Here is a 576,716-nt window from a genome sequence, read left to right as displayed (position 1 = left end):
TATCTCATCCTCATAATGATCCTGTGAAGAAGGTGCTCTTGTTATCCCTATCTGATGATGGAGATCACGGGAGGCACACAGGATTGGGAACTTGCTCAAGGTTGTCCATCTTTTCAGTGGCAGAGCAAAGATTCAAATGCTGGCAGTCTGGTTCTGAAGCCCATTCTGCGCTATAGGACATGTATCCTATGTAATTCATCATCATAGCTTGGACACCCTTACACCATCTGTAGTATACAATAGGGATTCACATGCTACTGTGAATGAATAAACACGAGGATTTTTCATGTCATTACAGACTCATTAATTTTAATGGCTGTGTATTTTTCCATTGAGTCAAAGGACCATAATTTGTGTAACTATTTCCCTAGGATTGAACATTTAAGTAGTCTGGGCTAGACTAGCTGAGACTGGGATGGCCTGGAGAAACCTCACCTATGTGGTCGCTATTTGGGAGATGCTCGTGAGATGTTTTTATAACTCTCTTCCATCCCCTTCTCTGCCATCGCTGGGTCCATCCTTGGGGGCCATGCTAACCTTCATCCATTTTCAGGTTCCCGTTGCCATCAGTAGAACTCTTAAAAACAGATGGCGCTATGAAGGCTTTACTACTTTTGGAACTTTTTCCAAGGGTCCCTGTTAAATGTTAAGCATTCGTTGGCCAAGAATTGCCGTCTGAAATGCGGATCCCTGGAATGTCGTCTGCCAAGTGCCATTTTCCAGGTGGTTTCTCATAACATGGCATTTTGCACTTTTGCATCCAGAGATAATATATCTGACTCTTTGATTTGTTATTTAAGACTTTTGGCTGACCTCTGGGATTCTTGTCTTAATTGACAATTGATAGAAAATATAAATGGAAAAATGTGTTACTGTGCAAAGTTTGGAGTTTGTTTTACCTTTGGAAATTGGGGATAGAGGATTAAGGAAAACTGTTATGAGACCATTTTGTCTGGCCAGCGGTTGTCTTAGTGGTTTCACTTGTTAGGCCCTGTGTCAACAAACACACCATGCCTCAAACAATATGATCATTCTGTAGAAGTTATTTGCAGTTCAAGAAGTTTCCGCTTTTGTAAATTAAATTATCTGGGATATGCTAGAAGACCTTGATATTTAAATTTTGATCCTATGGTAAAAACAACAACAACACAAAACCCTTTTGTAGAACAAATAATCTTTTTTGAAAAGTCAAAAACATGCTTGTCCTAAATACATCTCTAATGTATATACATGTACCAGTGGCCCAGTGCATGAAATTCCTGCACGGGTGGGGGGGGGCGGGGGGGGGGAGGGGAAGGGGGGGGTCACCCTCTCTAATCTGGGACATCCCTCTCACAATCCGGAACCTCTGGCTCCTAACCACTCACCTGCCTGCTTGCCTGATCGCCCCTAACCACTCTGCCTGCTGGCCTGCTCACCCCCAACTGCCCCCCCCACCAACCTTCTCACCCCCAACCGCCCCTCCTGCCAGCCTGCTTGCCCCCAACTGCCCCCCCCGCCCCCACTGCTGGCCTGCTCACCCCCAACTGCTACCCCCCACCAGCCTGATCACCCCAACTGCCCTCCCCTCCTGGCCTGATCGCCTCTAACTACCTCTGCCTTGGCCCCACCACCATGGCTTTGTCCCGAAGGATGTCTGGAAGGTCTCCCGGTCTAATTAGCATATTACCCTTTTATTAGTATAGATATATAATTTAAAGTGTGTGTGTGTGTGTTTTCCTCCTTCCTCCTCCTACTCCCCAATTTGTCCTCTTCCTTCTCTGTACTAGGAGACCAACTTCTGTGAACGACAACATCTGGCCTCCCTTTGTCCTGGTTGTGGTTGGCTTCAGCCAATGGCAGGCACAGGCGGGTCACAAGCAGGAGAGAGTGTTGGAGCATTTACCCCCCTCTCCACTGTCCCCGGAACCTGCGGAGGTTCTGACCATAACTGATTTCTTCTAAGCTCCCTTTCCTGGCTCCCACTCACACTGCCTCCTCCCCTGGCCTTTCAGACCAAGTGGAAGTACCAGTTTCTGGGCCCCTGGGTGCTTCATCCTGCCTGCACCTCTGGGAATATTCCCTGCAGAAAACTCTCAGTTCAGCCCTTTTGAATGTGCCCCGTTTCCTGCTGGGACCCAGGTTGGAGTTGTGTGGATCCATCCCTTCCTCATATAGAATCTTGATGGTTGTGTCTAGCTCGGAAAGGCCAGTTCCGTATCCTTTAGTACATCTGGATTCGAATTGTGTCTCGTCCTGTCGGAGAGTTGTCATCATATGCTTAGGTCTTGTCTTTCCTATTGGATTACTAGTCTTGGGAGGCAGGGGTGTGGATTATTCTGCCCTCTCCCTACAACATCTAGTACAAGAGTACCTCGGAGATATTGCAGGTTTGGTTCCAGACCAGTAAACTATTTGCAGTAAAGCAAATATCCCCATAAAGTGAGTCACATGAAGTCTTTGGTTTCCAAGTGCGCTGTACACTAACTGTATGTTTACACTATGCTGTTGTCTATTAAGTGTACAATAAATAGTATTATGTCAAAGAACAATGTAAAGACCTTAAAAATATTTTATTGCTAAAAGATGCTAACCATCACCTGAGCCTTCAGCAACTTGTAATCTTTTTTGCTGGTGGAGGGTCTTCAATTTAAAAAAAAAAAAAGATTATTTGAGAAGCACAATAAAATGAGGTGTGCCTATACATTGCTTTACATACAGAAGTACAGCCATTCGCAACTCTTGAGGTCAAATAGTAACATAAAATTAGGAGTGCATGTGTATATGTGGAATATATGTGGGTATGATATATCTGTGATTTGATTTTTTTAAACTCTCAGTTCAGCCCTTTAGAGTGTGCCCCGTTTGCTGCTGGGACCTAGGTTGGAGTTGTGTGGATCCATCCCTTCCTCATATAGAATCTTGATGGTCATGTCTAGCTCGGAAAGGCCAGTTCCGTATCCTTTGTATCCTTATCAGCATAGGTTCATTAATTTAAGCAGTAAACAATTACCAGATGCCAGTTACACAATATGCTAGGTGTTCGCATTAACGATTTTTCAGAGTCTATAAACAGTTTTTATTAAGAACTGAAATAATGGAATTTTCAAACTAGAAGGAATCTTGGAGTGTGCCTAATTGAGATTCATCACATAGGTGCTGCTCCGACAGGAAGGTTGGCTGCTTTGTCCTGCAGCCCAGGTAGTAGGTGGTATGAATTATGCCAGACTTGGTGCCCTGACTCTCTGCCTAGGGGTCCTTTTCTCACCTTCCTCATGTCGTGCTGGTTGGTTGCCTCATAGGTGCTTTCTGGTGAAACGAACCTCCATGAGGTATCCTTTAGGAAACCTCTCTGCCACCCCTTATTGCTTCCCTCTGTGTTGCAAATGCAAACCAGATAGTCATGCTCTGAGCTCATAAAAGGGCCTAATAGGATGCAGACGGTGGATTCTAACCCCGACTCCAACATTAGCCCCACGTGTTGACCGCCGTCAGGGGGATGACTTGACCAACCCACAGCCATTCTTGGACCTCTCCCTTCACCATCTTTAAGCTTGGAGCAGCGGTATATGTGGGTGTGTGAGGGGTTGAGGTTAGGTTGGGTGAGTTAGTTAACTAAGTGCTGCAGTTATTGGAGCCAGTCTCGAGCCTCTTCTGCAGAAGTGTGATCTCCAGGTCAGGTCTATCTCCTGTGTGCTTGCAAACTCTCTCTGGGGGTGTACGATGGTCACTGCTCCTGTGACCATGGCCCTGCATGAGTTCATTTAGCACAAGGACCAGAGGACAAGGTGTTCCCTACAAAACCAAAACCTTTGGCTCCTCTAAGTCACAGCTTCAAGTTGGTTTGAGATTGACAAGAAAAAGTCTTTCCTTAGTGAACGGAAGCAAAGCAGATTGGCCCAGGTCTGCATGTGATCATGTGAACGTCAGTAATTAGTGTTCCTCTGATTCTTTCACATATGCAAGTCAGCTGGGGATGGGGTGGTGATAAATTGTTACCCTCACCTGTAAGACTTAGGTTCAGGAAGACTAGGGAATAAGAAGGGGAGATAGTATCTTTATTGAGGGCCTGCTGTTTGTCAGGCTTGGTACTAGGGCCTTAACTTAAGGTACTCACACCCAGATAGTTAACATGTTATGCCCATTTTACTAGAACTGGAAACTGAGGCTCAGAAGGGCTGTGACATACCCAGAATTGCATAGCTGGTATAAGGGGGTAGGTCACATTCTCAGTTCTGTCTGACTCCACAAACAAACCTTGTCAATGGAGTAATGACGATCCAAACCCAACTGGTCCACATTCTTGCCATGAATGACTCCGGGAAAGTTAACTAGCTTCTCTGCCTTGGTTTTCTCAACTGTAAAATGGGAATAAAGTGTGTCACTCCCTCATAGGATAGTGGTGAGGACTGAGGTATTGCACATAAAGTCCTCATCAAGGTGCTGGCCACATAAGCCCTTGATGATATTTAGTTCCTGGGCCCTGAGAGCTGGGTTTGCTGCTGCTCCTTTCTGGCTGTGCTTTGTCAACTGGTAGTTTCTTTAGGTTGTTCTTAATAAAAATAAGGGTTGGGTTAAAGCCCAGTCTTCTTTTCTTTTTTTAAAAAAATTAATTTATTGATTGATTTTAGAGAGTGTAAGAGAGAGAGAGAGAGAGACAGACAGACAGACAGACAGACATCGATTTGGTGGTCCACTTATTTATGCATTCATTGATTGATCTTTGCTTGTGTCCTGACCAGGGATCAAACCCACAACCTTGGTGTATCAGGACGATGCTCTAACCAACTGAGCTACCTGGCCAGGGCAAAGGTTAGTCTTTTTAATGGAGGAAAACCCAAGGAGAATGAGGCCCATTCCCATCTTTCATGTGAGAACTGTCACACTTTCACAAGTGCTGGGTGTGTGTGTTACTAGGACATAACCCATTCAGGTCTGCTGGTGAGAATCCAGACTTGGGCAGCTGCCCTGGAGGTAGCTTTTCTGAATGCAGCCCAATTCCAGCAGCATTCCCTCAGTTCCTGCCGCTTGCTTTTCCTCTCTCATGACTCACTGTCCCTGTTGTAAAGGCAAGCTCTGTTTATTGTTTTCATTTTCATTATATACAATACTCTCAAAGTACTCGTTCACTTGTGGCACTTGTGGCCACCAAGCTTGCGTGCTAGGGGAGGTTTCCACCCCAAACAATTGTGGGACACCAGCTGGATGTGCTCCAGTTCAGTTCGGTCCAGACACTGCCTGCCTGGAGGAGGTCAGATCCCACAGGTGAGGGCTCAGTCCCACAAGACTACCCCCGACCTCTCTCCGCCCCCCACCACAACACACTTCAGATGCCAATCAGAAGTCCAAGTGTCACCTCTATTTCTGACCGACTGGCTATAAATAGGTTCCCATGACGCCTCCTGTTATGAAAAGGATCATTAATCAGATTCAATTAATCTGCTAGAGCAGCTCACAGAGCTCAGTAAAACAATTTACTTACTAGATTACTGGTTTTCTATGAAAGGATACAACTCAAGAACAGCCAGGTGGCAGGTACGTGGGGCAAGGTGTGGGGAGAGGGGTACAGCATCACTGTGTGTTCAACCCTGAGGCTTTTCCCGTAGCTGCGGCTGATTAAATCATCTGCCGGCCCTGGGTGATGGGGCTCCCTCTCCAGCCCCTGCCCCCTTCCTGGAGGTCCAGGGCTGGGATTGAAAGTTCCAACCTCTACTTATGCCTGGGTCCCCTGGCATCTAGCTCCCATCCTTAAGGCTTTTCCAGAAAGTCACCCCATTATCATAAACTCAGATGTGATTGAATAACCAAAAAAATATCCATTTCACCTTTATTCCTCTGGAGCTAAATATTATAAGAAAAGATGCCCAATGCTCTTCTAGAGGGAATTACAGGGGTTTTAGGAGGTCTGTGCTGGGAGCAGTGGACAAAGACAAAATATGTATTTCTTATTATAAATCACAGCATCACACTGGGTGTGTATTCATCATTATCCCCCTCGCCCCCCCACTTTCCGTAATAGGTAAGGCCTCAGGGAAACTCCCTTCTTCAGAATGTTCCAGAAAACTCCCATCTGCCCCCTGCACCTCCCTGGCTGCTTTTGCAGTGGCAGTGCCCAGCAATGCAGAGCTGAGCTCAGAACCTTGCTGCTAGGGCATCTTTGGGCAGAGGGAGGGCGAGTTGCACCCCCTCCAGAAGGTAGGCTGGGATCTGGGGGACCCATCCCCATGGCAGATGCTCTCCTGCCATCGCTACAGACATCACATCCCAACAGCATAAATTATTTTTAGAAGAAGAAGGAAGGCATACAAGACAGAAAGCCAATGCCTGGCTCGTGTGGCAGCACCCATCTGTCCTGTGGCAGAGGCATCCGTTTCTGGGGCCTCTAGACCCAACGTTTTGTATTCCCCTGGAGTCCCCAACTCGACCCTGACAAAGCCCACTTGTGATTATGTATCGTGTTGCCATGGCGACCTGCTGAGGAAAAAAGGCAGATGGGGGAATGAAGTTACACAGCTTACCTCAAATGCCCAAATAAACAGTTATAAACAAAGCCCCCTTACCGCCCCCCCACCCAAAAAAACACCCAGTTATCAGAAATGAGGAAGTTACCTCATCCTGTGAGAGGACCTCAAAATTATTTTATTTTGAACCTCCAAGTATTACTTAGGGAACACACATTAGCCCGAAAGGACCTTAGTCAGGGTTGGTTTTGGATGTGTGTAGAGGTCAACTGAGGAAATCATATTTAAAAAAAAAAAAAGAAGGTTAAAAAAAATCTAGTAATATTCCTGGGTGTCTGACCTCACAGTTACAAGTGTTGGATTTCTTTATAAACAAGACTTTTAAAGACGGTTTAAAAATGGAACAAGTTAAGGACCCTATCCAACTAACTAAAGTAGAAGTGAAGAGGATATGTTCTGGAAAACTCAAAATATACCCATAATCCCCGAAGCAGGTGTAAAAGTGCCAGCGCCACTGAGGACTTGGCAATAAATGTTTTCCTAAATCAGGGGTGGGAGGAAGGAAGAAATACTTCTAAATTAGCATTCACTTACATGGTGTTTACATGATATTTGTGTATATAATATTTATGTACATATAAGTATGTATATTGCTATATTAATATCTTAAATAGCTTAAGGTAAATATTTTAAATGTTATATTTTTAATATCTTAGATGGAAAGTTTGCATCTAAGGATATAGATTCATTTACATCATTTAAATGTATCTAACCAAATGCCCCCCAATCTTTTCAGCTCTCTCTGATTGGGGCAGTCGGGGTCACTTATACTTGAGGTCACCGGGTGATCCAGCTGAGATGTCCTTTGCCCACCTCTAACTCTAACATAGAAAATGCAAACTGATGTCAAGAAGTATTTATACAATATATGCTGGAATCATTGCTTCAGTAACTCCGTTTTTGTTTCTCACTTGAACTTTCTGGTTTGCAAGGGCCACACCAAAAGTAAAATGAACCGAAATGCAAGACATTAAAGTGACTCAAATATATTTTCTCCACCATCAGGAAGGGATTTAAACTGACATTTAGATCTTATATTTAGGGGTCCTTACATCCAGATGTAAGGGCATGAGGAGGTGTCATGAGCAGAGTAAGAGCAATGTGGTGGGCTCTTGACCCAAGTGGAGCCCTTGACCCTGCTGATAGCAGCGTAGCCACGCAGAGGGTCCGTCCAGGGAGAAGCAGTCTGTGGAGCGCCATCCATCTCGGGCAGCCCGTCAACTTGTGGTTTTGGTGAAGCAAACAAGGAGAATTTCTCTCAGGAAAAATCACAGGCACATGAGGCCAGGCCTCACTCCTCCAGCCCTGCTTCATCCTCCACGTGGGAGTGTGGATGTGTGTCCTCCCCACAGAGCATCTGGACAACAAGTAATCATAGGCCAATAGGGAAATTTCCACTCAGAAAAACACACACATCTCCGGCAAGAAGCCACCAACCAAAGAACTTGATCTTCTCACGATATATATTTTCCTAGAAAAGAAACACAAGATGTGTCTAATCTGTGTGTCAATGCAAAGGGACCTATCATTGTCCCCTTCCTCCCCCAAAGCATGCTTTTCTGTCCTTTCAAATGTAAAAATTCTGCACCATTTCAGTTGTTGAGAAGTCATGGCTACCCCAAAACTTGCAACATTGGTATTTGTCAAGGTTCTCCAGAGAAACAGAATGGAGAGGAGATATATATGTATTTGGAGGTGGGTTATTTTAAGAAATCGGCTCACACAGTTGTGGGGTAGCCAATCCGACATCTGTAATTCAGAAAGGCTGGAAATTCAGACAGGGTTTCTATGTTTCTCTCCTAAGGACAATTCCGTCTTTAGGAAACCTTAGTCAGTTTTCTCTTACGGCCTCACCTGATTGGATGAGGCCCACCCACATTATGGAGAGTCATCTTCACAAAAATTCTACTGATGTAAATGTTAATCAATCTAAGATGACCTTCACAGCAACATCTAGACTGGGTGTTAAAACATCTAGGCACCAGAGTCTAGGCAAGTTGACACATAAAATTACCCATCACAGTTAGGATCGGTAACTGCATTTATTTGTCTTCACTCTTTATATTCTGTATTTTGAAGTAAATAACATTATAGATAAAAAATTACTCTGAGCCCTGTTGGTCCCAGTGCGCCCAGGTTTTGGGTTTGATCCCCAGTCAGAATTGACCAATGAATGCATAAATAAGTGGAACAACAAATATCTCTCTCATTCTCTCTCTCTCTGTCTCTCTGTCTCTCTTTCTCTCTCTTTCACGAATAAACAAAAGAAAAAGAAAAAAAACCTCTGTGGGCTGATAAGAAAGTTAACGAAGAAATTCTAGATTTAATATTTGAATATTGAGAATTCTTTCTTTAAAAACATAAAATATATAAAAAATACAAAAGTAATCTAACAAACATCCATATTCCTGCCACTCAGAATTAATAGCCATTAGTGTTTTTTCATTTTTGCCTTTAAGGTTTTGTTTAAACCAAAAAAATAATTATTCCTAACTGAAGTTCCCTTCAGCCCCTCCCCCTCTCACTTCAGGTTGGTGCATATCCTTCCAGACTAAGTGTTGGATGTTAAATACTCTCATTTATGTAGAAATAAAGATATGCATCGCGTGTGTGTGTTTTAATTGACATAAATGGCATCACATTGCATCTTACTTTTTATACTCTACTTTTTTTATTTTTTGAGAAAAATCGTGGAGCATAAAAAATGGTAATGGAGTCATTTTAACTGTCTTTTTGTCTTAAGAAAATTCTCTCGCCTGTATTTTTCTTCCACTAAGTGTTGATAGGTGTTTGTTTTTTGTTTTGGGGTTTTTTTTGCATTTATGTAGAAAACATGTAATTTGATCTTTACCTCATTTAAAAGAGAAAACAAAATTAAAATGGATTAAAAATAAATTTCAAATGGATTGCAGACCTAGCCCAGTGATTAGAGTGCCCTTGCCCCGGAGTATCATATAGACCCCAAAAATACATAGGCTGGTTTCAGGGCTCTCTATTCCATTCTGATCATTTATCCAGTCCTACATCAGTATCCACATAGTCTTAACTACCATAGTGTTGTAATATTTGGTCAGGTGAGTCCATTCTCTGTACTTGTTATTCAAAGTTGTCTTGGTTATTCTTAGTCCTATACTCTCCCATATAAGTATTAGAACTTTGTTCAAGTTTTCTAGAATTCTTGAAAAGATCTTTTGGAAACTTCGCTAAAGTTGTTGATGAATTGGGAGATGCTGACAGCTTTAAAATGTCGTCTTCTCCTTTCCATAAACAAGGTTCATCACTCCATTATTCCAAACCTTTTGTGTCTTCCATGTTGCTTTGTAATATCTTGGCGATGTTGCTTTTAGACTTTTGCCTCTCTCTCTATTTGGTTCCTGCTGTTGAAGGAATACTACTGATCTTTGAATTTGGATTTCCAGCAATTTGCAACATCCTCCTATTAATCCTAATTGTTTGGAGGTTTGTCTTGATAATTAAATGTAAAATACTGACTGCAGGTCTTCTCTGTGTTTTGAATTATAAACTGTTAAATTACATTGTCATCTACAATTGCACAGTGTGCCCTGAGCGTAATGGAATGCAGAGGGCATTGACTCTGGAGTTGGGCTGTGTGCCAGGGGAGATAAAGACGAAAACAGACAGTGGGGCACCAGTTCTGGGTGGTGGCCAGGTATGGCCTCAAATTCAGTTCTTACAAACTTTCAGTGTATAAGCAGACCATTGGCTTCTGATGCCAGCCTGCCCAGATTCCCACACGATCACATCCACACGACCTTGGAATCTATCTGGGCCTCAGGTTTTTTAAAACTGGACGTAATAGTAATACCGATTCATGGGGGTTGTGAGGCTTCATTGAAGTATTGTATGCACCTGCTAATTTAAGCTTTCAATATGTGTTAACTATCATGAAATATCATTACTATATTTTTAAATGTCGGGTATTTTGAAACTTTTCTGATGGGAAGCATAGGATTATTAATAGTTTATACTTATTCATGCTTTGCCAGAAAATTGACCTTGTCTCTTTCATGATTTCTTTTAAAATGCTGTGCCTTGTTCTTTGTAATCATATCACGTCCGATAAGATCATACCTAGCGTCACAGGGCAGGTCAGAAGGAAGGTTGTTTCACAGGAATTGCTTGACAAACTTGGCTGAAAGGCCTGTTTTTGTTAATGAGGATGTTAACTAGGGCTCTAGTTTCTGTCCTAAGAGACGGATAAACTGGGGTCCAGAGATTTGAAGTGGTTTGCGTTTTGTTTTATGCGATAGAGGAGAAAATACTAGGACTGATTTATGGGCCCAACAGGTTTTTTAAAACTGGAGGTAATAGTAATACCGATTCATGGGGGTTGTGAGCCTTCAGAACCTCACACGTGCAGATTGCTCAGGACTGGTGGGAACTGAACTGTGTGCAGCCCAGGTGCCTGGGAGGCCTCCCTGGGCCTCTTCTCCATCCTACGGAAGTGGTCTCTGGTCCATGCCTTCCACAGTGGCTTTATTTTGCGGGGAGAAGGGGAATCCTGAACAACTAGCACCATCCCTTCTCAATGTCCCCATCAACCATCCTGGCTTCCCAGAATTTTGCTGGAAAGCACTGTTTTCCTCTTTTTCTGACCCTCAGAAGAGCATAGACCCCTGGTCGGCAAACCGCGGCTCGCGAGCCACATGCAGCTCTTTGGCCCCTTGAGTGTGGCTCAGCGTTAGAACCACTTCTTCAAAATAGACTCGCCCAGGCCGAAAAACCGACTTCTGCGCATGGGCCATGAAGTTTCAATCGCACTGTACCCGCACATGGTATTTTGTGGAAGAGCCACACTCAAGGGGCCAAAGAGCCGCATGTGGTTCGAGAGCCGCGGTTTGCCGACCACTGGCATAGACAGTCTCAAGACCCTGAATGGCACAGCCTGCTGTAAGGTTTCTGGGCCTCTAGTGGTCGAGTGGCTTCAGCTTATTTTGAAGTTTGGTAGAAAATGGTCCACTCTGTGTTTAAAGGCTGCCTGTAGATGCATAGACATGGCCCTGTGCAGTGATGAGGGTGGACAGTAGCGGGACTGTGATGTTGACATGACTGTTCGTGGGGACGGCCACCATTGGTAGACTGTCCTTTGGTGCTGGTGTGCTTGAGCAGGTGTTAAGAATGGAAATATCTCCTCAAGTATGGCCCAGCAAGTTGTCTTACACTGTTTTGTTTTTAAGAGAATAGAAGCCAGGATTGAGAGCAACGCGAGTTATTCTGAAAGCATTCTTCTTTCTAGGGCTCTTCTTGCAGGAGATGGATGAGCAGCCAGCGTTCAAGAATGTCAGATCGTTTTGGCAGTTGGCAAACTTGGCTTGTCGACTGGTTGGCGTTTCCTGCCTACATTTCAGGGGTCATCCCCTTCCCTTCTCCCCTCTGGCATTAACTGAAGGCTCTTCATCTGTCCTTCCCGCTGTGGTCCAGGAGTTCTAAGACCTACATCTACCGTTTGCCATTGCTCTGTAAATTAGTGTTGTTCTCGCAGGAATGTATTTTTAACAATGCTGGCTCATCTCCTCCCATTTCCTCATACTTAACAATGTTTAGTTTGACTCTGTCCCCTTGTTCTGGGCATGCAAACATTCAGAGATCTGTAAGGATTGGGGATTTTTTTCTCTTCAGAGCAAATTTTCAAAAGGTTTTCTGCTGAGCATTTCTCTTTATCTTCAGTATCTTTGTCAAATAAAGAAAGTGCCCCCCCTCCCCCAAGATGAAAAGACCAAGCTGATCTGTGTGTGATAAATCCCAGGTCTGATTTCAACGCTGCTGACAGGGGAGGGGAGGGGTTCTGAGGAGACTTCCACTTTCTCTAACTGCACTTGACTTTCAAAGACCAAAGTGATGATGGGTGCTTTTGTTTACACATTATCTTCAAATCCAGAGGGTTTTTCCTGCTTCGGCTAATTTGAAGGCATAGATTTTCCTATCATTATTTACATCTTTTAGGATGTGTCAGACTCCATGGCACGTGGATTGCCTGTGGGTCAGCGGCCCAGTGCCTTCTGTCACTGCTTCAGTTACCATCTCAGCACGGATAGGAAGCAGACGTGTTCAGAATTCTCTGAACAGAATGTTTGCTCTTTTTTGCTTTTCCAGAGTGGCTTCAGCCAGTATCGTCATGGACAGAGATCAAAATCTGATCTGCAGGAACCCTATTTTGATTGGCTATCAGGCATTCAGAGCCCTGTAACTAAATACCAATGTATGAGATGGTTATTGTTCCCCGGGCGGGTGGGCCTGGGCCAGAAGGCATTCTTTGTGATTGCCTGGGGAGCAGATGGAAGCTGTAAAAGTCCCTGCAGCCAAGTGGAGTAAACAGAGCCCCTCTCTAACCTCAGACTTGGAGCTGGAGAGGTGGCTTCTGGCTGTGGTTTGGGACTGGGATCTGTCATCAGCAGGTTGGCGTTGACGGAAGGCTCTCCATCAGTCCTTCCCGCTGTGGCCCAGGAGTTCTAAGACCTACGTCTACTGTTTGCCATGATGGTGGCATTGGACTTGCTCTGTAAATTAGTGTTGTTCTCTCAGGAATGTATTTTTAACAATGCTGGCTCATCTCCTCCCATTTCCACATATTTAACAATGTTTGGTTTGACTCTGTCCCCTTGTTCTGGGCAGGCAAAACCCATCGTAAACGTTGACAGCTCTGCACAGCGTAGTAACGGAGAAAGCAAACTCCAGTGGCTCCGTGTATGTAGCATCATGTGAAGCAACATACATGCCTTCACCCCAAACCTCTCGAAAATCTAGGAGGTGCAGGGTCTCCTATTGTGCCCACTTCACAGAGGAGGAACCTGAGACTTGGGTCCCACAACAGCTAACCTCCTCCAGTTCCCACAGTGGTGCTCGGCACTGCAGCAGGTGAGAGAGAGACCTCAGACGGGCCGCCGCCGACTCGGGCTGCGTCCATCTCGGGGCCGTGTTTGCAGAGGGGCCCTCACGTGCCAGATGTCCTGGAAACACAGGCATGACAACCAGAGCCCAGACGATTCCACAGAGGAGGGAGGCGGAGGGTGGGATTGTGCTCAGTGGTGTTGCTCTCAGGGATTCCATTTGGAATATCCAGACGTTCCTTCCTGAATCCCACTTCTTAAGCCACCCACTGATGGATGGCTATTGTAGCAGAATTGATAAATGCAGTTGAGATTTTTTTTTTAATTTTCTTTATTGATTAAGGTATCACATATTTGTCCTCATCCGAGATTTTTTTAAAGTGCCAATTGGATCACTCTCTGTTTTTAGCTCCAGTGAATGGTTTTGGAGATATTTATTGAGACTTGTAATTGGACATTTGAAAAAGACTGAGAGAAATATACAAGACAAACAGAACAATGGATTAATAGAACATATTAAAACCTATAAATTTCCCTAACTGGTTTAGCTCAGTGAATAGAGCATCAGCCTGTGGACTGAAAGGTCCCAAGTTCAATTCTGGTCAAGGGCACACGCCCCGGTTGTGAACTCGATCCCCAGTAGGGGGTGTGCAGGAGGCAGCCGATCACTGGTTTTCTCTCATCATTGATGTTCCTCTCTCTCTCTCTCTCTCTCTCTCTCTCTCTCTCTCTCTCCTCTCTCTCTTTCTCCCTCTCTCTCTCTCTCTCCCTCTCTCCCTCCCTCTTCCCTTCCTCTCTGAAATCAATAAAAATATATATATTTTTAAAAACAACCTATTGCCAAAACCGGTTTGGCTCAATGGATAGGGCGTTGGTCTGCGGACTGAAAGGTCCCAGGTTCGATTCTGGTCAAGGGCATGTATATTGGCTGCGGGCACATCCCTGGTAGGGGGTGTGCAGGAGGCAGCTGGTCGATGATTCTCTCTCATCAATGTTTCTAGCTCTCTATCCCTCTCCCTTCCTCTCTCTGTAAAAAATCAATAAAATACATAAAAAACCAAAACGAAAAAAAACATCCTATAAATTAATGAGGGGGAAAATCAAATGACCCAAAAGACAAATGAGCAGAATGTAGGAAATGGCAACCCATGGAAGAGAAAATGCAAATGGCCAGTAAGACCAAATGCTTGATCTCTGAGTTAATCAGGAACGGGCAAATTAAAGCAGGGAGTTTTCCTGCTATGTCCACCGTCCTGTCTGGACAGTGAGGGAACATCTGTTTTTCCCTGTACACACATACCTTCTCACTGAAAGGAGGCACTTCGGGGCTTCTTTTTGGCATATTCGAATTGCCAGCATCCCTACTCTTGTACTTTGGGGCCATTATTAAGTAAAATAAGGGTTACTTGAACACAAGCTCTGCGATACCACGACACTCAGTCTGATAATCCAGTGGGCTACTGAGTGACTAATGGGAGGGTAGCATCTGCAGTGTGGAGAAGCTGTTCAGAGGGGTGACTCACGTTCTGGGTGGGATGGGGCAGGACGGTGCGAGATTTCATTGTGCTACTCACAACATTGTGGAATTGAAAACTTAGGAATTGTTTATTTCTAGAGTTTTCCACTTAATATTTTCAAATGGTGGTTGACCAACAGTAACTGAAACCTTGGAAAGCAAAATCTTGGCTAAGGGTGATCTATTGTCTTCACATACTGTCATTGGGAGTCAAACTTGTCGTGGGTATTTTGTCAGGATCTATTAACATTATCCATATTTCTGACCCAGTGATTTTACTTCCAGAATTGTGTTCTAGTGACCTACTTGCATCTGAGCATGTATTTATTCCAGAACTGTTTGAAAAGGAGGGGAAATGAACATTAAGCATCAGAATAAGAGTGAATAAATAAAATATGGTAAGTCCACATTGTGTAGGCTACTGTGTGGCAGTTTCAAAGAAGTAAGTTGGGTCTCTTTGTGGAGACAGAACAATCTTGTTAAATGGGGAGAAAAGTACAGTGTAGAACAGGCGTCCTCAAACTACGGCCTGCGGGCCACCTGCGGGTGTTTTTGCCGTTTTGTTTTTTTACTTCAAAATAAGATATGTGTGCCGAAACCGGTTTGGCTCAGTGGATAGAGCGTCGGCCTGCGGACTGAAAGGTCCCAGGTTCGATTTCGGTCAAGGGCATGTACCTTGGTTGCGAGCACATCCCCGGTAGAGGGTGTGCAGGAGGCAGCTGGTCGATGTTTCTCTCTCATCGATGTTTCTGGCTTTCTATCCCTCTCCCTTCCTCTCTGTAAAAAATCATTTAAATATATTTTTTAAAAAAAACGATATGTGCAGTGTGCATAGGAATTTGTTCATAGTTTTTTTAAAACTATAGTTTGGCCCTCCAACGGTCTGAGGGACAGTGAACTGGCCCCTGTTAAAAAAGTTTGAGGACCCCTGGTGTAGAATGCTAAGTACAATACATGGCGATTTAAGTAAAGTGATACATACTTGCTTCCTAGGAGAATATAACACTGTGTAAATAATGCATCCAGAAGAGGTCTAGATGAAAACCAGAAAACAGTGGTTATCTGGGGGGAGGAGAGTGGAATTAAGAAGGTGAAAGTTTATCTCTGTAGCTTGAATAACATGCAGAAAGAATGTATGCATGTCTGTCTTGAGCAGTTAAGAACCCATTTGTTTAAAGGGTGTCCCTGCTGTAGATGGACCCTAAGACTGGTAATGGAACCCTGAGGTTTGCTCTGGTTGGATCTGCCATCGCCAGGTTGTTGACGTGCCTCCCATGGGCCTCTTCCTTCCCTGCCTCCTCTCCTTCCTCCCTCTTGTACAGACTCCCTCCCTCTCTGCTCGCGAGTTGAGGGTCTGCCAGCTGGAGAATTCCTCCCTTTGCCCTTCCAGCCTTCTGAGAACTGGGGGTTGGCGGGGGACCAGCAGCCTCCCTGCAGGAAGCTGCTTCTGTGAAGGATGCTGTGAGGCGTGGGCCCCCTGCCAGGGCCCGGGACCTTTGCCACGTCCCTGGCCCTCCTGCCCGGGGTGGAATTCAATGCTTGCATTAGGACCAAGTGACTCCCACACGAGCCCAGAGGTACTAATGCACCGATTAGATTCTGTCAAAGTCTCTTGGATGCCTACTGGTGAGTGTTTGGATGGGCACATTCCTTACGTGCCTGAGTCCTTAAAGTTTTGATATGAGCTGGACTCATTCTTACTTTGGATTTCTGCATTTGGACCACTCTGCTATGTTCTGGAAATTCCACATGCCCGTGGAAAGGTGGATGTTGTGAATATGGGCTTGGTAGACTCTAAATAGTCTGAAGCACATTGCGTGCGCGCACATGCACACACACACACACACACACACACACACACACACACACCCCACACACAATATATGGGGTGAAGGCGGAGGCAGTGACAAAGTGGGAATTGTATTAGGAAAATGACTCTCGCCTGAAAAATGCTTGCCTCGAAATTTGTGCCCTGGAGACACGGTCTTTGGAGGAGGGACTTAGGACGTTGGTGGAGGAACCACATTAGGAGTCTGAGCAGTTCACGAATCCACAAGCTCGGTTTTGTTTGCTGTTTGAGGTGGAGAAGCACAGACCTGAGGATGGAGCAGGGGGACCAAGATGGCGTCCTTTCCCAGAGGAACCGGTTCAACAGCAGAAAAAACCTTTCCTGAGATCTGCAGTCTTCTTCCTTTGTCTCACTGTGCTCATTATCAGTTGCTGTTGTTCTTTTGGAACAATGGGGCTGATTTTTCCATAAGAATTGGACAGAATTAAGTGTAGCTGCACAGAAAACTGCCAATTAGGAGGGCAGAGTTGAGATTGCCACCAGCACCGATGCAGAGGGCCGCGTGTGTGCTATATTTCAGAACTCCCTTTGGTTTTAACCTTCAGTTTTATTTGTGGGGTGTTTTTTTTTTGTTTGTTTTAGCTTTTCTAAGGGAAAAATAAAATGGATTGCCTGCTGGCGGCCACACATAGCTTTGAAAGGCTGCTTAGCTGAAGGGCAGTGAGAGTGGGGTTGACCTCAGGTGCTGGTGATTGGGACACATCAGCTGGAAACAACCCTGCTTTCCAAGCCTGGGTTGCAGGGGTGCAGCTGTTTCAGTCCATTTAGAGCAGTGGGGTCTGGATGGAGCAGATAATGCTCATGGAAACTTTCTTAAACAACAGCATGGAATTGGGTTGGTCAAGACCAAATGCTAGGATTTGTGCAAGGTTGTGCTGTCCTTGCGGGCTTAACTGTTAACTTGCTGGTTTACACTCTACATGGCATTTTAAATTACTTGGGGGACTGAAGGGTGAGTGTTTTTCCAAGCATTACTATAGTGGCTTGCACACAGAGCATAATCTATAACCAACTTTGATGATACAGCTTTTCTTAACACAAAATCCGTCACTGAGAGGAGTCCGTAAGCTTGGCTGATTTTAATTGTCTACTTCTTGGAAATCTTTATGATAAATATTGTGAAGGATAGGAAGATGAACAAAGACATTGTTAGAGATCTCTCTCACCTCCCCCCCCCCCCTCCCTCTCACACACACACACACACACACACACACACACACGCTGGCACACAAGGCCTGGGCCTCACCATTTGGGAGCGCAGTCCCATCTGATGTTGGATAAACAAATATTGGGCAGAATGGAAGTGTCCAGAGTCAAGATAACCTACTGCCAGGAAAAACTGGAGACCAACCGTTCCCTGCTTCTCAATTTCTCCTTCCTCAGTTTGCTTGCCCCTCCTCCCCGATTCCCCAATCGTACACATTCTGTGAATTGTTCTATTGTTTGTCTTTGAAAAGATTGATTTATACGTTTTTACAGAAAAATCCCAGAGCCTTTTCCTCTTAATGCTATAAAGTTGCCATTTAATGAGGCACTGGGAAGGCCACCCAGCCACTTGAAATCTGAAGTGTCACACTGAAGGATTGTTACCAACACGTATTTACATTGGGGCCCTGGTTTTACTTTCTCTTGGCAATTGATTTATTGCTAGAGCCAATAAATCCGTGGCCGATGAGGAACAGATTGGAGGGGAGGAGCTTCTGTTTGGGGCCATTTTCTTTTGGAATGCTTTTAGCTCTTGGCCCTGGGGAGGACTGTGTCCTTTTGTTTTGTGACATGGTTGGGGTGGGCCATTTTTGGGTGCTGTATGGGAAGGCCTGCCAGGCAGGGGGAAGGAAGTGACTGACTGGATCTCCCTGGTCCCTGGGTTTGCATGGACCTAACACTCTTGTTGAGAGAATATTTGAAAATGCATTTTCTTAAAAGTAGGACTGTGTAAACAATAGATTAGATCGGAAAGGATGATCTGTGTAGAACAGACAGGGAAGTTCTCAGGAGAAAAGTCCCTCAATTGCTAGCGCCTGTGGGGAAGTGGGGGGACTGTTGCTTTCTTTGAAGAAGTTGGAAGGGAGCCTGGTTGTGGCCCTACTGTGTGGGTATGAAGCGCTTCCTCCTTGGAGGCATAGAACTACACCTGGACCATAGCCTCCTGGGCGGTGACAGGTCTGGTGTTCTCTCCAATGTCTTTATGGACGTTCCAGATGATGGCCGTGGCCTCTGTCTGAGAGGCCAGCGTGGCAGCCACTGGCCACGTGTGGCTCCGGAGACCTTGGCCTGTGGCCAGTGTGACCAAAGAATTGAACTTTAAATTTTCGTTAGCTCAAGTTCAAGTAGCCGCTCGTGGTGAGTGGGTTCACACTGGACAGGACGGGCTGCACAGAGTCTTTAGACTTCTCCTGAACTCCTAAATGAATACCCTGTGACCTCAGCAGCCTGCCTGTGAGGGTGGCAGTCTGCTACACAGTCTCCTCCCAGGACAGAAAGATGAAGACACCAAGACCCAGAAAAGCCACAGGAGGCACTCAAGATTTACACAGAGCAGAGCTGGGCCTGGGCCAGGGCCCCTCTCTCTGCCTGACTCCCACCTCTGACAGCCCCGCGGAGCCCAGCTTTAGATGTTAATTAGAAGTACTACTTACCGGGGACCCCACCACAAAGGAGGGCTTGCTTCACATCTGGACCTTGGCTGTGGGCTGTGTATTTAATCTTCTCCTTTACAATCAAACAGGCGTAATGAGCAGCGAGAGTTGGGAAATCTCTCTGGGTCCTTAAATCCAAGGAGCAGCCAGAGGAAATGGGCCAGACAGGTGGAGTCCTCCCTCTCCCCGGCCTTCTTTATGTGGCTCTGTCTGTGCCGGTTACAAGTGGGGAGGGCCCCAGGGGGGCTGTGCTTCTGTCCTTCCTGGGCTGTGAAAAGGCCAGACCTCAGGACAAATGGCATACACTTGGATAATCCTGACTTTACCAGTGCTTCCTGTGACTGTATTAACGTGGCCCTTGCTGCTGCGAGTCCATTCACAGGTTCCAGCTCAGATGCCTTCTCTGGTTCTTGCTAGTCTGTTGTTAAGGACTGTAAGGAAAGCTCAGAGACTTTTCCATTTTTAGGGGCCCCTGTTGAGAGCGGTGGCTTCCTGGGCAGGATGCTGGGCCCTGGAGCAGTGAACCCTCACCAACACCTTCGCTTCTCCGCCATCCTGGTGTGGCTTTAAAGCCAGTGTGGCTTTCCCCATAGCCACCAGCACACTCTAGCCACTGCTGAGCTCACCCAGTGCCCAGGCCATGCCAATGTGCTAGGAAAAGTACGGTCCCTCTACTGCTGTCAAGTGATTGACTAGATATTTAAAAGGCAAATCAAAGCTATCATCATGCCGTCCAGTTCTTAATCAAACTGATGTATGGGTTACTTTCTTCTCAGTCAGGCTGCCTATTCATCTCCTACTCCTCCACCCACCCACCTATCTACCGGCCTATCTACCTATAATAACCAGAGCAAATAATGGGGAGGTGATTTTAAAGATGAACAAGCAAATTTCATAAAACCAGCAGCCCGCATTCATCTGCTGTTTATTGACAGGGTGGTCATAGGCTTTATCATATACACCTGTGCACTTGGGGGAGGCGAAGGGGACACTAGGCATTACACGGGGACAATCATCTAAAGCAGGATGCCCCAAGGAACACAGGGCAAATGGAGCATCTCCGTGTGCCAGGCACTGCACTTGTGTTGGGTGCACACAGGTAAAGAAGGTCTGGTTTCTTCTCCCAAGGAACTCGCAGTCTGGCCAGGAGACAGGTTATGAGGAAATGCAATACTACGGTAGAAGTGTTGAAACAGGGGTATGAGCAAAGTATTGAGGTGGGAGGAGGCTATGGAGGGGAGGTAAGGAAAGGCTTTCTAGAAGGAAGCAGAGGCAAATTAACCTCGAGACTATTGAATATATATCCATTGACCCGGGGGACCTTGCAACTTGCCCTTGGGGTTGTGTAGGCCTTGGTTGAGGCACATATTGTAAGGCCTGTATACATCCTTGAGATCATCCTATCCCCAGATTCCTGTCTAGTCCAACATTGACTGGTTTGTGTAACTAAAACCTCAGCGATGTGGGTAATGAGTTGGAGTGGGTGTAGGTGACTTTGCAGTGGAGTAAATGTAAAATGATTGGCTGTGTCCTGAAGTCTGTCTTAAGGTCAAAGCCAGGTTTAGTCTCCTCCCTATACTGGGACTGTTTAGTTCCTCCTCAGGGAAGTGGGTATGTCTGTGTGTCTGTGTGCTGTGGCGCTACTAAAAGTCTCAGAGTAGTTACAGGGAAAACATTCATTTCATTATTTGTTAGCATGAAGTTGTAGAGACCAAAAATTCTCAGGTCTAGTTTGAGATCAGCAAAGTGCATTATAAGGGTACTGCTGTCTGTGGGTGAAATTTGCATTGATGTTTTGACCAAGAGAAATTCAGTCTTGAGCCTTTCAGTCCTGAAGCTCTGGACTTGATGGGCTGCAGCTGTGTCTGGCCTGGCCACTCAGAATGGGTTGGAAGCCAGGGTGATGTCGCATATGGTTTCAGCAGTGGTCTCAGTCCGAATTCTCCTGTCGTAGGCTAAGTGGCATGGATGAGATTGGGCTGTTCCTGACTTGATGTGTGGGGGCTTTTTTGTTTGTTTTGTTTTTTACCTTCCCAGCTTTTAAGTATTGCACTAACAAGATCAGAACAACCAATTCTACCACCCAGTACATATGGACTATATTTTGCTTTTCCAAGTTTTCTAGGCCCTGTCTGCATGCATACTTATAATAACATAGTTGTAATTGTAGTGTACACTGATTTCATTTAATTCTGGTTTTACCATAGCCTGAAATTAAGTCTGGGATGAGCGGGAGTGACCTGAAGCATTGAATGGCAATGTCCTGAGTGTGGCTCTGTCCCCAGTTGAGTGAATCCCTGAAGGTGGATGAGGGAACCATCCTAGGAGTCTAACCAAAGGGTACCGCACAGGCAGGAGCCTTTCGAAAACCATGTCATCGCCTGAACTTGGTTGACGTTGCTGGTAGTACAAATGCTTTGTACCTACCACTCCCCTCTTTCCTCCGCCAGGTCATTTTTTGCTCACCAACATGTCTTCTGTTGAGATTTGTCAGAAAGAGGATCCTCTCATTTTTCTGAGCCAATGGAATGACGTTAAATTCTGCCTGGAACTTCCATGGACACGTGGTAAATCCTCTTCCTCTGTTCTTCACTCAGCCAGGAAACCAGCACGCCGACTCCCCGTAGAAGGCAGCTCCCATTTCCTCTCCTCACTCCCAGTCTGCTCCCAAGCCCACCCCAAAGACTGTCGTGTTTATTCCTGGCCTTAGGCTTTATTCGTGTCCTGAATTTTTTCGTTACCATGGCTGATGGCTCTCTCCTCCTGCTCCCATTAGGGAACTAGCTTTCTTACCCACCAGTGAAGGCCCAGGACTTGTACAGACATTCTCAGCGTGCACTCCTTCCAGCAACACGGCCACATAGCTGTTTGTTCCAATGCATTAATGAGGAGACGGAAAGTTGGAATTTAAGAAATGTGTCCAAGGACACAGACATTGCAACTGGTAGGATCCAAAACTAGCTGACCTCGTCTCCTGTCATTTTCCCATGGGACCAGGCTAGCCTCTGATCTCTCTCTCTCTGACACCTCCCAGGTACTGTGACAGAAGGTAAAAATTACTCTACCACGTGAGGCACAGAGGCATTTGCGGGGTGAGGAAGGGGTTCATTAGTACTCGTCAGCTAGTTTCCTGGTGGTGACCATGGGCAGAGTTAGCCCATCCCAGGTGACTTAATTATCTTACCGAATTCTAAAGCCTCATTTTTTTTAAATATATTGATTTGAGAAAGAGAGAGGAGAGACACAGAGAGAGAAACATTGATTGTTGGTTCACTTATTTATACATTCATTGGTTGGTTGATTCTTGTATGTGCCCTGACCTGGGATTACACCCACAACCTTGGCATATCGGGATGATGCTCTACCTGCCCATCGCCTCAAATTCTTATTTGATGTTCTCTTGTGATTCTTTCTTAAACCCAGCTGACCAGAGTCACAGCTTGGTGTGTGCCTGGGCCTGCCCACCCAGAGTGATTTCCACTTTGAACTTTACCCAGCTCAAAAAAAAGTTCCTTGAACATCTATGTGCCAAGCCCTGTGCTGGGGCTGTACAGTAGTTGGATAGAGGCTGTTAAATAGATCAAAGCTATGATTCTTAAACAAGGGTTTCCAAATCCTTAGATGCATAATTTTTATGAAAATTATTATAATAATTTTTCAAAAGTATTTTTGCCAGTTACTAAGGGAAGATGCCCCTTTGCAGCAATAATTTACAAATTAAAGACATAGTATTAAAATTTAAATAAGATTTTATCTTTTTAAGTCAGTATTACTCAAGGATTTATGACTCTGATAAGAATTTTTTTTCCTTTAAAATGAGTCTATACATTAGTCCTGTGTGAAAAATGCAGGGTTAAAATATTTGCCCTCCTGCAGAAACATATTTATATTTTAAAATACTTTCTGTAATAACACCTAAACCAGTATGTGCCCTACCCTGGGATTGCACCCACAACCTTGGCATATCGGATGATACTACCTGGTGTTATTTACACCTTGGAATTTAGGGCCACAGGACCGTGTTGGGCTGATGCAGAAGATATTCCTGGGAAAATGAGTCTCGAGTGTCCCTTATCCCTACATGGAAACTGTGTTCCTGCTGTTGGAGAATCGGTGGGTGGCTCCCGCGGCTCTGCTTCTCTCCGTGATCCTTCCCCATCCACTCTGAATGCTCACGCTGCCCTCTCAGCCCTCTGTGATCGCAGCTCTGCCTTGTTTGATGGAGCCTCGGGCGAGTTATTTAGCTTCCCTGCGTGTGTCTGTATAGAAAGTGAGAATCATAGCTATGCTTCCCACGCAGACTTGTTGATGGACTTAAACGAAAGAATGCACCGGAAGCCGATGACACGCTGACACGTGGCGCACAGCAAATGGTGTCATAAATGGTGGGTGCCAGTAGTTGTGAGTGGCAGCGGGTCAGCAGTCGGGATGGGTGGGGTGTGTCCCCGGGGGTTCCTCTCAGTTCTGGCTCCCAGGCAGGTGTCCCGGGACTCCATTGGGCAGTCAGGAAATCCTCATGAACACGTACGATCTCGGCTGGACTCATTCACGGATGTGGTGCCTCTCCCTCTATAGAAAGCCGTCTACGTGGAGACAGAATTGTAAGCTCACTGTTTATTGCTGCTGGGGTCAGACTTCCTCCCTGCCCTGAAGTGAAAGGTCAAGGGCATGGGGCCTGGACAGAGGGTCCGCCCCAGGTTGCCTGAGGTGGGGTCTGCTCCTGGAGAAAGGCGAGGCGGGGTGGGAGGAGGGACACAGCCGCCTGTGGGCCTGGTCGCCTTCATGCTCTTCACTGTATTCCTGATGTTGAGCATCTGTCTGCCTTGGCCTGAGGAAGCACGGCCCTGCCAAGAGGAAATGAGATTGGAGACCATAATTAGGTGATTTCACTTGTAAAATGCTGTGTAGTTGTTTCTCGGTGGACAGAGGTAGAAGAGTATGTGAGCTCCAGGAGCACGGATGCTCTCTCTTAATTAAGACTTTGATAACTAGTTTTATTTCCCTGAATTTTTGTTTCTTTATCTATATAATGGACTTGCTTGTAGGAAACCAAGTGTCTTTTTTTTTGCTGGGTCCCAAAGTTTGTGAGGGCATGCCGGGTGAAGAGATGGAAAAAACCCAGCAAGAGTGCTTAGAGAGATTATTTTACTCATTAATTTTCTACTAAAATGTGTCTTCATAAATCTCCCTGGACAGATGCTTACTATTCTTATTTAAAAATGGTTTGACAATTTTCTCTAATTTTGCCCAAGCATTTGCTAGGTTAGGAAAGGGGACAGGTCATTGGAGGCGAGAGCTGACCTTTCTAAGAGCTTTCTACTTGCCAGGCATTTAAAACATGCATTTAGGCCAACTGCTGTAAGAAAAGGTGACTTTGTTACCCAGGTAGTTCTAGTTGATCTTGATTTTGCCTGTTTAAAATTGGAGAAGTTAATACTTGGCCTCATTCTTCAGTGCCTTTGTGAGGGGCAGTATAGTGTTAGGGAATCCTCTGTCCTCCTAGCCTCTGTTCGTTTGTCTTTAACATAGATACAATTCCCCCTTTTAAAGTGTACAATTAAATGGTTTTTAGTATATTCATCTAAATTTTACAGCATTCTTATTACCCCCCAAAAAAACCCTGAACCCATTAGCAGTTATCCCTCCTATTCCCCCCAATCTCCCTAGCCCCTGGCAACCACTAATGCACTTTCTGTCTCTATAAATTTCCTATTCTGGACATTTCATATAAATGGAATCATACAATATATGGTCTTTTGTGACTGGTTTCATTCACTTAGTATAAGTCCATTTGTAGCCTGTATCAGTACTTTATCTCTTTTTATCACCAATAGTCCAATGTGTGGCTATACCACAGGTTACCTATCTGTTTATCAGTTGATGGATATTTGGGTTTCCACTTGTTGGCTATTGTAAATAATGCTGCTATGAACATCCATGTACAAGTTTTTGTGTGGACATGTTTTTATTTCTCTTGGGTATATACTTAGGAGTAGAATCGCTGGGTGATATAATCCCACATTTAACATTTTGAATAACTGGTCAACTTTTCCAAAGTGGCCACACTATTTTACATTCCCACCAGCAAGGCATCAGGGTTCCAGTTTCTCCACATCCTCACCAACACCTGTTATCTGCATTTTTTTTTTTTTTATTGTAGCCATCCTAGTGGGTGTGAAGTGGTATCTCATTATGGGTTTGATTTTCATTTCCCTGATGATTAATGATGTTGAGTATATTTTCATGTGCTTATTGTCTACTTGTGTAACTTCTTTGGAGAACAATCTGTTCACGTCCTGAGCCTATTTTTCAGTTGGGTTGTCTGTTTATTGCTCAGTTGTTAGGTTTTTTGTTTTTTTTTTTAATAGTTTCAGCTCTTACATTTAGGTCTCTGATTCATTTTGTGTTAAATTTTGTGTATGGTGTAAGGAAGGGCCCAACTTCATTCCTTTGTACGTGAATTTCCAGTTGTTCCAGCACCATTGCTGAAAAGGATGGGAGAAATTATTTGCATATCAGATATCTGATAAGGGAGTGTGTACTCAGGAAAAAAAATCTTTCATTTCAAAAGTAAAACTTAAATATTATTATGTGAGTTAGAGGTGAAAAGAGAATAACTAGGAAAGGAAAAGTCATTCCCAATAAGTTAAAAATATATGTTTTGAATATTTTAAAGCAATGTGTTTATTGCAAGTGTATCTGTTTTAATAAGCCCACGTACAGATTTAAAAATCAGCAAAATAATAACCAATAAGTCTTACTCATGACTTGTGTCATTTCTTATAAGCTTAGTTATTAATAAGAACTTACTACACCTTAACTTTCTATAAACTACAAATTGGTGAGAGTAAATGAAATCAGCCACAGATGTTAAAAATCAAGGACAAGTTTATTTCGTCAACAGTCATTCAGTTAACAAACATTTATTTATGGAGTGCTTATGATGGACAAGTCTGGTCATGATTGACTTCAAGGAAATGTAATACATCTGTCTTCCTCAAGCCTTTTAAATGAACCAGTATTTGTAAACATGCCAGTGTGTTAAATGAAGAATACTAGTCAATACTGTTATCACCTAGGAGCTGAGATGTGGGACTTGAGCCTGAAGAGTTTAATTCAAGGAGGTGGGTGATGAATATTATTAGAAGAGGTACATATAAGGAAATCTGGGCACAGTTACACTACATTACACTAAATAAAGCTGAGGTTACAGTTAAGTATCAGAAAAGAAGCAGCACATACAATTAGCGGCCTATACAATTATACACGAGAGTCTGTTTTTACCTAAGGGGTTAAGTCTGATCAGTCTCCCTTCTCCTTCTCTAAATGATGAAAGAATGCAAAGCAAATCTTTCTACTACCGTGCAGGTGTCCTAAGCTTAAACCTAAGTGGTTTGATAATCTCTTTCCCTGTCTGCCTAAAACCCGAGGATGCTGGGGTTACTTTTCTTCCTCTAATCAGTGGTTCTCAACCTTTTTAATGCCGCGACCCTTTAATACATTTCCTCATGTTGTGGTGACCCCCAACCATAAAATTATTTTCTGTAGAGCCTAAGACCATTGGAAAACACAGATATTTACATTACTTCATAACAGTAGCAAAATTACAGTTATGAAGTAGCAACGAAAAAAATTTTATGGTTGGGGGTCACCACAACATGAGGAACTGTATTAAAGGGTCACGGCACTAAAAAGGTTGAGAACCACTGAAGGTGATGGAATAGTCTGCATGCTTCTGGCTGTATTTTCTGCCTTTTGGGGCTGCGTTCAGTCTACCATTGAAACATATTTGCATTTTCCAACTGTTAAATACAACTTCATGCTGGCTCTTTGAATATTCTCCTTAGTCAGCAGTGTGTCTTCTTGAGACAGAGTTATACCTCCCGCTGAGAGCTTCCCAGAGTCAAAGCAGCTTCATTCCGATACTGGATGCCTTCTGATGAGGCTGATTGTTGGCAGCTCTGATTCATAGCATTTCAGGTGACTCGAAAGGCTTGGAACGGCCCATTCAGAGCCTGAGCACATGACTCCTCTGCTGGCAGTAGCATCTCCCCACCCCCAAACTTGGGCCAATTTCAGGGGCTCTTCTGTGTGTGTGTGTGTATTGCTAAGTGTGAAACGGGTAATTTTAACTGAAATTCCACAGAAGTAAAACAATGCTGTGTGTTACTGATATCTACGTAGTTTGGTTTTTATCAATGACTTGATAAATCTAATAATTAAGTTGCCTATAATATCTTGAAAAGAAATTTGGACTTTTTGCCCTACCTGGTTTGGCTCAGTGGATAGAGCGTCAGACTGTGGACTGAAGGGTCCCGGGTTTAATTCAGGTCAAGGGCACATGTCTGGGTTGTGGGCTCAATCCCCAGTAGGGGGCATGCAGGAGGCCAGCTGATCAATGATTTCCTCCCATCATTGATGTTTCTCTCTCTCTCTCCCTCTCCTTTCCTCTCTGAAATCAATGAAAGTATATTTTTTAAAAAAAAGAATTTTGGACTTTTCCACATTTGGATAATCTGATATCCAATAGGAATTATATTTAATGTTATGTATAAACTTTGAGACCTGTACAAACTTTATAATTCTGGGAAGAATGCTTGGTTAGCATGAGCTTGCAATCGCACACAAACGGGACTGAGAAAAAGGTCAACATAAAGGGGTTTATTTTGATAGAATGGACGACTGTCTCTGTTGACAGTTTAGTTCTGATTGCCTTCTAGTGTTTTCAGTGGCCTCATTCCTTACCCGCCTACATCACAAACATAAATGTTCCAGCTGGCACGCCTGCCAGCCTTCCTGTTCATTGCCTTCAAGAGAACCACCACCTGGCCAGGTTGCTCTGTTGGTTGGAGCGTCATCCCATACACCAAAAGGTGGTGGGTTCAATTCCTGGTCAGGATACATACCCAGGTTTCAGGTTTGATCCCACGGGAGGCAACCGATCAATGTTTCTCTCTTACATCGATGTTTCTCTCTCTCCTTCTCCTCTCTAAGATTAATTTTTAAAAAAGAGAGAACCACTAAAACTTCTTGGTATGGAAAATCTGGCCGAATTCATCCTCCATTTCCTAAGTAGAGATGAGAGAAGACCCTGTGAAATATAATACTTTCTATGGTTCATGCTTTATGAATGTAGAAAATCTTTTAGTTGGATTTTATTATCCCCACACCACTCCCAAGAAAATGAAGGCATAATGAGGGTGCCAGGTAAATACAATTGGGTAACATCCTTATCTATTTTGGAGAATACATATATTTAAGACATATGAAGATATTCCTTCCATCTTATTTTGGGTTGATGCTGCTTATTTCTATTTGAAATCAGGAACTGGGATCATAAGAGCATGAATTTAACGGAGCAGGGACATGTGGTTTAAGATGCTTCTTGATATCACTTTGTATTTCTGTGCTGACTAGAAAGAGAGTAAGAGCATTTTTTTTTTTTTACCATATATAATGGAATACAAGCTCCATACATGAGCAGGATCTTCTACAAACAGGTTTTTGGCCAACATAAATATACATACAGAATAGTGTATTTTGTATACTAATAGTATAGTATTCAGTGTACAAATGATATAGCTTTATTAATTTAATTCACACACATTTAAATTTTAAATGCAACATTAATTTTGAATATTCTTTTCCCCATGTATATAGTTTGTGAAGTAAATTTATTCACACTCAAAGCCACATTTTGCGTCATCTAAGTCCGTTCTTCAGGGCTTATCACCTTCATTTCTGTCGTGAGAGATGGCAATGTGATGTCCATGTGATAGTGCTGTCACGGGGGCTTTGATCCGCGGCCACGGGGGCCCATTCACATAACCCCGGCACAATTCTCCGGCTCCTTCACCCTGTAATTGAGAAGATCTCATATGAATGCATTTACTAGGTGCCCAACGCTCATAGGTGCTTCACACGTATTCATTCATGTACTCCTCAGAGCCTTGTGAGAAAGACACCTCTAGTTCCTGATTGTACTGAGGGGCTGAGGTCCAGAGGGGTCAAGTATCTTGCTCAAAGTCACACGGCCCACGAAAGGCAGAGCCGGGACTCAAACTCAGCTGTAACGGACCAGAGTTCATGCTTTTAACCACCAGGCCGCTCTGCTGCAAGGAAATCCAGCATTTAACCGTGAGGTCATTTCCCCTAAGAGTAAATGTTAAATTCACCATTGAATTTATTTTCCCTCTTTATTTTAAATAAATTTTGACCTCTGTAAGCATCTAAAATTGGCATTGATTGAATCTGAGATAATTGTGTCTTCTCCAAACAGTACTTTGTCGCCCAAATTAACGTAATTAAAAGAGTGGTTCATAACATAATTATATAGACGAAAATATAAGACAACGTCCTCTTTTATGAGGATAATTTTAGATTAAAAAATGTATTTGGATGTATGTGGTGTGTTTCTGTGTATTAACATGTCAGCCAAGTCAGTTGGTGAAGATTGGGGCAATAGCTGTATTATTTCTGGAACAGCTTGTTACTAGGCACTGTGCTAGGCTGCTTACACACGTTTCCTAGCTGTAGTCTCTCTACAACCCTGTGAGGTAGAGAGCATTATCCCATTTTGTAGATGAGTACGCTGAGGCTCAGAGGGTATGAGAAATTGCCCAGCACAATACAGAGATTGGGCAGTGGAGCTGAGATTTCAATCCTGCCCAACCAACTGAAGCCTGTGGCTGTGGGTGACCCCTTGTGGCCTCAGCACACAGCACTGGGCATAGAAGCCCTGACTTGGCACATGTGGGCCCTGCACTGCCCAGCCAGCAGGCTCCCGCCGCCCTTCCAGCTTCCTCTCCTTTCCCTGTTTTCTCCCTTGCTGAGCCAGCAGGGCCTTTGGCTGCAAACCACAGAAATTCCTGTAGCTCCTTTAAGCAGAGCGGGACGTGTTAAAGGATGTTAGGTGGTTCACAGACTTTCTGGGAAGGACCAGGCATCAGACTCGCATGTTGTGGAGCCGGGAGAAGAGCCAAACCACATGGTGGGACTGTTCTAGCGGAAAACCACGCTCCTCGGCTCACTGCTCAGGCCGGGACTTGAGGGGGAAACCGCCGAACTGTGCCTCCCTCCACCGTGAGCACCACCGGCTAGGGCTCAGCGGGCGAGCCCTGCCCACCTCGGCGTCCAGATCTGGTCAGTGAAAACAAGCTGCCCTGTCTGCTCTCTGGATGCGAGGGGGATGAGAAATGTGTGTTTTTCTGATTTTCCACTAACTGGGAGTTGATGCATCAATGCACAGTGTCCACCGCACCTAACTCACCCAGTGACACTGGCTGCACCGCATCAAGACCCAGTGACACTCCCAAGCTTCTCTTAGCACTGGGACCTGTTCCCCTTGCTCTGCTGCTCCGACTGTAGCTGGTACAACCAACAGGGGGCCACCCTGTGCGTCCTCCAGAAAAACTACTCGCCTCCCAAAAGGAAACCCACTCTGTGGAGACGTCCATGTAGCATGGCGGTACTTTCCCACGTCATGTTTTACAGCGGAAGCCTTTTCTCTGGGGTCGGGGTGCTCACAGGAGATCACCTCATGGTGAGGTGCTCCGGCGGGAGCCGAAGCTCCATCCCCAACCTCCATCCCCGGAGCCTCTCGGGCTTTGTGTGCTGGGTCCCTCGTCCTGAGCACCATGATAACATGTGAGAAAAGGGTGGCATCGTCCTTCTTGATAAGAAACACACTGTTCTGCTCTCCTTAAAGACATATGCCTATGAGTGATGTGCAAAGACTTGCCACATATTTTATATTTCATTATAATAAGCTTAATGATAGCCCATTCCCTCCTGGTCAAACAGCTGTAATCAAAATAGGAGAGTTTCTTGAAGACAACTCAATAAAAATAATTTTAAATTAAAAGAAAGAGAAATACATTGTGTATTTCTTCTAGGCTTCAGGTTTCCACCTGAGAAAAGCATCACTTGGAGGCCCAAGTTCTGACAGTAATAGAGACTCGGAAATGTGTTGATTGGCAGATTAGTGTCGACGTGAAAGGAACAGGAACCCAGGAAGTAGCTGATGGTCTGCTTACCCGCTGGGCGACCTCAGGCAAATGCAGTCCATGTCTCTGACTACTTACCTAGTCCGCAAGATTGGAAAACATACAAACGCTAAGACCCTAAGAGGTATTGTAACAGGGGAAGGTACAGATGCTGGACACAGTGTCTGGCACAAAGTTTTCCAATTTTAAGAAGCCATAATCCCACTGTGGGGGCCATTCCCTCCACGGCTCTTGCTGCCCACGTGGGTTTCTGTCTTTCTTGGTTTGCGTCATCAGGTGAATAAGCAGTTCAAAGTTTAAGTCAAGATGGCTGGGGAAAGAAAACCAAATGGGGGTCTTGAACTCCCTCCTTCCCTGTGACTGTGGCTTAGAGGTTACCTGGGATTCGAGGGAAAGTCAGCAGGAAGGATCTTGGTTTGCGTTTTCCTGGTCATCTTGAAGTCCTGATTTGGCCAGGGACTTGCACCCTATGTATTCATTTCCCTTCAAAGTTCATTTGGCAGCAACAAGAAGAGGAGTCATTTGCATTTTAATTGGGTCACTCTCCTTCCCCCTCTCCCCACCCACAGCATTCTCTCACTATTGCTGAGAGCTGGAGCCAGATGTCACTCCCTGCATCTTGGTGACACACACATCGTCTGTAAGTCTTTAGGGGGTGCCAACCCAACCCCAGAGGGCCTCGATGAGCTTCTCCAAGGCCTCGTGATCCCAGAACTGAAAAGTGGGGAAAATTCTCAGTTTGAGTGGCACATGCCCGTGCAGCTCCAGAACATGAAACCCTTAGAGTTTTGTAAATTAAACTCACTAGTGACAAAGACTGGCTGCATGCAGTGCCCTTCCCAGAGATTCATGCTAAAGATTCTCTTCCTAACACAGGGATCTCATTTTGAAACGGAAAATTGTCCGAGTGGATGGGACACGTCTCAGGGGACAACTTTGACATTTTTGGAGGACAGATGTGGGAGTAACCCAATGCAGTCTGGTGCCCTGGCCGATTTTCTTCAGTGAAGAAACTGAGGCAACAGTTCAGTGACAAAGGTTGACTTTGTTCCAGCTGGAAGCTCAGTTGAAATCGAGGCGGCGCTTTGTGTACATAACACGGAATTGACATAGAAAGCAGGGAGGCAAACGTGAGCTCAGTAATTCTGACATGTGCATGTAAGGGAAGTGGGCTCGGCATGAAATATTCATCGTTAGCCTGGCGGGGATGAGCATATGCAGAGGCTGAGTTCAGCAAAATGTAGGACACGGAGAAATACTTCAGTGGTGAAAACGTGCCTAGTCGTCATTGGGAGAGAGGCAAAGTTTCAGATAGACAGGCGAGGCAAAAGTCGGTTTACAGGTTTATATGGAATATAAATAATAATATAAGAATAAACTTTCGGCCGAAACCGGTTTGGCTCAGTGGATAGAGCGTCGGCCTGCAGACTGAAAGGTCCCAGGTTCGATTCCGGTCAAGGGCATGTACCTTGGTTGTGGGCACATCCCCAGTAGGCGGTGTGCAAGAGGCAGCTGATCGATGATTCTCTCTCATCGATGTTTCTAACTCTCTATCCCTCTCTCTTCCTCTCTGTAAAAAATCAATAAAATATATTTTTAAAAAAAGAATAAACTTTAGCATGCTCACAATTGTAAACCTACTTTTGCCCCACCCTATACATTTTTATTTCTTTTAAAAGGCCTAGGATGGGCTTCACTGGATACCTTTACTTTTTCAACCCCTCCTCCCTCCCCTCCTCCCCCCCAAAATAGAGAGAAAAACAACTCATGGACAAGGACAACAGTGTGGTGATTGCCCGGGGTGGGTGAGGGCATTGACTCTGGAGGTGGTGAACATACAATACAGTGTACAGGTGATGTGTTGTGGAATTGTGCACCTGAAACCTGTAGAATTGTGTTAACCAGTGTCAATCCAATAAATTCAACAAAAGGTGGGGAAGCCACGGTGGATGTTTCTAGAACTGTGCAGTAATGCAAAGAAATATTGGGAAGACAGGGCACCTGCCCTCCTGTTGCCTGCACTCTAGTTGGGCAAACATCTCTCAGTTGACATCACCAGGTTTTCTTAGATTGCAGCTGTCCAGTCCCCCCATAGAAAAGCTGATCCTGTGCACAGGTGGCCCTTTCTAGATCAGTTTCAACCTTGTTGTCTTCCCTACATTTCATCTATACTCCTGTTAACGAGCCACAGACCTTCTGTGCCGGGGGATCTCCCCACGAGGCAGTGAACTGAGGGGTCCTCCCACAGCCTGCTGCTTGTCCTCCCAAGTGCTTAGCCAGAGAACCATCTTTGTCCGAGTCTTATCCCCAGGCATTCCGGCCCAGAGGCAGGCAAACTCTCCAGACATCTCCTGGGGGAGAGAAGGGCATCTCGGGTTTGACGGGCAGCACCCTGCAGGCCCGTGAGCACGCCCTGCAGGCCCCTGAGCACACCATCTCATCTGTGTGCAGGGCTGAGCGTGTCAAGCCTGGCGCTGAGGATGTGAGGGGAAGGGAGTTGTGATTGGCCTGTGTGCTCGTGCGTGTGTTAAGTTTTTTTGTTTGTTTGTTTCAACACTTACCCTGGGTAGAAACAAACATTATTCTTCTCTGACATGTTTTTGAAAAACAGATGGAAGGACCAGCCGTCTGCAGACAGGTTAGTGAGCACTTGGCCTCTCCCTGAGCACAGTCCTGTTTCCACTGTCAGCAGGGAATTTTCCTTTTTCACTGGGCACCTTCAGACCAGTGCTCTGTTCAGGGACCCTTTCTTCAGAGCCTGTTGTCGAGGAGACTGTATGGGAGCTGGATCTGGCAGGGCTGCGGGCGTCTCCGTGGGCACGTGCAGGAGAGCCTCTGGGAAGAGGGCACGGGGCCCACGTAGGCTCCTGTTGCTTACAGATGCTCATGAAACCCAACACTGCATCCTTGGAAGGCAAACAATTATTTTCATGCTGGAATTTGTCTTTTTTCCAGATATTTTCTAGATGCAGAACACTGTGTTGACAAAATAAAAAGCTCTTATAATTGGTCCATTCCAAGAACAGGGCCTGGGTGTCCGAGCTGGCGGCTGCTGCCTGGGGCAGGCACACCTCTCCGGGGTCCTTTGGAGACAGTTGGCCATATCCAAGGGTCGGCTCCCCAACTGGGGTTGCAGTTGTGTGGGAAGGGAGGGGCCTCTGTGTGACCTCAGCCAGCCATGGAGGCCTGATTTCTACTCGCACTGCGTCCCTAATTACCTTTGAGCGAGAGGTGAGCGAGTCCACCTGTGCCATCTCCGTGTTGCCTCAAACCCGGGGCACCGGCCGTCCCAGCCCAGCAAGCAGACCGTGTGAGCTGGGCGTGGCACCGCTGTGCCTTCTGATACCGTCTGATGTCCTCATTCATGGGCGCCTATTTTTAGCCTGGGCTTGCCCTGATTTGAGCATCCCTTTTGCAAGGCTGTGACATGCATGCGTTCGGTTGTTTTCTTCAAGGATCCCTGTTCGCAGGCCTTGTGCCCGGCTGTTCCTTGGTGAGAGCATTTCATTTGGCCAGAGAGGGAAAATGAATCCAGAGGCCCGGGAAGGGAGGGGGGCCTGGAAGGATGGGGCCGTTTCCTTGAGTGTGAAATAGGACAGAGGTGTGGACCTCCTGCCAATATCAGTCAGTCTTTACTGAGGGTCCTTGTGCTGATTGTCGTGATGGGCGGTACAGTCCATGTCACTGTTCATGAACTCGGGAGCCCTGTTGGCAAACATGGGAAAGGGGTGGCTAAAGGTCCTGCCTCCGGGGCAAGCAGGGGTGTTGAGCTGGGTAAAAGGTTAGTGGCACCTTCAGCTGCAAATGTCAGCCTCTGCGTGGAACATGGAACCAGCAGGCGTGGGTGTACAGAGCTCCTGGGATCGAGAGGTTAAAGCAGAGACAGAACCATCTGGAACTGTGCGTGGGCATCACTCGGGGTGTTGCAGAAGTCTCCCCGAGGCGCATTCCAGGGAGGGTCTCCTGCGGTGCCAGGGAGCCTTCATTTCACTAGCACAGCTCTGAGGGCGCTGGTCCAGGCTTCTCTGCGGCCTTTGAGGGAAGCTGTTGTCTTTACAAGCCCTGGTCTTGGTGAAGACAGCAGTTACCCTGAAGGATGGCCGAGATGGGGTCCGTGGAACGCCGGGCGGCTGTTCCGAGTGACTTCTCGGGGAGAACCCTGGGCGGCCTGTGGTTCCCTTTCCTCCGCTCGACAAGTGGCCACTGGCCTGACCACACAGCGCTGACTCGGGGTTTTTAACACTGCCCTTCATGAGCACCTGCTCTCCTTCCCACTCTCCCCTTTGTCACTTTCAGTAAAGCCTCGGACTTGGGAACCAGGACAGGCCGTGTAGGATTCGGTTAGTGAGCTAAATAAGGCAAAGAGCAGAGAGGAAACTCCCACGAAGAAATAGAGGAGCAAATAGACTCTATAACCACGATCTATTGAATGCCCAGTGTGTGCCAGCGCAGGGACCATCTAAACATGTCATCTCTCTATTTTAGCAAAACCTCTCTAATGACTTGTGCTTTTTCAGATGAGGACGCTGAAGCATAGAGATGTCTGTGTATTATTCATCTGGCTAGTAAACAGGGAACAGTGAGTTTAATCCATGGTTGTCTAATCAAAGTTCACTCTCTTTTCACAAAATATGCTGCCCCCCAAGAGATTTCATTGAGGACCGGCTTAGACCCTCTGTGACAAATGGAAAGAACATAGGATTTGGGACTGGAGAGACCTGGGTATCAACTCTCCCCCTTCTGTGACTTAGGGAAGTTACTTAAACTAACATTCCCTGCTCTCTGCCATCAACCTGCAGGGCTCCGGGAGGCCGCTTGCCCTCCGCGGGCGCTCTGAACTCTCTGCGTGAACAACACACAATGGTTGCGGCTAAAGTAATTTTTGAAGCTTTTTTTTTTTAATCCTTTAAAAATTAAAAAAAAAATTTTAATTACAGTTTACACTTAATATTATTTTGTATTAGTTTCAGGTGTACAGCATAGTAGTTAAGATAAATCATATACTTTACAAAGTGTCCCCCTGGTATTTCCAGTACCCACCTGGCACCAAACATACTAGTCGTTATTATAATATTACTAGCGTTCCCGTTGCAGGAAAAATCCTGCAATAGGATTTCCTGCTGCACTCTACCCCACCTCCGTTCCTCCCTTGTCGCCCGCCCCGCCTTCTCCGCCAGCCCACCTGCTTTTCCCTTCTCCCCCGGCCCCGCCTCCGCTCCGCCCTTGTCGCCTGCCCCGCCTTCTCTGCCAGCCCGCCTGCTTTTCCCTTCTCCCCCGGCCCCGCCTTCGCTCCGCCCTTGTCGCCCGCCCCGCCTTCTCCACCAGCCCGCCTGCTTTTCCCTTCGCCCCTGGCCCTGACTTAGCTCCTCCCTTCTCCTCCCCACCCCGGCTTGCTTGCTTCTTCAAAGCTTTACTCCCTTCTGCAGCTCTTGGCTTCTTTTGACGCTGTCTTGATATGCAAATTAGTCGTCATCTTTGTTGGGGTAATTTGCATACTCGTCCTGATTGGTTGGTGGGCGTGGCTTGGCTGATGGGCGTGGCTTAGGTGTAGCGAAGGTACGGTCAATTTGCATATTTGTCTATTATTAGATTAGATTGGCGATATTCCCTATGCCGTACTCTACATCCCCATGACTGCCAATCTGTGCTTCTCAATTCCTTCTCCTTTTTCACCCAGACCCCCAGTTTCCCTTCCTTCTTGCCACTATACCACCCTGATGGTGCCTGATCTGCTGATCTCAGAAATCTGTGAATCTTTTGAACCCAGTTTATTTCCTTAAGGAGTCTGATATTATTTGTGCGACTTAGATGATGAAAGCCCTGCACAAACTTTGCTTCATAAGTTTTAAAAATTAAATTTGAATTGGTCAATGCTGGGAGGACCCTGCATTCTTAGTTGATTGAGTAAAAGCCAAGGAGGCTTCACCCTCGTGCCCACCCTCCTCCAAGGCCTAGAAGTCTGGTGCTGTGGATGCTGGTCTTGCTGCCAGAATTTGCATTGTTGCAGGCCAGCCAGGCACATTCCTGTGTCTTTTGTTTTTAAACTGTTTTAGATAAGTTTAAGACCTGGAAGTCACCGTTGCCTGAGTCCCATGGGAAATCTCCTCCAATTATTGAGAGAAATTCTTCTGGTGGGAAAAAAAATAGGGGAAACAAATAACTGATTGTTTGGAGGCTTATAGAAAGAAATTTCCCTACATGACCCAGCTTCCTCACTGATGCGGCTGAAAGCCAAGGTTTTGTAAGGCGCGTTCCTACCCCACAGAACCACACATGATTCCAAGAGAAGATTCTTCCTGGTAGAGATGAGAAACACCTTAGCAGTGCAGCGAGCCCACGTGTCATTGAGCAGAGTGTGGTTTTTGATAGATTTCTTCCTCCAAGGGTTCATTCCACCCTTCCCCACTTGAATAAGAAAGGCTAATGATTTTTAATCAGATTGTAGACTTGGTAAGTTTGGTGGGCTTTTTTTTTTCTTCCAATTTTAAGAGGAACTATTTTGAGATCTGGAAATTACAGCCTGGGCGCAGAAAACCTTGAAGACTCTGAGCGCTGCAGGGAATTCCATTGCCACTATTACATGCACAAGCGAGCAGAAGGTGACAGGGAAGGAGGCGGTGAGTCACAGAAACTGCTTTCAGAAAACCGTATTTCCAGTTCACACAAGTTTCACCAGCCCCTCTGAAACGCACTGCAGCGCAGCCCAGTGAGCGATGCTTGTGCACTCTGGTCCGGTGATGGAGAGGCATAGGGTCATCGGTCCCCTTGGTCACTTAAAACCTTGGCAAGAGTTGAAATTCAAGCTGATCCTCCTGCTGCTTGGGAACCACACCCAGAGCTCTGCCTCCTGCTTCTGCGCCCTCTGATGTGTGTCTCTACAAGCTACACACGTCACGCATGAGAGTCATGGTGGGGTCATTAAGCATCCATATCACCCTATGTTTCTGAAAACCAAGTGAATGGCAACACTTTCATTATCTGACAATGTCAGTGTGGCAAAAATAAAACAGAAAGAGTTGGCAATCCCAACCCTGGCCCATTGTTTTTGTTTCCTTATGTGACGTCTTAGTGGATGTGATGGTGGCCGGAGTCACGCTTGTCCAGTTCATGTCCTTCACAGAATGTCTGTTAATAAGCCTGCCATTTGGCATGTTCTGCATACTATGGCGGTGCCAGGTCACGTGCATCAGCCTATATGCAATTGTCTCGAGGTGCAGTGGCCGTGAGGAGTTGCCCACTTTTCTTTTATCCACCAGGGAAGGGGAATTGTGGAACTGTGGGACATGTCAAAACCTAGAGGCAGCCTTTAAGGCTCTAAAGACCCACTTCCCCTGGAAAGTTGCTTCTGATTACCAGCCCATGGTGGCACCTCCCCATGGAAATCCTGGAGCCCTGACTGCTTTTCTCCATTGCTTCCCATTTAGCACGTTGCCCTGCAAAGGTGGTAATCTTTCATGTGGTCAGGGTCCCACCTGCCCCCTGAGTTTGCACAGCACATGTGCTTAGAGGAGACACTCACTAATTACTTGTTTGTTTCTGGTCTTAAAAAATGGCCAACCTCTTGACACCAACAAGACCATATACTGAAGCTTTAGGGAACGGTCTGCAGGGCTGCTCACAAAAATTGATTTCTAGAGAGCCCGGGGCCCTGAGAGGCATCAGAGATAGGTCTCAAGCTGCATATGGCTGGTGACATTGGCTAAGGAAACCACTTGTTCCCTCTGCCCAGATGAGTGTGAGTTACCACCGACCCTAAGGGCCCGATCGGCAGGGTTGCTCAGCTCTGTAGCAGGATCTCTGAGAGTGAGTTCAAGTTGTAATGGGGTTGGATTTAGTTTCCAAAATCAAAAGTGTCCTCATTTCTACGAAGAAACTACTTCTAATTCAAAGGGTTGATTGGACTGACAAGCCAGACTAAGAGGTGGGGGCTCGGCACTTAGCTCATGACTAAGACAACTGCTGGTCGGTCTGGGGTTTGTCCCCGGCTGGGGGCCAAGGACGCCAGTGCCTTGAAGTCAGGGCGTGCTTGGTTCAGCTTTCTGTGTGGAGCCTGTGAGAGGTGCACTTGGTGATGAAACTCATAAAGTCTTTCTGTTCCTCTGAACTTAGATTTTCCTTGCCCCAAAGTGATTGGTCCTTTTCTCCATCTATGCCCAGAAGAAACATGCTCATCTTATTGAATGGACTGACCCAATCCTCATTAATGGGCCTTGACAAGCTGGCTGAGGTGACCAATGGCCCTAAGAGACGTGTGTCCCTGCCCAGGACCCAGGCCCTAGGGCTCATCCAGGTGCACTTCCCATTCAGTGACAGGTACTCTCTGATCTGGCATAACTCTCATCGCCTCCACCATCATTACCCAAGATGGCACTTCCTGAAGCAAAATGGCCAAGTTCAAGGTGCCCAACTTCATGTAGATATGGAGACAGACTATGTAGATGTGAATAGTAAGAAGGAGAGAAGGGTCCTAGCCTGATGGATGGGCTGAGTTAGGAGAGCTGGCACTTTGCTGCACACAAATGGAAATTCTTTTAAAAATATATTTATATTGATTTCAGAGAGAGAGAGAAGGGAGAGAGATAGAAACATCAATGATGAGAGAGAATCATGGATCTACTCCTCCTGCACATCCCCTCCTGGGGATCGTGAGCCCACAACCCGGGCATGAGCCCTGATCAGGAATTGAACAGTGACCTCCTGGTTCATAGGTCGACGCTCAACCACTGAGTCACACCAGCTGGGCACAAATGGAAATTTAAACCAAAAATTGAAAGTGGATAAGACAGTAGGCCCAAGAGAATGCCTAGGAGTGTTCCAAAAAGTCTTCCCCAAAGCACTTGTTTCCCATAAGTAAGCTACCTCATAAAAAGGTAGGGGTGCAAACTGCTTATAAAAAAAGATGTGGACACACCAGTCACAGGAAGGACTAGCATGCAACACTTGGCAAACATATTTGACCTTGGAGCTCTTCTTCCATAAGCATGTCCTCAAACTGGTATTTTGCAGAGGGCATTTTTGGAAAAACTAGAGTAGGGTCATTAGAAGGATTACAAAGAAAGAACATTTGGGGAATGAAAATTCAAAAGGACAGTGAAGCTGTATTGAGGACCTGAGACAGGAAGTTTTTTTCTGTCTTTCCATTTATTTACTGGAACTTAGGAGTGGGCAGGGCTCTGGAGGGAAATACAAGAGGGAGCTTTTCTGTAAAGATTGACCCAACACTTCCACCCTGCACAGGAGCCTCGTGGAAGTTGCAAACCCAGCCCCTGGCTGCATGATTCAGCTCAGGCTTTTTGGAATTTTGGCTCTGAATGCTTTAGGAAGGGCATGTCTGCTCCAGTCCTCAATACCACCCTTTGCTTTTGCCTAACGTGCTTCTCACATTCATTTAATTTTCTGCATCCTGACAACATTGATGTTTGCAGCCCCCGGCATGGGGAGCCATTGTGGTAATAATAAATACAGCATAAGCAAGCTCTCTAAGAACCTATATGGCTTGTTCTTTGTTGCAAGGGACTGTCTTGAGCATTGTTAGCAGCATCTGGCCTCTACCCACTAGGCCAGGAGCAAGCCCTTTCTCTCCCCACAAGGGTAAAATCTTCCCCAGTTGAGAAATACTGGTTTATGTGGAAGCATAGATACAACATGAAAAAGAGCAGTAATCAGTGTGTTTCATGATAAGGGCATTGGGGCTGCATCAGCAATGGTCTTAGGTACCAGTCAAAGAGCTTTATCCTTTGGGCAATAAGCAGTTATTAGAACATTTCAAGCAATTGTTATGTCTTTGCTGTCGGATATCTCCGTGTGCAGAATAGATTGGAGTGAACAACTGAGGAAGAGAGACTAGTTTGGAACCAAGGCCCACGAGTGTGACAGAATACAGGAAAGGGGACGGGTGAAAGACTTAGAGTTGACAGGACCTAACCACCGAATGTGAAGGGAAGAGAGGAGTCGAGGGTGACTCATTTGTGCTTGAGTGACTGGGAATTGACGTTAATTAAAAGGGGAAATATAGGAGGGGGCACTGGCTTGAGGGAGGGCCTGATAGGTTTATTTTAGGGCATGCTGAGTTCAGATGCCGGTAGGACAGCCAGCTGGAGCAGGGCAGGAGGCGGGCCAAGGTTGGGCTGAAGCTCTGAAGAGATGGAGGTGGAGGAGTTGGCAGCTCTTTGTTGGTGGTGGTTGCTGTGGATGCAGAGGGGAAAACCCAGGAGGGGGAGAGAGAGATGCTGGTGCCCCTCCAGGTCTCACCTGGCCTGCAAGGAGAAAGGAGGAGAGTCAAGGATGGAGACTGAGAGAGCTAGAGGCCATATGGTCTAATTGGACAGATTCAACAGCTAAGAAACAGTTCTGTGCACATATAAGGACCAAAAAAAGCATGATGGCATCAGTCTATGCTGCTGATTTGCATGAGGTGAGGGATGTGTGAGCTCTAAGGGAGATTTACAGAGGAACAAGCAGGCTGCAGCTGCATCGAGCTTTCTGCAGGTGTGTGTGAACCTCGTGCTGATGCAGAAGTCAGAAGGGAGCCACTTCTCTGAGTTTGCAGGCCAGGCTTTCCCAGCGTGCACGAGCTGCAGGGTGTTCCCATCGTCATCACCATCATCATCTCCTATCACAGCACATGGAAACAAACTGAGCACCTTGTTTGCTTTCATAACTTCTGGGAGTTGTTTTTGACCAGGAGATGGGAAAAGAGAGAAGGCACTTTCATGCTTCCTCCTGTTCTCAAGTCATTTGTGAATTTTACCTTATGACAAGAGGTCATCTGCCCTTTGCAGCTTTAATAATATGAAGCAGGAGAGCTGCAGAAGTGGCCAAAGGGAAACAAAATCCAGATGCCGTTGGCTTTTTGAAATATATGTATGTACACATATAATGTAAAAATTACTGCTTTAACCATTTTTAAAAATTATTTTGAGTATTATTATTACTACTAGCATTCCCGTTGCAGGAAAAATCCTGCAATAGGATTTCCTGCTGCACTCTACCCCGCCTCCGCTCCTCCCTTGTTGCCCGCCCCGCCTTCTCCACCAACCCGCCTACTTTTCCTTTCGCCCCCGGCCCTGCCTTCACTCCTCCCTTCTCCTCCCCCTGGCTTGCTTGCTTCTTCGAAGATTTACTCCCTTCTGCAGCTCTTGGCTTCTTTCGACGCTGTCTTGATATGCAAATTAGCCGTCATCTTTGTTGGGGTAATTCGCATACTCGTCCTGATTGGCTGGTGGGCGTGGCTTGGCTGGTGGGCATGGCTTGGGTGTAGCGAAGGTGCGGTCAATTTGCATATTTGTCTATTATTAGATAGGATTTTAATTTCAGAGAGGAAGGGAGAGGGAGAGAGAGAAACATCAGTGATGAGAATCATTGAACAGCTGCCTCTTGCACGCCCCCTTCTGGGGATCCAGCCCACAACCTGGGCATGTGCCCTTGACTGGAATCGAACCTTCAGTTCACAGGCCAGCACTCTATCCACTGAGCCAAACCAGCTAAGGCCCACTTTAACCATTTTTAAGTGTAGAGTTCTACAGCATTAAATCTACTAACGTTGTTATGCAAACATCACCCCCATCCATCCTCAGGATGTTTCTCATCTTGCAAAACTGAAACTCTGTACCCATTAAACAAGAACTGTCCATTCTCCCCTCTCCCAGCCCCTGGCAACCACCATTCTATTTCTGTCTCTGTGAATCTGACAGTTCTAGGTGCCTCCCATAAGTGGAATCATGCAGTATTTATCTTTTTGTGATCGGTTTCTTTCCCTTAACACAATGTCTTCAAGATTCATTTCTCTTGTACAATGTGTAGAATTTTCTAACTTTTTAAGGCTGAATAATATTTCATTGTATATATAGACCACATTTTGTTTATCTACCCATCAGTCCATGGACAATTTAGGTTGCTTCCACCTCTTGGGCATTGCTGCTATAAATAGCCATTCATAGCCCAGCCGGTGTGGCTCGGGGGTTGAGCGTCAACCTATGAATCAAGAGGTCGCCAGTTTGATTCCTGGTCAGGGCACATGCCCAGGTTGCAGGCTTGATCCCCAGTAGGGGGCCTGCAGGAGGCAGCTGGTCAATGATTCTCTCTCATCATTGATGCTTCTGGCTCTCTCTCCCTCTCCTTTTCTCTCTTAAATCAATAAAAATGTATATTTAAAAAATAGCCATTCATGCCCCTGTTTTCCGTTCGTTGGGTGTGGACCCAGAGGTGCCCGCTGGCTTCGGTGGCATTGTTGATCTCTCTCTCTGTTGGGGATTGCTGGAACCGCTCACCATCTCCCCAGCCTTCTGATGCTGCCTTTGTTTGTTACTCCTCTGCTTTGGCTCATGGGAGAGTCTCGGGTGTGTCCCTAGGCCGGGCTTCCTGACCACCTGGAGAGCCCCTGCCTGTGGTTCTACATCTTGTCCACCCAGTGCCGTCCTGGAGTTGGCACCAGGAAGATCTAACTTCAGTTCTAATCTCAGTACTTCCACTCATGTGCCGACCTTGGCAAGTTTTCTCACTTCTCTCTGGGCCTCTATTTCCACATCCCCACAGTGACAAGGTTGAACTACTATTAAGCAATCTGTAGGGTCCCTCCCAGATCACAGAGGGGGAGGGTACAGTGGCCTCCTAAACCCAGGAACCAAGGTGGGTGAGCGGAAAGCAGAGCTTGAGACTCCTAACTGGGGTGCTTTGACCAAAAACTCCTCCGCCCGAAATCTCAGGTGCTTAGATGTTTCTGATGGCTTGCGTACTTACTGCCTTCTGATATGTGCTGCATGGCTAGTTTTGTAAGTAAATGGAGCCGTAATATCCCTTAAAGCAAAACGATGTGATCTATATTATCCACCCTTTGTTGAGAGAATGGGACCAAGAGAGGTGGAATAACAGGTTTCACCACCATAGATTTTTGGCAGATGTCACAAACTGACAACTGGAGAAAACACTCTATAGGCAAATTTTACTTCTGATCGAGACTAGCTTGGTCACGGGCCAAGAAAGTTTTAACCCCCTTCTTCCTTTACTTCTTTAAAAAAAATGTGAAGAACAGACTTCCTTCTCCTTAGCTTACACTCAGAGCAAGACCCTCTCCTAAACCAGGAGCGTAAGTCCCAGGAGGTCACCCGCGTGATCACGTTCAGACCCCCGGATAGCAGAGGAAGACTTGGACTGGCCTCTGGTTGCTTGGCTGGGTTTGGAGACCGGGCACTAATCCTCCCGTCAGTTCTTTCTCTGCCCACCGTTGAAACACTGTGTACCTAGCAGGGACTTTGTGGGTTTTTTTCTTCCCCTCATTTGTTAAACTGGCCAATGGGAAACTGTAAAAAAAAAAACTTGCCTGTTTTTGTTGTTGTCCTTTTCCCTAAGGATGTGGTGTTGGGAGATTCGGGTGACTAGAATCCATTTGGAGCATGTGTGGAAATATATAGCATTGTCTTTTTAGGAGACATTTGAACCATCTAATTTAAAAATAAGACTTTCCTTAAATCCGGGTAATGCTAAGTCATGTTTTTTTAATGCATTAAAAAACAATTTTTGAAGACTGAAGAACTTCCCATGGTGATTGGGACCAGCTTATGACAGTATGGGGATCATAGGGAGGGAACCCATATGGGATGAGACTCTAAAAGAAATGAATAGATTAGAAAAGACACAGATTAATCCTAAAACCTAACAGTCCTCCTAGGTTTTGGGGAGCATGGCCTTAGACCGACGGCTCCTCTTTTGTTCCTGATGACTAGCTGCTCGAGGACTGTCAGTACGTTAATGACAATATGTTTTTCTCATTTAAATAGTTTCTGTAAATTTTCCCTGTGAAGGCCTTGGGGTTTAGGGGACTGTGTCTCCGGTTGATGCATTATGAAAGACCCCTTTGGCTCCAGCTGCAAAATAAGATGAGTTTTACACATAGTGGAAGTCACGATGTGTGTGTGTGTGTGTGTGTGTGTGTGTGTGTGTGTGTGTGTGTGTGTGTGTTTGGAGGAGCCTATTTTTTTAAACTATATTTTATTTATTTTTTACAGAGAGGAAGGGAGAGGAATAGAGCGCTAGAAACATCGATGAGAGAGAAACATAGATCAGCTGCCTCCTGCACACCCCCTACTGGGGATGTGCCCGCAACCAAGGTCCATGCCCTTGACCAGGAATCGAACCTGGGACCCTTCAGTCAGTAGGCCGATGCTCTATCCACTGAGCCAAACCGGTTAGGGCTGGAGGAGCCTATTTTTAAAAATTCTGTTTCCTGATAAAATCATAGGGAGTAAAAATCAAATCATCTTTTTGTTGCTGACATTCTAGCAGGAGTGAGTGTTCTCACGGGCTGGCTGGTCCTCTGTGTTTGCTAGTAGTGGTCTGGGATGCAAGATAGGAATGTGGTAGATGTGTTGGAGTCATCATGACAAGTAGCCCTTTTATACCAATGAGCTTCTCTTTAAAATTATTTAAAGTCTCAATTTTGATTCCCATATGAATGCAATAAAAAAAACAAAAACCTGGCCCTTTAATAAGTGCAAAATATTTAATTAATTGTGAAGTGTTAGGTCATGGGGTAGAAAGTTTCTTGGCCTGTCATCCTGGCTTCACTTTTTTTTTTTTTTTTAATTTATCTTCAGTGTTGAAAGTATTAAAGATGTCCCCTCCTTCCCACCCCTCCTGCCATTGACCCCCTTCCCCCCTACTCCCATTCCCTCCCCAGGCCTTCCCTGCCCTGGCTTCACAGTTTTTATGTATGTGAAATGCATGTTTTGGTATATTTTTGTTTTCTTGTGCCTAAAGTCTTCAGTCCACCTCAGGGGGCTGTAGGGCTGTCTGTATAATGAAACTACTGTGATTCCATCACCAAGGTGTGCGTGCTTTGCTGATGGAAGAGGTGATCTGCCGATGCCTGCAGGAGGAAGCCCCGGATGACTTCTGCCAGGATCTGAATGCCCCCCTTGCCCCATACTCCCAGAAAATTAAAGTCGTCTTTAGCAGCATGGATTCAGTCCGCTCGCAGGGCAAGGGTTGGCTCAGTCTCTTGCAAACACAGTTTAGCTGGATGTACTCATAAATGAAAAATGATCTGAGTGCTGTGGGTGGGGCCCTCGAGCTCAGGAGGTGAAGCCAGGAGGAGGGGAGAGAGAATCGGCTCCTGAGTTAAGAAGCATGGGAGGCTGGCGGGGTGTCGGAGCGCACACTGGCATGGCTTACATTGCTGTTGATAGTTAATAACCCAGGACGTTAAAGAACTGAACGGAGAGGGGAAATGAACCACAACAAACTTTGGAGTCTGTCCTAGGCAAGAGGCTGTGAAGCACAGAGGAGAACACGCATCCGACCCGCTCGTGAAGCAGGTAGGAGGGAAGACCTGAGAGGCGGAGAGAATCATCTCTCTGAACACCACTTGTCTTCCAAGAAGTGTGTGAGAAACGAGTAGATGATATTGACATAGGAAACAGACTTAGCCTGAATTGTGCTATTGGTCCAAGCAAGAGTTTGTCTGTTACTAGTTTGATGGCTAAATGACAGTTATATTCTGGGGGTTGCTTTTTAAAAAAATCACCCCAAATCATGTAGTGTTTAAATTGAAACTGACTTTAAATTTGGGGGTGATAAAGGAACTGCCGACATTGTTTTCGAACAAATACTTTGAAGGTAGTCAGCCAGAAACTGATTTGAGGCTTGACCGTCGCTATATTTTCCTATTCAGAGCCAACACGGTGCTTTGCTCATTTCTGCTACTTTTGTAAGAAAGGAGGTAGATGTATAGCAGCTGTGAAATGTCCAGAACTGACAGGTCCAAGGTGAAGCCTGAATGACTAATGTTTTCTCCATTAAGGCAGGGAATTGCCAAGGAAAGTGTGGGTCCTGAATATTTGTCATGGGGGGTGGGGAGGAGAAGAGGGGCAGAGAGTCAGAAATGGTCACAGTGACACCAGCGTACTCAGCAGTAGAAAATAAACGAGGAGGGCCATGGATTGCAGCCACACGCGAGGATAATTCAGGCTGGTCTGTGGTTCCTGTGGTTGTAGCTGAGTCTCAGAGCATCCTTGCCATGGTGGGGGCTCAGGATAAGAGAAGCAGAACAGAATGAAGACCATCTCAAGCCTGGGTTTCTGAGCCATTTCCAGGCCTGGCTTCTGATCGGCGCCTGAATAATTTTGCATGGATTTACCCCCTAATGAAGTGGTCAAAGTGTTGTTGAATGGAGCTAACATGGGTTAGGTCAGAAATGGCGTGTGTGGTCAGAGTAATAGGAGCATCAGAATTAGGTAGAGAACTTGATTTCAGTTAAATAGACCAGCCCGAATACTGGCACACTTGGATTTGAGCTTTTGAGAATGCCTGTTTGCCACAGGGGTGTGCCTGAGAAGGCAGAGGTGAGAGCGGCTTGCTTGGCGCTCATTGGCTGGCTGTTGTCCTCTTGCTGGGGTGGCCAAATCTTGTGGCTTTGTCTTTTAGGCCTGGAGGGCTGGGAGATGCCTGTGCTTAGTCAAGGCAGGCCTGTGTACTTTACTGCTAATCTCTCTCCTGTTTGTGTGGGGGGCGGGGAGGGGCAATAGCACCTCCTGTGGTCTTTAAAATAAACTCTTGTTCTCACCTGCTGTCCACCTGTTGGATAGGTTCCCTCTGTCTCCCACCCTTCACACTGTCTAACCCAGATGCTGTTTGCAGTGGATTAAGCTGAGCTGGGGGACAGGCTCCTTTCCAGGGTCCATTCTGGAATCAGTCAGAAGTCAGAAAACTATGGCCTGTGGGCCAAATCGAGGTTGTCTCAACCTGTTTTTGTAGGTCTCTGAGCTAAGAATGCATTTTATTTTATTATTTTTAAAATATATCTTTGTTGATTTCAGAGAGGAAGGGAGAGGGAGAGAGAGAGAGAAACATCAATGATGAAAAAAAATCACAGTCAGCTGCCTCCTGCATGCCCCACACTGGGGATTGAGCCCGCAACCCTCAGGTATGTGCCCCTGACCGGAATCGAACCTGGGATCCTTCAGTCTGAAGACTGACGCTCTATCCACTGAGCCAAACCAGCTAGGGCTAAGAATGCATTTTACATTTTAAAACATTGAAGAAACAAAGAATACAGGACACAGCCAGATATGGCCTGCAAAGCTTAAAACATTTACTATCTGAGCCTTAGAGAAAACGGCTGCCAGCCCCTGGTTAACATCACTCATGAACTGTGGGATCCGTGGGTTGATGCAGCTCATTGCGTCCTTCACAGTTGAATGGGCTATTATTTTGGAAAATGATTTTAGTTAGTCTGTGTTAAATAGCATTTTCCAGAAAGGTAGATTTAGGGATAAGGAAGTTGAAGATTTTCTGCAAGGTCAGAACAATGAACATGAACTCGGGGTCTATGGTTGGATCTTCACCCCCTCCCCTCATTGATGCAGCTGCTCATGAAGATACCTATGAGACACACCCATGTTGACCATGTCCCCTGCTGAGAGAACCTGTTGGGGACCAACACTCTGCTAACTCACACAAAAGTGATTTACTTCCTTCTTTCTCTTGAGAACTGTCTGCTGGCCAGACTTCTACAATTTACATGGTTTGGTGTTGCCACTTTGAAAAAAAAATAAGAGAGTTAAGTGGGTATCATGTTTTCTCATATTTAGAACAGTTCCTTTATTGCTGTCTAAGAAAGCTTACTGTAGACCCGCCAGCCTTCCCCCCGGAACATGTCCTTCTCTGCGAGCCAGCACAGTTTTGCTGGCCTGGACATGGAGCTGGTTCTGTAAGAAGCTGTAGTCTGTTGCAGAAATACAGGAAAGTTTTCACAAAAACATTACAGTTTAAGAAGAAAAATAAAATAGCTGGCATAGTTTTCCCCCCACAGGACATTTCAGTCATCTATCCTCCTGTATTTGCAAATTAGATGCTGTCAGTGGAGAAGAATGGGGGTGGGGCCTAGTTTGATGGATGGAAACAAGTGAGGAGGGGTGAAGCTATGTTCATCGTGGTGCCCATGGGAGCCTGCGCCTGGAAACAAGATGGCAGCAATGCACTTGACCTGTCAGGATGTCAGCTGTAAGGGCGGGTCCTTTCATCCACCTCCTGAGCCAGGCAGCACCTTTGTCTGTATTTGGAAAGGGGGTTGGCTCTGAATTTAGAGATTAAGCAACCTGCTATTCCTGTATGCACTGGAATTTCAGACACCGTCAGAAACCTGATTTGCGTAACTGCTGGAACCCAACTGGAAGCCAAACCGATGGAGGCCTGGACTCGCCAAGTGATGGGCAGTTAGGAATCTCAACATGTGAGGGGATGTGTCAAGATTGCCCAATACGCCGTACCCGGTTTGGCTCGGTGGATAGAGCGTCGGCCTGTGGACTGAAGGGTCCTAGGTTCGATTCTGGTCAGGGGCATGTACCTGGGTTGTGGGCACATCCCCAGTAAGGGGCGTGCAGGAGGCAGCTGATTGATGTTTCTCTCTCATCGATGTTTCCAACTATCCCTCTCCCTTCTTCTCTGTAAAAAAATCAATAAAATAAGAAAAATAAAAGATTGCCCAAGAGGGTGTGGTGCTGCTGTGTGGCCCGGCTCAGTGGGCAGGCTCTGGGGTGAAGAGTCATGTTGGGTTCCCAGAAGGCCATGATCAGAGGATGAGTAACTGTGTTCTCTGCTTGCGTCAGCGGTGTATGTCTCAGAGCTCTAGAACTACCTGGTATCTCAAGGTAGCAAGAGGGAAGTGTTCACTTCTGAAGCATGTGACCAAGCTGGCTCATGAAAAGACAGAACAGTCAGGCAGGCAAAGTCTTATCATGAGCTAAAGTGGAGGACAAGCTGTGAACAGCCCTTACTTAGCCCACTTATTTATAGAATGTTGGGAAGGCAGAGTGTTCTCAGAGTTGGAGCACCTGTCCCCGCCCTTTGGCTATCTGAATAGGGCTGGAGTTTGACCTCTTTATCGGCTTTTTCCTGATGGTGAATGGAATAGAAGATTGAGCTAGATGTGTTCATATGTGTGTAAACCTAGAAAAGAAGAACAGCCGAGCACAAAGAAGTTATGATTCTGAGTTACAAAGAGAAAACTCGAGACCTTTTCCATAAAAGAGGGTCAGTGACTTCTGTTCCTCTTAAGAACTTCTGTAGGCAGTGCACCCCTCTCACTTCGAGACCCGGTTTCTATACATTTCTTGCAGTGAGATCAGAGGCTGTTGCACAAAATCCCTCTCATGTTGGATGTCCCTGTTGGAGCTCTGTCTCTTCCGTAGAAAAGCTGAAAGCATTCCTCCTTCATTGACATACACCTGTTCGGCTTAGCAGGAGAAGCTGATTGGGCCCCACTAGGAGACCTTTCCATGGCTTTGCTGTCCCTGTGGGCACATCGGCTCCATGTGGCCTTGGTTTGTGAAATCCAGGTGTGCATGGTGTGCAACCACACTACGACTCCACAGGGCACGATGTGAGCGTACAGTCTTGGCTTAGATATAAGGTCCCTTTACAGTGAGACCGTAACAGCAATTGACCTGGGACTCTGGGTCTGCCTCCCTTTTTATCATCCGTTCCTGAAGAAGCGCTCCAACTATGTTTCACATGCACCAGAGGACATCCACACTTAGAGGGACCGAAAGTGACTCCTTTGGTCAAAGACAAGGCTTGCCCCACAGTTGTATTTTTTGTAATTTTGAGGTTTGGAGGCTATCAGGTTGACTTAGAGCGAGACACACTTGGACCATCTTTTTTGCCTTTCTCGTTTCCACACTGTTTTCCTCCCTACATTAGAAGATGGAAACCGAGTTGGAAATTGGCAGAGCAGGGCAAGTCTGAGAAAGGGCCACCGGGGCCCTTGAGAATCAGTTCAGTTAAAAGGCCTCTATTTCAGTGAGACTCCTCAGACTTAGGGGCAAAACAACAGTTACAGTTTGCTTCCTTAAAGAGTAGATAGGTGGCCTTATGTTTACATAGTGGATTTCCCCAGGCCTTGCCCTTTTAATAAAAACTGATATATTTTTATGAGCTCTCCTCCCTACCCCTCCAAAAAAGTGGTCCTGCAGTGAACAATTTAGAATTCCCACTAAAATCAGAACATAAATGGAAATGCCCCGAGTCGGGGAGTGGGGGTCAGGGGAGCTCAAATGCACCATCCCTGCCCTTCCTTTGGAAGGCAGGAATCTCGGGACTCATCATGGTGCTCTCCACGGGACAAAAACCCTTTAATTTGCCTTTGCTGCTGTTTCCGCCCCTTTGGCAAAAGTGTTTTTCTTTTCTCCTGCTGGCTGACTCTACCAGCAAGAGGGTCTGTCTTCCAGGGAGTCCCCCCGCCCCCCGCCCCTCCCCGTCAACTTCACCTTGCAACGCTTTGACTTAAGCTCCCAGACGGCTGCCTGTGGGGTAGAGGGCTGCCTGTTGGCAGTAAGCTGCTGGCTTTGGAAAACATCACAGGTATTTTATTATAACAGATGCAAGACAGTTTTGGCAGGGGAGCAATAAAGTCCTGGAGGGGAAACAGAAAATCACCTCTGAGCACCGCAGGGAAGAAAGTGGCAGAAATGGAGGCTGCAGTTGGGGTTTGCAAAGCTGAGTCCATTGCACAATGCCTTTTACAGGCTAGAACTTGCTTGACTCCCTCAAGTGAGTCAAGGAATGTAAAAGAGAATGGAGTGCCAGAGCTGAGCTGAGCTGAGTGGCATACCTGGAGACATCCTGGTGTGTGAAGATTTGATTGGGGTCCAAGTGGCCCAGCCAAACTTTGCGTGGTGGACAGCCTGTTGGTTTCCTGATGCCGAGGCATCAGACATTCTTATGTCTATAACTAATTAGACATTCTTGATGAGTTTCTTACTGTAACAAAGATTTAACACCTCATCTTAACAGTGAGTGGAGTTAGTTATTCCCAGTCATCCCTATGGTGTTCTGGTGGCTTAATTAATTATATTGTTACCATTGGGATTTCAGAATGGGGAGAGGCGGCGATATCAGTTTTAGTGTTTTTTGGTGTCTTTTTTTACTGTGGGTTCTTCATCTTCAGCAGCAACTGGCGTTACTCTAAAACCTACGCAGTCTTGAAGCAGAGGTATCAAATCTTACATATAGTCAGCCCCCTTTTAGGGCCAGTGATAGTGAATAACACTGCTGGTTTTTAAAATAAATTTTACTCTGATAGGATTTGCTACGATAGACTCTTGTTATCCACAGATTGACCCTCGAATCAATGAGGTTTCCTGGGCTTCCAGCCTATTTTATTTCTTGCAGTCATGGCTTAGATTGCCAGGCCCTGCACCAGGATAGGTGGAGAACCAGATACCCATAATGCAACTAACTCATCACAGGCTGTTCAGACTGCAAGGTTTGGACATCCTTTCCCGATGAGCACACCTGGGTAAGGAAACGCTAAGCATGAGCGACGTGTGTGTTAGTTAGGGAGAAGGGCTGCGAGCTGAAATTCATGGGTGGTGCTCGCATGGGCCTGGAGACGTGGCTGTTTTTGAGCAAAACTCTTTATGTAACACCGTGTCTCACATTTGTAGGTCTTTCTTCTCTTTGGTAAACACGTGGCCCAAACGTGTTCCCTTGATTTGTTTTTGTTAGAGGAGGGCCTCGCTGTGTAGTAGCCCCTTGGTAGCCAGAGTTCAAACCAAGTGTCAGATGAGCTCCCGAGGCTCGTGTGCTCGATTCCATTTTGCTTTCAGGGCGCTTGGGTTGAGTGTGAGGAGAAAACAGCACGCAGAGCAGCGTGGGGGCCTTGGATCTACGGTTTTGAAATTCAGGAACAAATCGATTTTGGCTTTTTTCTGAAAATGGATCTTATTTTGAGGACCACAGTTGACATGGCTGTGGGAACTGTTGCTTATTCTTGGCAAGAAAACTACCTTGAAAAGGTGCTTACGATCCAAGAGGCGGGGAGCCTGCCCCGGGCTCTGGCAGGGCAGAGGGAGCCTTTCAGAACACAGTGTCAGTGATTCACATTAACTCCACACTCATCTGGAAGCGCCTGTGCAGACGGAGAAGTCAGCTTCCTACGAAACGGGGTCATTTTCGTTACTCTTGGTGATGGGATTCAGAATGTAGCCTGGCGTGTCTGTTTCAGAAACACTTAGACCCCAAGCTTCGGCATTCGATCAGAAGTACTTAAACATCCAAGTGCTTAGCTCTGTGGTAGGAACTTGCGTGGCAGCCAGCTGACATAAGCCAAAAAGGCAAATGCGGTAGCTCTTGAAGGAAATGATTCGACCCAGCAAAGGAACAGAGAGAAAATCTGTCTTCAAGGCTACCCGTTTGACATTTATTTACATCTTTATTTACCAAGAGAAAAATATTTATCCAGGACAGCGTGGTTTATTCTAACCTGTGAGTCACCTGGGGATCGTGATAAAATGCAGATTCCTACGCAGTGGGTCGGGGTTGGGGCCTGAGGTTTCTGTGTCTCTAACACAGTGGTCGGCAAACTCATTAGTCAACAGAGCCAAATATCAACAGTACAACGATTGAAATTTCTTTTGAGAGTCAAATTTTTTAAACTTAAACTTCTTCTAACACCACTTCTTCAAAATAGACTCGCCCAGGCCGTGGTATTTTGTGGAAGAGCCACACTCAAGGGGCCAAAGAGCCGCATGTGACTCGCGAGCCGCAGTTTGCCGACCACGGCTCTAACGAATTCACAGTGGCCACGCTGGAGCCCACAGCAAACCAAGTAAATGCCTTTTTTCCAAACTCGCACCAGTCATTGTAATCAGTCTTAGTTGTAGGAAATGGCTTAACTATGGTAACACTTGGTAGTGGCAAGAGATGTCTCAGGAGAGGGAAAAGGGAAGAATCTCAAAAGACAAGCAAACTTCACCTGCTTCAGAGTGTCCTCTGCTCCAGAGCCCGGAGTAACTGCCAGGCCTGGGAGAGGCTGCCAGGGGGAAGGTCACGGTAACAGACGTGTCTCTGGGGTGGCTCTGCCATGGGAATGCCTTGCCAGGAAGCGGCTGCAGCTGCAGCCCTGGTTGGGACCAGGTGCACTGGGAGCCGCGCGGCACAGCTGCCCACCTGCCGCCGCCTGGGTTCACCATCTGATCCCTGAACGCGCCTCGTGACCATATGCTCTGCTCCGAGGAGCTCGGCATGTGGCTCCCTCCTTCCCCCAGGGGTGATTTATTAAGTGTGTCCTTAGATGATGCTAGTTGTATATCACTGTAAGGCTTCCATGCACATTTGCAAATTAGAGGAAGGGCCCTTGGCAGAGAGTCTGAGAGGAAAAAGTCACTGCACCACCGCGGCCCAAGCAGCTGTCTTCAGTGACCGCAACATCCCCAGTTCTCACCTGCTGTCTCCTCGGTGTGCTGCCGGCCTTGGTCAGCCTCCTCTGCCACACAGGTAGCTGGCGGCTTCCCAGGGTGGCCACAGAGGTCCGGAAATCCAATTCTGTGTAAGTACCAGAGGAGACTGACGTGCTAAGCAAACTCCCGGGAGACTGGCATCCAAAAGCCATTTACTGCCTGACCTGCATAAATCAGGAGGTCATGGTTTGATTCCTGGTCAGGGCACATGCCTGGGTTGTGGGCTTGATCCCCAGTGGGGGACGTGCAGGAGGCAGCCAATCAATAATTATCTCTCATAATTGATGTTTCTAGGTCTCCCTCTCCCTCTCTGAAATCAATAAAAATATTTTTTAAAAAAAGCCAGTTTACTAATTCCTAGTGAAGGAAGGACCCTTCCAGTGATTAAATATGTGACTGCCATCTTTGTTTGTTGTTTGTTTTATCCATCTTAGCCCGATCTTCTCAGGAGAGAGGTAGTTGAGTATGAGGACTCAATATGGATCAAATCGCAGGAATGTTCCAGACACCCAGACTCGGGGTTTTCTCTCATGCCCAGGGCCGAATCATCACATCAACATTCCCTCAGGCTCTGGGCTCGCCTTAACTAGAGTCCCCCAAGACCACTCCTGCCCTCACCCCAATTTCTTTTTCCTGATTCCTTCCTCCACCGAAGTGACCCACCAGATGTTCAGTTTCAGCTTCCATATTTCCAGGCCCTTCCAGCCTGAAACCCCACCTGTCCTCCTGGACTGGATCAAGGTGCTTCCTGGTCTTCTTGCCCACTTGCCCATTCATGCATTGTCTCTGGGGAGCTGTGTGTATGTGGGATGGGGGGTGGGGGGGAGCAGGTGAGGCTTGTGTAGGAGAAAAGCCATTACAGGGTGACTCTCTTACTATTTCTAACTCTTTTTTTTTTTTTATTTTAACTATTTCTTACTATTTCTACTTTCTGGGCCAATTCCCTATAACCCCAACCGTGGTGATCCCAGCTCCAAAGAAACATAGGTGACACCTTGGGACTGGGAGAGTTCTCCCTGAAAAACATGCTGTTTCATACCAGTCTCCCCAAGAAGACTCCCTACTGATCACTGACACCCCTGGTTCCCAAGAGGTATTTCATAAAGTACAGCATGCAGGGCCCCCAGCCCCAGTTCCGGGTGAGGGCCTAGCGTTGTGCGTGTACAGCATTCCGCAGGAGTTGAGGGATCCCTCTGATGGGCGCCACCTGCTGCAGAATGATTTTGTGTCACTGCTGTCCTGTCCCCAATGGGCAGAGGTGATTGGGGACCTCTTTTAGTTCTTATTTATACTTTTTTGCTTAACTCGTGTACGTAATGAATGTGTCTCACCTTGCAAAGTCGTCTCTCTCTTCTTCCCTTTTAAATAAAAGGCTCCCAGATTATCCTTATATTCAGCCAAGTCTGAAAACCCCCCTTGTAGACCTGTTATCTCAGACCCAGAGCCTCATTTTATGGAAACTGAGGTTTCGTAGCTGAACGGACATCAGGGGATGCCATCTGGGTTCCTGTATGGAGACCACACCCAATACTGACCCACTGCTTCTCAGGGGCCTTATTTATGGGGTGTCACATTAGAGCAACAGTAATCAAATGCCCATATATGTGGGATGTGGACCAAATTTAACCCAAACATTGTCCCCAGTTCTAGCACTAAAAAATGTCAGCCATCCTGATGTTTCCATAGTGGACAGTTGAGGCCCCTGGAATGCACAGGGGTCCCTCCCCACCACCTCTTCATTAGACCTCTTCATCCTTCAATGCCTTATCTTCCCCATCTGGAAAATGAGGATAATTCTGTCTGTGCTACCTCCCTTACAAAATTGTTGTGAAAATCAAAACAACATATGTGGATGGCTTTGGGGGGCAGGGGGATGCAAAGAATTATATGATCTTAAGGTGGTCTCCTCATCACACATATTATTCTGTTGCCCCCAAAGACTTTACATTTCTGCTGAGTGGTGCCAAACAGATAGAAGAAATGCTTTTTTCTGTTGTAACCCAATGAAAGGCTTGCTTTGGTGGGGAGAGGGGGAAGAATGAGGGATTCCCATAGAAATATATCTCTTCTGAATTTCCTGATTAAAGTAGCTCTAATGGCCCATTAGTGAATCATTTCACACCCCATGCCCTTTTTCATGGCCACTTTCCAGCTGTGCTCCAGAGCCAGGAATCTTTTGGGTGAGCGCGTCGGTACATGTAAGTCGCAGAATGTTTTTCTGTCTGCTCAAAGGCAAGGACTGTCTTTCCTGCTGCTCCGAGGAGTGAAAGTGCTTCAAGATTTGTCATTTTGAGAATGATTTCCAACCTTGTGCTCCAGACTAGATTAAGAAACAGACATATTTTAATATTTGTAAAGAGTTTCTGCAGCTGTTCCAAAAGAAAGATATCCCTAGATGGACAGCGCTTCACTTTTCTCCCCCAGAAATGGCTCTGCTTAAGAATGAGGGAACTCGGTCCATGGTAATTAAGCTAATGACATTAAACACCACATATGTCTCTCTAGAGTTGCTTAAAGAAAACATGTGTACTTGGAGAGACAGGGTGTAAATACAATGAAATTTGAAAGAAAATAGATGAACTTAATTCTAATGAAAGAAATATGTGAATTAATGACATGACATAGATGGCTTGTGTTTACTAGAGGACTCTGAGATCAGACAGTTCTATGAAAATCCTAGACTGGAATGGATGGGAAAGAGTTCATGAGAGAGGCCATTCCTAAATTGGACCTTGATGCATAAGTAGGATCTGTGTAGGCAGAGAGAATGGGAAGAGCATTCCCAGAGGGTGAGAGTATATAGAAGTATGGGATTGTGACAGGGCTGTATGGGTTTTGTAGGAGAAGCCATGTGCCAACGAGAAGAGCAAGAGGTGAGATTTACCCTGTAGATACTTGTACGTTGGTCACATTTGGTCTGAAACAGAGGAGATTTAAAAGACTTTAGTAATACAGACAAACTGTGCTAAGTGGTTCAAGTCATTTTAATTTGCTTAGAAGCCCAAATGTCAGACTAAGAGTCGGCATTAGAGTTACCTAGAAAACTTTAGGGCTAAAAAAAATAAATGCCAGCTTCTATCACCAACACCATCAACCCTGACTTAGTATTTCAGAGTCTTGGAAGCACTTAGGGTAGGGGTAAAAGTAGAATAAAGAACCTAATTTATTTATTTTTTTAAAACACACACAATTTTCCATATACAATCAATAGTAGGGACTGTGTAATTTTTAAAGAGTTTCATCCTTGTGTTTGACATGAGGATAATGCAAAGTAGCTCTTAAAACCTCCATTTCCCAATATGTGTGATCCTAACAGGATTTTGAAGTAGCAAACAACAGAATTCTGGCTAATTTAAGCAGAAAAGAAATTTAGTGACATAATATTGGGTAGCTCACCAGAGCCAATGGAAGTGAGATCTGAGCTTGAGAGAGTGGACAAGAACCAAGACCATGGCACAGAGTCTCCTTCGTATACTACCACCATTACTAGACTCCTGGGATGAGCCTTTATCTGCCCCTGAGTCTGCACATCACTTCTTCATGATCCAGAGAACCAGGCAAGAGCCTCCAGTGGGCCAGGTCTAAGGCACGTGCCAGTGGACTAGTACCTGGGAGTGGGGGCAGAGAATAAATGTCCCTTCTTCACAACCTCCCATAGAATGGGAGCATCTCCCAAATCCAAAGGATGATCAGATGCTGGATAGCCACACAAATGTTCATCTCCCCTTCTACGCAGGCAAAGGAAGTGGAGTTTGTCCCCTCTTTCTCCACCATCTTTCCGTATGGCCACATCTTTCTCTTTCCCTATTGATGGATGGAGGATGGTATGGGAAGACAGGATGAGGGTTTGGTTTGCAAGGGTATTTTTTTCATTAAATGATGATGATGATAAGTTTATTGATGTATAATTTGCTTATACTCTTTAACATAATAAATTTTCCCCAATTTCAGAAGAAAGGATTAAAGGGAGTATACTTGTAAGAACAAAATTGAAACATTATGCGAACATAAGAAAGAAACCAAAGGAAGACCTTTCTAGCTGTACCAGTCTATAAATTCTGACAAACACAAGTCATGTGAGTTACCACCATACTCAAGATGAAGAACCATTCCATCCCCCTTAAAAGTGCTCTTTTGTAGTCAAACCCCCTTCTCACCTCCAGCTTCTGGCAATCACTGATATGTTCTATTGCTTTGCCTTTTCCAGATGGCATATAAATGGAATCACATTGTGTGTAGCCATTTTAGTCTAACGTCTTTCACTTAGCATAATGCATTTGAAAGTCTATGTTATTACATGTATCAATAGTCCATTCTTTTTAAAAACAATATTTTTATTGATTTCAGATAGGAAGGGAGAGGGAGAGAGAGATAGAAACATCTTTTTAAAAAAATACTTTTGTTGATTTCAGAGAGGAAGGGAGAGGGAGAGAGAGAGAGAAACACCAGTGAGAGAGAATCATTGATCACCTGCCTCCTGCACAGTGGGGATCGAGCGTGCAACCGGGGCATGTTCCCTGACCCGGAATTGAACCGTGACCTCCTGGTTCATGGGTCAATGTTCAACCACTGAGCTACGCCAGCTGGGTTATTCCATTTCATTGCTGAGTAGTATTCCATTGTATGGATGTGGTTTTTCAATTCACTCCTTGAATGTGCTGTTACATCTGATGATATAGGTCTGTGTAACATCTCTTGAAAGAGGTTTTTAGTCTGTTGGACAGAGAAATTGGTGCTCTTGTGTGTGATCTCTGCCCTTTAGTCATGCTCTGTTGATATCTTTATATCTCATGAAGTCTGGAAAAAATATGCAAAGTAGAGTATTTGCACAGAAAATGTGTGTTTTCTTTCTTCTTTTTTTTTGCCCGCGAGCATTAGCACTAGATTTTTGTCTATTTTGAATACAGGTCTTGTTTCTATCTCTTATTGCACTTTGAAACAAGTTTAAACCTTTCTTGTTTTTTGTTTGTTGTTTATTTTTCTTTAAGGAAAAGTCTGGTCAAGCATCTCTAAAGGAACTTTGTTACTGTCCTAATGTTATGACTTCTCTATTGAATTGTAATTATTACCTAAACTAGGATGCCAGGATTTTAAAATCTCTTTTAAAGTACTGTTTTCAGTTTAAAATTGGATTTGTTCCACTAAATGTCTATGGTAATAATTTTGTGATAGCTATGCCAAGAGATCTATAGTTATATCATAAACACTGCACTCTGAAATTCAGGTTGGAATGGAGGAGAGGGTGATTTGAAATAATTATGTGATAGGAATGTCTGAATTTGTAACCTCTGTACACCTTTGATTTATGATTTGGTAAGAAATAACTTTCAAATAAAACCTTCTTGAATTTCATAACCTCAGTTGATACTGTGGAGTGCTGATTACAGTGTTCAGATTTTCTCTCAAGTTTCAAAGCTGACCACTAGGGCTGGCTTGGTGAATTAGTTGTTTGCATTTTAATGGCGGCGATCTTAACTTATATCACAACCACAGTTCTTGTACTTAGCAAATGGGCTCTGCAGACAGTCCTTAAAGATAATAGATTCTGGTATCTCCCTGCTTTATCTATAAATAAATGCAGTTTCTATCAAAATCTGAAAAAAAATGTATTTTGGGACCTTGAACAGATGAACTACAGTTCATCTGAAAGTGAGTAAATATAGCTAAGAGATTTTTGGAAAAAATTAGAACAACAAGGAGCATTGTTTACCACCTAGCAAACTGTGCTTTAAAGCTATAGTAATTCAAACAGTATGGCACAGGAATTGACAAGTAGACTAGTGGAACAGAGTAGGGAATCCCAAATAGGTCCATATATGTCATATATATGTCCATATATGGGTGTATGAAAAGGAGACGTTTCAAAACTGGAGGATAAATGACAGTCTGTTTAGTGAATTTTATCAAAATAGCCAAAACTTTTTAGAGAAGAATATAAACTTAGGTCCTGCCCTTAAATACATAAATACATTTCAGTTGGGATAAAGAGCTAACCATAAAAGTGAAATCTGTGAATGTATTCAAAGAAAACAGGAGACTATTATCTAGGGTGGGGAAGCTCCAACACTGTAAATTCAGGAAGTCAGAAAGGAGAAAGAGACAGTAAACTTACAGAATACAATACACAGATAAAAGTTGAAAGTGTGTGAAGGAGTGATTTTCACGTTTTACTCAATAGACTTCACCATACAAGCTTTCTGTAAGAATGTAATCGCTAATTGCATAGTTTTCTCTATGTGGTTAACATAGCATGTGGGCCATGGCCGACACGCATATAAATTATAGTAGCTATTGTTTGCTTTTAAACCCTTTCCTTACAGTAATTCACATTATGGCTTCATGTCTAAATGTGTGTTGTTGTTTTTTTTAATTTTCTTATGTTTTGAAAATCAGGATTCCATTCTGTTGTTAAATGCATAGTGACTGTTGGCTAGAAATACGCTACACTCTGGGGTGGAACGTCGGGGAGGCAGGGACAAGGGATTGCAAAAGGACTGTGAACTCGCTTTAAGGTACACACGGTCTTGTTGATTGACATGGCGTACACATGAAAACCACTAGGGACTAATCTAATCACCAAGTGCCAAGTCGGGTGTGATCAGTCTGTGGCCAGGTTCTAGAGGATGCCCAAGAACTGTGTCCTGTGGAACTTCCAGAGAGGACCTGCCTCTTCGATGGGTAGGGATGGGGGTAGGGGTGGGGGGTAGAAGGGGTCCAGATGGGCCCTGAAGCTTCTTCATCTCCATTCCTAAATTTTATCCCTTGTACATTGGAGCCAGTCACATCTCCCTTCCCCACCTCTCAAGTTTGCAGTGGTCATATAGTGGTCATACTTCTACTAATAGTGACTCTCATGAGATGTCAAGACATATACCGAAGTAAGGTAGTGTTAATAATAGTAACAGGGCACTAAACTGTCCTGTCTAATATTAACCCCGCAGTCCTGAGGTCCTTTATTCCTCCACAGATTCACTTTCCCAAACACTGCTCTCTTGACCTTTCCCCCACTTTCCCTCCATACAAGGCTGCAATGCTGTTTGGAGTAGCAAATAGGGAAAATAGCCCTGTTAGATGAAGGCACCCATTAGAAATGTGGGCATGTCTTAGGGAAGGTATGAATGCGGGCTCCTCCCTTCACAAGAATTTTTAGGTGGGGTCTGAGCAATGCAAATGACTTGTCTTCCTTTTTTTAATTTACTTATTTGTAATTATAATTCACATACAGTACTATATTAGTTTTAGGTGTACAACACAGTGATTCAATATTTGTATACCTAAGGCATACAATAAATCTAGTAACCATCTGTCACCGTACATAGTTATTACGATGTTATTAACTCTGTTCCCTGTGCTGTGCATGACTTCCCCGGGACTTGTTTTATAACTGGAAGTTTGGGCTTCTTAATCCCCTTCCCCTTTTCGACCCCTTCCTCCACCCCCTTTCCCTCCTGCACCCCTCAGTTTGTTCTCTGTATCTATGAGTTTCTGTTTCATTTTGTTTGTCCACCTTTCTAGAAGTCTTTTATCCTATTGTGTGGCACGTCTGTCCGTATGGGCTGACAGGATGGCTGTCCATCTCCAGTGCTGTGGGAAGAGGAAGGAGCTATTGCCAAGTTAGAACGTGAGCCCTGATAAACTGTCAGATGGTAGGAGCAAGTACTAAGAGGAAAACTGAGTTTGTTCCAAAGTTTAGGGTCCTTTAGAAACCTGTGTGAAACATGGATAACACATGTTGACATCTTTATTGGGTTTGTTTGCTTTTTAAAAAATCCTCTGAAGTGTGTTCAGTGAGGAGAGAGGCTGACATGGCTGTTGGCTCCGACCCAGGGGGAAATAACCAACCAGTGGTTCCAGCTCTGTGAAGCTCCCGGTACCACCAGATCCCACCTGCAGGCAGGAGGTTGCTCATCACAGGCCTCTGAGTTTCCAACAGCTGGCAAAGGTGTTCCTGGTTCATGGAACCCCTTTGCTGCTGTTGAAGGTGGTCATGGAGTCAACTTCAAATGTGTGGCTGAAAATCAGAAAATAAAATAATTGCTAAACATTTTCCCTCCAAAATGGTTAAAGAATCTCGAGCGGGTCTGAACAATAGGAAAACACTTGGTGTTCTCATGACTCCGTGAGCAATTCTAGCCACACAGTGGTTCTGCCCATTGTGTGGTCCTAAAATCACCTTCCCTGCCTGGGGATGTCTTTGTTTGCTGCGCCTTTAATGAGTCCTGGAAGACGAGAAGCATGGGGACACGGGTGACTCACATTAATGAGGAACGTGACAGTGGTGGTTCTTCTCAAGATGTTCTTCACCAGATCTAAGCCCACTCATCTAATCAAGAGCCATACATAGAAGCTCTGTCTTATTCTAGCCAGTGTAGCTGCTATTTATGGGAGCAAAGACTACGCAGTCACCCCTGCAATGTATTGTTTGAGAAGTTATTAAAAGTTGCAGCTACAAATCTCTCATCTTGTCATCCAGATTCCAAACATCATACTTTTAAAAACACAACACAATATTTTATATACTTCAAATGCAAAAATTCTTAACATCCAGGAATTAAAATGGCAGGGTTTTGTTTTTTTGTTTTTTTCTATTCTTAACTCCAAAGGTATCACAGGTAATTTTTCTCTGTATTTTGAAATACATATTTTAAATATTTTTGAATGGTGTATGAATCCGTACATCATCTTTATTCTAATGGGCTACTCTGAAGTAAATGGAACTGTGTACATCACTTGTGAAGTTGGGAAATTCATCTTGATAGTTTTAAAGATTGTATTAAAAGGGATTTTAAAGTACTTTGATAGCATATCAACATAATATATTTATTTAAAAACCACTTGGCTGTGTAATCATGCAAAATATCATTAAATTATTTTAAGCAGATCTTGGAGATTTTGCAAGATTGCATCTTATTGTAAAAGAGTCAAAAAGTCTTGGAAGAGCTAAAGGGAGGGAAGGTGGCTGTATTCATTTCCTAGGGCTGCCATAACACAGCACCACAGATTCGATGGCTTAAAAAGGGATGGCGAACCTTTTTTCTGCCAAAGTCCATTTGGCTATTTATAACATCATTTACAGGCCATACAAAATTATCAACTTAAAAATTAGCCTGTCCGAGACATGTGGATTCCTGCGATAGAGGGGAATTGACAGGAGTGCTCCAGCCATGAAGTCAGGGGAGAGACAGTCCAGAGATGGAAGACGCTGACGATGCCTTGCCATACTAGCAGTCAGCAGATGTGCGTCACTGCAGATTGCCCAGGACCAAACCGGAGAGGGTCGGACCTGCAATACCGCCGTTTGTCCACCATCCAGAACTGAAGTATCATTGCTGTTATGAACACATTAACAACTGTTGGACATAGAAACCGGGACTCAAAAGAACTGTTGGCCCAGAAAGAAACTCACTACAGACTGATTCATTTGCCTCTCAGCATAACCATTATTGCTTGTCTCATTTTCAGTTCCTATAAGTGTATTCCTAGTATCACATGAGCTCACTCATCTAGGGGAAAAGATGAACAACATAGACTGAAGAACAAGAACAGCATCCATCAGACTGTCAGACCTCAGAGGGAAAGTAGGGGAGGGTGGGGACAAGGGAGATAGATCAACCAAAGGACTTGTGTGCTTGCATATGAGCCTAACCAATGATCACGGACAACAGGGGGAGGGGGGCTTGTGTGTGGGGGGGATTGGGAAGGGAACGGGGGGAGGGGGTTGAGGACAAATATGTGATACCTTAATCAATAAAGTAATTAAAAAAAAAAAATTAGCCTGCTATATTTGGTTAAACATTTAATTAACTCACCCCTAATGCCTTGGCAGGGCCAGACCAAATGATTTCATAGGCGTTATACCACCCATGACCTATACGCCCCACTCCTGTCTTAAAACAACAGAAAAGTGTTTTCTCATGCTTCTGGAGGCTGGTAGTCCGAAATCAAGTTGCAGATAGAGTTGGTTCCTTCTGAGGGAGAAGGTTTCCCGTGCCTCTCTCAGCTTGTTGTGGGTGATACCCAGCATTTCTTGTCTTGTAGATGCATCACTCCTGTCTCTACCTTCATCTACACATCACCTCCTCTGGGCCTCTGTCTGTTTTTTTCTGTCTCTTATAAGGACACTTTCATTGGATTTAGCATTCACCCTAATCCAGTTGATCTCATCTTAATCCTCAACCTATTACATCTGCAAAGACCCTATTTCCAAATAAGGTAGCATTCTGAGGTTCTAGGTAGACATCAATTTTAGGGGGATACTCACTGTTTAGCCCAGAGACTTTCCTTGTCAAACTCCTGGCCTTTTTTATCCACTCATCTATTGATGGGCACTTGGGTTGTTTCCATAGCTTGGCTATTGTAAATGATGCGGCAATGAACACAGGGGTGCATATATTCTTTCAAATTAGTGTTTTGGGTTTCTTCGGATATAGACCCAGAAGTGGAATGGCTGGGTCATGAAGCAGTTCCATTTTTAATTTTTTGAGGATCTCCCATACTGCTTTCCACAGTGGCAACACGAATCTGCATGCCCACCACAGTGCATGAGGGTTAGGCCAGTTCCTCTTTTAGAAGCTTCTGAAGAAACATACGCTTCTGTTGGAACATTCCTCATATAATTTAGTATCATTTTTAAAAATTTATATTACATATTTTCATTTTTATGTATTAGAATATTTATATTATTAAATATTCACCCAGTCCCTAGTAAATTTTAATATCATTTTATGCATTACTATTTTTATTATATTAAATTTTATTTCAACAATATGATTTATATAATTATGTGATTGACATTGATTTTTAAAATTAATTTCAGGTTGACTGTGAAACCTGTGAGTGCAGGGACCAACTGCCTTCTTTACCACTTTGTCGGCACCGAGCCCAATGCCTACACAATATTTTTTTAAAAATATATTTTTATTGATTTCAGAGAGGAAGGGAGAGGGAGAGAGAGATAGAAACATCAGTGATGAGAGCGAATCATTGATTGTCTGCCTCCTGCATGCCCCCTACTGGGGATCGAGCCTGCAACCTGGACATGTGCTCTTGGTGGGAATCAAACCTGGGACCCTTTAGTCCGCAGGCCAACGCTCTATACACTGAGCCAAACCAGCTAGGGCATGCACTTTATTTTTTAACCTATTTCTTTATATTATCTCCTTAATTTTCAGAGAAAATTGTTCTTTGGCACGAGACTGATTGACTCCCTTCTTGATCTGCTATTGAATGTCTCACCGGGACCTCCCCTTTTGGGGGGAGGGTGCTGGGGCTGTTGAGTGCTGTCTCTCTTCAGCCCCCATATCTGTCTGTGGAAGCTGCCGAAGGGTCTGTGGTTGGGCTTAGTGGTGTCTGAGGGACATCTATGCGTTGTCTGAAATCCGAGGTAGGGCATTAAAATGCAGCTTCAGCCCTAACCGGTTTGGCTCAGTGGATAGAGCGTTGGCCTGCGGACTCAAGGGTCCCAGGTTTAATTCCAGTCAAGGGCATGTGTACCTTGGTTGCGGGCACATACCCAGTAGGGAGTGTGCAGGAGGCAGTTGATCGATGTTTCTCTCATCGATGTTTCTAACTCTATCCCTCTCCCTTCCTCTCTGTAAAAAATCAATAAAATATATATTTTTTAAAAATGCAGCTTCAATAATTGATCCTGTTGGGATTTAAGAAAAGAATGAAATCCGACAATTCACTTTTCTTATTCTTCCTCCCAGTTACTTTCTACCCTTCACCCCTGACCCCCCCCCCCCCCCCGGGGACATTTAAACTTTGATGAAAAACAACATTTTCTTTAGACGAGGTCTGTATACTCTTTGAGCCATTTGAAACGGTCCAAGTGAGAGGCCACTTTGGACTTAGTCACGTATTTATTTATATATATTTTTAGGATGTTTTGAATGAAACTGGACCTGGTATGCTTTGTGCCTGATCATTTAAATCCGGCTCTTTAAGAAACAGCAGTATTGAAACTTTCCACAGATCTGTTTCCTCACACTTAACTTTTTCTCCTTACCTCGTATCTGGGATCCTCTCCTTTTGCTCAGAGTACTGGGAGGGGGCCCTTTTGAGAGCAGGTGGTGGCAATAATATGTAAATCCTTTGAGGAAGTTAGCCCAGGAAGGTAAATAAATTTCACCTTGATGCTCTCAGCAGGCCATAAGGAGCTCCTTTTAAAAGACTGCAGTAAGTCTCCTTAGGACAGTGGTTGGCAAACTCATTAGTCAACAAAGCCAAATATCAACAGTACAACAATTGAAATTTCTTTTGAGAGCCAAATTTTTTAAACTTCTAATGCCACTTCTTCAAAATAGAGTCGCCCATGCCGTGGTATTTTGTGGAAGAGGCACACTCAAGGGGCCAAAGAGCCGCATGTGGCTCGCGAGCTGCAGTTTGCCAACCACGGCCTTAGGAGGAAGTCACTGAAGAGAACTCAGGATTCAAAGGGTTAGTTAAGAGCAACAAAAATCCCTAGTAACAGGGTGTTGCTGTGTTCTTGACAACACATGTTCTGACTCTTTCCTGCAGCCCTTATGCAGCCCTTCAGTATCTGGAGAATGAGATGCCTGACCCCTGACCCAGGACTGCTGCTGTCCCCATAGATCTCCAGCCGGGGTGAAACGGGTGCAGTTTGCAACCCTGCTCGGGGAGCTAAGATGTCCCTGTATCTGTGAGAAATATTGGAGTTTAAATGGAGCAGTGCCACCATGGAAAACGCATGTGCTTTCCCCCAGAGATTTGAGGAGGTCCTGGGGTACGTGCTGTTGTTTCTCCCCACTTGCAGATCCTTCCAGATCACACTCTTCCTGGTCTGCAGTTCAAGAAAGACCTTTTGGGGTGTTTATTTTTCCAGGCAGCTCATGGCTCTGGTTTTGTTTTTGGATGTTTTCCGTTTGCTCTGAGTAGGAGAGTTCCAAGTCTAGTGTGTGCTGTCTGCCAGCTATTTCCTGTTGAGAACTCCTGAAAGGAAGTGAGTTCCTAATATTCTAAAACATGCTTGCGACCCCAGTGCCCACACCTGCTGGCAAAAGCAGAGGAGCAGACTACTCATGCCAGCAGGGTTTTCCCCTGGAGTTGAAATTGTGTGTCTGCAGAGACCCTCTCTAGACATTTAAAAAACATCATCATGTTGACCATCTCATGGCACTGTAATATGCTGGAACATTTACTGTTAAAACAACCAGGCTTTGGAAACCCCCGCCTCAGAAAAGTGGAAGAGGCCCTTGTCAAGGAAATAGCTGAACCAAAAGGGAGGGTTGTCATCCAGATATTTGGATAAATGCAGGAAAGGTAGGTCAGGGAGAAGTGGATGCTGGCAGAGGCAGTCTCTCTCCTCGCACACACGTGCATCTGATTTATTCATGGCAGTTGCTTATATCAGTGTGAGCAGCACACATATTTTACAAAATATTCAGGGGTCAGCTCGTGTCGCAGCTTGGTGGGATGGGCAGCCTCCCAGACTCCACCCTGAGTTCTGGGGCAATTCCAGGACCTCTGGGACCATCGGAGTTCAGAGCAGGCCAGAAAGCTTGTGATTGCTCTGGGAACTGGGAGTCCGACCCTGGCCGGATGGACATGGAGGTGAAACAGGAGGCCATTGCTGATCTGTGTTTTGAAAGACATCTGTCTCATCTCTCTGTCAGACAATAAGGCCTGCCGTTGGCCAGAGTCTGTGCTGATCGACTACACTAACCTTAACCCTCCAGCACACACACATGCGCACACACACTGTGCTGGTTGTCCACAGTAGCCTGATTCCCAGTGCATGCTCGCTCTCTCCTCTCTCTCTTTCTCTCTCTCTCTCTCCTGATCATCTATACTAGCATGATCCTCCAACACATGGGCACACACCCACACAGCGCCATACTTCTCAGCCCAATGCCCTCAAAGGGGCCAGACAGGCCAGGCTGTGTCTAAGGCACATTTGCCCCACCTCTCCAGATCTTTAGTTTTCGAATCCGTTTCTGACTCTCTGCCCGAACTCGCTTTTTCCAGAGATTCCTTTTTCCCACCTTAACCATGACTCTCTTTGACCCGTTCTGACCACAGACTCGGCTTTGACCACTCTGTTCCATAAGTTTGCCTTCCCAGGATTCCATCCAGGACAATAGCTGGCCTATGATTACCCAGCAAATTTCCAAAGGGTTGAAAGGAACAATCGTTTATTGGCAATTACCATGTGCCAGACAGGAAACCAGCCAGCAAACCAGCCTGCTTAGTTCATTATCCCATTTAATCCTCCCCAACCCCATGAGTACATGAGACTAAGAGATTAGTCTGAAGTTGTGTCCTGCCCAAGGGGCCCAAGTGACAATGCTAACACCTGAACCAAGAATAATCTCACTTCAGTATCACGATATCCAAATATATTTGGAGAATTTTGGTGAAGCTGTTTAGGTATTGAGTTGAGAGGGTCTCAGTCTGAGCCCTTTGCTATTGGTTTTCCTGCTATCAGACAACACACTCAAAGGAACTTCTGTGAACACCATTCATCCAACTTGACTTCGTAAGAATGCTCTGCTGGCTGCTGCTATGCCCAGTGAAGCTGAGTCCTAGTCGTTTCTGACAGGCCTTTTTTGGCTACTGTGATTTTCCATCATCTCCTTTTGGGAAATATTTTGTTATTCTCATTATATTGTCCTCTCTCACCTGAGGTCCTCCAGGAAGCAGAGCTGCGTTAGAGCTAAGAGTGCAGAGCGTCTGTTGGGTAACACCTGTGAAAGGAAAAGGGGGGAAGCAGGACCAGGCAGGGGTAGCTGACACTCTGTGCTGCTGACCTGATAAAGTGCGGCAACTCAACAGGGAGCTCTGGGGTAAAGCTTGCCCATAGGAGGCGTCCTACCCTGGGTGGGATGGCCAGCCTAGTCTCCCGGTCTTGTTCGCCATTGGCCAGGGATCACTCCAGAAGAGCGCAACCTTGACTTGAAAGTTCTGATGAGGCTCACAGCTGGAGGCCATGGGCTTACTGACTCCTCACCACTGGACACCAGGTCCTTACTTGAAGGGGCATCTACATGGTACTTAAGCCCCAGGGGTTTGACTGCTTCTCCTTTATTCTGATTTGTGTTGGCCCATAGCCACCTGGCAGCACATTATCTTCTAAAAGAATCCACAGGAACAATGGGTAGCCTATTAAGACACCTCTTACTTATAGCCAGAAGGTGTGCAGACTGACTGCAGTCAGGAGAGGCGGTTCGTTGTGGAGGGAGAGGTGTCCGGTTCACAGCCCTGCCTGAGAAGCGCTGGTCAGGAGTCGGTGCACCTGAAGGGAAAGGCCAACCTTGGAGGGGCACATCTTCTGTTAGCCATTTTGTTTGGTTTTGGCTGGGCTGGGGGCCAGGTTGGTGCCTTAGTCCTCTGATTCTAGGGACTCTGAGCACGCATTGCCTCTGCTTTTCCAGAGTTGAGGGCTGTCTCAAGCTCATAGCTGAGATGGATGGGGCAGTTGGCCACTTCCACCCACACCCTGAGAAACCACCTCACCCCTCCCAAACACTCACCTATGTTCTGTGCCTGTCTGAAATACCTCCTGTTTTCCCCAAGGCCCTTTTTTTTTTTTTTTTAATGGGTGTGGGGCATATTTCGGGTGTTAACACACCACTAAAGTGGTGTTAATGTGGGGAAAGGCCTCTTGGCTGTGAGAAGTTGCAGCCCTTCTGGATCCAAACCTGGTCATAATAAACAACAATAGGGCGGGACTTGACCACAGTGAGTCCCAGGGTCATTGCCAGGGTTGTTTACAAGCAGGTGAAAATGTCAATCCCAGCTCCACCCAGAGGAGCTCCTTCCTCTTCCCACAGCACTGGAGATGCAAATGTTCCAGACCCCTGACCAAGGCAAGATAATCTCTCTAAGCCTTAGTTACCGCATTTCTAAAAGATGGATCATAATGTCAACATTTTATGGGGTTGATTTAGATTGAAATGAGATGATGGGTGTGCGCAGTTAACTCAGGCCACAGCATGTAGCTACAGCTTAATCAATATTGGTACCTGTCCCCCTTGTCTGTTATAGCTCATGTTAGTTTTTGGAGCTTCTAATAGACATACACCATTAAAAGCAAGCTTTGCATTTCCATATCAACATTTATGCTGATGCATTCAATAATTTACAGTTTCTTTAATGCTTCGCTTGAAGTTATTTTTAAAATCCCAGGAGATAAAGACACATAAATGCCTCGGCATTTTTCTCATCTGAACATAACTAAACCAGGGGTCACAAAGATACTCGATGATGTCACAGCCACAACTGGTCTACAGACACATGAAAAGTGCACTGATTAGAAGCCAAGACATAAAGTGTGTTCTATCCACATCTGTAAGGACTTGGCTCATCTGTTTTCCTAGGCTAGAGTTCTGTTGATCTGGCTTTCTTGTAATTGAAGTTCTCCAAACCAATGAGAATCCTAGAGCATCCGGCAGATGGGTGAACGCAGGGAAAGCATCCCACAGATCCAGCTTCTTAGGGAGCACTCCTTTGCTTGGAGGGGAAGGTTGCACAACTTAGAAATGAACCTTGACAGATTATGAGACCTGTTCAGCCAACCATGCCTGCCAGAGAGCCTTTGAGAAGAAAGAAAAAGGAAAATCAGATTTAAAAACCCCTCAGTACCCTGTACAGAAGAGACTCAGGAGAAAAGCGGTGTTAGACATTAGCCAGAACACAATGATGGTGGTAGTCATTTTGCAATTTCTTAAGTGTCTTTTCTCTGCTGACTTCAAAACAGTGAAAGAAATACAGAAAAGAAGCCCACTATTTTGATGGAAGCTGTTTTGACATAAGTGAAACCAGGCTTGGCACGAGGTGGGGGCGTGCTGTGGCCAAGCCAATGGGACAGACCGGGAAGGATTGAAATGAGCTGGGGAAATTGCTTCAAGACGGAGCTGGATCCACTTGAAAGGGGAGGGAACTGGAGGGTACAGACATTTCATCGATGTTTGAATTAGTGTGAGAGTAGCATCCTGTGTGTTCTGGGGGACACAGACCCTCCGGGGTCTGTCTCCCTTCTTTACAGTCACCTCTTGGGAAAGGGAAGGAGGTGGCCGCCTTTTGAATGGTGCAGTTTGAGGGCTTGAGGATTGCTGGCTGGTTGTGAGCTCTCAGGTTTGGCTGGTTTGGGGAAAATGGGAGCAGGAAGGGAGAGTGTGTGTTACTCCCATAGCTTCCAGCAGCTTTCACTGTGGAGAAACCAGGGGGTGTGGCAGAGGCCATGTGGAACTCAGTCCCTGGGTCTGAGACTTTTTTTTATATATATATTTTTACTGATTTCAGAGAGGAAGGGAGAAGGAAAGAGAGAGAAAAATATCAATGATGAGAATCATTGATTGGCTGCTTCCTGCATGCCCCCTACTAGGGATCGAGTCTGCAACTCAGGCATGTGCCCTTGACTGGAATCGAACCCAGGACCCTATAGTCCACAGGCCCATGCTCTAGCCACTGAGCCAAACCGGCTAGGGCAGTCTGAGACATTTTGACACATTTCTCAGGGCTTGGTGGCTCTGAGGTTAGAAACCAAATTGAGCATAATCTGTGGGATGTGGTCTGCCGTCAGTTATACTTGAGCATTGATAGTAGCCTCTTCCACAGGGAGGACAAGGGCAACGCCATTTGTGGGAAAGCACAGGCATTGCCTTAGGAAATGTACCTGGGAGGACTGGACAGCAGGATATCAGGCAAGAGTGGTGGGCTGACCTGGCTTTTTGTTCCTCGGACCGAGCCTTTTTTCAGCCTCAGAGGCAAGTCATAGCAAAGAGCTCTGTGATATGAAGTCAGTGTCTTTGGCTGGCCGGGGAACAGGACATAGGGGAGGAATGGAGCTTCATTAGCATCGATCCATGCAAAGTGCAGATCCAGCAGACCCCAAGATTCAGAAACAACATGGAGAAAATAAAAAATTAAATGCAGTCAATATGAATGCACAGTGACTTGAATATATTAGCATATAGTACATATTCCATTACACTATGACATTAACTTGGTTTTTGGGACCGTTGCCTAGTTGATGTTAATGAGGAAAGATTTCCTTTTGAAGCCATTGGTTTACGATGATGTGGGACCAGTGGGAAGACTCAAGAAGACCACCTGGGAAAGAATGCCTAGTGAGGTCACATAAGGAACTTTGGAGGTAGATGGGCTACCTGGGTATCCATAGCCTCAACCGGAAGGAATGGGGTATTTGCTGGAATAATGTGAGGGGGAGGGATGGATGAGGTGCTAGCGGGGTCATGAAGGTGATCTTCTCAGGATAATTGGATGTGATCTGAGCAAAATGAGAAAGATATCAAAAGAGCATGAAGATTTTGTAGGGGGTAAATGACATAGAGGATGCAGAAGTAGTTAAAGTCTGGTGAGTAAGGACCAACCAAGAAGAAGTTGCTTTTAAGAAGCAACAGAGTGTGTTATAGACTTGTATACTTAAACCTATATAATTTTATTAACCAATGTCACCTCAATAAATTTAAAAAAAGTTTTTCTAAAAAAGCAAGACAGGAAAGACCACATGTTGTACATTTCCATTTATATGAAATGTCCAGAAGAGTCAGATCTTTAGAGACAGAAGGTGGTGGCTGGGATGGGAAAGGGCATTGACTGTAAAGTGGACACAAGGGGTCTTATTGGGGTGACAAAAATATTCTAAAACTGACTTATGGCAATGGTTGCACTACTTGGTAAATTTCCTAAAATTCGTTGAGTTATCTATTTGAAATGGGTGAATAATATGATAGGTAAAATAGGCCTAACAAAGTTGTTTTTAAAGAGCCTTTGTAAGTAGAAGGGATCTTCTCATTGCCCAGTCATTTTTTGTGGTATTTACTATGTGCCGGCCCCTGTGCTAGTGTGTGGGGGTGCACACAGTGAAATCTTGGCAAATAGCATCACTAGGCCATTTTCAAAGAAAGCAAATGGCTACTAAGAATTTTGACCTCACTAGTCATTACTGACTTGCAAACTATGACGTGAGGTCGCTTTTGACTGTCAGATTGGCCAAGCTTCAAAAGGGTGATAATATTCAGGAACAAATGGTTTTCTAAGACACGACTGGTGGGATTCTAAACTATTGCCCCCGACTTAGAGGGAAAACTGGAGTACATAGGAAACACTGGAATGTGCTTTTGACTCAGCAAGAACTTTGGGCGCTGAAAGTTCACCTAAAGGAATTTATCCTCAGGAGGCGTTAGATACCATGAGTGTTCTGACACCTCTCATATTTCTGTCTCCAGACCAGTCCCCTGCTCCAGAATCCAGATTCAGATCTCTAGCTGCCCACACAACAACCACACAAGCATCTCCGACTTAACACACCCAGAACTTAACTCCAGAATAGGCCTCCGAACTCAAAATCAGTCAAAGAGCCCAACCCTCAAAGGCTGCTCTACCAGCCTACATGATGGGACCCCATCCTTCAGTTGCTGAAGCCAAACCCCTAGACACCGTCCTTGACCTCTCCCTTTCTCTCATACCCTGTATGGGATCCAAAAGCAAAAGTTGTTGACTCGACCTTCAGAGCAGATCACAATCCGGGCCATTTCTTACCATCTCCATGCTGCTCCACCTGAGCTGTGTCTCCCTAGAATTTCCGAACATCATGGCCTCTCTGGTCTCCCTCCATCTACTCTTGCCCAGTTCTCAACACAGAAACATAGGGGTTGTTTCAAAATATACTGTCTATCACATGACTCCTCTGCTCAAAACTCAACACTCCCATTTTGCACAAAAGTCTTGAAACATCTAACGGGACCTTGCAATATATTGGTCTCCGTTACCTCTCCTCTCTTCCTCCCCTCCTTGCTTCACTCCCCTGCAGCCACAAAGGCCTCCTTGATTTTCCTCAAACACACCAGACACAGACCCGCTTCCAATGGACCACTTTTGCACTGGCTTTCCCTCTGTCTGGAACGTTCCTCCAGGCGGCTGTATGGCCAACTCTTTCATCTTCAAGTGTCTGCTCCAGGCACTCCCCCAGGGCTGCTGCCTTTGCCACAGTGTTTCAGATTCCGCCTGATTCTTCCAGCTCCTGGCATGCTCAGGCCTCTCTCTCCTGTTCAAGGTGTTCTGTTTTCCACAGCGCGTCTCGCCTTCTGACGCACTGTAGAGTCGGATGCTTATTTTAGCAGGTCTGCTGTGTACTGTCTGTCTCCCATGCTAGGTTGCAAGCTCCACAGGGACAGGAGCCATTTTGCTCACTGCTGCACCCCAGGTGCCTAAAACAGTGTTTGGCATGAAGTAGGTACTCAGTAACGGTTTGTTGAATGAATCAATGAACGAATGGATGGGTAAGGACCAAGTAGTAATTGTATAAACAAAAAAATAGCATTATGTCATGAGAACAAAAGTGAACCGAGTTCCCAGGTACAGTCTGGTGCTCATCATTTCCCTGGTGAGGTGAGATTGACTCATTCGTGTACCGAGGAGTCTGACTTTACCAGCTCTCCCTTCGGTCCCCTGGGAAAACGTGACCATCACCAGGATGAGTTAGCAAATCCGTGTGGCTGGAGTTCTAACTTGATTCTGTATGGACTGCAGGTGATCTCAGATTGTTATTAAAAACCCTGCTTCTCTCACAGCAATTTAATAAAGAAGTGCAATCATTTCCAAGTAGGAGCTTGGAGTTCTCTTCCGAGGGCCAGGAGCTCCACAGTGTGTTTTACAAGGTCAGCTTTCATTGTTGATCAGTCATTTCAACTTAATTTAGCTTCTGAATTCCTGCTTCCAAAAGGCATGCGGCTGCTTTTAGAAAAGCTTTTATTGATTGATGCAGGAATGAGGTGCATGAAAACCTTTGAGGAAAAGTGAAAGTTCATGTGCACTTACTGCTCCAGGATATTCTGTTTCCTTCCTGTGAGGCTGTCCTGGAGTTGGACCCGCACAGTGCATCCTATAGTGGCGATTCTCTGCGATGAGAGCTGTGAATCCAAACCAATCTTGTTAGTTTGAGAGGTGAGGTTTTCAGATAAACATGAAAATCAGTCACACCTCGTTGCATGGAAATCAAAATAATTTTTTCATTGGTCATACGATTTAGCTGCTGCTTATCCATTGTTTTTCTGCAGTGTCTCTCCCCCCTCCACCCATTTATATCCAGAAGCTCTTAGCAGGAAACAGAGAGAGAGATAGCTCTGCTTCAGCACAGAACAGAGAGTGCAGCCTGTGTTTGCAGGAGATGGAATCTGAGCAGGGACGGGCCAGAGGGGGGTACGCTTAGTGCTGATGGACACAAATGTAGCTGCTGCCTGCGAGGCCGACACACTGAATTCAATCAGTGTTTGTGGAATCAAGGGGCAGAGCACCCACCGTCTTTCTTACTCCTCCTCCTCACATCATTCCTCTGTTTAAAGATTTGTTTTCAGTATTGGTTTGATTTAGGGTGCATAGTGATATTTATTTAAAAGTGACTAGTGCCAAGAACACTTTATCATTGAGCTCCTTTTATAAGTTTGATTTTGGGGAACAAGACCAATTACCATATAAACCAGTTCTGTGTATTGTCTTGCTATCTATGTCAAAACTATGATTTTACTCTACCAGTAAACTAATAGCTCAGCCTGTCACGGTTTCATGGATGCCAGCAGAAGACACGCTATTCTTGGGTCAGAGATGAAAAGACAGCTTATTATTCATGGAAATAGCAGTGGCCAAAGTGTTAGCGTTATTTGTACTCGCTACTTCCCCACGCTCCATCTCCCTGAGGGCAATGTGGACCTCTGTGCTGGTGTATAGATGAGTATGATTTAAATTTCACTGTTGTGTGGTGATGGCAACAAGTTTTGGTAACTGATATTTTGGTTTGGGTTTGAAAGGCTTATATTGTACTACTAGAGGCCTGGTGCATAAAATTCATGCGGCGGCAGGGGGAGGAGGGTGTCCCTCAGCCTGGCCTGTGCCCTCTTGCAATCTGGGACCCCTCAGGTAGGGTCCCTAGGCCTGGCTGGTGATCAGGGCCTATCGGGGCTTTCTTTCCCCTGGCTGCCAGCAGCTGGCCCTGCCCCCGCCACTGCCACTGCTTGCCATCTGTGTGGCACTGCCCTCCCACCCCCCACCACCAGTCGCCTCCCTCTGTGAGCGACAGGTATGGAGTGCGATCACTTTGCTGGCCTGGGCCTCCCTCTGTGGGGCAATCGCTGGCTGGCCCCACGTACCTGCCACAGCGTTGCTGGGCAATGGCGGGGCCCCCGAACCAATTGCACCACACCCGCCTTGGCTGGCCTGTCGCCACTGCATGTCATAGCGTGGTCATCCGGAAGGTCGTCTGGATGGTCATTCTGCTGTTTGGTTGATTTGCATATTACGCTTTTATTATTATAGACTAGAGGCCCAATGCACGAAAATTCATGCAAGAGTAGGCCTTCCTTCCCCCGGCTGCCGGTACTGGCTTCCCTCTGGCACCCAGGACCCGGGCTGCTTCCTTCTGGCCGCCACCGCTGCCAGGCATCCGGGACCCGGGTGGCTTTCCTCTGGCCCCCACTTTGTCCAGAAGGACGTCTGGAATGACGTTTGGTCTAATTAGCATATTACCCTTTTATTATTATAGGTAGGTCGGGGGGGGGGGGGAATCAAATAAACAGTTACTCCGATTCTTCACTCTCAACTTGTGTTCCCCCACCTCAATTTTATGATAAAAATTAATACACATTTTATAATAAAGAAAACATACTGATTTATCTATATTCTTTACTCTGGACTCCAGATAAAGGAGAGAAGGAAAGAATTGCTGAACCCCAGCCATTCATGCAGAATAGAGGAGGTGAGAAGTGGTAAAAATTGGCTTCATCAGTAGCCCTCCCGCAAAGCAGCAGTTGGAACACTGTCCCAGTTTATTTCTACTGTAAGCGTTGACTGATCCCGTTTCAAAGCCTCACTGGTGCCTGAGCCCATCTTCCTCCAGCTGATGAGGGCTGACTTTCTCCCTCGCTGCTCTAGGAAAGGAGTACATTGACTGATTTTCAGAAAAGGCCTTATGAGCACCAAGGATATCATTCACTCTTATCAGCACCACTTTCAGCGTCTTCCAAAGATAGTTTGGCTCTTACTAAGGAGGGTTGTGGAATCTGGGAGAAGTATGCCCCAGATTCATCGTAGCTGGGAGGCCACACCTGAGAGAGACTGCCCTGGGGGAACGTGGTTACTAAATGACTCCAGGAAATAATGATCATCATCTTCCCATCCTCTCTTATAGAGCTGTCCATACTTGCCTTCCTCTGTTTCCCAGCCAAGTCTTCACTGGGAAAGTAATCTGTATGTATTTAACACTTCCTCTCAAACCATTGTTCTCTGGGAACCAACAGATTCACACACAACCCCAGGCAGCCCTCTGGATTAATTTGGTTTAGCAGGTTTTCAGAGGACCACAAACAGCTTTTCAGCCTCCCATTACTTCTTAGGCAAGAAAAATTGATCTCCGTTTGTCCTGTGTGTTAGACCAGGTGCTGTGAGCAGCTGGTTCCATTCCATAAAACTCAGGCTCTGTCATAATTGTTGTCTATAAACATCTTCTTGTAGTCAGTGTTTACTCTCCTGCTGTCCCCTGGGAACCTGGCATAGTCAGATGAATGTCTGCTTTGGCGAAAAGTCCGAGTTCAGAATTCCTTCATGTGTTCTCTGAGTTATGCCATGTTTTCATGGCATTGTAGTACAGGCCAGTGCCCGTTGGTGGTGCCAGGTTACTCTCAATTACACATGGATAGACACTCGTGGTTCAGCTTGGCAGCACCCCTTTGTGGGTTCACACTGTGTGCCAGGCATCAGGAATCGATGGCTGAATGCCCAAAATGGTTTTCAAAGACACCTGGAGATTGCTCCTTCCAAGGGCTTTGGCCAAATAGTCCAGGATATCAAACTTTTATAGCTCCCTCAAACCCTCTTTTGACGGAATCAGGGCATGGATAAATAATGCGTGTCTTTGGCCTTCCAATACCTCCCCCTCTTGTCTCCTACCTCTCCATTTTCATGTTCTTCAAACTCCAGACTTCAGCTTTTCCAAGCACCAATCTCACCTGCCAATCCCTGAAGAGCCAGACTCCAGAATTATGACAGAGCTTCAAGAAACAGAGGAGGCACTCAAAACATTATTTGTATAAAGCACTTTTTTAGGGGAAGGGAGAAGAAAGGGATCTGTTCTGAAAGATGCCTGCAGAGGTCGAGTGAAATGAAGAACCACACACATTCCAGAAGCAGGGTTCTAAGCTAGAATTCGGAACCTCATTTCTGGATATGTTTCTACCACTGAGCCATACTGGCCTTGGATGAGACTTTTTCTAAGTCATGAGATTACATTCCATTCCTTCTTTCTCAAAGGTTGACTTTGAAGTTTACAGATTCTAATAGTGGCTACGAATCCTCCTGAACAGAAAAGGGGATGTGGAAGTATGAATTAGCCAGGAAGGGGCTGGAAATGTTAGGAAATAGGGAATGTGGGGGCATTGCATTTAAGATGATTCTCAAACAATTGTAAGAAAATTACCCTCTGCCTAAAAGTCTTCCTGACCAACTTTCTAGAGTGCCCATAATTCATTCACTACACTTTGTCTTTGGGGTGACCTTAGAAAATTCTGTGTCCAGGAAGAAATAAAACAACCTGTCATACAGTTCCCCTGAAGGTGACAGGGTCTTATTTATTGCTAGGAAGCCAGGAGAGGACAGGGAGGTGGTACTGAACTAAAGATCAACTCCTCTTGCTTTGTAATGTTGCTGAGTGTGGACTCTGCAGAAGGAATAAAATACTCTCAGTCATGGAACCGTCCAAGGTTCGTAGAGCTTTCGTGAGAGTAGAGATGAGAAAGATACACTTGAGTCAATGGGCCAGCCTTTTGGATGCTGAAAAGAAGGTCCCTCTGTACAACCCACCAAGTTGTTCAGCGTTTCGGTACAAAAGGTAGAGTCCCAGAAACAATTTTAAAGGAATTGACACCCACCCACCCCCGCCCAGGTGAAATCTCTCTCAGTTTGTTGGGAAATGTCCAAGAGGCCTAGACAACTCGGATGTAAGAAGAACATTTCTGTTTTTCCAGGGTGATGTTTTGTCCTTGGCATTGTACGGGATTGTTGGGAGGCTTGCTGCTTTAACCCCCAGAACTCTTCCTGGGACAGTAGCATCCACAGTCGTTAGAACATGAAAGTAACTTAGATGACCCATTGTAACGCCTCATTTTACAGATGAGGGGACTGCAGCTCCTGGGAAGGTAACAATGGAAGAAGCAGAATTGCACAGCAAACATAGCATGGGCTTGGGGATCAGACAGGCCTGGGTCTCCCACTTAGCAGCATGGGAACCTGGGCAAGTGAATCAATATTTCTGAGCCTCAGGTTCTTCTTCTGTAAACAGTTCTTAGGGCTTACCTACTCAAAAGTGAACTCAAAACTTGGCCAATATTATTTTATTTGCTATTGTTTTCTTAATTGAAACATAATTTAAATAACATACAATTCGCCATTTTAAAGGGGATATATCTAATTCCACTTTATTTTAAGTGGATATATCTAATTCACCACTACCTAGTTCCAGAACATTCCCATCATCCCCTCACCCCTAAAAAACCCCTGTGCCTATTAGCAGTCAGTCCCAGTTTTCCCCTTCCTCTAGTTTCTGGCAACCACTAATCTACTTTTCATCTTAGTGGATTTGCCTATTCTGAACATGGGGCAATTAGTGGAACCATATAGGTGGTCTGGCATCTTTCACTTAGCATGTTTCCAAGCTTCACCTAAGTTGTAGCATATACTTCTTACTTTTTATCGCCAAATAATATTCCATTATATGGATGTACCACATTTTGTGTATATATTCACCAGTTGATAAAAATTGGGGGAAATTACCATTGCTTTACACGGTTGGGCCAAAGGCAGAACTTTGGGCATCTAATTCTCAACCTGTTATGCAATTTTACTACTGCATAACATCTGTTTTTCCATAACATCTGAGTATATGCATTGTATTCATAATAGTGGTTTGCTCAAAGAAACGCTTACTACCTGGCCAACCGCTGTTAGGATTTTATACCTTTACAAGAATTTTTTCTAGTGTGAGAAAAGAGACCACAACAATCCAAGGAAATAAAATCTAAACACTGTAGAAAATTTATGCTAAAAACCAGGTTTCATTTTCATTACTATACTCCAGTGGACTGGTCTTTAAACCTCTTCCTCCCACTGTATTTCACAGAATAATCTGAGTCTTGTATGATATCTTTTATCTACCTGGGTTTTATGTGTAAGTTTATTGCCATGGTTTATAGCCTAAAACAGCGGTCGGCAAACTGCGGCTCGCGAGCCACATGCGGCTCTTTGGCCCCTTGAGCGTGGCTCTTCCACAAAATATCACGGCCTGGGCGAGTCTATTTTGAAGAAGTGGTGTTAGAAGAAGGTTAAGTTTAAAAAATTTGGCTCTCAAAAGAAATTTCAATCGTTGTACTGTTGATATTTGGCTCTGTTGACTAATGTTTGCCGACCACTGGCCTAGGATCAAAGAGTTTTTATTAGCTTTGGTTGATTTTTAAAGGCCCTTCTGTTTTGTTCACTTTACTCCATGGCAAATTCAGAATTATTCTCTTCTTCAGTAGGATAGTCACTTTCATTGCATTAGGTATGGGGAATATATGCCTCTGGCCCAGAACTTTACAGTTTAAACATAGCTGGTCATCTCCCCTTCCCATGCAAAAACTGCCCCAGCTCGCAGGGCTGGTTTCAGGCCTAGAGGGAGTGTAGCTAGGTTGGTTTACTGGGGAAAGTTCTGTTTTTCACTGATTGAAAATGAAGTCCTTTCCTTGGTGGGCTCATGAAGACCAGCAGCAAGTCTGACTCGTTAAGGAGTGGCTGTTGACATTGTTTGCTTGGGAACCGGTGATGTGTAGAATGTGGCAAGGTTCCAGTGGCAAAGGCATGTCCCTGGGTTCATCTGGGGTTCATGCTTCCTTATCTTGGATGGCACGGGTGGAGGGTCCAGCCCAGCCTGGTTTCCTGACTTTGAGCAAGTATTTTCTTTGCTGAAGCTTTAATGACTTGGTGTGATCACCGCTAATTACTCATCTCATCTGATGTTCTGTTTTCTTGTTATCCTTTAAGATCTGGAGTAGTATTGTGTGTCAGGCTTCTTGTGCATCGTCTCTTTTCTATTATTTCCTGCTCCTCTGTGTTTGGCAGCCCTGAAATACATGAAAAAACAACTGAGCTGGCCCTTCTTTTCTTCAAGCTAAGGCTCCCTCTTCCCTCCCACTATTTCTGGTTCACACAGTTGGCACAGCCTTTTTTGTCCTGGTCACTGGGTCTGTGCTGCCCACTTTGTCAGTGTTCCTTTTCATGTGATGCCCAGACTGGGAGCGATGGCCCACGTGTGCTGTGGACAATCCAGACTAGAACATTACCGAGAAACGAGCCGACACCCCTTTAATGCGGGACACACATGCCAGTGCTTACTGCCAGTTGCATCTCGATACCAGCCAACACCACTCCACCCCCCGCCTTCTTTTTCCTTTAACTGCTGTGAGGCAGAGGTTCCTGTTGTTGTGCAGTTGATTTTTTGATCGTAAGAGCAGAGCTTTACATTTCCCCCAATCTATTTTACCCTGGGAGCTTGCAGTGTTACTACGTCGGAACCGTAAGAGTGGGCGGCTAGGATAATTCTGATGCAAGAAGTTGCTGAGTGGAGGATTTCTTTTTAATTTAATGGTGTGTTAGGATTGGCTCTGTTAATAGGAGCAGCCTTCTCTGATTACCTATCCTAGGGTACTTTCATTAGGAAGTTCTAGTTCACTTGGTTTTTCTGCTTTGTTTTGGAGTCCTTTTTAGCATCCACAATTACATAGATTAAAAGGATGAAACGAGTGTTAAGTCTCAATCTGCTTAATCGCATGGGTCCTGTGTGGGGCACTGAGCGTGCCCACCGCTGCATTGTGGAGAGGGCCGCTTGGAGGGTCCTAACCGCTCCTTTGTCTGTGTTTGCTGCAGTTACCTGGCTGAGCAGTGCTGGAATGGCGGCTTCCTCTACCTGATCATGCTGCGCCGCTTCAAGCACAAGGTCCATTCTCCTTACAATGGCAACAGCGGCAACAGCTCGGAGCCAGGAGAGACACCGACCTTGGAGCTGGATGACCGAACCGTGAAAAAGGGGAAGAGAACAAGAAAGTTTGGAGTCATTTCCAGGCCTTCTACCCACAAGGCCACTGAAGAATCCAAGAGCGGCACTGGGTGTGAGCTGGACAATGGCCCCGTCTCTGAGCTGGACAATGGCCCAGACCCAGAACTTGGAAATGGCCATGCCTTTGAGCTAGAAAATGGCCCAGACTCTCTGAAGGAAGTGGCTGCATCCCATCTAGACGGGTCAGACGTGGACAGAGGGGCAGAGCCTAGAGTTCCAAAGACAGAGACTCCTCTGCCCACAAGCAATGATAAATGCCACTTCTCAAAATCGGGGAAGACGGACTTCCAATCAAGCGACTGCCTGGCGAAGGTAAGGTTTGGTTTGCTTGCGGAACCTGAATTGTAAAAGTAATGTTTTTTTAGAAGTTGCTTTTTTTTAAAGCTTAGAAAATATGTCTAAGGTGAACTTGCATTTAGAAGCCAACCCATTTATTAAGATAAATGATCAGAGGACATAGCAATAACAACCAAAAAGTCCAAGTCATTTCGTCCCACTTAAATAGAGAGCGAGTCGAGTGATCCTAAGTGGAAAATGCAAGCCTTCTGTGGAATAATTTGAGTCATATGAGGCCCAGATGAAGTACTTGAACTGCATCATTATTTATCACTGCTGTCACCAGGAGAATTGCCACTGCGAGGCCAAGAATTCCTGGTGGCAGTTGATAGCATAAATATCCAAGCCTCGCTATTACACAGGAAGGATGTCCAGCATGCAGGGAAGCATCTGCTTTTATTTTTAACACTTCAAAACCAGTGACATTTTCATGGGATTATGTTATTACACTGCTGAATTCCAGCGAAGTTTAGGAACATCACAAACATCTCTGATACTATGATATCCAGCTGTGATGGTCAGGGCTGGTCTTACTACCTAAAGGCAAAGCAGATGTGGTATATTCTGAAGCACATCTGAGGCATGCTTCTAGCCTCAAATGGTCTCCCCGGTTTTATCCAGCTCTCTCTCGTTAAGTTACATTTCTGCAGGCCAAGCATGCTCTTTCCAAGAATCCTCTTGGCAGATACTCCTGTGGATTCTTTTTTTAAAAAATATGTTTTTATTGATTTTAGAGAGGGAGGGAGAGGGAGAGAAAGATGGAAACATCAATGATGATAGAGAATCATTGATTGGCTGCCTCCTGTATGTCCCCTTCTGGTGATCAAGCCCACAACCCGGGCATGTGCCCTTGACTGGAATCAAACCCGGGACCCTTCAGTCCACAGGCCGACACTCTATCCATTGAGCCTAGGGCTCCTGTGGATTCTTAATGAAGCTATAACATTCTAAGTGGTTCCTTATTGGTGTCTTCTCTGACTCAGGAGGCACCCTAGAAATGGGGGAGAGAGTTGGAAAGGTGGAAAATGAGCCCAGAGGGAAGTATCCAGCTCAGCTTTGTTGGGAGGTGGAACCATATGAGTGAATGTCATTTCTAAAGGCTGTTTTATGCATATTTCTGCAATTGTAGCCAATCTGTATAATGGGTTGAGAATAATCAAAATAACCCTCTCTTAAAGGACCACATTCCTTCATTTGAGGAGCTGGGTGATCGTCTTAAAGCCTTTCACAGAGGGAGGCATCTTTGTGGATGGAATGTGTAAACAGATTAGAAGAAAAATCAATGTTTTTATCAATGACTTTTCTACCAAGTTATGCTCCCCCAAAAAGGATGAAGGGCAAAGAAAGCATTATAATTCCCACCCCAAAAATTAAGGTCAATAAAAATATAGTCCCTCCCCCATCCAAAAGTAGCCCCAATCAGCCCTGATCGCCAGCCAGGCCCAGGGACCCTACCTGTGCATGAATTTCATGCACCGGGCCTCTAGTATTCCTATAAACCTTTTATAAGCTGAAATGGCCTAAAGCAAAGTAGCAATTCCTATTAATTTATATGGAAACATTTTTTTTTGCATTCCCAGGTCCCCCAAATAATCTACCAATCATACAAATAACACACAAAATCTAAAATAACACTAACATAGTAAAAGTAGTGCCATTCTCACTGCTTGGGGTGCATGCTGCCTCTGTAACCGCCCCCTGGAAAACAAGTATTGGACGCTATTTTCTCTTTTTGCTCTTTTCATAAAAGCAAAAGTCCTCTTTGGATTTCTTTCAGTGAGTGAAAACAGGTCTACTGTAGGTCTTTTGTAAAAGCGTGGTGTCATAACATGAACTTTAGAAAAAGCAAGTAACACCTGTGTTATAATACAGGGTACCCCCAGAAATGTATACACACTTTGAATGATTATAAAGTCAGTTCATTTTCAAAATTTAAAAGAATCTACAGAAATGAATAATTTTTTTTTGTCAATACCTATTTTCAAACTGATGCCTGTTCTGGTCCAGGCACTGCTGATAATATGGAGCAATGGAACCACTCCATCAAGAATCATTTCATTCAGTATTTGTGCACCCTCAGTTCGTCAACTGTTGCTGGTTTTGTCCCATAAACTTCATCTTTTATGTATCCCCATAAAAAAAAAATCTAGTGGGTAAATTTTCTTTGTTCAAAGCTTACTAGTAGTCTGGCTTCACCTACTATTTTAAATCAGTTAAGTGTGAAAATTAAATGAGTTATCTGGTATTAAAGTGTGTATACATTTTGGGGAGCATGCCCTTTGTATCCACACTTTGAATAATTATAAAGGCAGTGTTTGTACTTCAATTGCATTTTCAAACTTCTAGTAGCATTTTAGGCTGAATTCCCTTTGTTCAAAACTTAGTCTGGCCGAAACAAAATAAACGAGCCATCAGCTGTTAAAGTGTGTATACATGTTTTTGGAACAACCTGTGTATTCCTTATCAATGTATACTATATCTTGATATGATTTCCCCCAGTGATTAGATTGTAAATATGTAGAAAGCTGAGATGAAGAAAAATAAGTTAGAGAGTATTGACATTTTTTTTTATTGTTTAAGGTATTATAAATAGTAGTACATATGTCTCTTCTCCCGCCCCCCGACCCCGCTGGAGGTAGGGGAGGCCGGGGGGAGGTCAGTGGGGGGGGGGGGAAGAGTATTGACATCTTTAATCATTTTGAAGGTTTAAGGTAGCAAAAATTTAAGGTTGACTCTCACATACAATTTAAAGAACAGGCTTTCATTTGTTGTAGATGAGTGAAAATAATTTGGAATGCTCTTAAAAGAAAGAAAAACACCAAACTTTTAAGAAAGTATCATCCTCTGCTCATCTTTTTAAAAATATTTTTTAATTGATTTCAGAGAGAGGAAGGGAGAGGAGAGAGAGATAGAAACATCAACGATGATGAGGGGGAATCATCGATCGACTGCCTCCCGCACTGGATGCCAAGCCTGCAAACCAGGCATGTGCCCTCACCTTGAATTAAACCGTGACCTTTTGGTTCGTAGGTCAACACTCAACCACTGAACCACTCTGGTCCAGCCTCTGCTCATCTTAATTAAAGGCAAATAACATAAACTTGAACTTCTACATTAGACTACCTGAAGACTACAACTATCAGAGTACCTGACTTTTACACTCAAGGTCACATATCCAAGAAAATATAAAGAAAATTCTGGCGAAAAAACAAACTTGATCTATTGCCTTTGGGGCATTTTTTTTTTTAAGGCCATATGCCTATAGAAAGAAGAGAGTTATCAGCTGGAATTAGCATTCTTCATCCCTGTCCATAATCTATAGACTGTATTAGTGACTCTTGGTCTTGGAAAGTCAGAATATTCTTAGACACGAATTCAACCCCAAAAGTGTCATCATTAGATGCATTTATCAAAAATTGATAGAAGTAGCTCCCCCGCCCCCCACATTCAGATAGTACCCAGTAGATCTTCACAGAAGGTTACTTAGGTCCTTGGGCCGGTGGATTTTTATATTTTACTCCAGAATGAGCCCAAGGCCATGCTAAAATGGAATTTCCAGAAAAACAAAAATTAGCTATTTACCTCTTAAGCCTTTCAGGGGGAAAATTCCATCCATTTGAATAATGGGAGATTAAACCTGTCAGAACTGTTCCGTTTCTGCTTTATTAATGATTTAATATATCTAAAAAGACTTAATAAATTACAGAGAAGGCTTATAGTGATCGTTAGACCATTTTTAATTGTCAGGTGCTCCTTTTTCATAGTCTGTTATTTGTTACTGATTTTTATATGCTTTTATATCCTGTATCCCAGAGCTGTAGGAAAATACTTTCTCTAACAAATACCTTCTTTTAAAAAAAACACACATATTTTATATGGTTCTATAAAATATTAGCACATAATGATAGGGATGCAATCAGATTCATTTTTAAAAATATAAAATTTGGGCCCATCATCTAAAACATAAGAACCTCCTAGGACATAGATAAGCAGTTTTAGAGATGTGTTCAGTGACTTATACCGTCTAGTAGAAATCATTACTCATCCGAGGTGACAGTTTTTGCAAGCCTGTTTAGACATATGTGTAGTATTTTTGTAATGCTGCGTGATAAAAATGAATACAACCAAAGGTAGTCACTTAACAAAAACAATCCTACCCTTTGCCAGGCAGGTGAGTTATTCACTGCTGGCGCATGTGTCCCTGGGGACCTTTGTCTTCCCCTCGTGCTTGTAACCTGCCCTCTACAGCACCAGACCTTCCTTGGGCCTTTAGCAGAGACTTCAGGAAGGTCTTAATCTTCAGGGCAGGATGGGAAACTCAGGAGATTGACATGCAGGACGTCTCCCAGGTGGTCCCTGATGTTTGCAGCAAGCAAACGCAGCATCAGGATGATCCTCTTCTAGGAAGCCCCCGTGGTCACTGAGTGAACTTGTGTCCTCCTACATGGTAATGTCTCCCAAGTCCGTGTCTGCACCTTCACCTCCCTCCTGAACCCCGAGTTTCTACCAGTTGCCTACAGGATGTCTCCATCTTGGTTATTTCACATCATGCCTAAACCTCAATGCATCCCTTTCCCACACCACTAAGTCTGCTCCAGCGTTCCAGGTCTCACCACCCACAAGCTGCCCAAACCAGAAACCTGCCTCAACTAGTGACCACTCATCCTGGTTTGCCCAGAACTTTCCCTGGTTTTGCAACGACAGTCCCATGTCCTGGGAAATGTCTTTATCCCAAGCTGGGGACAGTGGTGTCCTGGAGTCAGCTGAAATTCTGCCCTCTCTCTGACACCTTGTCCAGTCAATCACCAAGTCCTGTCAACTCCTGCTTCCTTTAGGATCTCCCTGCTCACCCCACTTCTCTTTCCTCCACTCCCACAACCTTAGGTCGGGGCCAGGCTGCTTTCATGTCTCATCTGGGCGGTCACAGTAGTCTCCTACCCCTCTCACTGTCCCCACTCTCATCGCATCATCCGCTGTCCCCACTGCAACCAGAGGGCACATCTCATTGCACATGCACCAGCATGCCCGCATACACTACTGCTTAAACACTTCTGACGGGTCCACTTGCCTTTGGGGTAACAGCCAAGCACCTTGGCTTGCATAGTGCGTGAGGCCCAGCATTATCTGATCCCTCCTTAACTCTCTGCCTCCTTGATTTGGGCTGGGTGAGTTATAGTTGTTGTGTGTGTTTTTTTCCAAAAGGCCATGCTCACTCTTGTCTCTGAGCCTTTGCAGATGCTGCTCTCACTATACTGTCTTCTCCCTTCCGCAGCTGAGCTTCTACCTTTCCTGGAAACCAAGCACAATAACACCCTCTCAAGGAGGCTCCATAACCCGCCCCCATCTTCAGACATCTCCTCTCTGGGCTCCTGCATTAGTCCCTGTTTATCTTCATCAATGCATGAATCCCACATATTCCAAATACCATTTGGCTGTGGTTCCCAGTAGACTTTAAGGGCAAAGACCTTATTTGTCTCTCCTAACTCAGTGCCTTGCACCTGTAGGTGCTCTGTAGCTATTAGTTAATAAAGGCGCCCAAAAGCACCAGGCCTGAGAGATGGACCCGAGTTCCAGCCCAGCTCTCTGGGTGCCGTGTCCTTTCTCTGAGCTTCCACCTTCTCACCTCAGCATTTTGGTCTGATGACTAAGGGATGGCAGCTTTGACATTATGATCACACATTTCTTCATAGCTTACAGACTATTCTAAATAAGAAGGGAGAATCAAGCAGTCTCAGAATAGGATTATAATCAGAGCCAGAGTATTTACTGCAGTGAAATTCTAGTTGGGTGATGTGTCTTCTCACATTTGGGGCAAAGATGCTGTTGTAAAATGTATTTTTGGTTCCAGAAGAAGATGAGGTCATTTAAATGCTGCCGAGACAGCTCCCTTTAATGTGCCAACCTGTTTGGTAAACAAACCCCCTTGTTTGCCTCCATGAAGAGGTGCACGTGTATGCTCACACAGTCCTTGGCGCTCAATAGGAAAGGTAGCCCTCTGGTGGCATTCGCGCAGGAGTCCACAGCGTCCAATTTTGTGGTTTGGCTTTTTCTCACCAGGCTGACAAAGTCTCGTTGCCCTTTAAGCCCACGTGAAGGGAACCGCAGCCTGAGCCATCTGTCTAGACGGGATCTGTTTCAGAACTCAGTCGTGTCTACAACTGGATCAGTGTTCACACGCTGAACATTGGCAAACACGCAGGTCTCGCATCTGAGCCAGCCTCTTAATGTCAGTCTCAATAACTTCTGAAGAACTGTAAGATTTGTGGATAAACATCTTAGAACTGTTAATTTCATGGCACTTATGCATATTGTTATGTGTGAGGCGCTGTTTGAGTTGTTATAGAGAACCCATTGGTAAATGAGAGACAAGGTTCCCTTGGCATTTATCACATAGAAGGAGCCACAAGCAATAAATAAGCAAATAAACAAATGAGAGAGTTAGATGGTGATGAGTTCTATAAATGAAATAAAACAGGGTGAAGTGAAAGGTGGTGGCTGGGCAGTGTCGTGGGTGGGGGGCTAACTGATACTGGATACTAGCAAAGACCTCATTAAAGAGACAATGTTTGAGCTGAAGAGTGTCAAGAAAAGGTAGCCCTGGAAATCTGGGAGCAGGATGTTCCCAGGGAGCAGCCAGCACGTGCAACTGCCCTAAGGCAAGGATGATAATGTTCCAGGAGCAGAGAAACTGAAGCACAGTGAGTGACGGGTAGAGCCTAGGAGTGGCTCAGGAGATGTGGGCAGGGCTAGATTACAAAGAGTGGTGTATGCCATCATCAGGAGCTGGTCGCATTCTAAGGGAGCTGTTGAAAGGTTTAAGCTGAGTGCATCATGAGTTTTGTGGGGTTTTTTGAAGTTCACCCTAGTTGTGTAATGGAGAGTAGTTGGGTTGTAGGAGGTGAAGAATTAAAAAGAAAGACCAGACTGGAGACTATTGTGATAACCCAAGGTAAAGATGCTCTGGCTTTGACAGGATGGTAGCAGGGAAGAGGGACAGAAGGAGATGGATGTGGGTTTATTTTGCAAGTAGAGCTTGAAGATCTTGCTCATGGTTTGGGTTAGGCAGTAGAAGTAGGAATCAAAGATAACTTGTGGGCTTTTGGGTTGTGTATCCTGTTTATCTTGAGTAGTTGATAGTATTTTTCCCATTGAGATAGGAAAGTCAGGAGTGGGGGAGGAGAATCCTGTTTTGACCACACTGAAGTGTGTATAAGATATGCAAGAGGAACTGTAAGGAGGCAGTAATAATATTAATAATACTTAATATTATCATATTTAAGTTGGCCAGTTGGTGTTTGGCCAATACCAGCTTTTGCCAAATAAACTTCAAACACTGACTTTATTTTTAACTGAGCACTGAGTTCATCTATAGGCAGATAAATTTAATGCCATACTGACAGTTGTACAATTGAGACTGATAACATCTGCCTCTTCCTGTCTGTGCCTTCCTTTGTGTACCTCTGAACTCCTGATTAGATGACCAAGAAATTCCAAGGCAAGGAAACTTGCATTGCTTTCTGTGACCTCTCTCCTTAGAGTTCCTACTTTCAATTATTGAAAAACAAAATAGCCCAAGCCGGTTTGGCTCAGTAGATAGAGTGTCAATCTGTGGACTGAAGGGTCCTGGGTTTGATTCCGGTCAAGGCTACGTGCCCAGGTTGCAGGCTCGATGCCCAGTGGAAGGCCTGCAGGAGGCAGCCAATCAATGATTCTCTCTCCATCATTGATGCTTCTATCTCTCTCTCCCTCTCCTCTCCTCTCTGAAATCAATAAAAATATTTTTTAATTCAAAAAAAATAATTTAAAATAAACAAAATATGTATTGGATAAAAGGATGAGAGGTGGTGTGTTTCTTGACTGATATATCTGGAGACTAGGTTACAAACTGGTCTTTTCTGCCCTCTGAAGCCATTTTTATTAGACATGTATTTTATTTTGCTTTTAACTCATGTGTTTTGGGCAGGGGCAGGAGTATGGAGTGGGGGTGTGAAGTGGGTGTGTGGGCACGTTTGACAAAAATTGTGTTTAACTTTCTGTCAAGGATACATTAAGCTATTATTCTTTCCCAGTTAGCATAGTTTTGCATGTTTCTTATCACAAGTCCTATTTCTGAAAGGATTTAAAAATCTAATATTGTCAGACCATCTATGAGGCATACCTAACGTGTTCTTAAACACGTTAACAAAAGAACAGTAGGGAAGGGGAAATGGTGGTGTAACTAGTAGTGGGGATGGGTAGGCTTTTACTAATTTGAGCTAAAACCAAATGAGTTTTCATATTTCTAGACTCTAATAGTGGTCCCCGTGGCTCTTGGGAAAGAGTTCCATGGCTTTTCCTACTGAGAGAGGGCGAAGCACTGTCCTACATCTTTAAGACTCCGGGAGCCATTGGCATATCTTCCAAGGAAAAAGCAAATCAGGCCACTGTCTACTCTAGTTTCTCATCTGCATCATGAGGCCCAGGGAGGCAGCCACAGGCTGAACCATGTGCTGGTGTGGGATGCCCAGCGAGCCAGGACAACAGAGAACCAGAGTGTCCCTGAATTTGTTCCCTCTGGGGCCATCCATCTGATAGGCCACAGGCTCTCATGGCCTGGAAGTGTTGAAAGTAGCACTGATTCTCAAGGATGTTTCTTGAATCAGTGGAGCTAAGTGAGACATTGAGGGCCAGGGAGGCTGTTTCTGAATGGGGAAGAGAGAAAGGTGTTCCAGAGGTCAGAGGCAACAAACCAAAAACTGTGGAATCCTAAGTGAGCCGATGGGATGATATAGAGATTGTTGACAAGTTCATGAACTGCTGTGGTAAGCCAGTGACTTCTGAAGTTACATTTGGCCAGACAGGCTTCGTGTGTCTGTGGTGAGCGGATGAAGGAGACAGTTGGCACCCACTGCATGTTGCTGGGGTAATGGAGCCCCACTGAGCAGCACTAGAAAAAGTTAGGATCCAACAGGTCTCTGTCTGGTAATAATTTCCCCAGACATTCCTATTGCTGCACATCAGTGACCATTCAACATCTGTTTTTTTTACTATTGCATAAAGTTTCATTTTAGTTTCTGACAGTATGCATTTCAGATTTTCTGAATGCTTCACATTCCTTCTCTTTTGCCAGCAGCTTGAATGGGCAGATTGCCTATTTCTAGGGGGATGATGGCTTTGTCCATAGGGGACCTTACTAATGGTTCCATTGGACCTTCATGATGGATGAAGAAAGCAGATGAAGAATGCATTGGGACCCATACCCATGTGTCTAGAGCTAAAAAGAACTGTAGGTGTGAGCCCAAATAAGACTCAGAATAGACCACTTGGGCAGGTTTTGCTTTCTTTTCTCGGAATAGCTAAGTAGCTGAGGGAACTCAAACACTTTGCAGTGGGAATATGTTAGTGTCCTTGGAGTGAAATGGGAAGTCTATGGGAAATGAACTGAATCAGAAAGGCTAAGTGATTCTCAGAGATGTTTCTTGAATCAGTGGAGCTAAGTGAGACGTTGAGGGCCAGGGAGGCTGTTTCTGAATGGGGAAGAGAGAAAGGTGTTCCAGAGGTTGTGGTCCAGAGGACTTAGAGACATTTACTCATTTTTTAAAGAGGATAAATGTTTGTGAGTTGAATTTTTTAATGTATTGAAAGAGTGTATATACCAATGTCTGTAGAAGTCGATAACAAATTCATCAACTAATTTACTGTTTTGGTTTCTCCTACCAAAGATCTCATTTATATGTTCTAAGGAAGTTTTAGATTCAATTCAATGTGATATGTTTAACATATATGCAGATTTTACTACTATAAGTAATACTTGATTACCTATCAACATTTATTATGTACCTAGAATGGGGAACTAGATGTTGAGATCATTGCCGCCTATTTCCATAAATATCTCATTTAACCTTAATAATAAACCTGAAATATTAATAATTATCCCCACTTTAGAGGCAAGGAAACTGATGTTTTTAGGCATCAGGTGACTTTCAGAAGTACTAAGCTTCAGAGCTGGGCTCAATGTAGCGGAAGTCTCCTGGCGCCAGGACCTAGCTTGTCTCCCTTTCATCTTCCCTTATTAATTACTAGCTGTGTGCACAGTGGTATCTGGGTTTCAGGCACAAGCAGCTTCACTTAATAGAATCCTGCTCAGGGAATTCAATAATCAGTCTTGCTGTACTGTCTAGTATCATAGCCGCTAGCCATTAAATAGGTGGCTATTTAAATTAAATGAAGTTTAAAATTCATTGTGTCAGTTGCCTCTCACATTTCAAGCACTGAATAGCCACCTGTGGCTGGGACTCCACGTTGGATGGTGCAAACATAGGCCATTCCCATCATCAGAGAACATTCTATTGGACAGCACTGCCAGCGAGACTTGTTCTAATCCACAGCATTTTGTCTCCTGTGGTCACCTGCGATATCTGTTGAAAAGTGATGAGTATTAGACCTGATCCAACAGCTCCCCTCTCCTGCGTCAGTGCTGTGCATCTGTCTGTGTACTTCATTGTGTGCTCACTTTTTCTTCCAAGGAGGAAGTTGGCCGGATATGGAAGCTGGAACTGCTTAAAGAATCAGATGGGCTGGGAATTCAGGTTAGTGGAGGCCGAGGATCAAAGCGCTCACCTCACGCTATCGTTGTCACTCAAGTGAAGGAAGGAGGTGCCGCTCACAGGTGACTAGTTAACTCTCTTCCTTTCTCTTTCTTCTTATCCTCTCCCTTCCCTGCCCCTGGGCCCTGGGACTTCCACTTGGTCAAAGCACTAGCCATTACAGTTCACAAGGGTTATGCTGGAGCACAGAGGGACATCAGACCTGAGTGGTTCTATTTAAACCTATCTCTGAGCATAGGAAGTGGCTAGTTGCTGGGGTTGTTGTAGGCTCCCCAAACCATCAAGGAGAAATGCGATTTCTTTCTAGTCCACTTTGAGTTTCAAGCAAATGTTACTTATCCTAACTTTTGGATGCCAGTCATATGTGGTTTCTTATCAAGACTGTGCCAGATAACAGAATACCACATCCTGACATCCTGATTTCCAGAAGACAGTGACTAATGACGTGGGAAAGTGATTGGTTTTAAATACGACCACAGTTCACGTGTGGTGTCAGGATTCTACACACACTCATATACTCGTATCTCTGTCCTGCAAATGTGAAGGCGGAAAAGTAAATGTGAACCTTTCTCCTTGTGACCTGAAAAAAATTCATTCCTCAGAACTTTTCCAATCTGAACAATTATCTGAAATAGGAAGAGAGACAGTGCTTAGGCAGAGGTCGTACAAAAAAAAAAAGGAAATCCTGTTGAAATTACAGGGATGTAGCGGTCCCCAAATTTAAGGCATGCCCTTGGCCATGCTAGCTAATTGCTACCCTGTACAGTAAATCCTCACTTAACATCGACAGGTGCTGCAACTTTAAGCAGAACAATGTATAACAAACCAGTTTTACCATAGGCTAACTGATATAAACAAGTGTTAAGTTCTTACAGCACCTCGTAACATTTCAATGAAACGATGTTGAATGAAATGTTATTCAAGGACCTGCTGTACATAGGGCATCTACTGTTTGCAAGGCACAGTGGGGTATGTGCATGTTGCATGCCCACATGTATACAATAGGCATATAGCGTTTCACTGGTGAGAAAGGTGAATGTAGTGTTCTGGAATTTGTATTGGTTGGGCCAGATACCCTGATAATGAGGGAGATATGGCAAACCCAAGCAGTACTGGCCTGCCCAAGGTCAAGAGGGCACTCAGAAGTAGATCTCTTGAGGTGGAGTTGAAGGAGCTGAAGGTTATTTAGTCTTAAAGAATGGAAAACTAACGAGAGAACCAGGGTACAGACTAACAAAGTGTTTCCTGCTCATCAGTCCTCTAACTAGAAAGTAGGCTAATGACTAAAGTAGAGATAAGATTAACTACACTTGTCATTTATCTGTGTGACAGTATTTATTGAAGAATGAAGCTCATTTTTATCCAGGAGAGCATCATTAAACTTCCCAAATGATGTATGCTTTAAGTAACTCCCATCGGGTAGCCGTTTTCTCACTAATCCTAGGTCTTAGGTTCTAGTCTGTCTTTGGAAAGTTGGCAATTAGGAAATTCCTCTGCCCAGAGATAAGCTTACATAGAGCTGTTCTTGTCTGTTTTCTCTGTGAGCTGTTTATAGTGGGTTTCTCATTTCTTTTCACCCTTAGCCGGGAGTTGTGTGTGTGTCTCTATCTGCCTCTGGGGTGTATAGTTCACACGTGGGCATTCTGGTCAGTAACAGGAGAGCAAGATGGGATGAAAGAGGGAAACAAAGGGATGGGAACAGGGATGATCTCGGTGGTGCTGTGGTTAAGTCAACCCGGGGACACTGGCCAAAACCATTGGATTCTTCTTAATTCCAGAATCCCTGTCCTCCAGAGTGGCCCACCACACACCTCCCTGAGGGTCCAGGTGTGCGTCCTCTGTGGTTGGTGTTGTGCTTGCTCTGTTCCCCTTCTCTCTCCATTCTAAGCAACTAGTGGGGTCCTTGGCATTTTTCCACCTTAGGGGTGTTTGAAGGACAGAAGCAGAGGCAGTTGAAAGTCTCAGGTGCCCCTTGTCCTCCTTCTTTTAAAGCCTGAATTCGTAGAAAAGAGTATGATGCGAGCCCTAGAGGATGGAAAGAAACTGGTGAGGGAGGGAAGAGTGGAAGGAAGTTGGCTGATTTGTTGAAAGGAAACAATGGAGCAAAGGTCCACAGATTGAAGAGAAGCAGACTTGGGTGGGTATGGGACTATGGGAGACATGCATGTGTCCCAGGGTGTACCCCGGGTGCTAATACAACGCCCACAGAGGGGATGGTGGAACCCTAGGCTTAGAGTTTCTCAGCTTCACAAGATTTCCTGTCCCTTATTTAGCAATGAAGATGAAAAATGTCAGGCTCCTTTGGGATCATGGGAGACCAGACCCTTGGGGGGCTCAGTTGGAACCCATGAGACTGTTGATGCACCATGAAAGGGCCTGCCTAACCCTCTGGCAGAGTGTTCCTCCCAGACCCTTGACTCACCCTAGGGGAGCCAGTTCCCATGACAACTGTGCCCCTGCCAGCCCAAGGAAGAAAGCTCTGAGTCAGCTGTAATTTAATTGAAAGAAAAGAAAGAAGCGGAATGTTTGTACACCTACGTTTGTGAACCAGTCTGATACCTGCAATGGCAATAGATTAGTTTCTTCATTTTTGTGTTCATCCTTCTGCTGATGAAGCTTGGCTCTAGGGCAGGATGAAAAGGAGCTGAGAGACTTTATCCTCAAGGCCCTACAACCCTGTGGGCAGGGGGAGATGGACAGACACATGCAGTGTGGTGTCCCAGGTGCCACAGAGGAAATCTGGCCAGGGGCATGCCACCTGGAAGAAAGAGGGCATGGGTTAGGGAATGATGCCTTTACTCTCTTTGCACTCAGCTCAATGAAACACTAATGACTGAGTCCGAGGGAAGGATGGCAAATAGGATTAAGAATGACTTGACTCTCCTAAAACCTTCAGGTCTGGCTTCCTCTGTCATGGTCTCCACTGAAATGGGACATTTCATTGGCATTAATGCCAGGTTACATGGTGGTAACTTCCAAACGTGCCTGTTAGGAGGTGACCACCTAAGATGATGGAGCATACTCCTCTCAATGGGAACCTGGACTGAGCCAGACCAAAGAATAAAGCACTCCCAACCCAATACTTCTAGTTGCCCCTGTCTCCTCTTTAGCCTGATTTTAACTGTTTCCTGTCACCACCCTCCTGGCTCCAGTACAATGTCCCTTCTCAGGCCCAGGATGTCTTGATAAGGGAGTTTTCTCCCATCTCTGTTTCCTCAGGGATGGCAGACTGTCCTTAGGAGATGAGCTGCTGGTCATCAATGGTCACTTACTGGTCGGGCTGTCCCACGAGGAAGCTGTGGCCATCCTTCGCTCAGCCACTGGAATGGTTCAGCTGGTTGTGGCCAGCAAGGTAGGTAATTTTGTGCTTTTTTAATATTTCCAATGGTGATGTGAACTTGGAGACCTCCCCAAGCACTATTCACTGTGGTGGGGGGTAGGGGGGCAAATGCAGGAGGCAGCCAATCAATGATGTTTCTCTCTCATCAATGTTTCTATCTCTCTCTCTAAAAATCAATTAAAAAAACAAACAACGGGTTTGCTCGCTACACCTGGACTATGAGCAAGGCTGTAGTGAAAGAAAAGGAACGGAAAAAGAAAATTCCCTGCACTGAAGGAGTATATCCATGGGGTTAATTTACTGAATCCACAGATTCATATTTAGGGAATGTTTAAGCCCTCTCATGTATTCAAAATTCATCCTGGTTTTATGAAATGTGATTAGGGATGGAGGAGTTTTAAAAAATTTACCTGTTCTTCTTTCTTCTTAGAAAATACTGACAAGAACTCTCTAAAAACCAGAGACCAGCAAACCCCCCAAAGTTGGGAAAGTTTTTCCCATTCAACTTCAAAGGGTGAATAGAACTGAGACTCAAAAGCAAGATAATAGTGAGCAGTGAAGCCCCCTTATAGGTCTGACCTTAATGGAGTCTGGTTCCATGTATTTTCATTGACCTTGAAAAGTTGTTCAAGGGCTGCATTTATTGCAAAGACATCATCCATCTCCACTTTGGCATTGAGATTCAATAAACAATTGGATCTCTCTCATGAACATAGTGAGATGAGCAGAGGGGAGAGGAGGATACAGTGGGTATTTGAGCTCTGTGCTAGACCTGGTGCCACAGTGATGAGCAGAAATGGTGTTCAGTTTGGGGAACTCTCGGACAAGTCGGGGAGATAGACAGGTCATGCACTGCAAGGCAATAACAGAAACAGTAAAGGACATTAGAGGAAAAAAGGGGAGTGGAAGGCCTCCTGATGGGATCCAGGAAGGCCTGCGGGAAAGGGTACTCACGCTTCGCCCAAGTAAGCCTTAGTCATGAGAGGATGGGTGGTCTAGGCTGAGAGGGCTGCTGGTAGAAAAGGCAATAATAGGGCCAGAGGCAACCTGGGCGTTTGGAAGTCAATGTGGCTGGAATGGAAGGAAAGATGGTGGGAGATGAGTTTGGAGAGCTGGGCAGAGGCCAGATCTCTAAGATGCTATCCTCTCAATGAAGGATTTAAACTGTATCCCGAAAGCAAGACAGGGGAGGGCATCAGAGGATCACAAGTTCAAGGATGTTAGATTAACCATAGAAACATTCATCTAGGAAACACAGATTCTCCCCAGCCGTAGGCAGCTGCCTAGGTTGCCTTGTACCTAGGTAAGTGTTACACTGCTGGGAGAACAGCAGCCGGAAGCTGGCTGGCATCCTGGGCCTGGTTCCTACCAACTCTGTTGTTAACTATACCAGGATGCCCGCATAATTAAAAAAGAAAAGAAAGAAAAGAAAAGAAACACAGATTCTTCAGGGGGGGAAATGATTTGGGTTGAAATTGGGTGCACACCCCTGACATTTGAGGTAACCTTGCAAACCTGGAAGTGTGGAACCTACGTTCCATATAGTGTTCAGGTTGGAAGCATGTGACCACCCCTAGCAGACTCTGCTGGTTTTCTTTGACCTTGACTTGAAACTGCTGGTGCCATCGTGTAATTCATAGACCTTTGTTCCCGTAGGAAACCTCTGCAGAGGACCTCCTGAGGTTAACGTCTAAGAGTTTGCCTGATCTGACTAGCTCGGTAGAGGACGTATCCTCTTGGACTGACAACGAAGACCAGGAGCCAGACGGGGAAGAGGACGAAGGAACTGGCCCGTCCTCCATCCAGGGAGCTGTAAGTGCCTGCAGTTTCCCATTGGCTCTGCTGAAGATGGAGTGCTGGGGTCAGGGATAAAAGCCTGAGATAGTATGATAGGGACCAGGCCGGCAAAGGACCATGGTTGCATTCTTTTTCTTTCTTTATTTTTATGTCAGAATCTTTCAGAAAGATCTATGAGGATAAGGCTTTTCATTTAAGGAAAAAACATTGAAACCGGAAACACAATAAGAGAGCAACTGGGTGTTAAGTTCAGTGAGTATATCAATTGGTAGGATGATTAATAATATATACAAGGATTTTATTGCTACTCTTGATAGAGTGTTTGAAAACGATTGTTTGTGAACTTAAACTTAGACTGAGTGATTTTTGGTTGAAAGTGGAATGTTAAAATAACACCATACTCGTTCATGCAAAGTTGAATAGATAGGTCTTAAATTTTTAATCAAACAAGGACTCTCCATGGCGCGTAGCTCTTCCTTACACAGCCTCGAGCCCTCGTGGTCTACTCTTTAGGCGCTGCCCTGCACAGTCGGGAGGGCTCTCGGTTAACTGTGGCCACTGTGTGGCTCCGTGGTCTCTGCTTTGTATCATTTTCAGTCTAAACTCTCATTAGCCCTCGTTCCCCAACCAGCCCTGAGCAGGGTGCTCCCTTTCTGCCATCTGGAGCCCCTTAGAATTGCTTGGTCAGAGGTTCTCTCCAGGGAGGTTCTTTAAACTTCTGGTAGTACCCAGCTCCCATCATCACCAATGTCATTATCTTTTTTTTTTTTAAAGTTACCAATTAATCACATATGGTTTTATATGCTTATCACTGTAGTTTTTCCAAAGGAATTTCAATGCATTCTGCCCAACACACTTTACTTGGAGAACTTTAGGTGGCCTTTAAATCTCACACCTGCAAGCACAGTGGAGAAACCAGACTGATCCTGCCTTAACACTCCCCTTTCTCCATGCCTTGGAGGCCACCTCACCCCGCTCTGCTTCTGCTCCATAGGGGAGCAGAGCACTCACAGAGGAGGGGACACCGGGCTTCTTCCCTGACTCACCCCCTGTGCCTGAACACTGTCCTTTGTGGGCCATTCTCTTGAGGTCCGGTTTTTCCACCAAGAGAACCGGGCCTGAGACAGAGCCTGCAGGACCAGGAGATGGGCAGCTGGCACAGATATCTTCCGGACGTCACAGTCTGCCCTCGGGACCTTATAAAGATGCTGAACTACTGAAAAAAATATATTTATACAGGGTGTCCCAAAATAATGTATATACACTTTAGCAGCTGATGGCTCAATTTTGGAAATGAAATGTATTTTAATAAATACTGCCTTTATAATTATTCAAAGTATGTGTATACATTTTGGGGGGCACTATATATATGTATACTTTTAGTTCTATGTGTACAATCCAAGACTCTTTGTTTTAGCATTTTTAAGCACTAATGAACCACCTTAAATGAAAGAAACCCGGTGCTGTTTAGGCAACTAGGTTACCAAGCCCTTCATTCCACAGATGAGAGGGATTAAACCTGCTGCCAATTCCACTCAGACACTGACTGGTTTTGCACCTGTACGTGGTGGCGTGCTCCAAGCACTTAGGCCGAGCACGTGTAATACAACCGCGGAGGGCCTGCCAGGAGCCTCCCTGTGATTTATTTTTCATGGCTACAGTACGCAGCAATGAGACTTTCCTTTCAAAGAGCCCCAGCCATGCTTAGGATAAAACCATATGGTGAATATCAAGTTTGAGGAATGAAGGCAGGCAAAAGGGAAACGGGGATGGCGGGTGAAATTCCAGTCATCTGCATGATTGTCAGCCATCTCATGGGGGACGGGGAGGAGGCTGGCAGCAGTGTTAACTAGAAACTTGTTAAAATACAAATCTTCACCTTACAGAGGGGAGGGGGTGACATTCAGCTGGCCGCTCAAGGCCACAGACTTTGCACCCTAAAATCGTGTCCCAGTTTGTCCGTAACCTTGTGAGAAAGGGCCCCGCGCTGTGACTTCCTCGAAGCCGCGACTGGCCACATTGGGCACTATGCCAAGGTGGAGCTGGTTCCTCCAACCCCTGCTGAGATCCCTACAGCTACTCAGAGCTTGAAAAAAAAAAATAGTAGTGCCCAAACTGGCAGCATCCAGCAGCTCACAGTTAAGGAAGCTCTTCCGAATGGTTCGATGGCCTCTGAGGTGTGGATGTGGTTTTCTGTCAGTGAGATCATAGGCAAGCGTGGCATCACTGGCATAATGTTTGAAGATCAATCTTTAACATTTCTTTCTTTTTTTTATTTGTTTATTACTTAAATGTTCTTGGGCCATGAGTATTCAGAATGGTATTTGAATTTTTAGAAAGATACATAAGCCGAAACCGGTTTGGCTCAGTGGATAGAGCGTCGGCCTGCGGACTCAAGGGTCCCGGGTTCGATTCCGGTCAGGGGCATGTACCTTGGTTGCGGGCACATCCCCAGTAGGGGGTGTGCAGGAGGCAGCTGGTCGATGTTTCTCTCTCATCGATGTTTCTAGCTCTCTATCCCTCTCTCTTCCTCTCTGTGAAAAATCAATAAAATATATTAAAAAAAAAAATAAAAAGAAAGATACATAAAAAAAAAAACAAACAAAAAAAACAAAACCTATGACAAATCCGTAGGTCCCACCCGAGACCTGCTGAGTCAGAAACTCTGAGGGTGGCGTCCAGCAGTCCGCTTCTCAGTAAACCTTCCAGGTGGTTGGACTCGGGCTAACGTTTGAAAATGTTAGAGCCCTCCAATAAAATGGCTGTGGCACATGTGTTCTTATTGGCTACTCAAAAAGGGTATCCTTTCTCAAGTGTGAATGATTACAGTTCTTTTCCTTTTTTTTAATGAGATTTTTCAGGGGGAAAACGATCCCTGCTTTGGCCTTCTGAGAGAGAGGCTGCTTTTAAAATGAAGAGAGGAAGGAGAGGTCCATTGTAACAGGGCGTGAAATGGGTGATACCTCGTAAGTGATTAGGAGCCTGTCTCCCTTTTTATATTTTTAACAACAACAGAGTAAGTACTGATTGCCTTTGCAAATCCGCTGTTGCCGAAGCTCAGTGAGGAAGGGTTTGCTTAGCACATCCATCAGCAGACCTGTCTCCGGCTTCCTCTGACATGAGGGAAGCAGTGCTAACATCGTTGGAATCACTCGTTTGGGAAAATCTTGGAGAACTTTGAGGTGATCAGGGTTTAAGCAGGAATAAAGGACCTCAGCTCTCGAAAGGAAAGGAGAGCCAAGCTGGACCTCACGACTCTGTAAGTCTGACACTGGTGTTTGAGTCTTTGTTTGTTGGCAGCATCGAGAGGTGTGAGAACCCGGGTAACAGTCTTCAGGAGAAGTCAGCATCCTCTCGGGTAGATACCTACCCAGATACAGAGAGAAAGGAGAGGCGCTCCTGTGTTGTTTGAATTGAATAATTGATAAAGTGTTCGCTCTAAATGTTTCCAAAAGTGCCTGGGGGTTGAGAACTTGTATTGCAGCATCTGAAAGTATCATTTCGGGTTGAATCAAGCTGCCCTGGATGGGAAGTGGGTGTGAGCTAGATTTTTCTGGTGAATTGAATTTAGAGTTTAATGTAAAGACCAGTGAGCACCAAATGTGTGTAAGCTTGTGATCAGTATTAAAACAGGAAGTTTCCAGCGTCTGACTGACAATCTGATCTTCACAGAGAGAAGCTACTAATGCAGAGAGTCACTGGCAGGACATATTGCATGCTGGGGTCTAGGCATGAAGGATGTGTGTATCTGGGAAGACTTCCTAGAAGAGGTGACACTTAACACAGATTATAGTGATGTGTTTGTTCATGTGACACTTTGGTTAATGTCTTTCTCTATTAGTAAAGGATCCATGGGGGTAGGGCCCACATCAGCTTTGCTCTCTCCTGTATCCAGTGCTCATTGTCAGCTCTCAGTATGTATTATAGGATGGATGGTTGGTTGGACAGGTGGGCAGACAGGTAGATGGTTGCTATAACCTCTGTCATTCCTAATGCACCTGTAGACTCCTCCTCATAAGATTTGGTTGTCTTCCACTGACTTGCCCGTCTTCCCCAGCACACCATGAATTTAAAATGGGCATGACACATAGTAGGTGCTTATTATTTGTGTCTGAAAACTAGAAAGTCTGTCTGCCTTTCCCTTCTGGGCATTTCATCTCAGACACGAATAGCAGTGATGTAGCAATCGTTTCTCCGAGGATAGAATTGGAAGGACAGTGTCTCTTCCTTTGAAGTAGGACATTTGTGGCAGCACCTCATGAACAAATGAGTAGATTTCGTGTTGTTTGATTGGTTAAAATTTGAAACCTGTGAGCAGCTATAAAGATAATTTAGGGCTTGATTTTTAACAAATCAAAATAACGACTAAGGTCGGAACATCCCCAGGGAGTTGGTGAAGTGGGATGTGAGTGAAAAGACAAGGCAGAAGGCACCAGGGAAAGGACCATGGACCTGCCCGTCTCCAAGATGCGGGTTCTGGTGAATCGAGCTACGGTGCCAGAGCTACAAGACCTTGGGGATTAGTTGGTCCAAACTTTGCATTTTATAGGCTAGACATCAGTGGTGAGAGAGAAGACCGCTGAGCTCCGCTAATAGCAAGCTTGTTCCCCGGACAAGTCACACTATGGCTCTAGTCAGCTACGAGGGGAAAGCAGAAAAGAGACAGGAAAGGAAAGGTGAACACACCAAGAAAAGCATTCCCATGATGTAGCTGACCAGCGGACCCCCAGCTTTCCCACTGGAGGGGCCTGTTCGGCAGGTCTGAGTGGGGTGGGGCCCAGGAGACTATTTTCAAAAAGCATCCCAGGCGATCCTGATGCTCACCCACATTTTGAAAAGCAAACCTTTGGGAGGTGGTGGCTGCTGGGGGGAGCAGCAGGTTCAAGCACACCCTCTGTTGGCCGTATGGCAATTTCCATGACACCGTGCAAAGAGACAGGGCTCCTCTTGGCTGAGGACTGCATGAGGCCTAGGGACCTCTATGTGGGTGGTTTTGAGATAAGGGGAGGTTTTAGGCTCCCGACTGCCTCCCTCCTTTCTATAATTTAGGATCGGGGGCACGAGGCCAAGGTGTGTGTGGTGCACGCCGGAAACCTGGAGTCACAGGTCCCCCCAGCCGCACTGGGTCTTTGTGAGCACAGACCTGCTTGCACATCGGGGTTCTCACCACCTCGTTGGACACCCCGGTGCACAGACTGCCGCTGTTGATGCAGAAGCTTATTATCCCAGCACTAGCCCAAAGCTGGCAGCCACGCATACTGACCCCAATTCCCCAATTGTATCTTTTTCTCTCCATTGCCCCCAACTGTGAACTCCCTCCCCATCCCCCTCAAAGTCCCAGACTTCCCCAAGTGGGTCTCGGTTCACTTAGACATTCCTTGAGCCACACTTCCGAGGGCACGGCCGTATAGAAGATGTTGCTTGAAACTCAGTGCTGTATGTCACGTTGCCAGAGCGAGATAAGCAAGACCAGGCTGCAATCACTGCTGGCCAATGAAAATAAGATGTACGCGTGGGGTGGCTTTGGTTTGGCTTGGTTTGGTTTCAGATTTAAGGAGATGAAGTGATTATTTAGATGGGTGGGAGGGGGAATATAAGATAAGAATAATTATTTGGCCTGGATGAATTGCCCAGGAAACTGCTGAGGTTTGAATTAGGCTTATTCCCATGGCACAGTTTCCGGGGCCTGTTCCAACTCGCTACCTGGCTCGGTGCTGCATTTTCATCCGAGCAGTTTGCATTTCTCAAGGAAGTAAACAGCCCATGTGATCTGCATAGAAAAGCAAATGCGGTTCTTCAGCCTCGTGCCGCAGTGGTCTTCCAAGAGGGGTGAGCACCCTGGGGACGGATGGCAGTTTCCACGTGGGGGAAGCCCGTTGGCGTGTGGGAGGAGAGTGCTAGCACTTAATAGAGATGTTCATCTCCTCTGAGATGGTTTTGTGCTTAATCGTGCATGTATGCATCAGTGCGGTAATGTTGGGCTAAAATGGATGGACCTGTGTCGGGAGTGCCTCCTGGCCTCACAGCGCGGAGCATTGTGAAATCCCCTTAGTGTGCAGCCAACTTGTTAGCGTCGTTCAGATTTGAAAATATTCCTGCAAATTTCAGTGAAAATAAAACATGGGCTACTGGAGCATGTAAAAGGTCTCTTTGCCCTCCAATTAATTTATTTTATGCAAATAATACTGTAGAAGTCTTGAAGGGACCTCTCCCTTCAGGGAAGTTACTTCCTGTCCATTACAGGATGCCAGGATGCCTTTCAGCACTGCCCCCTGTTACAAATGCTCCTTCTATGTCACCCCGACGAATATCTGTTTTGGGGGGGAGTTCCAATCTCTAGCTCTCACATAGGAATGTAAAGTAGGATATATTGACTTCAAGGAGAGTGGCAGTTCAGAAATGAAACTGAAATAAAAATGCCTTCTGCCGTAGGCAGAATGATGGCAGTTATACAGGGAAAGCAGTAGGTGTGACTCATTTATGCACCTCTGTCTGAGGTAATAGAGCTAATTCGTTCATGAGCTTCGCTCAGTCTTTAAGAGAACAGGAATCGTTGAGATGTATGTGTCTCTTGAGACTTGAAATAGAGACGGCGCTGATACACAGTCTTACTCTCGTAGGAGAAACAGGATCTCCCCACTTAGTTTCCATTCCAGTTACTGTGCTGGGTTTTTTAAGGCAGATGACGGAGTCACCTCTGGCAGTGCATAGATCAGTTAGACTAACAGGCAATGAGTGCTCAAAACAAAACAACGCACACCTCATCTGAAGACTTCGTGAGCAGTGGGAGGTGTGGAGTTTTTTTGGTATCTTTCTCTTTTTCACCACACCTTACCCAAAATGGTAGTACGCAGCCAAGAACTAAAAACAAAGCAAAATGCAAGAGGAGAGAAGGTGCCCTGTGGAATCCAGGGCAGAAATTTCTCAAAGAAATCGAGCTGCTTAAAATGAAGAGAATTCTCCCCACCCAAGTGTTTGCTTGCCTAGGTCTTTGTTGGCTGTTTGTTTGCTTGGTTTTCCTTGCCCAGCTTTTTACATAAGTGACTGGCTTAGCTCAGTGAATGACATTTGCAGAAAAGGTAAACCAGGCCTCTCCCTTCTGGCTCTTGCTCGGATTTCTTCGCTTGAAATGACTTTCCCTCCGCTCCTGACTGGGACTCGGAAGCCCCCTCATTCCTCGAAGAGACTTTCCTAATTGATCAGCCTTCTGTCGTCTCAACTTTCTCTGATTGCCAATCTCATTTGTCATCTGTCCCATTTTAGCACTTAAAAATCAGAAAGACACCTCCTAATTTATATAAATGGGTAAGGTAGCTAAATTTTTCAAACTGTGCTGGTAACACTGTTGTTCCAAATTTATTTCCCCTAGAAACATGTGTTCATAAATATTTGTGAAATTATCTTGTAAGCTAGTGGTGGCAAGTAGATGGCCTGTATCTCATACACACACCACCACCACCACCACCACCACCCACCACCCCCACCCACCCCCTTCAGCTCCCAGAGCACACATTTCTAATGCTTCCTAACACTCTTCCCACTGATACCAGATACACCCTCAGAAGTTGATAAGCTGGCATTCAGGTACCCACAACCAGGCTTAGTATGAATCAACACAGGACTCAGCCAGTTTGACTTTGCCACCATGTGAGCCGGGTGCTTTGGGGGATACAAAGACACAACACACAGTCTTCCTCTCTTGTAGTAATGTATTATATTCCATAATGAATTACGTTTCTTTCTGTATTTTTCATATTCCCCTGTTCTGTGCAATAAATTCTTAGGAGCCATATGCTGTATAGCAGCAGTTGCCAACTGGTGGTCCGTGGACCACTGGTGGTCCATGAGGTCCGAAAGGTTGGGGACCGCTGCTATATAGGACCTAAAGGAGGGTTATCTTATTCCTTCCAGGGACCAGGGAGGGTGCAGAGGATGGGGTGTTTGACTATTCCATGGGGTTTCCACAGGAACACCCACTAAATGGGTGACATTCTAGAGCAGAAAAATAACATGTACAGTGGTCCACCAGTAGAAACATTTAAAGCCTGTTCAAGGATCAACAAATAGTCTATTAAGTGCAAATGTTTAGCCCGTGCTTTTAGTTCCAGACTAAGGAATTATGGCTTATTTTGCAGGTACTGTGACTCATTGATGGCTTTACATTGAGTGACAGAGCTTTTGAGGGCCCCAGTTTTTGTTTTAAGGTCCCTGCAGTGGTGAGCTAGATGAAGACTAGACTCGAGGTGGAGAGGTGGGTTTGGAAGTCTTTAGCCTAAAATCAGCCACAGCTTGGATGGAGGGAGAGGGGCCATGCAGATGGGAAGTTGGGAAGCAGCGTGGTAACTGGTCAGTGGAGGAAGGGAGCGGGGCCCATTGCCAGTGGGCGTGCTGGGTCTTGGGCTTGCCACTTGGCGAGCCAAGGGCTCCGTGGTGGTAGAGAAGGAGGAAATGACTTTTCTTCTCACTTTTTTTTTTTTTTAAATTCAGAAGGCAGGGATGAGTCTAAGCAGTATTTACCTTTGAACCCTCCAGCCTCCGGTTATCCGCTCCTCCTCACTTGCTGGCCCCCCTCTTCACAGGTTGCCTGGATCCTAGTACCCTCATACTGTTCTAAACTCCTACTGTGGTACCCACAGCCTCTCTATCCCCTAAGGTTCCGGGCTCCCAAGCAGCCTCTCCTCCAAGTCATTTTCTCCCCTGCACCCCCTGTACCACCACCAACAAAAAGACCACAATACAAACAAAATCCTTCCCATTTCTCTGAGGCCCTCTATTTGTGAGTACACCAATCTGATTAAAGCAAAGATACTTAGCAAAATCTGTGAATTTTAAAAAGAGGATCCTCGTCTTTTCAAATGAGTTTCTTATGGGTATCTTTTAAAAATGAAATTGAAAGTATAATTCCCAAAGCCTGGATGGCAAAGCTGTTTTTAGAGGAAATACCTCGGTAGACCAGTAAGCCTCCCTCCGGTAGCAGCTTCCTGAAGACGTCTGTACTTGTCAGTGCCTTCCCTTCAGCGAGTTCAATTACGGTTCCTAAAAACTCTCCCGTTTGTTTGCAGTGACCTCGGATAGGGATGGGTAGATGAGGGCATGAGCCATTCCTGTAAATGAGAGGTTGGCAATTGTAAAGCTCAGATTGTTAACATTTCAGGCTCCGCTGGCCGGACAGCATCTGTGAACTCCCTGATGTGGGGCCTAGTGCAAAAGCAGCCACAGGCAATAAGTAAACTCATGACCATGACTGTGTTCTAATAAAACTTTACACAAACAGGTATTGGGCCAGATTTGGCTCCCGGGCAGCCCTTTGCCAACCTCTGCTGTCCATGATCACGTGTGAGCCTGAGACAGCCTCTTATTACTGCTGCCCATGTGGCCTCCACAGGCTCATCTCAGCTTCCCAGGCACTTGCTTCACCAACTACAGGCCTTTAGAAATATCTCCCAGAAAATCGGCATGAACCCGACACCACTCCTGGAAAAGGCAGAATTCAGAGTGCAGCTCGTGTTGGTCTGGAAAAGGCAGCAGAAGGCCTTAGGGAAGACTGCCTGGAACTTCAACAGCAGCCCACAATTTAACCAGTGTCTGCAACGGGACCAGTTACTCTTCATCTGAAACCTGCCTACATGGTGTGCCCCATTAAAACAATCCCTTTCTGTTACAGTAAGCCCCATAATCATGTAAAACTTCCTCTGAAACGTTTGTAGAAGAAAAGGCCCTGGGAGAACCTGGCGTGTGTCTACGGTTGCTGCTGAATTGGAGTTGACTCCGCTGCTGTAGTCGGCCACCTCTGACATCCACCCCTTATTTTCTTTCCTGCCATTCCTTCTGTTTACTTCTTCGGTCTCTTTTGCATGCCCTTTTGATAGCCTTCCTCCCTCAACTTTTTGTATATCTTGAGATGTTCATACACACACACACAATTTTATCACTCTGGAATTTCGGGAAAGGCATATCCTAGTCCTGCTCCCAGAGATGTGTCCTCTGAGAGCCGGCAGCCAGCCCCTGCTGAGTGACCAGGGGTCTGCCTGTAGTAGCCAGCCCACAAACCCAGAGAAGAATGCCGGCCCCACAGTGTTCTTACCCACTAACTCATGGGAACATGGCAAGAGTGAGAGATTCCGGCTTCGTAGAGTCTTTATTTGCTTCAATTTGAAATCAGTACCAAGGAGGGACAGATTCTCCTTGCCATCTGCCTCTCCTATTATTTTTGAAGAACTGAGAGTCACTTGAGGACACTGACCTCTCCTTGGGAAGGTGACACATGCAAATCCATCGCAGGAGGGGCAAACAGCACCAATGACTGATCGCATTCCTAGTTCTTACAGGTGATTTATTTGCCTGGACTTTCTAAGGGACCAAGAGAGCTATTGGATTTGCATGAATAAAAATCATCCAAATCACCCACAAAGTGGGCTCAAATTGTTTGGGGATGATAAGTGGGAGGAATCCGGAAATGGGCTCAGCTAGAACAAGGACAATATTATTTCATTGGCTGAGCCACAGTCCCGGAGCCTCAGTGGACATCAGCACCGCTCCACCCAGCTGCCTCTGAGGCTCTGCGTGTTCCGAGCCTGCTGGCGCTTGGCAAGTTTGACTGTTCGGTTTTACTGTTTTCCCCTTCAGTCCTGAGTTACTCTCTCTGTTGGAAAGCATCAAGTCTAGTGTCACAGTAGATTTGTGTTTTAATTTCTGCAGCCCGCCCGCGGGCATCTTGCTACTTTGGGGCCGATTTATGGTTGTTCTCATTCCCTTTTTCTGAATAGTTATTTATTCCCCAGCCCTGGCCTCTGGTTCTCCTTTGGCCATTCAAACATCTGCCCCAGGGACTTGGAAAACGAGCTTCCTTTGGCAGCCTGCAAATAACCCTGGTGTGGCTGGAGCATGAAAGGGAAACCACCAGGCTCCACTGTCCCGTAGATACTGACCAGGGAAGGAGCCAGCACGGCTTCCTAGGGATTTGGAGCCTGGATGTCTTCTGTCACATCTGCAGATTATTTTTTTTTCAAGTGTTAGAAGTCATAAAAACTGGGTGCAACCAGTCCTCCTCCTGTTTTCCTTGGGATCAGATGTGCTTGTGCAATGGAAATGGTTGGAGATAAAAGCCACACTTTGCATGGTTTGTTTGCAAGGCTTCAAGAGTTAGCTGAGAAAGACAGATGACGCCCCAGAGTTCGACAATGTGTTAGTCACGGTGTGTTCACGGAGATCTCATCAGCGCTTTGGACAGCGGTTACAGCACATTTCTAAGTACCAGACTCTCAGCGTGGACCAAAGGGCCTCTCTCGTAGTAGATGATGATGTTTGCTCCCCACCCCCAAAAGCCTAAAATTTGCCAGAAGCTAAAGCTCAATTTCGGTGCTGTTTATCATCCACAATTATTTCCAGCCACATTGTCCAGTGCAGCTTTTCAGAGGTTCTGCACTGAGATAAAAATGTCAACGTAACGACACTCAGGTTGTTAAAATGCCAACCAAGTCAAATGCCCTTGCAAATTATAAGCCAAAGACGTTAAAATCTAAGGTAATTAACATCCAAGCTTAAATTCCCTTGACCTTTTTAAAAAAATATATTTTACTGATTTTTTACAGAGAGGAAGGGAGAGGGATAGAGAGTTAGAAACATCGATCAGCTGCCTCCTGAACACCCCCATTGGGGATGTGCTCACATCCAAGGTACATGCCCTTGACTGGAATCGAACCTGGGACCCTTCAGTCCACAGGTCGAGGCTCTATCCACTGAGCCAAACCGATTAGGGCTCCCTTGACCTTTTGAGCTAAAAACCAAAGCACTTCATGGCCTCCTTCAATCTCTCCTATTTCTTATTTTGCTCCATCTTAACTAAGGATATATATTTTTAAATTTTATTATGTATTGGTTTGGGTTATGCAGTTTAGTGGTTAGACAATCATATACGTTAGTGCTCCCCTTGGTATTTCTAGTACCCCAACTGGCACCACGCATAGTTATCAATATTATTGACTATATTCCCTATGCTTTACTTTCTTCCCCGTGACTATTTTGTAGCTACCAATGTGTGCTTCTTAGCCCCTTCACCCAGTGCCCCAACCCCTTTCCCCTCTGGCAACCATCAATCTCTCTCTGTATCTATGAGTCTCTTTCAGTTTTGTTGTTTATTTAGTTCTTTAGTTTCCACATGTAAGTGAAATCATATGGTGCAGTATGTGTCTTTCTCTGGCTGACTTATTAACCAAGGAGATTCTTGATGTTGGGTGCTGGGGAGAGGTAGTGGTTTTCAGCATCTGTAGCCTGGGCTGTTTGCCCCTGGAACAAATATGGCTCTTTCAGCTCCAAGAAAGTTGAATTTGTTAAACAGCAGGTCTCTTGTGTGCTTTATTATGTAGTGAAATGGAAATGAACAAAGAGTAAATAGACTCACAATGGTATCAAAACATTGGCCCCACACCCTTGACATTTAGAAGAATGAGACAATCCCCAGCCCCTGGACAGTGGTCCCAGGCAAAATTCTGTTCCCAGGAACTTACTTAATTTTGCCAAAGGCTATGTCAAAAATTGTAAAAAGTCTGAAATTTTACCGCAGATTAATGGATGCTGGCAGAAGACATGAGACTCCTGGGTCAGAGACAAATGGCATTGTTATGGCACAGCGTTTTTTGCTTTCTCCAGTCCCAACCTAAGATTCCATCCAGTTTAGAGCTTCAGGTTTGCATAATTTCCTCCTTGTCTCCCTCCCCCTCCACCCACATGCACACATGTCCTTTGGGAGTGATGCAGAGGGGCTCAGGTAGGTGGACAAACAGTGGGTTTGTTTCACAGCTGAATAACCCTGAGCATAGACAACCTGAATCTTCTGTGATGGGCTGGGAGCAAACCTGATTGCTCCTTGCTCCAGTGAGGGGCATTATCTTTATCCTACTGGACAGTATACAAATCTACTGCTTTCTCCTCAGACATTGTCAGTCTACAAACATCCTTAAAAGACTAGACAAGCCGAAACCGGTTTGGCTCAGTGGATAGAGCGTCGGTCTGCAGACTGAAAGGTCCCAGGTTCGATTCCGGTCAAGGGCATGTACCTTGGTTGCGGGCACATCCCCAGTAGGGGGTGTGCAGGAGGCAGCTGGTCGATGTTTCTCTCATCGATGTTTCTAGCTCTCTATCCCTCTCCCTTCCTCTCTGTAAAAAATCAATAAAATATATATTAAAAAAAAAAAAGACTAGACAATCCACAGTACAAAGAGCCTGTGCTTCTGTTCACAAGACACAGAAATGGGAGAGACCCTGGAGAGATGTCTCCCAACAGGCTGCAGCAGACACTCAGTAATGTCAAACAAAGGAGGGTTGGTGATGACAATATTCTTCTCTCAAAGATGCCAGTCAGTCTATAGCAGTTGTTTGGAGTCCATGACTGTGAATTTAAACTCAACTTGCAGGAATCTCTCCAATCTGGGTGGAGGAATCAACCTGGTTCTATTTACTGTGCTTTTCGTTTATATTCAAGAGCTTCTTCTTCTTTTTTTAAATATGTTTTTATTGATTTCAGAGAGAGAAAGGAGAGAGAGAGAGAAACATCAATGATGAGAGAGAATCATTGATCGGCTGCCTCCTGCACGCTCTCTACTGGGGATCTAGCCCACAACCCAGGCATGTACCCTGACCAGGAATAGAACTGTGGCCTCCTGGTTCATGGGTCGATGCTCAACCACTGAGCCACAGCGGCTGAGCTCAAGAGCTTCTTGCTTTGCACTCACACTTTGAGACAAAAGTATGGGGCACCGTGGTGTGCTGCGTTGGGTGTGGATTGTGTCCCGGACAGAGCTTCCACATTCTCAGAAACGGGCATTTTACGTGTTGGGCCACATTTTCCATGTCCACTGCCTTTTGACATAAAAGGGCTTAGACTGGAGGAAGCTGCATCTCTCGCCCCTATTTATTCAGCTTGAGAAACACCTTCTGTGGATTCATGAACCAGACCCGTTGTTGGTGATTCTGAGGCGTGCTTCCCGAATGAGCTAGTGAGGACGAATGCCTCTGCCACCACTCCTCAGCAAGTTGTCCTTCCTGGGGTTTTTGAATGTTCCAGGGGTCAAGTCGCATTGCTTTCTGCTACATATTTTTGGGCAGTGATTGGATATGCCTCTAGTGTTGCATATCTGTCTCCTTTTGGGAAGACTCACTTCGAGTTTCTGTTTAACCTGCTGCTTGGATGGACCCCCTTTTTTCTTTCCTAGGCTTGCTGGCTGAGTCTGTGTGTCTTTTTTACTTCTGCTATTCCTTTACTTTCTGACGCAGATATTTTTCCTAAAATACTATTCTAGACTCTGTCATGTGGGGCCCATTATTGTGAAAGAGATGAATCAATGAGTCCCCTGTTTACTAAAGTATCCATTGTTCAGTTGTATCTTGACCACCATCACCTCTGACTTGGTTAATTCCACTGAGGAAATAGCCTCACACCAGACCAACATCAAGTTCTGGCCTATTATTGTCCCTCCTGGGTTCCATTTCTCAGGCCACTTCCATCAGGGCAACAAAAATAACCATGTCCTTTTAAAATTTACCCAGGGCCCTAGCTGGTTTGTCTCAGTGGATAGAGCATCAGCCTGCAGACTGAAGGGTCCTGGGTTCGATTCTAGTCAAGGGCACATGCCCCGGTTGCGGCGCTCGATCCCCCAGTAGGGGGGCGTACAGGAGGCAGCTGATCAATGATTCTGATTATTGATGTTTCTATCTCTCTCTCCCTCTCCCTTCCTTTCTGAAATCAATTACAAAATATATACACATATATATTTACCCAGGAATTTTTTATTTTATTTTTTCCTCTTTCTGGTTTTCCTCTCCTTTAAATCTGATCCCTCTGGGTATAGTTGTCCCAAATCCTCTTACTCGGGCTCTTTATCTGCAGTTTATAAATCACATCTCTCATTGTTTTCCGGGCCTGGGACCCCTGTGGGGAAGTTCTTGCATTCTGCTCTCTGTGGTTTTGCCTCTCTTCCTCAGTTAGATTTCCTTAGGTCCAAGTCACGCTCTCTAACTAAGGACTGGCTAAGTGTCTCCCCGCTTTTGTAATGCTCACTTTAAGAACAGTTAGGCACATCTCTCTTTTCCTTACACATTATTCTACCCTGGACTTAACAATCTCACCTTGCCTCTGTTTATGTCCAGTCTGTCATCTAAGATCTCATCTTCTTAAGGAAATAGCTCTGTTCCTGTAGCAAATCATCAAGTATTTGTTACCTCTCTTGCACTGCTTCTATTCTGATTGTAAAACCAGAGCATGTCCTCAAATCCTCTGCGGCGTCCTGGGCAGCCCTGATTTCTGAAAGCTGAGTTCTCTAAGCACATGCCTTTGAAACTGTCTTCTTCCTAGCATAATTCTTTATGTCTTAAAATTGGTATACGTCATGTATATTCTTCAGCATAATTATGTGGACATTTTTACTTAGATTCTCTCTAAGTCAAGTAATAGTATCTCTAGAATTTGTATAGTGTGGTTATATAAGTGAATAGTATTTTTTAGTATAGTTGTTATTTTTTAAAATATATTTTTATTAATTTCAGAGAGGAAGGGAAAAGGAGAGAGTTAGAAACATCAGTGATGAAAAATAATCATTGATCAGCTGCCTCCTGCCCCCCTACTGGGGATCAAGCCCACATCTCAGTCATGAGCCCTGCCCAGGAATCAACCGTGACCTCCTAGTTCATAAGTTGATGCTCAACCACCTGAGCCACACCAGCCGGTCTAGTTGTTATTTATGACTCTTGGAATATATTAAAGCTATTTTTTTTTTAAATAAGTAAAGCTGTCTTCTTACCTTAAGAAGGTAAGTTTACAGTAACTTTATGGAGCTTTTTTCTTCAACTTAAATCCACGAAGCTGACATGTTTTGTTTTTGTTTGTTTGTTTTGGTTCCTCATTTCTTTTGCTTTATTCGTTAATTAAATCTGTTACCTTCTATAGCAGTGGTTCTCAACCTTTCTAATGCTGCAACCCTTTAATACAGTTCCTCATGTTGTGGTGACCCCCAACCATAAAATTATTTTCGTTGCTACTTCATAACTGTAATTTTGCTACTGTTAGGAATCGTAATGTAAATATCTGTGTTTTCCGATGGTCTTAGGCTCTACAGCAGCAGTTCTTAACCTGTGGGTCGCGACCCACAGGTTGAGAACTGCTAGCAGGGTCGCCTAAGACCATGGGAAAACACAGATATTTACATTACGATTCCTAACAGTAGCAAAATTACAGTTATGAAGTAGCAACAAAAATAATTTTATGGTGTGTCATTTAATTCTTTTGTTTGTTTCTTTTTTGTCGTTTAATTCTTTTTTTTTTAATTTTTTTTATTGATTTTTTTACAGAGAGGAAGGGAGAGAGATAGAGAGTTAGAAACATCAATAAAAGAGAAATATCGATCAGCTGCCTCCTGCACTCCCCCTACTGGGGATGTGCCCGCACCAAGGTACATGCCCTTGACCGGAATCGAACCTGGGACCCTTCAGTCTGCAGGCTGATGCTCTATCCACCGAGCCAAACCAGCTAGAGCTGTCATTTAATTCTTAAATCCAGCCTCATTTTTTCAGATGAGAGGACACTGAAGTTCAGAAATGTTGACATTAATGTTCCTAAATGGCTAATAAATGATTTGTGCCCAGGCAGGTGGACTCTTAACCCCTCTGCCCTGTCTCCTCACTATAAAACCAAGAGCTAGACATCTTATTCACTGAGAGAAAATCTCATAGGTTACAGGTGTGGGAGCAGAGACGCTCCAACTTGGAAATTGGCGAGTTCTATCCAAGTCCATTAATATAATGGCTTTGTTGTATGACACGTGAATTAGAAATGGCTGATGAATAATAGATTGTATTAACTGTTTCTTGAGCCAAAGGCCTTCCAGGAGAACCTTTTGCACATTTCATTTTAGAACAACTAAAATGGCATCAGTTCCAGAAGAGTTTGATTTGTTCTGTGCTTCACAAAAAAACGAACAAAAACAAAACAAGAAAGGGGGGACTTTCTTAGAGAGTGGACCTTTTCAGACAGTAGTCCTAAGACTAAAGAGAGGCATGTTGTAATCAAAATTGCACTTCATGTGTTGCTACTCCCTACAGTAACCTGGAACTAATGTATCTAAGCGGCCTACTTCCTGTTCTTTGAGTTACCAGCCACCTAAAATCATGCCAGGCCAGTTTTCGGTTACAGGGGGACATGCTTTCATTGAAATCCAGAGCCCCTTGCCAACACTTTGAGAGGGATCTGAAATGAGATTTCACCCCTGCCTGGAGCCCTCCAGTGTGTCTTTTGCAACACTTCCCGCAATGTTTCGCGAGATCTCTGGTCCACTCTTAATTGGTTTGAGCTACAGGCTTTCCATAGTAACATGACATATCTTTACCAGGAGATTTCTTTGGTATAACAAATCTTACTGGTATTACATAGATCACAGAAACCAAATCTCGTTTCATTCTCTGGTGCCTTTGAGGACTAAAGAAGAAAGTAAAAGACTGTTCTTTAAGGCCATGATTCTTCTAAACCACCTCCCTCAGACTCTGAAAATCAAGAAGCATTTACAGCGTTTGTGTTCGCATCGCAAGGACTCAGATTGGACACGGTGCCTGTGTGCCCTTGTAAAACTCTACACCATTCATTTTGGACTGACTTTCTTCACACACAGTCTGTGCTAGATCCTGGATCCACCTACACAAAAGGGTCTCGGTTATATACAAGGGTCCCAGTTTTATTTCCTCATCTGTCAAATGGAGATGTTACTTACCTTGGGACACATGTTTGCTGCAAAAATTAAGTGGGGAAAATAGAGGTGAATGGAATTATACAGTATGGTTCAGTATTGGTCATCCCAAGTTATTAATTTAAAAGCATCTTAGGATGGAGGGGGAGAACATCCTGGTAATACATGATGCTGGAAATCAGGAGACTGAAGACAAAGTCACAGCCTTCACCTGTAGTGAGTTGAGAAACCGTGGGCAGGCCACTTTTCTTCTTGGTTATTCCTGTGAGTGCTGATGTCACCTTCAGAACTTCTGATTGTATGAAAACCTGGGGCTGTGCTGGGGGAAAAAATAGAGGAGAAAATGGACGAAGGGAACTTTCTAAGTCCAGAAACCGTAGACTGGATGGTTTTTCTTCCTCAACATGAGCTTCTCAAACAGACTTGCAGATAGGTTGGGCCCTGGCCACCCATAACTGCCCACCTAATGGGCACCAGAGGAGGTAATGACTTGCAAATCCAAGGAGCACCTTTCTCTGTAGGCTGATCGCAGGGTCAGGCGGTGGAACCAGCAAGAACCAGGAACTTGACCCTCCGGTTCCCTTTCCCATCGGATCTGAACACCGATCTTGGTGGTCGTAGAGGAGGAAAAGTAACAGTGAAGCTGGCCTCACAGTGCTTGTAGTCTGTGGGCTGGTTTCAAACAAGGAAAAAAAAAAAAAAAAAAGAACCAGGAACTTAACTCCTTCTCCCGTAATTGCTGTTTACAGTCTGGTGACAGGTTCTTTCCATAACATGTTTAAACCAGGCTTCTCCCAGGTTGTTTCTATTTGCATGTCTCCTTCTGTGCCCTGGGTCTCTGGCATGTCTCCAAGACTTTTTTTTTTTTTTTTTTTTTTTTTGCACGATGTATGAATTAATGTCACAGTTGGGGGCTGGGAAAGGCATCTCTCTAGAGAATCTCTAAAATCATCTTCAGGATCCTATTCTTGCCTTCACTTCATAATTTAAACCTGGAGACCTGCCAATCCCTGACATTGTAATAGGAATTCACCAAATTTATCTTGGTTTTATATATTAGGAATAATTTCTTTTCCCAAAGCCCCTCCCTCAGTTTGCCTGCATCTCCTCATTTCTCAGGCCTTTTTATCCCTGTTTCTCATCCAGAAAGACACTTGAACTTGAGGGCGAAGGGGAAATCTTCCAAATTGTATGTATTACATACATTATCTATATAAACAATTCCCTCTTAAAAGGTAGTTTACCTGGGAAATTACTCTCAGTGCTTAGTTATACATTTTTATATACAGAATTTTAGACACAATGTATAATCTTTATTATCCATTAAAATTCAGAGGTTTTTTACATTATAACTACATGACTTTCCAATGACTGCTAAGTGTTAAAGGATATCTGCGTCATTTTAAAATGTACACATGTTCCTTCACGTGAATCTTATCTGTTTTAATTACTATGACTTTATTTCCTCCAGGACCTCAAAGAAAAATAAAATCTCAAATGGGAAGGCTCCTGCTTGATGTATCTCATGAGTTTCATACATGTAAATTTATCCCCACAATGTTTTAGAAACACTCTCAGTGCATAAGTCTCCTCTCTAATAAGCATAGTTTGGGTTTGTGGTTTTTTTTAAAGCATGATTGGCTTTTCTCAGAAGGAGGACCCACTGGACCTTGGGATCCTCCTTTCTGCATCACTCTGAGGTCCAGAGTGTAGACATAACACCTCACGATGTGTGTGTGGGCTGACCTTGTGTGGACACCTCCGCATAGCCCGGCAATGCTGGATTCCGGGAGGTATTTAATCAGTCCTCAGGAGTGTAGCACATGGAACTTGGTTGACCTGAGGGGTGTGATTATTTGGCTGCCACAAAAATCAAGATTTTGCTGTATTTTAAGAACCTTAGAATTAAGCTTCCATTTCTGGTTTAATATTTGTTGCGACTTGCACTGTAGGAAGAAGCACTAGCCCACACGTCAAGAGACCCGGGCTCTGGTTGTGGCTTTGTCCCGACATGGGTGATCTTGTCCAACAAGTTTTCTCAAGAAATGAAAAGGCCCCTAGAGGCCTACAAACTGAGAACCCTCCCTGGTTCTGTGCTGTGCCGTGAGGTGCCTGCAGAGGAAGAACTGGCCGGCGTGATTCCAGGCTATCAGCAGACTGTGCTTTGATCCTAATACCTCACGTGATACCTAGATTGCTGCTCCTTGAGCCTTGAGATAACGTCTCAGAAGGGATTGTGCCAACCTCCCACATCAGCTCTGTGCTCTCTGCATTTCAGGTCCCTGGGGCAGGTGATTCGTGTGGCTCTGAGGATTCCAAGGGAAACCTGGAAAGTCCCAAGCAGGGCAACAGTAAAATGAAGCTCAAAAGTCGTCTTTCGGGTAAGTGAAGCTCTTTATCTGATACCATCTTTCTGAAAATGAACTTCTAGCCTCAGGAGTGGGAATATATAACCATTAGCAGGATGAGCCCTTCTTTTCTTTAAAAATCTCAACATTGGCCCTACCCGGTTTGGCTCAGTGGATAGAGCCTTGACCTGCAGACTGAAAGGTCCCAGGTTCGATTCTGTCAGGGGCACATGCCTGGGTTGTGGGCTTGGTCCAGTGTGCAGGAGGCAGCTAATCAATGATTCCCTCTCATCATTGATGTTTCTGTCTCTCTCTTGCTCTCCCTTCCTCTCTGAAATAAAAAAATATATATTTTTTAAAAACTCAACAATTTTTTTACCTTTCTCTTTGTTTACGTTTGTTGATTTGAGAGTGGTGGGAGGGAGTGGGAGAGAGAGAGAGAGAAACACTGACTTTTTGTTCCACTTATTTATGCATTTGGTTGATTCTTGTATGTGCCCTGACTGGGGATCATACTCCCAACCTTGGCACATCAGGATGACACTAACCAACTGAGCTACCCTGCCAGAGCCAAAACTGTGTTTTCTTTTTTTAAAATATATTTTTATTGATTTCAGAGAGGGAGAGAGAGAGAGAACCATCAATGGTGAGAGAGAATTATTGATTGCCTGCCACCTGCATGCCTCCTACTGGAGATCGAGCCCGCAACCTGGGCATGTGCCCTGACTGGAATCGAACCCGGGACCCTTCAGTCCATAGGCCAACGCTCTATCCACTGAGCCAAACCAGCTAGGGCTTGTTTTTCCTTTAGATACTTCATGTCCCAGGAATAAAACTGCATTCAGCCTGGCTTCCCACATGATATTTTTGGGTCATAATAAAGTGAATGTCAACATCTCTGTTTGTCTCTTAGATTTAAATTTCCTGTGTGTGTGGTTCGTTGACTTCCATAGGACTTCAGGCGACCCTTTCACAGGAATATTCTGGTGGCTATTTTTCAGCAAGCACACCTCTCCCCCAAGCCCTTGGTCCTCCAGAACCAGGGGCAAAGAGCTATTTATATCATATGAAATCTGCATTTCAACTAAGTGGGAGAGGGGTGGAGCTGCAGCTTTTGGAACAAGCAGATTTGACTTTTCCTGGGCACCTCCTTAGAGCAGCTGGCCTGTGTCCTGAGGGAGAAAGTTAGTGCTGGGACCCCACGGCTTCCGTGGACCCCAGGCACTTTCGCCTTGATGGCTGTTTCCTGTCTTAAACTAAAAATTATGTTTTATGACTGCGTTGGTATAAAGTTACAAGCCGGACGTGTTAGCTATTCACTACTATTATGTTCTTCTGAATTTAAAAGAAATTAAACCATTTTTATGGGCCCTGAAAGTGGCGTGGGCCCTCAGCATTGTGTGTGTGGCCTGATGGAGCAGTCGACCCTGGCTACCCATTGGCACACGGCATCTGGGAGAACAGGAAGAAGAGTCGGGAAGCTCGGCAGAACCAAGCCTGCCTCTCAGCTCTTGTTACCCGACTACCTAGGGCTGGTTATTTAATGTCCCTGAACTTCCACTTCCTCACCAGAAAAAGGGCGATGATAACACTGACGTTGAAAGGTTGAGCCGATTTTTGAAAATAATAATAATAAACTCACACGAAAGCAGCTAGCACAAAGCATGTATGTTAACATCAAAAAAGGTCTGTTTCCTCGTCCCACCACTCACATCTATGCCTGTTGACCAAGAGCACCCCTCCCCCACTGCCTGGCCCTCTATGGAGTTATTCTCGCACCGTGAAACACATCCATGTTGTTTTTTGAATAACAAAATGGATTGCTTTGCATTTGTAACTCAGAGCAATGAGGCAGGATGTATCTGCGAGAAGGTGGGTCTGTGACAAGCACAGTGTGCTGACCAGAGGCTGGTAAGGCCAAGGAGGGACATGGTGCCGAAGTTCCTCACGTGGAGAGAGAGACCAGCTCCCTCTGGGCCCGAGGAACCACTGAGGGAAATCCTGCGTGTGTTTGGGACGGGAAGTCACCGGGGCAGAGAGGAGATCTGTAGGTCAGCTGTCTTGGCGGAGCTGATCAGCACCTTAGAAACCGTTCCCAGGGGCGGGCACTGAGCTCTGGGGAACTAGGAGGGACCTTTGGAACCAGGGCAGTCACGCTCCTCATTTAACGGGTGAGACCAGAGAAGTGAAGGGGATCCCAAAGGTCACTCATTCAATGCCCCCCAGAAGATCCGCTCCCAGACAGGTCTTCTCACCCTCCTGTCTTGAAACGAATCCTGTTCCCCAGTGTGAGGATTCACTGATAGATATGTGGGGAGGGGGTCCCGCCGAGGACCTTCCAGATCCATGGTTCCCTAACTGTTCTGTTTTGAATGAGCAGCACACACAACTGAGCAGTAAATCCAGGCCTGGCTGCACCACAAATGGATGCCACCCTCTCTTTCTGTGTCCTTCCCAGACACTCAAGGCCATGACAGGGCCGTGGAGGAATGTGGAAGGAGCACTGCCCAGCTCTGCCACTCCTGGCTGTGTGGCCTAAGACGGGTGGCTTCACGTCTCTGTTTCTCTGTTTCTTCCTTTATTCTGCCGATCAGTGTGAGTGCCTTCTCAGCGCCAGGCCTTGTGTAAGACTGAGTTGAGGGAATGCATATGGCAGTGCCAGTCCGAGGTGTGGTAGCAGTAGGCCCTCACCATGTGGTAGCTGCCGCTGATGTCTCCATTGTCATTAATGTCCCATCATCCTTGTCATCGTCACTGTTCTCTTTCCCTCTGGAGGGCAGATGCTCTGGGGCTTTCAGACAGGAAGGTGCTCAAGCACGTGAGGCCAAGGCACGTGCAGAGGTGCAAAGCCTGGAAGTCTCTGGGCTGTGGCGCTCGGGCATTCAGAGGAGGCAGGACACAGGAGGGCCAGGACCGTGGCAGGGTTTGGTAGAACAGAAGCGAAGGAAAGCAGTGGCCTAGACGCGTGAAAAAATGCACAAGAAATGCTTAGGGGCAATGGGGAAAACTGGTCAGAGAAGTTTTGGGCAACTGTTTTCCCTCCTCGTCTATCTGCAAGATCCAATAATTCATCAGTCAGGGCTGCAGCCCAGCCGAGCTTGTCAGAGCGATTAGGGGAAAGGAGACGCCTGGGGCGGGAGGTGAGGGTGCCGGCGAAGTCGGGTAAACCGTCAAATGATATTTATGGGCTCCCCAGTTTTGGGAAGGATGCCGGTTTTGGACAGATCCTCTCCTTTGAGAATCAGCAGGCTAGAGCAATGAATTCATGCAGCCAGGTAGTGGGAGATAAGACTGGAAAAGCAATTTGGAAACCTGTTAAAGAGGCTTAAGGAGTTGGGTCTGCATTCAGTGCAGTGAAATATGTTCCGTCTACAGACATTTGAATACAGAGGTTTTAATGTGATGAGCTCCTCGTTTGTCTGTCCTGTAAACGTGGGTATTTATTTCATAGTTTCTTAAAAGCAAGTCGCTGTGGTCGTCACATATCAGTGTATTATCTACAGACACTACCGTATGTGGTTTCTCTTCTGTGGATGGCAAGTGCCTCCCTGTCAGCTCCAAAGGAATTTTCTTCTAATAAATCTGTTTCAGATGAGTAAGCATGCCAAGATAGATTAATCTGGTCATGAATTATTAAGGAGGTTCTGTAAAGAGGTTCCAGCCATTTCCACTACGATTTTTGCCCAGTCTGGCTCCAAAAATGACTGAAGCGATTTCATGGAACATTTTTTTTCTGAAATTCTAACCTGAGTTTTCATTACTTCATGCCTTCTTTTTTTGCCAGCAGGGTTCCCTTTTAATTTTGGTGTTTTTGATTTATCCATGTTCATGCCTTAGGCTTGTGATCTCTTTAAATGGAAAATTTTCTTTGACTGCAAAGGAATTTCAGGTGTTTGAAGACCTGTATAACAAAGCTAATATTCAGCTTTTGAAAAGCCATGCCTTTAGTGATGTCCATTTTAAAATAACTGTCAGGCCCAGCTGGTGTAGTTCAGTGGTTGAGCATCCAGTCAGGAACCAAGAGGCCAATGGTCAGGGCACATGCCCAGGTTGCAGCTCGATCCCCTTTGTGGGGTGTGCATGAGGCAGCTGATCAATGATGTTTCTCTCTCGTCAGTGTTTCTCTCTATCCCTCTCCCTTCCTCTCTCTCTAAAAAATCAATAAAATATATTTTTAAAATAATAATAATAATAAAATAAAATAACTGTTAGTCCTATTCTGTTTTTTTTTTATTTTTTTTCATCACTATTAGAAATTCATCAATACATTATTTGTAGAAGAGTACAGGATCAGCTTGTTTTATCCCATGAAAAACTTTTAGGTAAATTGAAATTTTAGGTCTTCAAATAAAACATCACATGGTCTAGGATAGCTTGATATTTCAAAGAATCTGTATGTGTATATAGTTATATTCACAGATACACACACACACACACACACACACAGTGAAGCAATTTTCAACTGGTGTGCTGCAAGAATGTTTAAAACATTCAATACCTATTAGTCGAAGGAACTGACCTCTTTTCCCTTAGATTGTCAAAAAATGACAATAGCCATTCAACGTGAATGAATCAAAATTATGCCTATTCTTTTGTCAGATCGGCAAAAAATAGATTTTTTTTTTGTTGTGCCACAGAGTTTTAGTAATTAGTTTATATGTGCCATGAAATGAAAAAGGTTGAAAATCGCTGATATCGAGTATAATGTGAACATTATAATATGATTATGGTTACTATATTCAATGTAATTAAATATGATTTAAGATTTAAGTCCCTTAAATTATCTTATTTTTAAATAGCAAGGGTCTCTTTAAATATGATCACTATAAAAATTTTTTTATATTTTTTTATAAAAAATTTTTAAACAGGGCCCAACAGTACTAACCAAAAAGAAAAAAATCTATTTGTTGTACTGTGTTAATATAATGAACTTTGACCCATCAAAAAAATAACATTAAGAGAGTGAAAAGGCAAGTTAAACAGCCACTTCACAACTTTACAAAAGAGAAATGGCCAATGAATATTTTAAAAGAAGCTCAATCTCATTAGTCATCAGTGATATGTAAATTAAAACCACAATGAAATGCCATTCTATATCCACCAGAGTGGCTAAAATTACAGAGACTGCCACCACTAAAATAACAATAATAATAATAAAATAAAATAAGTAAATAAAAAGACTGCCACCACCAAGTATGACACAGATGTGGAGAAACTGGAACTCACACACACTGGGGATTCGACATTGTAAGGTACATGTGTACCTGTAACCCAGCAACTCCACTCCTAGATCTGCATTCAGCAGACACGACAGCTACAAGAATGTTCAATAACAGCATATTCTAGATCAGGGTCAGCAAACTACCATCCACAGCTATATTTGTATAGCCCACGAGCTAGAAATGCTTTCTACATTTTCAGTGGGTTATTAGAAAGTTTTGTAAATAATAGAGACCATTTGTGGTCTATAAAGCCTAAAACATTGACTATCTAGCCTTTACAACAACAAAAAAAAGTTTGCTAATCCTTGTTCTAGACCTAAAAACTGGAAATAAACCAAATGTTCATCAGCAGAAGAATAGATAATAAATTGTGGTATGTTTATACAATGAAATAGCACACAGAAGTGGGATGGACGATCTCTGGGCATGCAACAGCATGGTGGAATTTCACAAACAAATGCTAAGAATGAGGAGCCATATATACACAAAAGTACATCTTGTATGTGTTCATTTATATAAAGGTTGAAAATAGGCAAAAGTGATCTATGATGTTAGAAATAGGTTTAATGGTTACCTGGGGCGAGAGGTGGTTAGTTGCACAAAAATGGGCTTTGGGGTTCTGGCAAGATTCTGTCTCTTGGTTTGGGTGTTGGTTATTGGTACATCCACTTTGTGAAATTTCATGGAACTGTACACTTATTCGTGCACATTTCTGTAAGTTGTTATAATTCTTTTAAGTTCATTTTAAAAAGTCATTATTATACATGAAAAACACCCATCTGCCCCAACAATGGAACTACTAGTATAGCAACCACAAAGTGATATTCCTCCATCACTAGAAAACCATCTACTCAAGCATTCTCACTGTTGTTTATTGCCTTATCAACCATGGCTACATCTTACCTGGATGAAATATATACATTGCCCTTATCTGGTTCCTTTAAAAACTGGCACTTTTTAAAATAATCTGGCATCAATGGCCTCAACACATACTGAACTTACGCAGAGCTTGATGGCAGAATGTGGTGAGCTTGGTGCTTTGAAAGAATTGGACACCAGCCCTTCTAAAAACCATGAGTGTGGGTATAAATGCAACATGTCTACCTATGTATGCTCTTAAGCTTCTTTTCATCCCATATCAAGCCATGTCTTTTTCCCCTGTATTTTCCAGGGGGTGTACACCGTCTGGAGTCTGTTGAAGAATATAATGAGCTGATGGTGCGAAACGGGGACCCCCGGGCCAGGATGTTGGAGGTGTCCCGAGATGGCCGGAAGCACTCTCTACCCCAACTACTGGAGTCTTCGGGATCACAGGTAGCCAGTGCCATGGAGCCTCTTGCTTTCTCATGCAGTCGCAGTTGACCAGTCAGGGATGGGAGAGCACGCTTCTACCCCTGGGTCTCTGGGCTTTCTTTTATCCTTTCAAAGACAAGCAAGAGCATCTGTGTTCTGAAGAACTGCTTGTCTATGTGGGCCAGGAGTATTTGGGACTAGAGATATTATACAGGGAGTGAGGACTGTTCGGGGAGGCTAGAAGGAGGTCAGCCTAATATTTGAAAACAGTAGGTGAAAACAATCCCTTGTTGGATCCTGACATTTTAATCCCCTTCCTACTATGTGTTTTAGAACCAAGAGCTGTCTTCAGCTGCCTGGAGACAATGGCACCTCATGGTCTGGTGAACCACCATCACTGGTTTAGTGGGCATGTCGGGATCAGTTTAACAACTGGGTGGGTGGACGTTGGGTCATGTGAGAGAGGGAAAGGGGTGTGTGGTGTGTGTGTATGTGCCTATGCTGTGCCTGGGATCCTGCCTGTTACACAGTAATGACTCAAATAGCCAGGGTCAGAGGGGGCTGCAGAGAGGGGTGAAGTGGGCAGTGATTTTTTTTTTTTAATATACTTTATTGATTTTTTACAGAGAGGAAGGGAGAGAGATAGAGAGCTAGAAACATCAATCAGCTGCCTCCTGCACGCCCCCTACTGGGGATGTGCCCGAAACCAAGGCATGTGCCCTTGACCGGAATCGAACCCGGGACCTTTCAGTCCGCAGGCCAACGCTCTATCCACTGAGCCAAACCGGTTTCGGCTGACTTTTAATATTCCAGGGCCTGGCCCCATACGTCAGGGGTGGGGGACCTTTTTTCTGTTAAGGGCCATTGGGATATTTACAACATCATTCACGGGCCATACAGAATTATCAACTTAAAAGTTAGCCTGCTATATTTGGTCAAACATTTAATTAACACACCCCCAAGGCCTTGGCAGGGCCAGACCAAGTGATTTCGCAGGCCTTATATGGCCCACAGGCTGGACGGTCCCCACCCCTGCAAGTGTTTGGGGCTCCATCACCCCGAACGGGAACTCTTCCTCAATTACATCATCCTCAGCTCAGGTGAAACTGGGTAGACATCTCATAACCAAGTTGGAAGCAGACTCAGTCTCTGGGGAACCCGTAGAAGGTTCTTTGAGTCCTGGCACCATCAGACCAGAAAGGGAAGGAGCCACGTGGTCGGGCTGGTTCAGTTAGTGTGGAAATGAGAGGGTTGGCTGCCATCACAGCCAAGGATGTCTGGCCCTGAGATAGTGGCCTGCTGAGGAAACCTGACCATATTTATAGCCTGCAAATACCTATTTCTAACCAGGCTTCCAGGAACAAGGAAACATGGCTAGTAAAGATTAAGGGAAAAGACTTTTTTAACCTCTTTGAATTGTCCTTTCTCTTGTCTTCTCTTTCTATTCTCTGCCCTTCTCTTTTTCTCTCGGGATTCGCACCTTTCTTTTTTGTTGTTCTCTCTTCCTCCACTAAAAAGTATTGTCTAGAATAGAGCGCTCCACTAAAACTTTCTGCGATGATGGGAATGTTTTATGCCTGTACTGCCCCGAATGGTAGCCGCAGGTATCTGCTGAGCACATGAAAAGTGGCTGGCAAGACAGGGCTATGTTTTTTATTTTAATTCATCTTCATTTGAACATAGACAGCCACAGGTGGCTGGTGTCTGCCATACTGGACAGCAGAGGTCTAGAAGGTACCACAGGCCTCGGTTCCCACTGGTTCCCCAAGGGGAGATGGAGTGGGTGCTGCTGGAGATTGGTGATCAGAGAGAGTTCCCTTACGAATCCACACATGCACCTGGGTACTCAGGGGTTGAAAACCCTCGGGCTGTGTCAGGCCATTTCCACAGTGTTTTCAGTAAGAGGGTGGTAACCTTGCCAAGCCAACATCTGGTTGGTTTTTTTTGTTTTGTTTGTTTGTTTGTTTTTATTGAATCAGACAGAGTCTGGGAGGCCAACATAGCTGCCAGATAGTTTGTAAAACTGCAAAATATAATTGTTCTAAGCTGCCGGGAATACAAAAATGTTAGCCGTCATCTCGTTTCTACCTTTGACTGTAGAATATATCCATTAAGGATACAAACTATTTCTGATGTCTCTTTTCTCATATTAAATATGAAGTCTTTTTTTTTTTTTTTTGCTTATACTGGAATATCTGTCATTTAAGAAATTTATTCTAAGAAGAATTGCAAGGAGCTAGACTACACAAGTGTTTTAGCAATAGATTTGTAGAATCTCTTGTTTAGGTTATAATGGTGTGCCCTGCTTGCACATGTATATACTGGGCGGTGGACAGGATAGAGATGGAGATTTGCGCTGGAAAATATTTTATTGTGCACATATGAGGGATTAGATCTGAAGCTGCTGCAGTTGCTCAGCAGGATGTTTTATGCAGAATAACAGTTATCTGGGTTTGCGGTTTGGATTTTATAAGAAACAAGGGCTTACTAAGTTTTTGAGTGAGAGAATTAAGCTTAAAATGGGGAATGGTTCCTAACCATGATTATGAACTTGGGGTGGGGAGAGGGGGTGACTTCCAGGCGGGGGGCGGGGGGGGGGCACCCTAACCCAGGGTGGTCATCTTACAGCTCTGAGGCCTCTGGGTTTCTGGTTCCTGACTCCATTCCAGAAAGCCAGAAGCAGGATCCGTGGAGTACAGTTGAGGAAAGAAATACCAGATGTCTGCGGCCTCTGAGCCGTTCTTTCTGTGGAGGAAGAAGGTGTGGCCATTTATTGCAGGAGGATCTATTCCTCTGCTTCTATTTAAAGCATTTTGTTTTTGTTTTATTTAAATCCTCACCTGAAGATATGTTTTTATTGATGTTTTTAGAGAGAGAGGAAGGGAGAGAGAGATCTCTGTGAGAGAGAAACATTGATCAGTTACCTCCCATACGTGCCCCGACTGGGTAACGAACCCACAACCTAGGTATATGCCCTTACCAGGAATCGAACTCGCAACCTTTTGGTGTATGGAACGATGCTCCAACCAACTGAGCCACCCGGCCAGGGCCCTCCAGTGTTCTTTATAATAAACTTTCTTAAAGCCTCTGGACCAGGGAGGAATGGCTACCTCACCCCAAAGACAGCTGAGGTTTTCAGAATCTGAACGTATCTGATGCCAGAGGCCCAGAAGGGCAGCTGGGACTCTCTGGCCTTCTGTCTGCTGACCGTAGGAATACCACATCGTGAAGAAGTCCACCCGCTCCCTGAGCACCACGCAGGTGGAGTCTCCGTGGAGGCTCATCCGGCCGTCGGTCATCTCCATCATCGGGCTGTACAAAGAAAAGGGCAAGGTGAGCGCTCTTCTGCCCGCTGTTTGCCCTCAGGCGAAAGTTAGCATGTATTTTCTAAATGGTTACTTTTTATTGTTGTTGTTTTTATATGAAATTAACAAACGTTTAAAGAGGAATAGATTACGTGTCCTTTATATGTATGTGAGTGGCTTCCCAGGCGTACTGTCCTGTGGGCCTCTGAGTGAGATGGTCACACCCTTTTGCCTTAACTATGGGCATGGCGGGAAGACACCTCCGTTCAATACTGAAATGGGAAGGATGCCCTCAGGTAAGTACTGCAGTGACAACCTGGACCTCCATCTGCTTTGGGTGCAGGGCCTTGGCTTTAGCATTGCCGGAGGTCGAGACTGCATTCGAGGACAGATGGGGATTTTTGTCAAGACCATTTTCCCAAATGGATCAGCTGCCGAGGATGGAAGACTTAAGGAAGGTAGGAGAGAGCCTCTGGGTGTCCTCAGTGGGGGTGAGCTCTGCTTTCATGGGAATCTGCCCCTTTGCAAGGTGTGGAGTGAACGCACAGCAGTTGGGGCTGTGGGCTTGGGAGCACAGCAGCTGGGGCTGAATCCAGCACTTACCACATTGTGACCTTGGACAGTTGTAACCTGAGCTTCCCTTTCCTCACTTAAAAACACGGGGAACTATACCCACCTTGAAGAGTTGTTGTGAGGATTAAATGAGATATGTGAAAAGTGGCTTGCTATTTTTATTCGGGTCTTTAAATATCTACCTTATTCCTTTGGTCTTTGATCAGGTTTCTTGTTTGGAAAATTTCTGAGAGTTTGTGGGCTGGATACGTACACATCTTTTACGTTCTCCACAGCACCTACTATTTTACCGCTCACACAAACATACTAAACAAGTGCTTCCCCCCACACGCCGATTTATGGAGATGTAATTGATAGATAACTATGTCAGTTTAAGGTGTATGACATGATATGATACACTTATATATTGTGAAATGATTACCACAGTAAAGTTAGTTAACACCTCCATCACCTCACGTCACTTGTTTTGTGTGTGTAGGGTGAGAACATTGAAGACCTGCTCTCTGAACAATTTCAGGAATATAACTTAGTATTGTTAACTGTGGTCACCATGCTGTACATTAGGTCCACAGAACTTGTTCATGAATTCTGATTTTTCTTCCTTTTCATCAATACACTTCCTTCATGAGATGATTAAATCACAATATTTCTAGTTACCTTCAAAAATGGTGTGACTGCTCATTTCAGTTGGCTCAAAGTATAGGTGCTGCTGTATGAAACTGTTGTTGTTTTTTATTAACTGACTAGTAGCCCTGCGTACGAATCCGTGCGCCAGTAGCTCGCCACCGCCCTCCAGTAGCTCTCCGCCCTCATGTAGCTCCCCTTCCCCCGTCCCCTCTGGTAGCTTGCTGCCCTGCCCCCTCCAGTCGCTCTCCACTGCCCGCTTGTAGCCAGTAGCTCACTGCTGCCTTCCTGTAGCTCCCTCCGCGCCCCTGCCCCCCCCCCCAATAGCTTGCTGCCCTGCCCCCTCCTGTAGCTCTCTGCTGCCCGCTTGTAGCTCGCTGCCCCACCCTCCTGCTGATCCGTGATCCGGTTGTTAACGCTTCACGGTGTAACAACCATTTGCTTATTACATCTTTATTATATAGGGTAGAGTGAGTTGGAGTCTCCTTTTTCAGGCAGAGTGACCCTGGAAGCCTGGATGCTAATGATGAGACGTGAGCAGGCTTCATATTTTGATGGCAGAGTCCTTATTTCTCTCTCTTAGAGGAAGGGTTGGCTCCCAGGTGGTGTCTGTGTCCGTGTACAGAACAACGGAAAGTTCTAGCAGCAGAGCATTTTCATAATGGATGTGCCCTGTGTTCGCTTGATTGACAGTCTCCCTGCAGCGCTGGTGGACTGCAGCAAAACGGAGGAGAAATCAATAGTTAGGAAAGGTTAATAGCACTCGAGCCTTCCTAATACTCTTTTTTTTCCATCTGTATTCATTTACAATAAAGACAAGTCGTTGAAATGGATTTCCAACCTGTTGAATGGTCTGTCGTCTTTAAATCTGGTATGAAGATTTTTAAAGCCTGAGCAATCATTTTAATGTTTCCATCCTTTTCCCATGTGGGAACAAACCCAAAACCTCACCTCGTTGAGTAATCAGCTACGCCAGGTGATTTTTAAACAGAGTCTGTCACTTATTTTACAACTTCTGCAATTGCATTGAAGGGAAGGCACATAACAAATGCATGGGGAGTGGCTACATTTTTACACTCGTGGACAGGGTTCCTTTGGTCAGGCGCACAGTGTGCTCCTGGGACTGGCCGTCCCCGGGAGGGGAATGGAGAGATCTTGGGCTGCTTTGCACTCTGTCATAGGTAAGGGAAGTCCCTCTTCCGCCCTACACTGCTGTGCAAGGTCCATCTCTTCTTCTCTCGGGGCCGCTTTGTAGCGTTTTTGATGAACTGTTATTTTAAAAAAAACAGACTATGTTACAAGAGTACAAACTAGAACACACTCTGGTAAGTCAACAGGATGTTCAAGTTCTTTTCTATTCCCAGCAGACACTATCAACAGCTTGAAAATGACCTAACTATACCTTCTTGGAGTTGAAGATGAGTCCGGGATGGGGGGTAGGGGGGAGAATGGGAGTGCAGTTTGACATTGGCCTACAGTAATTTCTGACACGGAAGCGTCTAGTAGCGAGCCAGCTTAGTGATGAGAACCTGGAGCACCACTAAGACCGGGCAGCTAGACTATTGCTAGAGGTAGGGCTGCCATTCCTAAATCATAACTCACAAGGTTTGGTTTTGTTTGTGGGTTTTTGTTTTGGTTTGTTTTGTTTTTGTCTCTGTTATTGAGACGGTTTTCCCTGCTCTGTGATGATTCTCCGGGCCCAGAGATGGGAGTGGCTTCTCACATGTGTGCGTTCATGCTTCACTGCCTGTGGGTTTAAGTTTTTAAACAAAGACCATGAGGAAAGACTTGGGACTCCATTTTTGCAGTTTGATCTCTAAACATAGGACATCTGATATTAAACTTGGCAATGGCTAAAGAATAAGACTTGGATGCTTCCCATAGTCGTTTTAATTAAAGGTGGAAATACAGAGTTACTGCAAAGAAATATGCATTAATTGCCCCTTTTGTGACATTCCTGGGAGCTAAGCTAAGGAAAGTGGATGCAAGGATAAAATTCATTTTATGGAGTTGTAAATCAGGGACCCTGTGGTATCCTATTCGCATACTGACAGATTCCCCTAAATTAAAGCTTGACGTTTATGTAATTCTCCTATTTGGTCACTAGGGGATGAAATCCTAGATGTAAATGGAATACCAATAAAGGGCTTGACGTTTCAAGAAGCCATTCATACCTTTAAGGTAACGACATTCTTATTGATCTCCTTTATTCTCTTATGTTTTTCTTCATCTCCTGGTTTGGGTTTGGGTTTAGTGTTGTTGTTTTTCACCCTTTGACATAGGGACCGTCTGAATGTTTCAGCCCTACTTTCTTTTTGTTTTTCTCAGCAAATCCGGAGTGGACTGTTTGTGTTAACCGTACGCACAAAGTTACTGAGTCCAAGCCTCACGCCCTGCTCCACCCCCACACACATGAGTAGATCCAGCTCCCCAAACTTCAACTCCAGTGGGGGAACCTCGGCGGTAGGCTCTGATGAAAGCAACTCTTCCTCCCTGGGTCGGAAGGCCCATGGGCCCAAGGACAGAATTGTCATGGAAGTAACACTCAACAAAGGTGATGCCAGCTGTTCCTCGCCTTTGCTTCCTGCTCTCACATAACAATGTGAACTTTTTATACTTTTCCTATGAATCGTTTCTTTGGAACGATCTGCTACCAACAACATACGGTATTCTCTAAGTGGACAGTGGGATCAAAAGTGGAGATGTTAGTCATTTTACTGAAGTGCAGGGGAATTACCAGGAGCCCACAGTCCTATGAGCTCTCCCCAGATGAATCGCCATGTGTCCGAGACTCCTGTTTAAAGAAACCACTAACCAGCTTAATTCCAGGGCTAATATAAACATTTAAAGAAGAAAAGATCATAGTTAAGAATACAGTTAACACCAATAACTAAGTCACGGGTGATCTCCAAATCATACTGCTTTACATCTGTTTTCTTTCCCTCCCCACCCACTGTAGAAATATGAGGTGCAATTAAATAATCAAGGGATTAGGTGCTAAAACAAGAGGTAAAAGAAAACCTAAAGTTGTACATCCAAAATAAAATATATTACCTCGACTCTGCCTATTTCCAAAAAATAGATTTGCAGACTAAGCAGAGTAGACCATTGAATAATTCCCAGTCTGGCTCAGCCGTGTTTCTGCCGGGACTCCTTTCATGAACAGAATGTGACAATGTGGGCAAAGAAAAGCAGGATTCACATTCTGAGTCTGGTCAAGAAATGAATGACTGTTGGTCTGAATATCCATTGATGCAGTTTCCAATCACTCACGCTTGTTTTTTGATGTTGTTTTCTTTGAATGATGCCTCTGGCAGAGCCCAGAGTTGGATTGGGCATTGGCGCCTGCTGCCTGGCCCTGGAGAACAGCCCTCCGGGCATCTACATTCACAGCCTTGCCCCGGGATCCGTGGCCAAGATGGAGAGCAATCTGAGGTGCGTAGTAAACCTGGCATGTCTGTGGATATTCTGAGAACATACACGTCAGATACCTGCCCTGTTACATTCCTTTATGTGATTCTAAATCTTTGTATTAGTTGCAGAAATATAGCCTGGATTATAATTAATAGCATCTCCAAATGTGAAATGAAATTTGGTTGAATTAGAGAACTCTGGATCTTGGCTTTTCCTATGTTGTTCTATTTGGACACAGAAGTTCAGTTTCAGAAATGACAAAACACAACTCTATACAGATAACTGTGATTCTCTAAACATTTCCTTTCCCTTGTATATTCAGTTATGTGAAATTAAGTGAGATGCTGGGAAGTGCTCATTATGGTTCAGGATCACTGGATACAAGAGAGTCCTCAAATCATGCCTTTATTATTCAGCGTAATCTCTTGAACCTTTTCTGTTGTTTCATTCCTTTCTGAGGGGTGATGTTGAGATGCTTACTGTCTGAAGTCACTGCGTGTCTGATTTCTTGATCCAGCTAGCTGCGTCGTAGCATGGGTATCCTGTTTATACAAGACATGCCTAGGTGTTCTGTTATATAATAGTTGCGATGGGTCTGTGCCCATCTAAACTTCACAAGAACATACATGTATTGCACAAAGCACTCTGTGCAAACAGTATCACCTTTCTTCCCACTAAGCTTCTAAGTCCTTGAGCAGTTGAGGAATTATCAAAATGACATTCCTTGAGGTTGCCATCTTGGGGCCCTGTTAATAGATTATATTATGTTTTTAGTTAATCATCAGAGTGAATTTCCATATGAAAAAAAAAGTTAGCAAATCATCCAAAGTACATTAAAGAAAATATACTTTTAGAACCCAAGGAAAAAAAATCCTTTAATGACATCCCAAGATGATGTTTTTTTCTTGAATGGTTCCATATGTCTGGAGCCTGCCAAATGAACATTCTTCAAACCCCATATAAAGAGTCTTTGTTCTCTCGTCCCGAGTTCTCTCCCTATAATTTCAAGTCAAAAATGGGCATCTTGTCTTCAATTTCTCATTTGTTCAAATTTGAAACGTTTTTACAAATTCTTGGGTAACCTTTGAGCTTCAGATATTTCCTCCTTAAATTATATTACAATAATCATTTCAAGATGGTAGGAAAAAAGAAATTGATGGTGGTCGAGGGGCTATCACGTGATGATTGGGGTAGACAGACCTGAGTTCAACAGTGTGTGACCTCTAGCTGACCTCTCTGAGCCTGTGGTCTTCTGTACATAGTGGGAATAATAATACCCCTTCAAGCACCATTCTGTGGATGGCTTTGTATAGTGCCTGGCATATACTATGTGCTCAAGAAATGTTAGCCTGCGTTGTTGTCCTTATTTTCTATTTTATTTACCTTTACTACTTCTGAAAATTTGGGTAGATAAGCATAATGGCTTTTGCCAATTTAAAATCCTATGTGTTTATATGAATGTGGTGCTCTTTTACATATATGCAAAGATGGAAATACTTCTTTATTCAGGAAAGTTTCCTTATGATAAAGTATTCAGAAAAGATTCCTTATTAGAAACCTCTCCCAGAAGAAAACCTTGTAAAAAGTTGATTGTTAGCACAGTGTTCATTATGTTGCCTCCTTAGCCGCGGAGATCAGATCCTGGAAGTGAACTCGGTCAACGTCCGCCATGCTGCTTTAAGCAAAGTCCACTCCATCTTGAGCAAATGTCCCCCGGGACCCGTGCGCCTTGTCATCGGCCGGCACCCTAATCCAAAGGTGAAGTACTTCATATGTTCTGAGTTTGGGAAGGCGGCCTGGCTGTTTGTCCAGGCGCAGTGACACACACATTACAGTGACAACACATGCTCTTTGGTGGGTGGGACAGTGCACTCGGCTAGGGATGGGAGTCAGCCTGAGGCCACACCGTGGCCCAGGTGTCAGCTACACGTGGGAAACGAATCATTGATCTGGACTTCTTCACCTTCATGTTCTCAGGAAGATTTATTAGACAGTTCTGACAATGTTATTGGTGAGTGTCAAATTTGGAAGAAGGCAGCAGTACCAGGTTCTGGTTAACCCCAGCTGGCCATGCGATGATCTCTGGTGAGCTACTTCACCTCTTTTGGGTTTCTGCATCCAGAGTGTCTGAGAGCATTACACGAGATGACTTGTCTGGGCCATTCCTGACCTGAGCAGAATACTTCTGTAATTAGGCTTCACAGCCCTCTAATATTTTTTAGCACCGATTATCACTCTATTGACCCATATTGAACTTGCAGATTATCGTAGCCCCTGTCCCCTAGGCCTCTGCTGTTATTTGGTTATCTCTACTAAATGTGTGCAGTTGCTTTTAATTTTTTCAGCTAGTCACAAGACACCTCGGCAAGTTCAGCTCAACCCTCCTTGAATGCTAATTTTTGTTATTTTGAGCACTCGATGTACGAGTCGTTTAAAATTAGCTTGTCTCTAACATTGTCATCAGGTTGTATTTTACAGCATTTAGTCCTTTCCTTTTAACAACTCAAAATGCTCATGGGTCACGCTAGTTCGTTCCTCGCCTGTCCTGTGGCCGCCAGCCCCTCCCTTGTATTGTGTGTAGGATTGTGTGATTATGTCCTAAGTGGTCCCAGGCTGCTGAGCTTGATGGACTTGTATGCCATTTTAAGAATAAGAAGTCTGTGCCAAGAGACGCTGTGGGTCCTCCCAGGTGCCACGCCTGGGATTTCCTTCGTGTGTTACCGTCATGGCATCGTGCTGAGTGTCTCAGTGGTGTTCGCTGTGGCCCTGGTCCTCCCAGTGCCAGTAAGTACATCCGGCTGTGCCTCCATGCCTGGGCCTGTGAGGGTGATGTCAGCCACCGTTAGACTGATTCAAAGTCAGCGCCACTGCTTCCCCCCTCCTCCCCCGCCCCCGACTGTTTTCTCTCATTTACATGCCTTCTCAAAAACGTCTTTCATAAAAGCTTCCTGGAAATCATTAGTATAAAATCAAGTCCTTCTACCTCTTCCCCGTTTTTACTTGTCATTCCCCTTGCTCTCCATTCTGTTGTGCAGTCCTGACACTTTCCCTCAGCACGTGTGGTACTTCATTTCCCCCGCTCTCCCCATGACTCTCCGGGTGGCTTCTAACATTGTTTTGCCTCATCATCACAGCCCGACCAGCCTCAGCTCTTTGCTTCTGCGCCCTCTCTTGGGTTCCACCACCCACATGGCCACACTACCTCTCACTTTAGGAAGCAGTCCACTAAGCTGTGGCTGACCTGGCACATCCCTCAGCAACGCAATAGGAAGTTAAGTTCTCAGTGCTTGGCAGTCTGATGGCTTCAGGGCACGGCTGACTTCAAGTCCGTTCCACTGCAGCGCAGGCCACAGTCTGTCCAGCGGTCCACATCACCTCAGCCCCAAAGCATCTGCCTAATTTGCTAATCCAGTCAGACAAGCAAACAGGATGGCATTTCAGTGCAAAGCATGATGATCCAGATGGACTGTGGTCTGCGATCCTTGAACACGCGGGTTGAGTCGTGTTTCCAGCCACAGTAAAATGGTCCTCCTGACGGTGTGGGAGATAATGGCCAGCAAAACCACAGTAATTGTTTGGCTGCACTTCACTTTCCTCCTAGGTAAACATGGCCCTCTGAGGTGTAACATCATACTATATTTTTCTTCTGGTCAAGGTTCCATTTTATGTTTAATGTATTTTTGTGCCGCTTACCACAGCATTTCATACCAATAGTACAGTTTGATACTGAATGTATGTGCTTCCTTAGTTTTCATGTTGCTCCAAGAGAAATACCACAAGGATTTTCTTTTCTTCTGTTTCTCTAACGGCTGGAGCAGTGGCTGCCCGCTTGGGATATTCAAACCCTCCAGGTCTAGACAAGCTGAGATTTGGACCCGCTCAGCAGCAGCGTCTAGCTTACGTTACATAGAAGAAAGTATTGGTAGTAGAGGTCTGTTTTTAACTGGTGCTGGGCTCTCAGCATGATTCGAATTATCCAGGAAATCTTTCACTCGTTTCAAACCCCAACCATTTTTTTCCCACTCTGAAAAACAATTGCAAATCTTGAAAGTCTAATATCAAGAAGAAGTTGCAACCACTGTTTTAGCTGATACTTTCCCTGGCTTATTTATACAAAATTACGCTTTGCTTTATGAAGGTGTGTGTGTGTGTGTGTGTGTGTGTGTGTGTGTGTGTAAGCAAGTGTATATGCCGCTGTGCATGTATGCGTACATATTTTATTTCCAAAAAAACCTACTATAAAGTATTACATAAAGGCCATGATGTGATTGTGGTTAAATGTAATGCTAAATCCTGTATAGTGCCCTGGCTGGTTTGGTTCAGTGGATAGAGCATCGGCCTGCAGACAGGAGGGTCCTGGGTTCAATTCCGGTCAAGGGCACATGCCTGGGTTGCGGGCTTGATCCCCAGTCGGGGGCATGCAGGAGGCAGCCAATGACTCTCTCTCATCATTGATGTTTCTATCTCTTTCTCTCCCTCTCCCTTCCTCTCTGAAATCAGTAGAAATATATTTTTAAAAATAAATAAATCCTTTATAGAAATATTTACACACTTAAGACAAATTGCTATGCTTAGCCAAATATTATTTATACTAAATGTTATTTTAGTATACAAATTATTCTAAATTTAAAATATAAGCCTTTTAAAAAAGAAACTACATAAGTTATGTAATTGTCTTTTAAAACATCTCATAGTTTAGCATGTATCAGGCTTTTAAAAAATCTTCTCATGAATGATGACAGGGTGGATAACAACTTATGGGGGGGTCATCTATGAACGTACTTGATACCAATAAATACAGAAGGAAAAGAAGAGTTATAAAAGCACTATATTGAAAACTTCACTGTAAGAATTGATTCAGACAAGATTACTCAGTGAAGCTAAAACAATGGAGTGAAAATACACTGGGGAGCAGGATATTGACATCATTTCAAACTATCTCCTTACAGATGACCCATTAATGGCACACACACACACAAAATCCAGCGGAGAAATCTGCTGAACTCCATCCCAATCACGTAATCAAAGTTATCACCAATTATGAAACACACTGACCCTGCGTGCTGCTGTGATGCACTGGGAAGGAACCGAGTTTTATAGTTTTTCTGCCCAAAAATGCATAATCTAAACCTAAGCATGAAGAAACTATTAGGCACATCTTTTGAGGGTTTGAATTGGCCTCATTTCTTCCAAAATATCGGTATCATGAAAGACAAAAAGGGCTCTGAATTGCTTGGGCTTAAAGGAGACCAAAGAGACATGACCCTAGATCATGCACTGAATTCTGGATTGCCAAAAAGAAGAAAAAAGAAAAGAAAAGTAATTCCGTGAAGTATAACCATGCAGAAACGTTTACCAGTGACGGCCCACCGAAGTCCAGCAGATAAGGGGCTTGCACAGAATGTAAATGCTACGTCACTGTGCACAGCATTTAGCGCGGGTGACAGTTTTCCCTGGCGAGATGTAGTTGAGGGAAGACTCGGTGATTTGCATTCTCCAGGAAAATCCTTATCGCAGGCTGGCCTCAAACTTCCCGGGAACCACTTCCAGTCTGAGTGGTGTTTCTGAAGGAGACTTCTAGGATAGTTAGTTAAACTGGAACATGAAATGTATGTATAGTAGACAGTGATTTGTATCAGCATTGAATTCCCTGAATTTGATAATAGTACCGGGGCTATTTAAGAGAATGTCCTACGTGATAAAATAGGTACAGGTGACGGCTCACGATGTAAGTTTGACATTGTTTCGATAAAGTCTAGGAAAAAAGAGTTAGAAGTGAGTGTTCCAGAGAGAGGCAGATACCAGCCCCTTCACTAGATTGCTTTGTTTGATGAACTTGGGAGCCAACGGAAGGTCTTGTTGTGAATATGTTGTTTCAAGCTGCCAGTCAGCCCAGCTCCGGTCTTCTGTGCCCTGAGCGATGGCTTCAGGGGACGAACAGGACCCTCGGTCCCAGGTTTTCTTTCCTCTTGCCTCTGCTCAGCTTCTGCCTCTGTTTCTAGCTCCTTTTTGTTGGGGGAAAATAAGTAAATAAACCCATCTAACTTGTGCTTTCTGTTGAAATCCAGGTTTCCGAGCAGGAAATGGATGAAGTGATAGCACGCAGCACTTACCAGGAGAGCAAAGAGGCCAGTTCCTCTCCTGGCTTAGGTACTGTAACCGCACATTTTCATTCAGCCTTCGGAAGCGTCTCATTAGGTGCCCCCACGGGGCACTCCCGTGCAGTATGACTGGATTCTCTCTCTGTAATGATCACGTTGGACAGAAGTAGCTGTCAAAGAGATGCTATGCTTTCTCTTAGCAGCTGCTTTTGATATCTGCAGTTGTTTAATCTGCTTTATTAGAGTTCTAATCACGCATACCTCTTAGTTCACTTTAAGATGATTTGCAAAAATGAGTTAGCAGCATTTCATGGGTTTATGTGCAACTCATCTGACCTGTGCTTGCTGAACATGAAGCGAGACCAAAATAGCTGTTTGGTGTTCCGTTGTTAGATGCAGAGTATAGTATCCAAAAACCTGGGGTTTCTTGACACGAATTAAAAGTTTCAATTTAAGAAAGGCAATAGAGGCTGCAGAAATCACGCTTTCTCCTTCCCACGTGGAGCAGTTCAGCGGAGGAGGACTGAGATAGTAAGAATTTCATGAATTTAAAACAGGAAGCATGGCATGGAGTCCTATAGAATGGAACCTAAAGGAACTGCAAACATGTCTGAACTTGAGATATTATTCACGTCAGGATTGATGTTGGGAGGAAAAGGCACTGAGCCATGAGTTGCTGGTTGTCAGAGGAAAAGGGAGGCATGGGAATTCTTGGAAACCATGAAATACCCTGATTATCTGCATCCATAATTAATATATTTAAAATTATGGCACAGCCATAATGGGCTCTTTATTCAGCCAGCCCGTTCTCCCGGCCTGCCTGAAAGCTGTCCTCTCATGCTCCCAGCGGAGCCCCTCGGTCATTTATAAAAGATGTTATTAAGCCATGATCCTCAAGCCCAGGATCTTTTGGCTCGTGGCATATAATTTAAAGTCTCAATGCTGAGTCTTTTCATCCTTCAACTAAAGTCTAAAATAGATAGTCAACCCTCTTCCCGGCTCTTGCGTGAGTTTCCTGGGTGGTGTCCCTTTGTTCATTCATCCTGGAATCCATTCCACACACATTTCCCATCCAGGAGCAGTGCTGAGCACCGAGGGGTCGGCTCAGTGAGGGTCTCAGCCCTGTACATAGTGAAAGAGCTGAGGAAGGGGGATGAGATGAATCTACTTATAATCTGATTAGACCGTGTATATGGGAACTGGTGTATGAGTAGCATAAAGGACTTTTGAGATTCAGATGAAGTTCCTCCCAACTGGGATCATCATGGAGATGGTAGCACCTGAGTTAAGTCCTAAAGCATGAGCAGAATCTCGGGAGGTGGGACGGGATAGGGACGGGGTTCCCAGGGAGACCGCATGCATGTCAATACCTGTGCACCTGGCCCACCAGTGCTAGTCAAGCAGAGAGGGCTTTGTTTTGTGTGTTTGGCTCCTTCTTTTCCAGTTAAGGATGTGAGCCTATTTGTACAGATTGGAGCTTCATGACAATATGGTGAATTTTTCCCCCAACAGGTACCCCCTTGAAGAGTCCCTCTCTCGCAAAAAAGGTGAGTCAGGGGGCACTGCTGCCTTGCTCCGCTAGCCCATGAACAAATTCCGGGAGCCCAGAAATCGAATGTGAGGGCCCAGCCTGTATTTCTGTCCAGTGAGTCATTTGGCCACTTTACACAGGAAACAGCAACAATGCTGATTTGAGAACAAGAATACGAATGTGTTTCTTTTGTTAAATATTCATTCAGGAAAAGAAACAGAGCAACAGAATAAAAGAACCGAACTGCAATTTGAAAAAATAGTTTTCTAAATGTTCCTTAAGAAGAGGGCGGGCCCTGGTTGGATTTGGGGGGCCTGTGTCTTTAAGGAGACGGTGGCATCGTTCCGGGCTGGCTGTGCCTGCGTCCCAGTGGGTCTGAGCACAGGATCCGAGCTCCCCTGGGTTCTGTTCCATCAACAGGCTGCACCAGTGGCTTGGAATTCCATTCTGTTTTCCTATCGCTTCCTCACTGTTTTTCCTGGGAGGGTTGATACATTGCTGCTGTGGCGTTTCTCAGCATTGCCAAACATTTGGCAAAAAAACAAAAACAAACAAAAAGAAAACTTAAAAAATGTTGTCTGGCAGCAGCCGTTGGCTTTTGATCCATTAAGCGTTTAATTGAGCCATCCTAAAGTAAATGGAAGTGGGTGTTCGCCGCCACAGCTGCTCCGAATGACCATGGATTAGCACAAAGTGTTCTTGGAAAGATAGGAAGTAATTACTGTTGAGAGTATTCCGCTTCCAAGCCGTCCAACACTGTCTTCTTCAACAGGACTCCCTGCTCTCTGAAGCCGACCTCTCCCAGTACTTTGCCCCGGACGTCCCAGGCCCCTTGGCAGACTTCGTGGTGGCGGGCTCGGAGGACGAGGAGCACGCGGGGAGCGGCTGCAGTGCCTCCAGTAAGCGGCGACTGCTCTCGGCTCCGCCACGCCGGTTTACCACATACCACAGCGCTGAAGCCATCTTTCTGGCCTGGCTAAATGCAGAGATTAGTTTTTAAGAATGGCCAGTCGATTCTGCAGCGAATGGGCTGGGCGCGCATTCTACCCCCAGTGGTGAAGGTGGCCTTTGGGTGCTGTGTACATAGCGGAGTCTTGAAATATATGGCATCCAGGGTTTGGCACCCCGATGACCTATGTTTTAGGGGAATACCAGCCAAATGTCAGGCCCTTCCCTCCCGAGCCCCTGGCTTAATTATTTTTAGAAAGCAGTGAAAGATTCGGAACTTCTAAGAGACAGACATTGAATCCCATTATCTTCTCAATATGAGAAAAGGCTCTGACATGAGCCGTACTGATTTCTCAGACTTCTGCTGCTGTGGGGGCCTGTTGCATTTACCTCTGATGTGTGTGAACATGGAAGTGCCCCTGTCTTAGGAGAGGCGGGGGAGGATCACCCTGCGTCTCATCTGGAGCAGCGGATGAGCTCACTCTAGTCTGATAGGAACATTTCAAGGTGGAAGCATGTGTCATTTTCACTGTATTTAGCAAGATGTGTCGAGTTTGCATAGCAGCCCAGGCCTTGCTTCCCCTCCGGGGCGGGACCGATTTGTAGATTATAACCTCGGGCTTAGCTGTGCCCACGGGCTAGGAGTTTACCTGCCCTTCAGTCAGGCCTGTCTTTGTGCCGATGAAGGAAGGACCTCGGGTGGGAAGGCCCAGTCCTGGGGCACTTGTTGGTCCCCCGACATCCTCCTAAAGAGGATTAGCAGCAGCAGCATCTGGGTTGAGCCCCAGCCATGCATTAGACATGGTGACAAATTATGCATTTCTGCCTCTAGACAGCGCCCACATTTAAGTTAAACAATTCAGAGGTTCAGGTACAAAAATAAAAGCACAAAAAGGGCGGCCAGCAGGAAAACAAGGGAAGCCGGCTGTCCGCTGTGTTCCCTGCAGACCTCAGAAAGCCGTATCGTTGAAGCCTGGCGCCCGTTGGCCAGAGGGCACCAGAGGGCCCTGTGACTGGAAGCGCTCAGGGGTCACATTGTTAAGATCAGGCCGGATGGGCAACTATTTCATCTGACTCTCTCTCCCCACCAGCTCCCAAGGAACCAGGAAAAGCCAGGGCCAACAGCCTTGTGTGTCTAGGAAGCCAGCGGGGCTCCGGGCTCTTCCACAAGCAGGTGACAGTCGCCAGACAGGCCAGTCTGCCCGGGAGCCCGCAGGTCCTCCGAAACCCTCTCCGCCGCCAGAGGAAGGTGGGCTGCTACGACGCCGAGGACGCCAGCGATGAGGAGGAGTTCGAGGGCGAAGGGGACTGCATCTCCCTCCCGGGGAGCCTCCCAGGTGCCGGCAGGCCTCTGACAGAGGACGACTCTAGGCACGGCTTGACCTCTTCCAAGGTCATGGGTGTCCACAACCGAGAGGACCATCCCCAGAAAACACTGGTCAGCAAGGCCTCCTCGGTGCCTCTCCTCGGCAGCTCCCTGAGCTTGGAGAGTGTCCCAGGCGACTTGGGGGACACTCCTCCCCATGCAGCTAACCCGCTGTCTTCTGCAGAGGCCCCCAAAGGTGGCTCTGGCTGCTTGGGGAGGAAGGAACTGTCGGGGTCCAGGAGTTCACCCAAATTGGAATACAGAGCTGATACCCAGAGTCTGGTGAGTGCGGACAGCGCCAGTGCCCCCCAGCAGAGGAGTGAAAGCCTGGGGTGCAGGCACAGGCCAGTGGCCAGGGTCAGCCCACACTGCAAGGGGCTGGAGGCCAAGGCCAGGCCCCCCGCGTCCGAGACAGTAAACCTGGCCGCCGGAGGTAATGACCCCAAGGGTCTGGAATCTAAGGTCCCGGCCGCTTCCGTCCACGAGACCATGACTGGCGTCCGACCAGGTGGAGCTGTGGACAAGGTAACTGAGTTTCTCCTGGGCACTTGGGTGGATGCTGTGTGAATGAAGGTGGAGTGTTATAACGCACAGGGCGTGTGCCCAAAAGCAAGGACAATGATTGGAGAATCAACTTTTGCCAACAGTCACTCATTTCAGTGCCCTGACTGCTCTGGAATGTGCAGCAGGTTGGTAGGGGAAGGAAGGACCTCAGGTGGGAAGGCCCAGGCGTTCAGTCATAGATCATTCGGCCAAAAGATATCGTCACTCTCTTACCTGTGCGTGGGGCCTGTGGTCGGTGGTGGAAGAGCAGTGCGAGGAATACCCTGGTCTGGCCCGGTGTCTCCGCCGACTGGTTGGGTGGCCACTTGAGGAAGTTACCGCACCTTTCTGAGCCACAGTTGTCTGGCCGTGAAGTAGGGATGCCGTGTGCCCTCATCCAGTGATTAACTCCTGAATGGTCCTTATCTTATTTAACTTTCTACAGTGATTATATGTAATTAAAGCTATTCATAGCCTTGTTGTGTCACATGAAAGAAACGTATAATGCCACCACATGAAATGCAAGTTAATATTATTTTATTACTTGGTTACACCTCGGTCAGAATGACCCAAAATTACCCAATTGCTCGTTTTTAAAAATTTCAGAATACCTTCCCTTTAGCAAGGAGAGAGTAAGAGAAACAAATGATACTGAAGATCTCAACTATATGGTTTCTGTCTGAGCAGAGCTGAGGTGACCTGTAAGGTCATATTTATAAAGATGTGTATTCAAGTGGTTTATGTAGCATACGTGTAAATAGACCAGAAAATATAACTATACTAAACAGAAGGGTTTTCCAAACCCTACAGAAAGAGTAGAAATGCATATTTGTTTCCCTCCTAAACAATTATTCCCTCCAACTAGCACATGTGTTTAAAAATGTAATGTTCAGCTAATGGGTAAATGATACTTTCCTTTTAAAAAGTACCATTGACAAGTTTTGGATAACCATATAAAGCCAAACTGGCATTTAAAAAAAATATTTTTATTGATTTCAGAGAGGAAGGGAGAGGGAGAGAGAGATAGAAACATCAATGATGAGAGAGAATCATTGATCGGCTGCCTCCTGCATGCCCCACGTTGGGGATTGAGCCCACAACCCAGGCATGTGCCCTTGACCAGAATCGAACCTGAGACGCTTCAGTCCACAGGCCAACGCTTTATCCAAACCAGCTAGGGCGGCATTTTTATTCATAACAATTTATAGCTATAATAATAAGGGCTTTCGCCATTGTGGATTCGTAGTCCCAATACAAACTTTGAACGGCATTTAAAACTTGTGTATCAAAGAAGTTCAATTTTACCAAAGAAGTAAAATTTTAGTTCCAAAATTTGATTTTATTTATATGTGAGAAAGGAAATTGAATGCATTGCCATAAAGTATTTACTCCCAAATACTGGAAGCTAGAAAAAGATATCTTCCTCTTTTGGTCAGTGGGAATCTTCCTCTTTTGGTCAGTGGGTTGTCTTCCCACTGACCAAAAGAGGAAGATATCTTTTAAATATCTTTTAAATGGAGGGGAGAGTCACGTGACCTAAAGTAACCATTGTAAAGCGTTCGATCCAGTGGCACTGGGGCACTCAGTGCTGCCCAGCCACCCGTCTAGTCCAGGACCCTCTGCCGGCCTGCGCTGCATCCACGCCTGACTGGTGGTTTCTGCAGCAGGTGAAGGACGTCACAAGAGCAGCTGAGAGCCCTCTGCTGCCACCTTTGGGCCACTCTCTGACTCTGTCCCAGAGGGTAAATTTCAAATAAATCTCCAGAACCCTTCATCTTGTAAAATGGGAACTATGCCCATTAAACAGTAACTCCCCGATCCCCGCACACCGGCCCCTGGAAACCACCCTTCTACTTTGTCTCTAGGATTCTGACTCCTTTTCCTGCCTCCTGTAAGTCGAATCATACAGTTCTTTTTGTGACTGGTTTATTTCACTTTAGCATAATGTCCACAAAGCTCATCCATGTTGTAGCAGAATTCCTTTTATTTTTTGAGGCTAATACTCCATCGTATGTGTAGACCACATGTTTCTTAATTCTTCTATCAGTGGACACTGGCATTGCTTCTCTATTTTAGCTACGTGAATAATGCTTCCATGAACATAGGTGTACTAATATCTCTTCAAGCCCCTGCTTTCAAATTTTGGGAATATACCCAGAAGTGGGATTGCTGGATCATGATTGTTCTAGTCTAGTTTTTTTGAGAAATCTTCACACTCCAAAGTGGCTGCACCAATTTACATTCCTACCAATGAGGGCACGAGTTTCTAATTTCATCTCCTGACCAACGCTTGTTATTTCTGGTTTGGTTGTGTGTTTTTTTGTTTGTTTTTTAAAATATGAGAGAGAGAGAGAAAGGAAAGGAGAAAGGGAGAGAGAAATACCGATTTGTTGTTCCACTCATTTATGCATTTGTTGGTTGATTCTTGTATGTGCCCTAACCGGGGATTGAACCTGCATATCTGGACAAGGCTCTAACCACAGAGCTACCCAGCCAGGGCTCTGTTTGTTTCTTCGATAGCCATCCTAATAGGTGCGAGGTGGCATCCCATTGTGGTTTTGATTTGCACTTCCCTGACCACCCACAGTGGAAAGTTGAGAAAGCTGAGGCTTGGGAAGAGTGACCAGACCACGCAGTCTCTAGTCCCGTTCTGCGGCTCCTAGTCTGGGATTTCTGAATTTTCCCACACCAGCTCTCCTCTGGGTATGATGTCTTGGAAAGCTATTGACAGTGACTTGCCTTTGTCATTGCGCCAGGATTCTCTGGGGAAGCTGACCATCGGGCATGGGCCCCACCCAGGAGCTGGCCGCCTCCCAGAGAGCCTGCCCGAAGCTGGACCAGACCAGGAGCAACACCCTGGGACGGGTAAGATTAGTTTACCATTCTCTATGCTTCTTCAGGGGAGGGTAGAAGTTCCCCTAAAAATCATTACATGTGGAGAATTTGAACGGGTGGGAAAACGCTTACACAGGTTCACGGTACATAAAAGCTGCCTGCGTCTCACAGCCGGATCATTGAGCCTCAACGCCCAGTTCACGCCACGGCAGTGTGCCTCTCCGTCCAGGCGACACCCCTCACCCGTTTGTGGCGTGTACCTTAAGGGTACAGGAGACACGCGGTGAACACAAGGACTGCCCGCCTGTGGAATGTCTTTCTGAAAAGACCAAAAGGACAGATTGCTTACGGTTTTCCATTTTTTACTTTATTTTTCTTCTCACATTTCCCCCTTCTGTTTACCTTCTTTCTTGACACAGGACTGGATGGCTCCCCAGACCTCGCCCCTTCCCCAGGGCAGAAGGAGGCCGCTCACTCAGATCCCAGCAAGACCTCCATAGACACAGGACATGGGAGGCGGCGTGAGGACCCCAGAGAGCCAGTGCCGCCCAGGGCCCCCAAGTCTGAGGACAAAAGTCAGGGCAGCCCTGCCCGGGTCCACAGCACCTCCCCAGGGAAGACAGCAGGGTCTCATCCCCCGGAAACCGGCGGACCCGACACCACCAGCAAGGCAGCTGCCCCTGGGGGAGCAGGGCCTGGGGCGGAGGCAGCGTCTGCAGCCAGCACTGTCCTGTCACCAGCCCTCCTCACAGGCCTGGACACACAAAAAGTTGCAGGCGACCACAGCCAAGCTCCGCCAATGGCAGGGACCCTTGTGCCTGCACCCTCCCGGGAGTCTGCTGGGTTCGAGGGAACCGACTCCGAGCCTGGGAGGGCACCGCAGGCCGGCCACTGCTGGGCATCACCCACTGACCGGGCCAGAGGGGGGTGTGGTGGTGCCTCGGGGTACCGCTGCCCTGTGACCAATGCGGACAGATGCCTCAAGGAGCAGGATGCCTCGGAAGGAAGACTTCCGTCTCCGGACAGAGGGCACCGGGCGAGGCTGGAGGGCAGTGCTCAGGGTCAGCTGCCCACCGGAGCTGCAGGAGGAAGCGCCTGCCCAGCTGAGCCAGCCACCGGGAACCAGGCCCCCACCCCCAGGAGGGCCTGGGAGGCGTGCCAGCCCCCTCCCCCCGCCTGGACCTCCCAGCCTTCTGTTCTGGATTCAGTTAATCCTGACAAACATTTTACTGTGAACAAAAACTCTCTGAGCAACTACTCTAGAAATTTCAGCAGTTTTCACGAGGACAGTGCGTCCCTATCAGGCCCTGGTGACAGCACGGAGCTGTCTCTCTCCTCCATGTACGGGGACGCCGAGGACTCGTCCTCTGACCCCGAGTCGCTCCCCGACGCCCCACGAGCTTGCACCAGGGACACCCGGTCACCTACTCGTTCTCGTGGGTCTTCTCACAGGGAAGACACTACGGAATCGGAGGAGGAGCAGATTGAAATCTATTCCACAGGGGGTTTCCCCACCCCAACCTCGATGGCGGGGCCCGTGCCTGCCCAGGAGGCACCCTGCCCCGTGCCAGCCGGAGGCCTGCCCAGGAGGCACGGCGCTCTGGGTGAGGCCGTGGGAAGAAGCGCTCAGGGGCGTGAACCTCCCGTGGGCCCACAGATTCCACAGCACTGGGGGGCCCCGGGGGAAGCAGCAGCAGGGGGAGCCCCCAGCACCGGCTCAGCCGTGGAAAGCCTCCAGCCCTCCGCAGCCGCCGGGCACCTGCACAGCGCCCCGGTCGCCCTCAGCTCTCCTAGCATGGTGAATGGTTTGGGACACGGCCTGTTGGATGGTGAAACCACAAATGAAAAACCAGAAACAAGTGTGAACGCAACTGAAAGTGCGGGTGCCCCCGAGAGCGAGGAATGTGCCCTGGCAAACCTGCTCCGCTCCGAAAGCCAAGACCTGGAGGACGCGCTGCAGAAACCAAAGCTGGTCTCCAGGAGGCCCATCATGGCCTGGTTTAAAGAGATCAATAAAAGCAGCCACGGTGCTCACTTGCAGAGCAGGACTGACAAGGGGCAGCCCGCCATGCCGGCCACCAGTCCTGACTCCAAAAGTCAGGTGTTGAGCACAAGCCACAGAAAGGGGGTCGCTGTGCTGAACAGCCCCCCTCAGCTGAAACTGAATCTTGAAAATAAAGACCCACCTAAAAAAAGCTCAGCGGAGACCCTTTTGAGTAACTGCCAGAAACCCAAGTCCGGTCCTAAGCTGAAGAGGCTGAGCAGCAAGAGCAAAAGCAAAGGCAGCGCCGAGGCCCCTGCAGCGACCACGCCTAAGGCCGGTGGGACGGACCCCAGGAGGTCCCTGGTCTCCCCCCAGGCCTCCCACAAAACGCTCTCTAAGGCAACGTCACACCGGTCCCACGGAGCTGACCACGAGGAGCCCGGCAAAAACGCCGCCGCCACCGCCAGGTCTCCCCAGTGTGCGCTGGAGAGCAAGCCCCCCCCTGCGGCCTCGGGGTCACTGAGGCTGTCAGCCTCTGACACGAGCATCAGACCACCCGTTTCGCCCCTCACCTCCCCCAAGGCTCTTCCTGAGCAAGGTGCGGGCAACAGGTTCCACACGTCTGTGCACTCCGGACCCGACAGAGGCAGCCCGGCCGCCCCCAGACCTAAGTGTGGACCAGAGAGCAAGGCGGCCTCGGGGACAGGTCCCGCCTTGAGGAGCAGCGCGTCCACAGCAGTGGGCCGGCGGGAACCCCCGCCTCCCCGGCAGGGCCAGCAGCTCGCGGCCTGCCTAACGTATTCGGTACCAGAAGCAGCCCAACCTGGGGTGACCGGTGACAAAGGAAGCAAAACAATTGCTAATGATCCCCCAGAAAGAACCAACCAGCTGAAAATAGTTGAAATTTCTTCTGAAAGAATGCCAAAGAACGCATGTGGAGTAGACATGCCAGCCGAAAGGGGCAGACCGGGAGGGTTCGTGACCCAGAGCAACGGTCAGAAGAGTGAACGTGGACTCTGCCACCAGCCAGTGGAATCGTCCCCAAACCATGCACCTGCACTCGCGTCCCGCGCCTCCCCCGTGGAGCCGGAAATGCAGTGCTCGTTCAGCGTGGCAAAGCTGGCCGCCTCCTCCCCGGGGAAGTCGAGCCAGGTGCCAGACTCCACGGAGATGCCCAAGAACAGCACAGCAGCGGCCACAGCGCTGGATGAGCCTCCCTATTTCACGCCAAGGCCGGCAACCAGGACCTACTCCATGCCAGCCCAGTTCTCGAGCCATTTTGGACGGGAAGGGCCTTCCCTGCACAGCCCAGGGCGCTCCCACCGGGACAGCCAGATCCCTGGGACAAGCGGCCCGGAGGCCAAGGGGTGCAGAGGCGGAGCTCTCGGCCTGGCTAACGGACCAGGCGTCTACAGTGTGAAGCCCCTGCTGGAGACGTCGAGGGCCCTCCCAACCACCGACGAAGGGGACGTCCTTTCAGTGCAGGACACGAGCTGCCTCGTCACCGACAAAATCCGAGTCACCAGAAGACACTACTACTTGGAGCAGCACTGGCCCCATGAATCTACCTCATTCTTCTCGGTGAAGCAGAGGATCAAGTCCTTTGAGAACCTGGCCAATTCGGACCGGTCCCTGGCCAAGTCTGGGGCTTCCGCGTTTTTGTCTGTGAGCTCCAAGCCTCCCATTGGGAGACGGTCCTCTGGCAGCGTAGTTTCAGGGAGCCTCAGCCACCCCAGTGACCTGGCAGCGAGGTCACTGCGACGCAGCCTGAGTTCCTGCAGCGAAAGCCAGGGCGAAGCCAGCACCCTCATCCCCCAGATGACCAAGTCCCCGTCCAGCGTGACGCTGACAGTCCCCCGGCATCACCCGGTGGAGGCCAGGAACAAGGGCCCTGATTCCGACCCGAAGCAATCGCTTGGTCCTTCCGGAATCCCCACCCCAATAGTGACCCCGGCCTCTCCCATCAAGAAGAACAAGTCCTCGGTGCGCCACACCCAGCCCTCGCCTGTATCCCGCTCCAAGCTCCAGGAGCTGAGGGCCTTGAGCATGCCCGACCTCGACAAGCTCTGCAGCGAGGACTTCCCCGCAGGGCCCACGGCTGTGCTCTTCAAGACAGAGCTGGAGATCGTGCCCAGGAGGTCCCCCGGCTCCCCGGCCGGAGGCCTCAATGGGGCCACTGCCCTTCTGTGTCCTGTGCAGGGGGCGGACAGGGCCTGTCCGGGGGGAAGCAGGCCTAAAGCCAGTGAGCCTGGGGCACCCAGTTCAGCCAATGTGAGTGACACCAATCGGGATCTGCCCTCTGGAAAAAGCTGGTCAGTTAAGTAAGTATCTGCCATTTATTATTATTATGCACTAGTTTTAAGATTTAAAAGTTTCAAAGATAATGCAGTTTCCATGCACCGCTCACTCAGCTCTTTCTAATGTTAGAATCTTATACTACCACCATCCATTAATCAAAATAAGTTAATACTGGATCACAATTAACTCAACTACAGACTTGATCCAGACGACACTGAATAAATCCCAAAAATGTCCTTGTTTGCTCCAGCATCCAGCCCAGGATAGCAACATCAGGATAGCCCCCTTGTTTTCAATACCATTACAGAAACACGGTGCCTGCAGGGGGATGTGTTTGCCCAAATGCTCAGTAGAGGCTTCTCAGTAGGGAAATGCTCAGAGATGGTGGTGGACGGGGCTGCGCCTCAGGGAAGAACTGGGACCTGTGAAGGTGACTGCAATTAAACAGGAAATCAGTAACATCTTAAAACATTTCATTTGAGCCTATACATTGTGTATTTTTTAATATAAAAACTTTTGTTTACCACATTGGTCCCTTAACATCTTGGGGGAATCCCTGAATCCATAGTTATTTCCATTGAAAATACCTACAATACAATCTAAAGGAGATCGTTTTAAATGCATCATTACAAAATAGAGAAAATGCTTTTTCTTTAATATTCTCCTAATGTATTTATATTATTTAGTTTGGATCAACTTCTAGTCTCAGTGGGGGACCAGCAAAGATTACAGTCTGTTTTGTCATCGGCGAGGTCGAAATCTACCATCCTGACTCTCATGCAGGAAGCGAAAGCACAATCAGAGGTGAGTGAAATGCAGAGGACACGGGGACACAGAACTGCTGCCACGTCAGTGCCCAGGTGCGGCCACGCACTCAGAGGTCTGTGAGCCCTTCTCCAGGTCTCCTGTTGTGAGCTCACAGCCCAATCTCACTTGCAGACTGCTTTAGAAGCTAAACCTTGTCTTGCATTTTTAGGTACCAGATTGGTGCAGTTGCTCATTTAATTCCCCAGTGGGGACTAGTTTCTGACCTCCCCGCCCCACCCTGCATTTAGAGTTTGTCTGCAGAGAATCCTCAAAACAGAACTAGGCATCTGGGAACTGGTGGGGAATGACCACAAGCACCTTTGTCCACCTAGGTGGACATAAACTACCTGTCACGGGCGCCACCTGCTGGGGAGATGAGTTAATGCCTGTGTGGCCTTGCCCTGGCCCCAAGTGTAAGAGTTTCTGAAGCCTGGGGTTCCAGACAAAGTCATTACAAATAAAGTTTTTCAGTAAAATGGATGTGACGGTAACAGCAACAAATGAAACCAGGGGTTCCTATCTAGAATACTTCTCGGGACTATCCACAGATTCGAACCCTAAGAAATGAAAATTTTCTACTTAGAGAAAAGAGCAAGTATGAGCAATTTTCCTTGAGTGGTAATGTACATGGGTCACTGGTATCATCTGAAATTCTAACACTAGAAGGGCTGTGACGCTGCCTCCAATGAGGAGGGAGCCAGAGGGAGAGGAGGTGGGTGGGATGAGACCAGTGGCCATTAGCGGCCTCTCCTGGTTCTCCGCCCACTGGTTTGGGTCTCTGCAGCCAAAAAACAGTGAGACATCTAGCATTTTTCACATTCAGTAAAAGGGACTAATCTATTGTCTCCTCCCTCCTTCGACTTGTAAGTAAGCATTTTGCACATGGAAAGACTCACTTGATTTCCAGTCAAGGTCTGATCGCGCTGTGCCAGGGGCCACCTGTACTCGTGTTAGATAAAATGGTCTCAACCATCTCACAAAAGGGAGGGACCCCAAGGTAGACTATGCGTGTGCACAGGGTGCAGAGCGCCACCTGGGGTCATCTGGGGCCTCCCCGACCTCAGTTCCTATTCACCACCAGGCAGGCAGGTGTTGTGCTTGGTGTTGAAGATCATGCTTACTTTCGTCAGCATGCAGCTGTCTTCAGTTGGTTCCGGGCAAGCACAGATGTCCTCACTCTGCCATCTTTAGACCAGAAGTTTCCTGCCTTGCTTTTTCCCAATGAGTATGGTGTGTAGGTGCTGAAAATGGAACTGTACAGAACAGATTCTTGTGACTTCTGAGTGTGCTATGAGAGGCTAGATTTAAAACACAAGCCCTGGTCTTCTGGTTTGTAGAGAGCTAAACCTTGAGGAGCCCCTGGTGGTGGTAGTATAAGATGCTACCTAGCTTTCCTGATGCTGTGCTGAGCTTCTCAGAGGCAGAATCCGGCCTGACAATTGATCAGCTTCCAGTACGCTGTAAATAATTTGAATAAATTAAAGCTTTGGTAATGGGACACAGGAGAGTCCCATTTTCAAGTATTGTCTCTTTGCTCCAATAATACATTTAAATAGAAGTAGCCCTATTTCACCACCAAACGTTACCTCTGAGCAGCTGCACAGAGCTCATCTGCCAGGCCACATCTCCCGTTTTTGTTGAGAAAGCCGTCGTCATTCTCTCCATTGAACGGTGTCTGAGCGCACATATGGTCGAATTTGCCCATAACGTGGAAATCCCAACCCCCAAAGAGTTCTGCAGGTCATTCTGTTGTTAGCATATGGAGCCTTGGTTTGAATGAACTTCTTTAGAGAAATGTAAAATGACTAAGATTAGGCCTTATGACTTAACTCACAGAACCAAATATTGGGTTCCTTTCCCAGCACAATAAAGAGGTGGTTTTCTCTTCCAACTTTTTCACTTTCTCTTGTCAAAGCAATCCTTAAAGGTTATTAGATTCTTCCTCTATTGCTGTGTTTGAGAGCACCTCAAATTGATGGATTATATGTCACTTGATGGGAAACCCAGCAGATCTTTAAAATGTGAGTCATCTCTAGCGTGTGGGTGGAAGAACTGAAAATTCAGTATAATTAGCCCAGCTCATTTCTTATTTTAAAATCTCTTATCAAGGTATCTTTAGATCAATGCTTGAAACATAGGGCGGTCTTTTGTTACTTAACCTTAAACACTACTAAGAATGTCCAATACAGGAGTTGACAGCTTTAATGTACTCTAAATATTGTGACGTACTTTATACTTTTAAACATACTTTGTATTTTATGAGTACTAGTTCACTGACTGCATGTGGAATCTAGTGAACTGAGCACGGGAGGTGGAGCGCATAGAACAGGTGGCCTCAGCGTGCTTTTACCTGGCTCTTGGCACTTAACGCATCTCCCTTTGCTGCTGAACTATAGACAAAACTGTAGAATAAAGAATTACCTTCATGATCAAATTTGGGAGGACACCATTTGGTGGCTAGCTGGCTTCTAAAGTGTCCCATCCATGCCTTCCTTCCCGTGGTTCTGCAGCTACAGGCTGGACCCTCGAAAACCCGTCAAGGCACCACCCAGGAGCGCAGCACAGGGGAGTCGTGGCTCCTCTAGTTCAAACCCTGTGAAAGCTCCTGAGGAACCACTGGGTTTCATGGGGATAAAGTGCAGCACTAGGGGGGTTTGTGTCAGTCCTCATTTATTACTCAAGGCACTTTTTCCTTCTGTTTCTTCTCAATAGAATAAAGAAGATGTCTGCTTCATAGTCTTGACTAAAAAAGAAGGCTCGGGTCTGGGGTTCAGTGTGGCAGGAGGGACAGATGTGGAGTCAAATGCGATTGTGGTGAGTGAGGATGTGGAGAAGCTCTCGGGGAAGTCATGCTGAAGCAATTCTGAGTTCGATCAGGACAAAATTCCCGTCAGTGAGTTCACAGGTTGCTGGAGTTTGTTCACTGAACAAAAGGAGGAAAAGCAGTACATAATATTTTCATTGACAAAGATAAGCCTTTTCACACATTGCTGACGGATGGACAGGCTCAGTGACCTATTAGGTGCCAATATACATCAACGCAATTATGTATAGCCTCGAATTCACCTAAATATTTTGTTTGTTCAGAAAGACATTAGAATTAACTCACCAAACCTGCTTTTGCTTATGAAATTACTTCTTAAGAACCACCACGTTTAAATTTTGCATCACTCAAGGCCTGGGAGATCATTAGGGAGATGCCACCTTCCCTGGACAAGGTCAGGTCCTGTTCCTCTTTGTAGTGTTACTGCCCCATGGAGCGTTAAGCACGTATTAGACATGATGCTGGGCACTGACATTTGTTATTCCACCCCTCACACTGAATGTGTTTTTGATATAAAACAAGTGTTTGCATGACTTGGGAAATTTGCCATAAGAAGGTTCCTTTAATGCAGGCCTGCAGTTACCCCTTTGTTTTTACTGGAGGTCATAAATGACTTTGGCTTTGTCCTGTCCTTGTCCCAGGTCCATAGGGTATTTTCTCAGGGGGCAGCTTCTCAGGAAGGGACTATGAACCGAGGGGATTTCCTCCTGTCAGTCAATGGTGCCTCACTGGCTGGCTTGGCCCATGGGGATGTCCTGAAGGTTCTGCACCAGGCACAGCTGCACAAAGATGTCCTCGTGGTCATCAAGAAAGGAAATGACCAGCCCAGGCCCTCCACCCGGCAGGAGCCACACACAGCCAATGGGAAGAGCTTGCTGTCCAGAGACACCATCTCCCTGGAGCCTGGAATGGGAATGGGTAAGACACCCCCTCACCAGTCAGCAGGGTGTGAGCAGCTGGCAGCATAGACTCGGGCTGTACACAGGAAAATAATGGCGATTACCTTATTAGCTGGGTCAGAGAAATTAAATATAGCGAAGTCTAGTGTTTGCAAAAGCCGCCTTACAAATAACTTATTTAAAAACAACCCAGTAATTAAAGCCATACTATTGAAGACTTAAAATGACCATTTGACAGCTTCTCTCAAAGTCCTAAGGAAGCCCTTTTGAATTTCCATCCTAATAGGGCTTAAGTGGCTGGTAAGTGAAACAAGCCCTTGTTCAGGGGGACTGAAAGGTGAGAGAAGCTCCAGGCTGAGCTTTGTCCTGGGAACATCCGGAAAGGAGGGTGTTTAAAGACAGTCGCTGCACACTGTCGTCCCAGGCTCCACAGGAAGCCACACTAAACACTGAGTCAGAATGGGCACTGCTTCTGCAGCACAGGCTGGGTCCCCACGTGGGACTTCAGTCTTCACAGAGACATGCACCGACACGGGGGCCTCTGGAGATTTCTGCTTGAGCATAAAGGCATGCTCCACGCTTAGAAGAACAGAGGTGCAGGTACTGCAGGAACAGCCAGGAGGGGAGACCAACCCTAACACTGGTCTCAAATGTTGTCATCAGCACTTCAAGGTAAATGGGACACGACAGGAGGTAATGAGTGTCCCTGTTGTCTACATCTTCACTGCAGGGAGAAGAGGAGCTGCACAGGATGCTCTGTGCGTTGAAGTATTGAAGACCTCGGCTGGGCTGGGATTGAGCCTGGATGGAGGAAAATCGTCCATGTCTGGGGATGGGCCCCTGTTCATTAAGAGAGTGTACAAAGGTAATGTCCCAGAAAACACAATCTGTCGTCCACTATCTATTTCTGTGAATGTCAGTGCCCCTTCCATGTGGAAATCACATTTTTTTAAAAAAGATCTAAAATGTTTTTCATGCTTTAGTAGGGGCCCAGTGCACGAATCTGTGCACCTTGAAAGGAGCTGTGGGCCATTGTGGTAGGCACAGGGGCGGGTCTTGGCCCATCCTCTGTGCCCCGTCTGCTGGCAGCCATGCTCCAGCCACCACTCCCATGTGCTGATGGCGCAGAGTAATTGGGGCCAGCACCAGCAGCGGGTGCAAGCAGCGGCTGCTGCCCCAGTCACCCTCAGAAGCAGAGGGAGGTGGGAAGCCCTCAGGGGCGATCAGGGCCAGCAGTTGCCGCTCACACCCACTGATGGCGCTGAGCAATTGGGACCCATGCTGGGCAGCGGGTGCGAGTGCCGGGTGGGGGCTCCGTGCGAGGGAGCAAAGAATTTTCAGTAACTGCCCAAGGCTCGCCCCGATGACAGCGACCAGCACCCTGCCTTGGTCTGGCACCTCCACTCACCTGCTCCCCCATCCCGCCATGGCCAACACCCGCCATGTTCCGCACACGCCCCCTGGTGGTCAGCACACGTCATAGCTAACAGTTGTTTGGTTGTTCCACCATTCAATCTATTTGCATATTAGCCTTTTATTACATAGGATAGGGTTAATGTGTGTTAGCTGTTGTGTTTTACACATATTCACTGTCATCCACATGACAATCCTATCATAAAGGTACTATGTCGCACCTAAGGTCACAGGTATAAGTACCAGGCATGAACCCAGGCAGCCTGGCTCCAGAGTCTGTGCCCCTGACTTCTACACTATATCTCTGACTCCATGTTCCTGTGTCCCTGTTCTTAATTAATCTGAGTTGTTATTGATGACATTACTTAGCTTGGTATGTTCACATCAGATCAGCCAGTCAGGGGCACTTAATATCAACCAAGATCATAGTCACTTAACACATTGTGGATGGATCACGAGAATTCTCGCTTCATATTACACAGTGTTTTACAAAGATCATATTTTAAAAAGATGTTAGGTTGTAAGAACATGTAATAAGTAACTTCAAAATGCAATGGATATTTAGTTTTAAAGCATGCCTTTAACATTTATGTAAAACTTTTCTTTGTTCAATAGAAACTTACCTGGCCACTGGGTAAAGCTAGCAATAAAACTACTGGTCTGCGATGGGTTAAGATTGCAATTTCCAGCCTACAAGAAAGTGAAATGGGAGGGAGCAGTAGGTCTCTTCATGAATTTGAACCAACAATAATTTGTGTGTATATATATCATATTTAATATAACACATACTGTTAGTATTAAATTTAGTAATAAAACAGCGCTAATATTTAATATACTAATTGTTAGCATTGTCTTACTAAAAATTAGTATTAGGTTGTGTTATACTAAAGACAGTATTTGCCTCTATCATTAACATAAAATGCTTTTGTCCTTGAGTCGGTTGGATTTGGACTTTTCTTCCAGCTATATTTTTATTATTTTATCAATCATTGTACCCAACTAAAATCATAAGTATATTGATATCAAACAATATTTAACAATGATTTTCAGAAATTTAGGATGGAATAGCTATATCTGTTTTTTGAGCTCTAGGATTTTTGAGAAAATTATTTTCACATTTGAGAATTCTTTCAGTGCCCTTTTTTTCCATGTTAAGTGCACAGCCAGTGTGCACTTCTTCACTACGACTGTTTTAGATGTGTATGTGCAAAGCTGATAAACTTGCTAGACCATACACAAAGCTGCAGTACAGAAATATGTTATAGCTTCTAAGGAATCAATTAAGTACTCTGCAGTCATTGCTGGGCATGTAAGCACCCAGTCTCCAAAATTGGATATCGTAACAAACATCTTTAACAATTATAAGTTGAACCTGTTTCCCTGCATTTATTGGCCATTTGGATTTTAGCTATTGATTTCATTTGTTCAAGTTTCTCTTTATTTTGTACTAGAGGCCCGGTGCACGAAATTTGTGCACTGGGGTGGGGGCGTCCCTCAGCCTGCCCCCTCTCACAGTCCAGGAACCCTCAGGGGATGTCCAACTGATGGCTTAGGCCCGCTCCTAATACAGAGAGAAACATCAATGTGAGAGGGACACTTCAATTGGTTGCCTCCTGCATGAGCTCTGACCTGGGCCTCAGCCAGGAACTAGCCTGCAACCTGAGTACATGCCCTTGATCAGAATCAAACCCGGAGCCTGTGGTCCACAGGCCGAGGGTCTATCCACTGAGGCAAACCGGCTAGGGCAGGGTATGACATTTCTTAGCCCCTCCAGCAGCGGACCTTTGTTTTTTCCTCCAGGAGTGAGGTGGAAAAATCCTAGATCACCTTCTTGGATTCTTATTACCCAAGTTACCAAGAACACTGCGAGTGGTGGTGTACAGGGAGCTTAGCCAATGAGTGGTCAGAAAAGGTGTTTCCTCTGCAGCTCACACACAGAGGTCCCCCTGGTGTGTCTCTGCTGGGGTGGGGGTGTGCTCCAAGCCGCGCCACAGATGCTCGGAGCACACCCCCAGCCCCAGCCTCCCCGCAGCCTCTAGGGCTGGCACACAGTCCCCTCCTGCCCATCTGCGCGTGCAACTCCTCCTGAGTCAGTTGTGACGCCTTAAGGCAGTGGTTCTCAACCTTTCTAATGCCGCGACCCTTTAATACAGTTCATGTTGTGGTGACCCCCAACCATAAAATTATTTTCGTTGCTACTTCGTAACTAATTTTGCTACTGTTAATGAATCGTAATGTAAATATCTGTTTTCCGATGGTCTTAGGCTCCACTGCCTTAAGGTGTCCCAGCTAATTTGCATATTACCTCTTTATATAATTTTGAAATACCTTCTCAGCTGCTTAGATTTTGCACAGGAAGGGTTACAGATTTGAATTTTTAAAGTCAGGTTTCATCTTATGGGTCTCTCTCCTAAGACTATAAACATATTTAGAGATTTTTCTCACTGATGGTTTTAGCTTACTTGGACTTCATTGTGAATACCATGCAAGTACCAAGCCCTCATTCTGTATTTACTCTCACAGGTGGTGCAGCTGAACAGGCTGGAACAATAGAAGCTGGGGATGAAATCCTTGCCATTAACGGGAAACCCCTGGTTGGGCTCATGCACTTCGATGCCTGGAATATTATGAAGTCTGTCCCAGAGGGACCTGTGCAGTTAGTAATTAGAAAGCATAGGAATTCTTCCTGAAATAAGCATGAGTAGTGACACTCACATTTTTTATAAGAATCTCCTTTTCTCTGTTCCCTTCGTATTTCAGCAAGTCAGAAGGACGTCTTGAAACGGCAGAAAAACACTGGTGTAGGCAAGGACTATAAAAATCTCCACATTTTTACTAACAGATGATGCTCGACTCTGGAAGCCTTCCCTGGATCACCTAGGCCAGGAGGGTTCGTTTTGTTCTGGTACCTGTCCCCCACCTTTCGCTGTTACTCACGGGGATATAAGACTTGGCAGGGTGCCTTCTTTCATTTCAAACATTGAGTTAGACCTTCACTTCTTTTGGCCACCTCTTCCCAACATCCCAATCCGGGCAATTGGGGAGCCTACACAGGCTGAGGGGCAACACAAATGTCATGACTAAACGGACTCTAGTTTTTTATAATTTTGTAAGTAAATACCAATGCTTTAAGCACATTCAATGGACAGAACTGTAGGTCTGTATGTTACCCTGAAAAGAAAATGAGACTTTAAAATATAATAATAATCAATTTATGACCTAATGGTTAGGCTGAGCTCAGGAATTATCCAAAAATGAAAAAACAAAATACAGAAAGTGGTATATTTTAGTGAGTGTAAAGTGCAATATATGGCTGCAGAGTTCAACTCAGTGGGTTACTGATCACAGTGAAGTGTTGGTCATGGTCTAAAAGTGTCAATCATAAGGCTGTTTTACAGAAATGCAGTTCTGATAAACTGTACTAAATAGCATGAACTTGCTGCTTAAAATGAGCAGAAAGTTCCAGCTTGGAAAGCACCTTGTATCTAGTTTGGAACTTGTCTTGAGGAAGTGCTTGAATTCCAGACTGGTCAACACAAAAGCAGGCAAAAATATCAGTCACTGGGTTTCCATTTCTATATTTTATGTACTCTAACAGTAATTTAAATTTTTAGAAATCAAATATCTTTTTAGTATCCTTTGATTTATAAACATAGGCATTATATTTACCATCCAAATAAGAGGATCTTAAAATAATCCACTTAGGGGACTGTTTGTTGTGTCTCCACCACCCCCCGCCCCCCAACAAGCTTACAAAATGTACCGTTTCTAAGCATTGGATCACTTTACCTGACTTGGGTATTATGACATATCTCTGCAGTGACTGAAATTTTTGCTGTTTTTGTTTCTGTTTTGCAAATTATTCCTTTTGCCAAAACTGTTTCCCTGCAGAAGACCATTGTAACTCATGCTGCTTGTGAAACTTGTCCCAGCTGCTCTCCTTTCGAAGCATGAATTTTGTAGGTGCTGTTCCTTGCTACAAAATTGGCTTTTCTCCCCTCATACTTCAAACCTTCATCAGCTTCCTTTACCAAAATGAAGGAGGAAAGTGAGTCACTTTCAAGGTAAAGGAGGAGTACTATGTAGTTACAACCCAGATCCTCGGGGGGCACACACTAGCTGACTGAGTCCAGGGAATACAGGTGACACTGTGTACCTGTGCACATGATGACGCTAAGGTTTTATGTTGAGCTTCTTTCAAAAACTATAGCTTGAGTCTATGGCTTAGAGAGAACAACACAGGTCATCATACCCCCGGGATCATGGAAGTACTTGAGCTGTCACTTTGTACATCATTTTCCTGAGTGATTAATCCCAGTAAACCTCCATGGAGTTGCCCAGAGAGGTCTCAGATGGAAGTGAAATATCTTGATTGGTGTGAGCCCAGATTTCTCACCCTTTAAAAGGTTCTATAAAAGAAAACATAGTACAGGAATTAGCTAGAAAGACCTGATTAATTTAGCTTCTACTTTCACTACAATTCCAGGTAAGATACTATAGAAAGTCAGTACAAGGTGCATGCTAGATTGTTTAAGTCTCTGGGGTCAGTTTTGTGGTTTCTGTTTTCTTGACATGCAACTATTTGAAATCAACACTGAAAACTATTTTTTGCCTCTACTCTTCCAGCTGTGCCTCTTAAGAAACACAGTCCTCTGTGAGCAGACAGGAATTTCTAGAGCAATGGGATGGTCTCCTCCTGAGAGTCCCTGATCCTCACTCAAATCTGAGGAGTGCAAGGGTAGACACCTCTGGCTCATTAAAATATCTTAAAGTCATCAGCCATTTCTAGTAGATGTTGCCAGAATGGTTCCCTGGCTGACGGTTGGACAATAAGGGAGGAAGCAAAACTGTTTTTGACCCTAAGATAGAGAGCTACTTATTTATCTTCAGTGTTCAGGCATGACTAGTATTTCTAATTAGTCTAATAAATTCCCATACTTCCTGACGTGAACACCAATGGTATTATCCTACTAAGACTTCCATTGTTTTGGTTTTTTAACTGGTCATTCACAATAAGCTATGAGGCTAAATATGTGTTATAACATGTAAATCGTAGTTGCAAGAATAGACCGTGAAGGTTGAGTTTCACTTATGTTCTACCAGACACATCTCATTTGATTTTATGGTTGACTTAATTGGCACCATACCTGTTGTTTGATATAATCCTTTATTTATGTAAAATAAAATGCCTTATATTATTAAAGATTAAGTGCAATAATATGAAATAGCCTGTACATTTTTAAATGTCGCCAAGTTATGTAAACCCACATCTCTGTAAACAACTTTTTTAAAGTAATTTTAAAAAAATAAACACTCTGCTTATTACTTGTTTTTCTAGTTCTGCAACTACAGAATAACCTTTTAAATTATCAAGATAGTAAATGTTTATTGTTACCCAAGTGGGTGAAAGGTACAAAGGCAACAGAACTCAAGTCAACCACTCTTTCCCACAACCACACTCAGAATCTCACATAATCCAAACTGTTCTACCTCTGATATCTTAAACATCCACGCTTTCACAACCTCCTGACCTTCCAGATTGCACTACCCTCCTTCCCACTACTGACTCTTATCTTCAATTTCAACAAGCCCTGTCACTTTTTCTCCCCATCAGCGCCCGCTCTTCATTCTCATATCTCCTCAGACTAGACACCCTGGTGAGCACAACAATCCCCATTCAGCCCACAGGCTCAGCTCCCTCGCCCCAACTAAGTCCTGGATCCTTCAACGGGCCCACTTCTTGGTTCTTACATACCGATTCCTAGAGAAAATACCACAATCACTCCAAATAATGCTGCTATAAATTCATGGTTTCCAACCTCAACTGGACTCTTATTGCTACTGGCAGAAGTTTCCTTGTCAGTTTTTTCTCTCATTCTTCACAATGACCAAGTTCTTTTTCTCAAAACCCTGACCCATTATTATTCCCATTAAAGTCAGGAATATACTCAGAAAAGATGTTCATTCACTAAGTTGAACAACAATGTTCTGGAAGTACAAGCCAATACAATTACACAATCATTTTAAAAAGAGGTATAAATAGTGGAAAGAAACAAAAGTATCATAATTTGTACATGTAAACTCAAACACATCAATGAAAAAATGATTAAAATATTATAATTTAGTAAGGTGGCTATCAAAAAGTAAGTATTCACCAAAACAAGAGCTTACCTAAATACTAACCAACAGAACATATGGGAAAAAACACCTAATTACAACAGCAATGGAAAAATATATTTAACCTTTTGCACTCGGATGTCGAGTGTGACTCGACACGGTTAGCATTAGAATAAAGGAATTGAGAAAAAAGCAAGCGAGTGCAAAGGGTTAACCTTAGTTAGCCAGGACCGGCAAACATATTCTATTAAGAGACATAAAAAAAGGTTAACTCGAACAAATGGGAGATATAGCTTATTCGTGAATAGAATAACTCAATACTACTAGTATAAAGATTTCAATTCTCCCCAGACTAATCTATAAATACAATGTAAGTCTAACCATAACATCAAAAGAATTTTTTAACCTGACAAAATTATTCTAAATTCCATTTGGTAGGATAAACTGTAAAAATAGCCAGAATAATTTTGAAAGTATTGTAGGAGGGAGATAGCACTATTACAACATTATCAGAAACTACTATAATTAAAATAGTGCTCTTCTTCCATAGAACTGGACATGCAAACCACCAGAAAAAGAGCCAAATACATGTATAGATAGTATTTCTAAATTCAAAGAAAATTCAAAGGTAACATTCTAAATTGGTGGCAGAAAACGTAAGATTATTCAATAACTGATTTTGGAGAAATTAACTATTTGGGGGTGGGTGGGTATGAAAGCTGGATCATTGCAACCAAATATATCCCTGACAACAAAATAAAATTGCAGAGTAGTCACAGATTTAAAAGCAAGAAAGGAAAACAAATCTAAAAAGCCAAATATATTGTTTTAATCATAAAGTGAATATGATGGTCAATTCAGAAGCTATAAAGCCACAGACTCATAATTTAACAAACTACTAGGCACCATCCCAGCAGGTTCAGGCAAGATAGCAGAACAATGACCTAGTTTTTTAATCTCCATCACACCCATTCCCTACTGCTAACACCACACACACACACAGAGCAACTAGTATTGGAAAACCTTGGTAAACATCTATAACAGAACTTAGTGTGAAAGTACCCCCAAGATCACCAAAATATACAAGTGGGTGGGGACAAACTACCAAAAAGACAAATTTGGTATCAGGATCTGTGCAAGGCCAAGTAGAAGGAAGCAACAGGGCATCTAGAGCTCTGAGACACTCCCAACTCCCCACCCCATAATCAACAGGAATTATGAGGAGCAACTGGGCAGCAGCTGAAACTGGAATTTTTCACCTAGTGAAAAAATGTGAGCAAGTGTGTGAGGTCCCTGATGAAGGTAGAGAGGGCTGATGCAGGTTATGCACACTCAAAATCAACCTGCCAGTTCCTCAGACTAAGGAGAAACTATAGGAACAGAATCCAAATTGAGCAGGACAAGAACAATAGAGGTCCAGATGAACAAGGCCCAGATAAAGGGGGGCAGAACCAGATCTCAGAAAGTAAGCTGCCATATTTCTTTACACTCCACCAGAAGAGAGAGGTCAGAGAATAAATACAGTTAGAAAAGCTACCCTGACCCACTTGTCCTTTCTAACAGAACAGGAAAGGTAATTTCATGTAAAAATGGGCAAGAGGAGATAATCTAGGTCAAATCCCACACAAAGAAAAAAGAGAATAAGGAGCAAATACACCCCTACGACAACAAAAACACATCAGAGACATGCTGGGAGACCAATGAAAACTATAACAATACCTCAATGTGAATTAAAATACATCAAGAAAATGACAGAAAAATATGAATAATATAAACAGAAATTAGAAAATGTTTTAAAATTGGGCATTAAAATTCAAGGGAAAAACTTAATTTTAGAAAAGACTAAATTAAAAAGATTATTCACAGTGAATAATACAATAATTTCTTAAAATAAAAAGGGTGAAATGTTTAAAGATCAGCGATAGAGAAAAGAACCCAAGCAAAACTGACAAATAACGAAGATATATAATTGCAGTCCCCAAAGAAGAACACCTAAACAATGGAACAGAACAAACACTTAAAGCTTCAATTTTCCTGAAATTGAGAATAAAAAAAGACTTGACATTGACACTACATACTGAAAGAACACACCATGTTCTATTCCAGAACAACCCAGACCAAACACACTGTAGTAGCACTGGGGGGAAATTGGGGGAAGAAATCCGGTGGGCTTCAAGCAAAAAGAATAGGCATTCATGAGGGAAATAAAATCTTATTTGAATCAGACTTTGACAGTATGCCTTATGCCAAAAAAATATGATACTTTAAGAAAAAGACTGTGACCCAAGAATTTTATCCAGACAAACTGACTTTCAAATAAAAGGCTGCAGATACACTGTCGTTATCATACAGAAACACATGGAGAGTTTGCTCACAAGCCCTTTCTGAAGAAACTAACAAATGAGCAATGTTGGAAGCTGCCCATTGCCTTCACTAGCAGGGAGAGGTGGACAAGGAGTCCGGAAGGCTGGTCAATCTTGAAGGCTCTGGCAAGGGTCAGAGCCATGCACCCACTGTCTAGTTGAGACAAAGGGAGCTGAAGCAACTTCCACCTTTTAGTCTTATGTAAATCCTTGCTGATGGGCTATCATTGAGCTGTTACTGGAAATTGCCTGCCTAAGAGCTACAGGTGAATCCCAAACCTGAATAAAAGGGATCGCAAGGCCAGAGCAAAGTAGAGTCCTTCCTCTTGAGCTGGGCTCCCACCTGGCCCCCAATATTTCCAAATTCATATTTTCTTGTCAAGTCTCTTTCGTTTGTGTGCGGCCTCCTCCAGAACCCGAACCCTTAACCTGAACCCTGAACCACGTGTGTGTGTGTGGGTGTGGGGGGGGGGGAGACACACGACACTCGCAGAGCAAGACAACCAAAATGACTGGATAGACAATAATATAAGGAATGATGGTGAGCACTGAGTATGTGTTTATTTAAAGAGTTAAGATTAAGGTAAATTAAAGGGAGAGACTCTGTTGTATAAACAGTGTTCTTATAATGCAAATGCAACACAATTACAAAAAGTGGCAGCACTGAATTATACACTAAAAAATGGTTGAAATGGTAAGTTTTATGTATATTGTACCACAATAAAAGGGGAGGAGCCCTAGCCAGTTTGGCTCAGTGGATAGAGCATTGGCCTTTGGACTGGAGGGTCCCAGGTTCGATTCGGGTCAAGGGCACATACCTCGGTTGCACGCTCAACTGCTGACCCTGGATGGGGCACATGCGGGAGGCAACCAATTGATGTGTCTCTCTCACATCAATGTTTTTCTCTCTCGGTCTCTCCTCCTCCCTTCTATTCTCTCTAAAAAAACAAATGGATGCCTGATTGGCGTGGCTTAGTGGTTGAGCATTGACCTATAATCCAGGAGGTCACAGTTTAATTCCCAATCAGGGCACATGCCCAGGTTGCAGGCTTGATGCCCAGGGGACGTGCAGGAGGCAGCCAATTGATGATTCTCTCTCATCATTGATGTTTCTATCTCTCTCTCTCCCCCTCTCCCTTCCTCTCTGAAATAAATAAAAAATATATTAAAAGGGGGTGGGGGAAGTACCTCTTAAGTTTACACTTGATACTTTCTTTTTTTAAATATTTTTTATTGATTTAGAGAGGAAGGGAGAGGGAGAGAGATAGAAACATCAATGATGAGAATCATTGATCGGCTGCCTCCTGCATGTCCCCTATTGGGGATCAAGCCTGCAACCTGGAATCATGTGCCCTTGACTGGAATCAAACCTAAGCCAAATCAGCTAGGGCTACATTGATAATTTCTATTCAAATTTAGAACTACAAGATTTTTCTATCTTCTATCTTAAAGCTGTATCTTCATTTTTCCATATAGAGAATCCTGGTTCTCATAAAGAAAACTGATGAAAAAACACAATGTTTATTTCCATAAAATCATAATACTTAAAAAACCAAATCAGTAACCTTTGGAGAACGCTGGGGAACCAACTTGATTTTGAAAATTGGTAAATAAAATGCAGAAGGTATCCTACCTTTCCTCTACAAACTACTAAAGGGTAATAAAGGTAAGGTGAAGTTTCTCTTTATAGAAAAACTCTAGCTCATGAAGAAATGACAAGAATTAAAACATCATCAGTCAACAACCCCAGTAAAACACAGGATCTAGTAAGAACTGAACAGAAAGGCTGCTAACATCATAAAAGTAGAGATATCATATAAAGTAGAGATATTATACATTTCCTGATAGAAAAACACACATCACCGATGAAACTGTGTTGCCTACACAAACAAATCTGAATCTGACGAAGCCTCTAGATCCAATTATCAATTCTTGGGAAGTAGAAAAGTCAGAGAGATACATTAAACTACATATAGATGCAATCAGCAAAATCCACACTTTGGGAAACTCTCAGGACAATGATCCAATTTCATCAACAAATACTTTACGAGGGAAAAAAACAAGATGGAATGGGGGGTGAGGGGGCAAAGGTGAGGGGTGGGACCTATAAATTAAGAGAAATTCAAAAATCACCAAGTGAAAAAAGAAACTAAACAGAACAAAATTATTAGAGATGCACACTAGCTGGGACCAGGAAATTATAACTGGAAGGAAGTCTTGAGCAGTTTCTGGATAAGCTGACAAGTTCTAGCTTCTGAGCTGAGTGATGGACACAAACATATTTGCCTTAAAATAATTCATTAGCCTACAATTTGTTTATGTTATCTTCCATTTGTATTTTAATCATAAAAACTACATGAAATGCTTATATACATATGTATTCATAAGTTATACATTTGTTTATATGATTTTTATACTTGTTATATTTAATCACACCCCCCAAAAAATTTATAGTATATACATATCCCAAACCTGAATACTAAGCAGATGTCATGAGCAGGATAATTAAGGTCTCCACAGATTCCATGCTCAACACTGCGCCTTACACTTTACTGAATGTTAAAAAAAAACCACAACAACTTATCATACACCAATTTCAAAGGCTGGGGAAACAAACTGTATCACAGACACAGGGTTAATATCTATAATATATTAAAAGTCCTGATGAATCAATACTTAAAAAGATGCCCATTAGAACAATGGATAAAGAATACAAACAGGTTAAGTCAGAGAGAAAAATACAAACTATCTTTAAACGTTTTATAAATAAAGACAGTAAATAACCAACCCCCAATAACTAAAACAAGTTAACAATTCTCTATTAGCTTGGCTAAGACCAGAATTGATGAAACCCTCTAAGTATTGGTCAGGATGTAGGGAAACCAGCATTCATATTACTGGTGGACGTGTATGTTAACATCAGTCTTACAAATCAATTTGGCTTTACCTTTTACATTTTTAAGACATGCCGTTCGAGTAAACTCATTTCTATTAATTCCTCCTACAGAAGTCAGACAAATATAAAGAGATATGTACATTAAAATACTGTTGGCAATAATGAAAAACATGAGACTAATCCAAATGTCCATTAATGGAGATTAAACGAAGTTATAAAATGAAGCCAAAAATGATTAAAAAGAATGATGTGTGCTTATTCTGAAAGCTCTCCACAATATTAAGTACAAAAAGTAAATTGCACACCAGTATATGATGATGCTACTGGAAAAATTGCACAACAATGGTCTATCAGAAGTAAACACCCATGTAATTCTAGCATTAGGCTGAAAAAGTATACATATCAACATTTAAACATGTCACCATCCACACCCCTTAAAAGGATAGCCTGCAAGTTTATGAATATTAATACTACCTTACTGGTACTATTAAAGAATATATGACATTTGTGCAGAACTTACAAGAGCCAGGTATATTATTCTGGAACCTGATGGGCTGTGATGAATTGGAATTTTACCTTAGACTGTCAGTCATCTTGACCTGAATGAAAGTGAAATGGAGCAATGTTATCTGACAATATATAATAAGTGCATACAAGATGGAGAGCTGACATAGAATTTCATGAAATAAATACCTCCCAGACTTGTGACTGGTGGTTTCCATGCTCCTGGGGCAAAAGTAGTCATGCCGGGATGTCATTACTTATTGGCCCAATATTGGCCCAACCGTCAAGACACCAGCCTCTCTCTTTTCTTTGGGTGATGACCAAATTCAAAGGTTTGTTATACTGGAAAAGAATATTGTACCCATCTATTCACAAACAATGGGAAGAACTGAGTGATGGAATGTGTTAAGAGACCACTGGGCAATCCTGCTTCAGCAGTCCAAGGACTTTCTTGGCCATATGACACCTGGAAATGCTTTTTTCTCCTAAGAACATATAGAATTATTCAACTTTTTCATCCCAAAAAAATAATGTGTTATACCAAGTTATTGTAATAAAGCAGGGATGTCCCTTTATCATTGTAGTTTGCGTAAGTGTGAGAAATTTTTGCATGCACGCTATTGTTTTTTGTCTGTTAACCCTTTGCACTCCTAGTGCCCAAATAAGAAAGGAAAAACTGTAGTGGAATGCTATTACTATCATTCAATCATTTCAGGACTTAAAGCTCAAATACTTACCAGATAACGTAACTTTGGGCATATCATCCTCTCTAGGCCTGGTCTTCAATAAATGAAGATAGTTCTTAGGGTTTGGGGAGGTCAAAACGAGATATAAAATATCTAGTAGGCACAAAAACGTACATTCAGTAAGTTTCCTTTCTCCCTTTGGTTAGAACATTTTTCCAGATCTGATTATTTTAAGGAATACATCTCAATTAAACAATATATGAAATAAAAAAAACCACAGCAACTAATTCTTTGCACAATAGATCTTTCTACAAGTTTTCTATTAAAATTCACTGCCTGATTCTTGGATCTAAAGGTTTTTTAAAAAGTGGCATAAATACTGAGTAATTATTCCCATGGAGCCACACCATTCGTGCTATACAGAGGACTGTGAGCAGCAGCATTTTACAGGAGAAAAGAGTTGTAGATATCAGCTTGCCCTCCAGGTAGTACTACATTTTCTCTATGAATACAGAAGCAGGTGCTGAAGTTGGGGCTACACACAGGTAGAGCTGGTGTGCACTCTGCTGTGAGCAAACATTGGCAGAAGTTCAGGCAGGCCTTTCCCTTGCCTGAGATAGATGCTGCTGAAATGAAAAATATCCATTACTTCTAAAATCTTTCCAAGGGAAAAAAATAATAAATCTTCACCTGAAAAGAAATGCCAAGATATTGTTATCAGTTTCCAGTATGCATTTTATGGGAAGAAACTATAAACTGATAGTTTTTATACTTAATTTCTATCAGCAGTGTAATTGTGGGAGGTAAGGAGTTCATTTTAATGGACAGAAAATCTGTCTTTTCTCATCTCTTAAAACAAGGACTGGAAACTACTGCCCATGGCCAGCTGCCTGTTTCTGTAACTAAGAATTTATTAGAACACAATCTCGCCCATTTATTTGCATTATCTATGGCAACCTCCATTCAGCAGAATTGGGTAGTTGCAACAGACACCATATGTGGCCTAAAGCTTAAAATATTTACTATCTCACCCTAGAAAAAAAACCTACTGCCCAGCTGGGTGGTTCAGTTGGTTGGAGTGTTATTCTCTACATCAAAAAGGATGCATGTTTGATTCCCGGTCAGGGCACTCCTAGGTTGTGGTACAATCCCCAGTTGGGACGCATAGGAGGCAACTAATTGATGTTTCTCTTTCTCTCTTTCTCTCTTTCTCTCTCTCTCTTCTCTCTCTCTCTCTCTCTCTCTCTCTCTCTCTCTCTCTCTCTCTCTCCCCTCTCTCTCTCTCTCTCTCTCTCATTTCTCCCTTCCTTTCTCTAAAATAAATAAAAACATATCCTCAGGTGAGAATTAGAAAAAAAAAATGGCTCACCAACCACTGCATTAAAATATTACCACACACTGCCCTAACCAGTTTGGCTCAGTGGATAGAGTGTCGGCCTGCGGACTCAAGGGTCCCAGGTTTGATTCCGGTCAAGGGCATGTACCTTGGTTTTGGGCATATCCCCAGTAGGGGGTGTGCAGGAGGCAGCTGATTGATGTTTCTCTCTCATCGATGTTTCTGACTCTCTCTCCCTCTCCCTTCCTCTCTGCAAAAAAGCAATGAAATATATTTTAAAAATAAAATAATACCACACTATACTAAGGCTCAGTAAAACTTCCTTAGAAAGTAAACTAAGGTAAAATACAAAAGTACAAATGACATGCTTGCTCTGATTCAGGCACTTTCAAGATCATAGTTTTATTTATTTTATCAGATAAAAAGACAGTATACATATTAGGGGATCCATCTAGTAGTTTTGCATTGAATGTTAACCAGAAAAACTCTAGACACCTGAAAGCCTCACTATTAACATGAACTATGGTAATAAAAAATTTTGACATTTAATTTGTTCAATATATAGTATTTACATTATGAAACCAATAGTGATATTATCGATAAACAGTGATAAAGAAATAGTAAAAAGCAAAGGTTTATATTTTTATAATGTGCTAATTGTCATAATTGTACATAAAAATTAAAACATAGCAGAGCTTTCTGTTATAAAATTCTTAATCATCTGAACTGTAGTCATTACTTGATAACAATTTACATGCAACATCTGCTATAAATGACATTTGATTTTTTTGTGTGAGAAATTGTGAGTAGATAAATGACATTTAAAAGCAAACATTAATTTACTTGTGGTCAAAAAAGGAAAAAACTGTACTCAAGATTAGTACTGGTCACAAGCCTCTTCCATATAGAAATGATAAAAACAGTAAGACAAAAATATTTGCAAAAAGGAGATGCACAGCTGATGAGTGCCATGAATAGCATAGCTCAAAATATCTTGGGACCAGACACACATCTTTTCTCTCTCCTTCAATGATGAAAGGTCTATTTTGTCATCAAATAGTAACTGAAGCAAGTGAGGGCACCAGGTGTACAACGAATTAAATCTTGCAAAATACTAAGATGGAGGCAGGTGTGGCCAGAAGAAGGGACAATTTATATATAATTCAAACTATATACAGCATAACTGGAATGCAGCCCATCCCAAACTGGCTTTGTGAAACAGTTGGACCATTACGATTTAATAGTTAAAATTATAACAAATGGTATAACAGATTTACATGGGACACAAAATCAAAGGGGCATTTTATATTATTTACTGTGTTGTTTCAATTTAAAAATAACTTTTAAGTATACATCTCAACTGAGGTCTATGTATAAAACGTCCTAATAGATACAGATATTTACCTTTGGTGAGTTAAAGGCCTTTTTGTGATTTCTGTCTGAATTGTAGGCAGAATGGGAGATGTACATGCACATAGGGGAAAACTCAAACTGAGGTAATCCGAAGGTCTGCATGTGAGGAGACTGGAGGTTACTTTGAAAGTCAAAGCATACCAGAAATCCAAAACAGGTTAACTGTGAGAATGGCAACAGAAGGAATGGAATGCCAATATGGCAGTAAAACTTTTTAAAACAGAAAGAGGAAGGCCTCTCGTACCAGCAGAATCCTGCATACATATTATAAAAAAAAAAAAAAAAGCCACCTACCATTTCATAAAACAAAAGCCAATTATAGTGTGGGAAAGTATAAATTGCAGAAAACCAGAAGTCAGTAGAAGAAAAACTACTGGTTTACTTGAGAGGGAGGAGAAGGCTTCCCCCTGGGCAGTTACTTGGTGAAGGCCGCCACCACCGCCCACAGAACCTCGTTGGCGTTGGCCTTCACACATTCCACCTCAGGATCCAAGTCGAGGAGCTGCCGCACTCTCTTGGTGGCTAAATCATACTGCTCATCCAGCAGGGGAGCAAAGGCATTCTCCAGAACATCCGAGGCGTGGGCGAGGTAAATGAGGGCCAGCAGGCGCTTGTCCATGCGGTGAGGGTCATTCACCCATTTGTCAAGAACAGCTTCCTGTACCTTCTTGATGAGGCGCTGCTTAATGTTGTTATTGGTGAGGGGATGTGTGGTCATGTCAAAAAGTAGGAAGTTCTGTTTCTCTGTTGTCAACACGCCCTTTTCTACCAGGTTTTTAGCTAATCGTTCCCGTACATTCCTTAATTGATAATGCAGTTTTAATGGATTCCATGTTTCACCTAAACAAGATATTTCAGAAGTTAGAAATGATAGGTATTGGATTCCAGTCAAGATAGAAGAGTAGGTAAATGCTGTGCTCACCTCCTTCCATTACTACATCAAAATTACAACTAAATTATGAAATAAACATCATTGAGAACCACCTAAAGACTAGCTGAACATAACTGCTATAACTAAGGAGATAAAGAAGAAGCCACAAAGGGACTGGTAGGAGAGGCAGAGACATGAAACGAGCTGGTCCCACACCCATGAGGTGGCAATTAAGAATCAGAGGAATACCCAAGCTGTGGAGGACCCACTAAGGAGTTAAGGGTCCCAGCCCCAGCACGGGCTCCCCAGTCCCAGACACCAGTGCTGGGAAGAGGAGTCCCCTAACAGCTGGCTGTGAAAACCAGCAGGGACAGCATCCAAGTGAGAACAAGGGCTGCTGGAGTCCCAGGCACTCCTCTTGAGAGGCCGCACAGTCGCAGTAGCTCACAAACTCACTCACATGGGGAGCAGCAGCTAGAAAAGTACCAAGGATATACAGGGAGAAACTAAACTGACTAGCTTCAGGGAAAGTGCTGGAAGAGCAGGGGTTGGGACAGCTCTCCCCCAGGGACGGAAGTGCTGGCAGATACCATTGGTTCTTTGCTAAGCCCTCCCCCAACCCAGCCAGCCAGTCCAGAAATAGGTGGGCACCAAATCAAAGCTCTCCATTAACCTGGCCAACACCATTGTCCTGCCCTGGTGATTCCCTGGGACCCTACACCATCCAACAGCCTGCAAGTCTACAAACCCCAAACAAGCAGTGGCTGTCCATGGTGTGCACTGTACCTCTAGCTAAGCGACCCCAAGTCTGGCACAAGCAGCAATAGGTTTGAATTTGCATTGTAACTACCATCAAGTAGCCCCAGACCCGGCATACACATTGGCTAGTCTGGGCTTGGAACACAGCCTCAACAAGCAACCATAAACCCCACACAAATTGCAGCCTTGGTTTGCAGAATAGCTGCTCCCAAGCAGTTCTAAGCCCAGCACAAGCAGCAACCAACTGCAGATAATTTCATAGCTCCACCAGACAACAGCCCCAAGCTGGGCACAATCAGTGAAACTAGACCATATACAAAAATCAACTCGAAGTGGATAAAAGGCTTAAATGTAAGACCTAAAACCGTAAAACTTACAAAAGAAAATATAGGCAGTAAATTCTGACATCGCTCTCAGTAATATTTATTTGGAAATGTCTTCCCAGGAAACAAAAGAAAAAATAAACAAAGGGAACTACATCAAACTAAAAAGTTTTGGCATAGCGAAGGAAATTATCAACAAATTGAAAACAACCTCCTGAATGGAAGAAGATATTCGCCAATGATATATTCGATAAGGGTTAAAACCCAAAATATGTAAGAACTCCCCCCCCTAAAAAAAAAAACCCAACTAAAAAAATGGGCAGAGGACTTGAATAAATATTTCTCCAGAGAGGACATACAGATGGCCAATAGACATATGAAAAGATGCTCCACATCACTAATCAGGAAAATGCAAATCAAAACCACAATGAGATATCACCGCACACCTATGAGTATGGTTTCCATCAATAAATCAACAGTGTTGGCAAGGATGCAGAGATAAGGGAACCCCGTGCATTGTTGGTGGAATTGTAAATTAGTGCAGCCACTATGGAAAACATTACAGAGGTTCCTCAAGAAATTAAAAATAGAACTACCATATAACCCAACAATCCCTCTTCTGGGTATGTACCCAAAGAACTCCAAAACGCTAATCCAAAAGGATATAATAAGCACCCCCTATGTTCACTGCAGCATATTTACAATTCAGCCCTGGCCTGTGTTGCTCACCATTTAGTGTTGGGCTCAGTACCAAAAGATCATGGGTTGGATTCCCCGTCAAAGGGTTGCAGGTTCAATCCCAGCACGTATGGGAGGCAGTGGATCAATTTCTCTCTCACACATTTGTGTGTGTGTGTCTCCCTCCCCTCCACACTCTCTAAAAGTTAATGAGAAAAATATCCTCAGGTGAGGATTAACAAGGGGAAAAAATTCTCGGGAGAGGATTAAAAAATAATAAGATGGCTATTATAAATATCTAAATAATTTAAAGGAAATATGAAAAGACCTTTTTTTAAAAAAAATGAGTAAATGATCTGAATTGTGATTTTCCATTTTGTGAATAACTGTAAAACTAGGAACTTGAAAAAAATTATCAAATAATAAAGGGTTGGTACCATGAATTATTACTAAATTGAAGTTACTACCTGCATTTAAAGAAAACATTAACTTTCCAATTTAAAAAAACCTAGCAAATTAGCTTCGGCAAAAGACAAACAACCATTGCATTCAATTTCCTTGGTAACTTCAAAAAAGAGCTAAAATATATTTAGGGGTCCTATCAGACTTTAAAACCTAATTGTATAAAAGAAAAGTATAATTCAATAATAAATGGAATGCTAACTTATAACAAACTATGGAGCCAGACTGGTGGATATGATTTCAACTTGGTCATCTCCTAGCTATGCCTTAGATAATATCTTGGCCATTTATTCCCAAACAAAGGCACGGAGTGATATGTGTATAAGATTATTCTGAGAAACCCTAAGTTAAATTTCTCTTTGCAGACCTAAAAAACAATAAAAATGCCCCTAATGCTGCTATACAATGACTTTTTTTCTTTTTCGTGGGAAATAAATGGGATTAGCAGTTTATGGCTGTTTATTGTTTTAAAGTTATACTAAGGTTTACCTACAACTTATCTATAATTAAATCTTATTGATTGCAACCAATGGAACAAGTAATGCTTACAAAGTTGCTGTAAGAAATTTGTCAATTCCAAAATATGCTGACAAGTCAGTGTTGCTACTAAAAATGAGAAGAGTCTGAACACAGACTCACCTCACCATCAAATAAGGTGCTCCATTTATGAGTGGACCTTCTTATGGGCAATCATTCCTACCTCAGAGGAAGTAATAAAAAGGTATTTTGCCCTAGCTGGTTTGGCTCGGTAGAGCATTGGCCTGTGGAATGAAGGGTCCTGGGTTCGATTCCAGTCAAGGGCACATGCCCGGGTTGTGGGCTTGATCCCCAGTGGGGGGCATGCAAGAGGCAGCCGACAATGATTCTCTTCATCATTGATGTTTCTATCTCTCTCTCCCTTCTCCCTTCCTCTCTGAAATCAATAAAAATATATATATATTTTTAAAAGGTATTTAGAAATTATCTTCTTTTGTAGCAATTCCCTGGAAAAGGGCAAACCTTGTGTATTCACTTCAACAAAATTGTTATTCAGACCTCTTCAGTTATGTGAAAGAACAAATAAATCTCATAAGCAGAAGGCTGAAACAATGTAACATGCAAATGGGGGTGTTAAGCACCCCCATAAAATAACTGAATGGTCAAAGTATCTTGGTATTCTGACATTTCTGCTTTTTACTTTAAAAGAACCAAATAAAGTATGCTAAATCCATAGAATAAAGTCACCCCTGAGATTAGCATAGTTTAAGAAAACAGTATAAATGGGGTGGGAGAAGGGTAGCTGTATGAGTAAAAGGAAGATACAATAAAGATTTAATCTATACTAACTACTGAAGATTTAGCTGCTTCAATTTAAACAGAATATTAAATAACTTCTAAATATTTATAATAAATGCCTAATAAATAGTACTAAAAATTCTAGATTAAAAGATGTTACTGTGATCCATATTATTATTCATCAGTCCCTAAAGAATTTATTTACCTTTTTGTAAACAAACTTGAGAGAAGCATATAGAGAGGCAAAGTTCTTCAAAGATTATGTCCTCTGTCCAACAATTACTTCAGTGGAAATGACATACTGACAGCTACCTACATAATTTCACTACAAAAAACTACTCTCTTCCTTGACATCTTATTACAAAACTAAAAGCAGCTGTTCAGAAATTTGGAAGTCTAGTGACACCTTGTGACCAAATTCATCAACTACACGTCTTAAGATTTCAAGCGCTAGCTTGTTTGGCTCAGTGGATAGAGCTTCAGCCTGCGGACTAAAGGGTCCTAGGTTGGATTCTGGTCAAGGACACATGCCCAGGTTGTGGGCTCGATTCCCAGTGTGGGGCATGCAGCAGGCAGCCAATCAATGATTCTATCTCATCACTGATGTTTCTATCTATTTCTCCCCTCTCCCTTCCTCTCTGAAATCAATAAAAGATATATTAAAAAAAAAAAAAAAAAAAGATTTAGCCCTGACCGGTTTGGCTCAGTGGATAGAGCGTTGGCCTGCGAACTCAAGGGTCCTGGGTTCAATTCCAGTCAAGGGCATGTACCTTGGTTGCGGGCGCGTCCCCAATGGGGAGTGTGCAGGAGGCAGCTGATTGATGTTTCTCTCTCATCGATGTTTCTGGCTCTCTCTCCCTCTCCCTTCCTCTCTGTAAAAGATTAATAAAATATATTTTTTTAAAAAAGATTTCAAAAAGCCAGAAACTTTTTCTCTTATTTTTAAATATGTTTTTATTAATTTTAGAGAGAGGAAGAGAGAGGGAGAGAGGGATAGAAGCATCAATGATGAGAGGAAATCATTGACTGGCTGCCTTCTGCACACCCTCTAATGAGGATAAAGCCTGCAACCTGGGCATGTGTCCTGACCTGGAATCAAACCATGATCTACCGGTTCATGGGTGATACTCAACCACTGAGCAGCACTGGCCAGGCCAGAAACTTTTATTCTTAAAAACAGTTTTTAAAACATTTTTAAGTCTTTGCCTCAAATATATGTATATTTATCAAATTTTAAATTAATATATAAGTAATATTTACAATATATCAGTAGGTCTTAGCATGTATGATGTACAGTGTAAGTAATAATAAAATTAACCCCTGGGTATTTCTCTATCCAGGTAAAGAAACCTTTGTCAGGACCTTAGATGCCTCCTGTGTCCTCCTCTGCCTCAGAAGTAATCACCAGACCAACTTGTGTTCCTCATTCTTTTTCCCCTACCAACTTATCAAGTATCAATACATAGTTTTGAAAACCAAGTAGCAAAAAGACAGTGGATAGGGCTACCCATTTTAGTACCCTTGTAATCCCTCTGAATAGGAACAATTCCCTCTTTCTGTCCCATTCTGATCCTTCAAAGGCCTAAACCAAGTTCTATTTCCTCCTCCAACTACTAAAGCTCCAAGGACTTCTCTTTTTTGAGCTCCCTCACTTTCAGAGAACCCTATTGTTGAACTCTTATCTGTGAGTCTGTCAGCTGTCCCAAAAGGCAAAAGTGGAAAAAGGCTAACCAGAGAGGGTTGGCAATGTGTGGGCCACAGTGCTATACTGTATTGTCATGTGTCAAGTAAGTGGATTTGTGGGTTATATTATCTAGTTCTAACCAAACAAATTCTCGTCAAATGGGCAAAGTAATTTTAAGATTCCTACAAAAGAAATTATAAGTAATCACCAATATCAAAAGCACAAAGGGAAAGACTTCAAGTTTTTTCTCACTGAATGAGGTAAAAAAAACTTTACCAACAGATCTACAAGAAGGCAGTCAAAAACAAAATTTCAAAATTATCAAAACAACCTGTGAATAAGTTTGTTCTCTATCAAAAAAGAAACAATTGCTCAGATAATTTCAGAACGCTGAAAAAAGATAAAGGAAGACATGAACAAATGGAAAAATATACCATGTTCATGGATTGGTAGAATCAACATCATTAAAATGTCCATACTACCCAAAGCAATCTATAAATTCAATGCAATCTCCATTAAAATACCAACGGCATACTTCAAAAACCTAGAACAAATTCTCCAAAAATTCATCCGGAATAAAAAAAGACCCCGAATAGCTGCAGCAATCTTGAGAAAGAAGAACCATGTTGGAGGGATCACAATAGCAGATATCAAGCTATACTACAAAGCCACTGTTCTCAAAACTGCCTGGTACTGGCACAAGAACAGACATATACACCAGCGGAACAGAACAGAGAACACAGAAATCGACACAAGCCATTATGCTCAATTAATATTTGAAAAAGGAAGCAAGAACATACAATGGAGTCAAGACAGTCTCTTCAATAAATGGTGTTGGAAAAACTGGACAGATACTTGCAAATAAATGAAACTAGACCACCAACTTACACCATACACAAAAATAAACTCAAAATGGATAAAGGACTTAAACATAAAATGGGAAACCATAAAAATCTTAGAAGAAGCCATAGGCAGCAAAATAGCAGACATTTGTCGTAGCAATATATTTAACGATACAGCTCCTAGGGCAATGGAAACTAAGGAGAAAATAAACAAATGGAACTACATCAAAATAAAAAGCTTTTGCACAGCAAAAGAAACCATTAACAAAACAACAAGAAAGCCTACTGCATGGGAGAACATATTTGCTAATCTTATCTCCAATAAGGGTTTAATCTCCAACATTTACAGGGAACTCATACAACTTAACAAAAGGAAGATAAACAACCCAATCAAAAAATGGGCAAATGACCTAAATAGACCCTTTTCGAAAGAGGACATTCAGAAAGCCAAGCGACAAATGAAAACATGCTCAAGGTCACTAATCATTAGAGAGATGTAAATCAAAACAACAATGAGGTACCACCACTGTCAGAATGGCTATCATCAACAAATCAACAAATGACAAGTGCTGGAGAGGATGCGGAGAAAAAGGAACCCTCCTTCACTGTTAGTGGGAATGCAGACTGGTGCAGCCACTGTGGAAAACAGTATGGTGTTTCCTCAAAAAATTAAAAATGCAACTGCCATTTGACCCAGTAATACCACTTCTAGGAATATATCCCAAGAAAACAGAAACACCAATCAGAAAGGATATATGCACCCCTATGTTCATAGCAGCACAATTTACAATAGCAAAGATTTGGAAACAGCCTAAATGTCCATCAGCAGATGAATGGATTAGAAAACTGTGGTACATCTACACAATGGAATACTATGCTGCTATAAAAAAGAAGGAATTCTTACCATTTGCAACAGCATGGATGGAACTGGAGAGCATTATGCTAAGTGAAATAAGCCAGTCAGTGAAAGAAAAATAATACCACATGATCTCACTAACTTATGGCTAATAAAGAACATTATAAACTGATGAACAAAAAATAGATACAGAGGCAGAGAAGCATCGAACAGACTGTCAGCATAACCAATGGACGCAAGACACTGGGCAGGGGGTGAGGGCGTGTGCCGAGGGTTAGGGGAGGCTGGGGGAAGGTCAATTGGGAAGAAAAAAAAAGGAAACATATGTACTCCTGTCTGTAATACTCTAAACAATAAAAAAATAAATGTATGAAAAAGAAACAATTGCCCTAGCTAGCCAGTGTTGCTCAGTGGTCAGAGTGTCGGCCCATGCACCGAAATGCCTCAGTTTTGATAAGGGCAAGTACCTGGGTTGTAGGTTTGCATCCACATTGTCTCTCTCTCACATTACTCTTGCTCTTGCACTTGCGCATGCATGTGCGCGCTCTCTCTCCCTTTCTCTCTCTCTCTCTCTCCCCACCCCACCCCCTTCCCCTCTGAAAAGCAATGGAAAAAATAACCTCATGTGAGGATTGTTTTTTAATCTGTATGATTCAAAGTATTACGTTATGTCCCCCTCCCCCCCCATAAACCCCCTTCAGCCAGCTCCCCCACCAGGCCTTCCACACCCTACTAATGTGAGGATTAACAAACAAAAAAAGAATGAACCCTGTCCTAAATGTAAAGTGCCCATTGTTGCCCTCTTAGCTAAGAATGTAGTATGTGTATTCAATTTTTAAATAAACAAACATGCAAAACTCAAAATTTTTTACTAACAGAATATCTTCATAATAAGGACTATTATTTGAGAAACTGAGAGAAATGACATGTTAATTACTGATCTCTGACAAAGTCCACAAGTGTTTAAAACAGTTTCTTTAAGCAGCAATACGTTTGAACATGAAATAACAATACATGTACAGCTGAGCCTTGAACAATGCATGGGGTAGGGGTGCTGAACCTGAGCAGTCAAAAATCCAGTTATAACTTTTAAAAAATATATATTTTTATTGATTTCAGAGAGGAAGGGAGAGGAAGACAGAAACATCAATGAAGAGAGAGAATCACTGATATGCTGACTCCTGTATGCCCCCTACTGGGGATCAAGCCCACAACCCAGGCAATATGCCCTAGACCAGAATTGAACCTAGGACCCTTCAAGTCTGCAGGCCGTCGCTCTATCTACTGAGCCAAACCGGCTAGGGCCCACATATAACTTTTGACTGTCCCAAAATTTAACTAATAGCCTACTATTGACCAGAAGAGTTACTTGTAACATAAAGCCAATTAACATATATTTTGTTATATGTATTATATACTGTATTCTTACAATAAAGTATGCCAGAAAAAGAAAATATTAAGAAAGAAAAAATACATTTACAGTATTTATTGAAAAAAATCCACATATAAGTGGACCCGTAGGGTTCAAACCCATGTTGTTCAAGGTCAACTGTGTGCAGAAGATATGTTTTATATAAGAGTAGTAGAGAAGAAGAACAAGGTAACTTAGATCCTATACAGGAAGAGCTCTCTATCTAGAATATTAGACAAATATACAAATAACTTAATATAAAAGTAGTAGCATTAGTGCTGTCAACCAAATATTTCAGGTTCTTCTCCACTACACTCACACTTTCCTATCTCCTTAAACTTAGGGGAGGCCATGTGACTTGCTCTGACCAATGAAACCTGAACCACATGTCATTTCTGAGCAGAAACTGAAGAGGCTGAGAGATCTGCCATGCTCATCTTCCCTTCCCAACAGTGACAATGCTCCAGATGGTGACAATTCCATCTGCCTGCCACAGTTGAGAATGAAGTGGCCTGTGACTGACCAACAGATGAGTGAGAAATAAACTATTATTTTGAGCCATTAAGGTTTTAGGGTTGTTACCACAGTTTAACCTAGCCTACCCAGAAAAAGGTGACATGAGGTAATTCTTATAAAAGAATGATGGGAGCTCTAAAGAAGAATATTACATTTCATTCAACATCTGCTCAGTCTTGTTAAAGGGCATGAACTTTTTAAAAACACTGTTTTCCGCCCTAATCTGTTTGGCTCAGTGGATAGAGCGTTGGCCTGCGAACTCAAGGGTCCCAGGTTCGATTCCGGTCAAGGGCATGTACCTTGGTTGCGGGCACATCCCCAGTAGGGGGTGTGCAGGAGGCATCCGATCAATGATTCTCTCTCATTGATGTTTCTAACTCTTTATCCCTCTCCCTTCCTCTCTGTAAAAATTAATGAAATATTTAAAAAAATAAAAAACACTATTTTCCCCATTCAGTCACTAACTTATAACTTTGACTAAATAACTAAACAAACTCTTGGCTATTGTGTCTAAGTTCCGTTCGAAAGGATTTTAAACTTTCACAAAAAACTTTTGAATAGAATTCAAATTCTAGTTTATACACAGAAACTCACCACTAAGTAATTCGATCCAGTTCTGGACTGTTTCTGGAGGTTGAGTCTCCTTAACATGCTTTAGAGCTTCATCAAGAAGAACATCCCCTGTTGGGGCATCAGACTTACAGATCACCTAAAATGTAAGCAACACGAATAAAATGATCCACTGATACCTTTTCTATGACTTGATCTCTTTGAATGAAAAATTTAAATAATTATGCAAGTAATTCATTATGGCTAAAGCCCCAAATGTACTTGCAATAGCAAAGTCAGATTTTAAATTAATTCTATATTAAGAAAATCCGGTATTTAACCTAACCAGATTAGCTACAATCATAAATAAAAGTAATCTTAATTAATAAAGCAAAATGCTAGAAAATACTAACTGTAATTCCTTTCATTACTAAACCTTGGGCTATTTGACCCAGAAATTCATTTTTTAAAACACTTATTAGTTGCAGAAACAATTATATGTAACAATTCTGTATATGAAAAAGGTGGCATTTTACATCAGTAGAGAAATAAATTTGTCAATGAACATTATTAAAACAACTGGCTAACAAATTAGCAGTAAAAATTAAGTAAGACATGACTCCTTAGAGCTTATACCACAATAAAGATTTAAATAATGAAATATAATTGTGAAGGTGAGAAAGGTTTTTTCAAAGTTCTGACAACTTGAAGAAAATACCAATAAGCTTAATGACATAACATTTTTAAATACTACAAATTTTTTTTCTAAACTAAAATGGGATACAGAATCCACCTTAACAGTGGAAAAATCCAGTTGGGGGATGAGACAGAAAATTACTATACTACTTTAGTATATAAATTAGTATATACTAATCTAGGTAGTAGATCTCTAGAGCCTTCATTAATGTTCTTGCTGCCTAAGCAACAAGTTTCTAGTGTAAATGCTACAATATCAAATGTGAATCTGTTAGCTATTAAAATGTTATGAAATTTAACAGTATTATTTTTTAAATGTAACAGTCCTCTCTTAAAATCTGTCCTCAACAATGTGTCCTTTACGTTTTTGCTCAAAAAAGGTAACCTTCTTCTGAAAGATTCAAAAATTCATGGCCTCGCAGGTTTGGCTCAGTGGATGGAGCATCGGCCTGCGGACTGGGGGGGTTCCAGGTTCGATTCCGGTCAAGGACACATGCTCGGGTTGTGGGCTCGATCCCCAGTTGGGGGCGTGCATGTGGCAGCCGATCCATGATTCTCTCTCATCATGGATGTTTCTATCTCCCTCTCCCTCTCCCCTTCCTCTCTGACATCAATAAAAATATATTTTAAAAAATTCATACTATATCTATTTGACACAGTGTGACCCAATATAAATATAGTAAGAACCACAAATCTATTTTTTTAAATTTTAGTTACATCAAAAAAGAAAAAGATACAGGTGGAATTAATTTTAATATATTTGACTTAACCCACTACAGCCAAAATATTAACATGCAGTAAATATTCTTAAATTGAGATATTTTTTCCTTCTTGTTCCTTCTTTTCCCATAGTAAGTCTTCAAAAATAGTGTGTTTTTATTCACAGCATGTCTCAATTTGCACTAGTCACATTTCAAGTGTCTGTCTCACAGACAAATGTGGCTAGTGGCTATCATATTGGACAATGCAGATACAGAACATTTTCATCATCACACAAAGTTCTTTGAACAGTGCTGTTCAAGACCATGCATTTAGAGGCGGAGGGGGAGGGTGTCGAGAGAGTAAGAAAAAAGGAGAACCGTGGGAGAAAGAACTGTATGTCTATACTAGTGACCTGGTGCATGAAATTCGTGCACATTAAAAGGGAATTAGAGGAAATATTTTAATATTGCTATTTGCCCTTTCTCTATAAGTGTCAAGAGATAAAAGAGCCATAGCTGGTTTGGCTTGGTGGATAGAGCGTCAGCCTGCGGACTCAAGGGTCCCAGGTTTGATTCCGGTCAAGGGCATGTACCTTGGTTGCAGGCACATCCCCAGTAGGGGGTGTGCAGGAGGCAGCTGATTGATGTTTCTCTCTCATCGATGTTTCTAACGCTCTATCCTTCTCCCTTCCTCTCTGTAAAAAAATCAATAAAATATATATTTTTAAAAAGAGATAAAAGAAAATAAGTAAAATGTATGTGAAAATCTTCCTCCTGTCAGAGTCCGGGAATCAGAGTTAAATCCCCGCCCACTCATGTGCACCTCCAAATTGCATGAGACCCAGACCTGGCTGGTCCCACCCCCATTGGGCTAGATCCAGAGGCGGCCGGCCCCACCCCCATCAAGCCCCACCGGGTGGGGGCGCAGCCTCAGGTCCCCCGGCCTGGTGCTGGCACAGGGGGTGCGGCCTGTGGTCCCCCGTCAAGCTCCGCCAGGCACGGGATGCGGCCTCAGGTCCCCCGTCAAGCCCTGCCAGGTGGGGGGCGCGGCCTGAAATCCCCTGTCAAGCCCTGCTGGGCGGGGGGGCGCAGCCTGAGGTCCCCCATCAAGCCCTGCCAGGCGGGGGGCATGTGCTGAGGTTGCCAGGGCGGGGAATACAGCCTGAGATCTCCTGTCAAGCCCACCACGCGGGGGCGCACAGCCTCAGGTCCCTGCTGATTGCTCGTTAAGGCTCATTAGGGGAACTCGGCCTCTATTGTGGGTGTAGCCATCTTGTGTTACGGAATCCCTGCCTCCACTGTGGGTGCAGCCATCTTGTTACAGCGTGATGGTCAATATGTATATTCCCTTTATTAGATAGGATAACTGGGATCATGCCACACCACTTCTTAAATCCATATAATCTAAGCTCAATGCCCACCTCAGGCCCATGTTCACCCTCTTCTGAGTATAAGTAGATCTTTTTTCTTTTGAAATTCTGTCCCCTAAATCTATCTCAGAGGGATCACTTTTCTCCATCACCTCTGCAATTATTCTAGTCTACCTAATCTAGTTATCTTTCACTTGGATTAATTTAAGTTTTCTAATGAGTTTTAGCCATTTTCAATCCATTCTCTTTACTGATCTTTATAAAAGGCAAATCCTATATAATAAAAGGCTAATATGCATATCGACCGAACAGCAGAATGATTGCTCACTATGACACGCACTGACCACCAGAGGGCAGATGCTCAACACAGGAGCTGCCCCCGGTGGTTAGTGCTCCAGAAGCCGGCTCACAGCTGGTGAGTGCAGTGGCAGTGGCAGTGGCGGGAGCCTCTCCTACCTCCACGGCAGCGCTAAGGATGTCTGACAGCTTAGACCCTCTCCCCATGGCAGTCTGACATCCCCCAAGGGCTCCTGAACTGTGAGAGGGTGCAGGCCCTGCTGAGGGACACCCCCCCCCCAGTGCATGAATTTCGTGCATCGGGCCTCTAGTCTTATCATGACATTCCATTGTTTCTGCTTAAAACTCTTCAACGACTCATAGAGGAAGTCCTAAACTCCCTAATAAAATTCAGCAGTGTATAGCCACTAGCAAATATCCTGTGCTCACACATATAGTTTCTACTTAGTTCTTTTGTTCCCCCTTTGGAGGAGGGAGTCTCATTCTAACCTGAATAGGTAACCAAGGATGACAAGACATTTGAAGGAAAGCCTTCAGCAGCAAAGAGACCAAAAGAGAGAGGAAATAAGAACTCTGATGAATCATAGATAACACAGATAAAGAAAACTTTCAGAAGAGCCATAATATCCTCAGAGATTTTAAGGATATTACATTCATAAAACAAGAATGAGAAGCCACAATAAAAAAAAAAAAAAATGAAAAAAGGGCTCCTAGAAAAGAAAAACATGAGCCAAGGTGATGATTAAAAAACAAACAAACTCAAGATAAGAGAGGTCAGAGAACATCAATTATATCTCAATAAAGTTGGGAAATAAAGAAAAATCAGAAAGAAAAAAAAAAAAGAGTAGCTAAGAGGTCTACATTCAACTTACAGAGTTAAGAAAACGGAGGGCAAAAGATACAAGAATATAAGAAAACTTTCCAAAACCAAAAGACACACATTTTCACATTGAAGGAGTGCATGCATAATGAACTTTTAAAGACCCACATCAAGGCAAATCATACAATTTCAGAATATCAGGGATAAACAGATAATCCCAAATGCTTCCAGAAAGGAAAAAGCAGATATCAAACCAAGAATGAAAATCAGAAGGGCACCAAACTTTAATGGCAACTCTGTATACTAGACGACAATAGAGAAATATCTTCAAAAATTATATGCATAACCCAAGGACACAGGAAATAGTGTGCTGAAGGCCTGGGACAGGGAGGAGGTGGGGGGAGAGCAGCCGGTACAGGCTAGAAGGGGTCAATAGGGATAAAAAGGGAACATCTGTAACACCACAGGTAAGTTAAAAAAAAAATTCTATGGAAAAATAATTTATACCTAACATCCTATTGCCAGTCAAATAAAACTAAACTGTCAAATGAAACTGAAGTAGCATCTTCAAGTACACAAAAATCTCAAAACAGTTTCCTCCCACAAGGATGGAAGAAAATATTAGACCCAGGAAACAGAGGGTTGAAAGCAGTAAAAATGCGACAGGAAGTTCCAGCAGAACCAAAGCATTACCGGCTCAGATTGAAGCAAAATGTGAATTTTAAGGAAGTTAATGGAATTATAAATTTGAACATTTGAAAATTAATACTAAGTTTTCTCTGGTGAAGCATGTAAGAAAAAAGGACAGCTACATAGAAAACGTTAAAAATAGAATTATTAACTCTAGGAAAAAATAACCATATAAGAAAGGAAAATATCACAGGATATAACTAAAGAAAACTATACATAGTTGTAATGATATAAAACAGTCATTACTGTTTTGCCAACAATTATGACATACTCTATTAGAAAGGGGGGCGGGCATTGAGGTGATATGTAAGAGAGCCAAATATGCATCTGTTTTGAGAGTAAACAGCATCTCAAATTAATTTACCAAGAAATGGCAGTATAAGTTTAAAAATATGGAGGTAAGTGACAAAATAAATAAAAGACCTAGAGCAAGCTAAATGGTTGCCCCTAAAAGGTGTTCATGTCCTAACCCCCCAAAGCTAATCCCCATTAAATTTTTGTAGATAAAATTAAGTTAATTAGATCTGGAGATGAGACTGTCCTAGATTATCCAGATAGGCCCTAACTGCAATGGCATACAAAGGAGGGACACTGTACAAGACAAAGCGATATAAAGAAAGAGTAGAGAGAGATGAGGCCAGAAGCTAGAAGAGGAAAGGAACAGAATTTCCCTTAGAGCCTTCAATGAGAGCACAGCACATTCTGGCCTCCACAACTATGAGACAATAACTACCTGTTGTTTTAGGTCACGAAGTGTGTGGTAATTTGTTAAGGCAGCCATAGGAAATTAATACGAAGACAGAAACTGGTTGCCTCACAGAAGCAGGACTAAGGAGTGAAGAAAGGTAAAGAAGACTGCTTTTTTGTTATAAGCCTTTTAGTACAATTTGACTTTATAACTACTATATACATATTACCTTAATAAAAATCAATTATTTTTAAGTGTGTAAATTAAATTACATTAGAATATTTTTCCAAAAGACATATATCAACTATCTACTTAATTAAGATCGAAAAAGCAAGTAGAATGAAACAATAAGCCCAGGCAGGCAGGGAACATGTGTCTCCTGATCACCATTGTATCTCCAGGATCTAGCTCAACACATGGTAGACTTAAGCACTAAATAAATATAAGTTGTTGATAACTAACACAAAACTGGTCTTGTTCCCAAACAAAAAAGTATCAATATCAGTACAAAAACCCAGTATCAGTATCTTTTAACCAGGTCTGGGCTCCATAACATTAATGCAAAATTACTATAATTACTAGCAACCTCTGTGTATATTTCATCAATAACTATAACAGCAGATTCTTAAAGTCCCCCCCCTCCCATAATTCTATGGTTCCACAGTAAAATGAAACAAAATTATATTCAGCCTTATATAGTCATCTAAAACAGTAATTTTATTTTTTAAAATATTTTGTTGATTTGAGAGAGGAAGGGAGAAGGAGAGAGAGAGAGATAAACATTAGTAATGAAAGAGAATCACCAATCGGCTGCCTCCTGCACACCCCACATGCCAGCCTGCAACCCGGGAATCTGCCCTGACTGGGAACTGAACCATGACCTCTTGGTTCATAGGTTGATGCTCAACCACTGAGCCATGCCAGTCCAGCTAAAACAGCAATTTTAAAACTAATCTTATGCCAGTTCATTTGACTTTTAAATGCCTAAATTAAATTTTAAAGTCCCATGAGAAAGATTTTTCTGCTATATATACTATGTTTACTTTGTATATAACTTTTAAGACTCATTAATGGCTTTCTTTCCTATAGGATTATTACTCTCCATCACATTATCAATAAAAAAAATGTTTCATTCTGGGCCTTGCTGGGTAGCTCAATTGGTTGGAGCATCATCCCATACACCAAAAAGGTTGTGGGTTCAATTCCCAGTCAGGGCACATACTAAGTTGCAGGTTCAGTCCCTGGTCAGGGAGTAACTGATCGATGTTTCTCTCTCACATCAATGTTTCTCCCCTCTCCCTCCCTCCTTCCCCCTTCCTTCCAGTCTCTTTAAAATCAATATAAACATATCAGGTGAGGATAAGTAAAAAAGGTTCCATTCTGACTTAAACGTTTTGGATTTCATTAGGACACACTATTAAAGAAACACAATGAAAGTTATGTCAAGGCTTTCCAAATTATGGCTTTCAGAAGCAGGAAATAAAGTGTGGAGTCTTTCTGAATATGTGAGATGCAATGACCAGTGATCGTAGCAATGAATTACATTACTCATTATGCACAAAGAACCAGGAAACCAAGAATGAAAAAAAGATACAGAATCATGACTTAATAAAGATTTAACTTTAAAATCAACTTCCTTTAATTTTTGAAATCTATTAGAAAAAAACCTTCATTTTAGGCAGCACAAACTCTTTAATAAGGATATATTTATTTAGCACTCCTCTTACCTTTCTTGTTAATAGACTTTTACGTCTCATTCCACAAGCCTCTAGTTGTAACCTTCCTCTTAACGCTAATTCAATTAACATACAGCCGCGTAATCCAGATGATATACAGTCATTCCAAAATGATGTGTAACCCTATTTAAAAAAAGGAAACATAATAGCTAATTTACTTTTAATTCAGAGACAAAAATAGAAATATTTTTAACCATTTGGTGCCTTTTACCTTCCATATCTTGCCATGATTATAATTTTAAATACAATATTAAAAAATATATAATTACTATGCATTACTACTCTAGGATTTTCAGGGGTTTACTGTCTTTTCACTACTTATCCTTACCTGCAGATGAATAACTTCAGAAATCAGAGGTTTAAATATATAGTATCTTTCATTCTTCGTTAAGTTATGTGTTTATTAAGCTCTTCCATATTGCAAGGACCAGGGTTCAACAACACAGTTAACCTCAGATTACAGTGGTTTATTATTAGTATATTTGGGCAAGTTAAGCAGCCCAGGAAAAACCATCTAGCCCAATGTGGCCTCAGGAAAAATTAGAATAACATTCATTCAATGCCGACTATGATAAAAATACAAAGTTAGTTTTGGAAGACTATATTAGAAAATTTATGTATGGGCTCATGCCTTCAATTCTGAATGAGAAATAGTAAAACGATCAGATGGGCCTCCAAAGAGAAATTTAAGAGCCTATATCGAAAGTGGAAGAACAGTCAGACAATGAGATTGATAGACACCTAGGGATCTGGGGTTACTCAAGTCTATCAGGAATCAACCAGATGAAGTCAGGACACTCTTTGAGAGTGAATAACTGGGCGTTGTCTAAATTATGATGCCATGAACTTTGCCAGCAAGGTTGCCAGCTATCAACTTAAAGCACCCAACTCTGAAGAGGAAGCAGAAGCTACAATTGGTTCTAGTTAAAAGTCAGAACAGGATAGCATAATCTTGGTAAAAAGAAGAGCAGGCAAATTGATTCTCTGAAGAATGGAGGGCCTAGGATTAAGAAGGCCTAAAACTCCAGACCAGTGGTTCTCAACCTTTTCTAATGCCGCGACCCTTTAATACAGTTCCTCATGTTGTGGTGACCCCCAAACATAAAATTATTTTCGTTGCTACTTCATAACTGTAATTTTGCTACTGTTATGAATCGTAATGTAAATATCTGTGTTTTCCAATGGTCTTAGGCCGTGGTCAGCAAACTGCGGCTTACGAGCCACATGCGGCTCTTTGGCCCCTTCAGTGTGGCTCTTCCACAAAATACGACGGCCTGAGTCTATTTTGAAGAAGTGGCGTTAGAAGAAGTTTAAGTTTAAAAAATTTGGCTCTCAAAAGAAATTTCAATCGTTGTACTGTTGATATTTGGCTCTGTTGACTAATGAGTTTGCAGACACTGGTCTTAGGCAACCCTGTAGAGCCTAAGGGGATAAAATATGTGACAAGGCAAAAGGGCCTAAGGGGATAAATATGTGACTTAGGGCAAAACAGTATACATGACCTATTTTAATTTCAAAAAAAGCACTTGCAAGTCAATCATCAAGGGTATTTTAAAAACTCTTCAATAGCATATAAAGAACTGTCTGATGAATGTTAACATATAAGCACTTATGATGAAGTACCTGAAAACTGGTGTTCAACACCATTACATGTAATTTTAGAGAGGACAAGAAAAAGTTCAAGTTTTCTCTGGACACTGAAATTTTTCTAAATATCAAACTGTTAAGAAAACTTGGAAATATCTTGGCACACTGTTAATAGTTACAGAGGCATGCTAAGTGTGTAATACATTTAGATTTTAAAATCCAAGTTAAAGACTCTCTGGCTGATAGATTCTGGACTACATGAAACCTAAAAATCACCACTATTTCCTAAAAACCCCACATTCCGGGATGCTGAGATAATTAATGAAGCCTACAGAAGATGGCTTGCCATCAAAAAGAATATGGAATAAAAAGCCAAAAAATAAAAGATTTCAAAAAAAAAAAGGAGTTATCCTATCCTTGTATAGAAGCAACTTCTAAAATGGTTCCCAATGATCCCTGCCTCTTGGTGTTCATGCCCTCATGCAATCCCCTGCTCTTGAATACAGACTAAACTTAGGGACTTGATTCTAAGAAACAAAATATGGCAAATATGATGGTATGTCACCTCAGCGATTAGGCTACAAAAAGATTGTGGCGTCCACCTTGGGCCTCCTCTTCCTCCTCCCTTGCTCTGTCAGCTACCATGCTGCAAGTTGTTCTATATAGATACACATCAGGCAAGGAACTTAGGCTCTCAGTCCAACAACCTGCAAGGAACAGAATCCTCCTCCAGTTGAGCATTCAGATGAAACTGAAGCTCTGGCCAACAACTTAACTGCAATCTCATGAGCCATCTTGACCCAAAAGCACCCAGTTAAGCAATGCCTGATTCCTGATCCACAAAAACTGAGATAGTATATATTTTGTTTTAAGCTAAATTTTATTACAATTTAAGAAAACTATCATAATGGCTGCCTAGAGCTGGGAGTGATAAGGAAAAAGGAAAGTGAGGGCTAAAGGGTCTGGGGTTTGGGGGGGGAAGAGGAGGGGAGATTGATAAAAATGTTCTAATGGGTGGGTGGGAGGGCAATGGTAAGATATGTACACGTATAATACCTTAATAAAAAATGGGAAAAAATAAATAAATAAAATTAAAGCGATAGAAATATATAAAAAATAAAACTGATCGTGGCGATGGTTGCAAAACTCTGAACCCAACAATCCTTGTGTGAAATCACTTCTGATATCTTACATGAACTTTTAATTATTTCAAAGTAATTGAGTAGAAAAGTTTTTGGGGAAAAAATGGATCAAGAGTATGAAGATGACTTCTGCTAAACACAGATTTAAAAACACTAGACTAAAAAAAGCAAATAATGACTTAAAACTGGAAAACTATCAACATTTGCAGGTGATATAATTGAATACTCAGAAAAATCAAGGAGAATTAATGGAAAAATTACTATAAACAATAAGAGAATTTAGAAAAGTACCAAGATTATAAAATCAACAGACATCAATAGCTGTCATATACAAACAATAAAATATAAAAGGTAAAAATACTTGCAAAGACCTCATTTACAATAGTAACCCCCAAAAAAGAAAATACCTAGGCAAACCTACATGAAGGAAACTTCAACTCTCTTGAAATACTAAAAAATAGATTTGGACAATGGAAAACATCTCATTCTTAGATACAAAGACTCAACATTATAAAGTCATCAGTTTTTCCTAAGTTAACATAAATTTAATATCATCCCAATAAAAATAAAACCTGTTGACCTGGTTGGGTGGCTCAGCTGGTTGGAGCATTGTGGTACACAAAAAGGTTGTGAGTTCGACTCCCATTCAGGGCACATAGCTAGGTTTCGAGTTCGATGACCAGTTGGGGCACATACAGGAGGCAGCGGATCAATGTTTCTCTCTCACTTTGATGTTTTTCTCTCTCTCACAAAAATCAAATCCATGAAAACATATCCTCAGGTGAGGATGAAATAAAAGAGTAAAAGAATAATAACAACTGGTTGGGTTTTTTTGCTGGAACTATACAAATTAAAAATAAAGTTCCTAAAGAAAAATAAAAAAGATTAGCCAAGAAAACTTGGGAGAGAAGGGAGCAATATATGGGGAACAGAAGTGGAAACTGTCCAACTAGGTAAGACTTTAGAAATGAAATGATGTGATACTGGCACATGAACAAACAGATCAAAAGAAGAAAGTCTTGCCTTAGCTGGTTTGGCTCAGTGGATAGAGCATTAGCCAGTGGCCTGAAGGGTCCCAGGTTCAATTCCGGTCAAGGGCACATGCCCCAGGTTGTGGGCTTGATCCCCAGAGTGGGGCGTGCCAATGATGATTCTCTCTCATCATTGATGTTTCTCTCTCTCCTTCACCCTTTCATGCTGATACCTCAGTATGACAAAACGCATCTCTCAGGCAACAAAACAGAGAATGTATTTGTTGAAAGAAAAACAGCCACCAGTGACAGCATTTCAGAGGCAGCCATGTATGTAAAAGTGAAGATGCCGCATACTGACTTACTGAAAGACACCCCTGGAACGAGTGCTGAAAGTGATTCATTTAATGCTAGTAGGGGGTGCTTAGATAAATTTAATAAGTGTTTATTTATATATTAAAGAGTACATTAGAGCCGAAACCGGTTTGGCTCAGTGGACAGAGCGTCAGCCTGTGGACTGGGAGGTCCCGGGTTCAATTCCGGTCAAGGTCATGTACCTTGGTTGCGGGCACATCCCCAGTGGGGAGTGTGCAGGAGGCAGCTGATTGACGTTTCTCTCTCATCGTTGTTCCTGACTCTCTATCCCTCTCTGTAAAATCTCAATAAAATATATTTTAAAAAAAAGAGTAAATTAGACATGTACTATATATAAGAAGGGTTAAAATGGAATCATTTGGGGCTCTGGAACAGAGTAATCCAATTTACATTATTTCTAATGGGAAAAAATGATACAGTTTTCGAACAAATAACTTTTCGAACAGTCTTCGAGAACAAATTAAGTTCGAGAACCAAGGTTCCACTGTATATACATAATGGAATACAATGGAGCCATAAAAGATGTCTATGTAATGATGTGGAACAATCTTCAGTGTTAAAAGGAAGATGCCAAGCAACATAGATAATAGACTACCTTTTATATAAGGAGGAGAGGTGCTAAGAAACACTTCCCAAACTATTTTTTTTTATTACCAATAAGGGAAGGTAGGAATAAAATAGAAGGGACAACAATGAAAATCAGACTTCTAACTTGTATTGTAGTTACACACTTTCAAAACAGAAAAAAAATTTTTAATTAATGAAAACAAATGAACTAACCTAAGTATATACTTCTTAGTAATACAACTACATAGAAAAATTAATTTTTTTGAAAAATTAATTATTTTAGCTGGCTTTAGAAGGCATTATTTTAACTAAAAAAGTACTACAAAGAAATTTTAGATTGAACTCAATAGTCAGTTGGTAGTAATACTGACATTACTATTTTAACCCTTTGTACACCATAAGCGTCTATAGCCACTTTAAAAAATCATTTTTCATGAGAATTTTCAACTGAAAATATTCACGAACACCCAAATTGTGAGCAATATATTTATTTTTGTAATATTCATTGCAAATTGATTTTTTAAATTAAATTCAAAATATTGTGGCGTGTGGGGATAGTTTGTTTTGGACACGCGGCAGTCAACTGGTTAAAACTATTTTCATACATGTGGTAAGCCAATGCAAATAAGTTAGTATTTTAGGAGCCAATATTTTCAATAAGAGAAAAGAATTGTAAAATCCAGTAACTAAAATAAAAATCCATAATGTTAAAGTTGAATCCAAAACATGTGCACTGATTTTTTCCCTTTCATATATTTTTTGTTTCTATCTCTATACTGGGAAGTCCTAGAAGCAATGAGAGCCCAGGAACACTGAATACACCCAGTACCCAGACTGTGGTCCATTCCCCACTAAAAGAAACTAGGACTCCTTGAAGGAATGACTGATTCCAGGTTTGGAGTAGGATACATACAAGGTGAGCCTGGAACTTTTGTTGTTGACCAGAAGAAAGAAGTTATCAAATATTAGTAAGTCATATCAAAAGAACACTAAAGCCAAAAAGAATTCCCATAGGCAAGGTGGGACAATATGAACATACAATAATAATAATAATAATGATAATAATAATAATAAGCCCTAACCGGTTTGGCTCAGGGGATAGAGCGTCGGCCTGCGGGCTGAAGGGTCCCAGGTTTGATTCCAGTCAAGGGCATGTACTTTGGTTGTGGGGTACCTCCCCAGTAGGGGGTATGCAGGAGGCAGCTGATCGATGTTTCTAACTATCCCTCTCCCTTCCTCTATGTAAAAAATCAATAAAATATATTTAAAAACAAAACAAACAAAAAAAACTTCAGTACATCAATTTCAAAATGAAGCAAGGTTCCTACCTTTGGTACTTGTCACTACATGTATTATAATGGAAGAAACACGGGGACAAGCACAGTCTCAAGGTGCTGCTTCAAAAGGAGACTGTTAGGCCAAAAGGTTAACATGACACGCATGATGTCTTTAGAGCAGCAGTCGCCAACTGGTGGTCCGTGAGGTTCGAAAGGTTGGCGAACGCTGCTTTGGAGTATTTTGAGATATATAAGCCAACACTTACTATAACTACTTCTTAAATATAAAAAAAATTCCCCAAATATTTCAAAATGTGAACAAAATAATTTCAAAATACTGTACATTCTAAAAGATAATCTCAAATGATTCATACAGGGCAACTCGGAAAATTTAAAGTTAATAAATATAGTTTATTAGTTTTCTGGCCACATTGTGAAAGAACCCCGAGGCACTGAAAATGGTTTCAATAGTACAATATCTCAGTTGAAAGGTACAGTCAAATGGTTCAATGAACTCCAAAAACTAATTTTTGAGATTCTGTATCTCTCAGACTTTTGTACCTACGCTTAAATACATGCAAAAAAAAAAAAAGTTCAAATCTTTCAAAAATATGAATGATTATTTGTATTAATAAGAAATAAAAAAATTCCAAAACTCAGAAGCCTTTATTATACTTTGTTACTAAAATCTTAGCACATCTTGAAATACTGAATATTTGTTGAATGAATTACTCATCAAATCTGATACGCTGAAATAGTGTATATCACTGCATATATAGAAAGGAGAATTTTTTTTAAGTTATACATTTTGGTAAGTATTATATTTCAAAGTAGTGAACTTGGGAAACTTATTCCAAAAATGGAATGCATCTATCTTTGGGATCAATCTTTGGAGCCAGTTTAAAAGCCATGCAAAGTCCGTTCCACCATTTTAAACTTGTACACACTAACATTACTTGGATAGGTCTCCAAAAAACCTCATCAATTTAAACTTGCACATATTGACACTACTAACATAGTTCTCCAAAAAGCCTCACGGCCTATTTTGCTCTCAACAGCCAAAGTCCCGTGAGAAAATATCTGACTGGACAAGCCTAGGCCTGGTTGCACCACAAAAAGGGAACGTGTAAATGCTTCAATAGGGCATCTTGGGCTATACACACAATGGGGAATGCCTTAAAAGCAAGACAAACCTTGGGGGAATTCTTGGTGGAGAACAAAACAAAAAATGTCTGTAGCAGTCCAATCAGAACAAACATTAAGAAAGGACAACTTCTCCATTTAGAAAATTTTAAGGCTCAGAGAGCTTAAAATATGTAAAAATAAAGGATACACTTCAGACCAGGACTACAGCACCTCTTTCCACTTCTGCTATTCCTCAGGCTCACTCTAACTTACACCTGATCATTTAAAATAATCAAATCCCATCTTAAATCACTAAGATTTGCCACGGACAAAGATATTTGAAAAGTACATGACACAGTCTTAGCTGGTTTGGTTTAGTGAAGCGTTGGCCTGTGGACTGAAGGGTCCCAGGTTCGATTCCGGTCAGGGGCACATGCCTGGCTTGCGGGCTCGATCTGCAGTAGGGGGCATGCAGGCGGCAGCCAATCTATGATTCTCTCTCATCACTGATGTTTCTATCTCTCTCCCCCTCTCATTTCCTCTCTGAAATCAATAAAAATATATTTTTTTAAAAAGTACATGACACCAGTTATCTGAGGTAATTCTCAATGAGGCATTCTGAAAACACTCAGGCATCTATGGAAAATCAAATAGTTGGGGTAAGAAAAACACCTGGCTCGTTTGCTTCCCCTCCCCCTCAAACAGGAAAGATTACAGAAATGGTGCCCATTATTTGAAAGTTGAATTCAAGTTTAAACCTAGCTGCCATCCTTGCTGTAGCCTCTGAAGATCTACTTCAATACCTATGTCTTTGATGCTCAACCCAGACTGAGCACAGGAATTCCCAGAAGGGCTCTGGCATCTGTTTTAATATAAAAGCCAGAAAACATCATCATGGGTAAAACAAACAAAAAACTCTGAAATGTGTTCCTAAATTAAAAAAAATAATCTTCACAATGACTTTAGAGTCACCCGTAACAGGTAATCTGAAGCCAGACCATATGCTTACTGGCAGGGTGAGGCTTCTGTTCAGTAAAGAGGGGAAGGAGAACACTTAGATTCAGGTAATGTCAAAGTAACTTTTTAACTATGGTAGATTATAAATGTGATACAAGTTGATAACTCAATGAGAATGAACAAATGACAATCTCACAATATGGATGACTCTCACAAGCAATGCTTAACAAAAGCAAGACACAAATGAAAATACACAAATGAAAAAAATTATTCTATGACCTCTGAGGACTAGGCAGTGACTAGAAAGGAAATCAAGTGGGACTTTTGGAGAGCTGGTCATGTTCTGTTTCTTGACCTAGGTGTTAGTTTAACAGGAATGTTCAGTATTTCTTTAAAATACATTTTTATTGATTTCAGAGAGGAAGGGAGGGGGAAGAGAGATAGAAATATCAATGATGAGAGAGAATCATTGATCAGCTGCCTCCTGCAGGGCCCACACTGGGGATCAATCCCACTACCTGGGTATGTACCCTTGACCAGAATTGAACCGGGGATCCTTCAGTCCACAGGCTGACGCTCTATCCACTGAGCACCTTTTTAAAAGCTGTAAGTCTCACCTTTTGAAAAAGTCAAAGTAAAACGTTCCACAATTTTTTTTTATTTCAAACAAGATTAGCTTACATATATATAAAATGTGTCTATCACTAATGACCTGCCTAACCTTAAAATTTAGCTTTTAAATATCTTTAGAGTAACCGGATGTTACAAAGATGGATGCTAAGTTAAAACAATTAAAAAGTTAAAGCAGTAAGTTTACTGAACTATATACAAGGTGGGGCAAAAGTAGGTTTGTAAACATACTGTAAACCAACTTTTGCCCCACCCTATATTATGAACTTGTTAATATCAAATTTAGTACGTTAAAATCTAATACTAACAAGCATAAATGCCTAGGTTCTGGGTAAGAGAGTAATTCCTACCCCTCTAATAAGAGTGATACAAGTTGAACACATGGGGAAAACCTCCAAAAGAGAAATGCATGAATGGATGAGTTGACAGGGCTAGTTATTAGTAAGTGAAGACATGAAGACAGGAAAAAATACAGAAGTTAATCATTAAAACCTAAATCTAAAGTAGTGCAAAATCCCAACCACACCCACCTCCCCTTCACCTCCCGGGACCTGCCTACAACAGGCAATATGAAGTTCCCTATGGTGGTTGTTGAAATCAGCAAGAAATATTCAGAATTAGGTAGTGTCTGGACCTTGGCCAAGACATGGCAAAGTTTGTGACTCCTGACACAAACACGACTGATGACTTCAATTATCTGCCACCAGAGAACTTTAAATTGTCTAAATTTTCTAAGTACTATTTTTTTATACTGATTATATACTGAAATAATATTGAAATAATATATTTTAAAATCCTTTATTGTTTAAAATATTACATATAGTATTAAAGAGGTCTCCTTTTCCCCCACTGACCTCTCCCCGGGCACCCCCACCTCCCACTAAGTACTATTTTTTAAATTAGATTTTTTTATTGATTTCAGAGAGGGAGAGGGAGAGATGGAGACATCAATGATGAGAGAGAATCATAAGTTCAACAAACAAATTGTTTAGATTATCTTCATGAAAATCATTCACAGGAAAATAGCGTGCTGATATGCTAAACATTTAGAGTAACACATACTTGAAACACCATAATTTCTCACTCTGAGTAACTCAAAAGTCCAAAAGCTAGTTTTAGTATTTTTAAGTTTTAGTTTTACATCAGGACATGCCCTCACAGAAATCGCTCAAAAACTATAAAACCAAAATGTCCACTCAGGAATGAGGATGACTTGTTTTCTTCCTTTTTCATTTTCTTTTTCTAAAATGTTACTTTTGTCCCAAAGAAAAAAGGTGATTATTATAAACAAAGAAAAATGTTTATTACCAAGATTCTAAATTGTGAAGCCTAAAAAGGCAAGTTGAATACCTTCTAAAAACCTATTTCTAGGACACTAGACATGTAGTTTATTTTTCCAAAGAACAAAAAAATTCCACATACAGCCTAGGCCGACTTCGCAGCCAGAGAGACATAACCTTTTTCATGTGATCTTAGTAAAACTTCAGCAAATGGAAAACCTAGATATTGCAAATGCTCTCTAGACAGTTCTATCAAGGTAAACTTTAGTTCATTTGATTACTAAATATCAGGAGTCCACCAACAGTCCATATAACCTCACCTGTATCTGATACATTTTGGTGAAGACTAAGTTGTTTCAGAAGGATTATTTTTACCCACCTTCATGAACTGACAAAATGTTCTAACAATCAAAACTTAGGAATACCTGAAACTAATATAATTTTGTATGTCAGCTATAATTTTAAAATTCTTAAAGAAAAAAAAAAACTTAGATATTTTTGTATCTGACGTCTCAAAATGTCTGTGGTGTCCATGCTGAAACAAGCTTCTGAAACCACCTTACCACATTTGATTTAGACTAACCATCTCCCCCACAGTCTGGAAGCCTCTTAAAATAATCATTTTTGTAGACAGAAGGATATGTGATTAAAAAAAAAACAACAACACACAAATACAGCAAAATGCTAATGACAACCTAGGAGATGAATATATAAGGTGTACACTAGGCGAGTGTTTTTTTCCCCAACTGTATGTGTGAAAATTCTCAGAAGGTATTTGGGTGAACAACATCTTTCAAAGTCTGAACAAAAATACCCATGGCAACTTCAGCCTACCTAAGGCTGTGAGGCCTTTCATCAAATCACTTGCCTAGCACTTCAAGCCCCCAAGCCCCCCACGAAAAAGCCCTTCCTTAAGACTTTCTGAAGAATAGAACATCAACTGATAAAATTTTAAAGCAATATTAAAAATAACCTTCCACCCAAAACAAGTTTACCTAGTGAGTCATTTTCCAGTAAGTGTCCTGAGGATTTCGTTGGACTTCTAACTTTATCAGTAAAATAACTTTGCCCATTACCATTTCACCGACATTTTAAAAAATCCCCAACAGTCTATCTTAAAGCTTTTTAACCTCCCAGAAATCAGACCCGCGGAGCCCGCCCAGGTCCTGGAACCTGCAAAACGCGGGAGTGCGGGGCTGGTGGCTCCAGGTGCTCCGCTCTAACCCGCGTCTCCAGGTGGGGATTGTAACCTGGCGTGTCCACGGGCTAAAGGGCTATTCACCGCGCGGAAGAGGCGAGGAGGAAATGCAGAGCCAGGGAGAAGGACGGAACTGAGTGATGTGAAAGGAGGAAGGGAACCCGAGCCGTCGGTGCGGGGAGGACCTGGGGGCAACGGGCCAGCCGGGCGCCCCCGGGCGCGGGAGCTCAGAGGGCGGACGCCCGGGCCCCGCCGGCCACCCCGCCCTGCGCGCACCTCTCGGTCCTTGAGGCCCAGCAGGAGCACCTCCTCCATCAGGGTCAGCCGCGTTTCCTTGGAGTCGCCCTTGTCGTCGTCGTCCTGTTCGTCGCGGCGGCTCTGCGCGTCGTCCTCGCCGCTGCCGCCACCGCCGCCGGCCGCCCGCTCCTTGTCGGCCGCGCTGCGGGAGGCCTCGGTGCGGCGCTGCACCAGGCCCGAGCTGCGCTGGGTCAGCGAGGTCATGGCTCCGGCCGAGGCGCCGCGCCGGGCCGACTGGGACGCGGGACAGACCGGCTTTCCCTCCTCCTCCCCCGCGGCCCCCGACCCGGGCTTCCGTGTTAAATCTGGGCGCTGGGGCGACGTCTGACGGCAGCGGGGCCGGGGGCAATCATGGGGAGACGGCGGGGGCGAGGCGGGCGGGCCGGGCGTCGGCGCGGCCGCGAGACGGGTTCCTTCCTTCCTGCAGCCGCAGCCAGGAGGCAGCCGGAGCTCCGAGGCGGCGGCGGCGGCGGCGGCGCCTCTCCAATATGGCGGCGCCGGCTGACGTCACCGGAGGATGTGGCACGCCGGCGTGGGGCTGGCCCGAGGGCGCCGGAAGCGACGGCGGGGCGCCGAGAGCCACGCCCCCTCCCGCAGGCCACGCCCCTCCCGCCCCTAGTGACGGTCGCCGGCCCGAGATCCTCGCGCTGTGTGGCGTCCTCCCGCCCCGCCTACCCCTTCGCTTCTCTACAAACCAGGGCTGGAGCCTGGAGTCGGGAGACGTGGCCTAGCGAGGGGGCATCCCGCTCCGCCTCCAGCTGTGCCCATAGCTCCCGGACACCACGATCCTCGGAGTTGGCCTCGGCCGGGCTGGCGGGGACCCGGCTTGGAATCCCGGGGTCCCCACGAGACCCGGAAGGGACGTGGGTCGCCGCGGATGGGGGCGAGGGGAGGCGCGCGCTCGGCCCACACGCCCTTCTGAAGGAGCACCCGCACTCCAATGGCTTGAAGGGGACGCTCAGTGTTTTCTGGGTTTATTACCGTACGGAAGAGGTTAGAACAGATTGACTAGTTCTGTCTGTAACACTTTCCCTCACCTCCCGACTCGGAAAGTGACCACGAGCGCAGGGAGGACAGTCAGTGCTGCCCACGTCGGTTCACTCGCCCTTGACGAGCTTTAAAGAGACAATAAACCTGTTGAGTATCATGCCACGTCTTTGTTCACATTAAATTTCCCTCAGTTTAAGCACACGGTTACGTCCTCTTGGAGTGCTTGACAATTTATGCAAGTTAGGTTAAAGAAGACGTAAAGGTCAAACCAGATGGGAGGTATGAAGAGCCGGGAGGGTGGAGCTGGTAAGTAGAACATTGCCTATTAATAATGGCATTGTATGCCATCCAATATTACTGAAAATCAACAATGACCTCGGGCTGTGGCTACAGAATGGTTTAGATAGAAACATATTATTGTAACAGGACTTAAGCTATAATAAATGAAAAACGCCGGTTGTCAAACCGACCCGTAGAATATTCTGACTACAGAGCTCTTCCCCCCTTCGCAAAACCATTGTCCAAAACTGGTCATACCTGTCAGCACCCCAAGCCCTGGCAATCCAGAATGCAGAATCTCCAGCGGCTGGGAGGAGGGGCAGGCTGAGTACAAAGTAGACCTTTTTATTTTCCCTATTATCTGGACAAAGGTCAACTTCACCTCAAACGATTTCTCCTATTCACATCCTGTTCAGCTTTTTCTTTTTCATCCCCCAACTCTTTCCCAAATAGCTAAAATAGGTTTCCTTTTAAAAGTAATGTAAATAATTTCCTTTTTGATTAATATAGTCAAATGAATAGTTGAGCCCTAACCGGTTTGGCTCAGTGGATAGAGCGTCGGCCTACGGACTCAAGGGTCCCAGGTTTGATTCCGGTCAAGGGCATGTACCTTGGTTGCAGGCACATACCCACTAGGGAGTGTGCAGGAGGCAGCTGATCGATCGATGTTTCTAACTCTCTATCCCTCTCCCTTCCTCTCTTAAAAAATCAATAAAATATATATTTAAAAGAATGAATAGTTGAAGGAGGATAAACATAGATACAGTGTGTGGATGAAAGGGGCCACATGCTGACCTGACAAGCTCAGGGAAGGCCTGCATGACAGTCTTGCAAACTCAGAGGCCTAAAGTAACCACAAAGGATGGTCTGAAATTAAACTTTAACTAAAAGCAGTTATGGTGGGTAGTTACATCCTAGGCTGGTATCTTCACTGACAAGGTCAACCTTTACCTTAACTGAGCCTATCTGTCTTCTTGCATGCATGATAACATATCCTTGAAATGTCTGGGTAACTTGTAACTCCCCTTTTCCTGGACCCCTTGGGGCACAACCTAATGTGCTGGGCGCCAGAACAGATACCACAAATTCCTTCATTATTATCATATTAATATTCCTGCACCCACCTAAGTATGTGTCTATCATTTTACTTTTTATCCAATCCCAGGGGTTTCCCTGCTTTGCTTTCTCCCTCCCCTCTAGTCTATCACCAATGGAATTCATATAACCCACCTATGTCCCTTTCCTTTGGTTGCAATGTATAAATACAAATGTAACCCGCTATTCTCTGGAGCATTATCTCAATTCGATGAGGTTCTACTTCCCGGCATATGTCGACAGTTTGGCTCAAATAAACTCAAAAATTCTTTACAGGTTTCAATGTTTTTTTACATTAACAAGTGAAAATCTTCCAGACCTGCCCTTATTCACCCAGTAGTTCCCCCTGCCCCTCCCTTGGTGGTTTTAAAATATGCAAACAAATTATCTGATGCTCCTTCTCTCAAAAGCTGAAACCTAATTTCCCTCCCCAGACTTAGTGGCTCTCTTCAGATGAATAGAACATGGCAGGTGTGACTGAGTGTGACTCCTTAGACTAGGTCATAAAAGTATTTGGCGTTCTTCCTTGCTCCCCTTTCTCCATCTCCATCTCTCTCTTTCTCTCTCTCTCAGATCTTTCTTTTTTTACCCCCTTTAAAAACAAAAACTTCTGTTGATTGATGTTAGAGAGGAAGAGGGAAACAGCGATTTGTTGATCCACTTATTTATGCATTCATTGGTTGCTTCTTCACTTGATCTTAGCCAAAAGGCCGAGAAGCGATCATTGGTTGCTTCTTTTATGTGCCCTGACCATAAAGGATGATGGGACCCACCCACATCCTTGGCATATTGGGACAACACTCTAACCAAATGAGCTACCTGGTCAGGGTTCAAGATCATTCATTCTGAGGGAGGCCAACAGCCATGTCATGAAGAGATGCAAGCAGCATTATGGAATGGTCCAGTTGAGAGGGAACAGAGGCCTCCTGCCCACAGCCATGTGATGAGTCATCTTGGAGGTGGTTCCCCCAGCCCCAGTCATCTTGATCGCAACCTCATGAAAGATTCTGAGCCAGTTCCACCCAGCTAAGCCATTTCTGTATTTTTGAGCTACAAAAACTGTGAGATAATAAGTATTTGTTGTCTTAAGCTGCTAAATTTGAGGTCATTTGTTATGTAGTAACAGTACTAAAATATTTGGGCACATATACACACAAATAGATAACTAATATTACCATATTTTCCGGCATATAAGACGACTTTTTAGCCCAGGAAAATCTTCTATACGCCTAGTCGTTTTATTACACTGGAAAATACAGTACTTTCTTAGATATCCTTCCAGATTTTTTAAATGTATATTCAAACAAATATGAAAATATTTTTTCCTTATTTATGCAAATCATAGTACATTATCCACATTGTTTTATATCTTGATTTCTTTTCACTTAATTGATGTTGGAGAGCTGTCTGTACCAATACTTAAGAACATCTTCATGCTTTGTTTCAGCTGCCCCAAACCACCTAACCACTGGCAGTCATTCCTTTTGCTCTCATTCCTCCTCTAAGGCAAACTTGCCTATTTGCCTATTCTGGTGGGGTTTGGTTCCTCTTTTTTCTTCTCTGATGCATAGGTCTAGTCATCTCTGCTTACTTTGCCCCAGTGCCAGTACAAACATGTTCCTCTCCAAGGGCCACCATAATTCATTTAGCTTCATTTCTGTAAACACACTCTGTGTCAGCAAGGAGTGACTTTCTGCCAACTGTCCATGCCACTGTCCCTAGCTGACAGGGAATTTCCTAAGGAGCTTTCTGCTCTGACCCCTCTTGAAGGGGAGAGCTCCCTCCCTCTCCTGCCAATGGGTAAAGGATGTTTCCCAAGGTATATCTGCCATAAGCTTTTCCCATCTCCTACCCACCTTTAAAAGATAAAATTGTTGTATTTTGCATTTATATAGCCCCTTTACTAGAAGCTCACAATACTCACTCTCCTGTACTGCATGGAATTTTTATACCTTCATGAGGTTTATCACAAGTTTTCCTTCCATATTTGTCCCTACTCTATTACCTTCTCACCACCAAATTCCCGCCCCATCAGTTCACTAACAAAATTCAGAAACTATTCCAGATGAATTTGTATCTGCATAGGGAAAACTGCTGTTTAAAACATACAAAAGCCGAAACCGGTTTGGCTCGGTGGATAGAGCGTCGGCCTGCGGACTGGAGGGTCCCAGGTTCGGTTCCGGTCAGGGGCATATGCCTTGGTTGCGGGCACATCCCCAGTGGGGGGTGTGCAGGAGGCGGCTGGTCGATGTTTCTCTCTCATTGACGTTTCTAGCTCTCTATCCCTCTCCCTTCCTCCCTGTAAAAATCAATAAAATATATTTAAAAAAAAAAACACATACAAAAAAGCAACAGAGTTCATATACAAAACACTACCTCTAATAAAAATTTAATCAACTAAACTAGGAATTATTATTTCAACTGGATTATTTCTTTCCACCAAAATAAAATGAGGATGCAAAAAATTACCTTAGGTAACATAATAATGTTCATAATAATCTTAATAATGACTATATCTTTTTTAACTCAAAATATCAATAAACTTTTACTTTGCATCATTTAATTAATTAGTAAGATGATGTGGTATAATTACCTATTTCCTTCTCTTATGAAAAAGAGGCTTAGGTAAGTAAAATGTATTTTAGTAATAAATAATCCTAAATCCGACATTGAAATTGGGTTGTTTTATTTTTCTTTGAAGAATTGCTTGATTGGTTAGGCTAATTTTTAAAAATTGTTATTCTTTTGCATTTGCATTTGAAGGTGTTACTTGGTTTTGGAAAATTCATTATCAACCAAACTGCAGAAGATCTAATTAAGGAAGATCTGGGAAGATCAGTTTCTCAGTCTTTACATTTGCTCAACTGCTATTGTATTCTTCCTCAGATCCAGTAATCAATTCTGTTGGTGCTATTTCTCAAAACCAAGGTGTGGCCAACTCATGGCCTACTTCTGCCCCTGATCCAGAGATGGGGTCTATATCCCCTCATTTTGACCCTGACTAGGACTTGAGACTGCCTCAACCAATAGGGCATGGTGGAATGGACCTTACATTACTTCTAAGGGTAGGTCATCCTCTATAATAAAAGGCTAATATGCAAATCAACCAAACAGTGGGGACAACTGGTTGCTATGACGTGCACTGACCACCAGGGGGAAGATGCTCAATGCAGGAGCTGCCCACTGGTGGTCACTGTGCTCCCACAGGGGGAGCACCGCTCAGCCAGAAGCTGGGCTCATGGCTGGTGAGCGCAGCGGCGGTGGCGGGATTCTCTCCCACCTCTGCAGCAGTGCTAAGGATGTCCGACTGACAACTTAGACCTGTAAGCCATCAGTTGGACATCCCCCAAAGGCTCCTGGACTGCAAGAGGGCACAGGCTGGGCTGAGGGACCACCCCCCCCCAAGTGCAGGAATTTCATGCACCAGGCCTCTAGTTAAAATATAATACACTCCTGCTTTGTTTTCATGGGATGATTGCTTTTCGAAACCAGTCACTGTGGGGAAACCCAACCATCCTGTGTAGAGGCCCACCTAGAAAGGACCTGAGGTCCCTGGCCCACAACCCTTGTTGAGCTCCCAGCTCACAGTCAGCACCAATTTCCCCTCCACATGGTTGAGTCATGTTGAAGGTGAATTCTCCAGCATTCCAGTTGAGTTGTCCCAGCTGTGGACATCTCAACTGGAGCAAACATGGATTTGTGAAAAATAGATCACTGAATCACAGGGTAAGAAGAGTTTCCTTGACTCGTACTTCTCTAGAGCACAGTCTGGTATCCTATATAATAAAGAGCTAATATGTTAATTAGATAGAACAGCTGAACGACCTTCTGGACATCCTTCTGGACGACCTTCCAGACAAAGCTGGAAGCTGGGGCTGTGAGGGCTGGCTGAGGCTGCGAGGGCTGAGCCCCTTACACAAATTTCGTGCATCGGGCCTCTAGTATATTATATTTAGATTCCAAGGACTTTCCTCTTCTTGTGGTAAAATAACCAAGTCAGTTATCAAAAGAAATAGTTGTTAACTGCCAATAGAACTCTGAACGCTTCATCAGCTTCCCTCATTGAAATAAGTAATTTAGGGAAAGCTGATCTTACACTCATTCTATGGACATGAAACTTTAAATAGGAAGAGCTAAGTCCCTAGTGGACATAAGGGCCAGGAGCAGCCTGGCTAAGGGAAATAATCAGGTTCAAGAAGTCATGGAAAGAAGTGGATATGCTCTCAAGGGACAGGGAGAAAACCCTCCAATTGCGAGGGTAGGACAAAAAAGTTAAACCAGTTAAGTCACCTGAGCATGAATTAGAGGGGTTGTCACAGATGTCATCTCTCTTGTTTTTTAATTCTTGAAGGGGGGGTGAGTGGGATGAAGTCAAGATGCCCAAGAGCTACTCACACAGGGGCTCAACGTATCTTTACGAATTTAACACTTCTTGTTTTCAGGAGAAATTGAATGCATCAGATGATCGTTTGAAAATTAAGTAGCTTTTTCCACATAACAATATGCCTTGAGAATCAGAGCATTTGCCACTATTGCAATCTTTTTAATGGCTGCAAAGTATTTCACAGTATGGGCAAACATTGAATCAGTTCTGTAATGATGGACATGTAACTTATTCCTAAATGTCCACGATGCCAACAGTACTACAATAAACCCCTTATACAAACATCTATATGCTGAGTGTTTTTATACGATAGATTCATGTCTTAAGTTGAAGATGAACTGGTGAATGCCCTGATTTCCCCCTATGACAGAACATTCACATACTCTCGGCCTCCCTTTGTCTTGTGCCTTTAAGGAGTGTTTTTTAGTGACTTCTCCCAAGGAATTCTGGTATGGCTACTCACTAAGTAAACAGAAGACTCCAGTTACAGAACAATTCAGCTGCAGAAGCTGAAGTTAACTAGGACCTGGAATTTGATGTGAGCAATTCTGCTCACCCAAAGAGTTTCTTAATAAAGACGGCCTTGAAATATGTTTACCTTCCTTGGTTCCCCTGCTATTTTTAGTTCCTTGGGTAAAGTTAATACGTGATTATAAATACATGCTTTTAAAATAAAATAAAGGAAACCTTATAACATAAACGTAAGAAGTTTCAAGTGTATATGCACACCCTTGGGAGAAACAGCAGGTTAAAGTATCAATTAACTCCTTTATACCATCAGCCTCTTCTTGGAGATATATTTGTCTCCTTGTATTAACCGGTGCCTTGTGACCTTAACACCTAAATGTCTCTCCAAACATCATTTAGCCAAGTCTAAATCATAGCTATATTCAGCCTTCTGGTCTGGCCTACCAGTTTTATTTTTATTTATTTGTCTCAATAAGGGTTGAGGGAGGGAGGAGGAAAATGAATAAGTTAGGTCTGCCTTTTACAAAGGCCAGACCAGCAGGATGTTTCAAGGGCATAAGCTAAATTTAAATAAATCCTTGTTGGAGGAGCCTTAGATAATTGAATTGTACTCCACCTAATATGTTACCAAAGCCACTGCACTTAGAGCGATGTCAAAGACACACCTGCCAGTCTATGATGTTTCCATCCTTAACCATAACTCCCAAGGGGTGTGACGATCCCATTCAAGTTACCACAGCCATGTCCCCCTTGCTCCTTATGAGGAAAGTTCCCTTTCAGTGGTGGTCTGTTTGCTTGCTTATTGGCAGGCATGTTTCAAATGGTACAGGTTCAAAATATAGGGTTTTTTTTGTTTACAATAGAAAAATAAGCCTACAAAAGCCATTGCAATTTGAACTAAAATTCTAATCTACAAACAAGAGCCTGGTTTGGAATGAAGATTTAAAAAGACGAGATTAAGGGCCCTGGCCAGGTAGCTCAGTTGTTTAGAACATCATCCTGATACACCAAGGTGGAGGGTTTGATTCCCAGGCAGGGCACAAACAAGGAGTAACCAATGAATGCATAAATAAACTGATACAACAAATTGATGTCTCTCTCTCAAGTCAATAGATAAATATCCTAACTAATAAAGAGGAAATATGCTAATAGACTGCCACGCCCTCAAAGATGGCGGTGCCCACAGCCACAAGATGGCAGCACCCAGTCCCCTCAGCCCCCAGGGGCGGCAGGTGCTCAGTAAGGCCCCAGGCGGGCCCAGCCGCTCCATGTGCCTGCCTCCAGAGTCCCCCAGTCCCCTCAGCCGCCCAGGGCCGGCCTGAGGCACAGGCAAGCCTCAGATGGTGGCTACTCAGATGCTCAGGGCCGCCTGAGGCTCAAGTAACCAGGGCTGGCTGAGGCTTGTGCTGCTGGCAGTGGCAGCAGCAGAGGTGTGATGGGGTGTCACCTTCCCCTGATCGCTGGGTCGCCTCCCACCCCTGAGGGCTCCCGGGCTGTGAGAGGGGGCAGGCTGGGCTGAGGGACCCCCCCCCCTCCAGTGCATAAATTTTCATTCATGCACCGGGCCTTTAGTTTTAAATAAGAAAGATGAGATGGAGGAAATCAGTGTTTTGGCTGATGGGATTTAATGGCTGAAACAAAGTTGATGAAGTACCAGCATGAGCATTCACCACTGTCATCTTATCACTGTGCTTAGGTTTTCAAGGGACCGGGGGTGGGGGGGGAGTGCAGGGCGGGGAGCGAGAAACGAGAGTAACAAGGTGGTGTGCTATAAACAAAAAGGTCCCACCTTCCTTTTTTTTTTTTTTTTTTACTAAAGAAGTCTTATTTTTAGAACAGTTAAGAAGCCACTAAGATACTTTCAGGTACTGTTTTCAGTGATGCTCATTTTTTTCCAGGTAATATTCAGCCCCTACAGCTACCACAAATAAAGCAAATCCCCGTTCAAATTCTTTTCATAGTGCACCCATCAGGGAAACATTGTTTGCAAAGCCACTCATGTATCTCCAAGCTTCACCACGGCCTCGTGATTCCCTTATTCCCACTAACTACCAAAGACTCCGTGGAGACATTCACTCACATAGGCTTTGATTCCTAGGATTTTTTTCACCATTTTGCAGGAAGTCAGGACCCCTCCCCCCCTCCGCCCCCCTGCACTCTGAGCAGTCGAGTCCAAGGTTCTTTCTACCCACACAGATCATGGGTCCCCACTGGGACCCTCCATAACACTCAGCTTGGGGTGCCCAGATCCCCATCTTTTTAGGTCTCCTACTTCTCTGACCATTTTCTACATTTACTTCCTTTCTCTTGGGCATTCCTCCATAAGTCAATGGGGTCAGACCCCTGGCTTGTCCCGGATCACGGTGAACTAACCCTTGCTAAGAACCGAGGCTTCTCAAGACCTAGGACACCTTCACGCCCTCTCACAGCTCATTCCTCTTCAGTTTCTTTAGAATCTCTGCCCACCCCTCACACACACAAGTACTCCTCTTTATTTCCCCAGTATTAATGCCAATTCTAGTCGGAATCTAAGTGGGCTTAGTGAAAAGTTCCTGAAGGAGAAAGGGAGTTCAGGTGGCCCAAGCACGTTTCCAGAAGCTGTGACACAGAAACATGCCTAAAGTGGATGGGCAAATGAGGAAGGAAACGCCTGGGCTTGGTGACTTCATGTCGCTGAGCCTGACCCATCATCCCCAGAGCTCCTCAGATTGACTAGGTCCTTCGCATTTGGGGTGACAAAGCCCTTCTTTAAAAATACCTAAATATCTTTATTTTTGCATGACTTGATGTTTTAGAAACTTGTTATATAAAACACAGAGTCTGTAGTGCTGATGTTTTCACTTTTCACATGGTTGTTTTTGGTCAGGAGTGCCTTGAGAAGAGTGGGAGGAAGCTGCCCAGCACTGTCCCTCGGGCTGAAACCATAGCACCAGCCTCAGCCAAATCCCCAGCTTGAGGTGAAATGTTCACTTCCAGCTGTGGAACCCTGGACAGTGCTTGCCTGTGGTCTGCCATGCTCCTGCCTCAGCTCTTCCGTGTCAAAGCCATTGCTGTCCCCCCCCTGCAAAGGAAAACTGATCCAGGAGACCTCAAGGGAAGTTGCCAGAACAAGTAAAGTTCCTTCTGGAGCTCATGCATGCTCTTTGCCACGTCACACATGAAACCCACAATTAAGAGGCCAAGGAGAAGACAGACCCGTGTTTTAGCACGCAAGGATAAAACACCGTTTCAGGAGTGCAGAAATTTGTCCTCCCCTGTCCTGATTTTTCACTTAGAAAATGAGAATTAAAAGTAGATTATGTTTAAATAGAAAAGAAACACTCTTACATTTCTGTCCCCATATCTTACTGAGGTGAAAAGGTGAAAGCTACTAATTCTCTCTAGAATAATGTCATTTTCACTACAAATAAAGAAATAAAAGTAACAGTGAGAAATGGAGTTAAAACGTATTTTTCCACAGATTGGCCTTTGCTTTGTCTCACACCAGGCAACTGATGCTACCCTGGGCATCTACAAATGACTTAGATGTCCAGGGCCCTGTGCCTCGAGCTGGCATACAGATGTTACGGTTTTTTCTTAAAAGCCTGAGAGGCATGAGGACCCTCTTCTTCCCTAAAATAAAAGTCATGACGGGTTTCCATTTTCCTAAATCTATCAGAATCTCTTAGAGAAAGTGACTCCCCTTTTTTTGTAGAAAATCACATAACCAAAAAAACAACCCAATATTATTAAAATGATTAAAGGAAAGACTTTCATTCTTAAGATCAAATAAACTTAGTTATTAAGCTATAGAAACCATCTTACTGCATACTGTCAATAAGAATCGAGGCATTTGCCTAGAACTTTCTAATTTCAAAAACAATATTATGCATCTTTTGTCTTAACAGAACATTTGAAGATAGTTTCCCCCTCTTCTGTCTGTATTAGCTCAAGCTTGCATAACCCACACACTAAGGAGCAGAAATATCACAGCGTGCATCGGAAGAGGGAAACTGAGCCTACAGAAGAGGACCAGGGCCTCAGAGGGATGTAACACCTTGCCAACTTGGTGCCACAGCCCACTAACCAGCCCTGTGATTTGGAATTTTATGTCCCATGTCTCTCCAAATAAAAGCCTACATGTGCACGTTCACAATCTTTCCAGTCATGCAACACCAGGGAGCCGAGACACACAAGTGCCCATGTCATTTCGTACAATATTTATCCCCCAATCCATTTCCCAATGAATACTCACACTGATATGTACGTGATCTCACGGAAAGGTCCCTGCCCCCAATCTGTGCATCCAGGTTCACAACCGATTCCCCACACACAGCTGTTGGAAATGTGAGGTTTATGTGGGCATTTATAACAGAACCCAGTCCTGTCATTCCTGCATTTGAGGTTCAAAGTCAACATTACGGGATCCTGCTGTCATTTCCAACTGCATTGTCCTCGGGGCTAAATTTTAAAAGCTGAAAAAATAGCTGTGTCTAGTATTAAATTGGAGAACTTCAACTCCCTCATCAGTTTTCAGCTTGCTCCCTTTGCAAAGCTGCTCTGCTTTGCGTTCTGATTCACTTGTTTTGGCCCTCATCTCTCAGCAATTATTTCCATTTGTCTGGGGACTGGCCTTTTAGTCCCCTGAGAATCCCAGGCCCCTGTGGGGTAATATAACAAGCAACAAGAGCCTCCGTCTTCCTGGACAGGCCTTGTCTGCCGACATAGCCCCACAGGTCTCCTCTTGCATGTGGAGGTGGAGGAGTGTGTTTGGCCTTTTCAGAAAACCCAGACCCAAGTGTGGTGGTGTTGTGAATAGAATTTGAGCCATAAAGACCCACAAGGTTTTCAGGCACTTTTAAGCCAGGTTCCTCATACACTGTGTGTGTGTGTGTGTGTGTGTGTGTGTGTGTGTAGGGGGCGTAGTGGGGGGTTCTGGGGGAGGGATAAAAGATGCCTTCTGTGAATGAGTATTGCACTTGTCCTTGGCAATATTTCAACAAAGATCAGTTTTGGTTATATGTATCTGAAAATTGAAATTTAAAAGAAATTAACATATAATTCATATAATTTAATGTGATTTTAAAGCTACTGGAGCAGTCTGCTTTGCAATAAATGGTGTGGTGATGACACTGGCTGTATCTTCAGTCCCCAAAACAGGTCCTAGCTCACACTGCCCACGGGAGGACTCAGGAAGGCGCATGAGTGATCACCTTCTCCCTGTTTTCCTGGCTGGAGGACTGCTTCACCAGGGATGCTATGACCCACGTGGCCAAACTGCAAGTTAAAGGCAACAAAATCTTGACCAATTCCTCTTCAAATTTTGATTAATATCTGACAGTAGACTGAAAATACCCTTCAGCCACCTCCATCACCCTCAGAGATTTTGAGGCACTGTACTAAGCTAAACAATGAAGAAAGAGCATTTTTTTTAAAATGACAAAAACAGTGAAAAGGAAGGAATGACAGTTATATACTGGACATTCTGTATTCCAGTTTCTGCATTTTAACATAGTGAAGATACAACATGTTAAGAAAATGGTAAAATTTAAACATGTCTTTCTTTTCTTTTCATTAATTTAAGTAGACATTTTAAGCATAAGATACAAGTTTGAGTGATCATGGGGGTAAGTTAAATTATGTGGAAAAACTACAGAACATGCCAAAATGAAAAGATTTGGGGGGGGAGGGGGCGGTGAGGGAGGAAAAAGAGGTTGTAGCTTTACTATGATATATTTTTGCTCACATCTGTAAATTGAATGCAAATTTTCCTAAATTCTGGAATTGTAATGTTAAAAAGTAATTGAGATAAAGAAATCATACACCAGAATAGAATTTCAAAATATATTTCACATTTCTAGGATCACACACAGAAAAATTCCTTATAAGCATTACCTTAAAATATCTGTTATCAGAAATATAGTTTTGGGAATTAAAATAAAGATTTGATAAAGTAATAGAAACATAATCAGATATGCTATACATGTGTCATTTTAACATATACTCTTTATGGTACATTTCATATAAGAATGATAAATTATTTTTACATTATTTAAAAAACTGGCAACATGAGTTCCCAGATTTAACTATTTGCCTGGGGGACTCAGGTGCCCACATCCCACATTGGGAAGCCCCCACATGCACAGATACAGGCTCCCTGCGATCTGGTCAGGTCTCTGTGAAGTTCCCCAGGATGTACACGTGACCCCAGGAGGGAGGTGCTGGTGGAGGGGTGAGGGCTGCCCCTCAGCTCAGGGGCCTACAGGCCACAGGCTGATTTGGGAGGGAGATTAGGGGTGGATAAGGAAAACCAAACTGGAAGTTAGTTATTCTATTAAGTGATCCACCCCCCACTCTCCCTAAGAAAAGTTAAAAAAAATTTTTTAATTTTAAAAATCAAGAGTCTCAAACTTCAGTGAAGTTGTCTTTTAGTACTTTCAGCCAAAAAACCCCTTAACTCTCTTCATTTTCTGCTTTTATGACCATATATCCTGAAGATAGCGTTTTTCTTCTTTTAAAGTAGCTAAAGTTTTCATTGCTTCCAGTTTATCAACTCCAACCTCTTTGCTTATTATTTCCACAAGGGTATCATTTACATCCCTGGCCATATTCTTAGCATCTCTAGAAAAAAGAAATAATAGTACCAATGTTTAACACAGGAATTTTTACTAAATCTTCCTTAATTCATGAATCTAAGGCACCCCTATCAGTACACTTTAGTCCTCCTTCCATTTCTCCAGAAAGAGTCCCCAAAGGTCTCCCCACCCCAGTCCTGTCACCCCCCCAACACCAGGCCTTCCCACAGTGACCATTCTAACACACACTGGTCACAGCTTACACTCCTCTCCTTCAATGTCCATGTCCTGGGAGCGGCCCAAACCTTAAGTGTCGAAGGACCTTCCCCTCTGGCTTCTGCTCAGCCTGGCCGTTCTCTCAAATGCTCTGATGTGCCTCAGCTCTGTTCATTTACAGAAGACTGAGGTACCCCTCTCCCCAATGCCCTGCAGTCCCCTGCACAGCACTTGCCATATTGTAGGCATCTGGCCACCTGCTCCCCGCCCAGGGAATGCCCTGTCTAGTGGCAGGGAGTGTATCTCATTTATCTTTGTACCTCTCATCATCTGAACAATGCCAAATACTCAGTAGGCCCTTGAGTATTTGTAAAATGAAAGAAGTGTTGGACAGGACACTAGCACTTCAGGAACTGACTCTGACCTGCCCCTTACAGTAAAATGTATGTTGAAGTCATTGCAGAACTTGTATTTCTCATCTTGTACTTAAACATTAAATCTCTCTTCCCTCCGTGTCTGGGTTATTACCTGATTGGTGCCTTGCTCCTTCAGTAAATATCACCGCCCGCCTCCCCTACCTGGCACCTGAGCATGAGGGCTGCTTACCCACACACGTAAATGTAACCGTTCTCATGAAGGAGGAGCCTTGCCACCTGCTCGCTGTGAAGCTGGATGTTGTCCTGCACGTACTTCACTGGGGCTTGCTCCTCCCCGGCAGGAGAGTCTCTTGAGAAGGAAACCTTCAGGTGAGTTAGGATTCCATGCTTATGGAAATGTCTGAGCTCTTCTCTGAAATACACAGGAAGGTTTGTGATTTAAAGTTGAAAAGTCTGCAATGAGAATCGCACCCCCATGGTCGAGGTGGACAATACTAGAGTTGTAGAGTACCTGAATAAATAATCCCTCTCCTGATGTCTACAGCCAAAAAACAACCACATCGCCCCATAGTGTCCGTCTGGATGCTGTTCTTGGAGTTTCTCTCTAAGTGAGAAAGAAAGGTGAGATGTTTAACTTAAGGAATATGTATATACAACCAATCTCTCTGTTTGGCTAGGAAATTCCACCAACCAACCCAGAAAGGTCTGTAAACTCTGCCTTTGAAGTCTCTGAAAGTCACTCACTGAAATAACATTTTAACATTTCACTCTCCTCAGGGCACCACGGCCCTGCAGCAGACACTGCAATGAGTCAGCGTCTCTGAGCTGTAGACACCTAGGAGCTCTATAGGACATCTTAGTAACACGGAAAATGCAACCACCACATTGTGAAACTTAGACTGACTTCTACATTCAATATTAATAGCAACCTTATGAACAAAATGAACTCTGCATTAATACACTGGAACGTGGCACAGGGCTTTGAAAGGGAGAACGCTCTGTTGTGGAATGTCAGAAATGCTGGGCACACCAATGAGACACGCCGAGTGTGTCTGCCATCACTCTTCCGCTTTCTTAAGGTAAAATAGTAAAACGACGGCAAGATTATGTCCAAATGGCATTACTCTCATAATCTGGGGAACAGCACATAAAAACTGTTCATTATTTTACATATGCGGAGAGAAACACAATTTTATTTATTTTATATAAAGCAGTTATATTCTCAGAAAAAATTATATGCATTGGTATCATTCCATTGAACATTATTGCTGTTTGGGGCTTAACTTTGAAACTTTTGGTATAATTGGCGTTGTAACCACCAATTTTATCTACTTAAGGAATAGACAGGACAGCCTGCACAGCATCACAGCATGAAGCTCTGCTGGAAACGTGTCTCTAGCGGCGAGTGCCACGCCACGGAGCAGCCAGGGAGTCAGGAAAGTGCTGCTGTAAGAAGGGAAGCTCCAGCACAAAGCGAATCTCCAGAAGATGGCATCTTTACTTTTCCCGTGGTGACAAACTGTTGTGCTATCACACATTTGATAATAATTTTTTCAAATAAAAACTTTATAAGCAAAATCCAATATCCTAAAAATCACAGAAGAAACAAAAAAACTCTCTGTTCTATTCCTACCCAGGACCATACGGGATCCATGTGCTTATGTGCTCACCAGCCAGACAGCGCTTACCTATGCTGCAGGAAACCAATGAAGGGCGCTACGCCAGTTCCTGGACCCACCATGATGACGGGGACGGAGGGGTCATTTGGCAAGTGGAAAGAGTTTGCTGTGCGAGGAGAAATGGATATCTGTAACATTAAACCAACAGTCATAAGTATGAAAGAAAACCTAGACAAAGCCTATAAGCGACATGATATTTGCTAAGGAAATCAGAAAGTGCAAATTCCCCTAAAAGAAACACCATAAAATTAAACAGCAGCATTATATCTACTGAAACCATGAACATATTTGTCACTACAGAGAAATAAGTCTGTCTTACACATTTTTATTTTCCATCCAAATCTATGGTGTTTTAAAAATGACAGGCTTATTTCTGAGGTAGAACATGACTTATCTAATCTTTTTCTAGCTCCATGAATAAGATCTGTTTCCTAGCATGCCACCCACTGCATGCATTTTGGAGATAAGCAGAAACAATGAAGACATGACTTTAAGTTTGCACACACAGGGCAATGAAGATTAACATTAAGATGGGGTGAGAAGTTTTAAGTGAAAATTAAGGAACTGAAGGGGAAAGTAAGAGCTTGCTCTGAAGATTTAGAGATTGTGTTTTGGTATGCTGGGTCCAATGTTACTTGTGTTTGTGCAAAACTAAAAGAATAAGTGATAGAGACGGATAAAATCTTTTCACTATTTTTTTTCTAAATCATGTGCCAGGATACTTACAAGGAATCAGTTTGTAAATATACTTCTTTCCAGGTTCACTTTGCCACATGCCTAAGTTATGCTGGGTGGACATTAAGAGTTAAGAACATAGGAATTGACTCGATAGCCCAAGCTTACTGTATATATTTCAACCTTGAATTCAAGGAAAATCGTATGAAATTCATCGGTAGGACTTACTTTTTAAGAGAAGAATTGGCAGAGCTGTCTCAAATCATTTTTCTCATTTTGGAATGAGACTGTAATTAATATCACATTAGTCTATTCATTTGACTCATTTAACAATTTTATTGAAGGTACTCAATATGACAAGTATGAGGAATAGAGAAAGGAGCAAAACCAAATTCAACTTCATGGGATTCACATTCTAGTGGGTGGAAAAGACAATCAACAAACACATATCCCTAGAATGACAGTGCCTAAGTCTCACAAAACAAAATATGGCGGACATGATGGGCATGGCATGGAATGGCTAACAAGAGTCTGCTCTCTATGTTCTAGGTACTGCAAGGAGACCAGAACAGCAGCCGCTCTTGCTGCAGTAAATCTCAGAGGGTCCACAGCACCACACACTTACTTCTGGCTCTCTTTAAAGGCTGCAGGTAGGTTCTGCTACCTGGATCTCCTTCACTTGAGATCTCAGCCCAAGGAGCAGACCTGGCCTGGACGATCCTGTCCTTACTTCAGAGGAAAGACTGAGGGAAGAAGTCACACCACACCACCAGGTCCTGCTCGGATGTGGCGGAGGCCAAACATCAATGGGAGGGGATGTCTATTCCATCAGGGGCGGGTGGGCAGGAATAACTGTGAACAGTTGTATTACCTACCAGCAGGAGTGGGGTGGGGGTGTCATGCCCTTAACATTCTCTACACTTCCTAATAGCATATGGTATACTAAGCACCATGAAACTCAGTTTTAAATTGTTTCCTTTCTATTTGTACCTCTGGCGTCTGCACACTGGGTAGTCAATAAAAATCTTTTAAAGTAGGGAAAGATAGAGGGGAAAAAGGGCAGGAGGAAAGCAAGACTAGGGGAAAGGCACTCCTGCTGAGTGTCTGTGATACATTATGGATATACTTTTATTTTTTAACTCTTTGGAGATTATCAGCTACTTTTTATATGATCATGAAGTGAAATAATACTTTGACATCAGTACTATTTCTTTTTCAAAAAAGGAATTTTCTCAGGTTCTCAATATTTTGTTGTGACATAATAAATATAGGAGTTTGGAGGGGGGAGGAGAGGAAAAGACAGAGACAGAAAGATAGACACACACATGAGTAAAGCACCTCTGTTTCAGGCAGCAGACTGAGAAAATGCCAAGTTAAAGGGCAATTTCAACCAGCAGGCTTCCTGTAGGCCCTCTCAAGTATATGCCAGAGGTCTTAATTCCCTCTAAGGGCTATGACCTTTTCAACTCCAATAACGTAGTAACCACCAGTCATAAGATAATGCTACAAATGACACAACCATTTCTTCAATACCATGGAGAAAGAAGACTTCACAATAAAGCCTCAAGTTTTTATTTTTTATTTTCAGTCATCCTTATGGGCTGGGAGGGACAACTTTAAATTAGTGCCTATGCATGTATCTTGAATGAGATTCTGCTGAGTGCTGTATCAAAATATAAAAGATGTCACTACATCTAGATAGAAATACGTCCAGTTTGTTTATGACAAATCAAATAAGATTTTCCTCTATGAGTTTTATTATTTTAATTTTTATTGATTTTAGAGAGGAAGGGAGAGGGATAGAGATAGAAACATCAGCTGCCTCCTGCACAACCCCTACTGGGGATCGAGCCCGCAACCCAGGCATGTGCACTTGGCCGGAACTGAACCTGGGACCCTTTAGTCCACAGGCTGATGCTCTATCTACTTAGCCAAACTGGCTAGGGCCCCCTACGGGTTTTAAAAGTGATCCTCCACACTGTTTCCTCACTACTAGCACTATTTCAGCATCTACACACGATGGCTAACAAAAGGGTAGGGCAGGGGCCAGTGAAACTCCTACCACCCAGACTGAAGGACATAAAATCAGTCTCTGGCTGTCAACTGAGGAATTATGATTCCTAAAAGGAATTATTTGGGACACAGGATACAGCCTAAACATAAAATGAAGCTGTTCTCAATATTCACCCGATTCTTCCTGTGCCAATCTACCAACAATATTCACAGAAGACTTCTATGAATATGACAAGTAAAGAGAAAGACTGTATCATATAAAATTCATGATTACACATTTACGAAATGCATAGACCACTTACCAGGGAGTGAAAGCAATGTTTTCCAACAGGGATTTAAAAATTCAAGCATGGCATAATCTAATGGCTAACGAAGGGAGACAATATGTTCTTTCTAACCAGGCAAAGAACATAATTTTAATGATGCCAACACTGCACACCCCTAGTACCTGTGGAGCCAGGGCTTTCCCACCATCTGCATGGGATGCAGGCCTGTTCGGCTGAAGAACTGATTCAACCAATGTGGCCAGCCAGCCTGTGCACACGCCTCGCCGCAGAACCACGGGTGTGGTGTTGGACAGAAACTCCACAATGTTAAAAACAAAGTGAAGCTTCCCTGGGTGAGACAGACTTGAGCTGCAAAGACACACATTTTTAAACACTGTTAAGACGAATACATTCAGGCCAAAATAAACTTCTTTTTAGTGTAGTGAGAATACAGGGAGGGGCAAAAGTAGGTTCAGTTGTGAGTACAAGAAACAGAATTATTTTTGTTATTATTAATTATTGTATTATTTCTGTATGAACAACTGTAAACCTACTTTGGCGCCACCCTGTATTCCCCTGAGCACGAATGTACCTTCTAACTCCTCAGAGAGAAGAACTCTGTTGCTACTTAAAAGCACCCCTTCCCCAACCCACATTTTGTGATAACATTCTGGGAAGTTTCTAATAACCTGTTTGCCTTCCAGACTAGATAAGATTTATACACTTTTCCCGCTCCTCCCCACCCTCCTCCACTGCCCCATGAAGGCCATTGGGCACACAACAACGGCAGTAGGAGGAGGACCTGGAGAAGTGGGAGCACGGCCGCACTGAAGAGCCCCTACTCTGTGACCTCCGGGAGGACAGGAGTCTTGACACTGGTCGGCTTCACTCCTCATTATGCCTGCTACTGTCCCCACAATTGGATATGATTTCACTGAATAAATGTGAAGGATTTGGAAGTTGGACTTTCATAACATTTTGGGAGGAAGATACTATATATCATGTTAAATAACAGTACCTTGCACATGAATATGGTCTGGGCTGGAGCTTAGGAAGGTGTTCTAGAAAAAAATAAAAATAAGCAATCATTAATTCACAGCTACTGAAAATAAATGCTACACAAGGGATAAAAAAAATTCAAGTTCTCATTTGATTTTTATTTTATTTAGAATATTAAATATAATTTTAGCCCTAGCTAGTTTGGCTCAGTGGATAGAGCATCCGTCTGAGGACTGAAGGGTCCCAGTTTCAATTCTGGGCAAGGTCACATGCCCGGGTTGTGGGCATGATCCCCAGTGGGGGGAGTGCAGAAGGCAGCTGATCAGTGAGTCTCTCTCATCATTGATGTTTCTCTCTCTCCCTCTCTCTCTCCCCCCCCCTTCCTCTCTAAAATCAATAAAAATACATTTTTAAGAAATGTTTTAGTTTTAAATAATATTTTGAAGCACATGTAAATGCACAATGTAAAATACTATTGGAAAAAAAAAAGAAACAACAAAATACTATTGAATATTTTCCCCCAATTCCTAAAGTAAACCAGACATACTGTATTTTCTCAGTCTGAAATCAGTATTTCTACCTAAGGGCTGGTTTCTAAGACTAAAGGATGTTATAGAATAGGGTCCATGAATGCAGGTGAGGGTCAAGGGACCATTAAATTTTCTGAGTGTATGTGTGCAGCTTTCTGGGGGTAGTGTTCAGAGTTTTCAGATTTGAAGATCATGACCCCAGAAAGATTAAAGACCATTATTTTACGAATTGAATTATGGGAACTACTGAGGCTTAAAGTATTTTTCCTTCTTATATTTATATTATAGTAAAAAAAAAAAAAAAAGGGAGAGTCAGATAGGCACTTTAAATCAGGTTATCCAGAAACCTAGTGGTTTCAAGATACATAGGTACTCTTAAAGAAGGTTAAGAAATCAGTATTTGAATACCTAATTGTGTGCTAACAAGCTTTGGAATTTTTCAATTTTATCTTTGTAATAACTTTCAAAGTCATATTTGTAATAGTAAAAATTTTCAATGTCGTATTTGTTATAGTTACTTAGCAAAAATTTGGAAAGACCTTTCTAAAATGGCTTAGTTTTAATAAATATAAAAAGGTTTCATACAGGGCTCAAATTTTTTATATAACTACTAGAGGCCCAGTGCACGAAGTTCATGCACGCGGGGGTGGGGGGGGGGGGGTGGAAGGGGGCCAGATCCCTCAGCCTGACCTGCGCCCTCTCACAGTCCAGGAGCCTTCAAGGGATGTCCAACTGACAGCTTAGGCCCTCCACCGCTGCTGTGCTCGCCAGCCATGAGCCCAGCTTGTGGCTGAGCGGCGCTTCCCCTGTGGGAGCCACTGACCACCAGGGGGCAGCTCCTGCATTGAATGTCTGCCTTCTAGTGGTCAGTGCGCATCATAGTGACCGGTCTTTTCGGGGTTGGGCCAAAACTGGCTCTCCAACATCCCCCGAGGAGTCCCAGATTGTGAGAGGGTGCAGGCCAAGCCTAGGGACCCCACAGTGCATGATCGGGGCTGGGGAGGGACGCAGGAGGTGGCCAGCTGGGGAGGGACCGCGGGAGGGCTCCAGGGTGTGTCCGGCCCATCTCACTCAGTCCCGATCGGCCGGACCCCAGCAGCAAGCTAACCTACTGGTCGGAGCATCTGCCCCTGGTGGTCAGTGCACATCATAGTGAGTGGTTGAGTGGGCTTAGCATATCATTAACATATTATGCTTTGATTGGTTGAATGGCCAACTGGCCGACTGGACACAGCATATTAGGCTTTTATTATATAGGATGTAATAAATGATATATAAAAGTTTTAAAGGGTAGTTGAAAATCCCTAAAAAGAAACACTTTTCTATGATTGAGAGCTTCACAAGACTTTATATGACTTCCCTGCACATGTTCTAAATGTTACCCAAGCCCTCTATTAGCCTAAAAGACTCAAATAAAAAGGCAGGAGTGTTTGTGTGAACACAGAAAAGCAGAGAAGAGCAGCCTCACTTGGTAACACTTTTGAGGAGGAGGAAAGAGAACAAAATACTAAGAAATGAAAAGAACAAGAAAGCAGGGCTGACTTGTAAAGGAGACGGCCCTTAACTGTATTGGGCATCAAAAGGCACCTTGTGCCCTAACCGGTTTGGCTCAGTGGATAGAGCATCGGCCTGCGGATTGAAGGGTCCCAGGTTCGATTCCGGTCAAGGGCATGTACCTTGGTTGTGGGCACATACCCAATGGGGAGTGTGCAGGAGGCAGCTGATCAATGTTTCTCTCTCATTGATGTTTCTAACTCTCTATCCGTCTCCCTTCCTCTCTTTAAAAAAATAAATAAATAAATAAAAATAAAAAGGCAACTTGCTGGCCCAACAGTAAAAAGTACAATACACATTTTCCTGCCACCAAAGACAAATGCAAATTTTAGGGATTTTATATGTATCACTACACGTAAACAGAGAGCAAATTACAAAGTTGTAAGCGCAGGGAAGTAAGAGTCATAGAGACTCCACCGAAAGCCCCTTCCTCCCCTGGACCAGGTCCTCAGGGAGGACTTTCTGTGGAGTTTGAGAACCCCAATAGAGGGTATAAACAAAAAACAGAACCTACTTAGATTTGAATATTCTGTGGCAGGTCCCCCCCAGCTTAACACCTAGAAGCACCCTAAGTAATGCCCGTTGTACTGGGAGGACATGATGAGTCCCCCCTTTCCTATTGAAGAGCCCTAAATCTGGACTTGCACACAAAATGTTTCCTTCTGCTTCCTGCACACTTGATTAACCACCATCAATTAAATATAATGTTCATTATTTTTTTAAATAATGTTTTTCTTAGAAAGCTTGTTTTTAGATAAAATTTGGAAAAATGCTTTCTGAAAAATAATAAAATTAAAATACACTGAATGCTGAGCAAAAAGCAAAAGAGATTTGGGGGACATCTATGACACTGACAACAATAAAAAAAGAGTGGCTATATTAAGAGAGAAAATGATGGTGACAATAGCAGAAGAAAAAAGCTTGGGAGAGGGATTCTTTCTGACTTCTAGAAGGCAGTTCTGATGTCAAGGTGCCTGGAAGACAAACTGTAAGATGTTTACCTCCTGCTCACAGATCATTCAGACGTGTCCAGTGTCCCGCATAGAATTCAAAGAGCCACATGCCAGCAGCCATTGTTCTTTAGCACCAAGAGCTGCCCTGGAGCTCAGGGCCATGACCGTGACCACTCACCGAATAGGAGGCTGAGCGGAGGCTGACACGATGGGAAGGCGAGCAGGAGGTCTAACAAGCTGGCACAGGCATCCCTCACAAAACGGTTATAATCGGCCGCTCCCTGTCGGCTGCACAGCTCCTGCAGCCTTCGTTTTTCCGCACCATCACTGGTACAGTCCACAAGGGCTCGCAGAAATGCCTGTGACCCAAGCAAAGGGAGCAGACTTAAATTTGCACGTGCTCTGGGTTATGGCTATTAGACTGTCTGTTAGCATCTACCTGGGGATGTGCCCGATTATCCAAGGAAAAGTGAGAGAGCCACTAGAAGTGTGGTCAGAAAAAGAGAATTTACTTTGCTATTTGCTTTAACATCAGCCTGTTAAGAAAACCCACTTTTATGTTCTATTTTTATTTAACTTTCCTATATCCTAAACCAAATTCCTCAGTCAAAAGTATGATCTCCACATGTCAGGTGTTTCTGAGTAAAAATGACCAAGAAGTCTCATAACTCAACATTTTGTCTCAGTACACAACACTGTTCTTGTCTTAGCTGATGATGACAACTTAGACTTCTACATTTATTTGGCAACTGTTAAGTGCTTTTGATGTGATAGGCACTGGGACAAAATGACACCTACCTAGTCCGTAAGGGTTCATGGCTAGTGAGAGCAACAGAAGTCAAGGAGTAATTAGTGTGCAAGATGCTACCTCCCCCTAAGGGGCACACACAGGATATTAGGACTTCACAGAATGCAAGCCCGAGCTGAAGGCTGGCCACATGAAACCAGGGGAGTGAAGAATGCTAACAGATGGCATGGCTACATGAAGGCACGGGGACCACGTGCAGTTCAATCTGGGTGCAGAGGAATGTGGACATGAGGCTGAAGAGACAGAGGGTGAGAACATCCAACACCCTGCAGTATGTGGACACTTAGTCCTTAGTCACTCAGATTCATTGTAGAAAGAGGAAAATATGAACAAATAAAGCAAAAAAGAAGTCTTGAATCCAAAGTCCAAACTCTTGGGTAAAGGACCTAATATGCTAATAACAACTTGGGATTCCAACGCACAATTCCAAGCTTATCCATTCAATGGCAAATAGAGCTCTTACTACTCAAGGTTATTTAGGATGAAAGCACTTCAGCAGGTTATTTACATCAAATCCTATCTGAAATGCTAATGAATGATGCTACTTTTTATTCCACTGCTCAGACACCGTGTGTCCTGGGCTCTCTCAACAGGGTAGACTAGACTGCTGCTCTTTTGGGGTCACGGGTTTCCACGGCCTCAGTTATGAACTTGCCTAAATGATCCAGAGACTAACACATCACATGGCTTTCTCAAAGCGCCAGACACAGTGCCAAACACACAACCAACACTCGGGAAAGGCTGTAGAATAAATAAACATCCAAGACTCTGGAGGAATCTATGGTTAAGGTAATAACATTTACCAATAACACTTTGCATCAATTTCTCAAATCAATAAAAATCCTAAATTACAGTAAAACAATGGCAATTGTAAATTCTTTAAGTTATTTTTCACTTTAGAATGACAGAAACTTAACTTTATAAAATAGGATGTACTAAAATAGGATGTACTGCACTGTTTGTAGAAAATAAGCTGACAGACATTACTAACATTTAAAATGCAAGTATTTTTAAAGTAGCAATTCTACTCCAAAAATTTTGTGTAAAATAATATTTCAAACAGGTGGCAAAGATAAATATAGTGAAAGAATGTTTACCTGGGTTTTTAAAAAAGATATATTTTTATTGATTTCAGAGAGGAAGGGAGAGGGAGAGAGAGATACAAACATCAATGATGACAGAGAATCATTGATTGGCTGCCTCCTGCACACCCACTACTGGGGATAGAGCCCGCAACCGGGGCACGTGCCTTTACCGGAATCCAATCTGGGACCCTTCATTCTGCAGGCTGATGCTTTATACGCTGAGCCAAACCATCTAGGACCACCTGTTTTTTTTTTGTGTGTGTGTTTTTTAATAGTGAAAAACTGGAAAGAACCACTGCCCATGATTAAGTCAGTAATTTAATTATGGTGCATCCATGTCATATGTTATTTTATCTCTAATAATATTTCCATGTTGTGGTATACAAACTCCTGACTTCTTTTTAAATAAAAAAACGCATGTTACAGAATGTTACATATACTATAGGACCTTTTTTTTAGCAAAACAAAATTCAAGCATTAACCCTGAGGATTTGATTATAAGGGACTTTGCTTCTTGAGCTAGCTATTTTTGTATCTTGAATGTTTACAATGAGCATATTACTTTTGTAGTAAAAAATATATATAAAGGTTTACATACTTTATGAAATTCTAAAGCTTTCAGCACAGTGAATTCTAAATTTGCTCATATCATGTCTAGGATTAAACCTTTCTCGAGTAGCTTGCTTCCCAAAGGCGACAAATGCAATAAACACATTAATAAAACAATAAAAACTGCATCGTTACCCTAATAACAGCACTGTTTATGCTTATTGGTCATACGAGTTTGGCAAAGCACAGGTTGTAAAGTTTTACTCCTTAACATCATTTGGGAGAAATGGTTAGAGGAAACCAGTTACAACATTTTTTAAAAATATAGCTCTGGGCTGAACACTGACATCTAGTGGATAGTTCTATCTCCAAATCATCTAAATATCAGTGTAGCCTACCAAAACCTTTCAATACTTCCTGAAGAATTCTGACTTACTAGTAACAATAAATATGTCCATAGTTTTACATAAAAGGAAGCTTAACAACATTAATCAGGTGACAAGTGGAGGGGGGTGGGGGAAGCCTACACTCTCCTAAGTTTCTTGCCCTCTTTAGAGAGACAAGGTGTCAATGTGAAGTTGGATAACACAAGGTCATCATCTAGGGTCACTTTCATCACTAATGTGCTACATCAAGTTAGTGTCCAGAAAAAGACTAACAAAAAACCCTATATAAGAAATCTCGTTTCAATAGAAAACATAAAATTTAAATGTAAGCGCAATAAAAAACATTTGCCTATGACAACTGTAAAGATTCTACACACCTTTGGGAAATAATTTTGAAAGCATGCTGTGAAGATCCTATTTTCTAAGCCTTCAAAGGGCAGCTACCAGGTCTATTTAATATATCCAACACAGAGCTAAGCATATTTGTAAATAGTTCCCCAAAGAAGAAAGAAAAGTACCTTTTTAGGAACTGCTCGTATTTCGAGGCACCAGGTAAGAATGAACTGGAGAGAACATCTCTCGGGTATATGCTGGGGCAAGGCTGCTCCTTTTCAGGGAGACAGGAAGGCGTTCATGACACAGAAAATAAAAAGTAAAATGTTTTGCATTCCTAAAAACATAAGTAACAGTAATACCTTACATTATAGTGTTATCAAATTACAGTAGGATTTGTGACATTTAGTCAAAAAATTTTTCCAAAATAAATACAGCAGAAAAACGTACCTTACAAAAAAATAAAATTACAAATTCAATAGCTATCACGACCAAATCTAGGTATGCCAAATAAAAAAGAAAATTACCCCAAATCAAGGAACAAAAAGCTAAATGTGGCAGTAGTCTATTAACAACGTGTATGATTCTCAAAAAGAATGGTAGAGTTGACTGAGCTCAAGTTCAAGACTAAGAAATAACAACAACAAAAAAACTTCCTTTAAGAATAAAAGCAATTATTTATATTAAATAACATGCCATGATAAACATAATAGGAAAACAACTTTTTTAAAAAGTTCACATAATGAAGTTTTTCTTGCATGAAATTTTAATATGTGAACTTAAAAACAAATTGTTTATTTATTTTTTATAGCAAAGGTGGAAATTTATTAAAGAACAAGTACAGACTCCCACGTAGGGAGGGGGAAGAGTCCCACAGAATGGACTCCCACATGGGGAGGGGGAAAGGGTCCCCAAAATAATGTTTATTGCAAAAAGCAAACCAACAAATTAGCCCAACTAACCGACCTGCTTCTCTAAGACTAGTTACATTCCCCTTTAACGTCGGTAAGTGTCCAATAAGCATAAAATCCATCATCATCTGACTCTGTAACTGACGTGAAGGTCAAGAATCCCGTAACACCAGCCAGTGCCTGGCATGTGGCTGACCCTCTGGTGCTGAATGGGAGCCTGGGGGGAGGTGCACTCGCATTTGCCACCTCTGATTTGTTGGCCCTTAAGAAAGAGACATACCTTTCTTCTTGGTGTCAGCCTTAATTTTCAAGAGGACATGGTGATCCCTTTGGTCTGTGAGCTGCAATCTTTGGAGTAGGCTTTGCACCTCAGAGTCACTGTTGGGACAGATCAAATTGAAGGCATCCCCAGGCTGGTAGGAAAAATCTGTTTCCTAGAGAAGAACCAAAAAAAAATCCCAAATTAATTAAAGATTTCAGTTATGGGCAACAAATCATAGTTTTTTACTATAATGACCATTTCAATACATAAATTAGAAAAAAAATGATTCTAATTGTAAAAAAGCTCACAAGACCAATAAACTGAATGAACATACTTTTTAGGAGTTATTTTAAAAATGAAATTCCACATTTATCCAATATTTTGCTTTATATCATTGAGTATTTACAGACTAAAAATGAAGACCTTCCTCATTTTCTAAAGAGTAAGGGACCTCAGTAAGTAGTATGTTAGTAATCCATGTAAAAAAACCCTCCTATGAAAACATACACACACATATATACACAGGCACACATTATGAACAAAAAAAACTACTCCAGGCCGTCTGTATTAGTTTTCAATTTCCTTTTGTTACTCTTTTCCTTTGGGGAGAAATAGAGTGGGAGAGAACACTATTCTTTCTTTCACTAGTTGACAATGTTATACTATCTGGCTGTGAACACACATGGGTTGGAGAGGAGCCACTTCCCACCGCCTATTACACAGGCCAGGGTCCTGCAGGGGGTCTCTGACCACACAGGCTCACACCCTTAGCCTGCGAGGGAGACAGACTGGAACCACCAATTGGCCAACACTTTGCCTCTTTATGAGGACAAAAGTGTAGGACAGCAGAATACTCCTAACATTCCAAGTTGTTAAATATTCTGTACACATGAAAACATTTTATTTGATGTGTACAGAATATTTAACAACATGGGATATTAAGAACTTTCAAAACAAATACATAAGCAAAAACTTGATGCCTGTTGTATTTCTTTCTTACTATTAGGAAACTCAATTAAATTTACGTAAGTCTGGATGCACCCTAGTTTTTCTGAAATCGCAACCCACTGCATTTCTCAGGACCTTCATCAAAACAGAGGTTTGAGTTATAAGACCTGGAAGAAGTACTCAGGCATTGAGGTTGCAGGATTATCCGTCAGTTTCCTAACTCGAATAATGGAATGGGGGATCATTGAAGAGGAGCTTGTGGATGGAGTTCAGAGATAGAGTACATACTGCTTCCTGAAACTGCAGAAAATATTTATATAATAATTTCTCTGGAAAGGGGGCCAGTGATTTTTTTTCCCTTCAGATTGTCAAAGGAATGAGAATCAGTACTGAAAAATGAACTGTTCTATGACTGTGCTGTCTGAACTCTATTTCCAGCTAGCTGGCTGATCTCAGGTAATCCGCTTTCTTCCAGGGCTCTTCTCATATGGAAAATACTGTTGGGATTCCATTATTCTTTCTTGGCTTAATGTGTAAGGCAGCAATACTATTCTCAATCTGATTCCCCTCCAGAAGCGCTGCTCACTTTAGGCCTTCCAGAGTGAGCAGAAAACAGGTGTGAGTGGGGAGAAGTATGATGGGTTAAGGATAAAAGGCAGGTGTCCCGTCAGACTCTCACTCTTCCTGAGTGTACAGACTATAATGACACAAAAGTCTCTCTGCACTTCCCGACAACGTAACTGTGCTGAGAAGTAAATTCTGCAACTTACTGAAATGTCCAATTCTACTAGAAGAGTGGTTTTTATGGCATCATTTGTAGTCAGCTGAACTGCCTTGGAAACTGGAACTTGAAAAACTGGATCCACTGAAGTCACAGATTCTTGGTTTTCCTCCTTGAGAAAGAAATGTGATAAAATATTATTAAATGCAATTTTCAATAATAATTACCATTGTTTCACTGTGTGACTAGGTGAGATCTATAGGACCTTATAAAATATCCGGGCTATTTAAGTATTCTTTTCTGAGGTAAGTGACTACGCACAGATGCTTCTCCATCTTTCAGAAGAGAAGCTCACCTACACTTGAAACGCCTTGTCTGTCAGACTTTAGAATTTCTGAGATATGGATACTAGCATCCTCCTGTAAATGTCTAATAGTCTTCCTAATAAGCTATGCAGAAGGAAACGGCATGCATGCATATTTTAGGGAGGTGATTCTGAAGGAAATGACAGATGTTTAAGACTGAAAGATGTCTGTCTGGATGGTCACAAGAACCCTCAGTTGTGGGCAGTGATGTTTAACAGAGCTTTCTCGATAACAGGAATGTTCCCTACTAGCCAATATAGGAGCCACTAGTCCCATGTGCCCACTGAACACTGGAAATATGGCTAGTGTGATTAAGAAACTGGATTCTTAATTTTATTAAATTTTCAAGAATTTAAATTTAAGTGGCCACACATGCTAGTGGTTCTTGTATTAGACAGCACATTTCCTGGGAAACTGTAAAGAAATCCAATTCTGTACCATCTCCACACCTTTTCCAACTTGACGTTTCCAAGTTCTAATTAAAAAACAACAACAACAAATAATCTAATAAAAATTGGGCAAAGGACCTTAATTGACACTTCTCCAAAGAGGACATACAGATGGCCAATAGACATATGAAAAGATGCTCAATGTCACTAATCATCAGAAAAATGCAAATTAAAATTACAATGAGATATCACCTCATACCTAACAGAATGGCTACCATCAATAAATCAACAAATAAGTGTTGGTAAGGATGTGGAGAAAAGGGAACCCTTGCACACTGTTGGTGGGAATGTAGATTAGTGCTGCCACGGTGGAAAATAGTATGGAATTACCTCAAAATTTTGAAGAAGTGGCGTTAGAAGAAGTTTAAGTTTAAAAAATTTGGCTCTCAAAAGAAATTTCAATCGTTGTACTGTTGATATTTGGCTCTGTTGACTAATGAGTTTGCTGACCACTGTCCTAGGTGATGGTCCCAAAAGGATGCCTTAAGAGAAATTTTAACAATCGCTTTCCCTCTAAGTGTGTTCTTTAAGCAGAGTTACACAAGTTTTCCTTAAATAGTTGAGATTTAACATGTTAAGCGCCATTTCAGTCACCGATGACTGACACTATACTTTCCCGGTCAGTCACTGGTGCTGCCAGCATATTGGTGAAATCAGATATGGCGGGCTAAATGGAAAGGAAGACAAAACAGGCTTGGCGCTTAATGTGTTAAAAATCTTTAAACCACATTCTTGATGAACAACTCTCGCCTATTTCATGACACCTACCATAAAAGGAACTCTCTTAGCAGACCCTCCTCCTACTGAAGCGACTTGTCAGGTTAATCAGGGCTCACGCTGCCACAGTCACATCTCCATCCTTGTAGAGTGGAGATGGGGCCTCTATACCATGTCAGTATACTCTGCACCCACCAGTCAAGGCATATATTTACTAGTCACTTGGTCCCTGAAATTTCCTACATGTTCAGGTTAAATTTCCAGTGCAGCCAATCTTTTAATGCAGAGCCAAACCCTCTTTCCTTAGTTCCCAAACCTGACTAAAATGTACTTTATTATAATTACTTCACTTAATTAAACAATTCACAAAAATAATACAGTATCAATAAAAAACCGTAACTCATAGTTATTTATGTAAAAACACACTTGTTTATCTGACTGCTTTAGAAAGACACTATAAAAATACTAGAGGCCATGCATGGATTCATGCACCGGTGGGGTCCCTCAGCCTGGCCTGTACCCTCTCGTAATCCAGGACCCTTTGGGGGATGTCAGAGAGCCAGTTTTGGCCTGATCCCCGCAGGCCAGCTGCGGGGACCCCACCAGTGCATGAATCAGTGCACCGGGCCTCTAGTATGCATATAAGATCTTTGGTTAATCTCTTCCCGCCCTCCCCCTCCCCCTTTCCCTTTGAGATTCATCAGTCTGTTCCATGTTTCCATGCCTGTGGTTTCCGCTCCTGCGTTGAGCGCCTGCCACCTGGTGGTCAGTGCGCGTCATACCTACTGGCCGGTCGGCCGATCGCTTAGGCTTTTATATATATAGATGATGCTGTCCTAGCTAGTTTGGCTCAGTGGACAGAATGTCGGCCTGCAGACTGAAAGGTCTCAGGTTCACTTTTGGTCAAAGGCACATGCCTGGGTTGCGGGCCTGATCCCCAGTGGGGGGCATGCAGGAGGCAGCCAATCAATGATTCTCTCTCATCATTGATATTTCTGTCTCTTCCTCTCCTTTCCTCTTTGAAATCAATAATTACCTCCCTAAATACGATGTTAAAAAGTGCATATTACATCAGATGTTTGCAAATAGCTCTAATGTATTAGAAAGTTGTACTTAACTTGTTTCTCAGATGTCTAAGTATTTCTTCATTAAAAAGAAAATAAAGAACTACAAATCACGCTTGCAGCTTTGAGGGTGTGGTTTAAGTAAGAAAGCCTCTGTGGAACTCCAATCAGGCATCTTAAGAAAGCAGACTTGGCTCTGCATTAACAAACTGGCTGCACTGAAAATTTACTGTAAGCACACTGTAGGAAATTTCAGGAAACCATATACTGGCAGCAGTGGGGAGAAGTTAGCTATTGTTCCACATGAGTGCAAAAATTTACAGACTACTTTGAAGTCATTTAGTCGATAGAAAAAATAGTCTAGGCAAATAAAAAGACTTACTATAAATAAAAACAGGTTTATAAGATATTATCAAGAAAAATAATAATCCCTAAAATGGAGCATCCAGGATACCAAAATCCACAATGGAAAAAGATTTTACTCTAAAGGATTCCTTTAAGATTAGCTGCTGAGATAATATCCTGACTGCCCACAACAATTTTCCCTTCTCTGACTCACATCTAAAATAAGAAACCAATAAGTTAATTCTCCAAAATATTGGAGAAACTGAGCTCTTAACCATTTACTTCTTCAAATACAGAAGTAATGTAATAATACAACTGCTTCTACAGTGCATGGGGGCAGACCTCTGAGGTAAATACTCACTGCAGTGCAGAAGCAGCCACAGGGGCTTGTGAATGGATGGGCGTGGCTGTGAGCTTGTGAATGGATGGGCTGTGTCCCAATAAAACTCTATTTACAAACCATGAGAGAGGTGGTGGGTTAGATATGGCCAGCAGGCCATAGATTGTTGAGTTCTGTTGTAATGTAATTAAACAAACGAAAAGAAAAGAAAACAAAAAAACCAACCCACATCTACGGTAAGATAATACATAGAATGAAGCAAGGCTGCTTACCTGGCCAGGAGACTCATGCAAATGCACCTGTAAATATTCCGGTGGTAAAGCAGGAATATTCAGAGAGGCCTGGGAAAGTGGGGGTATTGAATGGGTAAGTGAGGACTCAAGCTCTGCTATCAAAGCACTTGATTGATCTCTGTTCACTGCATTTTGTTCCAAAACCTCAGAATCCTTTCTTCCTGAGTCATCTAATCTGAGAAGTTCAACTTGTGATTCGATGTGTATTAATTCTGGTTTCACAGGGTCCATCCTCTGGGAGGCAGTTGATGCTGTTTTGAGAGTCACACTCATCTCTTCTATTCCTTTACTTGACACAAAATGCTTTGTGAGGGCAGCCCAGAGCCCATCAATCCACGGCTCAACGACAAGTTCTAAACTGGATTGTTGTAAAAAAAGGGAAAAAGAAACAAATACCTGAGTTCTCCATTTAAATACATAAGAATTGCCCTACCAGGTGTGGCTCAGTTGGTTGGAATGTCTTCCCGTACACCAAAAGGGTGGCAGGTTCAATTCTAGGTCAGAGCACATACCCAGGTTTTGGGTTTGATCCCCAATTGGGGTGCGTGCAGGAGGTAACCAATGGTTCTCTCACATTGATGTTTCTCTCCCTCTCTCTCTCCCGTTTTCTCTCTGAAATCAATAAAAGATAAAAATAATAAATACATAAGAATGGGTAATGGCAGTGTCTGTCCATTCCACAGAATCCTAGGCAACTGTGAAAAACACTAGGAAGACTATTCAGGATACAAGAATTAATGATGGATGACTAAGTTAAAAAGCAGAACATTATTCTCAGTTCATTAGCACTGAGCTGTAAAAAAATATGAGCATGTATAAAAGTTAAAGAACAGAAATGAAGATATTTTAGTAGTAGTAATAGAATGTTATTCCTTTTAACAAATTTCCTTAAATAGAGTTGGTAATCTTTATTTTAAAAAAGTTTTAATTTTAAACCAGCATGCTAAATTCTGATGTGGCTAACAGAACTTAACCAAAACACAGGTTTACTCTTATATACAAATGATAATTTTATCAATTGAATGCAGTATCTTTCTTTGTCTAGTCAATTTACTAATCTCTTTTCCTACATATTAAAATATTGCTAAGAAATTACACAAACAAATGCTAACTCTTTTGACTAAGTAATTGTTCAAATCCTCTATCAGTTCTGAACGATTTTTCTGGTAAAATTTGCAGGGAGGCAGAACACCGAAGGAAAAAGCAATCCTCCTTCAGGGAAGCTGAACTGGTCACAAGTACATCTGAAATGTGTTGGTCTACCTACTCCTAACAAAGTGTGATTAATCCACAATAACATTCCCCACATTCCTTGAACAGAGAAGTTATGAGTGAACAGATAAGAACGACTGTGTCAGGACCTTGGAAATAACATTATTGTCATCTTTAATCACAACTCAAAAAAAGGTAGTACCAATTAAATTCCAATTCATAACACTAATGAAATTCATAACACAATGACTATTAAGAAAAGGCACATTTTAGACTCTGTATTATTATGACTCCTGCTAATTTCATTGTATTCATTAGGTGCTCACACAGTACATAGCTCAAAATTTAGTTATATAGTACATTTAACCCTCATGAGCCTTTGGAAAAGCAAATACATAAAATAATGGGTTCCATAATGACAGTTACATTGGAAAAAAAAAATCTCACAACTCAGAAATATGAAGACAATAATCAGAGAGACAGCGAATGTTCACCAGTGCTTACTACATGGCAGGCACTATTCCAAGAGGACAACCTGTATTAATTCTTTTGATCCCAAAAGAACCTTACACAATATATACCATCATTATTGATTTCACAAAGGAGAAACAGAAGCACAAAAAGCTTAAGTGATCTGACAAAGGTTTCAGTCAGTAAGTGAGGGATCAAGGATTTAAACCAGGTATTTGGACTCCAATCTGCGTTCTTAACTCCTTCAATATGGCGGTACATTAAAACAGGTGTTTTCTTGAAAATATTTTAATTTTAGAAAAGGGAAAATTCAAGTAAGGTAGTTAGGTTGAAAATTTAAGACATGCAACAGAAATATAGATTAAAAAATTTTTTTAAAATAAATCTTTATTGTTCAGATTATTACAATTGTTCCTCTTTTTTCCCCCCATAGCTGCCCTCCACCCGGTTCCCACCCCAACCTCTGCCCTAACCCTCCCTCCCCACCGTCCTCATCCATAGGTGTACGATTTTTGTCCAGTCTCTTCCCACACCCCCTACACCCTTTTCCCCCTGAGAATTATCAGTCCACTCCCTTTCTATACCCCTGATTCTATTATATTCACCAGTTTTATCTGTTCATTAGATTTTTTATTCACTTGATTTTTAGATTCACTTGTTGATATGTATTTGTTCATAATTTTTATCTTTACCTTTTTTTCTTCTTCCTCTTCTTAAAGAATACCTTTTAGCATTTCATATAATACTGGTTTGGCGTTGATGAACTCCTTTAGCTTTTTCTTATCTGTGAAGCTCTTTATCTGACCTTCAATTCTGAATAATAGCTTTGCTGGGTAGAGTAATCTTGGTTGTAAGTTCTTGCTATTCATCACTTTGAGTATTTCTTGCCACTCCCGTCTGGCCTACATAGTTTTTGTTGAGAAGTCAGCTGACAATCGTATAGGTGCTCCCTTGTAGGTAACTGTTTTTCTCTTGCTGCTTTTAATATTCTCTCTTTGTCTTTTGCTCTTGGCATTTTAATTATGATGTGTCTTGGTGTGGTCCTCTTTGGATTCCTTTTGTTTGGGGTTCTGTGCACTTCCTGGACTTGTAAGTCTATTTCTTTCACCAGGTGGGGGAAGTTTTCAGTCATTATTTCTTCAAATAGGTTTTCAGTATCTTGCTCTCTCTCTTCTTCTGGCACCCCCATAATTCGGATGTTGGTTCACTTGAAGTTGTCCCAGAGGCTCTTTACACTATCTTCATATTTTTGGATTCTTTTTTCATTTTGCTTTTCTGGTTGGGTGATTTTTGCTTCTTTGTATTTCAAATCTTTGACTTGATTCTTGCGATCCTCTAGTCTGCTGTTGGATCTCTGTATATTATTTTTTATTTCAGTCAGTGTATGCTTAATTTCTAGTTGGTCCTTTTTCATATCCTTGAGGGTCTCGCTAAATTTATGGGCCTTTTCTGGAAAATTCTTGAAAAACCTTATAACCGTGGTTTTGCACTCTATATCCAGTCATTTGCTTTCCTCCATTTCTTTCATTTATGACCTGTTTCTTTGTCTCTGCATTTTTGCTGCTTCCCTGAGTTGGTAGGGTAGCTCTGTGTGCTAGGTGTCCTATATGGCCCAGTGGGTCGGCCTCCCCAGTTACCTGAGGTGGATACTCTTGGTGCACCCCTTTGTGGGCTGTGTGCACAGTCTTGTTGTAGTTAAGCCTTGATTTTGTTGGTATCACTGGGAGGAATTGACCTCCAGGCCAATTGGCTGTGAGGATCAGCTGTATCTACGATGGGAGAATTTCTGTGCTGGAGACACCCTTATGAGACAAGACTTGCTTCAGTGGGGCTTTGTTGCTCACTGAGTCTGCCCCCTGTGTGTCCCTTATGGATCTGAGGAGTTGTAATCTGGATGGTCCCACTTTGACCCCTAGGTACACTGGCTCTTGGATCTCCAAGGAGGTGCTAATTTAGCCTCTGCCTGAGGTCACCCAGCAGGAGCTATGGAGAGATCTGCAGATCCCTCTTCTTTGTTTGGGGTTTGGAGTTGCCCAGATGAGGCCCAGCTGTGAAGCAATGCAAGCTGCTGCGGGGCCTTGGGCCTTCTTTAGGATGTTCTGGGTCTCTCTGACTCAGCTGCAGTTTGTTAGGTAAGTTTAGATTTCAAAGGACCAGGCCATTCATATGCAAAAGCCTCTGCGCTCAGCTTGGATGGGGTGGAGTCTCAAAGTGGAGCAAACAGCAATGGCTTCCTGTCAGCCCTGCCCTAAGAGGCCCCTGGGTCTCAGTGTCCAGCGGTAATCGCTGCAAGCACCTCTGAGAGAAAGCCGCCCTCGAGTTTCGCCCACTGCCAGACAGTCCAGTTTCTCCCCTTATGAGTCTGGGTCCCCAGAGTCTCGCCCAGAACTGGAGTTCAGAGCAGTTGGGAGCTTTTGTTTCCCTCCCACTTGAGAAAGCCAGCCGCGTACTCAGTTGCCAGCCCTTCCCGCGCACGCGCGCGCCTTCGTACCTCTGCCTTCCGCAGCTCCTGTGAGTATCAGTGTGCTTTTCTCTTTCCTTCTAGTTGTAGAATTTCCACTCAGCCAGCCTTCCTGTGGTTCTGGATGATGTCCGTTTTGTCTTATAGTTGTAGTTTTAAAATTGTTGTACGAGGCAGCAATTTAGGTGTTTACCTATGCCGCCATCTTGGTTTCTCTACTAGATTTAAAATTTTTAATGCCTGATCCAATAAATGAACAGAGAAACCAAAAGCGTTTGAAAAGAAGTAAAATATGGACTCAATAAAAGGCCTAAGGAACTATATAAGGAGTTAGGAATTAAACAGCTCACACAAGACAATAAACATTTAATGTCAACAAAATTCTGGAAGAAAGCCCAATACGTATAAAGGGACAAAACTAAAAGAAAACATGCAAGAAAATGTGGTAGAGCTTTGTCACCATCCAGAACATGTGCACTGGGGACATGGAGAAGACCCACAGCACCACAGCTGCAGGCAGAGCACCACAGCTGCAGGCAGTGATGGACATGAAGGGGGACTTAAATGGAATAAAAGTGTATCTAACACACTCATACAAGGTTGTAATATGCAAAAAAGCAAGACATTGGCTGAACCTGACAATATTCATAAACATAAATCTAGTGAGAATTAATTTAATGTATGCACCTGATAGAAAAAAATTAAGTGTGTGTCCTATTACCTGGCTAAAATAGTTAAAGGTTAAATGACAGAATGAGTTGTAGGACAATCAACATCTATCAGATCTTTGAATACACTTTAAGAGGATTTAAAGGATGGAAATAGGGTGGAATACTGAGTTGTAAAAGCAAGAGTAAATAAAAGTAATGAAAATAAAAATTGTATTTCTGTGGGCATTAAGATGTAAGGGAGAGAGTGACAAGAACGTAGCCTGCTGTGAAGGCCTGGATCTGCGTTCCCTATTAGTGATGCATGGCCTGCTGGTCGCCCTCCATGTAAGAGGGCCCTTGCTGAGTTACTCTCCTGTGTGCAGCCAGAGAAAGGCACACATACAGGATATTAAAATTCCTAAACAAATTGCTGATTTTTACAAATTCCTACACATTTTAGATAAAGGTAACTGTACTGGGACACCTTTTGTAATTTCACCCATTAGCAGATACTTAGAAGGATGAGGCACTTAAATTCGCTACCTTTCATCATGTATAAACAGGGTTCCTGGAAATGACAGGAGTGCATTGCTCTTACCCCACACAGTCATCCGCATGTCCAGTGTCATAGAAATGCCGGGCACCAAGCTCCTGAAGCCGCTTGTCAATCACCTTCCCCCCATTACAGAAGTACGTGTATTCTGAATCACCCAGACCTAAAGAGCCCAAATAGGTTATCAGTGCACAATAAGCTTTAGAATTAAAGAAGATATATACAAACATTTCAAACCATTCCATTCATTCCCTTTTTGATGGAGAAGAAATAATGTATAACTTCACATTTTCTTATTTTTTCTTTGAGTAATACTAAGTATGAAATAATTTTCTTTTATTTTATAATGTAAAAGTACCAGACACACTGAAACAACAAATATTTTTTGGCCACTGTTAACAGAAAAATTTTTTCACATTCTTTTTTCCATCAATTGGGTGTAAAAATATGGAAATCTTAAAACAAGGATTAGGTTTAAAAAACATACAATATTTACAGACTTTTCTGATTTGGTGCAGGGTCTGCAAACTATAGCCTGTGGGCAAAACACACCATTTTTTTTTTTTTTTGTAAATATAGTTTCACTGGCACCCAGTCAAATATATTTGTTCACATACTGTAATGGCAGCTTTCAAGCTCCCACAGCAGAGCTGAGTAGCTGTTACAGAGACCACATGGCCTGCATGCAAAGCCTAAAATACCCATGTGGGCCGTTACAGGGTTTACTGACCCCTAACCTTGAGCATACAAGGTACATCTACAATGTAAACAATCACTGGCTACATTTCTGTTGGATAAACTAAGAATTGCTTCTATGTTTCCTGGTAAGAAAATGGGCTAACATGTTCAGACTTGGTTGCAAATTTCAAAGTAACAGCTTAAATTTCTCAGTTTTTTAATCATGTCCATGTACTTTCCCAACAAAAATAGGGTCCATTTATGAGTCTAAGATAGACTATAACATTTGGATAGGAAGATACATTCAGATACTAGAATTAAAGCCAGTAAAGACAGCACAGCCAGAGCAGAAAATATAGTACATACCTAATAACCCATACCGCAGGTGAGCAAAGCAATCACCTGGCAGCGTCTTGTCCTGTATTTTCTTCACGAATTTGCGTGCTGTGTCAGGTGGGTCTCCAGTGCCCGTGGTAGAAACCACCACCACAAGCGGTGCTGTTTCAGTTTTTAGATCATACTACAAAACAAGAATGTCATGTCAGTTCTACCGCTATGTGTAGTTTTGACTTACAATCAGCTTAGTTTCCTGTCTTGAACCTGTCATCAGTATTGCCTATGGCCTAAGGGCAGAGAGGCACGCAGAGCATTTTCAACTTGGGAAGGAAGGCAAATTGTTACTCTTCACTATCAGGGCACTTGGCAATCACTCCCTCAGGGTCCCAGAGAGCTGAGAACATTAGCAGTGATAAGCTGGGATCATCAGTGTTTCCAAGTCTTAAAATCAAGCTTCTTCATTCTGATGTTCACCTAAATGTAAATATTTCAAAAAGAGCACTACACTGTTTCTATTTATGATTCTATGAGCTCTACTGCTAACAAATGGCATCTAGTTTGGCTCAAAGGAATTCACTTTACTTTTCATGCTGATTTAATAGATAAAAATTTGAGCTAACATTTTATAGGAGAGTCAACGCTCACCGGGCACTTCGCAAGTTATGTATTAAACTCTACACAGTCTGTTAAAAGTAACTTCACCTTGAAAAGGACTCGAATGATCTAGGAAGTAGAGAGCTATCTGTTTAAACTTGGATCAAGAACTGGAGAAACCATTCAGCTGAGGAGATGTTACTAACTTGGTATTGAAAAACACTAACTACTCACCTAACTTTCAGATAGCTGTAGACCTAGGTGGTGAGGTGACCCAAGGGGCCAAGTCAGGATTAGTTATATGATGACCTTATTTTTGTAAGATTCAGACTGTGGCACCCATAATGTAAACTTTCTTTGAACTTACTACAGAATTACAAAACCTGCCCACTAGTGGTGTCTTCCAGGACACTCCCTGTGAGTGACTACATCAGGAGTCACCTTGGCCCTTGAATTGAGTTTATAATTCTTTTGAACTAGACATGTGGGAATAAACAGGAAGTTGTGAACTTGAGTGCGAGTGTACTAGCAGGGCAGTTTTTGAAGTACTGAACTGAATTTGACTGCTAGTGGCTAAGGCTTCAGCTTGTGCTTGTATGAGAGCCCCTGCTAGTTGCTACGACCTGGATTATATAAAACAGTAAAATCTGGAGGTCTCAACAGAACTAACTGTAAGAACATAGATCTGTTAAGTTCTTATGGATCCTACTAGAGGCCCAATGTACGAAATTCGTGCAAGAGTAGGGGCCTTCGTTCCCCCGGTTGCCGGCACTGCTTCCCTCTGGCACCTGGGACCCAAGCTTCCCTCTGGCTGCCGGCAGGCACTGAGGACCAGGGCTTCCCTCATAGCCCTGGCTTTTGTCCAGAAGGTCGTCCGGAAGGACGTCTGGTCTAATTAGTATATTACGCTTTTATTATTATAGATGGCAGGGACTGAATGCACAAGTAGTCCCTGACCTAAAGAAGCGGAGTCTTCTCCTGATCTTTACTCCTGCTTTAAATTCTATTTCACAAAAGAATTAAGTACCCCTTCACTTGGAGGAACTCTGACACAAATGACAAAGTCTTATTTTGGAGAAATACAAATGGGGCCTTGGGATTCATGAGGTGGAAAGCACACGTATGCGTGGGAACACATATATCTCATTGTTCTCAGAGTCATCCCATGAGATAAACAAGGCTTTTCAGTTTTTGAGACAGCTTAGTCTAATTCAAATGGATACTTAAGTGTAAAATAAAGAAAAGCTGGTAGGAATCTTAAAACTTTTGATAAAATAATAACTTCTGAGTATTTAAGAAAAAAGGATAAAGTCCTATTTTATTGTTTAACATCACTCCCAACCAAAATATCTTCAAAGCATAAAACAGTAAAAACTGCAGGAATAACAGCTCTTACTTTATCTGACTCACTGATGCAGTGAAGATCTGCAGAAAATCCATGGGCAGCTGCCTTTTCACATATTTCTTCTGCTATGGCCTTTGCCTGTCCTTGCTGTGTAGCATAGAGTAACAAAAACCTTTTCATTTCCTCCAGGCTAGAGCAGCTACACTGAAAATGAAAAAGAGAAAAGAGGATTTTCTTTCTAATAAAGTAGTAACAAACTGCAGGTATTAATTCTCCCTCATAATCTTCAAAAAAAAAAAAAGATTTCAACAATATCCATAGAAAATATGAAATACACTTCTCTGAATCTGTTTGTTAGCATTAATTCTCAAAACGTCATAAAAAAGAGAATTTATCAAACCTTGGAGACTAGAGGAATGAAGCTCTAATTACATGTCTCAGAAATCATTCTGGGGTCAGACAACTTGGGCTTCAATCCAGGGTCAGTCATTCATAAGGCAGAAGTGTAGGCAAGCCTCCCAACGGATCTGTGCCTCAGCTCCCTCACCCTCTAAGTGGCGGTCACCATAGAAAAGCCTACTGACAAAGAGAAACAAAGCACCCGAGCAATGGCTGAGACACAGCAGTGCTCAATAAATCAGATTCCTCTTTGCTTGCTCTTTTACCAGTAAAAAGGGGAAAAGTAAAACTTGCATTAAAATTGTAGGAGTCATGGGCAAAGGGCCTAAATAGACACTTCTCTAAAGAGGACATACAGATGGCCAATGGACATATGAAAACATGCTCAAAGTCACTGATCATCAGAGAGATGCAAATTAAAACGACAATGAGGGATCACCTCATACCTATCAGAATGGCTACCATCAACAAATCAACAAATGACAAGTGCTGGCGAGGATGTGGAGAAAAGGGAACCCTAGTACACTGCTGGTGGGAATGCAGACTGGTGCAGCCATTATGGAAAACAGTATGGAGTTTCCTCAAAAAATTAAATATGGAACTGCCATTTGACCTAGTGATCCCACTTCTGGAATATATCCTAAGAAAACAGAAACACCAATCAGAAAGAATGTATGCACCCCTATGCTCATAGCAGTATAATTTACAATAGCTAAGATCTGGAAACAGCCTAAATGCCCATCAGCAGATGAATGGATAAAAAAGCTGTGGTACATTTATACCATGGAATACTGTAAGGCAGTAAAAAAGAAGAATCTCTTACCCTTTGAGACAGCATGGAGGGACCTGGAAAGTACCATGCTAAGTGAAATAAGCCAGTCAGAGAAAGACAAGTATCACATGATTGCATTCATATGTGGAATCTAAGTAATAAAATAAATGGATGAAAGAGTGGATCCAGAAACATGGAATCATGGAATAGAGTATGGGATCTCGGAGGGAAGGTGGGAGGTAATAAACCAAAAACCTTGTATGCATATATGCATAACCCATGGACACAGACAATAGGGGGATGAAGGCCTGTGTGTGTGTGTGTGTGTGTGTGTGGGGGGGTGGGTGGGGGGGCTGGAGGGGGGTCAATGGGGAAAAAAAGGGGACATATGTTATACTTTCAACAAAAAAGAATTATTAAAAAAATTGTAGGAGTCTGGGTTCCTTCTGCTAAACAAACTAGTAATGAACTTAATCAAATACTGTTTTATTATTTAATTCAATATCAAATATAGGTAAGTGCATGTGTATCTGTACTTAAATATGGACTGATGGAAGGCAAATATTTCTAATCCAGTCGATCGTTTTACTAGTTCACCTCTTTCCTGAAGAGAAACCAGTAATAAAATAAAGGACACTCACAGACTTCTCCTCATACTTATTCAGTCTCTACAACGGGGACACTGTCAATTAGTAGGGAAAAAATTAAACTGAAACCAAAATCTTTTTGGTGAATGAACCACCAACAGTTTTATGCTCCTCTGGCCAAACTAAGCAACAAAGAAATTAAAAAAAATAAAAGAATTGTGCTAGGAATTGTGTTAATAGCCATGGAATATGCTTAGGGAAGAGAACACACCTGGCACACAGCGGGTGCTCAGTGAATTAACGGACTAAAGGAACGTAAATGAGGACACTGCACATTTAGGGCTCACTGAGAGCTGAGAAAGTGACAGGACGCCACGCTTTTTATTACAGCTAACCGCCTGCAACCCTTCCCAGGGGCCGCGCACAGGTGTAGGCGCTCCAGAGAACAAACAGAACCTCTTCGTCCGACAGCCACCCTATACTGGTCCCCGCATTTCTCAGAGGCGGTTCCCCGGCACACGCAGAGCAAGGTCAGGCGGAGAAGTGGTGGAGCAGGACAGCCCAGCCTGCCAGGTCCACGCTCCGAACATTCCTGAGTCTCCACCGCGCCCCCACAGTGTCCTTTAACCCTGTCTAGAAAAGCGTTCAGAATAAAGATACCGACCGGACAGGGGTCCACAGCCACCTGCGGGACCAGCTCCGCTGGTGCACACGCCGGGAGACCGCCCGGCCCCGGCGCAGCCCGGGTTCGGCCCGCAGCCCAGCGGGGCCGGGCTTCAGATCGACCAGCGCGCGCCCTTCTCGGTCAGGGTTGGAACGCCCTGGGTTGGGCGCGGAAGCCGGTACCCTCGCCGACCCGGAACCGCCTCCCCATCGGCCAGTGCTGGGTGTGTGGCCCAAACAGGGGTGCAGCGACCGCAGAGCACTCACCTGCGAGGGCCCAGCCGGGGACGCCCGGGGAGAGCGTGGCTCCGCAGTCCTTGCTCCAGCGCCTGCGCACACAGTCGCGGCGCGCGCTCTGCGTCCAAACCAATAGCAATGGAGAGCTCGGAAGGAGCTGGGCCAATCACAGTGCGCCGGGCTTGGGGAGGGTGTGGCTTTCTGTCCCCGCGCATGCGCCAGATAGCTCTGTTCCTCCAAGGCGTGCGAAGTCAAGGCCGATCAGCAAGAGCTGCTCGGGACTCCGGCGGGCTGAGCTCGGTAGGTGTCCGTGCGGGTGTAGGGCTCGGTTTTTACGGCCCGTGTCCTTGCTTAGACTCCGGTGCTGCACTGGCCTGCCCAGCCCTCTCAGGCCGCCGCGCCCGGCCGGTGCTTGAGCGCAGGTCCCAGGGACGCCGGGTTTGGGGGCGCCAGGCTCTGGGGTCCTTTTATTCCTGGAGGACGCGGCCCCCGGGGCGCCCGTCCCCTCTTGCCCTGCACATTCGTTTTCTTAAATCTCACAGCGGGGTGTTTAGATCTGGACTGGCCGCCCACCTTCTCCCCTTATTGACTTGCATGGGTTGTATCTTTTTTATTCACTTGTTTGTTTGCCGTTTGCCAGCCTAGACCATATTCTTCCTCAATCCTAGCTACCAGGGGAAACCAAAACCTCGGGAGCTTTTAAGCACCTTTAAAAAAATCTTTACTTTACGTTGACCTATAGGAATTTTGGGCACTTGACCCGTTGCTTTTTTTGATCTTTGAACAATGCAGGCATTAGGGGCACCGACACCCTGCCCCCCGCCCCCCAACCCCCCACTCCCCTCATGGATTGGAAAATCCGGTATAACTTTTGACTCCCCCAAAACTTAATTGTAGTGGGCCCTCCGCATCGGGGATTCCCAGCTCTGATGAAAAACACATATTTAACCAGACGCAGTTCCTTCCATCCACCAACTTATAGGACGTGTGTTTATGTCTAGACTTTGAATCCATCCCGGCTCTGCCACTCACTAGCTGTGTAAACTGGATATAATTACTTCTTTGTGCTTTAAGTCTCCTCATCTATGAAATGATGATGAACGTGCTTAATTTAAGAGCATTGATTTCGTACACGCAAAGCACAACAGTACCAGGCAAATGATAGTGATGATCATCATTAGATGACAGCCGATTTTCTAAGTGGCGCTGCTCTTCTAGTGCTTAGGTTTTGCTGGGAAATGTTTATTAATCACTTATTTGGGGTACTCTTCCTTAGTTCCATAAGTAGTGATGTTGAATGAGGCATGCTCTCAATATATTTGACCATGTTTTTTATTCCTATATTTAGTTATAAATCAAGAGTTGAGAATCTGATGGCATGGCTTTAATTACCTTGCGGAGGAATCTTTGTCATTTCTCTGATTTTCGGATAAATGGAGCTCTGGGTGCTCTGAAAAATCAACCTGTACATCATGTTCACAAGGCAGTCAAGGGACATCTGTACCCATGGTTCTTATGTTCACTACAACCTGGGCCTTTCAGGGTCAGGTTCCATCATGCCTGTTGTAAAAAGTTCCATTCAGAAAACGGAAATGACCTTCGTCCAGTTGGTGAGCCAGTGTTCCCTCCAGTACATGATGGGGACAGTTTTGAACAAAATCTCGAAAACATGGACGAACAGATCTTTTACAGGAGACTGAACAACTGCACTTCACCAGAAGAAGTGCTGAGTTTCATAAGCACACTGCAAACTTTGCCTGATACGATGGCAGCAGGAGCCTTACAACGGATTTGTGAAGTGGGAGAAAAAGATGGTGATGAAAGGCTGCCAAAGGAAATCATAGAAAATCCCGTCTTTCAAGCTTTATGTGTTCAGTTTGAACAGGAACCCTCAAATCTGTCCAACACCGGTTTGGTGACTGCTTTGCAAGCCTTGACTCTGTTGTCTGTGGATCCCCAAAGTAGCTTGTTACTGAACCTGGTGGCAGAATGCCAACATCGGGTCAAAACGGGCGGCCTGGAAGTCCACAGTCTTTGTGTTCTTGCGGAAAGTCTGCTTAAACTCCAAGGTCCAGGTTGTGCGACCCTAGACCTGATTATATATCAACTGCAACGTGAAAAATTGGAAGATTTTACCCCTGAGGATATTGTGGCCCTTTATAGAATACTGCAGGCATGTGCTGAAAAGGTGGACCAACACCAGACATTTCTAAATAAGATAAACAGCTTTTCTCTGTCACTCGTTTACACCCTGAGTCCTAAATCACTAAGCCAAATGCTCACTGCCCTCGTGGTTCTCGATCAAACTCAGGCACTTCCTCTGGTTATAAAATTGGCTAAATATGTTGTGAGGCATATCCCTCATCTCACTAATAAAGAGCTTGGAAAAGTCTTAGAGGCTTTCGTATACTTTGGGCACCATGACCGATTTTTTATAACAGCCCTGGAGCAGCACGTAGTGTCGCTGTGTCTCACTTTGGACCCCGAGGTTGTCAGCAAAGTCATGCAGTACTGCAGCAGAAAACAGATCCTTTCAACACCCATCTTGAATGCAGTGGCAGAAATGTTTGTTTGCCATTCCGAAAAATTTTCCCCTAGTCAGATTTCTGAGTTGATCGAACCATTTGGAAAACTCAATTATTTGCCACCAAATGCCTCTGCCCTATTTAGAAAGCTAGAAGATATGTTATTCACTCATTTCAACTCTTTCCCTCCCAAAACACTATTGAAACTTCTTCATTCGTGTTCGCTTATTGAATGCCATCCAGTCAACTTTATGGGGAAAATATTCAGTCCTTATTTTCTTCAAAAGCTGCAAGGTGAGTTGGTTATAACTTCTGCGAGTGGAAAAAATAACCTTTGAACTTAATGGTGTTTTCAATTCACATATGTAGCTTTTACAATGAGCAATGCTTCACCTTTTTTTTTTTTTCATAATAAACTAAAGAGGACATCTGAAGTTGTAGATGGCAGTGTAAATGCAGAATTAAAGCATGCTAGAACATTGCATCGAGTGAGAAAACAGTTTCGGGTAAACAGACTGCTGCCCTAGCTGAGAAACAGTATTCTAGGGGGCTGCAGTGATGGAACTGGTAAAAGTCACAGCAACATGTTTGAATCTTTGTGAAAGAGAACTGTAGAACTTTTTTTGTTGTTGTTGAGAGAGAATAGTATCTTAATTGAAGGGCACCAGATATGTCAACAATATCAATTTCCAAGAACTTCCACTAATTCGACTAACATTTTGTCCCTCTTAATTATATATTCTCTAGTTAGGAGCTTCAATTCTTGGAAGTTTTTTTTTTTCTTTTAAATATATTTTATTGACTTTTTACAGAGAGGAAGAGAGAGGGATAGAGAGTCAGAAACATCGATGAGAGAGAAACATCAATCAGCTGCCTCCTGCACACCCCCCACCGGGGATGTGCCCGCAACCAAGGTACATGCCCTTGACTGGAATCGAACCCAGGACCCTTCAGTCCGCAGGCTGACGCTCCATCCACTGAGCCAAACCAGTTTCGGCAATTCTTGGAAGTTAAAATGAGATTGCATTGATGGCAAGCAAGAAGGCATATAGGCATAATTAATTCCAACATGTTCTTTTCATAGTGTCATTTAAGAGTAACTATTGGAGTGAATAAATGAACGTTTTATATTCTTAATATTCTTTTCTCTCATTACATATATCAAAATTCAAGTTTAACCATGACTAGGATGCTTTTTATTTCAGGTGAGGAATCATATTTGGACAGACTGAGCCTAGCACAACTGACCCAGCTTTTGTTAACCTCGATCCTCGAATGCCCTTTCTATAAGGTAAAAGCATGAGCTATGCTTTATTTCTCTATGAGTGCAGTTTTCTTTTGTTCCCTCTCCCCAGCCATCTAACATTTTTGTTTAGTTCCTTCTCTTTTGATCTGCCTCAACCTCATTAAAAAGTAGACCTTCCGCCCTAACCGGTTTGGCTCAGTGGCTAGAGCGTCGGCCTGCGGACTGAAGGGTCGGCCCCAGGTTCGATTCCGGTCAAGGGCATGTACCTTGGTTTCGGGCACATCCCCAGTAGGGAGTGTGCAGGAGGCAGCTGATCGATGTTTCTCTCTCATTGATGTTTCTAACTCTCTATCCCCCTCTCTTCCACTCTGTAAAAAACGCAATAAAAAATTTTAAAAAAATGTAAAAAGAAAACATAAAACAATCTTTAAAAAAATAAAAGTAGACCTTCCATTCACTTGGAGTTAGTGGTCACCAGATAGCGTTTTCTTTGATAAATCAACCCCACTCCTGTTTTCTTGTCTTTGAAGGACCCATTTGCTGGTGTGTAAGATTTCTTGGAAGATGCTGCAGGGTTAGATTAATAGTACTCGGAGAGCCATGCTGAGGGTTTTAGCCCCATAGCAGTGTGGCTCTGGACTGAACACAGCCTAAATCATCCTGGGTACATTTTTAAGTGAAGGTTGTCATCTGATCGAGTTCGGTGGAGGTGGAGTTTGTGCGTCCCATCAAGTACTCCGCAGTGTGGGGGTAGCCACATCTCCCCCACTTCTATTGTATTGTGACATTAGTCCCTTTAATTTTTCATTCGACTCTGAAAAACAGTATCATCACATTTTTAAATTGTATTTTAATGAGCAATAAGGAAGTTGAACTATTTTCAAATGTTTATTGGTCATTTACATTTGCTGTTAATTGCCTTTTTACCCCCTAACTCATATTTCTATTGGGCTTGCTTATTTTTTTCCCATAGGAGTCATTGTAAAACAGATTTTAGCTATTATGTGTGTTGTACATATTTTCTTCTGGTTTTAATTCTTAGTTTTTTAATATAATGTTTATGATGCCACCTTACTGAATAGAAAGTTTTAAGCTTTCTGTAGTCAAATATATCCCATCTTTTATGGCTTCTAGGTTTCCTATCCTGCTTAAAAATATTTCATCACTCATAAGCTAATATCAATGTTTTACTAAATTTTTATTTTATTTTTTTAAACATATTTTATTGATTTCAGAGAGAAAGGGAGAGGGAGAAAGCTAGAAACATCAATGATGAGAGGGAATCATTGATTGGCTGCTCCTGCATGCCCCCTATTAGGGATCGAGCCCATAACCCAGGCATGTGCCCTTGACCGTAATCAAACCTGGGACCCTTCAGTCCACAGGCTGACGCTCTATCCACTGAGCCAAACTGGCTAGGGCTACTAAATTTTTATTATCTGGTTGGTTTTATATCTTATTTTTCTTTCTCATATTTGCATATACAATTTGTAGGGTCCAAAACTTCTTCCTAAATATCAAGTGAAATCATTTCTTACTCCATGCTGCTCCCTGGAGACGCCTGTGGATTTTCATCTTTATAAATATGTGATGTTTGGATTGATTGACCTTTTGGGAGCAAGATCGTATTTTGCTTCAAAAGTGTTAACACCCTATTATTACACAATAGGTGAGTAATAGAGGGTTTTGTTGATTACTAACCTTCAGCCTTCATTCTCATTTGCAATATTTGCAACTTAGTAGCCATAGAAGGTCTGGAAATACAAAATGGACTTGCCCTTCCCTAAAGGCGAAGTGGAACCAGGGTGTGCAGTAGGGCTGAGTCAAGACTGCCTGGGGTTGAGTCCCCACGTGTTAGCCACATATAGGAGACTGTCTTTGGGCAGAGTTTTTAACCTTTTCTGCTTGCTGCTTTCTGTAAAATAGGAGAATAGTGACTTCTTAGACTTGTTTAAGGATTATATGAAATAATGCGAGTATTACAGTAAGTGCTCAGACATCGTTAGCTGCTGTTGTATGCTAGGCCAGTGCTGTCCAGTAGAGTAGCCACTAGTACATATGGCCACTTACATTTAAAATAATTAAAAAAAAAAAATTCCAAGTTCAGTTCCTCAGTCACATTAGCCACACTTCCAAGTGTTCAGTAGTCACAGGTAGCTCACGGCTGCCATATTGGACAACAGAGGTATGAGTGTTTCCATCATCATGAAAGTTCTGTTGGACAGCACTGACCAGAGTGTCCAAGTCCTTCTGCCCTTACAAATTTGTAAAGATTAATGACTAAAAGAAAATCAGCTCAAAGAAGACAGTGTTTTACGGCTCCTCTCACATCTCACTGTCCTCCGGTATGGGCTCCTTTTAGAAAAGGAGCGGTAGAGCATCAGTGGGAAGGAAGGGGAACCTGTCCGTGTTCTGGGACCACATGTTGGGGTGCAGGATGCTTTACTCCCCTGGTGGCTCTGGGTGCTCCAGTGAAGAAAGCTTCATTGTGCATAGGTGTCTAGCATTGCTTAATTTAAAGGATTTTCTTCACTGGATTGAAGGAGTCAGTTGTGTGAGTGATTCTTGTTATCCCCCAAATAACTTGAGCACCCACTCCTTGTTTTTGTGTAGTTAGCGTTCTTAGTTTCAGGCTGACTTGGTTGATTATAGGTCCGATTAAGTTAAAAATCTCACCATTGTCTGGTGTGGTCATTACTTTGCAGCCTTCAGCCAGTTGGTAAATGCAGTGTGGAAGAATGCAAACAGACGAGGAGGCAAGGAAGATAGTGTTTGTGAGGGTATCACACGAAGGATTTTTCCTTTCTTCTCTCACCAGATGTTGAAATTAAATTAGATGAAGAAGGATTTGTATTACCATTTACATTTCATGAAGATGTACATAAAAGGTAAGAAAACTTTTGTCGTTAATGTTACTTGCTGAGGATAAACAATGATTGTCTTCTTAAAGTGAAAAAAATAATCAATCTAAAAATTAAAACTACTTTGCAGCATACCAGTTTTGGAAAATATTTGTAACATTATATGAACTTCAATTGAGTGTTTTCTTGACAGATTAAAGGATAACACATTCATTATTTACTTATAGGAATAAGCAAATCCCAAATAAACTCTGGCAACTAAAAATATGTAAATATATTGGGTTGTTTTAAAAATGGACTCTCTCTGATTTTTCAGGGTAGCACTGTGTATTGATGGTCCAAAAAGATTTTGTTTGAATAGCAAACACTTACTGGGAAAGGAAGCTATTAAACAAAGACACCTACGCTTACTTGGTTATCAGGTCGTTCAGGTATGTTTGCGTCTTTTTACCCCCAAAGCAATGTCTACTTTAGATTTGCTTTTTCCAAGTTACTAAGTGGTCTATCAGCCCACTTATATTAAGGTCAAGAGCATTTTATTTTATTGAATTTATTGGGGGGGGGGGCCATTGGTTAATAAAATTATAGGTTTTAAGTGTACAGTTCTATAATACATCATCTGTATATTTTATTGCGTATTCAGTTACAAAATTACTGGAATGTCTGTTTTAATTTCCACCTGATTTTATGAATAAAAGTGGACAAGATAGCCCATTAAAACCAGTATCCTCATTACCACTTAGTGTTTAAGGCCTTACTTGTATTTTCATCATAAATCACGGCAGAAGGTCTCATGTGAGGAGCCACAGTGAGTGGACGTGGAGCTTCCTTAACTCTCTAAGCCAGTGGTCGGCAAACCGCGGCTCGCGAGCCACATGCGGCTCTTTGGCCCCTTGAGTGTGGCTCTTCCACAAAATACCACGTGCGGGTACGCACGTACACTTCGATTGAAACTTCGTGGCCCATGCGCAGAAGTTGGTTTCCGGCCTGGGCGAGTCTATTTTGAAGAAGTGGCGTTAGAACACTCAAAGGGCCAAAGAGCCGCATGTGGCTCGCGAGCCGTGGTTTGCCGACCAATGCTCTAAGCTGTCCACCAGTCTGCCCTCTGCTTTCCTGTCTGGTTACTCTCTTCCACTCCATTTTTCTACATTCTCAGATTAATTTTCCTAAAATTAATAGTGCCAGTGTGTGTTCAGAGCGTTTATGTTTATTGCTTATTGCTTAGGTGATAAAGTCAAAGCTCCTGGGCGTCTCAACGTCCCAGACCCTCTGCTCTGGGAGCAGCCCCGAGCTGACAGCCAGGCATTCTGCTCTGAGCTCGGGGGCTGCTCCCCTTCTGTCAAGCCCCCTCCATTCTTTCCGGCCTTTCTCCCTTTGTCCAGCTGCTTCCACCACCACACTGGTCTCCCACTCTGAGTGTCTGTGGTCATTCATCAGCTCCCAGGTCAAGTCCACCTTTCACCCTAATCTGACGATACCAGAGCCCAAATTTTCTTTGCACGCTCTGCTTTGTATTTACTGAACGTAGGTGCTGTTGTAGGCACTGGGGCTACAGGATGAATAAGCTAGTGTGAGCTTTGCCCTCCAGGAGCTTACATTCTGCTGTAGAGGAGGGCGAGAAACAAGTAACCAAAACACCAAGGGAGTTTCCGATTGTGAAGGATGATGATAAATTTCATTTTCCTCCCTTTACAGATCCCCTATTATGATATTGAAACTCTAAAATCAAAACTTGAATTGGTGGAATATCTACAAAGGAAACTATTTTCTCAAAATGCTGGCATTTGTTGGTAAGGAGAAGGAATACTGGCTTCAGAACTCATATCGTGAAAGAACTTGTGTTTTCATGGGACTCAATATAAGAAAAATAATATGATTTGTGAAATAGCCCTTTCTGTATGGACTGATGATCTGGAAATGGTCTGTAGTTTTACTTATGCCATGTATATAATTATTGGTGATAAATTTAAAATTAATTTTAATTTAATGTAATTATCATAAATACTTTTATACAATAAGCAGAATTAAATCAAGTATAATAAAGTATGTAAAGAATAAATTGTTATTATTAAATCTTCTGCCTTGTAATAGCTATCTGCTAACTGAAAATATGCTCTTTAGAGATCTTAGTTTCCTCTTCTAAAAAATGTAAGGAAGAAATTTTATCTCCCTTGTCCTTTTATATTTTCTTAGAGGAAATAATATATGGTAAGGAGGAGGAGTGAGAAAAACAGACTAGAGTCCTTTGAATCCTATCTAATAAAGAGGGAATATGCTAATTGACCATCACTCCATCACAAAGATGGCTGCATCCACAGCTGAGGCCAAGTTCCCATAAAGAGCCTTAACGAGCAATCAGCAGGGACCTGAGGCTACACCCTCCTGCCCCTGTGGGGCTTGACAGGGGACCTCAGGCCACGCCCCCCACCTGGCAGGGCTTGACGGGGTACCTCAAGGTGCACTTCCCATCCTGATGCTGGGCTAGGGGACCTGAGGCTGCGCCCCCCTGCCTGGCTGGGCTTGACAGGGGACCTCAGGCTGTGCCCCCCACCCAGCGGGGCTTGACAGGGGACCTCAAGGTGCACTCCCAGTGCTGGGTTGGGGGAACTCAGGCTGTACCCCCTGCCTGGCAGGGCTTGACAAGGGTGGGACTGGCCGTGTCTGGATCTAGCCCAATGGGGGGTGGGGTGCAGCCGGTTCTGGGTCTCATGCAATTTTGAGGTGCATGTGGGTGGGCGGGGACTTGACTCTGGGTCCTGTCTTGAACCCCAGACTCTGACAGGAGGAAGGCTTTCATATACATTTTACTAATTTTCTTTCATCTCTGACATTTCTATTATAGAGAAAGGGCAAGTAGCAAAATATTAAATTATTTCCTCTAATCCTTTTTTAATGTGCACGAATTTCGTGCACTGGGTCACTAGTATAAACATAATTATAGAATTATGCAGAAATAACCCTTTAGTTATTAAGAAAACATATTAATATGGGAGCTTTTATCTTTTTTTTTAAAATATATTTTATTGATTTTTTACAGAGAGGAAGAGAGAGGGATAGAGAGTTAGAAACATCGATGAGAGAGAAACATCAATCAGCTGCCTCTTGCACACCCCCTACTGGGGATGTGCCCGCAACCAAGGTACATGCCCTTGACCGGAATCGAACCTGGGACCCTTGAGTCCGCAGGCTGACGCTCTATCCACTGAGCCAAACCGGTTTCGGCTTTTATCTTTTTTAAAAGTTAAGTTTTAAAGACTTGAAATAACTTATTAGGGTTTTGGGGAGGAGGCAGGCCTCCTACAAACTGTGGAGTTGGACATAGGTTCTTCCACCAGCTAGTTTTTCAACCTTGAGCAAGGAGACAACCGCTCTCTATCCCTCACTCACTGTGCTGAGTCACTCACTGTGCTGAGCCTGTTCGTTGTGTGAGTCTCAGGGCTGTGTGACTGAGGTACTCCTCCCCTTTCACAGGTGAGTGGACCGGCTCAGAGAGGATGACTGTCCAGCTTTAGCATTTCATGCCTCAAGTGGTGAGATTTAAAGCTCGTCTCGAGAAGCAACATACTTTAGTGGCTAAGAGTTCTAGCTTCACCACTTGCTAAGGGAGTGTGACCTTGAGCCTGTTTCCTCAGGGGTACTCATAAATAATAAGGGGGTTGTGAATAGTTTCCAGAACTGCCACAACCAAGTACCATAAACTGGGTGGCTTGAAACAACCCAAATTTATTTCCTCCGAGTTCTGGGGACTGGAAGTCCATAATCCAGGTGTCTGCAGGGCCATGTGCCCTTGAAGCCTCTAGAGCAGCGGTCGCCAACCTTTTTGGACCTCACAGGCCACCAGTGGTCCACGGACCACCGATTGGCGACCACTGCTCCAAAGGTTTCCTTAAACCAAAGGTTTCCTTTCAGCTTTGGTGGCCTCAGGCATTCCCTGGTTTGTGGCAGCATCACTCCAATTTTTGCCTCCATGTTCACATGCTGTCTTCCCTGTGTGTGTGTGTGTGTGTGTGTGTGTGTGTGTGTGTGTGTGTTTTACCAGCCTTATGGGATTAGAACCCACTCTAAAGACCTCATCTCGATTAAATCTGCAAAGACCCTATGTCCAAATAAGGTCACATTTACAGGTAGTGGGGGTTAGGACTTCAATATAGCTTTTTTGGCGGGGGGTTATGGGGGCATACAATTCAACCCGTAACAGGTTGAAATGAGAATTGTTAGTTAATAAATATAAAACCCTTAGAAAACTAGAACAAAATAAGCACAGTCTATGTTAGCTAGTTTAATTGGTCTGAATTTTCACCCCATCATGCCATATACTTCACTTTTCCTTTTTGAGTCAGTTTATCTTCAGAATAGCAAGTGGAGACAAGGTAAGCTCTAAGATCATTCTTTAAAGTTTATGCCTTTGAATACAGAGCGGGGAGACATGGAAGCAAATGGAGATTGAGCAGGACAGAGGTGCTGTGGATTCTGATGTGTCTGTGCACCCAGGTGACCTTGTCACTCCCTTCCTAGGCCAACCTCACTGCACTGCCTCTCCCCCTCATGACTAAGCTCATCCTTGGGTATGATACAACCCTGAACTGTGAAGTAAACATCTTATAGTTTAAAGAGGACCAGAGGTGATCACAGTCTGTTATAAATCATTCTATATAATAAACCCTAATATGCAAATCAACCAAACGGTGGAACGACCAGTCACTATGATGCGCACTGACCACCAGGGGGCAAACGCTAAACGCAGGAGCTGCCTCCTGGTGGTCAGTGCGCTCCCACAGGGGGAGCGCTGCTCAGCCAGAAGCTGGGCTCACGGCCTCTCCCGCCTCCACTGCGGCACTGGGCACACGCTGGGCTGAGGGACCGCCCCCCCCAACCCCCAGTTCACGAATGTTGTGCATCAGGCCTCTAGTATAAATGGTAAGAAGGAAAGCACAGCCTAATATGTTCTTCTTTCACCTTTTCAATTTATCTAACTCCCTCTCATCCATCATGACCTTTTTTACTGGTTGATCTAATTGAATCAGATACTCCTTTCTCTGCACTTCCCATTACATCCTCTGTTGAGCCTTTGCTCCTTTGGGCTCTCCCCTACTCACTTCCTTCATTCAACAAACATTCACTAAGCTCCGACAATGCTGGGCACCCAGTAACTGCTGGAGCTCCAGAGGGAAGCGGATATGAGCCCTGCTTGAGGGGTTAGGAGTTGGGGGAGGTAAATAAGTGAGCAGATGATGACAGTGATGAGCCAGCGGGCATTCTTGAAGCATGAGCAAGACTCTGGGAATGCAGAAGCCAGGCCTGCCTGGGGAGTGAGGGAGGCTTCTTGGTGAGAATGGCGAGCTGAGTTCCAGAAGGAAGCAGGGAGGGTCCATGTGGGGGAAGAGCATTTCAGGCATTAGTGGCCAGAGCACCCAGCGCAAAGCACACAGGCCAGTCATAGGAAAGGAGGCGAGACCTCATTGGCACTGTTTGATTTAAAACAAATTTTCATCCTGAAAATCTGTGTGTGTATATATTATAAATAATAATTTAGGCCCAGCTGGCTGTAGCTCAGTGGTTGAGCACCAACCCAGGAACCAAGCGGTCACCGGTTCGATTCCCGGTCAGGGCATATGCCCAGGTTGCAGGGCTCGATCCCCAGTGGGGGGCGTGCAGGAGGCAGCCAGTCAATGATTCTTTTTTATCATTGATGTTTCTATGTTTCTCTCTCCCTCTCCCTTCCTCTCTGAAATAAATAAAATACATTAAAAAAATAATTAGGCTAATAAATAAGATTGCTGATTTTCCCCATTGGCTTGAGTTTATCAAGGTCTGTCAAATTATAAAGCCAAGTCCTTATAAACTGAATTCTCATATCGCTGAATATTAATGTCTACCTATCCCAGCAAAAGTGATGTGATTATGCTTGTTGAAAATACATATCGAGCTCTGGCCACTGTGGCTTAGTTGGTTGTTTTCCCACGCACCAAGAGGTTGCTGGTTTGATTCCAGTCAGGGCACATGCCCGAGTTGTGGACTTGATCCTCACTAGGGGGTGTGCAGGAGGCAGGTGATTGATTTTTTTTTTCTCTCTCTCTCCTCCCTTCCTCTCTCTCTCTCAAATCAATAAAAACTTATTTTAAAAAATTACATATTCAGTCTTGTAGCTCATGACATTATGCTTTCAAATAAGGTTTAACCTTGCTGTAGTATTCAAGAGTAAATGCAAAGACAAGTAAATCAGAGAAAGAAAAATTGGTGAAAAAAATTTTTTTTACTTGCAAGCAAAACCCTTGAAGCAGGGATATGTATCCTGAAGCACAGTGGTATTTATTTTTCAGGCCTGCCACTAGGGGGCAGCAAAGGTTAGGACTTGAACAGTGTGTGTGTGTGTGTGTGTGAGAGAGAGAGAGAGGGGGGGGGGGGAAGAGGGGAGGGAAGAGGGGGAGGGAGGAAGCAGGAGCTGTGGAAGGGTGCAGAGACACTTCTGCCTGAACCAGGCCTAGACAGGAGAGGGTCAATGGTGTGCTGAGATGAAGAGATGAAGAGATGCCTGCTGGAGTGGGAGTTCCTTGACTAGGATCCTACCTTCCGAATCTTTCTATGCCTAGGTGCATATGGAGAGTTGGTAAACATCTGTTCAATAGACAAAAGAACAGGAAGGAGCAGAATTCAGAATATTTAATAGACTTCTTGGAAAATAAGAAAACAGTTCCCTCTAGAAAGCTACCTGCACTGGAAGACTTTGTGTACAAATGCAGGGATGGGCTATTGGGTATGTGTGGTAAAGGAAGTGAATTAGCCTCAAAAGGCCGAGATTTCCCCAAGCTGGAAACATACCCAGACCCGTTCAGAGTCTAAACACTCAGTGTAGAAGAGTGAAATGAGACACACCTTGTAAATCCTCGGCCAGTACCTGGGAAACAGTAAATGCTCGGTAAGGCTGGTGGGCCATTATTATTGGTGCATGTGTTGTGTTTCATTCTCAGCTAAACATCATTACAACGTTGTGAGTGTGCATGTCAGGGATGCTCTATAAGGAGGAATATGACTCACTCGCTGGTTACAACTTCTAGGGCTTCCACATGAACCTGTGGCAATTGCTTTGTTAATTAGTATCAAGGACATTGTGCTGAGAAACCTGCTTTTTGAAATCCTAGAGCCTAACTTAGCCTTTTTATCAAATACCTATATGATTACAGTAGTATAGACTCATTACACCTGAGGGCAATTCAATGATCAGTGTAAATATCCTATATAATAAAAGGGTAATACGCAAATTGACCCTAACGGCAGAATGACCAGAATGACCGCTGGACCAGTCACTATGAGGCTCACTGACCACCCCTTGGTCCCTTCCCCTGGCCATCAGGCACCGATCACCTGATGGTGAACAGGGAGCCAGGGGTGGGTAGCAGCGGGGGGTGAGGCCAGCTACGGGCAGCTAGGGAAGATGGCCCTGATCACAGGCCAGGCCTAGGGACCATACCTAGGCACGGATTTCGTGCGCCGGGCCTCTAGTTTAAAATAAGTGTGGTAGACTGAAATAAAAATAATAGTGTCAGTAAGAAAGGGTCATTCCTCTATTGCCTACACAGGTTCTGAGCCGAATGGGCGATTTTTACATGGTAAAAAAGTAGCCTCAATTTCCAACCCGATGCACAGCTTCATAGAAGAGGGTTTTGGATACACCATCCCACAGGGTCCAGAGTTGGCTTCTCAGGCCAGGCTAACATTAACCCTTTTACACACAATCTTGCTCTGCTGTGCATCTCTCCAACCTAGTTCATTCAATTTCCCCTCATTCCACCAGTCTCCCCATCTGCTTGGTTGGCTGTCTCTTGGTTTCTCTGTTGACCCCTCTCCTTTGCCTCAACAGTGAATATGCCTAACTTTGTGTTGGCCTTCTTCACCTGTTGGGCTCCCTCATAAGAAAGTTTGCCTTAATACACTTGTAATCCCATCTCAGAACAAACAAACAACCATCTCTCAACCCCTCCCACAAACAGGCAGTTCTCCTCTGCTAATTATAAATATGTATATTTATACATCCATCCCTCTTAACCATCAGCCCAATGAATTTTCAGCCAAGGGGACAGACCAATTGAACCAGCATTCGGATAGAGACAACATAACCACGTTTACAGAGGGTCCCTAGAACGGAGCCTTAGCAGCTGCGTTTTGCCCGATTTTGTTAGATCACACTGATTTAATTAAGGGAAGCTTTACACCTGCCCTGGCCAAAGCCACAGGTGGCCACCACGCCCTTGCAATATGGCTAGCACCACATGTTGAAACGCTGGTGTGAACATACTGCGTTAAATAAATGTATTTTACAATTCATTTCACCGTGTTGTTTTACCTTCTTGGTGTGGTTACAGAAAGTGTTCACTTAACTGTGCGTGTCTCACTACATTGAAGTTGGGCGTCTCTGCTCTAGGCTTCAAGCTGCTTTTTAAGTTACTCGTCTTTTTCACGTCTATTACCTGTCTTAGACCAGACTGTAAGCTCCGCGGGGGCACGGGTTCAAGGCTGCAGCTCCAGCGCTGGCACGTAGTAGGTGCCCGGTCATCAGCAGCCCAACGAACGGCCTCTGAGTGGACGAGCCCACCCTGCGTGGGAACAGGCACGCAGGTTGGAAAGGGCTGCCGCACAGGCGTCTCTCCCCCAGGACCCCGACCCAGCCGCTTGTAGCAGCTGGGGCTCCGCACCCCCATCCACAACCCAGAAAGTACCTGGGTGAAGGGGCGGGGCCAAGGGGAGGAGAGAGGGTCGGCCCCGCCCCTCGGCCCAACCTGGCTTTGCGCGGCCGCGGTTGCCAGGCGACAGCCCAACGCGGTGTGGGCAGCCTGAAGCCGGTGACCTGGGACTGGGCTCCCAGCGGCGGAGCGGAGCACGGCGACCGCGGGGAAGCTGGACGCGGGCGGCATGGAGGACGACGAGGAGGAGGAGATCACCGCCGCCTCGCTGCGGTGCAGGCCCCCGCCGCTGCCCCTGTCGGCGCTGTCCGCCTTCCACTACGTCCCGCCGCGGCGCCAGGACCCCAAGGAGCACAGCTACTTCAACCGCCAGAGCCAGGTGCGCCGCGGGCCGCGCCGGGAGAGAGGAGATCCGGGCGGGACTGCAGGGAATGGGGACCTGGCCAGGAGGAGGCCTGGAGGTGGTGCCCCGTTTCCAAGTAGGACTCCAGGGGCGGGTCCGCTCAGGGGGCGGGGCCCCACCAGGTACGTGCTTGGTACGCGAAGAGCCTGCGGATCCTCGGAGGCCACCTTGCAGCCAAAGGGGGAAGAGAAGCCAAAGAAAAGGAAGCAAATCAGAACTTTCAGGGGTCGACTGTTTTCCTAAATGTCTCCAGTGTCTTGCAGCTCAGGGTGCAGGGGCATCATTATTCAAAAGGCACATTGGTTGGGGACACTCAGCCTGCAGCGATGATGAGTGGCCCCAGAGGGCAAACCGATGGCTGGGAGGAAGGACGGCTTTTCCTCAGGGTGTATGGGGTGTTCCCACAAAATGTTCCTCCTTTTGCTCCTTCCCACCCACAATCCATGGAGCACAAATGAACCGCCATTTGGATCAGACAGCACACAGTTGAGGACTTGCCACAGGTGACGTGTAGGAGAACGAACATTGTTGAGAGCTTAGCCTTACAAACAGAAGGGATAATTTCTAGTTTAGGCAATTGTTATGGGTTGCATTGTCTCCCTAAAATTCTTGTTCGAGTCCTAAACCCCAGTACCTCAGAATGTGACCTTATTTGGAGACAGGCAATCAAATTAAAGTGAGGTCATTAGGATGGGCCTCATTCGGTATGACTTGTGTCCTTATAAAAAGGTGCATAGAGGGAAGACGACATGAACAGATGGGGAGACAAGGGCCTTCTACGAACCAAGGAGAGAGGCGTGGAACAGGTTCACCCTCACAGCCTTGGAAGGAACCAAGCCTGCCAACTCCGTCATCTCAGAGTTCAGGCACCAAAACTGGGACACAACATTCAGTGCAGTTTGATAGCTGGGGCACAGGCAAATTCAAGTCCTGTGGCCTTTAGTGTCACATGAAGAAAGTGACGCAATGGAAATATTAACACCTAAATCAAATCCTCTGGGAATTATCTGGACTGGCATTTAATCAGCTGCAGGGCTCCAGAAGTGGATTCTCTGACCTGGAGACCACTTGGGCTAAACAGGGTGAACTGTGTCCTAGGTTTGTGGGGTACTCAGCTGCCCCTAGAGTCGTTGTAAATAATTCCAGGCCCCACTCAAAGCGAAGAAAAAACATTGCGGAATGAGCTCTTAAGTCAATTAGCATGCGGCACCCTGAGCGATAAGTTAGTAGCACGGCCAAGGTGTCCTGGGTAGAAATATTGGCTTCGTGTTACTAGCTGTGTGAATTGCCCAAGTCACAAATTCTCTATCTCACTTTGCCCATCTGTGAAACAAAGATCAAACAGTACCTGGTGCCTGGAGTTCTTATGAGAACGAATGTAATTAATGGTATACAGTGGCATATAGTAAGCCCAGTGTGAGTAGAGCTAGTATAGCTATTGTTTGTTTTTGTTAGTGATTATTAGAGTTCCTTTCACTGAGGGTTGGTTCTGGGGGCCAGTGTCTTATCTCCCCCGCTCATCCACTGTCTGAGAGTAACACAAGTGAGGCAGGTAATCTGTGTGTAGAGCTGGTGGCTATGATCCTCTCGGGCATAGGGAGCCCAAAGGTAAAGCTCTGTCAATGCCGCACACGTATCAAAGCCCCAGTAATGCCCTGGTCTTAAGACAAATTTGTCATCTCAAGCTGCCAACTACAATGCCATCAGCCCCAGGCCTGCTCCCTAGGGGGCTCTAGCTGCATGGGCTTTCCTATAAAATGTTATTCCAGGGGCAGCAAAGCAAATTCAGTTCAATGGTGCTTTTAAATTACTTTTTTTCTGCTCCTGAAGTGGAAAAGCTAAGTCAAAGGAGAATGGCTTTTTATGAAGGGGTTGGTTAAATTTCTCATTCTAAAAGCTACAACAACAAAAAATTCTGAGTGGTTTTAGAATATGCTTTCACTCATGCTAAGGTGAGCTGTGGATAGCTCTGTTTCGAGTGAAGCTTTGCTTAGAAAGCCCCAATTTAGCCCTGGCCGGTGTGGCTTAGTTGGTTGAGTGTCGCCCCCTGCACCAAAGGGTTCGGGCTCAATTCCTGGTGAGGGCATATGCCAGGGTTGCAGGCTCAATCCCCTGTAGGGGGCATGCAGGAAGTAGCCGATAGATGTATCTCTCTCACATCGATGTTTCTCTCCCCCTCTCTCCTTCTCTCTCTAGAATCAATAAAAACATACAAAAAAAGAAAATAAAAAAGAAAAGAAAAGAAAAAAGCCCCAACTTAGCTTTGGTGGGATTAGCTGACTTTCCTTCTAGGTGTGTGGTGGGGACAGAGGGCAGGGTCTGACAATTTCTTTCCCCTCCTGATGACTGAATTTCCCTTCCCCAATGCAGCCAAGCACTTAGTAAACATAACAATGCGTGTTGACTGGCCAGAGGTGCAGAGGAGGATGTGGAGGACCTGTGCCCGTGTCCAGTACACAGGAGGTGTGCAATAAGAGCTCTCCAGCTCCCTTCCACCTCCACCGCCGTGTTGAGCCTCTTCCCTCTTAGGCACCAAGCACATCTGCCACGCACACTTGGCCACTCCTAGGGGCTGTGGAGGACAGGCAAGCTCCCGTTCTGTTGCTGATTTACCGGTTAAAATCTAGGCAAGTTTACCTCTGGTGTCCTGCAGACTCTTGCACCCACATGGCTTCCAATCAAAATGTGTGCTAGCAAATGAAGTCATGACTATCTCCCACATATACCTCCTTCCCCTCCCTGCTTCGCCCCCCTTTACACCTAGTAGTATCTATTCTATTACATATTTTACTTAGTTATTTGATTCCCCCCTCCCCCCCATTAAAATAGGAGCTTACAAGGGCAGGGGTTATTCCTTTCCTCAGCACACCACACAGTACCTGTCTCATAGTTGGTGCTTTATAAATACCGGCTGCATGAAAGAATGAGGAATGAATAAATGAAATGTAAAAAATTTTAAGCAAAGAGACAAGTCACCGATTTACATGATCACCCCCTTAGACTAAACAGAAGAGGCCATGCCGCTTCAGTGGCTCAGCTTGGGAATAAACCCTCAGCAATTTTCTCCTTTTACTCCCAGACAGGAATCATTTCCCTCTATGACTGTATTTTTAAGAGGAACCCAGGATATAATCAGAAATTGCACCGAGATGACAGAGAGCATGCGAAGGGCCTGGGACTTCATATTAATGAGGAGGTAAGACTAAGGATATTAATAGGCTCTGGCAGATGGACTGTGCATGCACAATTGTTTATTATTGTGTCCAGTGTGTGTCTGGCTCTCCTTTGTGCTGCTCTCCTCTAGTTTACGAAGAGTATGCTGCTGTTATAGCTCACTCTAGTCTGTCGTGTTGCTGTGCATTAATTTTGATTGGCTGCTGTTTTGTTCTACAGAATTTAACAATTTAAATGGAAGCAAAATAAGAAGTTCTTTTCAACAGATAAAGTAGGGCTTTGCTTAGCCTCCGAGTCCAGGCTGTCACAGATCTTCTAGGGACATTGGGCTTTCAGGGATGAAACCACACAGGCCAGGATGTATCTAGCTCCCAAGCTGATTACCAGGCCACTGCACGTAGCACAGTTCCTCCGTTATCTCTCCACGATTTTCAGGAAGGGAGGCTCTGCCTGCAGCCAGCTGCACAGGTGGGTGACCAACAGAGGAAACAACACCCACAGAGTGAGGAGGCCGGGATCGCAGCAGTACAGGGGCGAGGAGGTGCCGTGCTCCTTAGCATGGCTGGGCCCATCTGCCTGCTGGGCTGGGTCCTCCTCCTGCCCTTCCACACTCGGACATTGTGCCCACACATTCTGACCTGAAGACAGTGTGATTATGAAAAGTTGGGTGCTGGTTAATATCATAATCTTTTATCTGATACACAGAAATCAGGACGTACAAGCTTTCCGTAGGATTTCTTTCTAGATCATTGGATATTTGCCTGTCGCTGTTATTGTTTAAGCATGTTCTCATGTCACTTTCAATGAAACATATCATTTTAATGTGAAATTAAGTGATGGAGGTAGTGTGAGGTATTACTGTGTAGATCACGGACGTTAACATATTTCCTCATGTTTTTGTTTGCTATTTCATTCCAAGTTGGTAGCGAAGTCAATGCTTTCCTCCCATGAGAACATGCCTAGTGTTTCATATATCCACTCATAGATTTTGAGCACCTCCCATGTACTCCTGAGCACCCAGGGAGTAAGGCAGCAGTGTCTGCCTACTAGAACTGACATTCCCACGAGGAGACAGAAAAACAAAAGCCAAACAAATAATGAACTGAATCCAGGTAGTAATAAGTGGCTTGCAGAGACATAGAGCCTTTTAAGAGGATGAGGAAAGTGAAAGTGTTATGTGGGGGCTTGGGAGGTGAGAGGGGCTGGGAGATTAGAAGGGGGCTGTGGAGATGAGGGGTGCTGGGAAGATGAGGAGTCCCTAGGGGGATGTGCACCCTGGAAAAGAAAAAAGTTGGGAAAAGATAGAAAAGAAGGGCAGGCAGGAACAGGGCAGGGAGGAGGGAGGGAGAAAGTGAATCTGAAGTCACAGGTGCCTGGCGCCCAGTGCAAGAGCTCTGCCGTTCCTCTGAAGGGCCCGAGGACACCCGAGAGCTGTGAGTCGAGGGGCAGGGCCGGCATAGTAAAGAGGGCCCCTGGCGCCAGTGTGGAGTAGCCTCCAGGAAGCCCAGGCGGAGATGGGATGCAGGTGTGCAGGTGACTCAGGCAGAACCAGCTTCCAGATCCCAGGCCGAGGGGAGGGTGGGCCCTGCTGAGGAAGCGGGCATGTGCTGACCTGAGTGTCTGATGCCCTGGACAGGAGCAGGAGAGGCCCGTCGGGGTGCTGATGTCATCTGTCTACGGGAAGCGCATCCACCAGCCAGTGGAGCCTCTGAACCTGGAGCACGGCCGCGCCAACCATTTGAAGGCCGACTTCAACAGGAAGAATGAGATCCCCGGCTTCAAGGATCCTGGCTTTGGGCACATTTCTCCAGTGTGACAGTTCTCCTGTGAAATTATTTCAGATGAAATGATGCTGGGGACTGATCCACTGGGAGCACCTGAATAAAATGCAGACTTGGTTCTTACTTGATAGTGGTTGGGTTGAGCTTTGTTCACGGTGTTCACAAGTCTTCCCGGGGGAGGCACTCGCAGGAGCAATGCGCAGTTACTTTTCTTAACACCTATGGAAACTACTGCCTGATTCTTCCATTTTCCCTTTCTCCACAAGGAGGTATCAAGAAACAGCCTTTTGGCACAATTGAACTCTAGATGCCACAGCACTTTTCCCCACAGAGGTCTGAGCAAACAGAATTTTGCACAGTGGAGGACAAAAGTAGGGATGGGTGGCCTCGGTGGTCGGCAATGCCCAGGTCACTCCTCAGGGGAGAAGCAGTCCCAGGTCCCAGGGAGAGACTGGACTTGAATCTTCAAAAGACTTGGGTACAATTCTGGCTTCGCATTTTCTAGCTGCATGGTGTAGGTAGGGGAAATGATTTCACCCGTTTGAGCCCACATCAGCTCAGCGTCAAAGTGGGGGCTCCCGAGCTTGAGGAGTGGGTGTGGGAGCCCAGGAGCCACTGCAGTGTGGTCGGAACACAAGCACCGCAGGGGCCAGGATTGTGCCTTTGAACAGCCTTCTTTTTAGAAGCAGCTACATTGGAAATGTTTGCTTTGCAGATAACTTGGAGCTTTTTCAAGTATTAAGACAGTGCTGTATTTTTAATGAATGGATCCCTTGGAGGAAATCATCCCTCATCTATCATGATTAAATTTCCCACAGCTGAGCATTCAATGGGAAGGTGATCTAATGTGTTTCATTGTTGATTCCTCTGTTGCTGGTTTTATGATTTTGATTCTCTAAGGACACATGACACTAAGTTGCTGGTAATTTCAAGGCTGAGTGACTCCTAAATATTTCTTTATTCGTTTGAAAATGTTTTTTTTCCCCTCACTATAGGTGCCTTTTTAAAAAAATAAAATATTTTATTGATTTTTTACAGAGAGGAAGAGAGAGGGATAGAGAGTCAGAAACATTGATGAGAGAGAAACATCGATCAGCTGCCTCCTGCACACCTCCTACTGGGGATGTGCCTGCAACCAAGGTACATGCCCTTGACAAGAATCAAACCTGGGACCCTTGAGTCCGAAGGCCGATGCTCTAGCTACTGAGCCACACCGGTTAGGGCTATAGGTGCCTTTTTATTTTTCATTTTTTCCCAAGCAAATAGCAGTAGTTTATTTGGAATGCCCTTGGTGCATTAAACCATATTTATAATAACATAATAGAAAATATATAAAGTCAGGGTTATGGAAATTTGTAAAATTACTCTTTCTTCAGTTTTGATTACCAAGAAAGACAAGGCTTCTCTATGAAATGCCTTCATCTGAAAGTAACTGCCATAAATTAGTGGCAAGCTAAATCATTTTCAGTTAATTTAAGTCAGATTCTACTCCCTTAACTTTCTACTACTTTTAAAAAGCAGGGCTTGAATCAGTCCAGGTTTCAAAGATCTCACTTTTGTTAGACATAAATGCCTGTCTCTTGGCATGTCAAGTTTTGCAACTTAAAACCGATCCATAGCTGAAACCGGTTTGGCTCAGTGGATAGAGCGTCGGCCTGTGGACTTAAGGGTCCCAGGTTCAATTCCAGTCGGGGGCATGTACCTTGGTTGCGGGCACATCCCCAGTGGGGGGTGTGCAGGAGGCAGCTGATCGATGTTTCTCTCTCATCAATGTTTCTGGCTCTCTGTCCCTCCCTCTTCCTCTCTGTAAAAATCAATAAAATATATTTTTTAAAAAAACAAACCGATCCATAAATGCCCACTAGTCATCTTATCAAAGAGAAACACAGATAATTACATTTCCACCCTTAGTCAATGTTTTTTCAAAGCAGAGTAGTTGCTGTCTTTAGTAAAAAGAACAATAAGGATGATTCACAACAATGAAGACATTTCTAAGTAGATGGATTAAAAGCACTGAGATTTAAGGGCACTGAACTGAGGGTTTTTTAAGAGAGAGGGCTTCCGACTGAATGAGAGGTTGAGGAGGCTTTGAGGAGAGTCTTACCTACTACTTACTGATGGTGCAAGGCCAATGGGCTGCTGGGCGTGAACTGCAGGTCTAGTTTGCATGATTTGCTCACGGGAAGGTTTGTGGTTGAAGGTGCTTTGACCAGAGATGAAGGGGCTTTGACCAGAAGCTACACTATCAGTTTTCTGGGAACTGGCACCTTTCTAGTCTAGTCTTAGTCACAGATCACCTGGAAAACTTCAAATTATCCTATGGACCTCTCTGTACCTGTTTGTAAAGTGCAGGGGGTCTCAGGTTGGAGTGGGATCAGAATCACCTGGAGAATTTGGTATCAGAAACACGGGCAGTGTGCGGGGCCCTGCTGCCAGGATTTCTGACCTGGCAGATCTGGGTTGGGACTGAGAATCTGCATTTCTAACAAGTTCCCAGGTGATGCTGCTGCTGCTGGTTGGGAACCACACTTTGAGAGACAGAGACGCCTGTATGCACAGACCTTTGCAAGGCAAACTCTGATAATGACTTCGATTATCTTAGTCTGTTGTTTGTTAAGAAGACCTGGTGATACAACTTCGGTTAAAAGCAATTCTCCTTTGAGTTCTTTTCACCAAACTCAGCACCTGGGGGGAGCACGTTTAAGAGCGCTTGGTGAATCACCAGCTGTGGGTGTCCGCTAAGGGCAGGTGACATAAAGTGCCCTGGGATGGGTGCCATGGACTCTATGGGAGGAAGGACCCACAGGTGCAGCTGCTGATCATTGTCACAGGTGCTTCACAAGGCCAGATGGAAGTCACTGAAACCCAGGGCATCCTAATCCAGATTTTGGTTAGAGTGACGAGACGTGCCTTATACTCTTTTTCTTCTTTTAGTCCCCTTTTTGGAGAATTAGCTGTGTCAAGGCCAAGGCTGAGTTGCAATTATAGAATAAAAAAATTCCTGATGGAGGCAGACAATTGATAAGCTCAGCTGAAGCCCCACCTCCTTGGGTGATGAGGGCCAGTAGTTAGTTTCCATGAGCACATTGACTATGAGTCCAAGTCCCCGCAGGGCTGCCATGTCTGTGCAGTCAATGTCAGTTGCAAGTTACTCGTTTGCATCCTGTGTCTGGTAGATTACTAAAGGCAGAGTAGACCAGAGTGTGAGGACAGAGGGGTGCTGTTGTCAGTAGAGAATCTTCTTACTATTAAAATATTTTCAATGAAAATGCTCTCTAGAGAGGCCAAAATCAAAAGCAGACCGCAGGACACATGCAGCATGCTTCCTTTCTCCCCAGGGAGCTACCTAATCAATTATCTGCATTACAGACTTTGTCCTGATCTGAAGGACTCAATTCCTAGGTTCCGGAGGGCGTTTTCCAAAACAGGGAGATAAATGGAAAACAAACCTCCATCCTGGAGCAAACCAGAGAAAGAAGAAGGGGGGTGTGGAGAGGGGGGAGAGAAGACACCATAAACCAAAGTACATAAAATTTAATGAATTAACCTTACAAAAGACAATGGCATCAAAACATCAGACACGTTTGGTACAAAACTGGTCCTAGGTGGTGAGAACTAATTCTGGTGATGGATGACTACGTGCTGCTGGCACGACACAACAGAGCAAGGTGACGGAGCCAGGGACCCCAACGGGGCCCGTGGATAGCCCCTGGCAATGAGACACGTGGGTGAACACAGTCAAATTCCATGTGGGGTGACAGACTCAACTTAGTCACGAATACTGTGTGTTGTAATATCAGACTAGCGGATGCGGTTGGCGAGCTACCATATTTTCCAGAAAAGAACATGCACCAGAAGATAATATACACCCCCTAGTTTTATTGCCTTAAGAATTTTTGTTTGTTTCATCTCCATCATCCATGTAAGTTCTTTGAATGCATTTCTCTTCTCCATCACACACTCCTTTTCCTCTTCCTTCGGAGTAAGCACAGTGCGAGTGGCAGAACGATCTTGGCACCCCAAACGGTGTGCCCCCGGGTCACAGGAACGAGTCTCCAGAGGCTCCAGAGGACAGAACAGAGGACGCCATCAAAAACGAGGGACAAACGTTGCAGTCAGAAAGTGCATCGTACCTTCCTAAAAACACAGTCTTCTTGCCAAAACGAAGATGCTCTTCAGGAAGCCAGGTTGCTCTGGGAAAGGGACCTTGACATTTCCGTGTTCACAAAGTACGTCTTCAGGTCCCCCTTCCCCTTCACGTTGATGATGCCTCGACACGTGCACGTGTACCCTAGGGTCTGCAGGATGAGGCTCGTCTCCTCCGTGACCTACAAGCACGTCGACAAATGAAAAGGTGTTTAGCCAGAATATTAACACAACCCTTTTGAAAGGCCATTTGCCTATAAGGATAAAGAGCCAAGACATGTTTGTGTTCTTTGCTCCATTAATTCCACTCCTGAGAGATCAGTACAAGAGAGAGAAATCCATGAGAAAAAAAAATCCATGAGGGCAAGGTTTAATTCAGTGGTGTGATAGTGAAAAACTGGAAACAGTAATCTTCAGGGTCAAGTAAACCATGATGCAACCATGATCAATATCATGGATAAGAGGATGGGATAATGTCAAACCATGTCACCCTCTCAAAAATGTTAAGCCTGGTACCTGCTATAATTTCCACCAGGTGAGGATTAACTATGCACATATAAGACACCTGAAAAAAAAAAAAAGCAAATCAAAACACGCTGGACTGGTGGGATTTTTGATGATGTTTTTAAGTTGTCATGAATGTCATTTCAGGAAAAAATAAATGTTATAAGTAGATTTTAATAAAAATGGAGGAAGACACCCTGAGAAGATGAACAGTCAACTCCTGCAAATGGCCATGAGTGTCTGGTTTAATGCACCTGAATAAAATGACCTGAAAATAAAGACACTAGGAATTTGCAGTGGCCTTAAAATGGACACGACACTGAGTCAGATGTGGAGTTTCCTCAGTTCACTGAGTGACATGAAATGCTAAATGGAGTGAGTCCTTCCCTTGCAGCCTGTCAATGTGACCTGTCATGTTCAAGTCCTGCTGGGTCAGAGGGCAGGGGCACCTGCTCAGTAGGACAGCTTCTCTCTCCAAGGGGAGATGCCCTGCCCTGCATTGAGCCGTGCACTGTCTCAGCTCGGGCCTGCCTGTGCTCCCTTGGGGGGCCCATATCTGGGGAAGGAGACCCAGGCCTCTTGGGTTTGGCTGTTTGAGTGTCCTAAGAGCCTCCTGCAAGAGACATTTTCTCAAGCAGAGAATTGTTGACATGCATAGGCTTGACCAAGAACGAGATTTCAGCTTCTGAGGTGAGGGAAGACCCTCTGTGGGGTACATGGTTCCCTAACCAGGCCCCTCACAAGGGACCTGGGCTTTGAGCAGAGAGGGAGGGAGCTGTTTGCTCAGGAAGCCTGGGTAACGCTGCTGCAGCTTTGGAACCAGGTACAAAAGCAGAGGAGGAGGGGTTTCCTCTCACTTTATTAGGGGAAATGGACATGACACCTGTGCCCCCGCCACCTCGCATCTGGGTGACACACCCATGTGAAGGGTAGGCTTGTGGACAACACAGCGACGCTATCACACCATGTTGTTCGTAGCATGGGCACTGTCGGGATGGTGCAGTGGTGGGGACAGTGGTGGCAGCACCGAGCCAGCCTCCTTGGGCCTGGTGGCTGGAGAGACCTTAGGAGCAGGCACTGTCTTGGGGCAGAGACAGAAGTAGATCAAAATCACAGGACAGCATCAAGCCTCCCATAAGTAAGGCTGAAGTGTTCCCTGTAAAGATCCCAAGGGCACGCTGTGGGAAGGAGCCAGCAGCGCTGTTCTGTCTTCCTGCAAAGAGACCCTGTGGTAGTTTCTAGATCAGGGGCCAACATATGGGTCCTTGCAACCCCACAGAGAGCAGGAAGGAAAAGGGGAAGCAGATGCTCATGCCTAGCAGGGCCCAAGTCCTCAGGGAGGACCGGTGTAGCTTGGGGATGAAGCCAGCGGCACAGAAGAGACTTTGGATTCCAGATAAGAACCAAAAGAGCAAGTACACAGTCAAGAAACTCAGATGACAACTATGTTCTCATGCTCAGAGTTCTCAGGGGCCATTAGGCGGAAAGAATCCCATAGGCATTTGTCTTCCGACCTTCCACAGAGAACAAACCCATGATCTGGAGCCCTGGAGCTTAATTTTGGAGTTGACATATTTATTGGTGCTGGGTAGCACCACCAGCATTCTCAAGCTATCCCGTTGGTATTTGTAGCACCAGTCATACAATTATAGGGACGCGGGGAGGAGGGAGCAGTCCACCTGATTGACACCAACTCTGATTCCTCTATGCCTGGGAAGCCTGGCTGGGTGCCAGCGAGCTCTCTATGCTGTTTGTGCTCCCAGTCTAGACAGCATGTGGGAGTTCATGCCCTTTAATAAAAACAACCTGTTTCTGAGGCCCAAGAGAAGCATTTAATCGTCTCTGCATCAATTTTTATGTTTCCTGGCATCTCACTACATTTTTTTTTCTTTGCACTTAAGTGGAAATAAGAGGCTACTGGAGCTAGACTGAGCCACAACCTCAGCAGAAGGACATCTACCCAGATGGAAACGTGCCACCTGCTGGGGAAATGAACACACAAGGGCCTGCGGAGGTCCCTCACTCTCCACAGCCAGAGCCTGTCTTCCTCCCTCCCTGGGGCTCCCAGGAGACCTTCCAGGTGGCCGCTCTGCACTAAATCACATGCAGTTTTATGATGCCCGATATCCTCTCAGAGAAACACATGGGCACAAACTCATTTAAACATTGACCTGCAGGGGATTTACAACCTCCAGGAGGGAGCAGTCTCTCCGACCAGCTTCTCTTAAATGGCTTTTGATACTTATCTCAAGTGCCTGAAGGCCACTTGGAAAGTTGTGAAGGTTATTAAATCTACCATCCACCTTCGGAAGGTTCCAGGTGGGGACATAGGTCAGTCTACAGGTGGGAGAGTATATCCTGGGTAGGAGCTTGCCTCTTTCCTCAAAGGAGGACCCTCGGTGGTCCAGGATGCTGGAGCCTCCCTGGGCACTGGGAGTGGCTACTGATGAACATGCCGAAAGCCTTATACTCTGTGGTGCCATCCGGGCACTGTTAGATTAGGCTGCCAAGGTGGCAGACCATTCCTGTCAAGGGTGAGCCACTGGGCTGTCTGCATAGTCAGGGAGCACCACTCCTACCCACTGTCAGACGAGCCCCATTTGGCCAATTTGTCTGGGAAGTCCGAATACCTCCTCTCCTCCCCCATCACTTTCTTCTCTCTCCCTTCTCTTTGTTGGATGTTGCTTACTTTTCAACACCTGTTGACTAAGAAGGTAGACACTTAAAAGTAATGTTTGTGCCATTTCATGTAAAAATTAAAGATACATCTTAGAAAAGGCCACAGCAGTAAAATTGTCTCGGGTGAATGAGGTGAAGAAGCATGCCAGGCATGTGAGTGGGCAGAGGGTTAGTGACAAGCCCATTCTTGGTGATCCTGGAGCTTGTGGGCTTCCACCAAGATTTATCAAGTTTCTACATCTCTATCACGATTTTAAGAAGGTTATTTGTGACCAAGTTGAGGTACACAGAACAGGGACTCATGGATTTCTCTGAAGAGGACTAAAAACCATAAAGCCTCTCATTTGTGTCCAGTGGTTTTCACACAGATTTGCCATCTGGCAGGGCTTTATCTAGCTGAATACAACAGAGTTGGGGTGAAATGTGGAACCACTGCTATTTGAGGGCAATGCAAATAGAAAGTTTACCGCGCGCGCGCGCACCCCCCCCCCCACACACACACACATCCTTCTCATTGGGAGAACTTAGTCCCCTGATTATTCTAGGTCAATGACTTCTCAACCTTTTTAATCTCATGGCACACATAAACTAATTTCTAAAATTCTGCGGCGCAACAAAAAATATATATTTTTGCCAATCTGACAAAAAAATAGGTATTTTGATTCATGCACACCAGATGGCTACTGTTGTGTTGGCTGTTGTCACTTTTAAATTTGAAAATCTAAGGGAAAAGAGGTCAGTGCCCTTGACTAAATAGTCAGGTATTGCATGTTTTAAAAATTCTGGTGGGCCCTAGTGCGCCTGCCATGGCACATCAGTTGAAAATCGCTATTCTAGTTGTCTGGCCTGGTGCCCAAACAGCACGCACTCACCACTGCTTTTCACTTGCTAGGTCTTCCCTTTCTCTCCCTTGAGCGGATTCCAGAGTTTTCCAGTCATTTCTAGATCTTCAAATCCCATTCTAGTCCAATTTAGCACCATTATATCATATCACCTGTGATTCCATCTCTTTTCCTCCCCGCATCAGCACCCAGGGAAAGAAAGGTTGATTAGGTCTGGATTTGGTTACACACAGCCCTTCTCCCTTGCAAAACGCTTTCAAGATGTTGGTGGAGAGCAGGAAGAGGAAAGAATGGCTCTAGTCCTGCACATTCCACTAGGGCTGTCCTACCGTGTGCTGGTTGTTGTGATCACTACGTTCACAACAGCCATGATCTTTATATCATCACAACTTTTAATTGTTGTTAACAGTGAATGCAGAAACAAATGAACATTTCCCCAATAAAAAGATTTAAGTAAATGTCAAGCTTTTTTCCAAGATTCTCAAGGTTTTTCAAGTTTGTTGGGGGGTCAAGTTTGAAGTAAATTTCAAGGTTCTTTCCTTTGTTTTAACATAGTAGTATAATCATTCTTATATTATCCACGGTTCCCCAGAGGACAGACATGACCCATGATGACTGTACAGGCTGAGCTACCTGTATTTTGTCCAGGACTCCAGTGCTGTCCATCCTACTGGCCACGTTTACGGTGTTGCCCCAGATATCATACTGTGGCTTCTGAGCTCCAATTACACCAGCTATTACAGGTCCATGGTTCATACCTGTGATGCATCAGAACTGGGTTAAGAGTCACATTATCACAACTGTCTTAAACACAAAAGTCTTACAGGACCATCTTGAATCATCATTATTAAATGAACATTACCCCATATAACTCTAAAGCTGGGGGTTGGGGGGAGGGGAGAGAGCCTGGGTGGATTATTGCTGGCAATGGGTGATCTCTACTTAACTGCAAGTGTATGCTCAATTTGTGATCCCCATTAAATGACTGATTCTGAAGCTTAACATTCAGAAAAGGGCATTATGAGTGAGTCTGGCTCTTACTTGTTTCATCACTTTTTGTGGGGGGTGGGTAATATTACCCATCTGATTTTCTACTGTGACCTGCCACTGGATGTCACCATGCACAGAGGGAAGCTGACCCAGGAGAGGCTGAGGTTTGGGCAAAGGCAGACCCAAAGTCCAAGAGAAACACTGAGCTTAGGTTTCCCTAGAAACCCAAAAGAGCTGGCATGTGGGGTGAATGTTTCATTAATCAATAATCAGTGTGAAGTAGGCTCTCAATAAATACCTACTGAAGGAGGTCCATTCCGTTGCTCACAGTAATTTGGAAAACGCTGCTAAGGTCCAGACCAAGTCCACTGTGCTTTGATGTAGCACAGGGGACCAGCAAACAATTGTCCCTGTTCCCCCTCCCAGTGAAGGGCAATGTGATTTGGTCCATAAATGTCTGACAACAGAGGGGTCATTCCGCAAGGTGATAGATTTTCTCTTTTAAAGGCGGGTAGTGTGAAAGTTTCAGGAGCCCATTTTCCAAGTTGCCAAACAATAAAGAATCTCCAGGGTGCAAGAGACACCTGGAGTTTGATGTGGTCAGCAGCGTGATGGGCAGCCCTTCTCCCCTCTGTATATGGCAGAGCCTGGGTCAAGTCCACTGTGCATGGAGGTGAGAAAGTATAAAGAGAAGTGTGTCCAGGTTCTGACAATTAATAGGACACACAGAACGGAGGGTCCCATTTGCTCAAAAAATGTGAAGTATTTCTGGGTTGAAAAGAATATATGCAGAGCAGAGGAAGAAATAGCTCTAAATATCAGGATTTTTTAAATAGTTTGTGCAAGAGAAGTGAAAGGCCATTCAGATGGAATGTGTTAAAAGATCTACTCTTATGTGGACTTGCTTTCAGAAGGAATAAAATACGTTGCCAAGAAAAACATACAATGGTCAAAGAAGTTCTTACAAACCCTGAATGGCTGGAAGTAATGGCAACCTCACAAGGCTGCTGTGCTACCCTCAGGGCTGAACACATTTTTTTAAAAAAATAAACACTTGTAAAAGGCAAATAATCACGAGACATGCTAAAGAATCAACTTAAAGTAAGGAAAGAACTTATTAGAATTTTTTATTTTATTTGAAAGAAAGTTGGATTTTTCTCTTAAATTTGAACATCCAACCCGAAAAGCTATAGCTACTTCAGAACCTAGGACACATGTTCGGCGTTCTTGTAGGTGCGTGGCTATTTTAACAATTCTAAGATGCACTTAACAAAATTAAAATTAAAATTAAAAAATGTTTTTACAACTCTGAGGTCTGGAGGCATTTTCTAGCTTATGATGGGTCCTAGTTTTAGAGACAGAGGCCTACGAAATAATGAAGTGGCTTAGTCAGTGGCTTCCATGAGCTCCTCAGGGAGGCAAAGCCTTAGCCTCCCTGAGGAGCTCATGTAATCCACCTCATGGTCCAGTTGTTAAACCTGGGCCCAACCTAAGGCGGTATTTTTGTTGTTGTTGTCTAATAATTTATGCCAAAGTGCCTGAGGGGCTCTTAGCTTCCCTGAGCCCTCCCAGCTGCAATCCAGTCCTGCTGCTCTAACAGCACATTTGTCACGGTCCTACTTCAACGCAGGGATTATCAACATTTCCTGGGAACTCGTCCTTACGCCATGGCTCCGCCACAGCTGAAACCCAGTCTCTGCTCAACGTACCCACTCGCAGCTTGAAGTCATTGAAGGAGTGCTTGTTGATGGCATCCAGCTTGGCCACCAGCGCGAAGGCGAACTCCACCATGGTGCCGATGTGCATGTACTGCCTGTCGGGCTCCTGAGGGAAAGGAGACACATGCAGGTGGGTTAGGGCTTCACAAGCTGGGGAGTATTCCCTCCAGTCTCACACCAGGGCTCCACTTAGAAAGGGACACATACAAATTATGGCCCCACAATGCACTGTAGACACTGGTGAGAATTAAATCTCATCCCTAGGAAGCACTGTGTGCAAATTCATTTTTGTGGCCACGAGGAAATGTGAAACACTCTTAAGACACTGTGGAGGGCCCACACTGTTTTAATTCTGGGGAGGGGCTGGCTTCTGGTTCTCCATTTGACCCTCACACCCACTCATCCCCCTTCTCTACTGGGCTCTGACACGGGGATGCTGCCCTGTAGGAACTGCCCATTCCTTGTCCCTTAGTTTTCTATTGGACTGACCCATGGGAGGGCTAGGGGGAGAACAGAGGGTGGGCAGAAGGAGGTAAGGGATTCATTCCTCCTTTTCCTCACTCCACACCTGCTACAGTTCTCCCTGAGTCTGCTAACACCACTCCCTTCTCTGTTCTTTTGGTGGAGTGGGTGTTATGAGCTGAAATGTGTCTCCCAGGGAAACTCATGTGTTGAAGCCATGAGCCTCTAGTACCTCAGAATGTGTCTGTATTTATAGACAGGGTCTTGAGAGGTAATTATGGTCAAATTAGGTCATTAGTATGCTGACCCAGTATGACAGGTATCCTTATAAAAAGAGGAAATTAGGACACAACCAAACACAGAGAAAAGGCCATGTGAAGACATAGGGAGAAGACAGCCATTTACAAATCAAGGAGAGAGGCCTCAGGAGAAACCAGTCCTATTGACATCTTGATCTTGGACTTCTGGGCTCCAGACTGTGAGAAAGTAGATTTCTATTATTGGAGTCCCCCAGTCTGCATTACTGTGTTATGGTAGCCCCAGCAAACAAATACAACAATTTTCTGCCTTTACTGTCCCTGGGTGGTATATCATGCTTTGGGCAATGGAGAGTGATCATATTATAAAGATGAAAAAGAAGGGAAGTCCAAGGTTTTCAGTAGGGAAAATTCCAATTTCTATTTACTCTGAATATATGTTTATTATTCCTGCTGCTAGTTTATATTTACCATTAATTTACAATTAATTTATATTTACTTTTGAAGTTCATCTTTTAAAAATGTCTATTTTGGGTTAATAGATCATTTATACACACACACTACACACACACACACACACACACACACACACAACACACTAGGAACCTAGTGTGCAAAATTGCGCGGCCCTGCCCACCCACTGGCCACCCTGCTTTGACACCTGAACCTCTCCATGCAGAGCTCCAGCATGCCTGGCCCAGCTACCGACCCCTTTGGCCTTCTCTGGCTGCTTCAAGCCCCACCCTCAGTCCCTCCAGTCGCCTCAGGCTGGTCCCGCCTTCTCTGGGCGCCTCCCGCTTCCACCCCCTCTCCACAGCAATGCAGCACTCCGCCCTGTCATGGCGCTGGAGGAGAGTGTGGAAGCCTCCTGCCTGCTGTGCTGTGCTCCTTCCCCTGGCAGGTGGGTGGCGGGGCGCTCTGAGTGTGAGCGGTGGGTGGTGAAGGACTGGTGAGGGGGGAGTTACTGGCTCTCACCCCCACCCTCCCTGGCACAAGATGGTCCCGCCTCCTCCAGGTGCCTCCCCACTTCCACCCTGCCTCTGGAGCAATGCCCCACCATGCACACGCAGGCAGCCTCCTGCAATTGGTCATTATGCATTATGGAGTCTGACCATTAGCATATTAGCTCTTTATTATCCTATGTAATAAAAGAGTAATATGCAAATTGACCATCACTCCAACACACAAAGATGGCCGCCCCCATGTGGACACAAGATGGCCACCACAAGATGGCCTGCAGCGGAGGGCAGTTGTGGGTGATCAGGCCAGCAGGGGAGGGCAGTTGGGAGGGACCAGGCCTGCAAGGGAGGGCAGTTGGGGGCAATCAGGCCAGCAGGGGAGGGAAGTTGGGGGGAACTAGGCCAGCAGGGAAGGGCAGTTGGGGTGGACCAGGCCTGCAGGGGAGGGTAGTTAGGGATGACCAGGCCGGCAGAGGAGGGAAGTTGGGGGGAACCAGGCCAGCAGGGGAGGGCAGTTGGGGGGAACCAGGCCAGCAGGGGAGGGCAGTTGGGGGAACCAGGCTGGCAGGGGAGGGTAGTTAGGGGTGACCAGGCTGGCAGGGGAGGGCAATTAGGGGCAATTTTGCCAGCAGGGGAGCAGTTAGGTGTCGATCAGGCTGGCAGGTGAGTGGTTAGGGGGTGATCAGGCTGGCAGGCAGAAGTGGTTAGGGGCAATCAGGCAGGTGAGTGGTTGGGAGCCAGCAGTCCTGGATTGTGAGAGGGATGTCCGACTGCCCGTTTAGGCCTGATTCCACCAGGATCGGGCCTAAACGGGCAGTCAGACATCCCTCGAGGTGTCCCAGATTGGAGAGGGTGCAGGTTGGGCCGAGGGACACCCCCCACCCCCGTGCACGAATTTTGTGCACCGGGCCTCTAGTTATGATATATATTTCCTGAAATGTTTTAATGTACATGTTCTTTATGTTCCTGCTCCCCCAGAGTTGAATGGTTGGGTGCACTAAGATAGTTTCGAGCATAGCTTCCATTCAGCCTGGCTGATGAAATGAAGTTCCAATGCTGGTGGCAGGCTTATGGGACATGGAGCCATCTTAACCCTAAAATCAATGTGGCATTTCCCTTAAGCCTGTCTTATTTACTCGTTTGTGGGCTCCACAAGGCGGAGACGATGTTCTGGTAATTTGTGCCTGCACACCAGGATAAAGTATCTGATATGCAAGAAGCATTTGGTACATGCTCACTGAATGGCTACACTTAGGTGGACCATCGGGTAGCAGAGGAAGTGACTAGGAGGATCAGAGAAAGTCATCAAGCTTTGGTGGGAGGTTAAAGCCAACTAACGCTCATCTGGGGAGCATACACCCAGGAGGGATCATTTACGAGTCCACTGAGGTGGATAAGGGCTCCAGAAGAAGCAAAGGAAAGGGAATATTACTGGGGTAGACTGGGGAGTGCCCTTAGTTGGGACAGGCATCAGTAAGGGGCAGTGGAAATGCTTGAGAGAAGAGTAGCAGAAACAGACCACCAAGCGTCGAGGGTGTCACACATGACTTCTGAGATGAGTCCAAAGAGGAGGCACCTGGTGGCCTTGGGGGAGCATTCTCTATGGGGATGAAGACAAAACCAACTTTGATGATTCCGAAAGGGATGTGTAAGAAGAAAACAGGGACCTTGAACATAACCTGATATTCAAGATGACAGGGAGATGAAGAAAATCAAGGTAACAGTTAAGGAAAAAGGAAAATGACAATAGGATTATTCATCGAGTCCACACAGCATTTTAATAACAAGAGTGAAGAGAGAGAACACTAAGGCAGGTTCCCACCTCCGGCACTGCTGACATTCAGGAGGGATAGTTCTCTGTTCTGGGGATTGTTCTATGCCTTATAGGATGTTGAGCAGCATCCCTGGCCTCCACCCTTCCTGTTGTGACAACCAAAAGTGTCTCTAGACATTGCCAAGTGTCCCCTGGTGGGCAAAATTGCTCCCAGTTGAGACCACTGCACGGAATAAAGTAAATATGAATGTTCTCGTTTAGAAAGATTTCTTCCTTTCCTTTGGTAAATTACATATATCTACAAAAAGTCAAATGAGATCCTACTGTTGCCATAAAACCACAGCTTAAAACCGTGGAAGAAAAACCAAACAATTTAAAACATTGGAGCTACGAAGCAGACTGCCAGCTAACTTCGATGGAAATGCAGTCATTTCTTAAGAACAGTTTTCCATCAGGGCTTGCTAATGTTTCTTTTCTCAGGACTTAGAAGAAGACAGTTTGGAAGTTTATGCAGTCACTTGGAAAACATCTTGCTCCTTAATGAAGGACAAACTGTTAAACCAACAGGCAGAACCCTGTGCAGTAAAAATCGCCACCATCCTAGCAAGGACGACCGATTTGCTTTTTCCCCAACCAAGGGCCAGCAAAACAGCCCCACTCCCCGATAAATTATCGCCCGGCCTGTTTTCCTGCAGTGGGCCTTACCCTGGAGGTTTGACATGACCTAAGTAGTAAATGAAGAGACTGTGTTCTGGGAGTGGGGTTTAAATCCAAGTCAATAACTCATTTGGGCTTAGTAAACCCTGGACAAAATTATGCTCAGTCTCTGGAAGAGCTCAGTTCATTTCAAGATGTCGCTATACCTGAGCTTTTGATAAAGCTTTGATGGCAGTGAGAAGCACCCCCTTCTCCCATGATCTAAACAATTTGTTAGCTATCTTGGAATATTTTAATGACTTCCAGGCACACAGTGCACATGGTGAGACAACACGTTTGCTTTTGTGGAACACCTTTTGTGAACTGTGTGTTTTGGAAGTTGCTCCAAGCAAGGACAACTGCTTAAAGTAAACTGGCATTTGTCTGACTCTGAAGATTGAGAACTGCTGTCTAAGGAGCACCATGTTCTGTCCTGGGGCTCCTGGGGTGATCTGACCAGACCTCTCTGTCCTCCAAAGGACATCAGCCCTCTCCCAGGTGAGCTGAGGACCACAGCACGGAGATCAGCCGGCTCAGTGGCTCTGAACACCGGAGATTCAGGCACCTGTCAGAGAACAGGACTCACACCTTCCCAGTGTCTATCAAAACTCAGAGGCGCTGCATAACATTTGTGCAATGCAGCCCGATTGTTATGCCATCATGGATCCCTCTAGATTCACTCAGCTTGGATTAAATCGGACTTTCACTGTTCTCCACCTGATCTCACTCTACAGAGAATATGCTTTATTAAAATACACATTAAGGGATGTACTGGCAAGTATCTCTGCCCCCAACATTTTAAAGCATTTTCCATGAGGGAGGTACCGAGCACATGGCTCACCACAGACCCATTGTCATGGTTACAAGGGCCTCTGTTCGCACTTGGGACAGGGTCCAGTGGAGCTTCCAACTCTAGCCTGACTTGGCCTGGTTTTCAGATACACTAATGGTTTCATCTACCAATTTTCAGGAGAAGCTGGAAATGATATTTTTAAATGAAATGTCCTTTTTTCTAAAAAAAGAAAAAGTCTTCAAGTCAAGGAAAACACCTGTAAGCACAAGTGTGCTATCATTGCCTGAAGTCTAAAGGTCATAGCAAGGGTCAAGCAGGGGCTGCAGTGTGGGGACTTGAAGAGAGTGATATCCTGACAGTAAAGCGAAGGGCAGACCAGGGGCAGGGTCCCCACTGCTTCCCACCGCTGACTTCATCACAGAACATCTACTGACCAAGTGTTCGTTTGTGGAATTATGAGAGCGGGCTTAGAGCGCAGGCCCATTCTCAAGTTAATATTCCATTTCTTGACCAGTGAAAACAGCAGTCACTTGTTACACATTATGCAACCAACATTTAGTCATGCTGTGTTTAAGCTTAGAACTAGAACACATTTTTTCCCCCCTTCATTTGAGAAGCACAAACTAAGGCAGCAAAACAAAGGCAGGCATGAAAGCCCTGCCCGACTAGGTGGCAATAGGCTCTATTCATTTCTTCTCTCCCAGTTGATAAGTGTGCTGCAACCACAGGAGAAAATGCAGAGGTGTCACAAATAAAGAGGAATTTCAAAAGGCTTTTGTCCAGATAACTTTGCCTCTTTGGGGATTTAAGGAAAACACATCAATCCTCTAGAAACCAATTTGTTCTGCAAATTAAAAGTCATTTGTTGCCAAATGAAATATTTGGCTAAACAACAAGCAGAAAGTTGTTTCATTTATAAAAATCAAGTCGAATATGTTTTGTTTATAACTAGAGAAACAAGTGGATGTGTTGCAAAATGCAGAAGTGACTTTCATTCCTTATAAAAATAAGTAATATCCATATTAATATTTATCAAGCATATTATTTCCCCCTTTTAGAAGACATTTGCTGAACTTCAAATTACTTGTAGGATGACCTTACAAGATTCCACTTAAACACTCTAAACAAAAGTAACTCATATTGAGTAAAATCTCCCTGCATGGACATGATGACACACCACATTTCATTTATGTCCAAAAGCCCCTTACAGATGGTCTCTTGGAGGAGACAATGGTATCAACATGAGAAACAGTGCACAAACCACAACTGTATTATTGTTGCTATTAGCATTTACCTTACCACTCTGTTCATGAGTCTACTGAGTGTTTTGCATGTTCATGTAGTCTTCCTAAGCCTTTTGAAGTGGATATGATCCTCATTTTACATATAAGGACACCAAAGTGCAGAAAGCTTAGCTATTATAGTAATAATGAGCAGTCTCACTTGAAAGTTAGACTATTTCCACTTGTTCACCTGGAAAAATGCTAATGTAGCCCTAGCTGGTTTGGCTCGGTGGATAGAGCGTCAGCCTGCGACTGAGGGGTCCCAGGTTCGATTCTGGTCAAGGGCATATGCCTTGGTTGCGGGCACATCCCCAGTGGGGGGTGTGCGGGAGGCAGCTGATCAATGTTTCTCTCTCATTGATGTTTCTAACTCTCTATCCCTCTCCCTTCCTCTCTGTAAAAAATTAATAAAATATATTAAAGAAAAAAAAGAAAAAGAAAAATGCTAATGTACATTTCACACTCTATTCTCTGCCCATGAATGAGAAGAGAGAAAAGAGGACCCTGTACTAATGTTCCTGGAAAAGGGAGCTGTTTTAACACTGCTGCCCCTCTGTCCCTCTCTCACTCCACCCATGGGAGGTGGGTCTGGGAGAGGAAGCTGAGCATATGTGGCTCAGCCCGTTGGAGGACCCCACCTGCTTTCAGCAAGCTGTGCTCTGGTAAGGTCTTGTTGTCTGTGTTGCACCCACCACCTCTGTCCCACAGCAAACCTGTGCTGGTGCCCGTCAGGGAGCCCACTGTCCTAAGGGGAAAGGGGGTCTGGTTTAGGAACCCAAAAGTTACATACATATATCTATACACACACATACACACACAGAGAAACAAAACACAACAAAATGGAAAACCCCCTAAAAAATCCTAGATGACTAAAGATACTCAATTTTGTCCAATCAGCTTTTAAATCAAATTTCTAATGGCCAGCTTGGTTTTGGACCACATGTTTTTTTATTTTTTATTTATTTATTTATTAAAAAATATATTTTATTGACTTTTTAAAGAGAGGAAGGGAGAGGGATAGAGAGCCAGAAACATCGATGAGAGAGAAACATCGATCAGCTGCCTCCTGCACACCCCCCCACTGGGGATATGCCCGCAACCAAGGTACACGCCCTTGACCGGAATCGAACCTGGGACCCTTCAGTCCACAGGCAGACGCTCTATCCACTGAGCCAAACCGGTTTCGGCAGACTACATGTTTTTAACCAAAAGATCAGCAATCATCCTGTGATGAGTCACCTTTAAGTAAACAGCTCTAATCCTGGTTTTGTATATTTATCTGGTATCAAGAAACTACTGGATTGGTTAGACTTTTCTCTCCCTGTCCACCAGAAAAAGTTCAGTGGACATATCCTCAGAAGTCTCCAGAATTCTCATCTTTTCTCATAAGACCTTAATCATTGAGATTTACGTGTCCACACAGAACAGTTTATAGTCATTGCATGACCGTTTTGGCTCCATGGATGACCTATAGGTGGAGCCGAGGCTCACATGTGCCCTTGTATGGCTGACATGTCTGTACCTGGGCATGCTCCTGGCTGGGCACAGCGCTCAGACCTGTTGCTGCCATATATGTGCTGCCGATGGTCTTGATCTTTTCAACTCCACTGAATTTTGGCTTGGACAGCAGCTGTGAGGCAATGACAATCGTTTAAGTTATTCAGTCGAGTGCTGACCCAAGGTCTAGTGCTTTCAAGAGACATCCTCAAATTCTAGTTCACAGTAATAGTAATATGAGATGTTTCAACCACTGCTTATTCATCCTTCAATCTTGGGTTTTGCCGGGAAATAACATTTCATGAATTTCACAAAGAGCTTGTCCTTGGAAGGAAATGCAGTATAATGATTTACTTCTAATTAATATGAGTTATATTTCAATATTTGCCAGTGAAGGAACCAATATTAATTATGATGCATGTGATAGTGGCTTTAAATAAGGGAACAAGTGAAAGAAATTCTGGAGGTTCATATATCTGCTCAGGAGGATAATGGGATCAACTAAAGTCTGAGACATCTTCCTGACCCTTCTTTGGTACTTCTGCTTTCAAAGAAGTTTCCTTCAAGATTACATCTCAGAGAATTTAAGATAAGTGAGCCAATCCTCATACCATTTATCTAAAAGACAGTCCAATCTAAAAGACCACTGTCACTCATCCGCTGGTACTGGGGAACATTTATTTTGCTGAGGGGAACTGAAGGAAATATGCCACCATTTTTCACTAAGAACCTGGCAATATAGTGGAAATCTCTAGTTATCATTACTTTATCATGAGTCTTGAGTCAACCTCATGGTGATGGTGATGGTAGTAGAGAAATGTATACATCCCACAAGACATTTAGAAAGTTGGCCTGAAATCATCACTGTATTTCAAAGTTTCATGAATCATGATAAACATGTTCATGAATGTCAATTTTCCTATATTTTTCACAATATTTATCAGAATAATGTAACAGCAACATTCTTAAAACCAGAGGTGTGTTTGTTCTTACTAGAAAACAAAACACATTATTCTTTATGTAGGCAGAATATTGAAAATTGAAAAATGACATCTATTTCAAATTCTAAAACATATACGTTGTCCCTTCTAAAATATATTATCCCAGGTACATATGGCTTTTTCAATAACAAAACATGTCATCCATGCACAGTTCAAGTTGATATCTAAGATCTTGGAATATGCACAGATAGGCTAATAATTTATGATAAATAGATTAATTATACTTTTATATAAAATTGATGGACAAATATTTTCTTTGGAGTCAAGCCTTTTGAGAAAATTCATGAGCACACTGTATAGGTATTTTATTGAACAGATTTGGTAGTTGTTCCTAGCAATCATACCTTCTCACAGATAAAATACATTTGTCACTCCAAATTTTTCAGAGAGCTAAAGAGAGCAATAGGCTTTAACTCCAGCCATGAGAAATTACACCAAAGGAAAAGTTTTAAGATCTACCATGATGAGCAACTTCAGGTGTACTGGCCTTGGGATTGCCCAAGGGTGGGACTAGGGCTACTCTTGTCCTTCAGGGGTCACTATCAAGTACCTACATCATCAAAGTCAGCAATAATCTCATTCAGGAGCCGTAGGCATTCCAAGCCCTCCTTGTTGACATCTGATTCTGTGTAGAACTCTTTGAAATCCGGAATGGAAGCAAACATAACACAGACGCATTCGTAGGACTGGTGGTATAACTCCTGCCAGAGAAAAAGAAGAGCTCAGCACCAGAAAACCTTTCAAACACATGCTCTAATGCATGTGTTTCTTTACACTAGGATTGGTAAACAAGTCACCCAGTGCCCCACACCACCTGTCCCACCCAATGCCAGGTCTATTCCAGACACTGGCCATTGATCACAGGTGAAGGGTTCTAATGAGCTGGATGTAGGCTCAGAATCCTCAATCTGCTGACACCACCAGCTAATATGAAGAACCCTTCTAGTTAAGGCTCTCTTCCATCTCCAATTTAGGTCTCTCTCTTACAAGAGACCACAGACTTCTGGTTTAGGAAAAAGTTTCCTTTAAGCAACTGAAGGGAAACAAAATGATTTCCCAAACCACTACATTGTTCTAAAACGACTCCTTACGGCTTCATTCTTTGTATTGAGGTCCCGATTCATTTTCCTTTTTAGGGTCTCCTGAAAGGAGCAAATGAAACTCATCAAGTTACTCCTTAGTTGATCAGAAGGGACCAGTGAAACTCCTCAGGCTATGTCTCATATTGCATTAGACACCAGCAATATTTAATGCAGATATCTGTTTTTAAATAGAAAGAGGCTCATAGTTCTTTGTCCATGGACACGAATAAAATTACAATGTCTTATAAACACAATTTCAAGGTGTTTCCATAATTTCCCCAACATATAGTTAATCCCCCAAGTTCAGTGAAAGTTTCCGAAAGGGAGGGTTGTTATGAGGGTGTGTGGGCTAATTCTAGGAATGAGGATCTGCCTTCCCCATAGTGCTGGCTCATCAGGGCACTCAGATAACCCAACAAAGGCAGTATGGCCAGGTGCCTTAGTGGTGCAGCACATCATGGGAAACGTTCCTTACTCCAGGGAATGTGAGGCTAGTTCTGAAAAACAAGATGACCATCATCTGAGTGAGGAAAGAATGCTAGCAGCTGGTGCTTCCGGTGTGCCTGGCAGGGTGAGGAAATCCACTCTGCATGTATGCTATCAGTGAGTTCTGTCCTCTGGGGCAACCAGATGAATCCCCTGGTAGAGAGTGAGCACTCCAACAGCACCATAGCTCCAAGGTAGCCTCTCAGAAGAATGTTCTTCCCCCACTGAGGTCTCATAACAAACACATGAGGGCAATGGTGACCCATTGAAGGTCACAACTACTCCCTGGAAAAGCTAGACTCATGTAATCTTCCTGTTTTCAGGGCCAACCACCTCGTAATGCCTTCTGTTACTGGCTCACAATTCTGTACACAACACACAGACGATAGAATCAAGGTTTCCCTTTTCTACTCTGCTCTGAATATGGTTGAGTTGGCTCATTGTGCAGACCTGTACTTTCTCCCTCTGCAAAGTTGTTTTTGTGAACATTCATATCCTGGGAAGACAACTGGTGGCATTTGTGATTTCCAAGCTTAGGTTCCAGTATGCTGACTAAGCTAAACAGTCAGGGTAACAGATAACCCCCTAGGAGCCTGTTCTAGTTAAAAATACCAGTTTTTATAAACACAGGGTAGCCCGGCTTATGGGGCTCAGTGGTTGAGTATCAACCCATGAACCGGGAGGTCACAGTTTGATTCCCAATCAGGGCACATGCCCAGGTTGTGGGATCAATCCCCAGTAGGGGGCATGCAGGAAGCAACTGATCAATGATTCTCATAATTGATGTTTCTATCCCTCTTGCCCTCTCCTTTCCTCTCTCTGAAATCAATAAATTCATATTAAAAAAAAACATAGTATAAATTCAACTGACCTCCCTGCTCTTAGGTAGAAGGGGTAAGTCTAGGAAGGCAAGGGTATATTGTTTATATCCTGAATTTCCCTGTAGTCTGCTGACATCAACCAGAGTGACTCTCTGAGGAATGATGATGATGACAAGAATAAGCATGAAAATCACCAGCACTGACTGCTTGCTGTATGACAGGATCAGTACTCTCTCTTTTTTTTTTAAAAAATATTTTATTGATTTTTTACAGAGAGAAAGGGAGAGGGATAGAGAGTTAGAAACATTGATGGGAGAGAAACATCGATCAGCTGCCTCCTGCACACCTCCCACAGGGGATGTGCCCGCAACCAAGGTACATGCCCTTGACTGGAATCGAACCCGGGACCCCTCAGTCCGCAGGCCGATGCTCTATCCACTGAGCCAAACTAGTCAGGGCAGGATGAGTACTCTTACATCATTAATGAAAACTGATGGTTCCTTCTTAATAGATGTAGTGACACCATCATCTATGACCAATATGTAACTTGGTTGCTGAGTAACCTACTGAATGTAGAAAACATTAGGAGAAATAGGGAAGTGAATGGTCTGTGGTCAGTCATACCTGCTGTGGGACCCGGGGCTGGCTCACATGCCCAGCACACTTCCAGTAAGATGACAGTGACAGTGTACAGTATCTCACCTCACCACCTGGCACTTCAGAAAAATACTGTTCCAGCCTTTTCTCTCAAGGTTGCTTTGTACTCTAGCACCACCACAATTGAGCTTATTTATTAAGGAGTTCATCCATCTATATAGGTTCCCTGATCCTTCATCTATTCCCAACCTCATTAAAAATTTCCTAAGAACAGGATTGCACATCACACATCATTGAAACTCCAATGTTCTCAACCCACACCTTTGCACACAGTGGGTGCTCAAATACATGTTTCTTAAATTAATAAAGTCCCACTGGAGATATATCTGCTGACTCTTGTCATGCAGAAATATTTAAAAAATTCACATTTTATTTCATATGCCATTTCAACACTGAATTTCAACCTTTCTAATGCGAGTTAAATATCCACACCTTTATGAGAAATTTTCTGTGAAATTTCCATTTCCATCCATTTAAATTAATGGACTCAAGACTTTGATCTGGTCCTGTATGGATAACTTCCAAACTTTATCTCATATCTTTGAAATTCTAAAACCCTTAAAAGGCTCCCAGGAAAGCTGTGAGAAGTGAAAGAGTGGACGTGTGGGATGTGTGGTTCGATTCTGCCTCTGGACTTGGGTCTCTAGTACATGCCGGTATTCAAGGCCTCCTCTGGCGCCAGGGAGAGGGTGCTGGCCACTTTTGTGACATACACATTTGGAACCCTAGTGCCTCATATTGTATCCTTAGAACATTATGTGATTGGGGGAACAATGAGGAATAATGAATTAGTTCTATGCTAAGACATTCACAGGTGATTCTAGCTCACTCTTCTCGACTGACATCTATGCATCTAATCAATATCCTCTCGAATGTTGGACTTGAACACTTAGGGGTTTGTAGTACCACAGGCATCTAGGTGATTGCCTGGAGCTTCCAGCCCTCACCTGGCACCACCATCCAGTCCTGACCATCAGTCCCACCTCATCTCACCTCGTTCTTCAGGCTCCTGGCCAGGAAGTGCTCGGCCACGTGCGCAGGAAGCACATTCTCCAGTAGCACGCGGTTCAGGTTCTCCATAGTTTCTATCTCCTCCCGCTCTTTATTGAACTTGTTCTTCCATAAGAAGTCTAACCTACAGTAATATTCATTCTGTTACAAGAGGACACAGAGGTAAAGAAACAATAGGCATCTTGTCCTGCCAGAGAGTGGAGGTTTTAAAGAGAAAATAAAAAGAACGAAAAACAAAACCGAAAATAGAACCCCCAAACAGAATTGTCACCTTCCCTGCAAAGCCCACTGTTCCCCACCAATGCTGCTCACTCAACCTCTAACACAGATTTGCAAAAAGCAAGATCAGGAAAGAACCAGCCTCAGGAACAGAGAAAACAGTTATGTTGGAGGCTTGCAAGGAAAAAAGACAGGAAAGCTCCTTGCTCAGTTTTGTTAATAAAAGATGGCTTGAGTTATTTTTTGAAAAGAGGCATAATAGAATGTAAATAACGACTAAATGAAAAATGGAAAACACATTAGTAGAGAAAGTGCTTTGTTTGATGATTTGCATTTGAGAAATAATGGTGTTCATTTGTGGCAACTTGCCTATAATATTTAAAAATCCGTTTTCCCCTAGCACAAATTATATAATTAACTATTCATTGAAAAATATGCATTTTTTATTTGGTGTTTCATTGTACTGAGAGAGTGACATGTTTAGACAAAAGTTCATTTTGATATCATTTAATTAAGATGGTGCCTGGTAATAAAAACATGTGCAGATGCTTTATAATGTATTAAAACTTAATGTTGTTTTCTAAGTTATGAACATTGTAGAAATGGAGAGACTTGTTTACTGTCAAAGGGTCTCGCTGGTTTTGGCATCATTCTGTGCCAGCTGTGTGCCAGGCTTGAGTAGATCCTCCTATGGCAGAGGGGCCTAGTACACAGGGTGTATTTCAGCACAGAGAGTAATTTATAGACAAACAAATGCAAAGAAGAACTAGATGCAGGGGGTTTGTTTGTTTTATGGTTTGGTTAATTATGCCAGTGATGTAAAACAACAACAACAACAATAACAACAACAACACACACACACACACACACACACACACACACACACACACACCTCTAATGAACAAATAACAATGAAAAAGAAATCTACATCCCGAATCTAACAAACAATGATCATTCATCTATTAGAACTGATCGAATTATGTTTGATCCACTAAAAAGTTACGCCTTCTCTGGTGTGGCATTTATTTTTGCCTCATATAGCCAGACATTTTTTTAAAAAAAAGATTGCAAAGGATATTTTTAAGTTTCTTTATATTAACTTTTTACATTAATGCCAATTTCCCACAGTCTATTTTATGGCATCATGCTGGGCACTTACTAGAAATGGCCTCTCACTTAGAGATTAGATTATTCATTTGGGCCTTTTGGGGAATAACCCAGTGATGTGGCTGGTTTTGAATTAAAATGACAGAGCAATCGATGGTGAGACAGAAATGGAACATGAGATGAAACCAAGGAGCCAGCAGGGCAGGCAGCAAGCCCAATTCATGCAGGTTTGAAAGGTTTCTATAAACTGTACAAAGAGGCTGCTCAGGTTTTCCAAGTGATCGCTCTTGCATCACAGGGGAGCATTTTGCAAGTTGTTTAATAAAAGGAACTGGATTTGGGATCAGCTACATTGGACTAAAAGTGACATTTTGCCAAATCTTCACATCTCCCCTCCCCAGTGCTTTCTGCTGCAGATTCCTGTCCTTGATGTGCAGGTACCTTAGAAACTTGAGGGGAGGCCCCCAAAGGAAGACAAATGTTCCCATCCCAAACCACTTGTCATGGACTTAATGGTGTGCCCCAAAAGAGAGTTCCAAGTCCTAATCTCCAGTATCTGTGACTGTGACCTCCACTGGAAATAGGGCAGTAGGAGAAACAGATGAAACCAAGAAAAAGAACAACACGGTATAACAAGGCTTACAGAAATGTGCGGTTGTCAAAAAGGCAAGCCAAAGAAAACAGAACCAAGCAGGCGCCAGGGACAGAGGCGGGGAAGGGCAGCAGGCAGACCGGAGGCTCTGCAGCAGGACCACAGCTCAGCTCCAGGGAGAGTGCTGAGGGCTGCCCTGTGAGCTCCTGGGGCAGGCTGCCACTAGCACTGCTCCGGGAGATGGAGACTCCGGTGTTCCCAGGTTGCTGGGTTGGCAGTCACAGATCTGGTCTCTGCCCTGGCCATTAACAGCTTCCTATTGGTTCACAGTTTAGGGATGTGTACATAATGTAAATGGATTTGCATCTTAGTTGGTTATTTCCAAGTTAATCACTACTTGGTTTCACGTTATCCATCAAAGTACTCAAAGCAAACTTTGGTTGAGGCAGAGCCGCCAGGCATGAGATGAATGAGATGAGTCTATTCTTTGAGGGAGTGTCCTTGTGCTCAGGCAGAGAAAGGATATTGCCCTCAAAAATCTTGCACCCACAGCCTCTACTGGGAGGCCAGGAAGGAGTACAGGGCCCAAGGAAGGAAGCACAGTTTCATTTGCATCATAAAGTAAAATTTTGAACAAAAGACTCTATTTCTAGGAGTGATTACAAGTGACAGCACAGGTATTCATACCCACTTCAAAGAAAAGGAAGCATATTACACATTCTGAAAAGCAAATGAAAACCCAGTCAAGGGGAGTTTTTTTCAAGAAGTGTCAGCTTTTTTAGGCTCAGGAAACCTGTAAAATATATTATGAGACTTAAAGGAAATGAATTGATTCACATCTTTATAATTTACAAAGTTTGCCACTAGTGGAAAATAGCAACTTTGTTCCTTCTGTCTGTATCTAAGCTCACGTACCCTGTGCCACCCAGTTTCTCCTGTGATAAGATGTTTGCATGAAGGTAACTACAATGCACATCCTCCAAGTGTTATTAACATGATACTTTAGAGAAATTGTGTAAAAAACCAGACTTCTTACCTGTCTACCCAGAACAAGCAGTGTGATGAAGAATATAAAGAGAGACACTGAGCCCATGGTCTTCAGGTCTTTCCAAATGCCTGGTCTATTAAAAACAAACAGACAAAAATAATACAAAACAACATACACACAGGACTTAGAATCTGTGAATCGGCCAACTTCAGAAACTCTAGTGAATGTCTGCATTCCATTCCGGACACATACACACACACACACCCCAAATATATGTTCAAACCCAGATTACATCAAAACAAAACAATCCAACTTAATAAAACATTATTTCAAATTGATAAAAGTTTCTTATTTTATACCAAGCTCTAACAAATATAAGGGGAAGGAACGTTAATCTTATTTTCTTTATAGTTCAGGGATCATTATGGATAACTTCATATATAACTTTTTTAAATTTTCAAAAATTTCTTAGAAAGAACTTAATTTCTACAAAGCTATCACTTTCTCAAAAGCACCCATTCTTATAGCCTCTTTTATATGACTTTGTATCACAAAAGTGTAACGAAGATGGAAACCCTTCATCCACCGGCCCACTTCCCCTCAGGTCCAGATAGACATCAGTAAATTATCCCTGCCCAAGTTCTCACATCCTCACCACAACATTCCAGGCAGTGACCTTCCACACATCCAAGTTGGCATGTGTGTTGGTCAATTTTATGTGTCAACTTCAGTGGGCCACAGGGTGTCCAGCTAGTTAGTCAAATACTACTCTGGGTGTTTCTGAGAGAATATTTTTTGGGTAAGATCAACACTGAAATTGGTAGGCTGAGGAAAGCCATTGTCCTCCGCAATATGGGTGGGCCTCATCCAAATAGTTGAAGGCATCAACAATAGAAAAAGCTGATCTTCCTTTGAGCAAGAGAGAATTCTCTCTGGCCTGACTGCCTTTGAACTGCAACATCGATTCCTCCTGGTTCTACAGCACCTCCCAGCCTTCAGACTCAAACCAGGACACTGGCTTTGCAGATTTTGGATTTGCCAACACTTTTAACCACATGAGCCAATTCCTTGTGATAATCATATCTATACCTCCTATAGCTTCTGTTTTTGAGACAGAAAACAATGAGAAATACAGCATACAGAGGGAAATCTGCCATCCCAGGACAGTCCTGTATAAGCTGACAAAGAATGATTTCCCACATAGTTCCGAAGTAAGACCTGAAAAAACAGTTGATTTTGTATGGACACCGTGTCACATAAGCATCATAGGTTGTGTTTAATCAAGTATAAATATCATGTAATCACTGTCTGCTTGTGAGTTGAAGTTGCTTTGAGATTTTCCTGTTTCTCTATGGAAGGTTCAAGTGCTGATGAGAGAGTAAGAGGAATCGATACAGTACTGAAGAGCTCAGGGGGGCTGTGCAGTAAGATAAGCCAGGATGTAATCTTGACTCTACCTTCTCTAGCAAGCTGTGGCCCTGGATTAACCCCTTGAAACCACACTTTTCTCATCAGCCAAAGTGGGTACCAATACCTACCTTATGGGCTGTTTCCATAACTAAATCAAATAGTCATATACCTGGCAGAGAGCCTGACACAGAGGAAGCACTTCATGACTTTAGGTATTAACTACAGAGTGATGGGGTGGGCAATCGAACTGGGAAGGATACACAAATGCTGATTAGAGAATATCATTAACAGAATAAAAGATCCAAGTGTAAAGGAGAAGTGGATTCCTGCATAAATGAGGACACAGTTGCCCAGTCTCTGTGGTTTAAGACTCAGGACCTCAGAGAACTCGCCAGAAACTGGCTGTGCTTGCATTCAGGGCTCTCTCCTCCCTACTAAGCCAGCTATGTCTGGAAGAATCTGAGCTCTTCAGCCAGCAGGTCAGCAGTTTCTCTCTGAGAATGAAGTAAGCTGAAAAGTGCCATTTTCCTGTCTCACTCGTATTGATTTTAAGAAATGAAGCTCCATTTTGAGCCAGTGGCAGCTGTGTCTAACAGCACAGTTGAAGGGACTCAGGGGAGCAGTTATTTATAAACAGTGCTGACTGCAATGAATGTTAAACTCATCTTTTTTCTATATTGACTATAGTGACATGATCTTGACCAGCTGGTAAAAGTGGTACAACACAGCCAACAGCCTAAGAAGCTGGCGCAAGCTGAGTTTTGAATTTTCATGTTGTTTTTGGAACACCTTATTACTTTGAACCAGGGGTCTGAGAAAACAGCTATGCCACCCTCCTCTTCCACTCACCACCTCTGTAAGCCCCAAACTAAGAGTGAAATGTTGACTCCCAGGTCAAGATCTTGCATTAGCATCATTGGCATAACCAATCAGAACTCAGGTCCCATTGGCATGCCCAGGAAAGGGACCTGATGCCCCAAATATGCCAGATCAGGTCCCTATCACTGCGGGAGAATGGGAGGAGGTCCCTATTAATGTAATCCAGGTCCTGCCTGGGTTTGCAGTTACTCACACAGAAAATATACGTAAGCAACCTATGGGAACAATCCTTTCCCAGAACTCACATTGATGCTCTTGAGCATTGGTTTAGGGGCGGAGTATCCTGCTCCCCACTCCCACATCTTGAGCCTCAGTGAGGAATAGTGGTGGCTGGAAGTAGGTACTTGGAGGAATCAAGGTAAGGGAGGGCTCTCATGCTGAACTTGGCAGTGAGTTTGAAAGTACAGACCAAAATGGACCTCAGACATAAGAAGGCACAACCCAGATGTAGAACAGACTCGTGTACTGACACATGGATGCCCTTTTCACTTCTGAAAACCTCTGTACTAGGAAGAACTGCATCTTGCTTTCTTGAGTTTCATTTAGATATCTGTAAAACTTCTTTTATTCATCTAGCCAAAAATAGTTGCCTACTCCCACCGGAACCCTTCTCTCCCGTGGTGGCCTCTCAGGGATGCACGCTGCCAGGGCTCCTGTAGTTTGAATGATGAACTTCTCCATCCACAGATCCATTCCTGGTTACCTTGCTCTTTGTGTGTATGTCGGGAATATGGGGAGGAAAAGGACTGTGTAATGTGAAGGGAGCATTGGAATAGATGGAATAAAAGGGTAGGATGTCCTCCTGGCAGAGTCTAGTCAAGTGGGTGGATCACTGTATTAGTTTCGCAGGGCTGCTGAAACATAGCACCACACACTGGGTGGCTTAACACAATAGGAATTTATTGTCTCAGTCCTGGAGGCCAGAAGTCTGAAACCAAGGTGCTGGCAGGGCAATGCACCCTCTGAAACTTGCTGAGAAATCCTTCCTTGCCTCATCCTAGCTTCTGGTGGTGGCCACCACTCTCTGGCGCTCCTTGGCTCACTCCTGCATCACCCCAATCTCTGTCTTCATCATCACATGTGTTCTCCCAGTATGTCTCCTTCTTCACATGGCCATCTTCTTATAAGGACACCAACCATGTTGGATTAGCACCCACCCTGCTCCAATAGGACCTCATCTTAACTAATCATGTTTGTAATAACCCTGATTCCAAGTAGATTCATGTTGAGAGGTATGGGGGGTTAGGACCTCAGCAGGTTTTCTTTTGGGGGACACAGTTCTACCCATAACAATTATGTTAGCCATTTATATAAGAATTTATATAAAAATGACAGCTAGTTGTGTATGAGGCCTCTTTCTCTCCTTCTCCCCCCTTTAAGTTTTAAGGATAAGGTCAATTTCAGACTTTCACGTGTAAGGGTTGTGCTATCACTGAGTTATACAGTAGGGGAGACAGAGCTGATATAATTGAGAAAGTTTCTAACTCTATGATTCTTAACTTGATGACAGTTCCAGCCAAAATGTGACCAAATATGCTTTCTTTAATACCTAAAAATTGGACTCTGGAGATGTAGATATCCAAGTACGCCTGTAGCCACACACTAATTCACAGTTGGCCCTCACCCTGAGGCTGTTCATGGGGTACTCATTCTGTCCCTCAAGTTTTGAGAGTCCAAAAGAACAAAGAAACCTAACAAATTGGGTGGCAGATATGGAAGGATTACTTGGTGAGCCAGTTTCTAACCTAAAGGCAAACAGTTCTGGTGAGGTAAAAATGACCATTCTCTGAGGAGAGAAAGCAGTCCAGGCATACGGACACAAATATAATCCTTAAAATGTTTTTTTTTTTCCCCTTGGCGAAATGAGCCTCTATTTTTATTTTTTTTTCAATTTTAAAGGACTCAGTTTATTAACTGACCAGATTACAAAAATAACCATGGTAGATACCTTAGTTCATTCTCCTGATAAGCCTATTGATCTGGTCTTCCCTGTTCCCAGTGGGTGGTCTTTCTCTTCACCCCAGCTCCTGGAGAAGATAACTTGAAGGGCCACAGGCAGTTGTTTACTTCTTTGAAGCACATTCCAACAGTACAGATCTCATGAATCAGCTCTTCTATGCAGATGATGCCATAATTACCAAGAGATCAAGCAATCAATGAGTTATCTGTCAGGGCAATTCACTTTTTGTTGATTGTGCCATAACCACGCTTATAGATCAATTTATTTACTGACTTCAGGTTTGGGTACCCCCATGCAATATATGGTTCCACAATCCTCAGCATGTTCATGAAAGCCTTGTTGAGCTTAACAAAGGTGCCACCGAAGATCTGGCAAAGGCGAAGAAGCTGCAGCACCTTTTGGACCTTTGGGCTCACACCGTTGATACCTTTGAACCTGATGACAAATGCCAATGTTGGCAGGTACATAGAAGTTGCCAGCTTTTCTTGCCATCCTGGTCATTCGAATCTCTGTTCTGTACATCAGCCTGTATTCCTTGTGATAGTGTTTAGCTTTTTCATAGATGAGCTTCCTTCTTGCTTTCGAAGCATCTTTTGGGAAAACTTCTTTCTCAGGTGCTTGATCTTCAGCTCTGCAAAATTCTTTCCCTTTTTCTTGAGGGTTTCTGGCACAGCAGGAACCTTCTTCTTCTTCTCTTCTGCACCCTCCATGGTTCCAGCCAGAAAAGAGCGAGCCTCTATTTTTAAAGAAAAAAAGCATCTCAAGAAATCTAGTTATCTGTTGTTTTGGTAATAGTTGATAAACTGAAGTAAAGGTTGATACCTGTTTATATATCTCACATGTCTTTTACCTATTCATACATTGACAGACTTAGGCCATTTCCATGTCATGGCTACTGCGAATAAGCTGCAATGAACATGGGAGTGCAGATATCTCTTTGAGATCCTGATTTCAATTTCTGTAGCTATATACCAGTAGTGGGATTACTGGATCATGTAGCAGTTCTGTTTTTAATTTTTTCAAGGGACTTTCATAGTGTTTTCCATAGTGGCTGAAGCAATTTACACTTTCATCAACAGTGTATAGGGTTCCCTTTTCTCCACTTCCTTGTCAGCACTTGTTATTACTTGTCTTTTTGCTAATAGTCATTCTAACAGGTGTAAGGTGATATTTCATTGTGTTTTTTTTAAAGATATATTTTTATTGATTTCAGAGGAAGTGAGAGGGAGAGAGAGAGACACATCAATGCTGAGAGATAATAATTGATTGGTTGTCTCCTGAACACCCCCTACTGGGGATTGGACCCGCAACCCGGGCATGTGCCCTTGAATGGAATTGAACCTGGGACCCTTCAGTCCGTAGGCTGACGCTCTATCCACTGAGCAAAACCAGCTAGGGCTCATTGTGGTTTTGATCTCCCTGATTAGTGATGTTGAGCATCTTTTCATTTACATGTTGACCATTTGTTGTCTTTAATGAAAAAAATACTCCATGCTTCTTGCTCCCTCTAGTGGCAGAATTCTTAAGCTTGTATTCCTCCTCTTCATCCTACAATGCATCAGGCCAAGTGCTGACTGCCTCTCTTTAGTTTTCCCAACAAAACCTACTAAGGTTCATGTCCCCATATTTGGACCAACTTTCCGAGTGTGCTCACTAGCTGTCTGCCAAAGCTCACTCTCTCCGCTGCCACAGGGAGTGCACACAGGGAGCTGGCCCCAGAGCAGGGGTGGGAGGAGGGGGGAGGCATAGGGAACAGTGGAGGTACCCGTGGGCCAGGTGTAGGATCTGCGGGCAAAGTGTTCCCCATGGATGGTGGGCAGGCTGCTTGATGGAGGCCTCAGTGCAGTTAGTGGAATCCCTTTAAATGCCCATGGAGAGTCCTATCTGCTACTCTTCCAGCCTCTTCCTGACCCCCAGTCATACAGCTCCCGACGTAGTACTCACGGTGGGCCAAGAGAGACAGGGGTCTCTTTGTAGTGCCCTGCACAGCTGGGGAAGCTTTGTGCTCACTTACATGCTCTTGTTTCTCCTTCAGGACCATGGGCGAGGGGATGTCTCTTGAGCCTAAGCTGTACCATCATGGGGGAGAGGCGATGTGGGTAGAGTCAAACTGTTCTTATTGCCTGCTACAAAGCATTCAAATTCTAATTTTTCTTCCCATAATGTGCTGGAACTTTCCTCTGGAAATCTGGGCTTTCCTAAGGCTCTCTAATCCACTGGTGACTGGCTGAGAGTGTTTTCCCGGCCTCCCAGATCATGGCTGAAAGGGGCTGGAGCTTGTGCCTGGGCCACCGCAGGGCCCACAGCCAGGACCAAGGTCTATATGACATTACCTGATGCACAGGTGGGTGAGACTCCACCCAGATCCCTTGGTATAGTTGCTGGACCCCACAACTCTCACAAAGGTACTTTGGTCTGTGGACCGGTTTCAAATTATTATTATTAAGGTGTGTGGGGGGGTGGTGGTGGGGAGGGCAGAAACGAGAGATATCTTATTCTGCCATGATGCTGTGCTTTGTCCTGTGCTTTTGAATCTCTATGGTTCTTCAAAGTCTTTCCAATATTGGAGTCATCTCTGGGCTACCTGAGGTAGCTCCCAGCCTGCATGCCACTCATTTCCTAGGTATGCTGTACAAACGTAACCACAACTCCCTGGCAACCTCCTTTTGGCCTTCTGCTGAACCACGGTTTTCTTACAGCAGGTTTGTGTGACCTTCTTGACAACAGAGACTATATGTTATCCATCTCTGTGTGCTCCGACTCCAGGAATCCGGGCGGGCATATGGAGAATGTTCAATACAAGTGTGTGGTAGAAAAAAATGAACGAGCGGACAAACAATCACGCTGGTTTGAAACCTAAGGGGCTTCATTTCCAGACAATCTTCCTCCCCCTGGCTGGACACAGATTCGCCGAGATCCTGGGCAAGCTTCCGGAGTCGATGGCCCAGTGTCATCCAAAGACAGACAGACAGCTCAAAGCCTCATGCCTTTTCAGAGTGGTGTTCAAATATGGCCAGCGGAACATGCAGGGGCTGAAACAGACTAACACGGTAAGGGATGTGCACAGCTTCAGCACCACCGATGGGAGAGTTGGTGATAAGAAGTATGTATTCTGTACAGTCTGTGGGCACAGGCTCTGGGAAATCTTCTCCCTCCCCTCATTCTAAAATCAAACAAAACAGCCCAGAATTGAGTATCTTCCTGCAGGTGGGTCCAAATCACAGGACATTTTCTGTTTTAGGTTAGACAACAAAATTGCTCACTGATGGCTGCTTTCTGTAGAAGAAAAGAAAGCTTGAGTTGTCCTAGGATGACTTGCTTTTTTGTTAAATTAGGCATCTCAGATTACCTATCTCCAGCCCCACTGCCAGTCACAAAGAGATGTGTGCGTTCCTTGCTTTCTGGAGATGGCACGGGGTGGGGGAACTCGAAAGGGGAAGAGAAACTGAGACAGGAAATTTGAAAATAATATTATTTCAACATTAACTTGGACACATTATGGGTTTGAATGCAAATGTGAAATACAGTTTTAATTTAAAAGAGAAGACTTCAAGGAAATTTCAGGTGTTCTGGAATACGCCCAGACTGTCTACCGCAGAGGGAGTCTGCCCTGCTCCCCGGCCTGTCTCCTGAGTGGTTAATTCTGCAGTTCTTCCTCCAGACTCTCAGTGGGCTCATCACCAGTTGACACCAAGTCGGAGCATTGTCAAAATATGTCACAATATCTTGAATTCTAGCTGCTGGGTTTTCCATGAGACACAGGGAAAGAAGAGCAATTCCACATCGAAGGTGCCTAACTCACAGCTCGCAGTGGTGGTACATGTCTGCTTGAGCACCTGCATCACTACCCTTGATACCAAGCTGTTGCTGATCTGGACGTTAAAATTATGTAGACATTTCTACCAGCAACAATCCAGAGCCTCTGAATGATGCCGGGCACCAGTATGGCTGCTGCTGATTTATATACTTTATTTATACGCTATCCACAAAGTACCTATTTTATGAGGGTTAAGTGCTTAAACAGAGCTGGTTAGTCTACCAGGCCCCTGGTCATCCCCTCTGTTCTCCGTACCTGACACCTCTTTGAAATTAACAGCACATTTCTGGGTCGATATGAAATGGTAACATCTATCCGCTGAGATTTTTCAGTTCTGCAAGGAAAAAGCTTCCAAGAAAAATCGGACACTGTCTTGCAGACGCTGTAAGAAGCATTTGTCATGGGAAGCGTCTCTGACACAAAAACAGCTTCCAGCAGTATCAATGGTCATCACCATCCATCACCAAGAAGAGCACTCAGTGTCCTCGAAGGCCCTGGCGGAGGACTGAGGGAGCCAGTGTCATGGACAGGAACCAGAATCCTTATCGATCGATACAGCGAAATATCTTGTCCTCACAGACAAGATGGAGGAGTGTTGTAAATGCCAAAGAATTAAGAAACATCTTGTTCTGGCCCTTCTAAATACCAGAAACTTCTGAGCTTCCATCACGCGAGGTAACTTAGCAGAATCACAGAATGGCAGGTAATGGTAAGTACTGAGACGCTGCTGGCCTTCATTCTAGATTTAGTTTTCAAATTTTTATATGACTTATCATCAATAACTGAAATATACATCAAAACTGTTAAAACATATTTTAGAGATTTGTATTCCTTTACAAAGAAAAAAAAAGAATCTGCAATTACTATTTTGCTGTCAAGTCATTAAGACAAAATGAGTTAAAACTGTTAAATTCAATTAAACTACTACATTAAAGTTGAAACTATTTTTGTCATGTTCATTTCATACTTTGCATTTTTTTGGCTTATTTATTTTTCTTTTTTACTTCCCTCCTCTTCCCCCCCCCCCCCCCCCCCTCCCCTGTCTTCCCTTTGGCGATTATCAGCCTGTTATCTTTATCTGTGGGTCTGTTTCTGTTTGGTTTTGCTTGTTCATTTGTTTTATATTTTTTAGATTCCACATATAACTGAAATCATATGGTATTTGTCTTTCTCTTTCTGGCTTATTTCCCTTAGCATAATACACTCTAGGTCTATTCATGTTGTTGTGAATGGCAAGATTTCGAATTTTTAATGTCATATTCTCTCAAAGTAGACTTCTTTTTTTTCCTCCTGAAAAGTTGACTTTCCACATTCATGAATCTGTAAGAATATGTTTGATGTCACTTTCTGAATTATTCATTGATTTGGAGTTGCATACTTGCATACTTTGTAGTGCATACTTCTGTTTTCTTTGCTAGCCCTGCTGGCAAAAACTGCATTGTTGGCTTGTCCATTATCAATATCAAATTTGGTTTGAAAAAGCCCTCTCAAACCTGGGTCATGGTGAACTCACATACAGGACAGCAACACTATCCAAACTGTGTATTGAGACCATGGCTGGGCACTGCCTTATAAACAGAGATGCCCTCCCATATTTTCTCTTGACATTTAAGGTATAAACAAACCGGATGCTGATCCTGGAAGGACACATCTCCAAGGAGCCTCTTCCTTCGGGGAAGCAGGTGAGGTGAACGTGTCCTTAGAGCCAGTATATTCAGGAGCACAGCCTGTTTTTATTCATTCATTCAGTAGATACTCACTGAACACCCATTTACAAGATGCCAGGCACACTTTCAGGCACTGTGGCCACCACAGTGGTACTTGGTTCAGACCTGCTCTTTCCTTGAATCAAGAGTTTCTATTAAAATTTTCAGTGTATGTACCATAGAAAAGGGATGGGCAGACATCAGAGGCAACAGATTTGTCCACGGGGGATACTCTCTACCCTCCCGGGATGGGAGTGTGGCTCAGTCCTCAGGCACACCCAGGGGTGAAAGCCCAAGGTCTCAGTAAGCCTACTGGGAACATTCAATGCCAATGAGGGGCCAGCCCAGAGGCCGAGGTGGGCAGCAAGGACACTGACTTCCACACTGGCAAGCACATGTCCCAGAAAGAAGCCCAGGACACCAGGAATGAAAAGCGTGCGTCGGGGGCAGCGATGCGGTGACCAGAATCAGGTCAGAAGAGGAAAAGGACCAAGCATGTGACTTCAATGACACACACTCCATCGGTCACTAAAGGAGGTGCCGCCTGGCACTCCTTCAGCCAGCTGCCTCCTTGAAGGACACCTGTGGCTTGGGACTTGGGGATGTCCACTCTCAAGGCACCAATCCATGTCAGGATCCTAGTCCTAGTTTCCATCTGAAAGCGTTGTGTCAGCATCAACAAACCAAAGGACGAGGAAACTGTATCCGTCTTTTGATGGGGAATCTCTGGAATCTCAGCAGAGAAAGAAAACATTGGAATGGGTGGATTGGGCTCCGGCATGAATCGAAGGGTTGTATCAAACACACACAGAGGCTGAGAGACCAGGAGGGAATTCCAAACTTCCCCTCTTAGGAATTTCTCAACTTTAAGCTGGCATTAGAGAAAATTGGATGTTATGTCAGCAATATTTATCTTTCGGCAGCGGAATGCTCTGGGAGTGCTGTGGCAGTGAATCCTTCAGGAATCGGGTCTGGAAGTGGCAGAACCCTGAGGTCAAGATTAGGAACAGGGAGACAGGTGCATCCCTCCAAGGGAGGAGGCGGGCTTACTGTTGGAAGAGAAGGCAGGCCCCTGGGCTTCTCCTGCCAGCCCTCCCTCGTCCTAAGGCTACTAGAAAGACAGAACCAAGAGAGCACACACAAAGGAGCTTGAACTAAACCAAAGGGCTCGGAGGGTAAAAGCTCCTCTCCTTTAGCTCGAGCCCCGCTCCACAGCTGCCGTGGTGTCTCTCTCAGACCCCACGCGGAAATCTCTCCCATCAGAAACTTGCTAATCTAATTTCTTCCTCTGCCTCGGCTGTGTCGCGCATTCAGGAGCTTTAAATTTAATAAAGGGAATTTAGTAGCGTCGTCAGCTGCACATAAAAATCAGTAATGCCGCATTTACTTAGAGATTCGATACCGGCTTTCTGGATACAGTACAGAAATATTAAAGCATGTTTGCTGGGCGCTTTTGAGAATTTATTGGAAAATTAACTTCTGATTTCATTCTCGTCTTGGCTAAGGAATCATAAAATTTCCTTAATACAATTATACATTTTTTGCAACTTCACTACCCTGAGCTTGATTACAGATTATTTGGATTTCATGGTGTGGGGGATGATGAAAATTAAATTAGGTGAAGAGAATGCTTTGCAGTTGTGTTTTTGAAAGCATTCTTATCAGTACGAAAGGTTCACAAAGTATCCCTGGCTCTGGGCCTCCGAAGACGTACGTGGCCATGCACTGTCAGCATATACCATCTTCCTGGAGCAACAAATCCATGCAAATACTTAAGGCATTTACTTTATATGAAAAGGAACATAGGAATATTATGGAGGATTATGCAGCCTGCTCATAGAAGAAACGTGAAGTCTGGTGGGCCCAGAAATAAACCGAACACTTGCTATGAAACATTGTCTTGCTATTAAAATACGAGAGGGAGGATATCATAATGATTAAAACATTGTTTTTCAAGCAGGGAATAAATATTCATTATAAGCTTATGGAAGTAATTTGGTCACAGGAAACCTCGTATAAACCCGACTGAGTGTCTGTGAGAGGACCATTCTCTCAGCATCCAGTCCTAAGGCCGGGAAAGTAAACAGTCATATCTTTTCTTGAAAGTCAGTTTCTTCATAGAACAGAAAATTGACACAGTGATAGGAGTACTCCCTCCATACCAGGGTATTTTAGGAATGTTCCCATAAGAAATGCAGCACTGTAAATGTATTTACTTAGTTTCCAGTATTTTTATGTGTGTTGATTCAGTTGTTCTGGACTGGGGTGGGGGGGGCATTTTGCCTTGCAGGTTACATATGTCTGGAGGCATTTTTGGTTTTCATGGCTTTGGGGGAGGGGATTGTGTCTGGTGTCTAGTGGGTAGAGGCCAGGGATGCTGCTAAATATCCCACAATGCACAGGACAGCACCCTCAACAGAAATTATTCAGTCACACCAATGGAACATTATTGATATTATTCAGAAAAATATCAATAATGCTGAGGGTGAGAAACCCTAGATGATTCTTATCAATATAGTAATATAGTACAGATGATAACAAAACATCTCTAAACCACTTCATACCTTCCTTTTATGATAATACATATTCTGTGTAATGTATAAACCACACATCACCCTTCTGAACCATTGCTTCAAAGAAACTCTCACACAATGTAATTCCAATTCCAATGTTATTGTTAATTTGCATTTACTCAACACACTCACATTATCGACACCCCACACTAAAGTAAGGAGAAAAAGGAGGAAGCAGGTTACCTCTCAAATAAGACCTGGCTGTAGTCGTCCAGGACGTGGGCGTGAGTGTGGAGGAAGAGGATGTTGTAGCCCACCAACGCTGCCAGCATGATCAACATCTTTAACTCATAGTTCACCCGCAGGAAAACCGAGCAGGATATCAGCCCCAGAATGCAGCTGTATATAAAGTACTGGGACAGGAAAATGCGTTGAATCAACACTTAGGATCTCTTTTGAGAAATGCTGAAATAAGGATTAAGATTGGGGACCACCACCAAGCTCACTGGTCAACTTACAAACTTCATGGGAAAGCAAATGCCTTTTTCTCCCCTTTGATACAGTGGCCAATGCCTGCACACATTTGATTTGGAAAAGGATTACTCATCACATGGCTTGCTGACCCAGCTTAGCATGTTAAAAAAAAAAAATCAGGCATATTGCCAAAGAGACATAATTCTTTAAAAATCTATACTGAAGACATATAATTATAAGCCAATGTCATTTTCTTGAAAGTGAAAAAAACAACACACAGATCTTTTAAAAAATGTAGACTTTAAATATGTAGACTCTTCATTGGCCTTTCAATTCTTTAATTCTTTAAGTGGATATAAGTCGTTACTGGTAGTTCTGTTAAAAGGATAAGAAAGTGTGGAGATTTTATTAAAAGAGACATTGTTTGTCAGAAGGACTATTTAAAACAGAAAGGATTTTTAAAACTCAAATCTTTGACCAGGGTGAGCCATGAATATCCCGGAAGTGGACAGGCACTGGAAAAAATGGGAAGAACCAAGTGGGAGGGAGAAGGGGGCACCTGCCATCCATTTAGTCCATTGGAAGCAGCACAGGCCAGCCTGTTAGCACTGTTCTCACTACTGAGCACAGTGGACATCGCTGAGTCAGGACACCCCTGGATTCCATCCTGCCTCACGCATCAGCTGACTCACGTGAGGTCAGTGACCTCGCCTGCCTGTGTCACAGTGTCGTCATCTGTGAAATGGGGGTAATCGTGTCCTCCTTGTAGGTCACTGAGAAGAACAAGTAAAGCTTGGAGCCCAGAGCCCTGGAAACAGTTGTCATTCTCACAAAGCCTTTTTTAATTTTTTGCTAATATGGTGTTTTTTACGAACAAGGAGTTTTGCTAGTATATCAGCATTCTTGGAACAGGAACAGCACTAAAAAAGTGAATAACTTTAATAACACACAGATCTGATTGATGTCTGATAAACCCTGTCTGTATAAAACAGCCCACTTTGTAAGCTACTCCATCCTAGTTTCATTATGTGAACAGAGCCATGTATAATCTGCTTATTGTTGTCATTCTAGCTCTTGCATTTATTTCCCCAGCCAAGGTCATCCATAGTCAGTTGTCTGGAGGCTACTGATACTCAATGCTCATCAGTCCTGTTCTTGGGGAAGAAAGGAAAGTTGAAAATGAGCTGCAGGGGTCATGGTCATCCCATGTTTCCTTCTCTGTACTGATTCTGCTGTTAGGATGATAAACTGGGGCTCTCTGTAAGGTTTGGTTTTCAAAAGGATTCGGCTGCTAAAATCAGGTGGAAAACCATTATTAGAATGAAAGTGATCACCCAGGTTAGCCTAATGGAATGACAAGCTGAATAAGGAGCCACTTATATGAACACATGTATCAATGTGTGCATGGGTATTTTTTTGGGGTGCAGATAGGATTGTAAAGGTTTTCTGGAGCACCCCTAATTTGAAATATGAGCCAGCAAATACCTATGCAAACCTGCCTATGGTTTCATATTTTAAAATTCATTCTTAGGCTTTTAAAAAGCTTTCACATTTTAGAGATGGCTACAAAAATACATATGTAAATGGAAAGAAGGCTCTGGGTCCATTTTCAATTAAAACACCTTTCTAGAACTCTTGAAGGCCATGCACAAGGTATGCTGGGAGGTAATGACAGGTAAGTTGGGACCCTGAACCTAGCCACAGAAGGGTGTGCTAATGAGGGGGAATGGCTCTGGGAGGCCCGGTGGGAGGCCCGAAGATCAGCCGTCACTGCTGCATCAGGCCGCTGGCCAGGGAGGCGCCGGGTGGCCAGGCGTTCCGGCTGCAGCTCGTGAGCGGACTGCTGCTAGGGTCTATCCTCGTAACTTTATTTTTATAGAGTCTGGGTACAGTTAATATTACTATTAGGTAATAGTTGTATTGTTATTTGTTAATATTTAAATTAGCAATTACTAATATTTTCATTACCGAATAATATAATTTATTAATACTAGTTAATATTTGACCCCTTTTCCCTTTACTACCCCCCCCCCCCCACACCTCTCTTCCCTCTGGTAACCACCACACTGTTGTCTGTGTCTATGACTTTTTGATTATTTCATAAAGTAAATAAAAATATTAGTTGGTATTAAGTTAACTAAGTAAATATAGTTATTAGCACTTTTAATATAGTTAATCAATGAAATTAACTTGCATTTTAATACCTAGGGAACAGCCACTGGCATCTTGGCCCCCTACTTAAGACTCCTTTGGCCTGTTTCCTCACCTAGAAAATGGAAATTCCAATAATATCTACCTCACAGGATATTTTTCCAATAAAATGCTATAAATGCCTGGTAAAGCACAGAGTGCCTACATGGCAAAGATCCTTTATGACTGATTTTGTTCGGTATTTTAAAACTAGCTTTTTTTTTTATGCTACAGCAATTACACATCTGAGGTTAAAAATTAGGAAACATACAAAGCACACATATAAAAATAAGGGTCTCCATTTATCCCCAACATCCAACTTGAGCCTATTAATTATTTTGTCTATAACTTTCCAGCCTTTTTTTTCCTACTTATTATTGGTACGATTATTTTATAAAATTGGGATTATACTGTTTTGGTTGTTTTTAAATGATACTTTTCAATTAATAGCATCATAAATATATATTTCTGTGTCATTAAATATTTTTCTACATCTTTTGTAATGGCCAGATGTAACTAAATAACAATTTATTCAAATACATTTATTTTATCTTTCAGGTTGCTTTCTTTTTTTAAAAAAATATATTTTTATTGATTTCAGAGAGGAAGGGGGAGAGAGAGAGAGAGAGATAGAAATATCAATGATGAGAGAGAATCATTGATTGGCTGCCTCCTGCACTCCTCCTACTGGGAATTAAGCCCGCAACCCAGGCATGTGCCCTTGACCGCAATTGAACCCAGGACCCTTCAGTCTATAGGCCGACGCTCTATCCACTGAGCCAAACCAGCTAGGGCTCTTTTACTTTCTTATTTATTGTTGATGTTACATAAACAATTGAATGAATGCTTTGTAGCTAAGTCTGTGCATCTTTAAAATTAATTTGCAGAATTAGTATTGCAGAATAAAAAGTACATCTGTATTGTGCTTTTCAAGAACTATTAAATTACCACTAAGAGGTTATATCACTTTGTACCACCCACAGCATGAAGGGGACTCTCCCCATCTCTTGTCAGACTCAGGTATCACGGAAGATGAGGTTTGAGAGGAATAAGGTATACTTTGTGAACGTCTACAAAATGGCTTTCCTAATATTTCTAAAAATCTTTTAAGGGGGAAGATGGGTTGTTTACTGGTTCCCCTGGAACCACTAAACTTGCGAGTTAATAAAGCAGTGTCTATACCGACAGCTCGTGAGCATGCAGGGCTTCCTGGGCGAAGCTCACCATAAACCTCTTCCTGAGGACTTGCTGTTGGAACATAGTGACCTTTGACTAAGTGGGGCCTAGATTTTAAAGAGCCTATTGTGTATTTTTTCAGGATCTATTAAGGTTGAGTAAATATTACCTTTCCCCATCTTGGGTTTCTAATGATTTTCTTCTTTTGAAAATAAGATATCATACAGACTTACCTAAATGAAATTCAGAATGATCACCCAATTGCTGTTAGTGGTGCCAAGCATGGTGAGTCATTCTACCCAAAAATATTGGATGGAGAGATTTAAAAAAGTGCTTTGCTAGCTATGCTTTTCTTTCCTATGAAAATGCAACTTTAAAATGTGAAACTTAAAGTGCCCTATGAATGTCACATGAGGACGGCTTGGAGTCACTCTCCCTCCACTGTCCTATGGACCATGTGTGCTAATGCCACCCATTCAAGGATGCACAGTTAGGTCACAGCCAATAAATCATCATGAGACCCATCTCTCACCAGTCACATAACTAATATAGAGAAGATGGTGTCTAATCCTCATGGGGGTTTAATGCCTAAAACGAAGGCTAGGACCCTTTGGATAAGGGACAAACTTATGCTATCCTCTCTTCCCGAGCCCACAGGGACATTCCTAGGAACCCTGGTCACCTTGCCTCAGAAACAGCCCTGGCCTCAAAAGAACACCAGACACCCCTCCCTACTCTCTGTACGCAGAGCAGTGAGCTTCCCAGAAACTGAAATGGCAAAAAGTATCCAAGCCAAATGTCAACAGAACAAATCAGCAAAAGCAGAATGAGGCAAGGAAATCACCTTTATTGCCACTGCTAGTGGAGTTTTAAAACTTGGCAGGGCATTTTAAAAGTGCACATATTAAATGACCAATTTCAGTCTCCAAACTAGTTCATTTAGCACCCTCAGCACAGAAAGTAAATGTTAATAATTTATACTACTTTTAGATGATCACTCATAAAATGAAAAGGAGAGTGTCAAAAGATTTTTTTATTTTTGCACAAACAATTCATGGGTAAGACTTATTAAGCAGTAAATAACTGATTTACCTCTTTTTACTTAAAACACTGATGTGTTAGTCAGTTTTAAAATTCCAATCTAAGCCTTTTTGGACATTGGTTAAAATGAGTCAGTTTGTAAGGATTATCTGAGGATATAATCACTGGACGGTATTTGCAGCACGAGGAGAGGCAGAGAGAGGAGATGTGGTCCTGTGATCACAGCAACAGGGAGCCAACACGAATTCACTGGAACAATTCGCAAAATCTATGAGCAAGGAACCCAGGAATTCAGTGACATGTAATCGAATGCCAGATGCTGGGATCCATGCCATAAAATGCACCAGTTTAGAGAATAAAGGCAAGAGTCACCTGTGAGAGCATCAGAATGACATTGTGACTTTGCATTTGTGCCTGGCAGTGCCAGCCAGCCAGGACTTCTCTTAAGAAAGGCTGGTGGGCCCTAGCTTAGTTTGGCTCAGTGGATAGAGTGTCAGCCTGCGGACTGAAGGGTCCCGGGTTTGATTCTGGTCAAGGGCACATGCCAGGGTTGTGGGCTCAATCCCTAGTGTGGGGCATGCAGGAGGCAGCTGATCAATGGCTCTCTCTCATCATTGATGTTTCTATCCCTCTCTCCCTCTCCCTTCCTCTCTGAAATCAATAAAGCTTTATTTCAAAAAAAAAAAAGAAAGGAAGGAAGGAAGGAAGGAAGGAAGGAAGGAAGAAAGAAAGAAAGAAAGAAAAGAAAGAAAAGAAAGAAAGAAAGAAAGGAAAGAAAGAAAGAAAGAAAGAAAGAAAGAAAGAAAGAAAGAAAGAAAGAAAGAAAGAAAGAAAGGCTGGTGGTTCTTAAGCGGTCAGGACCTACTCAGGTACTGACACCAAAGAATTGAAGTCCAGGACAGGTGAGAAAGTGGAGGCCATATCATCACATAGGTGGAAAACAAGAAAAGCCATAATAACGAGGAAAATGCTCTTACCGGAAGAAAAAACAAGCTTTGCGCACGCAGAATTGCTGCCTGGTTATTTGAGGCAGAAAGACTTGTGTTTGATGTATTGGTAGTTGGAGGGATTGTTTCCTCTGGGTCACTCAGGAAAAACTGCAAAGAAAATGTTTGTTTTTCAATGAATTAGTGCAAAGGAGATGGAAGGGTTAGTAGGTGGTGCGGTTTATTGGTGCCTGTGTGTCATCTGCAGTCGGCAGCACTATGTGGGCAACCCAGTCCCCTGGTATGCTTCAGATGCCAGTAGCTCCATCTGCTTTTCAAACTGTGAGAATTCCTACTGAATAAGTAAGTGACTATTTATTGTTGTGCTATGCACTTAATAGTGAACTATAGAACTGCAGGATTGATGTTAAAGAACACACAAGCACCTCTGTTAAATATTATATTAAAAATGGCTTGGTTAAAAAAAAAATGGCTTGGTTAGAATTATGTTTGAGGTTGACATCATCACGCATACAGACTCCCAACTCTCTGTCCTGAAACGCAAGCCTTTGGAATGTGTTTGCAGTCTTGCTTCAAACATTAAATGAGTCAATGGAGTTTATGAGTTTTTGATTTAAGAAAAAAAGTTAATTTTATGAGCAAAATGCAATAACTGGTATCAACATCTTATCTATTACTTGTGAATGCTTGGCAGCTCAGGGTTACAGGGGATTAAAATTCTAAGGATGCATAGTCTGAGCACTGTTGGAAAAAGGATCCTATTTTCTTTTTTTAAAAAGGTAATTCTGAGAAAATGATACTAGATACAGTGTTTCTACCCATTATATAATTTGGTAAAATCAAAATGCTTATTTGAAAATTCAAATGTTGGAGATTTCTTTATTTACTACTAAAGAATTTGTCAAAAATGTCACAACCCATGGTTGAACTATAAATGTGCTAATTCTTTGGGAAAACTTCTATCAGAAAAAATGTTTGAACAGCAAAGGTAAACATTGGGCTCCAAAATGTTACAGATTTATATCTTACAGATCCCAAATAAAATTTATTTAAATACCAAAGAATGAAAAAATAAAAAATAGAAGGAGATAGTTTAGCTTGTAGGTTACTAGTCTCAAGCACCTGGGATCTTAAAATTATTAACAAAAATATCTTGATTATATCACTCTATGGAGAAGAAAATAAATTCTTGCTCTACAATGGGTAGAAGTACATCCTGTGAAAACTTAGTCTTGCAAGGAGGCTCTACAATAAACATGATGATTTAAATTTGAAAACCAGCCCTAGCTGGCTTGGCTCAGTAGATAAAGCGTCAGCCTGCGGACTGAAGGGTCCTAGATTCGATTCCGGCCAAGGGCACATGCCTGGGTTGTGGGCTTGATCACTAGTAGGGGGCATGCAGGAGGCAGCCGATCAATGATTCTCTCTCATCATTGATGTTTCTATCTCTCTTTCCTTCTCCCTTCCTCTCTGAAATCAAGAAAAAGAAATATGTTAAAAAAATAAATTTGAAAGCCATTAGAGAAGTTCAATAGAGAACTTCAATCACTATACCTAACAATGCTCCATTAAGCCCCTTTTGCACACACTCTCTCTAGTATTTATTAACTACCCCCAAATCAAGAAACTCTTCATTGTGTCTATATGACATTGTAGAGAGTGCCTAGGAAAGGCTCCTGAGCTGATTGTTGTCTGAATCCAGCAGTGCCTGGCAGAGCCATGCCCTGGAAACATACCTTGCCAGAGGCAGGTGTGTTGTCAGCCTGACCTTCAGCTCAGATGCCAGGGGGTGGGTTTCATTATCTAAATCCAGCCAAGCTCCAGAAACAAACATGATTATCAGGGCCCACCCAGAAGTGACTATTACAAAGAAGCCACAAGAATGCACATAATCTCCTTTGTCTTGGGCTTTAGTAAAACTTCCTGGTATTTTGCTGTATAAAATAAATACGCTGTATTGGCTCTGGGTCACTGTCTCTCCATCAGAGGACAGCTGTCCTACCCAGCCCCAGCTTTTTCCTTCTATCTCTGTGTCTGTCTCTTTCTTTCATTTTCTCAATCCCCAGCCGCCCCTACTCAGGAACTGGACTGCTCTCTAGCCGCGCTGGATGCAGAAAAGAGATAAATATTTATATGACATCACACTACAATTGTGAGTCAATTTCCCCAGTCTATCTTCTTAGTCACTTTAAAATAACAAACTTATGTCATCCTCTATATAGCCAGGCAAATCCTCAATTGTTATTAATCCCATGTTTCTCTCCCTTTCAGGTTAAACTGCTACAACTTTCTCCACAGAATGAATTTCTAATAATCATAATTATTTGAGGAACTCCTCCCTAGACCAATTTTAACATTCATCAAACTTTGTCATCATTGGGAAAATAATATCTTCATCCTGGACAAGATGTCTTAATAAAGGGCCTATGAACACTACATATTTTTACCTTCACTTCCAAATTTTACATTTTTCAGAAAATTTAAAACATCTCAGAATTATGTTTTCCAAGCAATATTAAATTATGAACATGCAATGTAATATTGTTTTATGCCTGATGACATCATTGTGCTTTGCTTGTCATTTGGTTGGAATTAGAAGTCTGGCTAGACTACCAGTTGCTAAGGCTAATCCTGGGCTACATGGTTCATAAAGCTGTTATTGATTGCATTCTCTGGGAAGTTTCTCAGAAGAGATTGCAAAAATGACGTGGGAAGTCACAGGATGACACTGTCAAAATGTCAGAAAAAATGGCAGAGGATTTGAGCTTCTCATACAGGTTAAGCCAGCTGGAACTAAAATGGAACAAAACACGCAGGTCACTGGCAGTTTGATGAAACTCTGTATTTGATAAAAATCTGGATAACTGTTTCCTCCACTTTTTATTGGGGTGTTTGGTGTTACATAGGTGAGTATCAGGTGTTTAAAATGTCCTGTTAACACCTCACAATTCATTTTCAATACAACTGACCTGGGTGTTTTGTCATTTATATCACTGCGTGTTGAGATCTTAAAAGCCAGCCTCTCTGAGACACCATTCCTATTGACCCCCTAAGTGCTGTTAAAATGTAGGTGACATGTCCCCTGATATGAGTGAGTGACTTGGGAGCCCACTTCCTTTGCATGTCACCTCACTGATGCTCAGTTCTGATTGGCCAGTGTCTGAATGTACGTCAGCACCACTGGGTGAGGAACTTGACCCAGAGTGGTCACATCACCTTACAGCATGGCTGGGGACACAGGACCCTGCGTCTGCCTCATGTAGTCATAATTCAAGAAGGCGCGGACAACATTCTCTATAAATCTGCAGCTGTGATGAAAGCCAGCACTCTCATGAACAAATTCTTCCCCTTCTGTGATCAGTAAAGCTCCATAGTTATTCTCCAGTAAGAAAAAATTAGTTCCTTTCTGTACCATATGTCTGCGTTCATAGTGTTCTATGATGACTCTTTGAAATAAATATATGAGGAGCTCAGACGGAGAACCACCACTCATTTCAGGGTCCCGGGTATCAAGGAAAACGCTGTTTCTCCTGCATTGATGGGGACAGCACCTGCTTGAGTGGTTCTGACTTCTTCTCCCTCTCCACTGGGCAGAGAAAAAGTACTCTTGTTTATTCCTCGCCCCACAGCCTGGGCTGCCACAGAAGGGAGCTCAGTATGTGGACCAAAACCTTATTACCTTCCTCGCTCACACATCATCCATCATAGTGTTAGCATGTCTTCTACAGACTTCTCTATCTCACTTGGCAATACTAGTAAATTCCTTTCTTTGTGAGGAAAAAAGTGGCCCTGGAAGACATATTTCTGGTACTGAAGATGTATCTCTTCTCTCCAAAGGGATCACAGTTACTGGGAAACCAATCTCCCAAATGCTCAGCTCATCAAACATTTAGACAGTGACCGAACTGCCTGTCACTCATTACTAATTATCCTTTGTGAAATACAGGTAGCTTCTAAAACTGATTTGTTTCCCACATAGTTTCTGTCATCAAAAAATTAGGTGATACATCCTGATTTTATGAGGTCAAACTGGATTTTACCAAAATAAATCATTGGTTTCTAGAAGGGTTGTGTGCTTACCTGTTCATTCACTCATTCTTTCATTCAGTAACTATTAAGTAGCCACCCCTCACATGGAAGGCACTTTTCTAGGTGTGTGATAGCGTGTTAAATGTCTTGTTCTCATAACTTGTATGTGCAGCCAACGGAGAAGGTCAAACCTCAGGAAGTGTGTTTCATTGGCTCTGTGCCTGCCCAGGTGAATGAGCACACTCTTGGGGGATAAGAATGCCGAATGATAAGGGGATTGTGGCAATCACCCCTTGTAGAGTGAACACCATGTGTCTATTAGAATTAGTGAGACCTCTAGCTAGTGGGCCCTGCCTGGTAGGAGCCTTCCGTGACTCACCATGTTGAACACAGCCATGGTTAAAATGATGGCCGTGGTGATGATTGTGAGGGAGATCCGCGGCCAGGGGCGGTTCGCGATGATGCCAGATGACTTCAAAAGCCACAGGAGAGAGGCAGATGCCTTTTTGCTGCATTGCTAGGAAGAGAGAGAAAGAAATAAAGAAAAAGCATTGTTATTTTATGTATTATCTCAAGTTTGTTAATGATATTTAAAACCACAGGATGCCCCAATATTCTTCCAAGAGTAAACAAGTGGGCTCTGTCCTCTGCTGGGGGCTCAGACCAGATCACACACCTTGTTACATTATGTTGGCATCACTGTTACAAAGTAAGAACAGATTAATTAAATTTTTATAATAAATGAAAGTTGCAACTATCTGTCTTTTAAAATAGACCTAAAATTATATTTAAAAAAAATCTGGTGAAGAAACAAATATGTCAGTTAATTAAACCATTCTGTGGGATGTGTTGGGTCTCAGATCACAGCTATGATGAAGCAGTTGTCATAAAATCAGCCAATTTATGTAGAAAACAGACCAACATGTAGCTAATCATAGGAATACAACTGTCAAATACTACTAAGTTAATACAATGGTAAAACTGGTGTGACCTCCATAAAACTCAGAGAATACTCCTTGACAGCTATAATAAACAGCACTTTTATTTCTCTACCTCTTTCACATCTTCTTTCTGCTTTATTCCCCCCCCCCCCCCGACTCTGCCTCTCCCTCTATACAAACACTGAGTGGCCAGATTATGATCTCTGAATGCATAATAATCTGGCCACTCAGTGTGTGTGTGTGTGTGTGTGTGTGTGTGTGTGTGTGTGTATTATACATATATATACATATATTATTTATTATATATCCTATATAATAAAAGGCTAATATGCAAATTGTCCTCTTGACCAGGAGTTCGACCAGCAGGCAGGCCGGCCAACCGCCTATGTCCCCTCCCCCTGGCCAGGCTGGCCGGACCCCACCCATGCACGAATTCATGCACCGGGCCTTTATATATATATATATATATATATATATATATATATATATATATATATATATATTAGAGGCCTGGTGCATGAATTCGTGCATGAATTCAGGCCTCTAATATATATATATATATAGATATATATATATATAGGCTCGGTGCATGAATATATATATATTCTGAGTAGCCAGATTATTATGTGTTTAGAGATCATAATAATATGACCACTCAGTGTATATATTTCTTAAAAACGTAAGGAATGCAATATGTTAAATACCAATGTAACAATTAAATGAGATTCTCTAATAAAAAGTGACAGATAGGTGAGCTTAAAGAACAAGTCCAGTGGCCCAGCATCACATCCTCATCGTTGTGAGACTGTCTGCATGTTAATTTTCCTCTCTAATTCTCCCAGGTCCGTCTCTGATTTCCCCTAGAGCCTGTCTGGAAGCATGAGCTGCCCTGGACTCCAGGGGTTGCCGGCAGCTGAATCTCTGGCTGGTGGCAGGAGGCACACACAATGGGGCTCTGGAGGGCATTTTCCCACCAGCAACAGGGGAGGAGCCAGATTTGTACCTCAGGCTTCTAAAGAGCAGGATTTGGTGGTGGCATTAAACATGTCATCCAATAAGATGCCCTTTAATGCTCTGAACATGCAGTATCCTGGAGGGTCACAGAGCTGGAGGACACCCACCTGAGGATGCTTACTTATGTCATTATCATTTAATACATGCTACTTTTAATAATATTAATACCACAGACCCTAATCAGATTTACATTCTGGAGGAGAAGCTATAATAAAGTGTAAAAAGCAGAGATTCAATAAAATGTCATAGTCATCTATTAGAAGATGATGGCATTGGGTTTGATTTTGGTAAATTAATATGAATTTGCATCTCAATCAACTAGAATTAGTGTTTTTAAGAGAGAATCGTTAAAATCAATGACTTTGGGTCTATACACAGAAGTTATCAATAAATTTGATAATAAATATGTTTAAGGGCAGAAATGCAAAATTTTATTACTCTAGGAGAAATTTAAAGCCAGCTCAGGTTCCATATCATACTTAGGTAAAATATTATCTAGTTATTGCACAGACTTATTTTTGAAATTAAAAAATTACTTTGTTTGAAATTTTAGAATTATACATGATGGTGATCTTGCCAAATAAGCTATCTAATAGGAATATGTTATACTCTGAGTAGAGATTAGTTGCTTACTGAAACAGATGTGGGCAGACACACGTGAAATTGTTTCTGCTCCTGCAACATGCTGGGCAGAATTACAAATCAGCGTCCATGTGTGCCTACTGAATATGTGGCAGGGTGTTTGGGAACACTTTCATGCTCCTGTTTACCCCTACAAAGAAAACACTTGGGGCACCTCACTAAAGACCATGGGTTTGGCATGCACTGGGTTCAGGATAACGAATTTAGGATGTAGTAGGTTCCATTTAGTTTCCTGTTCAGTCTTCATGTATGCCTCCAAGTACCCCCATGCAAGCATTTTTAAACTTAAGAGAAATATTGCTCTCAAGATCAGGGAGGCAGGCAGCCACCCCAGTCTTTTCACTCCTGTGACCGAGTTCAGGCAGAGTGAATAGAACTGAAATATAAAGACTGGTAAGCATTGCTGGTGGCAAGGACAAAGAAACAGAAGATAAGAGATGAGTACCCTGAACTATAGGGACATTTGGGGAAGAAGAGGAGGGAGATAAAGATTATGGAAGCAGAAGGAACCAACAATGAAGAAAAGAGGAGAAAAAAAGACCAAGATCTTAAAATAGAAAAGATCTGACTAAGGAAAAATGGGAACATTGATTCGATTTGAAGTCCTGAATAAAAATTACAATTGGATCTTGACATGATACTTTACTTCAGTTTATTCTGTTTTGGGTTAAGTATTCAAATAAAGTCCTGGATACAAAAATAAGTTTATCAAAATTTATATCATCCTAATGAAGCATCCTATATAATAAAAGGCTAATATGCAAATAGATCGAATGGCAGAACAACCAGAACTGAACAACTGGTTGCTATGATGTGTGCTGACCACCAGGGGGCGTACGCGTGGAACATGGCGGGCATTGGACGTGACAGAATGGTGGAGCAGGTGAGCAGGAGCGCCAGACTAAGGCGGGGCGCCGGTTGCTGTCATCGGGGCGAGCCTCTGGTGTTTATTGAAAATTCTTTGCTCCTGCGCGCCTAGGTCCTGCCTGGTGCTTGCACCCACTGCCAGCGCTGGCCCCGTTCGCACCTGCAGCCAGCGCCGAAGCTGCCATTTGCACCTGCTGCCGGTGCCCGGAGCCAGTCCCAATCACTCAGCGCCATCAGCAGGTGTGAGCGGTGGTTGCCGGCCCCGATTGCCCCACAGGGCTTCTCCACCTCCCCCTGCTCCTGAGGGGTGATCGGAGCGGCAGCCGCCTCATGCACCTGCTGCTGGCAATGGCCCCGCTCTCACCTGGTGCCAGCGTCAGAGCCGCTGCTCATACCCACTGCTGGCGCCGGCCCCCCTTGCACCTGCAGCCAGTGCTGGAGCCACTGCTTGCACCCGCTGCCGGCACCCAGCACTGGTCCTGATCACTCTGTGCCATCAGCAGGTGCGAGCAACGCTGCCTGCCCAGATCGCCCCTGAGGGCTTTTCCACCTCCCCTGGCTCCTGAAGGGCAATCGGGGCAGTAGCCACCACTCGCATCCACTGATGGCACTGGCCCCACTCGCACTCGCTGCTGGAGCCAACCCCAATCGCTCTGCACTGTCAGCGGGTGCGAGTGGGGCTGGCACTGTTAGTGAGTGGGAGTGGCAGCAGCAGGAGCAGGGCTGCTGGCAGAGAGGGGATCAGGGGCCGCAGTGGGAGGGGCCGGGCGGAGGCACAGAGGATGGGCCAAGACCCAGCCCTGTGCCCACTGCAGCTTCGCGGCCCACAGTTCCTTTAAAGGTGCACAAATTCATGCACTGGGCCCCTAATAAATAATAATATCTCAAAGAACATTTCAGCATTTATTCAGAAGATGCTACTTATAGAAATGAGCCCAGGTTAGTCGCTCTAGTTGATCTTTGGCTTAATTACTGACATAATTTTACCCAACTCTGTTTCCTCCCTCTCCTGATCATCAGTGGGTCTCACTGTATCCTGTGTTTGCCTCTTATTTACAGTGTGCTCACAGTGGGCCTTCTAGCAATGCTCTTGGCTGTCAATGCCACACCCACTGACAAATATGGTATTAGTATTACACATAGTGGGAAATGTAAAGGAAAAAGAATATAAATTTATATGTAAACCCTATCATAGAGATGGTGCTGGGGAAAATGAGCATTGTGGTTTGCTAGGAAGGGTATAGGGTGAATGTCAATGTTCTTCATTCAGTAAAGGCAAAATATTCCCCACAGAAAAATACAATAAAATGCTCATGCACTGTATTTGGGTTAAAAAAATATTCCCACCAAAAATGTTTCTCTTCCTTTCTTCTTGTATTTTGTTTTTTAATGTTTTGCACTGGAAACAATTGGTAGTCTCTCACTCTAAAATACCATATAGTTTAATGCAGTAATTATAAAAGCTTTTATAGTTTCATTAGTGTCCATTTAAAAAAAATAAAATGAAGTATCTGGAAATAACTAGATGCTTATATTAATTCAGAACAACATTCAGAAAAATTATAACTATGTTATAGTGGCCGAGTAACAAGCTTGCATTATTAGAAGCACAAAACTTATCTTAAAATCTTGCCTGACAAATATGGTGAAGTTTATCATATAAACATGTGCTTTTGTGTATTTGCCTAGAGGAACACCTTCTTTGGCATTTAGTTGGCCAAGGATTGTATTTTTGAATGGCAGCAAACATTATTTGTAACATTTAATGTCACAGAGACTGCCATGTGTGCTTTGATTACTTACTTGTACTTGAATTTCCTTCAGAAAGAATGCTTTATTTCAATCAATCATATTTTATAAAATCAACCTGTTTCTTTTGTACTTCCTGAGTGAGCTATATTCCTCACCCACTTCGGGGCACTCACAGCCTGTCCACACCGCATTGTCTTTGCTGAAATGCTTATCTCTGGCCACAGGAAGAGCTGCTTGAGAACAGTGACCACATTACCCGGGTCTTTGTACTCCCACAGGCAGCACAGTGTTCGGCAGCTAGTAGAAACGCAATGGATGATTACTCAATACATTCATTGTCTTAATGATGAACCCTGAAGGAAACTCCCAGGGGCCAGAAACAAAGGAGCAGCTCAGTACTGGAGAAACAGTGTCCTGGGACCGAACACAGGGAAGAAGATGCTGCCTTGGGTTTGCAAATGGTGGGCAGCTGGAACCAAGACCCCTGAATAAAACCAGAAGCCTCAAAAGGCTGTTCCCTCCATGTAAACAAGTCTAGAAGAACTCCATGAATTGGTTGAGGGAAGCACTAATAAACTTTAATGATACATTCCAACTCTAAATGGAGGTGTTGGGTTTGAAATTTTGTGATCTGCTTCATAATGAGAATTTCAAGTTGAGGGGTTGTTAATCAGTTCAAAAACCAGAAGAAGTCTTTGGGGCTGTGGCAGAAGAAAGAACACTGCTTATAAATGACTAGAGGCCTGGTGCACATTTGTGCATGGAGGAGGTGGGGGGCGTGGGGTGTTCCTCAGCCCAGCCTGTGTCCTCTTGTAGTCCGGGACCCCCGAGCGGTTTGCCAGCTGTGAGCCCAGCTTCTGGCTGAGCGTTGCTTGGTGCTTCCCCTATGGGAGCATACTGACCAGCAGCTCTTGCATTGAGTGTCTGCCCCCTGATGGTCAGTGTGCATCATAGCAATCGGTTGTTCCACCATTCAGTTGATTTGCATATTAGCCTTCTATTATATAGGCTATATAGTTGAACCAATTAAATTTATTTATTCTTTTTAAATAATAATTTTTTTATTTTATTAAAAATAAGTGGCCTGGTGCACGAAATTTATGCACAGGGCCGGGGGGGGGGTGTTGTCCCTCATTCCGGCCTGCACCCTCTCTAATCTGGGACCCCTCGGGGGATATATGACTGCCAGTTTAGGCCCGATTGCCCTCACCTGGCCCCCCTGCCGGCCTGATTGCCCCCAACTGCTCCCCCCTGCTTTCCCCCAACTGTGCCCCCCCCCATTGGCCTGCTCGCCTCCAACTGCCCTACCCTGCCGGCCTGATCACCCCTAACTGCCTCTGCTTCGGCCCCGCCACCATGGCTTTGTCCGGAAGGTCTCCCAGAAGGTCTCCCAGTCTAATTAGCATATTACCCTTTTATTAGTATAGATACTTTACATTACTGCATGCAGGGCACGTCCCAGTTGTGGGGAAGCCATTCCCACTGAACATGACCTCACAATAAAAAAAAATTACAAACTACCTAAGACAATGGACCTCACAAGAAATACTCAATAGACGTACCAGATTGTACTAGTAGAATTAGCACAAGAAGATCTGTAGATATTATATCAATCTGAAATAGCCTATAAAATAAGATTGAAGGAATAAAGATGAGTTAGAGTCTTTAATAAATGAGCATTTAAGAGAAAATAATAGATTTTTTTAAAGAAATGAGCTTTATAGACTCTCGAGATTAAATTGTGGATACTGACATTAAAAACTCAAGAGAGTTATTCTAAAGAGGATAAGATGGCTGTGAGGAATTACACATAAAACCGCACAGAAAAATGAAGAGATGAAAAATATAAAAAAGACACTGATGCACAGAAGCTACAATAAAAAGTTTCAACATGTAATGAATGTTTGAGAAAAACAGAACAGAAAGACTGGGAAAGAGGCAAAATACAAGGAGATATGGGCAAACATTTTGTGGGCCTGGACAGAACATGAGTTCTGTGGTCGAGGTGACACACTGAGTCGCAAACAGGAAAAATAAAATATACCTACACTTCAACAAAAGAAATCTATTGCCCATGACAGCAAATAATAATTTCTAAAAAAACAACCAGGAAGAAAAGACATATTATCTACCAAGGAACAGCCACTAGACTGTAGCTTTCTCCTGAGCATAATATCGTCCAGGAAAATACAGATTCATGTTTTCAAAATGTTATAAAAACTATCAAAACCAGACGATTCTCCAATACAAAAGGTGAGTGGATATTTCATACACAGGCTCTCTCTGAAAGGATTACAAAATGAATAATCCTTTGAGAATATGGACCCCAAGTCCTGGAGGAAGGAACGATATTCATGGAGAATGGTGAGAAATCGGTAAACAACAGGAATAAAAAACAACGAAAAATAAAACCAGTTTAAATTTAGAAAAATTTAAACAGCACTCTTTGTCTTTCTGTGTTATTTTATGGATTATTTTTTCAGCTCCTATCACACCTTTATTATAACTATTGAGGTTTTTAAAAAATATAATTTCTCTATTGTTTAAAGTATTAACATATGTCACCTTTCCCCCCCATTGACCTCTGCCTGGCCACTTCTACCCCCCAGCACATGCCCTCACCCTCCTACTGTCTGTGTCCATTGGTTATGCTTCTATTGAGTTTTTAATTTCAAGAAGATGAAAGATGGAAAAGAAGGATTAGATTTAGAGATTTAGAGCTTAGTCCCTGTATTCTTCAACAAGAAGATGGATAGACTCTGTGAGTCATGGGCAAAGTTACATGTTTTAAGTTAATCACCAAAATAAAATAAAATAAAATAAAAAAATAGAATTTATAATTTCCAAGTTGCTAGAGGGAATATAGGAGAATAAGTAAATTCAATTTGTTCAAGAGAAGGCAGGAAAGGAGAAAAAAAGAAGTAGAAACAAAGAAGATACATGATGGATAAAAAAAAGCAAAATGAATACGTAGCAGTAATTACAATACACTGAAGTGTATGACACTCGTCAGGTAAAAAAGGGGGATTTTGGGTCTGAGGCAATAACATAAAGCTGCATGTTGCTTATCACATGCACAACTAAAACCTGCATAAGGACAAGGATAAGCTGAAAAAAAACAAAAGATGGAAACAGGGACACTTTCTCTTGGAAAATATGAACCAAGAGAAAGCTGGTAGTTATACTGACATTAGAGAAAATAGACTTCAAGAAAAAACGCTCCTGTGGGGCAGAAAGCTTTTCTCCCAGCCGGTGTGTGACCGACTTTTCTTCCCCAGGAGACCTCGTACTTGTGCTTTCATCTCTGCCTGCAACAAGGTTGGAGGCTGGCATCGTATTATCTCCGCTGTACAAAGCACAAGACGACCACGTCGAGAGAAAAAGGTCTTCTGACATTTTCTAACATTTTCATTTGGTGTATCTGGTGTACTTGTTCTAAAAGGTGCTTTGGTGTTGTTTCCGTGTGTGTGTGTGTGTGTGTGTGTGTGTGTGTGTTTGGTAGTATTTTTCATTTCAATCACTGAGCTCTATTTGTTACTGAGATGTATGCCCACTTCAGGTAGTTTAGAAAGTTAAACCTGGCAGAAAATGTACACATTTTATTACTACTATAACAGTTTTTTTTATTGCTGATTGTAATGGAAATGTGAACTTGAATCTCTTATTCTATGTCTCAGTTTCTTAGATAAAATGGATTGTTTTATTAAATAATATATATGAAAACCCTTTGAAGGGCTCATATATGTGAAAGCATTTTGCAAAGTATTAATATTAAGGGTACTTTCTTACTAGCATATTTTAGAGTCTACATATATTTATAAGTTAACATTTTATTTCCATTTTACCAAATGTCTTTTTAGATAGAGTTACACTTTCCCCAGAATCCAGTTTTAAATCAAATGGAACAACAGCTGAAAAATGTATTTTAGGAAATTAGACTAGAGGAGGAGAATACAAATGAGGTTCCATGTGAGGTTATCTTGACTTACGAATGTAACTAGAGATCAGGTGCACGAATTTGTGTGGAACAAGGGGTCCCTAGGCCTGACTTCCAGCTGACTCCTCAGTGGGAAATAATCTGGAAGTCAGCTGGAAGACCCCACTGAGGAGACCCCACAAGGGGTCCCTAGGCCTGGCTTGTGGGATCAGACCGAAACCGGCTCTTCAACATCCACCCAGGGGTCCCGGATTGTGAAAGGGCACAGGCCAGGCTGAGGGACCCCACTGGTGCACAATCAGGTCTGGGGAGGGATGCGGGAGGGCTCCAGGGCATGTTCCGCCTGACTCGCTCAGTCCCGATTGATCGGCTGGACCCCAGCAGCAAGCTCACCTACCAGTCAGAGCGCCTGCTCCCTAGTGGTCAGTGCACGTCAGTTGACTGTCTGCCCCCTGGTGGTCAGTGCATGTCATAGCGAGTGGTTGAGCGGCCGTAGCAATCAATATTACACTTTGATTGGTTGAATGGACGAATGGATGAACGGACATTTAGCATATTAGGTTTTTATTTTATAGGATTTTTATCAATGGGTGCTCAGCAGCAACACAAGGCACCCTATGTGCTGGCCAGTGACCATGAACATAGACATCGCTGTCTAGTGCTGGGCACTTGTCTGTTGGCGACTCCACACACAGACTGGCCCTCTGGAACCTGTCTCCAATTAATTTTTAAGAATACTCAGGCTGGATTCATATTCTGGCTCCAATACCTACTTGTTGTACATTGCAGGGCAAGTTTGTAGCAACTGCAAGCTTCTATCTCATTAACTGTAGAATGTGTATTTCTTCCAAGGACTTTTGTGAGGACAAATGAGCCAGAATATATATAATGCCCAGCAGATTCAGTCTTCATTTTTAATATAATGTAATATTTGCTACTAGTGAACTGCAAGGTCACATACAGAACTATTAATGGGGATCTTGCCTGCCATAAGCAGTGTATATTGCTTCCAAAGAATCTTAACCAAGGGTAGGAAACCTTTGCAGGTCTTATAATTATCACACTTATGAGCCTGCTCCAGTCTCCATTTCCATCCTCAAGAGATCTGCTCACAGATCCTTCTGCATTATTTTCCATGGGGGGAAACTTCTGGATGATCAGAATAGGAAACTCCCTGAAGCCCATGGCACCCCAGATTCCTGGGTTCTGTTTCAGCTCTCGAGCTTACAACTCTGAAATGCCAACCAGCCTCTGCCACTGGAAGCTAAGTGCCTCTGGAGGCACTGATGCCGAGGCGCCCAGTGAGATATGACATGAGAGGACTCCAGGGTGGTGGGCCAGGATATCCCTGGCCAGCAGCTTGCCAGAACTGGGAACAGGGATGCAGCGATGGTGAGCTGAATTCAGAGCTGCCAGCAAGGAAGAACTGAGGGTGTGTGAGGACACGGTGGGACGTTTTCTAAGCAGTGGTGCCAGGAGGTTGCATTTGGGTGCAACCCAACATTCCTTCAAGCTAACTGATATTAAATATTTATCTTGTGGTTCAAGTGCCTAAAGTACGACAATGAACAAAACAGGGCTGACGCAAACTCACTGAGGATCGTTCCATCTAAAATAATACAAATAAGAATACCAAAGAGGAAGCCCAGCCAGCAGGCACTGGGAAGGCTGGCGGTGGGCTCCACAGAGCTGGGTTAGGAAGGTTAGAGGATTATTTCCCACTGAGGAGTCAGCTGGAAGCATGTTGGAGTCAAGGAATCATGGCGCATGTAAGAAGGAGTTCCAAGGCCGCAAGATGGGGCCACTGTCACCACTGCTCTCTTGTTCACACGTTCTTGTATACACAGAACCTGCTCCTTGTAAGGATGTCTCAAGAAAGAGGGATTAACATGGGCTCTAAGGGCCCCCTGGGAATGATGGCGTTGGTGAGACAAGGGCGGGGGTGCTACACCGAGCCTGCTGGGAGGCAAAGCGGGGGTGGGGGTGGGGGTGGGGGTGGGGAAGGAAGATAGAAATGATGGGAGTCCAGCAGCAGTGACTTAGCACCTGCTATTAAACACAGTTCCGTGGTCAGCATTCTGCTGGGTTCACTGGGAGAGAGGAAGCAGGTGTAGGAAACAATTCTTGTCGTAAGGAACCTGTTACCTATCAGGGGAGGAAACAGTCACACTCACAAAAAGGGGGTCAAATGAGCTGCCATGTAATCAAGTGCCAAATTACGTGGCACAGACCCTAAGTCTCATGCAGCTCAAAAAAGGACACCTCACAAGGGCCGGGGCCGTTTCTGAAAAGTTTTCTAGAAAGGCAAGCAAGTGTAGAGGGCACCCACATGGGCAAGAACTGAGAAGTGGGCCACAGGGGGCAGGGCAGGGAGAGCATGGCTGCCTTAGCCCCTTGGGCAGGGGTAAGCGTGGGGGGTGAGTCTGGGCTTCTCACTGCAATACTGACACTAACAAATTTCCTGAAAGATTTTATCAGAATGTGTCACTGAATGAACACCTGTGTGATTTTTTAATCAACAGGAAAAAGTTGCATTTCATTAGCACTCTTATTTTTTGCCCATTTTGATGTTTCTCCACCTTTTTTTTTTTAAATCAAACCCAGCCATATAATGACCAATCGATTTTATTTACTTGCCATGTATGTTTTGTATAACAGAGGGAAACAAAGGTAAAGCTCTTGGTGGAAAAATATTAGCCAGGCTCACCTTTTACCAACCTCCTTTATATGAAAGTATTTTACTTTAATTCTTCACAAAGAGAATTTAATATCAATATTAGTATGAATACTGCCTTTGGCATTTACGTTTTCAGAAAGTTAACATAAGTTACTAGAAGGTGAGTCTGGGTTATTAAGTATTTTTTTATAAACTCAGTATTTAATCCATAATTAAGTGCAAAGCATAATCAAACCTCATACAATTTGGTAGGTTTTCAAGAGGCCAGGGAATGGGCAGTTAGGATGTAGCAATGTATTCTCCAAGATCACCAAGGAGTATTTGTGCTATGCATAGATTTTGCTTGAATCTGGAGGGTAGAATAGAAAGCATACAGAAAGCCTTCTTAGATTGGCTGTGCATTAATATGTTTGGTGTTTACAGTTAAAAAAAATCCTTAGAGAATCACATAAATAGTAAAAGAAATCTCTTATTGGAATGAGAAGAATTCCTTTTTGAATTTTACCAGGATTACCTCTGGATCAAGGATTCCAGCTGGCCACTGGGGGGAGACTCATTCACGGATCCTATTGATTCAAGTTTAGAAAGACCAAGCTGTCTTTAAGTCTAACCTTCCTGACCATTTTGTCAAAATACAGGCTTCTTGTGAGGATGAGGCAGGCACCAGTTCATCTGCAGCCTTGAAATTTTTCTTTGAGACAACAAAGAGTTAAAAAGAACTCCTGAGCATCTGGTGTGTGGGTGTCAAGGTCTGAAAAGCCGCCTAGCCCCCGTCCCCCGGAACTGGAGGAAGCAGGCACTATGCGTGTGGGCTCTCTCTCCATCACCCTGAAGGACCACAGGGCGGGTACAGGAGGAATCAAGAGCCGTGAAAAGTTCCACAGTGAGGTTGGATTATACTGAAGCCAAGAGGGGAGACTTTTCATGAGAGCAGAGTGTTCCCACACAGACACCAAAGTTGCTCTGCAGATTCATTTTTCAGTCTCCAGCCCTGTATTCCTTTTCTACAGAAACTTAGTGGGAAGAAAAAAAATCAACTTGAAACCCTAAATATACACTACTAGAGGCCAGGTGCATGAAATTTGTGCAGGGGGGGGTGTCCCTCAGCCCAGCCTGCACCTTCTCCAATGTGGGATCCCTCTCATAATCCAGGACTGCTTTCTCCCAACTGCTTGCCTGCCTGCCTGCCTGATTGCCCCTAATCACTCCACTGCCAGCCTGATCGATGCCTAACTGCTCCCCTGCCAGCCCAATTGTCCCTAACAGCTCTCCCCTGCCAGCCTGGTCATCCCTAACTGCCCTCCCCTGCTGGCCTGGTCACCTCTAACTGTCCTCCCCTGCAGGCCTGGTTGCCCCCAACTGCTGTCCCTTCCTGCCCTGGTCACCCCTAACTGCCCTCCCTTGCCAGCCTGGTCACCCCTAACTGCCCTCCCCTGCCAGTCTGATTGCCCTTAACTGTCCTCCCCTGCAGGCCTGGTTTCCCCTAACTGTCCTCCCCTGCTGGCCTGGTTGCCCCTAACTGTCCTCCTCTGCAGACCTGGTTGCCCCCAACTGCCCTCCCCTGCTGGCCCGGTCACCTCTAACTGCCCTCCCTTGCCAGCCTGGTTGCCCCTAACTGCCCTCCCCTACCGGCCTGGTCACCCCCAACTGTCTTCCCCTGCAGGCCTGGTCCCCCACAACTGCCCTCCCTTGCAGGCCTGGTTCCCCTGCAACTGCCCTCCCCTGCAGGCCTGGTTGCCCCCAACTGCCCCCCCGCCCTGCTGGCCTGATCACCCCTAACTGCCTTCCTTTGCCAGCCTGGTCACCACTAACTGGCCTCCCCTGCCAGCCTGGTAGCCCCTAAATGCCCTCCCTTGCTGGCCTGGTCGCCCTTAACTGGCTTCCCCTGATGGCCTGGTCACCTCTAACTGTCCTCCCTTGCCAGCCTGGTTGCCTCTAACTTCCCTCTCCTGCCAGGCTGGCCAACCCTAACTGGCCTCCCCTGCTGGCCCGATCGCCCCCAACTGCCCTCCCCTGCAGGGCTGGTTCCCCCCAACTGCCCTCCTCTGCAGGCCTGGTTCCCCCCACTGCCCTCCCCTGCAGGCTTGGTCTCCCCCAATTGCCCTCCCCTGCAGGCCTGGGTCCCCCCAACTGCCCTCCCATGCAGGCCTGGTTGCCCCCAACTGCCCTCCTCTCCAGGCCTGGGTCCCCCCCAACTGACCTCCCCTGCTGGCCTGATCGCCCACAACTGCCCTCCCCTGCCGGCTATCTTGTGGCGGCCATTTTATGTTCACATGGGGGCGGCCATCTTTGCCCACATGGGGGCAGCCATCTTGTGTGTTGGAGTGATGGTCAATTTGCATATTAGCCTTTTATTATATAAGATGATCCCCTCACCCCACAAATGGATGCCTTGGACTAGAAAATGAGAACTATGGCTATTGAGGCAAAATGATATAAGGTGCTTTACAATGAGGTTTGGATTTCAACAGAAGTACAAATGATAGTTCCTGTTCTAAAGACCTGAGAAATGGGCTTCCAAGAAGGATCTGGAGTCCAGGAAGACAGAGGATGGAGCCAAATGCTTTCCACCCAAGGAAAATCTGAACGTAGGAAATCAGGCTTCTTTGTGTACGAAGCATTTTTGAACTTGACAAAGATTCCCATGGGTCAATATTTACCCAGTCCTCTCTTCTCTACAACCTATGGTATCTTCAGGGGATTTTTAAGAGATGCTGTGTGCTTGCCAGGAAATCAGAAACCATAGTCTCATTTGTGGGAGAGTTTCCAATCCAATTTAAATAATCTAAACTATGATCCAGCAAATAGAAGCCCACACAAGTTTGTAAAAGTACAAGACAGAGGAGGTCAGCAATGGAGACAGAGACATGCTTTGCAATCTCAGCACTTTTTGGGCAAAAGATTTCAACACAGACTAGAATACAATGGACACCTGGGGCTCCAAACCATAAGAGGCCATTCTGTCACTGTACTGATGTTGCTGGAAGTAATACTACCATATGTTTTTAAAAAGCAAAATGACATTACAATGGAGAAACACATGAAAAGTGTAAAACCAGGTAGAATGAGAGAAGTGCTCTCCTAGAAGCCACAGTGCATCCTATGGGTGTAGCACAACCTTGAGAAGTGACCAGGAGCCCTGCACACTCTAGGTCTGCTTCCTTGGTTGTGTCATCTACTTGCTCTTGTCAAAGTCTAATTGGAAGAAGAAATCATGACTTCAGAAATATGAAAAATATGAAATTTCCTTAACCTCACACATCTCATAAAATGCATTCATTCACTGGCAGATACTTTAAGGATTATTCCTGTTTATTTTGTGTAACGAACTATTTGTGACATTAACATTTTGGTTAACAAAAGTAAGGGAAGTGTCTCCACAGAAGATGCCCATGAACTCTGCTCAAAAGTGGCCTCTCCTCTTTCAACCCATCTCCAATGAACAAAGTGGAACATCCGCTCTCTTTTGTGACTTCTATCCCATTGCTGGCCTTCTTAGGATGCTCTCATTGCTTTAGACTCAAGTAGATTTACTTTTTATATCCAGAACTAGCATCTAAACCATAAGAGCTTGCAATGATTGCCTTAAATTAAAACACTAAAAAATGTTTTTACATTTGCTATTTTGATATTCTAAGATTTTATATCTGGAAAGTTGATATAAAATATATATTTGGTTTGAGTTTTAATTCTTCTGTATACTAAAAGTCTCCCATTATACTTATATAGTCACAGTTATAAACACTCTGAAAATGTTGAGAAGATGATAAAAATTGCTGACAGAAGCAAGTGGACCTAACTACAATTTTATGATGTGACATCCAACATCTCAAATAATCTTCAAATTAGTGTCCTGGTTGTGTGTGAGCTGCGTCAGTTTGTATTTTTGGCAGATGACAGGAAGGACACATGTTTCTTTACTGGGATCTGTATATCTTGAAATGGTAAGTCAATAACCTCCCTGTTTTAAGTAAGAAATCAGTTTTCATTCAATGAGCACAGTTTTCAAAGAAGTTCAATATATGAAGTACCTACCAAAAGCTGTCCAGCAAAGCAGACAAAAAGGATAAAGGCAAGCAGGAGGAATGCAGCTCCAAAGGAGATCCCGAGGATGGAGGTTCTACCAGGAGACAGAAAAGAATGGGTTAGTGTGGGGAGAGTTTTTCTTATCCTGGAAAGCCATCAGCAATATCTTCAGCTTAATTAGGACTTAATTAAATGAGGACTTCAATCCTCACTAAATTTTTTTGAGAAATGAAAATGAACGTAAAACAAAACCAAAAATATGTCCATAGAAAACTATGTCCACAGTTATGTCTGGTTGACTTGTTATGATGGCTCATTAAAATCACCCTGTACACAGTTATTTATTAAAAATGATCTTTTTTGGACTCACCTAAGCAAATAGCACTTTTCATCTCTGTGTCCTTTTCCCTGTTGTTGATGTTTTGGCAGCTGCTACCTACAGAGCATTCTTACTCCTGTTCACTTAGGAAACACTGAGTCTTCACCCTCCCCACTACAATCCAACCAGATTCAACTTCCTTAAAAAATAAATGCATCTAAATGTTTTCTGAGATTCTCCCAAGATTTCAAAGGCCACGGCTTTTACATTCTTGCACGAGTCAATGAACACACAACCTTTCTATGATCATGTGAACAATGTGCCCACTGAGTTACAGATTGTGCTACCAACAGGTTACAAGTATTTATAAGAATTATATACATTTCTGAGCGGTCCTTTAAAAAATTAAAAATTAAAGCCTCTTAAGCCTTCATTTATTCCAAAGATAAAAGGGATTGGGGGTATCAAAAGAGCAGGACTACAATGAATAATCAAAGATGAAATTCAAATGGAACATCCAAGGAGAGGTCGGGTGTGTCTGAGACCATAATAAAACTCATGCCAATGACACTGGCTGGAGAAACTGAAGAGAGAGAAGATACTGAGAAGAGTAGCAACACCCCGAATGTCAATAGACAGATGGAAGATCTAGATGCAAGTCAGCAACAAGGTGAAATAAATCTCTAGTGGGAAGGTGTTTATATACCAAATACACCTATATTATTGACTCATCTCATGCATCTATGTTAGGCTGCAATGTTACAAAGATGAGTAAGATGTAAACCATATTTTTAGCTGCTTACAGACTAGTAGAGATAAGCACTGTATGTCTCCTTACCTTCTAGAACACCCTTCCTTAAGACATCACTTCAGTCCTTAGACCCTGGTCAGAGGCCACAGAGGCCCTGACTACCACCACTTGCCCCAGCCTCCTCATCTCTCCTACACACGTTCAGAGGCTCCTGCTTAGACAGACAGTGAGGAGGGAGGGGACTGTGAAGCGGTGCACACCTCAGAGGGATGGACTAAAGAGGGACACGGTAACTCATCTGCTGACCTTTTGTTTGCCACCTTTCTTGTCCATTTTATTCTTATAAAATAAGCTCTCAAGAGTTTCATTTGACTCTATGTTCACCTGGTTCCTTCTGAATATCAAGGTAATGCCAGCCTCATAAGGATGAGTTCAGAAACATTATTTCTTTTTCTTAGGTCCAAAACTGTTTAGATAACAAATGAGTAATCATTTATTGAAGGTTTGGTAAATCTCAACTATAAAACCATCTGTCTGATGAGGTGATGATGATGATATGATGATTCGATGACACAAATTAACATCCATAGATCATTTACTACATGCCAAGCACTCTTCTAAGGACTTCATCTGTATAGTTAATTTACTCCTGGATAGCAGTTAATATTATCACCTCATTTTACTGACGAGAAACTGAGACCCAGATATCTTAGGAGACTTGCCTAAAAGCTATTTCTCTATTAAGTTGTGTGGGTGACGTTTGCGTTCATGATATTATATTCTTGATCCATGATTAGAAGTAGATATGTCACATTTCTGTCATGTTTACTGGTTCTATTTTTAAAGTAAATTTTGATAATTTTCCTAGAAAATTATCCATTTTATTTAGATGTTCAAATGTAAAATATTATATTACTAGAGGCCCAATGCACGAAGATTTGTGCAAGAATGGGCCTTCCTTCCCCTGGCTGCCTGCACCACCTTTGCTCCGGCCCTGAGCCGCCTTTCTGCCTTTCCACACGTCCAGAGGCCTGGAGCAGCTGGGGCAGAGTGGAACGCCTGCATCCCACCCTGCCCCTGGCCACTCAGTGCCTGTGTATGCAAACTAACCTACCATCTTTGTTGGGTTAATTTGCATACTTGCTCCTGATTGGCTGGTGGGCGCCGTGAAGGTACAGTCAATTTGCATCTTACTCTTTTATTAGTGTAGATTATCTTAAAAGTTTTTTTTTAATTTCTTTATTGATTAAGGTGTCACATATTTGTCCTCATCCCCCCATTCCCATCCCACACCCCTCCCCACGGATGCCCCAACCCCCTGTTGAACTTAGCCATTGGATAGGCTCGTATGCATGCACACAAGTCCTTTGGTTGATCTCTCCCCTCTCCCCCCACCCTCCCCTATCCTCTCTCTGAGGCCCGATAGTCCGATCGATGCCTCCTTGTTTCTGGTTCTGTTCTTGTTCATCAGTCTATGTTGTTCATCATTTCCCCTAGATGAGCGAGATCATGTATCACTAGAGATATACTTATAAGAACTGAATGTGAGACGAGCAATAATAGTTATGCTGACAGGCAAATGAATCAGTCTGTAGTGAGTTTCTTTCTGGACCAACAGTTCTTTAGAGACCCAATTTCAATGTCCACCAGTTCCTTATGTGTACATGTCAGCACAGACCCCTCAGCTTTGGATGGTGGACAAATGGTGGTAATGGAGGTCCGACTCCCTCTGGTTTGGTTTCGGCCGGACCCAGGGGCACGGCTTCACCCGAACTCAGAGACACATGGCCTCACCCGGACCCGGGGGCACGTGGTCTCTCCCAGACCCAGGGGCGCGTGGCCTCACCTGGACCTAGGTGCGCGAGGCCTCACCCGGATCCAGGGACACATGGCCTCACCCGGACCCAGGGGCGTGTGGCCTCTCCCAGACCCAGGGGCGCGTGGCCTCACCCAGACCTGGGACCCAGCCTCACCTGGATCCAGGGACACATGGCCTCACCTGGACCCGGGGGCGCGTGGCCTCTCCCAGACCCAGGGGCGCGAAGGTACAGTCAATTTGCATCTTACTCTTTTATTAGTGTAGATTATCTTAAAAGTTTTAAAGTCTCCATATTTAAAGTAATTTCTTTTTGTACTAAATGTTATTTTTATATTTTTTCTTTAAGTCAGACTTTTGAAACTTTGCATGTTTGTTAATTTTCTCAAAGCTTTTGGAATATTATTAAAGTCTATGCATTCTGATGGTTTTTTAGCTTATTGAGTTTCTGTTTAAGTTTAAAAAAATCTTTCCTTTTTCTTTATTTAAACTTAAATTGTTCTTTTGCTTAATTGTCACTTGTTGTCAATCTTTTGTATTTTCTAATAAATGTATTTAAGCACATAAATATTCCTATAATTACTGCTTTAGCCAAATCCCATAGCTTTGATTTATAGCTACTCAATTGTCATTCTTTTCTAAAAGGCCTGTAATTTCAATTTCAATTTCCTTTTAATACAAGAGTAAATCAGAAGTCTAATTTATAAATTCTACAAAGAGCCTATTTTTGGTCTGTTCTTGTTATTTCTAATTTCAACAGATTTGATCAGAGATTGTGCTTATTATTTATACTTTGACAGTTTATTTTTCTTCTGGGCTGTGATAAACAGGCTCTACTTCTATGATGATTTATGGCTTTCTAAAAATGATATGTATTTTCTATTTTTCTGGAAACAAAGCATGTTCTCTAAATATATCTATTCAGAGGGCCTGAGGAGTTAGTCAAATCCCCAGTGGGCTGACTTATTGACTCAATTTAGCCTGTCAATTTTAGAATGCATTAAGATTTCTAAATAGGATTGTGGATTTGTCAATATATCTGAACATTTTAATAGTTCCTCTTTATTGACTTCAAAGAGATGCTGGAGTGCACGAAGATTTATGATTGTTAAACTTTCTTGGTGACTGTGCCACAATAGGTTTTTTGTCATGCTGAATGCCTTGCATTTGAATTCTGTATTGTCAGAAATTTATATTACTGCTGCTTTCTCTTTTCTGTAAGCTGTTTCTCAGAATAACTATTTTCCATCTTTATTTCCAAACTTTCTCTTTTAATTTTAAGTTGATCTCCCATATATAGTACAAAAGTGTGGCCTCTGATTTGTAGCCTCAATCTTTGAGCTTCTGTGCATGAATAGGATATTTTTATCCATTCACACTTATAAAATTCGTTAATATTTGACCAGTCCCTTCCATCTTATTTTCTTAAAATGCATAGTAGGATTAATACAGAAAATCACCTGCATGTGAAGTTTTGTGTGAAGATTTAAAACAATTAAATTTAATACATTTACTATGTACATACACATTTAAATGTTCTATTCTATTATGTGTCAGGTTTGATAGAATCTCCTTTAAATGAATTTCTCCATTTCATCTAAATTTTAAATCTTGTTGGCCTTGAGTAATTTATAACATTCCATATTTATCCTGCCAATGTCTGTAGGCTCTGCAGTGGATTCCCTTTTATTCCTTATATTATTAGTTTGGGTACTTTCTGGTTATCTCTTTTTCTTTCTTGATCAGTTTTGATAATGGTTTAGGAATAATTAAACTTGTTAAAAAAATCTACTTTTGACATTACTGTTTCTGTATTGGTTGGTTCCTATTTTAATGATTTTTTTTCTTCCTTCTTTACCAATGATTCCCTTCTACATTCTTGATTTGCTCTTCTTTTCCTGGCTTCCTAAATTGGAAATGGAGACTTTTTATTTTAAATGTCTCATTTTCTTTCCTTTTTTTTTTAAGCATTTGAAAGTTACAAATTCCTCTCTAAATGACTTTAAGGTACATACCAGATAATTTGAAGTTATGTTTTGATATACAAAACACTTTCTAATTTCTCATTTGACTAGTGTATTCAAAAGTATATAATTTAACAATGAAAGGAGTGAAATATATTTTGAAAAGATTAATAAAGATGAAAACAATAAAAATCTTGCTCATTGTTCCCAGAATATATGTATGCTGTGGCTACTCCTATTGAATATTATACTGGAAGAGCTAGCCAGGGAAATTAGACACAAAAATAAAATAAGGGCATCAGATTAGAAACAAATAAGTAAAACTATCTCTACTTGTAGATGATATGACCTTGTATTTAGAATACGATGTCATAACCTGGCATTCAGACCCAGAGTGGCTCGAATTCTCACTGACATGCTTGACCTGAGGCTGTCCAGTGTTCCGGTCCACAGCGCACAGACCCTCTTGTTCAGGTGGAGGTACCCTTTATCTCGGGGAACAGAAATACCACCAAGCAAAAGTAATGGCTGCTCAAAAGCTCTTAATTATAACCATTTATCATGCCTGTTCTATCAAAAGCATGTTCAGGCCCATTAAGCATACCATGATGTTATGTAACATAACCAATTTTAATTAACATTCTGGTTGCAAAGCTGTTTCTTTTTAAAACCCAAGTATAACTGATTTATGTACTTACTGAAAAGCAAAGCTGACTCCTCCCTGTCATGAGGCATGAAAAGTCGCATTTTTTTAGTGAGGATTTTCGACTTTGGCACTTTAATCAAGTGTATTGTTACAGTAAATGGAAAAGGCTGATTCAGGACTAGGTCCTTTCTCCTCTCTGGTTTTTCTCAGCCAGTTCATCACTTAAAGATGGTTCTGACAGGGACAAGGAAGCACGTTTGCTGAGAAAGAAACCAGCAGAGATTACCGATGCCTCCCCCACCAAAAATGTCTAAAAGTTATATTAGTTATAAACCATTTAATTGGGTAAATAATAAGGGCTTTCTCTGGAATTCCATTTAGTGCCATGACCCTCTTCCCTCTGTTCTCTCACTTCTCCTCCCCCAAGTAGTGATATGGGTCCCTCCATCAATGCTCTGTGCACCTCCTACACATGGTATTTAGCAAAGACATGAGAACTGAGGGAACTCACAGACCCTCAGTAAAAGAACTAATAAATAATATACATCAGTAAGAAGAAAAATGAAGAAAGGAATTTTTAGAAAGCATTGATGAGCAAAGAATTGGTAAATAATATGGGTAAATCTAAATAAATATTGACTATAATTACCATCTGGACATAAAATGATAAGAAATAATTATACAAGAAATGCAATGATTAACTTTAGAACTTATTAAGTTAAGAATACATATATTTCCTTTTAACTTAATAAAAAAAATCTCATTAATCCTTTAGAAGTTAGGAAGGGAAGTGGAGAACAAAAGAAAAGCAAGGTAAATGCAAATAAGAAGGTAAAGTGGGTCCATATATATCAAAGAAAAAATCAAAATACAAATAAAATAAAGCATATTAATATAAAGATAGCAGTTTGAACACATAAAAAACAAACAAAATAAAAATAGATGCTATCTATAGGAAGCTATCCAAACAATAATGGACCCAAGAACATAGAAATATACTTATAGTAAATATACCACCAGATTAACATCTGTGAAATGTGCGTTTTGTGCACATGCATGCTTATTATCTTATGCTCTGTACTTTTCTGTATGTTTGAAGAATTTAATAGCAAGAACTTTTTTAAAAAGGAAAAAAGAGAGGCTATTAACATGAAAGGAAAACGAAGGGAAAAGACCAATACAATACAATACAATACAATATAAAGCTGGTACAGGAGGTGCAGTTCTCAACTAAGAAGGGACTGGAGACTCAATATGTTAGCCCCACATCAGGAGGAGGCTGGAGACCAACAGGCAGTCCCATGGGCAGAACGTGGTTGAGCTTCATAAGAATTCTGGACACCAAAAGCTTGGGTGAGCTTCCCTGGTTGATGATACTTGGTGGGTATTGCCACACATGGTGGCTGGGAGAAGGTAATCCCTCCACGCTTCCCTGGGAGAGAGCAGCCAGAAGCCCTGCATTTGGGCCCTTTCTAGACTCTGCCCTATGTGTCTCTTCCTTAGGCTAATTTTAATGTATCCTTTCCCTGTAATAAGTCATTCAGTGAGTTACACACACACACACACAACACACACACACACACACACACTCAAGTTTCAATTCTTTTTATTTGAGGAGCCCGCAGGCCTTCCTCTGAACTTTCTGACTGCCAACACAAAGAGGGAAATGCAACCAGCACAGAGTTCACAATGTTCACACTCGAAGTCTAACTTGTTGCTCAAGACACACATAATAACTGGTCATGATACCTGAGAGAATGAACTGCTATAATTAAATAACATATTTTTGGGTCCTCATAAATACACAATTCAATAAAAGAGAGACAAGAAAATAAAAGCAACGACAGAGCAGACATCTCCTGTATGTTCTTTTAAAAGTATAATGCCATGAAATGTTCTTCTTGGTTCCTGGAAGTCTGTCATCTTTGACTTCATTATTTTGTTTTTGTTTTTTTTTGTTGTTAATCCTCACCTTAGGATATTTTTCCATTGATTTTTAGGGAGAGTGGAAGAAAGAGGGAAAGACAGAGAGAAACATCAATGTGAGAGAAACACATCGATTGGTTGCCTTCTACATGAGCCCCCGCCAGAGCCCGAGCTGGGGAGAAGCCTACAACCAAGGTACATGCCTGTGACCAGAATCGAACCCAGGACCCTTTGGTCTGGATGTCGACACTCTATCCACTGAGCCAAACCAGCTAGGGCATCTTTGACATCATCTTTTAAAATGCTGATTCACTTTCCTCTCTTCCAACTCCTTCTAGTGGGTGATAAACTATCTTAATTATGATGTAAAAATATATATAAAATACTTATTAGGAAGATACAGAAAAATGAATGAATTTATCTACTTGAGAGTAATAATAAGGGTCCATTTCCCTTGGTAGTACTAGTATCATCTATATAACTTTTTTAAAAAAGAGAATGTTTTATTATTTTGCTCTCTGAGAGGATTGTATAAATTAGTAATCAAAATACATGACAGAGATGTAAGAACTTTTTTTTTTATCCTCACCTGAGGATATGCTTCCATTGATTTCAGAGAAAGAGGAAGGGAGAGGGAGAGAGTGAAACATCAATCAGTTGCCTCCTGCACATGCCCAGACCAGGGATTGAACTTGCAATCTAGGTATGTGCCCTGACCAGAATAAAACTCACAACCTTTTTGTTGTATGGGACGATGCTCCTACCAACTGAGCCACCCAGCCAGGGCAATGCCCAGCTTGTAAGCCTTGTGCATGCTGGGACCATTGTTTCTCTCCTGAATCATGTGGCACAGGCCTGGCACTTAGAAGGAACTTAATTTGCTAACTTTTTAAAAAATAAAAAACTTGTAAGTTGACATTAGCAAATTTCACTTAAGTTTTAGAAGAACTCAATTGGCCCACACATTTTAATGCTAATAAGAGGAAATCTAGTGGGAACCCTTTCCTAAAAGGGTTGGATTGTACATATATGAATAATATTTTGATTTGTTATCCTACCTAATAATAGACAAATATGCAAATTGACCATACCTTTGCTATGCCCGCGATTGGCCAGGAGGCGCGGGGGGGTGGGACTCAGGGTGGCGGGATAGCCGATTGGGCCAGCGGGACGCTCAGCTCGCGTCGCCAGCGGCGGCTTGAGCTCAGTGTCTGCGCCATGGCTGTGCTGTGGCACAGAAGGGGCCTCTGGGGCAGTGAGCTCACGTCCCACTGCGGACCATCAAAAGCGGGGGAGCTGGGTGCCTGTCCGCTCAGGCACCAGTGGACAGGCACCCAGCTCCCCCGTGATCGAAAGCGAAAGCGTGTAGGGGACCCTACACGTGCATGATTCAATCATGCACTGGGCCTCTAGTATTTCTATAAAGCCTTTGAATGGGCTCAGTGTCCAGAAGAATATCCTTTGGAGTACACAGAGAAAGACAAACTATTTATTTCTAGTTTGCTTTCTATCAATGAGACAAAATGTAACCCAGCCTTAGCAATTCAGGTTTCCCACAAATGCTGGCTGTGCCCCTGAAGTTAAATGCTAATGCTCTAAATTATACTAAATTAAAAATGATTGCTTTGCCTTAACGAAGTAGGTAATAATAAGGGGAAAGAACATTTATCTTAAAATTTATGTCTATATCCCCAATTATCAAAAGACAAGAGATTTGTTTTCTTTTTCTTAGAATGGGAAAAATCTGTTTCTTTCTTTCTTTTTTTTATTGATTTCAGAGAGGAAGAGAGAAGGAGAGAGAGAAAGAGAAACATCAATGATGAGAGAGCATCATTGATTGGCTGCCTCCTGCACGCCACCTACTGGGGATCGAGCCTGCAACCTGGGCATGTGCCCTTGACTGGAATCGAACCCGGGACCCTTCACTGAGCCAAACCAGCCAGGGCAAAAATCTGTTTCTTTAAAGAAAGTCAGTTGGTGTACATTTCATTCATTAAGAAGGTGAGGGAGAAAGACAATCCAGGAATCATAGAGTGACTGGATTTTCACCAATAGGTGGGACTAGCAGGAGTCCACCCCAAAGTGTGAACCTGTGAAATCCAGCTCCCCCGGTTCCTTCCTGTCTGTTTCAGGTCTGTCCTGGGAGAGGCGAGTTGGACAGTGACCTGTAACAATCAGAGTTGGGGGCAGGGCATGGACTTCATGGAGAAGACTGTGAAATCAGAATGAATGGCTGGGCTAAGTGTGCCCAGAGCAGGTTTTGTCCTTTCAATATACAATGATGTTATTTGTATATTAGAAACAACATCTGGCAATTTTGCCTTTTTTGGTAAAGTTTTCCTGGGCTATATTTCTTAAACTGGGCATCAGAGTAATATGGAAGTCAAAGGCAGAAGGAACACTGAAACATGAATCCACATGTCCACTTTGAAAATCCAGTATTTCTATAACTAAACATGATGCATGGAGACCACTTAACTTCACAGATCCTGAGGTCTACCCCTTCCATGATCACTGTGGTATGGTACATAACCCCCCTGTTTTAGAAATTACCATCTTCTCACACCCTTGAGCACAGTGGGCCAGTAGGACGGTACCAGGTGAGAATCCTAATGGAGAACCGCATGCACTTACTTTGGTAACACGAGAATCTGCACGATAAAGATGCAGAAGAAAATGAGACAAGCACAGGTCACGTAATACTTGAACGCTGGCAGTGCCGTGGCTCGGTACTAAGGGGAGAAGGAGGAAACTGTGAGTGGCAATTCAGTAAGAGAAGGGCTGAAGCAGTCATCTAGCAGCCTAACTCTACCCAGTTCATGCATTACACTCCTACGTTGTAGACTGTGGCACAAATGAGCTAAGGACGATGGCTGCTCATCTCCGGCAATGGGTACTTCCTCCCTCCAAATGAGCTATAACTTCCAAAGACCGTGACTTATACGCCGACCTGTTCAGCATCCCATTTTAAGGTAACTGAGTCAATCACTCCATCAAGGAGAGAGAGCAGCTGACCAGAAAGACAAGTGAGTGACTGAGTGAACTGTGTGGGAGCCCTGGTTCCCTTGTTGCCCACATTTATTTGGGGAAAGCAAATACATTTTCACTTAATATTTCACTTTTGAATGCTACTGAGGAAATGTAATTTCCTCATTTAATTTACTTGTTTTAGTCTTTCATTTTGTTATTTATTTTAATGCTTCTTAGAGGTAATGTGTAGATTTACAAGACAGAGAAGCCCGGCGGGCTTTGTCTAGGTCCACATTCATTCTGTTTGCTTGTCTGAGCCTGGCTGATGGACATTCTTTCCACTTGTCCACGCGGCTTTCCATCCCATCCAGGACCATACACTGACCAGTGTAGCTGCCCACCTGGGACTGCCCCTGCCTGAGTTATGCAGGAAAAACAACAACCAAAGTTGCAGCTGAGACTATATTGCTTCTCAAAAGAGTTTTATAATAAAATGAAAGGAAATAAAGTTTCTGTGGCCATGCTATTGAGACCCCCTGACAACACTGGCAGGCTGCATTAGCTATATCTGCACAGACTGCTCTCCAAGCTATGGGAAGTTATAGTATGAATTGCTGGGGTTTTAGCCACTGGGGTTTTAGTGAGGGATGCTGGATCTCTGGGTGGTGAATTGATGTTTCTCTTCCTTGCTTCCTTGCTACCCTGTATCCTTCCTGCAGGGCTGAAGAGCAGGCTTGGGGATACATGGGCAAAAAGCAAGCTTAAATCTCAATGCCCTCTCAACCTCGCCTGAAAGTTGGCCTCTGCAAATATGTCCTCATGGTCAATGTCAGCAAAAGTGGCATTTTAAAATTACGATCACCTTCTATCTGCTAGATTATTTTTCTGATGAATTTTGTGACTTACTAGCTGGGATAATTTACATGTTGATGAAGGAGCTACATTAGCAAAGGCACAGAAATGTGATTACATTCTATGCATTCAATTACACCCTTATCTTTTCCCTTCTGCTGGGCTTTGTGCAGAGCTATGAGTTACAGTATTAATAAAGGAGATGGACTTCTACCAGGAAGGAACTACTTTACCATTTACACATTAAGTAACCATCAGATCAGAATAACTTTAATTCAAGGAAAAAAGGGTCAAAATAATAGTAATGAATTATATAAAACATCAATTTGGTAAACCATCTGTAGTCAATATGTTGACTTAGAAGCAGACAATTGATCTTCTTGACCACTAGTAAAAAAAGAAAATTTAGGTGTAACTGCATAATCCAACCCTGATGAATTCTGGGAGAAATTTTGGTATTTGATTTTTTCTATTCAATATCCATAAAACAGTGAACTGAATTCCCTTAATAGCATTGTTACTACAGTAGCTTTTGTTCAAACTAAGACTGTAATTACATGGTTGGATAATAAAAATCAGCTCTAACTTGTTCCTTTTCTAGATCAACACAAAACAAAAGGCAAGTCAAATAAAGCTGACCTAAGAGCAGTTGTCCTTTCTATAATAATTATTTAATTCATTTTAGCAAATCCATGTTAAACTTGACATGTAAAAATTAAATGTCTGCTTATTATGTGTGCCTGAAATAGCTCTTACTTTATGAGTCATAATGTGAAAGTATTTAGATGCAACAAAACCTAAAAGTTTGAGGTTCCTAATTCTCCCCAACACGTTGAACATAAATCTCATATTTTTGTCAAAAAGTTGATATAATTTGTGCAAAGTCACTGTACATTTATCAGGAAGAATTTGTTTAGTTCATGCTCCTTTCTTTAAGCTCCCAATCTCAGACATGTTCCAGACATCACATACCACCAGGAGTATTGAGAATGATGACTAGCCAGAGATGAAGCTTGGTTGCAAGAGCTATGACAAAACAATATATGCATGGAAGAATTATAGAAAATGTAGCAAAAGTTCGGATATAGCTAGAGGCAGTTTAAATGTCGCAAGTAAGAAAAAACACGAGTATACTTTCATGAAGAAATTTGAAAAACGAAAATGTCAGAAAGAATGATTGATTTTAAAGAAAATTATAGCTTACCTCTTTTTCCAGTATTTTATTGTAGAAAAGCAATGAGATTCTCTGAATGTCTTCGGACTTGAGCCATTGCCTAGAAATAAAAAGGGCAGACATCATAAAACCAAACCTCTAACCAAACATCTGGAACTACTTTTAAAAAAAGTGACTTGCATTCTTCTTTCTTTATTGTAAATCATCCAAAATTGAATATTTTAAAAAAGGTATAATGCCAAATAACTGGATATGGAATCTGCAAATATAATATTCCTATTCACACTGCCCTCCTTGGAAAATTTGATATTAACAACCATCTGTTGTACCAGCTTGAAACTCAAGTTATCCTAATTAAATAACTAGGGATTCAAGTACATTATTAAATGTGTTCCCTGATGTTTTACTGAAATCACATGGTAGTGTCATGTCCTGAAGCATTTGGTCCACAGAGAAGCACTGTATTTCTGTGTTTATACCAAGCAACACATCACAGAATGTCAAGCCCATTTAGAGTCCCTTCAAGTTCTGGGTGAGGAGATTTTGCCTCTTTTACACTTATTGAAAATACTTTCATTGTTATGTTTTGTTTTCTTTATAATAATTTTTTCTCAATTAAATACATACAATTACAGTTGACATACAATATTATATAAGTTTCACGTGTGCAACTAGCGATTAGACATTTATAAAACTTATGAAGTGGTCCCTATGATAAATCTAGTATCCATCTGACACCATACATAGTTTATTAAAGTATTATTGACTATATTCCCTATGATGTACTTCACATTCCCTTGACTATTGTAACTAGAAATTTGTACTTCTTAATCCCTATCCCTTTTTCACCCATCCTTCAAACCCTCTTCCATTTGGCAACCATCAAAGTGTTCTCTGTATCTATGAGTCTGTTTCTGTTCTGCTTGTTCATTTATTTTGTTTTTCAGATTCCACATATAAGTAAAATCATAAAAATAGTAGTTGAACATGTTTTTCAAAAGTATCAGTTGAAAATACTAATATAAGAATCAAGCAGTTCAGATCACTAATATTATGTTAATATAAACACATATGTGAATAAATACATACATATCTCTCAGATGTTAAAAAAAATAAAAATTATATGGAAGTATGCATGCTTACTCACTGATTGACTCACAAAAATCTATCTTAAGAAAGTAGTTGAAATAGAGAAAGAGCTTAATGACAGAACTTTTCACTGGAATGCTCTATATAATCATAAGCTAAGTGGAGATACCAGACATATGACCAAGCAAGGCGGGTACACAGTGCTTAATATAATCATACATTTGGCCATAAAATTAACAAACATTTTCTGAAACAAAGTTAAGTAAGAAAAAAATTAAAATGTGTGCATCAAGAAAAATATCTAAAAATAAACACCAACAATGACCAACTGGTTTGAGTCATTAACTGATGAATTTATATTTCTACTTTCCTAACTTCTCTTAAATATGTTTATAATTATAAATATAATAGTCTGAATTATAATGAATATGCATATATATGTATATTTCTACAAGTATATATAACCTTGTTTATATATATATCTATATATAGGGAGAGAGAACATATACATATATGAAAACATTAGAGATAAAATGATATTTTACATAAAATTCCAAAAAAATTACATCTGTTCAAACAAAAACCAATTCACACGAATTTATTAATATAGAACTTTCCAATCCATTGCACATCTGTCTATGGATTTGGACTCTTTGAGATGTATTCAGGAAATAAAGGATGAAGGCCTTTGAGGATCCAGGAGAAAAGGCCAGGTGAATTGTTACACTTTATCTAGTAATCAGCCACTTACTGATTTCAGATTAGGGCCCCTAAATGTACATGAGGTCTCAGATTTGGGTTAATGACAAGTTACCCCGGGAGACCAGCACATCTGAGGAGGGACATCTCCAGGTCTATGTGGATATGCTGTGCCCAGGACCCCTGGAGAGTTAGGAAGACTGTCATGGTGCCGACCATGATGAGTGTGAATGTCCCACAAGACTCAACAACAAGCCATGCACTTTCAATCGGGGCACAGAAGTCAGTAATGTATCCCAGAACAATCACCATTAAAACAGAACTATATATAACAATACTTTAAAAAATATATTTTTATTGGTTTCAGAGATGAAGGGAGAGAGGGAGGGAGAGATAGAAACAGCAATGATGAGAGAGAATCATCGATCAGCTGCCTCCCGCATACCCCCCACTGGGGATCGAGCCCACAACGGGGAATCGAACTGTGACCTCCTGGTCCATAGGTTGTTGCTCAACCACTGAGCCATGCTGAAAAGACAATAATACTTTTTGACTCAAGGGTATAATCTTTAGATTCAGGGAAATAGATATTTTTGGCAGTTCTTATTATTACATTAGCCGCAGAACTATGTAATTGTCCTCTTTTATGAGACTAATTAGAGGAATCAAAGGTTGGTTAATATAAAAAAAGGACAGAAAATAAAATTTAAGATAAATTTTTACTATACTCATTTCCAGAACTGTGTAGTTATGAAACTATGAATTATGCATACAGGTAACTTATTAAAAGTTTTTTTCTTTTTGAGAAAGAAAGATCTAATTTAAAAATGCTCCTGAATTATATAAGCTTGGAAATAAAATGAGTGAAATTTATAAAGGGGAAATAAAACCAGTTCATCATTAAGTTGCAAGGCCTCCTAATTCCAGTCCAGGTTTCAGTTACCGATCTGTGTCCTGCAAGTAGCAGGAAGTACTCAAGACCAGGTTTCACTTTCCTGGTGTCCCTAGCACCTAACACCAAGTTTTGTAAGCCATGAACACTGGACTGATACTTGAGGAAATGACTTAATTCAAGCCACATGTTGCATTTAGAGCACATAAAGGGTCTCTAGGCAGGTGTTAATTCAATGTGCCAGTATATCGGAATTATAACTGTAGCCTGACCAAGATACTTTATTGTTTATATATTCAATTACACACACACACACACACACACACACACACACACACACACACACACACAGTCATGTAATTTTCTCATAAACCCTATCAATATTTTAAAACAAATACTTAAAATGAACAATGCAGAAGCAGCACACAGTTTGCAAAGACGTGCAACTTAGTTTTGTAGGCAGAGTTCTAGGTGAAAATCATTTACATTTTTCAAGAGTCAACTTTCATGATAAAAATTAGATAGTCCGGTTTCCATAAGGATGGAAACTTTTCCATGGAGCTTTTCATTTGGACCTCCTGATGTTTACACTACAACTTAATTCAACAAACATTTATTGAATGCACATTTACCTGGTGTGGTTTCAGAGGTTGATGGATGTGACTGTTCTGTTCAGGCCATGAATGCCACTACTTTCTTTAAAATTTTTTAAGGCATTTCTTGGACCATTTAAAACTACAACAGCAATTCATAGACTGAATAGACACTCACAGAATTTATAGACTTCATAGACTGAACAATATTGTGTCCCCACCCCAGAAAAACCTGGTCTTCTTCCCATTGCTCTCATGAATTCAGATTCTAATGCATAACACTCTTCCACAGTTTGGAACATGGGTAGCTCCATGTTCTCTGGGTTTGCATGGGAATAAATGCATTCTGAACGGATAGTGCTACTTACTATAACTTAAAGTTTTTCCCACATGGAATTCCTATTGATCTTTCACATGACCTCCTGAACACATTTTGCTATGATTTTTCTCTCCATGTTTACAGCTCATGTTTTTTATTAGTAATTTCCTTGGAGAGTGTTTATTAGGCAGGAAATAACAATCTCTTCAAATAATAGGGTTTGAAATATCATCTCTGAAATTATCAGAGATGAATGATAATTTAAGATTAAGAAGAACTCACTTTTGTGCATTAATCCCATCAATTGCTTGAATCATCCTTTCATTCAATTCTTCTTCAAATCGTTTCTTTTGTGACTTGGTTCTACATGAAAAAGGAAATGTAATGGGTAAGAATCTTATTACTAAACTAAATATTAACCCAATTTTTCTATGGTGCCAAAACATCTGTTTAATTCTGTTAAACAAGTAAAAAGAATGAATCCATGAACAGCCTTTTCTTTATTAACAGCAGACACTCTATGAATCGACAGAATTGACTAGAGTTTTTGGTGCAGTAAAATGTGGCCTTACTTCACTTAGAGTGAAATTTTTCTTGGTAATCAAAAGCAACACTGAAGGATAGGTGCTTAGTGTTTGAGAAGAAAGAACTTTTTGTCCTATAAGACACATTAGCCCTTGACTGGTTGCCTTTATAAACTTTAGTTTATGACAGAACACACTGGCTTTGGAAATTCCCCTGCAAAAATTCAGTTTAGTTGACAAAATAGTTACTCCTTGTTAATGTTTTCATTGGTCTGTTTTCAAGAATTTGAAGAACTACCATCCTTTTCAGGCATATCAAAGCTTAATTGTATGTATTTAAATGTTCCTCAGTATTGGAAAGCAAAATTCACAGAAAACGCCACTTATATTTGCAGACCACTCACTTGGTGGTGGAAGCAAATAACCTTCAGCCGTAATATGCTTTGTAAATAAATTATGCCAAAATCATAATGAGTTTTCACAAGGTTAATTTGATAATTAGCATGAGAAAACTAAAATAATAAATGTTTTTAAAAGTTAAGCACCTGCTAAGAGTGAAAGCACAGGCTGGCGCTCGCCAACTGGCCTGCACTAGCCTGTGCCTAAGTCTAGGTGTGACAGGTCACTGAGTGGGATGTGCAATAAGCATATGGCTTCTCTGTGTTCTGATTGGTTAAATTACCGATTGAATAGACTTTGTATGCTGGAATAAAAATCACACTTTTCTGAGTTCAGAACTGCCTCTAGGTATAGACAAGAAGAGCCAATCAATATGCAATGTCACAATTATCTGTAATTAATCTCATAGAAGCATCATTAATGAGATGATGGGCATTACAATTCCATCAGCATCTATAGATTTGTGTCTTCAAGTCCTGTCTTCTTTAAACAGGCCAAGGGCAATCTTGGTTCAAAAATCAGAATAATATTAAGTGATCCAGATCCAGATGCAGATACAGAGCCAAGAGGTATTGACGTGCCATATTCCAAGCTGCTTGAAGAAGACAAATTATTTATCTTTTTTTTTAAAGCCAGGAACTTTAGCAATCATCTAGTCTGGCTAATTCTCATTTACAGGGAGGAGCTATCTTTACCTTAGACCTTTGTTTTGTTTTTAATCAGCCCTTGACTGAACTTGAGTTCTTTGACTTCAATTTGTGGCTTTCTTTTTCTCAAAATATCTCTAAGTCTAAGAAGAAACAGGTCCTTGAATTCACAGAAAAACAAAATCCTTCAATGTTATGCCTGGGGCTAACAATGGCATTGCCTTCATGAATCTGTTTTGGGATTAGCTTGGGCAATGCCTGTACAGCGGTCAATGCAATAAGCATGGCACATGCAGTACTCAATAAATGCATATGATTTTGCACCATTGTATTCACTAATTATCTGGACAAAAATTATTAACCTACAGACAGTTTTCTTGCTCCTGTAATTTGGTGACTTTTGCTAGGGAAATAATAGATATCGCTGGGTCTCATAATCTACCCAACCAGGAGTTCTTAACTTGCCAACAAGGGCTTTGTTCCTTTGACTTTCAGCATTTCTGACCTTCCAGTCCTTGATCCTGCCTTTGGGCCTCACTATTGGCCTCCCCATTGCTCACTGTCCCCTACCCCTCTTTCTTTCCAATTTCTCTCCATTACTTCTCCCGAGTTCCTTCTCTAACCTGTCCCACCCTCACACGTGGGCTTTTATATCTAAGGAGACATGGAAGAGGTTGTGTGTTAGCTCAGATGATGCCTCAATAGCATGTGACATTGCCTCATGGCCAGGCTGGAGGCTCAGAGAGGTTTTATGATGTAGGCCATGTGACAAAGCCAGGGTGTGTAAGGGAAGTCTAGGTGAGGCTGATTTGAAAGTCAAACTATGTCCATGAAGCCCTTAGGGTCACCAGAGATCACCCACCACAGAGGAAAGGAGAACAGATATGGAGGGGAAGGCAGACAGGACAGGAGAGCAGTGAGGAGCGCAGGCTTTGGCACCACAGAGTCACAGGGCATACATCCTGGGCTCACCTCTGCCAGCTTCCTGACTCTGGGCATTTGCCTAACCCCCTGCACCTCAGTGTCTTCCCTTCTTAAAGGATAATGGCCATAGTGTCTACCTTGGAAGAATACTAAGGACAAAATTGAATTTTCCACATGCCTAGTCTAGATACAAATGATAGCTTTTGATCACTGTCTTCCAGATAGCACTCATCCTAGAAGACACTGCCCACATAACCCTGGTGCTCCACTAGGCATTCCCTGCTGTCATTACAGAAAACAGGTTCTTGCAGCACAATTTCAGGGAGGGGCAGGTAGACAACAGAAGAGACATGGAGAATGAAGTGAAAGGATGTTCACAAAATTCCTGTGCACAGTTGCTCGCAGACCTGCTAGCGCTTGCTTGGCCAGAAGAGTCACACACTCTCCAGGTATGCTATGGGGTCCATAATATTCCTTAAATTGGGTGGAGTTCTCTTTAATATGGCACTTGTCACTTCAAACATAACGCCTCAAACGTCCAACAACCCAATTATCCCTGTAACAGAGGGCTATGGGTGTTCTATCTCAATGTTAAAATTTCAGATTTTACACCAAATATAAAGTAGAGCTCATTACCACAACGTCACCTAGAGGGATTTGTATATATATTGTGTATATATTCAATTCGGTTCCCCAGGCATAACTCCCTTTCTCCCTTGAGTCTATATGTGCACGCCTTGCCATGCTTTGCAGGGAATGATCTACCTAATTGTGTTTAGTTTTTACTTGGATACAATGTGTTTTCTGTAAGAATAAACCCACTTCTTTGTGGGGGAAAGAAAGACTGGCTTGAGTTTTGGGCCTTTCATGAATTATCCTACTTACTTCAATAAGAAATACTTCATTCCCAAACCAATACTAAAGTATAACTCTGACCCCCAAAGCTAGAGGAACTTTCAATAAAAGATATTAGTGCCTGTAATTCTACCATGGATGGTGACAGGGACCTGGAGACATGTGTGGGAAGTTGTTTTTTTTTTTTTTTTTTTCTTTTTAGAGAGGTTGGGCAGCCCTACTTTTTACCATAGAAAGGATAGGCTTATCTTGCTTTTATCTCTAAGATTCGAAACAGAAAAATGTAATTTTAAGGACCATACTCATTTTAAGAAAATTCCATTTTTTGCTACATATTAATATTAGGAAGAATCATTTTAGGAAAATAATTTCAAGTTCTACAGTGATTACCAGGTGGTGTTTTCTTTTTTCCTCTCTTAATTCTAATAACATGATACTAATAATCCTATTTTTAGAAGCTTGAGAGCAATTTAATAGGGCTCTTCACAAGTAGCTGCTCTTTTAGAAGAAGTAGCTTTCAGAATTACTATAATTGATGATAATTACTTTAGGAAATAAATAAAAAATGAGCTTTTAAAAATTAGAAAATGGAACAGATACCATACCTTAAGGTGCGATTTTGAAAATTATGCTGGCCCATTGGTACATCCTACAAAAAAAGGATATTAGTTGCCAAAAATATACTTTTAAAATAGCATTGCGATGATAACTATGTAAAACATACTTCTTCTTTTATCATGAGAAATTCCAGTTAGGTAACATATAATTACCCATGTGAAGCAAAGACTTAAGTATAAATGTAAAACAGGACTAAAAACTCAGTTTATATTTAAAATGTTGGTGTCATCTATAAACTGTGATGCCAAAAGTATCAGACTGGTTGTCAGGATTTTTAACATTTATATCCTAATATTCAAAGATATGATTTCAAACAATGGCCTACAGAAAAATCATTATTAGAGTTATGTAAACAGCTTACAATCATTTGAAATTGTAGTTTGACATCAGAAAAATATTTAAAAGTGCTTTAAAACATAAACATAACCAGAAAGTCTATAGTCAATCCTTATGATTAAACTCTGTTAAGAAGTGGTGCCATTGGTTAAGAATGTGTATTGGTGGAACCACTTTGTAAAGTATATGATTAACCACTATGCTGTATACCTGAAACTAATACCGAATATTTTTTAATGTAAACTGTAATTGAAAAATAAAGATTTGACATATGAGTGCTGGTAGTTCCTGAAAACAGAATGAGAGGAAGACACCAGTCAGGGTTTATCAATGGGACACCCACTGTTAATGTTCAATAGTAGACTTAAAAAACCCACAAGATTCACCTTTATACAGTTACAGTGGAAATTAAAATAAAAATAAAGACAAATGGTTCTAAAGAAACTTCTCTTTGCTGCTTTATCTCCAAGGTTAGGGTAAGAAATGTGTTAAGGGAATACATTTACCTAGGAAAAGGTAAAGCATTAAAAAAAAACAAAACTAAACCCCAAGTTTTCTTACATAAAGTAAAATAATACATTTTTTACCAGCTCTATCAATGTTGAACCAAGAATCAATGGAGCTCTGCATAAGGGATTGGATAAAATAAATAACTTCTGGCAATGACAACTGTTCAATCTTGGGGTGTATTAATAAGAATGATTATTAATCATTTCTGAAAGTGAGTGAGGGTCACAGCTAAGTAACCGTCATATGGGCTTCATGTGTTAAACAAAGCCTTGCAATTGTCTTAAGATATCCTATCTTGCTGCTAAAGCAGCCCCTAGGTTCTGTATCTGTGAATAGTGAAACCAGCCAGTTAAGAGGTCCTCTGATTTCATAAACTTCCGGAAGCTTAAAGCACTAGACCTTGCAACACTCCCTTGAGGGAGGCATCTTCACTAACATAACAGATTAAAGTCAGGTAAAATATTTCCTGTGGTCCCATGATGAGATAATGAGGGAGACAGGCACTGTTAAGTCCTGGGACAATAAGACTGATGAGTAATAAATAACCACAACAATATCAGTAACACCTGGACAATAACGTTTTCACAGGTATACATAAGAAACAGCACAGAAAATCATGTTCTAATATTTATACATGATTCTTATTTCTTGAAAACCAACCAACCATCTTCTGATGAACAACAAACACAATGAGAAATATGGTTATTAGCCATTAGCATTAATAATAAATGTAGCATTGAGGCGAAATTATCCAAATTATTATTTTCATAAGAGTGATAAAAGCATCGACTTTCACTGACAACTTGATACTAGCATCTTAGGATGCTCTTCCTCTAACAGCTCTGAATGCTAAAAGGCCCCAGATGCTCCAGGCCCTCCTCTTTTGATCTCTTCTCTTCTTGATAATTCCATTCAGCTCCATGGCTTCAAATACCATCTAAAACCTGACCCCTCTCACATTCACATCTCCAGCTTGGGTCTCTTCCCTGAGTTCTAGACTTGCACATCCAGCTGCCAACTTCCTAGCTGCACTTAGATTCTAAAAGGCATATTGATTTGAAGATGTCCATTAGCAAAGTCTTGATTTTTCCATTTTAAATCTCTTGATTTCCCTATAGCATTTGTCGTTGCAGTTAATGTCATCATCATTCTTCCAGCTGTGCCACTAAAAGAAGTGTGAATTCATCTTTGATCCTCGTTTTCACACATATTCACTCTACCACAGTTTGATTTGCTCTACTTTCAAATTAGACCCTGAATTTGCTTCTCACAGTATACACTACTAAAATCTTAGCATAAGTGAGCATCATTCTCACTTGGTCCCCTGCACTCTTGCTCCGTTATTGCAAAGCACATTACGTATACCACGCCCATTCCTCACTTAAGATCCTCTAGTGACCTCCAATTATACTTACTAGTAGAGTGAACTAAACACAATTACCTTATTGCATCTCAGCCTGATTGTTTGCTCATTGTTGATGACACTACAGCCACACAGGATCCTCTCTGACCACATTCATTCCCATCTTAGAACCACTGAATTTATTGTTCTGCCACCTCCTTTCCCAATTTCCTCTTCTCCTTCTCTGAGATGTCCCCAGCCGTCCTACCCAGAGTAATCACCCATGCACTCCCATGAACATCACTCCATTTTATCTTTATCATGGCCTTCTGCAGCTCCCAAGATGATCATGTTTCTTTGTTTCCAACTTCTATTCTCTCTCTTCCCAATAGAACACAAATTCCTCTAGGACTCGTCCTGGTGGTCTCCTTTACTGATGGTCTGGTGGTATAGTCTTCTGTCAAGCCACATTTATTTTTTAGTTTGAAAAAGAACAAGGGAAGTTGAGAGGAGAAATATAACTAAGTCAAACAAGAATGCTGAGCCCTACCTGTAGGGCTTCGGTGTGTCATTGTGACATGCTGGAAGGTGTGGGACACAGGAAGACTGGAAATGCCCACTTTTACCTGACAACCTGATATGCTTCTTCTCAGGAGCTAATAGGAATTACATAACATTCCATTTCCTTTCTTTACCTCAACTCCATCGCGAATAGAGTTAATTTTATTCAGAGATCATGTTAAAATCTAATGATACCATTGGGATTATTCTAAGTGCTTAATTATACTTATTTCTCTCTCCTCTATGGTTCTTTCTATTTTCTATCTGCATTGCAGCCATCTTATTGAAAATGTCCCTGTTGTAAAGAACCTTGAGACTTTATTCTCTGATGGAAGTTGGAGTGATATAAACAAGGAACTACAACAATAGAATGTACATTGCTGCCGCCACAGCCTGAATGTTTGGGCGATGAAGAGACTGTCTTAATAATGCTGCTCAAACTCCAAGGACATTATGCCTCCACTTGTTCTTTTATTAAGATGCTCAGGTTTTTACTTAATGATGGCAAAAACAAAACACAAAACACAAACCTGGATTTTCAAAAACGTTCAACTGTATTCAGTTGCTACGGTCAGTTGTCAATAATACAGTCTTAGGGTTATAAAGTTATAATGCAAAATCACTCTGGGTTAAAACTTCTAGCAATGGGGGGTTGGCACTCATTCATATCCTAATAGCTATTTTTAAGGGGCCTCTCCGAGAAGTCAGAGATGGTAAACTTGCTTCATCTGAAGTTATTTTGGCAGGCGATGCCTTTTGGTTTGGGGGACAAGCCTTCATTCAGCGCTAAGATGCTTTGGAATGTGGGAGGACATACCGTGGTGCTGATCTTGCCGTTCTCTGTGGTCATGCTGTCTCTGTGGTGCAGGTGTGCAAAGGGCTTGGCCGCCCCCCAGGACTCCAGGTACCGGGTCATGCGCACAGAGGCCCTCATCTTGGCCCCATCAAGGGTGTGGCGAGTTCTGAAGAGGTGCTGGGGACTCCGTCGTTCTCCCTTGGGGTGGGGAATTAATCATTACACTTGGCATGGGAAAGTGGCACAACCTCTCCTTCCTGCTCCATCCCATCAAGAAGTTTCCATTGACTAAGCATCTTCCTCTAACATCACCCCTTCACCTCTATGGCTTCTGCCCTCATTCCTTCAGTGCTACTGGCATGCAGTGTTATAAGCTGTTTGAGCTGAGTCATTTTCTTTCCCCAGGCAGCAAAAGTTACCTGTAATTTAAACTTAGGAAAAATAGCCATTTTAATAAACATTTTTAAAAAGTAAAATTTTAAACAGATATGATGATCTGTTCCAACTTTTTCTTAATGGTGAGTTTCACTAAAGTGACGGGAATAGAGATTGAAGCTATTTTCTAATGCTAGATGGTCTTATCTATCCATGATTTGGTGTTCTTTTCCTGGAACACAATGTTTTCGTGTTCTATTTTTTGCCTTTTCCTTATGGTTCCCCCCATCATCTCACAGTTTTTCCTGCTTGTCACAGTGAACTAAAGTTTGCCACCAAAGGCAAACCGAGGGTTTGAAGGAGGTCACCATGAGTAGATAGCCACACATCCACACACTTGATCCTGTTTACTTTGTGATACTGGTTTTGACAGTTTAGGAGTGTTTCTTGCTTATATTTGCACCATTTAAAGCTGTGTGATTTAGGGTAAGTTACATAACCACTCAGAGTTTTGGAATCTGAATCTTTAAATAGCAGTAACACTCATTTGGCAGGAGTTGAGAGGCTAAAGAACATGAGGGCTCTACGGCCCTCATTCTGGAGGACATGTGGCGTGAACAGAGGAGGAGTCGGGTCCCAGGAGTCGGTTCTGGATGGGTGGGAAGGTCTTCCAGTAACAGAGGGTGTTACTGTATGGAAGTTAAACATGTCTGTATACACCTGTCCTCACACAAATGTATATGTGATACTTTATTGTTAATATTTTAGAAATTCCTTCTTTTCCCTTTTCTTGTATGTTTATCCTATCTCAGCTCATTAGATTTTTTATCATCTGAAGGCCTAAGCAAAATATTTCTCTTTAATTTCCCATCGGTCAGGCTGCTTCCAGAACCCCCACAAATTAACACATACATTGACTAACAATACAACCCTGTCACAGAGAGCAATTATTTCAACTGTTCCTTTAATAAGTAAATTTAAATGCATTATTTAAAACACGTTCCATAATTAAAATGCCATATGCATTTAAAGTACTTTTAGAGGCAAAGGCTTACTTAACTGAAAACACTTATACAGGTAATTTGCTCCTCTGCCTTTTAATCACAGAAGTCATAGGCCAATTACAGTATATAGACTCTTTACTATACTGACCTTGGGGTTGATTACAAAGTAGGTTTTCACCAGGTGCTGCTTTAAATACGGGTCCCTGATGTCACCGTCTCCTTCCTCCACTTTGTAAGCTCCATTCAGATGCTCCAGGGTGACAGAAGAAATATGGACACGTCTGAAATTCCATTTAAAACCACAATCAAGATAGATAAGGCTATCTACGGAGGGAGATTATTTCTGTGACTTCAGAAGTGAAGGGAAGGCTGTATGTTCTTGGTAAAATGGACTGTGATAAGGTTGACAGTCTATTAACCAGGGCTTTAGAAAGATGCTTCTGGAGGTCAGGAGCTACTCCTACTTGGAGGTTTCTGCACTCACAGAAATTTGTCTGGTGGGTGTGGTGAAGAACAGCAAAGAAAGCTTGAGCATAAAGAATTTTTTTATATAGGATATTTTTTGAAATGCCGGCCAGAGGCATTTTAGAAAGCATGCTGATCTGTATACAAATAGGAGTCTTCTTTCTCGAAGTTTGCTCTCATGCTTCTCTAAATTAAAGCGCTTGCATTGAAAACCTCTTGTCTGAAATACTCTAACCAGAGACGGATACCACAGTGTTCTCATTTTAATAGTACTGGTTTCAGAGGTCACCAATATTAGAGAAATGCCATATCTGCACTGCAGTATAAAACATCTTCAACTTATGCCCCTATTCATACTTTTGCAAGTAAATAAAAGTTGAAATTTAGAATCTGATATCCACAGTCTTTAACCATGGGTCATGGGGGTGGTGGGATTGGGACTTGACAGGTCATGTTTATCTGATTAATGTAAGAGGCTGTAGGACATAAATACCATAGAAATCATCCAACACTGAGAAGTAAGTTATTAACCTTCTGACCTATCATTTCTAACCATGCAGCCAACGTAAAGAGAAAAATCCAATGTCAGGCCTTACCCTGGGACCCCTCCAGCTTCCATGTGATTTGCCAAGGTAACGTCATGTGACCACACATCGTACTGCCACTTCTGCAGGCCAATCACGCCGCAGAGGACATTCCCGGAGTGCACTCCCACACGCATGTTGATATCAACGCCAGTAGCATCTCTCACTTTCCTAAAGAGAAGGAAACTTACATCACCATCCAGGAACAGCCTCTTCTTCCTTTAACTCTTGGCCAATTTTCAGGGCATGTGATTACTCAGAATTTCTCAGACAGTTGGAAATATTATCACGAATTCTTCTGTAGCAGATTACTGCCTTGAGCCAGAAAATGGTTTTTCTTTCTGATTACTCCTCTTCACCCTCTCCTACCCCCCACCCCCATTTGCCCTCTGGTAGTCATACTGTTGTCTATGTTTATTAGGTTTTTATCTAATCCCTTCAACTTTGTCACCCAATCCCCCCAACCCTTTCCTTCTAACAGCTGTTAACAATACCTTAGGATACTGTCTCATTAACAGAGGCAAATGAAAAATACCTTAGGACACACTCATTAACAGAGGCAAATGAAAAATTTCCTTTAAGGGAAAATGACAATGCTTGGCAATGCTTATTTATTTCTGCCAGCTAAGTACATTTATCAATTAACATGTTAAGGTAAAAGAAGCATACAGGAAGGTATTCCTAGTTACCTGGAGAGAATCACCCCCAGAGGCTATGGGAAGGGAAACAATGATGTTGGTTGCAACACAGCAAAGAGGAAGGGTTACCAGGTGTGGCTGCAGTAAGTGAAACTTAATCGGCTCAAAATGACATACGCATAGATTTCATGCTTAAATGGTAAAAAGACATCATTTGAGTATGCCAAAAATGATAAAAAGAAACAAACCTACAATGTAAAAATAAATGGCCTCCTGAAAAAAAGAAAGTTATTCCCTTCCTATCCCTTCTCTTCCTTTCTTTCCCTGCCCTTCCTCTCACTCTTTCTTCCTTTTATGGTCCCTTCCCACACCCCCCAAAGACAACAAACAATGCAGGCCATCCAAACCCTTTATTCCTGCCCACAGGATGAGCCAGAACATTTACATAATGTAAAAGATCTGCCCCTGACACTCTGCCCTCCATCAGCAATGAGAGCTATGGTGGCCCAGGCCCTGTATGGTCCTCGCCTTTTGCTCATGATGGTTCCTCTCTCTGCTCCCCACTCCCCTGAGGCTCCTTTCTCTGACAGGGTGTGGGTGTCACAGGGCCAATTTGCACTGTTCTTTCATCTGTGGCTTAGGCATGACCTTCTCCTCATTCAGGAAGGCTTTCTGGTTGATAAAGGAACCCCTCCTAGGTCCTCAGAGCTCAGCCAACACTCCCGTTCGTGTTCACATCTGCTCTCAGAGAGTCAGCCCCAGGAAGACACAGACCTTGTCCAAATGGTTTGTATACCCATCAGTGGGTTCAGGGCCTGGGGCAATGTAGACACTCAATACAAAATACAAGTTTATTACTTGACCTGGATCATCTTGGAAGAATTTACTTTGTTTCGTCTTTGGGAGGTAAATAATTTGTTGTAAAACCCATAATTGTTCTTAAGATTTTACCTCATGGAGAGAGAACAGTTCTAACCACGTGGCATTTCTGTACTGAAACATGGTCAGCAGAGAGCCCGGAGGGCATAAAAAGGGAAGACGAGGTACTCTACAATGGCCATTGTGACAGAATTGACTGGTTAATTTTTTGACTCTTTAAAATAGTCTCCAAGTCCTATGCATCTTTTGTAGAAAAATGAGTTGGTTAAAGGTTCAAATGAATTCACTGACCAAGTGTTTTAATGCAGGCAGATGCAATCTATGTCATCTCCAGAAAAATGTTGAAGCAATGGCTTAAAATTTGCAACAGCAGTAGACACATTTTCTAGTTTAAGAGGAACCTTAATGACTTACAACATCAGGATCCTGAATATCACTTCCTTGATTAAGAACAGTTTGCATTCTCATGACAGAATAAAAACAACACACCCCTCTCTAAGCCTTGAGAATATTCCAAAACTTCAGCTGAAGTGCTTCCACCATGGGGCCTCAGTGAATAGGGGTTGAGGCGCTGAGTAAGTAAGTGTGGAGTCCACACGTGGAGGGGAAAACACAGGCAAACATTCACAGACCCATGTTTCTGGTTCCTGTGACAAAACCTGAGAGGATCTGGCAAAATTCCAATGCCAAGTGTGTGCTTTCTCCTCACCATCTTAAAAAATTAAAATGCCTTTATCCATCCTCACCTTATATGTTAACAAATGGGAATGAAATGCTTGCCCCTGCATGTGAGAGAGAACAGAGAATTCCTGAAATTGGCTGAGATGTCCTTTATTGGGGGTGTAACAAAACAACCCATTAAGGATCACTTTGTGAGCTGTATAGGAGCCAAACAGGTGACATATAACTAAAACTACTCAAAGTTGAGAATTGTTCCCCAGATGAAGTAATTTTGGGCTGTGTTTGTATATTAATTGCTGCCTGGTGATAAAACTACTTTCTTTCTTACAATTTGTGTGTAGCCATATTATCTGCCAGAAATCATGAGGGATCCTAAGAGTGCAGTTTCCCTAATATCAGAGAAGATACTTAAATTTTAAATATCACTTTTGAAAAAACCCAATGCTGTTCTTTTCCATAGATTTCTAACTCAGTTTTGCAAAAAAAAATCTAAGGCCAATAATAATACAAAACACTTAGAGAAGTCATACTTTGGATCAAGTTACTCACATATCAGTAAATGGGTCTCTGCACATTTGTATTTAAATGTACAATAATGCATTTAATGCCAGTAGACTGATAAATACAGGTAGTGGCATCTGAGAACTGCAACTAAAATTATTAAACTGTTAAAGAAGATCTTACTAAGCGTTACACTTACTTTATGGCTTCACACATATCCAGTCCCATTTTCACACAATTTTTGGCATGGTTGGGGAGAGATATCGGGAGTCCAGACACACAGTAGTAGCAGTCTCCTAAAATTTTTATTCTCATACATTCATTCTCCTGGAAGAAAAAAAATTCACAGAATTTCAGTTGCATTAAAGCACTTATATGAGAATTTAAATTTGCAGAATATCATCAAGAGCTATTCTGACAGAGTGAGTAGGAATCATGGGGAGAGAAATGAGAACAAGTTGGGTTTCTTTTCACTACCCATTAAGAATGAGTCACCATCACTCACATGCCCATTTGCCAAAGTAGGAGAAGAAGGGAAAGGGGATGAAAGGGATGACAGAGAATGTTCTGGAATTATTTCCACTTAATATTAGCAGAGGAATATACAGATAGGATCATTCTCCTTAGTGTAAACATCCCCAAACATTGATGCTGAAATGAAACATTCTATGCAGAATAGAATCTTCCAGGGCAGAAAACAATGACCAGAATGTCACTGGAATTAGAATCAATGTCATTCCCTACTAAGCTCACAGTCTTCGTTTATATAAAAGGTTCTTACCTGCAGACATATAGCTTCTGATACACATTTCCATCATATAATAAAGCACCATTCATTACTGTCAAGTAATTTAAAACAATTCTGCCCTGGCTGGGTAACTCAGTTGGTTAGAGCATTGTCCCAATACGCCAAGGTTGCAGGTTAGATCCCGGGTCAGGGCATATATAAGAATCAAACAATGAATACATAAATAAGTAGAATAACAAATCTCTCTCTCTCCCAACTCTTTTCTTTCTCTCTAAAATCAACCAATAAAAAATAAATAAAACAATTCTGACAAATTCAACCAGTTGACTATAAAGTTAGACTAACTCATCATTTTTCTTGTCTGGGTTGTTTCTATAATATGTAGATCAACTTCATTCATATGCATCAATCTTACACTTACTTCTAATCTTTGCATCTAGCTTACAGACTCTTCACTAAAATAAAAAAGTCCAAAACCAAAACCAAACACAGGTTTTCTTTTCCTTCCTAACACAAACTCAGGCTTATGTATAAATTGAACACATTTGAAATAATAAAATGAATATAAATTTTTTTGTTCTGAAGCATACTGTAGACTTATAGAAGATTTTGCATAATTCTTTCCTTGTCTGATGGAGAGTGGGTGTACTTTCAAGCTTATCTACAGCACTGTATATGGCTTGCTAGCAATTCCTGATAATAGTATCATCTTACCTTATAATAGACAAATATGCAAATTGACCGCACCTTCGCTACGCCCAAGCCACACCCACCAACCAAGCCACGCCCATCAACCATGCCCACCAGGAAACCATTGCAGGGACATTGGGGTGTGGAGGAGCCCAAGGCCGGGAAAACCGCCCGAGGCTTTCTTCCCGGCCTTGGGCGCCAGCGGGGAGCCTGCGCCGATGGCAGGAGACCACACTGGGGGTAGGAGACCACTGGGGGTCGGCTCCTGCGATCGGTCGCAGGGACACTGGGTGCAGCTGAGCCCAAGGCCACCGCCTGGGGCCAAGCCCGGACCCTGAAAGAAGGCAGAAGGCGGTGGCCACAGCCAAGGCCTGGGTCCCAGGTGACGGCAGAAAACTGGTGCAGGCAGCCAGGTGTATGAAGGTCTATTGCACGAATCTTCGTGCAAATGGGCTACTAGTCTATAATAATAAAAGTGTAATATGCTAATTAGACCGTATATCCTATTCAGACCTCTAGTAAGTAATAAAAAGGCAAACAAATATTTTTTGATAAGGATTCCCTATCATATTTCCTACATAGATATTCTGAATCTAGAATACAGAAATCTGCAATATTAAGCATAGTGAATTCTTGACACACTTATCAAAGATCAGTTGGCCATATATGCATGGGTTTATTTCTGGGCCCTCTATTCTATTTTATTGGCCTATATGTGTGTTTTTATGCCAGTATCACAGTTTTGATTGTGGTAGCTTCGTAATATATTTTGAAATAAAAATGTGTGCTGCCTTCAGCTCTGTTTTTCTATATTTTATTATTATTATTGTTATCAATTTCAGAGAGAGGGAAGGAGAGAGAAAATGTTTTATCAATATTCCCACCACAAACCTTAACAGTTCCAATAAATAAGGTTTAATATGGTTTTAAATCACTTGTCATCATTTCCTCTCTATAAAATTTCTTATAAATGAACATATAAATAGCAACTACTGAACTTACTTCTTTCTTGAATGGCACAAGGATCAATGAATGAAAGTGAGACAATAGTAAATAAAGGGCTTAGGGAGAAGTTATGCATCCTACTTTAGGGGTTCTTTTAGGATGCTTCTTAACAATGTGAATACATGATAGTTACAACATGATAGTTATAACTGAACTAGAGGTCCGGTGCACGAAAATTGTGCACTAGAGGGGTGTCCCTCAGCCCAGCCTGCACCTTCTCCAATCTGGGACCCCTCAGGGGATGTCTGACCGGCAGTTGGACATCCCTCTCACAATCCTGGACCACTGGCTCCTAACCACTCACCTGCCTGCCTGCCTGATTGCCCCTAACTGCCCCCCCCCCTTGCCGGCCTAATCACCCCTAACTGCCTCTCCCTACTGGCCTGATCGCCCCCAACTGTTCCCCACCCGCCAGCCTGGTTGCTCCTAACTGCTCTCCTCTGCCGGCCTGGTCATCCCTCACTAACGCCCCTGCCGGCCTGGTCACCCCATGCAGCCTATCCGGTCATCGGTTCAGTTGTTTTGGTTGCAACGGCTGCTTAGGCTAATATATATATATATATATATATATATATATATATATAGATGAGAGGAAACCATGTTTCTAACTCCTTGACATCAAAATGCCTAAAAAAAGGACCTTCAAATAGCACAGTGCACAGAGATATGCAAATTAAATCTCATTATTCAAAATGTATTTATTATATGTGTGCTGAATTATATATAAGCAGGAGTTTTAAAAATAGATAAAAATCTGTTAATTACATGCTATGACATTTCTCACCCTTGAATTAGGCTTGAGACTTATCAGGAGGGCTCAATGGAAAATAAATCCAACACATTTACAAACATTCCTAAAGGAGGCTTTCTGTAAAACAGTAAAAAGTTGATAAGGGGCCAGAGGAAAAGTAAGCCAAATTTTTATTTATCTTCAACGTGAAAGGGAATCACTAATACTTACCTTTGCAATTTGATCAAACTTCCCAAAAAGTTCGTTCAGCATGTGGACCAGTTCTCCTGGGGAGCAGTCACTGGCCAGCCGGGTGAACCCAACAATGTCAGCATAGAGGATACTGTGGGAATGAACAAAGGGGGCAATGTTTGCGAGTTTATATTCATTACGAAGGTAATGCTAGATTTCTCTATTAAAAGAGTATATACTTTGCTTTTCATTTTATATTTTCAGAAGAAAAATGTCATTTCCCTGGAAAGGGAATACATAAACACTTTGCTAAACATTCCCAGTACATTTTTATGTTAAATTTTTATAATTAAAATGAGAGAAAATTAGTCACATGATGCACTTTTCCTATTGTAGTCTATTCTTACTGATCACCTGTCTCTTTCAGGTTCAGGCCCTCTCTCCCTCTGGTTTACTTAGTAGTCATCCTGACAGTCCATTACACTGTCCTAATCCTGATATCCAATAGGTATGCTTCCATCTGTTATATAAATTTGTACTATAAGAATTCCTAAAAGTAGAAACAGTAAAATAATAAAAGCCAAAATCCTGTTTTTATTTATTTAAAGCTTCCTGGAATAATAAGCTTCTTAAAAGAAAGTCTTCTTAACAAAAGATTCTGGATTACTTACTACCTGCCGGGATGAAGTAATCAGGGTACATGTTCCTAAAGCTCAGAGTTTAGTTGGGTGATGAATTAAACAAATAAAGATACCAAAAATGTCCAAATAAAGTGATAATAAGTCTATAAAAGAAAACAACAGGCTGCTATAAGAAAGAATAGTGTGTGGGTGTGTGGGGGGGGGGGAGATGGAGGGGTTGGGCAGGAGGTGGGAATTAGATGGTGAGGAGTCCAGGAAAGTCACTCTTAGGGAATGACAGTGCAGCCTCCCTTTATGCATGTGGCAGGCATTGAGAGTGGGACGAATCAAAGCAGGGGAAGATGTCTGATTCAGCTTTGGTTGTATGGAGTTGGATGGTGTCTACAGAACACCCAAGAGGAAGACGCCCATTAGGTAGATGAGTACGGAAAACTATGGTTGAGTTCTGTGTCTCAGCACCACGTGGATGAGAGCTGGAGAGAGAGCTGGAGAGAACAAAAAGAGCGAGGGGAGAGCTCTGAAGACACTAATTTTACAGGAGAGGTTAGATTTAGGGAAGAGAAAACAACCAAGGAAACTGTAGAAATAAAACAAAGGGGATAGGACGTCAGGAAAATGAGGGATGGGGATAAATCTGTGAGTGCAAGGGCAAGGGCCAAGGCAGTCATTGAGAGAAGGGTGTGGAAGTCTGTCAAACACAGATCTGGGACAAGACAGTTGGTGAATTTATCAAGAATGAGTTCTGTGACATGCGGATGTTAAAGCCAGAGAGTGTTGATTTGAGGAGAGTAAGGAAATAAAGATTAGTCAGAGAGAGTGGAAAAAAATTTCTGGAATCTGAGCTCTGAAAACCAGAAAGGTCATTTTAGAGGTGGATGGTGGCATTGGGTAAGAGACGTGTCTATTTTCAAAGATCTGATGGGATTGTGATGTTTCAGCACCAGTGGGAGGGACTTGGAGGAAGACCAGGAAGATTCAGGAAGCAGCTGGTAGTTCTTACCTTTATGGCTATAAATTGTCTTTTCCTTCCCCTCCTTGCCCTTTCCTTATCATCACCATCATTATTGTTGTTGTTATTATCATTGCAAAACAAAGAGCTAGTAATTATTATTAATGGAGAATAAATGTTTTGTTGAATGAACAGTCAAAGCAGAACTAAAAGTAAGTAACTGATCTCTTTGGTACTATCTACAAACCTAAAATTCCCATTAAAAGAAAAACCCCAAAACACTCAGGTATTATCTGTGTTACCTGCTTCTTTGCTTGTACATGTCCTGTTGCAGGACGAAAAAGCCACGTCTTCATATATATTTTTTTAAATTGCTATTTCATGCCATTTAAGGTTTTATATTTTTAAGTATTTAAGTTACTTTTGGATTCCAAATATATTTTATGAATTTAAATTTAATTCAATACTGCAAACATATTCCAGACAATGTGTAAGGGAAATTAAGGGCATTGAAGCTGCTTCCCGAACCCTTTGCCTTAGCCAGTGAGGCAGTTAGCTTCCAAGGTGGCCCCAGGGATCCTCACCCCCTGCTGCTCACACCTGTACTGTCCCCTCCCACACCGGGTGGGGTCCCGCAGAAATGACCAACAACTAATGATCGCCCGGCTAAGATGCTCCCAAATTCCCACCATAGACACTGGGAGACAATATTTATTCTTGTTTTGGGGAAATTCATTACAAAGAAACTGGTAACTAATAGCAGGAGAAACCTGAAGTTGGTGGTTATTTTTAGTTATTTTTATAGGTCTGTTGGTTCCTGCATTGTGTCATAACTACTGAAAGATATTCTGTGATCCTGGTTAGATATAGTTGCATGTATCTTCACATGTTTTAAATAGCTGATATGTGACTTAAAAATATTTCCTGAATGGGAGGGGCATTGCTGACTATCAGACAGTCAAGGTTGGAAGAGGTTAATTCTAGTATAATATACATTGTCAGATAATGCGATTTTTTTCTTTAGTTATGTATGTAAGAGACTTAAAAACCAGAAGATACTATTTTAAATAATTTCACTCCTAAACATGTGTAAATGTTCTTTAATTTTTAATCTATCTCCCCAAATGGTGGGACTTAAAAAGAAAAAAACACTCCCAATTCTTCATTTATCCAAAGGTGCTTTCACAGTTCTTTCTTAATATGCAACCATTTTTCTATTATCTCCTTCTCAATAGGCATTTCTTATGTATATCACTAGCTCTATGCACCTTTTCTAAAATCTGTTGTCAAAGTGAGATTTGTTTCAGCAATGCATTTATTTTGCAATTAAATTTATTTCTTATTAATGAGTTTTAAAATCCTTGACCCGAAGCAACCACACCAGAAGGCAGCATCATGCATTGGAAAGAGTCTGGACTTGGGGCAGAACAGGTTGATCCCAATTATCCCAATTCTAGTCAATGCTCAACAAATTTTGGTTGTTTGTAGTCGTTATTATTGAACTATTGAACAGGGTGGTGGGTAACTCTGACAGCTTAAGTATTAACATCAAAACATAATGAATGAGACCAAATACATGCATGAGAACAAGCTGCCCCACAGGGTTCTCCTTCCTGACCCCAATCCCATCAGATTCCAGGGACTGTGATTCCAGTAATGGCTCCCGAGGAGATCTGACTGCGCCAGACTTTGAAAAGCAGTAACTTTGACTATAATTAAGCTGCACATCAGTCTCCTAGGATGTTGGTCACTGGTTGACCACACTCCAGAAACTCTTCATTCCTGATGAACATCTAGATTCTCTAGAAAGTGCTGGTTTCTCTGAGACCTGTCTGCCACGCCCACTGTGAGAACGCGTCCTTGTGCTGAGAGCCCACCAACCCGTCCTCCAATCTCCCTGCAAAGCTGAGTGTCCTAGGTTCCCAGGAACATGAGCTCAGACCATGGAGTTCCCAGAATAAGGACCACTGTCCACCTATCCCCCTTTTGTGAGGGTCAGCATAGAAATCAGGGCTAAGAGGGACAACACAGTAGAGGATCCTGTTTTCTTAACATGAAGGCCCCAAGAGGCAGCACAAGGGTGGGTGAAGGGGTAACTATTCTACATGCCAAGGTTTAACAATTGCAAAGGAGACATGCTATTGCAAGATGTGGGCTTCCAGTTAAAAATGTCCCCGCTGCAGCGAACAGGCTCCCCGGACTTGCTGAGAAAGAACAGAGCAGTGTACCTGACGTTGGTGTGGCGCTTGACGTACAGGTTGTGAAAGTTGTTTGTGTTTTCCATCTGGCCGGCTTTGGGGCCCTGCAGCCTCTGGATAATCTCAGCTTTCATTTCCATGGCTATGTGAGCTGGCAGCAGGGACAGCAGGAGCCGCTCCTGAAACAAGGTGTGGAAGGAAGACCGAGAGTTCAAATAACTAAGGGAGCATCCAAGTAACATTCAAGAACATCACTGAGTTGTAGCACAGCCAATTTGAGGACTAGTTTCAACGAGTTAAAAATACAGATTCTAGGACTACATGTTGAAAAAAAATAAAAATGTGTAAGGTCAGTGTGTTGTTTTATTTATTGAGTTATAATCATGTGTTCTTCAGTGTGGAGAAAAAAAGGAAGGCAAAGTTATTTCCCCAAGGATATTATTTATCCACTTTGATTCTAATGTAGTAAAGCAGAAATAAGTTTAGAATGCCAGAAACCAGTGGTTTGTTTAAGATAGAAAACACTCATTTTTGCTGGCTTGCCCATATGAGAGATAAGGTGCTTTATTGCACTTTAGAAAGTCAACCAATACTCCACATTTCCTAAATAAGATAAATATTTTCAACTATTTCATTTCCTCTATGATGAACATTCAATCTCCTTTAGTGATTTTGAACTATTATAAAGACAGAATATCAGGAATATTAGCTTCTGTAAAATGCCATCTATAAAAAACTACTGGTGGAAGGCAAAAAGCTGCTATGAGCTTTTCTTGTATGTTTGGTTTCTAAATTCAGTAAATTCAGTACACAGTAGCATGCAATATTATATTTATTTTAATATGTACTTATTTAGAGTTGTACTTTTCCATTTTCTTCAAGAAAAATGTGCCATATATATATATATATATTAGGAAAAGTACTACAGATGGGCAACCTTTTTTTGAAAGTTTATATTAATCCTAGAGTATTTTAAATGTTAAATCTACTGTAGAAAACACCATGTTCTTCAAGTATTATAGATTTAATATTTATTGTGGTATTCCATGTTGATAAACATTTTTGAATGAAATATGTCTCCATCTTCCACATTTTCTCTCTCTCTCTCTTTTGTGTGTGTGTTTATGAACAAAGTGGTGAGAGAGTAGGGGCTGAGGGGAAACTGGGCTTTGCTCCCAGGGGTCCATCTCCTATACACATCACTAAGGTGGCTGTTGGGAACTACCCCTGAGGGACAGAGGGTAGTCCAGGAGTGCATCTTGATGGAGATGGGATGACTCTCATCAAAGTCCATCCCAGCCTGCTCCAGGTAAAGTTAGATGCAAAGTCAACAGGAGATAAAGTACATGCCTGTAGAGGGACCTCAGTTCTCCATGAACTGGCATAACTGAGTGTTGATCTTTCTTCCGTTGCTCTGAGATGCCATCAAATCTCTGTCATTATCAAAGCAAACAGACACTGAATATAAATCTGTTAACTTCTAAAACTGTGATAAGGAATGTTAGCATGTAGAACACAGCAGATTATGAATCTGGACCTAGCCTATCTATTTAGAAATCCCAGAGGATTCTGTGTGTTTATAGAGATGTCTGACAATCAGCTTGACTAGATTAAAACCAATTTTGTCCTCTTTCGGATGGGTGACAGATGAGTCCAGGGCTAAGGAAAACAAAAAGCACCAGGCCACAATGCTCAGCTGACTTAGTTCTACTTTGCTATTTTATGACAATAACCTGTGTGTGCATGAAGATTCAGTGCAGTCTTCTGTTGAATTTAAAGCAACCAGTAGACTTTCCCAACATTTACATTCATTTCTACTTATGCTTCTTGTAGTCAACATTGTCAGTGTCCTACCCACATTCCCTATGCCTTCCTTAGAGGTCGCTTGCAGCCTGTTCCTTTATAAATCTGGTTTCCTGTGTCCCTACCAATAAGAAAGTAATTTGATGGAACTGTCCCCACCTTCTGCACCCATCACCCTCCTTGAGGAGATCTGAGCATATTACACAGTTTCCCAAGGGTCTCCAGTAGTATTGAGCCCCTGTTGCCACCAGCAGCCCCTTTTAATAGCTGACCTACCTCCCTCACTCTCCTACCTGAAACCACTTCCCAACCTAGTGACTAAACTCAGAGCCTTCTCTTAGGGTCTTCTTGGGGTAAACCTAAAAAGAAATTTCTTCTCTCTTCCTCCTGGATTCTCTATTAAGAATATGCTAACCTCCAAAGACAGATTCCACGAACAAAAAAGAAGAATCGAATATAGTAATTGTTTTCACTGGCTGTAGAATCACTTAATGACCAAATGTAAATTATGATATTTTACACGAAAATGTAGATGGATGACTGGCTGGCTTTTTTTTTAAGCTAACTTGAAAAAATATATGTTGAATAAACTAAACTGGGCTAAGATTTTCCTTTCTAAAAGTGTTCATGAGTCCGTGTGAATTTAGACTGGAAGAAAGATTTTGCTAACAGCCAACCAGAGAAATATAAGAACCCAAAGTTCCCTATTACCATGTGATTCTGGTGCACTAGTGGACTGTGAGACCTCTTATAGAGCTCATGAACAGAATCTGTGTGATGGGGTCAGCATGTGTCCGCTTGGTGATCACAGCCTTGGACAATGGGGTGAGCCTCAAATAGGAGCCTACACTCAAATGTGGTGAGTCAAGACACTTTTAAATTTGTCTTTCTTCTCTTATAAAATGTTATACTTTGAAAGAAAAGCCCAATATGTTGGCACATATGACAAATTTTGACTCAATTCATAATCTGACAAGGTTAATATTCCCATTAACATTTTAGCTTTTTGTTAATTTAGCTGTGTGAGCTGCCAAATTATCTGAAAATAATATACAAACCTAAGTGCTTTCCATACCAGATATGACCTAGCTACATTACCTCTCCAAGTACATTGGAAACCTTCCTTAAGGGGACTTTTGGAAAATCAAGTTGTCATTAGACTGATTGATGCATACCATTACTTCTTTCTCTTGCTAGAAAAGATTGTATAATTACAGAGAATTTGGCTAATTCTGGCATATTCAAAGGTTATCTGATGAATAACTTGGCCTTGGTTTGAAGGTTCCATTTCAACACATCCCTTTATTAAACCTGTAATTATTATTCATTAGCAATAGTTTTCCTAGAATTTGTTCTTTTCAATTATGCCTCATAAAAGAGCTACAGAGTTAGTACTTTTCAATGTACTATCGATCCAAGTTCAGGACACACTGAGCTCAGAAGTGTTTTTAATATAAAACAGAGCAGATATTATAACTTTATATTTGTATGCTATTTTTGTGGTTATTTTGGTGGAAAGAAAAATCCAATTTAAGCAAAGAAGACTTCTATTTAAATTTTGAACTAAGATTCAGTAATGCATATTCCATCTTATCCCTCCAATAAACCATGCATGTAATAAATATTTAAACCCACTTTACAAAAGGCAGGATGACAGTGACATGCTCCTTCCATAAGAATTTAAGCTTTTTTTCCTCCTTCAAAATTTCTATTTAGTTCTTATTTTAAATGCAATTCAATTACATCAGGATACCAAACCAATGCAACGAACAGAAGGCATATTGTTATAAATGTTTCTCCTTCCAATAGAAAGTAGCTATCAGAATGGACAGACGCCAGGTCCCAGAGCAGCCACTGGGTTACATGTGGTGCTGAGGAAACAGATGATGTCCTTCAATACTGTCCTGCAGTATGAAAATATTAGGTGTCCATTCAGAATCAAAGCTGAAAACGCTGCACTTAGAAAATACCTGCCAGGAACACGAAAATATGTCAACGCCTTCTCATATCTCCTGCTGTAGCCAGCTTCATGTCTGCAGGTCTCAGAGAACAAGCATCTCCCTTGGCACCAACCTCCATCACCAGCATGTCCCCCAATGTAAGTTCTAGGGACCACTGCTAATGTTGTTGTTTCCTGTTATAACATTTAGTTTGTTTCTCTCAGGTCCCTCCTTAGAAATCTTGCTTCTCAACACTCAGTCAGAAGGCACTGAATACTCTTATTATTTGGAAGGGCTTGCTTTATCTTTCTTTGACTTTTATAAAAGATTAAGTCATCATATTTATGGATGATGGAGAGCAGCAGCACTTTGTGGTAGAAACAGCACTGAAATGGGAGATGTGGGTTCCTGCCCATTCTCTGCCACCATCTAGAAAACCTCCACCAAATCACTCCGGACTTTGAGTCCCAGTTTGTTTGTCTAAACAATACATCCATTGACCCAGGTGAGTTGAAGGTCTCCATGTCTGTGTAAGTTCGTAGCATTTTATGGAACCACAAGAGGCCCTTTTTAGATGTTACCTCTCTCTCTTTTTTTTTTTTTTTTGTTAATTCTCAACCGAGACTATTATCCCATTGATTTCTTAGAGAGAATGAAAGGGAGGGGGGAGAGACAGAGAGAGAGAGAAACATCAATGTGAGAGAGACACATCAATTGGTTGCCTCCCACATGCACCCCAACCTGGCCAGAGACTGAGCTTGCAACCAAGGTAGGTGCCCTTGACCAGAATCGAACCCAGGACCCTTCAGTCCGCAGGCTGATGCTCTAACCACTGAGAAACTGGCCAGGGCAACTCTCACTCTTTTGGAATCAAATAATTAGTGACACAGAGGAAAGAACCCAAGTGTTCAGATCCAAACATGATGCCAAGACTGTAAGAAGGATTGTGGGTAAGGAGAGACCACTGGGATCTTGACAGAGAAGACTGAGTTCATCTTCTTGAAGAGTGGCTTCCATGAGTGGGAGGAGGATGAAGAAGGATGGCTAAGAGTTTGGTGTGCCATATTAATGGCCAATGTAGGCATGCGTAGTGAAAGTCAGCGTGTTTATTTTATAGTCTAGGAAAACTGGAGTGCTTTGCGCAAGTTAAAACGAATATGCACTTCAACCAATCACTATTCCCTTTTACAAAAGATTGAGTCCTTTCACTGCATGCATATATTGTTTTCTCATTTTACAAACCCTGGTCACATACAGTTTCATTTAAATTCAAACATTTTTGGCAAAAAAATAGGTATAGGAGTGGCTCAGATAGGGTAAAGTGGAATGGTAGACACTAGGTAGACACTGTGTGTCTTCGGACTTCACAGCCACTGTTGGCTCTTTCCACTCACTCTGATTTACACTGAGTGGCCAGATTACTATGATCTCTGAACGCATAATAATCTGACCACTCAGTGTGTGTGTGTGTGTGTGTGTGTGTTTGTGTGTGCGTATATGTATATTAGAGGCCCAGTGCATGAATACGTGCATGGGTGGTGTCCAGTCAGCCTGGCCAGGGGGAGGGGACATAGGCGGTTGGCTGGCCTGCCTGCTGGTCAAACTCCTGGTTGAGGGGACAATTTGCATATCAGCCTTTTATTATATAGGATATACACTGAGTGGCCAGATTATTATGTGTTCAGAGATCATAATAATCTGGCCACTCAGTATATAAGCTCAATGAGATGACAGGAATGCCTTTAGAAAGTAAATCATTAATAGAAGGTGAAAGAATGAAATTATCACTCATCTTTGATGACTCTGCAGTTGAGAGACATTAGAGAACAATGGGCTAATCAAGTCCAATTATAAATTATGTCCATAGTGATGGATGATGGTAAATTGAAACTTCTAAACTTTTTTGGTAGGGAAAATGGTCCTTTCCCCTAACTATGCTGAACTGAGACACTTGAAACCCAGAGCAAAACTGCTCTTAGTGTGAGTCTCACAGCTCCCACTGTTAGCAGACCTCTGCCTCTTCCCACCCTTCCTGTCCAAACCCCTGACAGGGTGCTCCCAGGGCACCACTGGGGCACAGTTCGAATCACAGGCAATATCACAAGGCTTTCTCTGAGAAGGGGTGAACTGAGGCGACTTCTAAAAGAAACTCAGTGACATTTCTCTCCTGAGCACATGACTGAGTTCCGAAGTGGGCATTTACATCGCTGGGAATGTGAAGCTGAATACTGGCGGGCAGGGGTGGGGTGATCTAAGGACACTGCAGTGCGGAGGTGAACTTTAAAGCTCTGCTTATCTGTCCTGACACCTGAAGTGCCAGATGCCAGCCTCCAGAGCAGAGCCTCCAAAGACACTATCCCACAGGTAACACCGGTCAAATATTGTGCCTGCCTTCAAACACTAATTGTCCCCATGGGCACCGATGTGGTTGATAGGGCGAGAGGGACCCATCATTTCTGCATGACATCAACTTTCCAGGGAAAGAATAATACATGAGGAAAGGGAATTGGCAGAAGAGCACTCATTCTCATTCCGCTAATCAAACACCGTCCTGAACTCTCTCAGATAAAAAGTAAGGATGCAAGCAGCAAACTGCTGATGTATAGCAAAATCAGCACAACAGAAAGCTCAAGGGCCATCACATTCCTAGAATTTTAGTAAAAGTAACTCAAATGAACCCAGCTGGTGTGGCTCAGTGGTTGAGTGTCGACCTATGAACCAGGTCATGATTCAATTCCTGGTCAGGGCATATGCCTGGGGTTGTAGGCTCAATCCCCAGTGTGGGGCATGCAGAAGGCAGCCAATCAATGATTTTCATCATGGATGTTTCTATCCTTCTCTCCCTCTCCCTTCCTCTCTGAAATAATAAAAATATATTTTTTTAAAAAGTAACTCAAATGAGATGACCATGGCTCACACTCAAGTACGAAGGTGCCTGTCTGCTACAGTTTGCCGGACTGCAAACTTGTTGCACACCTGATTGCGTTAATATTGTTGGCACGAAGTATTTTCAAAGCTTTATCTTTGCTTTTGGAAAACACCTTCTTGGTAATCAGACTGCAGATATTCTTCCAGGGATTCACCCATCTAAATTCCACTAATACGTCTGCTTTAGAGAGAATCATATCAAAGTAGTTAAAAAATGTAATTCTTGTTTAGTATCTCATATGCACCTCTACCTACAAAAATAAATAAGTCGTGACTTGGCGCTTCTATAATTAAAAAAACCTTCTAACAGATTTTATTGCAAGTTACAAATAATTAACTCAAGTTTAATCATTCACATAATGTAGAAGGAAGCCTTGATTTGGTGTATTTCCTAACTCTTTTATTTACTCTGAGCATGTAAGTTCTTATGACCTGTGAAAATGTTAAGTCCAGAGGAAGCAAACTAGCAGGCTGTGGACTGAGCTCTGATTGGCTTGCAGGGAGCACACAGGCATGCTTGTGTGTGTGCAAGTTAAACGAATTATCCTTAGGTAAGTCATGCACTGAACAGCTACATGTGGTCCATCATTTTAACCACTCTCTTGCCCCCAGTTTTCCAGAATAAAAGAGCACAACTAGCTGGGGCATCTCTCAGAAGGGCACCGTGACTTCTGCTCACCTGCCATTGGCCAGAGGTCACAAGGATATTCTCACCTCTAAGGATGCTGGGGCATGTGTCCAGCTAAGAAGATCCTCTTACTATAGAAGAAGAAGAGAGTAAACATTGGAAAAACAAACAAGCAGTGGTCTCTGTCCCATGCAGAGCAAGCAATGCAGCATTTCCAAAAGGAAACCATCAATGTCCCTCCCAGAGGTGCCCCTTTCTTCCCAACCTAAATCCAGTTAAAAGTCAACCTGCAGCTGCCACCTGCTCTCATCCTTGACTGCTCTTTCCCTCTTACCATCTCCCATCCAGTGAAGCAGCAGTTCCTGCCCCTCACGCTAGGAAACTGCACCTTCTCCCAACCTACTGCCACTACCCTGGTCTTGGCCACCTGGGCCACCCTCTGATGATGGATCGCTTCCTAATGGACTTCCTACCTGCTGTCCATCCCCCTTTCTCACCCTTCCTCTTCTGCAGCAGAGATCTTTCTAAAAGGTGAAGTAACCAAATCAGGTCAGTCCCAGCTGACTGCTTCTACTGACAAATCTGAAGCTTGCCAGTATGTTACAAAATATGAATTACTCCTGTGAACTCCACCTCCTTTACTTTGCTGCCCTCCTCCTGAGCCCGTGGCCCAGCTCTTCTGAATCATATAGAGCCCCAGCTGGGCACTGTGCTCACCTCCTCGCTGGAAAGCCTGCTACCCTTGGACCTGGACTGCTGGATCCGTCATACTGTTCCCACCCATGCTCACCTTCCTTCCCTAAGGCTGTCCCGCCAATTCTTCCTTAAACTTCTAATCACATACTGCCTCCTCCATCACTTCCTCCTGACAGCTGTCCTGCATGGCCTTCCCATCCCAACGGGGTTAGGTCCTGAGTGCTGTTTTGGCACCCACTGTCACCCTCAAACTCTACTGAAACCATCGGTTTCCTTTCTGCCCAAGGTTGTAGGTGCCAGTGTGCCCAGGCTGTGCCTTCTTCAGCATAATGTTCTGGGTACGGGACACAGAACCTGGCACAGAGAAGAAAGACACCCAATAAGCATTTGTCCAGTGAATACAGGAAGAAACACTTGAATGTGTGGCTAATGCCTCATTACACTTTGAATAAGATTTCCACTGGGCAGCTCATTTAAAAGCTTGGTTTTTCAATGATTATCCAGGAGAACATTTTGGCCTTGCTCTGCCACTCATTGAGTGTGGCAGCAGAAATGAAATACTTTTAAAAATTATTTTATTGGTAACTTTTAAAAACCTGTGATTTTTTTCCAATAAAAGAAATGATGAAAGAATATATATAATAAATATATGTATATATTATATATGTGGAATATATAATATCTATATCTACAGATATCTATGTACTATAGATATCTATACTAATAAAAGGGTAATATGCTAATTAGACCGGGAGACCTTCTGGGAGACCTTCCTGACAAAGGCATGGTGGCAGGGCCGAGGCAGAGGCGGTTAGGGGCGATCAGGCCAGGAGGGGAGGGCAGTTGGGGGTGGTCAGGCCAGTGGGGGAGCAGTTAGGGGAGAGCAGGCTGGCAGGGGGGGCGGTTGGGGGTGAGCAGGACAGCGGGGGGGGGCAGTTGGGGGCAAACAGGCCGGTGGGGGGGGCAGTTGGGGGTGATCAGACTGGAAAGGGGGGCAGTTGGGGCGATCAGGCTGGCAGGCATAGTGGTTAGGGGTGATCAGGCAGGCAGGCAGGTGAGTGGTTAGAATCCAGTGGTCCTGGATTGGGAGAGGAATGTCTGACTGCTAGTTTAGGCCCAATCCCTTTGGGACATCCCCTGAGGGGTCCCAGATTGGAGAGGGTGCACCGAGCCACTAGTAGATATATAAATAGTTAGCATTGAATTTTGTCACAATATGCATTAAGTAGGCATGCATGCATGGATTTCTAGGGCAACTGTAGAGAATAAAGGGCCTTTACATTCCTTTATATATATATTTTTAAAGGTTTTCTGATATCTGATCATTCTAGAGCTGAAGACCTGTCACTCTTCTCTTCATTATTCTGCAGGTACAAATCCAAGTGTTCATGTAAATCACGTTGGTGCAGGCTCCTCCTGTCACCGACTCGATCCCTGGGCCTGATGGAAGGCGCACAGCCCAGGATGCGGTGTGAAGGAGTGAAAGGGAATGAATGAATAAGTTATGAGCTGCAGCCCTGCCAAAGTGAAAAGAGGGCACGGTTTCTGCCAAGAAGCAGAAACTGGGATCAGTATGGGAGTGAACACCATGGCCACACTGCATTAAAAAAATACATATTGATTAATTGAAATAACTACATCAGCATATATAAGCTTGGGAATTCTCAACTTTGTCATACCAATAAAAATATTTATCAAATAGTAAGCAGATTTTTAAGAGCTCTAAACTGACACAGGAAAGCCTGGTATCTGAAACCGACGCAATGATTTCGAAAGAAAATAGCACGTTATTTTCACCAGCTCCTGGGCACATGCTGACTTGAGCTCAAGCCTGGTTTGGATTAGGAATGTTTCAGGACTTTATTGCTGCAAAACACATCCCCAGCGGTTCAGAACACTCATGATTCTGTGGATTGGCTGGGTGGTTCTTTCGCTGGTTTTGCTGTGGGCCAGTCACCTGAATGCATTCACCTGGAGTGGGGTGGCCTGGCTGGAAGGCCCAATGTGGCCCCAGTTACACGTCCATCTGGCTGTAGCTGCTGGCAGGCGGCTGAGCCCTGGTCTCCTCCACGTGGCCATTCATCCTCCCTCAGGCAGGACTGGCTTCCTAACGGCAATCTCAAGGCAGCAGTCCCCAAAAGTTGAGAGGGGATCTGCAGGGCCTCATGAGGCCTGGGCTCCAGAATTCACACAGCACCACTTCCCAATTTCTATTAGTCACAGTAAGAAACAAACCTACCTCCGATTCAAAAATGACTGTCTCCATCGGATGCAAACTAAGTGAGAGCCGCTTCCAGCATTCATGGTTCCACAGGCATGGAGGAGCCAAGGATTAAAAAATGTCTACAGGCCCTCTCTCCTTGGCTTGTAGATGGCTTCTTTCCCCTGTGTCATCTTCACATGGCATTTCCTCTGTGTGTCCTAGTCTCCTTTTATAAGAACGCCAGTCAGATTGTATTAGCACCTACCTTACTGATCTCTTCTAACTTACACTGAGTGGCCATATTATTATGACCACCCCATCAGTACTTCGTTGGGCCACCTTTTGCCTTCAATACTGTGGTGATTCTTCTTGGCATTGACTCCACGAGATGTTGAAAGGTGATGCAAGGAATCTGACACTATGCCTGATGAATAGCACCATCCAGTTCTGTGAGATTTGATCGTTGTGGAACCAGCTGCCTGATGGTTCTTTTAACTTCATCCCCAATTGGATTGAGATCTGGTGATTGTGGGAGCCACCTAAGCAAGGTAAAGTCTCCCTCATGTTCTTGAAACCACTCCTGCACAATATGAGCACCGTGGCATGGCGCATTGTCTTGTTGGAAGAAGCCATCTCCATTGGGTTATACCATCAACATGATAGGATGAACTTGATCAGCAATAATACTTAGGTATGTTGTGCTATTCAGATGTTGTTCCACATGAATTAAAGGGCCCGAATCATGGCAGGAAAACATGTCCCAAACCATAACACTGCCCTCATCAGCTTGAAGGGTTGTACTCATGCATGTGGGGTGCATGCTTTCATGCTGTTTCTGTGAAATTTTCACTCTGCCATCAGCATGATGCAACTGGAAATGTGATTCATCGAACCACAGGACTTTTTTCCAATGCTCGACTGTCCAATCCTTGTGTTCATGTGCGAATCGGAGACATTTTTATCTTGGTAACTGCAAACAGCAAAGGTGTTCAAACAGGCCTTCGACTTCCATATCCCATATGATGCAGTGTACAGCTACTTTGCCTATAAACGTCAGGTGGTCATAATAATCTGGCCACTCAGTGTAAATTCCTCTTTAAATGCTGCATCTCTAATATTGTCACACTCTGAGGTACTGTGTGTTAGAGCCTCAACATATGCATTTGTGGGGATACAATTCACCCCAAACAGAATCTTCGTCTACAGGGCAGAGAAGGAGGCAGGCAATCCACAGGCTGCTGCAGACTCATGAGCTGACTTTTTCCTCCCTGCCTTGTGCAGGCTTCTCCCCTCTGCTTCTTCATCACCAGTGCCTCACTTGTTCAAATACCCTCAAGGCTCCTTAAATGTTCTCCCCTCTCTCCTCTAACTGTCCTGCCCCTGCATTGTTGCCTTCTCGAGTTCCTGTCCACCTAAACTATGCACCAGGAGAGGCTGCTGGACAGCTCCAAGGCTCACAGTTTCAAGGAGCCATTTCCTCTGGGGAGCTGTGGGATTCTAGGGTCTTGTAGCCTCACAGTAAATAAGTGGAGTTACACCACTGGGAGGGACCAGCCCATGACACAGAGCCTCCAGCAGGGCTGGGCAAACTTTTTCTGCAAAGGGCCAGGAAATGAATAGCCCAGGCTTTGTGCACTATACCATCTCTGTCACAGTTACTCAATTCTGCCATCCTACTAGGAAACCAGCCATAGATGAGGAGCAAATGAATGGGCGTGGCTGTGTGCCAATACTTTATTTGTGGCAACTGAATCTTTAATTTTATATAATTTTCATGAAATATTATTTCTCTTTTGATTTTTAAACTTAACAATGGGAAAAGAAACAAACATTCTTAGCTCAGGAGGCTGAAACAGATGGTGGGCCAGACTTGGCCCTTGGGCTGTAGTTGGGCGACTCCTGGTGTAAAGAAAGTTCTATGGAAAACCACACTTAAGGGTACTGCAGACACATTGCAAGTGTCACTGACAACCGAAGTAAAGGCATATTCTTCCTCCAAAGGGCACTGTTATTATGATTTTCAGAATCTGTCTCTCATCTGTTATTTAACATGCTGGGCTCTATAATAAAAGCCATCAAATGGATCTTCTTGGAAAATAATAATTTCCAAGTTATTACTGAGTTGTCAGCTGAGGAGGAGGGTGCAGCAGCTCAGAGCATGGTTTTGGATTATCACAAACCTGGGAGCAAATCCCAGCTCCTCCACCTCATCATGTCGTGATGGTACTGACTTGTGCAAGGGTCTGGCCACATCCTGGGTTTCCGTGGCTGGTGGCTTGGAGGTGGCTGTTTGGCATCATGATTCAGAATGATGGCGGGCCAGCAAGACCACTGCACACAAACCAGAAGGTTGAAATTCAAGCTTGAGAGGGTCATTATGTGGAATGAGCCCTCAGGCCACCTCTGACCTCTCTGGGCCTCATTTTCCTCATCCTCGAATGAAGGGCCTAGACTAACCATCCCAGTCTGCTTGCTCTAGAAGCTGGTGAAGCAAACGTTCTATAACACTTACTTTTAGATAAAGTAAAAGTCAACTTGCGTTTAGCTGCAAACAAAGTATCTCATTTCCTCACTCAATAGCTAATACTCCAGCAGTCAGAATTCATAATGCATGTTGCTTGATTTACAGTGGCAACCAGTAATTTGTGTGAGAAAGACTTAATTTAGAAGAACGCACATGTCATCTTTTTTTCATAACCAAGTAAGACTTACAATTAGCTTGATTCACATGCTGTCACGGATGTCTCCACTGAACACACAGTGAACAATACGACGTTTTCAAGGCAGCTCTTTGATGGAGAGAACTAGTCCTCAGTTGTGTAATTCATACTAAACATAAATCCTCCTCCATTTTCTTCTTGAATACCCTATGCCCACTCGAGCATAACCTTCTGTGAGTGGATCATTAAGGGGGAAAACCACTGAATACATGCATTTTTACTGTGTTTTGCTCTGCAACATTCTATGCTTGGGAAATAGCCACAGGAAGCAGCAGTAAAATATGCAAAATAAAGAACAAAATATAAAATGCCTTAGCTTTTTCTTCCATTTTCACCAATACTTCTTAACACATAGCAAATTTTTAAAATGATGTCATTCTATCAAAAACCAGATGAATCAAAGTGTTTTCCAATGTTTGACTTAGAAATCAAGGTGCTGCAATACGGGATTTAAAAGAAGAATAGATATGTTGTTAATAGTTGAAAAATTAGTATTAATTATCACTTCATTTCTGGTAGCAAAGTTCCTTCTTTGCTATTCATTTCTCTGTCTTATTTGATCCTACCTAATAAAAGGGTAATATGCAAATAACCATCACTCTGCTACACCCACGATTGGGCTGGCGGGAGGCTGGGGAGCGGGACTCGGGGTGGCCTATCCGGCTGTTGGGAGGCGCGGGGGGCGGGCCTATCCGGCCGTTGAGAGGCGCAGGAGGCTTTTGGCCTGGTGCACGAGTGGACACCCAGCTCCCCTGCCATCGAAAGCTGGGAGCTGGGTGTCTCTCTGTGCATACGGAGAGACTATAAGATGCCAAGAAAGAAACCACTACTAAGGAAAGGACTCAAAAACTAAAACTATGGAACTTACAGGTAAAGAAATAGGAGAAAATCTTTGCTACGTTGGAGGTAGCTAGATAGCTTAGAAGGACATAGGAAACACTAACCATAAAAAAATATTTATTAGATTTGTTAAAATTAACATCTTCTCTTGAAAAAAGACACCATTATGAAAATAAAAAGGCAAGTCATAGGGAGAAATTATTCACAATACGTATGTCTGAAACAGACTTTTATGGAGAATATCTATGAAGCAGTCTTACAATTCAATGGTAAGAATACAGACAACCCAATGTTCAAAATGTGCAAAAGATTTGAACAGACACATCACAAAAATAAGATCTATACCATCATGTGATGATTGATATCATTAGTCATAAGGGAAATGTGGATTAAGCCTCAGTGATTTTCTACAAAACACACTAGAAAGGCTAAAATTAAAAAGACTGACAATAACAAGTATTGGCAAGTATGAGGAACCACTACAACTCTCATGTAGGTGGGAGTATAAACTGTTGCACCCACTTTGGAAAATGTATTGACAGTTTCTTAGAAAGGTAAACATTCCCTTACCATAGACCCAGCAATGTTACCTCTTGGTATTTAAAATAAATCAATAAATCATAACATTTGTTCACACAAGGATTTGTACACAGATGTCCATTATAATCCTATATAATAAAGAGCTAATATGCTAATTAGACCAGATGGCAGAACAACCTTCCAGAACGATCAGTGGGCAGGGCTGTGAGGTAGCTGGGGCCACAAGGCAGCTGGGGCTTCGAGGGCTGAGTTCCTTGCACAAATTTTGTGCATCAGGCCTCTAGTAGTTAAATAATTAAAATTACATGAGGGCTGATTTCATCAGCAAGCAATAAAGAACTAAATCCAATCTTAGAGAAGTTATTCTATGGAATAGAGGGAGCACATTTTAGAATATGTGAAGGAGTGTGCACATATTTCATATACCATTGAGAAATATATTCTTGGTATATAAAGCATGCATTTGTTTTTTAATAATGTTAAATGACAGTATAATAGTATAGGCCTTCAGTAAATCCCTTCAGTACATGCATATTTTGTCACACAATGATTATATAACTTCTTCTTTTAAAAATATTATCAAATATCTCAATAAATGTTGAAAGAATAAGTATTATTTTGAGACATCAGCTTAGTCCCATCTACTTGGGTTTACAGCACCCTCTTACATAGGATACACATAGAACAGATTAGAAAGAAGAGGAGTGCTTAAGAAAGGTGGAATGGGGGACCATCTTCATTTTTCATGCGAATCAAGGGAAATTGAGGCTCTCTGTTGTTCAGAGAGCTGCTACTCTGGGATGGAAGCCCACAGCTTCCCAAGTGCCATGTGGCTCTTCTTCCCCCCTCCCCTACACATCTCATAGGGTACAAGGCCTGCTTTTAGGTTAACTATGCAATGTTTTTCATGTACTAGGCTCTGAATTAAATGCATTTAAAACCAGGACATTCAGTACATGACAAAACAATACTAACAACTTCATCTGTCTGGAGCAGTTACTCTATGCCAGGCACTGTGCATTAAGTGTGCGTTAACTGTCTACTCCCACAGGAGCCTGTGCATTAGGGACGTTATTATGGAAAATGACCCAAGCTCACATCACCTGGAGGTGGCAGTGCTTTTGGACAGCTTAGGTTTGACTCAGCTATGTTTTATTCCTTTGGCTCTTCCTGTGTTTATTCCCTCTATTTCTCTGTCATTTCCCCTTTAGGAAGTACCACTAGTTCAGGTGATTCCACAAAAATCATGACACACTATTTGCACAATCACTGAAAAATGGCACAAGCAAATACTAGTAGAGACCCATGATGTCTCTTTACTCTGCCTCCAAATTCTGGGTTGCAGTTAGATTCATCAATATATTTTAGAAAACTAGTAGAGATGTGATGGATTCTGGGCTTCTCCAGAATTAGTAAAGACTGAACAGGTCATTGATAAATATCATATCTCTCATCACAGTTCACATCTTGGGTCAGAATTTCAGACCACTTGGCTTCTTCCAGGGAAATAAAATAAGGGCTCTGGCTGCTGAAATTCTCAGGTGTAACACAATGTCATATATCTCATATATCTTTTCTTTCTACAATTAGAAAATACCTTTGTTTACTTTCAAATGTGTGCATTAGTCAAGTTTTCCCAGAGAAAACAGAACCAATAGATATGTGTATCTCTATCTATAAATTTTATAGATCTCTATATCTACATTTATTTATATCCATCATCTATCTATCATCTATCTATCTATCTATCTATCTATCTATCTATCTGTCATCTTTATTTTAAGGAATTGGATCACATGAATGTGGGGGCTGTCAAGTCCTAATTCTGAAGGGAAGACCAGGAGACTGAAGGCCCAGGGAAGCAATTATGTTGCAACTTCAGTTTGAAGGCAATCTGCTGGCAGGATTCCCCCTTCCGTGGGGGACATCTGTCTTTTCTCTTAATGTCTTCAACTGACTGCATGAAGCTCACTCATATTATGGAGGGTTATCTGCTTTACTGAAAGTCTACTCATTAAAATGCTAACCTCTTAACAGTATCTTCACAACAAAATCTACACTGGTGTTTAACCACACATCTGGGTACCAGGGTCTTGCCAAGCTAACACAAAATTAACTATTGCACCATGGTTTTAGACAACTTAAATATAAAGCACAATATGCTATTAAAAGTATTTAATTTTATTTCTATCAATTTTTCATTAGAACTGTTTCTGTGGAAACTAGGGAGATATTACACATTTAATTTTCCTCTTTTTTTCTCCAGAGAAGTTGCACAATTATTGAAAAATGGCACAAGCAAAGAGGGAATTCTTAATCTGGAGAATTCAAACTAATCACCAAGGTATCATCCTGTATCCCTGATGTCATCTGTAGCTGACCTGCCCCACATCTACCTGGTCAACACTTAGAACATTTCATTCACAATGAAGGGAGGGAAGTTAAACAAGCAGTGATTTCACTTTTTATATCCCTTACACCAATTGAATGCTTTAGTTTTTTTTAAGGTAATAAAAATTTAGTTAATTTTAGTTAGTGAAAAGTAAAACACAAAATTATTCTGGACCAAAGACATCATTTTATCGTTCTACCCACATCAGTATAGAATGTATTCATTCCAATCAAGAGAATGGTTTCTCTCCTCCTGAACAAGACTTTAGCAAGTTATTTTATTATTTTAGAAGAGGATATTATTTTGTTAAAGGTATTAAGAAAAGTCAATGAATCAGTAAATAGTGAGAAGTAGTGAAAAAAGAAGTAGTGAAAAAATTTGTGGAATCACCTGAACTAGTGGTACTTCCTAAAGGGGAAATGACAGAGAAATAGAGGGAATAAAAAGTAGTATGAGTGAAAAAAGTAGTATGTTTTGGATTTGGAAGCAGATGAACAGTTACCGAGAACACCGGTTCTCCTCTGCGATCTCATTAGGACTCGTATTCCTGGGCGGTTTGACAGTGGATCATGTGGTTCTTGTCAAAACAGTTTGTACATATTAAAACCTGAAGGTGGGACTATCATGGAGAGGGCTTAAGCCTTTCCTTCCCAGCCATGTACATCATCCCTGCCATTACACCATTTTTAATTTGGGTTTACTCTTTTGCTCATTAGGGAAATGCAAAAGCTGAGGAATCTGAGAATTAAACTTCTTCCCCTTGGACAACTTGGGAGACAGTTTACTTGAACAGTTCTTTTATTTATCCTGGCATTAGTATTTTACTCCTTCCATACATCTCTTTTTAAATTTTTTTCTTTATTGATTAAGGTATTACATATGTGTCCTTATCCCTCCATTGCCCCCTCACTCCCCACTCATGCCCTCACCCCCCTGGTGTCTGTGTCCATTGGTTAGGCTTATATGCATGCATACAAGTCCGTTGGTTGATCTTATACATCTCTTGATATACACTTGATTATCTCATCAAACACCATAGCTACTGCAGATGGAAAGGTGCCTACAACACAGACCCTGCCGCAGGAGTTCTAGGTCTGGGTAGAGGAGCTTGGGCATGAAACAGATCCTAGTAATGGACGCTGCTGGCTGTTTTACTAGGGTTCTGTTCCAAAGTACAAGTGAGACACTGGAGGGAAGACAAGTCCAGGAAATGGAATCAGTGAACATGATGCACAGTGGGAGAGGATGGGGCAGGAAGCCAGGAAGGGCAGGGTGAGCCCCAGCGCTGAGATCTGTGATGTGGGGGAGATGGCCAGGCAAGTAGATCCAGACAATCAGGCTAAAATCCCCATCTCTATACACTGCTGTGTAACCTGGACTTTGCATTCGGAATTTTAGTTTCATCATTAACAATATAAAAAATTTCCACCCACCCTGCATGGTTTCATTGAAGTTACTGATAAAAATATGAAATGTTTCTGGCATGATGTGGGCACTAAATAAACACAGTTGCCATCCTCTCAGGCAGCCTTTAATGTGTAGGCGGCACATGAGCACATGGAGAGGTGGTTCTTTTCTCTCCTGGAACCCAGAAAAGGTGATACAATATTTTTCTCTAAAAATTATACTACAAATCAAACATAAATAAACCCAAACAGATATCTTAAAGAATAATACACTGCAGAATGTCTTGTCAGAACCAACCCGGATGCAGAAGGAAGAGGGCACTAGGAGAGGCAAGTGGGGATGGTCTCTTTCCAGGGAGAGGCCAGGCAGGCTCAGGACCACAGTATCTAGACCATGTGGCCTCTACAGGGGAGATGGAGGCAGCAAGGGAGCATTGTGACCCAGCCACTACTGCCACCCCTCTCATCTGCTCATCCTGATGCATTATTATCTCCTGAAGCACAATAAACAACTATAACTGGACCTCCAACACAAGGAGCATGAGTTGAACTACAGATATGAGTGTCTTATTTAGTGACAGTGCGATTTCTTGGTTATAATCATCTGTTCTCTGCTTTTGATGCTCAGTGCATATGAAATTCCTCACAGGAGTGGAGCACATGCTTGGGGTGCTGACAAGTCAGGTCCCTGAGCCTCCAAAGTGAGAAGCCAACCCTGGTGGGAGAGAAAGTATCATCCACCATGTGGGAAACTAGTTTGGAGGACATTCAGATGGGCACCTGGGACATCCAGGGGACAGCTGCGATCACATGGTACATTTCAATGCAGCAAAAGGAAGAGAAGAACAGATGGCAGGGCAGTACTCCTGGGCTCAGAGTGTCTCCTTTCAATGGCTTAAAAAGAGAGCCTTTGCCATCGCCCCTCTGAAAGTAAAAATCTTACTGGAGAGCAGAAATTGTTCTTTACAATTGAAGTGGAATTTTAAAAATGACTTTTCAATTCAGCAGTGAGGGAAAAATAAAACTCATCTGTTTTTCAGATTGAACAATTTGTGGCTATGTCTCTTTTGCCCCATTCTGTTGGCATTAAATGTTTTTATTAGAAGCTTTATGAAAAGATTCTTTTCAAATGGTCATATAACCTCAATTTTGATGGTTTCCATAAACAGAAACTGCTAGTGTTACCTTGAAAAACCATTTCTACTTTATAGGGCTTTGGCACATTAAACCTGGAAGCTTGCAGCTGGAGCTCAACGGAATGGACCGGCTATTTCAAAACCTCAGAGATCCAGACAGAGGCCTCTCCAAAGAGTCACTCTTTGGAAACCAGCCTCTAGCCCAACTTGCTGAGTTCCTTCAGATGCCTCCCTGACCCCTGCAATTCTCAGTTTAAACTAAAGAGTTCCAAGATCACATGGAGCACAAATCTCTTTCTAAAAGAGATCTGGGATATGCAAAACCACATTTAGGGTGTGTCAAGCTCCCTGTTGCCAGAATCCTGACCCAAGGTATTTGGGCCTGCTCTGATTGTGTTCCTTCCACCAGCCTTGGATCAGGCCTTGTCCCATGGAAGGTTCCCACTGGTCTTCCAGAAGAACCAATGTTTAAGAATCAAGAATATTAAAGTGGCTCATAAATGAGCACCATTCCAGGTACTTCCTAAGGACCTTTAATTTGCTTCCCCAACATGGGATTTCATTGGCCCACCAATGCAGAAACCATGGATGTTTTCAAAGGTTCTCAGTTAAAAGGCACAGTCCTGAAGTCTCCTGGTGGGTACCAGGACCTCAGGCATTAGTTTAGAAGCTCCACAATGAGGCACTGCAATGGCAGGATGCCAAACACAGGGAGTGCACCCAAGGGCATGAGCCAACTCTGACATCAGAGTGAATGGTGATAGCGCTGGGGTCTTTTGCAGAAAGTGCTTTCATAGGCCCATAATGTTTCCTGCCATAAGTCAAGTCCCTGAGCAAAACCTGGGCAATGGGTTGGTGCTAGGATATAGCATGTCTTTATTTTTCATGGCTCAATCTTTATCAATCTAAAAGTTCTGTATATAACTCTGTCTTTTATAGCCATTTAATAGATGCCTATCATTAGTAGCATTAGTAATTCTGCAAGTGATTCTAAAAATCAAGAGATGAACAGATTGACATATTCATAGACTTTAACTCTCTTGGATTACTCAATTAGGCCTCTAACATCTACTTAATCCAGTGTGATATGTTAATATACTAAAGACTGTTTGGTTATATTTTGCTAATTCAAACTGAATATGTGAATGTGTTGAACTGTTGCCCTAAATTTCACTGCAGACCTAAGAAGCAAGGTCCATGTGGAGACCACACATCAAACAGAAGAAGGTATGAACAATCTGTGATCACCCTCCTCATTCACGATGTTCCTTCTCTTGCTAAATTTATGACCATGTTTCTGAAGATGGCAGAGTACTCAGAACTTTTCTGTCCTCTTTGTTGTTAAGAAGCCCTTAACCCCAAATCTTCATTCCTAGGAGATTCCTTACTCAGACCTGACAACCAGGAAGCACTGTCTATTAGGGTAATCAGTGAGCAAGGTCATCCAGGTAAGTGGGGTCTTGGGGAAGACAAGTCCAACCAGAGTGGCTTTTGGAGGTAAGGGAATAGCATTCTTGGCAAAGCTCTTCTGTACCTAATACAAAGTGTGTTCCAAATCACGTGAAATGCTACTAAAACAACCATGGCCTCAGAACAACAAATTAAAAATAGAACAGAAAGCCCTACAGCTGTGGTTCAGGGCTGCCAGCTAGATGGCTGGGCACCAGGAGGCAAAAAGGCATCTGTCTGCTGGGAGGGCAGGAAAGGGAGGGACCAAGCTTCTTGGAGGCTGGAGTAGGGGGAGGGTGGCAGCAGCTGTTCTCTGCACTTGCAACAGCTGGAGGAAGGAATCTCAGCTATGATTCTGCCTTGGAATGGGAGAGTTATCTTTGCCAATGGCCCCTTGCTTCCAGAAGACTTATTGTGATTAAATTTGAACATTTGCTTGATTGGGAAATTATTATATCCTAGCCTAAGGAGTTCTATTATCTTTCTGACCCCATCATTGTATCCCTAAAATCTGCAATCACTTCCTTTTGCTTTTGGTGTATGTGTGAGCTGGACCAGCAACTTTTATATTACCACTTGATTGATGGTTATTCATAAAAGTGATGAGGCCATGTGTGGTAGACTTAATAATGATCTCCCTAAGATATCCACATCCTAATCCCCAGAACATGTGAAAAGAATAACTTGCTTGGAGAAAGGAACTTTGTAAATATGATGAAGGTAAGTGTTTTGGGGTGAGGTTATAATCCTTGATTATCCAGTTGTGCCCAGTATAATCACATGACTCAAAAGAGGGAGCCAAGTTCAAAGACAGAGAAAAGGTGATGTGATGATGGAAGCAGAGAGAGAGAGAGGGACTGGAAGATGGCACACTGCTGGCTTTGAAGCAGGAGGAGGGGCCATGAGCCAAGGTTTGTGGGCAGCCTGTAGAAGTTAGTTTTGAAATAAATTTCTTGGCCCAAAATGGAGCCACTCCTGCCTGAGGTGCCATCTCAGCAGAACAAAACTTAGACAACTTTCATGTCCCTGTAAATGCTCTACTTGACCAGAAACATAGTCTATCCAGTCAGCTGTTCTTCAAACGCCAATGCAACTCTAGGCTCTATACCTACACTTCCTTGTTCCTTCTTACCTCAAACAAAGTTGACTATGTTGCCCCGTCAATCAGATGTTTTCTATATTTCTCTTCCTTGTTTTCTGTCCTATAATATCTTCCTGCCTTCTGCTACATTTTGCAGTTCTCTGAATGGAGACTGTCTGCCCTAAATTGTGTTCTTCTTTTTTTAAAAAAAATATTTTATTGATTTTTTACAGAGAGGAAGGGAGAGGGACAGAGAGCTAGAAACATCGATGAGAGAGAAACATCGACCAGCTGCCTCCTGCACACCCCCTACCGGGGATGTGCCTGCAACTAATGTACATGCCCTTGACCGGAATCAAACCTGGGACCCTTCAGTCCGCAGACTGACGCTCTATCCACTGAGCCAAACCGGTTTCGGCTAAATTGTCTTCTTTTATGTGTGTGTGTGTGTGTGTGTGTGTGTGTGTGTGTGTGTGTGTGTGTTTAACACTAGGAAGGGCAAGGAAACAGATCCTCCTCTACAGCTTTCAGAGGGAATAAGACCTGTCAACCCATTTTAGACTTCTGGTCTTCAAAAGTGTAAGATGATAAATTTGGGTTGTTTTGAACCATAAAGTTTATAGTGATTTGTTATAGCAGCAACAGGAAACCAATACCTATGAATAAAGACATGGATATGGAAACAGTGGACTAGAACTTCTTGGAAAGGAAACTGATGGGTGTTGACATGAACTTTGCACCAATGGTAGGATGGGGGCTGTGGGAGGGTCATTGAGCCAAAGTGGGATGCAGCTTATGTTGCGGCTGTGGGCACGTGAGCAGGTTTTCTCAGCTGACAGCGCTGCTCTTCAGCCCTCATCCTGGGCTACATAAATCAGATGCAGCCTTGAGTTACAGAGCATGAACTTCAGACCCAGGATAAGTTTCCAGGGGACATTATTAGCTTGACATCTACTCATTTTGCTTCTACTAACACTTATTTAATGTGATTAATTTAATAAAATTTACCAAACTAGATAAAAGAGGGATACACTATGCTCCTAATGAGGGCACTATGATAATTTCTGGGTTGAGCTGGGAACAAGGCTTTCTCTAGAACAGGGTGTGTACAGAAAAAATTAAAACTTCTATTTATGCTTATCTTTTAAAATTAAAAGTAAGAAAGACATCCAGCTCTTTAATATCTTGATTGGCGATGGCACCCTCTTCAGGCAACTGCTAACACACTGTATCACCTTCTATAGAGGGCACACCGGCTAGAAGAGAGGACTTCCTGAGCAGAGGTCTAGCACTGGTACTCATAGCATATCACAACATGTGATGTGCACATACTCTAGAATGTTCTGTATGGTTAATTCTATAGAGAGTAAATGTGTACAAAACTCCAGAATGTGATGCACTTCCACACCACACAGTAATTTCTGGTTATCCTGTGCACAGTAATAGCATCATTAAACTTAAAGAGGGGTGTTGTTTCTTTGTTTTGTTTCGTCCAAAATTAATGGAGTCCAAATTTGTTGATCTTTCTTAACATGACAAAGAACTTCTAATATCATACTAGCTAAGAGATATTTTTGAATACACACACACTCATAAATCTTTTTCAAAGTAAGATTGTTGTTTTCATCATGAGAGAGAAATAATTTTTTTATAAGAAGACATGCTATAGAGAAACCACTTGAAAAGCAGGTATTTAGAAATCTCTCTTGTGATTTCCTTGCTAAAACAATATAAAAACTCTCATATATGTGTACTTATAATTCTTAGAAATGGAATTTTAAAATCCAGTGAAAAATCTCCCAAATGAAGATTCAGTACAGATTGAACCCATCTGCTAAAAAATAAAAATGCAGTAGCTTCCAGTTGGTTTGCAAGAACTGACTGACATCAGGAAAAAGTTGGAGAGTTTGCAGCTGAATTTCATAAAAAACCTCTGCATAAGTAGAGATAGGATTAAAAATGAGTGTCATGATTTAGAGACCCAATCATGGAACATTTTCTCATTGGAATAATTTGGCTATTAAACCAAGTGACAGGATAAACTGAGCTTAAGCACAGAACTTAAAAGCATTAGATTGCAAAGTACTAACCAAAAATTTCTTAAGCAATGAAGCATATTCCATCATAACGCTCTTACCAAAAAAAGTGAAATAAAAAAGCCTAATGTATTTTTGAACTAATAAAAAGTAAATAATTTAAAAGATTATTTTCATTGTTGTTGGTCTTTAATTCTGATATGTGTTTTATTATACACATACATATTAACATATTTTTAAGAATAGAAATATACATATCAAGGCACATGGTTAATTTTACCCTTAAGTATTTACAATTAAAACTACTTGAATGCCCACTGCTTACAGCTACACCTCCCTGCCCAAATCACCCTACACTGGCTCCCAAATAGCAGAAAAAATTAAAAAAATATGCTGCTTTGTGATCTGGGGAAGTTGTACGTTTAGTGAATATTTATGAGGACCTAGGTGCTGAATTCTGCCTCTGAGAGCATGTGGAAGGGTGCCTCTTCATCTTGCTCCACACTTCCCTCTCCTGTGTCCATGCTGTGGCAGTTAATTTTATATGTCAGCTTGGCAAGAATATGGTGACCAGCTGTTTGCCCAAAAACACCAATCTAGCTATTGTCATAAAGGTATTTTTAAAGATGTTATTAACATTGCAGTTAGTTCATTTTTAAGTAAAGCAGTTTGACCTCCATAATGCACATAGTTCTATAGGCACATACCCTATTGATTGTGTTTTCCTGAAGAGCCCTGACTAACCCACATAGGAGGGACCAAAGCTAGAGGTTAACAACCTTTTCCCGGCCATGCCTCTCACTCTTTAGAGGGGAAGGATCTGAGCATGCTCGGTACAGGCCCTGTTCTCCTTTTCCCTTCAGGTACCACACATCTCTTTTGATCTGCTCCTCAGTCTCCTAAAGTTTCCCAGCAGGGGTGCCTGCAACTGTTTAGCTCCACCAGGGGCTGGAGCTAACTGACCTATAACATATGGGGTCACATCTGAGCCAAGCTTTCCCAGAACGCATCATCAATAACAAAGGTGGAATTCTGAATCTCCATCTGTTTGACCTCTGTCTGTATATTAGTTCATTCTGATCACAGGCAATGCAACAAAGGGGCTGTGTCTGGGGCCCCTCATGTCATACAGAGTACACAGGTCACTGGGCATGGCCGACATGCAGGAGGTTGATATAGGCGTGAAATGTAAGCGTGGGGTTTCACAGGCAATGCTGTGAGAGACAGTACAACCTGCTCCTTCCGCAGGGCTACAGACTGCTGTTCTTCTTGGGGTGGCTTCCCTGGCAGTGCCACCTCAGTTGAGGCTAACAGTGTCAGCCAGGTTGATGGGAAGTCGGGGACGTGTAGAGGGAAGCAGAAAGAGAGATGACAGGCACAGAGGCGTGAGGGAGACATCTGTGCATTGGGAAGCTGCAGGTCATTGGGCTCTGTGGGCAGCAGTGGTGGCTAATGATGGAGGTTCATATACTGAAGAGGGTCTTACCCTACTCCCATTCTCCCTGTAACCTGCTCCTGCGTTGCCATAGCTACCATAGCCCAAGTTGAAAAGCCTAGATTTGGGAGCACAAAAGCACACGGTAGTGAGGACAAGAGGCATGGAAGTTAAGTGTTCACATTTATATAATAGCTCCATATTCGAGGGCCGTGCTTACTCAGGCCTATTGGATCCAATTAACTTCCCACCTCAGAATGGAAAGCCCGGGGGATATGAATGAACGCTTTCTGTGAGCACCCGAGCAGTGTGTGCAGCGGGGCCACCATTCTAAATATAAAGGTGTCTCTCCCAAGCACTCGAAGAAAGTCCTGTTCTCGTGTATGCCGATTAGATGAATGAAACTGTTTCCTGCGCGTTGGGTCATTCTGGTGGAGCTGGTTCACAGCAGAGGCCTTATTTATCCTTAGAACTCAGTGTCCTGCTCCCACAAGGGTCCTGTTACAAGCTATGGATACTTGAGGATTAACTCTTGGAATTCACACAGCTGAGGGTTTCAAGGCCAACAGCTAGAGGTTTTCAGCACGTTTACCGAGCAATGACAATGATTTTGGTATCAATTTTACCAGACTGCTTTCATTTCCATTCCCATGCTGGAGGCAAGTGATGACATACCCAACACAGTACGGTAATCTGGGTATTATAAAGTTCTTGAATAGAACACACACACACACACACACACACACACACACACACACACGAAGACACTTCTGTTTATGTCAAATCACATCTTAAATTACACTGCGTTGGAGAGAGCTACATAATTACACATTATTTAACTGGGACTGGCTGAATGGAACAGGGTGAATAGCTGCAGAATGAAGAAAACGGTACCTATTCTGACAAGCAAACCCTCGCAAAGTTAGTGCCAATGGCATTTCTTGTTTCTTTCATCTCAGAATCTGAGTGATTAGCATGTTGAAATATCTAATTTTCCAAAGATTCTTTGTGTAAAATGCATCTTAGTGTTTAAACTGAAGCACCAAGAAAACTCAGTGCGATAGTTCATTGTATAGGTCAACTTCTGTGAGGGTGTTTATGGATGAGATTTACATTGAAGTCAGTAGACTCTGAGTAAAGCGGAGTACCTTTCATAATGTGGGAGGGCCTCACCCAATCAGCTGATGGCCTGCATAGAACAAAGACCGATTTTCCCAGGCAGGAGGGATTCTGCAGCAGCAGCCTTTGGACCTGAACCACAGCACTGGCCTGCCCCTGGGTCTCCATCTTGATGGCCCACCTTGTAGATTTTGGACTCACCAGCCTCCATAATCATGTATACCACTCCTTTAAAAACAATCTTTCTATATGTACACACATCCTATTGGTTCTATTTCTCTGGAGAACCCTGCCTCATATGCGTAGGATTAACAATAACTAATGGTTCTGTTCTTTAGCGTTGCATTCTCAGCAGAAGTGTTGCAGTTAATACAGTTTTCTTCACTGGTAAAAAGGCAAATTAAACTTGTCCTAGGAAGAACAATGTGAACATGGCAAAGAACAGCACAGTCCAAGAGTGGAGAAATCTCACAAAGAGGGCTTACAGGAACCTTCTCATGAGGAAAATCTAGAGACAGAAAGAGGGCCTGAGAAAAAGTAATGCTGCTGCTCTCTGCCTTGCCTCCAGGGGTGGGGCCAGTGCATTTGCTGGTCTGACTGAAAATCACTATGTTGAGAAAAGTCTTGGTGGACAGGCTTTGAAGTCTGCCTCTTTAAACCTGGAGGAGGGCTAATGTCTAAGGTGAGAGACCCCCACATTCACCACTGGAAACCCTAGGAAGGCAGGGTGGTCGCTGCACCCGGAGTTGGGGGCCCTGAATGTCACAACGTGCGATTCTTCCTATTGGCCTTGAGGGCTGTGGGCAGCTATATCACACCATGGTCACAGCTGCCCCCTTTGCAGGGTCGTATGACTTTGCAGAAAATGTATTTGTTGGGAATTTTGGCATCTGACTTTCAGCTGAGGGAGCAAAGGTCTGGGTTGTACACATCTGGACATTTGCTCTGAGCCCTGCCTGCATGCTTCACACCAAGGGGTCTTTTCAGAGACACAGGGTGGGCCTTTGTTTTGGTCCTTGAGTCAATAACTTAGGTCATAAATCCTCTTTCTTAGGAAAAAAAATGAATAAAAGAGCATATATAAGACTTTCAATAATAAAGTTAAATTAAAAAAAAGAACATAGTTCTATTGAGCACTTTGCTTACTGGTTTTAAAAAAAGTGCAGTGTGTGTACACGTGTGTGCATGGGGGAGATGGGGTGAAGACAGAGCCCAGACACAGGTGGAAGGCACAGGAGGCCTGGGGAACCACTGCCCACCATCCTGTGACTTACTGAACCCTGCCCGATCCTCCATGTTACTGAGTATTCAAAGCAGAGTCTCCTAGTACACGGCTCCTCCTGTTTTTCCTGAAGGCTTCACCCTACTCCACGCATCTGTAGTGAAGGGCACACGACAAAGGAGGCAGGAAATCAATTAGCCTCACTGATTTTTAACTCTCCATGAGGCTTGCCCATCCAGTCCTACTGTGGGCTCCTGCTCCCGCTGCAACTTCACTGGGCGTATGTCATTATTACATGTCCCAGATTTGACAGATCCATCACAGAAGGCTGCAGACCATACAACCAGGCGCTTGTCTTCCTCCTCACTATACGCGGACCTGTGAACTCCGTTATTCCTCCTCCTGAAGGATTCCTACCACACCTTGCTGAGTCGCAAGGAACTGCAGCACACCTGGCACCATCCTGCTTTTGTCACGAAGTAACGAAATGCTGCCATCTGGAAGTGGGCACGCCGGCCCTCCGGGCGCGGTGAGGTGGGAAAGGATGTTTGACTGGCTATTTACTAGTAGATGATGTGGATCCCAGATTCACTTTGATGTGACAGATGAACAATGTTGGCAACCCCCACCTATAGCCCTTCATTCAACTGTCTTATTTAGTGAGTGAACCTATCTATATTCCCCAATCAATTCTCTCAGTGTGCTTATTCCTCCGAGTCCACTGATGGCTCTTGTTTTAAACATGCCTGGACATCTTAAGAGCTTAGAATTGGTACCTAATCAGTGCAAAATATTTAAGAAAGCCTTTCAAAAGATAGCAACTCACACCTGCGGAGAGCTTTCTCTGGGTCAGGTGCTGTTCTACGTGCTGTCCACAGTAACATCACAGATATCCTTCGTGTACAGGACACAGCTCATGGGGGACGGGGGTAGCCTTGGACTCAGACTGCCCAGCTCCCAAGTGGGGTTCAGACACAGGTGGGTGGGGCTTCCCTCTGCTTTTCTACAATTCCCAATAAGCACACTCAGAGAATTAAACATCATTATAAATAGCATGTAGTTACTTGGAATTAAGACCTGAGCTTTCTTATAGTTCCATTAACTGGTCCTAAAATACTCAGAAATAATAATAAAAGCAACAAAGAAACACAATCCAATAAGCCACCATCAAAGGAGAATCTCCCCTAGACACAATCAATCTTCAGTTACTGTTGGATCACTGGGTTCCACCCTGAGACACAGGAGACATCGCTGGGACTCCTGCAACATGGCAGCAAGGAGCGTTCTCTGGGCGTATCAATTCCCAGGATTGTGTCTCTGCATATCTTAGTCTCAATGCCTAAGAGGGATCTAAAAATACTTTTAAAACTTGAGGGAAACATGTATGTTTCGGCCATTAATGTCTCGCTAGCACATATTCCCAGTACAACTGTTGATAAGCAACACTTATTTGTATCCTTTTCCTAAATGACCGTTTCCATGTGTCTAGGTTTGGCCCCACTTTTCACTATTTCAAAACATCATAGGTTACTCATCATACTATTGATGTCAGTATCTGGGCAATCACTTTTCTCTCACCATTTACATTTTCAGTCCCAGCAGCATTTACTGATTGCCCACATCTTGTACCCTCTAGCCTGAGTGAGTGGCAGGGGTGTGTAGAGGCACAAAGATGGGTAAATCAAACAGCATAAGGAAGTAATAAAAGTGCAAAGGATAACCACATTCCAGCACCTATCCCTATGAACTCGACATCCCCCCTGTAAGTCCAGAATGGTCCTGTCCTGTGTCAGCTCCACCCGCATGCACAATGACTTCCTTCCTGCAAAGATGTGGCTCTAGCAATCCACGTGTCTCTCTTACAACATCCATACTCCCTTCTCTACTGGATCATTCAACAGGGTACTCATGTGCAGCTTTCTCCCATGCTCACAATAACCCTCCTGGACACCATTTCTCTTCCTTGGCCATCTATGCAGCAAAGCTCCCCCAAAGAGTAACTCTGCACCCTTTCCCGATGCCTCTCCTCTCATTTGTGTTGAACCCACCATGAGAACCGCTGTTGGTAAGGACATGGTTTGTTGCTTCCCTTCCTCCTGAAACTATGGACACAGTTGGCTTTCTGAGCACCACACTCCTGCTGCAGGAAACAAGCTTCTCCATGCCCTTTGCTGATACCTCCTTGTTTCCTGGACTCTAATTGTCAGGCTCCCTTGATGGCTGACTCCAATCTCAGGACCTTAAATAGTATCGATCTGCCAGCTACTCTCAAATGCACATCCTTGGCCAAGCCCATGACCCTAAACTCCAGACTTACAACTCCAATTGCCTTCTCAACACGTTTCCTTGGATTTATAACAAACCCTCACACTTCAATCTAAAACTGAACTCTTAATCTGCCCCTCAAACGAGCCCCTCTCCCAGGAATCAAGATCTATTCATCCTGAGTGATGGTGAGAATTGGTCATTTTTGAAACCTCATGTCTCTCATGATAGGAAATTATCCACATAAGAATATTTTATACTCATTAGCCGTATGAAAATAATCAGTCTCAATTGCAGAAGTTTATCTAAGGCAACTTTTCCTTGAACTGATCAGCAAATATTTCTGATGGCATCTCAGTGTTCTAAATAATCAGGAAGGTTTAGAATATCTAAAGAATAATAAACTCTCCAATTTTTATTGAGCTCTGCGTGCCAAGACATGAGTGAAATCCTAATACCTTTTGTTAATATAATCCTCACACCATGCTGAAACATGGGATGGAGATGATTATCATCCTCATTTTTACATCTTAGGGGTTTTTAAAAAGAGTAATTTGCCTGATATCTCAGAAAAGAGCCAAACCCAAACCTAGGCTGGCCGGCTCCAGAGTCCACACTCCAGGCCTGGCTTATGGGAAATGTCGTGGGAAACAGAGAAAAAACAAAACAAAACAAAAACAAAACAAATAAGGAAATGGTTTGAAATCCAAATTTCTTAGTAATTATACTTAGTTTAAAAAATAAACCCTGTTAACAGAGCTACCGCTACTCTGCACTCGAATGCCAGCCCTCCCCTGTCTACACCCACAGAATAGTGGGCTCAAGGGAATTAAAACAGTATCAGTTCCAACACAGAGGCACATGGAAAGGACCCAGAATCTTGGAAGTTCCTCTTTCTGTCAATCCTAAAATCTCTTTCCTTCTTTTTTATTTTCCTTTCGATTTGTTATTTTCCCTCTGGGTAACAGTTTATTGCTTTGACTACAAAGTTCTCTGCAGAGCTTATATAACGATGAAGGTTAGCAGGTCATGGTCAGGGCACATGACGGGAAGAAGGAAGATCTTTTCTTAGAAAGGAAGGGAAGCAACAATTCCAAGGTATTCCTAAAGAACCCGCTGCAAGCCTCAGCCTCCTCATGTAACATGCACATGTTTAACAGAATAACATCGGGGTCCCAAGAGCTACCTTCACATCAGCCCCTGAGACCCAGACACAACCTCTTTGATCTCTTCATATGAACAATGGGTTTAATCCGATAAAAGAAAGTATTAGAAACAGATGAAGTTATGCAGAGCATTCTGCAAAGGTTTCTTTTCACCATCAACACTGATAAAAATTACATAAAAAACGTAACGTGAATTTTTGAGTAGCATACCCAAAATGTATTAGACCTTCAAGGGTAGATAAAAGGAATATTTTTCTATGTTGTTGTTACAATGTTCATCACATCTCCACATCTTAAAAATAATCGAGGGCAGAAAAACATTTGTGGTTAATACTTGAAAGATGGATTTTCATTTTGTGGGAGAAATAGAAATTTTAGTCAGTCTCTCTTTTTCTGTATTTTTCCCTCTCTGGTAATGTAAATAACTCAATATTTTTATACATGTCACTACTTAATGAAAAAGGTAATGGAAATGCTCACAGCTATAATCAGAGAATGATTTAAAACTTTCGCCTCTTATAGTTCTGTTGATCAGCTTTTATGTCTGTGATAAATGTTTGTATATCTTCTGCTCAGAGCTGGGAACCTCAGCAGGTTGAAATGAGAGGTGGAGGTGGTGGGTATTGTTATTAATGGACATGCAATTTATTTACTAGAAGAGGCAGTCATTAAAGAAATTGCACTTTTTACATCATTCCCTCTATATTCTTGCCAGAAAAATGGCTTTAAAAAAGAACCCTTTGATGTTGTGTTTCAAATCGGACTCTGGGGGCCTGGGCTGACACCCCCATGCTGGTTACCCAGGCAGGTCCATGATCCAGAATGAGGATGAGGCAGCAAAGATGCTGGACAAAGCCCACACACCATTACCCTCTATAGGTCTTGTCTTTGCCATGTCACCAAGTAATGGTCCACTATTCACAGAGCAACTCTTTGTCAGCATTTTTTATGCAAACATTTCTCCCTGGTCAACTGTCCCACAGACAAAAGAGAATGATTTCTGTTCTCAGGGAGGTGCTCAGTATTATTTTATTAATATACTAGAGGCCCAGTGCACAAAATTGTGCACTCGGTGGGGGGAGGGTCCCTCAGCCCAGCCTGTGCCCTCTCGCAGTCCAGGAGCCCTTGGGAGATGTCCGACTGATGGCTTAGGGGGAGTGGGCAGTTGGACATCCTTAGTGCTGCGCGGAGGCAGGAGAGACTCCCCCCACCGCTGCTGCGCTTGCCAGCCATGAGCCCGGCTCAGGGCTTCTGGCTGAGCAGCACTCCCCCTATATGAGCATGCTGACCACCAAGGGGCAGCTCCTGCATTGAGCATCTGCCCCCTGGTGTTCAGTGCATGTCATAGCCACCAGTCGTTCTGCTGTTTGGTCTATTTGCATATTACCCTTTTATTATATAGGACTAGAGGCCTGGTGCACTAAATTCATGCACTGTGGGGAGGGGGAGGGGTTCCCTCAGCCCAGCCTGCCCCCCTCACAGTCCTGGAGCCCTCAGGGGATGTCCTACTGACTCTGCCTTTTTCTATTGCCATGAAACATACCTGAATCGCAAATGAAACCACTAGAATGGAGAATATTGATATTTTTGGATCACCAGTTGAGGATATTCATGTAAAAATATATTTCTAGGCTAAATAGTATTTGTCCATATATCATAGTAGTACTCTTCATTGTAAATATAAAACTAACTGTTCACTTAAAAAACTGTTTTATCCTGAAGCTTTGCTCTGAAGAGTTTCTTGTAACCAGCATGCATGAATATTTATAATTCATGAAGATAATTAGCTAAAATAGGAGTAATATGCCATGAGAAATGAACACCATGCTCACAGAATACAAATGAAGGTCCACAGAGAGCAAGGAGTGAAAAGCTTAATGGAAACACCACAAAATCATAGCCAAAATTTGAGATGCAGTAAAAAAAAAAAGAAGAAAAGGAAACCAGTCATAGAGTTTTCCTTTGAAAGTTTCTGAGATACTACAAGTAATATTAGAAAAGATAATTCATGTAAATCTATTGGGGGCTAAAGCCCTCATTTCCTTATTAAATTTATTGGTGTAACATTGGTTAATAACATTACATAAATTTCAGGGTACAACTTTATAATATGACATCTGTATTGCATTGTGTGCTCACCACTCAAAGTCTAGTTTCCTTTTGTTACCATGTACTTAACCCCTTTGCACTCGAAGAAACTGAAGCCCATTGAGCACTGACATCACTCTTAGCATTTTACCCTTGCCTTTGGAAGGGCTCCTCCAAGGGAAGGAAGAAGGAAGGCAGAGAATCTGATTATCCCTTTGCTTTGCACTTCAAGTCTGACATACTTCAATGCAGACAGAAAGAGAGAACATCAGGAAACAGCAAAAGTCAAGCACAGTGTGACCTGCAGCAACTAGGATTGATGTCCTAAATTTTTCTAAAATTATGTCAAATGGTGGTGGAGAGGAAAGAGAAGGCACAATTAGTTGGCCAAATGTTGAGCAACACACTAGCAGGTTTAGTGCCTTCATTCTCAGTACCTCCTTTACCTTCATAAAGTTGTTATTTCTTTAATTTTTAAAATGTGTCAAAAGCATTGCAAATTTCCAAACGTGCATTTTAAAAAAAATATTTATTTTATTGATTTTTTACAGAGAGGAAGGAAGAGAGTTAGAAACATCGATGAGAGAGAGAGAAACATTGATCAGCTGCTTCCTGCACACCTCCTACTGGGGATGTGCCCACAACCAAGGTACATACCCTTGACCGGAATCGAACCTGGCACCTTTCAGTTTACAGGCTGACGCTCTAACCACTGAGCAAAATCAGTTAAGGCCCAAACATACATGTTTGTGGTTAATTTTTTCCTGTAATATTTAGAACATTTCTGAGTGTGTATATAATATATGGGATCTCTGTACAAAGCCTTGGATTTACAACTCATGGAAACTAAGAGCCTGTGAGGTTCAATCTCCATATAGTTTCCACCTAGTGGCTAAGGGCCCATGTGCACTGCACGCTCACTGTGTCAGGTGGCTCCAGACTCGGTCATATACACTTCATCCCCAGAACGACCCTATGGGCAGATACCATGACTGCTTATGTGTTACAGACCACAAAACAGAGGCACAGAGAAGTTAAAACATCAACCAACTAAAACAGAAAACAATACCTGTCCAGGGTCAGTCACATTACCTGGCAGAGCTCCTTACCTTAGGAGTTGAAAGACACACCCATACATTCCTAAGAAGGGCAGAGGGGTCTGCTTGGTGGGGGAATGAAGGCCCTCACCCTTTCTGAGGGCACCAAACTTTCCTAGAGCAACTTCTTACAGGGGAAAAGCAGTAGACAGAACGCATCAGTAGGATGAGGTGAAGACAGATGGTCCCAGGAGCTAATTATTCCCAAATAAAAGTTATACTTGAGTCTTACCTGTAGGAAACTGTGTTAATGGCCCATCAGCACAAGCTTTTGCTATACCTCAGTAATTCCCCACCCTATGCATTTATGGCAATAGCACCACCATATGAGACATTTCTATGCAACATGGTATTTATGATATTTCTAAAGAACTCAGTTCCCTTCAATGAAAAATGTTATGTAAACGCAAATACCAATAATGCTGAAATGTAGAATGTGCTTCAGAGGATTCTGACTTCCATAGCTTAAGTATAATAAGCACTATTTTACCTGGTCCTTCAGCTGAGATTTTATTGCACATGATGGAAGAAAAATATTAAAGATTCAGTGTATCAAACTGCATAATTCAAGATAACTAGTCCTTATATAAGCAATGTCTTTTTCCTTCTGCGCTGAATTTTTAATTACCACTGAGATAGTTTTTTAAACTTAAAACATAATTTATTTTGATATATACAAAACAATATAATATTCTCTTTTGTGTTTGAAATTAATATAGTCACCATGACTAAAAGCAGTGGGGTAAATAATTCCTTATTTTGTTGTTGATGGCCTAGAAGTAATCGGTTCTTCTAGACAAGAGAGCCATCAACTCAATAACTCCCAAGGACTAACTTGATTTTTAAAATATTAGACTTTTGTTCTTTCTGTTTTAATGAATAGTGCTATTTTTATATTACATAACATTTCGTCTTAACTCTCAAGCTTTACCAGTTTCATGGCTCACAACATTTCTTTTCTTTTTTTTTTTTTTTTTGTGCCCTTGACCGGAATCGAACCCGGGACCCCTGAGTCCGCAGGCCGACGCTCCATCCACTGAGCCAAACAGGTCAGGGCAACATTTCTTTATTCCCTTAACTTTTTCTCTTTTTTGTTTGAATTCATTTTTGTGTGTTTTACTTGGGAAAAAAAATCTTCAAATTCCAATGTCATAAAATATGTGTGTGGGTTGCACTTTAAGTCCATGTATGCCTGAAAGTGTTTACTCAAACATCATTTATGAATAATAGTTTGACTTGGTGCACAAATCAAAGTGCGGGATACATTTTTAGGATACTTTTAAGATTTTGTTCTACTGTTTTTTAACATCTGGTGTTGTTTGTGAGAAATGCAAATCTGACTTTTGTCCCACAGCAGTTAATCTAGTTTTTTAAAATTTCTTTCTGGAAGCTTTCAGGATTTCTCTCTTTATCCTTAATATTGAAATGTTAGCAGCATGAGAATGAGTCCAGTGAGGATATTTGGAGTGCCTGTTGAAAAAATGAAGATGCAGGCCTTAACTTGAGTGTCTTATCATTTCCTCCTATTTTTTCAGTATAAAAATGTTTCTAAATAATGACTTAAAAGAGGATGGGGATTAAGACATTACTAAAAAAGAAGGTAATACACGTAGTTAGGAATTTGTTGACTGGTAACTTGGTGATTTAGAAGCGGCATCTTTCTTCTCAAAACGCTTATACGCTCTGGACACTCTCTCACTGGGATATCCTGAATCCTCTCAGTTTTTGACATTCCCTTCTTCATAATCTGTCGGCTGCAAAAGTATCTCCTAACTTTCAGGGTTTGGACTAGCTCTTCTTTATTCAGGACTTTAAAGCTACAGATGCTGGCTTTCCTTTTATTATCACTCTTAAAAGTTTCCAAGTGAAGCCAGCTGTCCTGCCCTGATATAAAGTGTCAGCTACTTTCTGTGGACTCTCTTTAGGCCACTTGGAATTCAGAATGTATATTATATACATATATGCTATATATGATATATATACATACACATATAACATATGATATATATTATAATATTATTATGAATTAGATATATTATATATATTAAAAAGATAATGTGTATAGTAAGGAATTTGTTGACTGGAAATATAATATATAAAACATATCTACTAAATATATATTTAGAAATCCTATACAATAAAAGGCTAATATGCAAATCGACAGCGGAACACTCTTCAAAGTCAGATATGCATTTCTCACAAACAACACCAGATGTTAAAAAACAGTAGAACAAACAGCGGAATGACTGGTCACTATGATGCACACTGACCACCAGAGGTCAGATGCTCAATGCAGGAGCTGCCCCCTGGTGGTCAGTGTACTCCCACAGGGAGAGCGCTGCTCAGCCAGAAGCCCTGAGCTGGGCTCATAACTGGCGAGCGCAGTGGCAGTGGCGGCAGCCTCTCCCACCTCTGCGGCAGCACTAAGGATGTTCAACTGCCCACTCTCCGCAGGGAGTAGGCCTAAGCCATCAGTCGGACATCCCCTGAGGGCTTCTGGACTGTGAGAGGGTGCAGGCTGGGCTGAGGGACCCCCCCGAGTGCACGAATGTCATGCACCAAGCCTCTAGTAAATATGTAAGCTAAAATATAAATATATATTTAGCAAACATATGTTTATTTATATAGTGAGCACACATATATCTTTAGCAAGCACATATATGAGAATAATAAAGTATTTATATATATATATATATATATATATATATATATATGCACATATTTACATTTTAGTGAGCACATGCTCCTTGAGTGATAATAAAAATGTGTAAGATACCGACAACTCTACCGAGGTAGGTAATATCATTACTCCATTGCTATGGAGTGAACGTTGTTTCCCCCAAAAAATTTATATGTTGAAATCCTACCCCTTAATGTGAAAGTCTGAGGAAGTGAGATCTTTGAGAAGTGATTAGGTCATGAAGGCTGAGCCCTCATAAATGGGACCAATATTCTTAGAAAGGAGACCTTACAGAGCTCCCCCTTTTTTCATGTGAAGATACAAGGAGAAGTCAGCCATCTATAACCAGAAAGAGGGTTCTCACCAGAACCTGATCATGCTGGCACCCTGACCTTGGATTTCCAGCCTCCAGAACTCTAAGCAATAAATATCACCTATTTACAAACCACTCAGTTCATAGTATTTTGTTAGACCAGCCTGAATGAATAACACTTCCATTTTACAGATGAAGAAACTGAGGACCAGAAAGAACTCAAAATCAAACAATGAGGAACAATAGCCATGCTCATAACAATTACACAATACTGCCCCTCAGTAAACAACTCAAAGAACACCTGTTAAAGGTCCTGCATTATAAATCAAGCCAGGGTGTTTACAAGTCTAGCTTCACCCTGACACTAACCTTGGAAAGATTAATATGACACTATTGTATGGCATGAGTTTGACGAGGACAAGGTGCAATGAAATCCTAAGGCAATGACAATAAGAATGGCAAATAAAAACTACTGTAGAGCAATTGATTTTATGTGGGAAATAAAGGAGAAAGTGCAAAGAGAGAAGATTCAGAGTTAGGGTGAGGGAGAGAGGATGGATTCACTAATAGAAATAGAGAGGATGACAGTCAAGTGTGGTGTGAGGAAAGATGGAGTTTGAACATTCTGAGTTTGTGATGTTAATGAAAATAAGTTTTGAACTCCAGAAAAGGTGGAGGGCAGAATGAGTGTATTGAGAGCAATTAATCCAGACAGGACGATTGGAAATGTGTGAGGATCTGAAAGCCGACCAACACAAGGATGGAGAAAAGATGCCTCTCTGCTAAGCCCTGAGCAACACATGTGTGTGTTGGTGGGTAGGAATAGAAAAGCATCTCTGAAGAATGTGGAGAGAAAATTGCCAGAGACCAGAATGGTTCCAGATGGTGGGAACCAGGAGAGGAGGTTTATCTTTTCCCTCCAAAAATACTTTCTCCCAAATAGACAAAAATGAGGGCAAAAGCATCAATACTGCACAAATCTAGGATGGAAAATGCTTTTAAATTTAGCAAGTTGAATGGTGAATTGTGATAGTTGAATAGTAAAGTTATGAAGTGGGTAAGAGGGAGAGAGAAACAGAAATTTCTATTTTTCAAGAAATTTAGTGGTAAGTGGAAAAAAGCAAAAATGAAGACACTTATTATGAGATACCTAAGAGAAGATAACTTTTTTCTTAGCTTATTAATTTTAAAATAAGATAAACTGGAATGTTTATTAGCAAGGAAGGACATAGATAAGCATTATTGGGACCATTTGGATAAATAATAATGATAATGTTAAATTGCTGGTGGATATTCTAAAGTGCTTACAAGATATGTTAGAAATAGAATAGAGGACTTACAAATCCTACTTAAAATAAAAAGGAAATACAAACTAGAATGACATTGCTATAGAAAATTAAGAAACAACACTATGTATTAGGAAACAGAATGAGAGATACTAGATATGGAATCATGACTTTGACAACAATGCAAATGGTTTGGCTTTATCTCTCTCAAAAACAAATTAAGTCTAGGTTTAAAAGAAAAACCAAAGTGGCGTGGCTAAGAGAAAAGAATGTTTTAAAGAAGCTAAAAATAATCATCGAAATAGTTTTGAGAGATATGTGTATTTAATGTACATTTGAACACAACAATGGCCACTTCTGTAAACACAGGCACCAACAAAGCTGCCCAACAGGATAATGTCATTCAGTGCAGCTTTGAAGGCTTCTGATACCAGACAACATGAAAACTTAAAGGTAAAAAAACATAAAATGTCGTCTGCAGGTGATTATTGCACATGGGCTCAGGAAGCAAGCATGACTAGAGTGAACAGAGAATTCCCTGAGTGTCTGGAAACAAGATCTGCATTTATTCCAACAGTGTCCCTGCATTTATAACACTATTTATAATCAGGTAAAAGTCAAGTTGAAAAGAAGATAACCTCTGCGTAACAGCACAAAAACTTATCAAGATTTCAGAAAAAAACCCATATTAAAACTGTGTGAGAACTTTGCAGAAAAAAAAAGATACAAAAATATATACAAAGAAGAGTGGTAGTAGTCTTGTAAGGTACAAAAGTACTGCAAAATACAGCAATAACAATCATAAAGTTACTGGGACAAGGACATAGTGACAAAATTATAGTAAAATAGATTTTGCATAAAAAGTTATCCTAATATATAAAAATCCCTGGGTCTGTCACATCCACAATGACCAGAGGCTCGAGCTAATGTCCAGGCTGCATGCGCAGCAGGCTCTGGTGGGCAGGGACTTGTGGCAGCAGAGACGGGGATGGGGCAGGTGGGGCCGGCAATCACACTCACTCACAACTACACACACTCACAGACACACACAGTGCCCACCAGCTCACAGCCTTTTCTCCCTTTCTTTCCCTCCCTCCCAGCTCGCTCTGGGATCCTCTCTCAGAATGAGGAAACGAAACAGACTGGGCCTGAAGAGGCCTGGATGGAAGGGAGGGCAGGCAGAGGGTGGAGCCGCCCCCACTAGCCCCGCCCCCTCCCAGCTGGGAAAGAGGAAGAGGGAGACAGGGAGGCAGGGAGGTCTGGAGGACTGCTGAGAAAAACAAAGAGAGACAAAGCCTGGGCAAGACCAGGCCAGCAGGGGAGGGCAGTTGGGGGTGAGATCAGGCTGGCAGGGGAGGGCAGTTAGGGGCGATCAGGCAGGCAGGCAGGTGAGCGGTTAGGAGCCAGTGGTCCCAGATTGCAAGAGGGATGTCCGACTGCCAGTTTAGGCCTGATTGGGCCTAAACTGGCAGTCGGACATCCCCCAAGGGATCCCCGATTGGAGAGGGTGCAGGCTGGGCTGAGAGAACCCCCCCCCCCCACCGTGCACAAATTTCATGCACTGGGCCACTAGTAATCCTATCTAATAAAAGAGTAATATGCAGATTGACCATCACTCTAACACACAAGATGGCTGCCCCCTATGTGGTCAAAGATCCTGCCGCCATGTGGACACAAGATGGCCACCACAAGATGGCCAGTAGGGGAGGGCAGTTGGTAGGGACCAGGTCTGCAAGGGAGGGCAGTTGGGGGCGATCAAGCCTGCAGGAGAGGGCAGTTAGGGATGACCAGGCTGGCAGAGGAAGGAAGTTGGGGGTGACTGGGCCTGCAGGGAAGGGCAGTTGCGGGGGACCCAGGCCTGCAAGGGAGGGCAGTTGGGGGCGATCAAGCCTGCAGGGGAGGGCAGTTAGGGGTGACCAGGCTGGTAGAGGAGGGAAGTTGGGGGTGACCGGGCCTGCAGGGAAGGGCAGTTGGGGGGGACCAGGCCTGCAGGGGAGGGCAGTTAGGGTTGACCAGGCCTGAAGGGGAGGGCAGTTAGGGGCAAACAGGCTGGCAGGGGAGCCATTAGGCATCAATCAGGCTGGCAGAGGAGTGGTTAGGGGCAATCAGGAAGGCAGGCAGGTGAGCAGTTGGGAGCCAGCAGTCCTGGATTGTGAGAGGGATGTCCAACGGGCAGTCGGACATCCCTCGAGGGGTCCCAGATTGGAGAGGGTGCAGGCTGGGCTGAGGGACACCCCTCCCTCCGTGCACGAATTTCGTGTACCGGGCCTCTAGTAAATATATAACAAAGGAAACATCATTCTATACTAGAACACAGACAATTCATTAAGAAGGAAAAAGGCACATTCGTATCTTACGCTGTGATCTTGTCAGCGAGAAAAAAAACACGTTTGTATCTTACACTGTTTTTCTTTAAGCTTGGGGTGCTGGGGAATCTCTGTGTTTTTCATTTGCTTTTTTTTTTTTTTGCAAATCTAATCTCAGCAGAATACATTAACGTTTATAGAACTCGAGAATCCTGGGGCAAGTGTAATGGACAGTTAGGCTCCCTCATAACATATGAACCCTTTAACCACATCCCTGACAGGTGCCGAACCTCCCAGTTGCGCACCTATAAAGGGCTCTGGGCTTCAGAGAAGTGTGTGGGTTCCCTGCCTTTCAGAAGCCCTTGGGAGAGGGGGTGTGACAGGAACATTAGGCCTGGGTCCTGCCTTGCAGGGTCTAAGTGACACTGGAGACATACATGTTAGCATCTGATTTTCAATTTCCTCATCTCTCTACCCAGGAGTGTTCCAGTAAAGAAAGGCTAAATAGGGAGCAAATACCGAACTTTCACTGAAGCCACAGAAATGCAAGTTCTCCAAACCCACTCTCAGCTGGAAGTTTGTATTAGCCATTATTTCATTAGATTTAGAAGGCAATCCAGCCCATCACTCTACTTCACCAGTAAAAAAAAGATAGTAAGAGATGAAATGATTAAACTCATCATTCTCTAGAGAAAATACCCACAAAATCCATAAAATCGGTGTCTTTCTATTTTTTGCACAATAATATTCTTGATTTGGCCTCTATAATCTTCATTCTCTTATTATTCATTTTCCAATGAAATAAAATCAAATCATGATGTCACTAAAGGCAGAAGACAGTAGCTAAAATTCTAATTTACAGTGGAAATGATAGGAACGTATTTCAGGAAGGCATATAAAAAGCAAACTTTATTTAAAGGCAAGTTTTAAATAATTTAAGTTTTAAATTATTCATTAGCAACCAACTTTGAGAGATCCATCAATTCTCTCTCATATGGAAGTTGCCATATTTTTTTGTTCATTTATGTTAGCTGATGAAGCATGTTGCTCTCTAATGAAAGGATTTCCCTCTGTTTTTCAATAAAACGTTCAAAATCCAACTCACAACTTTTTAGAGAGCCACACCCATTTGAAAGTTTTGTCCTCAGAGTCCAAGTTTTGAGTGTTTATGGATCTATCTGCCCCTTTTGAAAGAGTAGAATCTGCTGTGGACATTTGTCTCTTTGTTCTGACCCACCCTATGGAACATTCGCTCCTAAATAACCCCCCTCCCTTACATTTTCCTCCTCAACTTGTTAATAAAATTTACTGGCAAAGAATGAAAGAGCAATTATGTTAAGTGCTAAACTCATCAATGTCAAAATGTAGCATTGCTTTAAAGATCCATTACCCTGCAGACTGTCATCAGAGCTGTACCCATGAGCCAATCATCTTAATAAAGGCTTGTTTAAATGTATGTTCTTAGCAGATCTGAATCAAGTTAACAGGCCAGGTGATTTCAAGCTTATATTTTATCTTTGACATTAAAATGTGTCATTCATAACACACACACTCAAAATTCTGTCTCTACACTCCTTACTGGAAGGATATTGATCACTTCCATGACAACAAGCCTAAAAGTTCATACAAATACTTCAGCCAAAGTTATAGTTGAAACTTTTGGAGAGAGGAACTTTTGGCCTGGGAGAATAAGAAGGTGCACATTTTTGCTCTTTATCTTTGTTTTATTCTTTGCAGATTTAACATGACCAGTGTTACTTTAGTGAATGATGATATAAGTGAGCTTCATGAGGGGAAGACAGTATCTGAGTTTGTTCAGAGCAATCACAAAGGGTGGAGTGTTCAGAGATTACATTTAACTTGCAGAGAAGTCAGGAGAGATTATGAATAGTGCATCATGAGGGTGTGAGTACACTCAGTAGTCCAGGGATTGCTATAAACTATGAGGAATCAAAGTGTCGAAGGATGTAGTTGTAGGATGATTGATAACTACATATATATTAATGGTTGCATTGTGAAGATTGAACATAGAGAGAGAGCAAGCCAGTGCAGAATATATTTAGGCATTTTGTCACTTGGTGTTTAAAAGCATGTCTCCTTGCCTACTCCAAGCAAGGACCTGGACTAGGTTCTAAGAATATAAAGAAAAATAATAACTTAATAGATAGCCCTTGTTACCAAACAATTCACAGTCTAGTTTCAGGATGATGCTAGAGGGATGATGACCCTGGGAAATGGACCCCTGAGTTACTTAGTGTGGCAGTGAGCTCTCAGGCAGCTAGGGAGGCGGCTACTAGGGCTAAGACATTGGCATGGCACCATCACCTGGCACCCTGCCTCATGCTAAGCATGTTTGTGTTTCACTCCAATGTACTTTTATTTCTCTAATCAATGGATTATATAATATTAAAATGAATGGTAGTAATTTTACCCAAATTGAGGCTGAAACAAATTATTTTTGCTTAGACTCCATCCTATCCCTGAATGCAGCACTTTTAAGGGCACTGCTGTTTGTCATGTGACTGTAGATGAAGCAAAGATGGCATGAGGTGAAGGGTGGGCTGGAAGTGACACTCGGAACCCTTGGGCATTAATTTGGTTTGTGAGATGCTTAATCTGGTCTGTGGAGGTACCAGTCCTCATGGTCTCTGGGCCTGCTCCTTTGTGTGAAGGACACAGATTGCCACTGGCCAATTTTTATTTGTCTCCTTACATATATCAGATCATATATTATAGATTTTATTAAGATAAATTTTCATTCCTATTTATTTACATGTTGGTCTGAAAAAAGTACAAGCATTCATTATAATTCTAGGAACATATTTCCTGTAGCCCTAAGAATAGTAGTACATTCTAGGCACCAGATCCTGAGAGTTGACTCCCAATATTGATAATAAAATACACTGGTGGTATAAAATTATATATTATTAAACATCTTTAATGTAAGTCTTATTTTTCTTCAGAATATCCCTTTTCGCTTTCTTCCTTTTTAAAAGAAATATATTTTTGTTGATTTCAAAGAGGGAGGGAGAGGGAGAGAGAGATAGAAACATCAATGATGAGAGAGAATCATTGATCAGCTGTCTCCTGCACGCCCCCTACTTGGGATTGAGCCAGCGACCTGGGCATGTGCCCTTGACTGGAATCTGCTCTTTGTTTTATAACTCTGCTCAGTGCACAGCCATGCTGGGCACGGGCTACTCCTGGTTCTTTCTGATGCCTGTGAATGAATGAACTGCATACTTGATATTAACAGTAACAACATCATCTTAGAATACCTAAAAAACGTGGAATTAAGATTGAAATGCATTTTACCTGCTGACGTTTTTCAAACTCCAATTTGATCCGGGACTTGATGCAATTGCACGTGTCCTGATACGTTTGCTGCAGAGCAAGCTCCATGAGGTGCTTGTGGTATGCTCCCGCCAGGTTCCCACAGATGAAGATGATCACGTTGGCCAGGATCTAACGACATAGAAAGAGTCACTCAATAGGGTGGGTGTTTAACTCTTGGATACAGCAATAACAAAATGCACATTAGCAATAGTCTTCCAAGAGATGTCTCTGTGGGAAGTTAATTTCATTTCTATGTCCAAAGGAACATTTTTATTTACTTAACAGGAACAGCTATTGCCTTTAGGGATTTTATCCCCTTCTTGGATCTATGCCCTTTGATAGTTGACTTGGCAGTCCCTCCCTTATCTGTGAGCTCAGCCACGTGATTTGCTGATGCTAAAGTAATGTGGGTTGGAGTAACTACTCTGCCCTGACAGCTACGTGGTTATTGGGGGGCTTGGGGAGAATCCAACACCTATATTGAAATAAAATATTTTAATTCACTCTTTAATAACCAGTGACTTATTATGGGCCCTCAGTAGCTTTGTGCTTGTTGAGCACTGTGTAACATCACCAAGACTTAGATTCCAATTTGACATCACCACTCACATTTCTCATTCTTGTCCTGATTTCTGCATGTACTGGTTTTTGTCACAACAACTGCCCAAAACCCAGCTTTTGAACAAAAGGAATGCAGTGTCATCTAATGTTGAAACCATGAACTACCTTGAGCTTGTGGTTTATGGTATCTGGCAGATGTCAAGTGCCGCTGTATTTCCCTTGAGCATTTATAACATGAAGAGGCACCCTGGGTGCCCTGGCACACAGTTTGGAAACCACATCACAAATGAAGTACAGTTTCAACAAAGTAAATAAATGTATTAATTAATTAAACAGAATAGAAAGCTATTCAAATTATAATGGGCACACTACTTATTTTCATCTTTGTAAACTCAGAGAAGGTATGTTTGATTGGATCAAAAATATATGAGACTTGCTAGCAGCTTCCACAGAGATGTTTGTTTCTGCAAAGTAAACCTGATCTAAAAGGAGTATTGTGCATATTTTCAGAAGACACATCTCAGAGTAGCTATGGATTTAACCTTCTGGGTTAAAGTCTTGCCTGGGTCATTATCAAATAGCAGGAGCTTCCTTTCCAAGTCTACTTGTCTTCCTGAGAGACAAGAAGCAGCAATCTCACATACCACGTGAGTTCAGTTCCATTCAGATCCATTCTCCTGTCTCTCCCCTCACCCCCCCCCGCCCCAAATGGTGTATACATTTTATCTCATGAGAGGTAAAAAGTCTCATGAAATGATAATTTACAAAGGCTTCCAGATTGGGCTTCACACACACTTTTTCAGCCTATAAATAAAATAAGAGACATAGTTCCAGCTCTCATCTGGGACCATCTTAATCATATTTTAAAACCCTCTAGTGATTCCAAGTCTAAATGTTATTTCTGCAATGAATTAACATGCTTCCTGATGGTGTGAAGACATATTTTACTCCAGGAATGAAACAAATCCCTCCAAGGCTACTAGAATTCCAGAGAACATGTATAAGAAGTTAAAAATACTTCAATTTTCCAATGGACATATTACATAATAAACCTGTCCACTAAAAAAAAATCAAGAGCAAAATTATTAGATGAGCAATCCAGAGTACTAATTTTTAAGGAGCATAATAAAGAGTTGAAATCCTACTCGACAATTAACGAAGTTCTTTTTATTTTGTATTATATGTAAATCAGGCTTAACCAATTAGAGCAATATTTACTATTTCACTGTGCATTTTAACTATTTGAGGAACAGTCTGTCTTTATGATTTAACAAGACCATGTGAAATATGAAGTTGATAGAAGCAGCAGAAAAGTTGATTGAATATCTTAAAGAGAAAGTAGTCCGAGAAATGATCTTTACACTAGAAAGAAAAGGCAGGCGGGATGCAGAGCTTCCCATAGTCCTGGGTCCTGATGGTTGTGTTTTGCTGAGCAGAACATTTGAAATGCTGGGCTTGCTACAGGGAATAGTTTCACATGGTCAATGGGGGAAAAAAGGAGACATATGTACTATTATTTGTAATACTTTAAACAATAAAATAAAATTTAAAAAAATTCTATAGGCAATCACTGCACTGAAAGATGCTGATGGGGAAAAAACATCCCAGGCATCAGAACCACATGGGAGAATTGGAATGGAGGAAACAGATTTTAGAAGATGCATTTAGAAATTGCTTTTTATAGTTGAAATTTGACCACCAAATTCCACCAATTGCAAGAACACTTGTTAACTTCCCATGCATAAGAAAACCACACAGCCCTGGCCCATGACCTTGATTAATCAGTTGTCACCAGGCAACAGGGATTCCAGGCTCTAGTTCATTCCCGACAACTTCTATGTCATCAATCTCTCCCAGCAGCAAGTAAGCCAGCTCCTAACCAAGCAGTACCCTCCCTTAACACATACAATCTTTCCTTCTTCTCCACTTCTCATTTTCTCTTTATAGCCAAACCTCAAAGTTTGTCTACTTAAGCTCCTTCTACTTTTTTGACCTCTGACTGTCCATATCCCACTTCAAATGAGGAAGCAATCTCAAGATACCACCTCTCCTCTTGTCAAGGTCACTGATCACCTTAAATTTTGCCAAACCCATCAACTTCTTTGTGCCCTCACTACCACGATTTCTGAGCAACATCCTCAGCAGCAGCTGGTCCCTTTCTCTGGCCGAGAATACTGACCTCTCTTGGCAACCTAGGCTCTGCTTTCCCTAGGGTCTGCCTAGGCGACTTGACTTTCTGTGACTTAAATGTTTTACTCTCCAGGCTTCTGTGTATGACCCTTTCCCTTTAAATCCCCCCAATTTCTTTCATACAGAGTCATCTGTACACCTGGCTTTTCCAACACCATCTAAATAGCACAAATTCCTAAAGGTAGACCTTTAACCCAGATCCTCCTTCTGATGTGTGTACTGAGAGGAGCTGGCATCCCCACTTTAATGTCTCACAGATTTATCTTACATTGAACTCTTTATACATCCCACCCCTATCTGCATATTCAACCTGACCTCATGTCCTACCTCCAGCTCAACTCATCCCTTTTGGGGTTCCATCTCTCCAGGCTCAAGGCCATTGCCTACCTGGCCCATCTGGTTGGTCCATTCCTCTAGTGGAATTATACTTTAGGCTTTTGAAAATTGATGTCTTAAACAATGCATTCTCAATGTGGGCCATCTCACTCCCAAGAGGGCAAACATTGGCTCTTGGGGAGAGAAAAAAAAAAGTACTAAATACATAAAACACAGATATGCTTACATCACATAAATAAATATGCAATAGAATTTCAGGGGGGTGAGTTAGAGAAAAAGTATCTAAAAGAGGCCCCTTAGGGGATTGTAATGGAGATAGGTGGAGAAACATTACTTTAAACATTTAGTTCCTATGCCACCTGTGCTGTCTCCATGCTCATGGGTAACTTTCAGATAGAGTAGATTTTTGCTTCAAAGAGAAAAGGCAGGAGGTAGTTTCATATAGCTCTCTGGTCTACCTGATTCTTCACGATAAATTAAGCAGTTAGCATTCTGGGTTTAAATATCATTCTTCTTCACTTTTGTTAGAGCAAGTCAGCCTTATAAGTCTAGTAAAGTTTGGATTACTAACAACACACTTCAGAGCTTCCCTGACTGAGGGCCACTCCCTGCAGAGAGAACACTCCCAGGTGGACAGACACTACCTGTGTGGTCAGGCTTCCCCAGGAGACAGGTCTTCTGTCTGATTACATCATTCTTTAAATTAAGAGCAATTTATTTATAACTCCACCAGCCACAGATTTAAATGTACCTTTCATAACCCGCTTAACTTTCCTATTTGGTAATATACATAAATTACATCCAATTCTGCACATGACCTTTGCCATCGTTTAGAACTATAATGAATCTAGTGAAAACATCACCATAATATGCAAATGTAAATTTCATGCACAAACTGTGCTTTATTTAGAGAACCAAAGACTTATCTTTTAAAAGCATGCTGTCAATTGTAGGTGCCTTACAAATCCATCTTCTGATTCACTTTTAGCAATTGGAAAGATAAAGCTTCACAAGGGCTCACTGTACCATGGTTCTGAAACAGGCTATGCATTATAATCACTTGGCAGTTTAAAAAATATGTGCCCAGAGCCCATTCCTGGAGAGTCAGTAGGGTATTATTTTTTTTAACATAAACGTCCCCAAGTGAATACATTGTGTACTACCATTGAAGAAACTAACTCAGATTAAAAAGTAGACTACTAAACTTCAATACTGCCAGAATAATGAAAGAATGCAGGTTAGGAAAAGAGCTGAGGATTTAATAACAGAGGGAATTATGGATAATGCTAAGGAGGATGAGCTTCTCCCAAAGGAGGTGGGCCTTGCTATTCAAACTAACAATGTGAGGAAAGGTATAATTCTTTTAAACCATAAGAAAGTCAGCCTTCCACTCTTTTAGGAGGGCTCTTAGACTGATTCGGGGAGGGAGGTAAGGCTGTAGAAAGAAAACTAGAAAATTAACTTGGATAAAGCTGAGACTAAGTGATAGGGTATGGTGGGGGGAAAGAGACAGAATGAGATTAGTAAGAGATGAGCCAAGGCCAACCTCACTTACTCCCATCTAAATAGTCAAAGGGAATCTCAGACAACCTGCAATAACAGATGAAGTAAGATTAGAGGTAGGGATTGAAGACTATGCACATAGGGTAACATCACTTCTAGGAAGGGCAGGTTCCCCTGTAACTTCTAAAGGAATATTCTTAAATGCACATTCAGAGTGATGGGGCTTTTACCTATCATGTGAGCATATGTTTAATTTTGAAAGCAAATAGCAAACATTCAGTAGTTTCTAAGACAATTGGAAAACAGAAATCAGCAAGTTCAAACTAGTTAATAAATGAACATTCTGAAGTTATAATTCATTCTTTTGTTCCTTTGTTAGAGAAAATCAGCATCCTAAATCTGATAGCATTTAGATGAACAAACCTGATTAAGTTTGGATAATATTAAGGGATAACACTTCAGAGTTAACAGGTGTAGCCTTCATTAATAAAAAAAATCATTGCATTTACATGATCATTGACCAAATTTAGATTTAAATGTTAAACCATATCTTTCATACACAATATTACACTTTATTAAGTTATAAAATATTTTTACTTTTATTAAATTTTGCTGAATGATTAGTTAACTAATGCAAATAAAATATAATCTTCATAATTTTTTCAGGTTTCTCTGTCATTTTCACCCCACATCACCACTGGATGCAGGATCACAGGAGAACACTGTAGCAGGGGCTGTAGCAGAACCTATGGTAATAAAACACCTGGGGGTACCCTCAGAAACATGGTGTGTTCCCTGTCTAAATATGTCCTCCTCATGTTTAACAGGAGCTTAAGGATGGCTGTGCTGGAGCTTTCTGAACAACCAGTCAAGACCTTCCCCACTCTCTCTCCCCTGATACCTCCCACTACAAAGGGTGGAAATGCACACTTTTTCGTTTCCAAGTTTTTATATAACTAACTAGGAGTAAAAGAAGATGTGAATGAAATTGGCTTTAGAAGAGGAAGAATCCCTGTGTCAGCTTTAATTTCCTAGTAAAAAGGACCAGATGTAATTCATGGGAAACTTCCACTTTCCTACTCATTCTACTTGCTCTGAATGTAGATGAAATGGCTAGATCTTCAGCAGCCCCCACAAGACTGTGAGAGAAAAGCCAGTGGACCCCTGGAAGCATCAATCCTGATTTCATTAATCTGCTGGACCTACATCAGTAGTCCTCTACCTTCATATTTCATTTTACTTGAGGCAAATAAACTCACATTTGTTTAAACCTCTGTAATCTGGTTTTCTGTTTCCTTCAGCCAAATGTAAGTATGACTCATATGACTGGGGTATCCCGATTGAGTCAGCAAATATGGCTTTCCCTATGTTGTGGCGTACGCTTCTGTTACATGTAGTTTTCTGTGTGTGTTTGGTATATTGCTAATGACTTAAGATTATATATAAAAGCTATGTATGGAATGTACCTTAATGAGGCTGGAAAACCAATAAGAGGAGAAATTCAAACCAATCTGAGGAAAATTAACCTCTTTATGGAGACAATAATGTCAAGAGAGGTTTGAGTTGGGGAGATGGATTGAGTTATGTGTGGGAGCAACTTCTAGAAGGTTGGCCTTGAGATAACTACTAAAAGGTGGGAATGAGGTTGCTCCATGTGTGAAGGTCTGTAAATTGAGAGGAGGCAAATTCAGCCACACTGGGAAGACATCCAGAGTGTACTAGCTAGAGGGATTAAGAGAGAGTATTATGAACAAGGTGACATGTTCTTTCCCTCAAAAAACTGACTGTATAGTTATGAGAATATAATAAAACTAGAGGCCTGGTGCACAAGAATTGTGCACTGGGGGAGGGGGGCTTCCGCAGCCTGACCTGTGCCCTGTTGCAGTCCGGGGCTCTTGTAGTCTGGGCCCCCTCGCTCCTCACCACCTGCCTGCAGCAGAGGTGGTGGGAGAGGCTCCCGCCACCGCCGCTGTGCTCACCAGCCGTGAGCCCAACTTCTGGCTGAGCGGCGCTCCCCCTGTGGGAGTGCACTGACCACAAGGAGGTAGCTCCTGCGTTGAGCGTCTGCTCCCTGGTGGTCAGTGCACGTCATAGCAACTGGTTGTTACGCCGATTTGCATATTATGCTTTTATTATATAGGATAATGTCAAAGCAGATTTTGCTCAGGTACTATTTTTAAAAATTCTTTATTGTTTAAAGTATTACATATGTCTCTTTTTCCCCCCATTGACCTCTCCTTGGCCACTCCCACCCCCAGCACATGCCCGCACCCCCTCCCCCCCCGCCCCAGTGTCTGTGTCCATAGGTTATGCTTATATGCATGCATACAAGTCCTTTGGTTGATCTCTTACCCCACCCCCCACCCTCCTGCTCCACAGCCTCCCCTGTCTTCCCTCTGAGGTTTAACGGTCTGTTCGATGCTTCTCTGTCTCTGGATCTATTTTTGTTCATCAGTTTATGTTGTTCATTATATTCCACAAATGAGTGAGATCATGTGATATTTATCTTTCTCTGACTGGCTTATTTCGCTTAGCATAATGCTCTCCATGTCCATCCATGCTGTTGCGAATGGTAAGAGTTCTTCCTTTTTTACAGCAGCATAGTATTCCATTGTGTAGATGTGCCACTGTTTTTCAGGTACTATGTTTTGATGGTACTGGATTGAAAGGTACTCTCCTGTTTAAAAAAAAGGTATGTCCGCCCTGACCGGTTTGGCTTAGTGGATAGAGTGTCAGGCTGTGGATTGAAGGTTCCTGGGTTCGATTCTGGTCAAGGGCATGTACCTTGGTTGCGGGCTCTATCCCCAGTGGGGAGCATGCAGGAGGCAGCTGATCAATGTTTCCTGGGGCAGGAAACATCCCTCTCCCTTCCTCTCTGTAAAAAGTCAATAAATAAAAAAAATAAAAATAAAAAAAAGGTATGTCCACTTAGAATCTGTGAATGTAACTCTACTCAGAAAGGACTGGAGATGAGATCATCCAGGATTAGGGTAAACCCTAACTCCTATGGCAAGTGTCTTTATTAGGAGAGAAGACAGGGAAAGTAGTGTGGAGACTGAGGCAGAAATTAGTAGTGTGGAGACTGAGGCAGAAATTAGTAGTGTGAGACAGGAAAACTGGGGCCACCAGAAGCTGGGGGTGGGGGTGGGGAGAGAAAGGATTCCTCCCACACACAGCTTTCGAAGGGAATGATGAGGACACTTTGATATTTGGCTCTGGCCGTCTGAACTGTGAGAGAGTAAGTCAAGTTTAAGTCATTGAGTTTGTAGAAATGTGTTACAGCAGCCCTGAGAAACTGACATACTGGTGCGCAGTATCATTGCTTCTGAGGAAAGATGAGAGTTCTGGAGAAAGGCAGGGTGTTCCTTCATTTGACTTTGCAATTAAGAGTAGTGACTTTTCCATCATCAAGCATGATGCAAGACACACAGATGTCCCATACATGGTCCCTGAAGGAATCAATGAGAATGAATGAATGAATGGTTTATACCAGTGGTCGGCAAACCGCGGCTCACCGCTCTGTTGACTAATGAGTTTGCCGACCACTGGTTTATACCAACTCGATGCTCCTATTGCATATGTCATCCCATCTTGTTTCACTATTAGGAAAAGAAAACAAGTCTCTACTAGGGAGAGTTGAGTGAAGGGGGCAGCAAGGAGCAGTGCTGGGACCCCTGATGGTGCATGAGCTACTCATAGCAGCTCTGAATCCTCCCAATTGCTAAGGAGCTTCAGAGGATGGAGTCTGGGGGTACCTACTTCTCAAAGAGGGCTCTGTGTGGTTTCCACCAGAAGCTGCCTGAACATTTGCTTTGAATCCTGCCCAAACCACAGTCCCAGCCTTACTCTGGCCCCTGCCTCCTGCTCCCTTACCTTCAGGCAGACATCAGAAATAGCAATTGGCAGAGAAAGGCAGAAACAGCAAAAGCTGAATTTTATGTCCTTGCTCTTCAGACAGTTAAAAAAATGATCAAGAGAGAGATTTCTGGGTTTTGCTCCTGGTACAGCTCTGACCTGAAACAAGTATTTTGAGCTTGGCTGTTAAGGGAGCTCCAGAAACTGCTCACAGAGCTGCTTTGCTTTCCCTCAGTCCCTTGGTTTTCCTTTACCTCACTCTCCTGGCCTACGAGGAATCAGAGTAACATGGCTGTATTGTTTGTATGTAGCCCATCTTAATTGCTGTTTGAAATAAAGAGAGGAATGATTTTAAAATATTAATGACTCCAATTCACCAACAAAATAGAGACCATAACTTCAGGGATACATCATCTATGATAATTATGTGCATACTAGTTAATAATAATAATAACAATAACAACAACAACAACAATAATAACAGCAGCAGCTGAAATGCCAGCTCAGGTATACACAGCATTTACATTGGACCAAGCATTGTTTCAAGTAAAAGCCATTTATGAATCCATTTAATTGCTTTAATGGCCCATTTTATAGATGGAAATGTGGCGTAAGAGAGAGAAGAGACTGACTCCCGGGTACCCTGTGAACCCAGGCAGTCAGAATGAAGAACTCACAGGCTCAGCCTCTCCACTCCTCTGCCTCCCACAGATAAGGAAATCACAGAATGAATTTTTAGGACAACATTTTAGGATCTTTCTCATTGTTCACATGTTCTCAAGGAACTAGTAGACAGTTCCAGAAACTACTCACTTGGTAATTGGATTCCTCTTATAAATACCAATTGTGTTGTTAGTGAGGGAACAAGGAAGCTACTTATGAGCATGAACTTGAAGTTTTGTGTTGACTTGGGTTCCAATGTCCCACCCATAGGCTAAATCAAATGATAGGGCATTTGATCATCATGGAAATATACCTCCTAGCAAGGTTGTAAATTAGTGCCTCAGGTTATCCATCTGATAAATGGACATTTAAACAATTACTTTCTACTTTTTTGCAAAAGCAACTATGACATATAGCTTGCCAATCATGAAAGGCTGGAAGGAAGAAAATATATATCGATTCCTCAGCATGTAAAGAAATATATGGTGGCAGAAGACACCTACTGAGAATTTTCTGGAGGTATATCCCTCTCTCTCTCTCTCTTAGACCGTGAGAGGCAGGCCTTGCCCCCACCTCCCCTCTGCAGGAGAAGGGATTTCAAAAATAGGGCAGGGCCCTTGCAGAGACTTCCTGCTGGGGAGGCCTCCAGAAAGACTGTGCTCCCTAGACTCTGAGAACAGTGACAAAGTATTGCTTTAAAAACATCACTACTAGTATATAAAATATCTGGCATGCCTACATAATTTGCTAGTATTTAAGTCGTTTGTAACTTGCAGACACTCAGAACTCAGGAGATGTCAAACACTTGTACTTCTGTTTTTGAACATCAGAGAGAAATTTTTATCTCCAACCAGAAGATGTGTGAGAGAAAAAATAACAGATTGCTCTTTCCTTGAGGGTTCTCACCATTTCACAAAGCCAGAAACCAAAAACACTTCACGTAGGTTTGGAAAAAGCCGAGTGAAATGATCCTAAATATTTCTGAGGCTTACGAGATTAACAGAAACAACATAAATAAAGATTTATGGGAAATGGTTCCTTAAAATACTAACCTATACATATTGAAATAATGATTGGAAGTTAGCGATGACAATGGTCAGTAAGGAATGTGCTTGTTCAATATAGAAAGTAACTCCAGTGTTGACCACTTTTTAATAAAAACACTGTTGTTCATGAATGGACTCCTACTTTATTTCCATGAGCTGGCACTGGGTGTGGGCAGGTGTTTGGGTGCCTGCTGCCATGTGCTCATTATAAGAGCACAATTATAATGAGATGATTAACAAAACCATTATCCCCTTGTAAATTACTTTGCCTTAAAGGACAAAGAAAACATTAAAAAGAAGGGGAATAAAGGTAAATAAATTTAGAAGGATATATCAATGTCTCAAATAATTGGCTTAGAGAAGCAGTTAGGGCACAAATAGATAGCATTTAGCAGGCTCTGGATTCCATCCTTAGACACTGGCCTTGAGGCTCCACTCTTTCTTAGACATTATCCTTCCTCCTACTATGAAACAAGGTTCATGATATTGATCTATTGATAGAAGAGGGTAAAGTGGCCCGTTCTTTTTATAAGAGCTTTGATTGTTTTCTTTAATAAATTTAGTGTTGTTTTTTTTTTAGGTGAATACTTCCCAAATATAGAAAATCCCACTCTCCTGGTGAAGGTCTGTTCATGGGGTCATTTATGCATCAAATATTTTATTGAGGACAAGATGGAAAAATGCTCTTGTGCAGATTAAGTTCTGTCTGGGGACAAGGGCAATGGATGTGTAAACTCATTAATTAAGTCAATAATTAATTACAGACTGCAAACAAGGGAAGTGCTGTGAGAGAGGTCCACACACAGAGTTCTCATGCTCAGAGAGAGACAAGCACCATATGATTTCACTCTGATGTGGAATCTAATGAACAAAATGAACTACCAAACAAAATAGAAGCAGACTCTAGATACAGAGAACAGGCTGACAGCCCATTGCCATCATTTCAAGATTTCTCTTCATTCACATGTGTGGTGTGATAACAGATCACCTACCACTGTCTGCAGACAGAGCTACCTGGTAGGCCTTTAGCTGACAGTCTTGCCTATAGAAAGTCTGGGCAAATTAAAGACAGCCAGTTGGCTACTTGAACACTCAAGGTCCCTATCAGCGGCTTATTAGATTAGTTTGTCTCCTTTGCCTAAATCAAGCCCTATAGCAAATGTGGCAGAATTGAATTAGCTGTGCCTTTTCTTTCTATCACATTTGTCAGAATTCAGGGATTGACTTAGAATCACCTGGTACACACATATGCCTGTGCTGAGGAGACCCTGGGGGAAAAATGATAGTGGGGATAAGGATAGATGAGTGAGAGAAGTTGACAAAACAGGCAGGTATGTAAACTCATCTATGTCCTTAAAACTCACTGCTTTTTAAAATTACAATTCTGATATGAATTTCCCCATCAATAATTTAATAGAATTGTTATTCTTAACCCTGAAACTTCATCTATCAACTTGTTATGGATTAGTCCATACTTACAATGCTGCTTTGCCACAAAAAGTAAAATAAAATAAATAAAACCAGTGCATAATTCCCCCTCAAAATACAATCAGAGTAATATATATCAGTCTTGAGACAGAAAAAAAATATAAAGTAAGGTGGCTGAATCTGGGGGCAAGCTTATTCTTGTCTAACACAAAATTGAGTACAGTATTTTTCTTTCATAAGGAGGCCTGTATTTCCTCACTTCATATATAAAGCCCACCTTTATGATTATTGCTCTATCCTAGAGCTACTGAAATATAAGGTGGGTATTTAGAAAACAACAAAATGAAGAATATATTGTCACTCCAGAAGAAGCAATGTTAGACATGGCAATTGTAAGTAGTAAGTAGGTGCTGGTCACATAGGACAATCTTGCCAATGGTTGGTGTTGTCATTTTTTAAAACTAAGCCATTTTGGTCTGTGGGTGCTATTACAGCATTTTGACTTTAATTTAATTAATCTGAGCCCCCTCTCACGTGCTTATGCCATCCTTTGTGAGATGTCTGTTCAGATCTTTTGTCCTTTGTTTTTTTTTAGGTTGTTTTTCCTATTGAATTATAGAAATTCTTTATATATTCCGGGTAAAAGTTTTTTGTCAGACCTATGTTTGTTGTTCTATCTTTGGTTTTCTTATTCATGATGTAAACAGTGTTTTTGATGAGAACATTTTGGGTTTTCAAAGTTATTATTTTCCATGGCTTGCCCCTCCCACCAAAAAACAACAACAACTCATCTATTTTAGCCCCCAACAAAGATGGATTTTTACATTTTCATTTAGAAACTTTACAGTTTTAATTTTTGCATTTACCTACAATTAGATGATTCATATGGATTCAACTTCTTTATATGGTGAGAGAGAGGGTTTTTTGTTTTCCCCTGCATGTATATACAGGTCTGTTTAGGAACTCCCTATGGTGTCCCATTGACTGACCCCTTGTTCTGTATGCAACACCACCTTGTCTTGAATACTAAAGCTAACCAAAGTAAGTACTTGGACTATCCTAAGTCCTTTATATTTCAACATAAATTTTGTAATATGTTTAGATATTTCTACAAAAAGCCTGCTGAATTTCACTTGGGATTAAGTGAAATAATCGAGAAAATTTACATTGTAATAATTTTGAGGTTCCTAAGCTAGGAACACAGTATATTACTTTATTTACTTTAGTCTTTTTAAAATGTCTTTTGAAAACAGTAGTTTTAAATCTAGAGATTTCACTTGTCTTTTTTTGAAATTTATTATTAAATATTTTGGTTTTAACTCAACTAAAAAGGGAATTATATTTTTACTTCTCCTTTTCACTTTTTCCTGCCAGTTATATAAAAATACAATTGCTTTTTGTATATTTCTTTGCACTCTTTAACCTTGGTGTATTTGCATATTAGTTCTCCTAGGTGTTTAATTTATTTCTTTCAGATTTCCAGTGTAAATAATTAGTTCTCTATGAAGAGACACAGTTTTCCTTGTTACTTTCTATATTTCCGGCCTTTTATTTCTTTTTCTTGCCCCATTTCACTTGTGTGACCTGTAGTAAAATATTGAACAGAGGTTGCCTTGTTCCAGATCTGAAAGGGCAAGTCTTTAATACTTGACCATTGAATAAAATATTAGCTGTATGTATTTCACCTATGCCTGCTAATGGTTTGAAAGTGTTCCTTCTCTTCTAAATTGCTGAGCATTTTTATTATAGAACTAGAGGTTCAGTGCACGAATTTCGTGCACAGGATGTGGGGAGAGTCCCTCAGCCTGGCCTGTACCCTCTCGTAATTAGGGACCCCTTGGGGGATGTCCGACTGCCAGTTTAGGGTTAAAACCAGCAGTTGGACATCCCTCTCACAATCTGAGACCTCTGGCTCCTAACCGCTGGCCTGCCTGCCTGCCTGATCGCCCCTAACGCTTCTGCCTGCCTGCCTGATCGCCCCTAACCACTCGCCTGCCTGCCTGATCATCCCTAACTGCTCGCCTGCCAGCCTGATTGCCCCTAACCACCACTGCCTTGGCCCCCGCCACTGCAGCTTTGTCCGGAAGTTTGTTTGGCTGTCCAGTCTAATTAGCATATTATACTTTTATTATTATAGATGGTAATGTATTTTGCCAAGTGCCTTTTCCATTCACTGCAATAGTTGTTTTCCTTTATTCTGTAAATGTGGTTGACTAAATTGATTACTTTTCAAATGTTAAACCAACCCTGCACTCTTGGAATAAACCCAAGGTTGTCAAGATATATTATGTTTTGTATATATTAATGGATTTGATTGCTAAAATTTTAGTAAAGATTTTGCATATAAATTCATTAGGAATATGGGTAAATCACTTTCTTTTGAATATCTTTATCAGGTTTTGATATCTGGGTTATGCTGGCCTCAACAATAAAAAAATAAACTTTAAAAAATGAGTTGAGAAGTGTTCTTTCCATTTCCTTTTTTAAAAAATGTTTTGTGTAAGATGGATGTTATTTTTCCCCTAATGATGACCAATTCATTCTAAGAGGATTTGTCTCCTACTCTTTTTAATTCTATTGTTTTATTTTCAACTACTTGAAGTACATACATTTTGGTGTCTATATGTCTTCCTAATAAAAGCAGCATCATATGATTGAAATGTCTGGTAATTCTAGAGATAAAAGAAACCTCTGTATATTAAATATATATAAATATATATATATATTATATATATATATATGTCCCTTTTCTCCCCATTGCCCTCTCCAACCCCCCTTAATATGACCACTCCAGCCTTATAGTGCTTGTTCATATGATGTACCTTCTACATCCTTTTATCTTTACCCTGCACGTCTTTATATTTAAAGTGCATCTCTTGCAAATAGCATATAATTAGGTCTTGATTTTTATCTATTATGATAATATTCACCTCTTACTTAGTGTGTTTCCTAAATTCACTTTAATAATTATTAACATGGGTGGGTTTAGGTCTACTGTTTTACCAGTTGTTTTATGCTTGTCCCATCTGCTTTATGTTCCTCTCTTCCTCCTTTCTTCTTTCTTTTAGGCCAATTGATTTTTCTTCTTGTGCATTCCATTTCAGTTAATCTATAGACTTCTCAGCTATAACACTTTGCATTACTATTTGAGTGATTGATGTAGTGATGACAACATGCATCCCTAACTTTTCTTTCTAATGTCACATGAGCACCAAACACCACTGGGTGGGCCTGAAGTCTGTGTGTTTATATTTAGTATCAGGAGCTCTCCCTCTGTGGCTCTCTATTACCCCATGGAACAGATGAGAAAACTGAGGCACTGAGGTTAAGTAACTTTTTTAAGACTCACCAATCCAAGGGGATATTGTTACAGAAAAAGACAATGCATTTATCATTTTGATAGGAAATATGTCTGGGCTACAACTAGTTGCCACTGTCTGCTTTTACTCCCAACACTCCTACTAGGCCACTAGGATAGACCACAAGGCTTCTCATAGTGACTTTGTACCCCATCACCTTCCACCATTAGTTTCCAAGGAGCTCTACCCTGTGGGGAGCCTGGAGGAGTGGAAGGAATGGGGAGGGGTAAGCACCGAGGCTGGCACACTGACGTCCCAATATGAAACTTGGACACGAAGGGGAGTCCCCAGAATTAAGACTGTTCACACTGTAGAGTTACATAAAAGTAAGCTCTGAAAATAACACACCCACAATTCAAAAATAGTGACTTCAGAGAAATTAGGTAAATGAAGAACACAGTTATTGCAAAAATACTCAAACAACAAGACAAAACAAAAAACTCGCTAAAGGGAATAACTTCTCTTTAAAATAGTATACCCAGGCAGGACGTAGGAACATGTGAAAATAAATTCAGTGTATGGAAAAGGTGAGCATAAACAGCTAAGTGTTACGCTGGGGAGACCTCAATGCCGTATTTATAGAACTTCCTAAATAAAAAAGTGCTGGGAGCTGACTCCAGACTTTTCTTTCCCTGTGACCACAGGCACCACACTGCACAAGCTAACACTTCAGAGTGCTCCTGGAGACACTGCGCGCCAGGAAATAAAATACCAGTGACCCACATTAGAAGCATTCTCATTTCAGAAGTTTTGATCTATGTGTCTTGTGGATAAATTGTCCAGGATGGCAAGAAGTACACAGCGAGAGCCCTTGGCTTGTTAGCTGAGGGAGCGCTGCTGAAAGTGGGAGGCCTTTGCTGAGAACTGAGGAAGGTTCCTTCTTTGACACGTGTAGGTGTGTCCACACCTGCCCTCTGTCCCAGCCCTTAGCTACTTATCTCCTACCTTCTTTCTCTGCACACCCCCTGGGGATCCACCTTCCTCTCACTCTTGTCAGCCATCAAAATTGAAGTGCTTTTCACTTTCTGTTCTCTGGCGCACTGGAGTCCGGTTACAGATTCCCAAAGTTTCCTTTTCCTTCCTTTTTGGGAGGCAAACTGTTCCTTAATTTTCCTGAGCTTTGCTTTAACTTATTTATTATTTTCACTGTATTATCTTAATACTGGTAGTGATAAGAAAGTATAAGTCAAGGGGAAAAGAGCCCAGCTGGAGGGTGTTCTCTGATACTTGGTGGAGCCAGGAGTTAACAATTTTCACACCTGCTGGCTCCACCCGCAATGGGCCAAATTCATCACATTACTTTATTCCTTGAGTTCAAATCACAGACATGCTTTTCTTTTAGAAAAAGCCTCTATACCAGTTACATGCATATCAAAATCACATATATGTGTGATAATTGCCAATTTGATGGAGGGTAAATTGCTTGGAAATATCCCAAATGCAGGGTTAATCTAGCTTAATGCATTCCACAGATCACAGAGTAGCTTTACACACATGCTTTAAGGGCTCTCTTGGTTTTTTGATCATAGATCTAATATTAAATTAAAATAGAAAAATGCTCATTTACTTGGGGGAACTTCTTAATGAAGACATACACTGAGAGGTGCCACGGAATGAAAAAGTTGCGTTTTCAGTAAAGATGAATCTATTCAGCTAAACCACACCTGCACACAAAGTTCCTAAATATAGACTGTCAATTTTAAATAGGTTTGCTAGTTCTACTTGATAAATGAAATCTGTTTTATATTTCAGGATGTGCTTAAAATTATTTCCCTAGTTAAGGAAGTCCTTAACAATGCTGCTGCTGCTGATATATGTGCATGTGAATAAAATGGTTCAATTTCTGCCTTCACTTAAATTGTGTGACCTTTAGCAAGTTTCTTAAACTATCTGAGTCTCAGTTGCATGTCCCATAAAGCAGAAATGCTGCAGTTTTGTACATTTAAAACAAAATAATATGCTGAATAATATTGCTTTGTACAGCATCTGGCACACAGCAAACTCTCTGGTAGCTATTATTTTTATTTAACCAAGAACCGGTGGAATTATTGGATTTTATTTCAGGCTTTTATGCAAGGCATCATGAGAGGATTCCTTCGTTTTGGTAATCCTGCTTCACCTAAATCATCTAGCATGTCATTGTCCTGTTGATTCCAGATGCAAATCTAGAAATGCAGATGTAAGAGGGAGAATGGGAGGCCTTTGCCATCTGTAATTAATGGGCCTCCTTCTGCTCACTAACCCACAAAGACAGTCTCTGGAGTGACATGAACACGGTTTCCAGCCACCTCATCCCTCCCCTAAGGAGGCATCCACTGAGGCTGCAGATTTAGCACAGAACCATCTGTGGCAGCCCCGTGACAGCTCTGTTACTGCCACCCCTCTCCTGGGAGGGCCTGTGTACAGCACAGTGAGCCAGAGAGAAACATTTCTGGCTCCACTTCCATGGGGGCTGGAGAAGGGCAGGCAGAGGATGCTCAGCCTGGCCGGCTTCTGGTAGAGTCTAACCCCAGGACACCATACCCAGAGGATCAATTCCAACACACTTCAGTCTAAATCATACTTCCTTGTTGCTTTCATAAATAGAAAGAGAATAGATCCACGTGCCAAAAATAGCCAGGCATGCACACACAGACACATGGGCACACCTGCATGAACAGAATCAATATTTCTTAATTCTTGAAAAACAACAATATTATAGAGGTCGTTCATTTTAAAGATAGTAATTCTGATTTCCAATAGATCTGATTATTTATAGTACATTGGAATTTCTTTTTAGCCTTGGCTTTAGCCCAAGACCTCTAATCATTCGCTTTACCAGATAAAACTGCGTGTCTGCAAGAGCGCCAGCTATCCTGAGGGAAACTTCGGAGGGAACCAGCTACTAGATGGTTCGATTAGTCTTTCGCCCCTATACCGATTTGCACATCTGGACCGCTACAGACCTCCACCAGAGTTTCCTCTGGCTTCGCCCTGCCCAGGCATAGTTCACCATCTTTCGGGTCCTAGTGAGCTCATGCTCCACCTCCCCGGCGCAGCCTTGGCTTTAAAATAGAACATTTTGGGAAAGATGGTCCATGGTACATATTTGATTATAAAAATAAAGTGGAAATTTATTTTTTTACAAAACCTTGTTTTTAATATTATATTGATAGTTATATTAATAAATGAAGGGATAGATCATATTCATGGATGAAAAGATTCAATATTGCAGAGATGTCTATTATCTCCAAATTGATCTAATTTTCTTAAAAGAATTGGGTATGTAGAAGTTAGTCTCATTCCAAAAGATTAATATAAAATACATAGCTTTATCAAAGGTATGCATAACAACAGAATATTTATTAGTCTGACTCTAGAAATCCTAAGTTTTAGGAATAGTTAAAATAAATGAAAATTATCAGTTAATAAGAGCAAGACATTAACCACTAAGAAATGAATACAAAAGCACTCTCAACGTTTCAGAATTTTTACATCATCATGTTTGTAAATGGAAGCAATTACATCACTATATCTTTTCAAGGTATCTTTCTTCTATTTACATAAATTATATTGAGTTTTGAATTATACTGAGTTTTTAAAAACAGTATTGAACATTTATTTTAAATCATGGAAAAGATATAATCCAAAAACACATTAAAAATCACCTATAATCTAGGAGAAACCAAGATGGCGGCATAGGTAAACACCTAAACTGCTGCCTTGCCCAACAATTTCAAAACTACAACTAAAAGACAAAACGGACATCATCCAGAACCAAAGGAAGGCTGGCTGAGTGGAAATTCTACAACTAGAAGGAAAGAGAAAAGCACACTGAGACTCAGAGGAGCTGCAGGAGGCAGAGGTACTGAAATGCGCGCGCGGAGAGGACTGGCAACTGAGTGCGCGGCTGGCTTTCTCAAGCAGGAGGGAGACAAAAGCTCCCAACTGCGCTGAACTCCAGTTCCAGGCGAGACTCTGGGGACCCAGACTCATATGGGGTGAAACTGGACTGTCAGGAAAGAGAAAAGCACACTGAGACTCAGAGGAACTGTGGAAGGCAGAGGTACCGAGGTGCATGCGCGGAGAGGGCGGGCAACTGAGTACGCGGCTGGCTTTCTCAAGCGGGAGGGAGACAAAAGCTCCTGACTGCACTGAACTCCAGTTCTGGGTGAGACTCTGGGGACCCAGACTCATTCGGGGAGAAACTGGACTGTCTGGCAGTGGGCGGAACTCGAGGGCGGCTTTCTCTCAGAGGTGCTTGCAGCGATTACCACGGGACACTGAGACACAGGGGCCTATTAGGGAAGGGCTGATGGGAAACCAATGCTGTCTGCTCCGCCCTGAGACTCCACCCCATTCAAGCTGAGCACAGAGGCTTTTGCAAGTCTTCTCCCATAAGGTTGTCTCCAGCACAGAAGTTCTCCCAGCATAGACACAGCTGATCCTCACAGCCAATTGGCCTGGAGGTCAATTACTCCCAGTGATATCAACAACAATCAAGGCTTAACTACCACAAGACTGTGCACACAGCCCACAAAGGGGTGCACCAAGAGTGTCCACCTTAGGTAACTGGGGAGGCTGAGCCACTGGGCCCTATAGGTCACCTAGCACACAAAGCCACTCTATCAACTCAGGGAAGCAGCCAAAATGTGGAGACAAAGAAACAGGTCACAAATGAAAGAAATGGAGGAAAACAAATGACTGGATATAGAGTGCAAAACCACGGTTATAAGGTTTTTCTAGAATTTTCTAGAAAAGGCCGATAAATTTAGCGAGACCCTTGAGGATATGAAAAAGGACCAACTAGAAATTAAACATACACTGACTGAAATAAAAAATATTATACAGAGATCTAACAGCAGAGCAGAGGATTGCAAGAATCAAGTCAAAGATTTGAAAAACGAAGAAGCAAAAAACACTCAACTGGAAAAGCAAAAAGAAAAAAGAATCCAAAAATTTGAAGATAGTGTAAGGAGCCTCTGGGACAACTTCAAGCGTACCAACATCAGAATTATGGGGGTGCCAGAAGAAGAGAGAGAGCAAGATACTGAAAACCTATTTGAAGAAATAATGACTGAAAACTTCCCCCACCTGGTGAAAGAAATAGACTTACAAGTTCAGGAAGCACACAGAACCCCAAACAAAAGGAATCCAAAGAGGACCACACCAAGACACATCATAATTAAAATGCCAAGAGTAAAAGACAAAGAGAGAATATTAAAAGCATCAAGAGAAAAACAGTTAGTTACCTACAAGGGAGCACCCATACGACTGTCAGCGGATTTCTCAACAGAAACTATGCAGGCCAGACGGGAGTGGCAAGAAATATTCAAAGTGATGAATAGCAAGAACCTACAACCAAGATTACTCTACCCAGAAAAGCTATCATTCAGAATTGAAGGGCAGATAAAGAGCTTCACAGATAAGAAAAAGCTAAAGTAGTTCATCACCACCAGACCAGTATTATATGAAATGCTGAAAGGTATTCTTCAAGAAGAGGAAGAAGAAGAAAAAGGTAAAGATAAAAATTATGAACAACAAATACATATCTATCAACAAGTGAATCTAAAAATCAAGTGAATAAAAAAATCTGATGAACAGAATAAACTGGTGAATATAATAGAATCAGGGGCATAGAAAGGGAGTGGACTGACAATTCTCAGGGGGAAAGGGGTGTGGGTGGTGCGGGAAGAGACTGGACAAAAATCGTACACCTATGGATGAGGACAGTGCGGGGGCGGGTAAAGGCAGAGGGTGGGGTGGGAACCGGGTGGAGGAGAGCTATGGAGGATAAAAGAGGAACAATTGTAATAATCTGAACAATAAAGATTTATTAAATTAAAAAAAAGAAAAAAATCACCTATAATCTAAACACCTATCATTCAAAATAATCCATTTCAGTATTTTGATGTGCATCTTTCCAATGGTTTGTACTTATATGTAGTCATTTTTCTTTACAAAAGTGGAATTGTAATATTCTTATAATTTTGGAACTTTTTTCATATAAGGTAAATAAATAATTTTCCATATTTTTAATCTTCAAAGTTTTTATTAAATTATTTTACTTAAATGTAACAACATTTATTTAACTCATCCCCTATGGTCAAACATTTATTTTTCTTCACTTTTTTTTGCCAAACACACTGTGATGAACATTTTTGGAAGCTAAATTTTTGTACATGTCCATTGGAATTTTTTAAGGATCCATAATAACAAGAGTCATTGCTGGGTCAAAGGGCATTCCATGTATGACAATCTTTGCTATATTTACCAGATTGCCCTCCAAATATGGGATCAGACTTAAAGGTCATGGATAGAATAGGAGAGGGTCCATTGCACAGGTTCTCACCAACCCTGGGTGTTACATGTATTTGCAAACTTGGCCACTTTGCTGGCAGATGCTTTAAAAATGCTAGCAAAATAACTTTTCATAGATGGAACTTAAACTTTAGATTCCATAAAATAAAATGATTCATAAAGTATATATCTTCCAAAGTACAAGTTATTGCTTCTTACTTTTTGTAATAAATCTCTAGTGACATATCAGCTGAGAATATTTCTGATAGAATCAACAATCAATGAACACAGAGAGTGTCTCTGGGACCCTGTAAGGCTGAAGGATGAGTGCTGACTAATGAAAGAACATTACAACAGTCAAGGAAAGATGTCTGCTGACCTCCTATGTCACAATTTTTAAACATAAAAAAGTAGCATCAGCCTGGCCAGCGTGCTCAGTGGGTGAGCGTTGACCTAGGAACCAGGAGGTTATGGTTCGATTCTCGGTCAGGGCACATGCCTAGGTTGCAGGCTTGTTCTACAGTGTGGGGTGTGCAGGAGGCAGCTGATCAATGATTCTCTCTCATCGTTGATGTTTTTTTGTTCTCTCTCTCTCTCCCTTCTTCTCTGAAATCAATAAAAAATATTTTAAAAAAGAGAAGGAAATCTTACCTTTAAAAAAAGTGACTTGCCCAAGGTCACATGACCTGTTTTCACAGTATTATTCACAGTTGACATAATACAATATTGAATTGAGACTAACATATTAAGATTTAAAAGAAAGTTTCCAGAAGACACATTCTAGAAGAGAGGGTGAATTCTATAGTGTGGAGGTTAAAAATATATATCCCTTTGTAGCTTAATTTTTGATTTCTAATCACAAGCACTTTTTAAATGCCTCAACTTACACAGCTATTTGTTGATTCGCTATTTTCTTTTTCTTCTGCATTTCTATTTCAGTTCATCCTCATTGCAGCCCACCTTCAATTGCTTCTACTCATGTTCCAAACCTCACAAGACACTGCCTCACTGCCCTGGCATACTGAATTAAAAGGGAGCCTCCATTCAATGCTGCCTAGTACTACAGAAGTCCAAATTGCAGTGGTTACATCAAATGCTATAGAATAAAAAATGTTATGTCAAAATATATTTATTACAACAAAGTTACAGGCCATTAAAATATTTTAGCAGGTCCATTCAAGTTCTTTATGATACTATTTAACCCACAGTTCAGTTGTTCTGCTCAAAAAGTCAAGGAAAACAACCAGTTTTGATCTATATTTCTCTGTTTTCATTTTGTCCCTGAAAAACATATGGCAGCCAGACATTGTGGTCACAGCCTCTCAATGAATCATGATTTTGATCTTGTTTGGAATTTAATCTTTAGGGAAAAGCTTAAATGAAGCATTCAAGCAGAAGCCAGATGATTATATCTATAGGGGAAAACAGGTCATGTGACTTTGGGCAAGTCACTTAATTTATTTCCTCTTTTATAAAATCAATGATATTGTTTTAGAAACTATGCAAGGTTTATACTGCCAAAATTATTAATGGTTCTATTAATCTTTACCTATTGAAAAATCATCTTCAAATCAGAAGAAAATTTCTTATATTTCTGTAAATGAATAGAGGACTAAAACAGCATAGCTAAATTAAATGGAGATTTAATTCTCAGTAACATATCTTGGGTCATTAGCACCAATCTTCTTTGCTTCTCCCAAGGTACAAAACCAGTCTTTATTTTCTCCTTAAATCTGAGAAGTTCACCATTTTAACTATGAGCTTGGTGCCTGGGAAACCAGAGCCACCTTTGAGACAGTAATTCAGAGGAACAATTAGATGAGAAGTTAGGAAAATAAATCATATATGATAAACCAAGCTTCAAAAGTTGTTCATTCCAAGCAGCTTGGTGACTAAGGAAAAGAGAAATATTAGGGAGTCAGCTAAGACGTAGCTTGGAGACTGAAGAAACCTCACTGCATGGGGGGGATGGGGAGGGCGGGAGCTCTGGTGCATTTGAATGACAGATGCTTGGCTATGCTTCCCAGGACTCTTGGGTAATGCCCTTCCATTCTTTAAACTTACTTGTCTCTTCAGTGGTTATCTAATGAAGGCCAAATTATTTGTCATAGTCTATATATGATTTTAATGATATGTTCTGAGCCCTTCTCAAGCATCATCTCTCAGTTCTCACCTACACCTCTGAGCCAGGTCAAACCACTAGAAGTAGGTGTAGGATCCTTGAACATGCCTGGACCTATGTGTATGGTTGTGTCAGTCTTCCAGACGTAGTTCTGGGCTGCCCTCTTCTCTGAAGCCTTCCTTGCCCACCCTAAGCATTGAGGAGCTCTCCCTTTGGTGCTACATGGCACTCACCACACTGTACTGGGATTGCTTGTTCCCAAGAGACCATGTGGCCTATATATGATACACTCTTATCTATAATCTCTTAATGCAAAATAGCTTATGCTTATTTACATTACAGTCAAAGCTCCATCATAATCATTAGCCTATCTAACAACAGCACATGAGGAGACATGGCAGGTTTTATTGCCCCAACTCAACTTGAAAGAATGGAAGTCTACAGATGCTAACTTAGTTGCATGCCGGTCCAATGAATCATGGCTTCACGCACACAAAAGAAAGCTATGTAGCTGGAAGAAATAAGCCATTTCCTAGGACAGTCTCACTTGAATAGAATTAAGTAAAATTTCATCTCTATCAAGAATTGTGCTGTGAACAGAGATAGTGAATGTTCTCTGATTCCAGCTCTGGCAGCAGCAGCCAACATGGACCTCTCCGGTGAGGAATTCTTGCCCTTAGTTGCAAAAACCATGGTCACACATCAACACATGGACCTTGGAATTTCTTTTGAATCCTAATAAAAAAAATTCCACCATAAAACTAGAGAACACCTCTAGAAGTGAGACTAGGCACTCAGATAACAATAATTTCTATAAACTGAGAGAAACAACTTAAAAAAAATGAAAGGGCTCTCAACGTGCTAATTATTGTACCAGCCACAAGAATAACACCATTTCAGTCCTGTAACTTTCCTTTAGATTTATCTTACTGTAAGCTTAAGGAAGAGCTATGCCTATGACTAAACTGCATCGAAACCCAAAGATTCAAAGATCAGCACCGAGTTACATAAAACAGTGAATATAAAGTAAGTCTGCTATGATACCGTGGAGATGAAATGATTATAAAATAAATGGTGCTAGGATAAATGCATATTAATAAAAGAAAAACTTTGATTTTGAGCTCTCATCACATATTACATTAAGTGCCCAATGGACAAGAAAGAAAATATTTTAAAAAATCAGATCACAAAATATTAAAAACAAAATCCAGAATGCTGTTCTCTCTTAGAGGAACAGAGTCAATTACAAGAGAAAAGGTAGCTCTTCCTTTGCTAGAGATTGACATGTCCCAGGTTTTTTGAGAGGCAGGTCCAGGTCAGACTTGTCTTTGTGTTTCAGTTATCTGACAGAGTGAACAACATTTCATGGCTACTCATGAATAAGAAAATGCGTATTGACTAAATTTAGAAATGAAACAATATATAAACATTGGATACTTCTGTAGAATGAAATCCAACAAAACTAGGATTAAAACAGAAATTAGGAAACACCAAAGATAAATATAACTGGCGAGGCTGAATATATAAGCTGCAATAAGAACTATATTCATTAACAAAACCACTCCTTAAAAGGCACAAAGTTCCAGGTTTACAAAATATGGACCACAAAGATGTGAATAGTCTTTGAAAAAACATGTCAGTTGCATTGATAATCCAAGTAAAAAGGACACAAATTCCTGAGGTTTCATTTTTCTATTCCTTTAAGGAAAAAAAAAAAAAAAAAAGGAAATGCCAAAATCCACTGCAGCCAAATTTGCTGTGCTTGAAACAATGGAAACTAGGGAAGAATTTTATGAGACAATTCTATTCTTCCAAGGAAATAATTCAGAACATCAGCAGCAACACTAACTACCCTGTATGTCCAAAGACAGTACAATAGCAACACTTTTAAAAATCAAAGTCTTCTTCAATAAAGATGTCAATCATATCATGCTGAAAAATTTATCTAAATTGTTATCCAAAAAGTAGAGAAAAATTGATCTATAGACCATGATGACCCTTAAGAAAGTGCCGTGGCAACAGATGGACACAAATTGAAAAGAACCTCACAAACATAAATGTTGGCTAAGTGACAGAATTGTTCATGTAAACTATTAAAAATTATTTAAAGGTAAATTATACCCAAAACTTACTGAGACTAATCAACACATTTTTGAGACTCTAAACTATAATGAAAAGTTACTATAGACTTAATCATTTTAATTTTTTTTGGCAAGGCTCATCATATTACAATACTTGGAAACTTCCAAATTTGGTACTATGCAACTTCACTGCCAAAATTCTAGAATATTAGACGAGATCATGCATGACCAAATCCCTCACTATGGAATCTGAGGTTCACAGGGTGACACATTTAGCTCCTGACCAGGAAGAGTGTCCCTCAATCTACTGCCTTCCGTGATACACCGAGGCTCTGGGTGCTGCAGATTTTACATGTGTGAAGTGAGGCTCATTTCTGCAAAATCACTGTGAGAAGAACATGGAGTTTGGGGTGTTCAGTGAGTCATAAGGAAAGCAGCCCTTTCTCTGATTGCTGGTCAGAGACAGCATCATATGTGGCTATTTATGCTGCTTTTAGAAGTGCTGACCCAGTGCAGCTCACCCCTTGCTGGACCCCAATTCTTCTTCACTCACTTGTGCCAATGCTTCCCTTCCTCTGGGAAGAAAACTCCTTTTTACTCATTAGACACGTAAGAACTTTCTAGATTCATTTTTTACTCTCATTTGAAAAAAGCTCAGTTATATTTCTCAAGGCATGCAGACTGGGTACGTTCATAGGTGTTATATGAATAAGTTTCCATGGTCAAGTACATTGGGAAAAGCTGGGCTGCTCAGGACTCCATGCGGCAGGCATTCTCAGAGCTGTTGATGCTCATTGGTAATGAGATTTCATAGGCGAGCATGTATGTAAGCGTCATTTGCATATAAGACCTTTCTTCTATGGGGAACATCTTGGAAGATATGGGTGTGCAAAGACATTTGGAAGACTCTGGCCCAGGTTGTTATATATCCAGGTGACCCCTGTACTCATGCTAAGACAGACCATTGGCCCGGAATATATGTATTTTTTATTTTGTAGCTCAAACAACTCTGTGAGAAAAACTTCTTTATTCTGGAAGAGAAGAAGCTGCTCTTTGCAAAACTTGTGCAGCAAACTGAGGTTGGAGAAAATACGTGGCTTTAGATAGTTTTAACCCAGGCATTACTTATTTCCCTATTAGTAGTAAATAAAGTGGGTGTCATAAAGCATTGACAACAATCAAGGGAATGCATAAGTTCTGAGGCCATGTTAGCATATAAGGAAGATAAGTCTGATGAAAACTCCCCAATTCTGCATTTATTTCTCTAGCTTTGAAAAGCAACTGAAAGCACTTTTGATAAAAGTCTGAATGAGTTGCCCAGCATTTCATTTCGGTGTGCTCTGACAGGCTCGTGAATGATATGACTTCACAATTCACTTCAGAGTGTCCACAGATCAGCAAGAGGGAGGGCAGGACTTTCCCTCCGGGTCCAGCATGAGAGTCAGCCCACCCGCTGGCCCGTGGGGTAGTACCGTCCCTGTGTGTTAATTCCCGGTTCTGAGTGTCTGCCCTCATTAGGAGCAAGTTCACTTCCCCTGCTTCAGCATTTCCCTTTGTTCACTGGGAAAAGGCAAATGAAGTGTTGATTTTCTCATCCGAATGCCTGCTAGGAAATTCACTTTTCTCTAAAACCTGGAGAGACCTTTATTCAACATGGCACTTTCTTGAATCCATCGTCATTCGTGGTATCAGTTCATGTTTACTGAATGCCTCTTGGTAATAGTCCTACATACCTTTATGTTTTGTTTTTGGAAGTCTTCAAAATGAACTTCCCATTTCTTCTGGGTGATCGCCCCTGTGGTTTATTTGAGCTTTGTTGGGTGGAAGCTGTGCATGAAACCCAATGAAATGACTTACAATGGACCTTCCCTCCAAGCCAGGCCTTGGGCAGGTACCGTGGTCAGGGCCCATTCAGGGGCAGGAAAGCAGTCCATCACAGCAGAGAAACAGTGACCGTGATCAGAGAGTGGCTCATGGAGGCCACATGATGCCACCACGAAGATGATATCCAGAATACCCCACACACGGGGGCTTCCCAGCTCTCCCACGTGCCAGCTGAATGACCTTGGACAAATCAGTCACCCTCTCTGTGCCTCACAGGCAATAAGGAGTAAATGGGTTAATGTACATAGAGGAATTAAAACAGTGCCAGGCATATTGAGAAACTTGTGGGTGTGTTATCCTTACTTTTTTCACTTAGGTTACAATGCATTCCTTGGCTTTCTCTGTAGGTATGTTACTCATATTATAATACCTTCCCTGTTGCAATGAGAAGTGAATCTTAAATCCATTATTTCCTTAACCTAGTCTGGAAATGTGTCCATATGTTGTATTTCTATGAAGGTTCTTGGCTCAGGAAGAAATGTCACCAGATCCACAGATAACCTTATTAAACTGTGTTTAGAAAAAAAGTGTTGAGTGAGTAACTAAAGCTATGGTATATGGGTGGAAAAAGAACATCTTAAAAGTGCCTACAAAGACTATCTTCTATAGAATCAATCCTTAAAAATCTAATTAAATTCACTTTCAACTCAAATAGAAATATGGCCATCAGAATTGCATGTGATCAGAATTTGTCTGAGGTTCAATGTCATAAAAACCAAACCAAACACCTTTTTGCTTTGCTTGTGCTTGGGATGGTACTTATGATAAGAGCAAGAGGAATCTTTGTTAAATGATAACACCCACACTATTTGATTATTCACTCAACCAACCAACATTTACTGACCATAAACAATAGGTAAGGTGCTGTGGAGGCACAAAGTTGAAAACACAAGGGTCCTCACTCCCCAAAGCCTTAGAACATGGAGAGAGTTAGGTGCTCTCAGTTGTCAGATACACAGTGAAAACGAAGGTCAGGTACTCCCTCAGGCAGCACTGGAAACCTTAAGAAGCTATGAAGCTCCTTGTTCTCATTTACAATGTCCTTGAGTTGTGCTTTTTACTCTGACCTAGGAAGCATGCTCACAGGGGAGGTGTTGCTTTTCGTCTGGATTATATAAACTCATAACGAGAGCTATTCTATTTCATATTTATGGTTTTTAAAAAGCCTCCATATATTAAGACAGATAGTATACATATACTATCAAGAGGACCACAACACAAGAAGCCTGCACGTTTTAAGTTTAAGAATCAAACAGGAGATTTCAAAAAATGGGCTACTTTGAAGTAGATCTAATAAAAGAGAGTCCGGAGCCTAAAGGGTGCACAGGCAGCTGCCCTCAGGGATTCAGGGATGCTCAAGGTGAAAGCGGGGCTCTCTTTTCTGGGGCTCATCTCTAAGTCCCACCTGCATCCTTTACTTTTTGTTTACCTTATATGAAGTTCTGTGTCAGTGGACCCTGGAGAAGTGTAGAGAATGGAGGATTTCTGTCAATCATAAATGCAGAGAACATTTACAAAATGGCATTTATAAATATTTAGCTAGTTCATATTGGTTCCTATTTAAATGGTATGTCTGCTAATTCATTTTTAACTTTACTTAAAAAAATAAATATCACAGATCACATCTTTTATGAATAGAATCCAAATATGGTGAGATCAAAGGTTAAATCTGTCCCCAAAATGTCAGGAAAGAGAACAAGAACAATACAATGCGTTTAAAGCAATCTGGAGGATAGCAATACAAGCTTGCTAAATCTAAGACCCAGAATTTCAAAAGATAAAGTGAAGATAAAAGGAGATGCAGTGAATGCGAATGCCTCATTATTTTTCTTAGCTGAACTGAGTATCTGATAATGTCCTATAAAGGCAGTTCTGTAAAACACACAAAAAAGAAAAGTTTATGACTTATTAATGAATTCCTATGGTGAGTAGAGAAAATAATTCATAAATCCACTGAGAATGTAAGGAAAGGGAATCATTTTATAAAAATTTAAAGCTTTGGGGGTTTCTTAGATTTTCAGCTAACAGGCTCTGCTATTTGAAACATGTTTTCATCAATTTCATCACGTGTGTGTGTGTGTTCTGGATAGCAATGATTCCAGGGAATTACTTTTGGAAACTCTTTCAGTGGAATAGGAAAGACTAACGTATTTACGGCTCAGCATTGAGCATAATAATGACACTAAACACTGAATTATCACAGTAAATAAAATGCCACAAGGAATATGATGATAGTGAGCAAGACAGGCTCATCCATTACAACCAGATGACACAGAATGTCCACATTCCCCCGTTTTATTTAGTGCCTTTCCAGAAGTTAACTTCATCAAAGAAAAAAACAAATAACTTCATTGAATAAAAAACAAATAAGGTAAAAGTTATAAATACTGAAATTATTATAAAGTACCATCCTATATAATAAAAGCCTAATGTGCTAAGTGTCCGGTTGTCCGTTCAACCAATCAAAGTGTAATATGCTAATGATATGCTAAGGCCACTCAACCGCTCGCTATGATGTGCACTGACCACCAGAGGGCAGACAGCTGACTGGTTGACCAGTTGCTATGACCAGTCACTATGACCACCAGGGGGCAGATGTTCTGACCAGTAGGTTAGCTTGCTGCTGGGATCCAGCAGATTGTGACTGAGTGAGAAGGGTTGGACATGCCCTGGAGACCTCCCGTGGTCCCTCCTGGCTGGTCAACCTCCTGCATCCCTCCCCAGCCCCGACTGTGCACTGGTGGGGTCCCTCGGCCTGGCCTGCGCCCTCTCACAATCCGGGCTGAGGGACTCCCCCCACCCCCAAGTGCACGAATTTTGTGCACTGGGCTTCTAGTGTAATTATAAATTAGTATTACTCACTGGCATGATCATCCATATGGGAAAAAAATGGAACAAAAAATAGGATTAAGAGTGTTCAATTAGTTGGCCTGTTAGAACCTGCAAATATTAAAATTGGGAGTTTTTCCTATATGTCAGAGTAATTCATTAGTACATATAATTTGTAAAAAATTAAAAACCCATTCACAGAGTTAAAAATATATAAAATACTTAGAAATTGACAAGAAATGTACAAGGCCTCTATAAACGAAACTATAGGATTTTCTTGCTGTATAGCGAAAATAGCATGTGGATGTGTTGCTTAAAGGTACAAAATAATATTCTTGGGCATAAAGGCTTGGTGCTGCAGACAGTCAGAATTAGTGTAGAACTAATCAAAATTGGCATTTTGGAGAAACTGAGTAACTCAGTAGGGTTGGAAGGAAGAGAGCATGCCATAAAGGAAGCTGCTACAGGATCCTGGTTAACAAAATGCAGTTTTATCCTGAAAGAGAATGAGTGCCCACCACAAGGCCATGTAGCTGCCAAATACATACCATGTGCACTGTCTAAAGCCATTCCCCATGACATTACAATAACCATATGTGAAGGCTAAGGAAATCTGGGTTCTGAATTATGTATGCATTCTAACAGTTCTGCAAAGAGACTTTTATTATTTGCCTTCACATTTTAAAAATCCACATTTCATCTTATACTTGAAAAATGTCTTACAAGTCATTGAGAAAGCAAATAAATAAATACATACATACATACATACATACATACATACTATATAGTACCTCACTCTAGAAGGAGGCCAAGTATGTGTTTTTAGGCCATGCTTAATTATAATCAGAACTTCCCTTATGCACTGTTGAAAATCCAAGAGAATAAAAGCATCAATAATGGGAACACAATGCCCATATGTATATTTAAAAAGAAAGAATAAAACAAATGATAAGAGTTAAATATTAGAAAAATATCAGTGAATTCAGATATACCTTTCCTCACATCACTGTAGCGCATAAGAAATATACTTGAGTATCTCCCATTTAGGCTCATTCCAAAGTCTCAAGGCCATAAATCTCAAACAATAACATTCAAAATGACATCTGAATGTTGACTGTGTGCATAAAGGCTGAACACCGTGGAAAGAAACTCGGGCAGTTTCTTCAGGATGGAAATAATTTTTCAAAGTGGCCATTTTTTATACTAGATAATTTTACATCCGCTTAAACTAGATACATTTTAGTACTCATTTTAACTACTTTAAAAAATGAAACCCTTTAAAGATAGAAAAATACAAAAAAATACTATAAAAACACCAGTGAACCTGCCATCCACACCTACAGGAAAAAAATGTCAACAATTCTAAGAACTCTCTTCCTCTATTCACAGAGGCAACTGGCACCCCCACCTCGTCTTCTCTACTTCCACCACATCTACATATCACCATAAACAAAATGCAGTGTTGCTCCCTCCGTTTTAACCGTATAAAATGGCATCCTGACATATGCAGAGCATTCGGCCATTTGCTAGTTTTTATTCAGTTTGATGTTTGGGATGTTCATCTCTGCTAGAACACACAAACCCAGTTCATTTTCTTAATTTCTGATTAACATTCTTGTCTCTAAATATAGCGTAAGTGAATTATTTTTTTTCCCTACCCATGGACACTTATAAGCTGCTCTCAATTGTTCACTCGAATAAATGATGCTGAAATAAGCATTCTGGAACCTGTCTCCTTGGGGATACTCACTGAAGTCTCTCTAAGTAGAATAAGCAGTGGGATTTCTGCATCAAAGGTATGTATAATTATATCTTCCTAAAGTAGTTATTTAATTTTCACTCCCAGCAGCAGTACAGCAATTCTCCTTCTTTTATATGCGATCTTGTTTCAAGTATCTGAGACTTTCAAAATGTTACCAGTCTGGTGGTTGTGCAGTGGAAACTGCTTATATAATATGTATTCTTCTGATTACACACCCCAACCAGGGCCAGGGAACCTGCAACCGAGGTACGTGCCCTTGACCGGAACTGAACGTGGGACCTTTCAGTCTGCAAGCTGATGTTCTAGCCATTGTGCAAAACTGGCTAGGGCTCTTCACTTTTTTAATGGTGTTTTTGTACAACTGAAAATTTAAATTTCAATGTTCTAAAATTATCAACCTTGCCTTTTTAGTTATGCTTTTGGAGTCTAAAGTTCTTTACAAAAGCAGGAGCCATAAAGAAAAAGATTTAAAAATTGAAGCACAACTGTTGTGAGAATGTAAATTGGTGAGAACACTATGGAAAACAGTATGAAGTTTCTTCAAAAAATTAAAAAAATAGAACCACATCATCCAGCAAAACACTATGTTGAAGACATAGCTGCATCTCCATGTTCACTGCAGTATTATTCACAACAGCCAAGACATGGAAACAACGTAAGTGTCCATTAACGAATGGATGGATCAAGAAAATGTCACACACACACACAAAATAAAATATTATTCATCCATAATAAAGAAGAAAACCTTGTCATTTGTTGAAATATCAATGGTCTTGAAGATTTTATGGTAAGTGAAATGAGTCAGACAGAGAAAGACAAATACTGTATGATCTCACTCTTACGTGGAATATAAAAACCAATTTATAGAAAATTGCATCAGATGTGGTTATTAGAGATGGGGGGGTGGGGAAGGGAAATTGAAAGAGGGTAGTCAAGAGGTACATACTTCCTATTATAAGTAAGTACTGGAATTGTACAACATGATGACTACTGTTAACACTGCTGTACGATATATACTAGTATAAGAGTTGTTAAGAGAGTAAATCCTAAGAGTTCTCATTACAATGAAAAATACATTTCCTTCTTTTTCTTTTTTCTCTATATAAGATGAGCGATGTTGACTGAGCTTATTGTGGTGATCACAATATTTGTAAGTCAAATCATGATGCTATACACCTTAAATTTACAAGTGCTATATGTCAATGATATCTGAATGAAACTAGGGGGAAAAACCTAGAAAAAACTGAAGCTCAGAATGTTAAAACCTTCTATATAATACACTGGGAGCACATATTTATGACCATAATAATGATCAAAATAGAAACAGAGGCCTGGACACATAGAACAGACCCAGAACTGATAGAGGAGAGCAGAGAGAGGGACTGGATGAAAGAAAATGAAGGGGTTAGCCATAGAACACATATGCATAGCCCGTGTACACAGACAACAGTGTGGTGATGGCCAGAGGGAAGGGGGTGAGGGGTAGGAGATGGGTGGAGGTGGGCGAATGGGGATAAGAGGGAAATGGGGACATCTGTAATAGTGTCAACAATAAAAATAAAGTAAAAAAACAAACACTAAGTCCCACTGTGCAAAGGTATATGAAAATCATATAGCCACATATATTCACAAGATACAAATGCTGCCTAAAGTGAAAGAAATGCAATATTCCTGAAATAAATTATACATGCTTGGAAAGTATCTAACCCCCCTATTTTAAATGCATCTTTTAAATTAACTTCCTACTTATTAAAATTTAAAATGATTTTTGTCTATGCACATATAAAAACTATGTTTAAATAAATAGCTATGACATACAAACAGGTATATGAAGCGTATCTTTTCTACATGAATATAGGCAAGGAACCAACTTTTACCAATTTAAAAGCAAAAGGTCTTAACAATTTGCCAAAAATGCAGCCCTACCCTCAAAATACAAACAAGCTGAATATCAAGTGCTATGTAAATTTTCATAACTTTTAATAGAAAAGGTACTTGAAAGCAATCATAGGCATTCAACAATATCTGTTGATTGATGAAAACATTGTAACAGTACAAGGGGCATCTCCCTCCCCATACAACAAACTTTCAAGGAAGAGATGCCTACAGGCTACAGGAGGATTCAACAAGGCCATCACATAACAATGAGTTGGAAATGACTTGAAAAATGTATGTTTTTGTTGTTGTTGTTAATTCTCACCTGGGGATATTTTGCCATTGATTTTTTAGACAGAGTGGAAGGGAGAGGGAGAGATAGAGAGAAAAACATTGATGTGAGAAAGACACATTGACTGGTTACCTCCCACACTAGCCTCAACCAGGGCCGGGGATCAAGCCTGCAACTCAGTTACATGCCCTTGACTGGAATCGAACCAGGGACCCTTCAGTCCACAGGCTGATGCTCTATCCACTGAGCCAAACCAGATAGGGTGAAAGATGTATTTTAAAAAATAGTTCAAGAACAGAAAGACACACAGGGAATACAATGCACACCCCCATTACCTACAAAGAGGCCTGATTTGTAATTTGATGATGAATTGATTATAAAAGCTCCACTTCCTTCCATTAATTACAGCATCTTGGGGGGAGACCTGGGGGAGGTGAAACTAGGGTGATACCTGGGAAGCTGAGAGAGAACCAGGTCAGAAGGAAACAGATGGACAATTTTCAGCCACAGACCCGATTTCTTTACACTTTGGGGATAGTCATTAACCTCTTTGAATATCTAATGAAAACTGTTCAAACTTTTGAATACAAACAAAAATATTTCTAAGAAGACTGCTGAGACCCCATGACATCTACTATGAACCTCTGCTCTAGGCATTAATGTCCAACGAGAGTCTGATACCTGTTGGAAGCCTTAAGTAGCTGAACAAGGTGGGGCAGGGGGTTTGAATCAAGACCCTCTTTTCTGGGACTTTCTAAAACTGAGGATTAAAGTTGGTAGGGCTACCCAGCTGACATAGTTTTCAGCCTTTTTTTTAAAATAATATATTTTATTGATTTTTTTTTACAGAGAGGAAGAGAGAGGGATAGAGAGTTAGAAACATCGATGAGAGAGAAACATCGATCAGCTGCCTCCTGCATACCCCCCACTGGGGATGTGCCCACAACCAAGGTACATGCCCTTGACCAGAATCGAACCTGGGACCCTTGAGTCCGCAGGCCAACGCTCTATCCACTGAGCCAAGCCAGTTTCGGCAGTTTTCAGCCTTAAGGGATCCATTTGAAGTCTCCGTGGGCTTAATAGAGCTTTGCACACATACACTGTTTTGTAAGAACCACAGTATGAAAATACACATGTTAACCAACCCTCACCCATATCCTTATTTACAGCCAGTAAACATTTGGTGATTGTAATTATATTCAAATATGTACTTCGTCCCCAAAGAACCACTTCTTCATTAAGAAGAGCACATTATCTTCACTATAGTCAAATGCAAGAGTATGCTCACGCTTCAGAATGTCATTGGAACACTCTAGTTCTCTCATGCGGGGCAAAAGGACTCAGGTTAATTAACTCTTTTATCTATAAAGCAAGGCAAATCCCTTTATTTATTTTTAATTTGAAAGAAGAAAAATGCAAATTAAGCATATTTGTGATTTGACTAATCCTTTTCTTTTCTATAAATAGCCTTGTCATAACTCGTTTCAGCACTGAAATCACTAATAAGCAAATTCATATTTATTTATTTAAGCCTGACCTTTTTAATGTGATGCCATTTTTCTTTGCAGACACAGAATGCTTGAATGACTTGTTTTTACTGGCCAACTTCTAAGCCCTCCCTGTTTCTTAAATAGTTTATGCCTTGGTGGGATTTTCACAGTAACACTAGCAGACTCATCATTTGTTGCACTTTGTCATGTTTTGAGAAAGAAATGGAGGGTTACTCTCACGCTTCTATGTCTGGGGACCACGGTGAGTACCCTTGGTTAACAGTTCTCTGTGCCACTCTTGTGGGTCTGCAGAGCTCCCCTGTGCTGGCTGGGAAAGCACAGCCATCAGTAAGACAGAGGTGTCCAAGTGCTTGGAGGGCCCCACCTCCCTAAGCCCTGGTCCACCCCACAGTTAACAACTGCTCTATACTCTCTGGCTGTGACTGCATGCTCACTGTGCTCCCTCTGAAGGAGGGAGCTATCTGAAGGGATATGCTCCTTGTCTGAAAGGCCTTCACAATGTCTCTTGATGTATCCAGGCCCAAATGAGTTAGGTGTATTTTAGACCAGATGAAGGTGAGAGGTCAGATAAGCTACTGCTTTGTATTCTGACTTTTTACTTTGTTTTCTTTCTTTTTCCTTTCTTGAAGGCCTACCAATAAGACCTAGAACTTTCCTAACCCAGGTTGAGAATTTTAAACAATTATATGCAAAGTACCTGCCATTGAAAGAATATGATGAGAGAACCCTACTGTATTTCACACATACTCCATGAGCTTCAAAATACATTAGGGGAAAAATACTCTATGTCTTAAATGTTCTGGTGTCTATATAGGGATCAGCAATTTTGTCAAAACTCACTGAAATGTACACTTGAGGCTGGCTGGTGTGGCTCAGTGGTTGAGGGTTGACCCTTGCACCAAGAGGTTGCTGGTTTGATTCCCGGGGCTCGATCCTCAGTAGGGGGTGTGCATGAGGCAGCCAATGGATGTTTCTCTCATTAATGTTTCTATCTCTCTCTCCCTCTCCCTTCCTCTCTTTCTAAAAAAGTCAATAAAAACATGTTTAATAAAAAAAAAAGTATACTTGAGATAGTACATACACTATGTATGCTTTACCTCAATAAAGTTCACCTGAAGTCTTAGAGGAACACAGGTTATGGGGCTGCTCACCTTGTGAGAAGAGCCATTCGGGATGCTCCTCCATGGCCTTCAAACTAGGTCTCAAGGAAGGACCACCCCCAGGAGTGGCTGGTGGCTGGTTAATGTCCCGAGGCTTGACCAGCACTGCACTGGCCCTTTTCTTCAGGAGAATGAAGGTGGGCCATAGAGTTTCTTCTCATTAAAAAAGAATAATAATAAATAATATATTTTAATTAAAGTATTTAAAAACATTATATACTGGTTTTAAATTTTTAGTATAAGAGGGTTACTAATAGAAAAAAATATAACTTCTTTTACAAATTTTTTATCTTCTGAGATCTCCTAAAAGTAAGTAAGAAGGCCAATCTATTGTGGTCTATTTATGGTTCAAAATAGTAAACAATAAAACATTATAAAAGAGAACCTATGTATAAACACATCTTTCTACCATCTGATTTTAATGACCAGATTGAAAGGGGATTTCTGGGGACTGAAAAAAGCTACAAAAGAACATTTATAAAATGTGTTATGTTCAAGAAAATATTTGTTGGGAGACTAAATTGTGTTATATTCAAAGGCTTTCAAGCATGTGAGACAGCACATCCAACTTTGGTTAAACATCCTTAAAAAATGTTATTTGCATAATTTTATTCCCTTTGAAAGAGAAATGCAAAGGTCTGCAACAAACAGTGATTCACACCCGTGAGTCCTGGCACATGCAAAGACATTGGAAGAAAGTCTGTCAACCATCAAAATACTGATTTTCACTGATGAAAGACTCTGAATCCAGACCCTCATTACATTTTTAAAAACAATGTAATTAAAATGTGGGTTAAGGAGAAAAGTTTGGTTTTCTCTGTCTTAACAAGTCAGTTTATTGGAAATGGTTTACCCCAGTACTTCAGCTAGTTTCATAAGAAATAGCCTCTTGGAAGTCTAATAGTACACTCTATTCAGGAGAGCAATTATGACAAAGTTATTGCTCTTTCTAATCAATAGCTCTATTAAAATATTGCTAATAAAGCATTATAAGATTCTCATTAAGCCATTGATAGTAACATTTTAGTTAAATGGTACAACTTTGTACTGATTTCATTATTTCAGCTAACATACTGTTCAGGTAATAAAATTAAGTTTATACAGCAAACAAAATAATACATCCCTGAAAGACTTAAACCAGAAAAATAGTAAAAGATACTAGGCATAATTTTAGACACAGTTATTCACGGACTGGTTTTCAAAGGTAAATGACCTCTGTAGGACTCTCCAACTCTTTTTCAACCATACTTGATAATTACATTCTGGACACTCAAAGGTATATACATAGTAGTATGCAATGGAAGTTTTCTGTTCCCTGCAACATCTCTTGAAGTAAGCTTCCTCCAAAAATATGATACTCCAGAGTTAATGAGAACACTGATATTACTTGTGTTCAAATACCAGCATTGGCAACACTCGGTGATCACTGAATCTTTGGGAGATTACCCGTGTCTGGAACATGACAGGCTTTCTTAAACATTTTAAATAGTTTAAAAAAACACAGGAAGATGCACACTTATTCATGTATGCTTAGAAGAAAATCATGGCCCTGGCTGGTTTGGCTCAGTGGATAGAGCATCAGCCTGCGGACTGAAAGGTCCCAGGTTCGATTCCGGTCAGGGGCATGTACCTTGGTTGCGGGCACATCTCCAGTGGGAGGTGTGCAGGAGGCAAGCTGATTGATGTTTCTCTCCCATCTATGTTTCTAACTCTCTATCCCTCTCCCTTCCTTTCTATAAAAAAAATCAATAAAATATATATATTAAAAAAAAAAGAAGAAGAAAATCATGGACATTATGACAAGCATTTTGGGTCTTTAGATGGAAGCCTGATCCCACTGACAGTGCAATGCAAAATAACAACACAGACTTGGACACTTCCTGTCAATTCAACTTGGTCAAGTCATTTCAACTCTCTGAACCTCTGTTTTCCAATGTTCAAAATGGGATATTAATATTTATTCTGTACAACCATCAGGAGGACTAAAAGCACTATGAATGCGAATAATATCGTCCCTGAATCCTAACTCTCATGAACTCAGAGTAGTTTCCCTTCCTTGCTTGCCCCATTGCTAAACAGTATCCTTAGAGGCACCAATAGAGTGAAATGTGATGTAATGAAGACTGATCTTGGAGAACAAACTTTGCAGATTTTAAATTTGATGATAACTATAAATTTAAACAAAAATAAAGACTTAACTCTACCTGTGAGGGGGGGGCGTGTCAAGAAATACTTCTTAAAGCAGGTGACTCTTGGATGATTCAAAACATCAAGAGCAATTGTGTAGGCAGAGAGAAAAGAGAGGGACAGAGAAAAGAGAGAATGCCATAGAGTAGCAACCAAAAAGTTCCAGGGGCCCCAGGGAGCATTTTTAAGCAGATGTTCGAGGCTGAGATGCTGAGTGTGAATGGAATGGTAGGTGATGATGGTGGGCCTGTGATGGCACGCTGGAACATGTGCTGTCGCCTGTAAACCATAGGGCCAGATGTCAAGGACCTTATGGCACGGAACAAATGTCTCCATGGATGTCTTGGACAAAACCAAATGTCCTCCAGGGCCTCACCTACCCTGATAAACATGCCAGGTTCATAGCATCTATTGTCCTTTATAGAAACATAATTCCAGTAGGACAGAGCCCATCACTGTTACATAACACTGTTGGTTTTATGAGTGCCTTTCTAACTTTTATTTTTTTTAGCATCATTATCCTCGCCCACAAAATCGCCACTTGTCATTGTGTGCTGCTGATTGTAGAGGCAGGAGAGCTGCTCAAGCACAGGCTTTCACTGCACATGAAAGCAATCAGCCACCGCCTCTCCTCCCAGGGAAAGCAACAAATGCAGATGAGTAAATAGCAAGGCCGCCTTTTTATTTTTAATTTCACAAAGTTCATTACATGAAAAACAAAAATGGCTTTAGCATTTTGGGCAAGTTGCCAAGAAGATTCTTTAGGGCCTAAAGTCTGAGGATATAGTCTTGACTATACTTGCAAAATATTTCAATGATTAAAGTGCTTGAGCCTGAAGGAAGATTTCTGATCCACAGCTATTAAGAAATATTAAAGTTACTGGTAAAAGCTAAGACTCTAATAGCTTGTTCTTGAAGGGACAGAATAATTAGGAGCCACTGATGCAAGACTGAAGTACAAGCAGTTTCTGTAAACAGACATTCAGCCCCAGTGGCCCACAGGTACAAGATGTAGGTACTCCGCCAGCCGAGCAAAACCAAATCCATGGCAAATCTTCTTTCTGCCATAATTATTTCTATGCAGGATTTTATTTTTCACCCAATTTTCAATATTGGCATCTATATTTATAAAACATTATATAAATATATTTTACAAAGTAGATTCATTATCTTTACTTTAAGTAGATAACAGAAAATTAATTTATGAAGAAATCATTGATATAGAAAAACTTCAATTACTAATATTGAGCTTTCTTTGCAAAACTGTCCTCCTAATTTAGAAACACTACTTTGATGCATGCCTGAGGTGATATGTTTATTTGATTTGGTCATAGAAGAAATGAAAATAGTTTCACAAATGCTGCTCCTTGTTGCCAGGTTCAGCCACAAAATGGGCATGTTCCAATCCAACCAGTGCATGAATCTCAGAGGGAGACGCTGGGACTTTGAGAAACTCCCTCCCATGGAATTTATGATGATGGAGAAACTCAGTGTGGCCATTCCCATAACAAAGAGCATGCATTTCAGAGCATAAGGAAATGGTAGACCCTTGTCCACAAGCTTCTTCAGAGACAACAGTGACGGGGGGAAAGGCCAGTAGGAGGTTAGATGTGGTGAGACAGGGGAAGTGAGTCTATTTTCAAAAACTAAAGCAACTTAACATAGAAAGCAGGTAAGCAGCAGCTGACACACCTGCTCAGTGCAAAATGCTGTGTCAGCTATAAGGGGGTATGGCTTAAGAACAATCTGCTCAGGAGGGGAGCCACCAGGTGTGTCATTGATAATAAGAGAAACACGAAGGCAAATGAGATCAGAAGTTGTCTAGTTTTGGAGTCTTGTTAGAAATTCCTAGAAAGCACCCTTTCCTGCTTATGCTGCAGAACCATGGGCACCTGGCAGACTCTGGATCTCCCCAGGCACATCCTCATGCCAGCAGATGCCCTCACAGAGGAGAGACATAGATGCAAAACCCAGACCAGGATCTGCTTTAGTAGAACTTTCTGGGACCTCCTAGAGTGAGAGAGTCCCTCTCCACTCATGCCACCCAGCCCCTATGCTCAATTCCAGCAGCACAGAAATCACACTATCATAGTTATCTGATACCTGGTAATTATGTAAATATCTGACTGTCTATCTAGTCCTGTAGGTTCGAGTTCATTGAGAACACTGAATAGTTCCTGACCCAAGTCTTTATCAAAGGGACATTTGATGAGAGAATGAACACAATAAGGAACCGGGGAGAGTGACACAGCATCCCTTCCCTGAAGGAGACACCCTACTTCCATGCAGCTTCTCCACGAGTAGCAGCAGCGTGGGGATGTTAGCATTTGAGAGTGTGCAGAACCAGCATGTGCTGAAAGCATAGCTGATATCATAAGCCCATGGAGCTTAAGGCTCAGGAGGTAACAGACACTGAACAAATAAAGAAGGAAATATGTACTTGAAATTATGCAAAGTCCTTTACGGCGAATGCATAAAGGGGTTGGGAGAAGGAATAACGGGGGCCTACTTGGGTTGCAGAGGAGTCAGGTTTCTCTAAGGAGAGAAACAATTTGAGCTGGGACCCGAGGGACAAGAAAGAGCCGGGACACTCCAGGTGGACAAGGCTTGGTATATTCTGTGAACTAAAGGAGGTCAGGTATGCAGGGAGAACACCAAAGTCAGAACACCAAGAAGGCTTGGCAAAGATTTGAATTCAGTCTAGTGGGTATGCATTATAATGCATGCAAAATGCAGTCTGATTTACAAGATCACTTCTAATAGGAGAAGGGGCTGAGGGAAGGAAGCAGGTGTAGGGCTTCTAGATGTATTGTAAACTGACCTGGACTTGGAGCCTGGCTGCATGAGAATGAGGGCAGGGGCAGTGTGGCCGTGGGCACAGGAGCTGGAGGCAGTGTGCCTGCACTGGCATCCCAGCTCTGCCACCTACATGCTGTCTGTCTGTGGGCAAGTTGCTTCTCTCTCCAAGGCTCAGTTTTCACACCAGGAAAAAGGAAGGAGGAATATTATTACCAGGATTAAGTAAAATGAAACATGTTAAACACAGTAAGCCCCAAATAAATATGCTGATATCAATCATTGTGTCTATTACTGTCATATTTATTCATACATTATCACTCATCCAAGGCCTACTCAGGGCATGGCACTGTGAAAATGAAGATCTATGATAAAATGTTAGATGAACTGGATTTCTGCTCTGTCTTGTGTAGGGAAGACCACAGAGATCTGTACAGGGAAAAGAGCTTACTTAGTGTACATTTAAGGCATTTCACACCTACTGATGGGGGGCTCTATGGCACTATTATTTTCTAGATGAAAGACAGCAACGAGAGGAAGGAGGAAGCCTATCTTTAATGAGTAGCTTCCTAAGGCAGAAAAAGTAAGTTTCTAGCATTGGTTCTGGAAACTGATCATTTGGAAGTGGAAATATCCTCAAGCTTTTGCAATGATCCCCTCTGAAAAGACCAAGGGCACAGACCTCACTTGAGATAGCTGCGGTGGCTCTGATAACACAAGCCAATCAAATCTCTAGGCCTTCAGTGCCTGTGGCTGAACTACACAGAAGGTGGGATTTCTAGGAAAAGCAATTGCACAGAACAGTGAATGTGCAAGAAGGCCACTTATCAGCTGGAACAGACCCCATGGGTTGTGGGCTGAAGGATTATGACGCCATATCATAATCAATATGACCTTCAGGGAGAAGCAACTGCCCTTCTAAAGGTCAAGCCAACCTCTTCAAGCACAGAATCTTGGATAATTTAAAGTAAATATATTAGTAGACCAGCACTACTTTTCTAAGCTCCGAAGTGTGTGACTGTTGGGGTTGGATAGGATGATCTGGGCACAGCTGCTAAAACTTTTGTGAGCCACCAGAATGGAACGACCATTTATCTCCCTTCTTCACAGGCATACACATCCTCTCACAGGCAGCTCTTTCATTAACAGAGAACAGTGATGTGGTGGGTGATATTGGAGAAGGGGCTGGCCTGTGTGGTGGGTTGGACACTTCCCTTCCCCAAAACTTCTAAATCCTAATCCTTGGGTGGGTGCTGAACCAGGGCCCAAAGATGTCCACATCCCAATCCTCAGAATTGGCAAATGGACTTTGCAGATGTGATTTAAGTTAAGGATCTTGAGATGGGAAGGTCACCCTGATCTCTCTTAGTGGGCTGAATTAAACAGGGATTTTTATAAGAGGGAATAGGAGATGTGATGGTGAAAGAGGTCGAAATGAGACAGGAATTGGGTGGCTTTTGGAAGCTAGAAAAAGCAAAAAAAAAAAAAAGAAGAAGAAGAATTCTCTAGAACCCGCATAAAAAAACCACCCTGCCAATACCTTGACTTTACCCCAGTGAAACTGATTTTATACTTTTGAGCTCCCACATTGTCAGAGAATAAATTGTGTTGTAAGCCATCAAATTTGTGGTACATTTTGATAGTAGCCACAGGAAACCAATAATGCCTGCTCACCTCAGGCAATCGTTGCTGGCTCTGTGGGATCTTCCTTCCATAGGGAACATGGATTCTGATGGGCGAGCTGTTTTTCATGGGGAAGGGGCCCAACATGGGTGGGGCAAGCAGAAGGACTAGGTAAAGTGCCAGTAAGCCACTTCCTCTCAGGTCCAATGAGATATTTTTATCTCTGTCTCTCTGAGTCATAAGTATATCTCTCAGTTGATTCTGAAAAAAAGAGGAATCTAATATGGCACGTGCTCCTGAAACCTTAATTAGTTTCTTATGTGTGAAGAGGACTGGTAACTGTCTGGAGGTATAAACACTATATATATTTCTGCATACTGGTTCTGTTTTTATGGAGAACACTGATGGAAACACCTGTTAATGCTAATTAAAAGAAAGCTGTCATAGTCATACTAATTTCAATAAAGCAGACTTCAGAACAACAAAGATTATCAAGGACAAAGAGTGACATTACATAATGGAGAAGGATCAATTCCGCAAGAATACATAATAATCTTAAATGTGTATGCACCTAACAACCGCGAGTCAAAACACATGAGGCAAAACCTGATAGACTGAAAGAACAGACAAACCCATTCTTATACTTAGTGACTTCATATCCCTCTCTCAGGAATTGATAGATCAAGCAGGCAGAAAATCAGTAAGGCTTGAAAGGATCTGAATAGCATGATCAATCAACTTGACCTGACTGACATTTAGAAAACACTCCATCTCACAACAGGAGAATATAGATTCTTCTAAAAAATTCAAGGAAAAGTTCACCACAACCACATTTTGAGCCATAAAACCAAACTTAACAAATTTGGAAGTATAGAAATCATATAAAGGATGTTTTCAGGCCATAAAGGAATTATACTAGAAATCAGTAGCAGGAAAGTCATTGGAAGATACCCCAAATATTTGGAAATTAAACAATATACTTCTAGATATTCCATCAGTTAAAAAAGAAGTCTCAAGGGAAATTTAAAAACATTTTGAACAAAATGAAAATAAAAATTCCACCTATCAAAATTTGTGAGATGTGGCAAACGTGGTACTTAGAGGGAAATTGACAACAATTTCACATGTTAGTGAAGAGTAAAGATCTAATATCTATGACATAAGCTTCCGTCTCAGGAGAGTAGAGAAAGAAGAGCAAGTTAAACATAAACCAAGCTAGAAGGACTAGAAGGAAAGCAATAAAAAAATTAGAGCAGAAATTAGTGAAATTAAAGTCAAGAAAATGATAGAGAAAATCAAGAAAAATAATATCTGGTTCTTTGAAAAGATCAATAAAATCAATAAACTTCTCTCTGGGCTAACCAAAAATCTTAGAATAACTGGAGGGATTTAAAACATATATGTTTTATCAAGTCCAATATCTCAGAATTTAATAGAATTACTCTCCTCTGCTTCCCAGTTTGATTACTGAATCAGGGTCTAAAGCAGCACAGTGAAAACAAATACATTGCTGAATGCCATATACTCACCAAACCCACAGATCTGTGTACTGCTGTTAGATGAAGAATTCAGTACAGTTTTATGGGGGGATCCAGGAGGAGGTCCTTAAATTGGTGGCCTGTGTGGCATCAGTCTGTTTCTTGCATATCATCAGTCCTTTGCTTTAGCTAGTCACACTCACTTCACATAAAGGTTTTCTGATTTTCCAAGGGTTGTTCAGAGTAAACTGACTGTAGTTCTTGAGGTATTTTTTTTGCTTTTTTTTCTCATTAAAAAACAAACACAGAAGGCAAGAAGAAAGAGAATTCCAAGTGATTTTCACCTTGTTCTGGGAAATGAATGTGTGTTGATATCTTCCTAGTTGAGACCACACCAGCAATGTTTCTCTAACTGAATGTTCTCAGCATGATTCCATAACAATGTCATAACCACACCACCACCAGGAACCTCCCTTTACTTCTCAGTGAGCCATGCTCTTTCCCCTGCCATTATTTTATAGGGCTGTTTTCACATGGGTACGCTGCACTTTCTTTATATAAACAGAACTGGATAGAGCTGGAAGAGACCTCAGGATCATTTTCTCCAAACCCCTTATTTTACAGATTAGGGCATTGGCATGGGAGGGCAGCGAAGGGCTGGGGGCACTGGTCTACCCCCGGACTCCCAGGTCAGTACTCTCTCCTGTGTCCCTGTTGGTGTCTTCTCACTGTCCCTGTCACAAAAAAAGACTAAGTACCCATATTTCTGCTTCACACACATAATCAATCACAAAAGTGGGAATGGTTCCACTCTAGGCTTTGAAGAGACCTATTCTTTCTATAATATTTACCCTATCTTTCCCGTATATTTTTAATTTTTTAAAGAAAAAAATATTTTTATTGATTTCAGAGAGGAATATATTCAGAGAGGGAGAGAGAGATAGAAACATCAATGATGAGAAAGAATTATTGATCGGCTGCCTCCTGCATGCTCCCTACTGGGGATCAAGCACACAACCCAGGCATGTGCCTTTGACCAGAATTGAACCTGGGACCCCTCAGTCTGCAGGCCAACGTTCTATGCACTGAGCCAAACTGGCTAGGGATCCCTGTCTTTTTTTTTTTTTTTAATTATAATCCATCATGTCTAGCTATGTACCCTGTGTCAAAAACTTAATTCCTTCTCAGTCTACCATTAAAGTAAAGAAAATCATGTAAGATTCTGCTTTAATTATGTGAGTTCTGGGAAAGCTAAGTCTTCTAGTTAATGTTTTACAACGTCAGGGGTAAGGGAGTTTGCCTATAGAATTCTACAGGGTTAGGGGGTTGGGTGGGGTCTGCAATAAGACTGCATGGGTCGGATTCCTACACCTGCCACTTGCAAGCTGGGCAACTCTGAGCCACCTGCTGCCAATCCCTGCATTAGGTCCCTCTCTGCAGTAGGATAGGTGTGGGATAATTAACTGAGTCAAGGTGTATAAAGTGCTTGGAAAAGCAGATGTTAGTTAACTCAATGACAATTAGTACATGTTCATCTATTAGCTATTATCAACCCATTCTAAAAATGTACTGCTCAATAAAAGACATGATGATGTGTTTCTGTTGATATCATTTTGTTTTGTTTCATGTGGACACACAGCACATGCCCTTGCTGGGGAGAACTGATAATTCTGTTTTGGTCTAAATGAATCACATACATTTTGCATTAAACTAAAAAATTTTAAATTCTGTTCCATGAGAAATTCTTACATCATGCTTCTCCCTTCTTGTGCTATGGAGCTCACTGTCTGACTTTCATCCATTAAAAATAAATCTAATCTTAAGTAATCTGTCACATGTAATAATGGGACAATACCACATTTGGCTGTTTATTCTATTTCCATCATATTCAGTATCTCATGAAAATTGCTGTGGGGCTGCTCTCAGTATCACCTCTGTCACCAAACAAGCCTTTGATTTAAAAGGTAGGATAGGTAGAGGCAGAGATGACCCTACAAGGTTTATCTGAAGACTTCCTTTCACTTTGACATTGGCATCACTGGGTACACTGGATCTGTATGCTCCATTGGAGATGGACCCTTCAGATGACATTGCTTTCCCAGGCCACATTGCTCTGTCTTGTCCTCAAGCCCTCCTTCAGGATATCATCAAGGGCCCAGGAAAAATACAGACACCCTCTGTCTCCAATACCCCCAGTCTCACAGCCCACTGTGTCTACCATGAGCATGTGTTCCCTTCAGATCTTCGATGGGAAAGGGTTTTGTATTTTCCTGAACATATTTTCATTTTACAAGTCTTGCATTTCACACCATCTGCTAATCTGGGTACTTCTCATGCTGCCAGTCAGCTTAAATTTTATTTTTAGATGCCAGCTTTGGGCAGACCATGAAAACTCTGCAGGCTAAATTTTTAGACATTCTAAACAAAATATCTCAATGGTCTTTTTAGACCCCATGAGAGTGAATTGTGTCAGAAGCTGAAATTGCTGAGAATTACTTGGTGGTTATTTCACGAAAAGAGAAACAAAGCAGCTGCAAATGGAAAAGGATCAAATAACTGCTGTTTATGTAACTATATCATGCACACTGGTCAGGAGAGTTGACTGTAAACAGGCAATCACATGTGAAACACAAGATTGGGGGACATTTTCAGCAAAGACAGCAAAATCTGACAGCTGAAAGGCAGATAGCTGAGAGGACCCCAGAGGACAGGATGAAAATCCTTAAGTGCCTTTTCACCTAAGAAGGTTCTAATCTTCCCTTGACCTCTCCTTCCATTTAGATTAAATGTAAGAGTGAGAAGCAGAAGCAGGAGTGTCACGAATCAATAATCTTTTAGTAAAATGGGAGTTCTTACTTCACCAGCTATCTGTCTCTTTCAAGCAGACCCAGCGAGGATGCTGGCTTGAGAAGCTCTGACCAGCAGATCCTGGATGTAGAGGGCCCCCTGGGAAGACACATGGACCTTCTTTAGATTGCTGTTGATTAAGCCCAAGATATTTGAGAGAGTCATGTCAGTTGCACCTCGCCCCAGGAGTGCGGAGGTGTTGTCATTTCCTGGCTTACCTTTGTCTAGGTTCTGGAAGAGGGCTTTGAGATGTGGAACCAGTCTAGCACAGGAAAAGAGGAAATGAAATAGACCTGGGCCCTCCCAAGCTCCTTTAATCTTAAGTTTTTCAGTGTACCCGCCTTGTATATGGGAGTATAAATAAATGTGCTGTGTGGCTCAGGGGGTCTGTCTGTCTCTCCAGCAGAGGAGGTCAGTGACCCACCTGGGACCCAGCTTGCATCTACTTCGGTGTCTCTTTATTTCTCAATCCCTGGACGCCTCTATCAAGAACCAGTTTCATCTCTCTCCGTGCTGGCCACGGAAAAGGGAGATCCCCGCCGCATCAGGCCCCCGCACCTGGAATCTGTTCATTCTGCCTTTTGGAGATTTGGGGGGAAATGTTTAGCAGTGCCCCCACCCCCAAGGTGAAAAATGAATGGGGTGTGTGCCCGAATGGCCCAGCCAACTACACAGTGTCAGAAAACGTAACTGTTACATGAAATCCAAAGCATCTGCTTAAAACCCAGAAGAGGATGTTCAGACAGAGCCAGGGCACCATAGAAGTCAGAGATGGAAAGAGGATTAAAAACCTGATTCTTACACCAGAGTAGAGGAATTAAGACCAACTAGATAAAATTAACCTCACCTTCACTATGTATACGACAAAAGTGGGGCATCTTATGAGGCTCACAGAACTACGCGTGATGACTGTGCTCCGAGGGCCCAAACATGGGCTCCTAAGACAGGAGCCAGTTCAATTTTTATCTCATTTCTCTGCCCATGACAAGTAACCCCAGATCCTTGAATTTCTCTCTATATATCCTGTTCCTAGATGTCTTTTTATCATCTTAGCATTTTCCCTGATTCCTCTATAATACTACACATTTGAAGAGCTCAGAAAGGGATTTAAAATCCATGTCAGGATCTAATTTGCCTTGAAACCAGAGAATGACATCAAGGTTTAAGGACATTGGGATTGTTGTCACTCTTTTGGATTCTCTTTAAAAGACACCACAACCTCACCTACTTTACAGTCGGCCGTCATGCTCAGAGATGGTACAAAGAGATGGAACCGTTCATTCTTTCCCTTGTTTGGTGATATCAAAGGTACCTGGATGTTTACAATGTCCCTACACTTGGCCATGCATTTTTGCGCCTATTCACTCAATTCCTCATGGGTTTATTCATGCACACATCCATTTAACATTATGTACCCTTGGTGCTGGGACAAATACAAATATTAAAAAGCTCTAAACACTGTCACAGATTCAAGGCCCAGGGAATGTGTGGTAGGAGGACATACAGACAAATAAGCATGCTTACATATGATGTGATAATTTCTGTAGAAAATAATAAGAAGAACAAAGGGCAGGTGCTCTGGGAGCATGGGGAGTGAGGAGAGGGCTCCCACCACCTCAACCCTCATCTTCAGATCAGTGATTCCCCACTGATCACTGAGGGACAAGGGTACTGGCCCCTTCACCACCTTAGCTATGATTCTGGTCTACTTGGGTCTGTCTCCTGGCAGAACAAATCAAAAGAAGAAAGGAGAGTGAGACTGCTGCAGAATCAAACATAAGACTTTGTAGTCTGAGTTCTTCAGATAACGCTGAGACAGGCCTGATAAATGTTGAGAAAAACAAACAAACCCACTGCTTTGGACTGAATGATCCAAGTTCTAACCCCCAATGTGACTATGTGACTATATTTGGAGTAATAGAGTAATTAAGGTAAAATGAGGTTACAAGGGTGGAGCTCTAATACAACAGGACTATTGTCCTTATAAAAAGAGACACCACAGTGTCCTCATGTGTGCTCGCTGTCTCCACCCCCCACCGCACACACCATGTGAGGACACAATGAGAAAGCAGCTTCTGCCACCCAGCAAGAGAGCTCTCACCTGAACCTGGCCATGTTAGCATCCTAATCACAGATTTCCAGTCTCCAAAACTGTGAGAGAAAAAAATTTCTGTTATTTAAGCCAACCTGTCTATGGAAACTTGTTATGGGAACCTGACCTTCTAAGACACCAACCCATGTAATAAAACTCTGTTTTGTCTCTTTATCTGTCATTTCTTTATTTCCCATCCCATTCTTGGTCCATATCTTGACCTAGAGTTTGAGGCTCAGACATGGCATAGAAGGCAAAACTGTAAGAAACCAAAGAAATGATTAAAGACTACATATTTCCAGCTGAGGGCCCACCAAGAGGTGTGAAAGCCAAGTCCCTGGTCTTCAATTGAGGGAATGTTGGTGGGAGGCCTCTTGGGGACAAGTACATGTATCCATGCATGTCTCCATGACCAGAAATCTGAAACATAGGATGATCATATCCATCCTATAAAGGTGCCATGTGCTGGTCTGAGTGAGGAGAAACGTGCAACCCCAAAGTTGGCTTGGGAACAGCATCTGGCTTCTCCAGGGAACACTTCAGAAAATAGTCCAAGATGTCCCACTGGCAAATTACCCGGTTAATGCCCCATTTTTTTTATTTCTTTTCCTCACTTCTGACAAGAGATGAACTGTATCTCAAGGGTTTTCAATACCAGGTGTTCAATTAATCCACAGGAGCTCAGATTTTCGTGCATTAGTAAAACTTTCCAACTCCACTCATTAGTGGAATGTGGGCTACCAGTGCCACACAAGGATGAAGCTCACTGCCTTGAGTCTGGGTAGGGCACACTGCAGGATGCCAACCACACCAGATGTGGGCCCTAAGGGACTTACATATGTAACTCTTGTCCTACTCAGCTCCATAGGCCATTTGGAATTCAATTCCAAAGCATTTTTATGTTCCACTTCTCTTAGCTTCTATAAAAGTCATTTATATTTAGTAAAATACATTACTGCTGCTGCTGCCTACTGTTCACTGAGGGCTAAGGATCAGCTCAGCTTGATAACAGGTTCTTCCCACATGTGAGTTCACTGATTCAGCACCAAGGCCAGCAACGACTGAGGGAGGCTGGCATTACCCTTGCCATTTTACAGATGAGAAAACTGACTAAAGTAAACTAAAGAACCAGCCCAAGTTCATGCAATGTGGCCACATGGTCCTCCAGGAAGCACATTCTGAAACAGTTCACCATTGATTCGGGAGTGCTCTTTGGCTCAATGCCCGTGGGGAGGACAGGAAGCCAATCTGGTCAGAGGGAGACTCAGCTGTGATGCAGACTTGACAACTTCAGATAAAAACACAAGCTCTAGAGCTGAAATGACCCATTGGAACTGCCCTGAATTGGGCCAAGATGGATAGCACATTTAATCAATCTGCAATAATGTATCGTATTTGACATGAAACTATTGCTTTGAACAAAAAGAAGATAGAGGTAGCTGATAGGGGACAAACCATCATTGTTCATTTTTTCAAGAAACCCTTCTTGTTGACGCTCCTTTGATCAAATATTTCCAAAACAAAACTTATGGTCTGATAGGGCTTCTCTTGACCTCTGATCCTTCTATCCTCTCCCACAAGCAGCCCCATAAATGCTGGAATAGAAACCTCGGTCTCATTCCACCATGAGAGTAAAATAGTCCATGAATGACATGAAAATTCTCTGTCGCCGACATTCTGACAGTTTCATTCTAAAAGTTGCCAGAGCATTTTAAAAGTAATTTGGTGTCCTGCAGGGAAGCACTAATGTTTGTTGTTGTTCATTTGCCCAACCAACTGAACTTTCCCTGGTGGGACGATGGTATACAGTTTCTGCCATTTAGAGGAGAAGGGGTTTTATCTGCTGGGCTTGGGAAGGATAAGGAAGGAGAAAGAAGAGGACTTTGAGGTGCATTTAGATTTGCTTTAGGATTTAGACACATTAAGCACTTGCCTGTTTTTACTTCTTCTCCATGCTTATTCCCACTCCTTCCAAATCATAATCTTTAGGACAGATAAAAGATAGTTTTTAGAAAAGATAAATGTTAACTTATAAAACAGAAGGTAGATCATACTCAATCAATAGCTGGATGCTATGCAGAATGAACAGTGGTACAGTCTCCTTTTCCCCCTGGTGGAACATATTAATATCTTGTGTTTCTCTAAAGACAAAATAGTAGGAACAGAGATCAAAATTCCTAACAATTAGTCTCTTCCACAGCCAGGAACCAGGCAGCTGGTAACCTGTTGTTTTTCCTTTGGGCTTCTCAGATTAGATGCTAAATGCAATTTAATTCCAGACTCCAATATACAGTTCCTGAATTATACTGAAAAAGAATCAGTTATGTAACAAATCTGCATTACTACTGATTACATGCCTGCCATAGATGAGAGGCTATATTTTCTATTTTAGGTCTTATCTAAAATTTTCCCAATTATATCACAACTTAAAGATATTAAAGTATCCACCATGTAAAAGAATTCTATGTAATTTCTGTAAAATTGAGTGAGTAATCCTGTTAGAAAATCAATAAACACAGCTTAGTTTATCTTCTTTAATAAATACAGATTTTCATTTAACTGGCTTGCTTCAGTAAATCTATATTCAAATTCCTCCATCTCTCATGGGAAAATAAAAGTTATATGAAATGAAGACTCATTTCATATAAATACCAAGGAAATGAAAATGTAAGAAGGGTAAGTCTGTTTCGAATATAAAATGCAACTGTGATATATAAACAGGAATATCTGAAAATTCCTGAGGATGGGTCAGCATCCTGCTGACAGGCATGCCGATCTACAGAAGTTTAGCAGATGGAGAATAGACAAAATGTATATTTAAAATGAAATTAATGTTATACAGGCACAGGCTGCAGGCCAGACCAAGCTACTGATCAATGGACCCACTGCCTCTGGGAGGCAAGACTCTGGCCAGGTTCCTAGTATTGTTTAAGGGCTGCATAACTGTCACCCCAAGGGCTCAACCAGAGAGCAGTCACCAGGGCATTGGGTGGGAGGTTTCACTGGGTTTTCCTAGTCTCCCTCTCCTTTTGCCTTGATAGAATAATAAGAAACGACTCCTCACTACTCTTGTGGAACTTTTAGCCAAATGCATGTTATGCTACTAATATAAGCAAACTTCCCAGTTAATTGTAAATTGGTAAGAGCTTTTCATTCTTATGCTAAATTTATGATGGATAAAATATTCTTTTTTTTTTTTTTTTTTTTTTTTTTTTTTTCCAATTTTTTTTATTAAGGTATTATATGTGTACATATTTTACCATTGCCACCCCCCCACCCCACTCCCATATATGCCCTCACCCCCCAGAGTTTTGCATCCATTGGTTATGCTTATATGCATGCATACAAGTCCTTTGATTGATCTCTTATCTCCCCCACCTCTCCCTAACTTTCCCCCTGTAATTTGACAGTCTGTTTGATGCTTTACTGTCTCTGTATCTATCTTTTTGTTCAAGTTTATAATGTTCTTTATTACCCATAAATGAGTGAGATCATGTGATATTTTTCTTTCACTGACTGACTTATTTCACTTAACATAATGTTCTCCAATTCCATCCAGGTTGCTGCAAATGATGAGAATTCCTTCTTTTTTATGGCAGCATAGTATTCCATTGTGTAGATGTACCACAGTTTTCTGATCCAGTCATCTGCTGACGGGCACCTAGGCTGTTTCCAAATCTTAGCTATGGTGAATTGTGCTGCTATGAACATAGGGGTGCATATATCCTTTCTGATTGGTGTTTCTAGTTTCTTCGGATATATTCCCAGGAGTGGGATTACTGGGTCAAATGGGAGTTCCATTTTCAGTTTTTTGAGGAAGCTCCATACTGTTCTCCACAGTGGCTGCACCAGTCTGCATTCCCACCAGCAGTGCACGAGGGTTCCTTTTTCTCCGCATCCTCGCCAACACTTGTCGTTTGTTGATTTGTTGATGATAGCCATTCTGACAGGTGTGAGATGGTACCGCATTGTTGTTTTGATTTGCATCTCTCGGATAATTAGTGACGTTGAGCATGTTTTCATGTGTCTCTTGGCCTTCCTTCTGTCTTCTTTTGAAAAGCTTCTATTTAGGTCTGTTGCCCATTTCTTTATTGGATCATTTATCTTCCTTTTATTAAGTTGTATAAGCTGCATGTAGATGTTGGAGATCAAACCTTTATCAGTGATGCCATTTGCAAATATGTTCTCCCATGCAGTAGGCCTTCTTGTTGTTTTGTTAATGGTTTCTTTTGCTGTGAAAAAGCTTTTTATTTTGATGTAGTCCCATTTGTTAATTTTCTCTTTAGCTTCCATTGCCCTAGGGGCAGTGTCAGTGAAGAATTTCTTTTGGCATATGTCTGAGATTTTGCTACCTGTGGATTGCTCTAGTATTTTTATGGTTTCCCGTCTTATGTTTAAGTCCTGTATCCATTTTGAGTTTATCTTTGTGTATGGCGTAAGTTGGTGATCAAGCTTCATTTTTTTGCATGTATCTGTCCAATTTTCCCAACACCATTTATTGAAGAGACTGTCTTGACTCCATTGTATGTTCATGCCTCCTTTGTCAAATATTAATTGAGCATAGTGGTTTGGGTCAATATCTGGATTCTCTATTCTGTTCCACTGATCTATATGTCTGTTCTTGTGCCAGTACCAGGCTGTTTTGAGAACAGTGGCTTTGTAATACAGCTTGAAATCTGGTATTGAGATCCCTCCTACTTTATTCTTCTTTCGCAGGATTGCTGTGGCTATTCGGGGTCTTTTTTTATTCCAGATGAATTTTTGGAGAGTTCTTTCAAGGTCTGTGAAATATGCCATTGGTATTTTAATGGGGAGTGCATTGAATCTATAGATTGCTTTGGGTAGTATGGACATTTTAATGATGTTGATTCTACCAATCCATGAACATGGTATGTTCTTCCATCTGTTTACGTCTTCCTCTATCTCTTTTTTCAGTGTCCTGTAGTTTTCCGTGTATAGGTCTTTTACCTCCTTAGTTAAGTTTATTCCTAGGTATCTTAATTTTTTTGGTGCGATGGTAAATGGAATTGCCTTTTTAGTCTCTCTGTCTGTAAGTTCACTATTGGTGTATAGAAAGGCCATAGATTTCTTGGCGTTAATTTTGTATCCTGCTACATTGCCAAATTCATTTATTAAGTCTATTAGTTTTTTGACGGAGTCTTTCGGATTTTTTATGTACAATATCATGTCGTCTGCAAATAAAGACAGCTTTACTTGTTCTTTTCCAATTTGGATGCCTTTTATTTCTTCTTCTTGTCTAATTGCAATGGCTAATACTTCCAGTACTATGTCAAACAGGAGTGGTGAGAGTGGGCATCCCTGTCTTGTTCCTGTTCTTAGGTGAAATGTTTTTAGTTTTTGTCCATTGAGTATGATGTTTGCTGTGGGTTTATCATATATAGCTTTTATTATGTTGAGGTATGAGCCTTCTATTCCCACCTTGTTGAGAGTTTTTATCAAGAAAGGGTGTTGGATTTTGTCAAATGCTTTTTCTGCATCAATTGATATGACTATGTGATTTTTATCTCTCAATTTGTTTATGTGATGTATCACGTTTATTGATTTGCGGATATTATACCATCCTTGCATTCCTGGGATAAATCCTACTTGGTCATGGTGTATGATCTTTCTGATGTACTGCTGGAGCCGATTTGCTAGAATTTTGTTGAGGATTTTGGCATCTATGTTCATGAGGGATATTGGTCTGTAATTCTCTTTCATTGTGTTGTCTTTATCTGGTTTTGGTATTAGGGTGATGCTGGCTTCATAGAAGGAGCTTGGAAGTGTTCCTTCCTCTTGAATTTTTTGGAATAGTCTGAGGAGGATAGGTTTTAGTTCTTCCTTGAATGTTTGGTAAAACTCTCCTGTGAAGCCATCAGGCCCCGGGCTTTTGTTTGCCGGAAGCTTCTTGATGACTGCTTCAATTTCGTCCATAGTTATTGGCCTATTGAGCTCTTTAGATTCTTCTTGATTGATTTTTGGAAGGTTATATTTTTCTAGGAATATGTCCATTTCCTCCAGGTTTTCCAGTTTGTTGGAATAGAGTTGTTCGTAGTATTTTGTAACAATCCTTTGTATCTCAGCGGGGTCTGTTGTTATTTCACCTCTTTCATTTCTGATTTTGTTTATTTGGGTCCTCTCTCTTTGCTTCTTGGTGAGCCTGGCTAGAGGTCCATCAATCTTGTTTATCCTTTCAAAGAACCAGCTCTTGGTTTTGTTGATCTTTTGTATTGTTTCTTTGGTCTCTATGTCATTTATCTCCGCTCTGATCTTTGTTATTTCCTTCCTTCTGGTTACACTGGGCTTTTCTTGCTGCTCTTTTTCTAGCTCTTTGAGTTGTAGGGTTAAGTAATTTATTACCATTGATTCTTGTTTTTTGCAATAGGCTTGTAGAGCTATGAACTTCCCTCTCAAGACTGCTTTCACTGTGTCCCATAGATTTTGGATTGTTGTGTTTTCATTGTCATTTGTTGCCATGATGTTTTTTATTTCTTCCTTGATCTCTCTGGTGACCCAGTCATGGTTTAATAGCATGCTGTTTAGTCTCCAAGTGTTTGATTTCTTTGGATTGTATTTATTGTAGTTGATTTCCAGTTTTATGCCACTGTGATCTGAGAAGACGCTTGATATAATTTCTATCTTCTTGAATTTGAAGAGACTTTGCCTGTGACCCAGCATATGGTCTATCTTTGAAAATGACCCATGTGCACTTGAGAAGAATGTATATTCTGTGGCTTTGGGGTGAAATGTTCTAAAGATGTCAATTAATTCCATCTGGTCTAGTGATTCATTTAGGATTGCTGTTTCTTTGCTGATTTTTTGTTTAGAGGATTTGTCCAGTGGTGATAGTGGGGTATTAAAGTCTCCTACTATGATTGTATTGCTATTAATCTCTCCCTTGAAATCTTCCAGGAGTTTTTTTATGTATTTGGGTGCTCCTATATTGGGAGCGTATATGTTTACCAGAATTATTTCTTCTTGTTGGATTTCTCCCTTTAGTATTATGAAGTGGCCTTCTTTATCTCTTGTTATGGCATTTACTTTGAGGTCTATTTTGTCAGATATAAGTATTGCTACCCCAGCTTTTTTTTCATTTCCATTTGCCTGAAAGATATTTTTCCATCCCTTCACTTTCAATCTGTGTGAGTCTCTTGTTCTGAGGTGGGTCTCTTGTAGACAGCATATATATGGGTCGTGTTTTTTTATCCATTCAGCTACTCGATATCTTTTGATTGGAGCATTTAGTCCATTTACATTTAAAGATATTACTGAAAGGTATTTGTTTGTGGTCATATCTATTTTTGTGTCTATATTCCTTCTTACCTGTTTATTTCTTCTTTTTACAGTATTCCCTTTAGCAATTCTTGCATTGCTGGTTTGGTGGTGATAAACTCCTTAAGCTTTTTTTTATCTGCAAAGCTCCTGATTTCCCCTTCAATTTTGATTGATAGTCTTGCTGGATATAGTATTCTTGGATTCAGTCCTTTGCTTTGCAACACTTTGTATACCTCCGTCCATTCACTTCTAGCTTGTTGTGTTTCTGTTGAGTAATCATTTGACAATCTGATGGGTGTTCCTTTGTAGGTAACTCTCTGTCTCTCTCTTGCCGCCTTTAAGATTCTCTCTTTATCATTTATATTTGCCATTGAAATTATGACATGTCTTGGTGTGGGTCTTTTGGGGTTGATCCTGCTTGGGACTCTCTGTACTTGCGTAACTTTTATCTTTCCCATATCCGGGAAGTTTTCTGTCATTATTTCTTCAAATAGATTTTCTAATCCCTGCTGCTCTTCTTGTCCTTCTGGCAGCCCTATTATACGCATGTTACTTCGTTTCATGTTGTCCCGAAACTCCCTTAGGCTTTCCTCCTGCTTTTTAATTTTTTTCTCCAATTGCTGTTGAGATTGAGCTTGTTTCTGTACCTGATCTTCTAACTCACTAATTCGGTCCTCTGCTTCTTGTAGTCTACTGTTGAAACTTTCCATGGTGTTTTTGATTGTAGCTATATCACCTTTCATTTCTTCCTGATTCTTGCATAAGTTGTTTATTTTCTCATCCATCCGATGTATAAATTCCACGACCATTACTCTAAACTCCTTTTCGGTCATGTTGCAAGCTTCAGTTTCACTGATTTCCTTTCTTGGCGACTCCACATTTTCTTTCCTCTGTGAGTTATTTCGTTTCCCCATTCTGGCTATCACCAAAAAGCTCAAGCTTCCGTTTGCGTGGACCTGGGCCGTGTGCTGTGGGGACTTCACTCCACCCGAGTTTCACTGAAGTGCTCTGACACTAGGACGTGTGGCTGCCTTTGGTTGGTGGGAACCAGACTTGCCCAGGGTCAGTGTCCCCAGTGTTCCGTGTGGTCTCGTGTGCACACTTAGATTCAGGGGCCCTGTCTGCACCACACTGTTGGTATGTGCCGAAAATGAGATCCTTAGCATGTGCCAGGAGTCAGAGTTTCCCTGTGTCTGCACCAAGACTAGAGTGTCAGAGACTCTGTTGCCTTGTGCGGTTTCTCGTTGAGACTCAGGGTCCCTATGTGTGCATGCACCAACACTTGGGGTCGCTGGCTCTTAGTGTGAATGCGCTGTGAGTCAGGGATCCCAGGCAGCTGTGTCCGGCGTGCCAAATTCCCTGAAGTGGAGCTGCGACCTGTGTGTGCTCTCTCTACTGAGCCAAACCGGCTAGGGCGCACACTCTTGATTTCCTGAAGGTGAGCTGGCTCTGTGCACTCTACCGGAGTCCCGGAAGGGGGGCGGAGTCTGTCCTGCGCGCCAAATTCCCCAAAGGGAAAGCCCCTCTGTGCAAGCACTAAGATTCCCTGAAGGGAGAGCTGTGACCCGCAAGCCAAATTCCCCCAAATTCTCTGAAGGGGTGCCCTCTGTGCGCACTGACAGATTTCCCCAACAGGGAGCTGATTCTCTCCTGTGCGCTCGCGCTCGCGCCAAATTCCCTGAGGGGAAGCGAGTCCCTGCGCAAAGCTCTGCGGCTTGGGCGAGGGGCGGATCTATCAGTTAAAATGGCGCTGTCTGCGCGCCTGCGGGGAGGGGGTAGGCTCTTTGACTCACGGAATTCTGCCGGGACGTCTGGATTCTTGTTGTTTGTTGGTCTGAAGCTGTGATAGCAGTTCTCTGTCCCCAGTGGCTGCAGGGTCCTGGTTTGTGTCAGAAGCCAGGATCCGAGTCTCAGGCAGCTCTGTTTCTCAAGATGGCGTGGTCTCCGCGTCCGCAACAGCCGCGGAGATGTGTCCGCTTTGTGCGCGGGGCTCCGCTGTCTAGGACTGCCCGGTTAGGCAGCCCCTTGGAAGACGTGCAGAATCTAACTGACCCTAGCTCATACACACACACACCACACACGTCTACACTCTTCTCTATGGGTTCCTCACTCACACTCTCTCTCTCCCTACCTTCCTGCCGGTCGCCATCTTTCGATAAAATATTCTTACACAAACAATATAAAAATGATTTTATTTATTTTTCCAGATACTTAAATACTTTCTAACCTTTATTATTAAGGGATTCCAGATTCCCTTAATAAATGCAAATTCCAGAAATCTTTTCTTTGAAACCCAGTTGGGGAAAAAAAATAGAAGAGAAAACAATTAGAAGAAAAGTTGCTGCAACCTGTACAAAGGGATTCACAGAAAGTAACTAAAAAGAATCTCTTTCTCTTTAATAAATAACCCCTGTTTAAAATATGTTCCTTCACTTCCTCTTGCTTGTCCCATCCTCTCTTCCTGCCCTTCTTGTCCTTTTCCTTCCCTCCCAAAGAATTTACTGCTCAGCCAATGTATAGCAAGGAAGCATTTGTACCCACAGGACACGGGAAGTCAAATTCACCCACAGTGACAAAGTGGGCTGGGTGTCAGATTTTTTACCGAGGGGAGAGTCAAGCACAGGGGACAGAGTCCAAGCTGGGGGAGTGGGATGTGGCTGAGGGATGGGAAGCTGGGCCAGTGACAAGGCCCCAGTGCAGATGGAGGGGTGGAAAATGAAATAGGAGACTGGTTATATGCCTGGATTCATCAGATAAGTCAATATATTAAGGATCAAGGGAGCTACATATTTTTCACTATTGGTCAAGGGAGCCATATTAAAAAGGGAGAAAACTGTCATGAAACCTATGGTGAGTTGAAAATGGAAATATCTGTGTGAAGTCTTGTGTTTAATAAATCAGTATAATGTACATACTACCCAAAGCAATCTATAGATTCAATGCACTCCCCATTAAAATACCAATGGCATATTTCACAGACCTGGAACAAACTCTCCAAAAATTCATCTGGAATAAAAAAAGACCCCAGGGGGGTGAGGGCATGAGGGGGGGGGGCGGTAAGGGGGGTAATGGGGAAATAAAGACACATATGTAACACCGTAATCAATAAAGAAATAAAACAAAAGGCCCCGAATAGCTGTAGCAATCCTGAGAAAGAAGAACAAAGTAGATGGGATCTCAATACCAGATATCAAGCTGTATTACAAAGCCACTGTTCTCAAAACTGCCTGATACTGGCACAAGAACAGACATATAAATCAATGGAATAGAATAGAGAACCTAGAAATCGACCCAAACCACTATGCTCAATTAATATTTGATAAAGGAGGCAAAAACATACAATGGAGTCAAGACAGACTCTTCAATAAATGGTGCTGGGAAAATTGGACAGATACAAGCAAAAAAAAAAAAAAAAAAAAGAAACTAGACCACCAACTTACACCATACACAAAAATAAACTCAAAATGGATAAAGGACTTAAACATAAGATGGGAAACCATAAAAATATTAGAGGAATCCAGAGGCAGCAAAATCTCAGACATATGCTGAAGCAATTTCTTCACCGATACAGCCCCTAGGGCAATGGAAACTAAAGAGAAAATAAACAAATGAGACTACATCAAAATAAAAAGCTTTTGCACAACAAAAGAAACCATCAATAAACAACAAGAAAGCCCACTGCATGGGAGAACATATTTGCCAATGTTATCACCAATAAGGGTTTAATCTCCAACATTTACAGGGAACTCATACAACTTAACAAAAGGAAGATAAACAACCCAATCAAAAAATGGGCAACAGACCTAAATAGATACCTTTCAAAAGAAGACATAAGGAAGGCCAAGAGACATATGAAAACATGCTCAAAGTCACTAATCATCTGAGAGATGCAAATCAAAACAACAATGCGGTCCCATCTCACACCTGTCAGAATGGCTATCATCAACAAATCAACAAATGACAAGTGCTGGCAAGGATGCGGAGAAAAAGGAACCTTCGTGCACTGCTGGTGGGAATGCAAACTGGTGCAGCCACTGTGGGGAACAGTATGGAGATTCCTCAAAAAACTAAAAATGAAACTCCCATTTGACCCAGTGATCCCACTTCTAGGAATATAACCCAAGAAACTAGAAACACCAATCAGAAAGAATATATGCACCCCTATGTTCATAGCGGCACAATTTACCATAGCTAAGATTTGGAAACAGCCTAAGTGCCCATCAGCAGATGAGTGGATTAAAAAACTGTAGTACATCTACACAATGGAATACTATGCTGTGGTAAAAAAGAAGGAATTCTTATCATTTGCAACAGCATGGATGGAACTGGAGAGCAGTTATGCTAAGTGAAATAAGTCAGTCAGAGAAAGATAAATATCACATGATCTCACCAATTTATGGAATATAATGAACAACATAAACTGATGAACAAAAACATATCCAGAGACAGAGAAGCATCGATCAGACTGTCAAACCTCAGAGGGAAGATAGGGGAGGGTGGGGGTTGGGGGGAGAGATCAACCAAAGGACTTGTATGCATGCATATAAGCCTAACTAATGGACACAGACAATAGGGGGGTGAGGGCATGAGTGGGGGGATGAGGGGCCAATGGGGCAATAAGGTCACATATGTAATACCTTAATCAATAAAGAAAAAAAGTCAGTATATACTTTTAAATGGGGAACTAAATAATTCATTGAAAGGTAAGGATTGATCATTCAAACAGAAAATCAATAAGGAAATATCAGTCTTAAATGACACATATACCAAATATTATGCCAAATACACACACACACACACACACACACACACACACACACACACACAGATGTAAATGTACTCTGGGCCTTGGCATACTGACAACCCGATGACAAGACACAAAGCCCAGATCTTGCCTCCAAATGTCATTCTTCACTAAAAAGAACCAGGGCTCCTTGGAGAGAGGCTGATTTTAGGGCCAGGGCAGGGAAAGCACAAGATGAACCTGAAACATTGTATTGTGCCAGAAAACAAGGATGGGGACACAACAAAAGGACACTGAAACCAGCTTAAAGGGGTGCCCAGAGGACAAATTGGAGACCATATGGACCACAAAATCAACATTCATCATGGTTTATAATCTATTGAATAAAATAGAAAAACACAAAACAGTGTAGATATAAATAAATAAGGAAAACAGCATATCTGCCTAGTTTCAAAGTACCTCTCCACATATATTAATTACAAAGAGGAAAAGAGTCATGTCAAAGAATAAATGCCTGATGGACAGCACCATCATCCTAATGACCACCATAAGTAATGGGACAAAATGGAATTATGCAGCCCTGATAGAACGTGATGCGGACACACCATCCTGTCTGATTCCTGCCAACAAGGCATGACCTCCCCCTCTTCAGGAGGAAACATCAGACACTCCAAACTGAAGTACATTGTACAAAATAGCTGGTCTGCAATCTTCAAAAGTGGTAAGATCATGAAAGCCAAGGAAGACTAAGCAATTGTCCCAGACTGAAAGAGACCAAAGAGACCTGAGATCACAGTGCAGTGTGTTTCTGCTCTGTGTCTTTTGCTACAAAGGACATTAATGGGGAAGATGAAGGAACCCGAACGATAGTAATAGGCAATGTGAATTTCCGGATTTTGTATGGTTATGCAGAGCATGGTACAGTAGGAAATATACACTAAGGCATTTGGGTGATGGGTTATCAGATTGGCAGTTTACTTTGAAATGATTTAAGGAAAAAACACACACAAAATCTCTCGGAACTGGATTGGCAATTTATTGGCAGACCTATGATTGATTCAAAGTAAAAGTAAAAAAATGTGGTAGGATTATATCGGAAAAGCATGCAGTAAAAAGGCTATAGGAAATCCTCAGACATCAATAATCACCATAAATGTAAATGGATTGAATTCACCAATAAAATGGCACAGAGCAGATAAAAAAAACAAATCCAACTTCGTACTGCCTTTAGAAGACACATTTCAGCTGAAAGGACAAATACAGATTCAAAATGGAAAAAGATTTTCTAAGCAAAAGGCATCCAGAGAAAAGTGAGTGTATCCATACTTATATCTGACAAAATAGACTTCAAGATAAAAAAAAACAAGAACAAGAAACAAAGATGGACATTTTATAATAATAAAGGGGACAATACATCAAGAAGACATAACACTTTTCAATATATATGCACCCAATCAGGAAGCATCAAAATATATAAAACAACTACTAACAGAACTAAAAGGAAAAAATGACAAAAAACAATTATACCTGATTAACAGGTATAGATTTATCATTCAAACAGAAAATCAATAAGGAAATAATGACACATTAGACCAAATGGACATAATTGACATTCACAGAGCCTTTTATCCCAGGACACCAGGTTATACATTCTCTAGGGCACATGGAACATTTCAAGGATAGACCGTATGTTGGAACACAAAGCTAAAAATTAAACACCATATTTAAATATGTTAGGAAATATGACCCATAATTTTCAGTTATTAACTATACTTCCTAAATTAGATGATATATCATAGTCTGAGGATGAATTTTACTTCAGGACAAATGCTGGTAAGATGAATTTCCTGAGAACAGCGAACTCTGCTACTCAACAGGAAAGGGGACTAAGGTTAGATTTCCTATTAAGTCAGTATTTTGGTTAACATATTAGTAAAGTACTACATATTATCAATGTCAATGTTCAAAAAATAAAATGAAACAAAACTGTTTAGTATGGGTCCATGCTCAATAAAATACACTCTTTCATTGATGGTTTAGAAGGCAGGGTGATATTGATCATCACTGATGGGCAATCTCTTCTATCAAACCAATATTCTCTGAACAATTACACCACAGCAATCTGTAGCATTCTGACTTACACACATTTTCATTAAAACAATTCAATAAAGTGTTTTTCTTGCAACACAAACCAGTGTTATTTTTTGGTTATAGTTTCAGCTCTTTTCTTCATTATTTTGATGTTTACCCAGGAACCTTCCATTTTAAGTCTGCTGACATATTTTGCCTTTCCCAGTGAAAGTATTCCTAAAAGGATGGAAGACTGACCTTATGTTTTTCCATTCCTTTCAATGGTATTCTTATATGAAATACTATGAAATGAAGAAGTATTAATCTTTTTATTATTTCAGGATTATATTATCTGGCTGTCTAGTGATAAGTATCTTTTTGTTGGCTTTGGAAAGTTAACAAATAAAAATTTAAGATTACATTCTTTCCCTTCATTATATTTTTACTAAAGAAAGAAAATAAAAGTTCTTTAAAAAACTCCGTATCGTTATGACCTAGAATATGCCAGGTTCTTTGCAAAGCAACTTACTTTTTCCTTTAAAAAAAATTCTAATTGATCATACATCAACAATCACCCAAATGTAAATGGACAGATATTATAATCTTTATCTCCCAGATATTTTCCTATGATATCTGCTCCAACAGACACTTACTGGTATATATGCATCAAGGGGCAGAAGAGACAGGTATAAAATGTTCAAGGGATGCATTCCATGGTAACCCAAACCAGGAAGGTGCTGGGGGCCTTGAGACATGTTTGCGTGCTTTTTGCAATGTGAGGAAGACTTTCCTGCCGTGATTTCATAATGTCAACAGGCAAAAACATACCCGCTGCCTGGCCCTGCATGGGACCACCTCAGGCTGAGCTTAATGGCCCCACTAAAAGGTGGGTGGAAGAGTGGAATTTATGGGAGAAAGAAAAATACCCCATAAATAACCTCAAGAGAGGCTCAGAAATGCAGAAAAAGGAAGCAAAAGCTGGGGCAGAACTCGTGAACAAAGGAGCGTCTCCCGCCTCCTCCCAGGCACGGCTGGGTTGTTTCTTATTTTAAAACACCCACCTTCATTCTTTCATTTGATTAGCTACTGACTGGCCTCCATCTGTGTCAGGCGTGCAGGTTACTGGCCTGTGTCTACTCTGCTCGGTCAGTGGGATTGCACTGACGAAAAACGTGGCTTTCCTCTGCTTCCCGGAGGTGGACTCTTCTTAGCAATATCTGAACCTGGAGCCCACTGTGCAAAATCAGGGGCCATCGCCTTCACAGGGGCTCAGTGCTCAGAGGATGTTTCACAAACACAGGCTGCTCTTTATGAACATTGTGTTTTAAACGATGGGAGAGAAATATTGAGAAAAGTAATCAATCCCTAGAAAGCTTTCCAACTAACAAGAGATTACTACAGAACCAAGGGTCAGCCTCCAGGTCTGTCTCATGTTTCCAAATAAAAAACTCCATCAAGCACATGACAACTAGTTTCTAAGACCCCCTAGGGCTCAGGTGGTCCACGTCTTAAATCCCCTTTATGATGATAGTGCTGTTCTTCACTACTTTTTCCCCCCCTCTCCCCCCAATGCACTTTGCACCATGGCTGCATCTCTTTCATTTGGTTCCAATAGAGCAAAATAAAATACACCTTTTACAGGTAAAAGGGAGACTGTTAGAAATAACTCTAAACCCCTGACCCTCGTGTCTACAGATGCACATAACAAAAAATCAAATCACCTTTCAAATGCTTTTAACTAACTAAATGGGTGGCCTCGTTGAAATACCATTTATAAGTAAAGCTAAATTTGCTGTTATCACGTTTTTAAAAAACTTTTAAAAATGTCCATGGACCTGCCAGAATATCAGAAATGGATAAATCTTTTGTCCTCTGTAAAGACAGGTAGGAGAGAATTCTGAATTTAATTACAGAAGTCGGTTCACTCTAAAAATAAGAGTGCTAAATTATAATGTATAATGAGAATAGCTTTTAACCATCAAAATCACACCGCCATTCAGCAATCAGCCAAATGGAATTGCCATTTCCAACTTGCACTGTTGCTAATTGCTAAGTGACTGTTGGTTCCACTGATGGAGGGGTGTGTGTGGCTGGATACTCATTAGCAATACTCAGAGTCAAGGTCAGAGAGCAAAACTTACGCACCTGCCAGGTATGAAAAGTCACACTCTGAGCAGGCGTGCGGCACCTCAGGCACTCCCAGCAGGACGGGAAGGCCACCTACCTGCCAGACCAGGTGCTCCTTGGCCTCGGGTGTCGCCGACAGGCAGACGCTCAGCACAATGGTGTGGGAGGAGGAGGTGAGCACGCTGGCGATGATGGCATCTCGCATGTTGAAGGGCAGCATGGTGTAGACCACGAAGATGATGAAGAGGAAGAAGGACACCTGCGGGTGGAAAAGAACAGCAAGAGTCACAGAGAGTCCCCATTCCCAAGTGCTTCCAGTCTCCTTCCCATTACAGGCTGCGTAAAACATCATGAACTGCGCTCGTTTAAAAAATACTGTTATGACAAAGCCAAACAGCGTAGTAAAAAACAAAAACAAAACAAAACAAAAAACCCCTGGATTACAATAAAGGACTATTGTAATGGTAAAAAAAAAATCATCCTTTTTCCAAATTTGGGGATTTCCTGTTTTGGTATCCAAACAACGGCAAACATTAGGTTAGTCAAAGTATTTCATGGGTATGGGTGCAAGGCTGGTCCTCCACCCCCCAGGATGGCTATATGAGCTTAGGAATGCACATCTGGAACCTTTAAGTTATCTATGGCATGATTTCAGGGGACCCAAGAAGGGAAATAGGTACCTTCTGGGGGAGTTAGCGAAAGTAGATCACTGCAATGAGTATGAACATGTAAGAAACAAAACAAAACAGCATAGAGGTGGTTTAGCTGTTATGAAAACAGTTTGGCAGTTTCTCAAAAAGTTAAACATGGAATTACCGAGTGACCCAGCAATTCCATTCCTCAGCATATACCCTACAGAATGGAAAATAGGTACTCAAACCAGTACATGTACATACATACTCAAAATAGCACTAACCAACACAAATGTCCAACAAGAGATGCATGGATAAGCTGCAAGTGGTATATCCACACAATGGAATACTATTCAGCCATGAAAAGGAAGAACATACTGATACCTGCTACAATGTGGATGAATCTCAAAAACATTATGCTACATGATCAAAGCCAGGGCAAGAGACCCCATATTGTATGATTCCACTTACATGAAATATCCAGAATAAGTAAATGTATAGAGACAGAAAGCAGATTAGTGGTTTCCAGAGGCTGGAGAAGGGGATGGGAAGTAAGTGCTTAATAGGTACAGGGATTCTTTTTAGGGTGGCGACCAACATTTGGGACTAGATAGAGGTGGTAGCTGCACAGCATTGTGAACGTACTAAAGGCTACTAAATTCTTCCCTTTAAAATGACTAATTTATGTTATGTGAATGTTATCTAAAAAAGCAACATGAAACAGCTTAAAGAAAGGTTTGTAATGAAATAGAAAATGGGTTAATAGACAATGAAACAGGCCATTTTCATTACAAAAGAAGTAGAAACAGAAGAACATCAAAATGGATAAGAAGGTTGTAAATAAAGTAGAAAAAGGACAGACAACAGGGACATTTGGAAAGTAGCATTTGGTTGAGCCTTGCCACCACAGCTCTTCACTCAAAAGCGAAAGGGACGCTAAGGGCAGAGCGTGCCCCACATTCACAGCATGACCCATGTTTAAGGATCCTGAATCCTAGCACGGCAGGAAGGACGGGAGACACCGTGCCAGCTGCTGTGAGAGCTGGGATATGTGCTCATGAGAGGACAAGCCAAGGGCCCTGCTCCTGATGGGTGTAATGAGAGGGACTTCTGAGCAGGCATGAGGCTTGTCTACCCTCAGGCATAGTCATGGGACTCTGTACCACCTAGTACAATGGAAAAGGACTGGGACCGAGATTCTGTGCAGCAGGATGCCTCAGCAGCAGCACTACTGACATTTGGGGCTGGATAACTCTTGGTGGTGGGCACCTTTCTGTGCATTGCAAGGTGTGCAGCAGCATCCCTGGCTCCTACCCACTAGAGGACAGGTAGCACTGCCCCCTTTAAAGTCGTGACAATGTCTTCCGGGGTTAATATCACCTCTGGCTGAGAACCACTAGGCTATAGAAAAAGTTTCTTTTAAGACGAGAAATACAACTGCTGCATAGTCATGGCTTACCGAGAAAATTAAATTTTCTTTGGAATCCCTAATCTCCAACAAATATACAGGAAATATTTTCAATGAACTTATTGTTATTGTTTACACATAGCATTTATGCAAAACCCTTATATCCTACAAGAGGTATTAAATGAATACTTTCAGGTATAAGAATTTACAATCAAGAACCAAAGAAAATTTCTGTTTTATAACTATATATTTTTTCTCCTAATATAAAAAACTTTAATACTTCTTTGAAATTATCAGTACTTTGAACAGCTTAATTTTGGACGGCTTTAAACCTCTGACATTATTTCAATTAGCATACAATTTTGCAAACATCGTGAGCTTTGAAATGGAAGCGTGTGGAAGGCTTATCTACAGTAACCAAATGGAGAATAGACGTTGTTTTCCAAATGCCATTGCTCCTGTTAAGTGTTCCTTTTTAAAGGACAAAATGAATTTTTAAAGGTCAATTAAATAAGTCACGTTAAATTAAATTTTGGAAGTCCACGGCAGCGTCTTGGGAGCACAGCTCGTGGTGCCTGAGTAGCATCTACAGGCTGGAAGGGGAGGAAGAAAGTCAAGTGCAGTCCAAGTCCCACAGGGAAATGTTCTTCACTTCTTACTAATCCCAGAGGTTTCTATTTTTTTTTCTTCAGACTGCTTCCCAAAGAAACTTCAAATAGGGCCATATGTAAACCAAAATGAATTTGGCACATCTAAAGAATGTGTGGGTAAAAATCTCCAAGAAGTCTAATGCAGTCGCTTAGGTTTCCATGTTACCATGGGGACATTTCCAAGACTGAGATTCCTAGAGGATGAATCTCTGTCCGGAAGATAGAGGAGGGGCCATTGGTCAGATTACTGGGACATGCAGAGAAACTCAGATTAACACAATACCTGAAGAGGGAGCACTCATTCCAATAAGATGGTTTCAAGTGTTTCTCTTCACTCTAGTCCATCCGGCATTTGCATGTTGCAGGGCATATTTATCAGATCTACTTGAACTCCACGGGTTTCAAACCAACTAAGAGCCTCTTCTTTATGTTCTTAAACCTGTTTGTCTTTCAGGAGTAACTTAATTCTGCCCATGATGTCTCTGTCCTCAAACAACCCAGGTGAAAACTTCAGAATCTCCTGTGACAATTTTCCTTCATGTCCACACTCAAAAATAATGTCTTCTTACTTTTGCACTTCAGTGTACTGCACCTGTCCACCCTACTTCCACCAGGGTGGTCCATTATCTTTCAATTTGTTTAAAATGTATGCTTCCAACATGTTGCTTTACCTTGTTACTCCCATCATTCTGCCAGCCTTCCCCCCTTCCAAAAAAAAAAAAAAAAAAAAGCATGCTTCTATGCTTCCATACTTTCTCTCACTTCTCCTGATCCCTCAACATGGATATCAAGGTGTGTGTCCTTTCTCATCTTTGTTTTGGCTCATTCCATTCTCCATGCTTTTGCTAATCATTAAGACTCTTAAGTAAACATTTCTAGCTTCCCTCCTTCTGGGCACATGGTACAATCAGCATTTTTTCAGTTAAGCCAGGCCAGTCAGACTTGCTTTGACAAATGAAGTGTGAGCAGAAGTGATAGGTGTCCTTTCTGGGTGGGAATTTTCAAAGCTAGTGCACAACTTGCCAAGTCCTCTCCCCTCCCTGGCAGTCATGGAGACACGATATTGGAGCTCCTCTGAACTTTGGGGTCACGTGAGGAGCAGAGTTCCTAGGCTGATCTACATAGCCCGGTGGTCATGAGTGAGCCATAATCCTTTGTGGTGGGAAGCCCCTGAGTCTCAAAGCACAGTTCAGATGACCCTGAGGAATACCAAGCTCACACACACACACACACACACACACACACACACACACACACACGTGCGAGAGGTTTTATTGATAAAATAAATAGGATGCTTTTATGTGCATAATTCTACAATTTGCTCTTACCACTGAATTATATCATGGGCTTCCTTCCAAGTCTGCCCACAATGTCTCTATCTGCAAACAATTCAGGTGAAAAATTTTATCAGTTGAAAATATTCCATAGTAATGGATGCACTAATTACTCCAGCATTTCCTTACTGATGGTGATTCATGGCATGATAAGAATCCCATATCCAACTGCTGCAGTCATACTCTCACTAATTTCCCTTTCTCCAACATTTTCCTTTCTCCAATCCAGCCAACATGTAGCTGCCAGCTTCATGATTCTGAATGCAAAGGTCTAATTGGTTCCTTCCTTGGATGAGCATTTGCTCTGGCTTTCCCTGTGTTCTGTACACATCTATCAGAGGGTTCTTATGATCACAGAGTAAAGTGTAAACCACATGGCCTGGAAGTCAAGACTTTCCCCAAAGTGACCTCTTCATCCTTCTCTATCATGCTCTGGAAGGATCCTCTGCTCCAGCGAACCTAGGTTATTCCCATGCCTTGAGCATGGGGGTGCTCCCCTGTAGGTCTGAAGTTCCCTACCACCAGAATGTCCTCTCTCTTTTTGCTAGTCATCATGACCTGCTTTACTGATTCACAAAAATTACAGTTCTAGGTTTATTTGTTAATTTTCTTCCCCGACACTGTAAAGGTCAATGACCTTTGAGGGCAGAGACTTGATTCACTCATAGCCAAAACCTCAATGCCTAGGAAAATACCTTTGCATAGTAGGTGCTTTACAAATGTTTTCTGTCTGCATGAAAAACTATTACATGTCCCAATATGAACCACGTCATATCCACTCTATTAGCATCTACTCATTAAATGAATCTCTAAAAACATTCTGTCATCCTCTTTGGTCTAATTAGTCTTGCCATTAACCATAGCCATGTTGAGTTTCGAATGATCATTTGTCTATTTAGTAGACTAATTACACTAAAAAACCCAAGTGAACAGACATTTGTTAATGTCTATGGCAGGCAGCAGCAGATACTGCTTTAAATATGAAACATTCTTGTTCTCAGGGAATCTCCTATTTTGTCTGCCTCTGGGAGCCCGTGTGTCCTGCAAAAAACACACAAAACAAACAAGCAAACAAACAAACAAACACCTCTTCTAGTACTGAAGGCATAAAGCCAATGTTAATCTACAGAAGAAAAGGGTGATCCAGGCTAAGGATGTTTATTGAAGCAGCGAGATTTCCTAGGCTGCTCCTCTGCCTCGGCTTCTTAGAGGTCAGCTCAGAGGAGCTGGTGCCTTTCAATGCCCATACATAACTTACCCTTCACCCATTATGGCAGCTGACAGAAAAGATGCTCATTCTGTTTTCCCAACAGCACAAGCTCTTCCCACAGTGGCCACTTGAGATGCTGGTACAATGGAAACTCACTAAGCAAAAAGGAGGTGGCAATTTTGTCACTGCTTTCCCATAGAGGTAGCTCTTTTGCAAAGAAAAGCTCATCTTCACAAAGTGGTCGCCCCTCCTTGGTTAGCAGAGAGTAAGGGAGATTCCCTGGGCTGAAGTCTCATTGTGCTAATGAGATCTTGAGCTGTATTTTTAGAAATAGGATCAGAACTGTGCAATTGAACAAGGATGCACTGAAGGGTCCATGTGATCCATCCCTTCAGAGGTAGGCTGGAAAGAGCAGAGGACAGGGAGGGCCAGATGCTTCAAGGACTTCCTGACTTCTTCAGAGTCTCATGTCAAGTGTATTAGTTTCTTGTGGCTGCTATAACAAAGTACCACAAACTGGATGACATAAGCCAACACAAATTTATTCTCTCACAGTTCCAAAAGCTTAAAATTTGAAATGGAGGTGTCAGGAGGTTGGTTCCTTCTGGCAGCTCTGAGGGAGAGCCTGCAACATGTTTCTCTTCTAGCAGATTCTGGTAGCTTCCCATAATCTCGGTCATCCTTTGACTTTTAGGTGTATCATTCTCTGCCTCCATCTTCACCTGGCCTTGTTCTCCTTTTGTCTGTGCCTTCATAAGACCTGCTCCTGTCTGTGTCACTCTGTCCAAATGTCCCTCTTATAAGGACATTATTATTGGATTTAGGACCTATCCTAACTCAGTTTGACCTCATCTTTACTAGTAACTCCAAAGACCTATTTTCAAATAAGGTCACATTTACAAGGACTGGGGGTTTGAACTTCAACATATTTGGGGGTAAAGTAATTCAACCCACAATATCAAATTTGTGTTCTAGCTCAAACCAGAATTTAGATCCCAAGTACTTTCTGTCCACCTCACACCATGCTCCATTCCCACATGAGAGGTGAAAACTATGTGACCCCAATATCCATGTTATTCAGGTTATGACTCAAACAGAATTTAATAAAAGAATACATTTTTAAACAGAAAATCATTATGAACAAGGAGAAGAGATGAGGTACAGCTTAAGCAAGAATAAGATAGACACAGAAATGGGTCTTAACTCGACACAAATCTGGTCTATCAGTGTCCCACTCCTGTCTCAGGCCTCTGGTGCAAAGCCCACGATTTTCAGATCGTGGTTCACATTTCTTTCATAGTTCAATGGGAAGCAAAATGTTCCCAGACATGCCAATAGTAGCTTTAAAGACAGAGCTTTTAGTTTTTTCTTTCGAGAGGTACCTCAACTCTAATAACTTTATGTCTAGACTTACTGTCTAGTCCACTCTCTCCTACAATGCATAAATAAGCATAATCAACAAGATAATCAGGATTAGTGATGTAAATTGCTGCAGTGCTCTTGAGAAATATACATGTACATCAGAGAAACATCTCCTATTTTTATGCTAATAATGTTAAGGGAAATAACACCCAAGTGAACATATGAGATTATTTTATAGCCAAAAGCAGAGCTACTAAAATCATTTTTCTCTCCAACAAACCTCTGAGAAATCATAAATATAGTATTTAAAGTAGTGGCTTAATTTTCAAAGACATAAATTTTACTAAAAATTATAGACATTATGTCTTCCTAACTAAAGTACGAAGTGCAGCACTTTTAACATTGTATTTCATTGTTGTTTTAGATTATAACTAGAAATGCCAAAATGTAGTAAAAATTGCCCAGAAAAAATAGAATTATTGAATATATTTAACTGATTGAGCTTCCTATAACACTGAGAGAAAAATTCAGTCTTTATCATGCTGATAAGGGTCCCTTCATGATCTGGTCTGGCTGGCATTATCTCTAATCTCATATCTTACCATCTCCCATAACCCTGTTCATATGGACCTTCTTGCTGTTCCTTGAACAACCTCAGAGCATTTGCATTGGCTATTCTTCTGTCCTAAGTACTCTTTCTCCATTCCTTCCAGGGCTGGCTTCTTGTCACTCAATGCCCACAACTCAAAAGGCACTACCCCAGAGAGAATCCCACGGATCCCCCATTCTTTCTAGCTAGTTGCCATGCTTTAAATTTTTTAGATCCCTTATAGGAGTTAGATTGTTTATTTTATATTTTTCTAATTTTGTATTTTCTATCTTTCCCCACACAAATGTAGGCGCCATGGGGACAAGGACCATGTATGGATCTGAGAATAGTATGGTACATAAAAGATTTCAACAAGTATTTGCTGAAGGAATGAAGGAATGAAACATTTCAGGTGTGATTACGCTCAGTGTTGTGTAACTCAAGGGCATGAGCTTGGCTCTGCACATGTGCAATCCGCACCGCCACAGCTTCATTCCCACTAAGTAAGCAAAAGGGCCAGACCAACAATTACTGATTACATGTGATGTCTGGGCTGTTCACACACTGTCCTCCATCTAGTCATTACCCCACTCTGCTTTTCCCATTTTACTGACCAGGAGCATTTGCTTTAGAGGAGGGAACTAACTTGCCAATTGAATTATCAAGTACCATCTCTTATTTAATATCTGAATAGTTCAAGTGGAACCATACCTTTCTTACTATAAAAATATACTTAGAATTCTCAGAAATGAACTCTATACTATTTTAAAACATAAAATGAACATAATTCAGGATATAAACGCAGGGACTCCATGATGATTCAATGATTGAAAAGATTTTATTTCTCTTCTATCGTTATCTTTGGTCAAGATATCAACTATAATTTTTAAAAAATTTATATTATTAAGTAAAAAATACATATTATATTCTCTGATGGAAAGCCTGAGCTCCAAAAGAGTAATGAATGAAATCATGAATCACTGGGTACCTTTCATTCTTCTGAAAATGTTATTCAGAGTTAGAGAGATTAATGATAAAATCAGAAGTAAGACAATAACTTTCCCTGTGCCTTTTTAAAATCTAAAATGGGTAGGAGATATGTCATAAATGTTTAAAATATTGAAAAAAAGAATAGTAGAATTAAAAAACCTGATATACTAGGGGAACAAAGGCAGCTTGCTGTCTTCCCCAGCCCTCTGTCTATCCCAAGCTCTTGGTCCTGCTTTGAGCCAGGTGATGACTGATATGTTCCTTGTTTCTTTCCACAGTTCCTTCTCTTCCTCCTGATTCCTCATTTGGCTGTGGGTATCCAACTGCCTCTATGTTTCATCTTCCTTGTTTCAGTCACCATTCATGTATCCATGTATCTACCAGTGTTTATTTTATCTCTACAAAACATATATGATGCACTTTATTAGCTATTATGGATAATACAAGGTCCCTGTTCTTAAGACACTTGAAATCATTTGGAGTAAAGGTAAATTTCCAAACTTGTCAATTTATTGCCCTTACCTCCTTTTTCCCACATACTCACATAATGACTGCAGGGTTTGTCTATGAGTCTGATTTGTTTAGAGTTAAAAATCTGTAAACTTCCCACCAATAATTAGCAAACTACTACGTCTCAATGTGGTCTAACTGTCCTCATTGTTAAAGCATTTAAGTTGTATTCCTTGGGCCTGGAAAAATAATAGAGTGTTCCCACCTAATAATCCTGTTTCCCAGAGTATCTATTCATATTTTTAAAGACTTGTTCTTGATGGTGGTCATGTGGACAAAATTAAAATGAGAATACAAGAGAATTCTTTACATTTTACTCAGTTAGGGATAGTTTCCTAATGTAGAAAGAAGATACAGTGGAATACAGTATCTGTCCACAATTCTTTCTTGTCTCCTTGCCCTTGTCAAGAAAATCAGCAGATGGCATTATGTGTCCTTACTCCACTTGGACTCGGCCAGGAGACTGACTTGAGCCATGCAACATAGGCTGAAGTGACAGCATGCTAGCTCAGAATGAGGCTTTAAGAGGCCTAAATTAGGTTTCTGCCTGCCCTCTTAGAGTTTTGGTATTCCAATTGAGAAAACTATGGTCCAGAAAGACATATCTCTTTTTACTGTGTGTATTAAAACAAACCTGAATCCAACATGAAGTCTGGAATTTGCACTACCCTCTGAGCCAAGGTTACTAACAGAGAAATTTGGCCAACCTGTAGACTAGTGAGTATGAAATATGAAATGTGCTATTATTACTATAAGCCACTTGGATTTAGGGGTTGCTTGCTCATCAGCATCATTAGAGCAGAAACCTGACTAATATAGCAATTGGTATCAGAAGTGATGTGCTTCTGTAATGAAAATCTAACATAAGTCACTGCCTTTGGGACTAGCAAGGAAGGGCTCCAGTACAACGTTAACCAACTGGCAAAAAAATCAATAAGCATGTCTTCTAAGAGAGCCATTTACCAAAATGTCCAGGCTTCATAAGGTCTTTGAATTGCTTGATAACGTCTTTAGAAACAACAGAAGAACTGAGAAAAAGTAGAGTGTTCCCAGAAATATCTCTCAGGATATAGGAACAATGTCACCAACCTAAAATTGCTATTTTGTCTATATCAAAATACATTACACACCGGATTCATTGACAAGTATTTTCTTATTTTATAACAGGGAAAAGCCAGGAGCTAAGGTGTGTGTTTTTTTTAAGTCATAAAGCAGCATAAAAACAAGGTATGATGTTCTGCTAAAGCTGACACATTAATTTGTCATAATCCCTCAAGGTTATCGGAGCTGCAGGAGATGAGCATTTCTCAGTGCATGGGGTCCAAATTATTCAAAATAAAAAAAACAGTGAGAATCCATCTACCCTTTCTAAACAGCTTCTTCCAACACCAGGAAGTCCTTTCCCTTAAAATTTTTTTTTCATCAAATGCAAAAAAAAAAAAAAAGTTCATTTAAAAGGAAGCAATCAGGCAAAATAATCTATAATAATAAAAGTGTAATATGCTAATTAGACCGGAGAGCTGAACAACCTTTCGGACGTCCTTCCAGACAAAGCCTAGGCGGTGGGGGCCAAGGCAGAGGCAGTTAGGGGTGATCAGGCAGGCAGGCAGAGTGGTTAGGGGCAATCAGGCAGGCAGGCAGGCAGGGAAGCAGTTAGGAGCCAGCAGTCCTGGATTGTGAGAGGGATGTCTGACTGCTGGTTTAGGCCTGATCCCCGATTTAGACCCGATCCCAATCGGGCCTAAACCGGCAGTCGGACACCCCCCAAGAGGTCCTGGATTGCGAGAGGGTGCAGGCCGGGCTGAGGTACCCCTTTCCGCCCCGTGCACGAATTTCGTGCACTGGGTCTCTAGTGTTTATTAGAAAATGCCTACTTATCATGTTTTCTAGTTACATGATTAGGAGAAAATAATGTTCACTGTGATGATTTTTGGATCATTTTTCTCCAAAAGTGGTAAATAGCTTTCTACTTCCTAACCTTAGATTTCTACAACAGTGACCCCCTGAACCTTTTTACCTCTCATGGCCACCTTTCTGTGTGTCCCAGAATGACACAAGCCCACCTTTCATGTAAAGAACCTCCCATCCAAGTGGAGAATTAACAAGTGATTATTGGACAGAAAATAACAAGGCAATCACACATCTAACCTTTCCTACTGCAACTGTATTCACTTCACTTTCATGAACATTCAGATTTACATTATACAATACATCGACATTTAATCAGCATTTATTATGAGGTCACGTGTTCAAAGACAAACAGGTACAGCCTTGGGTAGCTAGTATCATACAACAGACAACAATGCTCTCCTACTGTCAGTAATCTCAGATATTACTTAAAATAAGGACACCCTAACAATGCCATTGATAGAATTAATTAAATATCACAGTATACTGGCTCCTTTTAAATCAACTGTTTGGGCAAAAAATAACCGCACCCTTAATTTTTATTTGTCTTTCTCTTTCTGAGAAATGTCAGCCATTTCATTCTACTCTTGGCTTCACCCATCCTTAAGGAGCTGGGATAAGGATGTTCATTGTCTGTGTTCCCAGTATCTAACAACACACTTTTTGCATGTCTGTGTTTTTAAACTTTACATTATTGGCTTATATATAGAAACACCTAAAAATATTCTGCCTTACTTTATGCGTATGAACTAGCTACATTTTGAGGGTACATGATCTTATTTTATTTTGTTGGATTTTTTTATATTCCTCCAATTATTTAGACAAACACTTTATTGAGGGCTTGACACCATGCTAGGCTGAATGTATGGCTAATGGGCTGTTCCGCAGCAAGCACCACTTTACATTTATTTATGTAAAGGAAAATATTGCTGTATGGAACCATTTGGAAAAGAAGTACCACCTCAATAACAGGTAGACTACGTAGAAGAAATCGTGTCCTGAAAAATCACTTTGAAGAACACCGGTTTAGAAATATATATATATAAAAGTAAAGTCCTCAAAAAAATGTTATGTAAAAGGACTTTTATTTATACTCACTGTTTTGGTCTTTATGAATATTCATGCCTATATTCTTTTGAAACATTATATTTATTTAATTCAAAAGGCCAGTGCTTCAGAAGAGAAAAACTCATGCAGGGAAAATGAGTGAATTATTCATCTAAAAACAAATATTGTTTTGAGACTCCGTTTTATACTTGTGTATTCAACATCTACATAAATCAGCCTCCGGTGGGGCAGTGTGTTCCTACAATGGGCTCTTACCACCAAAAAAAAAAAAGTCTAAAAGCCTTTGTTTGCTTTTATTTTCTCATTCTGAAAGAGAAAAATCTCAAAAGGGAGAATGCATATCCTTGAGCTCTAAAAATGAATTATTTTGGCATCTGCACTGGCTCAGTGAGGCTTTCAACACTTGAATTACCCAACTTCCTGCCACAGTATTCAACTCCAACCCATCAGCATGATGGCCGCCCAAATTCCTTACGTTCTCATCTATTTGTTAGCAAAAACTGGACAATCTTCAGAGCAGGTCTGTTCCACAAAAATAATTCCATTCTGGAACACCAGAGCTACTTTATTTGGCTCATTTTGTGATATTTTTAACAGAAGTAAAAGGTTCAAACCACCACCACCTATTGTAACAATAGCTCTCTCATTTACATGGGACATCATTCTTGGCACAGAACACAGTCTTTCCAAGTATTAATTAACAGTCTTGGTGTTATTAAGTTTGGGGCTTATATCGCACCTCTATGGCATGTACCATGCTATCTAATAAAACATGATTCCATCACCAGTATCCTAACAAACAGTAGCAAACTACACACTTGAATAGGCTTTGAATTACCTCAAAGTCACTTCAAAAATAAGAGAGCACTGCACTTATTTCTGGCTGAACATATTTATTTTTGAAGTGATAAGTGCCCTAGTACTACCTAAGGATTAATAAGTATATGTAAATTCCTGTTTACATGGGCAATATGTTCCTGAGAGCAATGCTAACTAAACAAAGGAGGAAAAATTGCACACTCTGGGTATTTTCACAATTCTATCACGTTGAAAATCCATATGTTGAAATTATACTCAATAGGTGTTATTTAAAATATTTGATTCTAGATTCAGTAACATTTGATATTTAGATTTAGGTTTAAGTCTGTTTTGTATGTTCTTTCTGGTTCATAACTGACTTTTGCTCTGTCATTTAATAAATGGGTTCCTTGATCTAAAAGGCACCAAAGACACACGTTTAGTACCCATGGAACACCATGAAGATGGAGGAAGGTAAAGGACATTGAGTCAGCAAGTCCCAGACTGATATTAACTCCAGAAACCTGCCAGGTGTTTCTCTCAATCCCAGAAGCCAAGGTAACTGAGATGGATTTTCCCATAAAAGCACATCTAAATCAGGGTCCAGCCAAAACTTTGGTTAGACTTGTCATTCATTAGCTTTTTTCATGGCTTGTAAACTCCTGTGAAGGGCAAACACAGGGAAAGTAGACGTGGGTTCATGCTGCTTTAAAACACACACACACACACACACACACACACACACACACACACACCAAACAAACAAACAACAAACAAACAAACAAACACACATCTTTTTCTTCAGGCTGTTTTCTCTCCTTGAAATAGCATACTTTTAAAATGATTAAATTATGCTCGTTCTACAAGATGTCTTTATTCCACTGTTGGGCGGCACATGTTCCTGTGGCAATGCCCACACACACATGGGCACCCATCCATGTACTGAAATGCTCTCCATTCCACCCAGGCTCCTCAGGGCATGAAGGGACGGTGCTCCCTTTCTCTTTGTGTTATTAATCATCAAACAGCCAACATACCTGAAGTAGCATTATCTGATGGATAAGGAAACCAAGTTCCAGAGACAGGAAGTGCCTGTCCCAGGTCTACCCTAACAGCAGGTGGTAGCATGTGGATTGAAACTCTAGAATTTTGTGCCAGAGTCTGTACCCTAACACACCCCTTGCCTGCCTCAGAGTTCAGCCCCACACTAGCATGTGATTATTGAACTGGCATGACTTAAGGATTAAGCCTATCTTACCTTAAAGTTCACAAGCCAGTCAGTGTTCTATATATGGATTTTCCTCTATCTGGGTATAATTTTAATCTTTTTTTTTTCCGACTGACACTATTTTCTGTGCAATTGCTTCCTGATTCTGTGTAGGCATGGATTCCACATCTGGCTGTGCTGGGAGTTGGTATATGAAAGTTTATTTCCTATCATACAGATTACATGGCATTTGTTAATTTCAGTGTTCTAGTTGTGCTTTTGGAATTTGACATATTTACTAATGTGAATGCCTTTGGAGTGATGTGTGGAGAAATTTAGAATATGTGGCCATCTAAATAGAAAGAGTGATACCAGAAATTGTAATTTTCTGTTTTTATCTCCAAATGGTTAGATAACACATTTTTGAAGGCTCAACTCATTTCCCATTGATTTGAAATGACACATATATACTTATGACTATTTCTGTTCTATCCATCTGTCTATTTTTATTGCAGAAACCTAATCTTTTAATTATTATACATTTCACACATTCTAATACCACAAAATTCAAGTAACTGTCTCTGGATCTTATTTATAAAAACTTCCCTAGTTATTATTGTTTGTGTATTGCTTTTTCATATTAAAGTTAGTAACATGCCCTTAATTTCCCCAACTTAGTGCATTTTAGGTGAGATAAAATTGCATAAATTTGACATCTATTTTTTAGACTACTGAAGCTTCACCTTTAAGAATATACTGCCTCTTGATTCATTAATATCTTCTCCTATGACACTCCTTAAAGTTTCATAGTTTTCTTCCAAGAGATTGTGAACATTTCTTTTCATGTCTATTCTTAGACATTTTATGTTAATACAATAACATATTCCTAGATATACGAGTGTTACTATAACTAGGGTTTTTGCCCATTTTTTGCTAACTTTTAAAACTTGTATACTGCAGTCCTGGCCAGTTTGGCTTAGTGGCTAGAGTGTCGGCTGTGGATCCTGGGTTCAATTCTGGTCAAGGGCACATGCCCAGGTTGCGGGCTCAATCTCCAGTGAGGGGTGTGCAAGAGGCAGCCAATCAATGATTCTCTCTAATCATTGATGTTTCTATCTATCTCTTCCTCTCCCTTCCTCTTTGAAATCAATAAAAATATATTAAAAAACAAACAAACTTGTATACTGCAAAGCACTTAAGCCTCATATATGAACTTATAACACACTGACATATGGAGTCTCTCCATTAATGCTAAAGATGTTCAATTGTGTCTCTGGTTTCTCAGGAAGTAAGTAATAAAAATGAATAACATTTACTGGCTGCTTACTATTTGCTGACTACTGTAAAAGAGGCAACGTATATGCATGATCTAATTTATTTTAATAGCCAAGTGTTGAAGTATATGGTATTATTAGTCTCACTTGAGATATTAATAATAAATATTAGAGAGGTTGAATAACCTGGCCATGATCACCCAGCTATTATATTTCAAGGTCAATGGATAATAGCTACAATTAATGATAATTTTTCCTTATCCTTTCCTATATGTATACTTCAATTTTCTCTCATTCAACTAAAGTTTGGTTAAGTTCAACAGAATTGAGAGCATACACACTTCTTTGGTCTTCATCTTAGTGGAAATCCCTCTAATGTCACATCTGTAAGAATTTGAAGCCTGCACTTGAACTACGCAAGTGTTAGCTGCTATTAATACTATAGATTTTGTATACTATTGGACTAAATTTGCCAATATTTTTCATAATATTTTCCATCTACTACCATGAGATTTGTCAGTAATATTATTTTCTGTTGTATTTATGAGGTTAGCATAGTAGGCTGATGCCAGAATCATAAAAATGAATTGGAAAACTTTTCTTTGCCTACTTGCAGTATGTGCAACATTACAGAAACCATCCAGTCCTGGAATAAACTCTTCTGATACTAGAGCCCTTTTAAAAATAAGTTCTTTCTAAATTTCTCAAGCGGTTATTTTACTCTTTCAGCCGCCTTGATTCTGCTTAGACAACATATATTTAATTAAAAATTCATCTATTTCAGTTAGATTTTTAGATTTATCAGTATAGATTGGTACTTAGTCTGCTTTGCAATTTCCTACTAGTTGTGTATTGTTAAGAGTGAAAGAAGGAAATAATTAAAAGGCCATAGAGAAGGCATGAAGGGAAAATAAGGTACCCTTCTATCCTCCCCCCATCACCTCTGATGGGAGTTTTGAAACCAAGGAAATATAAATGAATCATCAGGAGTATGCATATATTACTCATCATTTTAAACAGACAATCTCATAAGTTCAAGTCAAATTATACTGCTCAAGTACCAACGTGGACATAAAACCTGTAAAGCAGAAACGGTGAGACTCTATGGGGGTCCTTGGTCCTCTGATGTGTGTTGATGATCTGGGCAGCAACTGTATTTGTGAGTTGTCTGCAGAGTTGTAACAAGAGTCCATTGACGGACACTCATCTACATATCTACCTACTGTATCTACATATCTATCTCACCTACCTACCTTCCTACCTACCTACCTACCTACCTATCTCATCTATCTATATTTCTATAATTTATCACCTATCACATCTATTTATTTTTCAGTGAATTAATATATAAATGCACTAAAAAAATAGCTTTTAAGTTGTCATCATCTATATCTTAATGATTTTATTTCTTCTCTTTTAAAAGCATTTTCTTTTGCATCTTTTGTACTCAGTCATAAATTTAATGAGAAAACCCCTGATAGTTATAATATTTCATTTCTAAATTTTAAACATCTCATCCCCATTTTAACCTTGGAGTCTATCTTTGGTCAACAATAACTACACTCCTTTATTTTTTTCCACAGGACTCCTAGCATCTACCACAGGTTACCCTACAGAAAAGAAACACACATTTTGGTAGAAGTGAGAAAAAACTTTTTGATCAGTTCAGTCATCTTTTGTGTGATTAGTCCTTTTTCTGAAATGAGTGAAAACTTCCCACTGACTGGCTAAATAATTCATTGCAACTGCTTCTAACTCTATACTTAAATTGAAGAAATAATAACTATTTCGTGATCTATTTTTAGGTAAGAATGTCAAAATCTTCAGTTTTAGCACACTCATGCAAAGCTCCAGAGAAATTTAAAAGGTACAGAATGATGGCTCGGGTTTACTTAAAATGGGTCTAACTGCACTGGAAACAGAATAGTATTAAAGAAGAACATTTTTATAACCAATAGATGAAGTACATTATCCTCAAAAAAAAAAATCATACATATAGTCAGTTTAGGCCATTTCATTTAAAAGCAACTATCCTCCTTTGTCAATGTATTTAGTTAAATTCTTGGGAATAAAACAGAATTTCAGGTGTTAAGGGCTGTTAGAGTGTTAATTTCCAAAAGTAACTAATTAACCCATCTTCAGAGTTCATAAGAGTATGCTAGATCTTCCAAACAAGCGAATCTGAGCTGCCTGACAGAGATATATGAGCTTCCTGGCACATCATGAAAGAGCGATAAAGTCCCCACATAGCAGATGTGATTCCTTTTATTCAGAGTGTATTCAGTTAACAGGCAGGTGTGATGCCAAGGGCAATTGGAACTAACATATGTGTGTATGTGCCACAGACCAGACCAAACTAAAAATGGCCACCAGGAAATAAAATATGAGTTACCTGCATTTTATTTTATTTTGAGGGTGGGGAAGAAAAGGTTTGAACAAGAAAAAGTAAAAAAAGAAGCAAAGGCAGAGAAGAAACAGCTGGACATTTCCTCTACAGGAGTGTGTGTGTGGGGGGGGGTCTCAGGTGGGGCAGCTCACACAGTGGCCTTGACCTTGTCCGCAGAGTTCAGGCTGGCTCCTGTGCAGCAACAGTATGGCCTTGGGTCCAGAAAAGCATGGTTGACAAGGATGGAGTCAACATTTCCATCCATTACCTTTTCTCGCTGCCTAAAGTTTAGTCAAAGCTACTAGTACAACTAATCAAAATGAACTCTGTTGCTTTCTTTTTCTTGGTCTTAACACTCTCTGTTGAGTTCTGTCACTTGACACCTTGGTAGCTCTCCACATAATTTACACTTCACAGGAAACCAATGAGAGTGCCTCTCAAGTGCTCATTGTGACTTGAAAATGGAGCTTCAGAGGTTCTCAGTGCTCAGGTAATTGTTTAAATGGTGTCAACATCGCTGCCCCCCTTTGCCTCAGGAGCCCGCACCATCTGCAGGGCCTGGAGGAGTCCTTGGGCACAGGCTCCAGGCCTTGCTCACTAGGATCGGTTACAGTGGGGAATTTGAGCTCCTGTGAGAGTCTCCTGTCTCAGTTTTGAAGAGCAGGAACAATTACAAGAAGAGCCAACTCACAGAGGCATATATGAGGGGTACAGGAAGCTATAGATGGGCTCCAAGCAAAAGGATGATTTAATCACACTTGGACTTCAGGAAGATCACCCTGCCCTGGTGAGACTGGGCTGTAGAGATCTGAGGGGAAGGCAGTTGAGAGCCTGTGCAGTATTTCATTTTGAGAAAGCAGAGGATTGATCTAAGGCAGCTACTGAAAGAAAGATACAAGGATACAGATTTATCTGGCATATGGTTTGGGCAAATGGACAGTATCACAGAAACAACTGTGATTTATTATGAGTACAGAGCAGATTCCCAACTGTGTTGATTGCTGCCTGCACCCCTCCCCACTTTCAGGACCTGGGATTCACTGCCTCTCCTGAAATGGCCTCACGTGAACAGAACCACCTGCCCAGGGTTGTTTCTTCCTGGTGCCGCTGACTCAATCAATGACTGGTGGCCACTGGGGTATGAGGCCCAGTCCTCTCACCCCAGCTTGGAAGGGTGAGTCTAGCTTCCAAGCCCTGTGCAGGGCGAGCTGAGTCCTTGCTGGAATCTCAGTACAAGTGACCCTCTCCCTCAGCCCAGTGGCCTCCTTTCTTTCCCTCACAGTGTCCATCTCAGGAGCCACCCACTAAACTCCTGCATATTAACCTTGACCCCTGAAGCACAATCTGCACAGCATCAGTGAAAAGGGGAATACTGAGCACTGGAGAAGCACAGGGCAGAACACAGGGCCCAGAGCATGGCCTGGAGGTCAGGCACAAGGACCAGTAACAGTTCTCAAGAGGCAATCGGAAACAAATCACATACTAGTACTTCCTCAAATTTGATGTAACTTTTGAGTTCTATTAATAGGCTAAAATATATTATGTGTTTTAGGTAATATAATGAATATACTATAACTTGAGAAGAAAGTTGGAAATACATAGCAAGGGACTGAAAGTGGCCTTCCATAATTAAGGCATGATTCCACAATATATGCACAAAATATATACAGAAAAATAAGGATTTTACCAGGAAGAAAACAAAAGAAAGGAGGAGTTACATGGTGTGATACAGCCCTTGGTAGGACGGGATCCACTAACACTAGCAGAATACTCCATGTTCTGGAAAGATATGGAGCCCTGTCTTGCCAGGGTCTGGAAGAAACAGCTGGGGAAACCATCCTGTTCTCTCAGCCTCCCCAGTGCTGGCCTCCAGGACTGCCCTTCATAACCAGTGTCTTCTTTTTCAGTAATAGTAGATACTATTTGTAGATAATGAGATAAGGAGAGACCCACTGCCTCTGTGACTCTCCTAAGAAGCCCAGCCTCTCAGCAAATAGAAAATGTGCTTTGATCCCCATCCGTATAAGACAGGGGACCAAGACACAGCACTAACCTTCTTGCTGTTGAATTTGCAGGACCTGACATTAGAGGCATTGGTCTGGAAGCTGTCCAATTGACCGAGATCTTAAATAAGTTCCCTCATAGGTAGACCTGGACCTCTGAAGAACAAGATCATCTTGGAGAACTAGGAGAAACTGCCTTGTGCCTGGTGGAGAAACTGGATCCTGTGACTAGAAGTCCTCTCTACAGGAGAGGCACTTCCACATGGGCCATCACACTCAAAGGGCCATTAAGAGCAGGTAAGTTCCTCTGGCATTTCATCCTTTCTCTTTCCTTCAGGATTTCTGCATCTATGTTCCTATGTGTGTATCTATATACCCTAAGAGGTACTGGTCTCTCTCCATGGTTTTAGTATATTGTCAGGTTCTGGTGTCAGTCATGCCAGTCTCAAAAAAGTTGGGTGATGTTCCATCTTCCTCAATTTTCTGAAAAAGTTTTAATAAGATTGGAAATATTTCTTTCAAGAATGTCTGGTAAAATTCACATAACACAGCTGCTCTGTGTTTTTCTCGCTTCCAGGCTTGGAACCATCCCTCCCTATGTCCCCCACCCCTCACACCCTGGTCAAAGATTTCTTACTCACTCTCAAACCCGGTCCAATTTGGGGACTGGATCCATCCTGCTGAGGTGCAGAGAGCTCCTGGTACTGGGGACATTCACATTTCTACAGCTTCCCCTGTACAGTACCTGCCACACTAGCTAAGATGCTACGTGTCATTTCCCCCATGACACCTGCACTCCTTCAAGGCAGAGCCTACTTCTTACTCAGTGGGGTACACCCTCGACAAGCTCCATTAGTCCTTTTTAAAATTTAATAAATAACTACAATGAGGAGCATGGAGACTGGGTGGATAGGTGAAGAAAACAAAATTAATTGTTCAGTTATTTTTGTGCTTATAAAAAAGCATATTCTAAATGATCCCAAATGGGAATTACTAATAATAAAGGAAGACAAAAATTACTAACATAGGAAGTTAATTTTAATCAAAAGTATGATGTCAACAACCCTGTTAGTAGCTACAACTTCTTTTATATATAAATGAGTGATTTAATATCTACTTTAGATAGAGATATCAATGGTCTATTTTTAAACTATATAGAAAAATTATTGAAATATTCTTCTGTATGTAATGTACATAATGAAAAAGAACAAAAAATGGTAGCACAAAGTAAAAGTAATATTGAGCAAAGTTTTTCCTTGTGAGATTCACCAAAAATCAGTTTTATGTAATTATTGCTTTTATTGTTTTCTGGGTCTTCTTACAAACACAAAGATAAAGGGAAGAAAGTAAGCAAGGTGATACAAAATACCATTTCAAATTGAATTATTTTCATAGCCAAGCATGAATATGTGAGACTACATCTTGACTATTGTACAGCTCTAGTTATGAAAAAGATAAAATTATAATTTGTTGATAAGCCAAGTAAATCCCTTACCTGCCCTTTGTTGATCCATATTTAGGTGTTTCCCTTCATATAAATTGTGTGATTCTTGAGCTCCTGCTTAACATAATCTCATTTTGTGATTATCGTGCTGCCCTTTCAATTGTAGAGGGCATTTTTTAATACAATAGTATCACCTCTTCCCTCCAGGTCATGTCCTCAATTATATTTATTTCACCTGAAAAGTCTCCATTTCTTACTTGTATCATATTTATTATATTTAATGGCCCTATTATTCAACAGATGTCTGATGTAGGGTGACTGGGATTTATAGCATTATTAATAATGTACCTTCTCTAAACTGCTGCTGAGGCAACATGGCTGTTCAGGACCACACAGATTTCAGACAGCTATTTCCATACAATTCCATCCCCAAGGTAATGCCATTTACATATTTACATTTATATTTATAAAGTATAGCTAAGTAAATATGCATACTTATTTTGTTGTTGTTGTGTAAAACCTTTCAAGAGTATGTGATAATTCCCTATAAGGTACATTTCTGTTCTTTCCATTTTTTTCATTGTTTTCCTTGATTTTGTTTCAGATGGAGGCAACAGAGTCAGCAAAGGAGAATTTTTTTGTGTGTGCATATAGGATGTCCCCCCCAAAATGTATACACTTATAATAGCTGATAACTCACTTAATGTTCACTCCTTTTCAGGTTTAACTGATTTAAAATAATGGGTAAAGTGAGACTAAGCTTTGAACAAAGAAAATGCATCCTAAAATGCCACTCGACTTTTGTTATGGGGATACATAAAAGATAAAGTTTACGGTACAAAACTGCAACAGTCACAAGTTGTGGGCACACAAATACCAAATGAAATGATTCTTGAGAAGCAAGTTGGAAATACATATCAAGGGACTGAAAGTGGCCTGGACCAGAATGGTCATCAGTTTGAAAGCAGGCACTGATAAAAAAATTATTAATTTCTGTAGATTCTTTTAAATTTTGAAAATGAACTCTATGTTAATGAACACTGACTTTATAATCATTCAAAGTGTGCATACATTTTGGGGGGCACCCTATATATACCTCATTTTTCCTGTCATCTAACCTAAACTCACCCAGTCAAGCCCATTTATCTCTGAGCAACAGGCAGAGCCCTGTGTGTGTACTGTTTCCAGTTCACCCTACAGGTGGATGTGAAAGGGAACAGACTGGAGTCAGCTTGAAGTGAACTGAGAACCGTTAAATATTCCCATTTGAAACTAATTCCACTTAATGTATGATAAAAAGAACTTCTGAAAGATATAAACAATAGCATTAACTGAATGAAGCTCTTTCAGAAGCTATTTATATTATACAACTCCTACTAGTTATAAGGGGGGGAAAGCTAACATCAATTATGTATATTTCAGTCTATGAAAACACCTACTTACTCAACAGCAATAATGAACCTCCAATCACATATCAAATATCCTTCTTTCAAAAGTAAAATACCTTCCCACTAAAAATGATAAAAATTTTCCACTCCAGTCCCTAAAGTTTTCACTTCTGTATTAAATGAAATGTTAAACCTGTCTTTAAAATTCAATAAAAAAATCACAGAAATAAAAAATAACAGAAGAGCAATCTAAAACTCCAGCTATGTACACTGCTGGTGGGAATGCAGACTGGTGCAGCCATTACGGAAAACAGTATGGAGTTTCCTAAAAAATTTAAAAATGGAACTGCCATTTGACCCAATGATCCCACTTCTAGGAATATATTCTAAGGAAACAGAAACAGCAATCAGGAAGGATGTATGTACCCCCATGTTCATAGCAGCACAATTTACAATAGCTAAGATCTGGAAACAGCCCAAGTGCCCATCAGTAGATGAATGGATAAAAAGCTGTGGTACATTTATACCATGGAATACTATAAGGCAGTAAAAAAGAAGACTCTCTTACCCTTTGAGACAGCATGGAGGGACCTGGAGAGTATCATGCTAAGTGAAATAAGTCAGTCAGAGAAAGACAAGTATCACATGATCTCACTCATATGTGGAACCTAAGTAACAAAACAAAGTGATGAATGGAGTGGATCCAGAGACATGGAAGCATGGAACAGAGTGTGGAATCTCAGAGGGAAGGTGGGGGAAGGTGGGTGGGTGGGAAGTAATCAACCAAGGACCTTGTATGCATATATGCATTGGCCCATGGACACAGACAATGCGGCAGTGAGGGTCTGGCACAGAGGGTGGATATTTATCCTCATTATTTTTCCTAAAGTAAAATAAAGAACAAAGTTGGGATTGAACTATACATACTATTTCACAGTGACATCTCAAGTAGGACATTAATAAATGTTCATATTAAATTTTTATGAATGTACCAATAGATCTTTTATAACCTAGCATTTCTCTAGGTTCCCATGAAGATTGTTACATCTTTTGCATATTTGTGTAATTATGTTCTTAGGGTAATTTACCAGATGTGGAACTGATGTGTTAAAGAATATGTACATTTTAAGAATTAAGGAAAAATCTGCAAAAATCCCTTCCATATATGTGTAACAGCCTACACTCCCCGGGCAGGATATAAGCATGCCTGCTTTGTTCCGCATTATTCTTTCAGTTTTGAAAATGACAAATCATTGACATGTTGGTTTGAATTTATTATTGGTGAGACTGAACTTAAATTTTTATGTATATATTTTATCTGTGATTTTTATATTCATCCCTTTGTCTATTCCTCTTTTGTGATTTCAATCTTTTTTTATTAACCTGGAAAAGCTCTCTATATTTCAAGAACATTAATCTTTTGCCTTTAGATGTTTTGAGTATTTTCCTCCATTAATAGTTTATTTTTAGAATTGTTTATGATTGTGCATTCTTTCTAGACTTAAAAACATCTATCCAAGTTTCAGAGAGAGAAAAAGGGATGCACTGTGTAGACCTGGTAAAAGGTAGGCTGAGAACTGACCGCTAGGTTTAACAACATGGAAATTAACCAATGACCTTGAGGAAGTGACCTTAACAAGAGCAGTTACCACCTAATGGGCTAACTCTGTGACCTCTGCCCTCCTCTTGTTGCTCTTCCTGCATTACTGACCTCATCCATTGGGAGTGGTGTGACCTTGGTCCAGGGAAAATTATGATCAGAGAGAACAGACGACTTTTTCAAGGAATTTGCTATAAATGGAGACAGAGGAATTGGATAGTATTTCATGGGAAATGGGATCAAGAGTGTTTTGTAAGATGGAAGAAACAGCATGTTAGTGGCTGAAGGAGGGGGATTTTTAGGATGCAGGAGAGGGAAAGCACACCCCTGGGTAGTTGAAAATACCCCAAAACTATCTAAGAGGAAGAGTCAGCCCACATCAGAGAGCCACCAGCAGGTCAAAGGCCATGATGGGCAGGAAGGCTCAGCACAGAAGTGTGTGGAGGTGGATATGGTGGGGGCAGCTTTTCAGGTTGCTTAAAACTTCCAGTAAAATAAGAGAAGGTACAAGGTTACCAGCGGAGAGTGAGGGTGGGGAGGGAGAGGAGAGAAGGCTTGGAACCATCATCTGAAAGCAGTTAGTTTCCATGAAGTTCAGGGACAGGGATGGGATGGAATCCCCTGAGCAGGATGCTACAGCTCTTCATTCACTCCAACTACTTCCTATCCTCACTCCTTCAGGTCAGTCAGTACACGAAGCAATTTCACAGTTTTCTTGACAAAGGTTATGCACATTTTTTATGGAGTTCTTCCCAAGAACTTTGTAATTTTATAAATCTTGTAAATTGGATTATGTCTCCCTAATTCATTTCAAATTGGGTGTTATTCTATTGTAAATAAACCTTGAAAGCTGTGTATTTATTTTTTAACTGGTCACTCAGAAGACTTTTCAAGAATTAACTGTCACGTTTTCAGTTCAGTAGCGTATACATGGAATAAAAGTTTGGGAAATTATAATTTATTTAGAACTATATTTTGTCAAAGAGAAGAATATCTTATATGTGAACAGATGGGTGAAAAGTAGATATTGATGCCCTACAGAAATATCATTCACCCTCACTTCCTGACCTAGAAAAGATAAAATCTGCTCTTATCAACATTTTAATGATGTCAGTTATATGAGTTTTGTATAAAAATATTTGTAAACTATCCAGTTATACACAAATGGAAATTATGATTAGTAAAGAGAGAGAACACTGCAGGTGAGTAAGGCCTCTAGAGTAAAAGATGCCTGAAATGCACCTTGCACATTGATCAGGATGGTGAGTGGGGAAGATGGAGCAGGAAGCTACTCAGGGGGGATGCAGAGGAGGTGTGTCCTGGGTGGAAGTGCATGAGGCCCCTGAGTCTGAGATGCCTGCTTGCTGGCCCCTTCCTGTGCCTTCTGCCTGGCACCTTCACCCTGTATTGCCTCTCTGGCTCCATGTACATCAGAACCACGGTCTTGTCCTGGCAGCACAGAATTGCCTAATGTAAAGGAGCTTTCACCCCCCCCATGACCTTTAGTAGTGGAAGACCCTATTACATTTTTGCATGATGCTCATGAAATGAAATGTTTTCAGTGTTCTGGTTATAAATAACTTAAAACAAAATACAACTGGTCTTCCTGAGATGGAATGCATCCCTTTGTGAAATGTATTGCAGTTTTTAATCACAGAAAAGCTGAAGGGTCCTCTGAGGGATTGCTTAAGTAGTGTGTTCTTCTATCACAGCCTTCCACTATATATCAGGGCTTTTTGAAAATGCAAGTCTTACACCATTACTGAATCAGCAGGGAAATATACATACTGACAGACCGAGAAATCATGATAATTCACATTAAATCATGACTCTTAGAACTTCATTAAAAGTAGCTTCCTAGAGTGATTGCACCATCTTAGAAATAAACAAGGTGAGTCTTATTGATGGGACAGATTCACTAAGCTGTGAGATGGTAGCTAAATTTAGATACCTCTCCAGGTTATAGTCTGGCTTTATTTTTACATGAGAGTAAATGACTTTCTGATCCCAGCACCTGAACCATAAAGTTTGAGCTAATCCAGTATACCAAGAAGTCAGCACTTATTTATAAATCTTGTCATTCTTTCTAAAGTAACCCTTTAAAAAAGTTGTACTTTGGTTCTGTATGTCCTCATGCTGAATTTGGACCAATATACTAAATATAAGAAACTCCTTTAGATTTTAAGGATGTCACCAACAATACATCAGAAATGATGGTTTCTGCTGGATTTTAATCATCCAAACCCTTATAATTATATAGTATGCTTGAAAAAAAAATGTGAATTTACAAAATAAAAGATAAATACTGACTTAATTATAAGATCCTATTAGTTATAAAATAAGGTAGCATTTTTCTAATTTGAATGACACCCTTAAATATAAAGTTAAAATTAAAAACACGCTTGAAGTAGATGGCAGCTGTGGACATAGAGAAAGCTGAGTGTTTTACCGTAAACCTCCTCCCCCACACAATACATAATAAAAATATATTACCCCTTTGGTTTACTCTAATGTGTCAGCAGTGAAAAATAATACTTTTGGAATAAAATTCATTTCAGGCCAGGAACTTTACCTTTAAAAAAAGAACATTATCAGAGTGTATTATGTCTAATAATCCTGTACAAATAGAGGTAACTTTGTTTGCTTGCAAAGATTAGCCTTCCTACAAAATATTAGATGACAAAACAATTGTACCTTATCACCTGTCTTTATTTTCTCTCAAACAGTCCAATAAGTATTTATTGAGCAACAAAGACACACCATTCATTCAACAAATATTGGAGTGCCTGGTATGTTCAAATACATTCTGTGTTTATTAATATTACATATACACATTTATAAGTATAAACATATACCCATATAAGAACACGTGTAAGAACCTAATGGAAAGAGTAGCATTATTTTTACATGGATGTATATTTCCTTAATGCCACTCAAATAGTTTATGCTGGTTGATGGCCTCACTAATGTTAGTTTTTATGTTTGGTTGGTGTTCTCTCCTTTGGTAGAAACACGTTAGTTGTCAATCATTTTATTGTCAGTCAGTTAGGCCTGTAGTGAGCCCAACCGCTCAGAGAGTGAACCTATCATCAGGACAACCCTACTCACCTGGACATGAGAGGTTCTAGAAATGCTTACAGGTTATTACTGAGTAGGTTATGACCACACCAGGAGAGATGAGCGGATCCTGGGCTTGTGATATTGATAAATCTGACACAGAAAGTTACAGAAACATCACACCACCATCACTTATATCAGCTATTGTTTTATATTCATTCTTTTGTCAGTCAAGAAATTCTTTGTTATTTTTAATCTCCCAGGTGTCATGTAGGGTAAAAAGTTAAATAAAGCAAACTAAATGCCCTTAAATTAACATGTGGGTACATCCACACACACACAAAAAATAATCACTGCTTGGCAAAGTACAGGAATATAATTGATACAACTAAATATTTTGGTGCATCATTTAAATCTCTGGATGTTAAAAATGGATCATTTACATTGAAGACAATGGGCTTAGTCCCCATACAGGTCAGTTTCTTTCACACAGAAACTGGTTTCAGCTCTGCAGATTGTGCCCTTAGTTCTAATTAGGCCTCAAACAATGCTTTAGACAAAGGCATTTTACCTGAAAACACAGAAATTCAAGTAAACTGAAGATAAGATTAAATCTTTAAAAGCGCTCCAAAGAAACATACACCAGTGCCTTTAGAAATAGCCAATATTGTCTCTGGCGCAAGATTGGCACGCTGGGAGGGAGCAAGATAGATCTGCAGTCAGGAACAGGGCTCTCTGGCACCTGCAGGGGTAACTGACAGCACCCAGGACAGAGAACCCCAGATGATTTCTAGATTACCCACAACTCAACCTCAAAAACTCAGCAAGTAGGACATAAACAAATGCACAGTTGCATATATTTATTTCTTGAAAGATAACAGTTCCAGTATCATGCAGATAATACTCTGATACATAGAGTAAGGGCATGTGAGAAATTAGGCTGGGGTTAAGGATATCAAAATTGCTTTGCTATTTATTTGAAAATAATTTAGTATCTTGACTTGGGTTATCTTTTTTCATGGAGCCTTTTCTGGAGGAACACATTCTTTAAGGTGAAAAGATCCTATTGTTTTAATAAGCCATTATCCTATGCAAGGAAACATAGAAGGAAGTGGGGGTAAACATAAGACCGGGATAAGTGATGTTAAATGCAGAACAAGCTTTAACAGAAAAATCAAATCTGGAGAAATTATTTGCAGAACTAAACTTTTATGGTTTTTAAGAAGCACTTTTCAATTTCCTGGATGTATAGTAATATTAAATAAATTATGTGATATTTCTTTTCATGTTGCTCCATGGTCTGTCTAGTCCACTCTGATACTAACACTGACTTACAAAAGTATAAAGACAGCAAACTTCAAAAATATGTTCTCCTTAGACTCGTTATCATATTAGAAGACAAGATATTGGTTTCTATGTAGGGAAGCAATGAGAGGAAAGGAAATTCCCAATATTTTGGAAATGAAGAGCTTTCTGGAGACAGTCCATTTGATGTCCATTCCTCACCAGGCACGACACAGAGAGAGCCAGTGCTGAGAACCACTGCTGGGAGTTTGGAAGGTCCTACGGAGTTTGTGTCAACTATAGGTCACCGAGTAACCAAATCCATGAGCAGACTAGCTGAGAACATTTGGATAGTCCGCCCCTCCCCGCCAAAAAAAGGGGGGCCCTTGAAGAAGCCAGCCTGGCTTATAGCAAACAACACAGGACTAAGCAAACAACACAGGACTATGTTTTGATCCTGTTCTTCCTGGATCTCTGGGAAGCCTCTGACCCTGTTGATCCTCCCAGCATTCTGACACTCTCTACCCTTCCCTGGCACTGGCCCTGTTTCCTACCTACCTCACCGCCTGCTCCTTCTCCTCTATTCTGGGCCATAAAACAAACCTCAAAAATTTAAGTAAATTGCCCAGCCAGCATGGCTCAGAGGTTGAGAGTCAACCCATGAACCAGCAGGTCATGGTTCAATTCCTGGTCAGGGCACATGCCTAGGTTGTGGGCTCCATCTGCAATGTGGGGCATGCAGGAGGCAGCTGATCCATGATTCTCTCTCATCATTGATGTTTCATCTCTCTCTCCCTCTCCCTGCCTCTCTGAAATCAATAAAAATACATTAAAATTTTTAAGTAAATTGAAATCATATAAAGTAGGTTCTCTGACCATAAAATAAACTAGAAATCAATAACAAAACTACAAAAGTTATAAAAACATAAACAATAATTGTGTAACTTGTGAAAATTATCTAGAATACTGTACAAAGAGAAAGAAATGTGACAATAAGAATGGAGAAGCCTACTGTTGAAAAAATACATATAAAACCACATTTACTTTGTGCTTTCAGGATAATTCATAAGAATATGCAGTTTATAAAACAATAGATACAATGATAAAATATAGCAAAACAAAATGTAAATGGAAGCTGAGAAGCATGCAGAAGTAAAAAGTGAGCCATAAGAAAGAAAATAACACACTAAAGAATACCTACATTAAATTACAATCAACAACCACTATCTCAAATCACTTTTAGTGATATTCTAGAGGAGCACCCATTAAAGGCTTTAACAACACTACCAGGTCTCAACACCAAGAACTTAAAACCATTAGCTATAGTGTTGCTTATATTGTTTTCCAAGGTCTAGACAAAGCAACAAGATGAAAAGTTATGAAAAAGTGGATAAAAAAGTATCCTTGTTTGTAGATGACCTATCAAAATAAGTAAACAAAATTAGAATCTATAGAGTTAAGTTGGCCAATTAAACTATGCACAAAATTAATAACTGTCATACATATAATTAATGATATAAAAAGCTGATTAAAATTTCCTCATGCAGATTTCAACAACAAAATATGCCTAGAAACAAAATATAAATATATATAAAGGAATTATGTGTAGAAAACTCAAAGCCTTACCAAAGGTCAGAAAAACAATGGCCTTAATAAATAAAGAGCAACACTGTGTTCTTATACAGGAAAGATTATTCTCTTATTATTTCCAAATTAATTTGTAACTGTTATGCAATGCCACGAAAATTTATAAAGAAATTTAGGAAAAATATTTCTCAAGTGATTCTGGAATAATAAACTGAAATTAAAAGGTTTTAAAATATGTAATAATAGAATAATGAGAAATAATTTGAATTGTAAAAAGCCAGAACAGGAAAAATGAACCTAAACTAAAGCCAGAACTTAAAATACATACAACCTCTTCCTTCTAGAAATGGTACTTAGAGGATTTTATTCTCTGAAGAAATCAGTAAAGCAATAAAAGACTGGAAACTATTCAGATGATCCACAATAAGGAAATATTAAGTTATGACATAGGATAGAACAATATGCAGCCATTGTTGTTAGAAGAATATCATTAACCTTATCATCTATTCTAAATAGAATGGTTAACAATGAACAGCCCCAGATGTTAGACCTCAGTCCTTGCGTTTGGCTAAGAAAAGAATTCAGAGCCAAGAACTCAAATATAAGAGAAAGTTTATTTAGAAAGTCACAGAGGTAGAAGAAATGAGCCAACTGGGCTGCCTGGACTCAGGAAACAAGTTACAGAGGCAAAAGAAGGTCCCTTGGAGCTTAGGGGAACAAACCCAAGTACACACCCTGACGGAAGAAAGGGGGAAGGAAAGGCAGGGTCAGGCTCTAGAGAGAGAGTGAGTGTGCTGGGTCCTTTGTCTTAAGGGGTTTTATCTGTTTTCCAACGGCAGGATTTTAGGGGATTCCTTAGGGAAGGGTCTCCATAGAATATTCATCAGCTTTGAGAGTTGTTGGTCCATGCTAGGGTAGGGGGTCATTAGTCATTGCAGCTGGTTCTGATGTCAGCCATTGCGTTACTTCCTTTGGTTTTGCTGTTTTTCGGGGCCTGGAGCTGAAACACAACTGAGGCTTAGATGTTATCTCCAGTTTGACCAAAACTCTGTCTCTGTGGTCAACAGACTCCAGGCTTTGCTCCTACGAGGAATTGATGCAGGCCAGAACCTCCTTGTAGTGGGGCTTAATGCTTAAGGGAGTGGTTGTGCAAGGGCTTGTATGGGAGACCTATGAGGCTATTCTCCGGCCACATTGTTCCCCTACAGGGAGAACAGGGTGGTCTACAACATGACTAGAGACATGCCAGGGGAGGAAAGGTCAGGAGAGGGTCCAAACTCCATGACCAGCCATATGAAAGGTCAGGGGGTTTAAACCACATAACCAGCAATATGCTGGAGAGCAAAGGTCACCCTGGGTGTGAGGTCCCACACTACAATATTTGTTTTCCTAGTTTTACCTGTTGCTAGGCACCCAGGGCTTTTAGCCCTGGTCACCTTGTGTATCTGGCTATTGCTCCTATTCTATTTTTGTAAATATATAGAAAGTGTGTGTATATATACACACACATAAAGGGCAGGGCAAAAGTGGGTTTACAGTTGCTCACATGGAAAATAATACAATAATATAATAATACAATAAATAATAATACAACAATAAATTACATGTTTCGCATACTCACAACTGTAACCTACTTTTGGCTCACCCTATATGTATCATGTATAAAACAGACACGCAGGGTCTTATGTTCAAAAATTGATAGTAGTTATGAATGGATGGTTGGCTAATTGGTCTTTTTTAATCTCTTTTGGTTGGGTTCCAACTTCTCTGCAAAAATGCATAGATTACTTTTGTAATTGAGAAATAATGCCATTTGTTAAAATAACCAGATAATGCAAGTTCAGTCATGAAAGTGGCCACTCATTTTCTGGAGACAATATGGGATAGTCAAGTCTATGGGCTGATTCAGCTCTGGTACTTACTACAAGGCTGTTTAAAATGTAGGTAACCTTTCCTGGACATGAACTACCCAGACATTTTTTGAAGGTGCTATTTATTTAAGCAGTGGTTTTAGCATTTGGAGTCCAATGAATTTGTTTAAGACATGAAGTTTAAATGGCCTTAAGTCACAAAGTAATTGGGTTCCTGTAATAGAGCCTGAATTCACAGCCACTGAGTCCTTGTTTTGTATGCTAACTGCCAAACATGGCAGATAAATATTTTTAGCTGAGCAACAAGCTACAAATCCAGAGCAATAATTTTCTGCCTCCTTTTCTGCTAGCCTTCCCATTTTCAATTAACAATCTTTTGTTACTGATGACATAATATTGCTTTCCAAAAGATGCATATTTTAGAACAGCAAAAATAGAAAAATAATAACATCATATATAAAATTTAAAAATCAAGCACAAAATCATACTTGCAAAGGCCATACAAATGAATATATTTGATCTGTCAAATTAATATGAAATATGGAAAAATTCTTTAAGAATTTTTTCCTTCGCTTCTACTGAGCATCTTTTCTCTAGGTATGCCCTGGTCTACTACCCAGGCTCTATCTCCTCATTGTCCTCAGACAGAAAGCCTCACAAGGAGTCATTTATTCAGATTTTTATACATCATTTCCTATAAGTCTCTTATGTCCTATCCCCTTATTTAATTCTGGTATCACCCTATCCCATCAAAATTTGATCCTTCCCTAGTACATTCTTCAAAAGGCTGTTGACTAATTTGTTTGTATTCAAGTTCAGGTCTATTTCTGATCAAACTGGGGCCATACAAGTAAGTATAATTTTATATAGAGCTAATTGATATTTTTTATTATTCTCCTGAAGAGCAATCATAATCCTCAGCACACACAAATCTCTCAGGAATATTTTTAGAATATTTAAAGAAAATGAGAAGTTCATTCAACTATTTTTTAAAAATAGAATTATGGTTTATAGAACTGTAGTGTTGTTGTTGTTCTTCTTCATTCTCATTAAGCAACAATAATTCAGCTAATCTATGTTCATTCTTACCTGACTTCTCTCTTAGTATAGTTAGAATAGCAGCCAAAATGGGGAACTCAGGACCCCTCCCCTAGGTTCACCACCATAGCTTTTCTTTGGCTTTGCTGTTGCTGTTCTTCCACCATTTGCCCTTCCTTCTTGTAATCCTGCCCTGCCTTTGAAAGCATTGTCTCCAGGAAACAGTCTTAGTTCTTCAACCTAATTTGACCCCTTCCTCCTTTGAATCCCCATGGATTTCTGGAGAAGAGACTTTAAGGAATTTTCCTTTATCTAAAAGGTTAAAATAGAGATGTTTATATACTTAGCCGATTCCTTTTCTAGGCTGTGTCTCATTCTTTTTGTATGGGGCATAAAGCCATCCACGTGATGGATGAAGTGTAATAGTATAGCTTCAAGTTGACAGGTAAAGCTCTGGGACTGGACTTAGATGTAGCTCTAAGTCTATATTTGGGCTCCATCAACAAAGACCACTGGTCACTCGGAATGTTAACCTTTTTGGACCTCAGTCCTTTTAGTTGTAAAATGTGTGTGTGTGTGTGTGTGTGTGTGTGTGTGTGTGTGTGTGTGGCGGGTGCTTGATAATCAATCCTTCATAAGGGCAAGTGTGAACCCTGAGAAAGAAGAACATACTAAGAAGGGCTCCTGGTGGTTAGTAACTGAGTTCAAATTTTATTAAAAAATAAATAAATTGGTTAATTAATTAGATAAAACTGATCCTAGTATCCATTTATATACAGGGGCTCTCATGCAAACTGCACTTCACAGAAAAGCCTGCACTGGACTACCTGACTCTACACGGTACTGCCTGCTTTTATGTGTTTCTGCCATCTGAACCAGCCCTTATAAAGGAGTTCCTGGAATCCTATTTCAACCAACGGGACTGAGACTTTCCCCATCCACTCTGAGCTGCACAGCTACATCCCCATCAGCTTCTCCACCAACCAATCAGAGTAGCTCTATTCTGACCAATCAAGTCAATGCCTTTTGGACCAATCAAACTGCAAGGATTTGGAATCTTCATTTGCATGCAGACAGACCAACCAGGGACTGGGACTTCTGTCTATATTAGCCAACTCCCCTCTGGCTCTGGGAGTGCACTTTCCCTTTCCACCAAAGACTGAACACTGTGTTTCCCTGGCTAGGCTGAGACACAGGAGATGTCTCACCTGAGCAGCATGAAGCAGGCCAGCACAGGCCAGAGCGGAATGGCACAGAATGGACTAGACCAGAGCAGAGGGGAGCAGACCAGTGCAGCACAAAGCAGTCTAGTAAGAAGCAGAGCAGAGCTGTCTAGCCAAGAGGGCCCTTGCCCCAGGGCTGCCTCACAGCTGTGCTGTTTTCATAGACTTAATGTATCACGGTTGAGCTGCTTTGCATTGAATAAAATTTCCTTCTTCACCACACCCAAAAATGGGGATTCCTGTTGTCATTGAATTGAAGTCAATAACCATCAGTTGACACAGGCACAGGGAATGGTGCTCACCACACCACACCGCCAGGAAATGATTGCTGTCTTCTACATCTTCATTTCAGTGCAGTGGACACTGAACAGATCCTCATGGAATTGATGGATAGTATTAGTAGGAATGTGATGGTAGCATCAAGATTAAGTCCATATGATGAGGGTAAACCAAAACATGGCATGGAATAGGCACAAATATAAGTACTGTACTTGATAGCTAAAGCCGATTATATAAAGCATGTTTAATCAAATTTTTTAATCTCAGATTCATTGGCAACCAAACCCCATCTAGGCATCACTAAGTCCTCTGCTTGTCTCCCCCCCACCCCCACAGGTATCTGGAGGCCAGGCCTCCCCTCCCAGTTTTACTGCACGCTGCAGGGCAGGCCCCATCTGCCCCCTTTGTTACCTGGACCACTGCATCAGCCTTTCAGCTGGCATCCACTTCGCCAGTGAGCAGGGTCACAGGGACAAAAAAAAGTCTGTAATATTTATTTTCCAATCTGACCCACACATGGTATCAAATAGAGAAGTCTACTGAATAGAATATTATCATTTAAATAACAAAGGCCCACCTGATGCTAAAAAAATAACCAAAACTAAAATGAAACAAAGGAAGTATTAAAAATACACCAAATATAATTTTGTCAAGTTGTTTATTTAAAAGGCACTTCAGAATGTCTAGGTATTCGTGGTAAGAACTACCATCAGTTACTAGTATAGTTCTAAGTTGTCATTAATAAAATGTCAAATAATTTGATTTTTTTTGTAGCTACCTTTGATGAACCGCATTTTTAATAATAAAAAAATAATTTCCTAGGAGATATTTGAAGTGTTGGACACATTAGCAATTAACTTCAGTAAATTTGAATGACACAGCAATATTGGGAATGCCACTTAATCAAGAAATTAAAACTTGGCGATTGACCTAGTATTATCAACCAGTAGCTGAGAAATACAATTTTGGGATTGACATGTTTATCACTTTCATCTGCCAGTATTTTTAAAACATTTCCATTAATTAGTCTGAGAGATTTATGACTCTCTTCCAAGTGTTATTCAACTGCTACTTGAAAATAATAAGGTTAGACTTACTAAGATGCAGTGTTTGGGTTCTTATGTTGTTAATTAAAACACATTAAACATAATCGAATACTCAGCAGCATTTTGTAGACAATCCCATCTACTCGTCAACTTGCTCTATTTAAAGGAGAAACAGTGAATGCAGACACACTGCCATCAAAATGTGCAGACGCTGTAAGCTAACCAACAGGAAAAGTATCTTTACCGAACTATCCATACTTACTTCTTGTTAACAGTTCAAATCATACTTCAGAAAGTGACCTCGCCCTTCACTGCATTTTCTTCTCTGAGAGATTTTGACAATGTGGCAAATATTCAAGAATAATGATTTCCATTTAAAGCGCTTTACTATCACAGATGCCAACATCTAAGATCTTCACATAAATAACTTTTTAAATTAGCAAGCAAATAATGTTTCAAATGTGCATTTACATATAACACCAAAACATTGTTTAAGTTGCTTGAACAGTATAACCAACATTCATTACTTTAAAAAGGCCACAACAAAGATAAACTCAAAGTTTTACCTAATAAATTCCCACTCAAAAATGAAGAATTTTTTTAAAATCCAAATTTAATTTTTCCATAAAAAGTCACACATAAGGTATCATTCAACTAAACTCCCAGGTCTTTTTAAAAATATGGTTTGATTAACTTGGAAGCCACATCCAATTCTAAGATGTGCCAAAGGCACATATGTAGAAACATAATCATAGTTTCAAGGCAGCTTATAAAATAAATAAAAGGTATGGGAAGGCAAAATATTAAATTGAATTATTATGCTACCATGAATGTACCTAAAAGGTTGCTGATTCAATTGTTCTGGGACGAGGCCTGGGAATCTGCTTTTCCAACAATTTTCCAGGTTTTGATAATGTTATTGATGTGGGTACCACACATTAAGATTATTCTTTTACAGGGTCAATTATACTGCAAATAAAAGATCCCCTTAGAGAATACTTATCTTACTAAACTAAAAGAATAAGTTGTATCAGTTTTAAACATAAAGAGAAAAGGAATTATATTTATTATTCAAACATGCTGGGCAATATGAATATTAGAATAAAAAACAATAGATTATTGCACCTAAGGCCACCCACACTTCATGAATTACCCCCAATGCAACAATTTATGGTTGTATCTAAGACTAATTTTTTTTCTTATAGTGTGAAGAATATGAATCACATTTAAAATAACATCCAGAATAAAGTGTTTCAATATACTATTAATATTTAAATTTTTAAAATGACAGCACTCTGAATACTAGTATTTATTTCTTTGAGCCTGATCGCAATAATATTTCAGATATTATTCATGTTGCTGATGCCATCGTGGCTTATGGAGGGTGTGCACTTTCATTTCAATGTCTTCCTTTAGTAAGTGAAACATATTTGCATTCTCTGAAGCTCTGAGTTTTATTGGCAGATATTCCTGACTTCTCAGGCATATAAATACTATTTCCTTCCAGTCTCTTTAAACCTATGCATTTAAAAGCTCATCAGTGGACACTGAACTCTAACAACACACAACCCTTGAAGAGAAAATATCTCCCCTCAGGAAGGAAGGAAGGAAGGAAGGAAGGAAGGAAGGAAGGAAGGAAGGAAGGAAGGAAGGAAGGAAGGAAAGAAGGAAGGGGAAAACAAAAGCAAAGCAAACAGACCACACAGGAAAGCCTGTATATACATGCTATGCACACATATGTGCATGCGTCCACCCATGTGCTTACATATGGCAGAACTGAGGCCAAGAATATTAAGCCTATCAATAAATCCAAATGACCTAACTACCTATTTCAAAACATAGTTCCATGCTATAAAACAATAATTTTATTCTATAACTATAGGCCCAGTTCATGAAAATTTGTGCACTTGTGGGGGGGTCCCTCAGGCCGGCCTGCACCCTCTCGCAGTCCAGGACCCCTTGGGGGATGTCCACCTGCCTGCTTAGGCCCGCTCCCCAGAAGATCAGGCCTAAGCTGGCAGTCAGACATCCCTCTGGCAGCCCAGGAGCCCTTGGGGGATGTCCGACTGATGGCTTAGGCCCTCTCCCTGCAGGGAGCAGGCCTAAGCCATCAGTCGGACATCCTTAGCGCTGCCGAGGACGTGGGAGAGGCTCCCGCCACCGCCACTGCACTCGCAGCTGTCAACCTGGCTTGTGGCTGAGCGGAGCTCACCCTGTGGGAGCGCACTGACCACCAGGGGGCAGCTCCTGCGTTGAGTGTCTGCACCCTGGTGGTCAGTGTGCGTCATAGCGACTGGTTGTTCCTGGTTGTTCCACTGTTAGGGTCAATTTGCATATTACCCTTTTATTATATCTATATATATAAAAAGCCAGCAACCGTAATGTCGGAATGACCAGAACGACTGGTCGCTATGATGCCCATTGCGGCCAGCAAACCAGCCCGGTGGGGGTGGGGTGGGGCCAGTAGCCAACCTCCTGCAGCCCCTTCCCCCACCCGGCCCCACTCCAGATCAGCCCCCTGACCCTGATCAGGGGCAGGGCCAGCTGGCCAACTGCCTGCTGTCTCCTCCTCCTGCAGATTGGGGCCTGGCCGGCTGGACCCCACCTATGCACGAATTCATGCATTGGGCCTCTAGTAGGAGGATAAGAAATTCTTAAAATAACCCAGAAAGATTAAAAGTAAAAGGACATGAAAGGATATACAAAAGGATGAGCAAAAGCAATAACATTTAATTTGGTGTTACAACTTTGGTGTCAGACATGGTGGAATTCAGGACAAAAATTATTTAAAAACAGATAAATGCAGGCACCTTATAATGCTGGTGACTATAATGAGCAATCAAAATCCTTATAAATAAGTGATTATGTTAAAAGATCTATAAAATTCATTTTTAAAAACGTCAAGAGGCAATTAACAGTACCCAACAACTTTTCTTTATAAAAACACCCAGTAAAAAGGAATTGATAGATGCTTACTTAACGTTGAATGTGATTATGTAAATAAAATCTGAGTCCAAATGCCAGGATCTTATTTAATGAGGAAATACTGGAGACATTCCTACTAAAGTGAGAAAAATTACACAGATGCCAACTGTCACCACTACTGTTAAATATGGTAATGAATATATTAGACAATGCAATTAAAAAAAATAGAAAGCAATCAGAGGCATAAGAATTGGGTGAAAAAAGACAGAAAATAATCTTTATATGCAGATAAAACTTACTGAAACTTCAAAAGTGAGTTACAGACTTTTGTAAAAAAAGAGAATTTATTCAAAAGGATGTAAATTTAACCAAGAAAAATCAATAAACCTTATTTATAACACAAATATAAAAAGACAGATGATAATGGAAAAACTACCTCATTCATAAATAAAAATAACTGAATGACAAAACACAACACCTTAGCAAATAAATGAGATAGGTGCCACACCTGTATAAGACAGTGAAAACACCTCTAAAAGAAAAACAAAAAAGAAAAACATAGCCATGAATAAAAGGAAAATACATCATGTCCTTGGATCACAAAGCTATCAATTCTCTAAAGGGTTAGTTATAAATTTGGGCAATTTCAATAGTAATAGCACATTTGTTTGCTTGTTTGTTTTTTCTGAAGAGCTAGAAAATTTCATTATAAAGTGTGTAATACCATAAAATACCTACCAGATAGTAAAACATATTATAAGACCTCCCAAATTAAAACAAAGTAGTCTGGCACACAAAGAGACTGAAAGAAGAGAAAAGAGTGGGGAAAAAAAAAAAGGCCCCAAAGAAAGGATATAGTGGCATCTTATCAACTAATGGCATTGGGCCAACTGGGAAGCCATTTGGAAAAAGATAAAGCATGTCACACTTTCTATCAAGATGAATGATGCCACATGAGTCAGTGAGCCACATAAAGATGAAATCATAATCTTTATAATCCAGAAGTTGGGAGAGACTTCCTCAATGTACCTCGAAATCTACAAGCAATAAACTAAAAGGCTCATTAATTCAACTACATAAAAAAATAAAATCAATCTGTTGCATGCAGAGTATACTACAAGAAAACTCAAAAGCACAAAGTACAAAGTGGGGAAAATATTTGCAACTTCTTTCAAAGGCAAATTATTAATAAGCAAATAATTCTTATAAAAGAGAATAATCTAATGCAACAATGGGCAAAACTATGAAGGAATAGTTCAGAGAAGAAGAAATTAAAATGTCCTTTGAAAACAGGAGCATACTCATACCAAAAGGAATGCACTGAGAACCAATTCCTCCACCTAGAGAACAGCATACCCTGTTGGATAGCAGGTGGCATATGCATGACTGGGGAGGCAATGTGGTCCAAGCCCAGAACAGGGAGATGCGACCATTTCTAGCCAAACTGTGCTTATCCTTTGCCCTAAAAGTCCTATTTCTAGGTGGCTATACAAACAATTTACAGGCAAAAAAATGTACAAAACCATTCATTGTGGCATTATTTCTAACAGACAAAACTAAATTTAAATAAGAAATATCAAGGTAAACTCATGGTTTCTTTCTTTTCAAAACTATATTGTTTCTAGTTCTGTCCCCTGAAAATACCTGGAACAATAACAGGAGCCATGAGCATCCCTTCATTCCTGCTGGAGGAAAGGAAATAGTCAGAAAGCAAAGGAGCTATAAAGGACTAATGGGTTTATGTCACAGACACAGAAGCAGCCCAGCCAGTGTGGCTCAGTGGTTGAGCATTGACCTATGAACCAGGAGGTCACAGTTTGATTCCCAGTCAGGGCACATGCCTGGGTTGCAGACTCAGTGCCCAGTAGGAGGCATGCAGGAGGCAGCTGATCAATGAGTCTCATCATTGATGTAGATATATATATATATATATCTCACCTCCTCTCTGAATTCAATAAAAATATTGACACAGAAGCAAATATTATGGGGCTTTAACTAACTAAATAACTATATTAGGACATCAAAAATAATAATGACTACAACTGATGGAAACACATAAAATTGTTTATAATAATATTCAGGAATATAAATCCAAGAGTTCAAATGATAACCCCAAAAGAGGAAGTATCCTCCCTCCCCAAAATTTTAATAGGGCATAAATTCTTTACTCTGAAAACTATCAGTTACAGCGGAAAAGTTAATTTATTGTTCCTTTTCTATTACAGTTTCATCTCAAATAAAATAAATAGCTCTGGTTCATAAGTGAAATTTCTTTAAGAAAGTTAGAATTAATAAAATAAAGTAATGGCTCCAGGCCAGTGTCAATCTACAGATGGAAAAGGACACAGTGGAGGGATCAGTTTGTCACCCTCAGAATTCACTATCTATCATAGCACCACTGTTACTGTGGAAAATCTGTCAGAGTGCAGGCAGCCGGCGTCAGGGTGAGCGTGTCAGAGGTCAGCACCGGTCCCACAGCTGGTACCTGCGAAGTGGGCTGTGCCTGACCCCAGTGGCCTCTTTAGAAGGTCAATCTCCCACCTAAATGCCACTCAAGGGACAGAAACAGCCCCTTATGAAGGCAGAGTGGCTCTGAAATGACTCACAGGCCAGCCACTGGGTTTCCCAGGATACTCCCTGAGGAAGTGGCAGTTGTTTTATCTGGAAGCATCCCCAACAAACTGCCCACGCCTGCTGCGCTGTCCTTACGCTGCTCCTCGTCACAGGTTGTTTTTCAGGAGCCCACGAGAGCCCCGGGGACAGCATCGCCCAGGCGGCACCTGCAGCCAAGCTGTTGCCAAGAGCACCAGCGGCTGAAGAGCAGGGACATTCTGACTTAAGGACCTTTGTTTCGGAATGTTAATCCTGGAATTCCTTAATCCTTCTCATGGACCTGTTTTTCTGGTTCTCTAATAATATCACAGGTTGTCGATACTTCAAAGATGGGCTGAAAGTGAGTGGGACCAAAATACAGCTCACAGAAATATCAAGGCCAAGGCACATATAATTTCAGCAATCAAATATGAAAACAGAAAAGGCAAAGGAAGAGACAGACCTAAAACCAGTAGTTGCAATGTCAACTCCACAGGTTATTGCATTAATGTTGTTATTGACTTCTTCCAAGATAAGGTGCAGTTCGTTCTCCTTACAGTAGTTGTGTGTATAACATCACCATAAATACCGAATCAGCCAATACTGAACCATTAAATATAGGGCTAGGTTCCTGTGCACAACATTTTTATCAACCGATCAGTACATAACCTTGTTTTCTTGTTAAAAAACAATATATATTCATTATATATTGTTATATATTCACTATATATTGTTAATTCATTATATTCAACTCCCAGCCAACAGCACTGTAACTCATGCCTGAACAAAGTTTACCTACCCAGCACGTTATTTTCTCGGTAAGGTCCACCATAGCCTCCCTGCTCTTAGAACACTAGACAGTATTTCAGCATGATGCATGGGGGCCATTTTAAGCAGTGAAATCAACAAAAATGCAAAAACTGTGGCAAGAAACAGACCACGCAAGGGACACTTGTTTACAGTGTGAGAGCTGAAGGAAGGCAGTGTCACCTTGATCCACCTCAGCTGGGAAGGTGCACATTGGGCAACTCAAATTTTACCCCGCTCTGCTCATGTCCACAAATGACCTCGAATATTGACTTTGGGATTACAAATAAATATTAACACGCAGGCAAAATAGCAAACTTTTGATAAACAAGTAATGGGGATTGACTGTATTTGTTTCATGCTGACTCTACTGAAAAACCAAGGTAAGAACACTGAGATTTCTAAGGGCTTCTAAAGCTTATAACAGTTGCCTTTTATCTGTAGAAAATCATCATCACCAAGTCACTTTATTATCTTTGGGGGGAAAAATACTGGCCAATCTAAGGGTATTGTTCATATCTGATAGTTATAGGTGCTCAACGTCTGTGCTGTTTAATTATGTTGGGCATAAACATCTCAGTATTACAACTAAAGCTAAAGCGATGCCTGGCTACCATGTTTAGATGGCAAAGGCCCTATCACTGACCACACATGCACAATATCCTCTACTCAAAATGAAAGAAACTTTAGCTGTGCTTTTAGTAGTTGACACATTTTCCAACCACTCAAAAGATCCCTTTATTCAATTGGAACTGATTAGGAGTCCTTTTAGACTCTTAAGGAAATGTGCATTCATTTAATTAAGTAATCTTTCCGGTGCTTAGAAATGAGCAGTTTTATGCCCTGAACTGTCCCTGCTGAGCAGGTCCTGATGGCCACAAACCCCAGGTCTGCTGAAGATTCTGATTATGTCATATGACCAAAGAACACAGTCTCACATTGGGACAAGTGTTTAATAATAACCGAAGGGGAATCCAAAAGAGATGATGTCAAAGAAAACCAAGCGTAGGTTTTCCTCCAATTGAAGAAAAAATTGCTTTTGTTCCAAAATCATTCATCCTCTTCCCTGGACCACACTCTATGAGGGAGATCTTTGATTGGTTCACTTGAGATTATGTGCAAGATATTGATCCTGATCTCCAAACAACATAGCCCAAAACTTTTGCCCAACATAGCCTGCCAAAAACAAAGTCCCTCTTGTGCAACTGTGATATTCCTCAGACTCCATGGAAGCCTGAATAAAATACAAAGAAGAGCTCATCACCCTCTTTGTTCTGATCTGATCTTCAACACACACCCAATTGAATAGGTTTCCCAGGTAACCTAACACCAGAAAGAAGGCATTTTGTTTAGCAGACAGGAGCATTCTCTGAACAGCAATGAAATAATTCATTGGCATTCTGGGTAAAAGTGAATTAATTCCCCACAATCAAATTATCCTATAAAGCTACAAAACAGATTCTGGACCTACGGAGACCTCCCACAGGCTATCTAGGCAGAAACCCTTGGTGCTTTATTATCACAACTAGAAGCCCAGTGCATGAAATTCGTGCACGTGGGAGGGAGGGGGGGCCCTCAGCCCAACCTGCACCCTCTTGCAATCCAGGACCCCTCAGGGGATGTTCGACTGCCAGCAGTCGGACATCCCTCTTGCAATCCTAGACCGCTGGCTCCTAACCACTTGCCTACCTGCCTGTTCGCCCCTAACTGTCTCTGCCTTGGTCCCTGCACCTGGAACCCAGCTTTCCCTCCTCCGGCCAGCTACAGGCAACCGGGACCTGGGCTTCCCTCCTTCTGGCTGGCCGCAGGCACCCAGGACCTGGGCCGGCTTCATACAGGCCAGCACCCGGTACTCTGGGCGGTGCCGCCCAGGCAGGCAACCGGGACCCAGGGTGGTACCACTTGGGCCAGCTGCAGACACCCGGGACCCTGGGTGGCGCTGCCCATGCCCCGGCTTTGTCAGGAAGGACGTCTGGAATGATGTCTGGTCTATCCGGTCTAATTATCATGTTACCCTTTTATTAGTATAGATATGCGCAGCACACCTTTGCAGAACCCCACTTCCACACTGTAGTCTAGGGTCCCTGAGCCCCCCATCCCCCGAAACTCACACCTAACCAGACTAAAGCTTTCAGAGGCTACACCAGAGACCAGTGGACCAATGCCCTCCAAATTATAAAGGCCTGATTCCACTTTTAGTTCACAAGTTTGTGCTCATATCCTTGGAGTGTGCAGCATCCACATATCCCCTACTTAGTCTTAGTGGCTTTACATTTTCAATAGGGAAAGAAGGAACTATTGGCCTTCATATCTGGATTCTGAGTTTCATTTTCTTCAAAGATGTATGTAGTGTGAAGCTGATAAGGAATACCAAGCAGTAGGTGTTGACCACGCCCCTGTGGGTATCACCCTTAGAGTTTCTGCAGTTAAATGAAAGCACAGGCCTTACAAAAAGACATGTAGAAATCAATGAAAAGAAAAAGAGTGGCAGGATTTTAATCAATCTGCAGTTATTTTATTTAGTTCTCTGCTAATGTTATAGGTATCCTATCTAATAAAAGGGTAATAGGCAAATTAACCATCACTCCATCACAAAGATGGCAGCCCCCATAGGCACAAGAATGCGGCGCCCAGTCCTCTCAGCCCCGCCAGAGTCCCCCAATCCCTGGGGGTGAGCCGCTGAGAGCAGGCAGCATGAGCAGCCTGGTGGAATGCTTGCTTCATTGCCCTGGTGATGTGGCAAGCATTCCACATCCGGCCGCGGATGGGCCTCTGGGCCACGGAGATCCTCTGGGCAGTGGTCATGGAGCAGCCAGGCCCCACAGAGAGCTACTGGCACACGGATTCGTGCGCAGGGCTACTAGTTATCATAATAAAAATGTCAAAAATATATTGATATCATAATTAATAGCATGCCTCCATAAAGCAAAAAGAATCAGATGCCTTCATTTCAATCCTTCATTTCTCATATTTTGTCAATAGTTTTGGGGTATTAGGGGGAATAGTTGGGAACCAAGGAAAGCAATTAATGTTCAATTATAATTATAATTACTTTATGCCTAAGGAATATGCCACTGCTTAATTCCTCAAGTATGCCAAGTAAATGTAATGATATCACCTTTTAGCTAATTTTTTTATTTTTTTAAATAAAATAATTGATTAAAATCCTGCCACTCTTTTAGAGATTTTTAGAGAGAGGGGGGAAGTAGGGGAAGAGAGAGAAAGAGAAAGAAGTATTGATTTATTGTTCCATTTATTATGCATTCATCAGTTGTTTCTTGAATGTGCCCTGACCAGGGATGGAACCCAAAACCTTGGCATTTTGGGACTAAGCTTTAACCAACAGAAGTATGGGCCTGGGCCTAGCTATTTCTTTTAAATGAGTATATTCTTTTAATGTTTTGATTGAGGTTCATTAATTGTTAAATACAGATCCCAGTGATTAAATCTTACCATCATTCAGTATTACATCCCCTGGCATTTGTGTAGTGCTATACAATTTTTTTGTTTCGAAAATAGAATACTTCTTATTAAAACTAGTGACAATAACACACATTTAGGGGAAAAGAAAAGAGGTGTTTTTTTCACCCTGGTGAACAACAATCTGTTGTTCCTGAGGCCATGGGGGAAGGAGCGCAAGGAGACATGGCTGAGAGGCAGATAAGGAGGTCGGATTCTAAAAGCTGGGCTGGGGACAGACAGCACTGAATGGCAAATGCAGTTCAAAGGCAACATTATATTTAGCATAGCTGATGTGCTTTTCAATTTTTTTTTTACTATAAGATGCAAAACACTAAAACTACTAAAACCCAAATTTTTGAAAGTACAACAAAAATGACAACCACCCATGAGTACACATCATACACTAAACATTATGCCATACTAGCTTTTGATACATATTATACACACACACACACACACACACACACACACACACTGAGGAAGAAACCCTTTCTTATACTGCTGTTACAAAGAGATTTCTCTACATATTTGGTCTGCTTAATGGTTCGCTTTCCTAATTTAGATTTCAAACCACCTTGAATTTGTATTTTTATATGGAATGAAGAAGAAATCTGATTTTTACCATAATATAGCCAATTTTTTCATTATTTTCATTTATTTCTTTTTCATTTACTGAATAATCCATCCTACCCACTGTGTTTTAATTCCACCTCTGCCATACAGGACAGGTGTGCTTCTGAGCTCCCTCTTGCCCCTTGGTCTACTTACCTATATCTGGGTCAATACAGTAAAATTAGATTTGGCTATTTTTCTATTTTATTATAACAAACCCCCATTTATTTCCCTTCTACAGGGAATTCAGCTTTCACCCTCCAAAAACAAATTTTTTTTCATTGCTGCATGATTTTTGGAGTAATGTATCTGTGTTTTAATGCTTCTTAGAATATTTGGTTCTTTAATTATATCCCCCATCAGGAGGTAAAAATAGTAATAAAGGTAATTTTTGCACGTCAAGAGCATTAAAGAAAATGTAGGCTGGTGACCTAGGCATTTTTCAGGCGTGTATGTTTTCCCATGTTCAATGAAAAATAGTCTTTTAAAAAACAGGGTAAACAAAAATTGAATTTCAAACAACTCAGCAATCCACTTGCCAACCTTTTAGAAAGTTTAATAAGCAATAAAACTATGCTTAAATCATCTCCATAGACTTGATAAAAGCAGAAATACTGCCATTCTCTTACATCTCAGTCACTTTATTCTCCTTAAAGATCCCTCCTTCCTTTGAGCCATTATAAAGGCATGGCGGGTCAGAGCCAAGAGCTGATGAGTCAGCACATCTGAATGCCAGGACCGGGACGGAAGAAACAGCCAGTTCCAGCTGGAGACCTGCCACACGTTTTTGGAAAGTCACAAAATCTCTTTTTGTATCTCAGGTTTTTGGGATTTCCCCCGATGTTTAAAATAGAAATTATGCCTCCCATTTGAGGATACTATATCAATAATTTGAAATGGAGTATGTGGAAATTATTTGTGTGCTACAAAACCTCATACACTATTTTTACACCTTCATTGAGTACAATTGAGTTGTAAGAGTCTATTATTATATATTCTAAGTATAGACTTTTTGTCAGGTATATATTTTATAACTAGTTTTTCCACTCTATGGTTTGCCTTTTCACTTTCATAATAATGCCTTTGAATAGTAAAAATTTTTCATTTTGGACAATCCTATTGATCAGGTTTTTTCTTTAATAGTTCATGTTTGGTGTGTTCTATTTCAGAAAAAGCTTTCAACCCAAGAATGCCAAAAATTGTCTCTTGTGTTTTCTTCTATAAGTTTAATAGTTTGGGAACTATATTTTTTAAGTCTTTGATCCATTTAGAGTTAATCTTGGCATATTGCATGAGCTGAGGGTGGAAGTTTGTTTTTTTGCACTCAGCTGTCCAATATTTTCAATAGCTATTTTTGAAAAGTTTATACTTTCCCATTGAATTGGCTTAGAACATAGTTGAAAATAAACTGACCATATGTGTGGGACTATTTCTGGACAGTTGATTGTATACCAGTGGCTTAAATGTTTATTTTTACATGAATCCCATACTATGTTGATTACTGTAGTTTTATAACAAATCCTGAAACCCAGTATAGTAATATCTCCATGTTCTGCTTTCTCAAATTTGTTTTGGCAGTTCTAGGTATTTTATTTATTTATTTTTATAAAACACATCAGAATTTTATTGCTTGAAGAATACAGCATATAAAATCACAAGAATGACCAAATGCAAAGTCCATCTGCATTTTAGAATCTGCTTGTTATGATATAAAAGAGCTAGGATTTTTATTGCAATTGAGTTACATCTAGAGGATGAATTTGAAGGGAATTGACAACCATATTGTGTCTTTGGGTCCATGAACACAGTCTATCCCTCTAGTTACTTATTTCTTAATTTCTGCCAGCAATGTTTTATAGTTTTCCAAGTAGAAAGAAGAGTTACACACGTTTATTCAAATTTACTCCTAAGTATTTTATATTTTTGATGCAATAGTAAATGGTATTTTTTTTCTATTTCTGATTGGAAGATTCTAATATATAGGAACACTGTTTATTTCTGCATCTCAACTTTGTAAACTTCAAACTCAGTAAACCCATTTCTGGTAGCATTTTTTAGGTTTCATAGGATTTTTAACATAGACTATAACTGTTCAATACAAAAGCAAAACAACGCAAGCCACATGTATAAAATTAAATTTTCTAGTAGCGATAGTTCTGAAGCAGTCTCTAAAATTTCTTATTAATTTCCATCTTTTTTTGGAAAAATATTTTTTTTCTATGCTTCTCCTTAGAAGCTTCCAATTTCAAAATCAAGATATGCTTCCCATATAGTCATTCAGTTTAATTTTAGAGCTGACATTTTCTAATTTCTGCATGCAAAATATTAATGTAGGTGCCCAAAGACAACTGCATTTTGGCCATTCTTAAGTTGATATTTTCTAATTAAATCTTCCAATTTTGTAAAGCACTTGCAAGTAAAGGCTTCCTATCAGGAGTATTAAATGAGGGCTGGGGTTTGGGAGTTTCTGGCCTTGGAGGCACAATTTCCCATATTAATTTTTTATTTATTTCTGGATATCTGTAGTCTGAGCAAATTTTCTAGACATGTTATGTAGTGGGTCAAGTGTGGCCTCAGTTTTTCTCCGGCTGTCTAAAAATAACTGGAAGGGTTCGGGGCCTAGGCAGACCAAGCCTATGGTGACCCTCTGGATGAGCCAGTTAGTTAATTACAGGTGAGTTGATACTTCCCTATGGGGCTCCTGCACACCCCCAAAGGTTCTTAGTCACCTAAGAATACCCGAATCAGGCTGGAGGGAGGATGTGCCCCTTTCTTTGGAGTGGAATGAGTTCAGCTCTCATAAAAAAATTTCTAGCAGCCACATTAAAAGTAGGTAAATTTTGATTTTAATAACATATCATAGGTAGCCAATTTTTCAAAAATATAATCTTTCTATATAAAAGGCTAATATGCAAAGTGTCCCCTCAGGAGTTCAACTGGGAGTTCGATTGCTTGCTATGACGTGTGCTGACCATCAGGGGTGGCACAGAACATGGCGGGTGACCAGCAGCGGTGGCAGGGCACTGAGGGAGTGAGGGAAGGAGGAGGCAGAGAGGTGGGGGGAACCATGTGGTGAAGGTGCGCAGGTGGCAAGGGAAGGAGGAAGCAGGGAGGTGGGGAGGCTGGGAAGCAGGGAATCTGATCGGCCCTGACTGCTGGCCAGGCCTAGGGACCCTACCTGTGCATGACTTTCGTGCACTGGGCCTCTAGTTTCATCATGTTAAGAGTAAAACAATTATGAATGGAATGGTTTACTTTTTTCATACTTTGTCTTTAAAAGTCAGTGTTTACACTTGGAGCATATCTGGATTCAAAACAGTCACATCTGATGTGCTCAGTAGCCTCATATGGCTAGTGGCTACTATAATGGACAGTCCACACACAGACAGATAAAGCCAGCCTAAATTCTTATTTTCTAGTCTGCCTGCCTTTTATTTTTTCTTCTTGCCTTTTGCATTGGGAAATGTTCTTTGTCTCTGGTGCCTGCTCTCCAGGCCCAGGACCAGGAATCATTCCATCTACTGTTTCTTGGAGGTTCTTCTTCGGCTGTGGTAGGTTCCTCCCAGGCAAGTGCTCATCGGTCTCAGGTGGGTACTGGATGGATTCCTTTACAAATCCCTGAGCTTGTGTCCTCTCCCCACTCTCCTTTTTGGTTTTCTGTCCTGAGGATTTCAGTGCCTTTGCCTTTCCAAACTCTGAACTCTGATTTTTCAACTTTGTAAAATTGCTGGGTGAGGATGTTATTAGTGGCTGCTGAGAAAAGGAAATTTGAAATGCTGAATATTGGAGAAGCTCAGTGAGGTGTTGCTTAGCAACTCTTAATAGCAAATAATTTAAACTCTGGATTTATTTTTTCCTGCGAACTTGCGGCTCCAGCCCGGAATCTAGAATTCACTCCCCTTCACGGCAGCAGCTCGCCTGCATGCTCGCCTGGGTACACACACACAGTCCCATGTGACGGTGACAGGTTGTGTTATTTACCAGTTCCCATTAAGTATGTTTCTTTGGATATAACAACGGCTTCCAAGATTCAAGGCCAAAGTAGCTGGAATTCTATTACAAACACAACCTTTCATAAAATCATCTGGCAAACAGAAGGGACACTGAAGGCAGGAAGCCCTAAGACAACCACCATCAAAAATGTCTGCATTTAAACTGTGTCAATAACAGATGTTTGTTTGGGGAGCCTACAGAACATTTTCCCTCCCTTGTAAAATATAATTCTAACTTCTTCAGGAAAACACAACAAAGTCCAGATCCAGTCACAACTTCTTTCAACTTCAGGTTGACCTCCTCCGAGGTGCTTCCAGATGCCCTGAGACCCACACACACAGCTCCCCCCCGGGCCCCAACAGTGGCAGCCCCAGAGCACAGGAGCCATGTTACCCAGACATCAAGCAAGGTATTGGACAGGAGCCAAAACCGGCACAGCTTCTCCCAACACAAGGAGAAGCCAGTACTGGGCTGGACTGCACCCTGAGCTGGCATCCCAGAGAATGCCTTCCTGGGGCCCTTGGAATCTGATGGGGTTTTCCTATGAGGAGGGAAGTGGCTGATTATAGGGGTCAGGAGCAAAGACAGAACCAGGTGACAACGCCAGCAGAAAGGAATAAAATGATAAGGAATCTGTTTATAAAGAACTGATGTTAAATCTCATTTTAAAAGCAACCAGTAGATAATAAACATTTATTCCTTGAGTCAAATATGTGTCATTTCTCTTAGTGATGCATCTGAGGAGTGAAAATACCTCCAACGAGGATTACATGCAGACAAAACCAGCAACATGACTGATTTTTTGTCATCTCTGAAGTAACAGCTACCTCTTCATGAAGTTTTTCCAAATAACAACTAAGCCAAAAGTGGTTCAGATAGAACAACCCAAAATTCCTAAATATCTCCCTCATCACACAATAATCTGTCATTTTCCAAGTCACAACAGGAAACACCACACAGTTGTCAACCATAATGGATATATGAAGATGATGGACGATGATCACTGTGCCAAAATGCCATGTTCAAATTCTGGCTCTCTTCTTGCTGTGTGACTTTGGGGAACTTGATTAACCTTTCTGGGCTTCAGTTTTCTCATCTGAGGAATTGCAAGTAGTAACAGTACTTCATAGAGTTGTACAGATCAAATAACTTATGTATATAAAGTAACTGAATGATGCCTGGTGCAGGGAAGGACCGGGACAATGGAAATGTTTTCTATCACTATTATGGTGGAAGAGGCAAGCAGACCAATATGCTATGTGTACACTCATTCAGTATTTCCACAAGTATTTGTGGTGTGATCCTACCTATGTGACACTGTGCTAGACACTGGGAAAAGAGAAGCCACTAAAAACGCCTCCAAAGCCACCCATCTTTCAAATGTACTTTGATGTGGGGGTGAGGCTGGGGAGGACAACACAAGTGCAGAGGTGAGAATGGCTGTGCCTGTTTAAGGAGCAGATGACAGTTAATTGCAATGTCCATCTCAGCACCAGGGCCTGTGCTCCTCTAAAGGAAAGAAGAGAAGCAGAGAGATTGTTCCGGAAACACCGACTGAACTGTCTATTCAAACAGGGTCAGGACTGGAAGGCCCAGGGAGGGTCGTGGTAAATTCCCAGTTCACTGCATAGCCAGTATGACTTTCACACGCTCTGGCTGGGAACTGAGAGGAGGGAGAATACAGAAATGCCACCTCCGCTCTGAACAGCAGAAATGTGGGGAAATCTCAAAATAACGACACTTCAGGCTGGTCTGCGCTGCTGCACTTCCTTAAAATTCACACTTTGTCAGTATATTATTTGCTATTAAAAACAACAAAAAATATTAAAAACTCTCATCTTCGTTGTTAGAATAATTTTTATATTGCTCTTTTATTTTCCTGAATTGTGTGGGCCTCTTCATATTAACTCCAAAATACCCTCTGAGAAATCACCCCGGTGCACAGAAGCAGGCAGCGATGGTTTCTTGGATACTCAGGGACAGGCTGGATTTGTCTCCTTTCATTTATATGCTACTAGGTTCTCCGCATGGTAAATCCATCCTTTAATAGCATTCCAGGTGACTGCACTAAAGGAAAAGCAAACTAATTCTGTACCATTTCAAAGCCTCTAAGAGCTCTTTATTTTCTTACATTTCACCCACTTTCAATACGAAAATGATATTTGCACACTTATGTCCTATTTTTGCAAGAAAACATGATAGGCACATGCTGGATGCCTGGCATCTTATTAGGAAATAGAACAAAGAAAGTCTCTTCTTCCTGGAGCAAAATGTTAGCCTTTCGAGTAGGTAATTTAACAAATCTATACAATAACTTCAGCATGGTCTCCCCGCCAAGCCCGAAATGGGGTTGTCAGGAATGGAAGTGTTTATTTAACTCCATTCAATGAGCTCTTAGTGTGAGGGAAGCAGAAGACTGGAGTCAAATGCAGATACGATTCAGCCCTTTTGTCCTCACTCAGCCAACCCAGCGTCTCTTGTGTGTAAGCCTCACCCCATCCAGGCACTTGCCCTCCTGTCCTTCTGAACAGCATTCCCATCTCAGAGTGAGGGTCACAAGTCGGTAGTTATCAACTAAGAGAAATGGATCTGTCTTGTTATAAATTCATTAAATAAAATGTATCGAAAAGCTTAGGTTTCACCAGATGAATGAAGGACATTACAAAAATGTGCCAGGCAGGGAAGACTTACTCAGTGTCACTAAGATGAGTGTGATGGTGCCCACCTCTTGGCGTTATGTGAGGATAAATGAGGTTCCATGGGGAAAGTGCTCAGGACAGGGCCTGGCACAGAACAGATGATGCACGTGCTGGTTGGTTATACTCTATGTTCTGCACTAAAGTTGTTAATGGCTGGGATCTACACCGAAGCCACCTGGGCAGCGAAGAATGAACCTGACCCAGACAGAGGTCTAGGCTTGCCCTGTGCTCCTGGGACGTCATCCCTAGGCCCCTGGAATGCTCTGCCTGACAGGAGTGCCTTTGTTTGGTCAGAGACAGTCTAAATATGATTTATGAGGGGGTCTTAGGGCCATGCAGTATCTGTTCTGCCTCCAGAGGGCTGGAAACTGCAGGTGTCAGACCAGCCTCTGTGAGGCTGGAGACTAAAGGTCAACCATGCGGGCAGTATGTGATTGAGCCCCGGAAAAATCTCCGGACAGAGAAGGGCAGCTGAGCCTCCGGGGTAGGCAGTACTCCCTGCATAGTGACATGTAACGTTGCTGAGAGAGCAGCGCTGCGTGTGACTGCACAGAGAAGACGATGAAAGCTCCACACTTGCTAGTTTTCCTGCCCCTTCCCTTGTCTGATTCACCTCTATGTTTTCCTTGTAATAACCCATAACTGGGAGGGTGAGTTCTGTGAGTCCTATTACGAAGTTGCCCAAGCTCAGGGTGGTCCTGGGAACCCCAAACTTGCCATTGGAGTCAGCAGTGAGGGTGGTCACGTGTGGATGACCCCTCTGTCCGAGCAGTGGGCTCACTCCTGCATCTCCTTATCACAATAGTGTTAGTTTAACCATCTCCTACGGGGAACCACCCCTTGAGCACAATCCCTTACGCACAGTGAACCTATTATAACACTTCTAGAAGTGTTCACGGAGAGGCCTACATCTGTGGTGCCAATATGAAAAGATGCCAGGCTTTAGGCTAATGTGAGCATATGATTTCATTTTAAATCTGCATGCCTGCTGAATGGGGCAGCTGTGGCCAGAGGCTCGGGCAGGATTTGAAGCTCCGGTGGAGGAATGGGGCCCAAAGTGGCCCTCAGTTCTGGACGGACGTGTGAGCAGGTCCACAGTGTGAGGCAGACACCCTGCCCAAGTCCCCAACATAGGAAAAGTGGCCAAAAGTAGCTGCAACCTGGCTATGGCCTTTTCTGAGCATCAAGCAGACACAGCTGGCCCAGGGCACAAGCAGGGCTGGTCACCCCACCTGCAATGCCATCTGGGCTGAGGCTCCACATATAGTCTAGTTTTGCCCAGGGCCCTGGCTGTGTAAGAAAGGCAACATCATGGGTAGGATTACGGCTGTGGGCAGAGGAAGAAAATCCCACTCAATAGGAGCCTGGAAGTAGCAATGCCAAAGCTCACAGGAGCAATTAACGCTGATACATTTAGCCAACAAACTCAAATCCTGCGAGAAATCAATCTTAAGAAAATGAAAATAAAATGACTATGGAAAAGGTATGTTTAATATGCTTATAGGCATTTTTTAAAGTATCAATATAAGCAAAATGTATGTCATAAAACCAAAAGATGGGAAAAAAACACACAGAAAAAGTGGATACAAAAGAAATTCAACAACAACAAATATGGAGATGACAAAATAAAGTCATCCATTAGGGAGACACTGAGTGAGCAGCCATGGGTGCCTTCCATCGCAGTCCACTCTCATAGGGGCAAAGACACGACAGTGAAAAGACAGTCACTGCCCAGGAGTTTATATTCTTGCAGGGGATATAGTCAACAGACAAAAAAAAGAGAATAAATCATTGTCAGTGCTATGGGAAACTGGAGTAGGCTGAGCTGTTGCCCGATGGGGTGGCATCTGAAGGCTGGGAAATGCTGCTCTGAGACAGGGTCCCATGAGGTCAATGAAGATAACACAGGAGCCACACTGCATGGGGAAGAAGAGCATTCCAGACAGATGGAGGTCCTTATCCTGACGAACTGATTCTATTAAAATACTAGTCATAGAGCAAACATTTTATTTCCCGTGAAATTATGGATGTTCTAATTATGTTGACAACAGGTCTGATGCCACTCACACTATGCTAATCCCTTCTGTATCAGGAATCCTGGCTAATACTAGCACATGTAGACAACACAATGCCTGCAAGTAGAGTGAATTCAGGATTTGAAAAGGAGAAAATGTTAATTATCTGGAGATGATGGTACTGTATATATAAATAAACTGAGACCCTCAGACAAATGAACAGAGCTAATAAGAGTCCACCATAACAGACCAACATAAAAAGCAGCAGCACCCTTATGCAAAGATATTAAATAGAAAAGGGAATAAGAAAAAATGCCTTTAATAAAACCACCAAAAAATATAGGTACCTAAGAACAAGTTTGAGGAACATTACTACTAATTTCATGAAGAGAAAAAGTCTCAGAAGGACATAAAAGAAACCTAGAATCATTGGAGAGACATGCTATGTCTTTCTATGGAAGGACTAGATACAAAATTAAAAAGAGCATATCTCTGGATATTTTTCATAGTGTCCTTTTATTATTTCCTAGTTGTTAAATATCTTTCAAAGCAAAAGATAGGAAATGCCATATAATTTAAATCCAGATCCTAGATGGAGTTTGCAGTGAACATGACAAGCTGATTCTGAAATTCATATGGAAAGTAAGCTAAAAGAAAGTCTAAAGAACAGGAAAACAGAAGAACATGGAGGGGCTACTTGCTCTTCCAGAAAGCAAGGCTTCTTATAAAGTAATAGCCTTCAACCAAAGTAGCATTGGTTTGAGGAGAGACCAGTGGGTCCATGCCACAGGCCAGCAAACCAAGGCTCTTAATCCGTCTCCTTCTTCTGTTCTGTGTGCGCCAATGTGAAGGTGGGAGGGACCATGGACCATGTGCACCACTTAAGGCAGCAGGGTGAGGCCAGGGAACAGGGCACATGAAGAAGAGAGGCAACACTGAGGCAGGGAAGGCACTGGCCTGGGCATGGAAGTGGGTGCCCATCCCTCCAAAGGTGAGAGTGATAAGGAGACTGACCCCTAAAGCCTCTTCAGGGAACTGCAGGAGAGGAAAGATGCAAGCACAGATTCTTGTGTCCACTATGACAGTGTTCTTTAGAACCAGAGAGACTAACCTGAGTTCACTTACTCCAGTCCTCACCCTTTGCAGAAGAAACCGAGGCTCAAACATGATGGTGGCTTAGCTGAGATCATGGGATAACAGAACCCACGGGAAACCTCATCCTGGGCTCTCTCCAACTAAAGCACACCTGTGATGCTCTTTCCCTCATCCTGGGACTTGAACCCTTTAGTCTGTTCCCATCTTGAATCTCCCTTTTCTTTTGGTCTCTACAGCAAGTCTCCCTTACTGGTTCTCTGCTCCCACAAATGGCTCTTCCTCTATCCATTCCTGGCTCCTATTCCTCTCCTAACCCAGCTCTTGAGTCCCCACCAAGTCTGTGATGACCCTCTCTTGGTGCTCAATTCACTCTCTCTAGGGTGGCTACAGAACACCATGGCTTCCAATACGAGCTTGAAGCTAATAACTTGAACATCCATATCTGCAGCCCAGACTTGTCTGTGCTCTGGACCATACACCATCTAATTTAGTAGTCAGCAGGATTCCCCCAGGTGGCAGCCCATTAGTCAGAATACACTCTCCTAAAGACCTAACATCTTCCAGGGGAGCCATTTTCTAAGCCAAGAGCCTCACCAGGTTCAACACGAAGAACCGTGAGTTTCCCAACAGGTAAGGAAGCAACCTTATTGATATGATGTGTTCATGTTGATACAAAATCAGTATCACAGAAGTCTGTCTGTAAGAACAAAGGTCCAGTGATTGAGAAAGAGTTCAAGGGCAACTACTAGTGTTCGAGAATTAGAGGCACAAGGTAAGGCTCCCACCCCAGACGGATCCTGGAAAAACAGAAAACCCAGGGAAGCAGGAGAAGATGGTGTGAGGTGGAAACCCAGACTTAGCCATCTACAACCAGCGACAAGTGAGACCCGGGCCCGCGCTCTGGCTGCCAGCAGTTCTGATGACTTAAAATGGGCATCGAGTGACTTCAGGCATGAGGTCATTGTGAAGAGAACTATTTCAAAAGACTTTCCTCTAAAGGTCTCTTATTTGCAGTTTACAGAATTACGTATATCACCAATCAGAGCACATGAAGAAAATATAAAAACCATTTTAACACCTTACCTGGTCCCAGGGAGAGACGGTGCCTCCGAAACACATGAACAGGTAGGCCATGGCCACGAGACAGATCCAGATGACCACAGAGAAGAGGCGGAGCAGCTTCTTAAACACAGACTCGATGCAGGCGAGGATGAATATCGCAAAGAAGATTGCCAGGGCCGTGGGAACTGTTATTAAAAACGCCACATGGTCTTCCACTTCCTAACAGGAAGAAAAATATTGCAAGGTGCACTTTAGAAAAACCATGGAAGCGATGATTTATGTTATCAAAATCTCATCAACACTCATCAGTGTCAAAATATATTGGGTTTTATAAATTATTTCAGAAGTAGAACAGTTTGAACTTTTGAAAATGTAATTTTCCTCTTAAATAGCCATGTTTTTCTATAGAAATATCCCAGTATTTGATATTTAAAGTATGCAAAAGAACTATGCCATCAAAAATAAAATTTCCCTGAAAAAATGGAGAAATGAATTTTATTAAGAAGTGAATGCAAGAATACATAATACCCGGATAAAATAGGACAACCAACTTGACTGCCTGCATTACAGGATGTAAGAAATGGCCTGGCCATCGAAAATGAAGGCTTGCAAAGGATTTGAAATCTTTTATTTTTAAAAGTCTAAAAATGATCTCAGTCTCAAAAATGATGAGCTCTTATTTTAATTCGTGGTGATTAATGTTTCAACAGGATCATAGGTTAATAGAAAAGGGACAGAAAGTGCTAAATATAGACGATGAGAGAGCGGGAAATACTTCGAAGACTGTGCCGTTTTGCTGGTTTCCTTCCCCACCTCTCTTGGGCTCTAGTAGCAAAAAGAAAATGGGCATTTATTAATAGCCTCTTGCTAATTCATGATTTTAGTATCCACATTTGCTCGATAATCCTCATTTTCTATACATCTCTTTCTAGCTCCTTCCCAAGGCACACTATTTCAATTCTACACAATTTAACACAATGTAAGAGATAGCATGTTTCCTTTGATTACGCAAGCATGGGTGTGAGCCTTAGCTTCTGCAAACCACCATGCTGGAACTTGCTAGGGAAAGTGTGCACTCTGGGAGAGAACACAGTTCTAGATCTTAAATCCTCATCCAACATGTTTAGTTACCAAAACACCCAAAGGAGTTTCAATTTAAAAAATTCCCTATGGCTGGGACCCTAAGAACTTCCATTGAGGTTTTAGAATTTTTAAAGTTACAGTAAAAACTGAGACTTATGGAGCAGCTCCTTGAGCCTAGTGAGCCCCTCCCCTTTTCTGGTTGCTCCCATGAAGCTTCACACTAGGGATGGCCCCATCTAGATATCAAGCTATTAACCCCGGAGCAGATCAGCCAACTAACCACACCAAGTCCAGGTAGACATGGGGGAGGAAGAAAGGCACCCTTGATGACTTTATTTCCCTTTCTCTCTCACAATTATATATGCGTCAAGTGATACCCGGGAACTTGGCAAGTATTACAACCATAGCAAATACCAATAGATAGATTTTTGTGCTAAGCACTCTTACATATATTAACCTCTTTAATAACTACAACAACCCTCTGATGGGGCACTGGTGTTAGCAATACTCTACAGGAGGTAAACCGAGGCACCAAGAATGAAAATGAGTTGCCATGGGTTGAACAAACCGATGAGGGAGAGAGAACCAGAGCTCAGGACAGGGATCTGGCTGGGGGTCTGTGCCAGCCACCACAGTACTCGGCCCTCTAGCTGTGCAGAGACGATGAGCCACACCAAGTGGAGCCAGCCCTAGCGTGGCCAAAAGAATGTATGTTTCCAGAACTGGCAGGAGGCAAGAGGATTAAATGTGATGTTCTTATTCTCTCTCCCATTGCTATTTTTGTCCATGATGAAGTGTCTAAGTTGTACTCTTCCCCTCAGACACATGTTACAACCATTGCAAAAGGGTATCAGATATCCACCAGGCTGCCGGGGCTCCCCTGCACTCAGACACGGCAAACCAATGTAAGCATGGACATGACAGCATGCCCTCTGGGGATATCAAATTTGAGATTATGATCGCTACACACATGGAGCTCTGAAAACCTGTTTTATTTTAAACCTCCCAAAATGAGCTTAACTGAGCTATGGGCAGAAAGCTAACTGGGGAATAGCCAGGACAGCTGTTTTCCCAGTACGACTTTTCACTTATTTCATTAACCCAGTAGGGGAGAAACCATCGTGGATTTTATTGCCTCTTACTTCTCCAGAAAGACTGAAAATGGTACAAAAATATGCATACCTGTAAAGTGAAAATTAGTAGGCAAAGGAACTGAAAGATTGTGATGGAGTCCTCCCAGGAAGTGGAGGACACACCTGCAGGCACTTTTCCCTGCACTTCTCTTAAAAGATCTAACTGTGAACGCGACAAATACCCAATGGCCTACAGCGCTGGGTACCGTATAAGGCAGTATAGGGTAAGACTTGATATTGTGCTGGCTTGAAACATGGCAGTCTTTGCCTCACTGTTTTTTTTTTTTTAAATGTCAGGGTCTTCATCACCGAGAAGACCTCTGCGTTAGGCACAATGCACCTGGTGCAGTGCGTAGGTCCCAAAATCTTTTTAAAGACTCATAAAAGTACCTTGATTTCTTGAAAAATTAAAACATCCAAGCTTTTAGGGCCAAAGGTCACACACATCTTCATGCTCACACATTTGTAAACTATAATTGTGAATATATTTTTAGGGAGGCAGGGGCATAGGAAAGCCTCTGAGTCTTAATGCCATCCTAGGGGCTTGTGTCATACTCCTGCTCACCAGATGCCTGGCATCACCAGGTGAATCCCACACCCCAGAGGACGGCCTTCCTTCAGCTTCAATGCCCCCCACCTCAGTGGGTGATAAGATTGCGAGATAGCCAACGGCTGCAGATTGTCAGCAGCTGCTCATGAGGCTGTGGCCCTAACCACCGTAAACCCTGAGCCCACAGAGAGACAGGGGCTCTTCTAGAAATAGAACAGCCATCAACTTATTCTTCACTTGCCTTTGAACTCTAACTCGGAGCAAGTTTTAATATAGACTTCTCCACAAAATAGAATCTTTTATAAGAGTGTCAAGGAGAGTATTCATTAAAAAATGTATAAGCTTATAAACTACATTCTTTCCTAGTCTCACTGTTGGCATCATGCATTTTTCTTAAGGCTAAATAAATTGAATAAAGGAATGCCCTCAGACCTTGAATGACACGGCCCTCCTCCCTCTCCTAGTCCATTCCCTGTGGACTGAAAGGTGGATGAAGCCACAAGGCACACCCTATGGCTGTTTTCTTCTGGACTAGTTGAGTTTTCAAAATTCAGAATACAAAGCAAACAGAGTTACTTAAAATAAAACATTCAAAACATTGTCAATCTAAATAAATATGTTTATGTACCCTAATCCCTTCTCCCTTCATTCAAAAACTAAATGAAATGTGCTAAATTGCCTTTATTAGTACTAAAATGCCTTTAAAATATGCCTTTAAAAAGATAAAAAAATTACCATATAACACAAACTAAATGAAATGTATTAAAATGCCTTTAAAAGGGAGATGTCAAGTATAATCTCCTATAATGATAATAGGTTCCTATCACTCTCTTTGATCATTTTACCCTTTCTTTTTCAATGCATTTTCTGTTACTTTTGGATGGCTTCTAATTGCTAGGCCTATTAAATACCCATTGCTTTTATTTATTATGTGACAGCCTCTTTGTTTCTTAGGGGCTTTTTCATGGATCAAGGGATTATCTGTATTTTCATTCTTTTCCATGTGCATTTTTTTTGCTTTTTGTTAAACAGAACTATTTTTCATTTAGATAGTAAAGAGCACTGTAATGTAAAACACTGCTTTTCTATAAAAAGATATTTAGTGAAGTGCTTTGAAGTCCTAAGACTGCAGGTAGCAACCCATTACTTACTGCTGTGTCTCAGGGGGAGCTCTGAGCCTCTAGCCTATGTTTTCACGTGAACAGCAGTATGAACATTGCATTGCCAGACTCAACTCAATCCCTATCAAAATACCAATAGCATTTTTCACAGAACTAGAACAAATAATGCAAAAAGTTTATAGAAACACAAAAACCAAGAATACCCACAGCGATCTTGAGGAAGTAGACCAAAGTTAGAGGCATCACACTACCTGATATTCAACTATACTATAAGGCTATAGTAATCAAAACAGACACATAGATCAATGGAACAAACAGACAGCCCAGCCCACTTGTGTGGCTCAATGGTTGAGTGTCCGCCCATGAGTAAGGAGATCACCGGTTTAATTCCTGGTCTGGGTTTTCAGACTCAATCTTCAGTAGGGGGCATGCCAGAGAAAGGTGATTGATGTTTCTCTCTCATTGATATTTCTATATCTTTATTCCTTTCCCTTCCCCTCTCTCTAAAATCAATAAAAACATATTTTAAAAAAATAGAGAGCCCAGAAATAAACCTACATTTATGTGCACAATTATTATATGACAAAGGAGGCAAGAATATACAATGGAGGATAGTCTATTTCATAAACTGCATTGAGAATATTGGATAGATACATGCAAAAAAGTGAAAATAAACCACCTTCTTATACCATATACAAGAATAAACTCAAAATGAATTAAAGATTTAAATGTAAGACTCAAAACTATTAACCTCCTAGAAAAAAATATAAGCAGTAAACTCTAACACTTCTCTTAGAAATACTTTTTTTTCTGATATATCTCCTCAGGCAAGGGAAACAAAAGAAAAAATAAAGAAATGGAATGACATCAAACTAAAAGGTTTTGCACAATGAAGAAAATCAACAAAATGAAAAGACTACCTACTGAATGGGAGAACATTTTTGCCAATGACACATCTGATAAGGGGTTAATATCCAAAATTTATAAAGAACACATAAAACTGAACACCAAAAACCAAACAATCCAATTAAAAAATGGTGGAGGAACTGAATAGACACTTCTCCAAAGAGGTCATACAGGTGGCCAATGGACATATGAAAAGATGCTCAATATCAGAGAAATGCAAATTAAAACCACAATGAGATATCACCTCATGCTTGTTAAAATGGCTATCACCAATAAATCCACAAGAAATGTTGATGAGGATCTGAAAAAATAAAAAGGGAACCCTCCTACACTGTTGGTGGGAATGCAAATTGGTGTAGCCACTCTCAAAAACAGTATGGGGATTCCTCAAAAAATTGAAAACAGAAGTACCTATATCCTAGCAATTCCACTTCTGTGTATTGGGTTTTACGGTGCTTTAATTGTCTCCTTGTAGGTGGCCGTAGTGTGTTCTGCAGAACCAGCTGTAATCCAGAGCTGGATTTTTATTTCCTCAGGCCTAGGGAATTTTCTACAAGGACTAGGTGCAAGTTTAGAAAGAGGAGACAGTGTAGCAGGAGTACAGACTATGTATCATTTGCTCAGTCAACTTACTTGTGCCTTCAGACCTAGCTGAGCCCTAATTCTTTCATCCCACCTCCACTTGTGTATGGCATGCCTCTGTGCATACCCAGCTTTATTGCCTGGAGGGCTACACAACATTCTGTTAATGACTGACATCTCAGATGGCCTGGGGACTTGGTGGTCCATGGTCAATATTCAGTCCCTTCTGGGGTTTAGTAACAAGCCAGCTACTCTTTCTCAAATGGAGAATAATTATCTGCAGAATCACTAACAAGTCTTCACAAAGCACTGGTTTGAGTGAAAAAGTGGGAGCAATCTGTGAAGACAAACTGGCTAGTCGCTCAAAGGGGGCTCCATAGAAAGGGCTTTGAGAATCTGTGCTTCTGTGTAGTTACTACTTCTGAGCTTCTGCCATCAAGTCTGCTGGGCCTCTGTTCACCAGTGGCAGCATTTGAGTAGAAGAGCAGGATATGGGGCAGGGGCGAGTGAGGGCCAGCTGGAGCCTGCCTGGAGCTCTGTGCGTGCTCATATCGGACTGTGAAGACCTTAGGTGAGCACTACACAAATTCCTCATCTGTTCAGCTCCAAGAGCCATACAGAGAAAGGGCTTCTGAGAAATGTAACTCCAAGCAAAACCAAATTGAGCATAGATAGTTCAGCTCAACTTTAAAAATGACCAATTTCCCTCCAAGATCCACTTTTTCTTCAAGTACATGACAAGTGTTGATATGTACTGTTTTAATTATATTTTTCAAATTTATGTAATGATTTATTTTTCAATCCAAAAGTTAGAGTTGTTCTTTTTTATCCAACAAATAAGTGGTGATTTTGATTTATGCTTTTGTTATATAAACTTCTAATTTAAAACCACCATGATCCAAGAACATGGGTCTCTATGATACCTCTTCTTGGAAAATTTTTGCAAGTTTTCTGGTCCATAATTAAAAATATTTCATGTGCACTGGAGATGAATATTGTTTTTCCTTAGATTGGCTTGGAATTTTGTATTTGTCAATTAGGTCAAGCTTGTTAAATTGTGACATTTAAATCTTTTGCATTATTTGCTTTGTTTTGTTTGCTCAACCTATCAATAGCTGGATGGAGATGTTGAACTCTTCTATTCTTGGTACATTAGTTTACTCTCCCTCTTGTATATACATTTAGATTTATACATTCTGAGGCTATTTTATTGGGTTTATAGATGTTTAAAATTGTTATAATTGCCCAGGAATTGAGCATTTTATTATTTTAATTTATCCTTAATTTTATTTTTCTTTAATGCATATTTTGTAAGATATTAAACTAGCATGTTTTCATCTTTTTATTTTTAATCTTTCTGTGTCTTTTTAAAATATATTTTTATTGATTTTAGAAGAGGAAGGGAGAGGGATAGAGAGATAGAAACATCAAGGATGAGAGAGAATCATTGATCAGCTACCTCCTGCATACCCTACACGAGGAATGGAGTCTGCAACCCGTGCATGCATGTCTGGGAATCAAACCATGACCTCCAGGTTGACGCTCAACCACTGAGCCATGCCAGCTGTGGGTGCCACCATCTTTGAGGGCATGGCAGTCAATTAGCATATTCTCTCCTTATTGGCTGTGGGTGCTGTCATCTTTGGGCGGGACAGTCAATTAGCATATCCCCCCTTATTGGCTGTGAGCGCCGCCATCTTTGAGGGCAGGGAAGTCAATTAGCATATTCCCTCTTTATTGGCTGTGGGCGCTGCCATCTTTGCAACAGTGTGAGGGTCAATTAGCATATTCCCTCTTTATTAGATAGGATAATGCTGCAAAGAACAAATAGGCATGCATATATCATTTTGAAATAGTATTTTGGGTTTCTTCAGATATAGTTTGAAGAAACTCAGAAGTCAGCTTCATATCGCACTTCTGTTTATCTTAGGCTCTACAGCAGTGGTTCTCAACCTGTGGGTTGCGACATACTGTTATGAATCATAATGTAAATATCTGTGTTTTCCGATGGTCTTAGGCGACCCTGCTAGCGGTTCTCAACCTGTGGGTTGCGACCCACAGGTTGAGAACTGCTGCTGTAGAGCCTAGGACCATCGTAAAACACAGATATTTACATTATGATTCATTAACAGTAGCAAAATTACAGTTATGAACTAGCAATGAAAATAATTTTATGGTTGGGGGTCATCACAACATGAGGAACTGTATTAAAGGGTTTGGCATTAGAAAGGTTGAGAACCACTGCTATAAATAAATAAATAAATAAATAAATAAATAAATAAAATAACACATACACATACTAATACTTCATTGATCTTGGGGGATACGCACATAGAAATGGAAGCCAGCATCTTTGATCTCTGGCTGGCCCTAGCTGTAATATCTCAACTTTATTGTGTCTGGTAGATAATAAAGGATGTTGATAGAAATAGGTAGAGGTTCTAATTCTAAGATTGTGCAGTCAGGGATCCCCTTACAATAGTGTTGATGCACTATCTTCTGTAGGGCAGTGGCCCTAGAGACTTGACTCTTTCAGACAACAATAACCATCTTGAGAAATCTCAGGAATTTCAATGACTTAAAAACAAGTTATTATACTTTATGTCTGATGTTTCAAATGCAATAAATTGTTCATATAATATATTTAATTGTGCTAATCGTTGAAGATTTCCATTTCAGCAACCAAGTCTTTTTAAGTGACTTGGTTTGATTCTAAGATAAAATTGGCCATATGCATCTCTTATAGTCATGGCCCAGGTCTGTGTTCTCTTTCTCTCTTGTATTGGTATCATCATTCATTCTAGGACCCTGGGCAAAGTCAGAAAACTGGTTGGCAAAGCTGCTTCCAATGGTTTTTCAGGTTGAGACTCCTATTACTGTGTCCATCACTCTGTCACCCGAATCTGACTCCTGCGGATGAAAGTGTAAACCCAAGTAAAACAAAGAAACAAAATTAATTATTTGTAACATTGCCAGCATCAGTTGAACTAATGAAGGCTACATTTGAATCTCTCCTCAGATCCCTTCCTTGTGATTTTTATTATATCCTTATACAAAGAGGGCATTGAAGCAACACCAGTGAATTTTTAATTTGGTTAAATGGACCAAACACAGGAGCTAATTCAACAACCCTTTCTCTCCTCCCAAATACACCTAGTGGTGCAAACCAGAACTGCCAGGAGTGTGTCACTTCTCTAGTTTGACACTGAGGAATCACATGGTAAATATCTTATATAACATCAAAACTAACAAAATTGAAAAATATGAATGTTCATATAAGTGTCAACTTGGCAAGAATTTTACTTCTGGAGAATGTTAAATTATGTCAAAATGTGACTTTTAATTAAACAATCTATGCTTCTGTCCCTTTTTAAAAAAACTCAAAGTTATATGCACAACGTATCCTATCTAATAAAAGGGTAATATGCAAATTAACCATCACTCCGCGACAAAATGGCGGCACCCATGGCCACAAGATGGCGGCGCCCAGTCCTCTTAGCCCCAAGCCCCGGTGGAGTCCCCAAGTCTGCCCAGCAGCGGCAGTCCAGGGTGTCTAGCTGGGAGGCGCCCGCCCCACACACAGCAATCCCGGCCCAGTGGCAGCAGTCCGGGGTGTCCGGCTGGTTGCCCCCAAGCCACGCGCGATCCGGGGTGAAGCGGGCCGCGGGGCTTGGGGCCCGGGTGTTAGGCCCGCAGCGCCCCGCCCCCTGAGCCATGCGCGATCGGGGGCAAAGCGGGCTGTGGGGCTTGGGGCCGGGGTGTCAGGCCGGCAGCGCAGTGCACCCACAATGCGCGATCTTCAGGCCAGGGAAGGCACCCACTGGGCTATCCACAGCCAAGCTGAGATGGCAGCCTGGGCAGGGGTCTCAGCCTGGCTGGGCTGAGGCGGCAGCCTTGGGCTGGGGTCTCAGCCTGGCCAGGGCCCGAACCCCTCCAGCAGTGGCAGCCAGGGGTCTCAACCATTGAGTCACACCAGCTAGGCAGATATGGAGGAATCTTAAATGTTTCTTTTTTTATAATATATATTTTATTGATTTTTTAAAGAGAGGAAGGGAAAGGGATAGAGAGCTAGAAACATCTATGAGAAAGAAACATTGATCAACTGCCTCCTGCAAACTCCCGACTGGGTATGTGCCCCCAACCAAGGTACATGCCCTTGACCAGAATTGTACCTAGGACCCTTGATTCTGCAGGCCAATGCTCCATCCACTGAGCCAAACCAGTTAGGACTGTCCAATATGCTAAAGAAAAAACCCTATCTAATAAAGAGGGAATATGCAAGGGAGGGCATTTGGGGGTGACCAGGGTGTCAGGGGAGGGCAGTTAGGCATCGATCGGGCTGGCAGGGGAGTGGTTAGGGGGTGATCAGGCTGGCAGGCAGAGCGGTTAGGAACAATCAGGAAGGCAGGCAAGCGAGTAGTTGGGAACCAGCAGTCCTAGATTGTGAAAGGGATGTCTGACTGCCCATTTTTTTTTAATATATATTTTATTTATTTTTTTACAGAGATGAAGGGAGAGGGATAGAGAGTTAGAAACATCGATGAGAGAGAAACATTGATCAGCTGCCTTCTGCACACCCCCTACTGGGGATGTGCCCGCAACCAAGGTACATGCCCTTGACCGGAATCGAACCCAGGGACCCTTCAGTCCGCAGGCTGATCCTCTATCCACTGAGCCAAACCAGCCAGGGCCTGACTGCCTGTTTAGGCCCGATCCATGGGATCGGGCCTAAACAGGCAGTCAGACATCCCCCAAGGGGTCCCAGATTGGAGAGGGTGCAGGTGGGGCTGAGAGAGACCCCTCCCCCCATGCACGAATTTCGTGCACCGGGCCTCTAGTATCATATAAATAGAAACACTTCTCCGGCTCTGTCACATGCCCAGGTTTAAAAATCCTAGTACTCAATTAGTTTTTAATGAGAAATATAGCTACAGGAGACCTTGACAGGGAAAACCCCCAAGGTACAAATATAACAAGAATAACCTACATTTTGGGGATACAGTAGGTGTCCATCACTGTGCTAAGTGCTCCCATGATCTATCTCAATTCCCAACAGAGCTCTCTGATCCTAGTGGTCTTATTCATTTTATTTCACAGGTGAAGTAGCTGAGGCTATGGCAGATACATTCATATGTCAGGAACACACACTAAGTGGCAAAATTGAGGCTTGGATCCAGGCCTGCCAACAAAGTTTTGTGCTCTTAACCTGTAGGCTACATGCTGGAAAAGCAGCTGCTGGGGAAAACATACCTACACCATAAATTACAAGTGTTAATTAAGCACCTGTGAAATGGTTAGTGCTGTGTTAAATATGGAGAGTGCTACACTTCTTCCCTAAAGAACTAACAATTAGTGGAGGAGACGAGACGGATTTATAAAACTACCCTGCACGTCAGATGACAGTAATGTAGTGGTTGATTCCGTATAGTTCATAAGCTTTGCAGATGTCAGAGGCAGAAACCAATGCAGACAGAGTGCTCAGCCAAGGCTGGACTGTGTCAGCTCTAGAACTTGATTTTGTGCCCATGCCAATATCAAGTTCCAGAAAGGATGAGTGTACCAGTAGGTTGTATACAGATACCTGACTTTGGCCAACAGTTACTGATCAAACATACCAATTAGTACAACCATAAACACCTTTAACGGAGCAATAGATCAGCTCTAACTGTGTTGTTATCTCCTAAATAGAAGGTTTGATTTAAAAATATCCGTGGGTTGCACAAACAGTTCAATTGAAATGGATTTTACATGATGCAGTCTTTATGCCAGGGACTGCTCAGACAATAGAGGCAAAGCCACAAAGAGATCCTCTGCTTAACGGGGAAGACACTGGGAATATTCAGCAAAATGAGAACAACTGATGCCCCACCTCAGTGAGTTCATTGTGAGGAAGCATCACTACCCAGATCCTTTTAACATTCAAGAGAAGAAAATGGGCATATGACTCCCTTATACAGAATGAAGGTTGAGGATGTCCATATCATTATGAAATTTCAACAAGAAAACTGCTTTTGTGCCAGGGCCAGAGATGGGCATTCTAGACCTGCCGTGAGCTCTAGAAAAGTTCGCCCAGGAAAAGTCAAACATGCTACACCCGGTGCCATCACCACCACCACCCTTCCATGGCATGACCTTGAGGAAATGAGCTCACCTCTTTTGGTCTCAGTTTCCTTGTCTGTAGAATGAGAGCCATTCGAGTCCTAACACTATGTGGCTATATGTTCTTTTATAGCAATAGGGGAAATGCAGATACAGAAGACCCACTAAGAACCATAGTTCCTGGGGACATATTCTGTGTCAGACATTATTCTAAGTGCCTCACATGTACTAATTTGGACCATCACATTAGAAGACAGGTACCATTGCATTTACAAATAAGACAACTGGGGCATACAGAGCTTAAACAATTTCTCCAATATCACAGCAAGGGACAAAGCCAAAATGCCACGCAGATAGATGCTCTTAACCATTACAATGTCTGCCTTTGTTAAATGAGGAGAGCAAGGTACTTTATGCACTTCAATATCTACAGGATGCTCCAAAGTCCTTTCTTGCTAGCCCTCTAAATTGTAACCACCTTTCCTGCAGAAAATGACAGTTTTCCTTTTCTTTTGTTTATACCAGTGAATTACTGGTTGTAAATTACAAATACCTGCCAACTAAGATTTTCCTGAATGTATAGAAATGCTCAAAAAGATGTATCTTTAGCTACCTCTACGCCAATCCCTAAGAACAGGCACTATTGCCTCCATCCCCAGAATTACGGGACTAGAGAAAGTATGCATAGACTCCTGCTCCTTAGGATGACAGGCATGTTTACCTGCCTTCTCCAGTGTCCCACCCTCCAAAAAGGGGCTGCAGGATTGACTTCTTCCCATTGGCATCCTTCAACCGAGGCTACTGAAATGTTGTCTGCAATAATAAAGCCAAGTTCATCCTACAGTGATTGGGTTGGTTGTTTGGTTGGTTTGGGAAGAATTATGATTCTTTCTCTATGTATAGACAAAAGAAACTCTGATATATCAGCCTCTAGAAAAACACCAGATACTGGAAATTTGATTTGTAATAAAAAGTACTTACGGTTATCATTGTAAAGATTTTACACGAAATCACAGTAAAAGCGAAGAAAGCAGATCATATTCTCAGTGAAAATCATATTTATTCAAAGTACATACATATTTCATAAAAGTATATACCCATATGGCTTTCAGCATCATACCAAAAAAACACCCAGAAATCTATTGTATTGCAATATCTGACCTCTTAAAACTTATGGGAATGAAATTTTTCCATTCCAGTTGAAATATTGACTATTTCTAGTTACAAATTTTAGCCAAAACAAACCTGGCTAGAGCCTGTTGTTATTGACAAACAAACAAATACAGGCAAATTTTGAGAAAAGCTATCTGATTCGGGACATAATAAAAGAGGGAAGATTTAATTCTGAGAAAGGTTTTCTTACATTTCACAATGAAAACCAGCCCTAGAAAATGAAGTGACATCATAAGACTTAGACTACTTAAAGTCTGGTCACATTAATTCCCAGTTTTCCAAGGCTAGGGGCAAAGTTTATTTTGCTCATCATATCCAGTACTACCATTAAAAATTTCCATGATAAGCAATGGAAAATATTCTCATATTATTAAACAGAATATTAAAATTCTAGACATGCTATCATGGGTTCTATTAACTTTGTTTCATGTGTAGATAATTCTTAACAAATATGGAGTTAAACCTACTTAATAGCTTTTTATGTAGCAAATAATTAAGCAAGATGGTGAAGTTTCAATTCAGAACTTATTTTTACAGTATAATACAAATACTTTGAGGATTAATTTTATGATGCAGAATCATGGATTGACCGTAGATTGAAATTAAGTGAAACTAGGTTCTGAATAATGTCAGTTAGAGAAATACAAAATCAAGACAATGCCTACTTTTTTCTTTTTAGTAGATATTTCCAACCACTTTGTACAAAGGCAATTACATATAGCAAAAAAAAAAAAAAAATCACTGTGTACTGGAATGATGCTAAGATCATTTTGCAATCCAAATGTTCTCAGATCTATGGATGCATCAAGAATACTGCCAGACTTTTTCTACTACAAGAACTGATGGAAATCTAATGGAAATCAAAATCGGACAGATTCATGGGAAAGAAGGAATCTGTCCAAGATTTCAGGCAGCAAAAATAGATCTGCTGAGCTCCTGAATTACATCACTGCCTAGCTATTCTAGTACCGTGCTGGAAGGTGGACACCTGGGCCAGCCCCAAGCAGCTGTTTCCATCTCCTGAAGTAGACCTCTCAGAAGCCAGGCTCTGATCAGCCTGCAAAAGTTAACTCAACCCTATCCATGCAAACACTGCTCTACGTTAACACCGTCCCATCTTCCAATGGTCCTATCCCAACCATCTTCGACTATCTGGATGGAGAACATGTTTTTGGAAAGAGGAACTGCTGTTTATGACATCACTAAAAGCAAAAGAGAAATAAACTGTTAGGAGCTCAGAACTATCCCAGTCCCTCCTGAGGTACGGTTTCAGAAGATGTGCCCATTCCTCCACGGTTTCCCACTCCCCCCTTGGTGTGCAGCCCAAGTTCCCAACTGAAGTTAGCCTTCCCACCACCCTCTCAAAATCTGGAATGTTTCTGTGCAGTTGGTCACCTCGAAGGATTTACACAGTAGTCAGACCACGGACCAGGTACAGCAAAAGAATGGGATCCAGCCCTAATCGGTTTGGCTCAGTGGATAGAGCGTCGGCCTGCGGACTGAAGGGTCCCAGGTTCGATTCTGATCAAGGGCATGTACCTTGGTTGCAGGCATATCCCCAGTAGGAGGTGTGCAGGAGGCAGCTGATCAATGTTTCTACCTCTCTATCCCTCTCCCTTCCTCTCTGTAAAAAATCAATGAAATATATATATTTTTAAAAAAGAACGGGATCCATCTGGACCTCAGCCTGGGCTACAGCCATGCCATGGGAAGTGCCCATTTTGTGCTTAAAATGATTTAGCTGAATGGCAGAAACGTGTGAAAATAATTGACTGATCAAGGAAAAGTAAAATCGCCTGTGTAAACTTTGCAAAAGGAGACCACTCAAGCATTTGCACCACTTGAAATGGAACCTAACGGAATTGTGTAAAGAACCATAAATACAAAGACCAAGAGGTCAGAGAAGGGTGCTTTCAGCTCAACTCCACTGAATCTCTGACTGACCCATTCAGGAACATATATACGAAGGAGGTCAAATAAATTAGAGATCTATGTCATTGCAAAAACAAACAGACAACAAATGCCGTGTGTGTAGGGGAAGTATGAACTCCCCAGTTGTCTTTAGATATATTAACGGTGCTATAAATAGGCCATCACCTGCTCCTCCTTTTCCACTTAGAAGAGAACAAGCCAGAACAGGTTTGCATTACAGCTTCAACAGAATCACCAGCAGCTATGTCCTGGCAAAACAGATTTCCAGAGGGAACCTGACGTGTTTTCTTCCCTGAAAGTTCTGGAACAAAAAGGAGATGCTTTTAGAAATGCTGCTTGCCAGTGAGGTTGACCAGAAGTCTCTCTCCAAGTCCCTTTTGGTCCTAAAAGTGGTGAAGAGAGATAATGATGCCACTCCAGGGAGCACTGGGGGCTGTGCTGGTTACAGGGGTGTGAGACCTGGCCTGAACCCACACCCAGGACACAGGATCCAAGGGCGCTCTCTGCTCTCTGCTTTACGTGTACTAGCCAGTTGTGATATGTGGCATCATGCTCTCTCCTGTTTTTAATTTTGACCTCCCTGGATTCCAGCAGAAGACAGCATCCCTTTACCAGTGTGGGGGAAAAGAAAACTCTAGTTTTGAAAGAACCCTATGATGGCAAGTTTTCCAATGCATAACGTTTGAGCACCATCTGGCTCAGGATATCAGAAACAACCTGCCAAGTACCAAAGACAGCTATTTTGCACACTGAGTGAAACACGCACAAACATCCACTTCTTTGCTCAGTGGACACAAATGTGGTGCATATTTCTAGTCTAAGCTGAAGACATCCCCCAGATCAGCCGCTGCCCCCAGAAGTATCTCACTGGGTAATCGATGCCTAGCACAAACATATCATAGGAGGTGCAAAAGTTTGAACCACACAAACAGAAGGATCAGTGACAGGAAGTTTACTGCCATCTACAGATTTCCCCTCACTGCTCAAGGGAGTGAGCCAAAGCTTTCTGCTTGAAAAATACAAATTGGCAAAACTGACATCAGCCGTTGGGCCGCATGGTGCTCCTACTAATGAAATCCACTTTAACAAGCGCTAGTGCACACAGTTAACTACCTACCCCTCTAGAAACGGGAAAGTATCTCGCCTGATACTTACAGGCTCAGAGGATGCAGAGTCACAACCGGTCAACACCCCATCCCTTTCTCTCTATGGGACTAAAGACATACAGATTTAAAGGCAAAGGTGTACGATAATATAAAAAACACTTTCCACCTTATTAAACACTTCCTCAAGGCAGGCTTTTTACAAAGTTAACACCAATTCAAACTGAAACACCAGCGCAGGAGGCAGGCAGCGGCCACGGAAGTCACGGGTTGATTTGGAAAGGGACGCATCGGAGCGGAGGTGGCGGGCAGCAGCCTGGGCGCGGAGTCCAGCGGAGTTTGCCTGCGGGTTCGCAGAGAGGGGAAACTCACGCCCCGCGGTCCACCTGGTGAACACCCTGGCAACTTTATTTTGGGCAGAACCGTCCAAGGAAACTTTTCTCGTGCCTGCAGCCCTGGCCAGAGCCAGGCCAGCCTCGGGCAGGCAGGAGGGGCAGGGAGCTGCGAGGGAAGGGCCGCCCTAGGCGGGACGCGGCCGGGCGGGCTGGGTCCCTCTCCTCTCGGGACCGGGAATGCGCGGGGCAGGTCCCGGGGGGAAGCCACTCACCAGCTGGAGCGCGAAGAAGACGGCAAGCAGGGCGACACAGGCGCCCATGACGATGAGCAGCAGGAAGACGATGAGCGGGTGCTGCTGGCTCATGCAGTAATAGGACTCATACAGCCAGTCCCGGGACCGCTGCAGCCCGTCGCCGTCGCCGCCGCCGCCCGCGGCCGCCGCCGCCACCGCCTCGGCGCGGTCCCGCAGGTAGCGGCGGCGCCGCATCGCCTCCTGCCACATCGGGGCGGCTCGCGGGGCGCCGGCCGAGTGAGCCCGGCCCGGGCTGCGCCGCCCGCTGCCGCCCGCTTCCCACTCCTGCGCCGCCTTGGCCGCGCCGCTGCCCGCGCCCCGAGCTGCGCTCAGGGGCCTCGGCGGGAGCGGAGCTCGGCGCCCCGGGTTGGGCGCTGGCGTGCGGGCGAGGGCCGGGTGGCGGCCTCGGGGGCAGCTCCCGACGCCGCCGCTGCCGCCACCGCGCGGGAGGGAGAGGGTGCGACCGGGGGGCCCTCCGCCCGCCTCTCCTCACCCCGCGCGGCGCAGCCTGGCCTCTGCGCACCGCTGCCCCCCGACGGCCGGGCCGTGCGCTCGGGGAGGCCGGGGGCTGGCGGATGGGAGGAGTGCGGGGAGCGGGGGAGGAGGTTGGCACCGGCCGCGCCCCACCCGGGTGTCCCCTCCTTCCGCCCTCCCACACTCAGCCACAGCTCGGTCCACCTCCTCTCCACTACCTCAGAGCTCTGCCTGGGGGTTCCCTCTCCATGCCCGCCCCCCTCCCCCCGCCCCGCCACTTCCCACTGCGCTCAGAGCACTGCGGGGGCGCCTGGCCTCCTCTGCACTTAGCTCCCAGCGCCACGGAGCGGGGGATTCCCACCCTCCGGTGCCCCCAGCCTCTCGGCGGGCTGCAGGGGGTGGAGAGGTGATCCCGATCTTCCCCACCATCGGGGAGGAGACCTCCCATCCTAGAGTAGCCCCTACTCAGAGGAAGGCGGGGACTACTTCCTTTTCACTATCTGGGGGCACGGAAAAGGGGTTCTACTACCCTCGCCCCCGCCCCCTCTCCCCAGTGGGTAGGAGTTTCCCACCCACCTCCTCTATCTCAACACCGTGTGGTGGGCTTCCCGCGCTACCACAGAGGGCAGGGGGACTTTCCTGCGGGGAAGGAAAGGGGCTGGGACCCTAGGAGTCCTAGGAGAACAGCCCCCAGATGCGCATGGAGTAGTGAGGCGGAGGTGATGGAGCGCAGGACCCCGCCACGTCCTCGGGAGGCAGCCACACTTGCGTCCTGCGCTTTTCACTTTGGAGGTGCCCAGTGGGCTAGGGTTTTCTGTATCGGAGGTATAGGGGGAGCTCTCTGGCCGCCACGCCCCACGGAACCCCTCCTGACCGGCGGGAAGGGCTCGGAGCGTGGCTGGGCCCAGGGCGGGCGGGCTCTGGGGTTACCCCCTCCACACCACCTGGAGCGACTGGGTGGGAGGCGCCGAAGACGAAACTGGAGCCGGCGGGGGGAGGGGCAGCCTCCCCTCTGCGCACTCCTGGGATGGAGATCACTGGCCCTAGCGTGGGGTGACAGGGGATCTCATCGCTGCTCTTCCGAAGGAGCCCATCCTTCTGGAGGATGTTTCATACTCAAGTGTTGTCTGACCCAAAGACCCGCCACTCTCGCCTCCTTCCAAAGCCTAAGGAATCCAAGGCACAGCGACCCTCCCCTTTCCTGCCACCAGCAAACAGCCCAGGGGGAGTTCCTAGGCACCTGTGGTCGCCCCCTGGAGACCCCCAGGGCTCAGGACTCTGAGTGCTAGCACACCTACTGCCGCCTATGCCAGAGCTGTCCCGTTGCCCGCCCAGGCTGTCCTGTCGTTCTCCCCGAGCAGGGATATCTGATCTGGGTAGCTGTGTGCCCGTGGCCAGGACCCGGCCACTCGGGGAGAGGGGACTGCGAGCTTCCAGGGGGGTATTTTTAGCAGCAGTTAATGTCTGTTCTGCCCAGGGGTTATGACCAGAGAAAGGCACACCCGTGGAGGTGAGGGAGAGTAGGGCGGAAACAGAAGAGGGCTGGGCTCAGGGGGGTGCCCAGACACTGGCTCCTTGGCCAGGGTCCTGCCCCACCTGGTGCAGGACCTTCCCTCCTGCGCAAGACCTGGAGAGAAGGAGAAATAGGAGGAGGAAATGGATGGCAGAAGGTCCCCCCAATGCCTCCTCCCACAGCCCATGTTCCCACCCCCACCCAGTCCTAGTGGTAGAATGAAACTAATCTGTTGGGTTGTCTGAAGCTCCCCCACACCCCTTGCCTGCCTTTCCTTTTACACCATCCCAGACTGTCAACTGTAACCAGGTCATCTAATCTCAGCCTCTCCTGCTGGTCTAAACGCACCCACTGGGCTCAGTTCTTTCTTTTGGGCCAGGGGATTCTGGGAGTTTGGTGGTTCTGAGAGCAAGCTGCAAAGACAAATCACACTTAGAAACTTCCACAACCTAATCTCACCTATGGAGACACAGTTGAGTGGGAAGTTGGCCATAGTTTCTTTAGTGTGGATTTTCTATATTTCTTTAGCTCTGCCCAAGGTCGTTCTGGGTTTGGTAAACCAACATTAATTTTAGACTGAAATAAAAAATATTAAAAAACCGCTTATTTGAGGAAATGGAGCTCCAATTCAGGAGGCTCAGATTCAGGCAGCAACCTAAATTGTGTTTCCCCAGACAAAGGGGGAGCTGGCTTCTGCTGGCCCAGGTTTCCAATTAGGTCCATTTTATGAAATGAGGATCTAAATCTGTACTTCTGATTGGTCTGACTGTCACAGTCCTGACTGGTCAGCATTATATTTGGTTGTTATGGGGCAGTTCTGATTGGACAGGCAGGTCTTAGTCCATTGGTCCAAAAAGGAAACCAGAAAGCCCCTTATATTAGTTTTCAGTGAGGGTAAATGAGCAGGGCATGGTGCAGAAGTCAGGAATTCAGTCTCAAGTTCTTTCCTGGAGTGTGGGAGAAGACCCTGTCAGCAAATGGCTGCTACTTTTATTATTCATAACATTTGGGTCCTGGGTGGACTATCTGGATCAATTCCTTCTCCTGGTGCACATCAAGAGAATCTTTCTTCTCAGAGTCCATAGTTGGGGCAGAACTGAACATTTCCAGTCCTTTCCTATTGGAGCAATATACTTCTTCTTCTTATTCTCTTCAATTCTTGCTGCTGCTTCACCCCTTGTATTGATAAATGTCTGCTTTCTCCTACTCAAGAAGGAAGAAAAAGTAAATAATCTGTAATTTAGGTGCCTGGAAAAAAGAACTGAAAGACTTGTGAGGGAAAAGTAAAGGTTTAATTAATTATTTTCTCTTTTGTTCTAGTGGGCAAGTTGGGTATTTTTAACAACCAGTATCTATACCATATGTATATGCACCACATATTAAAGGGGTTGTTGTGAGACTTACAGAGAATTTTGTAAATGCAGGGGCAACCTATAATTAGACTCGGAACAGAGAGAATTTAACCCTTATGACATTTTTTATCACCTATTCTTTCATTAGTTCATTCAACAAATATTTATTTTTTACTATCATGTGCCAGATGTTGAGGGGGGGGAAAAAGTACCTATCCTGGGACCCCCGAAGGAGTTTCCAATGTACCACTTTGAAAAAGAATCCTACAAAAAAACAAAACAAACAAAAATCAACATTCATCTCCATCTTCCTCCAACAATGTAAATCTCACCATCATAGAAAAAGTTCATGGAAGGGATATAATATAAAAATCAAGGATATGTCAGGCTTCCCTAAGGTTTTGCTGGTTGTTGGTTTTAGCTTTAGTGCTTATTTTTATAGGGACCTCTATTGTTACATTATGTTTAATTCAAAATAAAATCTGAATCAGCACCATCGTTACAATTATTCTATCAGTGTGTTTTAACTAATTGTATCAAGTATGCCTCTTTAAAATACCAAAAAAGTTTCTATACGAAAGAAAAAAGTAATAACCCAGAAGCAGCATGAGGTGGAATGAAAATAATGTCCTTTGGTACAAAGCCAGGAGTGTGAAATACAGACCCCTGCAATGAAAGGGACCCCCAAGGTGCCATCTACTTCATTTCCGTGTCTTCGGGGTAGCAGGGATGCTATGCCAATGGTAAGGCATGGAGAGCAAAGGGGTTCCCATAAATGTATTCCATATCAACTTATTTGTGACAAAATGCACAAAGACACCAACTGTGAAAGCTCTAACTGGGCCTAAGGGAGAGAGAGAGAAAAAAAAAAGCATTGGGATAAAGACTTCATTTTTTTCCTGCAACACTAGAGGGCAGCCAGTCATCCTGGGAACCCAGCAGGCAGGCAGGTTTATATATGGGTGTGTGGCTTGTGCTGTTGCACAGGGCTCCACACTTGGTTTAAGGGTCTGCTGTCACCATCCAGAAATTCTTGGTAATTTTTTACCAAGAAGTCACACATTTTCATTTTGCCCTGGGCCCTGCAAATTAGAGAGCCGGTCCTGCCAGCTGGTGACACTAAACAGTCCTCCCATCTCTGCCTGCATTCAGAACCTCCTGGATGCAGGCTTGAGGACAAGCAGGCAGGGACCCTCTCAATCTGGTTATCTTTCACACACACTGGGTCACACGTGAAGGATGATAAATCCGATAAATGATTATGTTGCAGGACAGGTTTTTGAATCAGTGTTTTGTGCTTTAAAAGGACTCGTCTTCTAGTTCCTATTCCAAATCCAGTTAGATTAGCTCAGTCAATAAGGGAGCTGTTATGCTCCTCCCAATGTCACAGTGCTTTGATTAAGTAAAGGCAGGCGGGCAAACTGTGCCAAGGACAGACGCGGGCATGAGCCAACCCCAAGCGTATTGTAAGGGTTGAGCACAGAGTATTTCCCTGTGTATTCGTTTTCCTCTCTGGCAAATACATCACCGAAATTTATATAATAAAGTATGAACAGTATGTCAACAGATTCATTATCACCATGAAATATGTCTTGTGTACTCAGATAACATTTACATTTTTATTGTACCAGACTCTGTGGATACAGAAACCACACAACCATAGTCAGCTTATGGCTCCAAGAAGTCTCATTAACTCTTTGAGCTCACTAAGGAGCTCTTTTGCAGTTCAATTTTTAGAACATCAAAAAAAAGTGGCTGAACGTAACATTAACATCTTCATTTTCTTTCCCATCCAGGGTGGGATGATCTCGATGTGTCTTTGAAAGATCCTACTTGCTTGACTGATTTGATAAATTATTTCTCAAGTGGCAAAATTGGAATAAATATTTCATAGAATCATCTTTAAGATCTGAGTTCAGGTGACTTATTGGGATATAGAGTCCTGAATATGTGAGAAGATGGTACAAGTGTTTTGGAACCCCGCTGCCATTCCAAAGCTTGTAACCAGTACTTTTTTCAAAACCCACTGAGACGCTGGAATTCCTTCCATGAGCACTGGGAGGAGGGAGGAGAGGTTAATGACTAATCAGTCTCCAGCACGCCTGCAAACTTGTGAGAAATATCGATTTCCCTGCTCTTGCTCAGAGAAGGGGATCTGAAAGCAATGACTCATGGAGCAGAGGTGTGTGCTCCGGATCTGTTGCTAGGGGAGGCACAGGAAGAGGGCGCCTACTGAGCAAGCTTACGTGGATCATTCAGATACTGTGACTTTTATTTTTATACCCTTTTAGGTGTCCCTTCAACTAGTCAATGAAAGAAGAGACTAATTACACGGTGAAACTGATAAATAATCTACTTTGAGAAAAAGAAATAGTCTCTATAAAAAGCAAAGCTGAGGCATACTTCATCAACATTTTTACCTAATTCTGAATTCATTCAATTCAGATAACGTAGCTTAAGATTTTAAGCTTCTCCACTACTGTTTGAGTCATGATTTCATATTGGAATTTGAAAATAAATAAAACTTGCTCTTGTATTATTCCATACTGTTAGAATAAGTTATTAGCTATAATAACTTTCTTAAAGTGCTGGACTTTTGCCTTAGCTCTGATACCAACTGTAAATTTTCCCAGAAGTCATAAAGACCACTGAGCTGCAGTTTATTTATCTGTAAAGTAAGAAGAATAGACCAATTAGTTTAAGCAACTTTCTAACATGTTAATATTACCCTGGGCTGGGGAAACGGATGGATTTTATTCAACATTTTCAGTCAAGGGGGAGGAAATTATACCACCCCACCCCCCGCAAAAAAAAAAAAAAAAGTTTGTTAGGTTGTATGTGAGCATTTGAGAGCAAGTTCTATTTCCTTATAGATACTAGTAAATGCAAGAAGGAGAATGTTTCAGTGGACAGGTACAACCTTCTTTCTGTGTTAAGCTGGTCTGTCTTCCCTCATTAGAAGGTAAACTCATTAAGGGGAGGTTATTTTTGTTTCTTTTTTTCACTGTTATATATCTCCATTCCTGAAATTTGCAAAACCCATAGTAATTGCTTAACAAATGTGTGCTCGATGAATGAATGACTGCGTGGCTGAAGATATATGGCAATGTTATCCTTCTTAAAAAAGAGTACAATTGACAAATAATGTCAGTACATTATTTTAATAAGAACTTCATTTGATAGAAACATTGTCCAGGTCCTGAGGAGGTTATATGTATATACATGTTTTCTATTGGCACTATATTCACATTCCTAAAAAATCTCACCATGTTTTCAAATCCTAAAAAGGCAAGCATCCAGGCTTATTTTGTAGTCTGTTTTTATAAAAGCATGATAATTTCTATCAATATAGACAAGGATTTCTAAACAGTGTTGTTTTTCAATAGCACGTTTAAATATACAGATATATATAGTGACTACATTTTAATATAAAACTCGATAAGGAAAATGCTGTCATGGTAATAAATGATATTTCAAATGGAGATTAATAGGTCCTGCTGAAGGCAATAAAATCTGCTTTGTCTTGCTCAGGAGCCCCCTGAGCTGCACGTCCTCAGCTCCCCGCTCAGAGCCAGGTGCTACCTGGGAAAGAGCTGGGGGGAGGTTGCTGAGTTCATGGGGCCAATTGCCTTAGATTAAATAACCTCCAAATGGCCAGATACGGTTAACGTGCCAACTCTATCTAGACAGGCTGTATTTACATTGTTACTGGGAAACGTTGAAGACATTTTCACGCTCAGCAGGCGAAAGGAATAAAAAGGCAATCTTAAACCTAGACCCTCATTATTACATTACAGTCTGATAACTAACACATAAAAAAAAAGTATCTGTCTTCCCTGCTGGGGTAGAGTTGCTCTTCACGTCTAAGTGTATTCTTCCAGAGAGCCAACAAATGGGAGGTTCATCTAAAAAAAATACTTAGAAATGTTAATGATATTAATATGAAACTATTTGGACTAAAATATAGAAAGCGGGTGTCAGGCATGGAGGTTGCTCAATGTTGATTCAATTTGCTTTATACAGTCTCATCAGAGCATCATGCAGCCACTTTTCTTAAGATCTAAGTTTGCAATTAGCTATCCAGTTACAGCAATGTATATGCTTTTCTATATAGAGAAAAAAATATGTAGTTGTATTTAGTCTTTTTAAATTTGCAAACAATGAATACAGTTATGTCTGTTCTGGACAAAATTTTACAAATCTAAGTTATAGGCCCCTTTTGCTAACTTTCTATATTGATGGTATAGAAAAATATCCACTAGCCTTCTTACCCTCTTTCAACGGTATTTTGCAGGAAACTTTAAGAGATAAAGGAATTGTGAAGTGTGACATTAGGAATCACAAATGTGAACACCTAACAAAACCAGATTATTGCAATGACTCACACATTACCCAACAGATGTCTTCCTTTATTTGGATTCTTCCTATGAGTAAACTATTCTTGACCCAAACAATATTCAGCACTTCCCTTCTTTGGGGTCTATTCAGTCTTTTAGTGAATTGCAGCTAATCAAAAGTGCAAAATTGAATTTATAAAAAAATTTTTGTAGTTAGTCTGCTATATAGATTTCTTTCAGGGCCCAGAGTTTAAGAATGGGCCCTGGGTAGTAAAAAGCCAATTAACAGAGGGATTTGCATGGAGAAACACTGAACAGCCATGTGAAATTCTTATCAAATACATTGAAACAACCCAAAGCAGGAGCTAGTACTGGTTCTACCCAATCTTTTAACCTAGTGATTGTGGAATGAATAAACTCCAAGGATGTTTAACATTTTTAATCCAACATTTAAAGGATGATTACTTGTGCTTGTTTATCTTCTTTTTGATCAATGGCCCAGATTCATAAGTAAATTCTCACACTTTATACTATAAGATCTTTGGGGAAGAAACCCCCCTGCTTAAGCTGTTCAGATCAAGATAAAAACCCATAGTCATGATCTTACTTTATTTTTTATTATTATTTCTTACTGAAATACATATGTAGTCCTGTAGTTATTTGAGTTGCCCTGTTTCTTTAACCAGCTGGAAGCTTTTCTGTTTTGTAATTGTCTGATGATTGATTGAAAAACTAGCCACTTCCTAAGAAGGATTATTGAATTAGTGGCAGCCCTCTGATTGCTCTATTTTAAATAGTGCTTAATTAAAAAGTTAATTCCAACTATTTGGGAAATGGGTGGGATATCAGTTTCAATTATCTAATAGTTAGCGGGAGACAGAAAATAAAAATAATTAAAATATAGCTAATTTTAAATGATTGATGAGCATATGAGAAATCTAGACTTAATTACCAGAAGTGTATATTTAGTCTTTAAGTCCACATTTTTAAAAAATTTTTTACAGAGAGGAAGGGAGAGGGATAGAGAGTTAGAATCATCGATCAGCTGCCTCCTGCACACCCCCTACTGGGGATATGCCCGCAACCAAGGTACATGCCCCTGGCTGGAATCAAACCCGGGACCCTTCAGTCTGCAGGCCGACACTCTATCCACTGAGCTAAACTGGTCAGGGCAAGTCTACATTTTTAAAATGGCACTGAGAAACTAAGACCACAGTGAGGATGGTACCCATCGCAGGACCTGGGAATCCGAACCATCATGCTATGCTGCACCGTTTGCTATGTGCAGCCCTATTGGCAGAGCTTAACCTGGAAAAGTGATGCTTCCCTGGGGCACAACACAGTCACATGTTTGGTCCTCTGGCACTCAGCTAGGAGGGAATGTCGCTTCTTTGTCTCCCTGTAGGTGCTTTGAGCTTTTCCCCCAGCCCCATTCCTCCGGGCCAGGAGGAGAGAAAGCAGATTGACTGTAATGCAGTCACCAATCTTTAACTGAAGGGCCTGACACCAACTTTACCCTAGGTTTAATGAAAACAATCTCCTACAAAATTATTGGCATTATAACTGAACCTATCTATATTGACAATTTTAAAAAATATTTTTACTTTAAAATTATATTTAAATTTGTTAGTATTATCTGCTTAGTATACAGTATTTTGTAGATGAATTTGGGAAATGATAAAGGTTCTTTGACAGTATCTTGAATTATATTTTAAAATAGTAGTCTAAACTTTCTGAATGCTGCAAAGGAAGAATGGCTATATTGGAACAACCCTTTGCAGATAATAACAAACAACTCTGGATATAGATAATAGGATAGTAGGATGTGTCTTTAAAGTGGAGGAAAATATATACATGTTAACTGAGAATTCTACATAAAGCAAAATATGGTTTTGAAATACAGACTTAAGGCAAAGTCTAAAAATTTCATTGCCAGCAGAACTTCACTATAAGAAATGATAATGGAAGTTTTTCAAGCTGAAGGAAAATGACATCAGATGGAAATGCAAATCTTAGTTATCTAAAAGAAAATTAAATATTTAAAGCAGGCGTCCTCAAACTACGGCCCGCAGGCCACATGCGGGTGTTTTTGCCATTTTGTTTTTTTACTTCAAAATAAGATATGTGCAGTATGCATAGGAATTTGTTCATAGTTTTTTTTAAAACTATAGTCCGGCCCTCCAACGGTCTGAGGGACAGTGAACTGGCCCCCTGTTTAAAAAGTTTGAGGACCCCTGAAAAGCAAAGTGTTTATATTAAAACTAGAGGCCCAGTGCACGAAATTCGTGCACGGAGAGGGGTTGTCCCTCAGCCCAGCCTGTACCCTCTCCAATATGGGACCCCTTGAGGGATGTCCGACTGCCCGTTTAGGGGATCGGGATCGGGCCTAAATGGGCAGTCGGACATCCCTCTCACAATCCAGGACTGCTGGCTCCCAACTGCTTGCCTGCCTGCCTTCCTGATTGCCCCTAACCGCTTCTGCCTACCAGCCTATGACCCCCTAACCACTCTGCTGCCAGCCTGTTTGCCCCCAACTTCCCTCCTCTGCCGGCCTGGTCACCCCTAACTGCCCTCTCCTGCAGAGTTGATCACCTCCAACTGCCCTCCCTTGCAGGCTTGGTCCCTCTCAACTGCCCTCCCTTGCAGGCTTGATCCCTCTCAACTGCCCTCCCTTGCAGGCCGGGTGCCTCCCACCTGCCCTCTCCTGCTGGCCATCTTGTGGTGGCCATCTTGTGTCCACATGGGGGCAGGATCTTTGACCACATGGGGGCAGCTACATTGTGTGTTGCAGTGATGATCAATCTGCATATTACTCTTTTATTAGATAGGATAGAGGCCTGGTACAGGGGTGGGGGCCAGCTGGTTTGCCCTGAAGGGCATCCCAGATCAGGTGGGGGTTCCCTTGGGGTGTGGGGGGGCCTGAGCGAGGGGCCTGTGGTGGTTTGCAGGCTGGCCACGCCCCCTGGCAACCCAAGCGAGGCCCTGGTATCTGGGATTTATTTTCCTTCTACAATTGAAACTTTGTAGCCTGGAGTGGAGCCAAGCCTGGGGCTCCCTCCGAGGCAGGCAGCCATTTCTGTTGGAGTTATAATTGAAACTTTGTTGCCTTAAGAGGGTGGGCTCGGCCAGGGTGTTCGGAAAGCTTTGCTTCCCCTGTTGCCGGCGGCAACCCTGGCCTGCTCTCTCAAGCTCCATTCTGCTGCCATTTCTGTTTGAATTTGTTTACCTTCTATAATTGAAACTTTGTAGCTTGAGTGGAGGCTTAGGCCTGGCAAGGGCAGGCGGAAAGCTTGGCTTCCTCTGATACCTAGGAAACCTTGCTCTCTGTGGCTGTAGCCATCTTTGTTTGGGTTAATTTGCATACTCGCTCTGATTGGATGGTGGGCGTGGCTTGTGGGTGTGTCGGAGGTATGGTCAATTTGCATATTTGTCTATTATTAGATAGGATATGGAGTTTATAGCATATACTTTATAAAATTTATAACAAAAGAAAAAATAGGTAAGTAAAATCATGACAGTAGCAAAAAATAAGTGGGTATGTTAAATTATAACTTGCAAGATTTTATAGCCTATCTGAAGTAATACTTATTAGGTTTAAATAGGCATTGATAAATCACCATTGCATATTTTAATCCTTATAATAACCATTAAAAGTTAAGATAAAGTTAAAAAGCCAATAGAGGTATTGAACTGGAATATTAATGGCAATAGACTAATTTTAACAGTGAAAGAAGACAGGAAGAGAGGAACATAAGAATAAAAACCAGATGAGACAAAAAGAAAATAAATTGCAAAGCTGTAGAACTATATCCAACTGTATCAATAATTGCCTTCAATATAAACACTCAAATTAAAAGGGTAGATTGGGAGATCATATAAAAAAGCAAGATGCAATTATATCTGAAGGAAAACATCCTTTAAAGATGAAGAAATGTGTAAGGATGGAAAAAATACATACCATGCAAAAGTAAGAAAAAAAGAAGTTGGTTTAATCATTTTAATATCAAGATTAGGAGTACTACCAGTGATAATAAAGGATATTTTTTAAATACTAAAAGATTAATTTTATCAATAACATATGATAAGTAACACTAAATTTAGTTTAAGATTGATCTTAGACCTAAATGTAAAAGTTAAAACTATGGAGCTGCTAGAAGAAATTATGGGAAGATACCTTTAAGGCTTTGATGTAGGCAACGATTTTGAGGTGACAAAAGTATTTGACATAAAAGTAAAATATTGATAAACTGGATAGGTAGGAAAATAATAGTAAAACCACTCCATGTAATATATGACATATAAAACTAAAAATATAAGTAATTTTCTTGTACTTACAGATATCAAAATAAACGGGGGAAATGTAATAGATATGATGCTAAAACATGAAATAGTAACAATTTTCAGTAATAAAGCTCCTATCATATTAAAATTCATTTAATAAATCTATGTGGAAGTAAATATTTAATTTAATTGATCTAGGTAATGGCCTAAAGTATGAATATATTCAAATAATGAAGTCGGCCCAGCCAGCATGGTCAATCAACCTATGAATCAGGAAGTCACAGTTCGATTCCCGACCAGGGCACATGCCTGGGTTTTAGGCTCAATCCTCAGTGTGGGGCATGCAGGAGGTAGCCATTCAATGATTCTCTCTCATCATTGATGTTTCTATCTCTCTCTTCCTCTCCTTTCTTCTCTGAAATCAATAAAAAAAATTTTTAATTAAAAAAAAATGAAGTCGTAGGTCTCTCTAAGAAGTGCATGGCTCAAGTAATTGGACTTCAAGTCCTGTAGATTTATCTTTCACTTTCTGATCTGTTTTCATTCTTTCCCATGCTGTTCCTCATTCCTTAGTTCAGTAAAGTCAATGTCCAGAATCACAGAGTCCTGAATATAGGGACCCTCTTCTTTCCAGAGGTTTGCTTCTTGAGAGCGTCAGGCACCTGGTTCAGTTAGAGAAATGAATGGGAGAACACCCTTTTCCCAGAAACCTCAGGCAGCAGCTAACCCATAGGAGCAATCCATTCCACCCAGAGTTCACCCAGGAGCCCATGCTGCCCCCAGATTCTTAGGCAGAATATAAACATATAATAAATTGGCATAATTACCCATGACTGTCCACTCATGATGCTTTCCTGGAAGATGAGCCACACCCAGGAATGATCTTCCCCCACTCATTCTTAAAAAAAAGGTACAGGTTTATCATGGCTTTTCCAGATGGTTCTTCTATGGTCGATTTTATTGGAGACCTTTTCAGAAATGCACGAGTGAGCCCTGGGGGTAGAACTACTCTGGGGTCTATGTACTCATCCTATACCCTGTGACAATTCTTTTTGTGTTTATGTGCACGTGCATTTCATGTCAACCTAAATCATACATGAAATATACCTCTGACCCTTTGTCTTTAAATAATATGATTTGTGAATGTCATAGAAGTTTGAAATTTGAAAGACCAAGCAATTGATCTTATAACAGCTATCATATGAGATTTTTAACAGCCTGTTCTAGGTCACCTGAATATAGCTGTGTGGCCCATTATAATCACTCAGTTCACTTCATGTGATTTAGAGAATGCCAAGGTCAGCATATACTCCACAACCACTAAAATGATCATAATTCATCTTCTTGGAATGGTGTGTCTAGTTTTATAACCTGAATTAGAAAAAACACAGGGAACTTAGTGCCCAAGTAAGGCAAATAAAAATCACTACATATTGGACAATGAACAGTCTCTTTATATGTAAGGCATCATTAATTGTTTAATTATTTGGATTTGACCTTACTATTTTAAATTTAAGAACACTTTTTCACCATGTCTTTTATGACAAAAATAATACATACTTGGGAAAGTGGTATTATAAAGAAAGAGTAGGGGAAAAAAGAAAGAATAGAAAATAGAAAGAAAAGAGATAGGGGAGATATCCTGAGAAAACAGGGTAGGACTGAAAGAGGTGACAAAATTAAAAGTGACAGTGGTACAGAGAATGTGTGTTCCCAAGAAGAGATGGCCCAAGCTGGAAAGCTGCAAGACAACAGCTCAAGTGATGAACTGTGTGTGATCTCCTTTGGGGTTATGTGGAGGCTGCGGCAATGACAGTGGGAGGTGGCAGAAGTGGGTTCCTGCGACTCTGGAGAAGAAGGATGAGCAGTGGAAGATCATGGGCGCTGGAGTTAAGCAAACCTAGACACCATACTGGCTACTTGACTATTTGTGCAGGCTTAGGCAATGCCTTCATCTCTCTGGACTCAGTGGTAAAAGGATATGCTTGGTCACACCATGTCCCCTGTTGTGATGATTTAAATAAGTTAACGTGTACTTGAAGGTTGTATGCTTATCTTACCTCCTTTCTTGCCTCTTTCCATCAGAAGAACGTAGGGAATGCCTTAGACATGCACAAGACTTTGAAGCTACTGTTCTAATGCACCCACCACATCCTCTGCAGAGTGAGGAAGACCCAGGGTTATTGCCATGACAATTTAGAGCCAACTGCCACGTGGATTCTCATTTCTAAACTTGATGGAACCTGCCACCAAGATGGAAATGTATCACCTTGGAAATGAAAGAAAAAAGAATGTGTGTGATAAGAATTGGGGCCTTTTAGTCTGCAATCCAAAGATGGCTTTTAGCACATTACATTTACAAATACGTTTATTCCTTTCTACTTTTAAATTATCTCAGTCATGCAAGGCAACCCAAATCCTTTTAACACATAAAAGTTATTTTAAATGTATACTGTCATTTCCTGCTGAAAGGAAATGGTAAAATGCTACTATAATAAAATGAGAAGGAAACACATTCGAGCTATGTCTACAAGGCAAAAAAGTATACATTTTTGTGTATTTCCTGAAGTAGACACAGAATTGGATGTGCTTTCCTGAATAAGTAAGCCACATAAATTAATGCAGTTCCAAGCATTAAAAGAATTGACTCTGCATCAAAATGAATGAGGAATTGGATTTAAAAAAACCCTCAGGAAGCAGGTGGAAAATCTTTAATTCATCCTTCCATTTCTCCCACCACTTGATGGGACTTTCATAGGAATCTGTGTTTTGGGAGGTTTAGAGACCTAGTTGGAACTGAAAATGGATGAGTTATGTTGGGCGTGGGTATCCTGGGAAGTGGGAAATAGCAAAGGCACATCTTTTTTGCTTGATAAAGATATCACTGGCCTTTACAACATAAATATATACTAAAAGTCAGCACAGTTTTTGATATTTGTGCAAGTAGCATTTTGATGTTTTTTATACTATTATTTTTTAGAATTTTACTAAACAATTTAGTAAATTTTAGTTTTGTACAATGAATTTCTGTTGCATTATTTATAAAATAAGGAATTGTATATTTTTTGAAAGTTTGAACATTTCACCAGCTACATTTTTCATACCTTTCTTCCACATGTATTAGACTATTCATGTTCTCTGATCCTTCTTTGGTCTATGACAAATACTATGTTATTCATTTATGTTTCCCACAAGTGAGAGAGCAGTTTCCTCAGCAGGTGAGAACTCTTGGCACAAGACACTTCTCCAAAATAATTTAGAGAAGCAACCATTGCCCCTCCAAGGTGGAAAGCACCTGGGTATCAAGTGTTTGGCTGCTATCAAGTGTGTGGCTGGTTTCCCCAAGGGATGCTTCTGTAGGCAGAGCTCACCATTAGTCACCTCCTCTTGCTGGTTTGACATCCAGCAGCACTTGTAGATAAATCAGCCTTGGTGAAGTTATCAGAGACTTTGCTGAGGAGACATAGTCTGCCTGTCAATCAGTGCACTCTGTGGGAACTGGCTTAGATTTGGGAATGATAATCTGCAACAACTTCCAATGGCAAATAACTTAACCCAGATTTCCTACAAAGAGAACCAGATGCTAGGGGAATATGGGGGAGGCGTGAGAAGAAAAAGTGAGATAAGGAAAGCAATGAAGCAATGCAATATAGGTATGGTCACTGGAAGGACATAACTGAACTAGTTATAAGGAAAAACCAGATCTCAAGTTGTCCACAGAAGGAAGAAAGTGGTGGTGATGGTGCTGCCGGTGGAGTGTGGGGAGGGATTTACCAGAGAAGTTTCTTCCCACTTCCTTTTTCTCATCGTTCAAGATTCACTCCATGGAGAATTAACTGTCCCATAGTCCCAGGTTGTCCTTTAGTGACTTCCCACTCTCATCATTAGGTCTTTCATGTAACACTGCAAATCTTACAGTTATTTTGCAATTATTCCTTTAATATCCTCCCAAATTCCTGCCACAAATTCAGTGATTCTTAAACTGTACTTGTATGACCTATTAGGGAGGTACACATAAAATCAGTTTAGTGAATAGTGACAGACACTTTTAATAAAATTCGAATACACCAAAAGAGAATAGAAAGTTTAAGAGTGCATTACACTTTGTAAAAATAAGAATTGTTTTGTACAATGTTTAACCCTGTTTTTTATATGTAAGTGTGGTCTGTGTGTCTATTCGTGTGTGTGTGTGTGTGTGTGTGTGTTTTGTCGTGATATAAAAGGTATTTCTGATTCTGCATTGGAGAGCAAATAAATTTCAAAGCCATTCTACTAAGTTGTAGACTCTATCTTTTACTGGATGTGTAACTGTAGGCACAATCTTTGTCTCTGCCGAAATGTCTTCCTTATGGAGTAATTGTGAGGTTTAAGTGCTTGGACAAATGCCTGGTGCCCTTGGAAGTACTGTATGAGTATTATGCAGTATTATGTTTATTTGCAATTATACATGTCATTCAATACTTTATCCTCAGTAACTAATATGTGTCGGAAACAACCTGGCTTTCAACAATTATTGGTTGAGTAAACAGCAAGGACCCTGTGACATAAGCCATCTTATATCTACTTCTAGGTGTGGGAATGAGGCTTGTGGGGATTCAGCACATTTTTGTTAGTAAGTGCCAGAGAGGTTCTCAGGGTGTTTTACTGCCAGAAAAGCTCTCATTCTTACTGCTTCACCACACTGCGTCTTACTGAAGGCCACTCTGGGCCAGTATCTGTTTATTTATGTGTTTGGCAATCTCTAAGTATTACATAAGTAAGTAAGAGGAACCTAAGGCAATGAGTGGGAACATCTTCACTCACAAATGAAATCCAGCAATACCCAAACATTTCCTCATCTTTTTATTTTTTTTTCATTAGCAATGCTTTTGAGGCCAAACCACTGGCAGCTGCAGGAGTTGCCAATGTGCCTGAACTGGGCATAACTGAATTGTTTGTTTTATTCTAAAAATCTCCCTCAGCTAACCAAAGAGGGACCTAAGTGAGGGTGGCATGAACTATTAGCACGCTATCAGACACTCTAATTCAGAAGGACATATTAAATGTCTACTCTTCCAAAGACAAGAGTACTGTTCTGATTCCATTATCACTGAAAATAGGTTAATGGTTTATTTCCTGTTTTGACTGTGGCTGACCCAGCGGTGATCACTCACATGTAACACCCAGCTTTGTTCCCAGGCCAGCTCAAAGGATAGGGACCCTCCACCATGTTATTTGCTTTGCTTTCTTTACATGTAAAGAAAGGGCTGACAGAAGTTGCATGAAGGCAGATTTAAAGAAGTTGAGTTAGCCCATGAAAGCTATAACTATGAAATAGGCTGTCTCACAGAGTGTTGGATGTCCATCACCAAGGTATTCAGCTGATGTCCAGGTGACCATTTCCATCAGTAAGATTTGTGTCAGGGGTTTCCACAGAGACTGGGATTCTGAAGTTCCTCTCTCCTCACAGTTCTCAGCAATGTCAAGGTCTTCATCTTGATATAGGCCATCACCTTTCTTCCCGGTACTATGTCTTTAATCTGATGCATCAGATGCATCATTGCATTTTATCTATTTCTTGGGTCCACAGTTCTAGGCTTTCTTTACTCATCAATATGTGAGAATGCGCCTGTCCATTTCAGTCCTAGGGAAGAAAATGGCTACGGATGTTGAAAAATACCAGCCTTTCAAGGCATATGGAAACATAAGTTTTACAATATGCTTATATATCAGAGTGGCCACTACCATTTTTGTGTGGGAATAATTATGACATCTTAGATTTTATTTTTATTTTTAGAATGAAGTTAAAGTTGAATTGCACAAAATGTTAAGAGCATTTTAAAAGATTTTCAGAGGTATGAAGAATATGACTTTGAACATGTGAGTCTGGGAAAAGGATATAATTTTGTGCAAGATGGTGATTTCAATTGAAAAGGTAAAGTTGTTATTTTATGTAGGAGTGGCATTTACTTTACAGAAACCCATGAGCATGCTAGCTGGTTTACTTTTTTCAAGTTCCCCATGCACTGAGACAAACAAACAAGTTTTTTTTAAAAATAAAATATACATTTATTTCATTGAATACAGATAGTCTTTAAGCAAATTTCATAAGTCATTCAGTAAGTATTTGTTTAATAAATAAATCCATAATGAGAATATTGTTGTCTCTACTTTTAAATTTTTGGAGAAGGAAAAGATGGAAGGATGGTTGACATAAATTTATAAATGTTCCTTAAAATATTCAAACTATTTTAGAACACATGAGTTAATTTGAATCTTATTTTATTTTTCTTTTAAAAAATAATTATCAGACAAGAAAATGAAAGAAGAAAAAATAAAACTGTTTTTTTCTGAGAGCAGATATTTGAGAAAGGAAAATTTTCAGTCCTGTCTGTTTTTATGTACTTAGAGTTACACTAAGATGCTATTTTGGCCTTAGCCAGTTTGGCTCAGTGGATAGAGCGTCGGCCTGCAGACCAAAGAGTCCTAGGTTCGATTCTGGTTAAGGGCATGCACCTTGGTTGCAGACTCCTTCCTGGCCTGGGCCCTGGTCAGGGCTCACTCAGGAGGCAACAAATCTATATGTTAAATAAATGAATAGAGAAAATGATGATTCTGAGAATGTAAAGAAGAAGGAGTTGTTGTTATTGTTCAACTTGATATAGCATCCTCCTCAGAATCAACATAGAAATTGGTTTCTGTGCAAGTTAATTTTAGAAGATGCTAAATAATTATCCAAATATGGTTAAAACTACTTGAGCATTGGTCAATGTGGCTTATATCTATCAATTTTTAGCACAGAAGAAATGAAAACAGAAAAATTTAAAATATGTATTTCTATATAACAGTAAGTTCATTGCATATGTATATAAATAACATTTTGTGAAAAGTATATGTTCCCAAACCAAAATAAAATAGTGAGATAGTGACATTGTTTTACACTCTTGCAAATTTATTTGATGCCTTTTTAAATGAAAGACAACTGGATTTTCATCTGCTTCGACATTCAGTCTGTTTATGACATGTCATTTTGGTTGAAATACATAAAGATAATCTGGCCTAATATAGATACACAGCTGGAAAAGGGAGAAATGTTTGAGTAGTCTTCTCTGATATTTGTGTATACTCTTTGTTACTGCACCAAACTAAAAGAGTAGTAGTTCCTTGGAGGTTAACTGTAATGTGATATCAAACCATAACAATGAAATTCCCATGGTCTGTACACTCATGAGAGAATGAGAATGAGAAGGCAAATAATAAGCAATGATTTTGGATATTTTTCCCAGCTTTGTTGAGCTACTAGAGGCCCGGTGCACGAATTTGTTCACCAGTGGGGTCCCTCAGCCTGGCCTGTGCCCTCTCGCAATCTGGGACCCCTCAGGGGATGTTGGACTGCTGGTTTTGGCCAATCCAGGGATCTGGCAGTCCAACATTGCCTGAGGGCAGGCAGCCGGGGAGGAGCCAGAGCCCAGGTGGGGCGCAGCTCCTGCTCATCCCAACCCCACTGCACCTGCCCATGCCACAGCTCGGTAGCCAGCTGTGAGCCTGGCCTCTGGTGCCCATTCATCAGCTGAGCGGCACTCCTGCTGTGGGAATGCATGGACCACCAGGGGGCAGCTCCTGCATTGAGCGTCTGCCCCCTGGTAGTCAGTGCGCATCACAGCGATCGGTCAAATGGTCGACAGGTGGACCATTCAAACGGTCAGTTCAGGTTTTATATAGATAGATAATCAACATATAACATATAACTTTAAGGTACAATGTGAGGATGTGATAAATATATATATTGTGAAATGATCACCTCAATAAGGTTAGTTAACACATTCACCACCTCACATAGTTACAATTGTGGGTTTTTTTGTGATGAGAAATTTTAAGATATACTGTCTTAGCAGCTTTCAAATACACAATATAGTACTGTTAGCTATAGTCATCATGCTGTACATGACATCCCTAGAACTTATTCATCTTATGGCTAGAAGTTTGTATCTTTTGACCACTTTCACTCATTTCCTCGCTCTCTGTCCCTGACAACCACCAATCTACTCTATGTTTCTATGAGTTTGGTTTTTAGATTCTATATTTAAGTGAGATCATACAGTATTTGTCTTTCTGCAGAAACTATAGGTTTAGCGGGTGCTTCTCAGTGCCTTGCCTGGTGCAAGGGTGATGTGGTCAGGGTAGACCCGCCCCCTTACCCTTCTCATGTGGTCCTTCTCCATCTCTGTGGTCCACAGGGTGCTTTAGCCTCATCATCTCCCCCAGGTGCTAAGATTTTTTCAATGACGTCTTGAATATGGATAAATGTTAGTTGGTCTTCTTGTGAGGGAGCTGAATTTTAAAATGAGCTGTTTTGCCATCTTGATGATGTCACACTCTGATTTGGGATTCTGTATTAGAAAAGTTTTGACCTTGCAGATACCCAGAAGGCTTTTCCCTTATCACGCTTTGAGAATTGTTGTTTTACCATTTTGGTGTAGTTGTTTGGAAGGTATGTCTAGGAAAGAGAGGTTTTTTAAAATTAGAAATAGCTTGCCAATCCCAGCAGGGTTTTTTTGAACATAATAACAAATACCAAAATTGATATAGAAAAATAACAAATTCAGAATAACCAAGGCAACCTTGAAAAAGAAGAGTAAGTTTAGAGACATATACTCTTCATTTTAAGGATTACTATAAAGCTATGCTATAATCAAGACAATATGATTCAGGCATAAGGCTAAACAGATATAGGCAATTAAATAGAGCCCATAATTAGATCTGCATATATGCCCCAAAATTCATTTTGGCAAATGTGCCGATGAAATTCAATGGGGAAAGAAAAGTCTTTTTAACAAATGATGCTGGACAACTACATCTGTGTGCAAAATATTAAACCTTAATTTATACCTATCATAAAAGTTAGCAGACACTGATAGATTTCAGACAAAATTTAAAAGCTAAATTATAAAGCCTGTGTTTTTTATTTTTTAATATATTTTATTGATTTCAGAGAGGAAGGAAGAGGGAGAGAGAGATAGAAACATCCATGATGAGAGAGAATCATGGATTGGCTGCCTCCTGCAAGTCCCCCATTGGGGATCGAGCCTGCAACCCAGGCATGTGCCCTTGACTGGAATCAAACCTGGGACCTTTCAGTTCCCAGGCTGTCGCTCTATCCACTGAGCAAAACCAGCTAGGGCAAGCCTGTGTTTTTTAAAAAAGGGAATATCTTTGTGAGCTGCATAGTCAAATATTTCTTAGAGAGATTGCAAAAGCACTAACCCTAACAGAAATATAAAACAAAACAAAAAGATAAACTGGATTTCATCAAAGTTGAAATATCTACTCTTCAAAAGACTTTTAAAAAATAAAAAAGGCAAATCACTGTCTATGAGAAATATTCCCAAACTCAATATATATAACAAAGACTTGAATCCAACTTATATAAAGAACTAATATATATCAAAAACAAAAGACAAGTAATCCAATTAAAAATTGTCTAAGACTTGGATAGATACTTCACAGATAAGGACATAAGAATGACCAATAAAAGATGTGGGAAAATGTTTACTACTGTTGGTTATTATGGAAATGCAAATTAAAATCAGAGTGAGGTATCACTAAACAGCCACTAGAGCAGTTTAAACTTAAATGATTCCAACAACAAATGTTGGAGACAATGAGTGACTGCATATCTCACCCTTTAGGGTAGGAGTGCCAAATGGTACAACCAGTGTGCAAAACTATGAGGTCTTTTCTTATAAAAATTAAGTGTACACCTACTTTATGATCCAGCAATTCCACTCCAAGATATTTTTTTTCCAGCAGAAATAAAAATATATATCCACACATATATTTGTATAATAGTGTTTACTGTAGCTTTATTCATAATATTAAACAATCCAAATATCCATCAACAAAAGAATGAATAAATTGTGGTGTATTCATACAATGGAATATTACTCAGAAGTAGAAACGGACTATTGATACACATACATAGATGAATGTAAAAAATACTATGTTGTGTGAAGGAAACCAGATGTGAATATGAACTACTAGTATATATACTCATTTTTATGAAGTTCAAGAACTAATTTGTTGGACTATAATTCAGCATGGCAGTCTTGGTGCAGGGAGGGAAATATACTATTCCAAGCCATAAAGGGACTTTCTAGGCTAAAGCCAATGCTATATGTCTTGATTGGATTTAGTTCCATGGGTACCTACATTTCTAAAAACCAATCACAGAGTGCGGTTAAGATATCCACATTTTACTATATGTAATTATACCTCAAAAGAAGTATAAAAATGCATACCCTAGTTATCACCACCACTGTTAGGAATATTTTTTTGGTTTATTAAATGAGACTTTCCATCAAATATGCATCTTGATTGCATTATGAATATGAAACATGTTGATTACCAATTCATATTCATTTGGAAACCTAGAGGCAGAAGCAAAACTACCATGTGTGACAGGAAGATGGACGTACCCATCCTTCAGTATTTCAGTTTTCAATCTCTTGTCTATTAACATGGTAATTGCCTTTAATGACTTTGTTCTCCACAGTGTAATCAGACAGGAAACTTTAGATGGAAAATGCATAAATTATTCTAACTTCTGCCAGGAAAAGAATCCAAGACTTTAATCAACTTCTGTGCATTTTATTCATCATGTTAGGAAGTTTTCTTTATATTCATATTTAACTGACAGGTCCTCTGTCTGGAAGGTACAGTCCTTGTTCAGTGCCCCCATCAATATGATCATGTCCCCAATGCAGAGGACATATGACATTCCTGTTCAAAAAGGATCAATGATGCTATGGAATGCTATAAAAACTCATTTGTCTCTCTGCTGTTTTTACATATTATCTCCGAAAAATATCAACACCATCAATGGCACCAACATATATAATTCCTTTCAGTTTATGAATCATTATGCACAAAGCAAACATCTGGGAAGAAGTTAGGGAAGGTGTCATTGCCCCCATTATACAGAGAAATTAATTGAAGTTCATGACATTTAGGCTCATTTTTTGTTATATTAATAAATTGGTCATGTTTTATTTCTGTTATAAACAAAAATAAAATTTGCCTTCATTCCCGAAGCTCTCTAAATTGAGCTTCCCTTACTTCTTGCAAAACCTACAGAGTTCACTCTTAGGTTTTGATGCAGCAAGGAGTCTCTGCATTTAAATCTGACACAGTGATCCTGGCCAGGTAGCAGGTGGGCGATCTGGATGGAATCCACTGAAGAGCCAAGAGCCAAGTTGGATAACAGCAATACACGCTTTTGATGGGTTCACATGCTATGCCATGGTGAGGTAGGCATAAAACAAACCGAACGCCTTTCTTTCCCATTTTGAAACAGGCCACCTCTCCATTGATTTGCAATTTAGCATTTATTGAGTTAAGGAAACACTGAACAGAAGACATTTTATTTGATTCTGAACTGCATCATTCTAAATGTTGATTGCAAAATCTCTGACACAGAGTAACTTTAGTGTCCAAATATTCCAGAGGAACTCAGTGAAAAAAATTACAGAGCTAAAAAACAATAATTTGGGTGGTACCAGTTGCGATGCAAACTGTCACCAGTTGAGAGTACAAGTTTAGGTGTTGGAAAGGACTGAGTATCATGAAGATGGTTCTTGGTGTGAAGGCTAAACCTCGAATGCCTAGATCAATAGCCTGGACTTAATAGCTCCAGACTTCCTTGTCTGTAAAATGAGGATAATGATATCCTGTCCTGTCTATAACCCATGAGAACCTTCCAGTGAATTGGAAAATAAGAAGAAAACACTTCTGAAGCTGTAAGAGTTCTGTGAACCTAGAGTGTGGTTGCCATGCCTATTTGCCACTGTTTCTCAGCTTTTCTTTGAGGTTGGTGATGGGTCTGGATTTGTGTTAGCCTCATCAATTGGCTTACTTTCATACTCTTAAATTCTAGAGCCTTCTCATTATGTATTTATTTAGAGAGCTATTGCTGACCCTTATTCTTTTAGGGACTTTTATCTTATCCTCTCGAATGCCTCATTTGTAAGTGTGAATATCCGTTCTGGCAAGAACAGTGTGTGTTTGCTGTGTATAATTGGAAAAGAGAAAACATACTGGTTCCTTCCCATACAGAATTCTTCATCACAAGTAAAACCCAAAGAGCTATCTCAGTCCACAAACTGAGAGTCAGGGTCTGCTGTGCAAGACCCAGGGCTCAGAGGCCATCATCAGAATCATCTGTTTCACTTTCTTCCTCTCAGCTCTGCTGTCTTTGGCACTGGCTTCATTTTCAGACAAATTTAAGATCTTCCCTAATAGTCTCAGGATGACTGCTCCCAGCTCCAGAATTACAATCTGTCTTACTCAGTTCAGGCTGCTATAACAAAGTACCACAGGCTTCATGGCTTAGAAGCAATGAAGATTTATGTCTCACAGTTCAGGAGGCTGAAAGTGAGATCAAGGTGCCAGCATGGAAGGGTGAAGACCCTCTGCCAGGTCACAAACTTCTCCTTATATCCTCACATGGTAGAAAGAGCCAGGACGCTCACTGGAGCCTCGTTTATAAGGGCACTAATCCCATTCATGAAAACTCTACCCTGATTACCTAATCATCTCCCAAAGTGCCCACCTCCAATAACCATCACCTTAGGATTAGGGTTTCAACACATGAATGTTGGGGAGACATAAACATTCAGTATTATCTTATTAGCTATTCAACAACAAAGAAAATGTCTCTTTCTGATGATGCCAATAAAAGTGTGGCAATTAAGTGTCATTGACTTGGATGGTCTACTGGCTTGGATCCCACACCATACCCCACACCAAGCGTGGTGATCAAGGTCAATGCAGAGCTCTGATTGCCTCAAGTTTGTAAACATGGACAGTAAAAAGAGCCTGAGTCTGTCTCAAGAAAAACCAAAGATTACTCTTGTTTTCTTCATGTGTAGACCACCAAGCTGATGTTGACATTCAATGTGGCCCTGTGAACACCCCATCTGGAACAACATTGTGGCTCTCTGTCTTATTAGAAGACTAGAGGCCCGGTGCACAAAATTCATCGGGCCTAAACGGGCAGTCAGACATCCCTCTCACAATCCAGGACTGCTGGCTCCCAACTGCTCACCTGCCTGCCTGCCTGATTGCCCCTAATCACTTCTGCCTGCCAGCCTGATCACCCTCTAACCACTCCCCTGCCAGCCTGGTCGATGCCTAACTGCTCCCCTGCTGGCCCAGTTGCCCCCAACTGCCCTCCTTTGCCAGCCCGGTAGCCCCCAACTGCCCTCCCCTGCTGGCCTGGTCTCCCCTAATTGCCCTCCCCTTCTGGCCTGATCACCCACAACTGCCCTTCTCTGCTGGCAATCTTGTGACGGCCATCTTGTGACCACATGGGGGCAGCATTCTTGTGCGAGGCTATGATGGTCAATTTGCATATTACCTCTTTATTATATAGGATGATAATAGTCACTTTTCTTTCTAAAATGAAGCTTAGAACTTGTGACAGAAACAATTTAATAGGAATTTTTCAAAAAGTTTCTTTCTTTAGTTATTCAGTAGAAAGCATATTTCTTCAACAAAGACAGTAAAGCAGTAATTTGTTTTTCAGACTTTGCATGTTTTTATTTTATTTTATTTTATTTATTTTTTTGTTGTTAATCCTTGCCCAAGGATATTTCTCCATTGATTTTTAGGGAGGGTGTAAGAGAGAGGGAAAGGCAGAGAGAAACATTGATGTGAGAGAAACACATAAATTGGTTGCCTCCTGCACGAGCCCTGACCAGAGCGTGGGCAGAGGAGGAGCCTGCAACCAAGGTACATGACCCTCACCAGAACCAAACCCAGGACTCTTTGGTCTGTATGCTGATGCTCTATCCATTGAGCCAAACCAGCTAGGGCTGCATGTTTTCATTTTGATTGATGTTTTAGTTTCCTATGGTTGCTGTAAAAAATTACCACCAACTCAAGTAGCTTAAGACATCACAGACATATTATTACCCCACAGTTCTGGAGGTTGGAAGTCTGACATGGGTCTTACTGGGCTAAAACCAAAGAGTCAGCAGGCTGAATTCCCTCTGGAGGCTTGGGGGAGGGGGAATCAAGTACCTTGTCTAGTCTAAGCAACCTGCATTCCTTGGTTCATGGGCCCTTTCTCCATCTTCAAAGCCAGTAGTGTAGCATCTTCAAATCTCTGCCTCTCAGTTTAATAATCCTGCCTTCCTATTGTAAAGACCTTGTAATTGCAGTGGGCCCACCTGGATAAAGTTCCCATTTCAAAACACCTAACTTAATTATATCTGCAAAGTCCCTTTGCCATGTAAGATAACATATTCATAGGTGCTGGGCAATGCGACATGTATATCTTTGAGAAACCATTTTTCTGTCTATCACAATTGGCTTCAGGTTTTTGGATTCCATGTATACACTTACTTTTTCATGGATGTGTCCTAGCATCACCTACATTATTATTTTTTTACTAGTGCCGTGGTGCATGGATTTGTGCAAATTGAAAGGAAATTAATTAGTAGGGTGGGACTGGGCAAGCCTGGCTGGACATGCCCTGGAGCCAACCTCCGTAGTCCCTCCCTGGGGCGGTGCTGTGGCTCAAAGGGTGTCTGCGGAGTGAGCAGGGTCCCTCTGGCAGGTGGGGTCTCTTGGCCTGGCCTATGGGGATCTGGCTGAAACCTGCTCTCTGACATCCCCCGAGGGTTCTTGGATTGTGAGAGGGTGGTTCTCGGGTGATGCTAAGTCATGGAAGCTCCTGCGTTGAGCATCTGTCCCCTGGTGGTCAGTGAAAGTCATACCTACCGGCCAGTCGGCTGGTCAGACGGTCACTTAGTCTTTTATATATAGATATTTTTAAATTAATTTCAGAGAGAGGAAGGGAGAGAGAGAGAGAGAGGAGAGAGGAGAGAGAGAGAGAGAGAGATAGAAACATCAATTATGAAAGATAATCATTGATCAGCTGCCTCCTGCATGTCCCACACTGGGGATTGAGCCTGCAACTCGGGCATGTGCCCTGACCGGGCATCGAACTGTGACCTCCTGGTTCATAGATTGACACTCAATGACTGAGACATGCCAGCTGCACTCACCTATATTGTTATTTTTTAAGAACAATCTTCCAATTTCCATATCTTTCCTAGACCTTTGAAAATACATGGTTAACTCCCTTTCTCAGTTCCAGCCCAGGTCATATCTGTAATATTGCCAGCAATTTTACCAAATATAATTTAAAACAGAGTTTATTACATTTGTTTAAACTTGCTATTCTTTTAAGCCTAGGGTGCATAATAATTTGATAAGATAGAGGCTGACCACAGAAGCAATGTGTTGTATAGTAATTTAATACATTTTTCCCTCAAGCTGAAGTACTGATTCAAGTTCATAGGAAGAATTTAGTTTGATTTTAAATTGATTTTAAAAAGAAATAAGAATGTAGGAATGGAAGATATATCAGAGTCACTATACTAATAAGTGATACTAATAAATGTGATACTTGTTATTACCTTCATTTTTAATAGAATTCTCTTGTTGCCAAAAAAGAGAGAGAAACATAGCTATGGATTTGTGTGCTTTATCAGACACAGACTTTACCCTTGACTTTGAAATGATATGCTGAATTTTTTTTCATGTTTATTTCCCAGTAACTAATGTGTCACATCTATCAAATGATATTTCTTTATATGCCTCTTTTTTTCTTATCCTCTCAGAAGCTTTTCCAGGAATCCCTCTCAGGAAATTCTATTGATTTGATACTTAGCCTTGATTTCTTACTTAGTACAATGCCTTTTCAACATTTGCAAATAAAACAAGAATGACGTGCTGGCATTATAAAATAAAGCCAAACTCCCTACCCCGTGGAAATAATTGTTTTCTCTTTATTTTATGTGAAAGACTTTCAAATTCCTTAGAAAATGCCAATGCTGAAAGTTTTATAGCTGCCAAGGTAAGAAGAAATTAAAAGGGAAAGATAGAGTGCCCTCCATATGCCCAGATGATAAGGTGGGTCCTTCACATGCATCATTCCTTGCTAGGAAGTTAAAAAGGCTTGCTGCTCACCTCTTGCATATATGGCAATTGCCATGAGACAGAAGAGCAGAGTAGGCCCCGCAGTAACTAAATTAAGCAATTGATAAATTATTTGAGTCCCCATCAAAGAGAGAAAATATGTCTTGTAAAACCTTATTTATAGTCTGAGAGGGAAATTGCAAGACCTCCTCCAGCACTGTCCTCTTCTTGTCAGCCTTTCAGTGATTTTGTTATTTAAAGTATTTTCATTAACTGTAGTGTATGGCATCTTTGCTATCAATATGGGAAATATTAAAAGAGAAACAAATACACTTGACATTGCCACTTTTTAACTTATACATTTTCCCCAAATTGTGTAGTTAATATGATCTATAAGCACAAAAGCAGGGTGTTAAAAATCGCCTCAGCTAAAAGCAGGTATGAGGAGAGAGCAAGGATTATGCAGCATTCTACAGACAAATTGTGTGATTTGAAGAGGAATTTGAGGAGGAGGTGTGAAAATTTGCTCTTTTTTTTTTTTTTCTTCTTCTTTTTAGAGAAAACACCCAACAGATGCTTTGAGACTAAAAAACCTTTTTCAGTTGCATGGGGAACAGAGTTTCTG

At 42.3% G+C, this 576,716-nt stretch overlaps 6 protein-coding genes and 2 pseudogenes across 7 annotated transcripts; 4 read left to right on the top strand and 4 right to left on the bottom strand.

Annotated features, from left to right (window-relative positions):
• The first annotated feature begins 46,465 nt into the window (after positions 1 to 46,465).
• Positions 46,466 to 162,149, top strand: PDZD2 (PDZ domain containing 2). The gene is made up of 25 exons (XM_054714352.1): positions 46,466 to 46,668; positions 82,519 to 83,020; positions 93,550 to 93,692; positions 96,850 to 96,982; positions 98,627 to 98,782; positions 118,775 to 118,877; positions 125,238 to 125,380; positions 128,573 to 128,692; positions 129,008 to 129,122; positions 131,969 to 132,042; positions 132,190 to 132,415; positions 133,179 to 133,296; positions 134,901 to 135,033; positions 139,344 to 139,425; positions 140,889 to 140,923; positions 141,680 to 141,806; positions 142,947 to 143,746; positions 146,521 to 146,629; positions 147,019 to 147,174; positions 147,808 to 150,904; positions 151,568 to 151,685; positions 154,401 to 154,502; positions 155,154 to 155,430; positions 156,142 to 156,276; positions 159,348 to 162,149. The coding sequence occupies exons 2-25, from the start codon at positions 82,565 to 82,567 to the stop codon at positions 159,512 to 159,514; spliced, it is 7,125 nt and encodes a 2,374-aa protein (XP_054570327.1). The 5' UTR covers positions 46,466 to 46,668; positions 82,519 to 82,564; the 3' UTR covers positions 159,515 to 162,149.
• LOC114230213 (small nucleolar RNA SNORA61) lies at positions 117,065 to 117,184 on the top strand (annotated as a pseudogene).
• An 8,954-nt stretch (positions 162,150 to 171,103) lies between the features above and the next one.
• GOLPH3 (golgi phosphoprotein 3) lies at positions 171,104 to 200,973 on the bottom strand. Its single transcript, XM_008161795.3, has 4 exons — positions 200,749 to 200,973; positions 189,355 to 189,486; positions 182,411 to 182,525; positions 171,104 to 172,979 (listed from the first exon to the last, which is right to left on the bottom strand). Exons 1-4 carry the CDS (start codon positions 200,971 to 200,973, stop codon positions 172,555 to 172,557), a joined length of 897 nt encoding a protein of 298 aa, XP_008160017.1. The 3' UTR covers positions 171,104 to 172,554.
• A 12,827-nt stretch (positions 200,974 to 213,800) lies between these two features.
• Positions 213,801 to 244,443, bottom strand: MTRR (5-methyltetrahydrofolate-homocysteine methyltransferase reductase). Of its 2 annotated transcripts, none has more exons than XM_028139426.2 (15): positions 244,366 to 244,443; positions 241,729 to 241,881; positions 239,769 to 239,922; positions 238,770 to 238,887; positions 233,357 to 233,735; positions 229,854 to 229,976; positions 228,154 to 228,307; positions 227,148 to 227,236; positions 223,980 to 224,160; positions 220,784 to 220,826; positions 219,948 to 220,134; positions 216,821 to 216,939; positions 215,644 to 215,736; positions 215,362 to 215,544; positions 213,801 to 214,585 (listed from the first exon to the last, which is right to left on the bottom strand). In XM_028139426.2, the coding sequence occupies exons 2-15, from the start codon at positions 241,855 to 241,857 to the stop codon at positions 214,441 to 214,443; spliced, it is 2,097 nt and encodes a 698-aa protein (XP_027995227.2). In that variant the 5' UTR covers positions 241,858 to 241,881; positions 244,366 to 244,443; the 3' UTR covers positions 213,801 to 214,440. The 2 variants fall into 2 exon arrangements, with proteins under 2 accessions (XP_027995227.2, XP_054571231.1); XM_054715256.1 differs by having other exon boundaries at positions 241,729 to 241,876.
• A 141-nt stretch (positions 244,444 to 244,584) lies between these two features.
• On the top strand, positions 244,585 to 252,996 carry FASTKD3 (FAST kinase domains 3). Its single transcript, XM_008161798.3, has 7 exons — positions 244,585 to 244,635; positions 245,684 to 247,154; positions 248,066 to 248,151; positions 249,601 to 249,775; positions 250,925 to 250,994; positions 251,284 to 251,398; positions 252,663 to 252,996. The coding sequence occupies exons 2-7, from the start codon at positions 245,714 to 245,716 to the stop codon at positions 252,759 to 252,761; spliced, it is 1,986 nt and encodes a 661-aa protein (XP_008160020.2). The 5' UTR covers positions 244,585 to 244,635; positions 245,684 to 245,713; the 3' UTR covers positions 252,762 to 252,996.
• Positions 252,997 to 259,781: 6,785 nt separating this feature from the next.
• Positions 259,782 to 265,126, top strand: CFAP90 (cilia and flagella associated protein 90). Its single transcript, XM_008162044.3, has 3 exons — positions 259,782 to 260,024; positions 263,128 to 263,244; positions 264,859 to 265,126. The coding sequence occupies exons 1-3, from the start codon at positions 259,875 to 259,877 to the stop codon at positions 265,036 to 265,038; spliced, it is 447 nt and encodes a 148-aa protein (XP_008160266.1). The 5' UTR covers positions 259,782 to 259,874; the 3' UTR covers positions 265,039 to 265,126.
• Positions 265,127 to 268,522: 3,396 nt separating this feature from the next.
• ADCY2 (adenylate cyclase 2) lies at positions 268,523 to 548,432 on the bottom strand. The gene is made up of 25 exons (XM_008161799.2): positions 548,151 to 548,432; positions 531,883 to 532,080; positions 475,551 to 475,712; positions 409,458 to 409,607; positions 365,398 to 365,546; positions 361,619 to 361,730; positions 358,414 to 358,541; positions 355,528 to 355,686; positions 354,615 to 354,747; positions 353,109 to 353,285; positions 349,530 to 349,573; positions 345,858 to 345,938; positions 342,014 to 342,083; positions 339,622 to 339,719; positions 329,575 to 329,659; positions 314,089 to 314,226; positions 309,711 to 309,830; positions 304,096 to 304,265; positions 291,616 to 291,700; positions 288,644 to 288,802; positions 285,159 to 285,305; positions 283,629 to 283,736; positions 275,874 to 275,988; positions 273,808 to 273,932; positions 268,523 to 269,331 (listed from the first exon to the last, which is right to left on the bottom strand). The coding sequence occupies exons 1-25, from the start codon at positions 548,379 to 548,381 to the stop codon at positions 269,179 to 269,181; spliced, it is 3,297 nt and encodes a 1,098-aa protein (XP_008160021.2). The 5' UTR covers positions 548,382 to 548,432; the 3' UTR covers positions 268,523 to 269,178.
• On the bottom strand, positions 295,686 to 296,535 carry LOC103305102 (60S ribosomal protein L7-like; annotated as a pseudogene).
• Positions 548,433 to 576,716: the final 28,284 nt, after the last annotated feature.

This window comes from Eptesicus fuscus, chromosome 4 (genome assembly GCF_027574615.1).
Source record: "Eptesicus fuscus isolate TK198812 chromosome 4, DD_ASM_mEF_20220401, whole genome shotgun sequence".
Taxonomy (NCBI): Eukaryota; Metazoa; Chordata; class Mammalia; order Chiroptera; family Vespertilionidae; genus Eptesicus; species Eptesicus fuscus.
The sequence above is the reverse complement of the archived record's forward strand: the minus strand, read 5'-3'. Positions and strand labels throughout refer to the sequence as shown.

Bases quoted from the DNA above. Each gene is read 5' to 3' on its own strand.
- PDZD2 (XM_054714352.1), top strand. From the start codon at position 82,565: ATGCTGCGCCGCTTCAAGCACAAGGTCCATTCTCCTTACAATGGCAAC. The intron at 129,123-131,968 runs GTAGGAGAGAGC...TTTGGTCACTAG, and splicing joins GGATGGAAGACTTAAGGAAG to GGGATGAAATCCTAGATGTA. The intron at 151,686-154,400 runs GTGAGTGAAATG...TCTTCTCAATAG, and splicing joins AAGCGAAAGCACAATCAGAG to AATAAAGAAGATGTCTGCTT.
- GOLPH3 (XM_008161795.3), bottom strand. From the start codon at position 200,973: ATGACCTCGCTGACCCAGCGCAGCTCGGGCCTGGTGCAGCGCCGCACC. The intron at 182,526-189,354 runs GTAAGAGGAGTG...CTTACATTTTAG, and splicing joins AAAGTCTATTAACAAGAAAG to GTGATCTGTAAGTCTGATGC. The intron at 172,980-182,410 runs GTGAGTTTCTGT...TATCTTGTTTAG, and splicing joins CTGGATCGAATTACTTAGTG to GTGAAACATGGAATCCATTA.
- MTRR (XM_028139426.2), bottom strand. From the start codon at position 241,857: ATGAAAAGGTTTTTGTTACTCTATGCTACACAGCAAGGACAGGCAAAG. The intron at 224,161-227,147 runs GTACTTTTCTTT...CTTGGGTCACAG, and splicing joins TACGAGCAGTTCCTAAAAAG to GCATTTCTGCGAGCCCTTGT. The intron at 220,827-223,979 runs GTGAGTGGTCAC...ATTTTTTTCTAG, and splicing joins TCCGCTCAGCCTCCTATTCG to AACACCTTCCTAAGCTCCAG.
- FASTKD3 (XM_008161798.3), top strand. From the start codon at position 245,714: ATGGCTTTAATTACCTTGCGGAGGAATCTTTGTCATTTCTCTGATTTT. The intron at 250,995-251,283 runs GTAAGAAAACTT...CTGATTTTTCAG, and splicing joins CATGAAGATGTACATAAAAG to GGTAGCACTGTGTATTGATG. The intron at 251,399-252,662 runs GTATGTTTGCGT...CTCCCTTTACAG, and splicing joins TTGGTTATCAGGTCGTTCAG to ATCCCCTATTATGATATTGA.
- CFAP90 (XM_008162044.3), top strand. From the start codon at position 259,875: ATGGAGGACGACGAGGAGGAGGAGATCACCGCCGCCTCGCTGCGGTGC. The intron at 260,025-263,127 runs GTGCGCCGCGGG...TTTTACTCCCAG, and splicing joins ACTTCAACCGCCAGAGCCAG to ACAGGAATCATTTCCCTCTA. The intron at 263,245-264,858 runs GTAAGACTAAGG...TGCCCTGGACAG, and splicing joins GACTTCATATTAATGAGGAG to GAGCAGGAGAGGCCCGTCGG.
- ADCY2 (XM_008161799.2), bottom strand. From the start codon at position 548,381: ATGTGGCAGGAGGCGATGCGGCGCCGCCGCTACCTGCGGGACCGCGCC. The intron at 361,731-365,397 runs GTACACTGCTCT...TCATTCCCACAG, and splicing joins AAGCGCCACACCAACGTCAG to TATCCTCTATGCTGACATTG. The intron at 269,332-273,807 runs GTAGCTCAGCCT...ACGTGCTTGTAG, and splicing joins GAGTCCTGGACAAAATACAG to GTCACGGAGGAGACGAGCCT.